The 496282-nt window shown below is 46.9% G+C and overlaps 4 protein-coding genes and 3 long non-coding RNA genes across 15 annotated transcripts; 4 read left to right on the top strand and 3 right to left on the bottom strand.

Annotated features, from left to right (window-relative positions):
- The first annotated feature begins 35008 nt into the window (after positions 1 to 35008).
- On the top strand, positions 35009 to 352922 carry CARMIL1 (capping protein regulator and myosin 1 linker 1). Of its 5 annotated transcripts, none has more exons than XM_017344956.4 (38): positions 35009 to 35532; positions 39904 to 40001; positions 163311 to 163361; positions 169995 to 170054; positions 177463 to 177584; positions 189106 to 189203; positions 189504 to 189574; positions 189801 to 189874; positions 207487 to 207562; positions 210554 to 210642; positions 211751 to 211845; positions 227444 to 227530; positions 236563 to 236666; positions 239266 to 239343; positions 239479 to 239555; positions 243715 to 243819; positions 246457 to 246526; positions 255724 to 255805; positions 256558 to 256657; positions 256761 to 256815; positions 260829 to 261001; positions 262566 to 262634; positions 265224 to 265317; positions 274635 to 274733; positions 283480 to 283608; positions 285321 to 285452; positions 292970 to 293145; positions 296099 to 296186; positions 298694 to 298843; positions 318061 to 318127; positions 318352 to 318548; positions 329862 to 329974; positions 333725 to 334154; positions 336834 to 336918; positions 338916 to 339128; positions 342749 to 342889; positions 345250 to 345399; positions 351879 to 352922. In XM_017344956.4, the coding sequence occupies exons 1-38, from the start codon at positions 35493 to 35495 to the stop codon at positions 352013 to 352015; spliced, it is 4275 nt and encodes a 1424-aa protein (XP_017200445.2). In that variant the 5' UTR covers positions 35009 to 35492; the 3' UTR covers positions 352016 to 352922. The 5 variants fall into 5 exon arrangements, with proteins under 5 accessions (XP_017200445.2, XP_089190499.1, XP_089190501.1 ...); XM_089334373.1 differs by having other exon boundaries at positions 345253 to 345399; XM_089334375.1 differs by lacking the exon at positions 345250 to 345399 and adding an exon at positions 344890 to 344914 and having other exon boundaries at positions 35011 to 35532; positions 351879 to 352002.
- Positions 48510 to 63009, top strand: LOC149126795 (uncharacterized). Of its 5 annotated transcripts, none has more exons than XR_016234759.1 (6): positions 48510 to 48927; positions 59846 to 59951; positions 61019 to 61128; positions 61209 to 61280; positions 61513 to 61686; positions 62745 to 63009. It is a non-coding gene; the product is annotated as an uncharacterized LOC149126795 (long non-coding RNA). The 5 variants fall into 5 exon arrangements; XR_016234762.1 differs by having other exon boundaries at positions 61556 to 61686; XR_016234760.1 differs by having other exon boundaries at positions 59846 to 59937.
- Positions 352923 to 355212: 2290 nt separating the features above from the next.
- Positions 355213 to 361824, top strand: LOC149126796 (uncharacterized). The gene is made up of 2 exons (XR_016234758.1): positions 355213 to 355990; positions 361613 to 361824. It is a non-coding gene; the product is annotated as an uncharacterized LOC149126796 (long non-coding RNA).
- An 11911-nt stretch (positions 361825 to 373735) lies between these two features.
- On the top strand, positions 373736 to 428367 carry SCGN (secretagogin, EF-hand calcium binding protein). The gene is made up of 11 exons (XM_008262479.5): positions 373736 to 373955; positions 374690 to 374760; positions 382272 to 382364; positions 384995 to 385084; positions 389969 to 390025; positions 390438 to 390515; positions 404115 to 404170; positions 408731 to 408776; positions 409025 to 409084; positions 411639 to 411707; positions 427797 to 428367. Exons 1-11 carry the CDS (start codon positions 373874 to 373876, stop codon positions 427923 to 427925), a joined length of 831 nt encoding a protein of 276 aa, XP_008260701.1. The 5' UTR covers positions 373736 to 373873; the 3' UTR covers positions 427926 to 428367.
- A 16438-nt stretch (positions 428368 to 444805) lies between these two features.
- Positions 444806 to 450959, bottom strand: LOC103349697 (uncharacterized). The gene is made up of 3 exons (XR_016234764.1): positions 450665 to 450959; positions 450504 to 450549; positions 444806 to 446065 (listed from the first exon to the last, which is right to left on the bottom strand). It is a non-coding gene; the product is annotated as an uncharacterized LOC103349697 (long non-coding RNA).
- A 6754-nt stretch (positions 450960 to 457713) lies between these two features.
- On the bottom strand, positions 457714 to 458444 carry LOC149126797 (histone H2A type 1-A). The gene has a single exon (XM_089334376.1). It carries the CDS (start codon positions 458310 to 458312, stop codon positions 457917 to 457919), a length of 396 nt encoding a protein of 131 aa, XP_089190502.1. The 5' UTR covers positions 458313 to 458444; the 3' UTR covers positions 457714 to 457916.
- A 5307-nt stretch (positions 458445 to 463751) lies between these two features.
- LOC100350750 (histone H2B type 1-A) lies at positions 463752 to 464465 on the bottom strand. The gene has a single exon (XM_002714222.6). The coding sequence runs from the start codon at positions 464424 to 464426 to the stop codon at positions 464043 to 464045; it is 384 nt and encodes a 127-aa protein (XP_002714268.1). The 5' UTR covers positions 464427 to 464465; the 3' UTR covers positions 463752 to 464042.
- Between the last annotated feature and the right edge of the window lie 31817 nt (positions 464466 to 496282).

A 496282-nucleotide genomic window follows, 5' to 3' on the forward strand; every position in this document is an offset into this window, starting at 1 on the left:
AGACACCTTATTATTGGTTCTTGACTTCGTATTCACTATGACAATCTCTGCCTTCTGATTGTTTAACGTGACAAGAAAAGAATTAAGATGACACTTGGGCTTTATTCAATTCTGGCTCATTTCTGTAGGCATCAGAGTGACTTTTAGCCAAACGCCGAGAACAAAAGTCCTGTAACGTTTACGTCACTGCTAAGTGATGGTGTTATTCTCTACACGCAAAGCAGTGGGTCAGGATGAACCAGTTGGTCAGCAGTTTTAAAGCAAACATGAAGATGCATGCTGTGCCATGGCTTCTGCACTAGGGCTGCTGGTGGAGCAGTTATATGTGTTAATGCGCTCAACTCTGAGTTAGAGCTTTGGTGATGACCCAAATGGGCTTCTGTGGATGGAGAAACCTTGAACACGCCTCCATAAGGTGAAGCTGGAGAGAACACAGCAGTGGGATGTTCCAAAGCACAAAGGACTGAGAACCCTTCGCGTGACCTTTGCCTGTGTGTACCTTGTCTTGCTGTTCTTGCACGAAATCCTTTACTGTGATAAATCTCAGGCGTTAGTTTGATTTGTGCTGAGTTGTCTGAGTCCCCCCGTGAGTCACCCAGCTGGCAGCTGGTGCGGAGACCTCTGAATCCATGCAGCCACTGAGATGGTTGTATTTAGATCTCCCGTTCTGCTACTTGTTTATTACGCATCTCAGCTGTCTTGTGTTTCTGTTTTCTTACTCTTATTTGTGACAATCAGCTATTACTTTAAATATTTAACCTATTCTTTTAAAATTGCTGTCACTATTCTCTTTGAGACACCTATCTTTAATAACCACTCATATTTTTCTATAATGCTTAAAATATATCTGTTTTAGTCCCTTCTTTGAAGCCTCTGTCTGTTAACTCTGACATCAGGGCTCTCATTAGGAGTCAGTTTCTGTTGTCTTCCTTTTTAGTACATTTTGGTGTCAAACCAGACGCCATAGAGAACAGGCAGTGGCTTTAAAGTCTATCGGATTTTTCTTCTGAGCTTTATTGATCTTTTTTTTTCCACCAGGAAGTTGGAAGTTAACTTGGCTGGGATCAACTGCAAACTCTGTCTTCCTGACTATTATTCATCTACTTTATTTGCATTGCCTCCAGCTGCTGCCTGTTTCAAACTTTGGACTTTGGGGCAGTCTCCCCTTGTCCTGCATAATATGTTAGTCAGCTAAATATCTGGACAGAGAATATGCTCGGGTTTTGTGGCCTGTCTGGAACTTCCTCCCTAATTTCTGTGTCTCTGCCAATCTCAGATGTTGTTCTCTAATGCTTCCAGCCTGTGAGGCTTCAGCCTTCTGAAACCTTTTACTCGACCTGTGCCCAGGTGACGAACAGGTGACTCACCGATCCCAGTCTGAGAAACTCATCCATTTTCGCCTCCTTCTCCCTGATGCTTCCAATGTGGCAGATATCTCCTGGGGGAGTCCAGTTATGCATCTGAAATAGGTCTCCTCCCCCCAGCAGAAGTGTTGTTTCCTGGGCAATAGAGAATTCTAGAAGGGTTCACTTTGCTTTTCCAACCCCAGCCTCTCAGCTTCCTTCAGACAACCTCAGAACTCCATTTTTGCATGGCTCGCAGTTCCAGTCTGTGAGGCGAGCCTGCACACAGCTTCCTGGGTACCTCTTCCTTCTGCAGACTCCCCCCCCCCCCCCGTGCTGCGATCGCAAATGCCCTCATGAAGACAACAGCAGGGGATTCTCTGCTTACTCCAGAGGAGCCCCACTGCAATTCCAAGTCAGCCGGTAAACATGGCACTCACAGCTGCCTGGTGATTGAAGGATGTGTGTTTGTCATTTATCCAGTTTTCTGGTTGTTGCACAGGAGCCTTGGGCAGCTCTGTCCTGCTTCATTCTACTTGAAAATCAAAAGCTGCTTGTGGGTAACCTGTCAATCAAATTGGCACTGGGTGCAATAACACAGAATTGAGCTTGAAATTAGGCCCTATTGGATGGCTGACCTTGCAGAACTCACTGCTATTTCTTAGGAGGAATAATGGCTCCTTCTGGGATTAGTGTTGTGGTGCAGAGGGTTAAGTGCTGCCCACGATGTTGGCATCCATATCAGAGTGGAGTTTCGACTCCCAGCAGCTCCACTTCCAATCCAGTTCTCTGCTAATGCACCTGAGAAAGCAGTAGAGGATAGGCCCAAGTGCTTGGAACCCTGCTACCTGGTAGGGAACCTGGATGGAGTTCCAGGCTCTTGGCTTTACCTGGCACAGTCCCAGTTGCTGTGGCCATTTGGGGAGTGAACCAGTAGATGGAAGATCTCTTTCTCTTTGTCTCTCCCCTCTTTCTGTCACTCTCCCTCTTAAATAAATAAAATAAATCTTAAAAAAATACAACACTAAAAGTTTTTTAAAAAAATAGTGACTACTTCTTTGAAAGACAGTTCTTCTATGGTCAGTTTTGAACAGATGACTTTTAAGTTGCAAAGTGTCTTAATAAAGACAGCCTTTTTATTTATTCATTTATAGAACTGAGTAATTCATATAGGCCAGACACTTCGCTGGAAGGTGGCTGGAGCAATGAATGAATAAGCCTTGAGGATGTGGTCTCAGCATTCTAGCAGGGAAGAATATGTAATTTAATAACAGAATGTGGGGCAGCATTGTGGGCCAGCAGGTGAGGCCACCGCCTGCCACACTGCCATCCCATATGGGTGCCAGTTTGTATCCCTGCTGCTCCACTTCCAATTCAGCTCCCTGATAATGGCCTAGGTAAAGGAGTGGAAGATGGCCCAAGTGCTTGGGCCCCTGCCACCCATGTGGGAGACCTGGATGAAGCTCCTGGCCCTTGGCTTTGATCTGGCCCAGTCCTGACCGCTGTGACCATCTAGAGAGTTAGAGAGAAGATGGAAGATCTCTCTCTCTCTCTCTCTCTCTCTCTCTCATCTCTCTCTCTCTCTCTCTCTCTCTGTCATCTCTCCCCCCCCCCCCCCGATCTGTACCTCTATCTCTGCAACCCTGACTTTCAAAAATAAATAAATTGGGGCCGGCACCGTGGCATATCTGATTAAGCTGTTGCCTGCAGGGCCCACATCCCATATGGGCACTGGTTCAAGTCCTGGCTGCTCTACTTCCAGTCCAGCTCTCTGCTGTGGCCTGGGAAAGCAGTGGAAGATGGCCCAAGTCCTTGGGTCCCTACACCTGCACTGGAGACTTGGGAGAAGCTCCAGGCTCCTGGCTTCTATCAGCACAGCTCCGGCCACTGAGGCCATTTGGGGAGTGAACCAGCAGATGGAAGACCTCTCTGCCTCTGCCTCCTTGTAACTCTGCCTTTCACATAAATAAAAGTGAGAACATATTTTTCAAAAAATGAATAATAAATAATTTTACAAAAGAATGTTTACAAAATTAAAAAAATTTTTAAAGCTTTGTCTTTCTTTTCTAAATCCTTGTTAGGAGGGGAAAAAATTCTCTAGAAACTGAGACTGGTCTGGCAAACAGTTAGGCATCGGTGAGGACCTGTGCCTGAGAAACGACTCTGCCGGAATTGAACACATTCATTTGCCTGACTGCCGGGAGTCCGGCTCCGCCTAACAGACTGCCCATGGCAACACAAACAGCAGTTTTCTGAGGCTTCTCTGGCCCAGGAGACGACAATGAAAGTTCTGTTCAGCAGGAACTTGACTTTGAACATGCCTTCACCTTCAGGGGAGAGAAGCACTTGTAATGTTGTGGCTCTCTTGCAGGTGTGTTGCTTTCTTAGGCTCACTCAGGGCATTCAGAAAGGCAAACACTAAATCTCACTTTGCTCTGAGCTGAGTTGTTGCCTCTTGTAGGCATTACTCAGAAGTAAATGAAGAAATAATAACTGGTTTATATTGGCTTTTAGAAGTCATTTTTTAAAAACTCAAGCCAAATGTGACAAAAATGTTAAAACCATAAAAACAATTAAATGGGCAACAAGAATGGCAAGACCGTCTTACTCTGGTTATGGAACATATCGGTATATTTTGAAGTACAAGCATGCTTCAAAAAGTCCATGGAAAATGGAATGAAAAGGTAGATCTATTTTAATACAAAATAATTGTAAGGCTTTGAATGGCGTGGAGTGTGTGGGCCACAGCCTGCAGCCTGCTCGCCTCTGCCCTGGCGACTGCAGGTGGGCGCCGTCCAGACACTGTGCACGGGACCCGCTCTGCTCTCGGTTTGTAAATTCACAGAGAAATATGAATGGATAGCAACAGAAAATGGTATTGCAATGGTGGAAATCAGCAATTGTTGCAAAGGAAGCTTTGGGAGGTGTTGTTTATTGTAGTCTGCCTGAAGTTGTAACAACATTGAATAAACAAGATTTTATCTTTGTTATCTGTGGGAAGATAGTCTGATATGAGGTTCATCCTCATTACTGGAACCTTCTAAAGTTTCCATTTTTTTTCTGAGCCACAATGAGTTTGGTGCTTTGGAAAGTGTGAAAGCTGCTAGTGAACTCTACTCTCTTCTAGCAGAAGTAACTGAAATTAATGAAGCCCTTGCAGAAAACCCAGGACTCGTCAACAAATCTTGTTATGAAGATGGTTGGCTAGGGGTCAGCGCTGTGACAAAGTAGGTTAATCCTCTGCCTACAGCACTGGCATCCCATATGGGCGCTGGTTCTAGTCCCGGCTGCTCCTCTTCCCATCCAGCTCTCTGCTGTGGCCTGGGAAAGCAGTAGAAGATGGCCCAAGTCCTTGGGCCCCTGCACCCACATGGGAAGACCTGGAGGAGGTGCCTGGCTCCTGGCTTCGGATCAGCGCAGCTCCAGCCGTTGCATCCAACTGAGGAGTGAACCAGCAGAAGGAAGACCTTTCTCTCTGTCTCTTCCTCTCACTGTCTGTAATTTCTACCTCTCAAATAAATAAATAAAATCTAAAAAAAAAAAAAAAAAGATGGTTGGCGGATCAAGATGACACTGAGTAACCCTTCAGAACCAGATGAACTCGTGAGTGAGGAAGCCTATGAGAAATGCATAAAATCTATTGAGGAATGAAAGTGGAACCCTTACACGAACTAGTATGGATAACTCAATCCAGCAGTTATCTTAAATCAGCGGCAGACAGGACTTAAAACAGCAACTTTTAGCAATATTGATAGAAGAAATACTACTTTCCACTCTGCTACTGGAAGAAACTCTCCCCTAACTTTGTAATGATCGCCAATGGACACAATATGCATCTTTTCCCAGTACCTTGTGATTTTTATACGAGGCTCTAGGCACTAGTATTCAGAATACATGAAGTTATCTGTAGTAAAAACTAGTTATACAAATAATGTAATTCAAGGATAACATTGTTAGCTTAAGCCTTATGTAATATTGTAACTTGTTTATACCCATCCTTGGATTGGGGTCAAAATATGTAATTATCTTTCCGTTGGAAGTAACTGGGAATACACACCAGTTTTTGTTAGTTGTACAGAGCCAGAGAAAGAACAATACTCTTTTTTTTAATATTTATTTATGTAGTTGAAAGTCAGAGTTACACAGAGAGAGGAGAGGTAGAGAGAGAGGTCTTCCGCCAGCTGGTCCACTACCCAGTTGACTACAATGGCTGGAGATAAGCCAATCTGAGGCCAGGAGCCAGGAGCTTCTTCCAGGTCTCCCACACGGGTACAGGGGCCCAAGCACTTGGGCCATCTTCCACTGCTTTCCCAGGCCATAGCAGAGAGCTGGATAGGAAGTGGAGCAGCCGGGACTTGAACCGGCGCCCATACGGGACGTCAGCACTGCAGGCAGCGGCTTTCTCCATTGCACCAAAGCGCCGACCCAGAACAATGCTCTCTTAATTTTACAATATACTGTCTTTGCTGGTGCTGTTTCATACAGTGAAGCAGCCGCTCTGCAGCAAAATAGGAAACATTATAAAATTTTCAACTTCCTCATTAAAAAAAATTTAAGCCTATTCATAATTTTTTCATAATATGTATTTCCATGAATTTTTTTAAAACTCCCTCCTATGTAGAAGCATAGTTAATGCAGGTTCATTGAGAGGTTTTTGCCTACTAAAGAATTATTCAAAACATCTCAAAATACTGTGGTTTCCAGAAAAATGTCTATTCTGAGAACTATGAACTGTGGAAGGGATCAAAATGGTTTTGTTTTTGAAGCCAGATAATGAAAGCACTGGGGAGACCTAGCGACCTACTCGAAAGCAAAGTTGACAGATGTTCGAAAGAAATAGTTCCAACATCAGTGAGGCGAGAGAGCATTGTGAAAACGTGCTTTGCTAAAATTTCTCATGTTGTTTAAGTAGCCCTTCCTACTGCCCAGGAACATAACTTAAGCTACGAAGACACCTGAACGGTTGCCTTCTGAGCACAAACACAGCATCGCTATTCATTTCAGATTGCTTTATAATAAAATATTAAAATATGTATAGCTACCCTCTTATTTAAGAACATCAAAAATATTTTAATAATAAAATATTTTGTTCATGTGGGGAGCAACTCGGACTAGACTAAGTTACTGGAATTAAGACTTATTCTATGCATCTGCTCTCCCACAATATGGCGCTGAGAAGGGAGAAACAACTTCTACGCAGCTGCCTCTCGCTAGCTTGGGTGATGACCTGCAGGAGCTGATCCTGCTCCTGATTGCAGGAGAGCAGCGCACTCGGCGTGTGGGTAGCAGAGTTGGGATTGGTGGAAGAGGACTATAAAGGAGGAGAGACAACATGCACCAGGAACATCTAAGGGGAACATCTATCTGAAGGAACACCTGTGCAGCCCCCGAGAGAGCCGGCCGGCGGTGTGCCGCTCCCCCGTGGAAGTGGGGAATGTGGCAGGGGGAACCACCCTTCCACGGAGGTGGAAGGGATGGTAGCCAACCCGGGAAGGACCAGCAGCCAACCCGGGAAGAACCAGCAGCAAACCCGGGGAGGGCCGAGCAGACAGAAGAACAGCACAGGGTCCTGTGTCGTTCCTCCACGAAGAGGGGGAGCGACATAATGGTGCCGTGACTCGGATATGAAGCCTAGGCAGGGCTTAGTGTCGTTCCTCCACGAAGAGGGGGAGCGACATAATGGTGCCGTGACTCGGATATGAAGCCTAGGCAGGGCTTAGTATCGTTCCTCCACGAAGAGGGGGAGCGACAGTTCATACTCAGATCATATGCAAGTAAAAGATCATTATTATCAATAAACCTATATGTTATGGTGCCAATAACTGTTAAAACTAAATGTCATTCCTCTGACATGATAAAAGATATCTATGAAATATTGGAGTTTGGCGTTCATATAGAATGTTGTTAAAACTAACTTCACAGTTTATAAAACTGAAGAATATTTTGGTATCTCTGATTTTTGCCAGGATCAACATGACACAAATGTGCATATTGTATCCATGTGAAAGAAGAGAGGTGAACGCTATCTCACAGATGGTTAGTTTGCAATGTTTGTGGAATTAGCTAATTTATATGCTCTTAACATTTCTAGTTCCATGTCATGTGAGTTTCTTTAATTTGAATAACTTCAGTATTTCTAGCTTTTGCTTTGTAAAAAATGATTTTATAGGGGCAGGCATTTGTCCATTAAGTTAGGACGCTGGGTAAGACACCTGCAACTCCTATGGGACCTCCTGGATTTGATCCGTGGCTCCAGCACCTGCTTCCTGCTTCCTGCTAACACAGATGCTGGAGCCAGCTGGCTGGCTGGGGCTCTACCACCCACCTGGGAGACTTGGATTGAATTCCTAGATCTTGGCAGATGAGAAGTGGACTCAAAGAGGTGAGGCGCCTCGCTGAGTCACCACGACCCCATGCTCAAGTTCACTTCCATGGTGAGAAAGGGGCTGGGCACAGGACATTTTCCTCTCTGTGTCACACAGAAAGCTGTTAGTCTTGTGTTTTTGACTTTTGTGGAGAGGTGATGGATTTTCAAGGCTTGTTAGACATCACCCCTTCTGCCTGTAACCACTTACAGTGGCTTTTTCCTAGAAGCCCAGTTCTTCACTGGACAAAACTTCACAAATGGCTTTCCTACACAGATGGACAGATGGTCTTGACCCGAAGTGGAAGAAGTCACCATCACTTCCTAATAATGACCCATCAATGCATTAAAATCCCACCCTGACTCCTCCGTAAACACGTGGGGCCAGAGTGTTGTCGCTGGGTCTAAATGCGCTGTAATTTTCCTGCCAGCCAGCTTGATGGGTCGGCTACCAGCAGGATGGTGAACAACAGAGGGAAGAGGAGCGCAGACATTTACAGGAGCCAGAGAGAGGCAGGTGAAAGAAGTCACCTCTAATAAGTAAATTAACTGTTGAAAATAGCACGTCTACAATTTTTTTAAATAAACTCACACAACCCAAATCCTTTTGTACATGACTTTTAATGCAGTGCTGTATATATATCTACAATTCTGCAAGATGCATTTTAGAATAAGGCAGGTTTAAAATTAAAATGAGATCATTCTGATTTCTTGCTGACTTTGCTCTTTCTCACTTCCCTAAGTTCTCACTAGACACAATCCAATACAATTTCAAAAATCCAAAATATTTATTGTGCTGCTTTGTTTATTAGTTGATAGCCCCAAATAACCTTAGGCCAGCGTACAGGAAATGCAAACAACCTCAAACAGTTCCAAGTACAAGTGCACCTTCCTTCTGGTCGCGTTGGACCTCTGTCTTCACAGAAGCTCTGAGTCAACAGGGTAGGACAGTGGAGAGAAAGTCGGCTCCGAAGCCACGCTGTGCTGGGTTTGAATCCTGACTCTACAAGTTCATGGTTATGTGAGCTTGATAAAAATCATTTCATTTCTCTGAGCCTTAGTTTCTGCTTTTTTAAAGTGGAGATCAAACTTTTCCACAGACTTCTTGGGGAAATATCAGGAGTAAACACATATAAGGTACCTAGCCTGGTGCTTAGCACAGATAGGCATTGATCAAATGTTAGTCCACACCCCATACCTGGCTAACACTCACATCGCTCCAGCCCCACTCCTGCCTGCAGCATCTTACCATGGTGATTGGGATTCCCCCTGCAGATCATATGACATCCTCCAGTGGGCAACGTGCCCCCTGGAAGTGGGACAACACCGAATCTTCTAGAAAGATCTCAGCTCCATGGATGGACAATCACTGATCTGTATAGTCAGCCAAAATTTTGAACCACATTAAGGTGGGTGTATAGTTGGGCCAGTGCTGACTATTGATACACTCTGTAGGTATTTTCCAATGTACAATAAAAACAGATTGTTCGATTATTCAAGTTCATACAGGATGGGCCACAGCATTTGAAGTGTCGCTCTGCAAAGACAGCAAATTGGTCGCTTGAGGCACTGATTTTTTTTTTTTAAAGATTAATTTATGTGTTAGAAAGGCAGCATTATAGACTAAGAGGGAGACAGAAAAATATCTTCTACCAGCTGATTCACTCCCCAAATGGTCTCAACAACCAGGGCTGGGCCAGGCTGAAGCCAGGAACCAGGAACTCCACCCTGGGACTCAAACTGGTAACCATAAGTGTTATGTGGCCAGGCTCCCAACATGGTCATGCTCCTGCACCTATTTACAGGTGAGACCATCTCATTACCAAAAAAAGGCTGATGCGCAGGCATCCCATATGGGCGTCGGTTCTAGTCCTGGATGCTCCTCTTCCAATCCAGCTCTCTGCTATGACCTGGGAAAGCAGTAGAAGACGACCCAAGTCCTTAGGCCACTGCACCCGCATGGGAGACCAGGAAGAAGCACCTGGCTCCTGGCTTCGGATCAGCGCAGCTCCGGCTGTTGTAGCCATTTGGGGAGTGAACCAATGGATGACATTCATGACAAATACACCTTAGGGCAAGTTGCCCTGAGTCTGTGTCTTCCAGGTGCAACCTGTTATTTTGCAGTCAAGGAGGAAATTTCTGACTATCTGTGTACTGTAAGATGCTCACTGGCTTATGATATAAAGCCACGTTTGCCCCAGGGAGAAGGCTCTCATCAGGCTTTGTAGATCAGAGCACACAGCGCCATGAGCTCGGCAGGTGCTAAGTAACTGGATTGAATGAAACTCATTGATCAGCGCTGATACGTTTGAACACAGAAAGAATGAATGACCTGAAGAAATACTTTTCATATTTTACTTAAAAAGTGATCCACACAATCATATCACAGCTCAGAGTTTGTCATGAGCACAGGCTGTTTTTTCATGGCCAAGGGACCTTCCAAAGTTCTAAAGCTTATTAATTCATGTGGAGGTATGGCTATCGTGGTGCATATTTAAAGTTAATTCCTTTGGAATATTCTTGCCTGTGACTATTTCTCCTCCAAATTCTGTCTTCTTCAATTTCAAGCAGTTTAGATTGTAAACAGGGCTTACATGAACCTGCAAAAAAGCCGTGAACTTGAGGTTGGCATTTCAAAGACTGGCTTCTCCATTCACGCACCAAAATCATAGGATGATTGAACATCACTCCACGTGGGAGTGCATCACCTGTTGTAAGATCATCTGAGTCATTAAGCACCCCAGCCAGCGAGCTGGGGAAGCAGTGAGTCGGATACATCGCTAATTACCATGATGTCCTGCAGCGAGTGACAAAAGCCAAGATGAGGACCAGCTACCGCCTCCTGAATTAAGGCTGTGCCACATCCCACATCCCACGCCACGGGGGCTTCCGTGAAGCTGGTGTGCACAGGCCAGGATGAAAGCCACAGAAAATGATTCTTCTCTGGAAAGCAATTGAGGAAGCCACCAAAAAAGTTCCTCCCCGTCACCCCTGGAACTGTATCCTGAGATACAGCCCAGATAGGAATATTCCCTACTGTGGTTTTAACACTTCTAAAATACTAAATAAGACCTTCCGAGAGGGAGATTAAAATCTTTTCCTGTTTCTTTCTCCAGTGATCAATAAACTTTGGTGTTGATGAAATCTTTCTTAAATGCAACTTGCATTTTTTATGCTGTGGCTTAAGTGTATTTTATCTTGCGCTGTGGTAACATGACTATTCCCATCCTCTCTATTTTTCCTTTCCCGCTGTTTTGGCTAAGGGCCCTACATTGCCATGCTAGAGTTTCTCCAGTTCTTGCTGTTGCCTCAAGATTGCACACAGGTGTGTTTGGAAGAGGTTAAAACCAAAACTACAGGGCTGGTGCAGTGGTGCAGTAGGTTAATCCTCCGCCTGTGGTGCAGGCATCCCATATGCATGCCGGTTCTAGTCCTGGCTGCTCCTCTTCCAATCCAGCTCTCTGCTGTGGCCCGGGAAGGCAGTGGAGGATGGCCCAAGCTCTTGGGCCCCTGCACCCATGTGGGAGACGAGAAAGAAGCACCTGGTTCCTGGCTTCGGATCAGCACAGCTCCGACCGTTGTAGCCATTTGGGGAGTGAACCAACGGAGGAAAGACCTTTCTCTCTCTCCCTCTCACTGTCTGTAACTCTACCTCTCAAATAAATAAAAATTAAAAATAAATAAATAAATAAACCAAAGCTACTAATATACTTATCCTAAAGAGGACTTTCTTTTTGAAGACATGTTTGACTGTTGCCAGTTATGTATGCCACAATGCAGTGGAAAGTGTGCAATAACCATAAAATTGTCTCAAGTTTCTAGATTCCAATTTTGGGGGGAGGAGGCTTAGCCTTTTGAGTAATAAAATCAGCAAAAGAAATTCACCCCAAGGACAGGCATTTGTCTCAGCAGTGAAGTTGCGTCTTAGCACATCTGCATTTCACACCAGAATACCTGGTTTGAGTTCTGGCTCTGCTTCTTCCAGTCCAGTTTCTTATTAATGTGCACCCTGGGAGGCAGCGGTGATGGGTCAAGTACTTCAGTCACTGCCATCATATGGGACACATGGATTGAGTTCCAGGCTCTTGGCTTCAGCCTGGCCCACCTCCAGCTGTTGCCAGTATTTGGGGGATGAACCAGGGACCAGTGATAGAAGATACCCTCTCTCTCTCAATAAGAATAAAGATGAAAAATAAAATGCCCCTCTAAGATTACACTAGGGACATGACCCTGTACTTGAGAGCTCTTCTAGTTCCAAGCCATCCTTTCTCTGTGTAATCAAAACTTTATGGTTTCACACTGAAACATGTCCAAGGGGCTGGCACTGTGGCATAGCGAGTAAAGCTGCCGCCTGCAGTGTCAGCATCCTATGTGGGTGTCAGTTCAAGTCCCGGCTGCTCCACTTCCAGTCCAGCTCTCTGCTGTGGCCTGGGAAAGCAGCAGAAGATGGCCCAAGTCCTTGGGCCCCTGTACCCACGTGGGAGACCCGGAAGAAGCCCCTGGCTCCTGGCTTCAGGTCGGCGCAGCTCTGGCCATTACGGCCAATTAGGGAGTAAAGCAGCAAATGGAAGACCTCTCTCTCTCTCTCTCTCTCTCTCTCTCTGTTTGCCTCTCCTCCTCTGTGTAACTCTTTCAAAATGAAAATAAATCTTTAAAAATGAACAAGATGTCCAGGTTCCTTTTTTCTTTTGAGTTGTGGAAATGTGAGCTGTGTTTATGCAAAAACATAATATCCAAGACCCTATTCCTTAGGGATGCATTCTGATGGTGATGTTTCCTGCTGTTGCTCTTGGATCTCTCTTTGTGCTGCAGGAAACTTAATTACTAATGACGGTTGATGATGTGTGCCTCAGCAGTAACAGGTGCACTGATATTAGAGTTAAGAACCTGGGTTTGAGGCAGGAGCTTGGTGCAGCGGTTAAGACACCACTTAGGATATCTGTCCCATGCCAGAGTTTCTGGGTCACTTTTGATTCCAGCTTTCTGCTAATATACACACTGGGAGGCAGCAGTGCTGGCCCCAGGACTTGGGTCCCTGCCACCCACATGGGACATTCAGGATTGAGTTCTGAGCCTCTGGTTTCAGCCAGGCCCAGTGCTGGCAATTGCAGACATTTGGGGATCTAACCAGTGGGTAGAAACACATATTCATTCTCTCTCTCTCTCTCTCTCTCTATATATATATATATATATATATATATCTGGGTTCAAGTACAAGTTTTGCTACTACTAGATGTGTATCTGTTGTTGAACAAATAAAACAAGAAACTTTCATTTCCTGCTATTTGTTAGTAAAAGTGAATGAAATACCTAATGAGGATGAATTTTTACAAAAATGCTTTTTGGACATAAGTGTTTGGTTCAGTCATGAAGATGCCTGCATCCCATATTAGAGCGCCAGGGCTTGAGTCTCTGCTCTGCTTCCAGTCCAGCTTCCTGCTCATGCACAACCTGGGAGACAGTAGTGATGGCTCAAGTACTTGGGTTCCTGCCACCTTTCTGGAGGAACCAAGTGGAGTTCCAGGCTCCTGGCTTCAGTCTGGCCCAGCCCTGGCTATTGTGGGCATTTCAAGTAAACCAACAGATGGAAGCTTCTCTCTCTCTCTCTCTCTCTCTCTCTCTCTCTCTCTGCCTTTCAAATAAAAAGCATTTAAAAGGACATCATTTTAAAATGCAATTTTTAAAGTGAATTCTGAAGCACTCTATGATGTAAACTATATATGTGATTAAATGCTTTGAAGAGTACTAGTATCTGATATTAAGATGATGGGGGCCAGTGCTGTAGCGTGACAGTTAAAGCTGCCACCCGTGGTGCCAGCATCCCATATGGGTACCAGCTGCTCCACTCCAGATCCAGTTCCCTGCTGATGCACCTGGGAAAGCAGCTGAAGATGGCCCAAGTGTTTGGACTCCTGCACCCAAGTGGGAGACCCAGAAGACGCTCCTGACTCATGGCTTTGGATCCACCCAGCTCCAGCCATTGTGGCCATTTGGGGAGTGAAACCAGCAGATGGAAGATCTCACTCTGTCTCTATCTCTCTGTTACTCTGCCTTTCAAATAAATAAATTTTTAAAATAATTTATTTATTTTTATTTGAAAGGTAGAAATAGAGAGAAGGAGAGAGACAGAGACAGAGACAGAGAGACAGAGATCTTCCATCTGCTGGTTCACTCCCCAAATGGCTACAATGGCCAGAGCTGGGCCAATCTGATGCCAGGAGCCTGGAGCTTCTTCCAGGTCTCCCACATGGGTTCAGGGGCCCAAGCTCTTGAGCCATCTTCCACTACTTTCCCAGGTGCATTAGCAGGGAACTGAATCACAAGTGGAGCAGCTGGGACCTGAACTGGAGGCCATTTGGGATGCCAGCACTGTAGGCAGAGGTTTAACCTTCTATGAGACAGCTCTGGCCCCACTAAATAAATCTTAAAAATAAAAAGAATAAGATGATGATGACTCAGCTGGTGGTCACTAAACTATGCTTGTTTGGCCTTATGATCAGGCCAGCCCAAGACCTTGGGCATTGCAGCCCTGGCTATGAGTCTATGGGGTCTCATAAGCGGCATTTCCCTCCTGACGGGTATTTATAAAATGACAAGCACCATGGGCCCAACAGTCACACAGGGAGCAGCTGTCAGTTGTGTCAACTCAGAACGGCCAGGAAGGGCCTGGGGGTGCATCCCTGGAGAGTCCCGTGCAGTTGAGAGCTGCCGTGTCTATGTACGCAGTGCTGGACAGAGGTAGTCATTCTCCATGTGTGCACAAGGCAGACCCCAGCCCACCATGGACCACTGGTATACTCAGGAGCAGGCAGCCCTCCGTGTCCACAGGGTCTTCACCCACACACATAGACTCAATCAAATACAGATGGAAAATACTCGAAAACAAATTGCATGTGTACTGAACGTGCACATTTTCCGTCTTGTCATTATTCCCTAAATAGCACAGTCTGAGTATTCGCATTCTGGTAAGAATCATGTCATCAAGAGTCGATTTAATGCACTCGGGAAGGTGGGCATTGTCGCTCCCCATCTTCGTGGAGGAACGACACAGGACCCTGCGCTGTTCTTTTATCTGCTCGGCCCTCCCCGGGTTTGCTGCTGGTTCTTCCCGGGTTGGCTACCGACCCTTTCACCTCCGTGGAAGGGCGGTTCCCCCTGCCACTTTCCCCACTTCCGCGGGGCAGCAGCACACCGCCGGCCTGCTCTCTCGGGGGCTGCACAGGTTCCTCAGATGTTCCTTCAGATAGACGTTCCCCTTAGATGTTCCTGGTGCATGTTGTCTCTCTCCTCCTTTATAGTCCTCTTGCACCAATCCCAACTCTGCTACCCACACGCCGAGTACGCTGCTCTCCTCCAATCAGGAGTAGGTCCTACAGTTTATTGGTTGAACTGGAGGCAGCTGTGTAGAAGCTGTTTCTCCCTTCTCAGCGCCATATTGTGGGAGAGCAGATGCATAGAATAAGTCTTAATTCCAGTAACTCAGTCTAGTCCGAGTTGCTCCCCACAGGGCATAGGGTATATGCAAACACTACAAGTTTTCTTTGAAGGACTTGAGCATCCGTAGATTTTGGCTTCTGGAGTAAAGGGGTTTCCTGCAACCATGGAAACCAGGGACAACCATCTCCACTGCTTTGACTGGTGTTGACTTTCCATACCAGTTCTTATTCTAGTCGCTCCTGTTTTATTTCTTTAAATTATGGATGCTTGTCCCACAGCAGTGCTGCAAGGACTGGAGCTCGCGTTAATGAGCAGCAGGTGTCTGCCCACGTCTGTTCTTCTGGATGGCATCATGAAATGACCTCGGAGCTGTGGCCTGGAGCTGGACAAGACAGCAAGGAAGGGAATCCAACCAGCTCCACTTAGAATTCCAGAACAAAAGTAGAGCTGAGACATATTATTCTAATCTAATCTAACAATAGACTGACCCAGAGGGAGTTGTCAAACTCACCGCACAGTGACACTTAGGTAGTGTGTCCCCTGGGTTCCGGGCACCAGCTCTGAGTTCCCAGACAAGAGGGCACAAGCCTTGGGGCCTCACCTGCCACTCACGGCTGAGAAAGAAATGGCCCTGATCTCTCAGCTGAGTTCTCCTAAATCCCTGGTGGGATAATGGCAAACTGTCATTGTTTCTTTCTTGGAGGTGAATTGATCCTGAAAGGTCTGGAGTTAAGTACAGCCGTGCTTCAGCAAACCTCCTGTAGGGGCTGGCGCTGTGGTGCGGCAGGTTAATCCACCGCCTGAGACGCTGCGCTTCCACATCTGAACGCCAGTTCCAGCCTCAGCTGCTCCGCTTCCAGTCCAGCTTCCTGCTCGTCTGCCTAGGAAAGCAGCGGAAGATGGCCCAAGCGCTTGGGCCCCTGCCACCCATGTGGGACTCCTGGATGGGATCACTGGCTCCTGGCTTCAGCCCAGTCTGGCCCTGGCTGTTATGGCCATTTGGGGAGTGAACCAGTGGGTAGATTATTTCTCTCTCTCTCTCTCTCCAGTATCTCGCTCTTTCTCTGTCATTCTGCCTGTCAAATATAAATAAATAATTTTTTTTAAAAAAAGCAAGTAGTTAGCCTAATATTTTAGGCTTATATTTGTGGATAATTAACTACAGTTATATTTTAAACAATGTAATGTTTAAGAAATTTTGACTATATTAATTATTGAATAGATTAGCCTAGGAGTTCCAAACTTAAAAGGTGAAATTTCATCACTGAGCCAGATTTTTTTTTTAGGTTGAAATGGTTAAGACAATTTTACATCATTTGTAATAATTTACCATAAATATGTTTGCTTATTACATTTATTATGTTTGTTTAAAAACTTAGGGAAGTTTGTGAGAAAGATGAGGAACTTAAAAATGGAAATATTAAATTTGTAAATGTTGCTTAAAATACTTGAGGAGGCCAGCACGGTGGTGTAGTGGGTTAAGCCTCCGCCTGCAACGGAATCCCGTATGGGCACCAGTTCTAATCCTGGCTGCTCCTCTTCCCATCCAGCTCTCTGCTATGGCCTGGGAAAGCAGTGGAAGATGGCCCAAGTCCCTGGGCCCTTGCACCTGCATGGGAGACCCAGTAAAACTCCTGTCTCCTGGCTTCGGATCATTCCAGCTCTGGCTGTTGCAGCCATCTAGGGAGAGAACTAGCAGATGGAAGACCTTTCTCTCTCTCTCTTGTCTCTCTCTCTCTTGTCTCTCTCTTGTCTCTCTCTCTCTCTCTCTCTCTCCCCTCTGTCTGTAACTCTACTTCTCAAATAAATAAGTTTAAAAAAAATACTTAAGGAAATTTAAGTTTGGAACTGGCACTAAATAATATTCAAAAGCTACCTTAAAGATTAATTGTATAATGTTTTATTTACAAGTAAAATTTTACAATTTATATTTTAAAACCTTAAGTACAAGGGAAAACTAAACTCTTGCACTGATTTCTTAAATAAATGTTCATTTAAAAACCCAAAGTTGCCCAGAATAATTTGAAGAGTGTTTAGAGACAGCAAAATACCCCAAGTGAGCGCGCTCAGGCGGTGCACACCGGCCGCAGCCCTGAGCTGGGCAGCGACCCTGGCCCCCTCGGGTCCCCCGTTGGCTGAGCAGACGGCTGAATTCCAGGAAGCTCTCCCTTTTCGATAGACAGTGATGGCACCATTACAACAACGCAACGTGGGACTGTCGCTGAGGTCACCGGGTCAGAACCCAAGGAAAGCGGAATCGCAGGACAGGACCAACGAAGTCCTGGTGGTAACGGCCCCGCGGGCTTCCCGGAAGTTTCTACTAGGATGCTGGCGAGCCACGCAGTATCCCCGTGCTGTCACTGGGATGGAGCCGGGATGGAGTGCGGCGGGACTACGTCACATCACGTCACGACAAAGGGAGCTGGAACGCCAACAGGTGAAGAAGCGGATTAAATGACCGGAGGAGCAGGTGCTGGTGGAGGCAGACAAGGCGGCCACGGCGGTCCACGTGCGTTACACCTGCGACTATGTGCGTTACACCTGCGGCTACTAAGTGCATTACAGCTAAAACTACTATGCGCGTTACATCTGCTGCCTTTCTTAGAGGGAACTCAAACCTGAGGGCAACGCAGGCGCCACCAAAGACAACGAGGAGGGCGCCCTCCTCCTCCCTGCCCGTGGCCTGGGAGGAACTCTTTCATACCGTGACGGAGAACCAAACACATTTAAAAATGGGATAGAAGGCATCAGTAGCAGAACCGAGCACCCCGACGAATTATTGAGCTTGAAGATGGGCTATTTGAAAATCCCCCGGCAGAGGAAGAAAAAGAGTGAAGAGGAATGAAGAAAAGTTGTGGGAATGCTGGGACAGTATTAAAAGAGAACTACCCAGGTTATTGGGCTCAAAAGATAGAAAATATATGTAACAAGAAAATAACAGAAAACTTCCCAAACCTAGGGAAAGATACAACTATCCAGACACAGGAAGCCACAGGTCACCCACCAGTCAGATTCAACTCAAGCAAATCTACCCTAAGCAGTCTGACAGCCAGGGTGTGCAAGGCTAAAGAGACAGAGGGGATTCTCAGAGCCAGTGAGTTTTCTCCTGGAGCAGAAATCAGTCACGTGGAAAAGCATCCTGGTTTGCCAGGCCGTAGCCCTTCTCGGACAGAACCTTTGTAGACCAGGAGGGAGTGGGAGGAGCGTTGCCCATTGTGCAGCTGTCCTTCAGAGGTGAAAAATTAATAAAGACCTTCCTAGAAAGGCAAAAGTGGAGAGAATTTATCAGCACCAAAGCTGTCCGATCAGATGTGCTGAAAGGAGTTCTTTGAACTGAAATAATGAAACAAACACAGCAAATGAAGGAGAAATATTAGAGGAGAGAAAACCCACTGACTAGAGACCACACATCTACAGTCCACTGATCTTCAACAAGATGGCTAAGAACCTGCGTTAGGGGCTGGCATTGTCGGGTAGCAGGTAAAACTGCTGCCTGGGATGTTGGCATCCCGGAAGTACCCCCTGCTCCACTTCCCGGCCAGCTCCCTGCTAATGCTCCTGGGAAAGCAGCAGAAGACAATCCAACTGCTTGGGCCCCTGCACTCACATGAAGACCCAGAAGAAGCTCCTGGCTCCTGGCTCCTGGCTCCTGGCTTTGGCCTGGCCCAGCCCTGGCTGTTGCTGCCATTTGGGGAGTGAGCCTGCAGATTGAAGAATCTTTATCTCTGTCTCTCCCTCTCTCTCTGTGCGACTCTGACTTCCAAATAAATAAATAAATAAATAAATTTTGAGTCACAACAAAAACAACATGCATTAGAGAAAGGAACATCGCTTCAATAAATGCTACTGAGAGCATTGAATATTCACACACAGAAGAATGAAACTAGACCAGCATCCTCCACCGGGCACCAAAACAACTCAGAGTGGATTCAAGACCTACGTGTGAGACCTGAAACTGTGAAACTATCAGGAGAAAACATAAGCTAAATGCTTGAGGACATTAGGATGGTCAAGAATGTTATGGGTAAGACCTGAAAAGTACAGGATGTAGAAGGAGAAATAGACATGAGATTTTATCAAACTAAAAAGCTTCCCCATGGTGAAGGGGACAGCAACGGGGTGAAGAGAGACGCTACAGAATGGGAGAAGATACTGGAAACCATACACGGGGTTCATGACCATATTCTGTGAGGAACTCAGTTGTGTAGTACAATCGAATTTAAAATGGCCAGTAGAACTAAACAGCTGTTTTTCAGAGAGGCAACCAAACAGGTGCAGGAGAAAACCCTTCACACTGTTAACCATCAGGAAAAAGCTAATCAAAGCCACAGCGAGATGTTATCTCACTTCAATTAGAAAGGTTATTGTAAAAAAGACAAAAAATAAGTAACAAGAGCTGGTGAGGCTGGTGGGGAAGAGGGATCCTTTGTGTACAGCTGGTGTGGATGTGAATCAGTACAGCCACTGTGGAAACCAGTGTGAAGTTTCCCCCGGAAACTAAAAATAGAGTTATGGCATGATCCAGTAATCCCATTACTGGGTCTATATCCAAAGGAATTAAAATTAAGTTGTCAAAGGGAGGGAGGGAGGAAGAGAGGGAGGGAGGGAATACGATTATGTTCTTAGAATTGTAACTACAAACCACACTGCATATGTCAAAAGCTAATTAAATATTTAAAAAAAAGATTAAGTTGTCAGGGAGACATTTGCAACGCTGGTCACAGTAGCAAAGCAATGGAAACAATGCAAGTTTGCATCAATCGATGAGTCGATAGGATACATAGGCTGGGAGACACAGACACAGAGGGACACCAGGCAGCCGTGAAAGAAAGGATGAGACCCTGTCATCTGAGACACCAGGGAGGTCACCATGTGTAGTGAAATCAGGCGGAGCAAGACAAGTGCCACATGATGTCATTCATATGTGGGACCCAACAAGTGGACGTCCTGGATTTGAGAGCAGAAGGGTGGTTGCCAGTGGCTGGGGACGGCAGGGAGAGGTGGGCGCAGGTTCATGAGTACCAGCTGTAGTTAGTTAGCACCAAGAAGTTCTGGTGTTCCTTTCCGGGACAAGGTGACTATAAACAACAACCATGCACTATGCTTTTTAGAGGGAAAAAGCTAGAAGAGAGGACTTTCAGAGCTTTCACCAGAAATGGACAATAAATATTTGGGAGTTTAGTGATGTGTATCCTACACGGAGCAATGCATCAGGGATACATGCACCAAGACATCACACAGTATCCTAGAAATAGAATTCTTTTACATCAGTCAAAAAAGGAAAAAGTTTTTAAAATGAGAGTCTTGGGTCTGTAATAACTGGCTGTATCCTATCAGGCAAATCATTCCCACTGGGCTCATCTGTAAGAGCAGGAGTTTGGTACACTGGAATTTTCTATAAAACTCTGTTCCTTGGGGGTGGTAGCAGGAGTCTGATGAGACGGAATTCTGTGATCAGATGCGACTGGGCAGTGCCGTGGCTGCAGATGGAATGTTGTGGCCCCCTGAGATTCCTGTGGTGAAGCCCTAACCTCCGGGGTGGCTGTACTTCGGAGACGGGACGTCTAGGAAGTAGCGAGGACCTGATCTATTAAAATTAGTGTCGGCATGGAAGGGCCATCAGAACACATGCCCTCCCCACCCCCTCCCCCACCAAGGAAAGGGTGGATGAAGACAGCAAGAGGACAGCGTGTGCAAGCCAGGAGAGCACTCCCCAAACGTTGTTGTCTGGAACCTTGATCTTGATCCAGCCTGCGGAACGGTGAGAAAAAGGATTTCTGTTGTGTAAGCCACCTAGGCCCTGGGGTTTGCTAGGGCAGCGGGTAGTGACCGGTACAGCTGCATATGTCTCCCCCTTTGGAGATTTCTAATACACAGAAGCTTCTTGAATATTCTCGGAAGTTCTATAGTGAAGCACTCAATGCAAATTTATTTAATGTTCCATTTCTGAAACTGAATCATCTATGATGAGATACTTTTTTCTAGCACTGTCTCTTTTTAAAATTGATTTATTTGAGAGGCCGAGAAACACAGAGACAAACACAGATAGAATTCTCATTTGCTCATTCACTCCTCCAGTGACCCTAATGGCTACAACCAAAGCTGCGGACAGGAACTCACTCTAGGTCTCCCATATGGGTGGGAGAACCCGACTCTCTGAGCCATCACTGCTGTCTCCCAGGGTCAGTGTTAGCAGGAAGCCAGAATCAGAGAGATCCAGAGCCTGGGACAGAACCCAGACACTCCAGTATAAGACGGTGTTTTAACCAGTAGCCAACTATCCACCCCATGTCGCTGTGGTTATCATTGGACCTATATGGTTCAATGACAAAGCTGAACTTAAACACAAAAGGCTCAGCGGAAGCAAGGAAATGCAAATGGTATTTGTAAATGCAGAGGCAGGACACAGGGAAAGAGGACAGCAGGGCTTCCTGTGGTGGCAGATTCCCTGTAGTCTTCTCAGGACATCAGCAAAAGCTCTCCGAGATCTCCATTTGTTCATTCCACAAATAACGACTGTTTTTCAGGTACTCTTCTAAAAACTAGCATCTGGGCATATATCCAAGAAAAATGAAATCCATCTGGCAAAGAGACATATTGGGTGTATCATGGTACTGTTCAAAATAGCAAAGAAATTGCGACAACCTAAGTATCCATCCACTGATGATTGGATAAAGAAAATGTGGCATACCAACATGATGGATTATTACATAACCATGAAAAAGGGTTGACCCCCATGGGTGGAACTGGAGATTGTTGTTAAGTGTACGATGCCAGCCTCGGAAAGACAGACATCACTGGTAGCTTTGGGATCCGCAAGGAGGGAAGGCCTACACTTCCGGGAATGGAGAGGCCTACTTCAGGGGAAGAAAGTCCTTGTCAAGGTCCCTGCGGGTGCCTAAAGGTCAACCAATGAGGATCAGACCCGCCTCAACCTTTAACCCCCATGCCCTGAATCTATAAAAGGAGCTCTCCCAATCTCTGACGCACGACTTCCCCAGCCCCCACTCTGTTGCTCTGTTGGGATGGGGGAGCCTCACCCAGGAGCGGAACCCCAATAAAAGCCTGTGAATTAATTGATTCGTCTGCCTGGGAAGATTTGTTGTGCGCTGGACACCTTACAATCACATGATCTCATTTGTGTGTGGAGTCCAAAACATAAGTGACCCCATAGAAGCTTTTAAAATGTTTGTGTGTTGTTTTTTTTTTTTTTATTTAAGATATACAAATTTCAGCCGGCGCCGCGGCTCACTAGGCGAATCCTCTGCCTGAGGCTCTGGTACTCTGGGTTCTAGTCCTGGTTGGGGTGCCAGATTCTGTCCCGGTTGCCCGGGAATGCAGTGGAGGATGGTCCAAGTGCTTGGGCCCTGCACCCGCATGGGAGACCAGGAGAAGCAGCGTGCCGGCCATAGCGGCCATTTAGGGGGTGAACCAACGGAAGGAAGACCTTTCTCTCTGTCTCTCTCTCTCTCTCTCTCTCTCTCACTCTCACTGTCTAATTCTGCCTGTCTAAAAAAAAAAAAGATATACAAATTTCTTGTATGTCATATCATAGAAGTTACAGAGGGAGAGAAGGATGGGGAAAGTTTGATTGATGGGTGCAAGGTTATAGCTAGATAGGAATAAGCAATTCTTGGTTTCTATTGCACAGTAGGATGACTATGGATACTGTTAATGTAGAAAAAATAATAAAAAGAACAGTTTTAAATTAAGATAACATTGCGGCCGGCGCCGCGGCTCACTAGGCTAATCCTCCGCCTTGCGGCGCCGGCACACCAGGTTCTAGTCCCGGTTGGGGCGCCGGATTCTGTCCCGGTTGCCCCTCTTCCAGGCCAGCTCTCTGCTGTGGCCTGGGAGTGCAGTGGAGGATGGCCCAAGTGCTTGGGCCCTGCACCCCATGGGAGACCAGGAGAAGCACCTGGCTCCTGGCTTCGGATCAGCGCAATGTGCCGGCTGTAGTGCGCCGGCCGCGGTGGCCATTGGAGGGTGAACCAACGGCAAAAAGGAAGAACTTTCTCTCTGTCTTTCTCTCTCTCACTGTCCACTCTGCCTGTCAAAAAGAAAAGACATCCTCAAAAAAAAAAAAAAAAAAAAAAAGATAACATTGCAATACTGGTGTTGTCAACCATCCTTTTTTCATCACTTGAAAATATTTAAAGTACAGGAAAATGCGTTCTGAAAGAATAAAAGTTATATTGAACATTAAACAGCAAACTCTAAAACAGTAAACGCTAGCACCACAGAAGGCACCATTGGGTCAGATCTCTCACTGGAGGTAAATTTTTAATTCATGCGCACAGAATTACAATCATGGCAAGAGCGCGACAACTCTGCTAGCCACCAGCAGATGGCAGTACTCACCCCTTTTTAGAGGCGCAGATAAGCTTCAGGAACAAATACAAAAAAAAAAACAAAAAACACCACAACCTCAACTTGAACTCAGCTGGAATCTGAAGGGCTCCGTGGTGCCAGTGTGGGACCTGGAGACGGTGATTAACCTCTCTGGGTGAGCTTCCTTCTCTGAATAACGAAGATAATAGAAACACCTACCCTCATTGTTGTCTTGAGAATTAATCAGTGGGTTTCAAGTACTAACCCAGAGGGAAAAGCTAAAGTGTCAATCTACTGAAAGAGAAGAAACTCTTATTGCTTCCTGGATCAATGGCAGCTGCAGATTTTCCCCACAGGTTACTTGGAGAGCTTCCTGGTGAGTCCTAGCGGTGCTGCCTGGCTTGTAGGTTTCCTGTTTGTCAGAGGAGCAGCTGGCTGGCCAGTGGGGTCCCCATACCGAGCAGCAGGGGAACCCCGGGGCCACGGGGACTGGGAGCGTCTGAGTCCAGCTCAGCAATCTTCCGACCAAGGAGAGGAACCTCTGGAAGGGCTCTGTTAGTGCAACTGAGCTGGAATCCGAATAGAGAAGCCTAGAGAAGCCTCGGAACCAGCTGACACTGCTCCCAGAGGCTGAGCGCAAGGCCTGGGGGTGGGGGCGGAGAGGAGGAGGGGGGAGGGGGTGGGGGGGCAGAGAGGAGGGGGAGGGGGAGGGGGAGGAGAAGGTCCCTGAGCCTCCCTGGCAGGGCCAGCTGCTGCCAGAAGTGATCTGGAGCCAGAGACGCAAATGTTTATCGGACGCTGCGTCCACGTGGGAACGACTGTGGTGCTCCAAGGGGCTGAAGGTTTCAGCACAAGGTCCAGCCGCCGTCCGGAAGCAGATGGCGCAGTGATGCCTCCCTGGAACGGCTGTTGTTTGGGGAGGAGCCCCAGAGCCTGAACTGCGGAACAGCCCAGCACCCATCATCTCCTTTTCATGAGAATGCAGGTGATGACATTGACCAAGGGCAGAACAGAAGATAAACAATTGCAGGCAAACCGTGTCGGGCTCAGGGGCGGGAAATGGCAGCTGCCCTTGCTGGCTTTACTTCTCCCATAGCTGCATCTTCGAAATTAGGGAATTTGCAATGCTGTCTCCTTGGTTATTCCTGAACGACTCTCGTTTTAACTTTGACCTACTTCTTACCCCCCTCTCAAAGACGTCTACCTGGAGCTGCTCCTGATGCCGAGTCCGAGCCGAGAGGAGCGGATAGAAAGGTTACTCCTGCGTGTGTAGATCGTCACCCACAAGAAGGGGAGTGGGGGAAAAGGCACATTGCTGCCTTCTGAACTCCTCCCCCGATGGAGCAACGCGCTAAAAATGCAAAAGAAGCACGCACACTCTTCCAAAGTTCAGTAAGACGGAACAGAGCAGAAGCGAGGATAGCCGGTCACTCAGCACCCACGGCACAATCATCTGGTGAATTTCCCGTCAATGATTTTTGTCTGAGTGTTACGCCAGCCTTAGTGTGGTAGCAGAATTCTGAAATGGCCCCAGCGACCCTGCCCCGGAAGGGAACTGTCAACAGTGGGCACTCACTGTCACGATCAGGGTGTTTGCAGCTCCGCTGATTTGCAGAAAGGGCGGCCCTACATGGAGATTCTGATCTAATCAGGTGAGCCCTTTAAAGAAACAGCTTTCTCGTTGAAGCCTGTGCAGGCTTTGCCACAGAGAAATTGTACCTTTGCTCCCTTTGGAAATGCAGGGGTGTGGCCACAAGGCAAGGAGCGTGAGCCGGCTCCAGGTGCCCAGGGTGGGGCCCTGCCTGGCAGCTGGGGAAGAGACGGAGACTTTACCTCCAGAATTACGAGGAGCACAATTCTGTCCACACCTTGGTGGGCTTGGAAGCGCAGCCTTTCCCAGAACCCTCAGAAATGAAAACTCCTGCTGATGTGAAAAATTCTGCGAGTTCTTTCAGCGTCTCTGATTTCTAAAAATGGAATCCCCTTGGGTTCTTCAGTTTTCCTATGTGCAACATTTTTATCTCTGTGATGTTAATTACAGATAAGGTTATCACCTTATTGTGGTACAGCCTACAGACAGGAAGACACTTTTTTTAAATAAGTGTATTATACATGAAATATATGCTAATGTTTTTAAGACTTTATTTATTTTTAAAGACATATTTATATATTTATTTGAAAGGCAGAGTTATAGAGAGACAGAGGCAGAGAGAGAGAGAGGTCTTCCATCCACTGGTTCACTCCCCAAATGGCTGCAACGGCTGAAGCTTGGCCAATCCGAAGCCAGGGACCAGGAGCTTCTATCCCAGGAGCTTCTTCCGGGTCTCCCACACAGGTGCAGGGGCCCAAGGACAAGCTGTTTGGGACTCTTGCATCCCATATCAGAGTGCCTGGGATTGAGATCAGCCTGCTTATGATCAAGCTCCCTCCTATGGTGCCTAGAACACAGCAGATGATGGGTCAAGTACTTGGGTCCCTGCATACCTATGGGATACGTGGACAGTTAGTACCTCCTGATTTTCACTGGACCAGCCCTGGCTGTTGCAGTCATTTGAGGAGTGAAGCAGCAGATGGAAGATAGCTATCTATCTCTTTCTGTCTGCCTTTCAAATACATAAATTATTTTTAAGATTTATTTTATTTATTTGAAAGGCAGAATTAGAGAGAGAGATATATACAGAGAAAGAGAGATCTTCTGTTGTCTCCAGGAACTCCATATCCATGTCTCCCACATGCATGGAAGCGGCCCAAGCACTTGAGCCACCTTTCACTGCTTTCCCAGGCACATTAGCAGGGAGCCGAATAGGAAGTGGAGCAGCCGGGACTCAAACAAGTGTCCATATTGGATGCCAGCACTGCAGGCAGCAGCTTAACCTGCTGTACCAGAACACCTGCTCCTTCAAATAAATAAGCTTTTTCTTAAAAAAAAAAAAAAAAAAAAAAAAAAAAGCAAAAAAAAACCACTTGGATTTGTTTCTTAAAAAAATAGATTTAGGACGTTGTCATCCCTATACATTACTCCCTTGAGCCTCTAGCCCGTCAGTCACCTCCCAGCCCCCGGAGGTGACAGTGGCTCTGCTTTCTGTCACTGTAGCTTAGCTTTGTCTTCTGTACAGCTTCCCGTCAACGATGTCACACAATGTGTTCTCTCCCGTGCCTGGAGAAAGACGGGCCTTGACCTTGGCCCTGGCCTCTCACTGGCTGTCATCTAACCTAGGGGAGGGATGCGCCAGGACCTTGCTGGTTGTACAAACCCTCAGCAGAGACAGTCCGTGAAGAGTTTGCGCTAAGGAGGGCAATGCCCCTTGAATCTCCCCCTGTTCATGATGGCACAGCTCTCACTCTCACCCTCAGCCTTCCAAGAACAGGGTTGGGCTGTTCGGGCGCCTAGAGTTCGTCTCCAGCCGCAGGCAGCTGACTGGGGGGCACCATCGATCTGCAGTGTGCACAAGGGCTGGGAGGCTACAGTTTGCTCCTTGCGGATTCTTTATCAATCATCCCTGGGGATCCTTTACCCCCTCCAACTCTGTCCTTGGGCTGTAGTAGACCACTTCTGTCTCTAGTTCTTGAGAACTTCCTTGTGTTCTGCTATAGAAATGAAGACGTGTTATTCACTTTATCCCTGTAGCCTTACACTTCATCTTCCTGCGGTCTGCTAAGTCGGATGCTATCCTCCATGGCCTCTCTTGGTTCCAAAATACTGGCTTTTCTTCTTGGCTTCCATCTCCTGTTTCCACTTTCCTTGTAGTTTCATGCATTTTTTAAAAAATTGATTTTATTATTTATCTGAAAGGCAGAGATACACAGAGAGAGAGAGAGAGAGAGAGAGAGGGATTTCCTATCTGTTCATTCACTCCCCCACATGCCACCAACAAGCAGGACTGGACCAGGCTGACGCCAGGAGGCAGGAACTCAATCTGGATCCTCCAGGGGTGGCGGGGATGCAAGCACTTGTGCCATTCCCTGCGCATCAGCAGGAAGCTGGAGTCAGACGCAGAACTGGGACTCTAACCCAGGCCCTCTGCTGTGCCTGTGGGTGTCCCGAGTGATGACTGCTACACCAATCAGCTGCTCCAGCTTTGTCCGTATCAATTGCTATGCTTAATTTTTAAGAAGAGCTTTAGGTTTATAGGAAAACTGAGCAGAAAGCACAAAGATTTTCCATATCACATCTCCCCTATTTTCTCTCTATTTATTAATATTCAGCATCAGTGTGGGATATCTGTTACAATTATTTTTGAGGTATCTTTGTTTAAAATTATTTTACAAGCAGAGGGACAGACACAGAGACAGAGAGACACACACACAGAGATCTCGCATCCAGTGGCTCATTCTCCAAATGCCTCCAACAGCTGAGGCTTGGCCAGACTGAAGCCAGGAGCCAGGTATTCAATCCTCATGTCCCATGTGGCTGTCAGGGACTCACATAAGAGCCATCATCTGCTGCCTTAGCAGGTGCATTAGCAGGAAGCTGGAATGTGGACAGGAGCTGGGGCTCTAACACAGATGCCGGGATAGGGGATGCAGGCAGGCATCCCAAGCAGTGTCTGAAGCATTGCATCAAATATCTGCCCTGTTACAGCTAAGCAGCCAATGTTGCTATGGCATTATTAACTAAAGTGCATAGTCTACACTAGGGACTTGCCGCATTTTTTTATGCTATCTCTTGACTGGGAAGAACTGGAGATAAATCCAGGTTTTGAATGCCCTAGGATTACTGGAAAGTCCTCTTGTAGCCTGTGGAAAACACCCCCTCACTTCTGTTCTCTCTTGCATGCAGAATTCTAGAATCATTTGCACTCCTTTTGTTCTCTTCATCTTCTCCATCTCTTCATCACTCTTTGGTGCACTGCAACGTATCTGCTCACTCGCCATTTTACTTTCCAAAGAAAAGAATACCACCTTTATTGCTAAATTCCAGTAATACATGCTATTCTTGATCACATTTGGCTTTTTTTTTTAACAAGCAGAGTTAGTGAAAGAGAGAGAGACAGAGAGAAAGGTCTTCCTTTCATTGGTTCACCCCCCAAATAGCCACCACAGCCGGCCCGCTGCGCTGTTCCAAAGCCAGGAGCCAGGCACTTCCTCCTGGTCTCCCATGAGGGTGCAGAGCCCAAGCTAATGGGCCATCCTCCACTGCCCTCCGGGGCCACAGCAGAGAGCTAGACTGGAAGAGGAGCAACCGGGACAGAACTGGCGCCCCAACCAGGACTAGAACCTGGGGTACCAGAGTTGCAGGTGGAGGATTAGAGTAGTGAGCCGCGGCGCCAGCCGATTTTTTTTTTTTTTTTTTTTTTTTGAGTAGCACAGGACATTGCTAACAATTCCTCCTTTTTTTTTTTAAGATTCATTTATTTATTCGAAAGTCACAGTTACACAGAGAGAAAAAGAGAGGCAGAGAGCGAGAGAGAGGTCTTTATCCACTGCTTCACTCCCCAACTGGCCCCAATGGCTGGAGCTGCACCTATCCAAAGCCAGGAGCTTCTTCCAGGTTTCCAACACGGGTGCAGGATCCCAGCCAACTTCCACTGCTTTCCCCGGCCATAGCAGAGAGCTGGATCAGAAGTGGAGCAGCCGGGACTTGAACTGGCACCCATATGGGATGCTGGAACTGCAGGCAGCAGCTTTGCCCGCTACATCGCAGTGCCAGCCCTGCTCCCTTCTTGAAATACTGGGGTGTTTTGGTTTTTGTTTTTCTTGACTGCCTGATGACATTTTTACCTTCCTGGTTTCCAGGTTTGGTTCTTTACTATTCTCTAAAGTGGGCATTTTTTTTTTCTTTTTTGATTGAGATTTATTTATCTATTTAAGAGTCAGAGTTACAGAGAGAGAAGAAGAGACAGACAGAGATCCTCCATTGGCTATTCCCCAGATAGCCGCAACTGCCAGGGCTGGGCCAGGCAAAAGCCAGGAGCCAGGAACTTCTTCCAGGTCTCCCATGTGGGTGTCAGGGGTCCAAGCACTTGGGCCATCTTCTACTGCTTTCCCAGGCCATCAGCAGGGAGCTGGATCAGAGTGGAGCAGTGGGACCCCAACAGGCGCCCATATGGGATGCAGGTGGGCGCTTTACCCTCTGTGCATGGCACTGGCTCCAATGATTCCCAATTCCTGATGTTGACAACCTCGCACTGACCTGGGCTGATCCCTGTGGCCAGGGAAACAGGGCAGAGGTAACAGAATGTCATTGCCAAGGTTAAGTTGTAAAGGCGCCATGTTTTCTGTCTGGGTCTCCCTCTCTGAGCCCAGACTGCTCTGGAGGGTTCCACGAAGCAGCTGTATAGTTAACTCACCATTATAACCCCTGGCAAGCAGTGAGTGCTCAACTCGTATTTGTTGAGTGGATTTATGAAAGGACTTCTCCTTTTAGTGCGCTCTCTCTTTTTTGAGTTTTCGAGTTTCGATTGAACTTACTGAACACTCTTGGGTCTCTGGTGCTTTTTTGCATTTACTTTATTATGTTCTAAAAGGTTTCAGCTCAGCTGAGCCTTCTAAAAATGTTCAGTTACGGTGTGGCCTGCTGTGTGGCTGGCACGAGGCTAGCGGCACAGCCAGCAGAGGTCACCTCCTGGACAGGGAGCTTCTTGTGGGTGGCAGGGCTCAAGTCCTGGTCACCTGTATACTTCCCATGGGAATGAGCTTCGAAGCCTGGTACAGTGGCAGAAAAACTGCATAAAATGGGCCCTGGTCTGGACATTTCAAATTCTAGGTTTAACCTTTGACTCCTAAGAGCTATGAGACTTTAGTCAAGTCACTCCACAAATCTGAACGTATCTCCTGAGTATGATAAAGACATAGCGATTACGGCTTCTAACCCGGGCAGTCACTGCATAGCTCAGATACACCAGACCCACATGCCCTTGCTTGTCTGAGGCCACTCAAGGCCACAGCCACCATTGATCTGATAGTAGAGTTGGATTTATGTTGGGTGTGGGGTGTGAGAAGCCTGAGGTCAACTGTGTAGGCCAATTACAAAATACATTCTGATTTCATTCCCATTAAAATTGGAAAGTGCTTCTTTGAATCAAGACAACACGGTATCTACTGAAGAGCTCAAGTGTTCTGGAAATCGAAAGCTATTATATAGCAGCGAGCTCTGAGGACAGCACACTAAGATATGAGGACGTTTCAAAAAGCTCTTGGAAAATACATTTAAAAGATAAGTCTACTTTGGTGCAAAAGTTTTTGAGATCCATGTATAGTTTTTCATAATACGCATTTTCCATGAATTTTTTGCAAACGCCTGGTAGGTGTTTTCCTCCTTGCTTAGTCATATCTGGCAAGGATTTACTTGGTTTTCTTATTGCTGTTGTTAGGGAAAATTTCAAACATACGCAAAGTGAAAGCAAGGAGCTTCCGTGTGTGGGTTATCCAGCTGCAGTGCAAATCAACACAGGGCCACTCTGGTTTCATCTCAATTCAACACCTCCTATCATTCCCCAAGGATTATTTTCAAGTAAAAAAGATTTTGGGGCCGGTATTGTGGCACTGCCTGTGAAGCCACCACCATGATGCTGGCATCCCATTCTGACACCAGTTCTCATCCCAGTTGCTCCACTTCCAGTCCAGCTCCCTGTTAAGGCGTCTAGGAAAGCGATAGACCCTGCTACCATAGGGAGATCTGAATGGGGTTCTAGGCTCCTGGCTTCTGCCTGGCCCAGCCCAGGCAATTGAGGCCATTTTGGGAGTAGACTAGCAGATGGAAGATCCATCTCTCTCTCTCTAACTCTGCATTTCGAATAAATGAAATAAACCTTGGGAAAAAAAAAACATATCTTTTATGACTTCGTTTGGAAGTATTTTAAAGGAGAATTGCTCAGTAGTCATTTGCCTCCCATTGTATTCTAATCAGAGACAAACTCAACATTCTTGGAAGTGTTTGCAAGCTTAGTTTGTTTGCATTGCATGCTTCTGAAAGGTCTACTTAAGCCTGTTGAAAAGTCCTCACATACTTGTCCCTCCAGATCCCTGGGGGATTAATTCCAGTACCTGTCCTGAATGCCAAAACCTGCAGGCGCTCAAGTCTTACATAAAGCAGTGTAGTGCTTGCGTGTAACCTGGACATCTCCTCTCAAACATGTCAAATCATCTTGAGCTTACTTATTAATATCAAGCACAATATCAATGCTATAAAGTAGTTGCACTGTGTAGGGAATTATGATATGTTCACTAGACACACAATGTTTTCCCTTTGAATATTTTTGGTTTGTGGTTGATTGACTTTGTGGATGTAAAACCTACAGATGTGGAGGGCCACCTGCACACACGTTCTTAAAAAGGCCCCTCATCCAGGGGTAGCCACTGAGGGTGGGATAGTAAGTCTTACATTCATTATTTGGGGGCTGGCAAAGCCACCGCGCACAGCGCCAGCATCCCATATGGGCGTTGATTTCAAGTCTCAGCTGCTCCTCTTCCGGTCCAGCTCCCTGCTTATGGCCTAGAAAAGCAGTGGAAGACAACTCAAGTCCTTGAGCCCCTGCATTCACGTGGGAGATCCTGATGAAGCTTCTGGCTCCTGGCTTCAGATTGGCCCAACCCTGCACCGGCATGGGAGACCCAGAAGAAGCTCCTGGCTCCTGCCTTCGGATCAGCTCAGCTCCAGCCATTGCAGCCATTTGAGGAATGAACTAGTAGTGCATGGGAGACATGTCTTTCTGCCTCTGCCTCTCTGTAACTCTGCTTTTCAAATAGATAAATAATTTTTAACAAGGTTATGTGTAGTGGAAATGTTCTGAAAATAGCAATCAGCAGTTTTCTCTTACCTTCTAACAGGTTTCAGAATATCAGTACTGGTTGCAGTGCTTAAAGGTGGCCACATATAAATATTTACACAGGTGATGCTGTGGCTCATCACATAGGAGACTTGATTTCCCATTGGGATTGGACCACTCCATGCATCAGGAATGCCCAGGCAGGGATGAACTTGAAAGTTGGAAGCTGGGAGGCAGGCTCAGAGTTCAGAGTTCAGAGAGGAAGGCTTGTCTTGCTCCTTTGGGGTGATTTCAGCAGCCAGCACACCCTCCTTAGGGGGAACTGCTTCTCTGAGCTGGCCGCCCTGTCGCACAGCGCTGGGGGTACTGACTGCTAGTCAGGTTTTACAGCTTTCTAAACAGCATTTCTTGGAGTTCTCAGCTTGCTGTTCTGACACACGTGTGGTTTTGCATCCAAGAAGTCAACGACCGTGGTTTACAAAACCAGCCCATCACTCTGCAGTGCCTTGGTGGGAGAGGCACTGGAATTCCGCCCTCCAGAGGTGCAGGAACCCACAGCATCCCGCTGCAGGGAAAAATGGGTCTTTTATTGAAATCCCAGCTTCCTTTAAAAGCGGCTCAGGAGGCCTGAATTACAACACTGCCACACAGCTGCCCTGTATTCTTTCCCCCACCCCAGGCCACAGAAGAGAAATCTTTTGTTCTGACTTTCACAAGTTACCACATGGTCTGGATCCTTGGAGCTATTCTGAAACAGTCGGTGTGCAATAAGTCCTCTGTCACACACACAGTGGAATGAAAGACGGTTTTGAGATAGCTATTTTCTACTCAATGCTGACACAGAATATTTGATGTACTAACAAAAGGTCTAGCATAAAGTGATCCCCAACTTTTTTTTTTTTAAGATTTATTTATGGGGCTGGCGCTGTGGTGTAGTGAGTAAAGCTGCCGCCTGCAGTGCCGGCTTCCCACATAGGCGCCGGTTCGAGTCCCGGCTGCTCCAATTCCGATCCAGCTCTCTGCTGTGGCCTGGGAAAGCAGTAGAAGATGGCCCAAGTCCTTGGGCCCCTGTGCCTGTGTGTGAGACCCGGAGGGAGCTCCTGGCTCTTGGTTTCGGACTGGCACAGCTCCGGCCGTTGCGGCCAACTGGGGAGTGAACCAGCAGATAGAAGACCTCTCTGTCTCTCTCTGCCTCTCCTTCTCTCTTTGTGTAACTCTGACTTTCAAGTAAAATAAATACATCTTTTAAAAAAAGGTGAAAATGTAATTGAAAAAAATATGCTTATAAAATATTTATTTATTTATTTGAAAGTCAGAGTTACACACACACACACACACACACACACAGTCTTCCGTCTGCTGGTTCACTCTCCTAATTGGCTGCAAGGGCGGGAGCTGTGCTGATCCGAAGTCAGGAGCTTCTTCCGGGTCTCCCACGCGGGTGCAGGGACCCAAGGACTTGGGCCATCTTCTACTGCTTTCCCAGGCCACAGCAGAGAGCTGGATTGGAAGTGGAGCGGCCAGGACTCAAGACGGTACCCAAACGGGATGCCGGCACTGGAGGCGGCAGTTTTACCCGCTACGCCACAGCGCCAGCCCCAGATTCCCAACTTCTGAAACACAAGGTTGGCGGTCTGAGGTCCACGGCGCTCGGATCAGTTAACAAACTGATTTTATTGAACACCTACTTTGTCTAAGGCTATTGCCAGGGTTAAAAGGTTAAAGTCCTGCCTTCAAATTGCCCACGTATAGTTCAGCAGGAAAAAACCCAAACTCAGGGAACAATGCAAGAGCTAAACAGTAGACAACCACGCAAGGATGAAACAAGGCACGTTGTGTCCGGGCTTACAGAAGGGTGCTGCGGCGGGTTCACTGCGGTCTGAAAAGCCCCAGGAAATGTTCCCAAAAAGATCCACATCGGGATGGCTTTCAAAGCACAGGTAAGAAGCGGATCAGCTGGAGAGGCCGGGAGAAACCAGGAGTCTGGGGTGATGATGGAGTGGGGAGTGGGCGACGGCAGGAGGGAAGCGGTCAGAAAGGTCTCCGTGGTACCGTGTGAGTGTGACCCAGAGCGGGGCTGCCACGTGCGTGGGAGTCCCTTTCCTCTCCTCCCTCCCCTCTTCCTGGCTCTGAACCCGATTCGCCCGCCTGGAACAATCCCAGCCGGCACTGGAGAAGGCGGGGACCGAGGTGCCCCTCAGCGGCGGGCCACGGAGGACGCGACCTGCCTGCAGGCTCGGGGCAGCTCCCGGAGGTGGAGCGGCCCCGCGGGAGAAAGGCGTCTCCCAGGTCTCCGTCGCCAACGGCGCCTGCGGGCACCCGAGTGGCTTGCCACTGCACAGGTTTCGGCTAGCTCTGGCTCCCCAGAAGCGGGGCAGGATTCACAAGAAGAGCGGACGACCCGTTTCAGGCAGGGCTGAGGAAGCGAGCGAGCGGGCGCGCCGGCTCCCGCGCCCACGGTGTCTGCACAGGCTGCGGCCCCCTGGCCGCCGCGCGGAGGCGCAGAGAACCCGCAAGCCCCGGCCAGCGGCTCTCCTCCCCGCCAGCCAGCAGATGGCTCCCGGGCCCGCTCCCCGGTCTCGCCCCTCTGCAGACGCACGGCTGTCGCGGTCTGGGAGCGAGGCTGCGCGGAGGGCACCGTGCCCGCCGCCGCCGCTGCCGCCACCCGCGCTGCGCCCCCGTGTGCGCGTCGCGCCGGGGGCTCGGCGCCGGGGCCCGGAGGCCCGCCCGGGTCCGGCGGGGGCGGCTCTCGCGAGGTGAGGAGCAGACGCAGAAGGAGGTGGAGGAGGAGGAGAAGGAGGAGGAGGAGGAGCAGGAGGAGGGCCCGAGCTGCGCCCGCCCCGCCGGAGCCGGCCGCAGGCGAGCACGGCCCACTCCCCGCTCTCCCCGCCCTCTCCCCACGCCTTCCGCTTTCACCTAGGGCCGAAGGTGCGGGGAGGCCGGGCGGGGGCTGGCGCCGGCCGAGCCGCGCCGGGAAGAGCGAGCCGGGTTGTGGGGGAGGCAGCCGGCCCGCGGCCGCGCCGCGCCCCGCAGAGTCCTGCCCGCGCCCGTTCCGCCGCCGGAGCTGCGGGAAGGCGTCATGTAGCAGGGTAGCAGCAGCAAACCCACCTCGTATTTGCAACTCTTTTATTTTTGGACGGGCGGAGTGGGTTGGGGAGGGGGTGGCGAGGCGAAATTATATCTCCGCCCCGTTTTCTTGCCCACTCTCATTTGCAAGCTGCATTTGCCTCTCTCAAAAAATCGAGGGGTTGGGGCAGGGTGGGGGCCATCGGAGCTGGACCCGCAGTCTCCCGCACCTGGAGCGCGACCATGAGCGAGGAGAGCGCCGACGTCCCCCGGGAGCTGATAGGTAAGATTGGCGGCGTCCACTTGGCGTCTTCTTGGCGTCTTGCGCACCGCGGCGCGCCCGCGGGTCCCGCCGAGGCTCCGCGTCCCCGCGGGTTCGAGTGGCATTGGGCAGGGTAGTGCTGGGGCGCAGGGAAGTTTGCTCCCATCCGACCGCCGGAGGGGCCAGTGCGGAGAAGTGGAGGCGTGGGGATGAACCGGGAGCCCCCGAGGGGGTCTCCCGCACTCATGCAGGGGCCCGGACCGAGGAGTGCGGGTTGGCAGAAGAAAGGAGCGGGTTGCCCCAGGCTTAGGAGTTTGGGAGGCGAGGTGGGGAAGCCTTTACGGCGCCCAGCCTCCTGCCCAAAACTCGGGAAAGTCCGGGAAGCCCTCCCCGAAGGGCCCCGGGCGAGCGCACAGTAGGTAGCTTTCGGCACGCGCCGGGTCCCCTCGGGAAGGTGGCTTGCAAGAGCGACCCCCATCTACCGACGGACTCAGGGGAGGGGGCGCCCGTGGGCGGTGAGGACTGGGCCTGGCAAGGCGTGGCTTGGTGCAGCGAGCTGGGAGCGAAAGGGTTACAGGGCTGACGCAAACTCGGGCCAGGAAATTGAGGGTTAATGATAAAAGCCTCGTTTTAATAATGATTAACCTATGGATTTCCCCCCACCCCGGGAACCCTTGTGTGGGGGCCCCCTGCAAGGTGACCCAGGGTTTGAGTCCCTTGACTTGTGTCGTTGGTTGGGGAGGGGGCGATTGAGGTCTCAGGGTTTAACTTAGTCGTCTGGAGGGTTAACATGGCAGAGCTGAAGGGACGAGTGCTCTGAAAACCGAAGGTTGAAGCGGGCGATTGCCTACAGCGTGCTTGGCTGTGGTCGCCGTCGCCAGCGACCTGCATTCCCACTGCTCCATCCTTGGCACCTTGCACCTGCTGCTCGGAAGGCTGGTGTGCCTGCTGGGCAGCCCAGAGGAAGTTGAGTCCAGTGCATCGCTGCGTGTAGGGTTTGGCCTCTTGCTTTTTTTAGCCTTGATCATCAGGACTTTCCGTGTGCTCTGCTCTTCCTTGAGTAACTGTTAGCTCCTAGGGTACAACTCCATGAAAGAAACTGTTGCCAGGTCTGTGCACCCGTCACCTGAATTTTGCATCTGAAGTTACACACACGTGTACACACACACACACACACACTAGCACTCCTCTCCCTCCCCAGCCTGAGAGTCTGTCCTGGGATACAGAATCAGAGTTTGCTAGGGTGAGCTGCTGCAGACCGGTTCTGGCAGGGTGAGGCCCCCAAGCCCCTGGAGGTCCTGGGAAAGAGGTTGGGCCAAGGGCGTGCCTGCCTGGCCGGGCTGGGGATAAGATCACTAGGGAGGGGGTGGGGTTTTAATTGGTTGAGAGTCCTCTTTGAGCCTGGTCATGGGAGCTTTAGGTAATTATTTAGATCCAAGAGAAAAAGATAAAGTAGAACTAAGGTATCTGGTTTATGTTCTCAAATACATTGGTATATTTTAACAGTTGGATTTGACCCTTATCTTGAAATGGGATTTGTGTTTATTGAGTATTGCCCATCTCATGTAGCTCTCAACTGTGTGACATAAGCTTTTGGGGTGTGTCTGATAATGGTTCTTTTTAGGGGCTGCAGATGCTCTAGTTAGGCTGGGATAGGGGAAATTCCTGCACCCGCTCTTCTCTGCGATTTCACGTGTGCACAGAGTTCTGTCATTAGTTCAACATGGTGGTCCTGGGCGGGGGGGAGTGGCTGGCGTTGGGGCACAGTGAGCTAAGCTGCTGTTTGCGATGCCAGCATCCCATATTGGACTGCCGGTTCCTGTCCTGGCTGTTCTTCCAATCCAGTTCCCTGCTAATGCACCTGGGAAGATAGTGGAACACAGCCCAAGTATCTTGTCTCTGCCACCTGTGTGGGAGGCCAGGCTGGAGTTCTTGGCTCCTTTGGCCTGGCCCAGACCTGACTCTTGTGGCCGTTTGGGGAGTAAAGCGTGAATGAAAGACCTCTTTCACTGCCACTCTTTCAAATAAGTAAATAAATAACTACATAATTTTTTTTTAAATGGTGACCATGAAAAAACCTCAGTATATTCCTTAAGCTAATCCCTCAAGGCATTAGAGAAATGTGGTGTGTCTTTCTGAGAGTGAAAGCCATAGAGGCTTTTTTATAGAAAAATTTTAAATGCGGGAAAGAATAAGAATATGAGTATGTCACCCACATTACCACTTGGAGATAGCTGCTTGCAAGCTGTTAGCACGTGGGCATAACTTCTTACTCTCTTCCCACCTGCCTGTATTCTTGAATCAGTTTTGGGTGCCCATTTCCCACAGTCTGTTTTAGGGTAGGGCAGAGTAGCCTGTATTTGAGTTCTGATAAGATAGGAACTCCCAGTGCAGTGAGCTACCCAGAATGTCCTCTTGCCCCAAATATTCCACCTCCGTGTGGTTCCCTGCACAAGCTGTGCGTTCTCATGTTTCCAGGCCCTTCTCTGTCTTCATGCTGCCTTTTCTGCCCTTCCTCACTTTCCTTACCCAGCTCAGTGGCTCAAAATGTTCATGATCATGTGTTCCCAAAAAGCTCATTTTGATCATACCTGAATGAACATGATTTATTTGTTAAACGACATCATTTAGTGTGTTCGATCTAAAGCATAAACCGGAACCCCCATTGCTAACAGAAGAGAAAATTCTGTGTTCTTCCTGTATCTCAGCGGATTATATTGTACGCTTTGGAAATCAGCGATCTTCTGAAGTTTCCTACCCCTTTAAGATTCAGCTCAGGGCTCTCTTCATGTGCGCCCTCAACCATGATCCCGTTGGTTTAGGGGCCTCTCTCCTCAGCGCTGTTAGAGAAATAGGGACCATCTCTGTCCAGCAGCCTGTAGAGTGCCTGTGACACCAGGGGTGCTTCTGTGTAGGTCGGGTTGAAAACACGGGACATTGGTGCCATGGCAGAGGAGGGAGCTGTTTTGAAAGACAAGCAGAATGCAACCAAGAGGAGAAGAGGTCAAGGGCATTCCAGGAAAGAGAATAATCCATACAGAATCCCAGGGGGTCAAAGATGGCGCTGCCTGTTAGGGGTGATTGGATCTTTAGATGTGTGCTAAAAACCACGGAAGGTCTGGACTGCCATGTTATAAAGTTTGAGTCGATCAGGATGCCTGTGAGGGGCTGGCCTCTGGCCTCCTTCTTGGGATGGAGTACTTGGGTTTGGCTCCTGACTCCAGCTTCCTGCTAACACAGACCCTGGGAGGCAGTGGTGGTGTCTCAAGTATTTGGATTTCTACAGCCCACACGGAGACCCGGATTGGGTCCCCGGTTTCTGGCTTTGGGCTCAGTCTTGGCTGTTGCAGGTGTTTGGGGGTGGGGGTGGGGATACATTCTCCTCCCCACCCCCACCCCCTTTGTTTTTATATGCCTCTCAAATGAAAAAAAAAAAAAAATTCGGTGACTGTGAGTCAGACCAGGAGTGACACAGTCAGATTTGTGGTTTTGGAAGGGTCACTGTGGTTGTAAAGGCAGCAGTGGGGCTGAAAGATTGGCGGCCATGGACTTAGTCTTGGTCAGAGACTCCGAGGTCCCAAATGCAGCCATGCACAGGGGCTCAGGAGCTGCTCCTGAGGTTGATTTTAGGAGACAGATGACTCCCTCTTTGAGAGAAAGGAATGGGCAATCAGCAAGGTTTCCAGCTTCATTAGTGGCCAGAGGAGGTGATGGTGGGGTTGAGTTGGACGTGCTCAGGTTGGGATACTCATGGCTTCCCACCAGCATTCAGCCGTCTCCCCTTCTCTCCCGATGCGGTGCCTCCTGCACTGTCTTTGGCCACCCTTTGGAATGTCGTGCTGTGATGATTTTGGAAGCACAGGTGGCCGGGAGACCCTTTTCACCAGCTACATCATTAGGCCCTGTTCTGGTTGTTCGCCATATTTGCCAGGCTTGTTGTTAAGGGACACATAGAAATTGGTATTTTCCATGGCATCCCAGTGTCTCAGAGGTTACTGGGGGTTAAAGGAACTGGCCAGTGGCTGAGGGAGTTACTCAGGTCTTATTGTGCAGATAATACAGGATTCCATCTACTGCCTACCACTGCTGTGTGTGTGTGTGTGTGTGTGTCTGTCCTGTTTTCCCAGCAAGATTATGTCATGCCTTGCTGGAGCCGGTATTCGTCATATGTTTTCCCATTTGTCCTAGCATCTGACACACTGTCCAAAGCACAAATTGTTAAATACTTGATGGCTGATAACCACCAGGCTTGTTAAAACAAGCCAAAAAAAAAAAAAAAAGATTAAAAAAAGATAAAATAACCAAATACTCTCCTTCAAATGTTCTTCCTTCCCAATATTTGTTTTTCTTGTTATTAAAAGGATATAACAAAACTCTCTCGTCTTCTTTCAGAAAGCATAAAGGATGTTATTGGCAGAAAGATAAAAATCGCAGTGAAGAAGAAAGTCAAGTTGGAAGTGAAGGGAGACAAAGTTGAAAACCGAGTGCTGGTAAGTGTTACTGGTTTCTTCTTCTTCCAGTGCGTGGGAGGAACAGCGTCTTCTTCTGATGCTTTCATGGCTTCATTTTCATGCAGTGTTGGTTCTGGTGTTTTGCGTTTTGCTGGGAAGTTCTGGTAACCATTTTAGAGTAGTTGGAATTTTTCTTTGTTGGCACTTCAAAGTCGGGGCCTTTACATTTGAGAGATCAGGGTTTCTGAAACTCGGTTTCTCACGGTGGTAGTAGCAGCGACATATTTAGCTCCCTCCTGGAGATTGTTTTCTTATTAGTCAGAGTTTGATGTTCAGTGGGACTTTTTATTATCCTTGATGTGTGGCTGAGTAAATGACTTTATAAGGTTTGTGGAGGAGTTTAAAAAGAACCCATGTCATGATTTTTTTAAATTTCTCCAGTGTTACATCTGACTCCATCTAAGGGCAGATGACCAAGAATGTGAACCCAGAATTTGTCATTTCTCACCGGCTTTTGGTATTTCTCTGGGAAGGGGCTGCTGGAGGCAGCTCTGTCCTGTTGCATGGCTGGCGCACCTGGGGACTGGACCTTGTGGGCCCAAGTTCTTAGTCCTCAGGGACTAAGTTATCCACATAGAGGTGAAAAGGTTTTGTGGCATTTAAATGGCTTCTAGGTTGAGACTATGGCAAAGTTGAATTTACACTTAGATGGAGAGAGTATTTAAATTTTTTTTTTATCATGGGGATTCTCAGATTTGCAAAAACAGAGAATAGTATAGCAACTCTATGTACTTGCTACCCAGCTTGGAAATGTTGGACATTTCACTGGTGTTGTCTTATCTGTCTTCCGCATTGTTCTTTCCCACCTTTGGAATACTTTAAAACAAATCCCAGTCACAGACTTTTGAAAGAGTCTTTTTAATATCCCATTCCTTCAGTTGAAGTTGCCATGGAATTTGAAGTGTCTTTCTGATGACATCTGTTTTGAGAACTCTGCTCAAGCAGCGAGCCCTGGGGTCCGTGACTGCCGTTCCACGTGGCCGTGGCCGTGGCCGTGGCCGTGGGGAGGGGTTGCGCTGTTGCGTCTCCTGTGCGTGTGTGCACAGTCAGCAAGGCAGGGGCACCGGGAGGAGATGCTTCCAGGGCACAATGTGCCCATGTGTGCTGTGGGGTTAAGGTAATAAATAAACAGCAGAAATGACTGGATGATGGGTGCCGCTGGTCTGTTTCATTCAGCTTTAGCACAGGATACATTTCCTTAAATTACATTTTTTTTTTTAAATTTATTTTATTTATTTGAAAGACAGAGTTTCAGAGAGAGGTAGAGACAGAAAAAGAGAGGTCTTCCATCTGCTGGTTCACTCCCCAGATGGCTGCAACAGCCGGAGCTGAGCCAATCCGAAGCCAGGAGCCAGGAGCCTCTTCCGGGTCTCCCACGTGGGTGCAGGGGCCCAAAGACTTGGGCCATCTTCTTCCGCTTTCCCAGGCCATAGCAGAGAGCTGGATCGGACGAGGAGCAGCCTGAACTAGAACTGGCGCCCATATGGGATGCAAGTGCTTTAAACCAGGGTGTTAACCCGCTGTGCCACAGCGCCGGCCCCTAAATTACATTTTTTAAAAAATATTGTTCAGCCAAAGGATTGTGTCATATTTTAGCGAGAAGTATTGTTTCTGTCCTGTGCTGTTTAGTATCTTTATATTTATGGTAAATTTTTGTACAGTAACTTTATAGGGTGACTGAACCTCAGTGGCACTTATTTAAGTAGTGTTGCTGGGCCGGCACCGTGGCATAGTGGTAAAGCCGCTCCCTGCAGTGCTGGCATCCCATATGGGTGCCGGTTCGAGTCCTGGCCACTCCACTTCTGATCCAGCTCTCTGCTATGGTTTGGGAAAGCAGTAGAAGATGGCCCAAGTCCTTGGGCTCCTGCACGCACGTGGGAGAACCTGGAGCAGCTCCTGTCTCCTGGCTTCAAATCAGCTCTGCTCCGGCCATTGTGGCCAATTGGGGAGGGAATCAGCTGATGGAAGACTCTACCCCCCCCCCCCCCGCTGTGCCTCTCCTCACTCTGTATAACTCTGACTTTCAAATAAATAAATATTTTAAAAAAGTAGTATTTGCTTCTGCAGTCTAAAAAATGGTGCTTGGTATTATATGGCTTGGATACTATTCATTATTCTGGGAATAAACGCGTGTCATCACTGGAATTTACAGTGTTAAATTTCAAAGACATATTTAAATGTCCAATATGATCGAATTAGCACTGTTTAAAAATAGTTCTAATTAGGACATAATGTGAAGTGTTTGCTGTTGTTTGTCTTCACGTTAGCTGGAGTTGATTAAGGTTGTCACCACATAGTGGAAGCATTTATTGCCTCAAGTCTGGAATCTTAGCATTTTCTAGTAGCTTTGCTGAAACTTGGGAGGGCCGCTACCTGCAGGGGCAGGAATTATTAATAAATACTCAAGTCCTGGCTTTCTCTGATGGGCTCCAGGTTTGAGTAAGGAGCTCTGAGAAGGAACCTCCAAGTCCCGGAGGTGGGAGTTTTGGAATTTAGAGAAACATTCTTGAGTTTGGAGGAACATAGTTACTTCATCAATTGCCCCTCCCCTAAAGCAGGTTAGAAATCTGCAGGCTTCGCAAGGGCTGCCAGGACGCCTCTTCTGAGTTGTTCTTCTAAGCAAGGCAGGAGTGAGCTGTGGGTTACTTGGTTCCTTCTTTCATACACTTCAAGACTATGCCATTTCTGGCTGAGTTTTAGGAGAGGGCTCATCTGCGTTTTCCTTTTTTCTCATGATCATAGCTGATGTTTGGACACTGAACAACTGCTCAACAGTTGTTGAGTACTGAGTGCTGAGTGCTGAGTACTTAACTGTACTTTATGCAGTGCCCATCACAGCCTGCAAGCCCTTTCCTTCTCCAGTTTCCTGGTGAGGACATGAGGTCTGGAGCGGCCAAAGGAACTTGGTCCAGGCCCTGCAGCTGGTTATCCACAGAGCTGGGGTTTGATCCACCTCTGCCTTCCCCACAGCCTTCAGCTAGGCCATTATGCTCAAAAGAAGAAGAAAATATCCAGAGAGGGTATTTGGCCTACTAGGTAATACGTCACTTAAGATGCCCGCATTTCACGTTGGAGAGCCTGGGTTGGCTCTACTCCTGTCTCCAGCTTCCTGCTAATACAAACCCGGGAAGCAGCAGTGACGGCTTAAGGAACCGGGTTCCTGCCACCCATGTGGGAGACCTGGATTGAGTTTCCAGCCCCAGTCCAGCCGTTGCTGGCATTTGAGAATGAACCAGGGATCTCTCTCTCTCTGCCTTGCAAATTAAAAGGAAGGAAAGAAGAGGAGAGAAGATTAGCATCCTTTGCCCTGTGGTTCATTGGTTGCTGACTGCAAACTGTGATGGGGTGATTTGTAGGTTAGAAGAGTCGGTATTCTTGTTTTGTTTTGGTTTTTGAGTTGATTTTTACATTAATTTTTGTCCCATTTTGTTGAACAAAATAGGCACATGTTATGTGTATAGTCTCTGACTTCATGGGATTCCTTGCAGTTGTCAGATACTATACAGTATTTTTAAGACTTTGAAAGGCAGAGAGAGAGAGAGAGAGAGAGAGTGCGTGCGAGTGAGCTGTCATCTGGTTCATTCCTCAAATGCCTGCAACAGCTGGAGCCGGGAACTCAGTCTAGGTTTCTCATGAGGGCTCATGAGCGCCTCCTGCCCACCTCTTGATTAATAGTGTGTGGGGGTCTATGGGTGAGGTGGGTCCAAGAGACCAAAGCAATGTAAGTGTAATCACAATTACTGAGCTCTGGCTGGTCGCAGGAGGCCCTGTAGCCAGTTAAATGATTAGTCCCTTAAACAGCTAGTCAAGCTGTGACCACCTGATTAGTTGATTGGCTGGGCTGTAGCTAATTACATTGTTTCCTTTGTCTCCCATTTTTCTGTAAATGCTCTGTGATCACATTGTTGAATGGAATCCTCAGGACCTAGTCTTTTTTTTTTTTTTTTTTTTTTTAATTTTATATGAAAGGCAGAGTTAGAGATTTTCCATCCACTGGTCACTCCCCAAGTGGCTGCAGCCGTCAGGACTGGGCCAGGCCCAAAGCCAGAAGCCTGGAATTCCATTCGGGTCTCCCATGTAGGTGGCAGGGACCCAGGCACTTGGGCCATCTTCTGCTGCCTTCCCAGGCACATCAGTGGGGAACTGGATCAGAAGTGGAGCAGCCGGGACTAGAACCAGCGCCATATGGGATGCTGGCCTTTCAGGCTGTGCTGTGTATTGCCTTCGCCATCCCCCGACTGTGGTTTTGGGTGATGCCCAAATCATTTTTGTTTTGCTTTGATTAAATAAACCCTGCTGATTTAATTGGTTTAGGGAATTTTCCTTTTAACGCAGTCTACATGGGACCAGGCGCTGATTTGTGATGTGCCCTGAGCAGGTGGCTGGGGGGCTGTGAGAGCACATGGGGGGAACCCCTGACTCAGGCTGAGGGGCAGGGAAGACTTCAGAAGGAAGCGACACCAAGCTGGTCCTCGCTGGGATAGGTAGCAGGTAGCGAGGGGAAGAGTGGAGACTTGCCCTGGACAGAGGGGACAGAACATGCCTGCAGTCCACAGGGAACTTAATCTGGGGAGGACACCTAATGCTGGGACAAGGGGCACGAGGTGTGGAGTGGGCAGGCATCGCGCTTGGTTCCTTCCGTGCAGCAGGTGACCCTGGGCACTGGTTAAGCAGGTCTCGCTGCCTGTTTCTGATGACTCCACGAAGACTTTATTCTCCCTTCTCTGGTGAGGCAAGAGGGCTCAGGGGTTAAGGGCTCCGCTTTTGGAGCCACAGCTGGTTCACTCTGCAGCCCAATGGCTTTATACTACTGTTGAGAATTTCCCTTTTAATGAAGCAGGTGTCATAACAGTATTTCTATACAGTTGCTTTAAAAACGAAGTGGGAAGGTTTCACATACTGGTTAGCACAATGCTTAGCATATGACAGAGACATATGACAGATGTTAAAGAAGGGGGGTTGGGAGGCATCAGGGTTCTCAGTGGCACAGGCATGCCAGTCCTTTAGATGCCCACTGCCCCTGTGGAGAGGTTGATATCAGCTCACCAAGAGGGTTTACGCGTGGCTGTGATGCCTCCTTAGCAGGATAGAGAGCAAGAGACTAAAGACTGGATCCGAAATTGCTAAGCTATTTGCTGGTCAGATGAGATCAGAAATGCTAGGGTGACCCAGGGAAGAGTGTGCTATGCCCAATTAAACTTGGCCGGGCAGGGTGTGAAAATCAGTTTCTTTACTGCATGGCTTTTAAACTGCAGGTCATTAAACACCTGGCTGCATTTGCATTTGTAAGAATCAGATGCAGTGCGATGCCTTTTTCCTAAACAGGGAGGGGACAGGCCAGAGCTCCTGCTTCTGGGGACAGCTTACAGGAAAGAAGGGACAGGCCACAGTTGGCTGTCCATCAGGACGCGTGTTCTCCTGGGGCATGGGCCTTCAGCCCGTGTCCAGCTGCAGCCACCTGGCTCCATGTTCCGTCTCAGGTGGGTATGGAGTCTGAGGAGATGGAGGGCGGGCTGTACTGTGAAAACTGGGTGGAGGTTCAGTCAGCACATGGACATGGGGGATCAGAGTCACTTGCTAAGAATGCCCCGCCCCTTAAGGATGGCAGGGAACGGGATTGGAGCCACCCGTGGTGTGTGGTGCAGTGCTGGGTGCGGGCCACAAGGGACCACAGGAAACACAGGTGTAGTGGTGGACGTTGTGGGACAGCAGGTGAGCTGGTCCTTGTGACACTCACATCCCTCCTTGGAGTGCCTGGGTCCAAGTCCAGGCTCCTGCTAGTGTGCACCCTGGGAGGCAGCGAGTGATGGCTCAGGCAGTCGTTCCCATCACCCATGTGGGAAACGTGGGTTGAGTTCCTGTTTCCTGGCTTTGGCTTGGCCCGGCCCTGGCTGTTGGGCAGGAAACCAGTGGATGTGAGATCTCTCTCTGTTTCTCTGCCCTTTCAAACAAATATACAAGCATTTAAGAAATAAAATATTTAAAGAAATAACTCCTTAATGCGATTATAACGAATGATAGAAAGAGATCTAGATCTTGTGGAATCGTAGTGTGAGTGTGATACCACTTTCATTTTACATCCATGGCTGCTCTTCGCTGACCCCTGGCAGTCACTAATCTGTTCCTCATTTCTCTTGTTTTGTCACTTTAAGGCCAATGTCATCATAGACAAGCCTTCCAGAGATTGGCTTGTCCCACCGAGTGTGGTTCCTGGACATTCTTACTCGAGTGGCTGCGTGCCTCAGGTGTCCCCATGTTTTTTTTTTTTTTTTTTTTTTTTTCCTGAGTGGAGGCCGTGTAGTGTGTTACCCACTCACCTGTTGGTGGACATCGGGGGCATTTCCTGTTTTAGGATTAGGAAAATCGCTGACACAGATGTTTGTGTGCCGTTTTTGGAGGGTGAGCACACGTCTCCACTCTGAGGGGAATGCCAAGCAGTGCAGTTGCTGGTGTGCAGGGAGTTGCGTGTTTAGTTTTGTAAGAAGCCAGCGAACTTTCCCAGAGTGGCCGTGCGGTTGTCTGCAGTGAGTGAGCCACTCCCTCTAGATCTGTAGCAGCTGGTATTTTTAAATTTTTTGAGGATGAATGGGTGAAAGCAAAATATTGTCAGGAGGAAGCAAGGCCTCGGTAACTTCTTCCCACCACACTTGAGCTGTCGCTTGTGTGGGGGGAGGAAAGAGGCGCTCCCTCCCCCAAGACTGTGCTCCAATGGACGCAGAAGGTCCGCGCCTCTTGTCTTTTTGTTTGATTTTGGAATTTGGGTGATATCATCTTTGCCAACCCCCGGTGCTTCCATACCCCTCGTAAAATAGGTCAGAAGTGGGGCTCCTTTCTTATTGGCTGGCGTGGATAGGGAAGTGGCAGGCAAGGTAATCCTTCTGGTTTGTGCACCTGCTCTGGTTAAAACTGTTCATTTCAGTGTACGTATTTTGTTTTGAAAAGTAAACATAGGATCCCTTCATTATTTATGCATGCCTTTTGTGCACCCTAGTTAGCTTTGGTTGAAATAACGGTAAGTTCATTTTATTTTTATTTATTCATTTTTAAAGGTTTGTTTATTTGAAAGTCAGAGTTACACAGAGGGAGAAGGAGAGGCAGAGAGAATCTTCCATCCGCTGGTTCACTTCCCAGTTGGCCACAGTGGCTGTAGCTGGGCCGATCTGAAGCCAGGAGACAGGAGCTTCTTCTGGGTCTCCCATGCGTGTGCAGGGGCCCAAGGACTTGGGCCATCTTCCACTGCTTTCCTAGGCCATAGCAGAGAGCTGGATCGGAAGTGGAGCAGCTGGGATTCAAACCGGCACCAATATGGGATGCTGGCGCTTCAGGCGGTGGCTTTACCCGCTATGCCACAGAGCGGGCCCCGGTAAGTTCATTTTAAAATGTTGGAGAAGAATGTGGTTTTTATTGGGTGAAATGTAGGCCTAAAATATTTCAGTGGCAGTGCCGTCTCTTATTAACTCAAAAATGTAAACTCTACTCCTACCTGTTTATTTAAAAAAATGCATTAAAAAGGAACTGGCTCTCCTATAGAAGTGTGGTAAGTATTTGGCCCACTTAAGCATTCATGAGTTATTTTAAATCTCCACTCTCCCTGAAAATGGAAACCATTGTTCTTTTACACTAGCCTGGCCGGTTTGTTTAATGTTTTCCCAGTGTCCCCGTATCTAACAGCTAACTTGATCCAGCAGTGTGGCCTGGTCACACTCACTTTTCAGATCAGAATCCTTCTGGAATTTCTGTTGTGCAACTGCTTTCAGGAGACAGCAACCTAGGCAGATGGTTTCCAAACTTCTTTTCCATTTTTTTTTAATTAAAACCAATAGTACAATTTGTTTTTCGATGTACCAGCTTGTAATTTAAAATTTCAATTTGTAAATTAAAAATTAAAAAAATTTTAAAGCTTTTTATTTATTTCGAAAGGCAAAGCAACAGGGAGCAGAGGGGAGACAGAAAGAAAGGAGCCTCCATCTGCTGGTTTCTTTCAGCAAATAGCTGAAGTTACCCACCTGGGACTCCCACACAGGTGGTGGGGCTCAAGCACCTGGTCCATCTTCTGCCTTCCCAGGCACATTAGCAGGGAACTGGATCGGAAGCAGAGCAGCTGGGACTGAACTGGCACTCTGATATGGGATGCCGGCATCACAAGCGACAGTTTAACCAAAACAGTGGCCCCCTGGTAGTGAGATTTTAGGAGTGTATTTTGCAGACCCATAAACCCGGGGTACTCTAAACCCAATCAGTGACTTCAATCAGGCTGATTTGGTGAGCATGATTAGAAACAGTAGAAGGAGAGATTAGGTTTTGCTTTTGTTGCATGGTGTGCGGAAGACTCTCGCTTCACTAGTTAGCCAGTTAGATACAAGAATGAAATCTACATCAAACGCTTGTGGACCACGGTGGCTTTTGAAGATGCAGTTGTCAAGTCACCACGGGAGCTCTGAGTTTGCATTCTCGGAGCCGGCCTCTTGTACCAGTTGTTGGGTAATTTGAACAGTTCTTTTGTGGCACCGTGAGGAGTCTCAGCTTTTAGGGATCACTTACAGTGCAGTGCCTCGGTGGTTTTCAGAGCACCTGGGTGAAGTTACATGGCTAGAGGAACTTGAGCTTTAGAAAAGAGCCAGCACATTGGAGCAGGTACCAGGGAGCACGCTGGTGTTGCTAAGGCGCTTGGCCAAAGTTTTGAGAAATTCAGAATAAAAGAATCCATGTTTGAATACTTCAGAATTTACCCAAACTCAAAACTGGAGTCAGCTTGCAGCTGTTGGCCCTGAGCTCTGGGTAGGGGGCGGCTCCAGCATGCATTTCCTTGGCCAGCAGTTCTGATCTGGCTGAACCTGTTACCTGAGCTGCCTTGACACCTGCTCCCCACCTGCAGCTGCCCCAGTTTCTTCTGCAGTTAGGATAGGTGAGTCAGATGACCCGGGGCACAGACTGCTGGATGTATACCAGACTTGGTTTAACTTTGCATTGTTCTTAAAAAGATACGCCTTCAGCCTCTGGAATTTGCAACCTTGGGGCCAGGAAGTCTAGGTACACCTTGGGAGGGGAGGGAACAACTGAGGAGGGGGAGTAGGAGAGTGGATGAAATCGAGGAGTGAGGAAACCTAACTGAAGTACTAAACAAACTTTTTTCATGGTTATCAAATAGTTACAGAGAAAACAAAGGCTAGCCGACTGTAACCCCCTGAGGATTCATTCCATTGGAAACTTTGTTGATATCAGTTGTTAAAGTCCCTGGCACAGTGGCTAAGATGTTGCCCTGGGACGCCTGCATCTGGTGTGAGAGTTCTTGGGTTTGAGTGCCGGCTCTGCTTCTGATTCCAGCTTCCTGCTCACACGCACCTTGGGAGGAGGAGGAAGGTGATGTCTCCGATAGCTGAGTCCCTGCCACCCGTGTGGGAGACCCGGGTTAAGTTCTGGATTCTGGACGGTGTCCTGGCGCAGTCCTGGCTGTTGAGGTTTTTTGAGGAGTGAACCAGCAGGTGGAAAATTTCTGTCTCTGTGCCTTTCAGACAAAATGAAAAAAAAAAAAATTAAATTTGGTATTAAGATGTAACTAAAATTTGATGGTCAGATTTTTTTTTTCTTCATACGTATCCTGAGCTTTCTAAAATGTTTATTGTCCATTGATAGAATGCAAAAATCCAGATTGGCATTTATGGGACATGTTGTCATACCTTCATGTTACTGTGCCCTGTGTCTCTTGAAATAGATTATTTTCCTCAGCTCTGAGAAACGAGGAGTAAAGGGTGAAAGAAAGAGGCTGGGCTGGTGAGTGTGTGTTTGTGGATATCAGCAGTAAGGAAAGCACACCTTTCCTTCACTTTGAGCCACAACTTCGTTTGCTGGAAGGAGTTTCTTACTTGAAAAGATTCTTTCTTCGAATGCCTTGGCCATCCGGTGTCTTGGCTTCCTTAGACGTCCCCGTAGAGGTAGAGATCAAGTGCGTACAAGGGCCTGCGCTCTGCTTGCAAGCATTTGAGACAAATGTGCTTCATCCCTGCCAAAGTGCTGGGGACTTTCTGCTGATCCTTGGGTCTTGGGGGGTCTCAGGAGGTATTATGGGGATTGGCTGGGATTAGTAGGCAAGGATTGTCCAGGCAGGAGCTGTTGTGTTCAGATTGACTCAAGCAGACTCTGGGGAAATTTATTCAGACCTTGCTGTCACTGGTCTAGGAGAAGCTTCTCCCATGGCATCTCTGATTGTGGGGGTTCTTTTTTTTTTTTTTTTTTGCTTATGGCTTTGTCCAAATACTGACGGAGTTTGTGTGTCAAGAGCCTCGGGTGGTCACTGACATCATACATAAGAGTGTTAATTGTTAGATTAACAACAGGAGTTACTGTGCACTAACTCCCCATGCAGGACTTCTGTCCTCAATGAGTTGTATTGTGAAAGTTCACTGTAAAACTTGTTCTCAAACAGTTGTGTGTGTGTGTATGCAAATTGTTGAAATCTTTACTTAGTATAGAGTTGGTCTTTTGTGTATAAAATTAATTGAAAATGAATCTTAATGGAGAATGGGACTGGCAAGGGGGGAGGGGGTAGGGGGAGGGGTGGGAGTGTGGGTGGGAAGGTGGGTATGGTGGGAAGAATAACTATATTCCTAAAGTTGTACTTATGAAATTTGTATGCCTTAAAAATAAATTAAAGATTTATTTATTTGATTGAAAGGTAGAGTGACAGAGAGAGGAGAGACGGAGTGCCCGTCTCCTAGTTCATTCCCCCAAATACCCACAATAGGCAGCGTTGGGTTTCAGCCAGGTGAAGTTGGGAGCTGGGAGCTCCATCACCATCTCTCACATGGTTGGTAAGGACTCAAGGACTTGAGCCTCACCTGCCGCCTCCCAAGTGCATTAGCCCGGAGCTGGGTCGAAGCCGAGTAGCTGGGACTCAGACTGGCACTCAGATGTGGGATGTGTGTGTCCCAAGTGGCAGCTGAACCCACTGCACCACAGTGCTGGCCCTGGGCTACCCACTTTCTACTTCTCTGTTTCTTGTAATGAGCAAGGCACGAGCTGCAGACAGCCCTTTCTTAGTGAGGGCTAGAATTCGCCTCTCAAGAACTTCTCTCCAGGTTTTTTTCTAGCCTGGTCCCCTGGAACATCACAGAAGTTCTGCTGTCTCCTATCCGTGGGTGCCACTTGAGTATTTCAAGGTGGCTCTTGTTTTACTGGGTCTGATGGTCCTCAGGCTAAGTGAAGGCCTTGTTTCCAGGCTTTTCACACTTGGCTTTGGAATCACTTTATTTGTCAATGAGACTTTCAAACTGCAGCGTTTTAGACTCTTGCTTGTTTGGCTAATACTTTTTTTTTTTTTTTTTAAGATTTTATTTATTTATTTGAGAGGTAGCGTTACAGACAGTGAGAGGAAGAGACAGACAGAAAGGTCCTGCTTCCACTGGTTCACTCCCCAGATGGCTGCAATAGCTGGAGCTGAGCCAATCCAAAGCCAAGAGCCGGGGGCCTTCTCCAGGCCTCCCACGAGTGTGCAGGGCCCAAGCACTTGGGCCATCTTCTACTGCTTTCCCAGGCCATAGCAGAAAGCTGGATCAGAAGAAGAGCAGTCGGGACTAGAACTGGCCCCCATATGGGATGCCAGCACTGCAGGTGCAGGGTTAACCTACTGCACCACAGTGCCGGCCCTGGCAAATACTCCTGAATTGAAATAAACAGACTTTCTCAGCATCTTGAGTGGTCTCTTGTGGGTGTAGTGTGTGGCGACACAGAATCTGTTTCTCAGGGTGGGCATTTCTCTGCGTAGTGTGGGAAACCTCAGCGTGAGTGGGTTCAGCATGGTGAGGATGGCCAGGTATACAGGCCTGGGCATGGAAAAGCCTTTGTTGTTATTGTTTATTTGAACAGAGAGAGAGGGAAAGACGAGAGAAAGATCTTCACCCACTAGTTTACTCCCCGAATGTCCACAGCAGCCAGGGCTGGGCCAGGTTGAGACCAGGGGTCAGGAACTCCACCCAGGTCCCCCATATGGGTGGTAGGGGCCCCAGTATTTGGACTGTCATTCACTGCCTCTCAGGTGCGTTAGTAGGAAATTGGTTTGGAAGCATGTAGCAGCCAGGACTTGAACCAGGCTCTCTGATAAGAGATGCAGGCATCCCTAGCAGTGACTTAACTTGTTGTACTGCAATGCCCAGCCCTCATTGTCATTTTTCAATCTGATATTTGCACTACTAAAACACATTATAAAAATATAGGAAGGTGGGGCTGGTGCTGTGGTGCAGCAGGTAAAGCCACCGCCTGCAGTGCCGGCATCCCATATGAGTACTGGTTCGAGTCTTGGCTACTCCACTTCTGATCCAGCTCTCTGCTATGGCCTGAGAAAGCAGTGGAAGATGGCCCAAGTCCTTGAGCCCCTGCACCCACGTGGGAGTCCCGAAGGAAGATCCTGGCTCCTGGCTTTGGATCAACACAGCTTTGACTGTTGTGGCCAGTGGGGAATGAATGATCGGATGGAAGACCTCTTTCTCTCTCTGCCTCTCCTTCTCTCTCTGTGTAACTCTGACTTTCAAATAAATAAATAAATCTTAAAAAAAAAAATAGGAAGACAAAAGTGAAAGCGTCCCTGATCCTGTCAGTTCAGATATAATCATTGGAAGAATTCACTTAAGTATGTTTCATATTTAAATATATGCTATATTTTAAAACAAAGGAATCCTGAATATGTTGTGATAAACTTTGCAAATTTAGTTTTTAGAAGCAACACCCTCTCTGATAGTTTGTTTCTGTATCAGTTTGAATTTCTACTCGGCACTGTTGGCTCACCACAGAGGTGTCTGGAATTTATCTCACCAGGACCCTGATGGTCAGCTAGTTTGGTTGTCCCCAATATTTTGCTTTATAAGTGTACACATCCTCCTATTTATTTCTCTTGGATAAATTCCTGGAAGTGGAATTGCTTCCCAATAGGCATTTTAAAGGATGCGTTTTTCACCTGATTGTTATTCAGGAAGTCTCAATAGAGAATAATTCCTCCACCTCATCAGTTTTATTGCCTTAAAAAAATGCACTTGGCAGAATGCTTGTTCTCTTTGTTCAAGTCTTTGTATTTCTTAGGTCACTGCTCCCTGGACTGTAGCTCCTGAGGCAGACTCATTTCATGCAATTTAGGGCCCTTTTTAGTCTGCCTTGTTGGCCTTTACTGCATTATGTGTGTGGGCATGGAGAAGTTGTGTGGCCCCCGGGTTTACTGGTCACCGCGCAGTCACAGCTCTAAAGTATCACTGGGTTGGCAGAAGCAGCCATGGCTTTGTCCTTGGCTGGCCCCGGGCTAGGCTGTAGCAGATGATTTAGATCTTTGCCCTTGCAAGCTCTGACAAATGGCACTAGAGTGGATTTGCAGAAGATATGGCGCATGGCCCTTTTGTTAAAGGAAACCAGTGAACAAGCCACCAGCTGCTATACACGTGGAGCCAGTCACCGTCTTAGAAGATGTCATAGTGTTGTGACGAAAGGCGACAATGCTTTTCTCCCCAGACAGTTCTTCAAGCACTCATTTCACCCATGCAGCTGGTGGCAAATCTCCAGTCCTGTGGACAGGCCTTCCCCTCTTCGCTGACATCTGCACAGGGGCCTTCCTTCCCCTCTCACCTCTCTTGCTCACTTCCTGACCGCTCCCCATCTCCCTGCCCTGGGTGGGCGGTGGGGGGTGTCCAGGTGTTGAGAACTCCCTCCTCTCTTGCTCCAAGAGCGCCACCCCATGGAGCCCCTTCTCCTTGCCCGGGCCCTCCAGGCTGCCACTGGGTCACCTGTTGCTTGCAGCTATTAGCTGCCTCTGAAATGGCTCCATTATGCTGGGAGTTACAGGCAGGGGAGAACTAGAGTAGCAGGAGTGGGGGAAGTGACGTGGCTGCAGAAGCCTTGCAGAGCTGTGCGTTGCTCCATTCTCTGCTCTGATTCTGGGCTCCTTGCTGTGTAGGGCTTAGTGACACGTTGCCACAGAATGTGAGCTCAAGTGTGGCCAGCACACATCCAGGCTGGTTGCGTAGGGGTGTTTTTTGGTTTCCTGGAGTCCTGACAGCTCACTGGGCACTTCAAGCATCTTGGATCCTCTTCTTTTAAATCCTCAGGAAGTTTCTGTTCTGTGCATCCTTGGGACAAGGAAACCCTGTGCATGGCCTTGTTCGCTGAATCCATGCAGGCACAGTTCGTGCTGATAACAGCACAGCTGGCCTGCAGGGAGTGACTTAAGTTGCCATTGAAGTCTCCCAGCCTTCTTGTCCCTTATCACAACGTTGATTGCCCTCAAATTCCTTCTTTGGGAGGTCCTGGGAGCTATTTCCTCTCTGGAAAAAAAAAAAAAAAGATTGAATTTCAATTGTCCTTAACCCTCCATCACTTTGCTTTGGGGGAGGGCAGGGGAAGGGGCCTGTTGGGTCTCTAGGGTTCAGTATTTCTTTCCTGGCGAGGGCTGGAAGCAGCCTTGCTTGTCAGCACAGCACCAGGCTGCAGGGGAGAGGCACTGAGCACCTTGTCACTCTGAGTGTCCTGAGACCCCTCTGTGGGTCTCGCTGCCAAGATGCCACCTGATGCCCGCAGGTTGTCCGTGGACCTGCTGTCAGCTAAGTGCCGTGGACACAGCAAGACCTCTTCGTTCCGCTCTCTGTGGCATCTCTGACTGTAGCCCGTCTTCATCCATCAGAGGCCGGCTCTGCATTTTAATGTCTCAAACAGCGATGCTTGTGGGGTTACCTCCCCTGAAGTCCAGCAGTGCTGTGTTTCTCTCTGATGACTCCTTGGACATTTTCTACCTCCCATTCTTTTAGCAATATCTTCTGTGTTCTTAGCCTGTTGGCCTGCAGTTTGAATCCAGAAAGTGCCATGTGCTGCCTTTTATCCCGTTAGGGTGAATTATGTAACCTCTCTGTGCCGTACTCTTCAACTGTAAAGCATAGTTAAGAACAGAACCTACTTCATGATTTGTTTTGAGAATTAAATGAGATAAATTCATTGAAGATATTAAAATTGGTGTCTGCTCATAGGAAGTGATCAATAGATCTTCAGTTATTGTTGTTGTGATGTAGTGCAGTGATGATGCTAAATGCTTTGATTTTTTTTTTTTTTTTTGACAGGCAGAGTGGACAGTGAGAGAGAGAGACAGAGAGAGAAAGGTCTTCCTTTGCCGTTGGTTCACCCTCCAATGGCCACTGCGGCTGGCACGCTGCGGCCGGTGCACCGCGCTGATCCGATGGCAGGAGCCAGGTGCTTCTCCTGGTCTCCCATGGGGTGCAGGGCCCAAGCACCTGGGCCATCCTCCACTGCACTCCCTGGCCACAGCAGAGGGCTGGCCTGGAAGAGGGTCAACCGGGACAGAATCCGGTGCCCCGACCGGGACTAGAACCCGGTGTGTCGGCGCTGCAAGGTGGAGGATTAGCCTAGTGAGCCGCGGCGCCGGCCTTAAATGATTTGATTTTTGAGAACCTGGTTTTATTTGTCATTGTCATAAATTGGGAATTTTATGTAATTCTTTCAAAACAAACGCTTTGACTTTGCATCTCTTCCTGGCCTGGTAAGAGGTAATTGTTGCAGTGCTTTCTCTGCTCGGCTGCTTTATAGGCTAACATAAATTGTCTATGGAAATGGGGTTGGGGGACAGGTGCTGTGGTGTAGTGGGCTAAGCGTCAGCCTGCAGTGCCAGCATCCCATTTGGGTGCCGGATCAAGTCCTGGCTGCTCCACTTCTGATCCAGCTCTCTGCCATGGCCTGGGAGAGCAGTAGAAGATGAGCCGAGTCCTTGGGGCCCTGCACCCGTGTGGGAGACCCGGAAGAAGCTCTTGGCTCCTGCTTTTGGGTTGGCTCAGCTCCAGCTGTTGCAGCCATTTGGGGAGTGAACCAGCGATGGAAGATCTTTCGCTCTGTCTCTGCCTCTCTCTGTCTATATCTCTATCTCTCAAATAAATAAATAAATAAATCTTAAAAAAAAAAAAAAAAAAAGAACCAGGGTAAGGATTTTGTTTTTCCTTTACCCTCCTTGAGAGACTGGCTTGGGAGAAATCTTGCTTTCAGAAAGGGTCCGAGTACCTTGTGAAAACCAAGTCTGAAGACAGTGCTGTGTATGTTCTGTCCGTTATCTTTCTGTAACCTTTTGGTTGCAAATCTGAGTGTATTCAGAAATGTGCTCAAGCCCCTCTTTCATGGCCAAGTTGATTAGTCAGGTTAAAAAAAAAAAAAAAGGGAAGGTCAGGAGTTGCCTCTGCTCCTCCGCTTGGGGCTGTGTGGGCCCTCCCAGGCCCCGTGCCCGGTCTGGGGGCCTCGCTTGGATTTCAGGTAGGGTTGCTGTTGTTTCGTGGCTTGGGGAGGGAGTGTTATTAGGGTTCCTTGGCTCTGGGTCGTGCTGGACTCCGACCTGCTAATGAGGCTTGAGGGCTCAGGCTCAGCACTTCTGACAGCCTGGGCCAAATCCTTGTAGGAGCTGGCCTGGGTGTGTGGGGTGCTGGGTTGCCTCCCTGGCCTCTACCCACCAGATGGCCACCCCTCCCTTGGGTGGGACAGTGAAGAATATTTCCAGATGTTGTCACATGTCCCCTTTGTGATCAAACTGCCCCTGGCTCAGAACTGCTGGTTTAGATCACTGGCTCGCAGAATGTCAGAGACCAGATGCGTCTCTTGTCGTATGCAGAGCTGTATTGAAGTCTGCGAGTTTACAGCTCTGTGGCATGGCCAAGTTCAAGTCACGTAAAAAGCCTGTATGCATTTAAATGTACTTGAGATACTTACCCACCTAATTTCTCTGTAACAGAAGTGACAGATCACAACAACTGAAACTTGCTTTGTATAAAGACACCTAGTCTGTTGGGCCAGTGGCTCTCAGTATGTAGTCCTGATAGTAGCACCATTGACATCACCTGGGAACTGGTTAACAACACAAGTTTTTAGGGGTCCCATGCCAGCCTGCTGAGTCAGAAGTAGCAGTGTGTTAACAAGTCCCTGAGGCGATCCTAGGGCACAGGGAAGTCTGACACATACCTGTTTACTTAGAGACCTGTGGACCAAGCCTTACTGAGAGAGACATGGATGCAACCTCTCCTAGACAGAACTTTGAAATCTGCCAAGGGAACAGCCGGCCCCTAGACAGGTTGTGTGGAGTGGCTGCTGGTCCTTTGGCCCCTTCCGAAAGCCTGCCATTGTGCACAGCTTCCTTTTGAGGTGTTCCTTTCTGGTCAGTCTCCTTGAACTTGGTACACTGCTGAGACCACGGTGTTTGTACCAGGCCCTCACGATGACCAAAAGCCTATAACTTCACAGCTCTGCTGTTAGGGCTGATCTGGAGTAGACACAGATTCTTCCTCTTGTGACTTTGAGACAGAAACGAGAAGGCAGAAGGCACAAGGCAGGAGAAGTCCTTGCGCAGGCTGGGGCTAGGAGAGGTGAAGAGGCTCTCCTGCAGCCGGTCCAGACAAGAACAGGAAAGGAAGCGCAGAGCTTTGGAAAGTGGCCGTTGAGTGGCGCTACTTAAACTGATGTCTCTGAACCACAATGTGCGTTTTCTGCAAGCCCAGGCGGCCAGCGGTTGGGGGAGGCTCCTGTCTTGCTGACTGCTCTGGCTTGCTTCTCCAGGCATCCTTGGATTCCAGCTTCGTCAGCTGAGGCAGCCTCAGTGCACGCCTCTTCCTTGCTGCCTGGAGGAGCCCTGGACCCCTACCCTGTGTCAGACCAGGAGGTCAGCGCCGTTCAGCTGGCTGTGCCCCAGAGTCTCCAGGGCAGTGCCAGCCTCTGTCTTTATACACGTACGTCCCACGTGCTCCTGGTCTGCAGGAAGGGATGCAGGATAGAAGTCACTTACTTCAGATGTCACTGTGTTGACTTTCTCAAAAGAATCCTGCCTAGGCGATTTTACGGAAAGTTTTAGATTCTGGTTTTCACTTCCTTAGATCACATCAAAGAGGCCAACTCACCATGTAGGTTTCAGAGAGCTGTTTCTGTGACTCCATCACAGTTCTGTCTCTTAAAGTTTGATTTTCTGAGAGAGAGAGAGAGAAAGAGAGAGAGATCCCACCTGCTGATTCACTCCCCAAATGCCCACAAAAGCCAGTGCTGGGCCAGATTGCAGCAAGTAGCTGGGAACCCACCCAGGTCTCCCATGTGGGTGGTAGGGACCCAAGTATCATTTGCTGCCTCCTGGGACATGGGTTAGCAGGAAGCTGCATCAGAAATGCAATAGCTGGGACTTGAACTAGGCACTCTGGTGCAGGATGTGGGCATCCCGAGCAGTGACTTAGGCTACGATGCCAGATACCTGCCTCGCAGTTGCTCTGACATCTTGAGTTAAGCCTCTCAGCACCTTCTTTTTTCAGGGAGATGCTTAAAGTCAGAACCTTAAATAAAACAAAACACAGAACCAACATTGGAATGAGAGGTGTAGGCGAGTGTAGAACTCAGTGGTGTGAAGCATGTTCTGAAAATACAGTAAGTGTAAAGAAATTTCTTTCTAGTTTGAATTTTCATCCAGTTGGTTGGTCCTTCCCTTATACTGCCAGTCATTTTTTTTTTTTTTTTGACAGATAGAGATATATATAGAGAGAGACAGAGAGAAAGGTCTTCCTTTTGTTGGTTCACCCCCCAAATGGCTGCTACAGCCGGTGCTGCGCTGATCCGAAGCCAGGAGCCAGGTGCTTCCTCTTGGTCTCCCATGCAGGTGCAGGAGCCCAAGCACTTGGGCCATCCTTCACTGCCTTCCCGGGCCACAGCAGAGAGCTGGACTGGAAGAAAAGCAACCGGGACTAGAACCCAGCACCCATATGGGATGCGGGCGCCGCAGGTGGAGGATTAGCCAAGTGAGCCACTGTGCCAGCCAGCCAGTCACTTCTTCCTTCCTGTCTTTCTTGTTAAAATCAGAGAAAGAATACAGGTACCTTCCTGCAGCACGTCCATTGGATTCTGTCACAGGTGTCGTTACAGAGGTGAATGAGTGGGGACAGTATTTAACTATGTTGCTTAGATGCTGGGCTGAGTTCTTGGGGCAGTAGACCCAGGAATATGGGTCAGTGCTTGTTTTTCAGGCTGGCTAAAAAGATTTGCGACTGTTGGAGAGCATAAACAGGGTTCTCTTATTCCCACGCGGGTGTCCTTGATGGGATAGTAAGGGATTCGAGAGTCCAGGACTGTTTCTTGACTGGACTTTTGTATCAGATACCCCTACGTTATAGCCTTCTCTTCCTTGCACACACAGAATATTTACCCAGGGAATGACCCAGTTCTGGAGTACAAAGTTCAAGCCAGACTGCTTTTTTTTTTTCTCAGGGGCTTGGCCAGGCGCCTTATCTGACGCAGCCCATCTTTAATTTAGCTGTGTGCAGGAGGCAGGGATGCTGCGCCGGAGGGGCTGCGGGGCTGGGCTCTGCCCTGGTCGCGGTGAGAAGTGCAGCCAGGAACGCTATCAAATGCTGCCTTCCTCGGAGCTCTGGGTCCCACTGCACCCAGCTCATCACCTGGGAGATCCCGGCCTGCGTCAGGGGGCAGGCTCCACACATCCCGCTGTGACTGTGCAGTGTTTGTTCCGCCTGCCGTCTCAGGAATGCGGGATCCTGGTGCCAGCGGGCTGTCTCTCCTTTCCTCTTGTTGGCTTTTCAGGGGCAGTGATTTGTTTCCTGTGTGTGCTGGCTGGGTCTCTTCATTTACATGAGAGAGAAGTGGATGTCCTTTCCACTTTTGGCTGGTGACAGGCATTGCCTTTTTTTTTTTTTTTCTCCTCCCATTGTGGGAGTTTGTGGTGATTGGATGAAAAGACTTTCTGAGGCTTTCGGAGATGACAGTTCATTTCTTTTGTGTGTCAAAAATTACAGTGTGTGATTGTATTTTGTTGTTTTTAACAGGGAAAACTGCCCCCTACAATTTCATCTAGTTGTTGGAAAACCAAGAAGGCATCTCATTTCCTGTTGGTTCCAGGAGCACCCCTTTTCACTCTGTAAACCAGAAACCGTGTGTAGCTCTAGGGCTGTGTTTCCCGGGGTGGGGCTGGGGGGGGGGGTGGCAGCAGAGCCAGCTCCCAGGAGGAGATGGCGTTTATGCAGGGAAGTGACGCGCTCCTCTCTGCCTCTCCTGTTCCCAGACTTCAGGTCTTTTCTCCATCTCTGCCTTGTTAGAACCTTGACATTCTCAATTAAGATTTATTTATTTATTTGAAAGGCAGAGTTAGAGACAAGGAGAGGCAGAGAGAGAGAGAAAGAGAGAGGTCTTCCATCCAATGGTTCACTCCCCAATGGCTGCAATGGCTGGAGCTGCTTCGATCTGAAGCCAGGAGCCAGGAGTTTCTTCCCAGTCTCCCACACCAGTGTAGGGGCCCAAGCACTTGAGCCATCTTCTACTGCTTCCCCAGGCCATGGCAGAGAGCTGGATCAGAAGTGGAGTAGCCGGGTCTCCAACCTGTGCCCATGTGGGGTGCCGGCATTGCAGGCGGTGGCTTTACCCGCTACACCACAGCACTGGCCCTGAACCTGGAGGTTCTTAGCACACGTTGTCTACTTCCTGAAGCTACAGTTAACCTCCTACAGGACACCAGAGCTGGAGCTGACCGAGTTACTCATTGCCGCGTTCTAGCTTTACACGAAGGAGCCGTATATTAGAACTGGCGTAGCCTTCTGTCTGTTGTCATTTCTGCTTCGGATGCTTTACATATTAGCCAATTGGAAAAACAAAAGTCAAAACACATTCATCAAGTGACTTTTAGGACAGCTGCCAATCCAGTTTCCTGTGACCGTATACCCTGGAGGGCGGCAGATGAGCTCAAGTAGTCGGGTCTCTGCTGTCCATGTGGGAAATGGGATGTAGCTCCTAGCTTCTGGCTTCTGCCTTGCTCAGCCCTAGATGTTGTGGGCGTGTGGGGGAGTGGAACAGAGCACACACGGGAAGATAACTCTCTCTCTCTCTCAAATAAATGAATAAACTAAAAAAAATTGAGCACCATCTGTGTATGAAGGAGTTGTGTTTTAAAAGAGGAAGGCGGTGCCTAGGAATTGGGTAGAGTCAAGGAAAAATTCTTTGTCTAGGATTTGTCTAGGATTTCCTTCATTCGTTTGGCTTGAGAAGAACGAGTCAGGTGGGATATCAGTCTGCCGATTATAAATGCTTCAGGAAATTTCAGACCCGTCCGCCTAGAGTAAGTATTGAGCAGTGGCGCCGCAGGAAGAGGTTCCTCAAATACATTTAATCTTGTTGATTGCGTGCTGTTTCTGTTAGGAGGCCGCCTCCTTTACGCATGTGGAGCTGACCTCACGTACACCCAGGGCTGTCACAGAGGAGCGAATGCAGGTGTGTTGTCTGTTCCTAAATGGGCCCTGGATAAAAGCTACACTACACGGCAGTGGGAATTGGCTTGAAGCTCTGGAGCGAGAGTTACACTGTGATAGAACAGGCAGGGGCTGCACCAGTGGGGGGAGGGATGGGTTGCAGGACGTTCGGAGTGGGCAGGAGATTGGGTTCTTGGCAGCTGGGCAAGTTCAGGTGTTAGATTGCTTGACCTGTTAACTGGGATATCCTGCAGGGTGTTCATGTTGGAAAATACCTCCTTGCATCTGAGATTTTAGGATCCAGCATATTGGCTGCCTGCATATCAACGCTGTATTTAGCTGGAGTCTGTGCCGAGCCACGCTTTACCTGTTAAACTCTTGAAACCTCTCTGTCACCACAGCCAGGACAAAGCAGTTGCTAAGGACAGGTGAGTCTCCCGGGGACTAAGGATATGGGCTGGAGTCCACATCAGCGCTTTGATGAGGTTAAATCAAACGAGGAAGTCTAGCCTTTTGGCTGCTGGCTGGGGTGCAGCTTTTTAGCCCTGGTCGTGCTGTGAGCAGCTTTTTTGCACACGTGCAGCAGGGTGTGACTGGGGGCACTGCTGAAGTTCACTCTGAGCAAGATCTGCTCTCTGCTCTCCTGGCAGGCGGCAGACGATGGACAGGGTCTGTCTGTCTGCCTGGGAAAGGGGTGGGGCCGTGGGGTGAGTCTTTCCAGGTTCAGAGCTCAGGAATGAGGAGCCTGGAGGTCACAAACCTCCCTAGGCCTGCAATTTTCATTAATAACATGCTTCTGGAAAAGCCTCCTTCCAGGAAGTTGTGAGAGTAGGTGGGAAGTGGAGCTTTTAGCATTTTGAAAGAAAAGGGCCTGCTAGTTCAGTTAGGAATACCCGATGGGTGTGCTCCTTTCATGGCCCTCATTTCTTTGCTTTTTTTTCAAAAGATCAAACAGTCCCCTCCTTCCCCTCTGGGGGAATTGTGTGTTAGTTTTCCTGTAGCTCTTTTGTTTTTTAAAAGATTTTATTTACTTGAAAGGCAGCATGATAGAGAGAGTGGGAGAGACAAAGATCTTTCATCCATTGGTTCATTCCCTAAATGGCCACAACAGCCAGGCCTGCACCAGGCTAAATTGGGAGCCTGGAGCTCCATTTCTGTCTCCCACGTGGAATGCAGGAGCCCAAGTACTTGGGTATCTTGCGCTGCCTTCCCAAGTGCATTAGTAGGGAGCTGGACTGGACGCACAGCAGCTGGGATTGGAATTGTTGCTCTGATATGGGCTGGTGCTGCGAGTGTGCACACCTACTGTGCCACAGTACCTGCCCCCACCCCCACAATGATTTTCATCCTAGTGATTGACATTCATTTTGCTAAGCAGAATAAACAAATAACCAGTCACATAGGCAGTTAATTCCACTTTTGATTCTTTGTTGTGTTCTGCTTTAAGAGTTATTCTTAACTTTCGGACTCTTATGTTTTATTTAAGGAGTTGCATCCAGCGGAGACTATTCATTACTTCTTATTCTGAAGGTGTTTTTCATCAGTGGTCTCTGTTAGCTGATGGTGCATAAAATACAGCAATACAGTGTCTCTCCCAGGAGAACTGGGAGAGCGCTGACATCCTTTGTGAATATGTATGTAACTGACGTGTAGCGTGCTGGCCTGTGCCTGCCTCTGCCATTGAAGACCTGTGTTCATTGAGCTGCTGTATGCCTCATTCATTAAAAAAAAAAAAAAAAAAAAAAAAAAAACAGCCATTAAACAGACATAGCAAAATTTACCATCAAAACCAGTGGCATTCAGTGTATCCACAGTGCTGTATGACCCACCACTGTCCACTTCCTGAACTTTCTTGTCACCCCGGATCTGTGTCCCTGACTCCCCATTTTCTGTTCCCCCAGTCCCTGGTGACCACCTTCCTCCTTTCTGTCTTTATGGACTGGTCTATTCTGGATATTTCATGTAAGTGGAATTATATAATATATAGCCCTTTGTGTCCAATTTGTTTCATTTAGCGTGCTCTTTTCAGAATTGATCCGCATTATAGCATGTATCCGAACTTCATTTCCCTTAAGGCTGAATGATATTCTGTTGGATATATGGGTAGGGAGAGGAGGGAGGAGAAGTATTGATTGATTGATCTTGCCTTCGCTGGTTCACTCCCTGGATGGCTGTAATGGCCGGGCTGGTCCAGACTGAAGCCAGGAGCGTGGATCTCCATCTGGATCACCCAGGTGGTTGGCAGGGACCCAAGTTCTTCGACCATCTATCTTCCACTGCCAAATATGGCACGATAGCAGGGAGCGTGAATGGAAGAGGAACAGTAAGACTCGAACCAGCACTCCAGTAGCACCTTAACCTGTGCCATAATGCCAGCCCCTTTTTCTAGTATTTTAATTAACTTACGTTATGCCATGGAATTTATCATCTATCTTTGAATGATGGTTGTTTGGGTACTTGCCTGTGATCCCACTCCATTGAAGTTCCTTGATTTGATCTTCAGATTCCCATTTTTGTACTTTACGCAGTAATCAGTGTTGACAACATCGATCAAATGGGCAAGATAGTCTAGAATATTATTTTTAAAAGGTTAGTTTATGATAAATACTTTGGAATTGTTTCAAATCTTGTTTTGCTAAACTTAAGAGCTGATATTTGTTAATTCCTCTTGGTTACAGAATGAGATAGATTCTGGCTGCTAAAAATAAATGTTAAAAAAGAAGGCAGTAAGCAGAAAAGTATTTAAGACATTGAGGAACAGCTTCCATAAGGAGCTGAAATAGTGTGGGAAGAAAGTTAATTTTTTTTAATACTTATTTATTGGAAAGGCAGAGTTATAGAGATAGAGAGGGAGGTCTTCCATCCACTGATTCACTCCCCAAATGGCTGCAATGGCCGGGGCTGGGCCAGGCTGAAGCCAGGAGCCCAGATCTGTATCCAGGTCTCCCATGTGGGTGGCAGGGGCCCAGGAACTTGGGCCATCCTCCACTGCTTTCCTAGATGCATTCCTAGCAGGGAACTGGGTCGAAGTGGAGCAGCTGGGCCTCAAACCAACATCCATATGGGATCTGGTGCTGACAGAGGGGACCCAGCCTGCTGTACCACAGTGCCAGTCCCAGGAGTTAACATGTTGAGGTAGTTCTGTGTCGTGTTAGTCTTTATTTTGTTTAGACATTGCTTTACTTTTGGCCATTCTGCAGCCATCGATAGCTGAGTTTTAAAGCCTTTTTTATTTATTTATTTATTTGGGGAAAAGGAGGGGCTGGGGATTATTGTGACTGTTGGTTTTGTCCTGCTTTGTGGTTTTATTTCATTTTCACTTTATTTAAAAGCCAGAGAGACAGAGACACATGGGAAGCTCTTTCATTCCTAGTCACAACAGCCAAATTAGGAGCCTGGAACTCAGTCTGGGTGACTCAAGTACTTGAGCCATCATCTCCTGCCACCTGGGGTGTGCATTGTCAGGAAGCCGGAGTCGGAAGCTCCAGAATATGGGGTGTGAGTATCTGAAGCCACCTTAACTGTGGCGCCAAATGCCTGTCCTGATGACCTTGTTTTTGATAGGCAACTGGTGTTTACTTACTGGGTCAGATTCATAGCAAGCACGCATAGTTACACAGGTGACCTGGATGTTGGTACCAGTAGGATCTTCCGGGTGGTAGCCATCCAGTTAAGCGCGGGCTAAAAACTGCTGTGTGCAGATGAAGCTGTGGAGTTCACGTTACTGTAAGGATTACTCTTGTTACCAACACAGGGGTGCGCTCCTCTGTGTACTTAGTTTCATGAGCTTTCATTTCTTGTCTTTTTTGCTGATCGACTATTTTCTGTAACTGAGCTGAAATTGTTTTTAGGAATTAAGCTTAAAACAGGCAGTTTGTCGATGGAGGCTGCTGCGGAATGTGCTGCAGCTTTGGGCTGTCCCAACCCCCCCCCCCCCCCCCCCCCCGCCAACGAGGCTGAGAAAGTTTGTATTACCAGAGCCTCCTATGAGGTTCTATGGGTGAGGCTATTTGGCTATTTATTGTGAGCTGTACTTTTAAATAGTGGAACAGGGAAAAATATTGTTTTTCTCTCATTAAAAGAAATCCCTTAGTTGACCATCATCCAGGATATTGGAATGTTAATTATCTTGTAAGTGGAAGCCGGAGGTCAGTTAATAGAAATGAAGCCCATTTCCTCCTTGGACTGGTTAACGGGGCCACCGGACTGCGCATGCCCAAGCAGGCCAGGGTGGAGTCTTCTCAGGGCTCCCTCTTGGCTTCTCTCTTTTAAAAAGCAACTTTATTAAAAATATAATTCACATACCACACAGGTCACTTATTTAAAGCGTACAACTCGGAGGTTATTTATATATTCACAGAGTTGTGCATTATTCACTACAATATTTATTTATTTGAAGGGAGAGAGGGAGAGGGAGAGGAGGAGAGGGAGAGATTGATTGATTGAGATTGATTGCTCTTCCATCAGATGGTTCACTTCCTGATTGCTTGAAACCACTGGGGCTAGCTCAAGCCACAGTCAGGAGCCCTGGAGGAATTCTGTCTGGGTCTTCCCTGTGGGTGACAGAGACCCCAGCGGTACAGCCATCACCTGCTGCCTCTAGGCTGTGCATTAGCAGGAAGCTGGAGTTGGAAGTGGAGGCGGGACTCATACCCAGGCACTGCATTGTGGGATGTGGGTATCCCAAGCAGTGTCTTAGCTACTGTGCCACAATACCAACCTTACATCCACTTTTTGAGCTATTTTCCTAATCCCCAAAGAAATAACCATACTCTTCATCGCTCATCCACAATCCTCTTCCCATCCTTAGCCTCTGGCAACCACGAAGTTACCTCCTGAGTATTTCATCTAAGTAGAATCATCTAGTACGTGACCTCTTGTGTGTGGCTTATGTGACTTAGCATGTTATAGTTCAGGGTTCATCCATGCTGCAGCCTGTCCAGGTATGTCACTCCTGTCTAAGGCCGAATGCAATTCCTTTGATCGTATGTATCATGTCCTGTTTGTACGTTCATGATGGACATTTGGGCTGTTTCTGTCTTTGGGCTGTTGTGAGCAGTGGTGCTGTGAACATGCACGTACAAGCCTTTGCATGGCCATGTATGCAATTCTCTTGGATCCCTAGACCTCTTACGTGTTCTGTAGAATAATAAGAAGGATCAGATCCTCTGGGAGACTAAAGGAGGGCTACTAACCCTTGTGTAGGGAGTCAGGGAAAGCCACATCTGCCTTGAGACGTGAGAAGTTGAATAAGAAGTTACATACATCGTGCCTCATCCCCCATTAGGAGGTTGTGAAATCAGTTCTGTGAATCAAGGCTGGGATTTTTTTTTTTTTTAGGAGGCAAACTAAAGTAGAATAGTAGGTATCAGAGGCCATCTCATGTCGTCGGGGTAAGCACTGGTGCGTGGGGTTTAGATGTGTTTTCATGAGCTGTGTGTGAATATACAGTGCATTGCAGCAGAAGATGTATTCTGTACTCTGGGTTGCAGGCAGAAAACTGTGCAAGCCCCTGGCCGAGGGACTTGTGCACAGGAGCTTAGAGCATTCACCTGGAGCTTTAAGTCTTTGCCCTGAGATGGCGGAGAGACCCAGGACCAGGGCAGAGGGTAGCGGAGAGATTCGAAAATCCTTTGACTGCTTCAAGCTCTGTGATCTTTATGCTTTGAAAATTGTTCATTTGTTCACCAAATATGAAAATTGCTGTGCTTCTGGGCTGAGCTAGGTTCAGGGAGCATGAACCCCTGCTCCTTTGGACTTTAGCGCTTTCAGGGGAGATGGACAAGTGAAGAATCAATCAAGGTGACTTCACAAAACACGGTGGAGTGAACATGCGTGTTTCTCTGGTGCTCCCAGAATGCCTGCAAGATGAGAAAGTGATAGAATACAAAGCGTGGAGGCCTCCAGAAGATAGGAGATTAGGAGAAGAGACTGCAGCAGCTCAGAGCTGCGAACACATTTTTGCAAGGCGGCGTCACTGCCCCAGCTGAGCAGAAAAAGCCGTACCCCAAGAATCTCAAGAGGAATGTTAGTGTGTGAGCCACTTAGCCCCGTGGAACCCCAAAGAGACTCAGAAATGGGGAAGCCCAGCTCTCACAGAAGGCTGTGCATGGAGCTGACGGAAAGGCGTGAGATGGTGGCCCAGGAAGCTGGGATACTGCACCCCCAACCAGCAGGAACAGGGGCACTGCCCCAATTTATCCTGAAGGTTGCACGGTGAAGCCGTGAGTCATTAGCCCTCAAAGCCCCCTAGCCCTCCAGAGGGTCTGCGAGGAGGAAGAGGGGACAGAGGGCAGGTCTGTATGGATTACTCCTGGGCTGTGTAGTTTGAAAGGATGCCTGTGAACTGATTCTGAAGCCACCACCTCCCTTTGCTTCCTAGTCACTGATTTTTGTCCCAAGAGGCATCAGCCCCCTCATTAAACTACTGGCGCATTCTTTCCTCATCGTCACCAGGGGTAGTTAGAGCATCCGGGTTTATATTGTGTGCCTAGCCAGGCACTAGGTCTGTTGGACTCAACAGTGATAACAGAAGGGTAAAATAGTGCTGCATGCCCAGGGAATGTCCCGTCTACTAGTTCAAGCAAGTGTGTGGTTTCTGCAGTAAATGCAGGTCGAGCGCTTGAAATGTGAAAATGTGAAATCTGAAATACTCCAGAATCTGAAACTTCTTGAGCACCAAGATGGCACCACTCAAAACTGTTGTATAGGGGCTGGCGCTGTGGCGTAGTGGGTAAAGCCACCGCCTGCAGTGCTGGCATCCCATATGGGCGCCGGTTCAAGTCCCGGCTGCTCCACTTCTGATCCAGCTCTCTGCTATGGCCTAGGAAACCAGTAGAAGATGGCCTAAGTCCTTGGGCCCCTGCACCTCCTGGCTCCTGGCTTCAGATCAGCACAACTCTGGCTGTTGCGGCCAATTGGTGAGTGAACCAGCGGATAGAAGACCTCTCTCTCTCTCTCTTTCTTTCCTTCTCTCTCTGTGTAACTCTGACTTTCAAGTAAATAAATAAATCTTTAAAAAAAAAACCCTGTTGTATAAAATTGCCTTCAGGCTGTGTGAAACACAAACTGATTTCATGTATAGACTTAGCAATTTAAATTCTGAAACCCTTCTAGTTCCAAACATTGTTAAGGGAGACTCAATCTATACTTCCTTTTTTTTTTTTTTTTTTTTTTAAAGGCAGAGTTAGAGAGAGAGAGCACCTTCATCCACTGGTTCACTTGCCAAATGGCTCAGCCATGCCTAAGCTGGGAGCCTGAAACTCCATCCGTGTGGTGCAGGGGTCCATGCACTAGGGCCGTCTTCTGATGCTTCCCCAGGCACATTAGCAGGGATCCCGATTGGAAGTGGAGCAGCCAAGACTCAAATTGGTGCTCGTATTAGATACAGGTGTCACAGGTAGGCTTAACCCTTTGTACCACACACAGGCCCTTCAACTTACACTTTCTGTTTTCTTTTCTTTTTTTTTAAAATAATTTATTTATTTATTTGAAAGTCAGAGAGGGAGAGAGAAATCTTACATCCACTGGTTCACTCTCCAAATGGCCCCAATGACTGGGACTGGACCAGGCCAAAGGCAGGAGCCAGGAGCTTCATTCAGGTCTCCCTGTGGGTGTGGGAGCCAAGTACCTGGGACATCTTCCGCTGCTTTCCCAGGCACATAAGCAGGGAGCTGGAGCAGCCAAGACTGGAACCCATGCTCATATGGGATGCTGGCACTGCAGACAGTGGCTTTACCTGCTGCACCACAGTGCCGGCCCCTCAACCTGTACTTTCAGAGCAACACACATTGTCAACATTATTGTGACAGCTTTTCTGTCTGTCCTGTCTGTCCATACCACCTCCTTTCATTGTGCATGTGCCTCGATAAAGTTCAAGCACAAAGATTTATCTATGGTACTCCTTATGGTAGCTTTGACAAAGGCTGGCCTTGCTATTTATAATAAACGTGGAAATTTTGTTTGACTGCTTGAGCTTAACACTGTATATTCTCCCAGACAAGAGACTGGACAGCCACAGTGTTCTTCAGTGTTTAAGGAACCAGGGACAAATTTTAGGCATCTCTCCTCTTGTTCCACCAATTTTTTTTTCCTCCTGGGAATATAGCCAGGATGATTGCAAAACATCAGCTTTTAAATCTCCATGAATGTTAAGAAAGGAAGTTTTCTTGAGAGCCACACCCATAATTGGGAATTTTAATTCCTAACCCCCCTTTTTTTTTTTTTTTGGTCTTGTGCTTTCTGCTGAAATATGTGATAAATCTTGTTAATTGAGGTCACTTCCCCTGCTGGGGAATTAACATTCAGATGTGGAAACTTTCCTTTTGGGAGTTCGGGTCCTTTTGCTGTTGTTGTCCATCTTGATTTATGATTGGGGCAACTTTTGGAATTCTCCACGCGCCCTTTGCAAATCCTCTGAGAAATTGCTGCAGGCAGTCGCGAGCGCTGCCAGGCCCTAGGCAGATTTGCATTATTGGAGGAAACAGCTGGCAGGTCTTCTCCTGACAGTCCCACCTCTGTTCCTGCCAGGGCCTGACATTTCCTTCGTATGACTCAGTTAAAAAAAGCCAAAAAACAAAAACAGAAACACCCGTCCTGGAGGAAGGGGGAGGGCGGGGCCAAGAAACATTTCCCTGCGATGGTGCGGGGGCTTTGCTGGGGCTGGTGGAGTGCACCCTGGCCCTTGAGGGCTGCGTGGGAGCTGTGCTCACCTCCCACGCTTGGAGTTTGGGAAATGACTGTATTGTTCTGCTTCGTGGACCTGGTTCTCTTCATGAGTGTGGGGAGGGTTAATTTGAGGGGAAGCACGCTGTTGTGGGATTTGCACGATGGATGACCTGAAGTTTTGCCTGCAGAGAGAGGGCTCCTTCCTTCCTGGGCCCCGGGCTCGACTTCCTCCCTGGGTAAACAGGAATCTCTGGTTCCCGCCTTCTGGACTGACACGCGTCCCCCTGGTGCCCGGTGCTATTCCCAGTGTTGCCTGCTGTCCTGTGGTCGGGGCCAGTGTGTGTGTGGGGGCTGAGAGGCAGCAGGCAGAACTGCTGGAAAGGTGTAGGGGGTGAGAGCTGTTGGCCCACAAGCTGTCTAGAGCAGGACGGGTAGACTCACAAGGGCCTCGAGGGTGAGGGGCTCTAGGGCCCCCGGCTAAGTAGCTGTCAGGCCAAGAGTTGCAGACCAAGGCCATCTTGTACACATTACGAATGCCAGCTGTTCCAAGAGCTCCGCTTAGGGAAAGCATTTGTAAAGAAAGGTTATTTGGGGATAACCAGAGTAGCATACTTACAACAAAAAGGTGCCTTGAGGCCGGCGCCGTGGCTCACTAGGCTAATCCTCGGCCTTGGGGTGCTGGCGCACCGGGTTCTAGTCCCGGTCGGGGCACCGGATTCTGTCCCTGTTGCCCCTCTTCCAGGCCAGCTCTCTGCTGTGGCCCGGGAGGGCAGTGGAGGATGGCCCAAGTGCTTGGGCCCTGCACCCCATGGGAGACCAGGAGAAGCACCTGGCTCCTGCCATCGGATCAGCGTGGTGCGCTGGCTGCAGCACGCCAGCCACGGCGGCCATTGGAGGGTGAACCAACGGCAAAGGAAGGCCTTTCTCTATGTCTCTCTCTCTCACTGTCCACTCTGCCTGTCAAAATAAATAAATAAATAAATAAAAGGTGCCTTGAACCTCCACATACATCTACCTTAGGCTCCCTGATCTGGAGGGTGGCCCATGGAGTCCCCTGGGACTTCTTGCCGTTCACCTGTGGCATTTTGCTGAAGCAGGCCCCCATGAGGCTGGGGTGGGGAGAGGCACTGAGAACTATGGAGCCCTGTGAGCTGTTTGAATTATGTTCTTATTGACTTATTTTATGTTTTCTTGTCCGTTGATGCTGTTCTGTGTTTAGTGGCTCAGACGTTTGAATGGAGGGGGAATACGTGATTATCGGCATAGGTTAAAGGATACAGGGAATCCAGGGGGAAGTTAAACTTTAAACAGTCAGGCAAAGCCTCTTCTGTGTGAATATTAAAGCTGCTTTAAAATGAGTGTGTGTCTATGATATTGAACCCATATATAGTCACGGTGACGTTTGAGCTAAGTTTTGCTCCCCTCCCCGTGCGTGTGTCTGGTCTCTCCAGGTTGTTGCCTGGTGTGTCCGCCTGTCTCCCTAAGGGGCCCTTCTCCATCTGTCTTTCACATACACTTGGCTTCTCTGCAAGGCCTGATGATGATACAGACTGAGGTCCTGTCTGCAGGTGCCCCCAAGCGGGTTTTATTTTTAGCGTGGTTGCATTCCGCCCCTACACATTGAAGGTTTTTCTGTATGTACTAATTTGATTTATTGACAGGGGAGGAGTGTGCAGGGACTGAAAGAGGATCGTGTGGTTGTGGAAGGACATGGCGGGAATGGGGCTGCAGAGGGAGGCTGCACCCCTGACTGGTGGAATGGGGAAAAAGACAACTTAGAGTTCATTGATTTCAGGCTTCTTGCACAACCACTTTTACCAAAGCCGAGGCTTTAGGTGGTCTCTCAGAGTTGTAGAATAAGAAGCAGCCTGTGGACAAGGCTGCCGGTCTCAGATTACAGGGCCAGCACCCATTTCCAGTGCATCAAGGCCAATGTCCTGGCCGATCTGGAAACCCTGAGGTGTGGCAGGCTTTCTCCTGCACACTCACTCTCGCCTTGCTCTGATGCTTTGTTTCCGTAGGGTCTTGTCGCTCATCACTCACTGAGAATGCTAGTAGGCATCTTCAGATATAAACACACCTGGCAGGTGCAGTGGGTTGCACACTGATGCTCCCTCCGCTGCCCCCCCCGAAGGCCCCCAGAAACCCACCCATGGTGCAGGTGCCACATCTCTTCCTTTGTTTCTCTCTCCCCCTCTCCATTTCTTGTCTTTCCTTCCAGGCAGCTTAGTTAATTCCCCTTTAGATCATCCCATTCTTTGTACGACAAACAGTATTCTTGGTTTTCTCACCACTGTGTCTTATGGGTGGGTGAAGGCACCCTTGCCTCTAAACTGGGGATTGCCAGGGTTTGAGTCACCAGAACTCAAAGCTCTTAGCTTTCCTTTCGCTGTGCTCACCCAGGACTAGAAACAGCAGAATTCAAAGAACAGAAAAATAAGCAGACACTGCAGTCCCCTGCTGCTCAGGTGGCGCTCCCTGCTCCAGCATCCTTGGCATCAGCTGCAGACCAGAGACAGGAATCTTTTTTTTTTTGACAGGCAGAGTGTCAGTGAGAGAGACAGAGAGAAAGGTCTTCCTTTGCCGTTGGTTCACCTTCCAATGGCCGGCGCGGCCGGCGCGCTGTGGCCGGCGCACCGCGCTGATCTGATGGCAGGAGCCAGGTACTTCTCCTGGTCTCCCATGGGGTGCAGGGCCCAAGCACTTGGGCCATCCTCCACTGCACTCCCTGGCCACAGCAGAGTGCTGGCTTGGAAGAGGGGCAACCGGGACAGAATCCGGTGCCCCGACCGGGACTAGAACCCCGTGTGCTGGCGCCAACTTGCAGCAGATTACATGCACAGCACAGTTCAGAAAAACCACGAGCCTTCTCTGTGTTGCTCCTTTTTTTTTTTCTTTTTTAAACAGGCTAAGTGTTAAGTCTCGGTCACGGCCGGGTGCCTTCAATGTCATTATTGGTAATGATGCTTGCACTCAAGTATGTGGACTGTGTTACCCTGAGAAATGTTTCCTGACATTCAGCTAAGAAATGCTTCTAACAACCAGGACATAGAATTGAAAGGAGCCTTAATTAATTTGGGAATTGATTTCTGTAAAACAGGTGGAAATTCTCCAGGGAGCTCGCTGGCCTGGTGATGTGCAGGGTGCTGTGAGGAGCGGGCCCAGACACACACAGGTGTTTCGCCTTTGTCCAGAGTCACCCCCTAGGGGTCCTCAGGCCTGGCGGATGGCTGGCTCCCCAGAGGTCTTGGGTCTTGGGTTTGAGCCATTGGAATGGCTCTGGGTGCTGTGGCTCAGTTTTCAGATGCTGGTTCGTAGCCCTCCGTGCAGGAGTCATTGGGGGCTTCGGGAAGGGAGTGCACCTGCAGATGGGGTGCTCCTGTCCACAGGGGCTCTTCCCACTGTCAGATTTCACATCAGGCCCTTAGTTTTTCATCAGGAAGTTGAGCGGAGAGGGACAGGTTGAGAACTTTTCCTCCAGTTTTCCAACTTAAAAACTCTCACTGGGATCACTGAGCATTTTTGATGATTCTCTCTAATGCAAGTTTACGGGACAGGTGCCTCTCGAAGTTCATTGTTATACTTCCTTCCTTCAATCATGAGAGCTATGATTCATGAGATTATTTCCATTGCCTGCTCACCTTACAGGAAGTTCCCTTTTTTTTTTTTTAAATATGTATCGGAAGCTTCCCTTTGTTGAGGGCGTCTAATTTTTCTTCCTTCTTTTCCTCTTTGTCTTCTAACTCTTGCTTTATCGTAAGTTCTTTATTTGTTTAAAAAATTTTTTTAAAGACTTATTCATTTGAAAGGCAGAGTGGTGGGTGTGTGCACCCATACACATACAGAGAGAGATCATTCATCAACTGCTTTGATCTCCAAATGGCCGCAGTAGCTGGGAGTGAGCCAGGCCAAAGCCAGGAGCCAAGAACTCCATCTGGGTCTCTCACGTGGGTGGGAAGGACTCAAGTATTTGGACCATCCTCTGCTGCCTTCCCACGGTGTGTTAGTAGGGACCTGGATCAGAAGTGGAGCAAGTGGGACTTGTCTCCTACAGTTTGTCTTTTTAGAATCTGCCTTCTACTTGAAGTCATCTCGGATTCATTTTGGGTATAGTGAGAGAATATATTAACCTTGTAGTTTAAAAAGAACCCCTAAGTAAATCTGTGTAGTGAACTTGACCTTATTTGAGCATCATCTATCTGCATGGCTCAGGGCTTGTGAGTTGCACCCAGCAGTCTCTAATTTTTTTTTTTTTTTTTTTTTTTTTTTTTACTTTTTAGACAGGAAGAGTTAGACAGTGAGAGAGAGACAGAGAGAAAGGTCTTCCTTTTTCCGTTGGTTCACTCCCCAAGTGGCCGCTACGGCCAGCGCTGCGCCGATCTGAAGCCAGGAGCCAGGTGCCTCCTCCTGGTCTCCCATGCGGGTGCAGGGCCCAAGGACTTGGGCCATCCTCCACTGCCCTCCCGGGCCACAGCAGAGGGCTGGACTGGAAGAGGGGCAACCGGGACAGAATCCAGTGCCCCAACCGGGACTAGAACCTGGGGTGCTGGCGCCTCAGGCAAAGGATTAGCCTAGTGAGCCGCGGCGCCGGCCAAACAGTCTCTACTTTTGTTCTGTCTGCATCAAGGAGTTGGGGAGGGCAGAGGTGGAGGCTGCTTGGATCATTTGCTGCAGCAGCTTGTGCTCAGGGGGTGGGGAGTGGGCAGCAAGGCACCTGCTGGCAGCTCTCGGTGGTCTCAGGCTGGAATATCTGTGTAGAAATTGGAAAGGAGAGGATGGGGATGGGAGAGAGCCTTCTGGGGACAAAAGCAGCGATCTTGGCTCCTGGAGAGGTTCAGGAGGGTAAGGGAAAGGGAGACATGTGACCTGGTTATCAGTCCTCGGGATTACTTTGAGAAAATTACTGCCCAGATTCTGGAACCTGATAAAGCCTTGGGCTCACAGAGTTACTTTCTGTGCGTGCCTGCGTGCGTGCGTGCTTGTGTGTTTCTTTTTATCCTTTCCAAGCCCTTTGTTTAAGTCCTGCTGTGGGAATGAACAGCAGCTGCAGAAGGCACCTAATCTTTCCTTGCTCCTTTTTCTCTTCTTCATGCCCCAAGTTCCCCAGCATGAGAGGAGAGGTGGACTGAACTTCTGCACATCTCTCTCACTCCTGGGGAGTTGTTTTCTAATATGGTCCCTGATCCCCCCAGTTAACTCCTGGGTGCCACCCAGGACGCCCCGCCTGCCTGGGAGTAAGGTCCCTGTGCTGTAGAGAAGCTCCTGGGAGTTGAGTGTGGAGGGCTGCTGTGCTAATAGCATAACCCATCTTGGACCGCCATGGGGTCAGCCAGTGCATGCGGGCCGTTGCTGACGCTGGTCGTGAGGTGCACAGCAGAAGACAGGTGCAGAGAAGGACAGCTTGCTTTTTCTATGGACCCGAGATGGGATCTGGACACAATGTCTTCTTCTGAAAGTCTTACGCAGTGAACATATTTTGAGAGATGCATTTCTCTGAGGGTGGACTTACTCTCGCCCATTAGCTATTTATTCGTGAATGACACAACTTACTGTGGGCACAGGAGAGTAAACCCAATGGCAAGGAGTTGCTGGGAATGAAACAGCTAAGGACACAGACTCTTTTTAAGGTCCTGCTCTAGCCTACAGAAGCCTTTGGTTGCGTGCTGAGTGAGCTAATTAGATGAATTGTGACTGGTTCCGAGTTCTACATCAGAGAAATCCTTCACTCTGCTGCCGGGCTCGGGCTTTGCCTGGCTGGTATTCTTGCTCTGACTTTCTGGGAATGTTTGCGAGTAATGAAAGCACTTTTTGTGATTTATACTTTTGTAGTAATCTGGTGTAATGGTTTGGGTAAGGTTTTACTATGTATCATAGCATGCATAGTCTTCTAAACTGCTTTTTGATACTAAAGTTCTTTTAATTTCAAGGGGCCGGATTTCCTTAAAAGGAAAAGAGCCTGGATAGGAATCTGGTAGCGGCTGATTAAGGAAGATCTTTTCTGTGTGTGTGTGTGTGTGTGCACATGTGCATACAGAGCTTAGCTTGTGATTCTCAGACTAATTGTTGCACTCTAGAACCCACTGACCCGGAAAGTATAATTGGCAATTTTATATATATATATATATATATATATACACATTGTTCTGATGCTCATAGGTTTTATTAGATTTTCAAAGGAATCTTAAAACCTACGAATCTGAGGGAAACATTTTCTTGTATGAGATAGCGTTGCTGCAGGTCTGAGAAATTAGAAACCTGTGCAGATTTTCACCTTTTTAAAAATATCTGTTGTTCTGAGTCCACTCCCAGAAAGTGGGTTAGCTAGGTTCACCCTGCCTGCTTAGCACCAAAACACACTTGCTGCTGTGTTGTGTTCAGATGAGAGTGAGCGCTGACTATGGGGACTAGGCAGGGAGGGAACAGGGCAGTCTTGCTTCAGAATGTCCCTGGGACACGGTGGTTACTGTGCTGGTCACAGCAGGGTTTCCAGAGACACAGTTTGGCCCTGTGTCCCTTAGGAGACATTTGTGGGATGGGTGTCCCTGGGCTCCTCCTCCCAGTGGACACCTTCCCGGAAGTCATCAGTGGAGAGGAGGTATAAAGTTGTGTTCTCCTCCCTGAAAGCTACACAGGAAAATGCCAGAAGTGCAGTCATCCCTGGCTATCCATGGGGAGTTGGTTCCACGCCCCATGGATACCAAAATAGGAGGATAATCAAGTCCCTTCAACCACATGTGTACTGTTTCCGTGTGACCTCTGCCTGCCTTCCCGCCTTCCCACATACTCCCAGTCACCTCTAGATTATTTATAATCTCTAATGCAACGTGAATACTATGTGCATGGTGATATACTGTATCGTTTGGGGGATAATTACAAGAAGAAAAATCTCTATATATTTAGTACAGACGCTGTTTTTTCCCCTCTAATATTTTTAATCTGTGGTTGGTTGAGCCTGTGGTTGTGGAATTCCCTGGAGAGGGAGGCTGACCGTACAGTGGAACTGCATTGGAACCTTACTGGAGTTCTGGGCTCACCCCCCGGCTCCCTGTGTGGATGAGAGGCAGCCAGAATCCTCTGTTTTCTCTGAGCTTGTAGCCTTTCCTTTGCTACCATCCCCACGTTGTGAATGCCAGAAAAAAAATGCTGCCTACTAATCGTGGTGGGGAGTGCTTTGGTCCAGCTGGCGCTGAATCAGAGGAGTAGCCAGTTGCCCGTCTCAGACTGAAGTTTCTCCAAAGAGAAGAGTTTCTTTGAAGCTCAGGGAAGTCACTGTTGTCCTGGAAGCCCCAGTGTGATGCCTGTCTGCCCCTGCTTGGTGGTATTCCCACAGGTCTCTCATCTTTTTACAGGTCTAGCACCACCCCCAGTCCAAGGCTGGGTCTCCCTGTGTCTGCGCTGGTCCATTGCACTTCAAAGACATTGCAATGACTCATGGTCTGGTCTGTGGGCACAGAGGAGGGTGCCCAAGGGAGCCAGAGTTGCGATGGTTAGATTGATTTTTTTTTCCCCAGAGCACATGTTTTTACCTTCGTGTTTTGCAAATATTGCAGTTAATTCCATCTTCACTTGGAAGGCTTTTCTCACAGCAGCCTGCTGTGTCAGTAGCTTGTCAACTCCAACACTGAGAAGCAGAGATACAAAAATCTCTGGTGCATGGGATAAAAGGTGGTTTCTGCCTCATGCATCTGGCCTGGATCAACGTTTTGGCCAAAGTCTGGTACAGAAAATGCATTCAGCAAGAAGGGACAGAAACAGATAACTGAACGTGAACTGAACAGTGATTTCTGAAGCGTGGGTTGTTGCCTTATTGGGAACTGTCCCTGAGGAGACTCTGGATGGTTGCAGACATTTTTGAAAATGGTGGAAGCAGTTCCTGGTTACTTTTCAGCTTTTCACGACAGCTTATTCTGCAGATGATTTCTGGAATTTAGGCCTCTGGAGGCTAGGAGTGTTGCAGTCTTCATATTCCATGCTGTGCAGAGCCCAGCTTGCTAACTCGTTTGTTTCATTCTCTCCTGCTTTCAAACAGAGTTTTCATATGTCCATTGCTAAATAAGAAGATATTAAAGAGTGGTTTAGGATTTAATGCACCTTGGTTTTCTACCTCCCAAACCGAATGGTGGGAGGAAGTGATTTGTTGTGGTAACTAATCGTGACAGGAGGAACAAAGGTGAGGAAAAACAAGAGTTGTCTACTTGAGATTCCATATAAGTGGAATCATTGAGCTCTTGTCTTTCTGTCTGTGGCTTATTTGACCGAACTTCACGCCCTCCAATTTCATCGTGCGGTAGCAAGGTCGGAATTCCTTCTTCTTTAAGATGGAGTAAGATTCCGTTTCGTGTCTATACCATTCAGTGTGGGTTGCTTCCTCCTCTTAGTTATGCTTACTGTCTTCAGGATCATGCTTGTGATGGTCTCTGTGTGCAGTGCTGGGATAGGAAATGGACATGTCCTAGGTCTGGCCTTCCAGGATGTCATCGTGTTGTTGAGGAGAAAGAAAAATGGAGTCTTTGCACATCGTCTAAGAATGCGGTCTGCATCGAATTCACATAACTCAGCTTTGGAGGAAAACTAGACTGAGTCCAGTCAGGGTGGAGTTGGGTTGAGGAGGGTTTGCTACCCTGGGGCCCTTGATGGGAAGGAGAGCAGATTTTGTTACACAGTTGGAAGAGGTTGCAAAGTGGCAGGTGGAGAGAACTGGAGCTGGAGACGTAAATGACAGGAGACACAGAGCAGGAAAGGCCTCATGGACCACCCTGCAGAATGTTGGGTTTTCCTTAAAGGCCCCTGGGAGCCTCAGGGCGGGCGCTGTCCAAGAGACAGAAGTGATACTGTGTTTGCATTTTGGAAGAAGAAAGGCTACATTTGTGGGGTTGGGGACATTGGTTCCTTTGAGCTTCGTGTTAATTTGCTTGCTTTGTCACAGACTGTCTCTGGAGACTGATTTCCTGGGTTGTGCGTGACCCCGAGATGAAGTTTCCATCATCCAGGTGGTGGAGAATTTGTTGAAGCTTGGGCGTTTGCCATGGTGTGGGGCAGGAGTATGTACTCTGTGACAGGGTGTTGACATGTTGTCATGTGCCACGAGCTGCCTAATCTGGAAGTATTTGCACAAGTGTCATATGGTGAGAGGGCTCAAATGTAATTATCTTAGAAGTACTAGGGAAGATAATCCAGTTCCAGATTTTAGGGTTCTGTTCTTGTGGAAAGTATTTGTTTTAGTGCCTTTTTCTGCACTGCTCTCCTATGGCATTGCTTGGACTTGCTTTTGGGAGGTGAACTCGTCTCCAAGAGGCTGATTCGGATGATCTTGGCAATGCTAGCCAGAAGTGTGAACTTACTGCCTTGACCACAGGGTTCACACTTCATTCATTCATTCATTCTTCTATACCACAAAAGTGCGCAGGTGCAGTGGTACCTGAAGAGCAGATGGGACCGATGCGGCTTGGGTAGGCACCTGGGCAGTGAGAGAACCAGGTAAACGTGGGTGTCTTAGTCCATTTTGTGTTGCTCTAGCAAAACACTTGTGGCTGAGTTCTTCACCAAGGAAAAAGGTCCGTGTAGCTCAGTGGGTTGGAGACTCCAATGGGTCAGGTTGCGCCATTTGTCTAACCTTTGGGGAGGGGGTTTTGGTGGGAGGCATCACGAAGGCGGCATGCATGTGGTGACCACATGGGCAAGACCGAAGGACCAGAGACTGGGGAGGGCCTGGTCTTGAGGGAGCTAACCTGTGTTCTAAGAAAACTACCTTAATCCTTCCTGGAGAACAGGGCTGCGACCTAACCACTTCCCTCTAGTCCATACCTGCTAATGTCCCCACCACCTCAGTATCATCATCCGAGGACCAAGGCTCCAGCACACAAAGTCTTAGGGGACAAGCCATGTTGCAGTACACATACACACACACACACACACGGATTATGGTAAGGACTAAAGACTGTTGGAAAGGGCATATATGGTGCTTAGGAGTTTAGAGTGGGGGTTAGCAGCTCTGTAGGGTGACCAGATGAGCTTTCTGGGAAGTGACCTCAAAGAAGAGGAGCCAGTCTTGCAGAGGGCAGGAGCTTCTAGGCAGAGTCAGCAGCCTCTGCAGAGGTCATCAGGAAGCTTGTGGTTTCGGGAGCACTGGCAGGACGCTGACATCATAGCATGGTGGACCGGGAAGTTGTGTTGGGCCACTCGCACTGTGGTCAGGCGTTTGGGTTTCATTTTCAGATAGAGAATAACCTAATCTGATACCATTCAGAATGATTACTGGGCTGCTAAGTGGAGAATAAATTCCAGGGAAGCAAGACAGTGAGAAGACCGTGATTGAAGTGGAGTGACAGCTAGTGTGGTCTCAAGTTCAGTCCCATCAGAGGCACCTGGGAGCTTAATGGACATGTGAATTCTCAGCCTTAGGGGGGACCTGCTGCATGACAAGCTCCAGCAAATGGGGCCCAGCAGTCTATTTTTTTTTTTTTTTTGAGGTCAAAGTACTTTATTGAGGAATTGGGGGGGGGCATGAAAGATGTGCTGAGACTGAGTGAAGCCCAACATCCTCGCATCCTCAGCCAAGATCGTGCTGATATTTCTACAAGTCCTCTTGGTGACCGGCTAGCTTGGAAAGTTTGAGAATTACCTGGTCTAGGGCTTAAATAGACATTGGCAAAAGATGCACAGATTCAGGATGGTTTGTTTATGTATTTTCGTTTTTTATTTGAAAGAAATCGAGAGCAGAGTTAGAACCTGAACCCAGGCACTCTGGTATGGGATGCCACACGGGTGCCATCTTCAAAACGGAGCCAGGTGCCCACCCCTTGGGATATGTTTTGAATATAGAAATGACAGGACTTACGGTGGGAGTTGAGGAGGAAGGAGAAGTCTGATGGTTTTGAGCAATTGAGTACCTTCAGCCCTCATTTTGCATGGGGAGGGAGACTGGCGGAGTGGGAAGAGCACATAGCTGCTGTGCACATCGGTTGAGTTTGGAATGGCCATGCAATGGCCAAATGAAGGCACTGGGTTGCTGGTGGCATTATGAGTGTAGAGCCCTGTGGTTTTGATGAAGAGGCTTGGGATTTGCAGCCTGCAGGGAGGATGCAGTCACTGGAATAGGTGCAGCACTGCCCAGGGAAGGGATGGGTGGAGGGGGAGGGAGAGAGGAGCACTGACAGAAGACAGCCAGTCAGGAAGGACAAGGGCCAGGAAGTGTGGCTCTGTGGAGGAGTGTTTCAGAAGCACACAGTGATCAGCTGTGCTTAGTGTTTCTCAGAGCCACTGGCGGGATGCTAAGACTTGTAGCGGAGACATCAGTAACTAGCCCTTTTATTTGGACCTGCAGTGAGGTTAAAATTCAAATCTAGGGGTCAGCTTGATTTGCAGGAAGGCTTTTAGATTAGAAGAAACAAGAGAAACTCAGCCTTTGTTTTGTGTTTACTAGTTTTCCAAACAGTGAGTTTTGATTTTTTTCTCTGGCTCCCATCCGGCTCCTACTTGCTGTGCACAGACTAACTGCACAAGCATTTTGCAGTCCTGAAAAGGGGTAGCATATGCTTCAACAGCCGGGCATATTTCTTTTTATTACTATATTTAATACAACAGCTAAGATTAAAACAAAATTCCTGGCAACTAGTGTAACCGGCTGTAATAAACATTATTTCTGGCTATTGATACAGGCTACCGTGCGTCTCATGTTGTGATCCAATCAGCCTCTTGGAATTGACCATCTTTGTTCTTCTGTCACTTAGCAAATTTGCCCTGATGAGTGAAAAGAAGAAAAGAGATTTATAACTTGCATCTCTCTTCAAGTTCCTGTTTAATGTGGTCAGGATTTTGGAATTTTCTACTTTTGACATTTTGGGGCTTCGATGTGAGCATGTGGGCCCCAGAAGGGGCATGTTTGAACCCCAGAGCTAAGGTCTTCGTTTATTCCCCATTTGTGGTTTCATTTATTCCCTGTTTGTGGATGAGTGAATGAACTTGTAACGGAAATAGTTTAAATGCAATTCTAAAAATGGGTCCATCTTCTGTGCCAACTTCTTGGGGAAGAGTGGACACGGACAGAATTTGTGGAATAGTGTCCAACAAGACAAGGCAGTTATGTGAAAGGGATAAGGGACCGCTGAGATACTGAGATGGAACCACGGTAAGGGACTCAAGTTTGCTGACAAATACAGCTCAGAGAGAAAGAATGCATCAGGTGCTCTGGGTGGACTGTGGGCCTTACAGACTGACCATAGTGCCCGGGACTTTCCAACAAGCTGGCCACAGACTGAGCTCTGGGGGTCTTTCATCAAAAGCTTGCTTTCTGCTCCGGTGTCATTTCTTAGCCTCCTGGGTGCGTGTTTGATTTATTGCCTTTTCTTGCCTACAGAGCCATAAGGCCCTGTTCGTCTTCTCCCCAAGTCTCTGAGTTCTGTCGTCACCCCTTCATTATGCTCTCTCAAGTTTTGCTGGACAAACTCGGGGTCACTAATGTCTCTGTCTCCCAGGGTTTTCTTAGGTTTTGTGGGCTTTGTGAGCACATTTGTCAGAGCCTCTGTTTGCCTGCACCTCTTTTTCCCAAGTCCTTATGAATACTGGGGAGGAGCTCAGATCTCTACAATGATGACCTAGACCTTGGTGAGTTAGTTAAGGTGCCCCTTGCAGCTGCGCTCCACCACTGGTACCAGCCTTAGCAGTGTCCTATGCACTTCCAGACACAAAAGATCCTTTTGTCATGTTGAAGAGGACAAAAGTTCATAAGAATCAGTGGACCATTTAAAATGACAATGAGCAGCTTGGGCTTGAAGCAGATATCTCCAGCTAGTGGCTCCTGGCTGGTGTTTTCCACAAATAGTGTTCTTTAAAAGGTTTGTGGAAAGAATGGAATTAAAGATTGATTTTGGAATACGTGCAAATGAGGTCTTCAAAAAGTTCACGAAAACTGTGTACTGTGGAGAACAGTGTGCATGGATTTCAAAATATTTCTTACATCAAAATAAACTTATTTTGGGGGCCTGCACTGTGGCTTAGTAGATTAAGCTTCTGCCTCCACCTCTGGCTCCGGCATTCCGTGTGGGCGCCGGTTCATGTCCCGGCTGCTCCTCTTCCATCCTGCTCTCTGCTAATGGCCTGGGAAAGCAGTAGAAGATGGCCCAAGTACCTGGAGCCCTGCACCCAGAGACTGGGAAGAAGCTCCCGGCTCCTGGCTTCAGATCGGCCCAGTTCTGGCTGTTGAGGCCATCTGGGGAGTGAACCAGAGTATAGAAGACCTTTCTCTCTCTTTCTTTCTGTCTGTAACTCTGCCTCTCACATAAATAAATAAATTTTTTTAAAAAAGACCATATTTTTCATTCCATTTTCCATGACCTTTTTGAAGTGACCTCATGCAGTATTTAGAAAATCGGAATTGGTTCCCAGTACTTACAGACTGGGAGACTTCAGGGGTGAATCTTGATTCCAGCCCTTCCAGCTAGGTTGTGGCTCCGTCCTTGCACTCAGCGATGGTGCCCTCACTCCAGTGTGAGTTTGCTGACCCTTAGCCTAAGTGACCAGGACATGGCACGTTTACGTGTTAGTACAGTCAGTTCTCTGTGTCCATAACTTGTGTGTGCATAGATTCGAACAACCACAGATTGAAATCCTTGGGAAAAAAATATTGCAATTGTAGTTCACGTACGCAAACTTTTGTCATGAAAGCAATCTGGTAAAATACCTGTTCACATCACATTTATGTTGTATTAGGCATTTAAGGAATTTAGAGATGATTTTAAGCGTGCAGAGGGGAGAATGTGTATAGGTTCTATGTAAATACTACACCATTGTATATCAAAGACTTGAAAACCCTATGGATTTGGATATCCTGGGGGAGGGGGGGTTCCCTTGCAGACACCTGGCGGGGGGGGGGGGGGGCGTGCTACCCTTGCAGGAGCAGACAGTGAGAAGAGTCTGGTGTTCAGCTCAGCCCACGAGTGAGAGGAAGCACACATTTAATGAACACATCAGGGATCTCTTGGAAGAGTTGAGCTGATTACTCCTTCAGTCCTACGTAAGTGCCACTTTCTTCCTATTTCAAACAGAAGTTTTCAGAGATGCTCGAAGCATCACAGCTGCTGTGTGCATGTATCTTGAAAGACAGGGTTGAAGAAAGCAGCGAGAAGCAAAATAGGAATGTCTTCCCCCAAAAACACCTAGGTGGGTCAATGTATAAGAGGCTTATCTGTGGTTTAAGTTCCTCACCTGGGCATTGCATCAGCTCATTGTCATGGATCCAGGCAGATGATAAGAGTCCTTTAATGATAGACTTGTGAAGCCCATGTGATCCTGCTCAGCCTTGGAGATTCATGATTCGAAAGACCCATTTGTGCACATCATGTTGTAGGTCAGGAAATGCAAGGTGGGCGGTGGGAGGCAAGTAAGCGTGCCTCAGTCAGGAGCAACAGTGTTGAGACCGGAGACCGTGCAGAGTAACCAAGAATTTCAAGGGGTGCTGATGGCACTGACAGATTTCGGAGGAGTACTTGGCCCAGCCCAGGGCGGGAGGGATGCCCCCAGAGGAGCTGTTGCTGGAGCTGAGCCCTGAGGGTGAGGTAGAAGTTAGCCAGCGATCTGCCAGGATTCCCAGGAGGGCAGAGTCAGTAGGATTTGTGTGGAGATACAGGAGAGGGTGTTTACTGAGGATTGGCTCATGTGGTTTTTGGCGGCTCTGAAGTCCCATGATAGGCTACCTGCTGACTGGAGCCCCTGGGACCCTGGTAGTGTGGCTCAGTCCAGTCCAAAGGTCTCGGAGTCAGGGAGCCCAAAGATGTGATTCACATTTGAGAAGGGTGAGAACTCGGGGGAGGGGTCTGTGGGTGTGAGCCCTGGAGTCCAAAAACCGAAGAGCCCGGAGTTCCGATGTCTAATGAGATAGAGGAGAGGAGCATTGCCCAGCGCCCAGAGCCCAGTTCACCTTCTGTATTTGTTCTCTCAGGGCAGCCACCCCAGGGGATGGTGCCACCCACATCGAGGGGGCTCTTGCTCACGTGGTCAACCTAGGCCCATGTACTAACCTCTTCTGGAAACACTGCCAGAGTAGTGCTTTGCCAGGTTTCTGGGTGTTCCTTAACTCACCTAGAATTCATCTTCACAACCAGGCCACAGGTAGGGGAGGAGTTTGGAGTGGCCAGATCCCCCTGGGGAGTGGAGGGAGTGGAGTGGAGTGGCCAGTTCCTCCTGGGGAGTGGGAGGGGAGACGGTGCTGGGACAGCTCGGTCCCGCGGAGCTTTGCTGACGGCTGTGGGGAACCAGGGAAGAAGGCTGCAGCGTGGTAACTGGCTCCCAGTGTGGCAGGCCCCATAGCCGGGAGATCAGAAACCTTGCAACCAAGTAGAAAATCCCTTTGGGTTCTAGAAACGGGAGGAGTTGGCAGTGCCCTTGGCCATGGGTCACCCGCTGCATCGGGGAGTCACTTTTCAGAAATGCTGGCTGTTTTATTTGAAGAACTGTCTTAGGGACTTAGAAAGATTGAGGATGGTGGATCAATGTTATCATTTTGCTGACTTATATTTCAGGGGCTTTTTTTTTTTTCTTCTAGGGAGAGGGAGAAAAGAATTTCTTTGTAACATTTTTTTCAAAAAGTGTTGCAGAAGTGAATCAAGTAACAGATTGTACTTGAAGTTTGATTATGACATTGTTTCGATGGGAATCACTTTTCAACAAAAAGCCTTTGGCCTAGTGGTTAAGACCCCTACAGGCTCATATCAATGTGCCTGGGATTGATTCCCAGCTCTGGCTCCTGACTCTAGCTCCCTGCTCATGTGCACCCTGGGAAGCTGCAGCGATGGCTCAGCTGCTTGCGGACACCCAGGTTGTAGTCCCTGTTGTTAAGGGCATTTGGGGAATAAACCTGGAATAGAAATGTACTCCCTCCTTCCCTCTCTCTCCCATCTTCTCCCTTTCTTGCTCCTTCCCTCTCTACCCCCCTCAAATGAATAAATAAAATTAAAAAAAGAAGCAGGTGACTTTCTGGGGGGATGCAGGCAGCATGTTCTCCTGTCCGTGGAGAAGTGGAGGGTTGAAACGGTCCCCATTGCTCAAGCTCTGGGACTGGTTACTTCTAAGTCTCCCAAGCCTCCTGCCGTCAAAACAATGTTTCCTCTGTTTATTTTCATATAGAAGCTCTCAACTCAAAAGTTCTTTACTGTGTAAGGGCCTCAAGGAGGTGGGGGATAGCTCTTCACAAGATATTCTCAGGATTGCATACTATGTGGAGTTCATGACAGGCTAAAGGGATTTTGTGGGTACAAAGTTTGATTAAAATTTAGTTCAGGTTGTCATCCTTGCTCTCCAGGAACATGTCCATAGCCTGGTAGCTAGCCCCCGGACCTGTGGTCTCACTATGGTCTACGCAGCTGTGGGAGTCATTCTCTGAGCTGCAAATCCAAGCACATCATTCCCCTACTTAAGACCCTTCAGGGGCCGGGTCTGTGCTGCAGCAGGCTAAGCCTCCGCCTGCGGTGCCAGCATCCCATGTGTCCCAGCTGCTCCTCTTCTGATCCAGCTCTCTGCTATGGCCTGGGAAAGCAGTGGAAGATGGCCCAAGTACTTGAGCCCTAGCGCCCACGTGGGAGACATGAAAGAAGCTCTTGGCTCCTGGCTTCAGATCAGCCCAGCCCTGGCCATTTGGGGGAGTGAACCAGCGAATGGAAGATCTTTCTCTCTGTTTCTCTCCCTCTTTGTCTGTAACTCTACCTCTCAAATGAATAAATAAAATCTTAAAAAAAAAAATCCTTCAATGATCCCCAAAGCTCATGAGTAGGGGTGGCACCCATGTCCTGTGTCCTTTTGTTCTGCTTACTGCCCCTACAAGACCAGGGAGGCCTCCCTGCGCCACGGAGCCAAAGTTCAGTCCTTGCTAGGGCTGCAGAGCTACCCGCCTGGTGCCTGCACTCACTTCCCTGAGCCTAGAAAAAAAGTTCAAAATGTAATGCTGGCCTTTGGCTTTTAGTGAAGGTGGATATGAAAAACCTAGCGTGAAGGGCATGTCTGCATTCTTTCAGTAAGAATCCTCAGTCCATTTTGCCACTCACTGCTTTATTTAAAGACTTGTGAATATTTGTTGAAGGATCATATCCTAATTTATTTTTAGCATTTAGTGCCAGGCAAAAAAGGTTTTTCTTTTTTAAATTAAAAAAACTTGTATCCTCCTTTCAAAAACTCAATTTATTTGCCAGTTAACTAAAAGAATCTCGCCTTTGCCTTTTACCCAGGTTGCCAGGAGCTTCAGAGGCAAAGATTTCAGTGATAAGAGACATAAAAAGGCAGGTGGTGATTTGGCAATCTGCTCTTTTTGTCTGGCCAGCCTGGCGGGGCTTGCCCCACTTCTATCCACTTGCTTACAGATATTTGTTGGGTGATTTTCATATGCCGAGCACTGAGCAAGCAGCAGGCAGTGAGATGGGCAGGCAGATGTGGAGGTGCAGATGGGCTCTGTGCAGGGGTGAGGTGACGCTGGGGAGGTGGGGGTGGTGGAGAGAAGGGGCTGCTTCCACAGAGATCTTTGAGTGAGAATCAAGGGGATTTGCTAAGGCTCCAAAGCGCAGAGTGAGGAATCTGGGATGATGCCCAGGCTTTGATTCCGTGTATGGTGGTGACTTCTAGAGCTAGAAACATCTGGGACTTGCTCATCGGAAGTACTCATTGCACATCCAGATGGAGATGTCCTGGAGAGAGTCTCTCCCATCCATGCGCTATGCACACACAGAGACTCGCACTTGTTTGAGGGAACTCTCACCCCCCAGGGCAGCTATGTGACTCCACTGTGAGCTCCGCTTCACCAGCCACAGAAGAAAGCCTGGTGCTTCCACGCCTGCTGATCCATCTGCCCTAGACTCCTGGCCATAGGGATTATTCCAGCAGGCGGGCCTGGGACCCAAGCCGGGGCCTTTCACTGGGGAGAGAGATCGCTTTTTCTGCTGGAGAAGCAAATGGAATGGTTAGACCTGTGTGTGCCAGTTCCTGCCTCTGGAGAAGCTCATCTGCCCCTACAGAAAAGCAGAGGTTGGAGAAACAGGGATGGACAACTTCCCAGCTGCTTGCTATACTGTATCCCTGAGAATGCCAGGGTTCACAGGTGTTCAGTGAATGAAGCCTTGTGTGATCCAACAAGAAGTTTCTGGACCACAGAACCCTTCAGTGTTTTGTGCCTTTTCAAGGTTAGGATTAGCGTGCAGTGATTCCCAAGTGTATTGGAGGCTGGGGTTGTGTTTGTTTAAGGGAGACATTGGGACTACCTGCCAGGGAGCGCCCAGCTGGGAAAGCTGTCACAGGTTGCCCTGTTCCTGGGGAAGGAGAGGATTACTCCTTCTTCCTGGGCAAACTAGGGGAGGCTGTGCATTACCTTTGATCCTTCTTGATGTTTTATAGATTAAGGAGACAGCAGCCTTTTGCCACTTCTAGTATTTTAGCGTGGATGTAGGCTTAGGCGTTAATTTTGGCTCAGAGCCTTGCTTGGCTCACACACCAGTGATGACTTGCAAAACTCATGCTCCAGTGGGCCTTCCCTGTGTTCTTCCTCCTCTGCTGGTGCTTTGGATGTGTGTGCGCACGTGTGTGTGTGTGCACATGTGATCAGGACCACACTGACGCTGTTGCTGTTAGAGCACTTTGCTGCTGGTGGCTGGTGCAGCTCCGAGTTGCACAGCGCTGCTGGTGTTGAAGGTGCAGGAGTTTGTTAGGAGGGGAGCATTGTAGCTCCTTGTGGCTATCCCAGGAAGAGGTGTCCAGAGCCTGGGGGGTAGGGGATCCATGGGCCACAGCCTGCCTGCTTTGGGGAATTCTGGATGCACCACCATGTTTCCCCACTGCTGTCAGTTCACTTCCACCACTTGTTTAGAGGAGTGTGGGTGTGTGCACAGCTGTCCTTTGGCTGCCTAGCTCTCTCCTCTTGTGATCTGTGGCTTTTTGGCTTTTGTGGATTCTGTTGTCTTCTGGCGGCTGTTAACCACGCATGCCTCAGTCAGATTGGGAACTGCAGTTCTTCACTACACACTCAGTGAGGCCTCTTAGCCACCCTCACGCCCCAGATCCGGGTCATTCTGGACAGACTCTCTCACCAAACCTTTCAGTTAGGTACCAGAGGCAATCTTTTATTTTATTTTAAAAAATGATGCATTTATTTATTTGAAAGGCAGAGTTAGAGAAAATGAGGCACAGAGAGAGATATCTTCCATTCTCCAGTTCAGTCCCCAGATGGCTGGGCCAGCCTGAAGCCAGGAGCCAGGAGCTCCTTCTGGGTTTCCTTCCATGTGAGTGGCAGGGGCCCAAACTCTTGGACCATCTTCTTCTGCTTTTCCGCGTGCATTAACAGGGAAGAGGATTGGAAATGGAGCAAACGGAGCAGCCAGGACTCAGATGGGATGTCAGTATTGCAGTCAGTGGTTTAACCCACTGCGCCTCAATGCTGGCCCAGCAATATTTTAATAATTTGTTTTGGGGCCAGCGCTGTGGTATAGTAGGCTAAGCCTTTGCCTGTGGCACTGGCATCCCATATGGGCACCATTCATTTTCCTGACTACTCCACTTCCAATCCAGCTCTCTGCTATGGCCTGGGAAAGCAGTAAAAGATGGCCCAGGCGCTTGGGCCCCTGCACCCACGTGGGAGACCTGAAAGAAGCTCCTGACTTCAGATCCGCTCAGCTCTGGCTGTTGCGACCATTTGGGGAGTGAACCAGCAGATGGAAGACCTTTCTCCCTGTCTTTCCCTCTCTCAGTCTGTAGTTCTAAACTCAAATAAATAAAATCTTTATAAAAATGATTTGTCTAATCACATGGTCTTTTATTATTTGTCATCATTTGCTGGGTGGATAGATATTTATCTTGGGGCTTTGAAATAAAACCCTAGCTCTGGGGCTGACTTTCACAGCCCCTACTGCGAGGGTCTGCCAAGCACAGCACTACCCCAAGGCCTTCATGATGTCTGGTGGGAAGGGTCGGCTGCTTATAGCTCCAGGGGATTCTGGTGGGTCCTGGCTGCCAAGCCAGAGCAAGGGCTGCCCTCTGAAGCCAGAGCAATATTCTCGGGCATCCTAGGGCCGCGCACCCCTCTGCTCGCCTTCCATGTGTGCCACAGTCCTGGGAAATATCCATCTGACAGAGAAGGGGACTTAGACGCACGTGGGTGACTGATGAGCTGATCTGGAAGAGGAACCGGGCTCCCTGTCCTCTCCATGCATCTCACGGTCGCGAGGCTCCTCCCTCTCTGTCTCTGTCTCTTGTGTGTCTGCCTGTGTTTCCAGTTGCAATTTGTGTTGCCCTCTGGCTCTGGCTCTCATATTACTCAGGCCTTCTCTGCAGATGGATTGGTTAATCTGCAGAAATCATGAAAGCCTGCGACTCCTTGATCTGGCTTCATTGTAAGATAAAGGATGCAGCATCACTCTGGGTTCCCAGCTCCAAATTATAAGGATGTGTTAAATTACAGAGATAAAACGAGGGCTGTGAAAATTCCGTGTTTTGGAAAATTTCATTACGCAGTACCCATTTGGATGCAAAGTTATTAAGAAGATATACTTCTAAGAGCGGGGTTGCACTGTAATTTTTAGTCTGTGCTTTTTCTGAAGCCAAGCCCGAATGTGAGCAGCTATTTACAAGAAACTCATAAAGAGAAGTAGGCTGCCACATTTGGCTCCTTCTGACATGTCCCCCAGAGAGTAGTGGTATTCTGAGACTGTCACACAGCAGGGGCCCCGTTAGTGACCCCCATCCCTGCTGTGGCAAACAGGGCACTGAAGCCTCCCGGCTGTGCCCCGTGCACTTGCCCTCACCCTTGGCTGGAATCCGATTTTGGCCAATGGGCTCTGTTTCTGCTGCCATGCAGGCAGTTAACCTCATGGAGGGTGGGTGCGTCTCGCATACGGAGGGCCGGCCCATCCAGATGACCACATCTGGCTACAGCTTGTCTCCTGACCATTTCCGCCACCTCCACATAGCTGCTTGCCCCCTGGCTTCTGCTCCACCCACTTCCAGCTGTCCCCAGTCTTCTCTAGACAGCTCCCATCCTTACCACCCCCTCGGGCACCAGGTCCTGTTGTCTGGCCCCAGCTGTGTGTCCTGCCCCTCCTCCCACACCCCTGCTTTGGCTTTAGGAGCTGCTGTAGCCTGTGGTCAGGAGCCTCCCTCTCCACGCGTGACCCAGCTCATCCTTCCAGATGCCAGGAAGCTGTTCCAGTCCCCGTCTCCCCTCACCACCTGCCCCAACTGTGTGTGCCTTGATGCCACGTGGTGGTGGAGAGTGTGGGCTGGGGTCTCAGTTACTGGGTTCACTCTCAGCTCCAGCTGTGTGACTTTGGACAAGTCACCTGGCCCCTGTCTTCTCTGTAAACAATAGTATTTACCTCCTAGGGTTGTTGCTAGGATTAAATAATTTCATGCATGTAAGTGAGTGCCCTCAAACAATCTTTTGTTTATTACACTTTAACCTTTTGTTATTAGCTGGAAGATTTTTATATATTTGAAAGGCAGAGATAGAGCGCGAGTCAGAGACGGAGAGAGAAAGAGAGAGAGAGAGATTGAGAGCTTATTTGCTGGTTCACTTCCCAAATGTCTGCAATGGCCAGGGCTAGGCCAGGCCAAAGCCAGGACCTGGAACTCAGTCCTAGTCTCCCATGTGGGTAACAGGAGCCCAAACACTTCAGCTATCACCTGCTGCCTCTTAGGGTGCGCAATAGGAGGAAATGATTTAGAGCAGAGCTGAGACTTGAACCCAGAGACTCTGATATGGGAGGCAGATGTCTTAAGCTATGCCAAATGCCCACCCTCAAAATTGATCTTTAAAAGACAGCCTGTAGATTTTACATAAATATATTGTGGATAAATAAGCGATATGGCTGCTCTCATAAGTGGAGAACTTGTAAAGTATGTTGGATTATGAGATGTAGAAACTAATGCTTATCATTTTTGTTTAAAAAAATGTTAGCGAGGGGCTGGCCCTGTGGCACAGCAGGTTAAGCCTCCGCATGCAGCGCCAGCATCCCCTGTGGGCCCTGGTTTGAGTCCCAGCTGCTCCTCTTCCAATCCAGCTCCCTGCTAATGTGCCTGTGAAAGCTGTGGAAGATGGCCAGGTGCTTGGGACCTGCACTCAAGTGGGAGACCTGGAGGAAGCTCCTGGCTTCTGGCTTCAGTTTGACGCAGCCCTGGCCGTTGGCACCATTTGGGGAGTGAATGAGCAGATGGAGGACCTCCTCTCTTTCTCTTTCTTTGTGTGTGTCTCTGTTTCTATCTCCTTCTCTCTCTGTATTTCAGTCCTTCTAATAAATAAGTCTTAAAAAAAAAAGTTAGAGGTATCTAAATGCATTTGTCTGTATTGCCAAACACATATCTATTTCTAAATCAAGAAATATCTAACAGCAAACCAACAGGTGATCTGTTCAAAATTCAAATGGTAGTGGTTCAGTTTCTTATATTTGAACTTATTTCCCAAGAATTATTGAAAACCCGCTTAACATCCATGAACTGTGTGACTTCGTTATTTGTGAATTTCTGCTTCCTTATTTGTATTACAAAGATTGGACACATTTCCAAAACTTTGATGACCTCACCTCCATGTAACATAAAGCTCTTGGAAGAAAAATGAGATCTAGAGCACTTCTGAGACATCGACCGTGGAGTTGATTGTCCTGTCGCACAATGGTGTAACCAGCCAGCATCCTCTGCAGGCCCTCCTGTCTAGAATAGCTTCATTGACATCTGAACTGGCTGGAGCTGTTCTCTGAAAGGTGCTATAGAGAAAACACAAGAGTGAAGGGCCATTGTGGTGGGTGCGGGTTAGAGGCACCCCAAGTGGAGTGAATGAAGCCAGCCGGGAATGGGGACAACTCAGAAAAGGAGGCTTTTGTTCTTGGTGAAATAAGATACTACGTGACGCTCTCCTAACAAAGAGTGCTGCTGGGTTACAGTAGACATGACATGGTGCAGAGTTTTTGAAAATTTTGAATTTATGACTAGCATTTTGGCGCAGTAAAGATAGAAAAAACCTTTTTGCAATCAAAAAGTCTCAGTATGTAAAGAAGGACCTTGCATCTTGTAGCTGTGATACTTGGGAATGAGTGGGAGAGTACTGTGGCACCTGCCATGACTATTTGTTCCAGGATTCCTGTCCCTTGGTGGACAGGAATGCTTGCAAATTGCCTCCCACATTTTTCCATGCATCACATAGAAATGGCATATCGGTTATTCCACAGGTTGCCCTCGTAGTTCTGACCATGTTCATTTTACTGAAAAACTGCTGGTGTGCCTTTTCCTGGTTTTATTAGGAGAATCTAAAACTCTGGCTTTGTTAGGAGTTTTACCATTAGGTCATTACCTGTGAGTGAATATAGACTGTTGCGCTTATTGGAGCAGCTCAGCAAATTTCATTTTAATGAAATTCTTTGTCTTTAGCACTTTTCCAATAAATGGGCCAGGGACTGAATTTAAGCAACTGTTTTTATGAATGAGTTGTGCTGTTTATGAAAGAATTTCACACTTAAATGTTTTTTTGGGGGGATGTCTTATATTTATCTTTCGAAAGTTATTTAAAATGAAGCATCGGGTTAAGCTTTGTGTGCTGAAAGCTGAGGGTGGCCCCATTGTTTCAGAATCGGAGTCTCTGCCAGCATGAACCCTCCCAGGAGGGGCCCCTAGGAAGGGCAGCATCGTTTTGATGGAATTTCTGCATTGCATGAATAAAAAACTCCCTCTGTGTGACTTTATTGCTCCCTAACCTAGTTCCCATATGGTGTGAATGAGTTAAAATCACCACAGCAAACTCAGGAGGTGAGAATGGAGTCGTTGCTTGTGTTGGAGCAGGTGAGTACATTCACCCCAGTCCTTGGCTGTCTGAACCCCCCTCGGAAGTCACGCTGTGGAGGACTGGCTGGCTTCCAGCTGCCTTACAGAGGTTGGGTTAGGTTCTTCTGCTTCCTTTCTCTTCTCTTCGGTGAGAGCCTGGGGAGGCCCTCCTTGGAGTCTTCCTGCCTCGAGGTTATAAAAATTGCCATCATGGAATCTGTCTGGTTCTTTCTGTTGTATGATGGATATGGAAATAGGAAATATTTCAGCTGTTCTTCATTGAGTAGATGGTAACTCCTTGCAGTGGGCCTCAGGCAAACTTACGGTCTTCTGTCCCTGCACCCAGGAAGTGGGCACCCGGATGACGGATGCTGGTGCAGGTGCAGCCATAGGTCAGTGATTCTAGAGCTTTCGTGTTTGAGTCACAGTCCTACCCCATGTGCCAATAACCTACACCGTGAGGGCCTCTGTACAGATTAGTGCACACGTTCACTAGTGTGGAAGTTGTGGTTCTCAAAGTGCAAAGTGGAGCTGGCTGTGGATGCCTCCTGCCCCCCCTCCCCCCTTTTGACAGGCAGAGTGGACAGTGAGAGAGAGAGACGGAGAGAAAGGCCTTCCTTTGCCGTTGGTTCACCCTCCAATGGCTGCCATGGCTGGTGTGCTGCGGCCGGTGCACCGCGCTGATCCCAAGGCAGGAGCCAGGTGCTTCTGGTCTCCATGTGGGTGCAGGGCCCAAGCACTTGGGCCATCTTCCACTGCACTCCCAGGCCACAGCAGAGAGCTGGCCTGGAAGAGGGGCAACCGGGACAGAATCCGGCACCCCAACCGGGCCTAGAACCCGGTGTGCCGGCGCCGCAAGGCGGAGGATTAGCCTAGTGAGCCGCGGCGCCGGCCGCCTCCTGCCCCCCTCCTCTCCAAGATCCTAGGGTCATGGCTGTGCTGCCTGCATTGTTGTCCACTGAAAACCATTGACTTTGTTTGGCTTTTTACAAATTCACCCTTATATTTTTACCAGGTTTTCTTTAGCCTCACCATAGTCAGGTGCTGTTTTCTAAATAGAATGACAGTAGGAACTGATTGAGTATCTGAACCTGGCCCGCCTCCCAGTTAACCCAGGTGGGCAGATCTTCCTAAGCTGTCACTTACTTTTCAAGGCCCAGGATGAAGAAGCGGAGTGTTTGTGGTTACGTCTGAAGTCAGTGTCTGTTAAAGTCCTCACTGCTCAGGGTGTAGCTCAATGTCTTTGGTGAAAGGACTGTTGTTTTTGAACCAGTGTTTATGTCACAACATTTTTGGTATAGGATAGCCATTATCTGATAACCGTCAACTTGTCTGCTTTATAAATGATTAGGATCAGTCGGATTAGGCTGTATTGCTTTGGCTGCCAACCATGAAATATTGGCTTATTTTCTTGGGGAATGATGCTTAAAGAAGCCAGAGAACAGGAGGTTATTTGCCAGTCAGGTCAATTAATGTAGCTTTGTTCCACAACTTGCTGTAGAACCCCAGGCTTCAGGTATCTGTCTTATTTTCTGCTTATGGCCACAGGGGCCTTGTTCACACTGATTGGGGGCTGGATGGAGCAGCAGAGGGCTGTGGACCACCCACGGTGAGGAGAAATGCACATGTTCCCATGTGCGGGTTGTTGGGTCGATAGAATCCACCCCATTTGTGAATGTTGGGAAAGATGGTCCAAGAAGCAATTGTTTTTAAAAAAAATGTTGGATATAAATTGCTAAGGGACAGATTAGGATCCATAAGTCAGGAGATGTAGGAAGCTCTCGGGCACTTAAATTCCGGCCAGCTATGTAAATGATTCTATCTGGGGAGAGGAAAGTACCAAAAGAAACCTGGGTAACAATGTGGCAGTTTTCTATGAACTTAGAACCCAAAAGGAAGTGCACCAAGATAGGAGGCTCCCAATCAGAGAGACCTAACAGTAAAACCCTTAGTTAATGTTTAATAGAATGTGCCAGGCACTGTCGTCAGCTTTCTCCATTTTTGTTTGACCTCACAACAACTTTATGATGCGGGTGCTATTCTTACTGCAGTTTTACAGAGGGGTAAACTGACCCCTGAGCTCTTGGATATTTAGGTAGATCGTGCAGCTTGGGCTGTGGCACGGCAGGTTGTGTCGCTGCCTGTGACATCGGCATCCCATGTGAGCGGTGGTTCGAGTCCCGAATGTCCACTTCTTCCTCCTCCTGTTCCTCCTCTTTTCCTTTTTTAAAGATTTATCTATTTGTCAGGCAGAGTTAGAGAGGGAGGGAGAGACACAGAGGGATCATCCATCTGCCGGTTTATTGCAAACGAAAACAAAATAAAGAACAGAGCTAAGCTGGGATTTAAATCAAGAAATCTGATTCCAGAAAGACGTGAGACATGCAGAGGGTGCTGTGACAATGAGAAGGTTGTGGAACAGAGTGCACAGAGCCAGAGGGAAAGAGCACAGGTGAATGGAGTTGAATGGGCATGGTGGGAACAGCCCACAACCCTTCAGCTCCTGTTGGCTGTCTAATACACAAGGAAAAAAGTAAAAACCCTAGGGACACTTGTTGGCGGCACGGAGGTTTAAGCCACCACTACGACACTGGCATCTCCTATGGGGCTCTGGTTTGAATCCCAGCTGCTCTACTTCTGATCCAGCTCCCTGCTAATGTACCTGGGAAAGCAGTGGAAGATGGCCTAAGTCCTTGGGCCTTTGCACCCATGTGGGAGACCCTGATGGAATTCTAGCCTCCTGGGTTCAGCCCAGCACAGCCCAGCCCTGGCTGTTGAGGCCATTTGGGGAAGTGAATTAGCAGATGGGAGAGTTGTTTCTGTCTCTCCCTCTCTCTGTAACTCTGCCTTTCAAATAAATAAATGGTAATAGGGAGGGAGGGAGGGAGAAAGGAGCTGAGCTGGGATTTAAATCAAGTTATCTGATTTCAGAAAGATCTGAAACATGCAGAGGGTGCTGTGGACAATGAAAAGGCTTTGAAAAGGAGAGGAAAAGAAAACAGGTGTATGGACTTGAACTGGTGATGGGTGTGGTAGAAATAGCCCATAACCCTTCAACTCCTACTGTCTGTCTATCTTAGGTACATATATGAAAAGCAAAATACAACCCAAGAAGTTTAAAATATGTGGGCAAAATAATAAAGACATAATTTTTCTAACTGACAGGACCTGACAGAATTCCTGGCAAGAGTCCTAAGAACATATTGGATACTGATTGTCTCACTGTGTGCATAATCTTTGAAGAACTGCTGAGACAGAGACCATGCAGGGAGGTGGAGGAGGGCACATGTGTGCCTTGATGAGGAAAAGTCCTGGAAGCATTGACTAAAACAGGTGGATGTCCTGAAGTATTCAGGGTCTGCTGTGTGGAGTAGTCTGAGGTTACTCTGAATTTCTTCCTTCCTTGTGAGTAGCTCACCTGTGCAGGAAGTCAGGTGTAAGATGATGGAGGGCGTACTTTGGTATGGGGACGTTTCAGATGAGATTCGACATCAGGGCTGCTTAGCATATCCTCTGAGCATGCAACTTGGTGTCTGTGAAACTATGCCAGATGAGGCTGGCGCTGCGGCTTAGCGGGTTAAAACCCTGGCCTGCAGTGCTGGCATCCCATATGGGTGCCAGTTCTAGTCCCGACTGCTCTTCTTCTGATCCAGCTCTCTGCTATGGCCTGGGAAAGTAGTGGAAGATGGCCCAAGTCCTTGGGCCCTGCATCCACGTGGGAGACCCAGAAGTTATTCCTGGCTTCAGATTGGCTCAGCTCTGGCCGCTGTAGCCATTTGGGGAGTGAACCAGCTGATGGAAGACCTCTCTCTGTCTCTCTCTCCTTCTCTCTCTCTAACTGTACCTTTCAAATAAATAAAATAAATATTTAAAAAAGAAAAAAAGAGACTGCACCAGAGATTTAGTTGGACCTATGGCATTCTATCCATGGAGAGGTCATTTAATTTCATTTCTGGATGGAGACATGCAGGCTTGGAAAGGAGGTGACAGTGGCTTTGCCCAGACTGCCCCTGCGTTGGGGATGGAGGCAGCTGGACACTCACCTGCCCCGCCAGCTCTCACTGTTCTGCAGACCGCAAGTGGACTTGGGGTGAGTTGTACTTGGGTTCAAATCCCAGGTGCTCTTTACCCTTGGTTCCTTTGCTTGACTGAAGAAATGGGGGTCAGGAGCTTTGTATACAGTAAGGGCCAAAGGTGTGTTCCTTCCTCTTTTTCTTCTTGTTACTGATTAGCTTTCAAGCATCCCAGCACTCCAGACCTAGAAGTTTCCCCCTTTACTTTGTTTTTCTCCTTGGATGACTTTTAAAGGCATTTTTCTTCAGGTTTCTCTAGGTGCAAAACCTTACACAGCCTGGGGCGTTTGAGTGAAGGCGGCAACATACAGGGCCTTTAGAAATCCTTTCTGCCTCTGAAATTATGGGAGTTCATTCTCTTTTTTGAAAAAGATGTCTTCTAAGTTTCCTCCGCCTCCAGCTGTGCACGCGGTTTACTGGTTGCTGTGGCAACCACACCACTAATGCTGTCAGGAAATCCGAGCAGCTCTCTGTCTGATCGCATTTTCCAGACACGAAACAAGCACACGGCCTCCTTCTAATACAGTGTCCGTGGCCCCTTCTGTTCTGATGCTCCGCAAGATTGTGCTCACAGGAGAATGCATCTGGGGCATTTAGTGCCCAGTGACCTGGGGATCTCCGTGAGAGTTGTATTTAATGCCCACTCCCCGGAGGTTCATAAAAGTTTGGGCAGTTGGAATTTTTAACTTTAAAAAAAAAATACAGAGTAGTGGATTTGAGAGGATTTAAATTGATTTGATTTCTTTGCTGGGGTAGTCAGCTCTGGTCAGCGTTTCTGCGTTTTTGGCTTGTTTTTTGGAAGAGCCTAATTTTACAAGACACTTCTTTGCTGGCCCGTGAGTGATGGGAAGGTCTGCACCTGCTCAGTGCCTCCCCTTTCTCACAGAGGTCCTCTGGGACCCACCCACCCACCAACCTCCCTCCCCAGCACTCTGCTCTGGGCTAGACCCCCTCCTCACACACGTACTCTCAGCCACTCCCCCGGGTTCTGCTCCACCCCCACGAGCAATTACTCCCCCCTCAGACCCCTAAAGGTCAACTGCCTTCTCTGCCGTCTCCTGCCCTTCTGCCCCGTGGACTGGTGAAGCCCCTTCCCTGTGTGGCGCCCGGTCCCCTGTCAGCGTGCTGCCCGCTTCCTAACCGTGCCTAGGAGTACCCCCTCCCCTTAACGGACACTTGGGTTTCCCTGGCACTGCTCTTGGCCTTCCAGTGGGTGGGGCCTGGCAGTGTCCCTGGTCCCGTAGCTCTGGATGGCCACTGGCCTCCGGATCTGCACATTCTGCCTGTCACTCTCGCATTCCTAAGGGGATTCTTGTTCCTGGATCACTGTCTCTCTGTCCAACTCTGCTCCCATGAGCCCTGTGGGATCTCAGTATTTGTGGCCACTTCATCCTGCGGTCATCACCAGTGCCCTGCCCCCTCTGCTCCGGCTGGCCTGGGCAGGACCTTCCAGGCCTTTCGGGTCCGGAATCTGCCACCTCCCCTTAGCTCCTCCCTCAGCCTGTGTCCTCCCTTGTCTCCCAGCTGGAAGCCTGTGGTCTGCTATGATGGTTCCAGCCAAGTAAAGACCTCATCCCCCTTGTCCCTCTCGCTTTGTCGCTGTCACGTGACTGAACCCCACTTCTGGGTAAGTGTTTCTCTCTCCCCACCTTCTCTGCACCTGCACCCGGTGACTTCCTGGGGGAACCCCACCCTCTCTGGATGGTCCCACTCCAAGCTGTTTGCCTTCTGGGCCCTTGGTGTCACCAGGCAGCCACAGCACGCCCCACCATCTCTGAGCAATCCCATGCCTCACTCCAGCTTTCCAGAGACCTGTGGTCTCCTCACTCTTAGCCGCTTCCCTTTTCTCCAAGAAACCAAGAAGCCATCAGAAGGGAACCTCCACTTGCTCTCATCCCCACCCCCCCTCCCGCCCATATCCGGGCTCATTCCTCCTCCGGAACATTGCTTTGTGGAGTTACCTTTCTTTCCTGCATCGTCACTTGTACCGTCTACTGAATCCCCACTGGCTTATACGTCATGACTTCTCCCACTCAGTAAAAACATCCTCTGATCCCCGCCCCCCCAGCTGCCTGTCGGATCCGCGTCTCCTCTCCGGACTCTGCGTTGAGTTGTCTGTGATCATTACCTGGGCCCGGCATGGTTCCTCAGTGGCACCTCACTGCCGAAGACCAGGGTCAGGCGCCGGCTCTGCCTTCTCCAGCGAGCAGCCTTTCGCACGGCTGGTGTTTGATTATTTTCCTCCGTGAGGCACAGCCTTCGCTTGGCTGCCTTTGTCTCTTACTGCTCTTCACAGGCCCCCTCGCTGGTTCCTCACCTCCCCAGCCGTTAAATGTGATGCTTTGAGGTTCTTGTGTCCCTTCTCTGTGTTCTGTCCGATGAAGGCTGGTGCATTTCTTTCTTGCTTTTTTAGTTTGAGAGGAAAAGACACACACACACACACACAGAGAGAGAGACAGGGAGAGAGAGAGAGAGAGAGAGAGAGAGATAGAAGATCTTCCATTCACTGATTCACTCCAAATGCCTGCAACAGCCAGGGCTGGGCCGACCAAAGCCAGGAGCCTAGATCTCAGTCCAGCTCTCTCACATGGGTAGCAGCAACTTGAGCTGTTACTTACTATCTCTCAGGGTGAACTTGAGCAGAGCTGGGGCTCGAACCCCGGCACTTGAATATGGGTATGTGGGCCTCTCAGGTGGTATCCTAATCACTGCCACCCCCACCCTGAAGTTTCTGGGGTTCTGTCTGTCCACTGGACCTCTGCCCTAATCTGCAGACTCCTTTGTTGGATCACCCACTGGACATCTCTGCTGAGGTGTGTCTGACAGGCACTTCCAACTTAAGACTTTCAAAGCCAGGTCTCGGGGCTGATGCTGTGGTGTAGCAGGTAAAGCTGCTGCCTGCAGCACCAGTATCCTGTGTGGGTGCCGGTTTGAGTCCCAGCTGCTCCACTTCTGATCCAGCTCTCTGCTATGGCCTGGGAAAGCAGTAGTAGATGGCCCAACTCCTTGGGCCCCTGCACCCATGTGGGAGACCCAGAAGAAGCTCCTGGCTTCAGATTGGCCCAGCTCCGGCCATTGTGGCCATCTGGGGAGTGAACCAGTGGATGGAAGATCCCTATCTCTCTCATTCTCTCTGCCTGTGCCTCTCTGTAACTCTGCCTTTCAAATAAATGAATAAATCTTAAAAAAAAAAAAGACAAAAGGGAGTTCTCATCCTCCACTCCCTCCTCAGAAGGCATTTGAACTCTCTCTTTTTTTTTAAGATTTATATATTTATTATTTGAAAGGCAGTATTAAAAAGAGGCAGAGAGAGAGAGAGGGAGAGAGAGAGGGAGAGAGAGGGGCAGAGGTCTTCCATCCTTTGGTTCACTCCCCAAATGGCTACAACAGCCAGAGCTGGCCCGAGCGCCAATCCGAAGCCAGGAACCAAGAGCTTCTTCCAGGTCTCCCACATGGGTGCAGGAGCCTAAGGACTTGGGCCATCTTCTGCTTTCCCAGGCCATAAGAGAGAGCTGGATGGGAAGTGGTGCAGCTGGGTCTTGAACCGGCGCCCCTATAGGATGCTGGCAGTGCAGGTGGTGGCTTTACCCAATATGCCACAGTGCTGGCCCCTGGACTAATTTTTTTTTTTTAAAGATTTATTTTATTTATTTGAAAGAGAGAGAGAGAGAGGTCTTCCATCTGCTGGTTCACTCCCCAGATGACTGCAATGGCTGGAGCTTGGCCAATCCGAAGCCAGGAGCCAGGAGCCAGGAGCCTCTTCTGGGTCTCCCATGTGGATGCAGGGCCCCAAGCACTTGGGGCATCTTTCACTGCTTTCCCAGGCACATTTAGCAGAGAGCTGGATCAGAAGTGGACAGCTAGAACTCGAACCAACACCTAATGGTATGCCTGCGTCTCGGGCAGTGGCTTTACCTGCTATGACGTCTAGCCTTATCCCTTCTAGTTCATGATCAGATGTCTCTGAGTGTATCACTCCTCTTCCTGGCCCTTCAGAGTAAAAGCCACAGCCACTGCTGTGACCTACACGGTTTGACGGGCTCTGTCCCCGTCCTTTGCTGACTTCATCTTCCTGTTGCCCATGTGTTTTGTTGGTTTGGTCCTCTCTGGCCGGGCTCCTGGCTGCTTCTGGCCTGCATCCGCCTCAGAGCTCTTGTCTTTGCTCTGCCCTCTGCCTGGAACTCTCGGCTCCCAACCTCACCCCCTTCAGGCTTTTTCTCACTGTCATGCTTTCCTGAGGGTGTTCCTGGCCACCGTCTCCCAGCACCTTCCCAGCACCTTCCGGCTCTAAGTGTCATCTGGAATTCTGTCTCTCTCGTCTGCATAATCTGACAAGTAGGCATTTTGTTTACGTATTTTTCTCATCCTTATCTCTTCTCTCTCTGCTAGAGAGTAAGTTCTATGAGGCCACTGCATATTCCCAGGGATAAGGACTCAGGTTTGTGCTATGGTGAAGCCTCATAAATACTTGTTAAACAGAAAAGTGGCTGTTTTTTTTTACCCTGGGCATTCTTTTGGCTGAAAGTCATTTTCAATTTGCTTACCACAAAGCACTAATGAAACCAATTATTTTATTTCTTGTTTTCTCTTATTTACTATTATGTCAAATTGATTTAACACTGTACTAGGAATGGCAGACTGAATGCAAATTGAAAATGATTCCTATGGTTTTTCATGCTGTTTCATTTCAGCGCGTCGCATTCGTGGTGCAGCTCTCTCTACATATGTTTGGAAATATGTCAGCTTCTTTATTTATACACATCCTGCCCTATTAGAAAAGCAGAACAGATTTAAGGGGGACTGGTTGGAAATGTGATGATGTCGGGATGTTGGGCATCAGACAGTGCTGTGAATGCTGGTGCTCTGAGTGGGCCATACATTATTTATGTCAATAAGCGCATCTCCAAGAGGTTGTGCATTCTGCCTGTTGTGCAGTTTGCAGGATTCCACGCCAAAGCTTTTGAATGTATTGCTTTGTTTTCTCTTGTTTGGGCAGTGGTGTCTCTAGTCCTCCAAATGTAAGCTAATTCATATTCTGAGGCAAAAAAGCCATTGAGTATTTGGCAGTGTTCTCAATCCGAGTCAAATTAATCGTAATTACCTACGTGTAGCCCTGCGATCTCTCTTACTTAAGGTCTATCAACGCCATGCCTGCTGCACATAAACTCTAAGGCAAAGGACGGAGTTTGCTTAGTTGCATAGCTCACCAGAGGGAAGGTTTACAAGTCATGGTTTTATTTCCTAACAAGTTTTCAAAAACATTTCTTTTTAAAAATAAATATAAAATTCACATTTTGGGATAAGGTATGGCTCTATGAGTATTTTTAAAAAGCATTTTATTTGGAAAATTATTTTAGAGTTTTGGAAGAGTGCAAGTATAGTTTAGAGAGTTCCCAATGCACCCTAATGATAGCATGTTGATAGCATGTTACTAAACTTGGCAAGTGAATCAAAACCAAGAAATTACGTTGGTGCAATACTGCTAACTAAGCTGAAGACTTTGTTTGGACTTTGTCAGTTTTCCCATGACTGTCCTTGTTCGATCCCACATTCCAGTCCTGGATACCATATTTTACTTCCATGCTCATCTCCCCGTCTCCTGCAGTCAGTGGCACCTGTTACACGTGTCACCCAGTGGGCAAGGGCGCTCCGTTAACAGTGTCATCGGGCGACTGTCCTGGTTGGAGGCACGTGGAATCATGGGGCTTGTGCACATTCTGATCCGGAGGCTATAGATGGTGACCCTGGGGGCTGAGTTTAGCTCTCATGGGGTTGGAAATTGAATTCGAGTTACTTGCCAAGATGTAATCATTTAGATTTTTTCAGAAAAAGTTTTATTTGGGCTTTTCTTGAAGATACTTCCCGGGACTCCCACATCGCATGGAGGAGTGCCTGGATTCAAGACCCGCACCTGCTTCTGATTCCAGCTTCTTGGTGTTGCTCATACCGGGAAGCAGCAGGAGAAGGATGAGCTGCTTGTGTGCCCGCCACTCAAGGTGGGATGTCTCAGTAATAATTTCTCCATTAATTACAAGTTCAAATGATAGTGCTTTAGATAAATGAAGCTAAATAAAACATCATTGCAGCCGGCGCCACGGCTCACTAGGCTAATCCTCCGCCTAGTGGCGCCAGCACACAGGGTTCTAGTCCCGGTCGGGGCACCGGATTCTGTCCCAGTTGCCCCTCTTCCAGGCCAGCTCTCTGCTGTGGCCAGGGAGTGCAGTGGAGGATGGCCCAGGTGCTTGGGCCCTGCACCCCATGGGAGACCAGGAAAAGCACCTGGCTCCTGGCTCCTGCCATCGGATCAGCGCAGTGCGCCGGCCGCGGCGGCCATTGGAGGGTGAACCAACGGCAAAGGAAGACCTTTCTCTCTCTCTCTCTCACTGTCCACTCTGCCTGTCAAAACAAACAAAAAACAAAAAAAACACATCATTGCAGTTGGTTCCAGCTTCCTTTTGTTCAACGTGGTTATGAGAAGTTTAACTTGGACCCATGGTTTTTTCAGTTTCTGTGGGGCGGAGCCACTACCAAGACAAAGAATTAGTGGGGACCAGCTGTGGATGGTGAGCCCTTTGCATAGCTCTTGGCTTTGCTAAAGTTTGTACTTATCTGCTCACTATAGGCTTTTATGCTTTTAAATAGATACAAAGTTGCCTTTTCACTTACTTAGTTGGGTTCGGGGTCTGACACTGTTGTCTGGTGATGGAGAGCCTGAGAGCTGAAGTGAAACACAGATGAGCTGGGACTCCAGCTTAGCTATTTGGGTCAATTATTTTTACCTCCCTGGACCTTGTTGTCTGCCCATATCAGCGAGGGACAATGATGATCCACTTCATTGTGTGAGATGGAGGAAAAATAACAGGTGCCTGGGGTAATATACAGGGCACAGTATTAGTAAATTATATTTTTATTTTAATTACTATTTCTATCACTTGTCTACTTTCTGGCTAGGAGTTAAGCATGTCCTCTAGATCAGAAAAAAAATTATCTTTTTGCTTCTGTTGTGCGATACTGGGTCTACTAGCATGTTGATAGTGGATTTTCTGCTCTGCATCCATGGCATCAGTTTTTAATTATGGGCATCTGGCCCCTTCTGTGTTGATGTTCGGTATTTATCAACACTCAGCCAGAGACTAAATGAGAAATGTCGGTCACCGTGAAACTTCCCAGCAGTTGGGAGCACGTAAGTTGGACGCACTAGAAAGACTATATTCATCCCGAAGTCACTGCCTACATAAGGTAGGAAGCCGGTGAGTGCAACACATCGGGGAGCTCGCCTGGGCGTCTCGCTCCCTGCTTTGTGGCTCTCAGGCGTCACAAGGGCACTTTGTGGCTTCTGTTACGTGTCTGCAGACTCCAGTGCCTGCGTGCTTCTAGGATGTGCCTGTGGGACTTGGGACAGTTCACACGAGGCTACCGTGTGCAGCCCCAGGGACCGGCTGTATGACCGAAACACTGGAGAAGCCCGGGCTGGGAAAACAGGATGCCAGCAAGAAGTGCTCATTTTGTGTGGCCTTTATCTCTTCTGCTTTGATCATGAAACGCGGCAGTGCCCCAGGGTGGGTGCTTGGCGAAGTGGTCACTGTGTTGTTGGGATGCCTGCATCCTGTATGGGACAGCCTGGGTTTAAGTCCTGGCTCCGCTCCGGGTTTCAGCTTTCTGCTAATGCAGATCCTGGGGGGACAGCAGGTGATGATGGCTCAAATAATGGGATCTTTATTAGCCACACGGGAGACCTAAATTGAGTTGTGGGTTCCAGGCAGTTAAAATAGAAATAAAAGAATTAGAGCCCTAAATTGAGAGCTTGGGACTAGAAGGCCCCGTTGGTGCCTGCTCACAGACAGATGAGAATGTGGCATACACGCCTGCGTCTTCAGCTGTGAGGAGGCAGCTGCGGTAACTACTACTACTTTGCATGGTGCACCTGGGGGCCTGAGTTTTCCTCTGGTCAGTAGAACTCTGTTGTTGGGGCAGCTTTGCTCTCTGTGGACAGCCTGAGCACATCCACATCAACAAGAGAGCATGTGTAGAATTGCTTTTCAAGCTAGAAGATTTCACAACCTATAAAGCCTCATTACTAACCTGAGGCTGCTGATCACAAATTCCAATTGAAGTCATCCACAGACTGTAGCCAGTCTTTCTCCTTATCATATTACACAATGGAATAGCATATAGCCAACAGTAACGATAGAAACTGCTCGCTGTGGGATCCTCTTTTTATTTGTAAAGACAGAGTTACAGACAGAGAAAGAGGTCTTCCATCCTCTGGTTCACTCCCCAATTGGCCGCAACAGCCGGAGCTGCGCCGATCTGGAGCCAGGAGCTTCTGCAGAGTCTCCCATGTGGGTGTCCCAAGCACTTGGGCCATCTTCCACTGTTTTCCCAGGCCATAGCAGAGAGCTGGATGGGAAGAGGAGCAGCCAGGACTTGAACTGGTATCCCATATAGGCGCCGGTGCTTCAGGCCAGGGCTTTAACCCGCTGTACCACAGTGCCGGCTCCTACTGTGGGATCCTCTTAACAACCCTATGATGCTGTTGATGCCATTACACAGATGGCAAGACTGAGGTGCAGAGAGGTTAAGTGACCCTTCGTCTCAGGTTTTTGGCACCGAGGAAACAGGTCTGTGGAGAACAGGTCCTGAGCTTTTAACCGTGCTCAATCTCTGATGTGTTCATGTTGCTTTGCTTCCCTCTGCCTCCTGTCTCACAGTGCTCGTCTTCAAATGCACGCTCTGTCCCAGAAGTGACATTTTCATGAAGGCCTCCAGGCCAGGTTTTGATATGTTTTTATCGTCCAGATTTGAACCAGCTGAAGGATGCCTTGCTGTGTACGATTTAGTTCGCTCTTTACAATGCTTTTTTTTCCTGATTGTTTTTTGATTCTGCAGTTGTTATTGTCCATTCTGCTAAAATGGGGACACTTTATATGTTTTTTCTTAAAGTTTCCAAATTCTTCGCACAGTAGGGAGGAAATTCATTAAGAAGCAGTTCAAGGCAAGGAGGACTTTGCGGTGTGGTGGGTGACACCCGCTCTTGGACCACCAGCATCCCATATCTAAGTGTCCACCAGACTCCAGTCCCACCTGAGCTTCTTGCTAATGCACCTGGGAGGCAGAAAATGCTGGCCGAGCACTTGGCTTTCTTCCATCCTGTGGGAGACTGGCAGGAGTCCCTGGCTCTTGATGTCCGCGGGCTCAGTCCCAGCTGTTGGGGAGCGCACTAGTGGATGGAAGATTTCTCTCTCCGGGTCTCTCCCTTGCCCCCTCTCTTTGTCATCCTGCCCTTTAAATAAGTAAATCCCTCCCTCCCCCTCCCTCCCCCTCCCTTCCCCTCCCTTCTTCCCTCCCTCCCTCCCTCCCTCCCTCCCTCCCTTCCTTCCTTCCTTCCTTCCTTCCTTCCTTCCTTCCTTCCTTCCTTCCTTCCTTCCTTCCTTCCCACACCCTTCCTCTTAGTCCATGGAGCAGTGATTAGTCTAACACTTGTCACCTGTGGCACGTTCTGGCCAACTATAAGGAGCAATTGGTCTCAGCTTCCTAGGAAGGTTTTGGGTTTTTTGAGACAGGAGTTGCCACTTCCTGTTTTAGCCCCTTCTACCTCCAATGTGGCCTTGAGACTGGAGAGAGGTAATCTACCTTGTGACCAAGAAGTAAAATGCAGCATGTCAACAGTGGTGGAGTGAAAAAGCAAAACGTTTGGGCTTTCTCTTGTCATGGCTGAACATATTCCTAAGCAGCTTCCTGCGGACGCTTGCGTTCAGAAGAATTCAGTCCGGATGTCACCCGATATGGGGCTTGTGCTGCAGTTGAATATCTATAACCATCAAAAGTTCTTCACGCCGAGTCAAGTTTGATCCTCAAGCTGCTGCACATAGACCTATTTTGAGGCTCCCTTGGGATTTACTTGGCCGGTCTCTGCCACACTGAATGGAAAGTCATCCCAGGCAAGTTGGCAACACAGCCTGGAACACAGCCCCCTGCAAATATGCTGGAGCGATGGGCATCTAAGCGGGCATCCCTTCTTCTTGGACAGGTGTGCAGAGCTCAAAGGCAGGGCCATTAATTAGAAGAGAATGTCACTTCTGTGATGCGCAGCACTCCTGTTTCCTATGGAGGACTTTAGAAGCCACAGAGGTTCCCTAAACACTCCTGATGTTGCTCTTATGACTACGTTGATGAACGGAGGAAGGACTTTCAGTGGCTTGAGTGGCCTGTGTTGCCTTCCACGCCTTGGACAAGATATCAGGAACGCTGCCTTGTGTCCATTGCCTGTTTTCAGTCCAGTTCACAAATCGGCAGGTGCCTCGGAACCTCAGAATAAATTTCTGAGCCCCTTCATCTTGACCTACCATAGTACTGGATGCCACTTCTGCTTCCTTTTTTTTTTTTTTTTAATTAGAAAGATCTTAAATTGTGTTAAAAACCCACAGGGAATGCAGTCTTAATAACTGTTTCATATACAGTTCAGTAGCGTTAAGTATTTTCACCTTGCAGTGCCACCCATCTGTTGGATCTTCCCTCTTGCTTTCTGAGTGTCTTTCACATCTCCGTGGGTGAGCCCCATCCTTATTATCGGACCCCTCTCCCCATGCTCTCTGTTAGGCGGCTTGCAGGACCAGGAAGAGGTTCCGTTGGCTGGATATCTCCTGGTAAGACTTTTGGGCTGGACATACAGTCAGTTTGCTCAAGTTAAATTACAGTCAAGGTCAGCAGTTGGGAGTCTAAGTAGAGGTGAGAACCCGAGATTTTTCTGCAGGAGAGGAGTCTGGAGGCAGCGAGGCTCTTGGTTGGTAGGGAATAAACCTCACCAAGTGGCTCAGCCAAAAATACTCTCTCAGTATCGCCCAAGGTCCGGGCTTGGATGGATGCACAAGGCTGTTTTTCCTGGCGCTTCTTTCTCCCAGATGTCCCGTATGGTGACTCCCTGAGTTCTCCATGGCCCCGGCAGCCAGGTCCATATCTTGCTGGAGCTGAAGCGCAGGTGTTGGGTGCTGTTTAATGTTGAGTTAATTGGGGCTTTTTCTGCAAGAGTCTTGGGTGGTGTCTCAAGTTCATGAATTAGTCATTAAGTTGTGCTTACCAGGCAGACACCCTGGCACTCTGGGAGGATTTTCTGCTGGGAGGTTGTTTGTGCCAGCTCTCAGAAACGTCGGTGGGAGAGCTGAACTCTCTTCAGGGACCTTTAACAGCAGCCATTTCTTTGTTTGCTCTTCTGACCTGTGCAGGTGGATTGGGGCCCTGCCTCAGAGGGGGTGCATTCTTGGGGTTATCACTCGGGGTGGCATGGAGACTTTGCCTGGAGACTTTGCAGAAGTGGCTGTGTTACTTTTGTGGCAGCCCGGGAGGGCTGAGGAAAGCCGGATATGTGTGTGGGTTTTACGTGGGACTCACCTCTAGAATGAGCTCAATGAAGTTAGAAAACATGAGGGCCAGCGCCGTGGCTCACTTGGTTAGTCCTCCACCTGCGGTGCCAGCATCCCATATGGGCGCCGGTTCTAGTCCCAGCTGCTCCTCTTCCAGTCCAGCTCTCTGCTGTGGCCTGGGAGGGCAGTGGAGGATGGCCCAAGTGCTTGGGCCCTGCACCTGAACGGGAGACCGGAGGAAGCTCCTGGCTCTTGGCTTCAGATCGGCGCAGCTCCGGCTGTTATGGCCATTTGGGGGGTGAACCAACGGAAGGAAGATTTTCTCTCTGTCTCTCCCTCTCACTGTCTGTAACTCTACCTCTCAAATAAATAAATAAATAAACATTTTAAAAAATTAGACAACATGAGTTCCCAGGTGGGCACCCTTGTCAGGTTGTTTCAATTTTTTTATTTTTATTTTTTTACAATTGGGAAAATGATACGAAGTACAAGAACTCAAAACAGTTTAAAAGCACATGAATATTTGTGGTGCTATTATTCTAATTATTTAGTACCCAGGAAGCCTTGAGAAGCTCTTGTTTACTGTCCATAATGAGCCAGCTTGTAATTCTGTGGTTAGTGAAGTAAGAAGTGCCAGCTACTTTCTTTTTAGTTTTTATTTATTTGAAAGGCAAAGAGGGAGGGACAGGCAGAGAAAGCTCTCCCATCTGCTAGTTCAGTCCCCAAGTGCCCACAGCTGGGGCTGGGCGAGGTCTAGGCCAGGAGCTGGAAACTCCATCTGGATCTCCTGTGTGGGTGGCGGGGACCCAAGTTTGAGCCATCACTTGCTGCCTCCTAGGGTGAACATTAGCAAGACACTGGAACTGGAAGAGACTTGAGCCCAGGCACTCTGATAAAGTGATGAGGGCATCCCAAGTGGCATCTGTATTTCTTAAAAAATTTTATTTATTGGCAAATAAACTAATTTTTATTTATTTATTTGAAAGATAGAGACACAGATTTTTCTTCTGCTGGCTTACACCCCCCCCCCCCCCCAAATGCCTGCAACAGCCAGGGCTGGACCAGACCAAGCCCGGGAACCTGGAACTCAGTCTGGATCTCCTTGTTGGTGCAGGGTACCCAGCACCATCCCTGCTGCTCCCCAGGGTGCCTGTGAGTAGGAAGCTGGAATTGGAGGTGGACCAGGCACCTCTGGTATGGGCCGTAAGTTAACTGCCGTGTGAAATGCCTGTCCCAGGTAACGACTTCCTGAAGTTATTGCTAGGTGCGCCTTTCTGACACAGAGGCACTAAATGGAGCGAAGGTGCAGCTCTTTCAACTTCACTCACTCAGGGTGGGCTGACAGGGCGTGGCGGGCACGTCATTCGGATGGAACATTCATAGTTGCTCCACATTTCCAGGGGAGGTCCTCTTAGAGGTTGGAATCACGTGCTTTGCTTTTTCCGTTTATTTTGTTTTAGCTGGACAGCTTGGGCTGGCTTGTCTGTTCATATAAGGAGTACTACCACGGAAGTGCTTCACGTGGGTAATAAAAATTAGTATCAGTTAAAAATAACTTGGCGAACCCCATGATTGCACCAGCTGTTTCTGAACTAAGTGGCGAGTACGATTTGTATTCAGTCTCTGTTGTTGTCTTCAAAACACCAGCAGACCGTGTGTCATGTTGGTTCTTGTTTTTCTTCCATGGAATGAAAGATGGATTTCGTTTCTAGGTGTAGCATTGTAATTGTCTTTGACTTTTGTTTCTGGTCCTGTTGGGCAGTAAAAAAGATGTGGAAATATATAGGGGAGATGTGTGTTCACTTTCTTGTGATGTGCAAAACATATGTAGGGTTTTCTATTTCCTGGGGGTTAGAGAGCATGCTGTAGATAAAGAAGAGACCAAGCTGGAAAATTAATGGATGAGATGTTACCGTCTGTGGTTTGCATATGTTCCTTCCAAAATGGAGGTGGGGCTAATGTTAATGTGACAGTCATGAGGCCGGCCCTTGAAGGAGTGTTGAGGTCTGAAGGCTTTTCCTCCACCCGTGAGGTAAGGCCCTTAGCAAAGAAGCTTCTAGCAGGGTTGTCCAGCCCGCTCTCTTGCCCTTCTGCCTTTTGCAATGAGAGGAAGTGGAGAGAAGATCCTTGGACTTTTCCAGGTACCGGTGCCTTGGTCTCATACTTCCTCCTCTCCTCCCTCCCCTCCACCTTTTAATTTGAAAGGTGTGAAACAGAGTTTTTCTGTCTGCTGGTTCATTCACAAATGCCTGCAACGGTCAGTGCTGGGCCAGGCTGAGGTCCGGAGGCTGGATCTCCACCTGGGTCTCCCATGTGGGTGGCATGTTCCCAGGTCCTTGGACCACCTTCTGCTGCTTTCCCAGGTGTGTTAGCAGGGAGCTGGGTTGGAAGTGGAGCAGCTGGCCACCGAGGGGGCAGCTTAACGTGCTAGGCCACAACACCAGCCCCAATCTCAGACTTTCCAGCTTCCAGAACTGCAAGGGCTCATTTTCTGTGATAAATTACCCAGTTTCAGGTATTCTGTTGTCACAGCACAAATGGACCAAACAGCATAGTATATACTTAAATAGGATGATGTTTCTACAGTCTGTTATCCTTGGTTATAGAAAGTGGTCATCGTGAATTTTCCCCCAGGTCAAGCAGTAGTCCTTTGATAGGGGAAAAATTTGGTAACCCTCTCCCCTTTCCCCATGACAGTTGGGGCATTCTAGAACCGTCTTAGTATGAGGAGGTGATGTGGAAGTGCTGAGTGGTGACCAGCTGCTTGTAGGACAATTGGCAAGTCATTCTCCATGGGCAACCCAGCCAGTAGTAGTGGGCCAGGCATTTCTGAGAAGTGTTGCCTGAAGTGTCCTGTGATACGGGGCTCCGTGCACATGCAGCTCAGAGAGATGACTGAAAGAGGAAGCAGGCTGGATCCGTGCTCGTGTGACAGCATTGTGCGGTGGCAGCTTGTTACGATGGTGATCCTGTTACCATGGTGGTTGTGGCCAGGAATACCCCTCGATTAGCTCAGCTTTGGAAGAGAAATGCTGGTGTCTCATAGTGCACTGTATATGATTTGTTCTGATTGTACACTGGGGTGTGTGTGTGTGTGTGTGTGTGTGGTCACAGGCTCCTTGGGTGCCCCGCTGGGCAGAAGTCTTATGAATGCCCCTGCGGCCAAGACCCTCCCAGGCTGGCCAGAGAAGGCAGCAGGAAGGACCTTTGTTCCGAGCTGCTGCCCGAAGCCTTGAATGTGCTTGACCGTGAGCTGGAGTTTCCGAATCCTGGCAAGGGCCGGCGTCTCCGCTTGCCCGTTGCCGGCTTGCTCTGGCCCTGGGAAGCTCGCACCCCTGTTGTTGAGAACCTCCTGGTCAACTTGACCTTGGACCCAGGAGGGCGGGCCCCTCAGCCAGTCAGCTGTCCTGGACTCACAGACTCACACAGAGTGTGAGATCTGCAGGCAGGCGCAGCCTCTTGGCTCAGACTTGCGTTTCGGGCGAGTGGGTTTGTGTTTGGAATTTGAGAGGAGGCGCTCTGATGATCCCAGCAGCCTTGTGCTCCACTGGCTAATTTTTCCCTGATGCTGGGATTGCCTTTCCCGGCCTGTCGCATCGGACAGTTGGAATTTGGAACCATTTCTTGTGGGTGTCTTGATATGCACAGAGTGGGGAACCCGGAGGCATTTTTTTTCCTCGTTTGGGAACCGCTGAGGCTGGCTCCTCTCTTTTCAGAGTATTTGGGTCAGTTGTTACTCACTGTGTAAATGGAAGGCTTGGCCAAGTCTGGCTGAACAGTTGACAAAAAGGGAAAGCACTTAAACATCGGTGAAAAACATTTCAGCTTGTTTTTGAACATGGCATTATTGGCCGAAGTGAACGGAGCCTGCCACTTTGCAGGTCCTTCTGTGGGCTGGGGGCAGGTGTGGCACAGTGCAGCCATTGTTCTCTGGTATAAAGATATACCGCATTTCACATCCTCTCTCTAGAAACTGGATCAGGATCGAGGGTGCCAAGGGTGCCCAGGCTTCCATCAGTTGTAAAAGGAATGGGGTCCTGACTTTGAGTTGGGGAGGGAAGGATGGAAGGGAAGAACCAGGCTTAGCTTCTGTCTTTGCCGTGCATTAAAGGCCATCTTCCAGCAGGAATGAGAGTGCAAAGATGGCAAGCTCCTCGCGGGGGACTTGGACGGACCCTTTGGCTGGGGGAGGATCAGCTATTCGGCAGCAGGTTTTAATCTTATGTTGTCCTTAATAGCCCAGATTTGATTAGTTATAGCGACCTTGATTTCTGCAAGCTTGTCGAGGGGGTCTTTGCTAAACCACAGACACCTTTTTTGGTTGTGTCCAGTTCAGCTCAACTACTGGAAACTTTTTTTTTTTTTTTTTTGCCAAACCACTTGTTTTTTCTTCATCATATTTTCTGAGCTGGTAGGAGGAACATGCTGGGTCATTCAAGGCAAAGGTGCTGAAGCATTGTGCCCCAGAGGAGAGGATTGGCTGTAGATGGCTAAGAGAGACTGGAGCCGCCTCAAAAAGTTTGTGAAGAAGTGGAGTTAAAAGATAACTATACAAAAAAAAAAAAAAAAAAAAAAAAATCTATAGAGGGGACTTCCAAAAGGTCATGGAGGGGTAAGGTGTTTGGAGCAGTGGTTGAGATGGGACACCTGCATCCCGTATCAGGGTACCTGTGTTTTGAGTCCTGGTTGTACTTCCAATTCCAGCTTCCTGCTAATGCACACCTGGTGTGCATACACACAGCTGGTGATGGCTCAACCCATATGAGAGACCGGGATCGACTTAGGCCCCCTGTGGCCCCAGTTATTGCTGTCATGTGGGAAGTGAACCAATGGCTGGAAAATCTCTGTCTCTCTTCCTCTACTTTTCAAATTAAAAAATTATTTTTAAAGTTCTTGGAAAATGCATATTATGAAAAAAATGCATGGGTTTAAAAATTTTTTTTGCACCTGGAATGAACTTTTCATTCGTTTTGCCACGAACTTTTTGAAGTTCCCTCATATGCAGCCTGGGTGCTCCTAATGACATCTGGGTTCACTGGAAGTGTTCTGGTAACACTGAGCCTTATTTATATCAAGCATGTGTGCTGAGAACCCCGTGCACTGGGCTTCGGGGAGGCACTGGGGACACTGGCACTCTTGAAGAGAGGAAGCCAGGCCCTCCTGGCTGAACTGAGGCTTTATGTGAAAACCATTTCCTTTTCAAACATGTTGGAAATGTTCCTAAAACTGCCTGGGTGTGCTTGGGGGTGGAGGCGCAGTTATTCCAGGATGCTAGGGACGCATGCTGAATTCTTCTTTTCTGGATCTTTATGTAGGAGATGTGTGTAACTGAGCTGATGCTGGAATGTTTCACAAATTGTTGTTTAAAATCTCTGTGTTTTCTTCTTCATTATTGGGACTGATATTTCTTTGAAAATTCGCAAAGACGTCCAGTTAATTTATGATTCTACAAGCTGGAATGTGGGTCATCCCTGCAAATGGAAATGTGTAATTGTAAAAACAGCGACTTTCGCCTCAGTGAACCTGTGAATTAAGTGACTCTGGTTTTGTCTTTCCCCCTGTTTTTCTCCCCAGAACTCTTGGTCTTCACCTTGTTACTCTCCCCCATCTAAGCCTGATCTCAGAAAATTCTTTGATTTTTGAAATTTTTTATGCTCCTACAACTTTAAGTATATTCATGACAATGTCTTGATTTTAACTTGTTACTTCTTCCAGGAATAATTGCATTTGGAGCTTTCCCTAGTTTTATTATGAAAGGCTATACATCCTGTTAAAGGAATTCTTTTTTTAAGAGTTATTTACTTATTTGAAAGTAGAGTTCCAAAGAGAGGGGGGAGAGAGAGAGAGATCTTCCATCTGATGGTTCACTTTCCAAATGGCCACAAAGGCTGGACCAGGCTGAAGCCAGGAGCCAGGAGCTTCTCCCTGGTCTCCCATGTAGATGCAAGGGCCCAAGCACCTGAACCATCTTCCGGTGCTTTCCCAGGCTCATTAGCAGGAGCAGGATTGGAAGTTGAGCAGCTGGGACTCAATTAGTGCCATATAGGATGCCGGTGCTGCAGGAGGCGGCTTAACCTGCTGTGCCACAGCGCCGGCCCCCGCTAAATGAATTCTCAGACCTACGCGATGCTAAGTCGTGAGTTTGTGCCCAGAACCCTCCTGGTTATATCAGTTTCCTTTTCAAACGTGTTGGAAATGTTCCTAAAACTGTGTGGGTGTGCAGATGGCTGCTCCGTTTGAGATCAGCTGCCCCTTAGGCCAGAGACTGCTGCCGTATGGAAAGTTTCTGAGACATGTTTAGAAGCTTCTAGAAAGGAGCATTTTTGTTTTCTACACTAAGTGAGAAACAAAAAGGAAAATCAGGAAAAGCTATTGCCTCTATGCCTGGGGTTGTACTTGCTGTGAATCCAGCGCAGCCAACATTATCAAAGACCAGCTTGCTATGCTTGAAACCACTATAACCACTGGTTATAGAAAAACCATCTGATTGTCTTCTAATGTGCATGATTGGTGACGAATGATTTCTCAAACTCTGTACTTGGAGTTTTTCTCAGTTGCCAGCAGATACTAAAGGGTGATTGTTGGACAAGGAAATTTGGAGAAGGATGGGTTAAATGCAGTTGGATAGAGATTTTCCTTTTTCCTGGACCTCCAGAGAGAGATGGTGTTTGCCAGCATTTCTCGCATTTATTTGACCAGGGATCCTTTACTTTGTTTTATTTATTTACTTGCTTTGGAGCATCTTAGGGAATTAGCATTCTGTGGAGGACACCAGCAACTGCTTCTCTAGACCATGAAGTATTTTTTTCCCTATGCTTTTAGAGTGCTCTTTTAGAGTGCTTATGGGTTTATTATACAGAGACAGAAAACTTGTACTATGTGGTGAATGGATTCTTGCCCTTAAGTTTCTCCACGGGCTGTGTAGAGTTTGCATTTCCCTTGGGCATTTCGAGGGGGTTGAAGGGCTGGGATACCCACCAGTGAGCCCTTACCTGCTGCCAGGGACACGGCCCAGCATTTCCTTTAGAATCTCCTTAGTGGGAAATAGGAATTAACAGTTCTGCTTTATGGGTGAGAGAATAACTCTCTCACTACTATGTACTATGTACTGTGATACACTACTTACAGGATGTTGCCAACCTGCTGGGCATGCTGGTTATAGTGATAAGATTTTGAAAAACATTTCAGATAATTGTAGATTCATGTGTAGGTCTAAGAAAATAATGCCCAGGGAGCCATGTTCCTGTCACCCAGTTTCCCCCAGTGGGAGCATGTCACATAACAGTGTGTCATAACAGTACCACAATCAGTTGTCAACCTTTTTAAAATCTCACAGGTCTCACATGCATGTGTGTGTGTGTGTGTGTGTGCTTGTATTTAGTTCTGTGCAGTTTTACCACATGTGAAAATTGTGTGACCATCATTGCGGTAAACATACGAAACAGTTTTGGCACAGTGTCCAGGCTGGCACCTTTGTAGTCATAGCCAGCCCCCTCCCCTCCCATCCCCAGTGCCTGACAACCACTGGTTCTCCATCCCTATAATTTTGTCATTTCAAGCTTGCTCTGTTAAGTGGAACCATATAGTATGTAACATCTTAAGACTGGCTTTTTAAAAGCTATTTTTAATTCACTCTTTCTATTCTGTGCAGCGATCCTCTGCACGAGGGGTTATAAATTTTCTTTCGTAGTGAGGAAGTAAAGCCTGAGAGAGCTAAGGTGTCCCAAGGCGCCACAGCAGGGAGCAGGGGACCAGGAGGGAGCCCCTGCATGCCTAACTCAGCCTCGTCTTCTTCCACTTGGCCTTGGCTTTCCTCTGGGATTCATTGCTGTTTTTTTATACTCTCTTCTTTTTCTTCCTCTATTTGAAATAAAATGCCATGTGTTTAAAATAAAAAAAAAAACTTTTCTTAAAAAAAAAAAAAAAAACTATTTGAGAGGGGGAGAGAAAGAGAGTGAGCGAGAGAGAGCGAGAGCACTGATTTACTCCCCAAACGGCCACGACAGCCAGGTCTGGGTTAGGCTGAAGCCAGAAGCCAGGAACTCCATTCAGATCTACCATACTAGGCCAGCATCCACACCTTCCCAGGTGCATTAACGGAGCTGGATCAGAAGTGGCGCATACAGGATTCAATCAGGACCCCAGTATGGGATGCCTGTATTGCAAGTGATGGCCTAACCTGCTCCCCACACTGCAGGCCTCCCCATTTTTTTTAAAATTCTTAATTTTTGAGAAGAAAGGTTGGGTCACATTATGACTTTGGAAGTGCAGATGCTGAGTATTTTGGGTGCATTAGACTATTTTGGAGTTTTCGGCGTTGGCTTCCTTTCCCACCTTGATACTCCGGCACAAACGATGAGGCTGGGTGCCGTGTAGAGAATACAGGTGGAGATTCTTCCATGGAGTTTTCTTGACTGCCTCTGTGGGCATTCTGGGCTCGTGCCAGATCCAGGAGGCTGGCCCAGCCTTGTGCAGCTTGCTGGCTGTGCTTGCTGTACTGCTAAGGAGAGTCCCAGAGCCTTGGGGCTACGGCAGACGGAGCTGCCAGTGCAGAGGGATGATGGGAACGCAAGACACACATTGCTGTGCATCACAGCAGTGCCAGATGACTGAATACTAGAAAATGATGAAACCCTTTGACATCTCTCTGTGGGATGCATTTTTTTTTAAACAAAATTGGGAAACAGCAAAATGTAGATTTTTGTTCTTGTTGCATACCCCCTGGCCCAGACATGCTGTTCTTTCAGCGTCTTTGAACTTGGCTGTTGCATCTGCCTGGGAACCTCTCCCAGGGTTTCTCAGGGCTCTGCTCACTCCTGCACCTTCTTGAGGTCTCTGCACAGTGTAGCCTTTCCTGAGGTTTAAGACTGAGACACCCACCTGCTCTCCTTACCTTACTGTTCTCCATTGCACTCCGACCAGCCCTGGACATGCCCTGTGGTTCCTTTCTGTGACTGTGTGTTGTCTTCGCCCTGGAGAGAACCTGACTTCCTAACGGCAGGGATTTTTGCCTGTTTGTTCACTGCTGTGTCCTCTGTATCTCAGATGAATGCCTGGCACATAGTAGATCTCAATATTAGAATAAACACTTTTTTTTTTTTAGAGTGAAAGATCTGCCTGAATGAAGTTGGGCAACAGCACTCTCTTAAGGACACGAGAGAATAATCGCAGCCATGCCTGTACAGCCCGGCGCCTAGCAAAATGCTCCTTTGCAAATGTTAAGCGGTTTGCTAGCAGTGTACACGTGTCTAGCAGTGACTTTTCCGCTGGGAGATGATTGACTTGGGAGCAGTGGAGGAAATGAGCCAGCAGATCTAGGTAATTGAACCTTGCAGAATATCCTAGAACTGTTTATACTTCTGCCAAATTGAAGGATGAGTTCAGTGTTCACAGAACCACCTGTGTAATTACTCACATTAGCATTCCTGCGCGCACTTGCGCAGTTGCACTCTTCAATCTGGCAATGAAAGTATTTTCACATGTTGGCGGCCACTGTGAAAATTGGTTGCCCTCAGACATTTGGAGAGCTTGCGCTGCAGTTTTGATTTGGGGGGTGTGGCCTGGGGCTTTGCAAAGTCGGCTTCCCTGGCTTTTGGGCTCAACTTTTGTTTTGAGGGGCTGCTTTGGTGCGGGCAGTACTGGAGGTCTGCGGAAGAGAAACCCAACAAGGATGCTGTGGACAGAGTTTGGGTCGGCTGGGCTGGAGCCGCAGAGTGTGGGGGTCTGGTCCTGCCGGGATGTGGGGATGTGTGAGAGCGGTTTGTGCTTGGGGAGCAGGAAGGATTACTGGGACTGGCCCCACCCCACCCGCCCCGGCTGTTCTTGGAGTGCTTGTGTGTACCCTGCCTGTGAATCGGAGATGATTCACACTTCTGCTATCAGCAGCACCTCTAAACCACATCACCTGCATGGGGCTCAGACTTTTCTTTGCCAGTCTAGAGATTGGGGAAATTCTGAGCACGGCCACGGGGGAAGTTAGACAGTTCAGGGGTTCGGTACCCCACAGCAGAGGAGAACTGTGCTGAGCTGCCCCCTGGAGTCGCCTGCAGCTGCCCAAGTCAGATGCTACTTTTCTTTAATCTCTGAGAACAGTCACTGGCTGTCCTCTTCCCAAGGGGAATAAATTCAGTTGAGTTACTTAAATCACACTCTTTCCATTTCTTGAAATAATTTCCGTTTCCCTGCCCTAGAAAACGTAGGCGGCAGGAGAGAGGTAGAGACAGAATTATAAAGCTGTTTGGATTAAAGCAGCCCTGAACATCACTCTCAGAACTCACTGAGCAGACAGCTAACACCTCCTAATAAGCACCAGCTGCATACAGATCAAGGTGTTTTATTTTTTCAAATGAAGACAGAGCAGACCTGACTCAGACGTCTCGTGGAATGCCAGACTCATGGTAATACAGCATCACGTGTGACGCAAGAATGATCTGGTGGTCATCTCTATGCGTCCACCTGTGAAGACGTCTAATGCCTGTGCTCTACTCTGCTTCTCCCTCCACCCTGCAGACATGGTCAACTGTTAGCTGTGGAAGCTGTGCTACTTCTGCATGTTCTCTATCTTGCTTTATGTGCTTCAGTGGGGTACATGGTTTCACCACCATTGCTTTCCCCAAAGTCATGATTTTAACAAAATGTTTAATTAGTCAAAGTATGTTGCACCAACCAACATGTACAGAATGGTACAATTATTGATTTACAGTAGAGAATTATAATGCAGCAGTTCTGTTAGGAGGGTTTTGTCTTTAGCAGGAAAAGTTCATTTGTTGTGTATATGAGCCGCTTTGATTAAAAACCTTTATGTGATGGTATGATAGGACCTTCTGTGTTTGCTGTAATGGAGGAGCGTAAGTCACGAAGTTGTTCTGAATTTTTAGGAGTGTCCTTGCAGTCTCTGGTTAGTCCTCCTGGTGTCTGTAGCGGGCCTTTGTGGAAGGTTGGGTTTAGATATCAGGAGGCTGGGGCTTGGATCCTGTTCCAGGGCATAGGACTTGCTTCCTGGAAGCCCCAGAGGGGGAACTCATTCTAACCTGGTTTTGCCCCCTACAGTGGCCCTGGGCCATGGATACCTTTTGAGTCAGACTCAGTGTGGGGCTTCGGTTTTAATCTCCACCCATTGGGCCTTGTTGTGGTCCACTTCACCTTTGAACATAAAGCTGTCTTTTGACTTTTTTCAAGTTATTTCAGAAAATACCACAGTGGTTTCTGGGTTAATCAGATACGTAAGACCTGCGCCCACCCCAAGTGGCTGCTTCGTTTCTCCGACGCCACAGCTGCCTGCGTCTGGCCCCTGCCCACCTGCCACCCCTCTGCGTCCTGCCTGCTCTGCCATGAGGGGGCAGATCTCCAGATGAGCTGCTGGCTTGCCACCTTGCAGGAGGCTGGGCCTTTGGCTCCTAAAAGCATTTTTGCCACATGGAGAGCCCTCCGAGGCTGGGACCCTATCCTGGGGCACCGCTCACTGCCCAGCGGAGTGCCCAGGCTGCCTCCAGAGCAAGCTCTGTGTGCTTGGGTGTTGATTTTTCCCCTTGGCTTGGAAACTTTTGCAAGGAAACAGAAGGGTGCTTTCAGATCAGGCAGCCGTTAGGCCTGGCCCAGTCCCTTGTGTGGAAAGCTGCAGGTCTTACTTGAAGTGAGGAGAAGGCAGGTCGGCGGTCGGTGGCAGGCCAGGTTTCCTTGTTTGTGGTTAGTGCTGCCTGCCTTGGATTCTTCTCCTAACAGCGAAGTTTCCAGTCCTGAGCTTTTCCCCGCCCGCCCTGTGACATCCATGGGAGCTGTTTTTCCTTGTCATCTCCTTCAAAGCCTCTCCGCCTCCACCTCCAGCCCCCAGCGAGCTGTCACAGGAAGCAGAAAAACAGGCAGTTAAAGCAAGTTGCAATGGCCAAGTTTCTCCCTCCTTGCCAACCTCATTAGAAAACAGTGATAAAGTGTGTATGCATATAATTACAGTAATTAAACACTGGGAGCCGGCTCAATAGGGGACCTTCTTAATGCTCTCCTAAGTGTGGTATTTTTCGTTTCAGAACTGCCAACCGGGCGGCATCTGTTCCACTGCAGACCTTGGTCTGGATGGGCTGGAAAGGGAGGGTGTTTGCCATGACCACAGCACCAGGCTTTATTGCACACGGATTAGCGGGGAGCGGGACAGACTTTCCCGCATTGTGTTTACTTTTGAGGGTGTGTAGTCAGTCGTCAAATAGAAAGACGTGAATGGCCCGGCTAGTGAAATAGACATGTGGAAAATAAGCGTAAAGCATCTGCGAACTCTGCCTGCTTCCAGGAGTGCGAGACAGAAACACTTTGTGTTCGGTGCAGCCCAGTGGAGTGAGGTGGCCCCTGTGGCGTCTGGGATGCTGGGAGGTGATGAGGTTTGCCTTGCCTGGGCGTGGGAAGGGTGCAGGCCAGTGGAGGAGACTGGAAACAGGCTGTTGTGTCTGGTGCCGGGCACTGAGCGGGTTGTATCAAGTGGCCTTCTGGGTGAGAGGTGGTGTCTCATTGAAAGACAGAAGCCCTGGAATCCCAGGTGCCTCATCTGTCAAACTAGGAAGAGGTGATCATGCCCGCTCTTAAGAATTAAACAGATCATGTGCTGGCGCCATGGCGCAGTAGGTTGATCCTCTGCCTGCGGTGCCGGCATCCCATATGGGCACCGGTTCGAGTCCTGGCTGCTCCTCTTCCAATCCAGCTCTCTACTGTGGCCTGGGAAGGCAGTAGAGGGTGGTCCAAGTGCTTGGGCCCCTGCACCCGCATGGGAGACCAGGAAGAGGCCCAAGTGTTGTTAGCAATGAATATGTTAATGTTTGATCTGAGTTCTTTTTGCTTTGTTTCATTTAAGATATACAAACTTCATGCATTTCCTGGATACAAATATCGTGATTCTTTCTACTTCACACTCCCTGCCACCCTTCGTCCTCCTCCCTCTCTGGTTCCAGTTCTTATTTATATGTTAATTTTTGATCCATGTTCTTGTGTTCTACAGAGGTAGAAATACTAAGTGGAGACGAGTATCATGTCCAGATAGGAGCAGAGTTCATTTGGCAGTGAGGGAATAAATGTATATTTGTGCACGAGTGTGGGCTGCCCCAAACAGAAATACCTACATGAGCAGGCCAACGAACTGTCCATAAACTAGAGAGAGAAAAACAGACAGAAAACGGTGCCTGTATTGGGAAGGTCTGTCCCAGAGTACGAGAGTGGGAAAGGTCTGTCTGAGCGCATGCTGGAGCAGTCCAAGTGTGTTCCGTGGTGGAAACAGGAAGTGGGAGCTGTAGCTTTAAGAGAGGTCCGAGGTGGAAAGAGAGCTCTCCCCCTTCCAGCTCTCCTTATAAGGAAGGGGGTGGTACCCCAGTTGGATATGCAGATGATGTGGGGGTCTGAGCATGTGCCCTGGTCCTGGATGCCACAGGCGTATCCTGGGAAGGTGGGCAGATCAAACCCACAGTTAAGGAGAGAGCGTTAAGTTGCAGGGGTACAAGAATTCCAGCTCACCTAGACTTGAACTAGCTTCCTGCCCACTCAGCCCACATCACAAGCACTTGGGCCATCTGCTGTTGCTTTCCCAGGCAGCTTCACAGGCTGCTGGGTCAGAAGTGGAGCAGCCAGGACTCAAACTGGCACTTATCTGGGATGCCATCCTTGCAGGCGGTGGCTTAGCCCGCTGCACCACAACACCAGCCTCCACACACTTTCCCCCTCACTTTCTTACCGCTGGAATTTCTTCTGTTCTATGAAGACATTTTGAATGTATCATGACCTATGTTAGGTGGCAAGAGATTTTTCTTTAACAGGGTTTTTTTTTTTTCTTTTTTTGAGTAATTTTTTGAGGATTTCAATTGTGAGAAAATAGATAAAGCCACAATGACCAGAATTAAACAGCATTTCTAATATACCATGTACATTACTTTAGCTCAGTAAATCTGAGTTGTTTTTCTTTTTAATGCAGTGTTTTATTGGATATTCAGCATTATATGATGCCCTAAAGCAGGCGTCAGCACACTTCTTCGGGAAAGGATCAGAGAGAAAATATTTTGGACTTTCAGGCAAATTTGTTGTAGCAGATATAGTTAGCCTCACATATCAGTATGTTCTGTATTTGCAGATTTAACCAAAGTCTGATAGAAAATATTGGAAAAATAATTGCATCCATGCTGAACACATTCTTTGTATTGTCATTATTCTCTAAGCAATATTGTTCAATAGCATTTATATTATATTAGGTATTATAAGTACTCCAGAGATGATTTAAAGTAGGTGGGAGGAGACTTTCTCTGCAGACACCTCGTCATTTCCTGTAAGGGACCTGAGCCTCTGTGGATTCCAGCCGGTGGAGGCACGGGTCCCTCACAGACACCCACCCAAGGGTGACTGCACTCAACTCCGCGCTTGTACTGCAGAAGCAGCCGCAAGCAGTCTGCAAACAGATGGCGGTGGCCGATTTGCAATAAAACTTTATGTGCAAAAGTAGATGGTGACTCTGAACAGCTGCTGACCCTAGCCATAAGGAAGGACATTTTGTTGGCTTGCGAGGTAAATGGAAAATTAAAATTAGAGAAAGCATAAAATTTCCCGATGATTAACTCCACAAAAGGCTAGCCGTTTACTTTTACACCTGTTGTTTGAATTCAGCTTTATGTTTGATAAGGACTTTGAAAGTAAACTCCAAATGTCTGTATGAGTAGTTTGTTTTCTTTTTTTTTTTTTTTTTTAAATCCAGGGTCTAAGGCTGCAAAGGAGCCTGTCTTTCTTCAGCCACCCTCTGTAGAGGTCTTCTTTGCACCAGACACCGTGTCGGTCTTTGGAAATTCACTAATAATTTCCATCAGGGAGCCACAGTCTAGACTTTGCTGTCATTATTACCAGATGTGGTCTCATGCCTTGCACTGCTGCAAATACATGGTGCAGGGAACCAAGGAACCTGCATTGCAAAAGGGACTTTGTGGGAGAACACTCATCTTTTACAAGCTCTTTCTACCGCATGGGTGCTTAGGACTGCTGTGTCTTCTTTCTCTTTGTTTGTGTATTATTAGAGAAACTCTACTAGAAGAACAAACAAATGGTCAAAAGTATTTTCATAACTTACTTGCCAGAGTCCCCAGTTTTGATGATTCCAGAGGTTATGGGTTCCCCTCCTTTCTAGTTTTCACTTAGTCATCTTCATTTTTTTTTTCTATTTCTGTACGATCTGCCTATCAAATTATAAACAAGCCCCACCAGATTTGAAGAAGCTTGTAGTCTAATGGTTAAAATATACAGTTATAAAAAATTGCCCCATTGCCCCATCTGTGTTCAGTAGCCCCTCCAGTGTATTTTCCCTTGAACTTGAGCCATTCCGGCACTTGTAAATTGGGTGGGGCTGTGATCTCACACCAAGTGTCTGGGTTTTTCTGCACCACCACCAAGTTCTCCAACTCTTGGGACAGCAGCCAGCTGTCCACTGATTCACTTAATTCTGACACTACCCAGCGACAGCATCGTCCCCACGTGTAAGGGATCACACCCGCAGGACTGCCCCCCCCCCCCCAGGTGTCCACCGCAAGCCCGGGCCTCCTGTACTTAAGACATGAATCCAGAGTGCCTGTGCCCCTTCCTTTGTTAATGGTTTGCTGGAATGGCTCATAGCACTCACGCGGCCACTGTATGTGTTCCTAGCGGTTTGCTCTGAAGCAGGCAACTCAGGAGCTGCACGTGGTGCCTCCATGCACTCCCCAGACACTTCCATGTCTTCACCGACCCGGAAACTCTCCAAGCCAGTAACTTCGGGGTTTTCTGGAGGCCTCCTTGCACAGGCGTGATTAAGTTACTGGTCGTTGGTGGTAGCTCCGTCTCCGGCCCCTCGATTCTCTCTTCTAAGACCCTCAGGTGATCGCCAGCCCCATCCTGAGGCTGTCAAGGGACCGGGAGTGACCCTGTTTGTGTAAACTCAGGTGTGAACAGGAGGGCCTCTCATGGACAGCACACGTGGGCTTCTCATCCTCAGGAGGCTCCAAGGCTTTGAGAAGCTCCCTGCTAGGAACACTGCTGAAGAGCAAGTATGCCTTCTTCCTCGTAAAATCCCAGCGGGCTGGGTGGAGGCGGGGAGGGGCAGGCGGTGAAGGAGAAAGGCTGCAATGTCCAAGTGGGGTGGAACGCGGACTTCTTGGGCCCCGAGCAGTGGGGCTTGGTCAGCACTGCGGGTGGTTCCATCTGACGGGGACCCATGAGGCTGATGCCAGGGACTCATGAGAACATTCAGATGTGATGGCAGCAGGGGACAGAGAAGGTCGTTCCCTAAGTCGAGTACTGCTTTCAGACTTGCTCCTTCCTCAGCAGGTGCAAGTTGGGGGGCGGGGAGGGGAGAGGCCAGAGAGATGGTGTAATGACTTCAAGAAAAGCAAGGTCTGGGCTCAAGTGACCCCGGAAAAGGCTCAGGTGAGCGAGAGGGCTCTCATCTCTTTGCACTGCACGTAATTATAAAAGTACCCCAAAGAATTCCTTTTGTACAGTTCATCGAGCCAAGAGGAAGTGGTTTGGGTTAAGATGAGGCATGAAAATAGAAAGCAAAGACATACGTTTTGATATATACTGAGTATGTCAGTGACGAAAACAGGAGGAGGGAGTGGATATAAAAACATCATACGTGGTGGTCACATCATGTATTATAGATCTAGGGTCACTTTTGTTTTGCTTAATTAAGGGCTTAGTTTGAAATACAGGGGAATTCTGATTTGCCTTTTGGAGTCATGAAGAGTTTGCTGATGGGAATAAAGTAGGCTTGAATTGTGCTTTTTGAGAGTGCCAAGAAATGTCTATGTAAGGTTGTATTTTGGTTTTGTTTTAACTGGCTGGATTGAGCCAGTCCAAGGGTGGGAGTCGGGAACTCAATCCTTGTCCCCCACCTGGATGGCAGTAATCAGTGGGCCAAATGCCTATCCCTACATGAGGTTTAAACATGTGCAGCAGAGAAGCGTCATGCCTATCTAACATATTTTGGAAATAAACCCAAACAAAACATTCTGGAGGTACGAATGTTTTCGCAAGTCTGTAGGAATGAATGCAGAGAGGAGTGCAGTCTGATGTTAGTTGAGTTCCTCTAGGGACCGGGTGTTGTGGCCAGCAGGTTAAGCCCCTAACTCCAGCATCCCATACCGTAGTGCCTGTTGACTCCCTGCTGCTCCACTTCCGGTTCAGCTCCCTGCTAATGCTCCTGTGAAAGCTACAGAAGTGGCCTGAATACTAACATGGATCAAGGCTCCTGGATTTGGCCTGGCCCAGCCCCGGCTGTGTAGCCATTTGGGGAGTGAGCCAGCAGATGGAAGATCTCTGTATTTCCTTCTCTTTGTCACTCTACCTTTCAAATTAAAAAATAGCTTTTTTTTTTTTTTAAAAAAAAAAAACAGAGTCACTCTACCAGGTGGGGTTAAATTGTTCAAGTCTGTTGGTCTTAATATTTTACCGTTTTCGCCTCTACAAGGTAATGTTGCTAACTTCTCTTTCTTGTGTGTTTGTGTCCTGATTACCTTGGAATTAAACCCAGAAATAGAACCCTCTGGCATAGACAACGGTGCTTCAGGAAGTTTGTGGAGCAAGGATGAAGTCCACACAGGCATGGGCAGTTTTGGTCTTGTTGCCATGGGTGAGCACGGGTGCAGAGGGAACAAGCTAGCGATGTGAGAGGCTGCTGCCTAGAGCACTTGAACTTCCGCCGTGGGCAAGCTGTGGGGGTGTCCGTGAAAGAGGAAGCGGTGTGGCCCAGGGGTCTTTGTGTTCTAGAATATTCCCTGAGACTGTGTGCAGAGTGGTTTTCTGCGAGGGAGTAGACAGGTGAGATCGCTGAGGAGCCTAGTGCCTCAGTCATGTTCGGTAAACCCTTCCTGACCACAACTGCATAGCAAGCCCTTTTCTAGGTACACGAGATTGATGTTCCTAGAAAGAAAAGAGAAATAGAGTAACTTTTTGGTGCGTTGCTGAATGCCAGATGAATTATAATATTTGCTGGTTTTGATCATGACCAACTTTTGATAGTACATCTGTTTTCTAGAAGAATGGACTGATTTTGGGATATTTCATCCTGAATTTCGGGTCAGTCAGTCCTAGCATGAGAAATGTTGTTTTCTTTGGTGTAAATGAGAAAGGTTTTAGGGTCAGCTTTTGCATTTTCCTAGGACTCACTCTAGTGGGTACGTTGTCTTGGGCCTTGGACTTGGATTTCTGCTCATCAGAACCTCTGCAAAGAGTAGGGAGGAGAAAGGAGAGAGGACTTCAGCATGACTTGCTACTGCAAGGAAATTTGGTAAAGGTGGTGATGAAATCAGAATTTTGTTTTCACACGTGGGCTGTGCATTGTCTGTGGACTTGTTCTTGCTTCCTCCCAGGCTTGCTGAGATAGATTTGGTGGGTGTGTGCATCCAGCACACTGGGGGTGAGATTAACATTGGAAATGTAGTCTAGGCAAGAATTAGGACATTGAGTTATTTTAGCAATCACATTAGTCATTTTCAGGGTAAAAGCATTATCCTGGTTTAAGTTCTTGGAATTATTTTGTTGTTTGCAACCTGGTATCTTGCAACTTGACTTCTGTTAGTGGAGTTTGGGAGCAGGGATGTTCATGTAAAAGCAGGTGCTGCCAGGGCAGTGGTACTCTGCTGATGGGGTTGTCATGGGGGTTGAGTGAGTGCGGATAGCACAGCCTGAGGTTCAGCATGTAGCACATGCTACAGTAGTGCTGACCCTTGTTGGTTGACTTTTGAAAATGAATTAGAATTTGCATGAAACTAACCAGGATTGGTGAGGATCATGGTGATAAGTCATACAATGCAGCCAGGCAACTAGATGACACCACATGATGTCAGCTCTTACTGCACCAGCAAATCATTTACTGCACAGACTGTGTTTTTACACGCTCAGATTCAAGGGAAGTTATAGGTGTCCCTACTTGTAAACATCTACATCTACTGAGTATTACGCTCAGAGTTCCTATTTCAAAACAAATGGAACATGAATGGGAATTGTTGTGTTGTTCTCAGAACTGGAGCCTTCCTACAAATAAAGGATTTTTAAACTTTTAAATAGCAGTGTACATTCTGCAGTTCAGCAGCTTTTCAGTCTGGGGTGTTCAAGAGCATCTTTCGAGGTTGCAGAATTTGGAGTCTATATTAGGGGCAGTTTGTTCAGTTCCGTGAGCCGTTCCGGGGAGGCCCTAGGGAGAAACGAAGCCCCATGAGGGTGAGGGATGAGACTGAAAGTGACCAACCCTGCAGTGGCTTCCTAGCGAAATGAGCCAGCTTCCTTGTGGATGGTGATGACTTTATAATTATTACAGCAAGAATATGTTCAGTGCAACAGTGAGGGCTTGGAGGAAGCAGCGAATGTGCATGCATTGGGTGAAATGGAGCTATTCATCAGCCGTGAGGATAGGCCTTTTCCTAGCGAGTAATGACTGCGATGCCTTCAGGTGTGAGTTGGCAAGTGGACTTTGTCATTTCATCTTTTGGAAGAAAAAGGAAAGAAGCGAGCTGTGATAGAGACAGTTGCTAAGCAGAGGGGAGGAGGAGAGGGTTTGAGCAGTAGCCGTGGGACCAGGGGGACTCCGACCCTGATGGGCTGGGTGGCAAGTGGGGTGTCCTGTTTATACTGTGCCTGTTGGGGTTCTGTGAGGTTTCAAACCTTTTGGATAAGAAGGGGGTCTGGATATTCATGAGCTGACAAAGGCCTCATTGTTCTGCGGAACTCCTGGAGTGGACGGGCTGGAGGGTGTTGAGAGACGGGGATCTCCCCTGGCGATGTCCACCGTCCACCCTGGCTGAGACGGCTGAAGTTCACTGGAGGCACCACCTTCAGTGCTGTATTCACACCGTCGCCTTCCTAGCTCAGACAATGGTTTGAGCTGTTTTTGTTCTGCACCTTCAGATACGGGTTTCTCTACTTAACTCTGGCAGACTCTACCACTAACCCAGGAATGACTGCTCCAAGGGGACTTCAGCATCTACTGCACTCCCACGTGTGCGTGTTTGCACACATCAGGTCTTTCCAAGTGTGGGGACAGTGCCCGCACAGCGCCTTTCCCACTTCTGCTGCAGTAGACTATCTATATGTGCAGGTTCTGCACCCACAGATGCAACCAACCGAGTCTTGAAAATATTTTTGGCAAAGCTGATTGCTTCTGTGTCGAGTGCGTGCTGACGTTTTTCCTAAACAACATGGAAATAATTGACATAGCATTTTCGTTGCTTTAGGTGTTACATCTAGAGATTACTTATTTAAATTTGAGATACGCAGGAGGATGTGCCTAGATTATATGCCAATACGATGCCAGCTTTTATAAGGGTCTTGGTGTCTGGATTTTGGTATCCGTGGTGAGTGATGGGGAATCGGGGTCCTGGTCCAGCAGATACTGAGGAGTAATTGTGCTTTCTCTACTGAGAACGGGGTAGTTTAAATTCAGAAGATGGAGGAAGACTTCTGTTTCTCACTTGGAGCGTAGGGGCCAAGTTCGCAGGGATCTGTCTTACAGCTTTTCATTAAATCTTTACAAAGTATGGAGTGGTCCGGTATCTTTTTTTTTTTTTTTTTCCTTTTTCACTTTAGATCAAAAGCGTTGGCTGGTTCAAGCTGTAGTCAGATTAGAAGTTGCTGATCGCAATCATTGATTGGAGTAGTTGCTGGAGTTGGGTACCAGTGTTTTTATTAGAGACCCTGTGAACCGTGAGTCATGGTGCTGGCCAGAACCAGCTAAGCAGGGGAAGCCAAGCCAGCGCTGGTGTGGGCCGCAGTGAAGATTTTATCTGCTTCTGCCTCACTCATTGGGTATAGGACTCCCAGCCATTACAGGAGGTATGCAAGCATCAGCAGAATGCAGTGTGGCAATGAAGAGCCAGCCAGCAGACGGCAAGTTTCCTGCGTAGGAGGGGAAGCTGTGCGACACTGGCCAGAGGTGCTGCTTAAGCAGATGATTGGGCAAGATTTCCCTGGTGGCGGGCGATTCCCCACTTTAAAAAACCGGACTTTAAAACATGGCAAAAGTAGAGTAGCTATGTTGTGAGCTTCTTCCTTGAGTGAGTCATTGGATTAGGCAGCTCACCGCCCTGTCACTAAAAGTCCTCATTCTTCCGTGCTTTAATGACTGGTTTCACTAATACAAATGGAACCTCTCTAATCTGAAAAGTCCCCAAGTTTGAAATGTGAGTGCCGAGTGGAAGATTTTATGCTGCGGGACTTTGTTTCATGTGCGTCACTATTAAAAATACCGGTGGAGCTGGTGTGGAGGTTCAGAGAGGTAAGCCACTGCCTGCAGTGCTGGCGTTTACCACGTGAGTGCCCATTGGTGTCCCTGCAGCTCCACTTCCAATCCAGCTTCCTGCTGAAGGCCTGGGAAAGCAGCAAACGAGTGCCCAAAATGCTTGAGCCCCCCGCCACCCACGTGGGACACTCAGAAGAAGTTCCTGGCTCCTGACTTCGGCCCGGCCCAGCCCTGGTGCGGTCATTTGGGGAGTTTGTCACCAAGTTTCCCTTGAACTTCTGTAATTGTTGACATCATTTGGAATTTTCTCAAAAGGAAGTTTTCCTAGATTGTTTTTTTTTGGTACATTTTTGAAAGAAAAAAAACCCAGAGAATTTTTTAGAAAAGTCACGTTTTCTGACTCATTTTCCAAATGTATAGAAGAGCTTTTTGGGTTGGTTGCATAATTTTACTTGAAAATCAAAATAAGTCTGGTAACTAATTTAGAAGCAGCAGTTTATGCTCTGCAAGGAATATTATTTTTTATTAACGCTCACCAATAATTCATTATTGTTTTCCTAGTAGAGTAGGTGGCTGGTGGTGTTCCCAGCGGGCACTGCTCTTGGCTGTTGGCTCTGCAGGCAATGTTGATCATTACGCCACTGCTTGTATGTGGAGCCCAACTTCGGGCATTCAAAAGGTCCAGCCTGGATTGTCTGTCATGGGCAAGGGGGCTGCTAATGAAGGGGCTAAGCCCTTGCGGGTGGGGGCCTTAGGATCCTCTGCTGTTGGGCCTCCGGTTTTCATCCAGCTTCTGTCTCATGCAGCTGTGTGTGCGGTGTTGCCTTCTCACTGAAGATGATGGGTTGAGGCTGCCCTGGAGTTGGAGTTTCTCCATCAGCAGTGCTGTCAGGAATCATTAGAGCTCTGCTGTTCAGTACAGCAGGTGCCAGCCGTGTGGGGCTGTTTCCAGATAACAAATCAACTACAGTGAGCTAGAATTAAAATGATATTTAAAAGCTCCTCAGGTCCCAAGTCTCGTGGCAAGGGCTCCGGAAGCCACGTGTGGCTCGTGGCTGCCATACCACACAGCAGTGTGGGTTGTGTTGAACACTGACCCCTCTGCAGGTGCCGCACCACGCCCAAGGGCGCAGCTTGCAGGAGCAGGAATTTGGGGCAGGGTCGCAGTTTTTTTGTTTGTTTGTTTGCTTCCTGCAGCCTTTCCACTTGGGCCTCACGACTTCAACTTAAGCCTTTGTCCCTGGCGTAGCCACATCCTTCTTCCAGACGGCCAGACTTAAGTTCTTACTGCACAGTCGTTGTTTGAATATTTGTGAATCATCCCAGACAGTTTGTCTGTGGATGCGTATGTATTCATGTGTGACGTCACACAGGGAGGGGTGGTGTTGCCACAGGTGCCCCCAGTGTGGATGTTTAGGGGATCTAGCATCGTGTGCTTTTGGAGTTGATGTGACTTCTGAATAGACTTGGCTGACCCTGGTCTATATGGATAACGTTCCTGACAGAGGCTGTTGAAGGCGAGAACGCGGCCTCATGAAAGAGTTCACGTCTTTCCGGAACGTCTAATTCATTTCGAGGCGTTCTCTTTATCACGCTCAGATGTTCCTTTCTGTAATTTCTACATGCTGGTCTCCTCTGATGTCTGCAGGCTTGCCCATATTTGAAGGCGATTTTCCTGTCTTGCCTGTATCTTTTCTCTTATATGCTAAGCAGACCCAGTTCCGTCAGCTTTTCCTGGTACCACATGTTTTGCATACCTCGCACTCCCCTGCTTGCTTCGGCCTGGACCGGCTCCAGGAGCCTGCTAAGATCTGTGTGACTGAAAGTTCCACCTTTCAACTGAATGTATGGCTGGATGTATTTAGAAAATTGCCATAAGGCTTTCTTGAGGGAAAAAAAAAATGGCTAGTAGTATCTACATGTTGGAAATATGTTGATTTAGCTTCCTTTGGTGAGGATAGAGTCTGTAATAAATGCAATCAGTACCATGCGACTGTAATAAAACAACGTGTCTCCGTTCACTATGACCTCTATGACATAGTAGTCACTATGACGACAACAAAAAAGCAATGTTTCTGATCTCCCTTCCTCTTTCCCTCTTGCTCCCTCATTCCATCCATTTAGCAGTTGTTGTGTGCCTGCTGTATGTCAATGGCTGTGGCACTCTCTCTTCCATGGAGAGAGGCGTTGAGTGATTGAGTTGGTTTTCCCGATCAGGGGAGCGGTGCAGTGGAGTTTTTTCCAGTTCTCTGGGATAACTTGCCAACCTAAGATCTTCAGGAGGTCTTCCGTTCTGTTTCTGTTTTTGGATTTCTGAGATGGGAATATTTGGAGGAGCTTCCGTATGGTATTTTTACAGCACTTCAAATGAGAAGAGTAGTAGGTCTGTATTGTGGCGTAGTGGGTTAACTGCCGCCTGCAAAATCCATCCCGTATGGGTGCTGGTTTGAGTCCCAGCTGCTCCACTTCCGCTCCAGCTCCCTGCTAAGGTTCCTGGGAAAGCAGTGGAGGATGGCCAAAGTGGATGAAGATCTCTTCCCTCTGTCTCTCCCTCTCTGTAACTCTGCTTTTAAAATAAAATAAATCTTTTAAAAATTAATTTATTTATTGAAAGGCAGAGTTACAGAGAGAAGGAGAGAAAGATTGATCTTCCATTTGCTGGTTCATTCCCCAAATGGCTGCAATGGTCAGTCCTGGGCCCGACCGAAGCTGAGAGCCAGGAGCTTTTTCTGGGTCTCCCATATGGGTGCAGGAGCCCAAGCACTTGGGCCATCTTCTGCTTTTGCAGGTGCATTAGCAGGGAGCTGAATTGAAAGTGGAGCAGCCAGGACTTGAACCAGTGCCTATCTGGGATGCCGGTGTCTCAGGCAGTGACTTTTCCCACTATGTCACAATGCTGGCCCCAAATAAGTAAATTTAAAAAACAAACAAACAAACATGAGAATAGTAGAATATAGTAGGTGAGATATCTATAAAGAACATCCTGGCTGTTGTTAGGATGCATAATACTTGACTGGAGAGTTACCATGTCCATCTTCATCCTAATTTCCCTTTGCCTTTCACATACGTCTCTACCTTATCCCACTGTTCTACCATAGGATTATACAATTTTTTCAATCATACACAACATTGAAGGGATGTTACAGGGGACCGTCCTGCCACCACCCAGTCCCTGTCATTTTCAGGGTCCCTGCTGCATCACACACCTCTCTTCCCTCTCTCCTCCTCCTCTAGTGTTCATGGACTCATGTTTATGAAGAAGCAGGCATGGTAGTTGCTTTCCCTGGGGAATGGAGTCCTCTCCACCGTGGCTTTGCTTATCTTCCCAGTAGTGATGATGATGGTTACGGTAATGACCTAGTATCCAGCACCAAATACTCTACTATTAACTTGTTTAATCTTTGTAACAACAGTAGGAGACGAGTACTGTAATTAACCTCTGTTTTACAGACAGGAAACTGTGGCACCAAAAGGTTAAGTGATAACTGATATCTGGTAATCCCTTGGGCAAGCCTTGGTGTGTGGGTTTTACATGTTTGTGCATATCTTCATCAACTTGAAAGGCAGATTTGGGGAGAGAGAGCGAGAGAGAGATTGAGATTGAGATTGAGAGAGAGGTCTTCCATCTACCAGTTACGTTCTCACACGCCCAGGTTAGCCAGGTCTGGGCCAGGCTGAAGCCAGGAGACTGGAACTCAGTCTGAGTGGCAGGAGCCCAGGCACCTAAGCTGTTATCTGCTGTCTCCGTGAATGCTTAGCAGGGAGCTGGAAGTGGAGAGGCCAAGACTCCAGAGAGGGACGCAGGCATCCGAAACAGCTGCTTAACCTGCACACGGCGCCTGCCTCTGGGTGTGTGTGGTTCAATCTGTAGCACTGGTGGTGAAAAGGCACAAAGGTATCCTTTAGGCATCTGAAAAATAGCCCTGCATCTCTGTTGCCGCCCTCACAGCCAGGACTGGGTTTACGCAGGCGGTGGAGTTGTGGTCTCGCCTCTGAAGCCAGTGAATGGACAGAGCCACTGGGAGCTGCTGCAGGGCTCGATGCCCCTCTTCCAGGCCAGCTCTCTGCTGTGGCCCGGGAGTGCAGTGGAGGATGGCCCAGGTGCTTGGGCCCTGCACCCCATGGGAGACCAGGAGAAACACCTGGCTCCTGCCATCGGATCAGCGTGGTGCGCCCGCCGCAGTGCGCCGGCCGCGGCGGCCATTGGAGGGTGAACCAATGTCCACTGTCCACTCTGCCTGTCAAAAAAAACCCCAAAAAACAGTTTTACTGGCCGAGTTAGAAATGAAGGTTCTCAGTGCAGGAAAAATCTAATTTCTCTTGTAACGGACACTGTATACATAATTGCTTAATTTGGGTGTTTGTGCAAAGATGAATTACAGATCTGCACTACCTGTTTGGAAGGGCCTTACTGTTTGCAGATTTGTTTTCTTTTAGTGTAGTAGAGGAAGGCAATTTTTTAGAAAGATTCATTTATTTGAGAGGCAGAGTCACAGACGGAGAGAGGTCTTCCATCCACTGGTTCATTCCCCAAATGGCTGCATGGAGCCACAACTGTGCCAGTGAGAAGCCAGGAGCCTCCTCCGGGTCTCCCCGGCGGGTGCAGGGGCCCAAGGACTTGGGTCATCTTCTACTGCTTTCCGAGGCCACCATCAGGAGCAGCCAGGACACGAACCAGTGCCCATATGGGATTCCAGCACCGCTGACAGAGGGTTAATCTACTACGCCACAGTGCCCCCCCCCCCAATTTATCAGGGAAAGCAATTTGGGGGAAATGCGTCAGGTAATGTTTATAACCATAAAGTATGTGCTGCTTTATGGTAGTGTGTAGACTGTTTCTTGACTGTATCTAATTACATTTTACAAGCCATGTCAGCATTGTAGAAAGACTGTCCCTTCAACATTTTTACTCCTTTATTTCTTAATTACTGGTCCCAAATTTAGCAACACATCACAACAAATGAGAATTAAATCCTCGTGGTAGTGATGGTGGGGGCTGGTGCTGTAGCGTAGTAGGTTAAGCCTCTGTCCAGCAACGGCATCCCATATGGGCTCCAGTTCAAGTCTCAGCTGCTCCTCTTCCCATCCAGTAGCTCTCTGTTATGGCCTGGGAAAGCAAGTCCTTGGGCCCCTGCATGCAGGTGGGAGACCTAGAAGAAGCTCCTGGCTCCTGGCCTCGGATCAGCACTGATCCAGCTGTGTGGCCCTTTCTAGTTGACCCTACAGTGGCCATTCTGTGGACGCCTGAGTGAGTGCTAGGGCTCTTCCATACTTTGCTGACCTCAGTCCCACTGCCTTAAGATTATGCACTGTTGGGAGAATGGAAGGAAGTGTTCAGAAGCAAGGAACCCTTGTGACATCATTTGTCAGCATCGGTCAAATGGCAGGGTGAAGAATTGTTGTACGTCAAGAACAAAGTGAGGCAGACATTCTGTGTCCTACATCAAAGTGCCTGGGTTTGAATCCCAGCTCTGGCTCCTGACTCTGGCTTGCTAGTGATGTGGACCCTGGGAGGCAGAGGGTGATGGTTCAAGTAATTGGGTCTCTGTGCCCTGGATCGAATTCTCAGCTCCTGGTCTGCCTTGCCGAGACCCAGAGGTTGTGGGCACTTGGGGAGTGAACCAATAGATGGGAGCTTGTCTGTATCTCTCTCCCTTTTAAATAAGTAAATACTTAAGCAAACAAATAGATAATTTTTTTAAAAAAAGAACAAAGGTGTCCTCCATGATCAATGGTTAGCGTCACTGAAGATCTGGAAACTTCTTGCTCTAGCTTACTGACTTCTTTGGGATAATGTCGCTCCCCGTCTTCATGGAGGAACAACACTAAACCCTGCCTGGGCTTCATATCCGAGTCACGGCACCATTATGTCGCTCCCCCTCTTCGCGGAGGAGCAACACAGAACCCTGCGCTGTTCTTTCGTCTGCTCGGCCCTCCCCGGGTTTGCTGCTGGTTCTTCCCGGGTTGGCTACTATCCCTTCCACCTCCGTGGAAGGGCAATTCCCCCTGGCCACATTCCCCACTTCCGCAGGGGAGCGGCACACCGCCGGCCGGCTTTCTCGGGGGCTGCACGGGTGTTCCTTCAGCTAGATGTTCCTGGTGCATGCTGTCTCTCTCCTCCTTTATAATCCTCCTCCGCCAATCCCAACTCGGCTGCCCACACGCCGAGTACGCTGCTCTCCTCCAATCAGGAGCAAGTCCTACAGTTTATTGGTTGAACTGGAGGCAGCTGTGCGGAAGCTGTTTACTTCTCTCCCAGCGCCATATTGTGGGAGAGCAGATGCACAGAATAAGTCTTAATTCCAGTAACTCAGTCCAGTCCGGATTGCTCCCCACAGGATAAGTCTTTTTGAAATTAAAAAAGAAATCCAAATTAAACTATTTCTAGTTGACTCTACGGTGGGCATTCGGTGAATATCACTGAGATTGTTTACTGAGAAAAGATATCCTGGTAAGAAAAGGGATGATAAAAGGTAGCTGATGATGTGGTTTTCATTCATTTTTCCTGTTTTAAAAATGAAACTAACCCTGATTTTTAAATGTCCTTTTGTTTATAGATGAGTGAGTAATAATTTATCTCGGGGCCATTCGTATCTTGCTGTTCGCTTTCTGAATCAGTGATGTGCGTAAGCACGGCGCGTCACCCTCGTTAGCATTGCTCTGCGGAGGCTGTGATGGATGGTGCTTTTACCAGGGGGCTGCGGGAGACAAGGAAATCGCATTTGTCTTCCCGTGGAGGTACGACGGACGGGAGCACGCGCAGGCTGGTCTCCAGCTGGGCGGGGAAGCCGGCGGCCCTGCTCCCGCGTGGTGTGCTGACCTCCTGCTGGCCACGGTGACCCTGTGCCACGCGTTCCAGGTGCACTCCTTCCCCCCACTCCCACCCCCCGCTCCCTGCACTGTCGTCATTTCTCGGCTCAGGGATAACACCCAGCCTCGCCGTCCTCATGTGCGATTCATCCCTTTCCAGGCACATGGGCTCACCGTGAAGAGGCTGAGCCCATTTATTTTGGCAGCACGACCTGGAGGGCTTGCCCCATTTCTTTCCAGGCAAAGTGAAAATTCTCTGCTTTAGAATTTTATCAGCGGCAACATTAGAAACAATGTACTTAAGTTTGCAAGTAGAATTATCACACTGCTTTCTAAAGTCCTATCTGGAGGGGTCCCGGAATTATGGAGCTGACAGGGATCCTCAGCAGAAGCAAAACCACCCGGGGAAAAGAAATGAAGCGTAACTTCCTAGGATGGGCTCGCTGGCTCCTGGCGACTTCTCTGTCTGCTCCTTACCCCGAAAGCGTGGGAAGATGGGATGAACTTGAATCTGCAGAGGTGGGCAGATGGGCTCGGAGAGGACTTGTGGCCCAGCCCGGGATGTGAGTTCAGACACTGTTGAGACGAGAACCCACGTCCTCTGATGGCCAGTCCTGGCTTCCTGCACCACATGGAGCCGTGTGGCTTAGTCATCGTGTCTAAGCCGCTGCTTACCAGTTCCGTGCACCCCCGGCTGACGGGAGAGGCTGTGAGGAGCCGGTCATCCAGGAAACACCTCGGGGCGCCCTCAAGGAGGAGGCTCCAGGGATGGCTGGGCTTTGCAGGCGTTGTCCGCAAGGTACGTGCCGCAGAGCACCGAGCTTCCTGCAAGGTCCTTCTTGCTTTGTGACCCAGGCCTCTGTTTCCAAAAGCAAATTCATGTTATTTTCACGGGAGTCGCTGTGTGGTGACTGCTGAGGGCCCTGCAGGCCAATGGGCTGATGGTGCTGCTCATCTTCAAGCAGGTACTCAGAGCCAGATTATTATTATTTAAAAGATTTATTCATTTATTTGAAAGGCATAGTTACAGAGAGGCAGAGAGAGAGAAGTCTTCCATCCGCTGGTTCATTACCCAGGTGGCCGCAACGGCCGGAGCTGTGGCAGTCCGAAGCCAGGAGCCAGGAGCTTCTTCCAGGTCTCCCACGTGGGAGCAGGGGCCCAAGGACTTGGGCCATCTTCTGTGCTATCCCAGGCCACAGCAGAGAGCTGGATCAGAAGTGGAGCAGCCAGGACTAGAACCGGGGCCCATATGGGATGCCGGCACTGCAGGAGGCGACTTTACCCGCTATGCCACGGTGCCGGCTCCTGCGAGATTATTATTTTTTAGAATTATTTTTGTTTATTTGAAAGAGTGACTCAGAGGGAGGGAGGAGAGAGAGAGAGAGAGAGAGAGAGTGAGTGAGCTGCCATCCACTGGTTCCCTCCCCAAATGGCTACAACAGCCAGGATGGGGCCAGGCTTTAGCCAGGAGCCAGAAACTCCATCCAGGTCTCCTCCCCATGGGTGTCAGGGGCTCAGGGACTTCTGCTGCCTTCCCCATGCACATCATTAGCAGGGAGCTGGGTTGGAAGTGGAACTGCTGGAACTCAAACCTGCACTCCAGCGTGGGATGCCAGTGCTGCAGGTGGCGGCTTAACCTGCAGCACCACAGTGCTGGTTCCAGAACAGAATTCTCGATGGCTTTGATAAGCGGCAGCAAATGGATCTTGGGGAACAGGCAGCAGCAGGAATGGGGGCATCGTTGAGTGCGGGCTGGGAAGGAAAGGGTATGAAGAGATAAGGGAGACTCCCACGGAAGGCTGGTTTCACTTGCACTGCTGCCGGGTTATTCTGCAGGGCAGCGGTCATTGCAGAAGCAGCAGGTGGAGAGGCCGGTTTTCTCACACGTGGGTTTCAGGCATGCACAGCACTCCCAGGACTGTGCAGAGAGGTGCTGCTCGCTGGGAGCGGATGCGTTTTGCAGAGTGATTTTCTTCCCTGAGCTGACACCTCTTTCCACCCTCAGGCTTTCCCTCACTCAGCCTTATTTTCCTGGGGAAATTTGTGAAATGTGAAATCCTGATTGTAGGGACTCAAAATCAGGCAAATTTGTTTCAAATATGCACAAATTTGAAATGAATCTGGGTTTATAGCCTTTTATTCAAATAGCTCTGTGTGTGTGCAGGGAGACGCTCACACCTTTCCCTGGGTTGCCATTCAATATTGATGTTGTCACTTCATGCAAATTCGGCTGATTTCAGAACATTAGGGGAAAAGATAGCGTTTTCTAAGCAATCAGAAAAGGGAGCCACGTCTCTGAATATGGGAGGGATGACTGCATAAAAAACTGTTTTAAAAATCAATGAACACGATGATTAGGTTTTTCTGATACGAGTGGAACTTAGTACCTCCTCTGGGGAGACCCAGGAGTATTCTGGCCTCAACCCTCTTCCTCGGGAAGCTCTCGGCTAGGAATCACAGCCGCAGTGCGCCTCTCTCTGAGGACAGGGCAGAGCGGCAGCTCCCATGCAGGCCCCCCTCCCTCCCCTGCGGTCCACACCACATGCCAGCTCCTCACAGGGGCCATCAGGAGTGGCCTTAGTTCGAGCAGCTCCTCTTCTTCGCATGAAGAGCAGAAGCCGAGAGGCCCATGCAGGTTTTAATTACTGGCCAGCCTGTTCGCAAGTGGAATGAGGTTTGTTTGGAAAGCTTGGTGCTGGCGAGCCCTGTTTATGTGACGGCAACATGCAGAGGACAAGGCTGGCTGTGTGCTTTCTGGAAATGAGAAGGGAGGATTCGGGTCTGGCAAGTGAGGCATGGACAAGGCTTCCAGGGAGTAAACAGCGCCCCCATGGCTGGTGTGGGGAATGGATGAGATGCGTTAGGGGCAGGAGGTCTCCTTGGGGTACTGTGGGGCACGTGGCCCAGAAACTGATGAACAAGGGTGCAAATTCTAACTCCTCTCAGTGTCGCCTGAGTTAAAACATACCTGTCTGGGGCTTGGTGTCCTCGGCTATAGCTTGGGGATCACTGCAGTGACCGGTGTTTAAACTACACCCGTCAAGCCAGGAGGATTCTGAACTGCCCCGCCCAAGCAGGGGTGCAGCCCAGGCATTAGAGAGAATCCTGGTGGTGTGGTGCCTTGCACTGGGAGGCTGACAGGAGACCTGAAGTCCCGCTTCCCATTGCTGGTGCCTGCGTGCTTGGTGACTGGGCAGGAGGTAGGTTTCTGGAAATGGTTGCAAATTTGGCAAGTTTTGTAAAACTATCAGAAGCATTGAAACCAGTTATCAAGTTTGCCCTTGCACACTCAGAAAATGTAATGGGCTGACTTGTAGTGAGTGAAAAACAGAAGTTCTGTTTAACTTATTAAATTAAAAAATAATGCAAATGAATGTGGAGGGATGCTTTGAGTGGAACCTGTTCTGCATAGGTACTTTATATAATCATTAGAGAATTTGTAGGTCAAATTAGGCCTGCAGGAAATTTCATTGCCAATGTCAGTTGGTTTATTGGCATGTTAAGGGAATTAAAAAATTAGTTTGGCCTTTCAGAGAGCTATTATTACTGTTTGAGCCATGAGTATTATTCTAATGATCATTAGACAACTAATATTTATTGGGCCATTAGGGCTGGGTAGGCTCAGCACTGAAAAGCTTTTACATAGTGAGCTCATTCAGTCTTTGGGGCACTCAGTGGGAGGCGGGCTGGCCTTGTGTGTGTTCACAGCTCAGGGTGGGAAGCTTACAGAGGTCAGATACTTGCCCAGAACCACACAGCTGCTTCTTTCATAGCCTTCCCTTAAAACTCCATGTAAACAGCATGCAATGCACCCAACTGGCATTTTCAGGGAAAATAAGTAAAGCTCGCAGGGCAGAGTCTGCACCCAGGACCTGGCCCGCCCTGTACCCGTTGTGAACACCTGCCTTCTCTGCTGCAGACCCACCCACACCTGCCTGGCTGCCTTTCCATCCTTTGGAAGAATTAGAATTGGTCGTTCTGCCATGACAAGTTCCCAGATCTGAAGGTGGTTTTCAGTGTAATGGTGGGGTTTTGTTTTGACTCCTCCCCTTTCATTCTAGAATATTTTGTATGGATTTCATTCCCTCCCCTCTCTGGTGGTGCTTAATGGTAATGGCCAAAAAATTGGTCAGGATTTAAGCTGGGAACTTTTTGGATATATGTTTTTTGAAGTTCCTTTTAAAAATGTACAACTTGGGAAATTTTTAAAATTCTGTATGTCAGAATATGAATTTCTCTAATAGTGGCCACCAAAATGCTCAGCCAACCAAGAGAACCCAGCCAGCTGCCTTCTTTGGGCGTAGTCTGCTTTAAGCATTTGAAAAATCAGCAGCAGGGGCCAGCGCTGTGGCACAGTAGGTTAATTCTCTGCTTGTGGCACTGGCATCCCATATGGGCGCTGGTTCTAGTCCTGGTTGCTTCTCTTCCAATCCAGCTTTCTGCTGTGGCCTGGGAAAGCATAGAAGATGGCCCAAGTCCTTGGGCCCTGCACCTATGTGGGAGACCAGGAAGAAGCTCCTGGCTCCTGGCTTTGGATCAGCGCAGCTCCAGCCATTGTAGCCATATGGGGAGTGAACCAACGGAAGGAAGACCTTTCTCTCTGTCTCTGTCTCTCACTGTCTGTAATTCTACCCCTCAAATAAATAAATAAAAATTAAAAAAAAATATCATCAGCAGCCACGTCTTCATTGTCGTCATGAAACATAGAAAGTCCCCAGCTACCGTTTTGAGTTGTCACTAAGGAGGGAGAATAAATCTGAATTTCTTACCTCACTGAAAGAAAGCGTCACCGCTGCAGACTCACCGAGATGTGTTTAAAAGATGAGGCTACCTGTGTCATTCTTAGCAAGCACTTCTAAATTCCAAGATGCGAGCAAATTTATTAAAAAAAAAATCACTAAAACAACTAACATATTCATTTTGGTTTAGGTTTATGACATAGTTCAAGTTACATGTTTTTGCTACACATTGCCTAAGTATTTTTTTGTCCCCATATATAACATATAAGGGTACTAATGGTTCATGAAAAAAATTGGATTAAAAGTTTATTTTGGGGGCTGGCACTTGGTGCAATCGATTAAAGCCCTAGCCTGTAGCCCCCGCATGTGGGTGCTGGTTCGTGTCCTGGCTGCTCCACTTCTGATCTAGCTCTCTGCTATGGCCTGGGAAAGCAGTAGAGGTTGGCCCAAGTGCTTGAGCCACTGTACCCTCATGGGAGACCTGGTGGAAGCTCCTGGCTCTTGCCTTCAGATTGGCGCAGCTCCAGCCATTGCGGCCATCTGGGAAGTGAACCAGCGGATGGAAGACCTCTCTCTGTGTCTGTACCTCTCTCTGTAATTCTTTCAAATAAATAAAAAATAAAGCTTAAAAAAAAAAATGGAAGGAAGCCGGAGTTAGGAGCCAGAGCCAGGCTCTCTACGATGATTTTCTAATCTCATAATTTAGACAAAGACCTTGGAGTGCATAGTAAGGATAGTCAACTCCTTTAAGCTGCTGAACAATACATGATACACCAGTGATGCATGACAGGGGAACTGAGTTTCACTTGTTTGTCAAATGAATAAAATTGTGTTTTTTTGTAAGTGTCTTGAACTCAGTTTCCTCGTTCTCAGAAAAAAGAAAGAATTCAGCTGTGAGCTCGTTGAATCGCCCTATTAATCCCTTGGGTCATGCAGTTCAGTTGTGACTAGGGTCAGCCTGAATGCTTCAAAGGCAAGATTAATGCAAGCTCATTCTTCAGGTGTTTGGTTAGGGTTGGGCGATTATTCGTGAATGTTGCCCTGTCATTTGAGTCTGCTAGGATTTGCTGATGAACACATGAACCCCTTTATACCAACAGCACATGGAGCCGTAGCCTCACTCCCTCTTCGCCTCTCTGTGTAGCGAACCCCTTTATACCAACAGTGCATGGAGCTGTAGCCTCACTCCCTCTTCGCCTCTCTGTGTAGCCAGCGACTTGCCAGACCTCAGGGACATTGCTGAAACATGGGCGGTGAGACTCAGGGCCACCAGCTCTGTTTATCAGTAAGCGTTTCTGAGTCCCGGCTCCCAGCCCACTTGAATTTGCCAACCAAGTATTTGCATGTGGCTCCCCCCAACCCTCAGCTAATTTCCCTCTTTTACTTTCCTAAGTCCTCGTTTTCTGACCGAGCTATTTGCTTTGTCTTGATTTCAACTGAAACACTGTGGTCCTTCACGACGATCTTTCCAGGAAAAATGAAATAATCCATAAAGTGCTTTGAACTTAGAGCAGGCGAGTAATTCAGTCGTAATGAGTGTCCTATCTTTATTTTTATGTGACATTTAAAATGTTAGCATTGAATATGGATCAGGAAAGGAAATCTCGTTCTGAATGACATTGATAGAATGATGGGCTATAATATATTACAATTGCATGCAGAAACTTAGAAAGTATGTTGAAAGTTGTGAAGATCAAGCCAGCTGCTAGTCCTTTTCAAAGAATTTATGCAGAAATGGGAGAATTAGATGATAACTTTAGGGCATAATAAGAAATAGGAACATACACTTTCAAACTTACGGATCTATTTTGTACTTATTTTATAATTTATTCCAAGAGAAGAGTGCGATGTGTGGTTCTTGAATGTTTTGCTGTAAAATGATTTAATGGTCCAATATGGCACCCTCTGACCACAGTAACTATATTAATTCAAATGAAAATGAATTTTTAAAAATCCAATTGCTTGGTCACACTTGTCACACTTCGAATGTGAGTGGCCACAGGTGGCCAGTGGCTACTGAGTGTGAATGTGCAGATATGAAGTGTTTCCAGAAAGTTCCATAAGAACACTGTTCTGGAGGAACTGAGAAGAGGCAAAAAGCATATCCTCATCCTCCCCATTCCCAATGTTGCTTTTTGGAGTTTAAGTAGACTCTGGTGCTGTATTATTGCCTTTAAAGTGGACATGTGAAACTAGTCTATACAGGGATGGTGCACTAGAAAAGATCATCTTTTTTTTTTTTTTTGACAGGCAGAGTGGACAGTGAGAGGGAGAGACAGAGAGAAAGGTCTTCCTTCCTTTGGTTCGCTCCCCTAATGGCCACTGCGGCCGGCGTGCTGCGCCGATCTGAAGCCAGGAGCCAGGTGCTTCTCTTGGTCTCCCATGGGGTGCAGGGCCCAAGGACTTGGGCCATCCTCCACTGCACCCCCTGGGCCACAGCAGAGAGCTGGACTGCAAGAGAGGCAGCCAGGACAGAATCCAGCACCCCAACCGGGACTAGAACCCGGTGTGCCGGCGCCGCAAGGCGGAGGATTAGCCTAGTGAGCTGCGGTGCCGGCCAAAAAGATCATCTTTTCCTCTCCCGAAAACAAACGTGCTCCCAGCTTGAGAACCCTCAGCAGGACACTGCGGAAGTCCTGAGACAGTTCTCTGCGCCCAAGTGCACTTCTTCCGTAAAAATGCTCTTACTTTGCCAGGTACCATACATGGACACCAACCAGGAGTCACTTAATCAGGTGCCATCTTGGACTGATATGTAGTCTTTTCATAAACCAGGCCATAAGCTTCAGCAAAGTAACGGATCCTCTCTGTATTCCAAATTCACTCCATCAGCAAGGCCAGCTGGGCTGCATCACTTGGAGACTGACCCCTGCTCCCACGCCCACTGAGCACGCTGGCTTAGCCGTCCTCCCTGGAGTTCTTGTCCAGCCCTGCACCTGCCCCCAGCTGGGTGTGCTGTTCCACTCCTGCCCTCTTCCTGCTTCCCAGTCTGTTCTCAAGGCAGCAGGAAATCAGAGGGCAGGGCAGACACCATCCTGTAAACCCTCCCAGAGCTCACGGCCTCTCTGACCTGTGCTGACTCCCCTCCGGCCGCTGCGGGTGCCTCTCTGTGCCTCAGTTACAGCAGCAGGTCCCTGCAGCTCTTCTGCTTGGCCTGCCCTTATCTGAGGTCTGCGTGTGGTTTGTTCAGTCTTTTGCTTCCTTTAGACCTTTCTGAACATCACTCCGTATTGAGGTCTCACCAGGCTGTTTAAAAATGCCGCCCACCCCTCTACCCTCACCCTGTTTATTTCCCTAGGCCTCATTCCTGCAGGCACACTATGTTTTATCAGTTTATTTGCTTGTAGCCTGCTTCCTCCTGTAGAACATAAGCCGCTTTAAGACTGGTCTGTATGTCCTTTATGTGTTTTAATCCCTTTTAATCCTTGTCTAGAACATGGTAGGCACTTAATAATTGTATGTTGAATGAATGAAACACTTTCTCAAATATTTCATGTAGTTGTGATACCTGCTACCAAAAAAAGGGGGGAGCATAGGATAGAAGAAATGTATTTAAAAGAGAATTACGTTGTTTGAAGCTAAGAATACTAATCTAGTTGAAATTCATTTTGGCATGAGAGACACAAAGGCACAGGTTCTGGTGCCGCCCTGCCTCCACCTTCAGCCATCGCTTAGGTGTCAGCTTTGTTCTCTGCCGGACCCCTCGAGGGCCGCCCCTCCTCTCAGTCTCTTCCTTGAGGGGCCATAGAGAGTGGAGGCTGAACCAGGGCTTCGTGGGTCCTATGTGGACACCATGAAAGAGAGGACGTGGGGCTACAAGGCTGGTGGTCCCTTTGCTGGCCCGCTGGGCCTTGGCCATCATGCCAGCACTCAAAGAAGACAGAAAGAAGGGTCTTCTCTGTTTTGGATCTGGTGTCCGTGGTCTGTCTGTTCTAAGGGAGGAGGGGCCATGGGGCCAGGGCCCACCCATACATAGTCTGCTGCATCAGGAGAGGTGATGAGTTTTAGATGTGAGTCTTCCCAGCCCCAGGCTACAGAGTGGTTGATGCCAGACTGGTGCACCCCCCCCCCCCCCCCCGCCTCTCCCCACCTACTGCTGGGAAGGTGATGGGGAGAGAGGCGAAAGCTAAGAGGGGTCAGGAGCAATTAAAAACAGAGGAGGGCCTCTCACAGTTGCTGCTTCTGAGCAGGCACAGCTTTGCTGAGAGCCTGGATTCCTGTGTTAAGAGGGGGATAGCAGCAGTGTTTTTGCCAGAACCATCAGCTTTTCACTATCCCCATTGGATGAATTTGGCTTAAAAAGCTTCCGTCTGAACTCACGGTTTTTATTATTTTTTTATTTTTTTTGACAGGCAGAGTGGACAGTGAGAGAGACAGAGAGAAAGGTCTTCCTTAGCCGTTGGTTCACCCTCCAATGGCCGCTGCGGCTGGCGCACCGCGCTGATCTGATGGCAGGAGCCAGGTGCTTCTCCTGGTCTCCCATGGGGTGCAGGGCCCAAGCACTTGGGCCATCCTCCACTGCACTCCCTGGCCAGAGCAGAGAGCTGGCCTGGAAGAGGGGCAGCCAGGACAGAATCCGGCACCCCGACCGGGACTAGAACCCTGTGTGCCGGCCGCAAGGCGGAGGATTAGCCTAGTGAGCCGCGGCACCGGCTACAGTTTTTATCTTGACATTTTGAGCCACTTGGCAAAGTGCTCCGTTGGAGTTCTTTTAAGAAATCTGTGTCCCCTGAGCAAAACACTTCTGCACATAACCATCTCATTTACCTGGAGCTTCCAGAAAGAAAAACATGCTTAATTAAAAAAAAAAAAAAATAGCTTTCCCTTGGGGCCGGCGCTGTGGCGCAGCGAGTAAATGCCCTAGCTTGAAGTGCCAGCATCCCATATGGGTTCTAGTGCCGGCTGCTCCTGTTCCAATCCAGCTCTCTGCTGTGGCCTGGGAAAGCAGTGGAAATGGCCCAAGTGCTTGGGCCCCTGCACCCGTGTGGGAGACCTGGAGGAAGCTCCTGGCTCCTGGCTTCAGGTTGGTGCAGCTCTGGCCATTGTGGACAACTGGGGAGTGAACCAGCGGATGGAAGACCTCTCTCTCTCTCTGCCTCTCCTCTCGCTGTGTGTAATTCTGACTTTCAAATAAATAAATAAATCTTTTAAAAAAATTAGCTTTCCCAGCTTTCTTTAGTGTAACTTTTCAGTGTGACTTGGTTTTGAAAGATGAATTGCCTCATTTTTAGATTATTTATTGTCACTAAAATGATATAGATTATTTCTGTATAGTCTGCCTCATTAGTACCCTGTCTCACCCTTTTACTGTGTTTAGTTTTGGGGACTTAAATGTTACCCTGTTTTCACAGCCAAGGGTAAGCTCAAGATACAGTAAGCCATCAGGTATCTGAAGTCCTTTAGTAAAATGGATTTTGCTTGCTCTGTCTCCATTGCTGGAAATGGCATTTTGAGCCCCTGGGAGCTGCAGAAGACTTGAGTCTTTCGGTTATGAATGAGTTCTTTGAACAGTGGGCAGAAGGCGCGGGAGTCAGCGCTGTGTACTGCTACACCTTTCCTGGGCGAGCTTCTCTTTCCCTTGTGTTTCTGTTCTCTGTGGCAGCTGGGATGGGGGTTCACTGGTAGATCTGTTTGAAAAAAGGTTGAGGTAAGCTGCAAACAATGGACTTTCAGGTGCTTTCCTTACAGGATATGGCTGCGAGAGAGGAAGGATGTGTCAGTTACATGATAGGCAGCAGGCGAGAGCAGACAGAACTGAATTTTTATAATCAGATCCACAGGCTGTCACAAGTTTTTGCCTTCTAAAATCCCACCTGTTCACAGCTGAAAATAGGAAGAGGAAACAATAAAACTTGCCACGTTCATTCATTGAACAGATACTGGAACACCTAGTTTGTGCCAGGCACTAAAGTGGGTTCCTGGATGGATATGGCCCCTCTTCTTTACAGTTTCCTGGGGCTGATAGATAATAAATATATAATTTATTTATAATACATGTGATAATGTTTGTCAGGAAGTACACAGTTACCCCGTGAGAGCCTACGAGGGTACTGACCATAGGAAAATGGAATTCAAAGCTAAGTTTATTTGGGTTCAGAAAAAATTAAAATCTATGCATAATTTTTTTTATTTATTTGAAAGGCAGAGTGAGAGAGAGAGAGAGAGAGACAGAGAGACAGAGACCAAAACACCAATAGAGAGTGTCTGTCTGCTGGTTCACTCCCCAGTGATGACAGCCAGGGCTGTGCCAGGATGAATCCAGAAGCCAGGAGCTTCATCATGGTCTCCACATGGGTGGTAGAGGCCCAAGCGTCTCGAGCCATCTTCCACTGCCTTCCCAGGTGCATTAGTAGGAAGCTAGATTGGAAGCAGAGCAGCCAGGTTTCAAACCTTCGCTCACAGGGGATGTCAGGGTCACCAGCGGCAGCTTAACCCGCTGTGCCCCAACACTGGTCCCTGTAGTTTTTCCTAATAGGAATTTCCCAGGAACTTTTTGAGAACCCCCTCAGGTGCATGGATTTCAGCAATTTTTGCAGACAAATAAACTCATCTTTGAATTCCATTTTCTAAGACCGATTTGAAAGTCCCCTCCCACGAGAGGAGAACTGGTATAATCTAGACTTCGTTAGGGAGCTGGAGGAGGAGCAGGTGTGAGCCAGGTGAGATGGAGCGAGGAGGGGGGAAGGGAGAGCTCTTAAAGCCGTGGGTGGAGCAAGAGCCTCCTTCCCCAGGTGGGGGACCACCCCATTCTTCCATCCAGTGTACGGGATTGAAGGGAGGCTGGAGGTGGAGGCAGGAACCAGGGTAGAGGTGCATGATAATGTTGGGGACTGTAAAGACCACTGTAAAATCCTGTCTCGGCTGGGTTTGAGGGCACAAGAGTGGATCTGCCTGGCGGGTGTTGCAGGTGGTTCAGGCACAAGGTGACAGTGGCTTGGACTCGCCTTGGCAGCAGGGATGGAGAGAGGGGGATAGGTGTAGGAGGTGTTCAGGCAGTAGACTGCCCAGAATGTGGAGAATGACCGAGATGGGGGAGGAGGGTGCAGTGCCTGCGTTTCTGAGTTGAGAAACTGAGAATGGCTGTGCCTGTTACCAAGCTGGAACTCTTAGAGGAGGGACAGATTCTGGAAGAAAGATCATGAGTTCAGTTACTGACCTGCTGAGTTTAAGGGTTAGAGAGGTGTATGGGTGCAGTTAGCTTAGAAGATCTGCTGATTCAAGAGTCTGTGCGTGAACTTGGGAGACATCTTGGTTTGACTGAAGTCATGGGTGAGAGTGCATGGTAGCAGGGAGCGAGGAACTCATGGAAAAGAGCTTCACACATGAAGGAAGGACCAAGTTCAAAGCCAGAGAGAAACCTGGCTGGAAAATGCTGAAAAGTGTACATTGGATTTCGTAACCGAGAGTTGATGTAGACCTTGGCAGGAAAACCTTTAGTGGAGCTGTGGGTTGTGAATTGGTTTTGAACATGAAAGGAGTAAATTTGAGAGAGGAAACAAACACACTGACCAAAGAGACCTATTTGAGAAGTTGGGCTCAACCAGAGAGGGAAGACACAGGGCTGTGTAGGATCCAGAGGAGTCCTTGTAGCTGTGCACCCGAACATCTCTGCATCTCGACACTTAGATGTGCAAGAGCAGGTGTGTTGGTCACTTGAAGTTCCTTCAGAGGTGGACAGAAGAGAACTGAGAGCCCAGTGAGGGGTGGGCCTATCCCTGAAGCACTGTGGAAGGAGAGGACGGGATGCACGGCAGGTGCGGGCAGGTGTGCAGGCTGCAGTGGGGTGTAAGCCAGACTGTTCCAGTCGTTTCTGTTCTCTCTCCAAAGTCAGAGGCAAAGTCTTCTTCCTAGAGGAGGGGTGTGGCCTCGGCTCGCTGGGTTAGATCGGTTCCCCAGCTGTTCTTGGCATCCAGTGCCAAGCGTGGGTCAGGCTGCTCGGAGGGTTCATCCAGGGTTGAAGTTTCTCTCTGTGGGTGTAATAGAGGGACGAGGAAACCTGCAGGCTGCATTGTTAACTATGGAGGGCTGATTTCAGAGGAGGAAGTTGGGTAAGGGCTGGTAGAGAGGGCAAAGAGAGAGACCTGGCAGAGTGTGCAGTGTGCCTGTGAGTCACCCAGGCTCCCAGAGAGTACAGATTCTGATTCAGCAGCCCTGGGTGAGACCTCGGGTTCCGCATCTGTAACAAACTCCTGAGTGGTGTGGGTCACACTTTGTGGAGAAGTTAAGGTTATACGCAGAGACCAGGGTGCCTGAAGCAGAAATCCGAACAGTGTATAATAAGTAAATTCAAGCAATGCGTAACACAGCCCCAGGCATTACAGAGTGGACAAGAAGGTGCAAGAATGAGAAGCCCACCTGATCACTGAGCTGGGGTTGCAGGTTGCAGACGCCAAGCCTGACTGTGACGAAATCCTCCCGACAGCCCCGCGTGGGTGCTCTAGTGTGACTCCTTGTTTTATAGATGAGGAAAATGAAACACAGAGGGGTCTTTCCCACACCCCCCGGGCTTGGCAGTGGTGGAGGCAGGATGCAAACTGGGCTGGTTCCCTAAGTGAATGGGTGCTTCCTTGTGCCTGATACGGAAGTTGGGGTGCACAGGGAGTTTTTTTTTTTTTAAGATTTGTTTATTTATTTGAAAGAGTTACATAGAGAAGGAGAGGCGGCGGGGGGCGTAGGGGAGGGTCTTCCACTCGTTGGTTTACTCCCCAGTTGGCCACAATGGCTGGAGCTGTGGCGATCCGAAGCCAGGAGCCAGGAGCCAGGAGCCTCCTCCGGGTCTCCCATGTGGGTGCAGGGGCCCAAGGACTTGGGCCATCTTCTACTGCTTTCCCAGGCCATAGCAGAGAGCTGGATCGGAAGTGGAGCAGCTGGGACTTGAACCAGCACCCATGTGGAATGGCGGCACTGCAGGTGGCGGCTTTACCCACCACGCCACAGCGCTGGCCCCCACAGGAAGATTTTGATTCAGCCTTGGCATCACTGTGAATGTGGTTCAGAGTGTCTAGGAGAGCGCTGGCCTAGTGTGAGGCCTTCCACACACTGTCCCGTTTAATCTTTGCAGCTGTCCTACCAAAACTGATACCAGATCCACTTTACCTATGAGAAAAGGCAGAGCCCCAGATTTAAGCAGCTGATTCGTGAATCCACACTGGTGTAGATCCAAAGCCCATTCTTCCTGTTGTACTGCCTCACCAGGTGGGAGTGGAAGATCCCTTGTAATGCTCACACGGGACTCGCTTCCATGGAAATAATCTGTCTGCACTGGCCTAACCCTCATCCTGGTGGGGGTGTGTTGTGAGCCAAGCCGAGACCAGGAGACCCGGCTTCCAGGCCTGGCTCTGTTTCCAGCTAGCAAGTATGTGCACACTCTGCTGGCCTCAGCATTTACCTGTGCTTCCCTTTCGCAGCTGAGTTTTCTAAGTATGAGGGCCAGCGTAAAGGGCTGCTTGCTGTAGGCATTTCTGTGGGCTTAGCCACTGAGAGCCTAACTCGAATTCTTATGCCAGGAGGCTGGCTGTCTCCAACTCAGAAGTGAGGATACAGGACATGGAGATCTACAGTGACTCTGACATCCCTCAGCGCCCGCAGGGCCACACACAGCCTGGCTTGCTCCTGCTGAAAGGAGCCAAGAGCCACCATAAAAAAATGGGGCTCCTGAGACAAACCGTTCCAGAGACGGCCTTGGAAAATGGGGAGTAAACCGGTTCACAGAGAAAGCAGTCAGCTACTAACCAGAGATAAACAGAACACCTGCCTTGTAGATAAGCCCCTTCCCTACGCTTGCTCAAGGTTAACTAAAAAAAGCTACAAGGCACGTAGCAACCTATTCCTCTCTCCTAGAAACCCCCTCCCCTAATGTATCCCTTTGACCTAGTACTTTTCCACCGACATTACCACTTTAGACTGCCATACAAGGCCCGCTACTGAAAATTATCCAATGAACTTACGCCAGCCTATAATATGTTAATTTTGTGGTTTTGCCCTTTAAAAGCTGTGTGAGATAGCTGCTCGGGGCTCCTCTCACTTGCTTGCTGCTTGCAGCAGTAGGGGGCCCATTTGTACAAATGAAATAAAAATTACCTCCTGTTCTATTGCATCGTCTGGTCTGGAGTCTGTGTTTCTGGGGTCGTCACAAGAGGACACCGCTTTTGGGGTCCTACACTGCAGTGGGTCGGGCTCAGAGGATGGTGCCCCTGCCATCTGGCCACACTGCTTCAGCCTCCTCCAGAACCTCCCACGGGAGCCCACTCAGGTGCATGAGGTGCAGGATGCCAGTGTTCAGGAAATTTGAAAACCTGGGCCCACAGTAAGTGCCCCATGTTGGCGTTGTTTGTGGTCTGCGGTGTGCTGGAATTCAAAGCTAGGCTCTCTATGCTGGATTGAGGCTCGTTGTCGCTAAGCCGAAACTGTCCCTTGTCTTTCCTCTTGAGGAACTCTATGTCCTTGCATCTCTAGGAGACTTGCCCCCTGAATTGTGAGTCTTGACGGGTGTGCAAGGATGGAAAATGACTGGCATCAGTTCCCACAGGGCCACCAGGAGGGTCTCCCGCTACTTCCCTCTAGAGTTGATTTGGTTTCTGTCCCTTTTGATCTCTGCCTGTTCATTTGACTGGGACAGCTACTCCAGTTCTTTAAATGCACTTGGTTTTGCATCACGTTCTATTGCTTGGAACAGATGGAGCTCTAATGGTTGCAGACAGGACATTTAACCCTTCCTGGTCTGTGCCTTCATCTGCAAAGTAAAGGAAAAGGCACACTCAGCCCCAGAGCCCTCTGAGCTCACTTTGCAGCAAGAATTGGGTTCCAGTGATTCCCTGCTGAGCAGGTTTGCAAGGAGGCTGGCTGGCCCTGCCCTGGGGAATTGCTTGGGCTAATATGGCATCTGTAGTCATGTTCTGTGTTTTCTGTTGTCCTTGGATGCTTGTGACTCTGTTGTTTGTAAATTCACTGAAAACGTAAATGTGATTGTGAGGACTGTAAGGAGTCCCTCCTCACATACCTGTGGGACTGCTGCTTCTTGCTGTCTCAGAACTGAAAGTCAGTGCAGGCTTTGCCGACATGGAGGACAGAGCTGGGTGTCTGGCTCCTCACCACCCTTGACCTATGCAGCCATGCCACTCGGATGACGGTCTGCTTGATTAGGGTGTTACTACTAGAGTGTCGTCCTGCGTGATGTGCTGTGACCTTGCTGTTGTTCTGGGGTGGGGCATTTGGCACAGTGGTTAAGAGACCACTTGGGACCTCCCATATCCCATATCACAGTGCCTGGGTTCAAGTCCCCACTCCACTTATTGCTTCCGCTGCTTCTAGCTTCCTGCTAATGCACACCCCAGGGGCCAGCAAGTGATGGCTCAAGCAGATGCCACCCATGTGGGGCTGAGTTCCCAGCTCCTGCCTTCAGCCTGGCCCAGACAGACCTGGCTATTGTGTGCATTTGGGGAGTGACCCAGCAGATGGAAGATTGATCTCTGTGCGTATATCTTTTTGTCTGTCTGCCTTTCAAATAATAATAAGAGAAATCCGCTCTAGGAATCTGAGAGGGCGTAGGATTTTGTGTCAGCTGGTTCTTTGGAAAGAAGGGCTGATGTGTGGAGACATTCAGAAGAATTGATGTTGTTTTGAAGTAGCCACATGTTCAGCTGTGGAGGAAAATTACATATGTTTGTTTCTTTCACGCTTTACAACTTAGAAGAATGGGCCCTGGGAAAGAACTAAGGGATTGTGTCTGACAAGCTCTGTGTAAACATTCCATTGCTGCAGAGGTTACCTGGCGGAAAGAAACAAATTTGCACAGGTGTTAGACACAGAAGCTTCCCTCTGAAACTTGAGACAGACTAGAAAACCTGACTTCGTGGCTTCCTGTCTCTCGGAGGAGCATCTGCTATTTAAGGGAACAGGGACCCGTGGGGGATGGATGTCTCCCAGCAGATACCTGCTGGGGATCCGTCGCTTCTGGACAGCGCCCAAACCAGAGCACGAGAGGGCTTTGAAGGAGGCGAATCCCCGAGGGGTCTGGTTGTAGATGCCGGGTGCATGTAGGTAACACAGACACCTGTTCCAGCCTCCTTATTTTAGATTTGCATAAAGAAAGGTCCACTGAGACTGTGATTTGTCCATGGTCAGGCCACTCAGCTTGCATAGCTAAACCCTGGTACCGCTCTCCTTAGTGTGATACGATTACCATCACTGTGAGTTGCTGAAATCTAAACAATAACAACAGAAGCACTAGCACGTGTCCCATGTGCCAGAACTCATGTAAGCACTGGGTGACTGTTAACTCAGCCCTCGCAGCTCCATGAAGGTGGGTACTGTGATTTCTCTCGTCTTAGAGAAGAGGAAACCGAGGCACAGGAAGTTTCAGGGCTCAGCACTGGGGTGCAGTGGGCTAAGCTGCTGCTTCTAACACCGGCATCCTGTATCGGAGCATCAGTTCGAGTCCTACTTGCTCCACTTTGGATCCAGCTCCCTGTTAATGCGCCTGGGCCCAAGCACGAGATGGCCCAAGTACTTGGAGCCCTCCCACTCACGGGGGAGAGACCAGGATGGAGTTCCTGGCTCCTGACTTCAGGCTGACCCAGACCTGGCTTTGGGACCATTTTGGGAGTGAACCAGTGGAAGGAAGGTCTCTCTGTCTCTCCCTCTGTGTTCTGCCTTTCAAATAAAAAACTATATAAATCTTTAAAAAATAAAATAAAAAAGGAAGGGCCTGGTACTGTGGTTTGGTAGGTTAAGCCTGAGCCTGTGGTGCCAATATGCCATATGGGCACTGATTTGAGTCCTGGCCACTCAACTTCTCATCCAGCTGTCTGCTGTGGCTTGGGAAAGCAGTGGAAGATGGCCCAAGATTTTGGTCCCCTGCATATGCATGGGTGACCTGGAAGAAGCTTCTGGCTCCTGGCTTCAGATCAGCCTAACTCTGGCCGTCGCAGCCATTTGGGGAGTGAACCAGCTGATGGAAGATCTCTGTCTGTAATTCTGCCTCTCAAGTAAATAAATCCTTAAGGGCCCGAGCTGTGGTGTAGCGGGTAAAGCCACCGCCTGCAGTGCTAGCATCCCATACGGGTGCTGGTTCGAGACCTGGCTGTTCCACTTCCGATCCAGCTCTCTGCTATGGCCTGGGAAAGCAGTAGAAGATGGCCCAAGTCCTTGGGCCCCTGCACCTGCATGGGAGACCTGGAAAAAGCTCCTGGCTCCTGGCTTTGAATCTGAATAGCTCCAGCCATTGCGGCCAACTGGGGAGTGAACTAGCGGATAGAAGACCTCTTTCACTCTCTCTCTGCATCTCCTTCTCTCTCTGTATAACTCTTTCAAGTAAATAAATACATATTTTAAAAAAATAAATCTTTAACAAAAAGTCAAGAAGAAGAAAAGGCTCAGTAATTCTCCCTGAGTCACATGGAGGGTAAATAGTGAGGCTTGGGTTTGAATCCAGGCGGTCTAATCCCAGAACCAGTCCTTGGAAGCCCACAAGCAGGGGTCGGCAGCCTTTTCTGTAAAAGCTTCAGACTTTGTGAACCATGTGCTGCCGTGGTGTGAAAGCTGCCGGAGAGGTGTGGTTGATTCCAATAAAACCTTCCAAAAATATGCAGGGGGTCTGGATCTGGCCCCTGGGCTGTCCTTTGAAGGGCCTGGGCTGGACCAGGCTGCCTCCTCCCGGGCAGGCCCATTCATGCCCCTGTATCCCTTGGCTGCCCTTGGAGTATGGTGCTCCAGTTGTAAAGGAGATTTGGGGTGGAGAATTGCACTGCCACGATGCCTTCTTTGGTCTTCCTTTTGGGGGAAGTGGTTCCTCCTCCACTGACCAGAGAGGATGTGGGCATGACAGCTGTGTGTGGTATTGCGAGGCTCAGAGCCAAGAGGAAGGTTCTGTTCTGCCCCAGCTTCCTGCAATACCTCGCCCAGGGCTGTGATTCTTACTGTCCTTTCCCTCACCTGGGTGTGTCTTGGGTCAGTGAGGTCTTTGCCCATGGTGCACCTGAGTTGGGGGTTTGGAATTGGGGCAAAATGTTGGATGGCATTCGTCATGCAGTCTGCCAAAGAGAACCTTTGCGGTATAAGCCCATGTATTGCTTGTTTGGCATAGATGTTTGTGGCAAAATGGAATTAACAGATAAGGTTATTCTAGTGCGGAAGGTTTTGGGGATCGGTGCGTGGTTTTTTCATTATGTACATTTTGCATGAACTCTTTGTCGTCCCCATCATCGAACCCAAAAGTAGGTGAGCCTGGCAGTGTACTTGAGAATGAACATGGGTCCTTACAGAGAGCGAGAATGAGAATTTACGGGTTGGGTTGCCTGCACAGCAGGAGGCTTGGTGAAACAGGTATTTATTTCGGTTTTCAGGAAGTGAAGAGCCTTTACAAGGGGGCTCCATTGCCAACCCCATTCTGTATCCTCTCTGTAAGAAGATTTAGGCTCCCTGTTAAATTAGGAGTCTACGCAGTTTGGAGGGTTTCTGTAAATGTTGCCAAATGAAATCTTGAAGTTAAAAGTTGAACCAGAGAAGCCTCCAAGGGAACCCGGTTGCTGCTTGCATTTCAATGAAAGGGAAAGGAAATTCATTACCAAGGTTGAAAGTGTGGTTTGCATGCTAAGGCCTTGGTGGAATAATGGGTCTTCCCAGGAGGAAGGAGGGTAGCTGTAGCTTATCCTTTGTGGTTAAGGTTCCTTGGCTAAACACAAATACTTGGGGTGCGGGGAAGTTTTTTTTTTTTTAAACCTTGCAAGGAAATTCTCCTTCAAGGTCAAATGTGTGTATTAAACAGAAAATTTCAGCCTAGGCAATGTCTCAGTGTGTGGTGGTGGTTATTGCTTTTGTTGTGTGGATGACAAGTGTTATTAAAAATTCAGTAGGTACAAACTTTGTTTCCTTGGGAATCTAAATCAGATGGAGAGACTTAAGTTATTCCCAGAGCTGCTGTTTAGTAAAGACATGTTAGGGGCCGCGCCGGGGCTCTGTCCGCACTTGCATTTTACCAGTCCTCGCTGCGGTGACCAGCCTGCAGGGGAGTATTCCTGCTTGTGCTCATCCATGACTCAGGAACCTGCTGCTTGCCAGAGGTTGGCAGACTGCAAGGTTAAGGCAATTAAAAAGTGGCAGAGTCAGAATTTCACTGAGTCTTCCTGATGGCAAAAATCCAAGTAGGCGGACCAGCGGCCCTGCGTTCCTGGAACGTAGGATTCTCAGCTTTGAAGCTGGAGATGCCCTGGGCCTGGGGGAGGAGCTCATCGCCCATCAGCATTGTGCTCACCAAACCTGGCTCTGGGAAGGTGCTCCTTCCAGGCGGATCCGAGAGGAATGTTGCCTGTGTGGCCACACACATCCTGCTAGCAGCCACGGGTGTGCCTTGCACATCCTCACGAGAGGCAAATTCTAGGGTAGTTTTGGAATCAGAGAGCTAGGGAGAGGTTCATTGGGATTCCCGGTTTCATTGTAGCCCCATTTATTGGTCTACCTTGCGTGGAAAAGGCAAGAGGCACAATTCTACCTGCAAGAGTGGCATTTATATTTTCCACTTATTTTTTAAATTTGGAAGTCAGAGTTATGGGAGCATGGGAGAGAGAAGAGATCAATCTTCCATTCCCCAGATGGCAGCAATGACTGGTGCTGGGCCAGGCCGAAGCCAGGAACCAGGACCCTCATCCACTTCTCCCCCGTTGGGTAGCAGGGGCCCTAGCGCTGCTTTCCCTGGCCATTTGCAGGGAGCTGGATTGGAAGTGGAACAGCCGGACATGAACTGGTGCCCATCTGGGCTGCTGGCATCGCACGTGGCTTTACTTGCTATGTCACAACACAGGCCCTGTACTTTTTGTTTTTGCTTCAAACTTCTGCCGCACTTGTGAGCTCAGGAAAGTGCGCACAGGCTGGGAAAGGGTGAGTCACTGGTGGAAAATTCTCCCCATCCCACCGTCATCCCGTTCCAAATTTTCCATGAGCTCCTTGCATCTCTAGAGCCCCGCTCGGACCACCAGAAAGAAACCCAGGGAGCACAAAGCCTCCGTGGCCTCTCTGCCTTCCTTCTAAACCTGGCCCCTTCACTGCTGGATCCCTGCAAGCAAGTCACTCTGGCCTACGTCCAGTTCCCAAAGGACACTGTGTACTTACGCCACCATTAAAATATTCGTAAAGAAAGGGTGTTGACAGACGGGACCACCGCTGATGGTGAGCCCGTGACTGCCAAGATGGAGCTGTCAGCCGCACCTCGTCACCTGCACACAGCCACCTCTGGTCTGTACTGGAAGGGTGAATCCATGGGAGCGCTCTGGCCTTTTTCTTAGTCTCTTAGTCTAAGGCTCTGGCCCCTGCAGCCCCCATGTGGGAGAAGCCTCAGGCGCAGAGAGTGGGCGGGCCAGCAGTGCCGACGCACGTGGACGCTGCCTGGTTTCAGCTGTTTGGGTGCGTGTCTTGAGATTGGTTTTTGGGACTTAATAATGAGATTCACACAGGGACCTTGTAATCACTTAATGACCCCTTGTACTTATTGCGTGACAGTGTCACAAGGTGTCTGGGTCTTTGTGGTTCAGGTTTTGTTTATTTCTCTGTGACTGTGTTGCAAAGAAAAATCCTCTTCCAGAAGGCAGATTTCTTCTGCACTTTGCTGGCTGTTGTTTTGCAAAAGGCATAAATCAAAGTGCAAACTCTCCTGCACATCTCATAGAGAAAGGGCTGGAGAATGGAGGGCAGGACGTAGGTAGGGGAGGGGCTGGGAGGAGGGAGGAGGGGAGGATGGTGGGAGGAGAGAGAGCCCCCACAGGTGGGGGGCAGTGAGGAAGACACAGCTGAGAAGTACACACACAGAGTCCTGTGCACCGATACAGAGCAGAGACAGAAAGACAGACTTGGAGGGACCGACTCCCTTCTTACGTATCCAAACATCCATCTTCTGCCTGTGGTGCTTTTGTGTGTGTATTGTTTGCTTCCTTTGAAGGTCTAGAATCATCTGACTTTGCCTTGGGGGTGTGTGTGTTGGGGGGGGGTGTTGAGTGCTCTAAATGATGTGTGCCCACTGCAGAGCCAGAATCCAGAGTCCAGGGCTAGAACCCAGCTCTGCACACACCCCAGTCTCTTCGTGCCTCAGTTTCTGCATCTTAAGTGGGGAATACTAGAACTGTTTCCTCCACAGGGTGCTGTGAGGACTCAACAATTCAACCTGTGCGCACCTGTCAGAAGGGGGTGTTCCCCAAAGCCATTGGCTGTTAGTACCGCCGTGTGTGTGTGTGTGTGTGTGTGTGTGTGTGTGTGTGTGAAATGATCCTGCAGGGTGTGGGATCTGTACTTCCTGAAGCAATGTTTGTGACACTAAGCACATTTTTCTGAATACTATGGCATCTTCGAGTTCCTGTCTGGGGCTGCTGGCCTTGAACTTCATTGCTCTTGCAAGGCCAGTCTGAGAGATTGCAGCTGGGAGTGAGGAGTGGGACTTGGGGCTCTCATTCTGCCACACGTGGGCTATGAGGAGCCGACTTTTCCCTGGCTCTGCTGTCAGGCTGGAAACTTGGGGATTTAGGTCCTGAAACAGGTGGGACTGGGCTGTCTCTGGCATGTGAGTGTTGGATTTGGCTGTTATTTTGCCGCTATGCTGAGGTTTTGTGGACCTGAGATTCTTGATTGGTCTCCTGGAAGACAGATGTGTGTGCTGGCAATTACCCGACCCCTAAAGCAGAGCTGGGGCCCAGCGGAGGTGGAGAGGGGAGCACGGTTCTGTGTTTTCATCGATGTGACTGCAGATTCCTCTGAGTTGTGCATTTCTGCTTTGCGTACCTGACAGTATAGCTGGTACCTCGTGCATACAATGATACTTGAGGAATTTTATTTAAAAACTGAATCAAAAGATCAAATTTTTGTATCAATTTTGAAATCCATGCCTGTTTTTTTTTCATAATATACATTTTCCATGAACTTTCTAAGGCCCCTCATAGAGGGAGACAGGCTGAGAACAGGGGCTGGGCTCTCCAGTGCTCTGCTTGTGATCATGGCTGTCGGCATCATTTTCGCATTTGTCTTTTCTGTACTCCTAGGGGAAGAGCAGTGTTTAAAAGGTGCCATCCTGGGGGCTGAGCTGCAGGGGCAGGCTCTGGGTGCACTGTGGAGCACACGATTACACGATTAGTTCAGGCAGGGCCAGCATTTCCTCCTCTGGGTCCTGATGTTGTCATGAGACCCTTGGTATCTGCGCCCCAGACTTACAGGAATGGCTGCACAGGCCACACCCGCCCCTCCTGCCCTGTTGTCTTCCTCTCTGAATTCCCCTCTATCATTGCCATGCTCCTCTGGCTGTTACTGCACCATGTGTGCCCTGTGCACCAGAATTACCTCCTGCCTCTCCCCAGGAGGCCTCCAAACTCTTACTTCTCTGAGTGCTGCTGTCTTAGCCACAACTTGATCAGTGCAGACATTGGAAGCATGCAGCTCTCTAGGGCACACTTGGATTTGAAAGAGAATTTTTTAAACTATATGTTGGGATGTTGAGGAAGCTACCCTTGAGCTGAGAGCTTGGTGGGCTCTCCCAGTCACTGACTGCACTGGGCTCTCCCTTTCTGCCTTCATCTGTTTCTTCTTTGTGGAAAAGATTTATGTGTTTGTTAGAAAGAGTTATACAAAGAGAGAGAGAGAGATCATTCATCTGCTGGTTCACTCCCCAGGGCCATCCATCCCAGGAGCCATGAGGTTCTTCTAGGTCTCCCAAGTGGAGCAGCCAGGACTTGAACCAGTGCCCACGTGGGAGGCTGGCGCAGGCGGTGGCCTTACCCTCTATGCCGCAATGCCAGCCCCTCCTACCCTGATCTTGTCTGATGTGAAGGAGTGGCGCGTAGGGAGGCAGGTGTGCATAGTAACCTGTAAAAAGAGTGTAGTGGTTAAAAACACATGGGGCAGGCACCTTGGTGCAGTGGCTAAGCCCCTGCAAGGGACACCCATGTCCCGTATTGGAGTGCCTGTCCGGGTCCTGGCTGCTCTGCTTCCTGGTCAGCTTCCTGCTGGTGCAGCTGGGAAGGCTGTGGAGGATACACAAGTGCTTGGGCCTCTGCCATCCATGTGGGAGACCAGGATGGAATTCCTGGCTCCTGAACTTGACCCTGTCCAGACCTGGCTGTTGTGGGCAATTTATCTTTCTCTCTTGCTCCCTCTCCCTTTCTCTTTTTCTCCCTGCCTTTCAAGTAAATAAATGGCTTTCTTGTAATTGATAAAGCTGGGTACAGATCCTGTTTCTACCCTCATGGTATAACCTTAAGTGAGCTGCACCACTGACTCTCTTTATTGATCTGTTAAATGGGTGTAATATTGATATTGGATATGATGGATGCGAGGATTGACTGTGTCCTTGTATTTCAGGATGTCCTCCCATCCACGGCACGTATGGAATAGCTGGTAAATAGTACCGCTGCTTGGGCACAGCTTCGTGGTGCGACCTGTTCAGTTGCACAGGACACCAAGCTCAGGAGTGCCCTGCGTCTGGGTTAATGCTTTGGTTTTACTGTCTTGAAAGTCTTAGTGACTTTTGCACACTGGCCTTGCAAATCACGTAGCTAGCCCCGCCACTGCTGGGCTGCACTTGACCTCTAATCACCCACCTGCCCCAGGTCTCCCACTGCCCTCTCCTCTCTGCTGCTTGCCGTTTTCTCCTATTCCCCTGACCTCAAGGCCTTGGTAAAAAGAAAGGCTCACTCCTTAGGAGGAAGAGTAGTGATTTGGTGTGCAGCGTATGGGGAATCAATATAGGGATCTTCTGTGGCCTGCACTTTCAGAAGTCACTTGTTAATGACTGTGGACCGTGTCCCCTCTGAAGTCAGGTAGTGGTGGTGACTCCGGCTAACTCGGATCCTCGAGTGGCTGTATCTGTGTTGGGTGGGAGGTCTGCACTGGGGTGCCACCTTCTCCCTCTCCTTCCCCATCCACTCGTTGTCACCCTTGCAGCCAGTGTCCCATTATGTTCCTTGTCATGTGTCTCCTAAGTTGCCCTGACTTGAGTTTATCCCCGGTGGTGGTGACCTATGGTGGTGGTGACCTATGATTATTCAAAGAGGAGTTTTATGGAAAAGACACCGTCTCAGTTGGGATGAGAGACTGGAGAGAGGCACAGCTCAGGCCATGGGTGCACACTCGCTGATTCTCCCTCCACGCCTGGGCTCTGTGTTGAGTTCGGGTAAAGCTGTGTGACCTTGGTTAAGTCCTCTAACAGTAGGGGGCCTCAGCGTCCTTGACTTGTTGTTTTTAAGGTTTTGTCCAAGTCTAACATTCTGTGCATTATGTGCAAACTACTGGCTTCGAGTCAATAAAGTTATTTGGAAAATGAGAAAAGGCAGTTTTCCCATCCAGACTTGAGACGCGTGGGCGTCTCCTTTCTTTCCTGCGAAGGCTCTCGTGGCCTGACCGGACCTCCAAGTCGTAGTGGTGCTGTAGACGGTGAGCCTGTGGACCTGGGATTCCTGCCAAGGTCTAAGCCATGAGTACAAACCATTTCCAGCCCCCTGCAGGGCAAGGCTCACCTGTAGTCCTGTGAGACCCTATGGGCTAAACATCCACATGTCCTTGGCTGAGTATCACAAAGGACACTTCAGGGGTTGGCCCTGGGTGGGGCCCAGCTCGGGAAGCCGGTATCAGAGTACCAGATCAAGTCCCGACTCCTCCCCTCGCAACCCAGCTTCTCGCTGATGCATCCTGGGAGGCAGCAGATGGTGATCAAGTGCTTGAGCCCCTGCATGGGAGCCTTGGATGGAGTTCTGGGCTCCTGGCTTCTATCTGGCGCGGCCTTGGCTGTTGCAGGCATTTGGGAGTCAATCAGAGGATGGAAGACCTCTTCTGTCACTCTCTCTGGCACTCAGCCTTTCGAGTAGATGAAAATGAATAGATAAACATAAAAAAAAATTAGAAGCTTCATGGATGTTCAATGACAGGTGCAGCTCAGAAGCAGAGTTTGGGATGATTGCTTAGAAGCTCGGCGTGATTTTGCTGTGTGTGCGTCATGTAGATGTTATCAGTCAGAACACAGAGACGGAGAAGCAGGAGGGCAAGTGTGGGTGGTGCTGGTAATTTCGGAAGTAGGAATGAGCACTTGGCTTCTCCACTCCGTTTGCTGTTGAGAGAATGGAGTTTGTGCCTATGGAAAAGAGATGTGTGTTTTTCTATCTCGTGGACCCGTCTTGCTGCCGACTGACCTCTCACCTTGGGATTTCATGGGTGAATTGTTCGATGTTGTGTTTACACTGGGAATCTTAGAGCAAAATGAATTTTCTGGGGCCTAGTAGGTGTCCCAAGTGATTTGTTCTTTGTGCCTCATGATCCTGAGATGTGACATTTGCCATGGTAATGGAGCGGCAAGCTCTGTGACTTCGGTGTTATTGAAGTCCTGGGGGTGACACTGAATCCCAGCCGGACCCCCTTTCTGCTGCCTCTGCTTACGCTGCTGCCTCTGTTTTCCAGGTGCTCACGTCATGCCGTGCCTTCCTGTTGACCGCGCGCATCCCCACCAAGGTAAGCCGTGATGGGCGCCGCCTTCCTGTGCACGCCCACTGCCTGCTCACACGCTGCATACATGCACACGTGCGCACACACACATGCACACACACACACTCTGTATACTCCCATGCTTGCACACACATTCCAGTGCAACCTGCACCCACTGCTCTCTTGTACAGACTGCTGGTGGAGGCCAGCATGGGCGTGTTCTCAGACACCTGTGTTTCCCTCCTTATTCCATGAAAGCTCCCGCACGCTCTGCTCACGGACAGTTTTACAGTGTTTCCTTCGATGGGGAGAAGGCCTCCCCAGGCACCTGTGCGGTGATCTGTGGTCTGTGTCCCCGAGGCCCAGTGTCCTTCCTGGTTCTCCTCGGCTTTGTGTTTTCTTCAGGCTTGCCTCCTATTTCCTGTAGACCAGTAATGGCGGATTTTTCTTTATTTGCTTTTTTAAAAAGACTCACTTATATATTTGAAACGCAGAGTCACAGAGAGAGAGGAAGAGACAGAGGTCTTCCATCCGCTGGTTCACTCTCCAAATGACTATAAAAACTGAAGCTAGGCTAGACTGCAGCCAGGAGCTTGGAACTCCCTTCGGGTCTCCCACATGGACCTGGGCCGTCTTCTGCAATTTTCCAGGGAGCAGGATCGGAAGCGGAGCAGCTGGGATACAAACTGGTGCCCACGTAGGATGCTGTGGTTGTTCATGGCGGCTTCACCCACTGCACCATGTTGCCAGAACCCAAAGTTTTGATCCACTTTGACGTGTGGAAAATGAGCTTCCTAACCCTCAAGCGTGGTTTACCCATGTGGTAGCTGCCTCTGCCATTCTGTTGCCTTTACAGATACCATGGCACCACTCTTTTAAAAGACCAATGTAGGGGCCATTGCTGTGGTGTAGAGGGTAAAAGCTGCCGCCTGCAGTGCTGGCATCCCATATGGACACCAGTTCAAGTCCCAGCTGCTCTATTTCCAATCCAGCTCTCTGCTATTCCTGGGAAAGCTATAGAAGATGGCCCAAGTGCTTGGGCCCCTGCACCTGCATGGGAGACCTGGAAGAAGCTCCTGGCTCCTGACTTCGGATCAGCCCAACTCCGGCCATTGTGGCCATCTGGGGAGTGAACCAGCAGATGGAAGACCTCTCTCTTTCTCTCTCTCTCTGCCTGTGCCTTTCTAACTCTGCCTTTCCAATAAATAAATAATTTTTTTTAAAAAAAAGACCAATGTAGCATTTTTCATGAGATGTCCTTCATTCCATGGTGCCAATTATAATCTGAATGGTTAGCTCGTGAATTAGGCATAATATAGTTTAATGGTAACAGAAAGTGGCTGATCATTTTTATAGGATATGGACTGAATGTTAACAGAAAATTGGATTTTTTCCCCCCAAAAAGATGAAGATAGCTAACATTTACTGAGTATTGTTTTGTAAATAGTTTAATTCTGAAAAGAATCTTAGAACCTAAGTGAGGTCCTGTTGTTATCCTCACTTTACATACGAGGAAACCAAGACCCAGGCAGGTTCAGTACCTTGGCCAAGGTCAGGCTACTTGGAGGTGTCAGCTGTGCGGTTCTCACCCTAGCAATCTGGCCGCTGAGCCCCTGTGTAACTGCGCAGCTCTGACTGTCGTCAGGTGAGCTGTCGGCCAAGTGTACCTGAAGCTCAAGGTCAGCCCCGTGGGTGAGCTTCAGAAGGTAGCTCCGAGACGCCTGGGTGCCTTGTCCCAGGCCTCCTGAGGTCTGAGTCGGGGAGGGAGTGGGCTCAGCCTATCCTGCTCTTTCACCTTTGACCCAACTGTGCTGCCTTCCTGCCCACACCCTCCAGGGATGTGTGGTCTGGAGGCGGCTGCTTCTGATGCCTGGGCTGTGCTGTGGCCATTTTCTTGCTGCTTAAAATTAATCATTCAGCCCCTGTTTAGTGAATGCCTTCCTCTGTGCCACATAGGGTGTAGGGTACTGATTGCTTTTTTCTTCTTGGTCATATACCTTTTATAACACTTCTCCAAGGAAGACACTATTGGTCCAGGCCCCTTTTGATAATAGAACGTGAGTCTATATGTTTATAATATGTCCTAAAGAAAATTATTATATCCATGAGGCTGGATTAAACTACTTGTGCATTAAAATACGCAAGGGCAGGATATAAGGCAGTGAATTAAGCGTTATCCCACTGGCAAAAGATTAATTTGCAGCAGGAGATTTTTTGGAGTTGAGAAAGTGGTCAGGCGCCCTGTTGAGTAGGATGCTCTTGACCAGTTGCTGACCCTGGACATCTGATGCAGGGAAAGTGCATCAGCTCTTGGGAAGTCCCCTGCCCCTCCGTGTGCTGGTCGTTCCTATACTACCTGCCCCTGGGGAGACCTGGCCTTATCCCGTGATCCCTGTGACGTTTCATAGGGTTGTTCAGATACTCATTCTGATTTCCAAAGTTGTCAGCATCACACATGAAGACAGGAAGATTTTCTTCCAAAGTTTCTGCCCTAGCAAAGGCTGGTTTTCATGTGCCAGTGTTAGTCCTAGCTGAGAGGTAAACCTGGTGTGAGATTAGTTTTCCAGACTAAGGGGCTCGGTGTTGTGGCATAGCAGGTTAAGCCAATGCCTGCAACACCAGCATCCCATTTGGGCATCAGTTTGAGTCCAGGCTGCTCCACTTCCCATCCACCTCCCTGCTCGTGGCCTGGGAAAAGCAGCAGAAGATGATCCAAGTGCTTGGATCCCTTCTGCTCCCTGGGGAGCCCCAGATGAAGCTCCTGGCTCCTGGCTTCTGCCTGGCCCAGCTCCTGCCGTTGCGGCCATCTGGAGAGTGAACCAGCAGATGGAGATCTCTCCCTCCCTACTCTCTCTGTCTCTCCCTCTCTCTCTCTAACTCTGACACTCTAATAAAAATAAATAAATCTTTAAAAAAAATTTCCAGGGAAATAATTATCATTCAGGACATTTGTGTAAAATTGGCACTGATTATGACACAGGTGGCTTTGGGGGCTGATTAAAATATTTTTCGTATGAAATTGTGTATGAAGTTAGAGATGCTTTCTTTCTTGTCTTGCTAAACGTGTGAGGTGCACTGGAAGGTATTGTCAAGCGTGCAAAACAAAGATGGACCTCGTGGTGATTAACTGCAAAGCAGGGTTCGCCTGTGGTCCGGGAAGCGGTCGCAGACAAGGGCACAGAAGGATCCAGACATCAGCCAGGCAGATGAAGGAGGTCTGTGGAGGGGCCGCAGTGCGGGGGGCTGGAGGAGCCTGGGCTGGCCCTGGGCTGGCCAAGGGGTTGAAGCAGGGGCGCCACCTATAGGACACAACAAGCACTGCTGAAAGACCCAGAATTCCTCACAGATTTGCTCTGCTGCTGGTGGGAGGGGCAGTGCCCCCTTAGGGGCTGGGGGTGAAGCCGGCCAGAGAGTGGTGGAAAAGCTGGGTTAATCCTGTCCACTTATCTGATCAATCACTGGTATCGACTGTTGAAGAACATTTTTTATACTATATATATGTTAAACTCTTAGTAGAGAGTTAATCTTAAGTGTATTAAGTTAATTGAAAATAGATCTTAGTGAAAAATAAGACTGGGAATAGGAGAGGGAGGAGGAAGGAAGGGTGAGAACTCAGGTGGTAAGAATCACTGTGTTCCTGAAGGTGTATTTATGAAAAGCATGAAGTTTGTGTACCTTCAATAAAAGGTTTCTGGGGGAAAATAAATTAAAAAGTTCAAATTGAAAAAAATAATTTATATCTGGAGTAAAATGAAAAGGTATCTGTGGATCTGACTTACACATGTCCCAGGTCTTCCTGAAACCTGTGCCAGCCTCGATCCCTGAGGAGTCTCCCTGCCTCGCAGGCCGCAGTTCTACTCCCAGAGACCACCTTTAAACTCTCTTTAGGATGGGGGCAGGAGGGTTGTGAGAGCTGGGAGCAAAGGCCTGGTAATAGCAGCTGTAGTTGAGCTCAGAGAGAAGGGTTTGAACCTTGCTGTGATGTTTTCAGTGTTAGACTCTCCTGCCCTCCACTGATAATACCCCGGTACCCTGACCAGCCACGGGCCGGCCAGCGGGTCCCTCACTGACTGCCGATACCAAAGATCTCCTCCTTTTAGTTCTGCCTCGTTCTGGTTCTTTTAATGCCTCTATGATGTTAGAGATTCATTTGCCTCTGCCCACATGCCCCGCCCCTGACCTTTGGTTTGCTTGACAGACTTGAAAGTGTTTCCCAGGGCCTGGCTGAAATGCCCCCACTCATTCCTGACTCCCCAGTGCCTTGCTTAGCCCAGTGACAGCCCTCAGGTACAGAGTATCTTAATTGACTTTTGAATAACCCCACTGGCCCGGGTTGATGACAGGTGCCCGTTCTATCTGAGGTGACACTGACTGATGCCAGCTGCATTTTCTTTTTTTTTTTTTTTTTTTGACAGGCAGAGTGGACAGTGAGAGAGAGAGACAGAGAGAGAAAGGTCTTCCTTTGCCGTTGGTTCACCCTCCAATGGCCGCCGCTGCAGCCGGCGCACCGCGCTGATCCTGGCAGGAGCCAGGAGCCAGGTGCTTTTCCTGGTCTCCCATGGGGTGCAGGGCCCAAGCACCTGGGCCATCCTCCACTGCACTCCCTGGCCATAGCAGAGAGCTGGCCTGGAAGAGGGGCAACCGGGACAGAATCCGGCGCCCCAACCGGGACTAGAACCCGGTGTGCCGGCGCCGCAAGGTGGAGGATTAGCCTATTGAGCCACGGCGCCGGCTCGCCAGCTGCATTTTCATAGCTGTGAGACGGGAAGAGAATACACCTGCTCACACCTAGGAATGAGATGACCACTGAGGGTCAGTCGTTTGTTCCCAATCTTTTTTATAGCAATTCTAAAATAAGTTATTTTAATGGAAGACATTTACATAGCAGTGTAATAGGATTGCAAAATGAGAGAGAGTATGTGTGAAATATTGCATGTTGATAAAAGTGAACTACTTATAAAATTTGCTGTCTTAAGGACCAAACAAATGTTAATTTTCTGGGGTTGGGGAGTGGCAGTGCAGAAGGCAGTCCAGACAGCTTCCACCCTCAGGTTGCTTTGCAAGTCCCCACTTCCTGTTCCTGGGATTTGAAGTGAAGCTGGGAAGCCCTGCCTTGCAGGTGCAGCTCAGAAGGGCCTCTTTCAAAGGATGCTAACTGGAAATACGTTAACACGCATTAAAGTGGCAGAGGGAGGCATGCATACCTCTTAGAAAGTAATTTCCTGTTTGAATGACTTTTCAAAACCAAAGCCTTTATAAATCCTGATAATGATAGGTAAGAAAATTTCTACTGTAATTGAGTGTTTTGAAATCCGTTTTGTTCCTTCAAAGTTGCCTTTAACTCTTGGAGGACAAAATGCACATCTCATTCCACGTCTGTTTCTAGTGCACCAGCAGCTTTCTCTGAGTGCCTGTCTGTTGACTAAATGAGTAATGCCAGAATGAGTTCTCTTCCTGCCTCCCCTCTCTGCCATTGTGCTTTGGTTTTTATTGGGATATTTATGCCACCAGTGAGGCATGGTACAGGCAGCCTGACATCCCTCTGGGTTTGGTTCTAGGCATGTTTTTTCACATTGCAGTTGCCCCCTGTGTTGGCAGAATCAGCATCTGTAGATTCAATGAAAGGTAGAATATTCAGAAAAATTTGCATCTGTATAGGCCTTTTCCCTTGTCATTCCCTGAACCACACAGTGTAACTATTTATGAAGTGTTTACACTGTGTTTGCTCTTCTAAAGAGTCTAGATATAATTTAAAGTATATGGGAGCCTGTGCCTAGGGTATATGCAAATACTGTAGCATTTTATATGAGGGACTACACTGGCTGATGTCCACAGGGGCTCTAGAACCAGTCCCCAATACCAACTGTGTATTTCTGGGTTCAGTGTGAGAGAGTAAAAGAAGCGGATCCACTCCAGTCTACTGTGTTGTGTAGTAACATTCTCTGTGTCTGTTCACTGGATAAGATGGACGACTACAAAACTGGGAGAAAAGTTGGTGACTACTGACAGGAATAGTAGGGAAAGACCAGCTGATTATAGGAGACATGAGGGGAAGGGTGCTTGTTCTTAAAATAGGAAATAAATCACTTTTCTCCGTGTATAGAAAGGACTTTTATGTAGCTATATGTGTTTCATGTAGGCACACTTTAAAATTTCTGAATACTGTTTGTCTGAATCTATTCAAGATATAGGTTTTTATGAAAAATGCTGGAAAGAGGAGGATTCCATGAACTGTGTTACATAGGGGCAAGAATTCAGGAAGAAGGGAAAAGTTCATGAACTTTACTGGGTATGACTTTCAGAAGCAAAATTTGGAAGTGAAAAGGCAAAAAAGATGAATATATTTAGATGATTCTTTTCTCACATTCATTTCTCAAAGAGTAAGTAGTAGATATGCACACATGTCCCTTTGTGAGACTTGAAAAAATCTGGCTTGCAACTTTTTTCCAACCTTCAGGACTAAAATGAATAATACTTTTTCTGCAGCATGGTAAATCAGGATTTTATCTTGTCAAATGGAGATATTAAAGCAACCTTCCTAAGATGCCCAATAACTTATTTGCTCTTGGGCTGGCTGTAATTATAACATTTTTACCTTGAATTACATGTTTAAAACCTGTCATTACAAGTCTGTATTTCTCCCTCTCCTCTCAATTACAGCTCGAGTTAACCTTCAGCTACTTGGAGATTCAAGGTGTTATTTGCAACAAGCCTGCTCAGGTGAGTAAGTGACAGACACCTGTTCCTGTCAGGGCCGGTGTGATTTTTCCCGAGTTTCTGGAACTGTGGAATGTCTTCTGTTTGCTTTCATACTGACTGTTTCTTAGAGTCAGAAAACAAGACGAGGGAAAAGAGGGATTTCAGAATGCGATGCTTTATGGTGGCTTTGTGGGCATCAACCTCTGGAAGTTGTTCCCATAAGAAATCATTCTCCGTTCTGCAGCCTGAAAAGAACTAGTTATCTCTTCTGGCAGCCGCTCCTGAGGGGCTCTGTGATATAGTTGAGCACTAAAATTTTATACTCTGCTACAGTGCTCTACAAGTTCTTTCTCAGAACACAATGACAAATTAAATTTTTAGTGTTAATAAAGTGTAGATTTTAAAACCCAGGTTCGTTGAGCTCTAGGTACCTGCAGTACAGGAAAGTGGACAGTTTGACTTCTTGACTTCTGCAGACCCGGGACCCTGTTACCACAGTCAAGACACTGAACACGTTCGTTACCCAGGAACCACTCTCCCGCCCCTGCTCTGCTCTGCCTGTAGACATTGTGGATGGGGTCCCAGGCCGCACCCCCTCCTGCCTGCCTCCTGTCCGTCAGCGTGGCTGCTGGGGCATTCATATGAGTTGTTGCCTGTCTCGGCAGCTCTTTCCTTCCCACTGCTGAGTAGGGCTCCACTGCTTGGCTGTATTAGTTTGTGCGTTTACCTGGTGATGGACGTTGGGTTGTTTCCAGTTTTGGCTGTCACAGATAAAGCTGCCATGAATGTATATGTACAAATTTTTTTTTTTTGCTTTCAAACTTTTATTTAATGAATATAAATTTCCAAAGTACAGCTTATGGATTACAATGGCTTCCCCCCCATAACGTCCCTCCCACCCGCAACCCTCCCCTTTCCCACTCCCTCTCCCCTTCCATTCACATCAAGATTCATTTTCGTTTCTCTTTATATACAGAAGATCAGTTTAGCATACACCAAGTAAAGGTTTCAACAGTTTGCTCCCACACAGAAACATAAAGTGAAAAATACTGTTTGAGTACTAGTTATAGCATTAAATCTCAATGATATGTACAAATTTTTAAAGTGTTTTCATTTCCCGTGGGTAAATAGGAGTGGAAAGGCTGAGTCTGATGGTAGGTATAAGTGTAACTCGGAGAAATGACCAAACTGTTTTCCTAAGTGGTTGTACCATTTTCTGTTGCCACCAACAGCCTACGATGTTCTAGTTCCCTCATGTCCTTGACAACACTGGTATGGTCAGTCTTTTTAATTTCAGCCACTGTAATAAATATGTAGTACCTTTTCATTACAATTTCAAATTGCATTTCCTTAATGATAAAGTATGTTCAGCATCTTTTTGTCTGTTTATTTGCCATGGGATATCTTTTTTGGATGAAGTGGCAGTTCAGATTCTTTGCCATTACAGAAACTGAGTTATTTGTTTTCTTACTGAGTTCTGAGAGTTTTTTTTTTTTTTTTTTTTTTTTTTTTTTTTTTTTAATTTTTGATAGGCAGAGTGGACAGTGAGAGAGAGAGACAGAGAGAGAAAGGTCTTCCCTTGCCGTTGGTTCACCCTCCAATGGCCGCCGCTGCAGCCGGCGCACCGCGCTGATCCGATGGCAGGAGCCAGGATCCAGGTGCTTTTTCCTGGTCTCCCATGGGGTGCAGGGCCCAAGCACCTGGGCCATCCTCCACTGCACCCCCTGGCCATAGCAGAGAGCTGGCCTGGAAGAGGGGCAACCAGGACAGAATCCGGCGCCCCGACCGGGACTAGAACCCGGTGTGCCGGCGCCGCAAGGTGGAGGATTAGCCTATTGAGCCACGGCGCCGGCTGAGAGTTTTTTTTTTTAACATTTATTTTATTTATTTGAAAGATAGAGTTACAAAGAGAGGTAGAGAGAGAGGTCTTCCATCCGCTGGTTCACTCCCCAAATGGCTGCAATGGCCAGAGCTGAGCCAATCCGAAGCCAGGAGCCAGGAGCTTCCTCCAGGTCTCTCATGTGAGAGCAGGGGCCCAAGGACTTGGGCCATCCTTCACTGATTTCCCAGGCCACAGCAGAGAGCTGGATTGGAAGTGGAGCAGCCTAGACTTGAACTGGTGCCCATATGGGATGCTAGTACTGTAGGCCAGGGCTTTAACCCACTGCGCCACAGCACTGGCCCCAGGAGTTTTTTAAAAAACTGTATTCTGGATACAAATTCTGTATCAGATATGTGATTCATACATACTTTCTCGGTCTCTGGCTGCCTTTTCATTCTCTTGGAATGAAGGAGCAAAAGTTTTAAATTTTGGTCAACTCTCTCTGATTTATCAGCATTTTCTTGTATGCATCATGCTTTGGTGTCACCTTGAATAAATCTTGGCTTAACCCCAGGTCGCAGAGTGCTGTGTGTTTAGGTTTAGACCTTTAGGTTGTACGTACAGGTCTGTGATTGATTTTGAAGCAATTTTTGTATATAGCGCAGTGTATGGGTTGAAGGCTCTTTCATATGTGTAGACATCCATGCACATATTTCAGTACCATTTGTTTGAAAGGCTGCCGTGTCCTCACCGACAGGTTTCCACGTGTGTGGAAAGTCCCAGCGTGGGTCCGTGTCTGCTCTCTGATTCTCAGCCCTGGTATCCATTCGGTTATCTTCATGCCTCTGCCACTCTGTCCTCAGTCCCGCGGCCTCACATGGAGATTGAAATCAGACAACGTCCATCCTCCAGCTGTGTTCCTCTTCAAAACCGTTGTGTGATTCTAGGTCCTTAGCAATTCCAAATGAATTTTAGAATCACCCCAGTGTTTTTTGACTGAGCTTGCATTGAATCTGTACATCGGTTTGGAGAGAATTGACGTCTTAATGGTACAGAATCTTCTGAGCGAAAGAAACCCTATGACTCTGTTTAGTTCTTCTCTAATGTTGCTCAGCAGTATTGTGCTATAGCTGTCAGAGTTCAAGTTGATGCATCTTTGAGCGGATTTATTCCGAAGTATTTAATATCTTCTGATGCAATTATGAATGGTATTTAAACATTTTCAATTTCCGATTGTTTCTTGCTGCTCTTAGGAACACGATTGACTTTTACCTCTATTGATGTTGTATTCTGTTTATTTCTTTCTTTTTAAATTTAATTTAAATTTTTAAAATTTATTTGAAAGGCAGAGTTAGAGACCTTCCATCCCTTGCTTCTCTCCCCAAATTGCCACAACAGCTGTGTCTGGGTCAGGTTATAGAAAGTAGCCAAGATGCCTGCGCCCTGGCTCAATAGGCTAATCCTCCGCCTTGCGGCGCCGGCACACTGGGTTCTAGTCCCGGTTGCCCCTCTTCAAGGCCAGCTCTCTGCTGTGGCCAGGGAGTGCAGTGGAGGATGGCCCAAGTCCTGGGGCCCTGCACCCCATGGGAGACCAGGAGAAGCACCTGGCTCCTGCCATTGGGTCAGCGCGGTGTGCCGGCCGCGGTGGCCATTGGAGGGTGAACCAACGGCAAAGGAAGACCTTTCTCTCTGTCTCTCTCTCTCTCTCACTGTCCACTCTGCCTGTCAAAAAAAAAAAAAAAAAAATAGTAGCCAAGATCTCCATCTGGGTCTCCTGTGTGAGTGGCAGGGGCCCAACCGCCTGGGGCAGCCTCCACTGCCTTTGGGGAAGCTTTTTAACTACAAGTTCTGTTCCTTTGATAACTAGAGGTCCATTTGTAAATTTCTTCTCAAATGAGCTTTGTTGTTTGTATATTCTGAGAAATTTTCCCTGTTTATTTACATTGTCCCAATTTATTGTCATAAGGTTTTTACCCGCCCCTCCCCCAAATATCAGTCTGGTTAGAGGTTTATCAAGGAATTCACTTTTTGGTTTGACTGATTTTTCTACATTGATTTCATTGCTTTTCTATTTCATTGAATTTTGCTTTGATCTTTATTAGGTTCTTTCTCCTACTTTTCCTTTTAGCTTTTATGACTATAAAGAAAGTGTGTGTTTGTGTATGTAGTTGTGTTGATAATGTTCCTAAAAGAATGGCCAAAATTGTTGCTTTATGTTGACTGAGATTACATACAAATCCTTGGAAGTTTTCCATGGTTTGTCTTAAAGTAGTGTTTTATCCTATGTGTTTATCATTTTCTATGGTTTTCTGGAAGTAGAATGTGAAGGAAAAATCACAGCACCATATGTTTGCCCAAATAGTCAAACATATGTGGGAGACAGCAGTCTCTCCTGGATGATGGTGTAGTGGCGTAAGCAGAGCCTTCTTGTTGGTACTAATTTAGGAATGTTTATGTGTATGGCTTAGGGGTTAGGATGGAGACAGGAAGGCGTTAATAATATATGAGCTCCAAGGTTATGTTCCAGATACGACTTGACTGTAGAGTTTGATTATGAGAGAAGATGGTCATGCAGCAAGAGTGATGCACAAATTGGTCCCCGCACACTCTGTGTCTCTTCAGCATCGTGCCTTCCCGAGGAGCTGTTAGCTAGCAGTCCATCTCAGCCCCACAGCACCGTTCTGTCATTGTAGGGACCAAAGGAAGGGCTTTGCTGCTGCTGTGGTGCGGACCTGGAGGCTGAAATGATAGTGAAACAGTGATGCTGCTCCCACAAAGGGACTCACTGGGCAGACACTGGAATGCCAGTGACCTTGTGGTGTTTATTTCACAATGGCCTGTGGTGCAGATGCCTTCAGCAATGCCCCTCCCTCTTCCAACATTACACACAGCCTCTCTGCAGGGCAGTTAGGATTCTGTCTGTCTGGGGTGAGCTTTTTGTGTTTTTATCAAATGCACTGTTTGATTCTGTTGTGTTCCAAAGGCTGGGAGCCAAGTAACCTGTGTAGCCTCAGTTCCTGGAAGTCTCCAGGTTTGGTTTTCTCTTAGGTGAAATCCCAAGGATGACTGCGTCTGCCTGTAGCATTCCCAGTCCAACCTCGATTAGGGATTCCTTCCTGCTGTTCTCAGGGATTGGTTACCTTCCTGGCATGGCTGTTTTTGCCTTTACTTAACTGTAGGTTGTAGATGCAGGCACAGTGCCTGGGACGGAGGCATCACATGGCGTGTGGGTGAGAGCAAGTGCAATGCTGTTTTCCTTTTCCTGTGGAACTGTGGAGACCTTTATCTCGCTTGACAAGGCTCAGTGTCGGGACAGTCTCTCCTGCCCGTGTTCTGGGGCTTTCAGGGTCAGAAAATTGAAGTTGACAGTTATTTATTTTAAGAATCTATGGCGTGTATATATGATTATAATTTTAGATATGGATGGGAGATGATGGGTTAAATCCTGCTAGGTATGTAAAGGAAAAGATGTTTAAACATTTTGCCTCTCTGCAGCTAAAATAGAGGGAAGAGGTATATGGCGGGAGCTCTCTGATGAGATGATTTATTGTGTGGTCTCCAGCTCAATCATTTTGTTGCAAGTTTTTGCATTATGCAAAGCCAGTGGCGTCTTACGCAGGCTGTGAGTGCTTTCAAGTAAGGTCGCACTTGAAGACCTCATGTCTTCTCCCACCTGTCACCTTTTTTCTTCCCTGTCACTCTGTTCAGTACTGTGCAATTAAGGATGGTTAGGTGCCAAGATCAAGTGGAATTAGAATTAGCTAATTACTAATTACTCACACCCAAACTGTGAGCTGCACTGATGCTCTAGAGGTGGAGAGTGTGCAAGTACCCTGTAGTGAATGGCGTAATTACCCGTGATGGAAGGTCTGGGAATGAGGTGCCAAGCACAGACACAATGGCACATCCCGAATCCTCTGGCTTCGCAAACCATGCGTAGGCGCAGATCTGTGCATGGGAAACCTGAGCTGATCTGCCCAAACCAGGCTTCGTCTGGCTTCAGACTTCTCCCGACACCCTGGCCTTGGTCGGAACTCACACCCCTAGGTACAAACCCCAAACGCTTGCAGCCTTTTCTTGGGGACTGGGGACAGAGAGAAGGACATTGTCTTTTGGACCAGCTTCTTGCAGACAAATGCGGCCTTTGTCTAGAGGATTTTAAAGGCTTTTCCATTAATTTCTTGAGTAGTAGGCTGAAAATTTGGATTACATATTTTTTACACACAAATAACTGACATAGAAGTGATACTTCTTAAACACTCGTGAACAGATTCCTGTAGAGGTATTTATAAAAAAGGAACATTTTCAGGACTCCATCACTTAGGATAGCCTTTTCTTTGATCTTTTCATTTTGATAAATACCTTTGCATTACTCTTCCTGGTAATGTAAATGTGATGATTTTTCAATGTAGATAATTTTAGGAAAATCTGAAGCAGAGTCTAAGAACTCCTTCATCCAGTTGGTGGGTTGCATGTGGAGTACACGGTCACCACTGTACTTTTGTACAGACAGAAGTCACGGTGTGAGGCTGCTTTGCTGTGGTGATGATCACAAGGGATTGCATTTCACACGAGTGGTCCTGAGACGCACTGTAGTGGAGTCTGTTTTCCTTTTTAAAGGAAGTGATTCACGTCCATTCTCTTTCTTTGAGGTGTAGCCCTCTTCAACTTGTGCCTTTGATAAGCTGCTCTGATTTATCCTTATTTGTGGACTGGTTGGTTGACCTCCATCTCAGCTTTTTTTTGGTTTGTTTGTTTGAGTTTTGGGTGTCTCCAGCTAGTAATCATAAAAAATGTGTCTTTACCACACACTTAACGTAAACATTTTTACCTTAATATAATCCCTTCTACGTGTTCCTTCTTCTTCCAAAGCTTGAAAGTTTTATAAGCATTTAAGTTTTCTTTTTTCTTCCAGATTTTCTTGTCTTTAAAATGTGTGGGTTAGGGGCCAGCATTGTGGAGTAGAGCTACCGCCTGCAGCGCTGGCATCCCACATGGGCGCTGGTTCGAATCCCAGCTGCTCGGCTTCAGATCTAGCTCCCTGTTAATGTGCCTGGGAGGGCAGCAGAGGATGGCTGTGGTGCTTGGGCCCCTGCTCCCACGTGTGAGCCCTGGAAGAAGTTCCTGGCTTTGGCTTGGCCCAGCCCTGGCTGTTGTGGCCATTTGGGGAGTGAACCAGAGGATGGAAGATCTCCCTCTCCCCTTCCCTCTCTCTGTATCTCTGCCTTTCAAAATAAATAAATCTTTTTTAAAAAGCTCGTCTGTGTTTTTTCTTCAAGGACAGGTGGGTACTCACAGGAGATATTTGCACTTATCCTGGGTCACAGGTGTGACCAGCTGTGTATGTCCAGATGTGGGGAGTTAAGTCACATGAGGGTCTGCGTATATCTGCCCTTTTGCCCCCTGGTTCCTGGGTGTTTCGGATAACCCCTTTCTTCCCCTACTCAAGCAATTCTTAAACCAAGAGTATTATTTTAAGGAAGAGCGTCTTAAGAAGCTAGTGTTGCGTTAGCATGTGTCTGTGTGCCCACTTCATTTCCAGTATTTAAAATGGAAAGCGGGAAGGCACTGGACGCCTTTTAACAAGTGTGTCCTCGGCTGTTGCAGATGGTCGTGGAGATGGAGAAGTGCACCATCTCCCTGAAGATGGCGTCGCCGGAGGACGTGAGCGAGGTGCTGGCGCACGTGGGCACCTGCCTACGGAGGATATTCCCCGGCCTCTCTCCAGTGTGAGTCCCCGGGGAGAGGGGGAGAGGGGAAGGGGAGAGCCCAAACCTGTCTTCTTCAAAGTGCCTGCCTCCCTGCTCTTTCGCTGGGTTCCTCTCTCAGTCCTCCCTCTCTTCGGCATGAACTTTGAAAGCCCCCTCTCGACCCCTTGTGTTTGCTGTCTGAGGTTTGCTGTGGGACCGCTCTTGAAAGAGCTTGGGTGATGCCAGGACTGGGAAACCCTTTAACTTCTACTCCCAAGACCGAGACAGACACCCTTGGGACTGAACTTCAGATTTAGTGTGAGCTTCCTCCCAGCCGTTAGCAGAATCCCAGAGGCTGGCACCTTGCGTCATGGCCCCAGGTAGAAGCCACTGCGCTTCTGTTGCTTGGTTTTTTTCTCTTCCTCTTTTCAGTCAGAAGAAAACAAAACCAAACATAAAGATTAGCTGCTTTTGTTTTCCTCTTAACCTTTCTGAAATGCTGTGGGGAAAATTAATAAATTCTGTGCGTTACGTACGTGTCCTCATGGTTTTGGCAAGTGTTTTAAAAATCAGGAGTATGTGCTTGGGTCCCCGAGCCCGTGGCGGGGGAGTGTGTGGGATGTGGGGTGGGGGGATTTCCTTGGCTGGCCGGAGAAGGCCGAGCTGCTCCTGAGAGAAAGCTCTCCTGCTGGGAAGACAGGACACGCAGAGAGCAGGCAGTCTCACCTGGGCACCTGGCGTGCTCTCCTGTGGAGGGTTGAGAGCTGTACACCTTGCTGGGTTTTGTAGGAGGGGAATTTGGGGGGCTGTTGGTCTTCATGGAACCTGTCCTGACAACACCCCTCCCCCCATTGGAGGCCAAAGCCTTTGTGTGTTTTAGACCCTTTGGGGGACAGAAAGTGGCTCAGTCTCTCTGGCCTGAGGAGACCTGCTGGCTTCTCCCTGCTGGCTCTGTCTTCTGTTCACCGAGGCAGGTCGACCAGGCGGGAGGGGCTGGTTTCCTCCTTCCTGAAGCTTCATTCGGAGTCTCTGGGTGCCTCGTGGCTGGGGGAGCTGAGTACAGCTGGCCTCTCGTCAGCAGGGGTGAAGGCTGAGCTGAGCTGCCCCTGACTCCTGCCTGGAGAGAATTTCTGGTAGGAGACGTCTTCAAGGCAAGCTCTTGCTGGGCTCTGGTTGCACAGGCATGCTCGCACATGCGTGCACCTGCAGAGTGTGGCCCGCAGGGGTCAGGTGAGGTGAGGAGTGAACCATAGTGGTACTGGGGAAGCACTCAGAAGCAGGACTTTGTTGGGAATAGCTTCCGGGTCATCTTTCCAGACAGCAGAAACTGTTGGGGGTAGTCGGAGTTGGTAGTAACCACAACCCATTTTTCTGAAACTGTCGATGATGGGGCTCCTTATACTGGGGCATTCCAGTTTAACACTGATGGGATAGAAAAATTACTAAGTGCAGGCTTATTGGGTATAGGCTTAAAGTACCCTAAACTTTAAAGACACTTCAAACAATGTTGAAGATTTCCACTTTCCCTAAGATGCAGCTTTCTTTCATATTCTGAGCGTTTGGGGCTGGATGAATTACCAGTTTTGTTTTTGTTTTGTTTCTTCCCAGAGAACACTGAGTAAGAATAATGCCTTCACTTCTAATTTCCAGTAACCTTTTTGTTAACGTTTTCAGGCAACTGCTCTTAACCAGCAGGTCTGAAATGATCATGTCTGTTTCTAGGTCAGTCACAGGGCGAATGTGGTCTCTAAATCCACCACCCCCCCCCTTCCCTGCATCTCCGTTTCTGCCAGCTCCCTGGTGACCCCTAAACTGTGTGGCCCGGCGTGAAGACCACTGCTCTCCTGCCCCATCATCCAACTTATTCTGGAGCACAAACAGTGTCTTTTGTACTTTCAGCACCTTTGAATGGGTTCCCGATGCTGAAAAGCTCCTACTGTAATAGATGGAGCCCAAGGAACCTCGCATCCGTCAAGTTCCTGTATTTGCGCGTCCCCTGAGCGTGGTGACCACTTCCTGTGCCAGCACACGTCACACTGCGTGATAACGCCTGTGCATTTGTTGGTTCAGTGAGTGAGTGTTGAGATTCTGTTGTATGCCAGTCATGGTGCCACCAGCTGGGGCCCAGCTGTGAACACGGCCCCCTGGCCCCATGCAACTTCCATTTTAACTCAGGGAAACAAAGCTCCCACAGAGTGAAATGCAAAAATGAAGCAGCTCAATTAACTGGATTGAGGGAAACAGACAGGACTGGTACAATGGGCAAACTTATGACTTGAGAGGCCTCCCTGGGGCCATGGTGACTTGAATAGACTTAGGGAAGGAGCCCCTCCTATAAAGGGGGGGGGCACCATGTCCTCCCCAGGACATTTGCTCATGCTTTTTCTTCTGTCTAGAAAGTGGCAGGTGTCTTTGAGGAACTGAAGGATAACATATCCAGTTTGTCTGGAGTACAATGAAGAACAAAGGTGGGAAGAGATTAGGAATGCTACAAGGGGAGGCTGGAATGAGACACAGGCCAGGTGGCTTAGAACCTGCTGATTAAGAATTTGGAATTTTTAGTATTTCACAGAGAAGCCACTGTGATGTGTTGAGCAACGAGCTGGAGAAGTGAGATGGAGAAGGCTCAGAATCAGTAGGTGGACAGGTTTGGGGGAAATGAATCCCTAGTGGATCTGTTTTGGGCATGTGAAATTTGACACCTAGCACATCCAGGTGTGGATTTCAGGTGGGCGATGACATTCATGAGCCTGGGGTGTGGAGGATAGGTCCAGACTTGGCACTGGAAGAAAGGTGAGTCCGTAGCAGAGAGGTGGTCCATAATGCGTGGCTGTTGACGAGGCCACCGGGAGGGAGGGGACCCAGAGGAGGGGGTGTCTTGAGAATAAGGCCAACATTTAGAGATCAAACAAGAAAGAGCCGCAGGTGGTGGTGGATAAGGACAGGGAGAAAACCCTTGGCAACCCGGGAGGCTTTGTCCTTGGGGCTGAAGATGCTGCAGGCAGAGAAGTGTCCCATGCTCCGCGCTGTGAGGGGGGGACTGGAGCCGCTCAGGGGTGGGGTCTGGTTGGGAGTGGCGGATGGCCCCGTGCTGGGGGGAGCTCAGAATTGTGAACGTGGTATGGTCTGCCTACACAGCTTTCTAGACCAGTTCACCTAGAAGGGGAGCTGGTGAATGGAGTACATGGCTGTGTTAGGAGGCATCGGCAGTGGGAGAGGTTCTGGCTGGCAGCTGGGCGTCCGTTTCTCAGCAGTATCTTGAGGAGGCCAGAGTCCAGAACGTCCTGTCTGCTCGCGGGGCTGCCTGCTGCTTGAGCAGAGGTCGTGCTTTTATTAACCTTCAGCCCCTCGTCCTTGGCACATGGTACGCACTTCGTGAGGTTTGGGGTGAGCACACACATGGCCTGCTTACATCGTGGCCACTACGGAGAGAGGAGGCCACAGGAATGAGAAGGCAGGTGCTCCTTCCTGCAGAGCGGGGGCTGGGACAGCAGGTGCGTGGGTATCAATGGGAAGCGAGCGAGTGAGTGCCGGGGTCTACCCAAACAGGATGGAGTGGATTCCGAGGAGGGGGCAGGGAGAGATGTGGCTGTGCCCGTCAAGAGACCAGTGGGAGAAGCTGTGATTATAATTTAGTAAAGGACTTGGCACTGAACTCCATACCCTAAACGTGCTTGACTTGACTTGTGCTTTTCCATCCAGCAGTGCACAGAGCCTGTCACCACAAACCCTTACTGTTCTGTGAGTGGCATGGCATGCCTTGCTTTTGAAGTTCCTTAGGTTTTACTACATGGTTTTGGCAGGGGAAGTGCACGATTATATTGGTGTTGGTTATTGTAATCAGAGAAGGTGAGAGGATGGGTAATTGTATCCTTCCGTTTATATTCCTGGTGTGTCGAAGTCAAAATGGATAGTCACAGAAATATTTCCTAGATGTAAATAATATAGGGCATGCAAAATAAAAATGTCCTCATAATGTCAGACATCTCACTCATAGTAAACCACAGAACATGATGGAACTACCGGAGAGTCCTCAGCCTTGTTGGGGCAATTGTCCCATCCAGTGTATTACTGAGCCCGTCACGGGGACCTCTGTCCTCGTCCCCTTGCTTGCTCAGGGCAGTCCTGGTGGGGACTGATGGCCAGGAGACTGTCTCACGAGCAGGCATCAGGAGCCAGGGAAGCAGGAGGAGGCCAAGCCAGAGTAGCCCTGGATTTGGATCATCTGTTCTAGAATAATCTAAGCTGCATTTTCTGTCAGTATGAATATCTGCTTTGACCCAAATATAATTCTGAAAAGAGCAGCCAGGATCTAAATCAAATATGTTTAAACAAACAAACAAGTATCCCATCAGCTGTCTGATGCTTAAGAGAATACAGGTAGGAAAAAAAAATAAATATTCACAATAGTGCCTTTTTTTTTTTTTTTTTTTGGACAGGCAGAGTGGATAGTGGGAGAGAGAGACAGAGAGAAAGGTCTTCCTTTTTTTGCCGTTGGTTCACCCTCCAATGGCCGCCACGGCTGGCGCACCGCGCTGATCCAAAGCCAGTAGCCAGGTGCTTCTCCTGGTCTCCCATGGGGTGCAGGGCCCAAGTACTTGGGCCATCCTCCACTGCCTTCCTGGGCCACAGCAGAGAGCTGGCCTGGAAGAGGGGCAACCGGGACAGAATCCGGCGCCCCGACTGGGACTAGAACCCGGTGTGCCGGCGCCGCAAGGTGGAGGATTAGCCTAGTGAGTCGCGGCGCCGACCCACAATGGTGTTTTCTCATCTCCCCTCTGCAAACATTTGTTCGGGTGTCTCTTCCTCTGTCCTTCTTTACAAAGTGACAAATTTTTCCTCATCAGATAACAAGAGCTTATTTTAAAATGTAGAGAAAACATAGAGGTTACAGGGAAAATTTAAGTCTACAGCTCACCTCAAAGGACCTCTCTGTTAGCGTGTTTTGTGCCGTTGGGTGTCTTTGGATGCCTCACTTCTGAGACCAGGGTAATGAGAGGGCCTGGGAAATGTTTCCAGCCTCCGTGTTCTTCAATCTGTGTTCACCAGACTGTGTGTGTGTGTGTGTGTGTGTGTGTGTGTGTGTTTCTGGACAGGCAGAGTTAGAAAGAGAGACAGAGAGACAGAGAGAAGGTCTTCCTTCCGTTGGTTCACCCCCCAAATGGCTGCTGTGGCTGGCGCACTGCGCTGATCCGAACCAGGAGCCAGGTGCTTCCTCCTGGTCTCCCATGCGGGTGCAGAGCCCAAGGACTTGGGCCATCCTCCACTGCCTTCCCGGGCCACAGCAGAGAGCTGGCCTGGAAGGGGAGCAACCGGGACAGAATCCTGCGCTCTAACCAGGAGTAGAACCTGCTGTGCCGGCACCACAGGCAGAGGATTAGCCTAGTGAGCCGCCGCGCTGGCCCAGACTGTGTTTCTAATGGTACTTTTGCTCGGGAAGCCGGGATTCAGTATGACTTTAAGCTTTTCTAATATCTAAATGTCTAATGTGTACAATGAAGCTAGATGTTTTAACTGTTAAATGATACCATTAGTGTTTAGAAAATGTTAATCCAAGGAATTCCTTGGGCATTTATAGGTAGGCACAGTCTTTTCTGCCCTCTTGGGTTTTATAGTCCAGAGGAGGTGTGAGAAAGTTCCAGGGACAGCAGGAGGAAGAGTGTGAGAGCTGGCACCCTCAGGTGCCAGCAAGGGAAAGGCCAGCTTAACTCAGGATGGCCAGGCAGTAATGTTTAGGTTTTGTTTATTTTCTTCCGTTTTTGAGAGGAGGGATGGGCCAGGAGTGTTGGGGAGGCTGGGAGCCTGAAAGGAGAGGGAGCAGGTGCCCCTGGCTCAGTGAGAGCTGGAGCCCACATGCACCAGCCTCGAGTTAGCAGAGTTACCCAGGGGTTGGCCAGGAGGCAGGGAAGGTTCACAGCAGGGAGCTATGAAGGCTTTTGCGTTTTAGAACAAAATGGGAGTCCCTCAGGGAGGAGAATGGATCTCTGTGGGTGGAAGAAGTGAATCCTTCGGGGGAGGGGGATGAAATTACAGGCAAGACAGCGCATGCCCTAGGGCCCTTATCTGTAGAATGGGAACAATGGTGGGAATGCAGTTCTGTGAGGATGGCGTGAACTGTATCTGAACTGCCTGAGTTCTGGTCTGTAGCCGCCTATGACTGTTGTAGTCAGCCACGCAGATGTGGAATGGAGGCTGTGCTGCTGGGCAGGGGACGGGTGGCTGGCTGACTTTTCAGGAGGATGAATAACAGACTTCTCACGTGACTTTTTTCTTACGTTTTTGGCCTGCTTGATTGTTCTTTCAGGTATGTGATATATTTGAAAGTTGCCTGGGTATTGTCAGTATGTCGGAATAATATACTTTCTTTACTACAGTAATAAAGGTGGTATTGTCAGCTCCTTTATAAAGCCAACAACTGGAGGAAGTATGACAGTGTGAGGTCACTGAGGCGGGCACTTTGCATGGTGGTTAAGATGCCCTTGGGACACTTGCTTCGCCTATCGCAGTGTCTGTCTCCAAGCTCTGTCTCCACTCCAGCCTCCTGCTACTGAGCACCTTGGGAGGCAGCAGTGATGGCTCAGGTCGCTGGGTCTGTGTCACCCATGTGGGAGACTTGGGTTGGGTGCCTGGTTCCTGGCTTTGGCCTGCTCCAGTTCTGGCTGTTGTAGGCATTTGGGGAATGAATCAGCAGATTGGAGATCTCTGTCTCTCACGTAATAAAATAAATAAGTAAAAAATTGAAGAAATTTTAAAAAAGGAAACATGAGGCTACTATGAAGAAAAGTGGCAAAATAGGAGTTTTTGCATCGTTGAAAGAAAATGCACCTGCTCTGGTCCCATAGGTGACCCAGCAACAGGCAGCCTTTTGTTGTGGTGTGGTTGGCGTCAGCACAGCATGTGTGATAGTTGCCATATTGTCTGACAGTTGCCATATTGTCTGAGATGATGAGCCTTGGAATTAAGCTTTAAACAATCAGTGACTGTAAATGGATTGCAATAATGTATCGGCCCGTGTCAACAGTTTATCATGAGCGTCGCAGGAAGAGCCCCTCTGCCTGCCATCCGGTTCCTGGTTCTTGCCACAGAGAGCTGTTTTCTGGGACTGGTGGAAACCAGATGCTTGCAATGCAAGTGTTGCTGACTCAGCTCTGCAAGTGAGTGGTTTCTGCTTTCTAGGCGTTGGGTTTTACGGCGCTTGTTCTGACAGATGCTCTGGCTCTGTGACAGCTCCGGGCTCTGTGCATGTGGGCACATACTGAGATCTTCGCTGTCATCCAGCTGCAGGCAGACAGCTGCTTGTGCGGCGTGAGGGGCAGCGTGAGTTGTTGGTTGTTTTGCACTCGGTGCTCCTGTGCATAGTGTTAAGGTTACCTAAGAAACAGTTGCCGTCTCCTGGAAGCTTAGTTCTTACAGCTTTATCGCTTACAGAAACAGTTGTTTCAGGAGATCCTCCTCCTTAGAAAAAGGAAGAGGAGGATGGTTAGAGGAGCAGAGCTCCTTGGAGAAGCCCTGACAGACACCTCTGCGAAGGGTTCACACTTGTGACTCGCCAGCCGCCCTTCCTGAGGGAGAAGTACCAGTGTGGCTTTAGGAGTACAGTGGAGGCTCTGTTTCCCTCATCTACGTGGTTTCTCTCTCCCTGTAACCTGAGACTACCACACTGCCTCAGTACATTTGCTGTTGCTGAGAAGTACCTGTGGTGCAGGCGTTGTGGTGCACTAGGTTAAGCTGCTGCCTCGGACACCTACATCACGTATTGGAGTGTCTGTCTGAGTCCCAGCTACTCTGCTTCTGGGCCAGCTTCCTGCTTATGCACCTGGGAGGCAGTGGAGCTTGGGTTCCTACTACCTACCTGGGAGACCAGTGTGGCCTTCCAGGCTGCTAGCTTCAGCCTGACCCAACCCTGGCTGATGTAGGCATTTGGGGAGTGGACCAGTGGTTGAAAGATCTCTCTCCCTCTCTATGCCTTTCAGATAAGTAAACCTTAAAAAACAAAACAAAAAAAAACAAAAGAAAATACCTGAGGCTGGGTACTTATAAAGACTTCCAGCACGAAGTCACCACTTCCAAACTCCAGCAGCTGCCTTTCTGCTCTCTCTCTCTCTTTTTTTTAAGATTTTATTTATTTACTTGAGAGGCAGAGTTACAGACAGAGAGAGGGAGAGACAGAAAGGTCTTCCATCTACTAGTTCACTCCCCAAATGGCTGCAAAGGCCAGAGCTGGACCGATTTGAAGCCAGAATCCAGGAGCTTCTTCCGGGTCTCCCACGAGGGAGCAGGGGCCCAAGTACTTGGACCGTCTTCTGCTGCTTTCCCAGGCCACAGCGGAGAGCTGGATTGGAAGGGGAGCAGCTGGGATTAGAACCGGTGCTCATGTGGGATGCCAGCACTGCAGGCGGAGGCTTAGCCCACTAAGCCATAGCACCAGCCCTGCCTTCCTGTTCTTAATCCACAACTTCCTGGCACAAACATGTGCCTTGTTTTCCTCTTGTTTTGGGTAGCTAACCTCCATCCCATGTGTCTGTCATTGAAATAGCATGTTCTGCGGTTCTGCTGAAACAAAGCCAGAATTTTCAGAGATGTGATCCCAAATAAAGTCTGGTAAAAGCCCAGCTTGCTGGGTGCAAGGTTTACCTAATTCAGCTGCAGAAAGGATGGGCCTGCTTCTGACAGCTCTGCTGTGGCTTTGCTTTCCATTCTCTAAGTCAGGGTCAGGGGTGGGGAACCTTTTTATTCCCAAGGGCCATTTGGATATTTATAGCACCATTTGCAGGCCATACAAAATTATCAACTTAAAAATTCACCTGCTATAGATTTAATGCATTTCAAGTTCCACCTGCAGTTGCTCTGGGAGGGTCAGACTAAGTGATGTCGCAGACCTTATATGGCTGGCATATAAGGGGATGTTCCCGGCATCCCCTGCCCCTCTTGTAGCCAGAGATTAATGCCAGAAGATGGTATTGAACCAGGATGAAATGTTTCAGTTACCAAATTCCATCCTATAATTTTAGTTTGTGAATACTTTTCCAACGGAGTCACCTCCAAATTAAGGACTTATGGAGTAACAGTCCTTCATCCCAGTGCTTCCAAATGCTACAATGGTGATCTTGCACATCCACGCCAAGTTTGAGGGAATTAACAAAATCCAACATCTGGTGGGCATCACCAGTTATGCCTCGGTCAGAACACTTAAGCATGAAGAGTATTTTCGGTGCCAGCGTTACGTTTGCCTGTGCATGCATTGGTGGGTATTTGAGGTTTTCTCCCAGAGTGGAACGCGCTGACCAGGCCACGCGAGTATCTGGCAGTTTTATTTGGAATCCATCCAATCAGAAAGCAGAACTAACTAGGGCCCTTGTCTTCTGGTCTGTACAAGGTGAGTGCAGGTCATTGGGATGCGTGAGAGCAGAAGTGCTTCTCAGCCGTGGAAGATTCGGGGTTGTTCACTACCACTTACAGCATCAGCCAGAAAAATCCAAAATCTGAAACACTCCCCAGTCTGTAACCTTTCAGATGTCACCAAGATGCCACAAGTGGAAGGTTTCACACCATGAAGCTTTGTTCCAGGCATAAAATTATTTAGCTATTTTATTTAGAATTCCCTTCGGGCCATGTGTATAAGGTGTCTGTGAACCATAAATGAATCATGTGTTTAAACCTGGGTCCCATCCCCAACCTATCTCATTGTGAATATGCAGATATGCCAAAATCTGGAGGAAAACAATCCCAGGTCTGAAACACTCCTGGTCGCAGCCTTTCAGGCAGGGGCCTGGAGCATTGGCCAGGCCTCATCCGAGTCCTCCACTGCTTCTGTCCACTTCTGTCCCCGCTGTGTTCCTGGTGTCCCCGCTCAGTGAACCTGCAGCCGCCCCAGGCATGGGCAGCCGAGGCTGCAGGAGAAAGGGCTGCGGCTGTTCTGCTTGGTGCCACCAGTCGTGGCCTTGACCTTCATCCGGGCAACTCCCAGTCCTAGGGACTTCCTCTCTGTTTCCCAAGTCCTTTCTCTCTGTATTGCCTGGCTGTTTTTCTTTTCCCACCACACACAGGCTGGCCTTGGTGGACACCATCTGTCTCGTCTCCCTGCTCCCTGGTTGCAGTCCTGCCTGGCCCCTCACCTTGTGTTTCACCTGTTGGGCTCACACAGCCTGCTTCCTGCCTGGCTCTCCAGATCCCGTGGGATACTGTTCCCTCTCCCCTTGCTGCCTCCCCAAGCCTCAAACACACATGCACGCATGCATACACACACACACATGCACAGTCACACACATGTACACACACGTGTGCTGCGTACACCCACGCACACAATTTGCCATTTGCAACCATACTGAGCTTCTAGGAAGCAGACACGTTCCCACCTCCCTTTTCCTGGGCCCTGGCTCGCACCTCCAGCACCAGGCTTCTCCTGGTGACCTCTTCATCCCCCCTCAAGTCTGAGGGAGCATCCCTAGCCGAAATATTCAGAAGCTGAAGTGTTCCCACGTCTGAAATTTGTTGAGTGCCGCTCCCAACACTTCCGGTCCCTAGCATTTTGAATAAGGGGTACGTAGCCTGTGCTACCTCCCTCAGAGCACTTCCAAGCTCCTGTCTTCCCCTGCAGGGAACCAGTTAAGTGCCCCTCTCTGCTAGCCCCTAAGACCTGCCCCTGCCCTCCTTTTGTTCTTTTCCCATATTACCCATTTGTTTGTATTAACTCGTGTTGATAAATGACTGGCCTTGTGAGGGTTAAGCCAACATCTGCTCATAGCTGTTGCCTGGTGCCTTGAAATGGGTCTGGGCACACTGTCGCCTTTGAGTAAAAATTTTTGAGTTAATGAATTCACAAAGTTTGCAGTCATCACCATGGGAGAACTAGGACGGCACCAGCTGACATTAGTTGAGACTTTCCCATGGAGCTGGGGTTGTTCCAGTAATGTTACAGGTGTTAATTTCCTTCTTTCTGGCAGCAAGCCTGCGGGATAAGCCTTCTTACTGTGTGCTTTAGGAATGATGAAAGTGGGGGTGGCAGCCTGCAGTGGTAACCACTGCTCTGTCCACCCTCTGTGTGTGTGAGCAGGAGCTCTAGGGGCTGCTGGGAGGAGCTGGGCATCTCTCTGCCCCCTGACGAATTATAGTCCGGGGCAAACGAGAGCAAAAGGAAACTTCCACTATGAAAGGATCAGTTTCTAGGTGGACGTATGCACAGGGTGGTATGCCAGGCCAGAGGGGGATACTTGTACTTTCTTTGAAAACTAGTAAATGATACTTCGTATGAATATAATCTAATAACCCATTGTATAAAACACACTATTTTCTGACTATTCTAACAAAATCTCATGTCACAAAGCAACGTAGCAAACTACATTGCTAAATACATTTAACTTCAAAAAGGGAAGTTCAATAAAGGGGTAGATTATGAAGTTTCTATAGATTTCCATCTCCTTGGATAATGGAATGATATGTACCAAAATTGTAGTAACACCCATTTTGGCTTTTTAAAAGAGGGGGCATGTCACCAAATCGATTTTTAGGTGCTGTTCCCACAGCCTCACGCCGACCTGTGTTGTTGTGGATGCCCTTACAGGAGAATCATGAAGAAGGTGTGCATGGAGCCAGCCGAGCGCCTGGCCAGTCTCCAGGCGCTGTGGGACAGCCAGACGGTGGCGGAGCAGGGCCCCTGCGGTGAGTGGCTGGCTGGAGGGTCCCCATCCCCCTGCCAGGGAGTTAAATCTATTTCTAGGATACTACGGTGAAGGTACAGTTAGCTTTAAGGTATAATTAGCAAGGCACAGACATCACATTGGTGCACGAAAGTCCTGTATTTAAGCCGTTGATGCATCCTGCTCTGTAGTTACTGTCGAACAGGGGGAATCTTTTCTGTTGTCCCAGAAGAAAGAATAATGAGCTCTGTCAACTTTTACATTTTAACTGCAAAGCTCTTTTGCTGAAAATCAGCCCTTCACCGTTTCTGTTCTGTTTCAGGTGGATTTTCTCAGATGTACGCCTGTGTTTGTGACTGGCTTGGGTTTGCATACAGGGAAGAAGTGCAGTGGGTGAGTGTATCAGTGTCCGTGCGTGTTCACACACATACGTGCATGAACGCTCTGCAGAATATTCTAGCGTTCGACTGCCTTGTTTCCTTGCTCTTTTTTGTTTTTGTTTTTCTACCACTTTGTCTTCAGAACCTTCCTTGGGTCGTGCAAACATCTGCCTGTGTCGTTCTTTAATTCTCTGGTCTGTGTCTTGTTTCTGTGATTGTTTAAGTTATGTTTCCGATAGGATGTGGACACGATCTATCTGACGCAAGACACCAGGGAACTGAATATCCAGGACTTCAGTCATCTCGACCACAGGTAGGCTTCGGCTTGCGGTCTCCCGGTCTGTGTTCCGAGCCGCTGCTCTCGGGTGGCACTCAGGGATCTACATGATTTCTAGGGAATCCTTTCCTGAGGGTCTTTTCTAAGGAGAGTCTCAGGATCTTGGATTTTTGTCTCCCAAGCAATAGCCCAAAATAGAAGTGTATTGGACACTATGGATGGCCCGTGGGGATGCGTGTGTGTACCCCACACCCACGGTGTATAGTTAGAAAATGTGCAGACTCTCAATGTGGAAACAGTGTGATTTTTTTTTTTTTTTTTGGTTCTCATTCCAGCCCACAAAAGCCCATTTAATCTATGCTGTATAGAAAATGTAGTTGTTTTACCTAATTACTGTTTAGAACCTTTTTCTGTGGCGGAGTTTTAGACGGAAATCCTAGCTAATGACTCTAAGTGCCCTGTTTCTCCGTGCATTGGGGATCACTAGGCAGTACGTGCACATGGTGATAAGAATCGGTTTGAGAAAATCTTCCTTGTGTGGTGGCAATGAACCAGTGAGCGCGGTTACAGGTTTTTGGAGAGACTTGTGAGTGGTGAGCCCTTGGCATGAGAGTCTGCAGGTCTGTGGTCGCCTGAGCCAGGCCAGCCCTTGGCCAGTTCCCCCTTCTCAGCGCGAACAGACCTGTCGGCCGCTCTCTGTTCTCTCCCTGGGACAAGGCTTGGCCCCTTCCTTTCCAGGATGTCCGTTCATCCTGGCCCATTCAGTCTGTTCACCCCAGTCTGCTGCTGCTTGCTCTAGGTGGGCCCCTGTCCAGGGAGTTTTTCCTCTGTGTGTGGATTGAGAGAGAAATCCAAGATCCCAGCTGTGCTGATGCCACGTGGACACCTGGAGCAGCACTCAGGATTGATGTTGCCAGTACCTTGTCCCCCAAAATAATGCTGCAAATTATTTTTCCGCCTACCTGGGAGGAAATCCAAGATCCTCCAGGGTCTCTGAAGAGGCCTAGCCCACAGCAGGGGGTGGGGACCAGGTATCCTGGATGGATGTGCCTCCTCCTTGTGCCTCCTGCATCTTCGGGGCTGGGAAGCAGGCTCGGATGGGTCCGGAATGGAGCCTGAAGACCTCGAGTCTCGCTCTCAAGGCTGGGTTTGCCCCTCTTTTGGAGGGGCAGAGTTTTCTCTTGCTTCCTGTATGTGACGGGACTTCCTACTGCTGGATTTAGGCAGGCTGTTTCCTAAGTAGCTCATAAAAAAAGTGAACCCAGAGAGAGAAAAAGGGACAATATTTCTCTGTGTAAGAGCTTTCCAGTAAAACACAATTACGTGTGGCGTAAGATACGATTACTCAGGACTCTGGATCGGGTTTCAGTGTTTCTGGTCCCAGGAACCCTTCACATTTGAAAGGTGGTGGGTCTTTGTGTATGTGGGTCATGTCTATGGGTACTTGCCTCATTACAGATGAAAACTAAAATTAGAAGCGTGTATTAACTCTTTGCAGAATAGCATTAATGGAGGCTAACGTAGATGACGTCTTTAGGAGGGATCAGTCTATTTCTCCAGGAGCTAAAGTAGATGAGCAAGAAGTGTGGCACCAGTTTTCGCTTTCACCGACCTCTTCAGCGTGGGACTTAATGGGAGACAGCTGGATTCTCAGTTCCGCTCCCGCCTGCGGTCTGCTCTTTTGACTGACATGCACAGAGAGAAGCCCGTCTCTCACTGATGTGTAGTTAGGAGAGGCAGTATTTTTAGTAGCCTTTCTGCATAACTTGTGGGTATTCTTTGACTTTCCATGATGCCCAGTGAGTGCTGGTTCCTTAATGGTAAGTCGCAGTGTCCATGCTGAAACCTTACCAGGAAGCTTTTTGGTATTTTGTTAAAAGGCATTTGGTCTGTCTTGTACTTTGAATGGGTTTGACCTGTACCTGACTGTGTGGCATCTAGAGAATACTGATTTACCGATTTAGACGTGACTTCCAAGTACTTTACTTTTGTTGTGCAGTACTGAAAAGACAAGAAGGCCGGCACCACGGCTCACTTGACTTTTGTGGAGAGGTGATGGATTTTCAAAGCTTGTTAGATGTCACCCCTTCTGCCAGTAACCACCTACACTGGCTTTTTCCTAGAAGCCCAGTTCTTCACTGGATAAAACTTCACAAATGGGCCAGTGCCACGGCTCAATAGGCTAATCCTCCGCCTGCGGTGCTAGCATACCAGGTTCTAGTCCTGGTCGGGGCGCCAGATTCTGTCCCGGTTGCACCTCTTCCAGGCCAGCTCTCTGCTGTGGCCAGGGAGTGCAGTGGAGGATGGCCCAGGTCCTTGGGCCCTGCACCCGCATGGGAGACCAGGAGAAGCACCTGGCTCCTGGCTTCGGATCACCACAGCGTGCCGGCTGTAGCGACCATTTGAGGGGTGAACCAATGGAAAGATTTCCCTCAATTCAAATTTTGGATTCAGATATGTGATTTTACTTTTGGAAAAAACTTTTGGGGTGATTTTTTTGAAGTGACAAAGCTCACCTCTTACATCTTAGACCAAGTCTGCCACATCCCAGTTCTGATTGGCCATCAGTTATCTGTCATTTTCCTCAGGGTTCTGTTAGAAAAGAAGTTAGCTCTGCATATGGCTTCAGCCGTTATGCAGACACTTGGCCTGCAGACCCTTCTCACTGTGGTCACAGAAGTGTTTTGTGTGTACTTCCCATTTAGTTAGAATATTAAAAGGCGTGCTCAAGGGTTGAGATTTTTGTAAAAGGAATAATTTTTACTGCTTCACCAAGGACACTGAAGTGTGTTTTACAAAAGCGGTGTGGCTGTGTATGGCAGTGGGGGATCCAGCCGAGGCTGTCTGGCTTCTCAGCTGGAGAATTTCCAGTTTATCAGTCAATACTGCGTTAGGGGGTGGGCCAGAATCATTTCCTTTTCTTGCTTGACTAAGGAGCTAGAAGGACTTTTCATTCCTGAGACTCTGGAACAGGGAGAGACAGCCTTTTTGTAAAGGGCCAGATAGCGCATGTTGTCTACCTGGAGTTAGGTGATTCTACTGTAGCAGTGTGAAAGCAGCCGAGAGCGTGTGGCTGTGTCCCAGGAGCCCTGGATCTCGCCATCGGTGCCTCTAAGGTGGGTTTCTGTCTCCAAAAGGAAATAAAAGAAATACAGTCAGCCCTCTGTGGATCAGAAATATTCAGAAAAACAATGGCATCAGTACTAAACATGTATGACTTTTTTTCCTTGTCATTATTCCTTAAATAATAAAGTATAACAACTGTTCACATAGCATTTGCATTGTGTTAAATATTGTAAGTAATCTGAAGATGATCTGAGGTATAAAGGAGGATGAGTGTAGGGTGTGTGCAGATATTACCCATGTGTTATAAGGGGCTGTAGCTTCTTGGTTATTCATATCTGCCAGGGGGTCCTGAAGTGTTCCCCCGAGGACATTGGGGCTAACTGTATTAGAACTATTTAAATTTGTTATTGACTTACTTGAAAATGTATCTATTTTACTATTGTAGTTTTTACTGTATAATAAGAAAATATTTTAAAAAATAACGTTGTTTTCAAAAATTTTTGTAATACTGGGCTGCAAAATATAAGTTCCCTGTTGCTGAGAGCATCTCTCCTGCTGATTTTTTTTTTTTTTTTTTTTGACAGGCAGAGTAGACAGTGAGAGAGAGCGAGAGAAAGGTGGTCTTTTTTGCCATTGGTTCACCCTCCAATGGCCACCGCGGCCGGCGCGCTGTGGCCGGCGCACCGCGCTGATCCAATGGCAGGAGCCAGGTACTTATCCTGGTCTCCCATGCGGGTGCAGGGCCCAAGGACTTGGGCCATCCTCCACTGCACTCCCTGGTCACAGCAGAGAGCTGGTCTGGAAGAGGGGCAACCGGGACAGAATCCGGTGCCCCGACTGGGACTAGAACCTGGTGTGCCGGCGCTGCTAGGTGGAGGATTAGCCTAGTGAGCCGCGGCGCCGGCGGTCTCCTGCTGATTTTTAAGAGCTTAAACTTGTCCTCAGAGCTCTTTATTTAAAAGAGAGAGAGAGAGAGAGAGAGAGAGAGAGAGAGAGAGAATCTTCCATCTGCTGGTTTTCTCCCCAAATGGCAGCAACAGCCAGAGCTGGGCCAGGCTGAAGCCAGAGCCAAGTGCTTCTTCCAGGTCTCCCACATGGGCGCAGGGGCCCAAGTACTTAAGCCATCTTCTGCTACTTTCCCAGGTGCATTAGCAGGGAGCTGGATGGGAAATGGAGCAGCCAGAGCCCCTATGGGATGCTGGCAGCTTAACCTGCTGGGCCACAGCGCCAGCCCCTACAGCTCTGTCTTAAGGACCTTCAACTTCAGTGTTGACTGCCTCATTCTTGTATGTCTAATCTTTTCCCATGATCCTTACTATTAAAATTAGAGTCAACCTCTGTTTTTAGTCCTGTTAGATGGCCTGTGTTTTAGTTAGCTTTTTATTACTGTAACAGATGTCTGAGAGGAACTACTTAGGGAGGAAGGGTGAAGTTTGTTTTGACTTTGGGTTTTGCAGGGTCCCAGTTCAAGATTGGGCAGCCCCATGAGCGTGACGAGGGTGGAGGCGGGCAGCAGTGGAGTGTGGTGGAGGAGCACTCAGATGGCAGACCAGCAAGCAGAGAGAGAACACCTTGGCCATACTTTGCTTCTATAACCAACCCTCTCACAAGAACTACCTTCTGGAGCCAGCATTGAGGTGCTTCCCACGCCGGCATCCCATATCAGAGTGCTGGTTCAAGGTCTGGCTACTCCACTTCCAGTCCAGCTTCCTGCTGATGTGTCTGGGAAGGCAGCAGAAGATGGTTCTAGTATGTTGGCTCCAGTTCATGTGGGAGACCTGCATGAAGTTCATGGCACCTGGCATCAGGCTGGCCCAGTCAGTCATTTGGGGGATGAACTAGCAGATGGAAGACTCTCTCTCTCTCTCTCTCTCTCTTTCTCTCTGTGTGTGTCTCCCTCTCTCTCTCTCTGCATTCAAGAACTACCTTTCAAGGGTACCCTCACAGTAGCCTAAGGACCTCCCACTAGGCTCACCTTCCAGACGTTGTATTTCTGGTCAAGTGTTTAACACGTGGTCCTTTAGGGGACAGCCAAACCATTACCCAAATAATTGCAGCCTGTATTAGTATTTTCCTAAAACAAATTATAACAAGTTATGTTTGGTGGACATTTCTGTGTAGTAGAAGTCTGAGTATGCTTATCCTCAAAGGAATCAATACATACTTAAATGTTTTAGTTGTCTGGAAGGGCTCATTGTGGCATAATTTGAATGTGATATGGGTCATTACATTAGAGAGAGGTTTCTTTCTTTTCTTTTTTTTTTTTTTTTGGTAAGTTGTCTTAAAGGAACCATTAGGTAGGAAAGTTGTGAGCAGGAGAATGTATTCTTTTTTTTTAAAAAATTATTTATTTATTTAATTTGAAAGAGTTACACAGAGAGAGAAGGAGAGGCAGACAGAGAGAGAGGTCATCCATCCGCTGGTTCACTACCCAATTGGCCTCAATGGCTGGAGCTGCGCCAATCCAAAGCCAGGAGCCAGGAGCATCTTCTAGGTCTACCACATGGATGCAGGGGCCCAAGGACTTGGGCCATCGTCTACTGCTTTTCCAAGCCTTAGCAGAGAGCTGGATCAGAAGTAGAGCAGCCAGGGATGCCCACATGGGATGCCGGCACTCCAGGCAGCAGTTTTACCAGCTAAGCCACAGCGCCAGTCCCTACATTAAAGAGGTTTTACAGAAAGTCATGCATTTCTCATTTGGGGATGGAGTCATAGAAAAAGGTGGAAGAATTGGACAAATTGGAGATCTGATGACAGATGCCACATGGGCTTTAACAGTGACGTCTGTGATGGACTGGGGCGTGTCACCAACAATGTGTGGTCATCCTCATATGTGTGCATGATCTTCCCCTCCGTGACAGTTCGGGACATCATTCAAACGCAAGTAAGCGACATTGTTCACTTTGTTAAAATGTGATTCTGGTGCACGCGCACTGAAGGGGTTGGTGAATACGGAGGGGCCAGGCCTGGCTCTGTCAGCCTCCCCGTGGGAGGTGCAGGGGCGGAGGAGACGGGCGTCTGAAGGATGCGACCCACCAGCGCTTGGAGGAGGTGGTTTAAGAAGGATCAGGTGTGGCAATAGGGGGCACTGCCTTTGTCCCTGCTGTTATCACAGAGACCCCACGAACAGCCTCACCTGCTGACTTGCCGTTCCTCCGAGACACGCTCAGTGCTAGGATACCGGGATCCTTAGCGGTCCCATGGGGCCTCCTGAGCTGGGACACGGGGGAGCGTGAGGACAGTCATGTGCCTCCTGTTGGCGCTGAGCCTGCTGCTCTTGCTTCCTGATTCTGAATATTCTGCCCCTCCCCCCCCAACCGCGAAGGTCTCCCTGAGTGCTGCAAGGTGGATTTGTGAGCAGAGTGGGTCCCATGACTGTTGTAGTTGTTTCTTTCTTTCCTCTGGCTCTGTCAGAACGGACTGTGGGACCAGGCACCCCGTGGTTGCTGAATAAGCACGCGGGCGTGAGGATGGCCGTTGTTCCGTTCGATGTATCCAGTTAGTCCCTGGAGAAGGGCAGTCATCACCTGGTACTTGGAAAAATGCCCTGCTCAGATGTTATTGATAGGTTCCCAAATTACACTTAAGTATATTCTTTGAGTTTGGTCTGGTTTAGGTATCGCTGGGTCAGAAAGAGGCACAGATTGAAAAAGGCTTTGTGGTCCATTTCTCAGGGGGGTCTCGCAGTGGTCTGTGGGGTGGCGTGTCCAAAGTATGATTACCCTGTAATTGGGGGTGGCAGGGACAATGAGCGCAGAGGTAGTGATGCCGAGGAGAAGAGAATATATTGCTTGAAGTACATCTATTGCTCTCTTCCTGGAAGGTTTTTGAGAGCAGCTAATCTCATCAGTCCTCCAAACACTCAGTGCCATGCATGGCTGAGGTTAAGCTTGGCTGATGAGGGCCCAGCCACCAGGCTCACGCTTCTGTGTTGTCATGTTCCTCTCTGTTCAAGGCCAAGGTCCCGAGTGTGATCTTCCTGGGAGGAGGTCCAAGTGTTGGTTGTGGGTGGCAAGGTTGTCCCGAGGGCATGGCTCTAAGTCTTTCCTCATCTAAGCTCCAGTTTCTTCCTGCTCATGTAAGAAGGAAGAACTGCTGGTTGGAGAGTGGGGATTAAGCGTGGGCAGTGCTGGCTTCTGTTTCTATCCCCGGTATTCTTTTTTTTTTTTTGACAGGCAAAGTGGACTGAGAGAGAGAGAGAGAGACAGAGAGAAAGGTCTTCCTCTGCCGTTGGTTCACCCTCCAATGGCCGCCATGGCTGGCTCTCTGCGGCCGGCGCACCGCACTGATCCAAAGCCAGGAGCCAGGTGCTTCTCCTGGTCTCCCATGGGGTGCAGGACCCAAGCACTTGGGCCATCCTCCACTGCACTCCCTGGCCACAGCAGAGAGCTGGCCTGGAAGAGGGGCAACCGGGACAGAATCCGGCGCCCCGACCGGGACTAGAGCCTGGTGTGCTGGCGCCGCAGGCAGAGGATTAGCCTAGTGAGCCGCGGTGCTGGTCCTATTCCCGGTATTCTTAAGTGATTCTGTGGGACAGTGGTCTCCACCCTGGGTCAGCCAAAGTACTGGTATGTTGGGGCATGTGGCGTAAATGGAACTTAAGCAAATTTTTTTCTCATCCATTTTATTTGTTAATATTGTATTTTATACTAGCACAGTGGCACATGTATATAGTTTACAAATAAACACATTTTGGGGGGGGCGTACTCAAAATACATTCGTTAAGAGTGAATGTTAAAAAAAATGTAGAGGCCCCTCAGACCTCTGAGACTGTCCTCACCTGCAAAGCATTTCGGTTCTTCACATCCCTGGGGGCTGGAGAGTAGGCCAACTAATAATTTAGTGTTACACAGGACATCTCCCTCTGTGCATTGCAATGCTAGGAAGAAATCTCTCATGTAATGTTTTACATTTTTTAAAGCTCTCCAACTCCTATTGTCAAATGAGATATCGATAGAGGAAAAAGTCTCAGTTGACCCTAGTGAGGGCATCAAATGAATGTCTGAAGATAATGCTGTGGCTCCGAGTTCACCAGCCTTGTCCCATGAGCATGGTCCACTGTGCCCACACACACAGCACGGAGAGCTCATAAAACACACCTCGTCTTGGTCTACGGATGTTCGTAAGATGTGTTAGAAGGAAGTGCCCCCTCCTGTGGTTTGTGCAGACACTAAAAATCATCACGATGACGTTGGCTGAATTACTGCTCTTCCCACTTGTGCTTTCCCAGTGTGGTAGTGGTTGGGGTTTGATACGTGTCCTTCGAATCTTTCAATTGCTTTGTTCTTGATCCCTGCCTGTCATCATTCCCACTGCTTAAACATCGCAGCGTCTCAACAATTTCGGGAAGATGGCAGCGGGGGAAGCAATAGGGGAGGGAGATTTGGCCTGAAAATGATTACTAGAATAACTAACGTCTCAGCAAGATCAGAAAAGTGAGGTCGGTAGATTCTGTGAAATGTGGAATAGCGGAGTTTGGCAAGAGATCTAGATGGCAAATCTCTTGCCAGTTTTCTTTGTTTTTGCATCTTTTAAAAATAGCCCCTAAATATCAGCCATTTTTGATGTTCAAAATAATAAAGTGTGCTTGTTACTTGAAAACTCATTTCAGAATAAGTCTTAACTGTTGATTATAAAATCAGAACCCAGGGCTGAGTGCTTGTTTCAGGGGATCGGACACTGCTTGGAGCACCTGCTTCCCATAGCAGAGCCTGATTGCCGGTTTCGAGTCCCAGCTCTGCTTCTGGTCAGTGCACGCTCTGGGAGGCAGCAGGTGATGGCTCAAGTCCTGGGGTCTCTGCCCCCCACATGCGAGATCTTCTTGGTTTCTGGCTTCAGCCTGGTCCTGGCCTGGCTCTTGTGGGCTTTTGGGGAGTGAACCAGCAGATGTGAGATCTCTCTTGGTCTCTCTGTTTCTGCCTCTCAGCCTTTCAAATAAAAAATGTAAATAAGCAAAAATGTAAACACTCAATCAGAAGCTGACTTGTTAAATGTGATAAAAGGGGTTTTGATTCTTTGATGTAAAAACCTGAGGACAGGGTTTCGCTGTGGAGCAGGCTGAAGACTCTTTTTGGGTGGGAAGCAGGTTTGTCCTTAGTGAAATGGTGGTAGCTCAGTGGTTCAGACAAGAGGCTCACCAGTCGGACTGGCTGGATGTCACTCCTGCCTCCCTCTTTGTGACCATGGGTGAGGTCTCTGGCCTCTTTATTTATTTGAAAGGCGGAGCTACAGAGAAGGAGAGAGGTCTTCCATCCACTGGTTCACTCCCCAAATGGCCACAATGGGCAGAGCTGGGCCAATCTGAAGCCAGGAGCCAGGAGCATCTTTTGGGTCTTCCATGTGTGTGCAGGGGCCTAAGGTCTTGGGCCATCTTTTACTGCTTTTCCAGGCCATAGCAGAGAGCTGGAGCAGGAGTGGAGCAGGCGGGACTGAACGAGCACCCATATGGTATGCCAGTACTGCAGGCAGTGGCTTTATCCGCTAAGTCACAACGCTGCCTCTCCCCTCCCCCCACCCCCTTTTTTTAAAGCACAGCCTATCACCACTTCCCACCATGAGAAAATCAGTTACTATGGCAATGACTGGTGTTTGGGAATCTTCCTACCTAGGTGATGTGACACCAGCACTCAGCGCAAGGGTTGGTACCGCAGACACAACTCCTGCTGGACACTCAGGCTGTTCTCTCTGCAGTAAGGTGGGGTCCGCAGAGAGGGGGGTGGGCGGCAAGGAGTCCGTGTGTGTGCCCAGTTGATGACTTACCCAACATTTCCTCATTCTCACTGCTGCTGTGTATCCTAAGAGAGCGACCATGAGCTTCCGGAAGTGGGGTCAGGTGCTGTCTTGTGTTCCTGTTTACGGCGGTACCCCTGACCATGATCGGCTGTGTGCTTTTGTTGTTGTTGTTGTTTAAGCTGTAAGTGTTAGTTGCACGCCCACTTCGGATTTCCTTACCCGGGTCTCCGTGTGTGTTCTGGCCGTCGGATGGCCGGCCACTCAGGAGCAGCGAATTCTAGGGATTCTGAATGTCGCTCAGTCCGGACCTTGACATTTCCTTAAGTGTTTGCTGAAGCACTCCCAGGACCCTTGGTCTTCTCACGTGTAAACCTCCGCATTCTATGCATATTCCAGCCCGGTGGAGAGGTGCTAGGTGTCTGAGGGACTGCGGTTTTCTGTGTCGCTGTGTGTAGCTGTAGTTTACTCTAGTTTTGGTTTTATTCTCTAGTGTATGAACATGCCACAAGCGGTATTTTTCTTTTTTTGTTTTTTGGTCAAAGATTTATTTATTTTCAAGGCAGAGCTCACAGAGAGAGGGAGGGACAGAGTTTCCACCTGCTGGTACACTCCCCAAATGGCTACAATGGTAGGAGCTGGGTTGGTCTGAAGCCAGGAGCCGGGAGCTTCTTCCTGGTCTCCCACGTGGGTGCAGGGCCCCAATCACTTGGGCCATCTTCTGCTGCTTTTCCAGGCCATCAGCAGGGACTGGAACCGGCACCCATATAGGATGACATCACTGCAGGCAGATGCTTAGCGTACTGCACCACAGTGCCAGCCTCTAGCTTATTATTTTTTAGGAGCAATACTGCTAAGGCTATTCTAAAGCAAAGTGTGCAGTTGTATACCAGGATGCAAATAATTGTAAATTCCATCCGTGATGTCTACCACTTCAGTTGAGAAATAAAAAGGGAGTTGTCTCTACTTAGAAGGCTTATATGTATCAATTTTCAACTGTAGTCCCCTCTTTTCCCTCCTACCCCACCCAATTAACACTAAGCATCCGAACAATCCTTATGATTCTTGATAGTTTTATAATGAACTTAAAAAGAACGTGTATTTTGATTGGGCCCACATTAGCTCTCTGAGCTCATCTGGAAGAATCCTCTGTTACACCTCAGCTCGGTTCTCTCCCTTGCAGCCCTGGTCACCTACACTGCCACCTCCCTGGGTCACACCCTCCTGATGTAGCAGAAGTTACCTTTCTGATGCATATCTTTGCAGAAAAGCTTTTTATGGTTACCTTGCCTACAGTGCTGCTTCTCCAGTGTGGTTCAAGCCCTATTCTAGGCACCAGGTGCTCTGGTTGTCTACTGCTCTGTGCTGAGCCATTCCAGACATAATGGTTCTCAGCAGGAGCACCCACGAGTCCCGGTGAAACCGTCCTCATTCGTATCTGGGGTTGATGTCGTCATCCCCCGGGAGATCTGTATGGGGGCCTTTGTGTGCCATCGGGGCTCCTTACAGCAAGGTGGTTGGGCTCTGTGAGTGACTGTGCCGAGAGAGAAAGAGAGAGAGAGAGAGAGAGATCTCATTTAAGGGCTTCTGTGTTGTTTCTGGTTTCCGACATTTATGAATGCAGCTGGGGAAACAAGTAGCATGCAAGATTTTGTATAAAGTTCTTTTTCTGTTTTGGTGACTACCTAGGAGTGGGATTACTGGTCACACGGCAGGTGTGTGTTGAACCTCGGAAGACCCCGTCAAGCTGTTTGCCACTCTGAGAGGGCCGTCTTTGGCTCTCAGCGGCATTTGATGGTGCCAGTTGCTCTCTGTGTCAGCATCTCTTGCTGTCAGGTTTTGTCTGTGTTTTACAGTACGTTCATTCTCAGGACCTTTGTCCTCGTGGTCAGGCTGCTGGTTTGGACGCCTGCAAACCGTATGAGAGTACCCGAGTCTGAGTCCCAGCTCGCCCACTCCCAGTTCCAGCTCTCTGCTTGTGCATGCCCTGGCAGTAGCCGAGTCCCTCCATCTCCCTGTGGGCCATCTCGATTGGGTTGCTGGCTCTCAGCTTGAGCCTCAGGCCGGTTATAGTTGTGGTGGGCATTCAAGGAGTGAACTGGCACCTCAGGAGTCTCTGTCTGTCCGTCTTGTAAATGAATCAATAAATAACAAATATTAGCCATTTGATAGTTGTGCAGTGTTAGTTTATGTTGTTTTTTTCTCTAATGCATTTTCTTCATGGCTCATACATTCAGGCATCTTTTCTTGTGCTTCTTTATATGTACGAGTGTATCTTATTTTGTAACGTGATTGTTTAAATCGTTTGTCCATTTTTTAAATTTTGGTTATTTTTTTTAATTGAGAGATTTTTTTTTTTTAATATTTACTTATTTGAAAGCCGGAGTTGCAGAGACAGAGGGAGAGATACAGAGAGAAAAGTCTTCCATCTGCTGGTTCATTCCCCAAATGGCTGCAATGGCCAGGGCTGGGTCAGGCTGAAGCCAGGACCCAGGAGCTTCATCCATGCCTCCCATGGGGGTGCAGGGGCTGAAGCACTTGGACCATTGTGTGCTGCTTTCCCAGGTGCATTAGCGGGGAGGTGAGTTGGAAGTGGAGCATCCGAGATTCCAACTGGCACCCATATGGGATGCCAGCATTGCAGATGATGGCTTAACCTGCTGTACCACAGTACTCGCCCAGTGATTGTTGTTGGTGCTTTCTGAGAATTTCTTAAACATCTTGGATACAATTAGTTGGTAGAAATGTGGCTTGTAAATAATTCCTCCTAGCATATGGCCTATCTTTTCCTTTTCTTGAGGAGCAGAAGTTTTTTTGTTTGGATAAGTTCCAGTGCATCAACTTTGTTTTCTTTTATAGATCATGCTTTTGGTGTCAGATGTAAACTCTCTTAGCATAAGCCATGCCTTCTTCTATTCCCCATTTCCAATGCTTAGAACACGTGTCCCACCCCACCCTCAGCTCTGAGGCTTGGTAACTTCTGCAGGAAATCTTCCCTGACCCGCTTGTCTTGATGGGGGACCCTGCAATGTGCACCCGTGGTACCTTGGACTCCCTCTGACCTCTGGGGCTTGTTCCGGTCTCTTGTGAGGCTGTGCCAGGCTGGCGTTGTCACAGGGCAGGGACAGTTTGCTGTGTCCATTGCCATGGCAAGCTCAGCGATGCACACAGGGTGGCCGGCTCGTGCTGACTGTAAGAATGCTGGAGTTGCCGACCCAACGTGGGTCTCCACTCCTTCACAGGTGCTATTCCTGTCCACCTGCCTCGTTGGCCCCTTCCTGTCCCTCAGGCCCTGTGTCCCCTCCCCCATCTGCTCTAGGCTGGATTACTCTCTGTTCTTCGTGTGTGTTCTTAGGGTGCGTGCCTAACCTGCCCCCTGCTCAGCGTGTCTCTGCTGTAGTAGGGGCCCGTCTTTCACTGATGGGGTGTGCAGGGGGAGGGGGAATGAGCTCTTACTCTTAGTCATCTCACAACCCCAACTCCTACTCAGTTAGTGCTCAGTGTTGATGAATGAACAAGGATGAGTGATTGTCTCCTACTAAGTCTTTTTAACATTAAAATATCTAGACCTTAGCATCATGTCCTGGAACCTGGTGGGCTGAGTATGTCTGTGTGCTTAAATTTCCATCATCTTTATGGGCAGTTTATTTTACAGCAAAATGTTATTCATACCATCCACAGAACTGTCAGATTATTAACATGAATCATCATTAAAACATTCAAAAATATAATTCAAAACTTGTTAGAAAAATGGTTTTATCACCCAGGCAGAATACTCAACATAAGCATTATGCTGTATGACATAGCTTCACAAAGTTCATGGAAAATGTATACTATAAAACAGTTGTGAATGGGTTTTAAGTTTCTTGCACTAAAATAAATGTATCTTTTTTAAAAAGATTTACTATGTATATGTATTTGTGTGAAAGGCAGAGTGACAGAGTAGGAGAGAGCTCTTCCATCCACTGGTTCACTCCCCAGGTGGTTGCAACAGCCAGGAGCCAGGAGCCAGGAGCCAGGAACCAGGAGCCCCATTTGGCTCTCTACATAGATGGAAGGGACACAAGCACTTGGGCCATAATCGTTTCCCAGGTGCAGTAGCAGGGAGCTGGACTGGAAGTGGATCAGCCTGGACTTGAACCTGCTCCGATAGGGGATGCTGGTGTCTCAAGCTGTGGCTTTAGCTGGTGCTCCACAATTCCATTTTTCAGTGATTTTTTTTTTGAAGTACTTACATATTGCCATCTTCTTTAAAAACAAAAACAGAGTGTAAGGGCCAACGTGTGGCACAGTAGGGTAAGCCACCGTCTGATGCCGGCATCTTATATCTGAGTACTGGTTTGAGTCCCGGCTGCTCTGCTTTCAAACCAGCTTCCTGCTAATGTAGGTGGACAAACAGCAGATGATGGCCCAAGTACTTGGGCTCCTGCCATACATGTGGGAGACCCGAAAGGAGTCCAGGCTCCTGGCTTTGGCCTGGCCTTGTGCTGGCCTTTGCAGCTGTTTGGAGAAGTAAACCAACGAATGGGGATCTTTCTGTGTATCTCCCCGCTTCTTTTTCTCTGTCACTTTGTCTTTCAAATAAATAAATAAATCTTTAAAACAACTTAAAAACCACCTACATTTATGAGCATTTCTATCATTTTTATAGTTTTTATTAATTATAATCATTGACTATGTAACACAAATGTACCCTTAGAATACTATATATATTTTAGGCCAGTGCTGCAGCTCAATAGGCTAATCCTCCGCCCGTGGTGCTGGCACCCCGGGTTCTAGTCTTGGTCAGGGTGCCGGATTCTGTCCCGGTTGTTCCTCTTCCAGTCCAGCTCTCTGCTGTGGCCCGGGAGTGCAGTGGAGTATGGCCCAAGTGGTTGGGCCCTGGTCTCCGCATGGGAGACCAGGAGAAGCACCTGGTTCCTGGCTTCAGATCAGCACGGTGCACTGGCCGCAGCGCGCCGGTTACAGCTGCCATTGGAAGGTGAACCAACGGTAAAGGAAGACCTTTCTCCCTGTCTTTCTCTCTCACTGTCCACTCTGCCTGTCAAAAAAAAAAAAAAAAAAAAGAAGAAGAATACTATATATATTTTTAAAAGATTTATTTTCTTTATTTGAAAGACAAAATGACAGACAGAGGTAGAAACAGAGAGAGAGGTCTTCCATCTGCTGGTTCACTCCCCAGATAGCTGCAATGGCTAGAGCTGCACCAGTCTGAAGCCAGGAGCTTCTTCCGGGTCTCCCACATGGGTGCAGGGGCCCAAGGACTTGGGCCATCTTCCGCCGCTTTCCCAGGCCATAGCAGAGAACTGGATCGGAAGAGGAGCGGCCGGGATTAGAACCGGTGCCCATATGGGATGCCGGCGCTTTAGGCCAGGGCTTTAACCCACTGTGCCACAGCGCCTGCCCCTAAAATACTATATATTTTTAAAATTTAATATTATACCAATATCATTTTTGATATTAGATCTGACTTTTATTATACTCGAATATTTTTTCAAGGTTTTTTAAATTTTTTCAAAGATTTATTTATTTATTTGAAAGCAGAGTTACAGAGTGAGAGAAGAGACATAGAGCCAGATCTTCCATTTGTTGGTTCACTCCCCCAAATGGCTGCAGGCTGAAGCCAGGAGCCTGGAGCTTCTTCTTGGTCTCCCATGTGGGTGCAGGCCCAAGCACTTAGTCCGTCTTCTGCTGCTTTCCCAGACACATTAGCAGGGAATGGGATTGGAAGTGGAGCAGCCGGGACTCGAACCTGTGTCACTGCAGGCTGTGGCTTAAACACTGCACCACAGTGCTGACCCATTTTCAAGGGTTTTGCATGTCGTCTGTGGAGATGATGGTCTCTTACCACTGCATTCATGTAGAACTTGGTTCTGTTGATGATATATACCCTCCCATTCCTGGAAATGACCTCATCTGTGACAAAAGGCAGCCACCCTTGCAGGCAGCTCTGGTGGTAGAATAGAATATAAAACCAGGAGGTTCTGAAGTGTGGGCCCCTGACGTGAAATCCACAGAACCAGCTGAGAGGACTGTGCTCTGCCATCAGACAAGCGGCCTCTCAAAACGTGTGTTCCAGGGCCTCTGTCCTGGGGTAGAATCACTCTCAGGGACGCTGCAGCCGGGCGTTGGGCTGCAGGGTGCAGTGCGGCCCTTGTTCTGAGCCCAGGGCAGTGGGATAGGACGAGGTGGAGACCATGAAACACCTATGGGGAGAGTTGTTCTTCTTCAGTCTGAAACTTAAATCCCTTCAACACAGAGGTGGTAGAAGCCCTGGCGACAGAACCCAGCCGTTCCTTGGCCTGTTTCTGTCTCCCCGTGGCTGCTCATTTTGTTTTTCGTAAGCCTGTCTGCTGAAACGCGTCCGTGCGGCACTGTTCTGTCCCCTCTGCCTGGCTCACTGTATGTCTCTGAGTACCTGTCCATCCATCTCTAGGGGGTGAGCAGGAATGCTTCCCTGGGGCCTTTTGAGATTTAAAAGAGGTGTGGAGTGCCAAACACTCGCAGGAGCCAGGGGCACCCCACAGTCCTGAGGCTCTGTTCTCATCCACCTGCCGCCTTCTTTCCTGTTGCAATACAAATGTGAGTATCTTTAACACACACACATGCATACACACACACACACAAATGGGGCCAGCGCTGTGGCATAGCTGGTAAAGCCTCTGCCTGCAGTGCCAGCATCCCATATGGGTGCTGGTTCGTGTCCCGGCTGCTCCACTTCTGATCTGGCTCTCTGCTTTGGCCTGGGAAAGCAGTAGAAGATGGCCCAAGCGCTTGGGCCCTGCACCCATGTGGGAGACCTGAAAGAAGCTCCTGGCCCCTGGCTGCTCATCGGCGTAGCTCTAGCCATTGCGGCCAACTGGGGAGTGAACCAGCAGATGGAAAACCTCTCTCTCACTCTCTCTCTGCCTCTCCTTCTCTCTCTGTGTAACTCTGACTTTCAAATAAATAAATAGCTTTAAAAAAAAATGTGAGTATTTCCAACTTGTCATATACTAGAGATCAAATTGATCATGGCCTCACTGCAACCACAAAGCTGAACTGGAGACTTTGTTGTCAGAGAATTTATAGCCTGGAACTGGGCATGGGAGGTGGAGGGTAGGGACCAGATGCTTAAGCAACAAACTATAATGTCAGCATAAAGTGTGGCAGATTCTCAGGGGAGGCACTGGTATTGCTCAGAGTGTGAGCTCTTCAGGCCTGCGCTGTGGCATAGTGGGCTAATCCTCCACCTGCAGTGCCGGCATCCCATATGGGAGCTGGTTCTAGTCCCGGCTGCTCCTCTTCCAATCCAGCTGTCTGCTATGGCCTGCAAAAGCAGCAGAGGATGGCCCAAGTGCTTGGGCCCCCGCACCCATGTGGGAAACCCAGAAGAAACTCCTGGCTCCTGGCTTCGGATTAGTTCAGCTCCGGCCATCATGGCCATTTGGGGAGTGAACCAGCAGATGGAAGACCTTTTTCTCTCTGTGTCTCGCCTCTCTTGACTGTAACTCTACTTCTCAAATAAATAAATAAATCTTTAAAAAAAAATGTGAACTCTTCTGACCAGATTTGATGGTCAAGGAATGTTGAAAGAGCAGTCTAAAGAAATAAGCTTTGTGACTATGGATTAGACGCTTGCTTTTTCTCACCCTGAGGAGGTTCTCCTAGTAAACTCTGCTAACAACCTCTCTTCCTTTGGACTTCATTCCCTAGAGGACTCTTAGGGGATGTCGTTGTTGGCTAGTGGTCAAAATGGCTTGGGCTCGATGTTTCATTTGTGAATAAAGAGAATTAACCACTGAACCTGGAAGTTATAGATGAAGAATACGTGTGATGTGACTGTTACCACCCTCTGTGATTTCTGCTTCTAGAGACCTAATACCCATCGTCGCCGCTCTGGAGTACAACCAGTGGTTCACCAAGCTGTCCTCCAGGGACCTAAAACTCGTGAGTAGTTGCACATACAGCAAACGTTGCTTGGCCTTGCTGAATTTTGAAAACTTGAAAGTTGTCTCAAAGTGTTTTCTGGTGCACTGCATACATTTTGTTTCTAGAGGAGATATTTCCCTACCAATGATTCGTGCAGTGTTTTATAAAGTTTATAATGAGTGATGCTTAAGAGAGGTGCTTCCTCGTGTTTTTAGCTGCTTCAGGCAGTTTTTAGAAGATGAGCAGGAAGATGGATTTCAGGTAGCCTTCAGAACACAGTTCTTCAGTTGGCAAAAAAGCTATTATGCTTGCACTGTTGCAAATAGCAGATTTTATGTTCCTATCGTATATTCCATCTTCACAAAGTTTCCCTTCCCCCAAATTTAGGATAGGTACCATTGGTCTGGTTGAGCTTTAATAGTCAACATTAATTTTCTAGCTGAGTTCTTGTGTAGATCTATATGTAAGGAAAATGAAATCTGGGAGTTTTTGTAATGAACAAAAGGGTCAAATAGTTGGTCTGTATTTTTTTTTTTTTTTAGAAATTTATTTATTTATTGGAAAGGCAGAGTTACAGAGAGGCAGAGGCAGACAAAGAGAGAGGTCTTCCACCCTCTGGTTCACTCCCCAGATGGCCACGACTGCCGGAGTTGCTCCGATCCGAAGCCAGTTCTTCCGGGTCTCCCACATGGGTGCAGGGGCCCAAGGACTTGGGCCATCTTCTACTGCTTTCCCAGGCCATAGCAGAGAGCTGGATCGGAAGTGGAGCAGCGGAGACTTGAACTGGCACCCATATGGGATACTGGCACTGCAGGTGGTGGCCTTACCTGCTATGCCACATTGCTGGCCCTGGTCTGTATTACTAATCCAAATAGATGCTCTCTTAGGGAGTAAGAAGTCTTATGGACAGATGCTAATCTTTGGGTTAGCTTCCCAATGCTTCATCCAGGATAAGAAGTAATTTAGAGGCCACCACCCTTCCAAGGTCGTAGAATCTAAGGGTTTCAGATTTCTGTGGTGAGGAGTTAGGACTTGAATTGATTTGTGGATTTGTACAAAGTGGAGGGTTGTAATTGGCTATTGGGCAGGGCACTTGGTTCCGTGAATATGGGGGGAGGGATGAAGGCATTATCTGTATGAAAACGGGCAGAACTCACTTGTGCCCCTCAGGAGCCAATGTGGTTTAAGGAAAGAGGGTAGATTTGGAATCTGAAGTTTTGGACCCTTCTTTCAAGCTTGTATGACCTGAGATAAGTTACCTGGTCTTCCAAGGCTTCTGCTCCCTGCATACCTGGTACTGTGAGCTTGTTGGGTCTGTTGTCTTATTCATGTCTATCCGGTGTTTATCAGTCTGGTTTGTAGAGGCTACTCAATAAAATTTGCGTGTTAAATAGATGAGTGAATGGCCATAGCAGTATCACTGATTTGCAGGTTGTTGAGGTAAGTAAATGATGTGTGTAGAAATTCTAACCATACCTGACAGATTGTAGACATGTTATAACTTAACTGTGGCTATTAGGATTCTTGCAGTCAGACTAGCAAAGAGGTTGTGAAATGAGCAATTTTGGGCGTATGGATTTATGGGAACTATGTCAGCTAGACCAGGTGGTGCCAGAGTGGTGGTGTTGGAGCTGAGGGGTTTCGGGGTGCAGCCAGGTGAGTCCTCAGGAATAGACAGGTATCTGTGATGGGAGACCTGGGAGTAGAATCCTCTTGTGTGCGGCTCTCTGGGATGGACCCATTACCAGGAAGGGGCCCACTGGGGAAACAGGAAATAGATTAGCCCAGGGGCGATGGATCAGAGACGTGAGTGGTTCTTTACTGAGTCACTTTTCACATGGCTCATTCAGACATCTCAAGTAAATTTGTGATTTTCTAACTGGGTGCCCAAGAGAGTTCCAAGCAGGTTGTGATAACCCGCTTTTGGAGATTGTCCCCACTCGCCACATGGGAGCTGGCATTCCGTCATTATTCCTCCCAAGCCTCATCTCTGTTCAGCCCCTTGAGGTGTTCAGCACAGAAGATACCCACCTAATGGTTTCAGTGCTGCCAAACAAAGCTTGATGCATGGAAGTGCCCACACGTGGCTTAGAAACAGCACAAGTTTCTCACTCCCACTTCTGGAGGCTGGGAAGGCCCGGACAAGGTGCAGGCAGGGCTGGTTCTGGTGAGGGCCCACTTTCTGGACTGGTGGTGCCTTCCACCTGGGTCTTTCTGGACTAGAAGGGGTGGGGCTGCTCTCTGGGACCTCCTTTATTAGGGCATTCTTCCTGTTCACGAGGGCTCCATCTTCAGGACCTACATCCCTCACCTACTAATAGCATCACATTGTTGGTCAGGTGTTCAGCAGGAATCTGGGAGTGGGTAGAATTAACTCAGACCATAACATTCTTCTTGTCTGTTCCCCCTACAGGATGGTGTATCCCTTTTTTGTGTTTGTGTTTACTTATTTATTTTCATCTACTTGGAAGGCACAGTGACAGACATAGAGAAACACACACACACGCACACACGCACACACGCACACACAGATCTTCTATCCATTGGTTCATTTTCCAAATGCCTGCAACGGTCAGGGCTGGAGCAGGCTGAAGCCAGGAGCTTAGAACTCCATCCAGGTTTCTCCCGTGGGTGGCAGGGGCCCAAACACTTGAGCCATCACCCGCTGTTTCCCAGGTACATATGCGTTAGCGGGAAGCTGTGTCAGAGCTGGAGTGGCTGGCACTCAGCCAGCACTCTGATGTGGGTATGGCAGGTGGCAGCCTAACTTGCTGTATGACAGTACCTGCCCTGGTGGTGCACTCTTAGCAGGGGCTTTGTCTTTTATGTGACTGTGCTCTCGGGATCTTCATCATGATGGTGTATAGTACCAGATGATGCTCATTTAAAGTTTGTTGAATGAATCAATGTGTGAATGAATGTTTCGTTTAATTAAAACTTTGCATTACATAGATTTATAACATTGAAGGGAGGGTCAGTGGAATGGTCAAAGATTGTTTTCTGTTACAGTCCGCTGATGTCTGCGAACAGATCTTGAGGGTGGTGAGCAGATCCAATCGACTGGAAGAATTGGTGTTGGAAAATGCTGGACTTAGAACGTGAGTGTTTTCCTGAATATATGGACATGGGGCTTTACAACTGTATGCTACTGGTGCTTACTTAAAAAAATAAGTTGGGCTACTCATAAATGGAATATATATATTGTTTTTCCTCTTAAAAAAAATCTCTGTGATCCTCATCATCTGTCACTTGATGTTTTTGAGTGTGCACAGTGTGATGCTTAAGAATGTGACCCTTTGAGTCAGATGCCGTGTGGCCTTGGGCAAGCAATTTAAGCTCTTTGTTCCTTGGGCTCTTTGCCTTTAAAGTGGAGATAATAGTAGTGCCTACCTTATGGAATTAAAGTTGCAAGGATAAATTGAATATATGGAGAGAGAGGTAGAGGAGAGAGAGAACTTAGAAATGTAGCTTTCATACTTTGGTGCTATATGTAGCTTATGTTATTATCATTATTGATAGTGTCTTAATAAAATATTTCTTGTGATTTTGTTGGTTTGCTTTGATTGGTTATTTCGGTCCCTTTTTGATTTAACATTTACGAGGTCTTTATCTAATAGTTTAGTAGTCAATGCCCAAGCTTTACTGTTAGCAGCCTGAGTTAGAATCTTTTAGGACAAAGAAATTACTAAATGATATGCATTGATATTTTGTAATCATAGCTTTCGGTATGTTATTTCAGGTTGAGTAAAATAGTGATTTGTAAAATCTAGTGCTAGTAATTGTAGCCTTTGAACTCAATAATTAGAGTAATCAGTTTTACATTCATAAGTATTACATAAAATGAGAGCTAAAGTGTAGTCAACAGCTTACTGTAATTTTCATGAGAAGCAGGTTCAATCCATGATTGAAAAAAGATTATGGATGGACTTAGTAGTAATATTAATGAGATACAGAAATGTATCTTTCAAGAGACAATTATATATTTTCTTTTTGCTTTTGGCCAATCAAAATTAAGCATGGTATGGTTGTGGCCTTATAAATTCTCTAATGAAAAGATATATAATGTTTAATTAATTATATTTAAAGAGATAAATGTCTCCAGAGAGGATTCTTTATTTTTTACGATTTCACTCTGTTTAACCTTCGGATGTTTAATTTGAACAGTTTTACATCTGTGTGTTTACTCACTGCTTTGTTTCCCTGCAGAGATTTTGCACAGAAACTGGCCAGTGCTCTAGCGCATAATCCCAACTCAGGACTGCACACGATTAACCTTGCTGGCAACCCCCTGGAGGACAGAGGTGCTGCCGCCTTCATGTTACTGGTGATGCCAGGGCTGGGGCGGGTTGGAGAGCTCTGATTTAGCCGGGCCTGGAGAGGAGTGCCCCACTTAACGGGAATTCTGTTGTAAATGCTGTTACTGCCATTGCTGGCTTCTAGTTCATCCCACCTTTTCATGAAAATACTCGTGCTAAAAGTCATGCTGATGAATTCGTTTTGGAAATGATACAAAAAGCAGAATATTATTTTGCAAATATTATCTATGAGGATACTTCAAAGAGTTTATAGGAAAATAGAATTATAAGTTTATTTTGGTAAAAAAATAATTTTGAGGTCTGTGCATAGTTTTTTTTTTTTCCATAGTACTCACTTTCCATGAAAAATTTTAAAGATCCCATCTATACAAGGCTTTAAAAATTGTTTGGCACTAAAATAGACTTGATAGACTTGTTTGAATTCCCTTTCCCATGAACTTTTTGGAAGTTTGCTCATACTTCTGCCTGACATATTATCTCATACCTGTAAGCTTAAAATGGCACAGTGTCTAGGGCCAAGGGCCTGGGTCCAGCTGGGCCGGGTTCTGTGCTGAGGGTCTTGTAGGTGGAAACCGCACTGTCAGCAGGGGCTCTGACCTTGACTGTGACCTTGGAGTCCTCCTCAGGTTCCCTGGCTGTTGGCAGAATTAATCACCTCGGGTCTGTAGGACTGAGTCCCTGTTGTTGGTGGATGCTATGGGGAGCTCTCTGCACCTAGTACCTGTGCCCACGTCCTTGCCTCGTGGCCCTCTGCACTGACAACAGCCAGCTGTGGCACATCTGTGTTACTTTGTGAGCTACCACAGAACACCTGAGTTAGACTACTTGTAAAGAGGTTTATTTAGCTCACAGTGTTGGAGGCTAAAGTCCAAGATGGGGCAGCCTTCATTGGTTCAGCCACTGGTAGTGGCAGTGGATGGCCGTCGTGGGAGCTTTGTGGTGGGGTGGTCAGTCACAGCCTGAGCCAGAAGCAGAGAGACAGAGAGAGGAAGAGAGACTGGATCCCACACTGCTCTCTGGGGGCAGTGCTTCCCAGGAGCTAGGCCCTCCTGCCAGGCTCCTCTTCCCAGGAGTGACCACAAGCCTTTGACGCTTGGGCTCTGGGGGATATTCAGCATCCAAACCATTACACTGTCTGTGTGATGTTTAAGCTTCCTGTAAACAGCTCCCTAGGCTGGGCAGGCCCACCACCAACTGGCCAGTCTTCGTGTGAGGCCCCGTGGTAGCCACCAGCCTCCCTTGTGCTGGAGGGAGTCACGTAGGGTGTGGGTACCCAGAGAGGCATTGTGGCAGCCACCCGGCGATTCTGCCCATCACAGATACTTTTTTTCATACGTAACACACGTTCAGTGTGAGACTGGGTTGAAATTCTAGAGTTCATGGTGAGGCAGAAAGTTTCTTTTAAAAATTTTTTTAAAATATTTCTTTGAGAGGCAGACTTACAGAGAGAGAGAGAGAAAGAGAGAGAGAGAGAGAAAGATCTTCCATCCACTGGTTCATTCCCCAAATGGCTGCAGTGGTCAGAGGTGGTTCCATCCAAAGCCAGGAGCTTCTTCCAGGTCTCCCACATGAGTGCAGGGGCCCAAGCACTTGAGCCATCTTCCACTGCTTTCCCAGGCCATAGCAGAGAGCTGGATGGGAAGAGGAGCAGCCGGGACATGAACTGGTGCCCACATGGGATGCCAACACTGCAGGTGGAAGCTTAGCCCACTGCTCCACAGTGCTGGCCCCAGAAAGTTTCACTTCAAATTGCTTGCATGGAGGATGCAGGAGTCAGAATCTTTAGAAAGGGAAACTTGAAAATCTGAATTCTGAGTAGTAGAACATTGATGGAGAGGATTCAGAAAGGAACTGCTTTATCTCGAGAGAGTATTTAGTTTTTATTTTCTGTTTTAAGCATTTCCTAGCTTTGTTGAATTGAGGCCTTTGATCTGTGAATGTTATATATTTGATAGATTAATTATTCAACTCAGCTGAGGGTACTCACGCAGACATTCAGTTCTGCTTTTTGTTCCTGATGGAGACATTGTTCTGTGTTGCAAAAGATACTCACGAGATGTTGAAGCAAAAATCTCATGGGTGACTTTGCAGTGTCTCATGGTTTAAGCTTAAAGAAAGTTTGAGACTGAGTTGAAGTTGCAGCACTAGATGTCTTATGAGATGCTTCTTAGGAAGCACCTCATAGAATGAACCAAAGCTGGGGATGGTGGGTGCAAAGCACTGGAATGGGAGTGTCTCTGGGCTGTCTCTGCCTTTAGGGAAAAACGAGTGTTGTCTTAATGAAATGCCACAGAGCCATGAGTGTGACCTCATCACCCTGTAAAGACGAGACTTGTTTGGGTTTTGTTTTCAAGATGACATTTGTCTCCTACTGGGACATCCGTCGAGGGAGGTTGTTGTCATTGGCAGGTCCTTTAGGAGGGGAAATCCTGAGTCCAGTGTATCAGGACCAGGGCCCACCTTAGTCGTTGGGGAAATGCAAATGAAAACCATGATGTCGTAGCCATTTCACGGCCATCAATATGCCAGTCATCAAACAGGGGTCGTAGAAGCTGAGAGGAAAGGAAGCTCTTCCGTTGCTGGGAGTGAGAAATGGTGCAGCCAGCTGAGAAATGAGTTGGAGAATTTCTTAAGTTAAACACAGATTGACCAGATGATCCAGCGATTCCACCCCCAGGTATCACTCAAGAGAAATGAGACATAGGTCCACACACAGACCTGTGAACAGGTGTTTAGAGCAGTGTTATTCATAGTAGCCTGAAAGAGGACGCGACCGAAAGGTCCAGCCCTGGGAGTGAACACAGTGTGGCCTCTCTGTCCTGGGAGTGAACACAGTGTGGCCTCTCTGTCCAGTGCAGTACTGCTCACCAGTAAAAGGGGACGAGGTTCTGACACATGCTGCAGCGTGTGCAAACCTCAGAAACATGAGGTTGAGTGAGAGAAGCCAGGCTGCCAAGACCAGTGGTTGTCTGAGTTGTGGGGCTGGGAGGGGAAGCACCAGCCCAAGGCCCTTCATCCCTGTCTTGTTGTGGACCCAGTGCGCTCTGAGATGCAACCTCATTGGACACCTCATCCGATGCCCTGGGTCTCCACGTCCCTTGGGCTTAAATCACAATAGTACCAAGCCAGCTGCGTGCCGCCCACATTCTACCTAAATGTGCACATTTTCTTCTTGATGTCTCCATCACCTGTTTCTTTTCATCCCTCTCCCTAAGTAGGGATGATCCTTCCTAAGATACACAGCATCTAGCATGGAGACCTTGTCCACAATCAAGAAATGCTCTCCTTATGTTGTGTTTGATTTCCTTTCATCTTAAAAAAAAAAAGAGAAAGCCTTTTAAAATCAAGGTGAAGTCTGTAGAGATTACCGTTGTGCAGTCGGAAGGTGGTGTGTGCACAGAGGATTGTTCTCTGCCCTTTTCCGCCACACTCCTTCCTGGGAGATCTGCTGTGTGGTTGCGTCTCCCTGCAGCCACCCACAGATGTGTGGGCATCGTGAGTCATTCTGAAGGCGCTGTCCTTAGCCTCGGCTGTGTTCCGACTGGCTCTTCGGGGTGGTTTGTGCTCACAGACCCTTGGATTTTGACACTTCTGAAATATGTTCACAAAGAAAGACATGCCTCACTCCCCAGCCCCTCCTAGGCTCTCTGACTGCTGTGTTTGCTGGTGAGCTTGGGTGACTGCCAATGCCAGTGTCTCCCACCTTTCTTCATCTTTGTGGCACAGGCTCCTGGACACAGACGCTTTACTGGTTCTGTTCTTTGGGTGAATTATCTGAACATGATGTGTGGCTTCTCTGCTCAGGGATGGAAATTCCATAAGAAGTCTATAATTGTGTGTAGAATATTTATTGACATTTTAATTTAGAGAAAGAATGGAATAGTTTCTGAGCGTTTCACTGCACTATTTTTTGTTTAAAAACATAAAAAAGACGGAGGCGAGACTGTCATTATATTGTGCAGTATACAAAAGGAATTAAGCCAGGGAGGAATTATTTAGCAGGAAACACAGGATGGACAGGGTCTTTGCAATTTAGTAACTTTGAATTCTGCAGAATTTAAACACAAAGTGGAATTTGATCTTGCACTTAAACCATCCACTCAGGGGTTCATTTGAAAATTCTCAGAAAGTTAGGCTCCTTGCTCTGTGATGTGAATGTTGATACAGCAAATCCCTATTATTTATGGCACAGTCTTTCATACCTGTGCATAAAGGACAGGCCTGTGGCCTTCCGGTTGTTGGGGAACTTGTGGTTACAATAGGAGTTAAGAAACAGATACAGTGTGTATAAGTAATGCTTCAAATGCCCTGTTGCTCTCTCTGGAAGAGCTGTGCAAGCTGGCCCTGGAGCAGCCCCCTGCCCACCCCACACACCCGGACCCGTTGTTCTTCTCCTGGTGACAACACCTGGTCTGGCCCCCAGTTTACTCTTGGCCTTCTTTTTAACTCTGTTTTTTCAGACCGTGGGCCAAAGGCCCATTAACAGGCCATGAAAGTCAATGTAATATACACCTCCTGACAAGCATTAGAAACCAAAATAGAATGGAATCGGATAGAAGATGCCAGAATGCGTGTGCTAGGCCCACTTCGTCTTTGGTTCTCCAATGTGTGAAGTATTTACTTTTGTGTGACGTTCCTGCATCGAGACATCTCCTGTGTTTCTTTACGTGGCGCATCCTGGGAGAGACGTACACATCCCTGTTGTAGCTGAACTCTGCTGGTTCTGTGAGGAGAGCGGGACTCCTGCATTCGAGCATCACTCGGCATGCACTCTGTGTCTGTTAAATCGTATTTTAACCTCCCTCCCCAGTGCCCTAACAACCCCAAGGCTGCCAGTGTCTTCTATGCAGAGAGATGGCGGGGAGACTGTGCTGAAACCAGCAGGGATTTGCCGTATCCACGTTCACATCGCCCAGCAAGCAGCCAGGCCTGGAGCCCTCTGGGCTGATCACACGTCTGCCAGGGTGCATGTGGCTAGCTCTTTGCATCAGGCATTGCTTCACGGGTCAGAGTGGACTTTTGCTTCTCTCACATGCCTTCCCTTCCCTAACATTACGGACGCCACATTCTGTTCATCGGTGTTGAGTTCCTGGTTGTGCCAGTTTTTACCTTCTCAGCCTTGGAAGGAGTGCTTACCCTGACTTCTCTCCTGTTATTCCAGATTGGACTATTTTGTTTGAGACTGATTTAGAATCCTGTCACAGAGGGTTTTTCCTTTGCAGATGTTGACTTCTTGTACCCCAATGTCTTTTCATCCGTGTGCCGGCTCTGATTTGATCTCCTAAATCGGACAATACAAATAGATTCTGGGGTTTCTGCTTACATGTTTTTTTTTTTTTTAAGTCCTTTTTTGTATTTTTAAGCTTTATTTATTTGAGAGGCAGAGTTACAGACAGAGAGGTCTTCCATCCACTGGTTCACTCCCCAAATGACCACAATGGGCAGAGCTGGACCAATCCAAAGCCAGGAGCCTGGAGCTTCTCCTGAGTCTCCCACATGGGTGCAAGGTCCCTAGCACTTGGTCCATCTTGCACTGCTTTTCCAGGCCACAGCAGAGAGCTGGATTGGAAGAGGAACATCTGGGACTTGAACCTGCACCCATATGGGATGCCGGCACTGCAGGCAGAGGCTCAGCCCATAATGCCACGTGCTGGTCCCTTTTTGGTGCTTTATACCTTTCATGTCTCTCAATGTACAAGAGTACTTAAAAAGCTTTATGGAATTTGAAATTAAAAGATACGTGCATATTGGTGCAGAAATATTTTTGAATACATGTACACAAAGACACTTTAAAAAGTTCATGGCGGGGCCAGCACTGTGGTACAGCAGATTAATGCCCTGGCCTGAAAGCCATGTGGGTGCCAGTTCAAGTCCTGGCTGCTCCACTTCCAATCCAGCTCTCTGCTGTGGCCTGGGAAAGCAGTACAAGGTCCCCTGCACCTACCTGCATGGGAAACCTGGAAGAAGCTGCTGGCTGCTGGCTTCAGATCAGCACAGCTCCAGCTGTTGTGGCCAATTGGGAAGTGAACCAGTGGATGAAAGACCTCTCTCTCTCTCTCTCTGCCTCTCCTTCTCTCTGTATAACTGACTTTCAAATAAATAAATAATTCTTAAAAAAAAAAAAAAGGTTCATGTCAGGAGAGAGGGCGGGCAGCCTTGTGGTGCAGCAGGTAAAGCCGCAGCCTGGGTCCCAGCATCCCATGTGGATGGTAGTTCATATCCCAGCTGCTCCTCTTCCAATCCAGCTCCCTGCTATTGGCCTGGGAAGAGCAGCAGAAGATGGCCTAGGTGTTTGGGCCCCTGCTGCCCATGTGGGAGACCCGGATGAAGCTCTTGGCTCCTGGCTTTGGCCTAGCTCAGTGCTGGCCATTGTGGCCATGTGGGGAGAGAGCCAGCAGGTGGATGATCTCTCTCTCTGTGTAATGCTGACTTTCAAAGTAAATAAATCATCATTTTAAAAAAAGGCTCATGAAAAATGCATATTATGAAAAAATTATGCATGGATTTCAAATTTTTTGGAACCAAAATAAACTTATCTTTGTAAGTTCAATTTTTTTCACTGGCTCCGTTTGTGGTTTCTGGAGTCAGAATACATGGGTTTAATTTTGGGTGCCACCACTTCCAAGTTCCCTTCTACGAGTTACCTAACCTCACTGTGCCTTAGCATCCTTATCTTTAAAACAGATAATAACATCTATCACATAAGGATGTTCAAAGGCTTAAATGAGATAATACACAAAAAGGATATGAATAGCCTATTAAGGACAGGGGACTCAAATGTTAACTTTTACTACTTCATTGGATTCATAGAAAGACCTTGTGAAGTTAGATAGAGTACATTATTTTGTGTTGTTACTCCCACTCTTTGGATGAGTGAGCTGATGGTGTGCTTGGACACTCTGGACAAAGCTGGTGGACCAGTACCTGCTACCCACGGTTCAAGTCCCTTTCTAGGATTTCCTGACTGATCTGTCAGTCAGTCTCCTGCTGTGGTTTGTGACTTTTTTGATTTGATTGCCTAGTTTTTTTTTTTAGTTTTTGGTTTGTTTTTTTTTTTTTTTGAACTAGAAGGAAACAATTTTGTGTATATTGTTTAAGAACTATTGGCTTATTCCATTGTGTGCCAATGTATTTTCTTAAATAATCACCTTTATGTTTCAAGATTTCAGATATCTGTATGATAGATACAAAATAGAAAGCATGTTCTTTAGAACCAGCTTCTACACTATAATAAATTGATTTTTATGGTTACATAAAGCAAAGCAGTATTTTTTTTTTTTTGACAGGCAGAGTGGACAGTGAGAGAGAGAGACAGAGAGAAAGGTCTTCCTTTGCCATTGGTTCACTCTCCAATGGCCACCGCGGCCCGCGCGCAGTGGCCGGCGCACCACGCTGATCCGATGGCAGGAGCCAGATGCTTCTCCTGGTCTCCCATGGGGTGCAGGGCCCAAGCACTTGGGCCATCCTCCACTGCCTTCCCGGGCCACAGCAGAGAGCTGGCCTGAAAGAGGGGCAACTGGGACAGAATCCGGTGCCCCTACTGGGACTAGAACCCAGTGTGCCAGCGCTGCAAGGCGGAGGATTAGCCTAGTGAGCCGTGGCGCCGGCGCAAAGCAGTAATTTTAAAATGACACAGATCTGGATTTTAGAACACTTAAAACTCAGGTGTTTTGATCCCATTTTCTCCAGTATCCCTAGATTCCTGTCGTGACTGTGTTTCTCAGTTTTATTTTTGAAATGGAAATACTTCATTATATTTTATTTGTGCACATTCTCTTCCCACTGCTCCGGAACTCTGCAGGGAGGGTGTAGGAATTGGGAGCCACCTGAAACTGTCCCCATCCTTCTGTCCCGAGACCTGCAGGTGCCACACACTGCTTTCTGAGCGGAGGGGACTGCTGTCTCGCACATCATGTTGCGGGAGATCCATGAGCAGAGTTCTGTCTTGTTATTAATATTGGAGGTCTGAATTAACATAAACCCACCTGAAACATTTTTCTGTTCTACGATGTGAATCATCATCATGCCAGGATACCCAAATACTGGAATTTTATATGGCGCTAAGGGTTTTAAAAGCATTCATGATGCATGGGTGAAATCTGCAACGTCAGATTTAATTTCCTGTGTTTGCAATTTAATAACATCGAGTGGCAAATAATAATAGTAAGCATTTTCTGATTTTTTTATTAGGCAAAAATATTTAGAAGCAAGGGCGCTATGATAGTTTCCATTTTTCGAGGGAGAAATAAAAATGAGATTATTGCTGTCTTCTAACTCTGACACATTCAAAAAAATCCTAAGGAGGGTTGTCCACCCAGTAAAATCGCCAAGTGAAAGTTTTCATTGATAAGTTTTGCTTTAGCCCACCATTCTGATGGCTTTGTTTTAGTTTATTGTTTTGGTCCAAGGTTTAGTTTTGGACAAAAGTTTCAGCGTCCCCTGTGTCTGACGTTTTTAGCTGGTGGTCACTGTCTTCTGTGCTGTCCTTGGTCAGTAGCCTTAGAGGGTACAGAGCGGCTCATTTTTTTCCATTGAGATTGTGGCTGCCCGCCAGACTCTGTTCACGTTTCTCAGACTCCTGTTTCTGAACCATGCCAGGCCAGGGTCCTTTGCACACTTGACCCTGAGTGGCTGCTGTCTTAACTTTTCTTCTCCCCAGGATAAATACATCACACTTCTCCCTTCTCAATGACCAGATGGAAAACCGGCTTTATTCTGCCTCTGGGTTGTTTGACATCTTTGTTCCTTGAGTTCTTTGGTGTGATGACACCCTCAGCAGGGAGGACCCCTCCCTGACCATGTCTATGTCCATGTCCATGTCCATACCCCAGACCCAGCTTGCCTGAGACCCTCTTTGTCCAGTTAAACACTGAGATTATGGATTCTGCAAACCTTCAGCTGGTGGTCCTGGCCTGAAGGGAGTGTGCGTGTACATTTAGGAGGCTCATCTTGTATGGTGCCTGGCAATTTCTTTTCTTTTTCTATTTTTTTAAAATTTATTTGACAGAGTTAGACAGTAAGAGAGAGAGAGAGAGAGAGAGAAAGGTCTTCCTTCCATTGGTTCATCCCCCAAATGGCTGCTATGGCCACCGCTGCACCGATCCAAAGCCAGAAGCCAGTTGCTTCCTCCTGGTCTCCCATGGGGTGCAGGAGCCCAAGCACTTGGGCCATCCTCCACTGTCTTCCCCGGCCTCAGCAGAGAGCTGGACTGGAAGAGGAGCAGCCAGGATTAGAACTGGCGCCCATATGGGATGCTGGTGCTGCAGGTGGAGGATTAACCAAGTGAGCCTCAGCGCCTGGTAATTTCATTATAGCAGGTATACTTACTGAGCACTTCCTGTGTGTCGGGCATTGTGCCGAGGGTTTTCATTCATTATCGGTCATTTCATTCATATCATTATTGAGTGACACACCTTTGTGGGGAGCAACTGAGACTAGACTAAGTTACTGGAATTAAGACTTATTCTATGCATCTCCTCTCCCACAATATGGCGCTGGGGAGGAGTAAACAACTACGCAGCTGTCTCTCGCCAATTTGACTGATGAGCTGCAGGAGCTGATCCTGCTCCTGATTGGAGGAGAGCAGCGTGCTCGGCGTGTGGGTAGCAGAGTTGGGATTGGTGGAAGAGGACTATAAAGGAGGAGAGAGACAACATGCACCAGGAACATCTAAGGGGAACACCTGAAGGAACACCTGAGCAGCCCCCGAGAGAGCCGGCCGGCGGTGTGCTGCTCCTCTGCGGAAGCGGGGAAAGTGGCAGGGGGAGCCGCCCCTCCACGGAGGTGGAAGGGTCGGTAGCCAACCCGGGAAGGACAGCAGCAAACCCGGGAAGGGCCGAGCAGACGAAAGAACAGCGCAGGGTCCTGTGTCGTTCCTCCACGAATGGGGGAGTGACAACCTTGAATGCCATCATTCTTTCTAATTAACAGGGGGAACACTTAGATGGATGTCCTGAGTTCCTCAAGCCCATTTTAATCCAGGTGTAACTGATAATAGAGTTGCTGTCATATGATACACTGCATTCTGCAAGAATATACGGAAATTGATTATATGAGGTATAGATTCTAGATCCTGGACGCAGATTCTAGAAATAAAAATCTGCCACTCTTAAAATATAAATGGTTACTCCATTTCCCTTGGTTGTAAAATGAATTTATTAGACTCTATTCTAACACAAGTAGGTACTTATTCTGGAGGGAGGGAAAATTTCATAGATTCAGGGCTTTCATTTCACATGAGCAAAACTAACTCCAATCATGTCCTTCACCGTCTTTGCATTTATGTTTCTTTAAAGAAGAAATGTAATAGATTTTGCCCCCTGGATGCCTAGGTGATTAAACATTTCACCAAGAAAGAATTAATCCCTTTTTGAGTTTTTATTAGAACTGTTGCCACTTAATCTTACACCACCAAGACTTATATATGTGTTCTGTTTTTGTAAAAAAAAAAAAAAACAACCTTTAGTTAAATATACTCTTAAATAGCTATTAAGCATTTCTAGTAACTTACTGGAACTAACTTGATTTTTTAAAATACCTTTTTAAAGAAAAGATTTATTTATTTGAATGGCAGAAGAAGGAGAGAGAGAGAGAGAGAGAATCTTCCCACCTGTTAGTTCATTCCCCAAGTGGCTGCAACAGCCAGGACTGGGCCAGGCTGAAGCCAGGAGCAAGGAACCAGGCGCTTCATCTGGGTCTCCCACGGGGTGCAGGGGCCCAAGCACGTGGACCCTCTTTTGCTGCTTTCCCAGGTGCATTAACAGGGAGCCGAATTGGAAGCAGAGCAACTGGGACTCAAATTGCCCATATGGAATGCCTGCATTGTAGATGGAAGCTGAACCCACTGTGCCACAACCCTGGATCCTAAAAAATAGTTTAAATAATTATCTTTGCCTGTGCCTGTACTTCTTTTTACCCATAATCTTGTTTACCTTTAGTCTCCCTTAAAAAAAAAAAGGCTATCAAGTATAATATTATTCTAATTTATTTTCTTTAATTTAGGAGCTTCAGTTTTTAATACTTATCAGTTTGGGTATACTATATGAGAGGTCTTCACAAAAACTTAAGGAAAATACATATTGTGAAAAGAACTATTCATGAGTTTCAACTTTTTTGGTACCAAGATAAACTTATGTTTTAATTCCATTTCCTCTCCAACTTTTTTTTTTTTTTTTTAAGATCTGTTTATTTATTTGAAAGGCAGAGTTAGAGAGAGAGACAGGTCTTCCACCTGCTGGTTGACTCCCCAAGTGGCTACAACAGCCAGGGCTGGGCCAGACAGAAGCCAAGAGCCCCGAACTCCATCCAAATCTCCCACATGGGTGGTAGGGAGCCCAGTCACTTGGGCCATCTTCTGCTTTCTCAGGCACACTGGCAGGGAGCTGGATCAGAAGTGGAGTAGCAGGAGACTCGAACCGGTGCTCATATAGGCTGCTGGAGTGTCAGGTGGCCGTGTGACCCACTACGCCACAATGCCGCCCCCCACCCCCACCCCAGCTCCCACCCCACCCACCAACTTCTCGAAGTACCTTGTATTTTTAGAGAAGATTTTTTGCTGGATTTTGAATTTCTTTTTGTCTGCTTTCCTCTTTTTACAGTTAGTTTGTGATTAAGGAATGAGCAGGTGAGTGGGTGTCTCCACTAGTGTAAGATAACTATCCCATTCTGGTCTTGGTTATGGTGCTTTGTAAATTCATATGGAGTTATAAGGGTGTCACACAAAAATCATGAAAGGTTTAAAAATTATTATTTTAAAAAAAGGAGGAAGGAAAATGCTTATAACAACCTGCGTGCAACAAATTTTAAGTCAGTGGTGAATTTTAGCAGTGAAAATGTTGATCTAATAGGTAACATGTTGAGAATGATTTGAAGATACAGGATATGACTTCAGGGCTTTTGCTTTTATTAATATTATCATAGCATATGCTTTGCTCAGTTAAAAGCATCCAATAGCTGGTCTCAAATGGGTAATGATACTGTCTATCAAAATTAGAAAGTGGACATCTGATACTCTGTGACATTCCATATTGGACTTTTTGAAATCATTTTTCTCATTGAAGTATAATTGTACATTCCCAAGAGCACACACAGCCCGTTTGCATCCTAATGAAATTTGAGACAATGCACACGCCCAGGCAGCCACTACCGAGATCACCGAGTGGAACATTGGCAGTGTCCCGCCAGCTTTCCATGGGGTTTTCCCAGTGATTAGTGCACCTGCCTCCTACCACCTGCAAAAGCTAACTGCTGTTCTGACTTCTGTTATGATAGATTAGCTTTGCCTTTTCCTGAATTTGATACATATTGAACTGTATAGTTTGTCCTGTTTTATCCAGTCTTGGCTAGCTTAACGACAGGGTTAAGTTCTGAGAAATAGGTCATTATGTGATTTTGTTGTGCAAACATCAGAGTGCGCTTACACTCTCCTAGATGGGATAGCCTGTACACACCCAGGCTATGTTGTGTGTGCTTGTGTGTGCTCCTAGCAGCAGGCACAAAACAACCCAAGATATAATCAAGCACGAGAAAAAACGATGCCATTGAGATGCAGTAAGTATGAAGGCGTGTACTTTAAAACAGCGGTAAAGCAAATGTCCTAACAGTAAATAAACCAGCAACACAATGGCTGACTTTATTATTGAGCATCATGCACTGTGTGTGATTGTGTGTGCTGTGCCTTTCCACAGACAGCAGCGCAGGAGTCGTGTGTACCGCAGCATCACGTAAACACGTCAGTAATGCGTCACACCACGGTGTTTTGACAGCTGCGACAGGCCACAGGGAATTTTCAGCTTCATTATAACCTTAATGGAGCTGCCCTGGTGGACGTGATCCGTCGCTGACTGCACGCCACGTGTGCTGTTGAGATTTCTTCTTAGATTAGCTTTGCTCGGTTGTGATTTTTCTTAAGGGATATGTCCATGTCTTCTAACATGGCCATGATGATTTTTTTGTACAGTTTGTAGTTACGCATGCAGTGTCTGTAGGATCTCTGCTGATCTCCTGTTTTCATTTCTGACTTTGATAATTTGAGCCTTCTCTTTTTCTCTCTCTTCCTTCTTTGCCCTTTCTCATGTATTCATTTTTTAACTAGTATTCCTAGGATTTATTAATTCAGTTAGTCTTTTTGAAGAATCAATTTTGTTAAATTTACTTATTTTTTATGTCTGCCTTCCTTGTAATTGATTTCTGCCTTATTTATTGTGGATGTTGGGTAGGGGGTAATTTGCTGTTGTTTTTCACAATCTTAATTTGCATAATTAAATAACTATTTTGCTTTTATTATTTTATTATTATTAATATATTGATATATACTTAGAACTGATTTTTCTCTAAACCTAGCTTTAATTATATATCAAAAATGTTAATATTATACTTTTATAATGAAAATATTTTTAAAAATTTCAGTGTGAGCTTTTCTTGGACTCATCTATTATTTAGAAATATTGCTTATGAGATAATTGGGGATTTTAAGATTATCTTTATAATTCCTTTCTTATTTTCATAGTAGTAGTGAAAGAAATACTGATAGGGAATATTCTCTGTGATTTCAGATACTTGAGGACTATCCTGTTGTTTGTTGCGATGTGCTTTATGTCTGAACAGTCATTTTTGTTGAGTGCTGTCTGCACTCTGAAGAAATGTCTTCCGTAGTCACGGAGCACAGTGCTTGGAATACCTCAGCTAGACCATTTTTCATTATGCTCTTGATACTCTCTATATCTTTAGCTGATATTCTGCCTATTTGCTTTAATGGGCTACTGACAGAAGTGTGTTTTTAAAAATCCCTTTTTTTGTATGTGAGGCTGTACAACCATGTGTCACTTAACAACAGGGACTCAGCCCAAGAAATGCATTGTTAGCTGATTTCCTCACTGTGCACACATCGTAGAGTGCAGTTCCAGCACCCTGCGTGTTACTGCCCGGACTCACCTGTGCTGTGTGGAATATACTGTTGTCAGTGACCGAAACATCTTTACACGATGCATGACTGGATATGTGTATGCGTGTTTATGTAATAATGCATATATTTTCCTTTGGCTACTGTCAGACTTCATATATGTTCAGGTTGCATTAATCAGAGCATACAGTTAGAGAATAGCTGTATCTTCTTCATTAATAAAATGTCCCATTTATCTTCAGTAATGCTTATTTAAGCCTAACTTGTTTTGTTATAGCTATCCCAGATTTTAGTGTTTATAGCAGACATCTTTTTCCATACTTTTAAATTTATTTCTTCTGAATACATATATTTGTAGAAGTCTCTTGAAAACTTGTGATACTTTTATTTGGATGAGCCATCTTTGACTTTTGAATATTTAGACATTTTGCGTGTTACGTAGTTGTGCATTTTCTGTATTTCTTTGTTCCTCTTTCTCCTCTTAGATTAATCAGGTTTCAAATGTGACTTTGTCTTTCATCTTCTGTCCTTAACCTGGTCGTTCTCCACTCACAGGGGTGCATCAGCCAGGTTTCAGGCCTGCGTCGTCTTGACGGTTTCCAATGTGGATAAGCATACTCAGTCCCTAGACTCAGGTCGCTTCGTCCAGTGCTTTCCAGACTTTGCAGGTGGAACCCTCTGGGGAGTAAGGCAGAGGCTCCCCACAGCACCCACTGTTGTTGGGGAAATGCTCACCCCTAACTGGAGTCAAGCTGTGTAGCCTTAATGGTGTAACCGTGATGCTTGTGTGTACATTCTCCCAAGAGTTAGGAGCAACCTGGGGTGAAACCACAGGGCAGCAGCCAGCACCCTGGCTCCCTACTGCTGCCTGGAGTTCAAGAGTTCCTCTGGGGGAACACCAGGTCCTGTTGTGTAAGGATCCTCTCTAAGAACTTGGCCTTGGGAGGTGAAAGCTCGCCCACAGCAGGAGGTGGCTGGGAGCCTGGGAGTAGGGCATAGTTTGTGTGTTACTTACTTCTTCCCGGAAAACACTCGCCTTCACTGCCGTCCTTGGGTGAGCAAGTTGGTGTCTCCAGGCTCCCACTCTGTCCGTTAAGTTTAGAGGTGATATGATTCTAAAGACTGAATTCTCGGTTATTTATTCTGCTTTCCAAAATCTGCCTTCAGGAAGCTAAAGCCTGCTCTGATGCTCTGAGGCTGTTAGCTGTAAGCCAATCAAGTATTAGAATCCGTCTGCTGAAGCTATCACTTGCATAGTTAATATTGCGCCCTTCCTAGACAGTCGTTAAATAGCAGGCATCTGTTCATTCGGAAGGGAGATCAACTCATTAAGACAGGGGTTAAAAAAAAAGGGGGAAGGGACAATTATATCACACTTTCCAAGAGGATTTACATTTTAAATAGGACTTTGAGAAGAGGGTAGCACTTAGCCTGAAGAAAAATAGCAGTAATAGGAAAGTTGCAGACACTGTTATGCTTAATTAAACAGTCTTTCCCTTCTGCTCTAAAGATAAGCTTGGAAGAAAAGGAGGCATGATGCTAAATAATTAGAAAATAAGCACAAAGAAAAGCAACGATCCCTTCAATTAGAACCAAATTTAAGTTGATTTTCATGCAGTGTGAGACCGATTCAATGCTGGAACTTGGAAGTTCTAATAATAATGTCTTTTTTTCTTTTCTCAGGTGTGTCCTCTTTAAGTATTCAATTTGCCAAACTCCCCAAGGGATTAAAGCATTTAAATTTATCTAAGACCTCATTATCACCTAAAGGTACAGTATATCTTATTTACTTAACGTTGTGCTGGTAATGTTTCACTGCACCTGCTGCTGTGACGAGTTAGAATTGTTATTCAGTTATGTACTTGGATTTAAAAACAGATGTATTGTGGTATGCTGGCAGTTGTGTGATAAAGACATTATGGAATCCAAATCTAATGGTCTAAACTTCAGTGCTTGCGGAGTAGAGAATAGTTTTGAAATACAGATGTAATCTTTAATTTTCTAGACTTTGAGTCTGGGATCCCCCATCTGACTGCCTCCAGCATCGGGCCTCACCTTCCTAGAGGCACCTGGTTGGGTTTCTCTTGGTTCCTTCTTGGAAAAACTGATTGGCTTCCCCACAGTCTACAGAAAAGGGTTGGACCCGACTGCTGGGTCGCCACTGAAGCTTCGCCCTTCTCCTCTCTGTCTCTGGAAGTTGTCCTGTCTTCTCAGGTCTAGTCTCCCGGCTCTGCGGCCCACCTCTCATTTTCTGGTTTCTCGTGCAATCCTGTCAGTGCTGTTACTAGCACCTCCACAGTAACATTAGAAATTATCCTGCAGATGTCACGTCTCCATGAATCTGCATTCTCTCCTCCAGATGCCTGGGAAGTGTGTCTTTGCTTCCCAACTGTTCTTGAAGAGCGCGTCAGTTTATTTTATAAATCTTCATCTGTGATCATCTCTAGTGAGACGTGCTCCCTGAGTTGCAGGAGAATCGATTGCTCTCTTTTTTCCCCTACTGTGTAGAAACTGTAGGGCATGTGTGTGACACGATTGGATGAATACTGTCTTTCCTGCTGGAGTGAGCTCTGTGAGGTCTGTGTCGCTCTTGTACCTTTATCTGCGGTACCCGGCACGGTTGCCTGGACCACTGGATTTTCAGGGGACATTTATGAGGTGGAACAACTCGCTGCTGCTTGAATCGGTCACTGTCTCATTGCGATTCAGAGTGTCAGGTCTCAAGTCCGATTGCCCACAGTGCAGTGCTGACCTTTCTGCTGAGTTTTTATAGAGCTCTTTGCTCCCCACTCGCCACATCTGTAGGACGGACAGAACATCTGGTAGGTTAAGTGAGCTCATGCACATCCAGTGCGATCTCTGGCACAGAGGGTTTATGACGAGCAGTGGCTGTCACCATCACCATCGTCAGCACCGTCACCGCCACCGCCCACCCCATGATCATCATCGCCACCACTGCCATCACCAGCATCGTCACATCGTCAACATACGACTGCCGTCGTCCCGTCTCGCGCTGTCCTGTAGTCTCCTGTGCTGTTAGCATAGCCTGGGTCAGCCCGCGTGCGCCCACCCCCAAATCCCATCCTGTACGATTCAGCTCCTCTCTCACTTTCTCCGTGAAGTCTTCTCGGACAATCTCCTCAGTCCTGTCTTTTCTATAGGTGTTTGTCAGTTCCTCTATTTTAGTGTGTTTCTCATTGAGGTTTTTTTGTTTTTGTTTTTGTTTTGTTTTTTTGTTTTGTTTTGTTTTTTTGTTTGTTTGTTTGTTTTTTGACAGACAGAGTGGACAGTGAGAGAGAGAGACAGAGAGAAAGGTCTTCCTTTGCCGTTGGTTCACCCTCCAATGGCCGCCGCTGCCAGCGCGCTGCGGCTGGTGCACCGCGCTGATCCGATGGCAGGAGCCAGGAGCCAGGTGCTTTTCCTGGTCTCCCATGGGGTGCAGGGCCCAAGGACCTGGGCCATCCTCCACTGTACTCCCTGGCCACAGCAGAGGGCTGGCCTGGAAGAAGGGCAACCGGGACAGAATCCGGCGCCCCAACCGGGACTAGAACCCAGTGTGCCGGTGCCGCTAGGTGGAGGATTAGCCTAGTGAGCCGCGGCGCCAGCCCCTCATTGAGCTTTGATTATGTCCTTGCCTTGGAGCTTCTGGACGGTAAGGATGTGGCCTCACCGATTGCGTGTCTGGGCACCTGGTACACTTCAGGCTAGCATTCACTAAGCCTCAGGTCAGAGGGTAAGGCAGAGTGTTCCCTTAATGATTTTATTTGCTTCCAATCATGCGTTAGTCTGAACGTATGGTTATACTGAGAGCCATTTGGAATTAAGATTAGTTCCATGTGTCTCATGGCTTTACGTACACACATGCTTAACACTGAAGCATAACTTACCAAAGGCTAGTATTTTCCTAGGAGTTAGTATTCTCTGTGCGTGAAACCATCTACAGATCTTAAAGCTGGCATTGGCCTTGTCATTGTTCCTGCTCTTCCCCAGTAGGGGTGGGCATTTGGCACTGTGTTTAAGGCACGGCTTGGAACTGCCACTTCTTCCATCAGAGTGCCTGGCTTTCCGTCCTGGCCCTGATTTGCTGCTAATGTGCTCCCCGGGCAGCGGCAGGTGATGGTTCAAGTAGTTGGGCCCCTGCCACCCATGTGGGAGATCCAGATGGCGCTCTGGGCTCCCGACTTTGGCCTGGCCCAGCCCCAGCTGTTGAGAGCATTTAGGAAGTGGATCTGTAGATGGAAGACCTCTGTATGTCTGTCTTTCTCTTTCTGCCTTTCAAATTTATAAAAATGTTTTTCTGATAAGAATCATTGTATTATATGATAAATATTTAGAAGGTACAATAAAGTGTAAATAAGAAAAAAATCACTTTTAATATGAGCACCAAACCACCACAAGGTTGTCACCATTGACACTGATGCTTATCTTTTCCTGCTGTTTTCTGTCTATACCACAGACACACACACAAACACACACACACACACACACACGTGCATGTATGTGATACATGTGCTTACTGTTTCAGAATTTTTCCCTATGTGTCTTATTTATGCCAGTAAACACATGATCACTTTGGATGGCTCTGTGATAGTCCTAGATGTGAAATTATGCTCCATAAGTTAAATCTGTTATTATAGGTTAATATAGTTTCTAAATTTCCAGCAATACAAACAATATTAACATTGATTTGTTAGCTAATTATTTGTCATTTGCTTAATTTCTTTTTGGGGGGTAAATTTCAGACAGTAAAATTGCTAGATCAAAGAGGATGTGTGTTTTTTAATTGAAGATTTACTTATTTATTTGAAAGGCACGGTTACAAGGTGAGAGAAGCAGTGAGAGAGAGATATTCCATCTACTGCTTCACTTCCCAATTGGCTGCAAAGACCCTGGCTGGGCCAGGCCAAAACCAGGAGCCAGAATTCCATTTGGGCCTCCCGCATGGGTGTAAGGGCCCAAGCACTTGGGCCATCTTCCACTGTTTTCCCAGGGTGCAATAGTAGAGAGCTGGATTAGAAGTGGAGCTGCTGGGACTCAAACTGGCACCTACATGGGATGCTGGCATCTTAGCTGGTGGCTTAACCAGCTGCACCACAGTGCCAGACCCAAAGGATGTATATATTTTTTAAAGCTTCTTCTTCTTTTTTTTTTTTTTTAAAAGATTTATTTATTTATTTGAAAGTCAGAGTTACACAGAGAGAGGAGAGGCAGAGAGAGAAAGAGAGGTCTTCCGTTTGCTGGTTCACTCCCCAATTGGCCGCAATGGCTGGAGCTGTGCCAATCCGAAGCCAGGAGCTTCTTCCAGGTCTCCCACGCAGGTGCAGGGGCCCAATGAGCTGGACCATTTTCACCGCTTTCCCAGGCCATAGCAGAGAGCTGGATCGGAAGGGGAGCAGCTGGGTCTTGAACCAGCGTGCATGTGGGATGCTGGCGCTTCAGACCAGGGCTTTAACCCACCGTGCCACAGTGCCGCCCCCCCCCCCTTTTTTTTTTAAAGATTTATTTATTTTACTTGAAAGTCACAGTTACACAAAGAGAGGAGAGGCAGAGAGAGAGAAGAGAGAAGAGAGGAGAGAGAGAGAGAGAGGTCTTCCATCCACTGGCACACTCCCCAGATGGCCACAACGGCTCGAGCTGTGCTGATATGAAGCCAGGAGCCAGGAGCTTCTTCTGGGTCTCCCACGCAGTTGCAGGGGCCCAAGGACTTGGGTCATCCTCTACTGCTTTCCCAGGTCACAGTAGAGAGCTGAATCAGAAGCGGGGCAGCTGGGTCTCGAACTGGTGCCCATATGGGATGCTGGCACCGCAGGCAGCGGCTTTACCCACTGTGCCACAGAACCGGCCCCTTTCAAGCTTCTTTTAATATTTGTTGCCAAGTTGCCCTCCAGGCATTTTGTACGCATTTCTTTGCAGCCTCATCACCATTGGATTTTATTTTCCATTTTCATTCTTTTTGTTAAAGATTTATTTATTTAGTTTGGGGACTGATGCTGTGGCTAAGCCTCCGCCTGCAGCACTAGCATCCCATATGGGCTCCAGTTTGAGTCCCGGCTGCTGCTCTTTCGATCCAGCTCTCTGCCATGGCCTGGGAAAGCAATGGAAGATGGCCATTTGGGGAGTGAACTCGTGGATGGATGATCTTTCTGTCTCTCCCTCTTTCTGTCTGTAACTCTACCTCTCAAATAAATAAACAAAAATCTTTAAAAAAAGTTTGTTTAGTTACTTGCATGGCAGAGTGACAAAAAGGGAGAGACAGATCTTCCATCCACTGATTTACTTCCCAAATGGCCCCAACAGCTGGGGCTAGGACAGGCCGAATCCAGGAGCCAAGAATTCCATCCTGGTCTCCCACAGGCACATTAGCAGGGAGCTGGATCAGAAGCAGAGCAGCAGGGACTTGAGTTGGTGCTCCAGTAGGGATACAGACATCACAGGCGGCAGCTTACCCCGCCACAACACAGTACTGACCCCTGTCTCTTTTCCTTCTCAGTCAAGCATCTGTGTAAGTTAAGTGTTTCTGATGTTTTGTTTTCAGTTTCCCCAGTTATTGCTTAGATCCCTCTTGTCTTTAGCTGTCTGTGTTTATTTTGTGGAAATTGCTAGTTCCCATCCCTTGTTAGTTTTCTGTTTGCAGTTAATCCTTCTTTTCTCAATTTTTATGACATCTCTACATATTTAAAGTATTCATCATTTGTCATGTGCTTCCTAGTTCTGGGTTAACTTTTAGAAGACTTTTTTTTAAAAAAACTTGCTGATTTATTGGAGTTTATCCATTCATTTCTGGAGAACTCATAGCACTTCTGGGGGCAGGCTGTGGTTCTGAGGTGCCCCAGGGCCACCTCTCACTGAGGTCTTGCCCCTCCTGATGTGGGAAGAATGGGGAGGCTCCCTCAGCATCCATCCCATAATGCAGCCCCACATTTCCTGAAGGCTCCCCCCATTTGTCTCTGCAGTGAGGTGTGTGTACACTCACTGCTACCGCTTTGTAACAGATGATATGCAGAGTCCGAGGTTGGCCTTCCCAAGACCAGTCATTTCCTAAAGGCTCATACAGAGGATCTCAGTGGTTTTCAGAACAGCTCCCTTTAAGTCATTGTTTTCAGCTTCTGTTGAATTTGATTAGCATTTATATTTTAGTTCTTGAAAATATTTCTATCCATAGCTTTGTAATTTAAGACAGAGGAAAAAAAGTCTCCCCACGACATCCCCACTGCTTCCGAACGCCCTTTCTCTGGCTCCGACGTTCTCTAACTGATAGTTTTCTGGGTTTCCAGCGAACGTCCTGCTGGTTGGCAGATGATGTCAAGGCAGGACCATCTGGTGCCACCTTTCTGCAGCTGCAGACGCTTCAGTAATCAGTGTGAAGTGTGGCCACAACCTCAGGACAGCCGGAAGTGAGAGTGGCATGAGATCTGTGTTCTGTTTGCGCTCTGAGAGTCTTATTTTAGCAACTAGATCTTAGGGAAAAATACGAATGGGCATAGGAGGAGGAGGAAGAAGGGTGGGAGTGCGGCGTGGGTACAGTGGGAAGAATCACTGTGTTCCTAAAGTTGTATTTATGAAATGCATGAAGTTTGTGTACCTTAAACAAAAAGATTGTGGGAACAACAACAAAAAATGTCTCTTTCTGTCTGTTTCTGTAACTCTTTCAAAATAAATCAATCTCTCTCTCTTTTTTTTTTTAAGTCTTACTTTCTCCTAGTGCTATGTGATTATAATTTCCTGTATTTGTGGGCCGGTTCACACAGGCCTCCTGAGGACATGGGCTGAGGCTGTGGGGAAGAGAACCGTCATTTTGCGTCAGGAGCGTGCAGCTGGACTGATAATGGGATCCTCTCTAGAATTTATTCAGATGGTTGGCCCATTGCCCAGTGCCCACACTTGTCCAGGGATGTTTTGCTGGCAGGATAATTTGGCTTTCTAATTTTGGAATTTATTTATGAAGTTTTGTTATTCCTTGTTAAGGATGGGGTTTTGTAAATAATTTTCTTGATGAGAGCCTCGTATTCTCTCTGTGCTTTGGACTTGCTTATCCCATTATAAAAAGATTACTCCTGATAACAGGACAAACTAAAGGCAGCTGGTTACTTACACAGTCCCAGGGGATAACCTCCACGAAGTCACCTTTTCTAAAGGTCGTTGCAGGTTCCTCTTGCCCAGAGTGAGGCATCACGTCTCCCTGTCTTCCTCGCCTCATTAATGGCAGCTGCCTCCCTGGATAAGGTTGCAGGTGTCCCCCCGTGTCAGTGGGAGAATGGTGACAGGCCATTCCCCTGCGGACACAAAAATCTGCAGGTGCTCAAGTCCCTTGTGTGAAATGGTGTAGTCTTTGCATAGACAAATCCTCTGTATACTTTAAAAACTTTAAAAATGTATTTATTTGAGAGAGAGACAGAGAGATAAACAGAAAGAGCTCCCAACCACTGGTTTATTCCCCAAATATCTGCAAAAGGCCAGAAGTGAGAACCTGGGAACTCAGTCCAGGTCTCTCTTGTGGGGAGCAAGAATCCAACCACTTGAGTCATCCCTGCTGCCTCCCCATGTTAGTGGGAGCTACATGCCCATCCCCTTCTGTGTATGTTAAATACTGTTTAGGATACCTGTTACAGTGCAAATGCTATGTCAACAGTTGTTATGTGTGTTGTTTAGGAAATAGTGACAAGAAATAAAGTCTGTATGTGTTTAGTAGAGATGGAGTTTTTTGGGGGTATTTTTTATTGTGGTTGGCTGAATCTACAGATGTGGACTCCACATCTGTATTCACCTACCTGTGTCTGCCGCTGGACTGGCCATAGCAGGTGAAAGGTGGGATCTCTGGTCTCAGAACTCCTGCCCAGGATACGGTAGGTAGGCTTTCAACAAAGTGTTTTAGAAATGAAAATATATTTTTTGTGTAAATTGACTTCTCTTCCTGAAGTCTAATTGATTTTTTTCCCTGATGGCTTTTGTACTTTTTGAGGGCAAATGGTAAGGTTCTTATATCTTCTAAACTCTAGCATTTCATAAGCTCTTAGTAAATGTTGAGTTGACATCCAAGAAGTTTTTCCTTGTACACAACTAAACTGTTCTGCATTCAAAGCTGCTGTCTCCTCTCTCTTCATAGCCACATGTGCTGCCCTCACCCTATAGACCTGGCCCCACGGCCTTTGTCAGGCACCTAGTAGAATGGGAAGCTGGCATGTGGTGCAGGGACCCCCACTGTGCATCCCAAACCTGTACCTGGGAGGTGCGCTGATGCAGGCTGCACCTGTGGCCCTCAGCCCATTTCCTCCCCCTTGCTCTCCCGGGAGCCAGTTGCCACTACCAGACCCGGCTCTTTTTGTAGAATCACCTTGGTGCTGCATTCCCATGAAGGCTGCCCAGGCATGCCCAGAATCCCCTTCTTGAAGGTGGTGGAGACGGGTGGAGATTTTCAAAAAGAATATTACTAGGAAAGGAGGAAAAAGAAATTGCTGGCCGGCGCTGTGGCTCACTAGGCTAATCCTCTGCCTTGTGGCGCCAGCACACCGGGTTCTAGTCCCGGTCGGGGTGCCGGATTCTGTCCCGGTTGCCCCTCTTCCAGGCCAGCTCTCTGCTGTGGCCAGGGAGTGCAGTGGAGGATGGCCCAAGTGCTTGGGCCCTGCACCCCATGGGAGACCAGGAAAAGCACCTGGATCCTGGCTCCTGCCATCGGATCAGCGCGGTGCGCCGGCTGCAGCGGCGGCCATTGGAGGGTGAACCAACGGCAAAGGAAGACCTTTCTCTCTCTGTTTCTCTCTCTCACTGTCCACTCTGCCTATCAAAAAAAAAAAAAAAAGAAATTGCTGATAAAAGTCTGCCCGCCTTGGAAGTAGGCATATTTCTACCATATGATATGGAACTGTGGATAGTAGTAGACACATGAAGAGCTTTGCTGTACCCCACTCCCTGTGTGCCTGGGGATCCTCACCAGTGTGGCTGGGGGTATATCCTGCCGCCGTGAGAGAGAGGGCTTTTCCAGCCCCTTTTGGTCATGACAGCTCAGAGACCTGGAGTCTCTGTGAAGACAGGTGGCCAGATACAAACCCTCCCTCTGCAAGGCCTGTGTCAATCACCATGATCCACCTATAGTCAAACCTCGCTCTCCCCACCCCCAGCCATCTCGCGCTTAGTTTTCTGTGGTGCTTGCTACTTGTCGGTGGCAGGGGCCCAAGTGCTTGTGCCATCTTCCTTTGCTTTCCCAGGGTGCTGCATTTTTCTGGAGAACAGGATTTTTCCAGGGAGCTGGGTTGGAAGTGGAGCAGCAGGGTCTTGAACTGGTGCCCCTATGGGATGCTGGTGTCGCCTGCTCCACAACGCTGTTTTTCTCTCTTGTCTTGTGTATACATCATCGCCCTCTTTGGTGAAATCCATTTCAGTCCACCCTTTTCATGGAGGGTGATACGTGTCAATAGAGCCCTCTATTCTTCCGTTAGCTTCTCAGGGTATGAAATAGTGTGAGTTAGCTGAGTTTGCGCAGAGAACATTCACGTAGTGTGCACTAAGGCGTCACCGGGCTGGATTAAGAGGACAGAGATTGCTAATGAGAGTGTTGGTGCCACTCTGAGAGTTCAGAGCAAAGCCCTTGCTGTCCCTGCACCCGTCAGAGGCGTGGAGCAAAGCGGCGTGGACTCCATTGCTCTGTGAGATGCATTGTGTCTGGGACCGATCGCCAGAGCAGACCGCGCCTGGGCTTAACGCCGGCCTTGGGATTTCCTGGGGCAGCTGGGCCGTGCACCAACAGTCCAACGTCCTTCGGTGTCCTGGCGCGCGAACTGAGCGGGGTCTCCTTGCTGTTGTTGCAGGGGTGAACAGCCTTTGCCAGTCACTCAGTGCCAACCCCTCGACGGCCTCCAGCCTCAGCCACCTCGACCTCTCAGGGAACGTCCTGCGCGGAGACGACCTCTCGGTACGTTTTCCTGCCCTCATTTTCAGTCCTCCCTGAAGCTTCTTGCATCAGCCTGGAATAGTTTGCTAAACCCAGCTTTATAGCTTATGTCCCTGCCTTCAGTGCTCTTTATAATGACACCTTAAATCATGTCGGTATAAGCTTATGATGCATTTTAGTGGAAACTCTTAGAGCTTTTTTGTTGTTGTTGTTTTAAGATTTATTTATTTGAAGGAGTTACAGAGAGAGAGAGAAATCTTCCATTCGCTGGTTTATTCACAAACGGCCAGAGCTGCGCCGATCTGAAACCAAGAGCCAGGAGTGTCTTCTAGGCCTCGCTCGTGGGTGCAGGGGCCCAAGCACCTGGGCCATCTTCCGCTGCTTTCCCAGGTGCATTAGCAGGAAGCTGGATTGGAAGTGGAGCAGCGGGGACTTGAACCGGCGCCGATATGGGCTGTTGGTGATGCGGACCAGGGATTTAACCCACTGCGCCTCAGCATCCCCTCCAGAGTGTTTTTTTTTTTTTTTTCCTCTCATTGAATTAGGCTGAAGTTCAGATCTTCTTGGAAACACTTTTCTTTTTTTGTGCAGAAACTTTTTTCTTCATGTTGAAACATTACCTCATTACAGTTGCCTGATAAGAAAGGCTGGTAACATAAATCAAACTACTTTAGCATTAAATAATATTGTGGGGAACTCTAGTAGCTTTTCATAGTTTGCAATTTAAAGGGGTTATTGGAATAAGCCCCATTTGTGGTCTAGCCTGTGGGGGGGTATAGGATTAACCTGGGATAACTCAGCACAGTTTGACTGTGAAGGCAAAATGTTCCTGCTCATTTCTAAGAAGGTTTCCCAAATGCAGCTGAATCAGTCATCCGCATTTTGGCAGACCTGATTGTCAGGGTGAGTAGGTGTGGCTGCATTACTATGTGTAGAGAAAGGTCCCCTCCACTCACCCTGGTGGAGTTTAGAAGAAATCCTACCTACCTGACACAGCCACAACCACCACGATTCATTTGCATTCCACGCTGTATAGGAATGACAAATGCTGTGGAAGTCTGTCTCATGTTTTCCTTCACAGGAAGGCTGGGAATACAAATTCAGGCCTTTTGTAGTGTTTTATTGTTCCCTCCTTCACTGTTGAAATCATTTAGGTGATCCTTGTTTCCCGCCGCATCATTGACTTTTTCTGATGCATTTTCCAATTTCAGTTGTCAGCTTTATCCATCTGCCCCCTCCGTGATGCAGCAAGGCGTTCAGTGTGAAACCAGCAGCGCCATACAGTGGCCCGGGAGAGGCATAGAGGGGAAGATGGAAAGAAACTAAGGCTTCAGTGAGGCTCGGCTGCCAGAGGCGCTGTAACAGTGCCCTAGGACTATAGAATAGCTCTAGACTTCTTTGCCTGGCCAGGATTGTCTTATCCCAGCTCCGCTGGGGAGAGGACAGGGGCGTGATAAGAGCTAGGTGGGAGGGGCTTCTTTCTGGCCCTGGGTGGGCTGACGCTCTCTCGTAGGTAGCTCTTGAGCAGGTGCAGGGGCTGTGGTCACCACTGTGGGGTGATCAGAGCTCCCCCAGCTGGAGGCTGAGAGCAACACTGGGCCCAAGGAGTGCCAGGCAGAGGGAGAGGTGAGGAGCCTCATGTCTGAGAGCAGTGATTTTTTGATAATACAATGCGTCCTGTGTATCTGTTTGTAGGTAAATTTTTTTTTTTTTGCTCTTGTGAATTCCATGGTAGGGTTATTTATTTATTTATCTTTTTTGGAAGTACCATGCAGCCAAAATCGTATACTCACTGTTGGCCCAAGACGGACACACTGCCAGCATGCACTTGTTCGCGTTTGCTGTGTCTGGTGACATCCGGTGAGGTGGAGGAGCAGCAGGTGCTTGGACTCTCATTGGTGGACTCTGACACTTGCTTCTCCCCCAGGGCAATCAGAGAACAGGAGGGAGCTGTTTGATTGTCCATGTACCTGGAGAGGGGTGTGGGAAAGTTTAGGCGTTGTGGACTCTGAAACCTGAAGTGCTTTGGCCACGTGTGAGGTTTACTTTAATTTTTTCCCTTTAAACAGTAGTAAGTGTGCTGTCTGACCATTTCTTGTTAGATTTTTGGAAGTAAACTAAGGATAGAGAAACCATTTTGTTGGACAAAGAAGAGGGTATAAGCCTGAGACCATCCTATGGTTCAAATTCAAATTAGTGGTTTCTTGAGCATTTTTGAAAGTGATTAGCATTTGGATAGAGTGACTGCGATTCAGGTGGTATTTCAATCTCAGGAGTCAGAATTAATTAGCACTCTTCAAAAGTTGTTTAATGAAGATTGAGCTGATCAGGAAAACGAAGTCAAGTGTGACAGAAAGGGAGTTTGGTCCACAAGATTCCATTTGTCCTTTTTTTTAAACTCAGACATAATTTTGTTTTAAAATTCTTAGGAACTTTGCTCACAGGGGAGGTGATGGGATGACAGAAAACTATGGAATGACAGAAAACTATGAATTCTCTTGGGAGGAGAAGAGACTGATCCTGGGGAATTTGGGCAACTTCCTTTCCAAACATGAACTTGCATTGTATGTGTGTGTGTTTTTCCAGAGTTTAATATTTATGTTTTGTCTTTTACTTCAAGCACATGTATAATTTTTTGGCTCAGCCAAATGCCATCACTCATCTGGACTTATCCAATACGGAATGTTCTCTGGACATGGTAAATCATCCCCCCCTCCCCCCCAACCCCAGGGATCTCAGAGAAGTGTGTGGGGCACAGAGCCTTTCTCGCTAATAGAATAGCCTCCTGGACTTACAAGTGTTTGAAAATAAGAGAGCCTTATTTCTTCTTCAGGTCTGTGGAGCTCTTCTCCGTGGATGCCTTCAATATTTAGCTGTCCTCAATCTCTCCAGAGCTGTCTTCTCTCACCGGTATGGACGTATTTCTACTGGCTGTGTCGTGTGGGCGTGTCCGAGAGAAAGCTCTAGTGATGGTGAAAACAGGGGAAAAGGGTGAAAATTGTACATGCAAGAAGATGGCCTTAAACCTTTATCTATCACTGTTAGGCCTTGAAAATCCAAGTTTTTGTTATTTATTCCTTTTTTAAAGATTGACTTATTTATTTGAAAGAGTCAGAGAGAGAGAGGGACACAGAGAGAGACATCTTCCATGCACTGGTTCACTCCCCTAAGTGGTTGCAATGACTGGGACTGGACCATGTTGAAGCCAGAGTTTCATCCGAGTCTCCCACATGGGCGGCAGGGGCTCATGCACATCTTCTGCTGCTTTCCCAGGCAATTAACAGGAAGCTGGATCAGAAGTGGAGCAGGTGAGACTCGAACTGGTGCCCATATGGGATGCCAGTGTTGCAGGTGGCTACTTAACCACCGTGCCACAACTCTGGCCCCATCTGTTTATATTTTAACCACAGCTTAATGTTCTTACCAATACCTCCAAGCCACCTATGTGGACTATATGATGATGATACAATATTTCTCATGTGTGGATGGGTCCTTTCTCTTAATAAAGTAAAACCCTTTTAAAAACTTCTGTAGGTATTTCTTAATGATGCACTTGGAAATAAATATGAATTACTTCTGGGAGCAAGGAGAAGAGTTAACCCAAAGCTCATGTGTTTTAATTATTAAGAAAACTGAGGGCCAATTTACATATCTTATTTCCACCTGCTGACATAACTGTTTACAAAGCAAGGCAGTAGATTAGACACAGCAAGGATTTATGAAGAGTGGCAACTTAAAATAGAAAATACAGAAGAATTTTGAAAAGTGCGTGAGTTACGTAGCTATAGGATCCTGATGCCTTCTCATATAATACGACCATTCAACACTTAGCATTCATTCTTCTGACCACAAGTTGTATACGCTATTTTAGACATTATGTTCCCAATAATAACATGGACTATTGCCCAGTTTTAGAAATATCACCATTTTTAGTAGGTAACTTTTTAAAAGCTTCATATATTCAAGAAAATAACCCTCACTTATTCATAAGATTCAGTTTCTTAGCATGCTTTATTTCAGAATCGTGCCTGACAGATAAATAACATATTTTAAAGTACTCCTGATCAGTTACCTTGAGGATGCGAATCTTCACAGTAGCAGAAATATGCCACCGACACCCTGATAGCGTAGGGTTGAGGCGTATAAAGTCTAGGTGGTGTGATGGTGGGAGAAGTGAGTGTTTTCCAAGATGTTGTGTTTTGAGGGCTACTCCAAGGTATGGATGGAATCCATCCACTCTGCTCCTGTGGCTGAAGGCAGCTCTTGAAGCAGGCTGTGGCGCAGCTGTAACTGACGGAGACCGAGTCCCCGGATGACAGCGTGGCCCGTGAGGAGTTTTATGTGATCGGCTCTCTGAGTTCATGGGACTGTGGATGCTGTGATAATTGATCTGCAGGGGAGCTGTTTAGCTTGAAGGGCAGAATCCTACTAACAAAGTGTCTTGTCTTCCAGACGAAAGGCTGTGATTGAACTCTTTACCACCAAGTCCCTTCCTAGATACAGTCCTAGAAAGCCTTTAGTAATTATGTGGAGATGACTAATTGACACCAAGGTGTGCATTGTTAGCCAAGCTCTTTTTTTTTTTTTTTTTTCTTTTTGACAGGCAGAGTGGACAGTGAGAGAGACAGAGAGCAAGGTCTTCCTTTTGCTGTTGGTTCACCCTCCAATGGCCGCCACAGCTGGCGCGCTGCGGCCAGTGTACCACGCTGATCCGAAGGCAGGAGCCAGGTGCTTTTCCTGGTCTCCCATGGGGTGCAGGGCCCAAGCACTTGGGCCATCCTCCACTGAACTCCTGGGTCACAGCAGAGAGCTGGCCTGGAAGAGGGGAAACCGGGACAGAATCCGGGTGCCCGACCGGGACTAGAACCCGGTGTGCCAGCGCCGCAAGGCGGAGGATTAGCCTAGTGAGCCACAGCGCTGGCCCCCAAGCTCTTCTTACTTTTTTGTTCACTGATAACCTCTTCACTGTCAGTCAGCGTAGGTGAGGTTGTTACCTGGTCCCCTCCACTCCCACCCACGCACTTGGCTTTCAGTAGCTGGTTTTGTGCCACATCTCTAGGGGGCTGGCTGCATCACCTCCGCTCTGAGAAGGAGCAGAAGAGGAAGAGATGGCGGCAGTGCATGCCTCCCAAGTCACTGCATTGAGACACTGAGATTGTCATGGCCAAGCTGGCCGTGCGCCAGGTGACAGAGCTTCATCCTCCCTTGGAAAGGGGCAGTGGATGTTGGGAAACATTGCAACCGTCAACCCCAAGACAAAACAGCAGGAGGAGAAGATTCAAAGAATAATTCGGCAGCATTTGCTCATCAAAAAAGGGCTAGGAGTATACATGTTTATATCGTTACAGGGTCTGGAGCCAGAGTTGTTTGAAATATTTCATATCATGTTCCACCAGGATTCTTTCCTCTTTTTTTTTTTTTTTTTTTGTCTTTTTAGCTAGACATTCTGGTTGCTTAGAATGTTCTTTCCAAATAGCCTGCAATTATCTTGTTTTAAAACTTCTTTTAAAAAAGCTGTCACCTATGAGCAGGTTGTCCCAGACTTCTGTCCATGAATATCGTGTAGGATGCTCCTAGGAGGCTGTGACTCCCCACAGAGCGTGAGTCACTGGCAAACAAGGCTGAGCGCTGTGTGCGGGGCGACTGGGTGCAGCCGTCCACCAGCTGGCTCAGGGAGAGAGGGCAGCGAAGTGTCAGATTCCCAGGTGGACTCTGCAGTGTGGTGTTGACTGTACTTTATTATTGAGCTGTCTGGTCCATTTCCTTCTGACTCTAATAACAAGTGGTACATTTGGAAGTTGTGGCTAGTTCATTTGTCGTGTTACATCTCCTAATATTTGGCCTGCCGTGACCAGTTTCGCAGTTATGGATGTAAAAACCGAATGGGCTGTTTGTCGTGTGGCTTCACGCCATTCCGCTCAGCAGAAACGATGCTGCAAACACCTCGATGAGTAAGGTTGGGGAGGATGAGGTCGGGAGGTCTAATGGTGGGAGTTAGTTTGCAGCTGCTGCATCTGAACCTGTCGCCAGAGGCAGAGAGCCCCCCTTCACGTTGGCTGCCACCCCAGGCCAGAGCTCTTTAAGGTGCTGGAAAATGGACATCATCAGTGGCCTAAGTTTTTGAGGTCCAAACATGGAATTTCCTAAAGATTGAGGGGCTAAGTGTAATGAGTTTGTTAAAGAATGAGAATACAGTGTGGACTCATGGCATGTCTTAACTTACCTTTTTTTTTTGACAGGCAGAATTAGACAGTGAGAGAGAGACAGAGAGAAAGGTCTTCCTTCAGTTGGTTCACCCCCTAAATGGCTGCTACGGCTGGCGCGCTGCGCCGATCCAACACCAGGAGCCAGGTGCTTCCTCCTGGTCTCCCATGGGGTCCAGGGCCCAAGCACTTGGGTCATCCTCCACTGCCTTCCCTGGCCTCAGCAGAGAGCTGGCCTGGAAGAGGAGCAACTGGGACAGAACCGGCGCCCAACCGGGACTAGAACCCGGGGTGCTGGCGCCACAGGTAGAGGATTAGCCTAGTGAGCCATGGTGCCGGCCCTTTTTTTTTTTTTTTTTTTAAGATTTACTTATTTGTTTACATGAGAGGCAGAGTTACAGACAGGGAGAGACAGGGAGAAAGGTCTTCCATTCGCTAGTTCACTCCCCAAATGGTTGCAACGGCTGGAGCTGAACTGATCTGAAGCCATGAACCAGGAGCTTCTTCTAGGTCTGCCATGTTGGGTGCAGGGACTCAAGCACTTGGGCCATCTTCCACTGATTTCCCAGACACATTAGCAGGGAGCTGGATCAGAAGGGGAGCAGCCAGGCATGAGTCAGCACCATACGGGATGCTGGCATCGCAGGCGGAGGCTTAACCTGTTACACCACAGCGCCGACCCCTGTCGTAACCTATCTGACCTCATCCCTCTACCTGTACTGGATCAGCTTTCAGACATTTCTGACTTTCTTTGCCCTTTAACTTACATTGGAAATACAGCTGATTCGTGGATTACTGCACAGCATCTGAAGAACCAGTAAGTCTGACGGACATGTAACTGCACCTGTGGCCCTTGTCTTTTTCAGGAAAGGAAAAGAAGTGCCCCCCTCATTCAAGCAGTTTTTCAGTAGCTCTCTGGCTTTGGTGCAGATCAACCTCTCTGGCACCAAATTGTCTCCTGAGCCCTTAAAGTGAGTGATGAATTTATTTTCTCCAGAGCTTTGAAAGTTTAATTTGTTATTACGGTTGCGTTTGAGGGGAGGGGAAAGACGGATGATTGAGGCCACAGAGGCCAAGGAGCATTCCCTTCCCCTCTGCGGCACGGTTTTTAAAAGGATATTGTCTTCTGTTATTGCATCTGCTATGGGAAGGGTTCCCCTTGGCTTGTGACCTTGGCAGTAGCCACTTACCTGCCGAAGTTGTGATTCAGGTACTATTGCCTTTATGTTAACTCTGTTCAGTCCATTGTAGGCGTGTGTGTGGATGTGTGGATGTTCAGTCTAAGAATTTTTACTGACAGTCATAGTGGAGCTATGGTGTATGTGCAGCAGAATCAGTCTGTAGATGCTGTGGTTTCTGAATTACCCAATCAGGACAGGGTATCTGTCTGACTTTTATTTGGCAGGCAACTTTTTTTTTTATAAAGATTTATTTGTTTATATGAAAGACTGAGTTACAGAGAAAGAGAGAGAGAGAGAGGTCGTCCTTCTGCTGGTTTACTCCCCAGATGGCTACAGTGGCTTGAGTTGAACTGATCTGAAGCCAGGGGCCAGGAGCTTTTCCTGGGTCTCCCTTGTGGGTACAGGGGCCCAAGCACTTGGGCCATCTTCCACTGCTTTCCCAGGCCATAGCGGAGAGCTAGATCGGAAGAGGAGCTGCCAGGACTTGAACCAGTGCTCATATAGGGCGCCAACATTACAGGTGGAGACTTTAACCTTCTATGCCACAGCGCTGGCCCCAGATGGCAGCCAACTTATGTGATAGTGTAGTATCCCTAGCATAGGTGGAGTGATGAAGTTAAAGTTTTTAGTTAAATTGAGGTTTGAGAATAATCACTATTAAATAAACACTATTGTCAGAAAGAATCAAAAGTTGTTTTCAAATTGTTATGGTTCTGAACATTGACAGATACATGCTCTGACATATACACAGATTTCTCCTTTCCTTAGCTAATGTGTACATCAGCATTTTTTCCTTGGTAATTCATGTGGAATGCCAAAATCAACATCTGTTATAATTTTTACCAGAAAATTAATCTTCATATAATTTATATAATTTGTAAATTGCCTTTTTTCTCTTTTTTTCTTTTTTTTGAGAAGTGTGAGATTCTTATAGTACTGCACAGTTAAAGCAATGGATACCTTTAAGAAAAGTAGATCCAGCTAAATAAAGTCTGATGTTACAGTGGGCTTTTTGTTTTTTAATGTTGAATTGATATATGTGAAGTCTGTAAATGTAACAGCCATAAATAACAAATGCTTCATGATTTGGCTGTTTATATAAATATTAAAAAGGCTGTCAGAATCAGTATCCTCAATGGGGGTGGAGTTTCCTTTATAATCACAAATTATAATTTATAATTTAATATCCATCGGTGAGTATTCAATGAGCATTTACAGTGTGTGAGATACTTTGGAGGCGCTGCACAGAGAGTGAAGCCCACCACCACCTTGTCCTTACAGTGTGTGGGCCTAGTTTTGGTGGTAGCTTTACTAATGGTCCATAGTATTATAATCTTTTAATGTATTGAGCCCTGTGTAACACAGCATAACTCTGCATTGGTTAACATAATTGCTAATATTCACTAGTGCTCACCATAGCAACACTGGGTCTTTATTATACACACAAACTTGTCAACATTGTGCTTTAAATACCCTTTGTAAATTTTTTTTTAAAAGATTATTTTACTTATTTGAAAGACAGAGTCACAGAGAGTGGTAGAGACAGAGAGAGAGGTCTTCCATCCACTGGTTCACTCCCTAGATGGCTGCAAGGGCCAGAGCTGGGCCAATCCAAAGCCAGGAGCCAGGAGCTTCTTTGGGTCTCCCACGCGTGTGCAGGGGCCCAAGGACCTGGGCCATTTTCTACTGCTTTCGCATGTGTGCATATATGAGTCTTTTGTTTGAATCCTACTTGGTGGTGTTGGACTCTATAGAATTGATTTGTAAAAATAGAGTTTTCCTTAGATTTGATGTCCAGGTGATGAGTCCAGTCTCTTTAATGTAGCTATGGAGCTGGACAGCAGGATTCTGAACCCTTATTCAAGACCCGTGCCTTCTCTTGTCCAGCACTGGGTGCCTTGTCCCACGTCCCTAGGTCCTTTAATAAACCCTTGAGTAAGCCCATCTAGGTAAAATTGACATCCTGACATGCCATGCAGCCTGATTTCCCCACCGCCATATTCCTTCGGGAAAACCAGCTTCACTTTGCTACTGTAATAACAATTGCTAATAACATTCTAAACATTAGCAAAGCTCTTCTGACGCAGACACAGGTGGGAATTTATCTGGGATGAACAGTTTAGTTTCAGTACGCAATTAGGTGTGCCATTGGTTTCTTTGCATAGGAGCAGGGATCCTGCCAGGTTTTATATTTATGATGGACTTGCTGCCCGTCAGATGCAAGAATACCATAAACGCCATTATGCCAGTACTGTTAGTGGGTGGCAGAAGCTCAGTTGGCATTTTAAAGAGTGAGAGACTGCTTGGTGCTTGACCTGTCATTTAGAAAAGCGCTCCTCTTTTGAGGGCTCTCTTCGGTGTGTTTGCACATTTTTTTTGGTGCACCGTGCAAAATTTGTCTCTAACGTGCGCATTTCTTCCCCTCAGAGCGCTGTTGTTGGGCCTGGCTTGTAATCACAGCCTGAAAGGGGTTTCTCTGGATCTCAGCAATTGCGAGGTAAGAATCCCTTTATGCTCGGGAGTAGATAATAGCCTCCAAATTGCTTTGCCTTTCTCTTGGGGGAAAAAAATGTGATACTGTTAATCCACAGTGTAGAAATGAAGCAGAAAAACATCCATTATGCAAGTTTCAGATGTTCTGTGTTTCGTGTTTTATCTGCAGACAGCCTGAGAACACCGTTCAGGAAGCATTCAAGTGTGTTTTTAATGAATTCCGGCCCCCGCCCTTAGTGTACGTTGCCCAAGTGTCTTCTGATGAGGTCTTGAGATAGCAACCTGTAAAGTGGTTTTATCATCGTGAAAGTGAACTTACAGCTTTCGCTGCTGGGGACAGATGTGTATCTCCTAACTTGGCTTTGGAGAGTGCAAAAGAGAATGACTGTGTTGTTGTTAATTTTAATTTTTAATATCTTGATTTAAAACAAGCTACCTCTTGAAATTTCAGCAATTCTAAACACCCCTATCTATCAAGGAGCCCACAGTCAAGTATTGAGACTAAAACCACCTGCCTTTTAACAGGTACCCACACCTTCACTGCCTTGAAACTTTTAGATTTTATGGAAATTAGTAAGAAAATACCAAGGTGCAGGGCACTGAGTTGTCTTCAGAATCCCGCTGGGCCCACAGTGTCAAGCCCATCTCTGGTCAGGAGTGGCAGTAGAAGTGGGTGTCTCCTCCTCCCCGCTCTGGGCTCGCATGCCCTCTTTTCTCGCCTCCAGAAACTCTCCTACTGAATCCTTCCTCCCCAGGGCCTCTTCTCCTTGAGGACGCCGTTAAGCCCAGTCTCTTGTGTAATTGCACGTGCATCGGACACAGGCTGTGCAATCCTGGGAGGATTAATTGAATATCAGAATCCCAATGTCTGTACTTGCAAAATGGAGATCGCATTAGCACCTCCCCCCGGGGAGTTGTCATGGGGCTTAAAGGAGCTCTTGTTTGAACAGTGCTCCTTGGCGTATCGGGGTACATGAATGAAGGTGTGTGCTTTTGTTGATCTCCTGCCTGCCCGCTGACTTTCTGCTCTGACTGCCTCCACCTTCATGCTCCTGTCCTTTGCTGATTGTCCAGCACTAAGTGACAGTGACAAGTGTCAGTCAGCATGTGTCTCATGTGGTGATTACCCTGGCTCCTGTGTGTTCTCCCAGCCAGACGCAGTTTTCTGGAGGCGAGATTTGTGTCGTACTTTGTGTTTGTTTCCTTGCCTCCCGACGGAGTAGTGGCACCAGCCAACATTAAACTCTGAAGAAGATGGACACCCTCTCGAGTTCTAGAAACTGACACTGTAGCTCATGAGTCGTTAGAGTTCTTCATTAGGTCTGAGCTGCAATAAACACCAGTTTTGTGCTTCCCTAGTCTTGTCCTGAAAAAAGCAAAGCCAAACCTTGAAAAACACTGTAAAGTAGAAGCCAAATCTAGTAATTCAAATTGATTATTCATTTACCAGCACTTTCTAAAGGACACATGCCATTACATTTTATTTTAATTGGAAGAAGGTTTAGATAAAGGGGGATGGGAAGGTTATTTTATCAAAGAGAGCAAGTTGGTATAAACTGGTCTGCTGTGTCAGATCGAACCACTGGATGAGAAATGAAACCCTATGTGGCGGCCGGTGCCACGGCTCACTAGGCTAATCCTCCGCCTTGCGGCGCCAGCACACCGGGTTCTAGTCCCGGTCGGGGCGCCAGATTCTGTCCCGGTTGCCCCTTTTCCAGGCCAGCCCTCTGCTGTGGCCAGGGAGTGCAGTGGAGGATGGCCCAAGTCCTTGGGCCCTGCACCCCATGGGAGACCAGGATAAGTACCTGGCTCCTGCCTTCGGATCAGCGCGGTGCGCCGGCTGCAGTGCGCCAGCTGTGGCGGCCATTGGAGGGTGAACCAACGGCAAAGGAAGACCTTTCTCTCTGTCTCTCTCTCTCACTGTCCACTCTGCCTGTCAAAAAAAAAAAAAAAAAAAAAAAAAAAAAGAAACCCTATGTGGCTTCACTGTCCTGGTTAAAACTCTTTACTGCTGCTGGGCTTACACGGTTCATTTAATTCTTTTCTAAACCTGGAATGGGCATCAGGGGTCATGTGGTTTCCATATCTGTGGATGAACAAACCGAGGTGCAGAGAACCTGAAATAATCCACTTGTGGCACAGCCATGATGAAAATGCGCTGACCCTGATTCTCTGTTGTTCGTAATAATCTGGGCAGCGGTCATTATTAGGATGTTAAGGATGTTTAGACATTTTCTTCTCAAATAAGTTGATAGGGCCCTGTGCCCTGAGAATGCTGCCTCATGTTGCATAGCTCTTTTGTGATCTACTGGAGATAACTTTCAAAAACAGTTTAATAGGTGAACCCTCTAAAAATGGCCTTTTTTTAATGAGAAGATGGCAACTCTGGCAATTTCATAAGATTCAACCCGCTTGCCGGTAGACCTTTCCTTAGGGATTTTTTTTTTTTTAACTAAGGAAGGAATCCAGATCAAATGATGAATCTCTGATAGGAGCATTGGCCAAATTCCAACTGTAGAGTTCGATTTATTGATTATATGGTATATTGATCCTGCAGAGATAGGGAAGCCTTCAGGTTATCTCAGTCCCATCGTCTCCCAGAGTTTTATAGCTTAAATCACAGTTCTGCAGACCACATCTTCTTTAGTTTTTTTTAAGATTATTTATTTGAAAGAGTTAGAGACAGAGACATAGATTTTCCATCTGCTGGCTTACTCCCTAGAGGGATACAATGGCCAGGGCTGGGCCAGGCCAAAACAAGGAGCCAGACCCTTCATCTGGGTCTCCCACGTGGGTAGCAGGAGCCCGAGCACTTGGGTTGTCTTCTGCTATTTTCCCCGGACCGTTAGCAGAGAGCTGGATCGGAAGTAGAGCAGCCAGGACACGAACTGGCTCCTATATGGGCTACAGGTGTTGTAGGCAGTGGCTTTACCCACTACATCACAACACTGACCCCAACGGCATTCACAAAGTCACACATTATAATGGTGCTCTTGAAAATTGGCGAAGCGCAAAATTATTTCTCTAAACTACATTGTCGTGTTTTGGCACATTTTGTTCTTGGGCTCGATGTCCGAGTTTAGCTAGGTTTCAAACCGCTGTTCTTTGTGATACAGTAAACCTCTCCTGAAATGCGCTGGGATTAGGATAGCATCCTTGCCGGAGCATCACCTCCCTGAGTATTCGTGCTTAATCCTCCACCACCTCTGTGCAGTGCTACACAGTTCATGCAGCGCTTTTCCAAAGAGGCTTCTGATAACCTGGAAGTTTCCAATCTTGCCTCTGTGTGTTTCCTTTCTGCCCATTCTCTAACTGGTCACACTGTCAGCGTTTACCCATCAAAATCATGACGCATCCAGCACTTCACTGTCCCCAGAGACCAGATAAATTGACTCTTGAAATTCCCAGAGTGATGGGGAATGGAAGTTCTCCCTGACGCCGTGATTGTCTGGGGAGGAAGCAGACTGATGGGTCTGTGAACTGCCTTGTGTCCCAGCATGGGGACGTGGGGCTGGAGACTCTGCAGGACCCTAGCAACGGACATTTCAGGAGGTCCAAGTTTTGTGTTCTTCAGAAGTGTGTTTTTTTTTTTTATTTTTAAAATTTATTTGACAGAGTTACAAACAGTGAGAGAGACAGAGAGAAAGGTCTTCCTTCAGTTGGTTCACCCCCCAAATGGCAGCTATGGCCGGCACTGCAGCGATCTGAAGCCAGGAGCCAGGTGCTTCTCCTGGTCTCCCATGGGGTGCAGGGCCCAAGGACTTGGACCATCCTCCACTGCACTCCTGGGCCATAGCAGAGAGCTGGACTGGAAGAGGGGCAACCGGGACTAGAACTGGCACCCATATGGGATGCCGGTGCTGCAGGCAGAGGATTAACCAAGTGAGCCATGGCACTGGCCCCTAGAAGTGTGTTTTCTTCATATTTGCTTTATTTATCTGAAAGTCAGAGTTGCAGAGAAAAGGAGAGCTAGAGGGAGAGAGCTTCCGTGTGCTGGTTCACTCCCCAGATGGCCGCAGTGGCTGCAGCGGCCGGGGCGGGCAGACCTGGCCACTGAGAGTCTCGGGCCTCCTCTGGGAGCTTTCTGTGCAGCAGTCTATCCATGCTACTGGGTGTCTTTTTATGTTTATAAGTGGGAAACTTACTTTGCTATGAAATTCCTCCCATGCAGAATTTTTGATTCAGATTTGCTTTTTCTTTTGGAATGGAAAAATCCAGCGACTGATTTTAAATCCGGTTCGTTACAAGGACCATCAAAGGAAAACGTCCGTCTTCTAGATGGTGGCTGAGTTTTTTGGGAGGGCAGAGGAGAGGAATGTTAGAGTGGTAATTAAAGGGTCTGGATAGTAAGTGTAGAATAACTGTCCTGAAGCAGATTGCTGTCACCTTGGGCTAGATCTTTTACTGTTCATTGCTGTCTCTCCTGGCTAGTCTGTTCTCAGGGTATTTGCATATTCTCCTGGAGAGGAACGAGAGAGGAGAGTTCTCCTTGCTATTTTTAAAAAGCACCATGTGGTTATTTATGAAGTAGGGAGTGCTGATCTACATTATAGATATCATCACTATTTGGAGAATTAAAATTTTGTTCGATTTGCTTCTCGATCTGTGAGGCTAAGGCAATAAATACATACAGAAATTAACCTCACATGTGTAGCACCTTCTCCGTTTACAGAAGCAAAAAACAATCGAATGTTTCTGAAAGTATTTCACGTTAATTAGGTTATCACCTCCTTTGATTTTTCCAGTCCCCAAAAGCAATAACTATTTTGTGTAAGAAAATGACTGAAAGTGGCTGTTGGAGACTGGAGAGTGCCGTGGCCAAGGGCAGGCACCTGGGAATCCAGGCCCCATCGGACGCTCAGCCAGTTCCGTTGCTTTCAACTGATGGGCCTCTGTGTGTCTCGTGTTGAGTGGGCACACCGACAGTTTCTGGAAATAACACTGATGCAGCACCACAGTGCTGCCTGACATGTGGGAGCTGTTGTCTGGCAGGAAGAGAATTCATATGGGAAATCCTTATTTTGCATGTCAGCATTTATAGCTTAGCTCAGTACTGCCTCTCTACAACTTTTTATTCAGAAGCTTTACTTCGTCTTTACCAAGACGTTTTTTAGAATTGCCTGTAGAGCTGCTTTGTGTCTCTCCAGAACAGTCTAGTTAACTTCCAGTCACCCCTTTCTTGGACACAAAACAGTCTGACCCTGCAGGACCAGATCTATCTCTGGCCTGTGGCTAATCCTGATTCACACACAAAGGCTAAAGACTTAGCGTCAGTGCAGATATTCAATAAAATGTGTGTGCTGTGACTTCGAGGTTGGTTCCAAAGTAAGAGTTTGAAAACCATTTGAGGTGGTGCTAGTGACACTGGTGTTGGTCTGCATTCTTCTCACACACCTCTCTGCTGAAGAGGGCAGTGGATGTAGGATTCTGGTTGTTTGAAAAAGTTGTCTTACTTCATAGCCACATCTCAAAGAGTGGATAAATGCTGTAACCGAATTCTCCAGGCTCAGTCTCCTTTCCAGGGAGAGAAAAGCATCTGATACCTCAGAGAAGAAGCAAAGCCTAATTATAGCTGAGGATTAGTTGCAAGTGTGGATGGGGCAGTTAGTTCTTTTAAGGAGAAGTTGTTGTATGGTTCATTATGTAATTCATTGAAATCGATGATGAGTAGATTGAAGAATGCTAGGGATTGACATTTGTCATGAGTAGGACGTTGTAGCAGGTGGATAGGAACCTTCCAGGCAGTTCCGTTCAGGGGCTTTGAGGCGAGCATCCTGTAACTCTTACCTGTGACTTTCCCATCAGGCCGGGCACGGCATGCAGAACTGCAGGTGTTTTACATGTAGGATGCATATGATGCAACGTGATGCACGCAGCTGTTTGCACCTTGGAAATGACTTTGTAGATGTCTTCCTTCGAGACTGAATTGCCATTTGACCTCAAACCCTGAGAATAACTGGATATTTTGAACTGGATATTGTCTAATCATTTTTCTGTCCTTACAGAAAAAAACCTATACTATTTGGTTTTATGTGTGAAAATTTCTCAGGTTACAAGTTATTTTTTTTAAAAAAACTAAAATTAGAACCCCTTATGGAAGGAAAGTAGGTAATTTGGGGGAACATTTTATATTTAATTTCATAATTTCTGCCACATCTTTGGAAAAGACAGATGGTTTTAGGGAAGGAAAGTGAATTATTAAAAATTCTCTCTGGGTTTCAGTTTTCCTTGTATTCCTGGCCCTGTTGTGTGTATTTGAATATTAGATATAACTGCACTGGAATTATCAGCAGCATCTGAAATGGTTGAGAGGATACTACTCTCTTGAAAGAAACATGATTTTATTTATAACATTTCAAAGTGTTCAATGCTTCGGTCCCATTTACTTCTCTTTGGTCTTGCTTTCTTTTAAATAATGCTAGTGTGTGGGATCCAAATGAGGGTAATTTAAAAACCAGTTTTACATGCACACATGCAGATAGAGCCTCTAATTATGCAAATTCATTTAAAAGGATTTTCATTTACAGTAATAGAAAAGTTTTTACTATTTTGGGAAAGCTATAGCTTTTTGAGAATTTTAGGCATCTATTAAGCTATGAATTGAGTTGAGTGTTATTGCTAACAGAAGAACATTCTTCAGTTTTTTATTTTTGTTCTGGGAGCTAATTTGAGTAATAAATGCCTTTCTTGACTCTTTGCTTTTTTTTGTATTGTATATTACTTGAGCTTTCAGATTCTTCTCTGTTTCTGTTCTATTTACTGCTGATAATGTGTTCTGTTTTTTTCTTTCTCCTTGGGCTTTCCTTAGCTTGGCCATTGTGTAAGTACTTTAGAAATCAATAAATTAGGATATACTGATATACTTGATTTACTTAAGCACTAAAAAATGTTTTTTTTGTGTTTATGCTACAAGTATTATTAATAAAGAGTATTTATAAAATGAACAGGAAGGAACATATAAATGTTACATGTATTTTCCATTTCCACAAATAGAATATTTTAACTGTATGATACAGTGGTAGAAGATAGAAATTTTCTTGTGAAAATTTTATTTCTCAACAAAGAAATCACTGTCACTAAATATGAAATTGTAAACACTTATGAACTTATGTTTAACTTCCCAAAAGCATCCTCTGTTTTTCATGCTCTGAAAGCCAAATTGTTTCTTTGAAGTGTGTGCTTCAGTGAGTTCTCCCTTTAACTTTGACGTTGCCACTTAGACATTGACTTTCTCAATAAGCTGTGATTGGAATAATGTTCCTCAAAACTGTCATGGGTTTTTTTTTTTTTTTTTTGGTCTTTTGTTTTTGTTATTGTCGATTTGATCTTTAAATTTCCAAGCTATCATAAACTGATACTTTTATGCAATATAATAAGAATGAATTGTTAGAAAAATTTAGAAAGACCTAAAACATTTAAGCCTTTAGTTTGTAGTGATGCAACTGAGGTTTCTGAATGTGAGTGTTTGTGCACAATGTCTGTGGTTAATCGCCTGGGAGCAGTAATGTAGTGTTTGAAGGCTGGCAGCAGTCTGGGACCATGCGCTGAGTAGAAGGGTGCTGATGGAGGCTCAGAGGTGGCACTGATGAGGTGGGCTGGGTGGGGCATTTTGGTAAAGCCGAACATTCCCAAGAGAACACCAAGTGCAGTCTGCCTTCTGTATACTGGGGTTCCCTGTATACAGAACCTGTATACAGAGCCCTGTATACATAACCCAGACATGGGTTGTGTCTGCACCGGACATACACAGATTTTTCTGTTGTCATTATTCCCTAAAGATGACAACTATTTATGTGGCATTTACATTGTATCAGGTACCCGTAGGTTTTTTGCAAATCCTGTGCCATTTGCTATATAAGGGACTTGAGCATCCTTGGATTTTGGTATCCATGGCGGTGTTCTGGAACCAATCCCATGTGGATACTGGGCCACAAACACATTGTGAACTGGGCCAGCGCTCTCACCTGGCAGTAGCTCCAGACTTGAGTTGGAAGCGAGTTTCTCTGAGCAGTCTGCCTCAGTGGGACAATCCCCTGCAGAGTTCAGCTCAGGTGCCACAGCACAGTCTGCTGTCACCTTACAGAGGGGGAATAGCCAAGCTAAAACACACCCTGAGTGAAGGGCGATTTCAGTTATGCGGAATTCTGCCTGTCACACAAAAGCTGGAGAATCGGCATGCTTTGTTTTGGTTCAAGTCACAGAAGAATATTGCATCTGGAGTAGTGCAATGAGGAGCCTTTAAATTCTTACATCAAAACTTGAACACCTGTAAGACGGCCCCTTGTGTTGGTGTAGGAATGTATTTAAATGTTAGTTTTCCTGCATGAATGCAGGACGGGCCATGTTCCTTGTTTTCCTTTTCCTCACTACATAGTTCCTTAAAGAAGCAGAGGGCCTCAGCCTGGGTCACTTTGCATTGCCACCAGAGGCCTTACAGGAGGCTGAATGGAAAACTCAAAGATGTTATGACCACTGCATAATGTTCTTTAGCTTCCTAGGACAGAGGAGAAGTATTGGGTTTCCAGGTTGCCTTTCTCTTTGAAATGATCAGGAAGTGAGATAGGAATTATTATTGACCCTTAGTTTTGCTAGAAACCAATCCTGGTAATAATATTTGCAGCTCATTGAACACGTAGCTCCTCGGTGGCTCAGAGAGTTCACACAGATGGTTTTGTGACCGGCTTTGGTGCCAGCACCTGCTCTGTAGCAGTGAGGCATCCCTCCCTCTCCTGGAGGACACTTGGGGACGGGGCCTCCCTGCAGTGGCTGATGTGCAAAGTTAAGTCTCAACTATCTCTGTGGTGCTTTTGCTGCTACCTGGGGGGAGAGTTTATACCTGAAAGTCAGTAATGATCAAATAAGTCTGCAACTCTCCCATGTCTAAGAGGGATTTGTTAAATTTCCAGAAGCAGAATGAAGCTCTTGTGGGTTGGCGTTCACTGTGTTGCTTGCGATAGGGCTGGTCTGCAGAGTCTGCTCTGTTTCCTTCTCTGATGACTTTAGGGTTTAAGGTTGCATCACATGGCATAGGAAACAGCAACGGGGACTAGTGATTGGCTCTTTACCATTGATAAGCTTCTACTTTATCCTTGGTGCTAAGCTTATTGTGTGACCCTCTTTCTCTCTCTCTGATGTTTAATTTCTTGCGGACACTTCCGGTAGGGTGAAGCTCTTACTTTGTGTTTGCTTGTGTTTCTCTAGCTGAGGTCAGGAGGTGCTCAGGTCTTAGAGGGCTGCATTGCTGAAATCCACAATATCACCAGCTTAGACATCTCTGACAATGGTAAGTCAGAATTCCTGTACTGTTGGGAGTGAATTAGCAAGGGGAAATCATCTAACCTAATCTAGACAATACTTTAAAATATTATTGCATTTCTTGGTTAATAAGACCTGTTAATTTAATGATAGAACTTATTTATAGAGTGAATCCATGCCAAAGTCTTACCAAGTTGATTCCATGGCCAAATATGCAAGGTTTATATATATTTGCATACTCAGTTAAAAAACTTTTAAAAAATACCATTAATACATGGATAAAGATCTAAACTTAAGCTTTTGCATTCTTGAGATAAAAAGATTGCACCCTTGTTTATTTATTCAGAAGCTTGTTTTATTAGCTTTCTTTGTGCTGATTATAGTGGCTTGTTAGTAGGAGCCTGTTCAGTCTGCCTAGACAGGCTTAGCTGTGGTTTCCTACCCGTGAACCGTGTGTTGGAGTCTTCTCTCCCAAAGTGATGGAGGCGGATGAGGCTTTTGGCCAGTGTCCATGCCCAATTCCTGCTGACGCTGTTTAGGTACCAATTATACAAGAGATTTAAATAAGTCTTTGTAAAGAATGAGTTTATCCCTGTGAAATAATAGGACATGAAAAGACAGCAAAGAGTTCCTTTGGAAAAAACAGATTAGAATAATGGGGCCCCCGAGTCTGGTGCAGGCAGCCACCCAGTTGCAATCATCGTGGCCTGATTGTGCCTCAGCGGCGGATTCCTGAATACACATGTGTTCTCATGCTTTGCTTCCTCTGATTCTTTCCAGGTCTAGAATCTGACCTATCTACCTTGATAGTGTGGCTCAGTAAAAACAGATCAATACAACACCTGGCCTTAGGCAAAAATTTTAATAATATGAAATCCAAGTAAGAGTTTTGAATTTTTTTTAATATGACAATGATGAAAATAACCAGCCTCCTGAAAGCTTTTGATTTGATTCCACTGTCCACATCTTTAAAATCTCTTTAGAAATCTGACACCTGTATTGGACAACTTAGTACAGATGATTCAAGATGAAGAATCAGTGAGTATTATTTTCAACACTTTTGACTAAAATCTTTGTTGGTTGCATTGTTATTGATTATTTCTACTGGACTAATGGTGAAATGCTTTCAGATAACTGTCATCTTTTATTGGAAGAAATATTTTTTGTTTAAATAAAATTGTAGAATGTGTTTTAAAATTTGCTTATTCAACTTGTTGCCAATGAAAGAAAGACTGTAAGTACTAGGTTAAAAGAAGTATAAATTTAATAATGGCTTGTCTTTGATATTTGCTTTACTGTTTCCTACTTAAGCTAATGAACTAATGCAAACCCATGGGTTTTTATGAACCAGTTGACTCTCTGACCTTATATAATGCCAGAAAATACCCTATTGCTAATGAGAATTTTATTTATTAACTACAAGAGACTAAGAAAGTTGCTGGGCATCTTAAATTGCTTCTTGAGTTGTAGTAATTCTCGTGTTTTCATCCCCTTTAGCTGCTCCTGACCAAGACTTAGTTCAGGGTAAAGAAGTTCAATTTCAAGTGATGTCTTGTTTGCTCCCCCTTAACATGTGTCAGCAGGAAGCAAGCAGGTTGTAGGGACAAAGTGAGAGGCGCTGTGCCATGACTCCGTTTCCTTTCGCGCTGGTGATCGCCACTTGTATTTCACTGATGCCCTGGAAGGTTTTGTTCTTTTCTTCTCCAAGTCCTATGTGGTCACCACACGCAGTTTTTATGGTTTCTAAAATCCAAATCAGTTTAGTCCTCCCATGAAAAGTCACCCGATTCTTGTTTTGTTGCAGCTACTTGCATAAGTCATCGAGGTGGTTTGTTAGACTAGTTGTGTGAAGGATGTCGTATTTTGAAACAAATGTCATTTTCCCTTCTGAATTCACTCCAGAAAACGGTAGCAAATTCATTCACTGCCACAAGCTAACTTCTCTGAGAAAGCAAAGGGACCAAGGGCAGGAGATGCAGATTCTTCCTCACTGCCCTTGCCAACCCTGTTGGGGGCCACCGGGCCTGGGAGGCAGCAGAAAATTTGTTCCGTTGCCCTCTCTGTGTGTGAACATAATTTCTGACAGGTGTGCTAAAAATGAGACTCGTTACTGTAATGAATGCAGGCACATCTCTGGTCCTCATTTGCTAATAAACCCATATTTGTTAGTCTTATGCTGGGTTTTTGAAATGAGAAGAATGATTAAAATGTAATTTACCCTTCTCGGAATCTGTGCTGTTTGTTTTACATTCTTAATTGGACTTTGTGTCACTCAGGTTTATTTGGGCTCTATTTTTCCAGTATTGGCCCGCTTTTTAAAGATGGGGGAGCTAGTGTTACACAATCTTACTTAATATTCATCCCAGCCTATTTGTTCCTTAGCATATGATTTAGGAAAATTTGTATTTTACAAATAGAATAATTGTTAGTTACATATTTTCTAATTTCATAAAAATTTTCAAGCTGTTTCTTTAATTTTGAGAAATCTCTTAAAGATGATCTCAGTGCTTAATACATACTTAGAAACATTTGGAGGTGATCAACTTTGCCGTGTAAATATGAATTTTATCACCTAATAAGTTTGAATAGTTCATCACTAGTCATGGTGTACAATGAAAAGCTTTCCATGTTCATGTCATTGAAGTAAGCCACTTTGGAGAAAGCAGTTATCTTCTGTTTTTTCCCCTACTTCTGTCTCAGTAATGTGCAAAACAAATTTAAAATGATTAGGAGTTGAGTCCCATGATTATAAAGCTTCCACCAATAACTGGCATAATTGGACTTACTTTTTCTTTTAACATAAGAGTTTTGAGTACATCGAAGTCATCCCTTTTCATGTTCGGACCTTGCTTTTGTAGAGCTTGTTCTTTGGCATTTTACGGGATGTTTTACTCAGCGTCGCCCATTGCACGTGCAGGTGGCAAACCTCGACACCCGTGGCCTCCTGTGTCACCTGCTGTAGACAGCAGTTTTCAGCCAGTTGCACCCAGAGTTCTGAACCCATGACGGAAGGTGGCAGGGAATCTTGTTCTGAAGTATTATGCACAAATCTGTGTTGTAACCAGGAGAACGGAATGTGTCTCTCCCAGGAGTGTCTGTAGCCCGGAGACAGATTCTCAGATTAAGTATGTTCAGCTATGAAAAGAAACAGTAAGACTTCAAATAGCAACATTAAATGGGAGTGCAGTAAATCAGGAAGGGATGACCTTATAAATATGCATGCAGTTCAAGCTCTTCTGTTCATGTTAATGACTCTGCCTATTATTTTTAAGTGTTAACTGGGGTGTTTTAGAATTTGAATGTCTTACAGGAATTGGTGTTCACTAGCTTGGAGAGCTGGCTGTTCTCCAGTATCTGGAAGAAATCGCAATATATCATTTTCATAGTAGTTGAATAGAGATTGTTTAAATGATGAAAGATATGATTATAGCTTTTGGTGGAAGCAAGGTTGCATTTGGTTTTGTCTGAAACACTGTTTCCGAGTCTGAAGCGGTTTCAGTTGGTTGGTCCACTTAGCTGAATGTAAGTGTTAAGGAAGTTGCAGCAACCTCAGTAAATAAAATAGATGCAGGCTTTTTATAAAGCTGAGCTCTTAATTGCCTTAGCACTTTGCAGCCCATTTGCCTTTTATAAGTTTGCTCCTGTTTCATAACAATGTTACCTTTTGATTTTACCATAGGTGTATTACTTCTGGAAACCATGGTCAGTTTTGCACGATAAAGATGATGCCTATACGTTCATCCCTCAACATCCACAGGGGATGGGTTCTAGGACTCCCTGCAGACACAGGGAGTTGTTGCCTTGAATTATTTAGGGTCCTATCTTCTACGTCCATGTGGTAGATGCACCTGTTACACATATTGATTTGGGAATCAGTGTTGAGTGCTTGAGCAGACACACACATACCCTAGACTGAGTGTGGGGTCCATCACATGAACCAGCCTGCTCTATCTTGAGAGCCCTAGTAACACAGGGCCCAAGATGGAGGTTGGTCATAGATAACTCTGGTATTTGCTTCTATCTCCCACCTCCCTGTAATGTCAGAGTTGCTTATAGACCAAGCACAGAGAATTGTTTGGTTTGGCTGGGACCATGTTGGTCACTTGAAGCAACTCAGAAGCTATGTAGGCCTCCCAGGTCTGAGTTCTGACTTTTGGAGTCACGTGTGTTTAGGTGCTGGAGTTCTCCCTCATTCCATTCATTCATTTATGCTCACATCAAGGACTGTAAACTCCAGTATCCACAGGGCTAGAAACATAACACAAGTAAATAAAGTGAGCTGCGTCAAAGTGGGCAGTCCTATTATTATTATTTTTTTTTTGTCAGATACTCTGTAGGTTAAACAACACCTGCCTCTAGACTGGGTGAATTTCTGTCTCTGGCTTAAACGGGATTCTCCAGACAGCTTAAAGTGAAATAAAAAGATTACACATCTTTTACTTTTTCTTCCCTTTGCTTGTAGGTATCTTCTTATCAGTACTTAAAGGGGTGAAGATCAAAAACTTCTGTAACAAGCTAATCCCTTCACCATTCTGTTCTCAGATGAGAAATGGAGACTCCAGGATCACCTATGTCCTCATGACTAAGGAGGATGAAGTGAATTAGTACATGTAAAATACTGAGCTCGTGGTGAAGCGTAGTGATGAGTCTGTTAATGTGCCATGATTCATCTGGGCTTTTAATCTCTATTAGTATTGTAAAGTTTCGCTGCACCTGGTATAAAAATAAAACAGCTGAAAAGGGAGAGCGAAACCGCAGTGAAGACGAGGGGTTTTTGTGTCATTTTCACCCCATCCTATCCTCCACCTACGTGCCTTTCCTGGCTTCTCTTTGGAAAGAATCAGTAGCTATTCAGCGTTAAAACCCAAGGTCTCCAAGTTTGACTCCAAAGGTTCATAAGTACAACCTTCAGGTTGCATCCACCCGTGTCTTTAGGTAAAAGTTCTAAAATCAGACTCTGCCGAGACGACGTCCCCCTGATTCTCCAGCAAGTGGAGAGTGCTTGTTGCTCTGGAAACACTGCTGAGGGCTGCGTCTGGTCTGCTCCACAGCCTCTGCAGTCCTTGTCCTTGGCCGACTCGAAACTCAAGACCGAGGTCAGCATTGTCATCAATGCCCTGGGCAGCAACACCTCCCTGACCAAAGTGGACATCAGTGGGAATGCAATGGGAGACATGGGGGCGAAGATGCTGGCGAAAGCCCTGCAGATCAACACCAAGCTCAGGTAGGCAGATCCCGCCCCAGCCCTGGAGAGCTGATGGTCCTGAAGAGGAAGGTGTGGAGGAGATTCTGAACAGCCCGTGTTAGGGAGCGACTGCCCAGGGGCACTTGGCCTTCCCTGAGGCCGGCTGGGAAGAAGAGGCAACAGGTTCAGGTCTTTGGTTGGAATACTGGAGTGTTCTCAGATTGACTCATTGATTCCCTCAAACCCTTGTCTTAAGTATTTCCATTGTGAGGCCCAGCCTTACCCTTGGAAGCTGACCCAGGTGTGAGCTCTCAAGGAGAGCCTTGCCGACAACACTGAATGAGCAGAGAGGACAGTGTGAGGCAGGCGGCCTGCTGTCCTTTGCCATCTTGGATCCCTTAATGAACAGTGTCCAAGCAATACGTCGGTTGTTCAGCCACTTCCTCATTGTGCAAGTGTCATGGAGTGCACTTGGGCAAATGGCTAGGATGTCGTCAGGTGGTGCAGGGTTCTGGGCCGCTGCTGTGTCCCCGGCTCGTTGTTGACTAGATGTCCTTATGGTGGGTTTATATAGGTGCCAGCTCTTCTGGTTAGCAGTTTTCATTCATGCTGTTTCCAGGTGTGGCTTTCCTTAAGGTCACCCCATTGTGGGATCATCCACACTGGTGAAAACCACTTGCTGTGTCTGGATGATGGGTGACTCCTGCCTCTGAAATACACAGATTGTGGAGGTGACGGGATTCTCTTCTCCTGCCCTAGGTGTGGGGGTCAGGAAGTAAATCACCTCCTAGTTAGAGTGACTGAGGTTTTGCCACAGAGTGAGCAGCGATCCTGGGACAGTTATCAGACCTTGGCAGGAAAGTGAGGGGCTGGCCTTGTGGCACAGTGGGTAAAGCGACCACTTGCAGTGCTGGCATTCCCACATCCGAGCCCCAGCTGGATCCCAGCTGCTCCAGTCCAATTCCCTGAGAGCAGTAGAAGATGGTCTGAGTGCTTGGGCCCCTGCCACTCGCGTGGGAGACCAGGAATGGAGTTCCAGGCTCCTGGCTTTGCCCTGGGCCAGCCTGGGCCATTGTGATCCTTTGGGAGAGTGACCCAGCTTTCCCCCCTCCCTCCCTCCCTCCATCTCTGCCTTCCAAATGAGTGAATGAATAAATATTTTTAAACAGTTCTGAGAGCTCTTCAGAATAGAAAAAGTCTTCAGCCCCTTAAACTGCTTGTGTAGGGTAGGGGACAGTTCAGAGTTTGTAAGCAGCTTCGTGATAGGCAGAGTACAAGATTGCTAGTGGGCGAGGATCGGGATGCAGGTGTAGGGGATTTCTGGCGAGTGAAATGAGAGCTCACACAATGGCAAGCTCATGTTCGCTCTCGGTATTAACTGTGGGTTTTCCTCGAGTGGCAAATGTGTTAAAGTGTGTGAAGATTGTAATGGGGGAGAAATGCTCATCGTGGTTCTATCGGAAGCAAAGAGGAACAGTTATTCTTTGCCCACGTGATGCTGTTGGGCCGAAACCAGGCTGCCTGAGAGAGGTTTGTGTTCAGCGAGGGAGTCCCTTCTCCATTCCTGGGCATCTGATCACGTCTGTGTTTTGGTCTGAAACAGGACTGTCATCTGGGACAAGAACAACATCAGTGCACAAGGCTTTCAAGATATAGCTGTTGCTATGGAAAAGTAAGTATTCAGCAGGACTTTTTCCTGAGAACACACAAAAGCACCACTGATGTCTGTGTTGCCTGTAGGGCAGTTGAGGCCCCAGCAGACTGGGAGATTTGGGTCCAAGTTCAGTTGGCTGCTCACCAGCCCTGGAAGCCTGGGCTTTCTCCTGGTGTGAGTTTCTTCATGTGTAAATGAGGGCAGAGGTGCCTGGTTTGCAGAAGACACCACGCTGTCCTGATGATCAGATGAGATCAGAGGGGAGGGGCCGCGTGATGATTGTCTCATTTCCTCTCCCTTTGTGGTTGCACAGTCAGTTCTGATGGGTCTTGCCCTTTTGCCTATGGTGCCAACTCTGAGTCCTTTAATGAGAAGAAAGCTGACGTCCAGAAAAACACAGGGAGGCTGGGAGGCTCATGCTCCATGAGCCCAGGGCTAACTTGTCTCCTTGTTGTAAAAGACTCTTCATTACCTCAGCAGGGAAACCGGCAATTACTATTTATTGTCAAGTTCACTTTCCCAGTAAACCAAATGAGAACATAATATTAGACATGACTGATAATAATATTGGAAATCTGGTTCTTCTGGGGCTTTTCAGTCCTCATAGTGCATTGTAAAGTCAGAGAGGATTGGAGCAGGTTTTTAGCATCATCCATGAAGCCATGAGTTGCAGGTGGGAAATGGGGACCAATAGCTTAGAAGCTGTTTTCCTAGGAGGGAGGGAGGGAGGGAAGTGCTGGTTACTTTGTGTTTTCCCAAATTTGCTTCCGTATGTGGGACTCCAAGGGAGAGGCTCTAATCCCAACAGAGTGCTGTGCGCACCACCCTACACCAGCCGTTAGGAGCCCTCCGTCCAGTCTCCAGCGCTGTCACCAACAGCCTGCAATCCTGATCAAAGCATTTACCTCTCTGGTTAAGTCCTTCATAAAGTGAGGGGAATAGGGAAGATGATCTCTAAGCGCCTTCTAATTCTAAATCCCATGGTTCTCCGTTAGCCAGGAGGTTAAAGTTGCTGCCTCCCCCAAATCACAAGGGCTCAGCCTCATCTCCCCTGAAGCCAGGCTGTTGCTAACTACAAGGAGGGTAGTTTCTGCCACTGAGTCCCGACGGCTGCCTCCCCCCAGAGCCTGCTGGCTGCAGAACCACCCATGACTCCTCCTTTGTCACCACAGTACCCTTGCGTGGGGTGTGTATCTACATACACTGCATTTGGTGCCAGTACTCAGTTGCCACCCCAGTGTTGTTACAGACTTCCAGCCCAGGCTGGCATTTAAGAGAAGCCCAGAGCACACACTCCCAGCCCCGACATGCCCAGGTTGCCCGTAGCACTGCTGTATCACGTGGAGCTGTGCCCCACAACGCCAACACTTCTGTTTGGTGCAGAACTGTAACATGGTGAAAATTGCACGAGAAAGGAAAATCTTCAAGCCTGTAAAAAAGACATTAACTCCTAAATTCATTTGGCTGGCTCCTCTTAAACACAATTTTGCTGAAACAAATCTCAGAGAAAATTTTAAGTTATCAAAGCAACAGCTTTTCCTTGGAATGTGTTTTCATTGTTAATTCCCATCTAGATTCCTAATATTATTCAGGTGACTGTTTTATTAGTATACGTTGTTTAGGAATCTGTTGTTTACTGTTCTAGTAGAAGTTAGCGGAAGTCTTGGTGAGACTCCCACTGTGTGCTGTTCATAGCTTAGGGGCCTGAGCAAGGAGCTGACTGTGTAGTCAGGAGAATGCCCCAGCCGCCACTCCATCTCTCAGTGCTGAGGTGAAGAAATGGAGAGAGGTGTCTTATGCAGGAGTGAGAAGACTTCTCCAGTGCCAGGCAGTGTGGGTTGGGAGCAGGGACCGGGTACATGGGAAGTTGTGGCAGGGTCCAGATCTCAAAGGCTGGAGTCCACATTGATGGTTATGTTTTCTTCACATAGAAGTCACTTACCCTTGTGCTCTTGTGCCCACCTGGCCTAATAGCAACGAGTTGATATGTAGACACAGCATCCCACAGTTGCTGCACTGGGTTTCTGGAGCCTGCTGGACTTGGGTGGATTTTGAATGTAGACTAAAAGGACCTGCAGTGGCCATCTCTTGTGTTTGATTTCTTTATTAAAAGAGTCCAGAAATGAGCAGAGTATTTTTATGGTTGCTAATGGCTTGGCCTCACAAGCTGTTTATTCATTTATTTATTTTATTCTGCTTTATTTGGTTCTGGCTATCACTAGAGTGAACCCAGTGATCACCATTCGAATCTGTTGGATTAAAAAACTCAGGTAGCAAGATGATGCTTTAAAAAAGAAAAAAAACTTTCTCTTGGTCCGTGTTTCCAATCGCAGTATGAAAATTCTGACCTTGATGTGTTTCAAAATTGAAAGCAAAATTATAAAACCACAAAACCACATCATTCTTCAAGTTGGGGCACTTGGGTAAGACAGTTTGGATGAATGAAGTTGCACGCATTGTCCATGTGATCTAGGAGCCTAAGATTTGGAATTTTCCAAGATACTCTTAACAGCTCTGTTTTTGGATCTTAGGAAAAGGTGTTGAATTCAGGTAGCAGGAAGTTGTGGTTAACTGAGTGTTACTATGTTGCTGTTTCCCCATCTCTAGGAACTACACACTGAGGTTTATGCCCATCCCCATGTGCGACGCTTCTCAAGCCCTGAAAGCAAACCCTGAAAAGACAGAAGAAGCTCTGCAGAAGGTACTGGCGAACAGTTCACATTGGGATAACAGTAATGACGCTAACAGGAGAACAGAACCTTGGTGCTTTGCAAAGCTTTTTTTTAAATCCTTGTGCTCATGACTGGCTTAATGCTGAACAGGCAAGAATCAAATGGGCAAGACCGGGTTTGTGAACTTTACACAGAATAAAGTGACATTCGTGCATGAATTTCCACAGCTAAGCACAGATCACCTCCCCTTGTCCCTTGGAGCGTGTGTGCGAGGGAGGCGTCCTCTGCACAGCCTCCCTCCTCTTCCTACTCAGCAGGTAGAACCTTGCCTGCCCCGTCCCCATTGGTGCCGTAGATCAGGGTGCATCCGTCACCGTCTGTTGGTGTCTCTAAGTCCAGAGCCGCTCCCACCTCCTCTCTGGCCAGCTCAGGGGATGATGGGGGCCCAGTGTTGTTTCTGACCTCAGCATCCTCCCCGTGCTGGGGACTTGTCCTCTGGGTCATTCTTTGCTCTCCTTTCTCTTCCTCTTTCTATTCTTCCATTTTAGCTCTGCTTAAATATTTCCCATCCAGAGATGCCTTTCCCATCCTTTTTTTTTTTTTTTTTAAGATTTATTTTATTTATTTGAAAGAGTTACAGAGAGAGAGGTCTTCCATCCGCTGGTTCACTCCCCAGATGGCCGCAGCAGCTGGAGCTGCGCCAATCCGAAGCCAGGAGCCAGGAGCTTCTTCCGGGTCTCCCACATGGATGCAGGGGCCCAGGGACTTGGGTCATCTTCCACTGCTATCCCAGGCCATAGCAGAGAGCTGGATTGGAAGTGGAGCAGCTGGGACTAGAACCGGCGCCCATATGGGATGCCGGTGCTTCAGGCTGGGGCTTTAACCCGCTGCGCCACAGCACAGGCCCTGCCTTTCCCATCTTTATGGTTTTTTTTGGGGGGGTGGGATGGGAGGAATCTTTGAAATCTTCTCCACCCCCGTCTGTTCCCTGTCCGCGGTGATACCACTCCCCAGAGCCTGTCTTCTGCTCTCCTGTGTCTTAGCAGATGCCAAGTCTCTAGCGTGAGTATCTCTGTGAGACTTGTGTTCCTTCCTTATGTTCCTGCCGCACGTACCTTGTCTTAGGCCTGTCATCCTGCCCCAGAATGATGGCCACACTTGCTGCTTCTTGTCTGTTTTTCATGTTGTAAAAAAAAAGCCATCAAATTGTGTGGTCAATCTGAGCAGACTAAAATCTTCAGTCCATTCCTTCCCAGAGGCTTCAGAATAAATGAAGCCTAGTTTCTCTCTCTCATGTATTTATTTATTTATTTACTTAATTTATTTGGAAGTCAGAGTTGCAGAGAGAGAGAGAGAATCTTCCATCTACAGGTTCACTCTTCAGATGGCCACATCAGCTGGGTCTGGGCCAGGTTAGAGCCAGGAGCTTCTTCCAGGTCTCCCAAATGGGTGGCAGGGGCCCAAGCACTTGGGCCATCTTCCGCTGCTTTTCCCAGGCCATTAGCAGGGAGCTGGACTGGATGTGGAGCAGCTGGGACAGGAATCGGCACTGGTGTGGGATGTGGGGGTTGAAGGCAGCTGCTTTACCTGCTATATCACAGTTGAAAGCTCTATCAAATTTACCTTTTGTCTCCCTCCCACTTCACCTTTACCAACAATTTCTTGTCATTTTGTCCTACTTCATTGAATTAATTAAAAATCAAAATTCTTGAGGGGCTGGCGTTGTGGCACAGCCGGTTAAGCCACCACCTGCAACACTGCATCCCATATCGGAGCACCTGTTGGAGTCCTGGCTGCTCTGCTCCCATTCCAGCTTCCTGCGACTCCACCTGGGAAGGCAGTGGGTGATGGCTCAGTGCTGGGGCTCTGCCATCCCCGAGGCCTGAATGAAATTCCTGGCTGAGCTCTGACTGTTGCTGCTATTTCAGGAGTAAACCAGCCAATGAAAGAGCGCTCTCTCTCCCCCTCTCCCTCTCTGTCTCCTCCTCTCTCTCACACTGTGCCTTTCAAATAGATAAATAAATCTTACTTTACAAAGTGCAAAGTCTTGCGCCTCAGAAACCCAGCTAGGACCTGGCATGCCGATTGTACCAGCTTTGCTGCTGGTTGCAGTCTGAGGACGGCTGTGCTCTGGGCACGGCTCCAGCGTTCCCCACGACTGTGCACGTCAGCTGAGGTTACCCTCCAGCCTCCGCTCCTCCAGAAGATGTCTCTGAGCACCTTTCCTGCTCGAGGTGTGTGGTCTCCAGATTTCCTATGCTTCTGGCGTTGGCCTTGGGATGTCGTTTTAAGTGATCTGCCTCCAGAGTTTTTTTTTTTTTTTTTTCTAAATGGACTGTGAACTCCTGGGCTCCTGGAAGGCAGAGCCTATGCGTTCATCATCTTTTTTATTCCCCACAGCTAGTACAGTGCCTTGGACACTTCTTGGGCATTTGTTAAATAAGCAGGACTAAGAAGGCAGGCGGCGGCAGGGGGCAGGGGGAGCTCTGAGTGGTAAAGAAGCCATCCACGATTTGGATTCAGAAGGTCTGACCTCAAATACTTCTCAGCTATGGAAGTATTCATGAATTACTTGATTTTTTATGGACTTTAAATTTTTAATCTTTACAAATAAGAAAACTGAAGCTTGGCAACAAAAATTGGTTTCACTGGCATGTAGTATATATTTCTTATTGAGTGCCTGGTGCTGTTCTAATTTTGGTTTTAATTAGTTTTATTTATTTGAAATACATGTATGTATTTATTTGAAATAAATACATTTGAAATATATATTTAAATTGAAATAATATATGCTTATGTTTATATATAAATGTATATAAAATATAGATAGAGAGAAAGCATGCATGTGCACAAGCAAGCCAGTAACCTTGAACTCAATCCAGGTTTCCCATGTGGATGCAGAGACCTGAGTAGTAGAACCATTACTTACTATTCCCAGGGTGGGCATTAGCAGGGAGCAAGAATCAGAAGCAGAGGCAAGAGTCAAGCCCCAGGAAGGCAGATACGGCATGTGGACATGCGGCTTAGCTGGCAGTTGAACTGCTGGGACAAGTACCTGCTCCTTGGCACTATGTGAAATGCTCATGTCATCTTTAAAAATAAGCCAGTGAGGGGTGGGTGTTTGGTGCAGAGGTTATGACACCGTTGTGGATATCTGCAGCCTGGGGAGAAGTACGCAGATTTAAGTCCTGGCTCCCCTTCCCATCCCAGCTTCCTGCTCAGGCACACTGGTGGGCAACCGCTGATGGCTCAAGTGCTCGGATCCCTGCTGCCCACCTGGGAAACCTGGATTGAGTTCTGGGCTCCTGGCTAGGCATGGCCCAGCCCTCGCTTTTGTAGGAAATTGGGAAGTGAACTAGTGGATGGACTACCTCTCTCTCTGTGTCTCTTTCCCTTTTAAATAAATAAAAATAAAAATTAGAAAAACAGGAGCAAATGAGATAGATTGTCTTCCATTTCCACTTTGCAGGCAAGGAAGCTGGAGGGCAGGGAAGCTCAGTGGTGGGCCTGAGAGACTCTGAGGAGCAAACAGAGTGGTGTCTGTGACAAATAAGGCACCAGTGTTAGGGATCTTTGTATTCCTGTGTGGGTGTTACCCAGCTTAGCACAGAGGACAAACTCTAGAGAAACCTGCTTTGTACTTGCAGTTTTTGCATCTAAAGAGTTTGAGAGTTGTCATTGCCATAAACAACAAGAAAAAAATGGGTCTGACGCTGTGGCGTGGTAGGCTAAGCCTCCACCTGCAGTGCCATCATCCCATATAGGTGCTGGTTCATGCTCTGGCTGCTCCTCTTCCAACCCAGCTCTCTGCTATGGCCTGGGAAGGCAGTAGAAGATGGCCCAAGTGCTTAGGCCTCTGTACCCTTGTGGGAGACCTGGAAGAAGCTCCTGGCTCTTGGCTTCGGATTGACCCAGCTCTGTAGCCATTTGGAGAGTGAACCAGCAGATGGAAGACCTTTCTCTTGGTCTCTCCCTCTCTGTAACTCTACCTCTCAAATAAATAAATAAAATCTTTTAAAAAGAGAAAAATGCAAACAAATGGAAAAGCGGCCATTTTTCTTCGAAGAGGGGTCACAAGGACAGCTGGTGCCCTGACGACTGGAGACGCAGGCAGATGGAGAGACCCACAGGGAGTGGCAGCAGAGTCACCCATCCCGCCCAGAACCCTGCTGCTCCTGGCTCGTGGCACGCTGGAACTGCAGCTGATGCCTTTCTGGAGGTTCACTGTGGGGGAGCCAAAGAGCCGAGAAAGTTCCCAAGGGTGCATCCCGAGGGAGACCCAGCCCTGCATCGGTTGCCCTTCCAGAGTCCCCAGCGGGTTACTCAGTAAAGATCGCAGAACCCACCACCACTCCCTCATGCTGCTGGCAGGGGGAGGGCGGGATGAGGGCTCTGAAATACACCCTGAGCAACCTGTTCTCTATGACAAAGACCTGCGTTCTGGGGGAAAATGCTATTCCTGACCTTTTTTTTTTCTTTTTTTTAAGGATTTATTTATTTGATAGGCAGAGTTACAGAGAGAGAGAGAGGGAGAGACAGAGAAAGAGATTTTCCATGTGCTGGGTCACTTCTCAAATGACTGCAATGACCAGCCCGAAGCCAGGAGCCTGGGACTCCATCGAGGTCTCCCACGTGGGTGTAGGGCCCCAAGCATGAGGGCCACTTTCTGCCACTTCCCCAGGTGCATTAGCAGGGAGCCGGATCAGAGGCAGAGCTGCTGACTTGGCCTGGCGCTCCTTTTCCAGAGCTTTCTTCTACCTGGGGGAGGTGCGGTTAGACAACCCCCTCTAGGCCTCCTGTCCCACCGAGGGGAGGGGTTAAAAAATGGTACGGCACAGCCCAGGACTCGGGACGACTAAATATTCCCTCAGTGCAAGAGTAAGATTATAGAATGTGTCCCCTTCCCCAGCCTCTCCCCCACGGCACAGACACTAACAAGCACGCTGTAAGACAGACTCCCAAGCCTTCAAACAACAGGGGAGACACAAGCAAGGACACTAGCAGAAATGGAAGCTTCTGGCACATAGAGCTGTTGCACTTCCACACAGCCCAGCTCCCATCCACATTAACACAGAGCCTCACAATGACAGCCTGATGGCCTCACTTCCCTGTTACCAGATACAGCTTATCTGGCTTTCAACAAAAAATTACAAGGCATACTAAATGGCAAGACAAAACACTGTGCACAGAAACAAAAGAAGACTGAGACCTAGACTTGGGCATTGCCCAGATTTTGGGGTATTCGCACAGGAAACAAAAGAACTATGGTTATCATATTAAAGCTGTAATGTAGGAAGGCAGCATACAAAGATGGATGGACAGTGTACGCAGAGAGGTAGAAACTCCAAGGAAAAAGAAAACGCAAATGCTAGAGATACAAATTGTTTTTCAAACAGAAATGTTGAATGCTTTTGATACAGCTCAGGCACGTTTCATCAATAGTAACTTCCTGAACTGAAATGAAAAGAGAAAAAGAGAATGGGGCTAAACATCAACCAAATCCCATAACTGTAAATGTGACACATGCATGTAATAGGCATGCCAGGGGGAGAAGACAGAGGGGAAGGAACGGAAGAAACATGTGAAATCATAATTTTAACAGATACCAAACCACAGATCCAGAAAACTCGGGGAACACCAAGCAGGGTCAGCAATGCCTCCCCCCCAGCATCTGCGTGTAGGCATATCGTATTCAAACCACAGGAACCCACAGCAGAGGGAAAATCTTAAAGAACTCAGAGAGGGAGGTATCTCCTGCCGTATGGAGAAGCAAGTGCAGGAGTTACATCATACTTCTCACTGGAGACGACGTAATTAAGAAGGTGGTGGAGTAAAATGCTCTAAGTGTAGACCGAAAAAACTCAGCAACCTCAAATCCCCTATCTAGTGAAAACTGCAGAATAATAGAGACTTCCTGGCCAGCGCCGCGGCTCACTAGGCTAATCCTCCGCCTTGCGGCGCCGGCACACCAGGTTCTAGTCCTGGTCGGGGCCGGATTCTGTCCCAGTTGTTCCTCTTCCAGGCCAGCTCTCTGCTGTGGCCCGGGAGTGCAGTGGAGGATGGCCCAAGTCCTTGGGCCCTGCACCCGCATGGGAGACCAGGAGAAGCACCTGGCTCCTGGCTTCGGATCAGCGCAGTGTGCCGGCCGCAGCGGCCATTGGAGGGTGAACCAACAGTAAAGGAAGACCTTTCTGTCTGTCTCTCACTGTCCACTCTGCCTGTCCAAAAAAAAAAAAAAAAAAAAAAAAAAAAAAAAAACAGACTTCCTAAGAGGAGCAAAAGCAGTGGGAATGTGTTGACTGTAGATCGGTGTTGCAAGAAATGTTAGAAGCAGCTCTTCAGAGACAAGGAAGATGATGTAAGTCATCAACTCAGATCTCCGTAAAGAGAAGGAGAGTGTCGGAGAGGGGATGAATGAGATAAAATGAAATCCCATTTGTCTTATTGTGACTTGATCTGAGTGATGACTGTTTCTTCACAGTAATAACAACAGCAGCATCTGGCATGGTTATAGTACATGGACAAGCGAAAGCAGTGCCAGCAAGTTGACTAGGGCTGGGTGGGGGAATCGGCAATAAAGTTGGTCCACTCTATCTGTGGCCTCCACACCCGTGGGTCCAACCCACTGGTGATTGAAAATACTCTAGGGGGAGAAAGTTCCAAAAAAAACAAAAGTTGGAATTAACACACCAAATACTAAGCTGAATGCATGTGAGTGAAGTGATGTGTAGACATTGTATTAGGAATTGTAAGTAATCTAGGGATGATTTAAAGTGTACAGGAAGATACACATAGGTTATAGGAAAACACTATACTATTTTATCTAGCAGACTTAAACCTCTGTGGATTTTGGTATCTACAGGAATCCTAGAACCAATTCCCTGCAGATATTTAAGGAAAACTATGTTGTTATAAGACTTCTCATGAAATGTTATCACGTTATTTGAAAGTGGACTTGGACTAGCTGGATCTGTATGTTGCAAATAATAGGACTGCCACTAAAATTTAAAAAAAAATATAATAGAAGAACAATGCAGTCATATAAAATGCTTAATTAGTGAGGTGGGTGTGGTGGCACAGTTGCTTGCATCCCATTTTGAATGCTTGGGTGTGAGGCCTTGTCTGCGTCTGACCCAGCTGCAAGGCAGCAGATGGTGAATCCAGTACCTGAGTCCCTGCCAGCCACATGAGAGACCCAGGGGGATTCTTGGCTTCTGGCCTTGGCCTGACCCAGCCCCTGCAGGTGCAGGCATCTGGAGAGTGAAGCAGTGGCTGGAAGATATTAAGATGTTCCTCTTTCTTCCTTGCTCTCTTGCTCTCTTGCTTTCTAGCTCTCTCACTCTCTCACTCTCTCTCGGTTTTTCTAATACATAAGTAACATTAAAAAAAAATGCGTTGGAGGGCTAAGTTGTAGCTTTGTGAGCTAAGCCTCTGCCTATGATGCTGGCATTTATATGGGTACCAATTCAAGTCCCGGCTGCTCCACTTCTGAGTCAGCTCCCTGCTAATGCACCTAGGAAAGCAGTGGAAGATGGCCTTGGGCCCTCCCACCCATGTGGGAGACTCAGGTGGAGTTCCAGGCACCTGGCTTTGGCAGTCCAGTCCCAGCACTTGTGACTGTTGGCGGGAGGGGGGAGTGAACCAGTGGATGGAAGGTTCTCTCCCTCTCCCTCTTCCCCTCTCCCCCTCTCCCCCTCTCCCCCTCTCCCCCTCTCCCCCTCTCTCCCTCTCTCTCTCACCTCTCACTCTGTCTTTCCATCTCTCCCTCTCTCTCTGTAACTCTGAGTTTCAAATAAATAAAATTGCTTCTCGGCCTTTTGGCTAAGATTGAGTGCAAATAAATAAAATAAATATTTAAAAAAGAAAAACTATTACCCTTCCTTCCTGTTGAACTGGTTTCTGGAAAGAAAAGTTGAATACTGTATTTCTAAACCACTTCCTGGATGAGTCCATGAATTACCAATGGTCTTCCTGGAAACCTGTGGGCAGCCGTGGGTGCAGCACACGTGTGTGGGATGAACCTCTCAGACTGGGTCCTGGCCTGCTCCTAGCGAGAAGCAGAAGACAAACAGCAAAGCAGAAGAACCCGAAGCTGGGTGGTCATGTGTGCTGTCACATTTCAGAATCTTTCTTGCAAAGCGTCTTGGGCTGATGGTAATGTCACCTTGGAAAGAAATGACTTCTTGGGAAGCAGCAGAGAGAGTTAATGTGATACAATGTCAAGGCATTAATGTGTCATTTGCATGACATTTCATTTCAGGGATCTTTGCATTTTTATAAATTTCTCATTTATGTTTAGTAGAAAGGCACATTTTATTCCACTCAATAGTTTCCAGGGATGATTCTAATTATAGTCGCTATTTTAATTGTTCCTGATTTCTATTCAGTAGTCATCATTTCAGCATATGAAAAATGAAAATGAAAATGTAGCAATACTAAGGACGTCACAGTTTTTAGAAACTCTTAGCCAGGGAAGCTGCGAGTCAGATGATTATGTGGTATTCTTAAACAATGAAACACAAATAAATAGCTAAATATCATAAATATAAATATATATGTATATAGTAAATATATATAAGTGTATATAAATATATTTAGTAAATATAAATATAAATAGTAACAATAAATAGCTGATACATTTATCTACTTCAAAACATCCTTTAAAAGAACTGTCCATTATTCCCAATAGTTAATCTTGCATTTTTATTTAACATATACCCATTGCATATTGTTCTCCTCAGTGCTTAATTTCAATCTGGTTACCATGTGTGCATTTGAGTTTTCACAGAAGATTTGTGTAAAAATACAGATTAAACAAATTTAAGATGTCTCATTTTCTGTGGAAACCCTTTTTCTTACTGTAATTTTACTGAAATCGATGCTGTTTTGTGACTGTTTCTTTGAGTTGTAGCAGCCTGTATCCTTTGAATGGTGTGGCTACTTCCTGTCTCTCTCATTTCTCCGTAAAATAAAGAATATCCTGAGTACTGTGGATCCTATGGTGTTAGGGATATTTATTTCACTGCCGATTTGTTTGGGAGTTGAACATTTATGAGAGGAGAGTTGAAATTTGTGCTAGAAATCACTAGGTGAATCTCAAAGCCCACAGTCAATTAAAGCTGCCTAAGCACTGAGTCACATAAAAATTACCCCAGTTACCTGAATGAAATCCCGGTGATAGCAGCCTTCCCTGTCCCGTGTGTATTATGGGGTCAACCAAGGCACTGGCAGGGTGTGCATCCTAGGCCTTTGGTCTTAATCGCTGCAGCTGTCAGCTCACTCACAACGTTGCTCTCTGCTCAGAGTCAGAATGTGTTCTTGAGACGTGTGTGTGCTTGATTTCCAGATAGAAAATTATCTGCTACGGAACCACGAGACGAGAAAATACCTTCAGGAGCAGGCCTACCGCCTACAGCAGGGCATTGTCACCAGCACCACCCAGCAGGTAAGGGGGCACCTGCTACCCGCTCCTCCTCCTCGCTCCTAGAATCATGCCCAGTGGGATGGTGAGCAGCTTCTGCAAATGGGCTTGAATGGAAGTAGAGTTTGGGGAAATTGAGGCTAGTTCTAATGCTGAATAAGCGTTTTAACTGGTGATGATCTTGTGCCCTTGAAAGTTGCCAGTAGTGTATTTTGGATTCAAATACCAGTCTTAGCAACTCTTAATTAGGATGACAAAATGTGAGGGTGATCAGATTTTGGAGAGATTTTTGTCCTTTTTTCCCTCTTCCTTCACATTTCTGTGAGTGGGATACAAATTCCCAGATTTCTTCTGAATAGTTGAGAGTTTGTTGAATATTAATTAACACCTAAGAAGTGCCAAAGAGAAGCCAGGGGCCTTTTCTTCTACTTCATTCCTCTTCTCTCTACCCAGCTTTAGGGAGGGAACAAACAACTAGAATGATAATAAAATAATAATGGAATATTTTCCTCCAGAAAATTTAACAAAAGCCAAGTTTCATAAGATATTTGAGAAAAACAAATAGCTTGTCAGAGAAAGAGCAAGATAAATGAATGACAGAATTTAAATAATTCAGAGTATAGCATAGGAATTTTAAAATCTTTTAATTGGGAAGTTCAGTGGGACTTGAGAAAAGATTATGTCCATAAAAATAAGAGAAGGTTGCTATGCAAAGGAGTAATCAAAGAACTGCAAATGATGTTGGTAGTTAAAACTGTAGCATCCATAATGCATAATTAAATAAATGATAGGACAGAAACTTAACTGTTTATATGGAAGAAGAAATGGAGAAATTGTTTATAATGTGCAGTAAAAGGACAAAGAGATGAAAAATACAAAAGCAAACCAAATTGGTAAGTTGATTAAAAATAACCAGTGGCCTTCTAACGGGAGATTCAAGATTAAAAATGAGAAATAGTAGGGGCCAGAAAAATAACAGAAAACCATTTCACATGAATTTTGAGTTTGATGTTGCCTGCTGAAATTCATCAGAACAAACAGGTAAAAGACCTACTCCAACACATGTGGGATTTACAAAAAGTTCATGGAAAATGCATATTATAAAAAGCTATGTGTGGATTTCATTTTTTTTTTTTTTTTTGCACTTCCACATGAAATCTGAGAACTGCCTAGGACAAAGGAAAAATGCTTAACGAGTTTCAGAGATAATAACCAAGTTATTTACAAGGGAAAGAGAGGAGCCAGAGTTGTGGCACAGTGGGCTACGCCCCCCCCCCCCCCCCCGCGACCTTGGCATCCCAGCTCCTGCCTATCCCACTTCCCGTTCACACCCTTGCTACTGCATCTGGGAAAGCAGCAGAAGACAATCCAAGGGCCTGGGCTCCTGCTGCCCACGTGCAAAACCTGGATTGAGTTATGGGCTCCTGTTTTGGCCATGGAGGCCATTTGGGGAGTGATCTCTCACCCACTCTGTCTTTCCTCTCCCTCTCTTCATCCCATTCCCTCCATGACTCTGCTTTTCAAATAAGTAAATAAGTAAAGAAATAAGGGGAGAAATAGTCAAATCTTAAAATCCATCCGCATTACTAGAAGTGATCAGGGTAATGTTACCAAGTTTCAGAGGAAAATTTATTTTGGACCCAGAATTCTATACCTAGCCATTTTATCAATCAAATGTGAAAACAAACTAAAAATACTTTCAGACATGGATTCAGAACGTTTACCCTACGTTCCTCCTATGAGAAAAGTCGCTTGAGGAAATTCTCCACTCTAACTAAAACAAGAAAGTATGTAATGGGAGGCATAAAGGAAAACAGTGGAGCAGAAATGGAATTGTGGAAATTACAACGGCATAAAAAAAGTTTTAAACAATTGCTACTTGGGACAGTCTGCTTTAAGCTGCAGGGTTGAAAGTAGTTTTTGTCTTTCTCCATGGGTTCCCTAGTCATAGTTTTGCAGCTACATTTTAGAGGGTTTAAAATCTTAATATGAACTTTGACAAGAAGGGAAAGTGTAATTATTATTACCTACGAGAGTGGAAATGTTGATGCTGTAAAAGTAATGAAACCAAAATTAGGAGTTGAAGAGTTGGAGAGTTGGATAGTACCAGAAATATGCTAAGTTATTTGTATTTCACATAATCAACTGCTGTTTTCCATATATAATAAATTAAAAAAATAGAAGCCTACCATTTAAATGCAAAATGAAAACCATCAGAAGAATAGGAAAGTGTTTCCATATGCACATTGAGAGGAAATGATTGGTAGATTTTTTTTTTCCTTTTACTCTCTTTTATATAGTGTGAACTATTTTCTTAGCTTATACAGGTGTGTCATTTTAATTGTTTATTCCTTTTCATGAAAGAAAGGTAATCAAAATAAAAACATTGTGTACTGGGAGTGGGTGTTTAGCCTAGCAGTTGGGTGCCTTTGTCCCACATCAGAGTGCCTGGGTTGGCATCGGAGCTCCTGCTCTTGTTTCTAGCTTCCTGCCACTGCAGACCCTTGGAGGCAGCAGTGCTAACCCAAGTAGGGTTCCTGCCTCCATGTGAGAGACCTGTATTACATTCCTAGGTCTCAGACTCCACTCATCCCCGCCCTACCTATTGTTAGCATTTGGGGATTAAGCCAGTGAATGGCAGCTCTCTAACTTTCCTGTCTTTGTCTCTCAAATAAAAAAATGTTTTCAAATATTCTGTCCAATAAGAAAATAACATAACTGCATAGATATGCATAGAGATTTATGAGAGGGTGGTCATCAAAATGTTAATTATGGTTATCTCAGGTGGTGAGTATTGGTTCAATGTTGCACAGTCAACATAATAAATAAGAAAAAGTTAAGCACTATGTGTCAAGTAAGAAGCAGTTATAAATGTTAATGACATAGCAGGTCCTTTGAGAAAGAAAACATTATTTTGACCATAGTGCCTTGAAAATGTAATTATCTCCTTGCAAGGGACTAAAATTAGCCTAGTACTTTATGGCTTCCTGTGATGTCCTGGTTTTAGTGTTTAACATTAAAGGCAGTGAGTATGCTCAAAGCTTATATTGAACTTTTGCATTATGTTCCTTTATGAGCTGCTGTAATGCTGGCTTCTTTTTAAACACAATATTTTGACACTTTTTTCTTCATGGGGGAAGTTGTGCTCTGAAAAAAAAATTGCTGCAGCAATCCTAAAAGAATGGTTTCTCAGCTGTACACAGGAGGGGTTTGCAGCTGTTTAATTCTGCACAGGTGGCTTCCTTCCGAATTATTTGAGTCATAATGCAGTAGGTATACTGCCACCTTTGCACTTTGGGAATTTCTTAGGATTTCATGATTAGTTTTTTCAGTCACTTTCAGGAAGATTTACCTTGACGTTGTCAGAACTCTGCATGCAGAGAGAATGGACCATCTCGCGACTTGTGTCCCTACCAACCCGTCAGCCGCTGGCATCCGCAGGTCACACCGAGGGGTTGAGGCCTGCTTAAGGAAACACTGAAGTCTCATACTTGTTCTTGGATTTCATGGATTTGTTTTTGTTTATTGATTGGGAAAAGATGTGTGTAAGATTCAACCTTGCACCTCTGGTTTGGTGCCTTGTTTTGTTTGTTTTGCCTCATCAACCACTTAATCAGGACTCAGTGGAGTTTTTCTGTAAGAAGCCATGTAGTGACTGCTCCAGCCTGTTGCAGCTGCTCAGCTCTGCCCCGACGGCGTGAGAGCAGGCAGGGATGAGGGATGAGGAGCGGATGTGGAGTGGCTGCTTCGCTGAGACTTTGCTTACAGAGTGGGCCCGGAAGCACCTGTCTGCTTTGCTCTTTAGTTTTCACGACCTGGAGAGGGGCAGAGAGAGTTTGTCTGCGTAGAGCTGTTCGCTCAGTGTGTGCTTTTGCTTCCTTGCACGTGTGCAGTTGTCCACTTGAGGTCATTCATGGCTTCTGTTTGTAGCCCTTTAGTGTAGCTGTGTCGCAGTCGCCTCTGAAATGGCGCCCTCAAGTGGTCTCCTCACTCCTTGGTCTGCTGATGAAAGGAGCCAGCATAGTATGGTTAGCAGCATGGGTTTCCAATCAGTTGACCAAGGTTTAAATTTTTTAAAATTTCATTTCATTTTATTTGATGGAAGACAGCTGTCCAATAGGGTTCTCTTGAGTTATATAAAGAAATATGCAAGCAGGAAGATGAAATTGTCCATGAGTAAGTAATTTTTTGGAATTAAAAACACTAGCAACAAGTTGTGAACAACCAAAGATGGCATTTATTGCCGACAGTCCCAAGTCCTACACATGGATTCAGCATCCCAGGGTGTTTGAAAAAGCCCGAGTCGCCAGCAGCCAGTTTAATGGGAGTGAGGTATGTGCCGTGCTCACCCAGTTTGATTTATGATGCACTGGTGGGAGTGCTTTCTACAGCGAGCAGGGTGGTGGGTGTGTTCATCCCTGTGCTTCCAAGGTTACACTTCCTGTGTCTGCTGTTCGGAGATGGACATACACTGGGAAAGAGAATTCAGGGGAGAAATGACCTGGGGAAAAGGTGACATGACTGTGGAACCACGTTATTATAGGAACTGTGAAAGGAAATGGTAGGTTAAGCCCGAAGAAAAGAAGGCTAGGGAAGACATGATGGCCATGTTCAAGTATGTGCAAGACCGTCACATGGAAGAGAGCATGCAACTGTTCGGGCTGTTCTCAGGGGAAGATGTGAGACCTTAGACAGGATACGGGTCCAAGAATAACAGAATGTGATGCCTTGGGAGGAAGTGAGCTTCCCAAACTAAGGCAGTCAACCGCTTTCCTGTGTTGCTTTAGAAAAGTTGGACTTGGGGAGGGGGGGTCAGGTGAAGGGGGCGGTGCCCTAAGGAGCCCTGGGTACAGTGTCCCACCACGAGCCTTCTGATGTGACAGTACAGATGACAGTCTTGCAGGCTGTGTGCTTGGACGCTTGAGTTATGAACTGAGAGCTGAACTCCCTGATTGCCTTTTTTCCCTAGTTTTCAGGTTACACTCTGTGTAATCCCTCTTTGTCATCTTAAACTGGCAGTTTGTCTTTGCTGAGCCTGAGCTCTTGACCTCTAAAGACAAGACTATGATCTCCTGGACTATGCTAAACTTTAGTAAGTGCCTTCTCAGAAGGATCTTGGAAATACATGAGGTTTTATGTCTTATTTGAATTGAAGAACCAAATTTTTATGCTTCTTTTTGGACATGATTGAAAAATGTTCCCCATAAAGACTGTTTCTGTTGAGTTCATTTAAACCTTCTCCTTGGTGAATGCTTCCTGGAATGCATTTCATGAGTCTCTTTGGTCGTTCTTGATTATTAAGGATGAAAGCTTTATAATGCCGAATCCATGTGCCTCTCAAATTAGCCTTTTGTGGCACAGATTTATATCAGTTCCTTTCTTAGTGTGTGATTTGTCTCTTGAAATTGGGTATTTGTTCTTGGTAAGATGTGAATAATTGATGACCAGATTTGCTTTAGGAAGCACAGATCAATACAGTAGTTAGAAGAGTTAGAATTCATATCAATTAAGAAGACATTATCTATCTGTCTATCTGTCTGTCTGTCTATCTATCTATCTATCTATCTATCTGAGAGAGAGTTAAGGTTATGCAGGGCTTTGTGTAAATGCAGGAAGGTAAGATCCCATTCCTGCCTACAAGTTGAGATTTTTGTTGGAGGAAGAATAGGAGATGAAAAGCATTATTCACATAACTTCTTTTCCCTCGGAGGAGCTCGAGTTCGCTCACTTACATAGCCTTGGTACGTTTAACAGCATCGAAAGCCGTGCCTGTACACATCAACATTGCCTTGCTGGTCCTTTCTCAACAGAATGGGTGCCTTGGGTGGTGTTGTTTTACTGATTGTCTTAACAATACACCCAAGTAGAAGGTGAGACAGACGTTGGGAAGCTGAAACATATAACAAAGAAGCAAGGAGCAAGTAGACACAGGCTCAGCACTCAGACCTGAAGTCCTAGGAGTAGTGTAGGAAACTTTCTGCTATTTTGAAATTTATGGGGGAAGTTAGGTAGACTTTGGCTTTCCATAGTTAAATGGCAAATTGTTCAAAATAAATAGAGAAGTGTGAATTTAGCTAAAGAGTACTATTATTAGATGGAATGAAACTCCTGACATGTAAAGTCTGTAGCAGCTTGCAACTGTGGTCAAAATATTGGAAACATTTTTTTTTCTAAATAATTGATTAACTCATACTTCTTTCTGAAGCTCTATTTTGTACAGAAGTTGAGGTAAAACCATTGATACAGGAGTCCTTTAGAAAGCAAAGTTTTTATAAATGTTCATTTTATCTGCTTGAAATGGAGAGAGAGAAAATATATATATATATATCAATCTTCCATCTGATGGTTTGCTCCAGAAAGGCCTACAATAGCCAGGGTTGGGCCAGGCTGAAGCCAGGAACCTGGAACTCCGTCTAAGTCTCCTATGTGGGTGATGGGTTGAGACACTTGAGCCATCATCTGCTGCCTCCCAAGGTGCTTTAGCAGGAAGGTAGATATGAGTAGAGAACCAGCACTTGCGTCCCCGACGATGGCTTTACCCACTGCACCACAGTGCCTGCCCTGGAGACTCATTCATCCGCACTGTGGTTATCTTTTTCTTCAAACTTCCTGCATTCTGTCTTCGGTTATTCTCTGTTGCTACAACAGAATGCTGGGGGCAGGGAGATGGTCATCAGGAGCAGAGGCTTGTTTGCCTCGTGGTTCTGCAGGTTCCGTAGTCCAAGAGCAAGGCACCGGCAGGAGCCTCGTGTGCTTTCCGCTCTGGGTGGAGGCAGAAGGGGAAGCAAGTGGGACGAATCATGGAGAGGGAGCCTTGCTCCATGACAGGCCATTCTCAGATAGCTTGTTCAGTCCTGTGGGAGCAAAAGCCCACTCGTGGGGAAAGGCATTATTAATTCATTCATGAAGGTTCTGCCCCTGTGATCCAAATCTCTCCCCAGTCCCCAACCTTTCAACATTGCTGCATTGAAATATTAAGCTTCAAATTGAGTTTTGGTAAAGGCCATCCATATTCAAATCATAGCATCATTAAGGACAAGCATAAAAGAGTGTAATCTTTTTTTTTTTTTTTTTTTTTTTTTTTTTTTTTTTTTGACAGGCAGAGTGGACAGTGAGAGAGAGAGACAGAGAGAGAAAGGTCTTCCTTTGCCGCTGGTTCACCCTCCAATGGCCGCCGCTGCAGCCGGCGCACCGCGCTGATCCTGGCAGGAGCCAGGAGCCAGGTGCTTTTCCTGGTCTCCCATGGGGTGCAGGGCCCAAGCACCTGGGCCATCCTCCACTGCACTCCCTGGCCATAGCAGAGAGCTGGCCTGGAAGAGGGGCAACCGGGACAGAATCCGGCGCCCCAACCGGGACTAGAACCCGGTTTGCCGGCGCCGCAAGGTGGAGGATTAGCCTATTGAGCCACGGCGCCGGCTATAGTGTAATCTTTTTTTAAAAAAGATTTATTTTTATTTATTTAAAAGAGAGAGAAGAGGTAGAAAGGTGTTCCATCTGCTGATTCAATCCCCAAATGGCTGCAATGGTGGGAGCTGAGCCAATCTGAAGCCAGGAGCTTCTTCCAGGTCTCCCACGTGGGTGCAGGGGCCTAAGCACTTGGGCCATCCTCTGCTGCTTTCCCAGGCACATTAGCAGGGAGCTGGATTGGAAGAGGAGCAGCTGGGACTTGAACTCCTACCCAAATGGAATGCTGGTACTGCACGTCAGTACCACAGCGCCGGCCTCAAAGAGCATAATCTTTTTTTTTTCTTTTTTTTTTTTTGACAGGCAGAGTGGGTAGTGAGAGAGGGAGACAGAGAGAAAGGTCTTCCTTTTGCCGTTGGTTCATCCTCCAATGGCTGCCACGGCCAGTGTGCTGTAGCCGGCGCACCGCGCTGATCCGAAGGCAGGAGCCAGGTGCTTCTCCTGGTCTCCCGTGGGGTGCAGGGCCCAAGCACTTGGGCCATCCTCCACTGCACTCCCTGGCCACAGCAGAGAGCTGGCCTGGAAGAGGGGAAACCAGGACAGAATCCGGTGCCCCGACCGGGACTAGAACCTGGTGTGCCGGCACCGCAAGGTGGAGGATTAGCCTAGTGAGCCGTGGCGCCGGCCTCCCTTTGGTTTTATATTTAAGTCCACTGAACACTCAGTATGATTCAGGTGAACAAGCTGGGAAGGGAAAGCTTACTGTAATATAAACTAAGTATTATCAATGATATTAACATGGATATTCTTATCCATGTTCATAAAATAAAACTTCAGTTTGCTTTTATGTTTTGGCGGCTCTGATCTAGAAAAATACTTAATGTGATTGAATCACTTTTTAAAAATCTCAGTTTTGGGGGAATGTTGTGGTTTTGATAGTGTTGAGACTTTCTGCCCGTGAGCACCACGTTGTGCTCATTGCGTTGGCCCCAGGGTTGCAGTTGCATCCCTCCTTCCTCAGAACCTGCCACCGTGGCGGTCTCCTAGGGGCACTCCGGGAAAGTAGGTGAAGGGAAGTTCCTACCCTGCCAAGTGTCACTGAGTAGCTAGAAGATTCCAAGTCCCTTCAAGATGTTCCCCCTTTGTTCTACATGCTGCACTTACCTAGGCAGAGAAGGCAGCTGAAGTACCTTAAGTGTTTTTCTGGAGTTCATGCTGCTAAAATGTCTTGTGTGAGTTGAGAAGCCAAATACATTCTCTACATTTCCAGTTGGAAGTTTTCATTCTCCTTCATTCTGCATCTCCTTCTCTTTGAATCTCATGGGGCTGACTTGGATACGTGCGTCATTCTGATGGCTTGGAGCAGATGATTGACAGAATATGTGTGAAAGTACAAGATCACCTCAACTCCTTACGAAACTCTGGGGGAGAGGCCATCCAGGAAGACTTGAAATCAGCAGAGCGACTCATGCGTGATGCTAAGAACTCGAAGACGGTGAGTTTCCCCTCGGTCTGCAAGAGTCTGGTGTCATAAAAAGGGCTTTTTAAAATGTAATTTTAGGAACGAGTCCCAAATTTCTTTACGTCTCTACCCAACTCCAAGGTCACTAACAAGTGGTGGGGTCTTTGCTTCCTTTCTGTGAAAGGCCACCACAAAACACACCAGACATTGGAGTAAAGGAAAGGTTATTGTCGGCCGACAAGGCTGCCTCTCTGCACAAGAGAAACAGCAGCCTACCCTAGGAGAATAGGTCTTATATAGCTTAGTAGACATAAGGAAGTAAGAACAGCAAATTCCATTGGGTGGGGCAAAAGCAATGCGAATGGTTGAGCCATTTGGTCACCTGATTTCTGGTAAACCAGGCTGGGCTTTGGAAACTGAGGCTTATCTTGGAGAAACCGACACTTATATTGTGCGAAATGGTGACTGGGCCAGAGCCCAAGATGGTGCCCGAGACTTAAGATGGCACCCAAGGCTTAAGATGGCGCCTCAGATAAAATGGCTCCGGTTTCACTAACATTCTGTACCTTTGCTGATTCCAGTCATCAAAATGTAGACTAAAAAACAAAAGACTGGTGTCACTCTAACACAGGGTGTGACTGGGCCCTGAATAACTGAGAGGCAGTTGTAGTTTAGACTAATAATAACTCACTGAAGATTATGCGGCTTCCACAGCAGTAGCACGAAGCTCCCCTCTGTCATTGCTAAAGGGAAGTTGCTTTCACACTGGAACTGGGTCCCCGGGGAATGACTCAGTAGAGGAGGGACAGCTGGGAGTCAGACAGTCTGGAATCTGGCCCGGGTTCAGCTGGTAAACTCATGAAAGCATGGAATGTCTGGAGCAGGAGAGACCTGGTGGATTAGTCAGATGCTCTGTGACACAGTAAGGGAAACAGATTTGCTCTTTGTCCCTGGCTCCTGATACAGAGCTGCCAAAACCCTGGTGGTGCAGCTGAGCATCCTTTGTTAACTGAATTGAAGCCCATTCGCTGCACTGGAGTTCATCTTACAGAGTGACTCTGGGTGGCCCCTAGCTAGATTCCGTTTGGGGCTGCTCATCAGAGGCCAACTATGTGATTGGAGCATTGGGTCCTTTGGCCTTGCCCCAAGGCCTCCTGGGAAGGAATAGGGGCCAAGGATTTTCAGTGACCATGGACAATGATTTAATTTGTGTCTGTTTAATGAGAGCCTCGGTGAGCATCCCTAGACAGTGGGGTTCAGAGAGCTTTGGAGTTGTGATTCTTAGTGCTGGGAGGGTGGCTTGCCTGGAGTGGACATGGAAAGTGCTTTGTACCTCCCCATGCATCTCTTCCTTTTGGCTGTTGCCTTTTGTCCTTTGTAATAAACCAGGAGTAGTGAGTAATGATTTCCCAAGTTCTATGAGTCACTCCAGCAAGTTCTTGAAACTGAGGATGGGTGGGTGTTTGGGGTTCCCTTGATTGACAGCTGGTCGGCCACAATACAAGTGACAGCCTGGGACATGTACCTGGTGTCTGTGAAGGGAGTGGTCTCGTGGGATTGAGCCCTTCCCCATCTAGTGTTTCTTCGGATCATTGTGGTTCACCAAATAAAAACAATAGCCTATAAAGAATAGGTTTTCCCTAATAATTTCTTTACCCTTTTCATTAACTCTGCATTGACCTTGGTGCTTACTGAAATATTTGTTCCTTTAGAGATAGGCTACTTTTTTTTTTTTTTTTTGGCAGTTGTTACCAAATTTATACCATGTTGGTGGTGCGTCCTGGGCAGGAGCCAGTGGCTTGTCGTCCAGTCCAATTCAGGAGACCCTGGAATCAATGGCTGGAGAAGTCACGAGAGTTGTAGATGAACAACTAAAGGTTTGTGGGTTTTGCTGTTTTGGAAATGAAATTGTTGTGATTTACCTGTGTGTGATAACAATTCATCCCATAGCTCCCTGTTTCCTAGGTGAGTGTGTTGGGGGTGTGGTGGGGGTGCAACCCATGCAATTGTATGTGTTGGGAAGATTGAGTCCTGTGTCTTTGCCAGCTTATTATTGAAATACCTTTTTGCATAGTGAGTTGAAAAAATTTCATTTGTGCTGGTGAATCTTGAAAGGTACTTAATATATACTAGACTGGTGAAGAAATGGTTGGTTTCTACTTAGCAGAAAGAGCAGTCAGCTTCAGGAAAAGTATCTTCGGTTATTGCATTTGACTTAGAGGATGGAGGAGATGATGGGAACGAAGCCTTTGGTGCCTTGGTGCTGCTCAGATGGGGAGCCTGTCGCTAGGTGAATAGACCAGTCAGTGTAAGGAGCCGGTGGGGAGGCGAGGGCATGGGCTTGGAATGAAGCAGGGGCTGAGAGCTGCCTGTAGAATCTGCAACTGAAAAAAGTCGCTGAGATTTTAGGGCGTTGCACGTAGAGTAACGGAGAACCAGCTTTTTGTTAAGGTAACTTTAAAAGCAGCTGTATCAGAGAAATTCCGCACTCAGAAACTTTTCCCTGTTTGCACCCTTTGTTCAAAGATGCCTTTAAAAAAAAAAAAAAAAAAAACTCAACTAGTTATAATTATTTGGTGTTTTCTTCTGAGAACACAATTGTCATAGCTCATAGGGATTTGATGTACAACTCCATAATAACTGTAACATACTACTTACTCTCTCTGAAAGGGAAGTTAATGAGGGAGAAAACGTGGGTTTCTGTTTCGGTGTTGGAGTCTCTGTCTTCCTGTGCATGTAGTACCGAGTCTTGTGTGTCGGTTGTATTTTACTTCCCTGTGGCATATTGAATCCATTCTGGGCAGTGTTCTGCCAGACCATTTGCTACCCAAGAGCACTTGTGCCCTCCATGGAGGATAAGATATGTAAGAAGGATGCCTTGTTATATTTTGAAAAAAAAAAAGCTTTGTTGCTTATTACTGACTTAAAATGAAACATTCTTTGAAAAATGGTTAAACAACACCACTTTGTTTTTTTAAGATTTATTTATTTAAAAGAATTACAGAAAAAGAGGGACAGAGACTTCATCTGCTGGTTCACTCCCCAAGTGACGGCAATGGCTAGTGCTGGGCCAGGCTGAAGCCAGGAGCTTCATCCAGATCTCCCACATGGGTGGCAGGGCCCCAAGCACTTGGGCCATCTTCCTCTGATTTTCCCAGGCCGTTAGCAGGGAGCTGGATCGGAAGTGGAGCAGCCGGGTCTCAAACCAGCACCCATATGGGATGCTGCTTTTTCATAGGTGGCAACTTTACATGCTACGCCACAACGCCAGCCCCTCATAGCTTTCAAATATATTCATAAATTGCTATCCAGGAGTATAGATAGGTGTTCATTTTACTACACTAAGTATATCAACCTTTTAATATTTTTAATGAAACAGGCTAAAAATGTGTCATTTTGTCTTTTGAATGTCTTTCCTAACCCATTTATGTTTCATCTTTTGTAAATTACCTATTTCCCTTGACTAATTTTTTAGTTTTTTTGTGAGAGCTGCTTTCATACTAAAAAATTGCGGATGATTCAATCAGGATGAAACCTTGTAGCAGGACTTCTGTCAAGCAGCTTCAGATTGTCAGTTATTATTTCAACTGGTGGAAGCCACAAGGAGCCTTTTTATCTTTGATGTCTGTTTCCATCTCATTGCATGAATAGGTTGAAATTGACCCTTACCAGTCTAGGAGGCAGATATCTGAAGTAAAAGGCATTTGCATTTTTAAAGTCCTGAGATACTGTGACTATATTTAGGATGAGAATTGTTTTTCTGTAGCAGGCATTCCCTCCATTTTTGGGATATTTTTTCTGATCCCTTGTTAAATGTGACCAGTGTTCTCTGTTTGTCCTCACTTGCTTATTTGCAAATATATAACATACTTTGCTCTCATTCTCACTATCTCCCTGCTCCCAGGCCCCCAAATGGCCTATTATTTCTATATCCTACTCATTTGTTTTTTCTTCTGAGTTCTAAATTCCTTTCCCTTTGGGGATGTCTGACATGAATCATAGTAAATCCTCAACCAAAATTTCTTCATGAAATGTCACTTTTTAATGTTCCCTTAATTGGATGCCTGTTTGGTTTTGGATACTTTCAGTATACTATAAGCAGTTTATGTCCACTCTGTTTCCTTCCAGTTTACTTGGTGGACAGTATTTTACTGTTTAAGAACAATTTCTCATCTTTTACTTTTCTGCTTTCCAGTGGATGGATTCTCTAAAAATGATCAGGGAAAATATATTCTTCATATAGTCATTATTCATTTTTTTATTGAACTGTTGAGATCATTATTTGTTTCAATACTAGTATCAAATTTTCTTAGTAGAAAAATGTCCTTTGCCTGCTCTCCAAATTTTCTTTCTCTCTTTTTTTAAAGATATATTTATCAATTTATTTGAGAGGCAGAATTGCAGACAGACAGAGGGAGAGAAAAAGAGTGGTCTTCCATCTACTGGTTCACTCTCCAAAAGACCGCAATGGCTGGAGCTGGGCCAATCCAAAGCCAGGAGCCAGGAGCTTCTTCCAGATCTCCTACACAGGTGCAGGGTCCCAAGCACTTGGTCCATCTTCTGCTGCTTTCCCGGGCCATTTGCAGGGAGCTGAATCAGAAGTGGAGCAGCCTGAACTACTGACATTACTACCAATGCCTATATAGACTGCTGGCACCACAAGCAGACTCAACCTACTACTAAGCCACAGCGCTGGCCCAATATTTTGCAGATTTTCTAAATTCAGCATGTTACACTAACAAAAGCTAAAGTGATTGGACTATTTTGTATGACCCTAATAGTAAGTTTTTATTGTAGAGAATGGGGGACGGAAGTAAGCCAGCAGGCCTGTGGTTGCTCCTGCCTAATAATTGCTCTGGACTCACAGAGTTTCCTTGTGCAAGATTGTGTTGGTTTTGTGATAATTGAGTGTTCCTTCTCGTTTTAATATTTACTGTCCTGTGTTAGAGAGGTGATGGACCTTCTGAGTATCGGATGAGAGTAAGCTCACACAGCTCTTTGAACCATGCTTTAAAAGATGGTTTCAGAAAGCAAAAGATACCCCCTGATGAGCCAGGCTTCTTAGCCAGCTTCCTGGAGGGGAAGATTAAATTTGGAGAAATTCCTCCTTTAAAAGCAGTGTTCTTCCCTAGAGTGGCCTGCTTTAGGCATTTTTAAATGACAACTCTCCCTCTGTTTTTCCCCTTTGGATCCTAGCATTTATTCCCGGAGTAACAGTAGATGAAGAAGTGGGATTTGAATGTTTTCACATAAGGAAACATTCATCTTTCCCTCCTGGACTTAGATTTCAGGGCGTTTGTTTTGGCCTGGGAAATTCTTAATTGAAATACTTCCTGGTAAATTTCGGATGTACTTAGCATGTGAGGCCTGAGGGACTTAGGAGGCATTTTGGTCAACATTAAGTTCATTTGTCCAAAAGAGTTCTCTGAGCTTTGGTTTTTTCTACACTTCATATTTGGTGCCCTGTGTGGTGCTAGTTGTGATGAATTACAGCAACCCATTGGCTCATTTCAAGAAAGTGCAGGTGCAGCTGCCAGGTTAAAGGTGTTAATGCAGTTTAGTTTACAAATGTTACACAGGTTTCTCGCGCGCTGTTGGTTATTTTTACAGTTAATAAACGCGCACCCTTGTAATTGTCCTTAGAGAGGCACATGCCACATGCCGTGCGATTATCACACTGGAAATACAGGGCCTGTTCATCGTAAGTTGGCTGCAGGGAGTGACACAGAGATGGTCAAGCTGAACGATGTGTCTGAGCAGCTAAATAGGGGCAGAGTAATAAAGGTCAAGGTTAGCCTAATTCAGATTTCCGGAAGGAAAGAGCAGACACAGAGAAGAGATGGTAGCGGGAAATTTGAGGGGTTGATGAAAGATCAGAACCTTCCGATTTGGGAGACCCTGTGGAACCCAGGCTGGAGAGAGAAGGCAGACCCACATCCAGGATCCTGATCAGTGGCACGCAGTGGATGCTGAAGACAAAGAGGAGACCTGGAAGGGAGTTGAGGAGGCTTATGAGAGGCAGAGAGATAGAGAGCGCTCAGCTGCTTGTTCACTGCCCGGTTAACTGCAGCAGCCCTGGGCTGGGTAGAGGGCAGCAGCCAGCGGCAGGGACCCAGCTGCCTGAGCCACCACCACTGCCTCCCAGAGTGTGTGTTCTCAGGAAACTGGAAGTAGGAGGCAGAGTCGGGATTGAACCTGAGTGCTCAGATATAAGACATAGACATCTGTCAAATAAATAAATAAACTCTTAAAAAAGAAAAAAGCATAATGAGCCAGTGTGGGTAAATAGGAGCATTGCCCACGTGAGATGACATTACTGTCTAATTAACACGTTAGAGGATTTTCAGAGGCACTGAAGGTATGTGAAGGGCAGGTGTCAGCCCTCAGGGAGGGAGTTGAAGCCGTCTGAGACCCAGAATTGCTCCATATCACACCTGCACTGTCCAGTGTTACCCATCAGCTACATGTGTCATTAACATTTAGTTACACTTCGTACAATTAAAAATTCAGTTCTCAGTTGCTCCAGACACATCTCAAGTGTCAGTAACCACAGGTTGATGGCAGCTCTCTTAATGGACAGCATAAATATTGCCATCAGCTCAGATAATTCTTTAGGACAGAGTGCTTTAGACATGAAGAAAGACATGCATGTTAAAATGTGTAGCATAGGGGTCGGTGTTGTGGCATAGTAGTTGAAGCCACTGCCTATAATACTGGCATCCCATGTGGGCACCGGTTTGAGACCCGACTTCTCTACTTCCTATTCGGCTTCCTGATACTGTGCCTGGGAAAACAGCAGCAGATGGCCCAAGTCCTTAGACCCCTGCAGCTGCTTGGGGTCTGCAGGGGGCTCCTGGCTCCTGACATTGGCCTGGCCCAGCTCTGCCATTGTGACTGTTTGGGGAGTGGGTTAGCAAATGGAAGATATTGTTTCTTCCTCTATCTCTGTAACTCTGACTTTCAAATGGATAAATACATCTTTAAAAAAAATATGTAGTGTACACTGAAGCAAACGTGCTCATCTGGGCTTGAGCTGCGTTCCTGCAGGAGCAGCAGGGAGTCTGGGTTGGTTTTGGTTGTCCCAGTGATGGCATGGGCAGCTGGGTTGGTTTTGGTTGTCCCAGTGATGGCATGGGCAGGTGACCAGTAGTGCAGATAAGCACCTGATTGTGACTGATGAGATTACAGGCAGTGATTTGAAGCCATGGAGAGGATGGATGTTGAAGAACAGGGTCTGTCTGCAGAGAGCCACAGCACTGGAAGGAGATGTGTGTGACAGCTCAGGCTGGGGTGAGACACAGGCAATGGTCAGAAACCCCCCTTCACATGTGTCCCGTGATCCCTTCTCCCAGCCCTGCCACCACAGAGCCCACCTTGACAGCCTTAGGTACCATGGATCAGAGCAGCAGGAGAAAACTGTAGGTCACCATGCAGAGAGGAAACACCATGGCTAGGCTCTTTACCCAAGGACAGCCAGAATAGGCAGCGGAAGTCCTGAGTCCCCAAGCTCACCAATGCCAGGGGCCAACTGAGTGACCTGGAGCAAACTCCTTTCCTCTTTTAAGCCCCAGATTCCTCATCTACAAAAATGAGGCTGTTTACAAATCTCCCTTCCCTTACACAGTTACCACGTGGTGCGAAGGCAGACACAGATGAGGTTGCGGAGTGTAGAGTGCTGTGCTGTGCTGTTGGGCTGGTGGCAGGGGGCTGAAGGACTTGGTGAATTGAGCACCCACGGCAAGCAAAAAGATTGCTTTATTAGGGCCAACGGCATGCAGGCATGGGTTTGTAAAGCAGAAAGAGACCCTAGAGACACAGCTTGGTAGCGAGAGTGCAGGCGTCCACCAAGGCCACTCACCTAGGCCCCGCACTTGCTGCTGCACAGCTGTTTCGGGTCGGGGCGTGTCCTGGAGGCCATGCCTTTCTGCTGGCGGCCCCAGTTCATTGTCACTGAATGAGCACTGTCAACCAGGGGGACATTTCTGAAAGTGTCTGAAATGTTGACGCCCCCCAAGGCCATCCTCATGGGGACTTCTTCATTGCCTGGAGCAGAGTGTGTGTATCCTGGTGCCTAAGAGGAGAGGAGTTGTCTCCAACGGACTCCCCAGTATCTTTTGCAGATGATCCGGGTAAGAGTGTTCTTGGAAGAATGCACAAATCCAGTGATTTTTCAACTAGAGCTATAGTACGCTGTTGAGAATAGGAGTGGCTTCTGGAACTTTCTCAAGAGGCTCTCTCCCCGCTCTCCTGCCCTGGCTTCCATGAGCTCCTACCCTGTTGCTCATCCTGCATTGAAAGGAGAGGGATTTGATTAGGGTGGAGTTGTGCTCTGCAGGTGAAAGCGTGAGCAGACAGACCCCAGGCATCGTCCATCCTTCCTCATGCTGGGACAGCAGAGAGAGCCACGCCTGGCTTTCCAATACTGGGTTCTTCTCCCTAAGAACAGAATCTAGGAAATGAGATCAACAGTACCTGTGACATCCCCAGCTTTTATTACGTGCTCACTACTCTCCCGAGCACTCTTAGTATGTAAGTTCATTTGCTCCTCAGTAATCCCATGAGATGAGAAGTTCTAATTGCCATTTTATAGGAAGGGGAGTGAAATGGAGAGCTCTGTGGCTTGCCCAGTGTCCCTCGGCTAGGTTTCAGATTCAGGTTTCAGGCAAACACTGGTGCCCTTTGCACGATTTCGGGAAAATCACGTCCCCTCCCTTCACCTGAGTACTGTGCCGTCCTCACAGGTGTGGGAAGCTTGAAATATGCAGGGCCACTGGCCATGTTCTCCAGTGTGGCAGGGTGCTGCGTGCTCACCGTTGGTCTTGGTGTGTGGAAGGGAAGGTGCTCGGGACGGTTTCTGTTGTTGTCCATGTGTTGTTGTTATGGTAATTACTGTCAGTTTTGCCTCTAGGAAGTAGACTTGTCAGTGGTTTCTGGGATTTTTGCTGCTGCTGTTTTGATAGAGCTTGGAATGGTTCACTGTACTTTGGGGAGGGGGGGTGTCTGATTTGCAAAAATCAGATTTTCTAGGAATATCTGTACATTTATATTCTAATGCCAGGGAGAACAAGCAGGCATGATAAGCTGGTCTAGAAAGGCTTCAGGTTTGCGTGTTTCATCTTCTCGTGCGTGGCTCTGTGTTAAGTGTGGCTCGCACAGCGTAGCACCGCACATGCCAGCGTGCAGCTCGCCTGGTTCTGCCCCGTGTCTGCCGCAGAGGGATGGCCCCAGATCCACTGTCTGGCACTCACAAGTCGGAATCCTTGGCCGCGCTCAGGCACTCCATTGTGACGCTGTCTGCGGGCTGGGGCCATATATAACCACCGTGCAGCTTTATGGCGGCGCCTCCTCTGTGCCGTGTCATCATCTCTTCCCCTCCGCTCGTGCTGCATTGCAGGCTGCGCTGGAATCCATGGTCGACGCTGCCGAGAGCCTTTGTCCCAATGTGATGAAGAAAGCGCACCTCCGACAGGGCCTCATTCACGCCGGCACCGAGAAGATTTCCATCCCACGCACCTTTGTGAAAAATGTCCTCTTGGAGCAGTCTGGGATTGATATCCTTAACAAAATTAGGTAGGTTCCTGCTGGTAACCCGAGGCGCTGCAGTCCCTGTGGCTGCAATGGAGGCGGCCGTGGCGAGCGTTTCTGTTGGCTGCATCCCTCCACAGTGTGTCGAGGCGTGCCTCACAGGCAAAGGCTGTGGATCTGCAGACCTATGCGTGAGTGCGCAGGTTTTAGACATTTCCAGAATAAGATGAACACATATATGCCTGCATTGCTTAAGAGCATAGAGTTAGCTGCTAAGGGTTCTTATTTAAGAGGGGGGATACATATTTGTCATCTCTGATTCTTCTGAAGTTTGTTTTTCACCTTAATAATCACCAGCTGGAAGAGTGAGACCAGCTGGCCTTCTGTTGCCTACTATTGTGAACAAATACACAACCTATAAATAGGCAAAGAGGTCCCGCTGTGTTTTCCTTCTGGGTTTGATTGCTGGGTCTGGGATAGGATGTACGTACTAATGGTGTCTTCAGGGTGTTTACAGAGTTCTCTGCTTGAAAAAGTTTGGGAAATATGGCGAAGTATAAATATTTGGAAGCTGTGATCACTGGCAAACTTTCCTGAGTTTTCATGTGGGGAGTCCCGGCATTACCTGATAGCCTAGTGGCTGTAAATCATGTTTCCAATTGAGAAAGCAGATGACTGAACACCAAGGGCAGCAATATCTTTAATTTCCCATTTTCACCGTTTCTGAACACTGTCAAGGATATTTAAATGTAGCAAAAATAAAAGCTCATTCCCGGAGACTTGGATGCTAATACGTAATGATGTAGTTGAATAGCCATCCATGAGAGAAATGAGTGGCAGAAACAAAGCACATCGCAAATTAAATCCTCACTGTCTGGGTAGCGACGGCTGGTTATAGAACCCGAGTGACTGCCTGGTTGAGATGCAGCTCTTGCTTTTTGGTTTTTGTTTGTTTTAATAAAGCTCCTAGAGCCTCATCAGCTCAATTGTGAGGCAACTGAATGGACCTGAAGAACTTAGATTCAGGGGGTTTATAGGACCCCATGGATTAGTGGTTTTATAAACCTTAGCCCTTACTAGTTGTGCTTACATGTGTCTGTTGCCTGTGGTTTCAGAATTTTTACTAAAAATAAATATGTACTTCTTAAATATTTCAATTATAAAATGTAACTAATGTATAAGATGTAAGTATTAAATAACCTTTAAATATTAAGCATAAAAAGATATTGCCTACTATTCTTTCCTAATTATGAGTTCAACCAGTAATAGATGATGCTCTGATTCCTTGGGTGGAGAACAGGTTCTGTGTCATGTGGTCACTTGCTTTGAATTGGGCAAATTCTGGATCTTGAGCAGCATTGCAGACCTCCTCACATTATGGCGACAGTGTACGTCCATTGACTCCTGATGTGGCTTTTCATAATGAGTTAGTTGTACAGAGTGTGTGGGCGCACACATGCAAGTATACATTCATACATACACACAGGCCAAGCTGGCTAATTTCCTTCTAAAACTTTTGCAAATTGGAAATACAGATCAGTAAGGAAGTATCCAGTAACAAAATGCTAGACCAATCCTGAGCCATCAAAGACAGTTGCATTTTTAACAGTCTTTGTTTTTGGTGCTACAATTTGAAATACGTAAACCATCCCTCCTTACCTTCAGAGAGAGGGAGATAGAGAAACTACGGAACCTAGAAGTTTATGAGAAAGTATAATTCCCTAGTAGGCCTACACACAGCAAAAGGAGCACTTACTAAATTCAGTTCCTAGGGCCTCTGGAAGTTGGGATGGGTCCAATAATCTGTATTTTTATTATGAGACCTGGATGAGTCTTACTGGTGCTCACCTCTGGTGAGAACAGGGTAAGCTATTCGGTATCCCCAATAGCTAGGAATAAGTTGTCTCAAGAGCAGGAATTCTCTGTAGCCCAGGACAATTTTTACTGGAGACATCAAAGAGCGAGTGTTTTCATACTTCGGCTTGATCTTCAGAGAGCTTCCCCAGCAGAGAAATCACAGCGAAGATTACTGGCTTTAGGTTAGAGAGACTTTTCCCTATTATACAAATATACTTTCAACTTTAGTCTTAGGATTAAACAAGTTTATTTCAATAGCCCCTTTCCCTGCTGTGAAAACATAAACATTGTTGTCTTTCAAAAGCAAATGGAGCTTATGAGACAAGGTTGGAATGTGGGTCTGTCTCTCTGACATGTTTACCTAAATGTATTGTGCATTCGCGGACATTTGTACGTGCATGCATTAAGCTGGAGTTATGCAGCCTGAAAACACACTGAAGATGAATTCTCGGGAATACTGAATTGCTAACATGCTAAGATACCAGCCATCCGACAGCAGCCTTTGTGGCTAAGTCTGCTGATGAGTGAAAACTATGAACCACGTTCTGTTGTCTGCGCAACTTCCGAGGTCAGGCAAGAGAAATCAGAACTGAAAATTATAGTGATGCTTGTTCCTAAAAGGTGCACGTGTAGTGACTTTATAACTACTGGAAGTCAGGTGGCAAGCTGAAACAGAAGCAGCATAATATGGAGCCATTGGTTTGGTGAAAAGCTTTTTAAAAGGATCGGGGATAGGCATAGTAAAGTATAACTAAGACCTAACCACAGCACTAGACTTTCTTAATTTACCCCAGGCCAGGTTTGGTTTTATTTATGTGAACTGTTCCTCACCACATGTTCCATAGGGTTCCCATTAATTGGTCTTGTTTCCAGATGTTTTCATTTCCCCCACTAAGTCTCCAGTTTTGAAATTAACAGAAGCAGGTTGAAATCGGTAAAGAAAGTCTATGACTTGTGTGTTTATGGCAGTGTTTAAAGCTTATTTTTGGAAATCCTTAGCTCTGTTCACCCTTTCTTATATTTCATTTTCAAGAACAGAAATAGAATCACAGTTGACTTTATTAGCATGGGTTCAAGGCTGAATGATTTCCCTTCTTCGTGCAAATTAAACGGTGCCTCTGTCCTTTTGATTTTCATGTAGTGAAGTGAAGCTGACTGTGGCCTCCTTCCTGTCTGATCGAATTGTGGACGAAATCCTGGATGCCCTCTCACATTGCCATCATAAACTGGTGAGTGCCGTACACCTGGTGAGCAGGGCCTCCTGTGGCAGCTGTGCCAGGAGGCAGGACGGCCCCCCGCGGGGAGAGGTGGTTTCTTTTCCACGTTTCACTCCTTTGCAGCTTTGTGGGTTAAAAATCCTGCTTACTGGCGAGGGTCGGGATTTCTCCAGGAGGAATGGCCGAGGAAAGCTGAAAAGATCATCTCCAGAAATCTTGGTGTCCATTTATAACGCAGGTCAAAGGATTTGGTAAGGAGAGGATGGTGTTACTGAGGTCTAAAATTAGCGTTTTTGGTTTATTCAATTTATCTGTCACTTTGTCACTTTCTCTTATGACTTTGAGAACAGGCTATTCTTGAAAACTTGGGTGATGGTGATAAGGGTGGAGGAGGAGGAAACAATTGTAGTCCATAAACAGTGCCAGGATAAAATGGGCGCAATCTAATGACCGAGAGCTGCTGACTGCCCACAAGGTGCCTCCGATGGAGCAGGGTTTAAATAAATTTCATTCCTCTAGAGATGGATTCATCACTGAGGTAGGAGACTTCCAGGATCAGTGTATGTGAAAAGCAAATCGGAAGCATGAGCTCTGTGAAACTCTAGGGAGCCCTCAGCAGTATGGAAGGTTTTTATAGCTGATTGTATCTCATGTCTCAGAAATGTTAGCTGGTGCTGCAGAGGTCTCCCAAGCAAGGAACTTGAGGTTCTCAGTGTGGGTGGGAGATGCCTGATTTGATGGCACTGAATTGCAGGGTGACACTAGGGGGAGCCCCACAATGAGAGGAGCAGCAACAGCTTTTAACATGAGCAGACACAATGTGTATTTTGAAAAACTCAATTTGGGAAAAGTATTTCAGACCATCATCTAAAATCTGTAAGGTGAAACAGACATCTTTGGCAGTCCTGCTCCCAGTGGCTAGCGCCTGCGACAAGGTAAGGCCAAAGACGAAAGGAAACACCGAGACACGTCCACAGCAGCTTGACGGAGACACACTAGGCAAGACGCACTATTTTCCCGGTGCTTCCTTGTTACTGTATTGTGTGAATATATTGGTTTGTGCCGAACTGCAGAAGTAAAAGCTGGCTTGTCATCAGGGGGGTTTAAGAAGCATTACCCTCCAGTGTTTGGCATAGTTAAAAGCTGTGTCACTGTTTAGCGCTCCCAATTCAGACTTACTGTTTTCCTAAGTAAGCACAAACAAAATCCACGGAACATCCTCCTAGAAGCCACCTGCTGACCCACGGTTTCAGGAACTGCTGCAAAATGCTCACTTGGTGACCAGTGCTGGATACGGTGCTGACGCGACCCTGCCGTGAGAGAACTACTCAGAAAGTTTGAATTTTTCTGCATTTGTCCTTTGAAGGACCTGCTCAGAAGCATTGTTGTTTTGTTTTTATAATTGAAAGAGTATTGTGTTAAGTGCTCTTTTGTTCTGGATTTCATTTTAACATGAAATCAGAGTATTCGAAGACATTACATACTGTGTAGAAGAAATGTTATCTTCAGAATGAAGCTTTGTTTTCAGTGACATTCAAACACCATTTCTCCAACTTGACTTCAGAAGTGTTCTTAAAAGGTGCGTGGACTTGGCACCTGGTTCTCAAGCATTTCAAAAATTAAATCAGAGTTCCTGGTATCGAAATACTTCAGCACTGGAGTTTATTCATTTCAACCCAGTTTATTTCACTTCTTTTTTTTTTTTTAAGATTTATTTATTTATTAGAAAGTCAGAGTTACACAGAGAGAGGAGAGGCAGAGAGAGAGAGAGAGAGAGAGAGAGAGAGAGAGGTCTTCCATCTGCTGGTTCACTCGCCAATTGGCCGGAGCTGTGCCGATCCGAAGTCGGAAGCCAGGTGCTTCTTCCGGGTCTCCCACGTGGGTGCAGGAGCCCAAGCACTTGGGCCATCTCTGCTGCTTTTCCAGGCCACAGCAGAGAGCTGGATCAGAAGTGGAGCAGCCGGGTCTTGAACCAGCGCATCAGGCCAGGGCGTTAACCCGCTGCACCATAGCACTGGCCCCTTATTTCACTTCTTACCATCTAATTTTTTATGGTAACCTGAAGCATAACTCTATAATCACCTCAATTATGATATTTATTACAAGAAGACAAACCAGCAATAATTAAAATTTTGTTAGTACTTTTCTTTCTTTCAGTCCTTGGAAAATAATGAGACTTAGAGTGGTTTTATTTTGCTGCACTGATACAGAAGGAAATTTCTTCAGAGGAAGTGTCAAATAGCACTAGCAGAAAGAACACTGTTCCTTATATCTGGACTCATCTCTGCGTTTACTAAGGATATAAATGTATATAAAAGTATAATGTATAAATGTATAAAATGTATATAAAAGTATATAAATGGTGCTTGTGCTTTAAAACACTCCACCTTCCCGCAGGAGGACGCCACGATGAGTTTGTTGAGTAGTCGGCGGGCCCTCGCCCACGTGGCCCTGGGAGCATCCTGGGGGAGATGCCGCAGGGGCCAGCTCGGGCTCACCCCTTGTTCCCGCCCCTCCAGGCTGACCACTTCAGCAGGCGTGGCCACGCCCTGTCCCCGCAGGACTCCTGTGAGATGGAGGTGGCTGAGGAGAAGCCTGCGAAGCGCTCCCTGCTCACCATGGAGGACCTCACGGAGGTGGAGCGCCTGGAAGACCTGGACACCTGTATGGTAAGACACAGCCCTGGGGGCGCCCGTAGCCGTTCACTGCACCGAGTCCTTGTTTGTGAGGTTGCGTCCACAGCCCCCCACGCAGTGCTTTGAGCAACTTGTTGCTAATGCAGCTCACTCTTCACACCCCGCGTTTACCCAGCTGCCTCCTGGGGCTCAGTAACCATCATGGGAAAAAGATAAAAATCCTCAGTTAATTAGGAGAAATAGATCATGGAACTTTGCAAGATGCTTTGTGACAGGAAAATGCCTTTAAGTGAAACTCTTAAGTAATCCATGAAAAATTGTGGGGAAGGCTATTTTCTCAAATAAAATACTATCAGGTGGTTGTCTCCTTGGTCCTTTCTCGTTCACTGCCTTTTGGGTTTTGTTGTCATTGTTACCATTTTTGGCATACCCTTCAAGTTTATGAACAGGTGAGGTTCTGTCTCATCCACCCAATGTGCTGTACTTGCAGACGCAATACACAGAATGTTCCTTACTCCCAGGAGGGCTAAAGTCAAGTGCTCTACCCACCTGACTGTAACTAGAGCATTCACCTCGCCTACTTTTTTCCTTTGAGGACGATTTTACTTCAGTCCTTAATTTAAAGTTTATATTATCAGTATATTATTTCTCACTTTGCCAGGAAAACACTTGTACATGCCTATTTTACCCTCTATTCAAATGTTTATGGTTTACTGAAATGCACACTTTTTGCTAACCCTTTGTTATCGGAGAGGGTAGTAGGGAAATCTAGCTTTGAGCTACTTGGTTCTGTGTTAACTTCTGACTGTAGTAAACTTTAGGTGCAGCCATTATTAAAAGAATAGTACTTGTTTTTAATGTCCAAAACCAAGGATGTGATATAGCAAACATTATTGTTCTAGCCTGGAAGAGAGTGGCATGCATTAAGTTATTTATTTTTACACCACTGTGCTTTTTGTGCCTTATATAAAGCCCGGAAGTGAGATAGTTGAGTGTTCTCTATGTGAAAATCTGTCAGAGACAAGGAGAACAGCAAAGAAAGTGTCAAATACAAACCAAGACTCCAAGTCACATTCTAGTATCACTAGATGATAGAACTGAAAATTAATCTATTACTGTATAAATCTACAACTATATTTGACCTGGGTGGAGGGAATTATCAGGGTTAAAAAAAAACTTGCTTGGCCAGCAGTACGTTGTTAATATGTATTTAATACAGATTTTACATTTGTTTACATTTTGAGGCATGAGAAGTTTGATCCTAGGGTAGTTGTTCTGGGGAGCTCCTAGACTAGCCTTGAAAGAAAAATGAGACACAGGAAAATTATTTGAATTAAAAATTGCAAATTAGCTCTATGTATGAGGCTTCCTTCCAGAATCATGTGGTCACGTGTTAGTTGGAGGGGTAGTAATGGAAACAGGAGGGAATAAAATGACTCTTGTTAGCTTTCTGGGTGATGAGATTTGGGATGAGGGAGTGTTGATTATAGGAGACAGGTGTAGCTACTGTAACACTGGCTTTAAATTGTGCAATCTTTGGCGAAAGTTTTTTTTTTTTTCCTTTTGATTGATTTGATTGTGTTTTGCAAATGGAAGAAAAAGACTGTGTTCTTTAAATAAGTGGGTGCATGAGGGTGGAAGAGAAGAATTGTGTGAAAATGCACACACAGGACCACTGGAGCCTGTGGGAGTCCAACTTCCGTACGAGTGGCTGTCTGCCTGGAGGGGCAGGTGGAGAAGTGGATCTCTTGAAAAGCAGCTAGGAACATAGCAGTCAGGGCCATCTCTCCTCTGGGTTCCAGTTGAAGAGAAGGTGTTGGATGAGTGACAGAGACAATACAAGACAGAGTTTTCTATTAAAAATACATACATACATACATACTTCGGTGGACAGAATTTTGAAGTTGTGAAATGAAAATTCCACTGAATTTTGACTTTAATCATTGTTCCACTTGGCTAACAAAGTTGCTTGGCAGAAAACCAAAGTTGTTTGCTGTTAGTTTAGTGAAAAAGAAAGTCAAAATATTTTGTTCTATCTTGATTTCCTCTATGATCTCAGCCTGTCAATTCTAAATCACCCCCGAGAAAGTATTGTTCACATGGTAGCAGCTTCTCCAAGTACAGGGATCCCTTTCCTAAAGGAGATCTTTTTTTTGTGGGGATTTGGGCACCTTACCATAAACCAGTAGTACAGGCTCCCAGGTGATTTGGGAGCAGTAAGAACGTAGATTGATCTTTTAAGATGACCTGCCCTGCTACCTGTCATGATTGAAGTAGGATATCATTATTGATTTTCTTCCACGTCTTTGACACCAAATATTCCAAGTGGAGACTTTGACATGTGATTGAGGGCAGAAGTGTGCAGTGTGCATTCCAGAGGGAGAGGACTGTGATCTCTGACGTTCTCTGAGTGCCCGCATTTCCCTTGCTGCATCTCCGCTGCACCAGGGAATTAGAACAGTACCAGGTGCGCAAGGGCATAAGAATTCATGAGAAACCTTGCCCATGGGGGACTGGAGCCAGTGGCAGGTAGAAGCCGTACCACAGAGGGAGCTAGAGCATTATGGAGTTGGATTGGTTTGGGTGATGATACAACTTTACCAGTACCTAAATTGTTTATTTATAACCCAAACACTGTGACACTTTCTCTTTCAAAGAAAGCATGAATTCCAAAGTGGCTTTGGCACATCATAGTCATTCTGGTTACAGGTATAGAGTTGCTAACAGGTCCTGGTATTTTCTGTCCAGGTTCTTTATGGCATCTGCTAAACCCATTTTTGAACCTTTCTTAGCTATCTTAGTAGAGATTCTGGACTTTTTTTTTTTTTTGGCTTGTCCCTGGGTTTCTGATTTTCATGGTTTCTTCCATTTCTCCCTGGTCCAAAGGCAATTCCATTTCAGAGCTTAAGTTTCTGTGAACAACCAGTGGTTCCAGGTGAACTGGGGAAGGTTAAGAGCATACAATCAGCAGAAATTTATATTAATTAAGTTTAATGATTACATTTCTGGAGATGGACACAATGATCTATACAATTGATTTCTTTGAAGGAAATTGATTTTTTAGTGAGCACCTGTTAAAGTTATGCTCTAGCTAAGTGAGAGCTGAAGTGAGATGGTGGAGGGAGTCGATGGAGCCTGTTACCTGCTGGGGTATTGATGCCTCCAATCAACCTTGATTTCATAAAGAATGAGGCTGTTCCCCTTAAACTGTCGGAAAGGGGGAAAACTCTTTGTCTCCTATCAGAGAAGTTATCTTTTTCCTTCAACTACAAAGAAACTAAGAGGTAAGCTAGCTCACTGGTGGGATGTGATGGGGAAAGGAACAAGAACCATGAGAGTGACCTATGGGGCTTTCAGATTCTGTCCAAGCCCCGGCCTCAAAGATTCTCACATCCTGTTAGCTCCAGGGCAGAAAATGAAAAGACTTAAAAGTCTTGTCTCATTTATTGAACACTTAGTATCTGTGACACGCTGGTCACTAATCTCTTTGCAACAGTTAACCAGTTGAATTCTCCTAGCAACCTGTGAATGACTAAGTCTTATTAATATCTTGTAGTTGACAGATGAATGAACTGAGGCAAAGAAAGGTTAAGTAACTTGTCCAAGGTTCCCCAGGGTTAACCAAAGTCAGGCAGTTTGGTAGTGGTGTGTGCTGAGCCAATCTGCTAGAATCAGTGTATAGAGTTTATCTATGGTATATTTCTTGTCCTCAGAAAGAAACTGTGTTAGATTTAGACTGTGTTGATTTCTGTAAAATAGCTGTGTAATAATCTCAAATAAAATGTGAACAGAAGCACAAGTGAAAGAGATGGTGTGTGGAACCACAGTAGAAGCCTGTGGCATGCTCAGTCGTTACCCAGTTGTTGGAAGTGAATTTCCCCACTTGTGGCTTGCACGTCGGTGACAGTGGTTAGTTAGCTTTCCTGTGTATGTCTTCCAGGCTGAAGCGTGTGTTTCTTTAGGGTCTTTACTGCCCATACACAGATATGTGATCTTCCCTGCAGTCAGGTGCTCCTGGGAAATCAGTGTTTGGAACTACATCTTTCAACTTTGGTTTCTCACTCATTCCTGGGTTATGAAGACGTGCAGTTCCCATGCTAATGATTAGTTATCTCTAAATATTGAATTTGGCACCAAATCTAGTCAGCTGTCTTTTAAGATGACCGGAAGTTTGGGCCTTGGGGTAGTGTGCCAGGAGGCTGAGGAGAGAGCGTCAGCTCCTTAGGCAGAATGAGTTTATTAATTGTATGCAGTGCTTTCAATTATCTTAATGAGTGTCATGCTAGTTTTAAATCAGAAGATTCTCGTGCGAGGAGCAGTTCCTCTGCTGACTGCTGTTTCCTAGGAAAAGAATTTTGAAAGCCTTGAATTCTTACAGAATAAATACATCTTTGTGAATCCTGTCTTCAGCAACAAAATGGCAATTATTTTCCATTAAATTAAAATTCAAATTTCAATATATAATTTTCAGGCTTTTTGGTACAGACTGAAATTCAGCAAAGTTCTTTTTGGCTTGGTTAAAATATCATGTTTTTTAAACACATTGCTTCATTTTTAATTGCCAACAGTTATTGATTGAACAAATCTAGTCACAGTGTGGCCAAGTCTATGTTGTTAGGTCAGTGTATCTCATTGCAAATTAGTTACACTAATATTGATATTATGCAAAAGATTGACCAAGTCATGATTTCTAGTTTCCTCTTATAAATTTGTTCTGTAATGTCCCTTTTTTTTTCCTCAAAGAAACCTTTTATTTAAGGAATACAAAATTCATGCATTTCATAAGTACAACTTTAGGAATATAGTGATTCTTCCCACCTATCCGCACTCACACCCACACTCCTACCCCTCCTCCTCCTCCCTCTCCCATTCCCTGCTACATTCTCCGCTAAGATTCATTTTTAATTAACTTTACACACAGAAGACCAACTCTATACTAAGTAAAAAGTTCAACAGTTTGCATAAAAAAAAAAAAAAAACTCACCAAAAAACTGTTCAGCAGTTGAGACAAGGGCTGTTCAAAGTCATTGCAACTCCAAGTTAATTTTATCTCTTTCTTTTTTTTTTCTAGAAACTTAATTAACTTTAAAGAAGCACCCAAGAATAATACATCTTTTGCCTACACTTAGACATAACTATAACTTATGAAACATAAGCACATCCTCCACTTAATACATTAAAAGAAAGTAAATCCTTGAGAACAAGTTTTATCATTTATTAAGGAAGCATCGAAGAAAACAAGCACTTGAACTGGACACGTAGGCATAAGTAAAACTTATGAGACTTAAGAATATCCTCCAGTTAATACACTAAAACAAAGTAAATCTTTGAAAACAAGTTTTAACTCTCATAATACAACTCATTGAGGACAGAGGTCCTATATGAGAGGTTAGTGCATAGTGACTCCTGTTGTTAATTTAACAATTAATTATCTTTGTATGACATCAGTGATCACCCGAGGCTTTTGACATGAGCTGCCTAGGCTATGGAAGCCTTTTGAATCCACAAACTCCATCAATATATAGATAAGGCCGTATACAAAGTGGAAGTTCTCTCCTCCCTTCAGAGAAAAGTATATCCTTCTTTGATGACTACTACTTTCCACTGGAGTCTAACCCACAGAGGTCTTGGCTTTCCATGCCTGAAATACTCTTGTGGGCTTGTGGGCTTTTCAGCCAGACCAGAATGCCTTAAGGTCTGATTCTGAGGTCAGAGTGCTATTTAAAGCAATTGTCATTCTATGAGCCTACTGTGTGGACTGCTTCCTTGTTGGAGCATCCACTCCTTTTTAATTTTATTATTATTATCAGACACTTAATCCTACTTATCACTTTAGCACTTAATCCTATCTATATGATCAGCTTGACACTTAAAATGGAATTTTTATCACCCAGCTTAAGGGGATTTGGGATCCCATGGCAAGTTTTTAACCTGTCCCCTTAGAAGTAAGTCCATAGGAATGTATGCAGAGCTATACAGCTTTATAGTTGCAAACTTCATACACTTCATAATTGCAACTTTAGGAACATGGTGATTCTTCCCACTGTGCCTACCCTCCCACCCACACTTCCAGCCATCTTTCTCCTCTCTCTCTTATCCCCACTCTTATTTTTTACTAAGATCTATTTTCAATTAACTTTATACACATATGATTAACTCTGTTAAGTAAAGGGTTCAACAAATAGTATTAAAAAAAAAAAAAAACTGTTCCTTAACAGTCAAGACAAGGGCTGTTCAAGTCACTGCTTCTCAGAGTGTCAATTTCACTTCTACTGATTGCCTTTTTGGTGCTCTATTAGTTATCACAGGTCAGTGAGAACATATGCTATTTGTCCCTTTGGGACTGGCTTATTTCACTAAGTATGATGTTTTTCAGATTCATCCATTTTGTTGCAAATGACCGCATTTCATTTTGTTTACTGCTGTGTAGTATTCAATGGTGTACATATCCCATAATTTCTTCATCCAGTCTTCAGTTGATAGGCATTTGGGTTGATTCCATGTCTTAGCCATTGTGAATTGAGCTGCAGTAATGTCCCTTTCTTATTGCTATCACTTTGTAAAATGAAGATTGAACTTTCTAACCTTTTTTTAGGAAGCTGTCTGTGAAAAACGCCTCTTTTCTAAATTTGAAAATTTCAAACTGCATATAGTACAGTATTGAGTCCAATGAAACTGAATATTGTCCTCAGAGTTTCTAATAATTTCGGGGACAGTCTTATGTGAAACTGCTGACAGCATACGCCACATTCTTAGAGAGTCCTTCATTCCTGCGGGACCTGATCCTCCTCAGTCTTCTGATATTTAACTGGTGTGGGCCCCTTAAGCCAGGAGCTCCTCAGAGACACGGCCCATATGTGGGGCCTAAGGTGAGTATTGATGGCCTGCATGAGCCTCCCAGGGGACAGGGGAGACCTCAGAAGAAATCCCTCTGACTTCTTTCTCTCTGCTGTCTTTGCTGGGAGCAAGAACCCTGCATCTTTCCCCTGTGGATGACAGAAGTGTCTGCGGAAACCAAGTTTCAATGGAAGAGAAGGGGGAGGACTTAATAAATCCCTTCCACCAAATGACTTGGAACAGGATAATTGGAAAAGGGCATTTGATCTTCCTTCATGAACTAAATTAAGCGAGTAATTCTAATAGCCCGCAGATTTGTAAGAGAAACCATCTGATTTATTGCCTGGGTGTAGATGACTTAGGAATATTCTTATACTTTCTTGAGAAGAAATTTTAATGAGGTCCAAAATAAGTCCTTTTTGAGTAATCATGGGTTTAGTGACTGCTGGGGATAGTATAGTAGGGCCAGTGGGTAAACAAGACAGTTCCAGCTGGCACCGCAGCTGAATAGGCTAATCCTCCGCCTTGCGGCGCCGGCACACCGGGTTCTAGTCCCGGTTGGGGTGCCGGATTCTGTCCCAGTTGCCCCTCTTCCAGGCCAGCTCTCTGCTGTGGCCCAGGAGTGCAGTGGAGGATGTCCCAAGTCCTTGGGCCCTGCACCCGCATGGGAGACCAGGAGAAGCACCTGGCTCCTGCTTTCGGATCAGCGTGGTGCGCTGGCCACAGCGGCCATTGGAGGGTGAACCAACGACAAAGGAAGACCTTTCTCTCTGTCTCTCTCTCTCACTGTCCACTCTGCCTGTCAAAAAAAAAAAAAAGTTCCTCTAAACCTGCCTCACTTTCCAACCCTGGAAACCTCACATTTTCCCTGCATCCCAGTGACATTTGCTTCAACGACCTTTCTCATGTCAGAAAATTCCAAGTTTTCCACTACTATGGTAGGTTTCTAAAGAGGACTTGTTCCCCAAGGGATGCGGTAGAAGAGGCTGGAAGAAGGAACCCGGAGGCAGAGGCAGGCGAGCTGTATGTTCTGACATCTGAAGTAGTGATGAGCAGTGAGAAGTCCCCCTGAAGCAAGGAGGAGCCTTCGTTCTTTGAGCGATGTTTGTTGTGGATCCACTGAGGACCCCATGTTCTTGGCTTCTTGCTAGGAAAGGAAGGGGAATGAACTCAGATGCGACCCATCCTGCTCACTTGGTTGAGGGCAGAAGTGGCAGGGCTGCTTCTGGCGATCACAGGGCATCGCGTTGTGCACATCCTGTATGTGAGTTTGCCTGAAATGGGGTCATTAGAAAGGCTGGAGTTCGTAGAGGCATCATCTTTCAACCCTCAGGTGGCAGCACACTAGGCAGTCATGAGATCCGTGTATTTCATGACCAGGGTTAGAAACAGCAACAACAGAACTGATCTGGAGTAAAACATAAAGTAGCCAATTATGCCAAGTGTTCGTTCCAGTTATTTAGACATGCGGGGTATGGCATGAAATCATATTTCTTACAATGGGCCACAGTTTGCAAGGTTTGAGAAACTTACCTACCATCATCATCCACCTGCTGTGCTTCAGTCTTCCCACAGTCCTGGGCACGGAGCAGCTCCTTGCATTGCTCTTATTCTTCCCCCTGCCCTGGAGTGGGCGGTGGGGTGGCACTGAGCAGAGATGTGGGGAGAGAAGAGGGTGCCCTGGAAAGATCTCTGCCTGATGGAGTCACCCTTTCTCCTGCCATTCTGAGCCTCATGGAATCGCTTTTACTGAAGGGGGCTTTTGTTTTATGTCCTTGGTTTCCATTAATGACTACTTTAATAAATATCCTTAATACATTCTCATATGTGCTATATTTTTAAAAAGATGTATTTATTTGAAAATCAGAGTTAGAGAGAGAGCTTCCATCAGCTGGTTCACTCCCCAAATGTGCCAGGCTGAAGCCAGGAGGCAGTAGCTTCTTCCAGGTTTCCCATATGGGTGGTACTTGGACCATCTGCCGCTGCTTTCCCAGGCACATTAGCAGGGAGCTGGATCAGAAGTGGAGCCAGCTGGGTCTCGAACCAGCTCCCATGTGGGATGCTGGCACTGCAGGCCGTGGCTTAACCTGCTGTGCCACAGCACCAGCACCCCCTCCCCAATATAGGTGCTGTTTGTGCTCACTGTTTATTTTATCCCCATCATTACAAATACATACAGAATAAGTTGCAGGCTGTAGCAATGGAAGTTTAGAGCAGTCTGCTTTGTACCTCCTAGCTAAGCTATGGCATGGCTTTTGCCTTATTCTGGTATAGTCAACTGAGAAAGTCCAAAGTCTAAGAGCTCTTCTGAGCCTGCAGAAGTATGGTTTGTTGGATTCCAATTTAATTCAGGCTTCATTTTTCCCCTTTATTTTAATTTACTCATTAAGAAAAAAAAAAGCTTGTCTTTCTATTTGAGCCTCATCTCATTTTTTGATTAAGGTGGTTGTCCAGTATTAAAGAGGCAAGTTAGACGTGGGAGAGGTAGGCAGGTTGCTATGGAAATATGGAGGCGGAGTGTCCCGGCCAGCTGGGGCAGGGGTGTTGTCCAGGAAGGCCTTCCAGAAGAAGGTTTCAAGCCCCCGGCCTGACCCAGAAGGCCCTCAGTAACTGTTGGTACAGTGAGTGATGGCATTTGAAGAAGTTGCTGGGGTGGGGGGGTGGGGAATGAGTGAGTGCAGTTACAGGAGACAGCGGCATGTGTGAGGCCTGTAGGGGTGCGAGACAACGTTGTAATCGGAGGAGCTGTCGTGGATTAGGGTACAGTGGGCACCGAGGACAGGAGGGAGGGTCAGGTGAGGAGGCTGGAGGGGACGCTGTGAACCTTGTCACACAGAGTGTAGGTGTCACTGCAAGGTTTGCCTGTTGACCGCTTATTTTTCAGGTGACCAGGATGAGGAGCAGGTCTTAGCAGGGACAGAGACATTAGTAGTTTCTGATGTTTGCTGAGGTTGAGGTGCCTGCCCAGTAGGGAATTGTGGCTGTGGCTCTGGGGCCCTGGACAAGTGTGAATGATTGCCTCGGTCAAGCCACTGTACTTGCTCCCACTTGTGCATCCCAGAACTTGGCTAGTCAACATACTTTCCCATAGCATAGCGCTAGACAAGGAGTAGCCACATCCAGGGTCCCCAATCCCATAGAGATCTGGTGCCCCTACCCATGTCCCATTTGGCTGGATTCCTGGTCTTGAGGTAGGTCTGGGTGACCAGAAAGAAAAGCACAGGCCAGTAGGAGTGGGAAGAGCCTGTGTCCTGAGAGGTTGCACTGCGGGTTCCGTGGGTGGTGTCCTTATGACCATGGCGGATTCTTTCCCAGTGGATTGAGGGGGATTCTAACCTATGGTAGTCAAGCCATACCTCTGGTGCCTGAGCTGGTAGCAGCCCAGGGACACATGGCTCTGCCTCTGGAAGCTGTCCACTCATGGGACACGTGGTCAGTCCCAGTGCAGTCACGGGTGCTTCTTGCCCTGGCTCTCGGTGTGACGGTTTTCCTTCTTGTCTGATACAATCTGAGGGTTCACCAGATGTCCCGAGTCAAGGCTTACCAAGGCAGGAGTTCCGAGAGTGGAGCTGGCCTGTCCAAATCAGTTTCCCCAAACATTCCTCGAAGAAATCACTGACACCGCTGAAATGTGTGTTTAGGATTTTCTGGTCTCTCAGGGCTGAAACCAAATTTCTATCCAAGCCTGTCTCTTAACATCAAAATGTAAAGAAAATCGTTTTTTAGCTTTGGCCTTTGATGTATATGCTGAAGAAAATCAGGCAAAATTTTATATCGAAAACCACACTAGAAAACTAGACCAAAAAATTACATCCATGCTCCAGGTACAGCTGAAAGGAGTTTTCTTTAACATAGATCCTAAGATCCTAATCTAGATTACATAATGTTTTATAAATGCATGTGTTGGGTTTATTTGTGTTCTTTGAGAAGCTGTTTTGGGTGCCAAATTAATATTAAAGATTAAATTAATGGAATAGAAATCGAAAATTAAAGCTGAGTGAACAGAGGTAAGAAGAAAAAAAAATAAATATGAGGAAGTTGCAGCTGACTCAGGGATCAGATCAGCCCCAATGCTGTAATTCTGTGGTTCTCTATTTGTTTGCTGATTAAAGGTAGGACCTTCATTTGGGGACGAGTGCTGCAAGTGTTAGACCTAGCATTTGGGTATCCAAATTGAGATACGTGATCATTTCTCTTGCCCAAAGAGAAGACCACCTAGCCAGATCTGAGCTGTTTTCAATTCAGCGTGGGCATAGTTGCTTTTTCCTACAAAAGGTTGCAGGGCATTCTCTGTCGTGACTGTGACAAAACTGGAGTAATGCTTCCTGTTGTGCGCTGCGTGGTCTGTGCTCACCAGGTCACTGAATGACTTGGCCACCAGTATGCACTTACCTGATGTTGAAACTTTAGTATTTGAGAACGTCAATGAGAGAGTAAATCAGCACAATAGATAAGTGACTGTGCCCAAATGCTCTGCAAACCATTCTTGTTTTGTTATAAAATAATGCCCTCTTAGTGGTAGATGAGAAAGGTGTTTGATAGAAAATGTACTCCCCACTTCTCACTGTAGCTTAGCTGTAAATCCTTAGTTCATCTTAACATGAGATCAAAGTTGGTGAAAAAAATGACAAATCATATTGCAGTGTTTTTGACAGATTTTCTCATAGGTGAAATGGAGGGTATTTGAAAGAATGATGAGCTGAAGTTAGGAGAAGGTAACTGTGGAAATGATGCAGCAGTAATTTAGAGGACTCCGTGAGAATCCATTCTCTTGGAGAATCGCACTTGCAAATTCATTTAGAAGGGACGGTAGTTAAAAGGAGCTAAACTAACCATGACAAAGATCTTCATTTCCAAGCCAGACCAAGTTTCACAGAGGTTTAGTGGTCAGCCATCTTTACCCAAGATTCTATTTGGAGTTGAAGGGTTAGGATAAAGGATTTCACGACCCAGTCTCCGAAGAGCTCAGGAGTCCATGAGATTTGAACCACTTGCTCTGTGACTATAAATTAGCGAGAACCAGCCCTACTGACTTCAGACTGATTACTGCAGCCCTCCAGCCAGAATCCCAGGTCACCAGGCTGTGAAATCACCCAAGCTGCTTATTGCCTGGCACCCTATACTTTACTGGGCTCAAGTTGTTTAAAAAATGTAAAACAACTTATTACAGGATTTTCTCTGGTTTTCGTTGGTGGTGTTGGTTGATTTGTTGTTAACCATTGATTTTTGTCATCTTTATGCCACCAGTAGTCTATGGAGAGAGCAGATGTGTCACAAGAAGTATTTGAGGCTGATTTTAATGACACACATGAAGCCACTGAGCTGTGATGGCCATCTGGGAAGGGGTGTTTAAATCTCCTCCGTATTCTTGTTTTCCATTGTAACATGGATTTTCCAAAGATTTAGACTTAAAACTGCCCTTTTAGGTATAATGCTCAGGGGGTTTGTTTGTTCTTTCACAGTGAAACATTAAAATGCTATTCATATATGGCTGTGGGAGTAACCGTGTGCCCAACAATGAAATAGGTACTTACATTCCCCTTTTTTATTACAGTGCCCCAGGGACATGTATCTGACCTTGATTAATACATATGCTTCATGCCAGCAGCCCTGTTACATGCTTCTGTCATAAGATATTTGCTTAAAGTCAGTACCAGATAATTCCATTCTCTGGACAGTTGCTAAGAAAAACAAATTATCTGTGGTTTTTAAAGAGCATTCAAGTGTGAAATCCCACTCTTACATCAACTGCAAGATAAGAAACAGGAATAAAAAATGAGTTATTTCCTATAGAAAACATAATAAAATTAGGAAGATATAACTTCAACTTTCTTGCATCAAGAAAATTGTACAGACGCAGAAAATAGGGAAATGGGCCATTTTCATGTCAAAATAGAAGGTTCCGTGATCTAAGAGCCCCTCATCAGGGCTTCTCTCTGAGTGTGTCTCTCTTCACCTCGTGATTCCGGTGTAACTGGTGCTCTGCATAGGAAAGTTAATGAATTTGATGCAAAGGGCAGATTTCATGGTGTGTTCGGGAGCAGGTTGGCACACGGCCGGATCTCTGCAGACCGTGCCTCCCGGGGCCCAGCGATGTACGGCTGCTTTCTCAGAGTTACGGCTGCAGGTGCCTTCCCTTCCTGGTGTTGTGGGGAGGCTGCCCAGCTGTCGCTGCATAAAGAGCCCCAAGCTTTAAACCACCTCCGAGGTTCAAAAATAGGAATGAAGGAATGCACGAGAATTGCTATTTAAACCACACACGTGAAAGTACGATTTGGCTAGCTCTTTGAGGTTCTAAATCATTTAAGAACCACTACGTGGTGGTCCTCTTTTAGCGCTGACTCACCTAGAACTCCAGTAGGAAATACTAAATTATGTAACCTAGTTCACAGGACAGGGCTCTCCCGCATCTGTGTAAACGAGCACAGACCTGCCCAAGGTGAGCTTAGCGTAGCCGTGCCAGGTACTGCGCCTTGCACTGTGTGCTCATTTGCTAGTTTACTCCTTACAACAGTTTATTTTACAGACTGGAAAATGGAGGCCTGACTTGGCACAAACGCTCACCAGAGTCTCACTCCCTGGGAAGGGGCAGAGGCAGGATTTGCAGCCAGGGCTGTGAGTGTCAGACAGTGGCCTCTGTCCTCCCTTCCCTCCTGTGGATTGTTGTAGCCTAAATGAGTCCCAGAAGATGTACAGGAGGAGAGGGGCGAGGGATGAACAAATCCTCCTTCCATTGCAAAGTTGAGCTGCCTGTTGCCATGGTTTCCTACCTTGTAGGGACATTTTTGCGTGCCTGTCAGTTTAAAAGTCAAACCTATTGAAAGGTTCTTCACCCTCACTGATGATGATCTTGGGTGGATCCTTGGGACAGAGTGCTTGTGATGTTCCTTAACCTTTCACCAAAAGGAGGAAAGCCTAAACCTATCTCTGGGGCTTCACCATTGGCAGTATCTCTGTTACGTGTGTATCCATAGTCACACCTTCGACAGAAGCTTCCGGGAGGCTGCGTGTTCAGACAGGGCAGGTGTCTGTGTGTCGGGAAATCCAAGAAATCTTGAAAATATATTTTTTTTTACTTTTTTTCCCCTTTCGTTCAGCAAGGCTGTTTTCATGCTAATTTACTGGATCATAAAACAAGTGTTATTTGAAGAAAATTGCCTAATAAAGTGTGAAATTCGGAGTCTGGAGGCTGAGACACTGTCAGACATTACCAGAAGCCTTCCTGAGAAGCAGGTGCTGTGGATGACAATGGTGGCAGTGGTTGGGGAACGCTTAAGAGAATCAAGCACTTGTGTGCAGAGATTAAACACGCTGTATAGTGAGAACAATTAGCCGAATAAAAAAGAACTTGGAAAAGTAGTGAGCATCAAGCAGGAGCGCGTGCCTTCGGCACTGGTGTTTTCAGTGTTTCTGGAAAGCATTCTTCCAGCACCCCCACACTATGTTTTCCCAAGACTGACGTGTTGATAACTAGAATTGCGGGGTTTTGTTTTTAAACATTCTTCCCTAAAATCCCAGAAAAAAGAAGATGCCCCAACAACTGTTAATGATGACTAATGGCGTTTTAACAGTGAGTTATGTAAAATGTAAAGTGACCTAAATTCCCAGGAAGGTATAAGGTGTCCTCAGTCCTCGATTACTCTGTGCCAGATCTAACCCTTCCCTGAAAAGCCGGAGGGGGCAGGAGACTGTAGAACTCTTGCTCCTAAAATGCAACGGGGAGCCCAGAATGATGAAGGCAACCCCAGAAAGGACGCCTGTCCACGCCGTAATACACAGTCCCACTAGTACACGGTCCCGCTTTGTCTGTGGGACTACCTACAGCCCAAGCGCCACAACTTGCACAGGGTTTTCCAGGACCCAGCCGGTGTTCCATCCACCTTGGGTCTTTGCAGCCAATGATGTCCCCATCCACCAGTGGAATCCGTGCCTTGTGGGGTTGGCAAATGGCACTTTGTACCCATGTAGCAAAAGAGATGCTATCTGCGTGAAAAATTTCTGTGCTTTTTTTTTTCCAAGCTATAATTGTGCTTCTGCTAAAAACAAGCTATGCTGGATGCTTTAAAACTAAAATTTGAGCCTCACTCTTGCCTTTTCCTTTGCTGTGACAGCTTTGGATGTATCTAAACTTTCCTGTTTCTTTGTGAATGGTCTCTGTCCCTCCCCCTTCTTAGTAATGCTGGTGCTTTGTCTCTCTTCCATTCATGTTTTTTTCCTTTCTTTTTGCTGCATGGAGACTCTCTGCTGTACAAGTGTAAGTATTTTTGGTGGCTCTGCAGTTTCTGGCTGTTCTGGTTGACATTCTCATGCTCCATTTGCTTCCGCGCTGCCTGGCTGGGCTCCCGGGAGATTAGTGTGGTCACCCATCTGTGGATCATGAATGAAACAGGCAGCGGTTTAGAGACAAGATTACATTTTGCAAGGTGGTTCAGCCAACAAAACCAGTGATGAATTTAAAATATCCCAGCCGTGTGCCTAAAAGCAAGAGAGTGTTGAACGTTGAAGAGGGGGAACATTTAAATGCTGAACATTCCAGAAGGGGAAAAGTGCTTATGCCGTTCGCATAATAATAATAATGACGATGATAAATTATGTGATTACTTAAACTTCCAACTTTTTCTTTCCTGATTCTTATCATATTACTTGTTTCAGGTCCAGGATGGTAAAAAGTCAGCATCATGATTTGCTTCTTGTACTGGAATGTGTTTTTTTTTTCTAATCTGCCTCTCAGTACTAGTTTTTTTTACAACTCTGGTAGATAGTAATTACGAGTTCTTGAGTATGAGAGTATTATTTATTATTATTTGCACAAACTTGGCACAGCAAACAGGGAAAGCACCTCATCCTATTTTGTGGCAGCATAAGCAATTGAACTCTCATTCTTACAAGGATTAGCATGCCTATGAAGTACATTGTTAAAGTATATTTGATAGGAAAAGATATTGCATTGTCTATGAGGTTCCAACTTTGGTCTTTAAATTGCAATACAAGTGGACCTATCTCCTTTCAGCTATGGGCAGAATCGTTTTAAATTTGGTATAAACAGTTGGATCAAATGTGAAGAGTTCAGAGTGCGGTAGGAGTTGGTGCTGCTTTTGGAGTCTTAGAAATGGAGCCTTGGAGCTAGTTCTCACCGTGTGCCGTGGGAGGGGCTTGTGGATGGTTTGTGATGTTGGAATGAAGAAGTAGTCTGTGTTTGGAGTTGTGGTCCAACATTACTTTTTAAAATAAAGATTGAACACATTCTTCCTCATCTGTGTTCAGGATGTGGGACTCAACATTTAGCGTCTACTCACACAATGCATTTTCCAAGATAAGTTAATTTGGTATAGGCTTCCCGTTCACCGTGTGAACCGTGGCATGATTCACACAAAGGCCTCTGCTGGGTTCGCCATCCTCTTCCTCTGACCTGGGATTTCCCTGACTCAGAGGAAACTTCAGCACTGACATGTCTGAGGAAGTTCAAGAGGACTGAGGAACAGTCTGAGAAAATAAACGGCTCCTTTTGGTCCGAAAGGGGGAAAGAGCTAATGATGGCGAAGGCAATGGTGAGGGCAGGGTTTCTGCCGGATGCTGGTGCATCAGCCCGGAAGCTGTGAGGAGTGCAGGCAAACCAGATTTCTAGAGAAGCATCGAGAACTCGCTCTTAAACATACACAGAGGTGCACGATCGTAGTCACTCCTACATTTCCTCTTGCTTTATATTTACAGCTGTGGGATTGTAGGATTAAGTCTGTAAGGGTGCGCTAAGAAGTCTGTATTTTATGCAAAACTACAGAAATACAAAATTCCAAGGGAAATTTTGAAATAACAATTTATTTTCCCCCTCTTTGTTGTTACACTTAAACTCCATGAGGAAGATATTTAAAAAAAAAAAAAAAAAAGGATCGCATTCTTAATACCAACTGTAGCCACTGGCCTGAAGTCAAGTTCTCCCTTTTAGCAAAAGTCCATGGGCTTTGTCCAAACATGGTAAGACTTGAGGACTCACAGAGATGATAAAGACAGTGGAAGAGTTTTATGGGAAATGCAATAAAAGGTTATTTGTGTTTGTAAAGAACACAGGAAATCAGTGAAATGCTTTGGAATGCATTTTTATGACCGTCAAGCTTTGTATACTAGGTTTTGAGACATAGGAAAACAAGATCAAAAGGAAGAAATTAGTTCCCCTCTGATCAGTATCAACCATCAAAAATTCTGATGAGTTTGTCTCTTAATATGTCTCTAAAAGTTGGTTGAGGGGCCAGCACTGTGACATACTGGGTAAAGCCACAGCCTGCAGCGCCAGCATCTGATATGGGCACTGACTTGAGTGCCGGCTGCTCCATTTCCTATCTAGCTCCCTGCTACTATGCCTGGGAAAACAGCAGAAGATGGCTTGAGTGCTTGGGCCTGTGCACCCATGTGGGAGACCTGGATGAAGCTCCTGGCCCCTGGCTTTGGCCTGGCCCAGCCTTGGCCATTGTGGCAATTTGGGGAGTGAACCAGCAGATGGAAGATCTCTCTCTCTCTGCCTCTCCCTGTCTGCAACTCTGCCCTTCGAATAAATAAATAAATAAATAAATAAATCTTTTTAAAAAAAATAGGTCGAGCTGAATGATCCCTTTACAGATGGACATCAATTTGTAAATGGATTTCTTTCTACATGTATTTTATGTTATATTTATTCTCTTACCTATATTCCTTTTCACATTTAAAAAGTTCTTATGTATTTTAAAAGTCATAAATTTCATGCATTTGACATTTTTGAAAAGATTTTGAGAGAGAAACTTGAGCCAGTGTGTTTTTACCTAGGAATACCCTTTCTATAAAATCCAATCATGAGTTACAGGGAAATAATATTGGAAGACATCTTTAGTTCATGCATATTAAAGCTTCTTTCCTATTTATTTGTGACTGTCTAAATGCAGTTGATGGAAATTATATCCCAAGCTATTTTTTGATCCCTGTAAATACCAAGTTTTTGCACAAGGTAGCTAGAATATTGAAAGAATTTTTCATGACCATGCATAGTATTTATTTTGGTAGTTTATGTCTCCTGAGACTTAATTATTTTCAGAGGTTTCACTTGTAAGTAGATAAGATAGGCCAGGAACTTCTTCAGCCAGCTGCAAGGCCAGTTTTGGAAAGAAATGCATTCAAACTGGATTCCTTTCCAGTTGTATTGTGTTGACTGTTTTTATTGAGCCCACAGCGCCTGTTGCTTTATACGTAGATAATCTTCAGAAAGTCTGCCTTTGGAAGAACCAAATTAGCAAATTCATTTTGTATCTCTGGAAAACCATTCTGGACTTAAATATAGTTCTCATTATTTTGTCTCTCCTTTTCTCTTGTCAATAAATAAGAACAAAGGGACGTTATTATTAGAACTGGCATAATTGTCCGGACTGTCAAGTTGTTTCTCCTATAAAGCAGAAAATGTTTCATGAGACAGTCTTAGAGACTGACCTATTCAGTGAAAGTATCCCGCTCAGTTCTATCAGTTCCATTCTGCTCTGAGTTTACACACATGCCAGTTGCCTGTATCAAAGCAGTTTAAACAGTGCTAAAGTCCATGCAGCTGGCTGTTGATAATGGTTGGTATGGTAGCAAGGGTGCCGGGCTCTCCCTCATCACTGGGTTTTCTCCCTGGCACGGCTCCTCCTGACAGCTTGAGCCTCGGTCTTTGTGATTTGGTTTCATCCTTGAGTTTATTTGTGATGATGACGAATCCCTGTGGCTTTGACATCTGTGGGATCCTCTTGCGGGTGAATAGGATGTGATGCAGTCAGCAGTTGATACTAATGCCAGAAAGACGCCCGCGTGTTTTGGCCTTGTTCTGGGTTTGGATTTCATCATTTAAGGTGCTCTTCCTGAGGAGTGTCCGCAGATGGGGGCTCGTAAACTCACTTTTCCCCATTTGCCCTTTGTTCGTAATGAAATGATCCCAGTCTTGGCGACAAACTGTGAAACAAAGAGTTAAAGCACCTCAATTGTCGAAGTGCCACCCAGAGTTCATGGTTGCGGTTGCTTACTTTGATGTTGCGGTGATAGTCCACAATGAGAATGGTGAATAACCGTGCTTTCAACTTTTTGGGGACTGCATTTCAGTCTTTGAATTCTGTTCTTCAGACCTTCTTTACCTGGTATACAGTGTGGAATTAAATTCTCTATCATTGTTCTTTTCTGCTCTATAAATAGGTTTTTGTCTAGGCTGGGGGAGGAAAGAAAGAAGTTCGTGGAATCATTTGAAATTAAAATGTTATCAGCCCAGTCTTTGCAGTTGCAGGCTGGCGGAGGATCCCAAGCCACCGGCAAAGAGAGGAAACAAGTACTGAGTTTAAGCAGTTGGTCCAGAATGTTTCTGAGGTTTGAGAGGCATGCTTGCTGTAACTGCCTGTGTCAGTGCTGTATGTATTTATTTCTATTGCTAGATGACTCCTAAGTCCAAGAGGAAGAGCATCCACAGCCGAATGCTGCGGCCCGTGTCCAGGGCCTTTGGTGAGTATTTTGCTAACAGCCGTCCTGGTGGCCGGGGAACACTGTGGCAGGGACTGCCTCAGCCTTGGGGGCCGTTTCTTAGGGACACTGTGGGGAAACATTGACAAAGGATTAGGTGCTACGTGAACAGGTAGTCACTGTTCCTGATTTAAAGTTAACTTTTGGGCGTGTATGATCGGTGCCTGTGAGTTGAGCATCAGCCTGGGGCTTTGTTTGTGTTTCAGAGATGGAGTTTGATTTGGATAAAGCCCTGGAAGAGGTGCCCATCCACATCGAAGACCCGCCTTTCCCGTGCGTCAGACCCGAGAAGCGAAGCTCAGGGTTCATCTCCGAGTTGCCCTCCGAAGAGGGGAAGAAGCTGGAGCACTTTACCAAGTTACGGCCAAAACGGAACAAGAAGCAGCAGCCCAGCCAAGCCGCGGTAGGTGGGCGCTGAGGTCACTCCCTCCTCAGAGGTGGGAGGGAGCCGGGGAGGATGGCCACCACGCTCGGCACCCTGGGAAGGCTTGCAGAGGAGGAGACCAGAGCCTCCCTCCGTGGGATGTGCACACCACCGGCTCCACTTGGTGCTCTTGGAGGGGACAGCCTGAGAAGCGGCCACCTTGTCACAACGGAGCTGCCCTTGGGAGCTCATAGAGAGATGGCAGGCATGTGGGTGGGAGAAATCAGCTACGTCTTGCAGTGTCTGGGTGAAAAGATTTGAAATAACTGCCCAAGAGTTTGTGATTGGGCGTTTTGGTGTTGGGGTACGTGCACGTACTGCCTCCAGCTTCCGTGCTCTGGCCGCCTGCCACAGCCCCCGCGTGGCGCCTGCAGACTCACGTGTACAGCATGGGCCCTCGTGGGCCCCAGGTGTGGCTCAGCATCCCACCCTCTCTCCTCTGGTAGGAACTGGATGATGTGGTGAGGAGCGAGAGACCCACATCCCCACTGGTTCTTGTCTTCTCTTTCCTTTAGAGCCAAGCTTCTTCTTCTTTTGTCTTTCTTCCTCTACAACCCACCAGAGTCTTCCATCTGTACCCCCGCCCCCACCCTGGAGACTGCCCTGCCCAGGTCCCTCCTGGACCGATCTTGGGGCTTCTCTTCGGCTGTCAGTCATCTTTCTTAATGACTCAGCACTTCCTTGGTGCAGAGAGCTCTGGAGAGGTGATTTCCCCTGGGTCTGAGCCGTCCCCCTCTTTTCTGCCCATCTTTCCACTTTTCCTCTATCTGGCCTTGAAGTGTTTCACTTGCTGCCGGGTGATGTTGTCTGAGCCGTGGTCTGGGGCTCTGTGTGGTTGACTGCACCCTTCGCGGCTGAACTCTGGATTTTCGGGCACTCACTTGCTTCCTGCACTTGCGTGCCCTAGAGCATGTTGGGCTCAACAGATTCAAAATTGAGAGCCTTTCTTGCCCTGGAAACCCCCCCTTCCTTCTGTAGCCCCTGCTCCCGGGGAGCGTCAGAACCGTAGCTGCGGTCCTGGTCACCTGCTCTTCACCTGGGTGAGCCGTCCCTGCCTCTCGTCCTGGGCTCCGATCCTCAAATCCTGCAGCCCTGGCTCATGACCGCCCCGCCTCCTGGATTTCCATAACCGCTGTCTCCACTGAGATGAGACTTCTCCCAGGAAGCCCTGTGCTTCCTGTCTCTGTGCTGCCACCAAGCTGTTGGCATGAGTGGAGAGAGGATTGTTCTCGCAGACGAGTTGTTCACTGTGCGCAGCCTGAACAACCCTCGGTGGAGGCCCTGGCTCCTCCAGTGCCCGATGTTTACTCCTTTGCAGCTGTTGCCATGCGTTACTTTCTCAGTTTTTCCTTGTCTCTGAGTTCTGTGTAGGCAGGCCTGTGATTTATTATCTGTGGCAGTATGCTCAGTGCTCAGTATGGTTGAGAATGTGGTAGGCGCTCACAGTGTTTCTGCTCTGTAAGAGTGATGCTGGGCACGTAGCGGGATGCATGTCACCACAACTTGCCTACTTCATCAATAATTTACTCATTTTATTTCGATCAGGCTTTAATTGTGTTTGGTTTACTTCCCTTGTCTGAATCGGAATAGCTTCACAGAATGCTATCAAAATGACAGTTTTTTGAACAACACAAGCAAAACTCTCATTCATTGTTTTCCAATTTACTTGATTTTAACTTTTTTTCACGCTTCACTACATAATCTTTGAGGAATATGCTTTTTTTTATTTTTTGAGATACAGGGAGGGAGGGAGGGAGGGAGGGAGGGAGGGAGGGAGGGAGAGAGAGAGAGAGAGAGAGAATGAGAATAATGAGAATGAGAATATCTTCCATGCACTGGTTGACTCCCCAAGCACCCTCAGTGGCTGGGGCTAGACCAGGGCTGAAGCCCGGAGCTAGGAGCCCAGTGCAGGTCTTCCATGTCGGTGACAGGTACCATCACCTGCTGCCTCAATTTGGCTACAAAGAAAAGAGAAGACAAGAACCAGAGAGGACGTGGGCCTCTCACTCCTCAGCAGAGGGGAAGCGGGGTGGGGTGCGTATTAACAGGAAACAAGAGCAGGAGCAGAGCCAGGAACCACACTGAGCGCTCGGATGTGGGATGCGCACTTGTTAACTGCTGGGCTGAACACCCGGGCCTTCTCATTTTAAAAACCAGCGAAAGGCCTTTGCAGCTATGGAAAAGTGCACACTGACCCGTGCTCTAGTTTGAGTTTGTTACTGGTCAGTGGTTCTGTTTGGTTCCTTCCACGTGAAAGCCATTAATGGTATCATTTCTATGTGAAATGATGGTTCTAGTTTCCCCTTGAGTTGGTGACTCATGGACAAAGAGAAATTTCTGTACTTTTGTCTTTGTAGTTTGCAAAACAAGGAAGGAGACTCTGACAGGGTCACAGTGGATGAGTCTTCTAAATAGTGCAGGGGAGCAAAGATTTCGTTCCTCGCCCTTCGCTAGGGTCACAGATTGACGAGGAGAAAGACAGCTGGATTTATGTGATGTTAGTTTTGTGTGTGAGAGCCTGCAGCATGAAGGCTCAGGAGGCCTGTGTCTGACGTTCAGGTGTAGTGGAGAGTGAGCAGCCGTGAAGAAGTGTGACTGGGCAGTGGGCTGAGCTCTAACTGATGGGGGTAACCTGGGCTCTAACTGATGGGGGTAACCTGGGCTCTAACTGATGGGGGTAACCTGGGCTCTAACTGATGGGGGTAACCTGGGGGAAAGTCTCACGGCTGCAGGTTCCGCTTCCTCCCTGGCGCCTGTGTCTTCAGAGAGAAGCCTGCTCCCGCCTCTGGGGTTGGCCACACCTCTGCAATGAAAGCTTGAAAAGGGGAAGGTGAGAGTGACCTGACACTTTTCCTGTTTTCTCAGTTGCCAAAGAGCCAGATTTGGGGGCAGCGTTTCCTGAGCTCTGTCCGCACACTACAGTACTGTAGGTTTGCAGAAAAGGGAATCGAGAGATAGGTTTATTTTGGTGCAACAACAACAAAAACCCTTGAAATCCTTGCGTTTGAGGAATCTTCCCAAAATGTTCATGGAAAATGTGTATTATGGAAAAACTGAGCATGGATTTCAATAGTTTCTGGCACCAACATAAACATCTTTCAGTGCCACTTTCCCAGGGGCTTTTTGAAGTCCTCTCATAGTCTAGAGACTTCTTTTTGTCGCAGAAAAGCCAGGAGTTCCAGGGCCAGCATCCCTGGAGGCTGTTCCCTCTTAGGGACTCTGTGGCACAAAGGGGGGGTCCCAAAAGAATGGATGACAGCCATAGCTCTGAATAGGTCTGGCTCCTCCCCAGAGCCTTTGCAAACTGAGACATGTGGTTAGTAGGCTTCCCCGTGGGGCTGAGACTGAAAATAGGTTGCTTATAGATTCACAGTGCTAATGACTTGGCGAGGCTGCCACACAAGAACCACCAACCACAGGTTTCGGGTGAGAAGATGGAGATTAAGGCTTACCTTTTTGTTTTTAAAGATTTTATTTATTTATATGAAAGGCAGAGTTACAGAGAAGCAGAGGCGGAAAGAGAGAGAGAGAGAGATCCTTAATCTACTGGCTCACTCCCTAGATGGCTGCAATGGCCAGAACTTAACTGATCCAAAGCCAGGAGCCAGGAGCTTCTTCCAGGTCTCCCACATGGGTACAGGGGCCCAAGGACTTGGGCCATCTTCTACTGCTTTCCCAGGCCATAGCAGAGAGCTGGATGGGAAGTGGGGCAGCCAGGACTTGAACTGGCACCCATATGGGATGCCGGCACTGCAGGCAGGGACTTTACCCGCTACGCCACAGCGCCGGCCCCATCGCTTACTTTGTTACTAATGTTTAGTGATGACAATCATTTAATATTACCATTGGATTTCTTGCTAGGATTGAGTTAAATCAGTTTACCCTAAGTCTGTCTTGACTTACTTTGCTTGATTTCTAACTCCTCTAGTGAGTTTTTCCAGAATTCTTGAAAGCAAAGTTCTGTTAAGTGACGACAACAGGTCAGGGTCAAGTGGCCCCAAAAATGGTAATGCTATTGAGTATTTTGTTTTTTTAATATTTGTTTGTTTGAAAAGCAGAGTTATAGACAGAGGAAGTAGGAGAGACAGAGAGCTCTTCCATCCCCTGGTTCACTCCCCAAATGGCCACAACAGCAGGAGCTGGGCCAATCTGAGACGGGAGCCAGGAGCTCCTTCCAGGTCTCCCTCACGGGCGCAGGAGCCCAAGCACTCGGCCGTCCTCTGCCGCTTTCCCAGGTGCATTAGCAGGGAGCTGGATTGGAAGTGGAGCAGCCAGTGCTCAAAGTCCTGCCATTGAGCTTTGTGCCAAGATATATGTGCCAATACAAAGAGCACACAACTTTAAAAAAGGAGAAAAGAAACTAAGAAGGTACAGAAATTTAATTTTGGATCAAACCATAGTCATTTTAACCTACGATTTACTTTTGATAACAAAAGACAAAATATACCACTTATTTTCTTTTTTCACTCAGTAGTATGTATTTCAAAACTCTTAAACAAGATATTACAGTTGTCAGTCAGAATTTAACCTTTTATGGTAGTATAAAAAGCAGGATGTGAGACTCAGCCCTGGGCTCACCCATTCTGTTTGAGCCTGAGCCTATTTGTTTCTGAAAAACAAACGTTGTCGCAACTTTGAGATGTCAAGATGAATACATGGAAAAAATATATAGTCCCAGGGGCCGGTGCTGTGGTGCAGAGGGTTAAGGCGCCACCTGCAGCAATGCCAGTATCCCATATGAGTGCCCATTCCAATCCAGTTCCCGCTAATGTGTCTGGGAGAAACAACAGAAGATGGCCCAAGTCCTTGAGCCCTTGCTATCCACAGGGGAGACCTGAATGATGCTCCTGGCTCCTGGCTTCAACCTGGCCCAGAGTTGGCTGTTGTGTCCATTTGGGGAATGAGCAAGGGATGGAAGATCTCTCTCTCTCCCCCTGTCTCTCCTTCCCTCTCTCTCTCCTTCTCTCTCTCTCTCTAACTGCCTTCAAATAAGTAAATAAATCTTTTTTTAAGTATACAGCCCTGTATTAAATGCAAGTATTGTTCTTTAAAGCTACTCTTTCCATTTTATTAACACTAACGCTCTGCAATGTTAAGTATTATGCTTGCTTTTCCTTTGCTTGCTGTTTTGCATTTCCCACACTACAGTGGAAGAGGAAGAGAAAAAAAATCTCCAGAAATTGATTGTATATCATTCTTAGCTATTTGATTTGGGGATATCTCACCCATATTTATTAAGGAGCAAGTAAACTAATGTTATAAAAATTCATACTCAAAAATTATTTCCTCAGTTGAAATTTTCGCTTTCAGGAAATTTTGGGAATAGAGCTTCATGTGAGTAAATTTAGAGTAGAAATCTATTTTTGAAGGAGCTAGAATGTTCCAGGATCCCTGTGAAAGAGCATAATAGAGAAAATGGAGGGCGTATAATATATTAGGTGATGCTGACCACTCTATACATAAACTGTGTGATGTTGTGGCAATGATATTTTGGAGTTTAGTGTTGCTCACATCACAGTCCACTGTGGGTATTTCTGGTTAAGGGACCTTACAAAGGCCATTCAAGGCAGAGTGGAGCTCTTGAGTAGGACTGGCCATTTTGCCTCTCTTCTTACTCATTCTGTGCCTCTCTTCACCCACTGATTCTTACACGATTGCTTGTACCTTTGCAATGACTGTATCATCCAGGTGACTGTGCTGGGCTCACTCTCAGGCAAAGCCTATGAACTGTTTTTGTAAGAGTATTTCAGACAGAAGAAAGGGGTACTTTTCATCAGGCCATCTGAATTTATCCAGAAGCCCTACTGCACTTCTGGTTACATCTTACTGGCTAGAAATGAACCCATTTCCATCCCTAGCTGCAAGAGAATCTGGGGAGATAAGTGGTCACATCCATACTGTAAATACGTCACAATGTTGCTGCTGATTAAACAAGAGAATAAATACTGGGTAGGCATGGTGCAGTGTCTGCCATTATTTCCTCAGTGGAGAAAGCCTTCTTAAGTTTTGTAATGTTTTCGGTAGATGATTGTTTTATTTGATTTTTTTTTTCCCCATCAGTTGTTGAGGTTGATCATTGTTTCCCTTTAATCTGCATCTTTAATCACCATCAGTAACAGATTTTCGTAATGCTATAGCTCTGTTACTTAGGACATTTTTACTTTGTTTTACTATACAGCTAAACTTTGTTTCCTAGTATTTTATTAGGAGTTTTGCTTCTATGCACACATAGGATATCTCAAAAAGTTTGTAGAAAAAGAATGAAATTAAAAGGTTTATTTTAATGCAAAAACATTTTGAAATCCATTTTTTTTCCCCAAAAGATGCCATGTAAATCAGAAGCCTGTAATTTGTCTTTCTTTTTCCTTGGCTAGACTGTCCATCTGATTTGGGTTTAAAAATTATACTGCCTGCCTATGATTGGCTGGGGAGCTTGCCTTTCCTATTCTCTGGAACAGTTTTCAAATACTAGAGATTGTCTGTTACCCTCTGGGAAGCCATCTGGGCCCAAAGCATTGTCTGTGTGCTGTGTGTTTGTGATGCGTCTTTGGGATTTTTTTTTTTTTTTTTTTTTTTTTTTGGCTAGGGATTTGATTTCTTTTGTTTAGTCTTGAGAGAGTTATGTTGAGAAATATATATTTTGATAATCTATATTTTTCTCATCAGTTAGTGTCCACTTAGTCTACTTTTCCAAGTAGTTTATAAAATTGTTATTAAGTATTTTTAGCATCTCCTGTATTGATACCTAACTCATACATTTCTAATACATTTATTTATTTAGAGTTAGATTTATAGAAAGAGAGAGGGAGAGAGAGAGAAAGAAAGGCCTTTCATCTGCTGGTTCACTCCCCAAATGGCCGCAACTGCCAGAGCTGGGCCAGTCCAAAGCCAGGAGCCAGGAGCTTTTTCTAGGTCTGCCATGCAGGTGCAGGGGCCCAAGGACTTAGGCCATCTTCTACTGCTTTCCTAGACCACAGCAGAGAGGTGGATCGGAAATGGAGCTCCCAAGTCTCGAACCAGCGCCTATATGGGATGCCAGCGCTCCAGGCAGTGGCTTCACCCACAGGCAGAGGCTTAGCCTACTATGCAGCACTGGCCATTCTAATGCATTGCAGTGTGTTTACTCTTGATTAATTTTGTAGTTATCTCTTATTGTTTTTTTTTTTCAAACAATCATCTTATCAATCCTCTCACATTAATTTTTTTCTTATCTTCATTACATTTCCTTTGGTTTCCTGCTTGACTGTCTCCTTCATCAATTTTCCATGTTTCTTTTTTTTTGCTTTTGTTTTTGTTTTGTTTTGTTTTTTTTTGGATAGGCAGAGTGGACAGAGAGAGACAGCGCTGCGGCCGGTGCACCGCACTGATCTGAAGGCAGGAGCCAGGTACTTATCCTGATCTCCCATTGGGTGCAGGGACCAAGCACTTGGGCCATCCTCCACTGCACTCCCGGGCCACAGCAGAGGGGCCTGGAAGAGGGGCAACCGGGACAGAATCCAGCGCCCTGACTGGGACTAGAACCCGGTGTGCCGGCGCTGCAAGGCGGAGGATTAGCCTAGTGAGCCGCGGCGCCAGCCTTCCATGTTTCTAATGGATGCATGGAACATTCCACAGTGAGTCGACTTAATAATTAGCAGTCTTTGCATGTATTTAGTTAAGGAGCTACTAATGCCCCTAACCGTCCCTGCTTCCTGGCCCTCTCTTTCCATCCAACCTATGAAGGCGCTGGGAGAGCTTTGGCAGCAGCCTCATCAAGATGCAGGTGCAGCGCCGGCTGTGTGTCCTGGTGATTGCGGGGGTACACAGAGGGTGGTCAGAATTGCCTTCAGTCCTCACAGCCACTGGCTTGTCTTCTAAGCATTCGTGGGTTATTCTCTCAGCATTTACCTACACAGCAGGTGTGCCAAAGTCCGCCTTTTGTTCCCCTCAAATAGCAATGGTAGAGATTTTATTTGCGAAAAGCTTTCTGTGAGTGTCACGCATGTGGCTCGGCCAGCCCAGGACCGAAGTTTCTGCTCTCTCCTTCCAGTAACTGCATTGCCCTTCTGTCTGAGGTTCATTCTCCTTGACAGCAAAGACTACGATCAAATGGGATTTGAGAACTCCTGAGGCCTGTGTGTGCTTTCCTTTCCTTTAGCAAGAAAATGAGCCAAAACAGCACGTGTGTCTGGCCTTGGACTCGCTCACAGACCACTTTCATTTCAGTCTTCAGCTTCTCTGCTGCTCCTGTTCCAGGCCAGTGCCCCCTCCTGCTTCCCATTTTAACTGATGCATTTTACACCACAGCTCACCGCAGGTCTGCTGGTGATGATGGACTTTTCTTGAACTGTCAACTCTCAGCGTCTTTATCTCAGAAACCACAGGGTTGGACTGGGGCAGCTGTGAGGTCCATCCCAGCCCTAAAGCCTGGCCTGCCCTGGAGGAGAACTGAGTGCTTTGTTCCCCTCTGCGCCTCTGTCCCCGATACCCCCTGAGGTTCTTTCTCCACATCCCCAGAGAACCTCTTGTGCAGCTGTGAATTTTTTCTAGGCAGGAATTCTTGGAGAGGAACCTGGGAGGAAGCCACTTGTTAGGATCACATGTCCTGGGATCACTTCCTCTCCCCTCCATCCGTCAGGTGACCTGTGTGGGTGCCCGTCACCTGCTGAGCCACTGTTTGATCTGTGACTAAGCAAAACCGGGATGAAACTTTTCCTTTTCAGCTCAAAGAGTGGATGTGCAGGTGAAATAATTGCATGCAGAACGCAGGCAAACTCCCAAGCTCTGTACCGACTTCGGGGGTTATGACTGCTACAGAGGTTCCGTTCGCCATCCTTTTTCAAAAGGGAAAATGATGACACAGCAAGGCTTGTACTGCTGTATCTTTCGTAGTGAAAAGTTGTGCAGCTTTATTTCTTTCATAACTGAATTCCAGACTTTGCCGAGTCTCTGCTCGGCTGCAGTCCAGGGAAAAGCCCTGCTGAGATGAGCTCGGTTGTTTTTATTATCTTGGTTCCACCGGGTCCTTTGTCAGCTGCTGTCCGCTTTCCAGCGTTTCACAAACATGAATTCTGTTCACGGTGGAGGTTTCCCATTGAACGAGGTGGATCATGGGGTAGAACAAAGGAGAGGTCTGTGAGTGACCACCTGAAGACGTGAGCCTATGTCCCTTCAGGACACTGAGCCCTGCAAGCCAGGATCGCAGGAAGTAGCTCTCCCACCCAGCCTTGTGGGACTGGGTGTACCCCAGCACGCACGCGCCTCCTCAGTGGCCCACAGTCCATCTCCAGAAGATATTGATTTCACACCCCACGGCACGCAGATCCGGCATCTGACTGTCTCACCGCACGTCGTCTGTTCTCAGAAATGCTGACTTGGAGGCTAGTTTCTGCATGGCTTCAGCTTTTCTCACAAGACCTGGGATTCTGACTGCCTGCTCGATACCTGCCCCGGGTTCCCACGGAGCGTCACTCACCGGGAAGGCGGGCTTGTCATCTTCTGTCCCAGATCTGCGTACATAAGGCCATGTGCCCTTCGGCCCGCCTAGAATCCTCCCTCTTCCTCCTGGCCAACCCCATCTGTTCCATTCTCACTTCTCCAGCACTCGGCCGTCTCTCCTCACCTCCAGATTTGGATGGATTCCCGTGGGAGTCTTTCATTTGAGCCCCTGGCCAGTCTTACCGGCAATCTCCAGCCTCTGTTCTGTCCCCCAAGCTCTGCTGGAGTCATCTGCCTGGAACACAGGCTGGATGGGCTGCTGCTTTAACTTCCTCCCATCTACGAAGTCGGCTCCATATTCCTCAGTGTGAGCTTCGAGGCCCATTCCAGCGGGGCTGAATGTTATTCATTGGCAGACAGTCAATGGGCAGTTAAAAGATACTCAAGCAGGCGCAGTAGGTTAATCCTCTGCCTGCCACGCCGGCATCCCATATGGGCGCCGGTTCGAGTCCTGGCTGCTCTACTTCTGATCCAGCTCTCTGCTATGGCTTGGGAAAGCAGTAGAAGATGGCCCAAGTCCTTGGGCCCCTGCACCCGCAGGGGGACCCAGAAGAAGCTCCTGGCTCCTGGCTTCAGATCGGTGCAGCTCCAGCTGTTGCAGCCAACTGGGGAGTGAACCAGTAGATGGAAGACCTTTCTGTCTCTCCTTCTCTGTGTAGCTCTGCCTCTCAAATAAATAAATAAAATCTTTAAAAAAAAAAAAAAAGATACTCAAGTAAAAGTGACTTAAACAATGAGAAATACTGATTTTTCTTACCTAACGAAAAGACCTAGTCTGATGATCCAGGGCTGATTTATCATTCATGAGCACCTGGGTGCTTCCTCTCTTTCTTTTTTTAAGGATTTACCCATTTATTTTATAGGGTGACAGAGACACAGAAGGAGAGACATAAAGAGAGAGGTCTTCCTCTCCAAAAGGCCAAAATGGCCAGTGCTGGGCCAGGCTGAAGCCAGGAGCTTCCTCTGGGTCTCCCATGCAGGTGCAGGGGCCCAAGCACTTGAGCCATCTTCTGCTGCTTTCCCAGGCACATTCGCAAGGAGCTGGATCAGAAGTGGAGCGGCTGGGACTCCAACCGTTGCCCATATAGGATGCCAGCACCACAGAGGGCAGATTAACCCCTTGGGCCCCAGTGCCAGCCCCTCGCCCGGTGCTTTCTGCCATTCTGTGTCGCTGCTGTAGACACGTGAGCTGGGTGCTGCAGCACTCACACCTGGCCACGCAGGGAAGACACACTCCGTCCACCATGGGAACCCTGTCCGTGAGTCCCCCGGCATAGTCCTCTGTGTGCCTCTTCAGTCAGGGTTGTACCTTACTCCCGTGCCTGCCAGTCTCGGGGGCACGAAGTTATGGCGTTTGGCTTAGGTGAATCAGTGTTCATAGCCTGCAACCTGGGCTCTTCCAGCAAGCAGGAAAGGAAAGAGCCAAGAGTTTCGAGCGGCCATCGAAGAAGCTGCTGTTGGCCTTTGCCAGGGGCGCTCCCAGCAGTCAGCCTCCCGTGCACTGGCCGCCTGGGCTGCCGCGCTCAGACCTCAGTGGGAATTCCTGTCACTCTGTCTTGGGGAACAGCCACCATCACAGGCAGTGAGGCCCGGGCTGCTTTGGACGCACCAGTGGACAGGACCCTGGCAGGCACCAGCGTCTCGAGCTCACGCACCCTGCCGCCGCCATGTCTTTCTCCGTAGGTAGATCCGTGGTGACCTGCTCTAGAGATTGCTTGTCCCTCTGCTGGCTCTCGGCGCAGTGCACTGAGTCACGCCGCTAGTGTTGCTGACTTACGCTGACTGTGTATTAACGTCACGTCTGTTTGTCCGCAGGTCTGTGCTGCCAGTGTGATCCCCCAAGATGGTGAACAGAACGGTCTGATGGGGAGAGTCGATGAAGGTGTAGACGAATTTTTCACCAAAAAGGTGACCAAAATGGATTCCAAGTGAGTTCAGAGTCATTTCACTAATTGTGCTATTTAATTTGCATTTACATTTTTTTTTAGGATTAATTTGTTTGAAAGGCAGAGTTACAGAGATGAAAAGAGAGGAGCAGGGGGAAGAGAGAGAATATGAGCTTCCATACGCTGGTTCAGTCCCCAAATGGCTGCAATAGCCAGAGCTGAGCCAATCCAAAAGCCAGGAGCTTCCTCCAGGTCTCCCATGTGGGTTCAGGGGCTCAAGCACTTGGGCCATCTTCTGCTACTTTTCCAGGTGCATTAGCAGGGAACTGGATTGGAAGTGGAGCAGCCAGGATTTGAACTGGTGCCCGTAAGAGGATACTGGCGCTGCAGGCTGCGGCTTAACCTGCTATGCCACAGTGCCAGCCTCGTGCATTTCTAAGAGTTACAATTAAACTTAGTATACTCAGTCTGATTTTATTTTTGGGCATTTACTGATTTACAAAATGTGACCCCAGGCCAGTGACATGAATGTGACCTGGGAACTTGTTAGAGATGCAGTTTCCCAAGTCCCCTCCCCAAAGACCCTGGGGGTGAGAGCCAGCAGTCCTGTTTTAATAAGCCCTGTAGGTTATGCTGAGGTAGTTCAAGTTTGAGAACTATTCTGTTCTACACCAAGCCACAAACTGTGCCACCATTCTTTTTAGTGCTTTATCATAGTCACCTGGATGGCTCCAATACAGGGCAGTGGTCACTGGGTATGCTGGAATTACTTCGAAATTCTCCTTGTCCACAATTAGATATATTTTGGGGAGAGGGTGGTGATGGAAGGGACCTAAATCATTGCAAAATGTCATGATTTAACTGTCAGAATGACGTTAGAATTCGTGAAGAGTCTTTGGAGTTAGGAAAAGAGTTCTTTAATTACTAAGCAGAATTTCCTTGGAAGGTAATTTGCTGGTACTTAATGTTAACAGCTGTTCAATGGAACACTCCAGTCTGTCAGTGTGTTTTGAACCAAGTTATTTAATCCTCACCTAAATGCAGATCCCCCCCGCCCCCAAATATACTCTTAACATGGATTTGTGTGTGTCAAGTATTCTTCACCTTGAGATATCAAATTCAGGAGCGAATTTAAACCCTGCTGATAAGCGGAGGGCGGGCAGGCCGGGAGCCGGCCGGGAAGGGAGCGTCCATTCCGTAGATTGATGTGCCTTATCTTGCGACAGCAGGATGGTGAGGTAGAAGTAAGGTACGTTTCTATATCCATAACAGTATACCTTACTGAATCCTGTAAGCTTTAAGACTCAATTATTTGTCTTCTTTGACACTCGTCTTACGGCTTAGCCTACCATACTTGGCAAAATTCTATTCTCTTATCTTTCAAAAACCAAGCCCAATGCTATTTATCCTTTTGTGCTTTCCCAAGACTGCACCTTTTCCCCCCAAATTAATTGCTGTTTCTCTCCTGTTGGACACTTAATACTTTCTTTTTAATCCTCTGCACACGTCTGTTGGAGCACACATAATCCTTTGAGAGTTGGTATGGTTTTTAATTCTTTTACAGCATAAGGAATAGATGGATGTGTTTTCAGTGTAGAATATTCAGGCAGTAGGAGCATCAACAGAGCAAAGTGGGGCGGTCCCTCCTATAGTGTACTTCCTTCGATGTCTTGTTTTCTGAGTGGAATGGCCAGGAGCCCAGGAGAATGCTCCTCCTGGTTTTTTTTTTTAAGATTTATTTATTTACTTGAAAGTCAGAGTTACACAGAGAAAGAGGTCTTCCTTCCGCTTGTTCACTCCCCAGATGGCCACAACATCTGGAGCTGTGCCGATCTGAGGCCAGGAGCCGGGAGCTCCCACGCAGGTGAAGGGGCCCAAGGACTTGGGCCATCTTCTGCTGCCTTCCCAGGCCATGGCAGAGAGCTGGATCGGAAGTGGAGCAGCCGAGACTTGAACTGGCGCCCATAAGGGATGCCGGCACTGCAGGCAGCAGCTTTACCCACTATGCTGCAGTGCCGGCCCCCAGTGTTACTTTCTTGGGCACATCTCTCACCAGCACTTGCTACCTGGCCTCCTGCGTGGGGTTCAGCTTTCTCACACCCACAGGTCACTTTTTACTCATAACTGTTTGGGCTTTCAAATTATTTTATTTTTGCCTTTTCTCTTCTGTGGGGCTTGTGACCTTCCAATAAAAAAATTACTTAAAAGGTATAGTTACACAGAGGGAGGGAGGGAGGGGGAGAGAGAGAGAGAGAGAGAGATCTTCCACCAACTGTTTCACTTCCCAAATGGCTGCAATGGCCAGAGTTGGTCCAGACCGAAGCCAGGAGCCAGGAGCTGCATCCCGGTCTCCCATGTAGGTAGGGGGGACTCAGGCACTTGGTCCATCTTCCGCTGCTTTCGCAGGCACGTTAGCAAGGAGCTGGATTGGAAGTGGAACAGCTGGAACTTGAACTGGTGCTCGTATGGGATGGTGGTGGCTTAACCCGCTGTGCCACAGCATGGGAGGGGCAGGGCCAGGGGGACTTTTTAGTCCCCTGCTGCGATGTTAATGGAGACTCAGGGGAGCTGAATGGGCACCCGATCTCATATGAGAGTTCCGTGTGACGTCTGCCCTTAGCTTATTTTATTGTACTTATTCTGTCTCCCGTTCCGTGACCCTGGTGTCAGAGTAGTCTGTTTCTGAAAACTACCAAAGCTCACTCCTCTTTTAATCCTGTGGCCTCTTTTCAATTCTGGGTACATCTAAGCAAGAATCCAAACCTTCCTTTTGGACTGGGCAGTGAGGGTTATCTAAGAATTATCTAAGGGGTTACTGAGTAGCTGTTACGTAAGAATTATGCAAGGGTTATTAGGAGGTTCCCCCAAATTAAATAAGGCAGTCACCCACACAGGTCTCCGAGGAGAGCAGCTTTGTTGGGAGTTCTTGCACAGAGAGGCCCTTGAAGAGAGCATTGAAACATAAAAACCTCCCCACTGCGTTCAGTCCCACCGCGGACACCTTCACACTGCTCCTTGTGGTTATGGTGGTAACATTCCGCGTTGCTGTTTCCCAAGTCCAGTGGCTTAGCGCATCCCCCACACTGGAAGGGAGAGAATCAGAGACAAAGGCCCACTGGTTCACTCCCCCAAGTGCCTGCAGCAGCCAGGACTTAGCCAAGGTGGAGTCAGGCACCTGACACTCATCTGACTGTCCTGTGTGGGAGGCAAAGACTCAGGGACGTGAGCCATCACCTGCTGCCCCCAGGGTAGGAAGCTGGAATCTGAAGCAGAGCTGGGACTTGAATCTAGGACCTTGGATATGAGATGCAGGTGTCCCAAGCGGTGCCTTAAGCACTATGTGACATGCCTGACCCTCACATCAACTCAATGTTTTGTTTGTTTGTTTGTTTTTTAAGAGAATGCTTTTCCATTTGCTGGTTCATTCCCCAAATGCCTGTAATGACCAAGGCTGGCCCAAGCCAAAACCAGGAGCCTGGAACTCCATCTGGGTCTCCCACATGGGTGCACGGGCCCAAGCACTTGGGCCATCTTCTGCTGCTTTCCCAGGTGCATTAGCAGGGAGCTGGATTGGAAGTGGAGCAGCCGGGACTTGAACTGGCACTATGATATGGGGTGCCGTGTAACAGGTGGGGGTTTAACCCACCGCGCCATAACACCGACCCCCTGGAGTCCACTTTGTAAAGTGCCTCTGTGTACTTGTTGCCTAGACAGCAACCTCCAGTTTTGCATTTTTTGCCTGAGACATTTACACTCAGACCAACAGAATCCGTGTCTCCGTTTGCCACGCAGGAGATGCTCCGGCAGAGGGTCAGAGTCCCACGAGCTTGGTGACGGAGATGAGAAGAAAAAGCGAGATTCTCGAAAAAGCGGCTTTCTCAACCTCATCAAATCCCGGTCCAGATCTGAGCGGCCTCCCATGGTGCCGATGGCGGAGGAACCCTGTTCCCCGAAGGGGGCCGCCCGCAGCGCGGCCGGGGATGTTCCCAGGAAGGACGCCAGGGCGGCGGAACACAACGGCACGGCTGAGCGGACCACCGAGGAGATCAAAACCCCCGACTCGCTGGAGGAGAGTCAGGGGGAGGAGACGCCGAAGGCGGACCGCAGCGATAGCAGGGGCAGCCCGCAGGGCAGCCGGAGGTACGGCGTGCAGGTGATGGGCAGCGGGCTGCTGGCCGAGATGAAAGCCAAGCAGGAGAGGCGAGCTGCCAGCGCGCAGAAGGTGAGTCTGCCCTCGTGGCCTCCGGCTGGCCCTGGGTTCCGTGTGGGCCCCTCTTAGTTTCCAGGGGTGCGAGAGAGATTAAAAAAAAAATTGATGTCTCACCCAAAACTCCCAAACGCAACACTGCCCAGAGGCGGGACGGAGTGTTCCGTGGGGCCCTGAGCGCACAAGAGCCGGATGATTTGCAGGTAGGGCTGGTTGTGAAGACGCCGGCCTTGGCACACCTGCCCGGGTGCTTGCTGTGCGCCAGCGGGGAGAAACTCCGGTGAATCCACGTGGAGACCCGAGTGGGATCTCAGACAGGAAGCCCCAGGCAGGGGACATGCTGAAGCATTATACAGACTTACTGCATACCTGATTCCTGTTCCAGTCCCCCAGATCCCTTACCAAATCCAGATGTAAGAAACAAGAGTCAGACTGTTCCGCAGGGACTGGTTGAAGAGTTGACCCTTCTGTGGCTTGAAAGAAGAGTGTCATAGTTTAAAAATTGCTCAGCCCCCAAATCTGACACAAAGTATTATTTGTTCTTTGACTCTCCTTTTAAAATGTGCCTTTCCCCCCGTCCTTTCTCCTCTACCGACTTGAAGGATTCTGCCCTTACTGTCGTCATTAGGATAAGTGCACCCATGTGTACCTTGCATGTCAGTTGCTGGGCCTGAACACTTGTGCAAAGCTAGCTTCTCCCAAGAAGGGAAAAGTTGCACACGTGTTTTGTGTGAAGTGTTGGGTTGACACGGCTTGCTCCTTTCATCTCTGGATTTTCAGAATCATGAATAAGACACCCAAAGAAATGTTTCCATTTTAGTCCTTTTTACACATTTCTTTATAGCAGCGAATGTGCTGTTTTCACTATGAGCTGATTCTAAATCACTGTTTCTAATGATGGACAGCTGCTTTTCTGATGGAAAGATGAGAAGTTCCAGAGTGTCCTTTTCTGTGAACTTTGAATGTGACATGTTAATTGTCTCAAAGTGATGAAATTCTTGGTTTAGCGGTTGGTTGGTCAAGGCTTGGATGAATGATCTCTTAGCGCCATCTTGTGGCAGTGGAAAGCAACAGCCCTCATGAAGAATCCCTAGCACTAAGATGATGCCCTGTTGGAATAATAGTTTGTCAAGGTTTAGCTTAGGGTGTTTCCTCCTGAAATGCCAGGACTGCATCCATTATAAAGGTCGCGACCCTTGCCTCAGTGATAAGGATGCTGTTGATAAAATATGTGGCATCTTATCTCTGAGCTACGTTATTGTCTTGCATTTAGAGGAAAAGAACTCTGAGTGTGAAGACATGTTGTTTACCATTTATTAATGGAGGAGAGTGATGGTTAGTGGATGCTTAGAGGCCATATTTTTCCCTGGGGGCCACCACATCAACTGCCTGCACAAAAACAACTGGCCCTTATTCTGCTGTCCTCTTTGGGATCTGGAAGCATCTTAGAAAGCCAGGGCTGAGGTGCAAGCAAGCAAGGTGGCTGGGGTACAGAATGTCAGGCAGCCTTCCTGCAGACTCTCTCCCTGGACACACAGGGCAGGCGCGGGCTTCCTTTCCTTTGAATCCTTTTTCCATAACGACACCAAGTTATGTGCCTGTGGTAGCTGCGTGCTTGTGTGCACATCTCTTCTCAGAGACTTGCCTGGTGTCAGCAGAGCAAAGGTGCACCTGTTACACTTTCCCAGAGCAAAACTCAGCCTGTCTGCGTTGGATGCTGCTCTCTGACTCAGCCAGGGCTGATCAGCCAGTAGTGGGAGAGAGTCAGAGCTCACCTATTTCCAGCGATTCTCTGGTGTCACCAGGAACAGTTTAAAGCCGGGCGCTGGCACCAGGTGTTTGCTATTTCTATTCATCAGGAAGCTAAGGTGAGCAGGGATGAGCAGGTTGCCAGGGGACTGCCTCGGGGAGGTCCCTCTGATTTCGCAGCTGGAGGGTAGATGTGGATCATCTTTGCTGATTGGAGCTTTGCCTGTTACTAAGCAGTCGTGGGCTTCCCCTGACTTTTCTTGTATCTGAACACCTCACTCTGCTGGGCATTTCTTCCCTGCAGGGCAACATAGCAGGATCCTCTCTCTATCCGTTGTGGCTCCTACTTAAGTCATTGGCATTAACCATGCATCTTTGCATCACAAATGCAGATTTTTAAAAGTGAATTCTGACCTGCCTGTTCATCTGAACAATAGAGCTGTGTCCCAGGGTCCAGCCCTGATTTAGCACACCCCCCACCCCCCTTGTTGCATATGGATGTGGGAAAGGTTTCCACTGCTTTTAAAATGAGATTTTTGGAAACCAGCTTGGAGAGGGGCCTTTGAGTTTCTGGAGCACAGGTGTCTCAGGTATCTCCATCACGTGGAGCGTCCGGGGCTGCGGACCCTGTGTGCAGGTTCTTGGTGAGGAAAACAGCGTGGATGTCCCAGAACCCAGTGGTTCTCCTGGGCCCTGTGCACCTGGCCCCTGTGAGGAAGCACCCCGGGAAACCGGCCACACCTGGGCACTCAGAACAGAATGTGTTGCCCACAGCTGAGTCCCCATGGCGGCCAGCAGGGGGCGTGGTAGGGGGCGGTGGTGTCCTCCAGCAGAGGCCATCAGACATGGTCCCCACCTCCCTTACTGCCATTGGTTACCTGCTTTGTTTCGCCTTCTACATTCAATGAACGTGCTCTCACGGGGTCTGGGGCTTGAATTTTCCAGAAGCTCGGAAGCGACGCCTTCTCCCAGGATGCTTGCAGTCCGGCCCTGAGCAGCTCGGAGCAGCGGGCAGATGGAGGTGGGGCAGGTGAGTGGTGCGGTCGCCTCAGGAAGTACACTCCCCCTGGTGGTTGCAGCACTCACGCGGGAGGGTCAAAAGGGAAAAAAGAAACCAGGGAGGCAGGAATGTCGGGGCCCAAGGGTCTTTCTCTTCCCTTGCCTTGGCCCCAACCATGGCATCTTCCTGCCTGAACTGGGCAACTTTTTCTGATAAGGGAGAGGAGTCTGATTTTCTTTTTGTCGGTACCTCGTGAGTTGTGGGCATTTTTGATGACGGAGGTGGAGAGGGGCAATGGACACAAAGGTGATGTCTTTAAACTTAAGCTCAGCGTGGTTTGTTTGAGTGGGAGACGGGCGGCTGCTCTCTTGGGTCTGGGAGAATGTTCTTGCCTTGCTTGCAGCTTCAGTATGAGTGAAGCCCTGTGTTCTTCACCCCTGGGATTTTTTATGTGTAATGAAAGCATCAGATACGTCCCATGGAAGCTGCAGGCGCACGTGACTTGCACACTGCGCCAGGACCCTGACTTTGCTGTCTGAAGTTCTCGTGCTTGGCTTTACGTCTGGAGGCAGGAAGGACTGGACTATAAGTCCCGTCTTACCAGCTTCATTTTGCTAGCAGTGCAATTACAGCAGCGGTGCGGGCGAGGGGAGCAGGTGCGGTGGCCTGTCTTGAGCTCTTCTCACAAAGCCCGAGCCTGTGACTTTCAGCCTGGTTCAGCTGCCTCGGAACCTGCAGCCAGAGCCCTGGCTGACCATAGGCTGGGCACCCCCGATCCAAAACGCAAACTTCTCCCGCATCTGAAGCGTTCTGAGCTCTTACAGGATCCTCACACCTGGCGTGTGTAGGTGTCCGACACAACATCGCATGAAATTACCTCCAGGCTGAGTGTCTAAGGTGTATCAGTGAATTTTGCATCTAGACATGGATCCCTCCTCCACGATATCTCATTATGTGTACCCAAATGTTCCAAAACTAAGTCCAAGACACTTATGGTCTCCAGCATTTCAGAAAAGGGGCAGTCAACCTGCATTGGTCTACAGTTTGTTGTCCCCTTGCCTTAGACTAGATGTGAGAAATTTCTAGAGGCTTCAGATGCGCTACGAACGACTGTTCTGGGCAGGCAGGTTAGATGCTGCGCTCTGTATTGGAGGGCCTCGGTTTGAGTCCTGGCTCTGCTCCCAAGTCCAGCTTCCTGCTGATGCACACCCTGGGAGGCAGCAGACGATGGCTCACGTACTTGGGTCCCTGCCACCCATGGGAGAGACCTGGATGGAGCTCCTGGCTGCTGGCTTCAGTGTGACCTCACCAGCTGGACAGGCAAGGAAGTGGTGAACCAGCAGACGGGAGATCTGTCTCTCATCTGTCACCCTTCTAATGGATAAATAATTTTAGGGAAGTTCTTAAAGATGAAACCCAGCACTTCTCTTCATAGCTGGTTATGGAGCCTTTCACTCTGGAGTAGTCCCGTTTGCCGTCTCTGCAGTAGTCAGGGGGCGCTGTGGCGCAGCGGGTTAACACCCTGGCCTGAAGCGCCGGCATCCCATATGGGCGCCGGTTCTAGTCCCAGCTACTCCACTTCTGATCCAGCTCTCTGCCATTTCCTGGGAAAGCAGTAGAAGATGGTCCAAGTCCTTGGGCCCCTGCACCCCTGTGGGAGACTCGGAAGAAGCTCATGGCTCCTGGCTTCAGATCAGCACAGCTCCAGCCATTTGGGGAGTGAACCAGTGGATGGAAGACCCCTCTCTCTCTCTCTCTCTCTGCCTCTCCTCTCTCTGTGTAACTCTTACTTTCAAATAAATAAATAAATCTTTAAAAAAAAGAAAGTACTATCAGGTTTTTGCTTGCCTACAAAGAATTGTAGTCTTCCCCCAGCACGTCTTGATTCTAAGAACACTCCAGAATAACATGTGTCTGTTCTAATAACTGTGATGAAAAATGATAGTGAGTGATTGTAGCTGTGTATCAGACTTCCTGCCTCCGATTGTGAGGGTGACCCTTGCTTTCTGTACCCATTTTCATTCTAGTGGCTAAACCGCACCCAGGTCTTGCAGAGAACCGCTTCGGTTTGGGAACTCCGGAGAAGAACAGCAAAGCTGACCCCCGGGCGGAGGTGGGCCCGAGGTCTCGCAGCCTGTCCAGCACGCCAACCAGCCCCAAGCCCCTGCTGCAGTCGCCAAAGCCTAGCCTGGCCGCACGGCCCACCATCCCGCAGAAACCCAGGAGCTCCTCAAGGCCTGGTAAGGGCTCCACACTGGGACCAGGTGGCTTCCCGGGGCCCATGGGTGGTTTCCAAGGCTGCTGCAGGAGGCGACTGTGCAGGAAGCTGCACAGGTGGTGAGGGCCAGGGGCTTCCTTTGTTCAGCCCCAAGGCTCACTGCGTGGGAGGGCTGGGAGCTGAGCCGTGTCTGCTTTCAGCATTGCAGGTGGGCTGGGGGCGAGCCTGACCCATCAGTCTGGGCCCATGGCCCTGTGCACTGCCCGACTTTCCAAAGCCGGTCTCCAGGGCTCAGCCCTTCCAAAGGCTGCCTTCGGAGCATGAGGGTCACAGGTGGGAAAACACAGCTCCTCTGTGTCTGAGCCAGGGATTAGACCAGGACTTGCTTTTTGTTTCTTTTTGAATTTTTGCAATAATATATTTTAAATTTACTTTATAATCACAGGCTGAATGCACCACTAAATAAAGAGCTCAACAAGAAAAAAGAGAAAGACCTGTTCACCAGGAATACACACCAGGGCTATAAACAGTGATCAGATCCCAAGATGTCAGTTTCACTGATACACATTACATTTATTTTTGGTACTCTGTATGTTAGCTACCACAAATCAGAGAAAACGTGTAATGTTTGTCTTTTTGAATTTGGCTTGTTTTACTAAGCATAATGGCCTCCAGTTGCATCCATTTTGTTGCCAAAGGCAGGATTTCATTCTTTTTGATGGCTGAATAGTATTCCATCGTGTATGTATACGCCACATTTTCTTTGTGTAGTCATCAGTGATGGACATATGGTTGAGCCTATATCTTAGCTGTCGTGAATCGAGCTGCTGTAAACATGGCGGTGTGGGTAACTTTCACATGCTGATTTCATTTCCTCTGGTTAAATTCCCAGGAGTGGGATGGCTGGGTCATATGGCAGATCTGCGTTTAGATTTCTGAGGCATATCCATACTGTCTTCCATGATGGTTGTACCAGTTTCATTTTCTGCAACAGGGGATTAGGGAACCTTGGTCGCCACATCCTCACCAGCAAATTAAAAATATATCATCACAAAAACTAAAATATTGAGGAAGGAAGGAAGGAGGAGGGAGGGAGGGAGGAGTTGTTGTCATCTGTGTCACGCTCTGTGCTGAGGGCTTGCACGAGCCTGAGCTCCCAGCACCCTCAGCGCCACGCCAGTTTACGGGTGAGGCATGTGAGGGGCAGGGCCGTGAAGTTGGCCAAGTCACAGCACTGCACAGGCACTGGGCACAGGCTGCGCCCACTGCAGCGTGCCCATTCCTCCCGTGGGCTCTCCCAGCACAGGCATGCCGTAGCGGGTGCACGGCGTCGGGGCGGTGCAGCGTGCAGACGGCATGGGTGCATAAGAAGCAGGGAGCTTCCTGTGTGCCACTCTCCTTCCACGTGAGCAACTTCCTGCTTTCGCCCCCACATCCCCTTCACTTCCCCAGTGACCAACCAGCGCAGTTCTTGCTGGTCCACGGCCCCTTGATCCCTTGAGAAACTAGGTGGCTGTCTCCAAAGAGAGGTCCCCAAGAAGAGGGAACACGGGGGTCACTTCAGGGAATGAACGCTTGAAGCAGGTCACTTAGGACTTCTTAATTCTGTTCAGACTTTTCCGCACACCAAGGTTCATTATTATTATTATTATTTTGACAGGCAGAGTGGATAGTGAGAGAGAGAGACAGAGAGAAAGGTCTTCCTTTGCCGTTGGTTCACCCTCCAATGGTCACTGTGGCTGGCGAACTCTGGCCGGCGCACTGCACTGATCCGAAGGCAGGAGCCAGGTACTTATCCTGGTCTCCCATGGGGTGCAGGGCCCAAGCACTTGGGCCATCCTCCACTGCCTTCCCGGGCCACAGCAGAGAGCTGGCCTGGAATAGGGACAACCGGGAAAGAATCTGGCGCCCCGACCGGGACTAGAACCCAGTGTGCCGGCGCCACTAGGTGGAGGATTAGCCTACTGATCCGTGGCGCCGGCCATCCGAGGTTCATTATGAGAAGGAAGACGTACTGTTTTCTTGGTGCCCACAAAGTGTCTTCGTCACAGGAGCAGGGAGAGTGGACGCACAGGAAACAGTGAAGCAAACTTTGATAGCAAATCACCCCTCGGAAGATTTGCTTCTGCCGTGTCCCATCCACAAGGTGTGTGTGTGTAGCCTGAAGCACAGAAACGTTCTCACAGATACGTGCAGTGAGTGTTTCAGTTCGTGGTTGCTAATGCTGACTGTGAAGCTAGCCTGCGTTCCCAATATCGTATGGCAAGAGGCTTTTGTTTTCCACTTATTTACTGAATATATTCATTTATTGCATAGTTCTTTGTCTATTGAGAGCTGTATTCCCAAACGAATGCTTTTATGGAGCTTGAAAATTGAACTCTCCCATCCCTTTTCTTCTCCACTGTGGTTCTGAGAGATGGTCAGGGCCGTCCTGTCTTGTCCTACCCCACTGTAGTCACCAAATTTAACTAAAATACCTGTGAGGAGCATGCGGACAGGAAAAGGTTTATTTCGGCTTGCAGCTTGGCGGTTTGCAGTCCAGGTTCAGGTGGCCCATTAGTCTGGCCAGCTGGTGGAGGCTTGCAAGAGCGGAGCAGGTGTGGCAGAAGCATCGCGTGGTGAACCAGGACGCAGGGGCCAAACTCGGCCTAAATCACCAACCCTGTCACGAGAACTACCCTCTGAGGGCGCGCCCCCAGAGATCTGAGGTCGCCCACCTACCAGAACCCACAATGAGAGCACTTCCCCGCCCTTAATCCAGCGACTGTGAACAGGAAACTTAGCGGGTGAAGCGTCTGCATCAGTCTGGGGAGTCGGGCGACGCTCAGTCCAGATCACCTGCTTACGGAGCGAAGCAAGGGGGCATGCGAGGCTGGGGAGCATGTGGCTGTGGGCTGTCTTACCGTGATGGACACGTGTATGCACACACATGCACATATGGACATGCACACACGTGCGCACACGCACCAACTTGAGAGTTACCTTCTGGTAACACAGCAGAGAAAGGAGCCCAGTTCAGTAAATCCTTTCAATTAGAGTGGAATGGCTCGGGGTTTAGAATTAAGAGATGAGAACTCTGGTCCCATTTTGTTTTCGAGCCTGGTGGGTCATTTAGTTTCTTTGTCCAGTGATCAAAATACAAAAACAAAAATCCTTTCTGTGGCAAAGTCCGTGGGCTTCCACATTATCCTTAGTGATCTCAGCATATGTGTGTGGTGCATGCACCCAGCTGCAGGTGTGAACATCTGTGTGTCTGTGTATCCACTGTCCCCGCCTCACTGGCACTGACAACAGGTAAGGCTGATGAGTTATAAATATTACATATTTTAAGAAGCTTAGGCAGCCTTTGTGTTTGAGACAGAGGAAACGTGGCTCATCTGCAGACAGGTTGAAATTCTACACCTGCACGATCAGTTCCCATCTATGCAGATTTTAACCTTTGATAAGCAGGTGTTATTTTGTGGGTGTGACTTCAAGCAAAGACACAAAACTAATTTTTTTTTTTTTGGCCAATCTTTTTTGTTGTTGTTGCTTTCTAGTATGTGTTTTTAATGACTCATTTGTTTTGGAAGACTTGCCTGGCTCATGGTCATGGAATCCAGACTGGGGAACAGCTTGATTCTTGTGTTTGTTTCTCTGTAGAGGACCTCCCAGACTCTCCATCCGGCCCTAGCTCCCCTAAAGTGGCTCTTCTTCCGCCTGTCCTGAAAAAAGTTCCTTCCGACAAGGAGCGAGACGGCCAGGGCAGCCCCCAGCCCAGTCCCAGGACATTTTCCCAGGAAGGTAAGGAACTGTCTTGGGTCTGCTCTTTCCGAAGAGGGTCACTCCAAAAGGAAGGAATTAACCCTGCACTTAGAAACATCTTTTGGATCACATTTTTGCAACCAGAATAGTTTTTTGGGTTGGAAACTTGATTCAGTATTATTGATAACATTGGGTCTTAAAGAAGAATGAGAAGCGTAATCAGTAGATCCGTCAGAACCTGGTCTGTGACCTATAGATTTGTAGATCTCGTTATTTGCAAGAACAGTTCCCCCCAGTGGCCATAAATCACTGGTGCTGTGGTTCAAGAACAGCCCACCCTGACCCGAGAGACCCAGATTGGATCATGAGCACATAAGCCCCACTCCCAGAGGTGCTGCACCTGCACAGACACCCTCGGGGCATCATCTCCCCATTCCGCTGCAGCCAGGTAATCCTGCCACTGGAGTGCTTCCTCCCATGGCTACCAGCTGCAATCAGAGGTGGGGCGTGGTTTGGTGACATCTGCTTCAGTGCCATTTCTTTCACTCTCCTCCCCCCTTCTTTAATGCTCCATTGACTTTCGGGTTCTGTCCTGTGTAAAAGGTAAATGCTGTCTCCAAGGGCCACCCCAATCTTAGAGTCGCAGAGTTACCATCTGGGTCCAGATGGTGCTCATTGTGGTTTGGAGCTGCTGTTTTGTTTGAGGTTTGTTCGATGCTTCAGAATGCTTTGATCTCTCTGGCTCTGCTCTCTTGCCAGAATGGCTTACTTTTCCTTTACTGGTAATGGTCTTGGGTTGAAGTTTACAGGAGGTGTTGCTGAGAACTGTCTCTGTGGCTTGGGAGTCTCATAAAATAACATTGACTACTTCCTCATCCCAGCTTGCAGATTTCTTTTGTGGGGAGATGCTTCACTCCCCTTTTGCCCACAGATAGAAGAAAGTGGGGTTTGGACAGAAGCTGATAAAGCAGTGCTGTCAAATGGAGAGACTAAAGCCACGAATGGTGTGTCAGGTGTCCATGGAGTAGGTCATCACAAGGCTCAGGAGCAGAGCCAAGGTCGTAGAAGAGGTAGTGCCAAGGGAGGAACCTTGGTGGGACCTGGTCAGAGTGACCTGAGCCAGCAGGCGCCCCCTGAGAGCCCTTGTGGACCACATTTTACCCCTCCCCCACCCTACCCTCATTTCCCCTCCTTTCTGGAACTGCTCACTGACACCTTTATGTTTAAGGAAGCCAAGCAAATGCCTGGGAGAATCCTGTTGGAGAGAAATGGAGGAGGTAGGGAAGGGAATGGTAGTGGTTAAGGAGGAATGTTCATCTCGTCAAAAGCAATCAACATTTTAACGGATTTACCAAATTAAAAAAAATCAGGAGGTTGGATAAAAATTATTGTTTTAACATTTTTGAGAAAATTGGTTTTCTGAATGCGTGTGCTTGATCAAAACATAGCCTGGAATAGTCTGTCAGCCTCACAAGTGAGGATGTGTTGCTGAGCCTCTCTCCTTAACAAAGTGGGTGAGATACTGGATGCCACAAATAGGCACTGAGCTGCCGTGAAAATTTTCCATGTTCCAACTTTCCCAGGACATTGGAGACGGAATGAACTGTTACTCAGATGTTTCAGGGTTTCAGGGATAGATGTTCCGATTCTCTTCCTCGATCCCCAAGGAGTGAAATTCAGGAAGGGTTCACACCCCCTCTCTCCAGTGGGATGACTGGGACGGCAGAGCTGGAGGGAGCATTGGTTTCCCATCTGGGATCCGGAATAAGCTTATCACAGGGATCGTGCTGATGTAGCGAGCACTTCCGTTGCTTGGAGCCCTACACGAGGTCTGAGTACAGCTTGTCAATGTCCAACGTAGTTAGACTTGAACTTCATCCTGTTTTTTTGCTTGTCTGCTAAGGTAACCCGAGAGCCGTAGCCACTTGTGGGCCCCGTCTTTCTCCTTAGAAGCTGTTCCTCTCTTGCTCACTCCTGTTTTCTCGTGTAGCATTCACGCTGGTTACTTCCTTCCCTTGTTCTGTGCTTCCCTGGACTAGCGTGCCCAACTCATTTCTGAAACAGGTAAATTGCTATGTTCTTCTAGATGGCTGCATAGTGACTGTGATTTTCGTTCATCCATTGTGGAATCTAAATGGTAACACCAGGCCTTTCTGTTAGTACCTTTTTGGGGCAGACCCAGAGCTCACCTCATTTTGCACGATGTTCCCATAATGTTGGCTGTTGAGTTCTACAGATAATGGTGTATCTGCCAAGGACCAACACTGTAGGTTCCTGGACTCTTAAGTGGGATGGGTGAACTGATTTTTAATCTTTTCATATTAATATTTTTAAAGATTATTGTCAGCACATGGATGTATCTGCTAATGTAAAGGGTAAATTGAATCCATTTTCCTCAGTAGTGCAAAGAGGAGATTATTACAAAAGACATTCAGATCATGGCACTGGCAAGCCTTCCAGTGGAGGGAAAAGAGCTGCAGAACTGTACCCCGCCATTGCAGAAGAGGAAGTGACTGCAATTGGGCACAGGAAGTCACAGCCAACAAATGGTTAGAGCCTTCGATTTTCATCCCTCGCTGACCCACAGCTTAGGAACTGGCACTAACAAAAACAAACTTTAATTGAGTAACTTGTATCGTGGGATGGGGCAGGGATTAGGCATACAACAGATGTGGGGAGATGTTTTTGTTTTATTGAGATGTTTTGGTTTGTTTTTTTTCTCATGAATGGCAATGGAATGATCCTTCCATTTGAGACAAAAAAAATTATTGACTTAAAAATCTAAACTTAGAGATTCCCATGAGGAGGATCAGGTTACTTTGGTGACTTGTCCTTTCAAATTTTTGTGATCCTGAGGTTTATTTTTGTATTTGGGGTCATGCTGCCTGGTCTTTTCCTTTATATCTTATTCTTCTGTTTGGTATCAGCTAGCATTGGATCAGAGATTCTCAGAGTAGCAGTTTACTCCCCGGAGGGTACTGGCTGAACACCTCACACTTTTGTAGAAGGGATGAATGAAGAGCCCCTAACTGCAGACCTTGGGTCATGCCTGCGATCTTTCAGTGGACATTTTATGATTCTTTGTCAAGCAAGAAAAAGCACCAGTTTTCAGGCATCAGCAGTCTCTCTGTTGACCCTGTCTTCCATTTGGCGCTCTAGCAAGTTCTAGAATGTTCTGTTCAGGTGAGAACAATTCCACGAGACAAAAAGACACATTTCAAATTAACTTTAACCTCCAGTGGGAGATGTTAGAACAAGCATTGCTAACTCACAGGGATTGTTTTCTGTGACTAAAGTACTCACCTGCTCCCTGGTTGGCAAGTTTCTATAAATGTGGCTTAAAAACTCATTTAAGGAAAATCTTAGTATCTCAGAAGGAGGAGTCATATATTTTTAAAGTGTCCTTAAAGGAATTCTACCCTTGGAGTAAGACTCTTTCCTTTGTGTAAGACTTTATCAGGTTTAATGCGAGTGTGTTTAGACTCCCCTAGACTAGGTGAATTATAGAACCAGAATAAATAGAACCAGCATTCTGGTTCTAACTCCATGCCCTCATTCCTTCCTAAGAAACTATTTCAGAAGACAAGTTAATGGGCATGATCTTTTTGTAGGGGTAAGTTATCTTCATGGCAAAAGGGTAAACCTTTCTCACCCTTGAGCGCATTATAAAGATAATAAATTTATGATCTATCTCACAGCTCAACAGCCCAGTGAGTTAGGAAACTGCAAGTGGGAACTGTTGTTTACGAGAACTTTCCTTGATATGGATAAAACAACAACAACAACAACAACAACAACAACAGAGGAGCATTTACCAACTAGTCACCAGCATCAGTATTGAGTCTGTCTTCTCAGCCAACACCATTGGATGAGCCACCTGCTTTTACTTATCTGGTATTAGGGTACAAACTAGCCAGATGATGGGGTGATGTTAAGGACACCACCCACAGCATAAAGCCAAGACTGCAGAAGACTGCAGATTGTATAAGGAAAGAACATTCTGTTTGGGCCAGGTAACAGCCACGCTAGGGAAAACTGATGTTGGTTCTCTTTGCTTTTAAAGGATTTCCTACATGGTAGATTTGTGTGCACACGTGTTATAATAGCTAGTCTCTCTACAAGAAATTTTCTCCAAGAAAGTCTCCATTATCTTCAGTCATGAAAAGGTTACATAAATGAAAACTGAAGGTGTTTTTTGAAGACAGTTAGATTTCTTGCTGAGAATATATCAAGTCAGAATCTCTGTCTCTATATTGCTTTTTTGTTAAGGATATCTGAGATTACAAAGAGGTTTCTAGATCCTAGAAATTTACATTTGAATTATTGTACCCTTGGACTTAGACCACTTGATTGTTGACAGAGCACTCTTGATGTCAGATTCCTTCTTGGGAGCCACAGAAATCACTTTCTGTCACACAAAGAGTGCCCCTGTGTCACATGGATCATCCAGTAAGGCTTTGAGTCAGAGTAAAAAGAGGATGCTGAACACAGGTCAGCCAGACCACAGAAAGACAAGAAGGAGACACTGTGTGTCTATCTCGGATTTTCCCATGACCCCGTTAGCTGAAATCTGCTTGTGATGGACTGCAGCAAATTTTGATGGAATTAAATAGGACCATCTTATATTTACTTTTCTGCTTTGATTTCTTGAAATCAAAAACGTGTCTCTGGCAGGCACCAAAAAGTCATTTTTACAGGAATTTCAATTAAAGTAACTTTATGTCTAATATTTTAATATTTTTTTGTTAGTGCCAATTCTAGCACTTGACTCTCTTCACCTTTGAGAACTGCATAGCAGTCTGCTTTCTGAATAGTTTTTTGGTTAAAAACACAGCATTTAGCAGCGCGATTATTGCAACCACAGCGTGGACTTTCCTTGAAGTCTTTAAGAGCAGCTTTGTTGACACTGAAACAGTTTTTTAAATTTCCTAAATGATGTATTCATGAGACAAACAGAGGCTATTGTTCTCAAAGCATGCTGTGTGTTTTTTTCTTTTTTTTTTTAAATCACGGTTATTATGTTTAATTGTGTGTATTTAAATATTGATTTGACAGGTAAAATGCTTAATTTCTTTCACTGGAAGTATTTGTGACCACATCTTTTGAAATTCATATCATTTTCTCTCTACATTGAATTATAAGCTGTGATGTTTTGTTAGAGTCTATGCTATTTTCTTGACGAAAATAGATGGCTTCGGCTTCGTATGTGTTGTAATGGAACCTGATCCTCAGGTTCCTTTGATGTGTTGCTTGCTTCGTCCATAACCAGCCTGCAGCCAGCAAACAGTTTACCATCTGTAAACCAGTGCTGTGTTCCACTTTCCCCACCAGATCCAGGTCCCACTTTCCCTTTATGAGTTCTTCAAGAGAAATTCTAACAATCAGTTGCATTTTTGGCTCTAGCTAGAAAGTGTAAAAGATCAAAGCCAACTACAGAATATTGTCTTGCATTCATCATCATGTTTTCATCCAGGAAAATTTGGATATCAGCACAACTTACAATGAAGAAAATCCCAAATTTTCATATGAATCTAATTCAGAGTTTATATGTACGTTTCAGAAGGTTTTTAATTACCATGCATATATTTGCATATATGCAATATGAAGAGTCAAATCATCTTTGAGAGTGACAGACTCCATACCGGAGGCTGTCTGTACTGATGATTGCCAGTGTAGACAGGATAGGAACATGCAGGGAGTGTTTGTGTGGAGTAGGTCACCTGCTCGTTTACTGGAGTGTCTCTCATCACAGTTTTAATGGCAGACAGAATGGTAACAAATACGTGCATTGACAGGATGGAGACACTCGAATCCTCTTAACTGTAATAAAGGCTGCATTGAAGAAATGTATTAGAACAACCTGATTCTAAGATTCTTCCCCCTGTATAAGATTAAACATTCAATGAAGCTGCTTATAAGGAGGTCGAAGTAGAGTGAATTAGTAAAGACTCAGAATTGGAAAATATATTGAAAATGAATTCTAGAGCTTTAAGTTTCAAGCAGACCTAATTGTATTTAGACCATCCTTTAATGGAAACCCGACCGAAGCAGCTTCAACATAATTGTGATCAGCAGCTGAACTATGTGCAATCAGGTGGGTGCTCCTATGGCTTAGAAAGCACACTTGAGCTGGAGAACTTTCCCCTACAGAGTTGTTTGCACAGGGGCCTGTGAGAGGGCTGGAAGCTGGGAGGCCCAATGTTTTGGTTTCTGCATTAAGCACGTTAGTTGGGACTTGCATGGGTGGCTCTCATGCTTCGGTTTTCTAGCCCGTGAGATATGCTCACCTGCAACACCAAGGCCGTGTCGGCCTGCACTCATCTCATTTTCACATGCACATTCACAGGTGGGAGAGTTGCTTCAACGCAGGTGAACACACGTAGCGTGAAGTTTTAAATAGTGTCCTCACCAGGGTGAAAGGCTGCGACAGCAATCTTGAAAGAACAGCTTGTTTTCCCTGTCAGTTACCATGTTGGGCAGATCGCAAGTGTGGCAGTGGTTCTGTGTCACAGACCCAGAAACCGGGCTGTTAACATCTATCTGTTTACCGCATCTTCCCCATTCCCCCACCACGCTGCCCCTGAACCCCCGGATCAGTGGCCTGGGAGAACGGACCCCTGGGTGGGGGCAGAAGGGCAGTCTGCTCTGTGCTGGAAGACCCCTAGGTTGGGTTCCTCTAAATTTCAGCTGCACTTGTTATCAAGATCTTAGCGTTATCAGAGCTTTTAATCTGTGACATCGACATCTTGGGCTACATAAATGTCCTCATTGGTAGGCAGTGCCCATGTCACATCATCACGGAACATGGATTTCCCCCTGGGACTTCCGGGAAACAAGAGTAGGAAATGTTTGTTGACTGTTTTAACCCAAGAATTAGAAGAAATACATTGTAGACAAATGAGCAGTGTTTCACCATATTTATTTCTTCCCTCAAATCTGTAGTGTTGGAAATTTATTTTTGAGTCATTTGATGTAGGGGAACAACTTATTTTTAAAACAGAATGGAAAGGCCGGCGCCGCGGCTCACTAGGCTAATCCTCCGCCTAGCGGCGCCGGCACACCGGGTTCTAGTCCCGGCTGGGGCGCCGGATTCTGTCCCGGTTGCCCCTCTTCCAGGCCAGCTCTCTGCTGTGGCCAGGGAGTGCAGTGGAGGATGGCCCAGGTGCTTGGGCCCTGCACCCCATGGGAGACCAGGAAAAGCACCTGGCTCCTGGCTCCTGCCATCGGATCAGCGCGGTGCGCCGGCCGCGGCGGCCATTGGAGGGTGAACCAACGGCAAAGGAAGACCTTTCTCTCTGTCTCTCTCTCTCACTGTCCACTCTGCCTGTCAAAAAAAAAAAAAAAAAAAAGTAAAAAAAAAAAAAAAAAACAGAATGGAAGCTTTTTCTAGCAGCTATCACAAGTAATGTTTGGCTCTGTTGCCAAGTATCTTCAAGATGGAAATATTAGAAATCTTCCCCATTTTCCCCTGTTCTTAGTACATGCAGAGGCTGATAACTTAAGGGCCTCTTTGTGTTATTATGAAATTGGTTTATGATAAGGGTTAAGATATTTATAGAATTTTTTTTACCTCCTTCTTCAAACCTAGCATTTTAACAACTTTCAAAGGACTTTTCAAACAGGTGCTCTTAATTCTAACCAACCTGATACTTAAAAAGTGAAAATTACAATTTCTATTTGTTGCTTTCTTCCCCCTCTGAGAATTAGCTCAAAGCTGGTAAGCAAAAAAGAAATAAAAACTTAAAAAAAAGAACATTCATGATGAGATTTCAAAGGTTTTTTTTTTTGTTTCTTTTCAGAATTTTGTGTGATTTCAGTTTAATGCCCTAACCAGAAATTGAAATTTTTATTGTCTAGGATTCTGAATCTGGCCCTGACAACCACTGTGTTGGCAAGCAGAAGTCCTTTAGGGAGTTTGATTGTGACTGTTAGGATTAATGAACTCACACCCTTAAAGCACTCCACAGTGGGCTAAAATTTAAATAGCTAACTCCTGGCAAGATGAGGACTTTAGTGTAATGCCAAAGGCAAAGTGCTCAGAGACAGTAAATGAATCCCAGCTCCGTCCCAGTACTGGAGTGCTGTGTTCCGGCTTGGATCAGTTGAACTGGGTGATGACGTAGCTAAGATCTGTTTTCTAAGCACAGACAGGGTGAGGACGTGGTATCTTCAGCTCACGTGGTGTCTATATGATAGACAAGGTGAGCGGAGTTTAATGACCCTGGATAACAAGGCTGGAGAACAGCATCCGACCCCTGTCCCCAGTCTGCCAGCAGTGAAGCCATGAGAGACAGCTTAAGTTTATATCCTGGATCAGCAGTTTAAAAACCTAGCTCGTGGGGCAGTGGTGACACAGCAGAGGCCCAGTTCCAGCAATGATTGTCCCATCAGTGCTCTGTCAGATCTCCAAGGATTCTTTCCATCTGTTATCAGACCAGGCACCTCTCATGGTACCTCTGTGACCAAAAGATACAAAAGTGCCATCGGCACTACTTAATGCATTTTCACAAGACTTAAGGGCGGTTCTCTGAAAAAGGTCTGACAGAGATTCCCAGGGCCTGCTGTGACCTCTGACCCCTGGCCAGCCCTACATCATCTGCATTCACTGGGATGTCTGTCCAGCCAGCGCCCGCCTGCTCACAGCGTCTGCCCTGTTCTAGCAGGAGGGGGCAGCCGAGACTGCGCAGTCCGCTGCCAGGGAACCGGCTCTAGCGCCCTTGAATCCTCGTTGTCACCTCTTTGCTTGCCCACTGCCCTCGCCCCCAGGGGTCCCACTTCAGATTCTCCTGTGCGAGGCTCACCCTGTCATAGACTGTGTCTGTGTGTGTCCTGGTGTTGGTGCTGTTTTTGTCGCTCCATTTTCAGTCTGTCTCAAGTCTCCAAACCTAATGGTAAGTGCTTCCCGGGGAAGTCCAGCCTGACCCCCGGCCCCAGCTTCCTGGGCTCTACGCAGCCCACCCCAAGGTGGTCGGGCCACTGGCGGGACCTGTTCAGTAAACTGTCCCACTCCCTCCCCCCTCTCTTCCAGTGTCAAGGAGAAGCTGGGGCCAGCAGCCCCAGGAGCAGCAGGAACAGAAGCAGCGGCCCTCCAGCCGAGACGGGCGTCACGGCAGCAAATCCAGTGACTCCGGAGAAGAAGCGGAGAAAGAGTTTATCTTTGTGTGAAGGCCGCCCTGCCGTGGGGTTGCCGCAGACGGGGACAGAGCAACACCCCTTAGTCCCAGACGCTCTCTCTTGGTGCTTGAATGTCTCCTTTCCTTCCTGTCCCCCTGCCCCCCCGCCGCCTCTTTTTGAATATAGAAACAGATCTGTTTCTTGGTAATCAAAGCACATTTCTTTGGTCTTTATCCAACCCTTGACGTTTGGTAACTTGATTTCTAAACATTCCTTCTTATGCCTTCAATGAAAGCCAGCAATGATTCCATGGGCCCTACTTGAACTTCTCCGAGGCAGCTACCGATGGCCCCGCAAGGAGGGGTTTTTGGAGGTAAACGACCTAACTGGACACACACAAGGGACAGCGTGCAGCCGACTGGGGAGCTGCTTGTGTGCTTGTGTCGGAGCTGCACACGACTCGATATAGCAATTTATTCTTGATGTATGCAATTGCACATTGTAATTATATTAACAGAGCACACTAATGAATAATTTGTATAAATTATATATATTAGATCTTGGGTATGGTTTTTACATTCTCCCATGGGGAACGTCCTCCTTCCTGATGTGGAATTGTACATTGAAAGCTTGGTTGGTGACCTCTGCATACCATCAACAAGCTCAGCTGAGATCGGAGTGAGAGGCCCTTGGCTGATTCTCCCACGTGCCCAGATTACTGTATATAGTTGATTGGAATGAGGTTTTATGAATATTCATGTTTTTGGAGGCCTTTAATTTCTGTCTGCATATTAGCTTTTAATGTGTGATTTTAAGAGAGAATACTTTGACACCTGTAAAAAAAAAATCAAAATACTACTCTTTATAAGACATTTCACAAATATTCACTTACATTACAAACGGAAGGTATTTTATTCATATGTATATTTATACCAATAAAATGATTTTACAAGTGGAATTTTGACCTTCTCCAAGTTGCTTTTCTGGGTGGGATGGTGAATTTTGGTTTTTCTCTCCAAAATCCAGAATGGTCACAATTTCAGTTACTCAATTGGGAACCATTACCTTCAAAAGAAGTGTAATTTGCTCATTCTTCTGTCTCTCTGCTCTCGCCATTGCGGGGCGGGGGGGATATAAATTTTACTGAGAAGGGTAAAGAATTTTGAGTTTGATCCAGGCCCCAGTCTTAGGAAGGAAGCAGGTGTGAGAAGAGTCCTGTGATCTGAGTAGTTGAAGCTGCTTGGTCGTCCACTGGGACAAGGTCATGGAAGGTGAGGCTGGGTGATGGAAGCCTTCCCCCTGCAGCCCCCCCACGGATGGGTTCCTGGCATATGAGAGGGGTGAGTACGTGTTTACTGCCACTGACAACTTCCTGAGGGCAGAGGGACACGGGATCATGTCCTCCAGTTGTGGCACTGTGTCCAGCTGTGGCTCCTGGGGAGTGGGAACCGACTGCTCTAAAGCTGCCCAAATGGGGGATGCTTATGAAGTCGAAGCCCGGCATGGGGACTGGGCACACAGGCTGTGGGGAAGGCGCCCCTACCCCAGGTGCGTACAATACAGTAGGACAGCACACGCCCATGGCAAACTGTGCTGTGGAGGTGAGAAGCTCTCTGTGTGATGCTCAGGAAGCCGCAGAGGAGGCCATTTGTGCGAGGCATTGAAGTCATCAGTACTTTGATGAGTGCCTGATTCTTAGCTGTACCCCCTTTAGTGTAAGGCATGACCCGTGGTAGACCATTGGAGTAGTGGAAGATATAGAAAGTGGTGGGCCCCAGAGCAGTCAAGGAGTTATTCACTTAGAATCGCATGTGCTGTCAAAGCACACCTGCTGCTGGTTGGTTCTACCCTCCCGGGTTTGAGCACAGGAGCTCTTGAGAAGAGGGACAAGGCCAGAGGGCAGATCACCTTGGTGCTTTCTCAAGGAGGTGGAACTTGGCTCCATGGGCAGCAGGAATCATGTGTATTCTGGCCAGAACCACTGGCCTCTCCACTTCTCTAGAGCAGAAGCAGTGGCTTTGACCAAAGGTTGCTGAGCTTGCTCTTAAACTGCATCCCAGGTGCACTGATGGGGCCTTCACCGACAGCCATTAACAAAAGAGCCTGGCCTGGGGCCTGCACCGTAGCGCAGTAGGTTAATCCTCCGCCTGTGGCGCTGGCATCCCATATGGGTGCTGGTTCTAGTCCCAGCTGCTCCTCTTCCCGTCCAGCTCTCTGCTATGGCCTAGGAAAGCAGTAGAAGATGGCCCAAGTGCTTGGGCCCCTGCACCCACAGGGGAGACCCAGAAGAAGCTCCTGGCTCCTGGCTTCAGATCAGCGCAGCTCCAGTCGTTGCGGCCATTTGGGGAGTGAACCAGCGGAAGCAGGACCTTTCTCTCTGTCTCTTCCTCTCACTGTCTGTAACTCTACCTCTCAAATAAATAAATAAAATCTTAAAAAAAAAGAGAGAGCGAGCCTGACCTTTTCCCTTCAGATGAATGAGCAGGAAGAACCACTTCAAACAACATCACGATTTGTTGGCCCAACTGCTGGTCCAGGAGAGCCCCTCCCAGCCGAAGCCAGCCCTACTGCGCCCCAGGCACACTCAGAAGGCACCAGATCCTCCACCTGTTGCTGATGTTCTAAGCGCTAGACAGGATTCTTAGACATGGGCTGGAAAGATTCAAGGTACTGGAGAGCCTGAATTGCAGAAAAAAATTTATTTTCATTAATCTTATTTGCAATTTAAATTACGAATATATGCAACAAACCATAACACTATTAGTAGCTGGGATAACAAAACACAGCTACTTTCAGAATATTGTAGGTATCACAAAACATCATCACCCCACCTCTGTCAAATTTGCATTAGTTATAAGACTCCATGTGATACTGGGTTATTTAACAAATTAATAAGTACATTCATTCCTAAGTCAAAACATTTTTAAATATTTTAAAACTATTCCAGGGCTGCCGCCTGCAGTGCCAGCATCCCATATGGGCACCAGTTTTGAGACCCGGCTGCTCCACTTCCGAGCCAACTCTCTGCTATGGCCTGGGAAAGCAGTAGAAGATGGCCCAAGTCTTTGGGCCTCTGCACCCGTGTGAGAGACCCAGAAGAAGCTCCTGGCTCCTGGCTTTGGATTGGCACAACTCAGGCCATTGTGGCCAATTGGGGAGTGAACCAGCAGATGGAAGACCTCTCTCTCTGCCTCTCTTTCTCTCCCTGTGTAACTCTTTCAAATACATAAATAAATTAAAAAAAAACTATTTCAATGTAATTAATTTCTGTTTTACTGTATTCTATTTTATGCATATAAAATATTTTTTAAATATTTCTTTGAAAGGCAGAATTAGAGACAGTGACAGCTTCATTCGCGGGTTCACTTCCCAAATGGCTGCCAGGGAATGGACTGGGCCAGGTGGAAGGATCCTGGAATTCCATCCGGCCTCCCACGTGGGTGCAGGGGTCCAAGCACTGGGGCGGGGAGCTGGCCGGGAGGTGGAGCAGCAGGGAATCAAACAGCCGTGTTGCAGGTGGCAGCTTCCCTAGCTATGCCACAGCGCTGGTCCCATATAAAATCTTTAATTCTAGACTTCACCACGGAGGGTTTGATGGCCCTAGCGAGGTTAGAAACCAGCTCTAAAAACTGCCATCCTAGGTCCAAGCAGAACAGGAGAGGCGGCCTCGCACACAGGGGTTTATGGAGACGATCGAGAAAAGTTTCTTCTCGCGGAGGCGTGGTCCTTCTGGTTGGTTTTTTCAGCTGTTTTCTATCCTCGTGGACCATGTGCGCTCTCTGGGAGTTTCTCTGTTACGCCCTGCAAATGCAAAACCTGGAAGTCAATACTGATTGGGAGGAGAACATTGTTACGCAAGGGAAGGCAGGAGCGCGCGCTTGGAGGCGCACGGAGGCCGCGTGGAACGCGCTCAGCTGTGCATCTGCGGCTCTGCCGGACGCGTTCGCAAAAGCCGCTTCCCCTGCCAGGGCGGAGAGAGAGCTCCAGTCTTCCGAGAGAGAGGGCCAAGGAGGCTGTTTTCAAAAGGTAGCTTTCATTATTACTCCGGTGTGGTGGTGAGACGCGCAGGTCAGGAGACAGTGCCTTCGGAAAGGTAGCTGATTACCTGCAGTTCAGAGCGTCAGAACCAACACGTGGGTGGTCCTGCTGGGCCGAGGGAGCTGGCAGTGGGAAGTGAAAGGCAAGAACTTCCATTGTTTCCGCAAGAAGGAAAGGATGAGGCAGGGTAGCCGGATTTAGGATCGCCTAGCTCGAGGAATCTCAGTGGACCGTCGGCGGAGGGACTGACCAGAGCCGTCCGGGGAGCCGAGGGCAGCGGGGTGGGGGGGGTGGGGGGGGTGGCCTGGGCTGTGAGGCCCCTGTGTTGCTTGGTTTGATTGTGAGAGGGGCGCTCGAGGGTGGTTTGTTTACTGTCTAGAGGAAAACTCACCTCTGCAGGCACAGCAAGGCCGCCTAGGTGCAGAAACATCAGAATTACAGAAAATAAAAGGCACCATGGCTGTAGAGGCCAGCTGGGAATTCTGGCCAGAGGGAGGGTGGCCTCTGGAGAGAGTTGTCTAGGAGAGCAACATCTTCCATAAACCGAGAGCTGAGCCGTGACAGATGCGGGCCCCTCAGAGCTCAATGTCCAGATGGAAGTAGGGGCGTCTGTTCAGTACCTGGACCTCCTCTTCTTGCAGGGCTGGTGGCCGGGAAAGGAGCCCAGCTTCCCTGACGCCCTGGTGCTGAGGGCAGCCTTGTGGCCCAAAGGGGCTGTCCCACAGAGGACTTCCCGGTTGACTGAGTTGGGCCTGTGCAAGTAGGAAAAGCAGCCAGGCAGGCATATTGCTAAAGCAGCACCTGCTCTGGGATCTCACTGTACAATGGTTTGTACTTGCAAACTACTCCAACCTTCTAATAACAATTTAAAAAGAATAACGATTAAGAAAAAGAAAATTGGGTTCAGTTGAAACAGGAAGGAGGGAGAGGGTGGGGGCGCAGTCCTGGGAGCATGCAATGTTAAGTAGATTCTTCCTTGCTAAATCTGATTTGATTTAACTGAATGCTGGCCTGAATTTAACTCTCAAGTTACCCCCGAAAGGCAAGCAAAGCCAGACCCCAAGGTGAATGAGAGATGTCAGCTCAACCCAGACTGCCAGCCTCCATGCTGTTAGCACTGACGTACAAGGAGCCATAGTGGCAGCAGCTAACTAGCGAGGCGTGGCAAGGTCCCCAAGGCCTGTGGGTCTCTAGGAAATTTTACGCTAGCAAGCAGGCTGTAGGAAGCAACACTGAGTGAGTGGGAGTGCTGGATTTCCTCTTTGACGGCAGGCAAGGCTAGGACCACTGTTGTTAGGACCAGGTGGTTGTGGATTAAGGGAGAAGAACGAGACGGGCCTGTTGCCTCATTCCCTTCCCCCAGAGAGGCCCAGGTGGGGAAGGAACCAAGCGTGAGCCCTGAGTATCAGAAGGACTGCGTTCTCACATCACAGCCCACCAGGCTTCATGGATGTCCCACGGTTGATGTCCTGGAATCTGGGTTTGGGGCATATGTCCTTCTCTCCTTCCCTGCACCTGAAACACGAGGCGTGCTTCTTGCCAGTTAGCTAACTTGTTCAGTACTTGGTGAGCGCCCATGGCAAATCAGACAATGGTCTCTTGAGACCAAGGTCCCCTGCTTTGACACATGGAGCTAAGCGTCTAAAAGAGGAGAGAAAATAATGAGGAACGTAATTCCATCAAATGATTTGCAGTTGTGACTGGGGATAACTATTTGGATGTGAGAGGCCTTTAAAAAAAAAAAAGATTTATTTATTTTATTTATTTGAAACTCAGAGTTACACAGAGGAGGAGAGGCGGGGTGGGGGGAGGGAAAAGGAGGTCTTTCATCCATTGATTCACTCCCTAATTGGTTGTGATGGCCAGAGCTGTGCCATCCGAAACCAAGAGCCAGGAGCTTCTTCAGGGTCTCCCACGTGGGTTCGGGGGCCCAAGCACTTGGGCCATCTTCCACTGCTTTCCCAGACCATAGCAGAGGGCTGGATCGGAAGTAGAGCAGTCAACACTCGAACTGGCACCCATGTGGGATGCTGGTGCTGCAGGCGGTGGCTTTACCTGCTACGCTACAGCGCCAGCCCCAACGAGAGGACTTTTTTTTATCATACATCACTGTTTTCTGTTAATCTATGCTCCTCAGTTGTGGCATATGCTGGATGCATCACCCAGATCTCCTTTTGGGAATAATGGATTTATGACTTCAGCTGTCGGTGCAGACGGCTTTAGCTGTCAGCTCCAAGGTCATAACCTCTTTCCCAGAGACTCGGGGAATGACCAGTGAAGGCAGGTGCACAGATGTCCACCTCAGGAGGGCCTCTGAAAGGACCCCCGTCTTCAGAACGCAGGGGTGAGCGTTCTGAGGCCTCTGCGGGACAGTGTCCATCCCAGCTTCCCCTCTGCCCAGCCTGATTTTTCCCTTCCACAGGTGTTGATTCTGTCTCACATGAAGCCAACTTGTGACAGTTTGGAATGAAGTGAATGTGAAGTGGTTCACATTTACGTTGAGCCTCTTTAGCAATATATTTATCACTGATACCCAGTATTCATCGGGTGGGCGTCAGATTCTGGGAACCCCTGGGACTGTATTCTGGGTTGTCGGCCCTGTAAACCCTGGCATTTTCCTTTTCTTGTGATGCTGGTGAGGAACCTGCCCTTCTGGGTGGTCTCTTGGCATTCTCTGGCCAGAATGTGGTGCACTGTGGGAAGACGGTCTGTTCCTGCATCTTCCAAGGAGAGCAAACCGACTTTCCATGAGCATAAACTGGGTTCTGGAAACATCTAGGGATTCCCTTTTAGCCTTTCCTGGAGTCATTGCCGTTGCTCTGTCACGTATCAAGAGCTGGGCTGTGCTTGCTTCATTAACCATTAACAGACATTTATGGAGCATCTGCCATTTGCCAGACACTAACCCGTGAGCCTGCTCTCCCCTTGGAAATCACACGTGGCCCTGGATCAGCCAAGACTTGTCCAACCCATGAGCCACTCCAGAGAGCTTAAGCCTCTCAGTAAATAAACAAACCTCTCCAGTGCTGCTGCAGTAGACTCAGTGGCTTGAGTTTGCTACTTTGTTTCTTTCAATCTCAGGATTTTTTCCTCTCCACTCTTGGCTACAGTAGTTTCCTATTCACTCACTTTCCTGGTACTCTCTGTGGGATATGCCAAGATGACAGTCTTTTAAAACAGTGTTTCTTTTCATCTACTTGGAGGGCAGAACAACACACACACACACATAGCAACAACACGCTGGTGTCCTTGCTAATGTGCCTGGGAAAGCAGCAGAGTGTGGTCCAAGTACTCGAGCCCCTGCATCCACGTGGGAGACCCAGATGAAGCTCCTGGCTTCAGCCTAGCCCAGCCCCAGCCATTGCAGCCATTTGGGGAGTGCACCAGTGGATAGAAGATCTCTCTGTCTCTCCTCTCTTTGTGTCTCTGCATTTGAAATAACTAAATCTTCAGAACAAAAAAGAATATAAGGCTTAGAGAAGCTGAGTAATATACTCAAGGTCACACAGTTTATGGCTAGATAATCTATTGCCAAAAGTTGCTTGCTCATAAACACCACGCTATACAAGTCACCTCTGGGTAGGCAGCCCAGAGCTCTGGGAGCAAGGGTGAAGGAGTTGGGAGTAAAAGTGCATGGGCAGGTGAGTCCCAGGACTTACTCTGCACCCTCACATATAAAGGGCACCCTATCTCCTGCCCCCTGCCCCCCAAAATGCCTTTGCCTGTCCCCAGGGTCTGTCCTAGCACTAACAACACCATTCTCCAGCATTCTCTGCAGCAAGATCCCACAGGGGAGAGCTGGGTGGAGGCGGGGGGTGGGGGTGGGGGGTGGGGGTCCTGTCTAGAAAGAGGCTTATTGCAATCAGGAGCTCCAGAGGCTGGGAGCAGCCAAGCTGGTCGAAGCACTGATTGTAGCTTTCATATCAATCACTTGTGGAGAAGGAGCACTGATTCACTTACAACCCTCTTACAAGAAGTTAGGGATATGGCTGGGCCATTTAATGCATACAGGTGCAATCAAAGGTGCCCTGAACTTTCCACACCCTACGGCCCAAGGCTGGCATCATCTCCCTTTGTGGTCAGGAGTCGGGGGTTGTCAAGCCCAGATTGCCTCATAAATTGCTTTTTATAGAAACCTGGAAAAAATGTTCCAAATGTCTACCCTGTCTTGAAGTAATAAAAAATAAGTTAACAACGCAATGTAGGCCATCTCCTGATGTCTCAGGCGTATATTGGGTGTTGATTAAGTGGACAGGAAAGCAGATGGGAAGCAAGAGGACTGTGACTGTGGAATGCGTTGTGTGCTGTGGTCTCCTGCCCATTTGCTGGCATAGGGACTGTGCCAGCTGTTCTTTAGGACCTGCAAGAAGTGACTTGACCCTTCTTGTACCACATGGAAGGAATCCAGAGCAAAGCTGGGCATGCAGACAGCTTTGCACATGTGACGGTTCTGCCACCTGCCCTCAGTATGGTTTGCATTTTGGCATCTGGGAGCTGGCCATGGTGCAGAGTTGACTGGTGTTTACCTGGAGGAGCCACTGAATGCTGGCCTTCTCCTTGCCTGTGGACCAGCTATATTGGGGTGGAGGTGGGTGATGCACAGGCCTGAATACAGCGTGCACACGGGGTGGAAGTGCTGGTGAGTAGCAGTGCCCAGAGCTAACCCTAACCCCAGACTTTCCTGCAAGCACGAAGGAGAGCCGTGTAGGAAGGCCAAGTCTGCACACAGGTGGCTGTTGGACTTAGCAAGTTGTTCAAATCCATGGACGATTATCTTCAGATGGAAAGTGGGGATACTGACTACCTGCCTCTAATGGTCACAGTGAGAGTTTAATATTCCTTTGGCAGGGGTGCCTGGTGCTAAAGTGTCAGTGTTTGGAAAGACCTGATATGTTTCCTTCAACAAGCGAATCCTGACTACAGCAGCCATAGGGGCGCCTTGTGCAATAAGTTAAGGACCAATTAAGGTTCTGAATCCATCGCTGACTCCTGTGATGAGCCCAGAGTGAGCCAAGCTCAGAGACCATAGTAGGCAATAAAAGGCTTGTTTCTGTGGACCTTTGGCTCTTAATCCATGGATCCCTGATCCTGGGGAAATGTGCTTATCCACATTTGAGTGGAAAAAGTCTGGATAAAATAGACTGTACCTCCACCCTCTGGGGACCACAGGGATCCAGGAAGGACTTTGAACAGAGGCTGCTGCTGGCTTCTGTCAGGTGAGGAGTGTGTGCAAAATGGAAACCAAAGAGCAGATGGAGAGGCAGTGGGAAGATGGGCGTATCCGCTGGTAGACACAACAAAATAATGGTATGTGTGATTTCATGATTTGTTTCTTTTCCAGAGAAAAGAATATGTTTTTATGGTGCCTCTGCCAGGGAAATACAATGTAGTGATCATTTGTATCATGTAATATAGAAACAGCCACAGCAATACTTAAGAAGTAGTAAAATCACAGTTACACGGAGACAGTAATGGGAAGATGGTCTAATAGCTAAGAATACTGACAAAGGGGGCTGGCTTTGTGGCGCAGCAGGTTAAAGCCCTGGCCTGAAGTGCCAGCATCCCATATGGGTGCCGGTTCTAATCCTGGCTGCTCCTCTTCCAATCCAGCTGTCTGCTGTGGTCTGGGATAGCAGTAGAAGATGGCCCAAGTCCTTGAGGCCCTGCACCCAATGTGGGAGACCATGAAGAAGCTCCTGGTTCCTGGCTTCAGATCGGCACAGCTCCGGCCGTTGCAGCCATCTGTGGGAGGAAACCAGCAGATAGAAGACCTCTCTCTCTGTCTCTACCTCTCTCTGTAACTCTGTCTTTCAAATAAATAAAATCTTTAAAAAAAATACCGAAAAAGGTCAGATCCTATCTTTCTCATACAACCAGAAGCCAGAGAGAAAATTTGGACATCTCCAAGTCTTAAAGTACAAAAAGTTTAAAATGTGATGGTAAGAAAACTAAAACATAAATGACTAACCGGGGAAAATGTTTGCAACTTAAATCACAGACACTAGCTACATTGTCGTTTAACTGAATGCAATTAGTGTTGCTATTTTCCTCTTCCTAGTGAAGTAGCTTTCTTCTTACCCAAAGACATCACCACAGCCTTAAGGTATCATTTTAAATCTGGAGTACTGCAACTGAAGAGGCCAGGTTGTAAAACAGAGACCTAAATTGTTACTGGGAAAAGCTTATCACCAGAACTTCCAATTCAGAGGATGTGCTGAGCAGATGTCCTTCCCATCCTAACACCTACCATCAAGTATGTAGGAGCCAGAAAGGGTTCTTTGATTCAGATGTGTGTACAAGAAAACATTCCTGTTTTAGTCTGCAGATCTTCCACTGTATGGGACTTACTGCATAGCTGAATGGCATGTAGATGATGAAGATAATGAAGCAACAGGGAAACCCGCTTCCAGTGATAACAAAGCAGTCTGAAAAGAATTAAAATAAAGATGCAAAAATACTAGAATATTTTAGTTATTAACATTAAAGTAAGAATCCACAAAGCAAAAATTGTAATACTAATTAACTTAAATATTAAAAAGAATCCATAAGACAAAAACAGTATTGAAGAAGAGAACATACCTTTTAAAAATTTTTATTAAAGAAGAGAACACACCTTTTAACAAAGATTTTATTATTTATTTTAAGAGGCAGAGTTGGGCCGGCGCCGCGGCTCACTAGGCTAATCCTCCGCCTTGCGGCGCCGGCACACCAGGTTCTAGTCCCGGTCGGGGCGCCGGATTCTGTCCCGGTTGCCCCTCTTCCAGGCCAGCTCTCTGCTGTGGCCAGGGAGTGCAGTGGAGGATGGCCCAGGTGCTTGGGCCCTGCACCCCATGGGAGACCAGGAAAAGCACCTGGCTCCTGCCATCGGATCAGCGCGGTGCGCTGGCCGCAGCGCGCCGGCCGTGGCGGCCATTGGAGGGTGAACCAACGGCAAAGGAAGACCTTTCTCTCTGTCTCTCTCTCTCACTGTCCACTCTGCCTGTCAAAAAAAAAAAATTAAAAAAAAAAAGAGGCAGAGTTATAGACAGAGCAGGGGAGACACAGAGAGAGGTCTTCCATCTGCTGGTTCACTGCCCAAATGGCCGCAATGGCCAGAGCTGAGCTGATCCAAAGCCAGGAGCCAGGAGCTTCCTCTGGGTCTCCCACATGGTTGCTGGGGCCCTAGGACTTGGGCCATCTTCCACTGCTTTCCCAGGCCATAGCAGACAAGTGGAGTAGCCAGGACTAGAACTGTGTCCATGTGGGATGCTGGCACCACAGGCGGAAGCTTAGCCTACCTATTACACCACAGCTCCGGCCTCAGAACAGGAACTTTTTGAAAGTCCTCTAATTCAACGTGGTGGATGAAAGATGGTTGAATTTTTTCTTAAAGCAGAGTGTGGGCTGTCTTTCCAACATGTTGTGGCAAATAGAATGTCACACCAGTGAGGCCGGGCCTTACAGTATCTGCAGCTTCATGTGTTACTCTCTTAGAATGCTCCCTCTGAGACCTGCCAAATACAAACTATTCCATGACACTTGTTAAAGCACAATGAGGAAGTGTGTGCATGGGTGGTGGTGGGGGCGTGCACGTAGGTGCACGTAGGTGCAAGAGCCACTGTGGAGGGGTTCTGCAGTGGGACATGGGGCTCAACTCCAGATGCAAATGGCCAAGTGGTGATTGATAGGCCAGGAGCAGGGTGGGGACAGTGGATGGAGAATGACCAGGAGGAAGCATCAAGAGCAAAGGGAGTTCTGGCTAAAACAACCTAACAGGAGTTGCTGAAGCAAAGGGGGTGCCCAGACTTCACGTGGGAGATGCTGGAGGATGAGGAACCTGACCAAATATTGAGGATGGTCAGATATTCAGAAAGTGAGGGGTCTTGCTAAACTGACTTAGCAGGGCTCTTTGCTAAAACTGGATTCACAAGAAGTGAACAGAGGAACCTGGGAGAAGGTTTGGGAGCCTGAGTGAAGTTTGATTAAGTAAAAAATCCAGGAATCCAGCTGCCATGCTAGGAGAAGCCCCACAGCCTGGCCTGCTGAGCTCCTGCTGATGGCGCTGGTGCCAGTCTTAGGCCCTTCGGGCTCAGTCAAGGTGAAGCCCCAGGGAGCAGTCGTAAGCTGCTCCTGCTGAGCCTGGGCAAAAAGTTCAAGGCGGCTTGTTACACAGCAGTGGAAACAGAAAAAATTCATGATGTAGAAGCCATCCTTGAGATGAAAAGAAGGAACATAAATTTCTTGTGGGTGAGCTCTGGGGCAGACACCAGGCAGGCTTTTGTGGGCAAAGAGTGAAAACAGTGGGCTGTCCAGAGATCAGGACACGAGCCGGGTGGAGGAGAGGCAAAGCTGGGAACAAGCCACCCCAGCTGAAAAGGAGTCCTGTGTCATCCCATAAGGAGGAAAAGTTCCAACGATCAGTCTCCTAACGGAGGGTTCAGCACTGTAAGTGGTTAACTGGGATCTGGTGCTTTATTATTGCAAACTTCCCTTATATCACATACTGTTTATAGTAACAAAGTCACTGAATATACAAGGTTGCTTAAAAATGCAATGACAGAGTTTATTTTGACACAAGAAAACTTCGAAATCCATGCATAGTTTTTTCACACTATGCCTTTTCCATGAACTTTTTGAAGACCTCTTGTGTATGCTATTGACAGGAAAGAACTGAATGTTTTGCAGAGAATTCGCTATTGAGTAAATTATATGTGCCGTATCTGCCTCTCTTGAGAGGTGGTTATTCTTGAGTCCCTAGCCATGGGCCACAAACCTCAAGTCATCTACTTCCAGTTTGGGACCAGCTGCCTGCTGCAACAGTGACCCCAGTCTGCCCCTGAAACACCTCGCCCAGTGTCTGGCACAGGGTGGTCAGTGAACAAATACGCAGCGAATTGAAGCAGACTGACTTCTCGAGTGTGTCATGTGGCTTCCCCAAGTCCTCATGGCATTCAGTGGGCACATTTTCCTTATGGACAAACCAGGAAGTAGTGGGCCACTTTATTTTTTAATTTAAGATTTATTTATTTACTTGAAAGGCAGAGTTACAGAGAAGCAGAGGCATAGAGAGAAAGAGAGAGGTCCTCCGTTTGCTGGCTCACTCTCCAAATGGCTGCAACAATCAGAGCTGAGCTGATTCAAAGCAAGGAGCTTCTTCCCGGTCTCCCTTGTGGATGTAGAGACCCATTTCTATTGCTTTCCCAGGCCATAGCAGAGAGCTGGATTGGAAGAGGAGCAGCTGCGACATGAGCAGGTGCCCATATGTGATGCTGGCACCACAGGTGGAAGCTTAACTGGCTACACCACAATGCTGGCCCCATGAAATAAAAGATTTTTTTTTATAAAGCTAGAGGACAATGTACACAATTAAAAATAAATCTATCAAAATGGTGGAATCATGAATGCCTTTTTTCCTCTCAATTTTCTATATTGCTATTATCTTGTAAAAAAATATTGCTATTATCTTGTTAAAAAATAAAAGAAAAAGCTAGAACCCAGAGCTAAAATGTTTTTAATAATGAGTCCTATCAGTCATTGACTGGTATTGTCTATGTTTTAGGCACTGTGATAGGCTGAGCCGATCCAAAGCCAGGAGTCAGGAGCTTCTTCCGGGTCTCCCACATGAGTGGTGCAGGGGCCCAAGCACTTGGAGCATCTTCCACTGCTTTCCTAGGCCGTAGCAGAGAGCTAGATCAGAAGTGAAACAGCCAAGTCTTGAACCGGTGCCCATATGGGATGCTGGCACTGCAGGTGGCAGCTTTATCTGCTAAGCCACAGCGCCGTAAGTGAACCATTTTAGACAGTTCCATAGGGATAGGTGTTTGGCCTAGCAGATAAGTTACCCAGGCCCCACACCGGAGTGCCTGGGTTTGATTCCTGGCTCTGTCTTCCTGCTACTGTGGATCCTGGGAGACGGAGACAATAATGATGGCTCAGATAGCTAGGATCCTGCCACCAAGTGGCCAAGTGGGACTTGTGGATGAAGTTCTGGCATCCAGCCTCAGTTCCCTGCTGTTGCAGGTACATGGGAGCGTGAACCAGCAGATGGGAGTTTTCTGTCTCTGAAATTAGTTAATTAAACCAACAACTCTATAAATCCAGAGCACATGTGGGAAGGGGTTAGCACTGTACCCCGCTATGCCCTGCTTCTGTCCCAGGAGAATTGAGCATCACTAAAGTCTCATGGAATGGAATAGAATGAATGTTGGCAAATACCATCTTTCTTCTTTTTTAGAAACCATGTCAACTTTTTTAACAGCTTTAGTGAGATACAATTTGCATACTGTTCACTGACTTTAAGGGTACAGTTTGAGGGATTTCAGTAAACGTGTGATTGTGTAACACCACCATTTTAACATTTTCATCATCTTGTTTTCCACCAAACTCCACTCCCTCCCCAACCCCAGGCCACTACCAATCTGCTTTCTGCTGGTAGGTTTTTGACTTCTCTAGAAATGTCCTGTAATTGTAATGAGACACAGTGGGCGCCTTTTGTGTCTGACTGCATGAGAAAATCTTTGTGCTCCCTTGCTGTTACTTCTTCCATGCTTCCTCTTGTCTGGGACTTGGTCGTGGGAAGGAAGGGAAGCTGGGGCCCAGGGTTACAGCCCTAGCCTGGCACCATCTGCCTGGTGAGCTGGAGCAACTCACCACCCTGGACCTGATCTCCCCATCAGGAGCATTTGGTACATTGGAGTGCCTCAGCCTGCTGCGGAGCCACAGCTTAAATTCAGAAGACATGCCCTGTATGACCACGCTAGCTGGCACACACTGAAGTGGTCCCTTACCAGCTGGGAAAGCACCCCAGACCCCTCCCCCATCATGCCAGCAAACTCAATCTCTCCATCAGGACTCCTCAGACTTCCCATAATCAGCCAGGAAAAGTAGAGCTCGGTAGAGCAGGGGCTTGGACATGCCCCTCCCCACAGTGGTTGCTGTCCTTACCTGAGGTTGAGTATCAGGAATGGCAGCTCCATTACAGCAGGGGGCAGAGGCTTGAGGGAGTGAATGTGCATGTGCTTGGGGCTTTGAAATATAAAGAGCTACAACCAGTCTGAAATCTGTATGCTTATGTGCAGAGAAAAACAGAAGGGTATGGGAATAGGAGATGGGGGTGGCCTGGGGGGTGAGCCAGTCAGAGACCTATAACCAGTTACAAGCCCTCTGTGAACTGTCAATAATACAGCAGGACATTCGCTAAGAGCCCTGTGACAGAGCAAATATCCACTTGCCTAAGAAGCTCATGAGCTTTCAGATGGGCACAGAAGCATGGCCCTAATTTCAGAGCGTGGACAGAAACCATGACTGCAAGTACACCTGAGTCTGGCACCTCTACTTCTCATCCAGCTTCCTGCTGATGCACCTGGGGAGCAGTGGTGATGGCTCAAGTGCTTGGAGGCTTGCCAACTGCATGGGAAAGCCCAGGTGGAGTTTCAGACTCCTGCCTTCAATCTGCCTGAGACCTGGCTGCTGTGAGCATTTGGGGAGTGAATGAATGGATGGAAGATTTCTCTGTCTCTCTTTTGGCTCTGCCTTTCAAGTAGATAAAATAAATAACCAAACAGGATGCGAATCTGGAAACACCACCTGCTTCTAGATCAGATCCCATTTCAGTCCTGTGGGTTATTTCCTTCTTTGGAGGGAATTCCTCAGGAGCCAGGCTTTTAGACACAAAAATGAATACATGCTTGGAGTAGACGTTACCCCTGAATCACTCTGCCATTCATTTTAGAGCTAGCATGGAAGATTTTGGCATCCATACCTGCCAAATTTCCATCAAGGAAATATCAAGCCAGAGTGATGTTGGCAAAACACTCCGAAGCCTCTCCAGGTAAACGTGGATCTCTGGGTTTCCTGAAAAGACAAACATCTCAGCCATCACTCATAGCTCATGACATGCGTCTGTTTAACTCGGGGACAAAGACTCCCAGGAAAACAAACGAGTCCTTCTTTGTTCTGTTTATTTGAGGGATTTATTTAACCTGACTCTCCCATGGAAGTGTGAGTAGGCGCCCAGAAAAATATTAACCTTTCTCTGAAAAGAGGTTCCTCTCTTGGCCTGCCTCACCCAAGTGCATTCATTCTTGGGAAAATACAAATTTACATCAAGTGCAGAAGGACAGGAGGCTAGAGCCTCTCCACGCGTATACCAGTTTCTCCCTCTCCTGAGAAGTGCCCTTTAGTCCCTGCGAGCAGGAAACTTGGGTCTCCAAGGTCCAGCTAGTGCTCGCTGTAGATGCTCACCAACATCCACAGTACCCCACATCTAATGCCCCTTGCCTTTGTCTACACGGGAAGCCTCAGGTTCCTGGGCACAAGCCCTGACTGGCATTTCAGCTGCTAGAGGACATTACAGGCCACACAGGGCTTTGAGCTCAGTGGGCTCCCCATTTGAATGAGCTAGAAACTTGAAGAAAGCAAGCGACTCTGCTGATGTTCACTCTATCACTGGGATTTGAAGCAGGGCATAGTTGGTTCAATTAGTGAGACAATCCTTCAGAAGGTACCATCCCTAAGGCATGGATCCTTGTTGATCTCCTGACTGGCCCAAGTGCCCACGTAGGCCCATTGCTGTGCCTGGGCCATTGGAAGCAGATGCTACCAGTCAGTCTTTTCCTTTCCCCAACCTTCCATAGACGCAAAGAAGAGGACACAGCACAGCTGGTCGGGATGCCCGTTGCACTCAGACATGCCGGCTCGTTGGGCCTCAGTTTCCTCCTAGTGCCAGATCAATGTTTGCCAAATTTTATGGAGGATTTGAATCTCCCAGATGGATTTTCAGACTATGGGCTCCAGACCCTCGCTCTGCAGATTTTAATACATCGGGTCTTGGATAGGCACCAGTAATCTTTGTATTCAATAAGCACCCTAATTAGACAATGAGCAGCCTTGACTCACTGACTCAGATGGTGTTAGAAATGCTTTTCAGGTCAGCGCTGTGGTGCCGTAGTTAAACTGCTGCCTGTGGCACCGGCATCTCATAATGGGGTCCGGCTCCAGTCCCAGACTGCTCTACTTCCCATCCAGCTTCCTGCTAGTGCCTGGGAAAGAAGTGAAAAATGGCCCAAGTTCTTGGGCCCCTGCACCCATGTGGAAGACCTGGCTGAAGCTCCTGGCTCCTGGCTTCAGATCGGCCAGCTCTAGCCATTGTGGGCATTTGGAGAGAGAGCTAACGGATGAAAGATATGCCCTCTCTTTCTGCCCCCCTCCATCTCCCTCTCTCCCTCTCCCTGTAACTTCCTTTTAAATAGATAAATATATTTTTAAAAAATATAATAAAGACATTCTTTTTATATCGGCCAGTGGAAGTCTCAGGTGGATAATTTGAATTCAGCACTAGAGTTGCCATCAGTTGGGCCCTCCCCTCCTTTTGCCCATTCACACTTCACTGTGTGGGGCAAGTTGAAAACAGCTGCTTCCTAGTGGGGATTTGTAATACGTGGCAGTCAAGCAGTTAGTTAAACACCCAGCCGACCTGGTAACTGTAGTTACTGCTTGTGCTGTAATTCAGCAGCTGATTTTATTTCAAATCTTCAAAGGGTTGCAGGAAACGTCTCAGGCTATAATAATGTCTCTGAAATTCTAGGGCTGGCAGGGATGAGACACAGTCATGTATGCAATGTGATGTATGTATATTCACAGGCAAGTGTGGCACTCTGTGCCCGTGTGAGACGTGGGCACTGCAAGTGATGGCTTACCCTGCTGCACCACAGTGCCCAGCCCAGAGGCCATCTTTAATGGTGTGTATTGTGGATTTAAAATGTTATATGTTGTCTAGTCTAGTACTAGAGCATTTTATTCCAAAGAAATAATGATGAGAATGTGCAAACATTTAGCTGTTACAACATAGGTTATGACTGTGAAAACTTAGGGACAATTTAGAAGTCCAAAAAAAGGATGTTAGTTTAAAAATTATGATATCCTAGTCAAAATGACAGCATAGAAGAATGTTATATGCCACAGTTCATAGTATTGAGTGAAACAAGCACATTGCAGAAAAGCATAACCCATTTTTTTGTTCATATGAAAAATGCCCGTCAGGAAATACAGCTACCTGTTGTTATTTTTGCTTGTCTTTGGGTAGGAAAATCATGGGGAACTTCTTTCTGCTTTTCAGTTTTTGATCCATACTTCCTAAACAACCTGTACTTCTCATGTGATTGCAAAGGAAACAGTAGCAGATACATATTCTAAACACACTGACTGCATTTCCAGTATTTCCTTATGATAAACATTGTCCAGTTTCTTGTAGCCTACTTCCTTTCCCCTTTAGAGCTGGTGTGGCATTAGCAAGGCTATCTGCTTGGATTCCAAGGTCTATCACATAGTCTGGGATGCTCCTACCATGTCCAAATGTCCAATAGCTATTAGGAGATGAGGCCATAAAAAGAAGTGTTTATGTAATTAAAGATATGAGTATTCTGCGTTTGTAAAAGATGTAGATATTTTAGCTTAGAGTTAAATGCATGTAACAAGGTTAATTAGCAATGCTTCAAATTATAGACTACTGCTATTTCTTACAACTAAGCGTCAGTTAGCTATGCTAATGAGAAAAGCAGGAAAAGGTTGCCGGGGAAAATGAAATCAGCAGGAAAAAAACAACTCGGTTTAGTCCCATTTTAGTTTAAGTCATCAGGTGTCAAAACTGACCAGAATGATGTATCGGTAATAATTGTAGTCTCTTTTTGAAAAGATGGGTAGTAATAAAAAAGTGACGTCAACTCCTTGTCTTTTTCTTTTGCAGATTGTCCTTCAGAAAAGCCATACCCGAATAACATGACCGAAAAATGAGCAGCAGGAGACTTAGAGACAAAAGGCTGCTCCGTGGTTCTAATATAATCCCTAGGGGAGCTTTTAAAAACATACCAATGTAAAGACCTCACTTCAAACCATTTAAATCAGAATTTCTATGGAAGGGGCTAAGCTAATCTATAAACTGCCTAATGGATTGTAAGTTGATTCTGGCTGCTTTCTGTGTTACTCTGTTTTTTAATTATTATTATTATTACTTTAACAAAATGCCTGGAGTTGGTTAATTTTATTTTAAAAAGAGGTTGACTTAACTGGGAGGTTCAGGTGTGCCCATCAGGTGACATTCTTCTTGCTAGCAGAGTCTCAAGGTGGTGCAGGGTGTCATATGGGAAGAGAGAGGGAGCTCGTGTGTGACTGTGTGTCTGCTTGTGTCTTCTGCCCTCTCTTCATTCTTATAAAACCACCAGTAGTCAATCATGGGGTCTCCATCTCAATGACCTTTCTAAATCCTTATCACCTTCTGCAGCCTGCCTTCCCACACTATAGATTAAATGTCCAGTCTCTCAATATCTCCTAATGGGGATTAAATTCCAGTGTGAGCCCCTGGAGGGCACACCCAAGCCGTATCTAAACCATAGCACTGAGAATTTGCTCTGCTCTGAGCCCTCTGGTTGGACGGTAGGAGTCTCCAGTAAATCAGCTGATGGTGATTCTCCAACACTACCCCTTCACCCGCAGGGTAGAGAATCTTCCCAGTGAGACTGTCTCACAGGCATTTCCTGTTGATGCAGTGTCTCAACACTCCTTCCCACGGGCTGTCTGCTCTGCCAAGCTTTGGGTGACTTTCATCAATGGAAAACTCTGCTATGTGAAAAAATGCAATGTACCTTCACAGTATCTTCTCAGAACCACAAAAGATACTTGAACACAAAGAAGAGAACAAGTCATTGAAATTTGATGGCACCCTTTCCCTCTTCTCCTCCTGTGTTTTTCTGCAATTTTTGTAGCCAGCACTTTCCCCAACAGTGGTAATATTGTTTGGAAATTGGGGCTCCCCAGTGAGCTCCAGATGCCAGACCCCTGGAAATTGTCTCAAGTTCCATTTTTCTCCAGTCCTGAGATGAAAGAACTTCCTGTAACTAAACTACCCTTCTTCTTTCCCTAGAACTCACTTGCACAACTTCAAAAAATTATAACAGGGGCTGACGCTGTGGCATAGTGGGTAAAGTTGCTGCCTGCAGTGCTGGCATCCCATATGGGCACCAGTTCGAGTCCCAGCTGCTACTCTTCTGATCCAGCTCTCTGCCATGGCCTGGGAAAGCAGTGGAAGATGGCCCAAGTCCTTGGGTCCCTGCATCTGCGTGGGAGACTCTGAAGAAGCTCCTGGCTCTTGGCTTTGGATCAGTGCAGCTCTGGCCATTGTGGCCATCTGGGGAATGAAACAGCATGTCTGCTCAACACGGCAACCTCCCAGAGCCTCACAGGATAACCAGGTACCGGGCCCCCTTTCCTCTCCTCCTGCTGTGCCTTTCTGCAGTCTCTGTACTCAGCACTTTCCACTAGCGGTGATATAGTTGTTCCTCACTTAACCCAAGTGATACTCCTCCTGGAGGTTGTTTCACACCTTCCAAGTATGTCTCAGTGGAAGACTCATCACTTAAGCAACCACGTACCCTGAGTGTTCGCTGTGTGTACTGAGCTAGGGTATTTTCACGAATTCTTTCCTGTAACTTCTCAGAAAACAATACAAGGCAAATGCTGTTCTCATTTTATAGTCAAAGAAAGTGAGGCTGCTTTTGGGTAACTTGTCCAGCATCACATGGCTTATTAGAGAAAAAGTTGGGCCCTGAAACAGAGCTGTTTTCTTCTAAACCATTCTTTTCATTATTATTAACTGAAGTCCATAGTTACTCAAATTTTATTCTTTTTTTACCTAACGTCCTTTTTCAGTTCCAGGACCCCATCTAGGATAAGTTACCTCTTGCCTTTTGTCTATGATGGTTTCTCAGACTTTCCTTGCTTTTCTCTAAATCACTTTTTTTTTTCAATACGGTCACCACTCATCACTCACAACACCACAGCAGCTATTACTCATTGTATATTGCTGCCCTGATGCTCACAGCCACTGTACAAAGCACATAGTACAATCCTCATCTTATAGATGGGAAAACCACAGCTCAGAGGGTTGCAAATGTGTGGTCCAGGCCACAAAGCCAGTCAGTGGCAGGGCAGAGATCCTGACCAGAACTGTCAACACGAGTGCCGTGCTCCTCCTAGTACTCTAGTTTAGATGTCTATTCCTGTGTGCTTTTAACAGATATTGCCACTTAAAGAAGATCTGTATCTGTTCCTACTGCCAACCTCCTTGTGTAGCTTCCCCAGTGAGAGTTCCTTAGGCTATGGTCAGACGCCATCCATGGAATTCATTCACTCTTTCATGAGGCATCCAGGTGTATTTTGAACAGCTCCAGTCATTAGGGAGCTCTGGGCTCCTTCAGATGGGTTCTGTGCATTGGTTTTCATGTGGCTCTTAGGATCCCAACACAGTCGCCCAAGCCCTTTCTCTAAGAACTCAGCAGTCTCCATGTTTTCCTGACTCTCCTCCTGGCAGAGTGTGGCTTGGTATGCATTTCTCTGTGCTGCCTAAACCACAGTAACTCACAGAATCTCTGTGTACTTCAGGGCCTTATGGTGTACTAAAGTGCAGCAACATGCATGTCCTAAACCCTCAGGGTTCAATGATGGCAGTTAACCTGGTCACCTACCCTCCTCTCACCTAAATCACCAGCTCCAAAGAACCCTAATGCCGACACCTCTTCCAACCCTTTAAACAGGCCGGTTCTCTCTAGAAAACCCCTTTAGTCAAGCATAAAGGGGATTTTTCTCTGAGTCTGATGAGTTAAAGGGAAAAGGCGACAACGGAGACAGCTCCTTCCTCCAGGCTGAGACAGCTGGGCCTCAGAGTTGCTCAGCGTGCAGGGCGGGGCTGGGACTGCTGAGCACTGCCCGCCTGCCCGCCCACAACAGGTGCCAGCGGCTCTGCAGAGCAGAAGCAGCGAGGACGCCTCACAATACCCCAGGGAGTCGCGACCAAAGCCGTCCAGGTCCCTGCATACCGAGCCGGGCTTCAAGCTCAGCACCATGGACAGCGGCAGCAAGCTGACTCAGGGGCGCTGGGACGCTGCGGGTTTCTGGCAAGTCTGGCACCGCTTGGACACAGAGGGTGAGTACAGTCAGCCACCTGCTCATGCAGTGTAGACTTAGAGTTTCCCCACCCCACAGGTAAGGCTGTGCACCTGCTGTAATAAGGCAGTGTACCTGATGGGGTACTTTGAAGACGTTTGCTGCATGCTTGGAAACTTAGGAAGCATAGGGTCGTGTGTGTAATTCTGTGCTGTAGATAGACTGAGGAGTGGTATATATATTCCAAGATTATGGGCTGAAACTCAGCTGTCCAGCATCAGCGTTCTCTAAATTCGTTCATTTTTATTCAGTAAATTTGTTGTACATGAATTTCATTAACTTTCAGAATGATTCTCCCCCTACCCTGAAAAAAGCTACTTGAAAATAAAGTGGAACTGCTTACCATAAGAAAACATCTAAAACGTGTTTTAACCCTGCAAACTAGAATCCAATAGTTATGTCTGATAAGTTTTTTTCAAGCCTCCCTAATCCTTGGATGGAATTCTGCTCTAAAGCTCATGTCTATTCATTAGTTAAAATTCATGTATTTAATAGCTTTCCTTTCTGAAATGTTAGTATAAACGAGCTTAAAGCACTCACTCTGGAATGTGTATTTACTGTTCAAATCCACCTCTTGGAAACTGAAATAGCATAAAATAGCATTCATGAGGATTTTATAAATTTTGCAATTAAAAACAAATATAGATAAACATTAAATGTTATATGTTATTCTATACAAGTATCTATTGTTTACCCTTATCTGCTTGCATTTAGAAAAAGGTTACATAGAAGAGAAGGAACTTGATGCTTTCTTTCACCACATGCTGAAGAAATTGGGTACTGATGTAAGTACTTCTGCACTGAACATTTCTTTATGAAATCCAAGCACCTAAGTCTTACGTTGATATGTACCTTTAGGTTCCATCTGACCTCTTTGTTTCCTTGTATACATGCAATTTTTCTCCCTCTCCTAGCAACGTGGAGGGATTAGGCAGGTTTTAGAAAAGGAACAACTGCGGCATTAGATACGCCGGTCACTGACTTTTATTGTGATATCTGTCCTGATTGTGGACTCAGTCAGTGCTGTTTTGAACATCTCCTTGGTAATGCCTCTGCTAATGGATTTAAGCCTGGAGATAGGGTAGCTCACTTTGATCAAAACATCAAAAAGATGGAAAAGATGCTAAGCTAAGAGCTTTAAGGTTCTAGGAGTTCAGTGCATTTGATTCTCCTTTGATGGTAAACTACAGATAAATCTGTTAAAATCATGTTTCCATTATTTATTTTACAAGAGGAGGTTATAGATGTTCAGGGAGTGATTAAACCAGAAAGTGACCAATATAGCCACAGCCCAGATATAAATGTAAACCAATCTGTCCAGTGTTCATGTTCCAGGTAGCAAATCTGCCTTGAGAGAGGTACGTTACCTCTGGAAGGTCCCTGCACCAAAGCAGAGGGAAAGCCCACACAGAGGCATGAGCCTGGGGAGGGGCTCAAGCTGTCAAAAGCTCCCTCAGGGCACCCATGACTCAGGGGAGCTCTGCAGACAGGTGCATTGAAATACATTGTGGAGATAGTTTATTCTGAGACTTCATTTACCATAAAAATATTGAAGTGCCGGCGCTGCGGCTCACTAGGCTAATCCTCTGCCTTGCGGCGCCGGCACACTGGGTTCTAGTCCCAGTCAGGGCACCGGATTCTGTCCTGGTTGCCCCTCTTCCAGGCCAGCTCTCTGCTGTGGCCAGGGAGTGCAGTGGAGGATGGCCCAAGTGCTTGGACCCTGAACCCCATGGGAGACCAGGATAAGCACCTGGCTCCTGCCTTCAGATCAGCGTGGTGCGCCGGCCGCGGCGGCCATTGGAGGGTGAACCAACGGCAAAGGAAGACCTTTCTCTCTGTCTCTCTCTCTCACTGTCCACTCTGTCAAAAGAAAAAAAAAGAATATTGAATTATGCTACATTCTCATATAAGAGCCCAGTGAGAGCCACAGGGAGTGGTTAGAATGGAGGAGGCACAGGCAAGGTGTGGGGGCCAAGAAACCAGCTCTTGTTCTCTCTGTAACCTGCCTCTCACATTTTGTTTTTACGTTTTTCTCACTCATTTTTCCACTCTTGTCTTTTCCTCTGTGTTCTACAGCTTTTACTTCTCATTGTCTCTTGCCTTTCTGAACCTTCTGTGTCTCGTCTTTCTCTGATCATTTTCTTACCTCTTTCTCCATCTATCTCTGTTTCCCTCTCCTATCTCTGTTCTGTTTCTCAAAGCTCTCTTGTTCTGCCTCTCCTTGGGTCTTTGATTTCTTTTATCCTCTCTATTTCCTATCTCCCTGTCCTATCTCTTTTTGACCTTTAATTCTTTTCTCTTATTAGGAGCTCCCAGCCCCAGTCCCCTGGATCTTTGTGGGTGTTGCATTTCTCTATATAGATCCTTCTCTGTCTGCCTCCCTACCTTCACCCTGCCATGTACAGCCTGTGAGTTGGAGGGAGTGGCAGGAGAAGGGTGAAGACACGAGTCCCTTCTTTCCTTGGGCCAGACCTTTGCATATTCTTCCTTTTATTCTTCATTTCTGCACTTGCATCAGCTACAAAGTGGAGCTGAGGCAGCCTCCCCTACATGAGGCTTCTGTTTCAATCTTGCCACCCAGTATCAAAGACCAGCAGCCTGTGGTAGAACTCCCACCTTTGCCCACTGTCTCCCACTTGGGCCTGCGAATGACAGCCCAGGCACCTGTGAGTTGGATGCCATTTTTGTCAGCCATGGACAAGGGTATTTGAGGAAAGTAAAATGAGGAAGGGAAAGTCATTCAAAGCTTGGAATAAGCTGGGTGGTCACCTCCTAATGTGAAAGCGCGGAGACTTGCACCTTCACATTCTTTCCCAGGGTTCGTTGTTTTGGTGACTTCCAGAAGAGGAGGAGAAAAATTGCTTCCTCTGGAAGTTTATTGTGTCTTATTTCCGGGCACGGGAGAGAGTGGCTACTGAAACACAAGGGCCCGCTCCCAGGCAAGGACACTGTGAGCCGTGTTGCCGTTAGTGAGGGGAAGGGGCATGTTCTTTCTTGCTGCCACCTGCCCTCATCTCCAGCCCTCTCTCAGATATGGCCTCTGGTGCTAACCCTCTCACACGGGGACCCAAAGCCGACAGTGACTGGGCCACAGTTGCAGAGCTGTGCTCACCGTAGGTATCCTGTGGCTGGAAAGAGGGCTGGGATCTTCGGGTTTCTTAGACTGGTGCAAATCAAGCTTTGTTGTGCCGAAGAATGCACAGTGGAAATGCACATTTGTTAGAATGCAGACCCCTGGGTCCCATCCCATGAGTATTTAAGTACATTTAAAAAAATTTTTTTAATGGTGCTGGTGCCCATTCCCAATGCTGAGGCATGCCTCTGGGGAGGATGGTTCCAGGGCCCTTCTCTGGGCACTGCAAGCTACCTGGACAGTGACAATCAAGGAAACTCTAATTCTGGGCCTTTTGCCTGATGAGCAGTGAGTAGACCTTAGGAAAATCATTGGCCTGTGATGCCTGCTGGGTGATGCTCAGCAGGTGCAGACGCTGGCAGCAGGGAGTTCCTCTCAGGCTTGCAGCCCTGGGCTGGGCTTTAGGACAGCTAAGCAGTTCTTGAGAGGCCTGAGTAGCTTTAATCTCCATCAGTGATTAATAGGCCACAGAGACCTCAAAAGAAGGAATTCTGAATTTCTGACAGCAGTCAGCTCCATGCCAGAGAGCAATCAGCCTGCTTGCAATTACCAGCTCCTTCTAGCCACTGAGGGGGCCAACTCAATGGAACAACCAGCCACTGTTGCCATGACTTCCCAACCCTTTTCTTTGTACGTGCTGAGAACTGGCCTCCAGATTAAGCCAGCCCATGTACGGGTGGTACCATGTCCTGAACCTTGTTCCATGCTTGGGTGATTTAAGAGCCCTGGAGTCTCTGGCCACAACAGAGGGAGCAATGGGCTCTTTCATGGTGGGTGCAGGGAGAGTCACAGACTTTGGGGTTAGAGTCTGAGATGACAAAAGTCCAGGCTCAGTACCCTCAAACTGAAGGTGGCATGTGCAACCTGGCCACCACCACTTTAGCTTCACATTTGTCTACTTTGAAATCTAATTTTCCATCAGCTTGGCCCAAGTCAGTTACCTACTTTAGGAATGCCTAACCCACCATAAAGAATCATTTATTCCTTCAACAGATACTGTGTTCTAGAGTAAAGGAAACAATTGATACCCTGGCATTGTTCTTAATCTAAAAGCTCAAGTTGAAATTTGCAGGGGAGGGCAACCCTGTGCAGAGACAGAAATGCAATGCTTATGTCCTCGCTCTGCACCTGTATCTGTGTGGCATCAGCATGGCATTTAAACTCCCTGGGTTTCAATTTTCTTATTCATAAAGTGGAGATGATTATGTGTTTCTCTGCTGTTTCACAATGAAAGCCAACGAGATGACACAAGTAAAAAGTACTTTTCAGTTGTAGACACTTTCACAGTATGTGTGTTCTTATGGGGATGAGATGACTTTGTGAGTCCTTAGTTTTCCCATCGTTTGCTCTGGACTCCCTTCACTTCAATTCCACCAGCAGTTTATCCCACACGGGATACTTAGAGGCTACTTTCTTAGACACAGGAAAGAATTTAAGATCTAAAAAACACGTATTTCAGTGGGATTTTGAACTTGTGAGAGCTACTTTTCCAAGCAAGGGTTGCCCTTGGAGGAGGCTGTAAGTCACATCTCACAGTGAGGAGGCTCTCTGAGAGAAACCATAGACAACAGACTGTCACTCCAGCACCTGTGACACTTGCCTAGTCTCAGACATGGGATCCAGGCCTCATTTTCCATGTCTTCACTTCAGGGTTTTATTCCAAACCATACATTTCATTTGGTGTGTGTATACTTAGGAAGGCAGCCATTTTTCTTTTTAACAAGGCTCTTGACTATTCTGTTTATAATCATCAAATGAATGCATTTGGTTGATGTATTTGCAGAGTCAATCTGTCTCAAGTCCTCTTACTTTAATCACCCAACATTTCTAAATACATCAGTGCAGCAGATGGCCTTGGTGTGGCCAGAATACACAAACCATGTGATTAATATATCGTCTCAGTCACCAGTGCTGGTGGTTCGGGTTTGCTCATCCCTCATTTTAAATAGCTATACGTTTGTCTCATTTTTACTCCCTATTTATAAAAATTGTCATTCCCTTTTTACACCTTCACTGTGGTTTGTTCCAAATAAAACTCATTCCTTACTTCTTAGTATCCACTTGGGGATGTTACAAGCCATTAAGTCAATCGGCTCTCTGCATTGCATACACTTAATCCATTTATTGTGGTCTAATCCCCTCCTGCAGAAGGTAATGAGTGAATAAAAAGGAGGTACTGTTCCGTTGTTACACTGGCTGGCAAAATTTGTGTGTGATTGGACAGGGAAGAGACAAAACTATTGGCTGACATGAAATTGGCAATACCCTATATTTCTGATATTCACACCAATCGTGGAAGTATGGAAAAATCAGATAGTATTCAGAGACCCAATAGTCAGATTAGCTCGGAGCATATATCCCACCTCATTATTAGAACCCAACATCAAATATTTACTGTACTCTTTCCTCCTGTAATTAGTTAGGGAGACAGGACCAGAGTCAGCAGCCAGGACCTTGCAGGGATTCTCTGGAGCTTGCCCCATGTAAAGTTGCTATTGGTGACCAGGATGGTCTTTGGTTCTCCAGTAATTGTCTTCCAATCTTTCATAGTTTTATAATATTTAAAGCATCCTGTCATCTACCTGCCAGAACCTATCATGAATAAATTCTGAAGAAAGTCACCAAGTTCTCCTTACATAGTGTTTGAACCATTACTTACTGGAAACCACAAGTGTCGGTCTTTATTAACTCTGCTGAATGTTGTCTGCCTCACATGAAGCAACAGCCAGCTGTGGTGGGAAGCGCACGGAATCAGATAGCAAAAGTTCTAGTGTTAGTCATGTTCTGTCAATGTCCAGCTGTGTGGTGATTCACCCTTCTGGCCAGTTTCCTTGTGGGCAAATGGAAGAACAGTGTCTGATCCTTAGAAAACGATGCCTAGTGTCCCTTGATTCTGTCTTCTTCACTCATTTGCTTCCAGATCGCCAAGACTGATCTGAAGGAAACATATCCTTGAAGTGACAGAGCAGCAGTAGATACAGTGATTGTGAATAGGATAGGTCCGCATCCAGAAGGTAGAGGGTCTCCATTCTAGGTTCCTACTAGACTTTCTACTCCCTGGACAACATTCAGTAATGAACAGGTCAGACAAAGGATGACCACCTATGGAGAAAAGGGCTCAGCTGACAGTCCATCCAGGTCAGACTAAAAACAAAACTGACACAGTTACACAACTAGTAGTGGGAAAATGTAAAGGAGAATTTTCATGCAAGAGGCGGGACCACATAGATAGCAGATTGCTCCTATCTCCCAGGGCTGTAGTGAAGATTCTGTGGGGTAACATTGTTAAAAGTCCTGGCTGAAATGCTCATCTGCTGCCTGACATTCCAAACATGGTTGTTCATCTACCCTGCCTTGCTCTTAGGAGCTAGGTTCAGGGAGCTATTGATCCTCTCCCATTCTTCCCTTTCCACCTCTCTGCACTTTCATGGAAGTCCTTGAGGACAATGCCTCCAGGGAAAGAGGGTGAAGTCTTCTTCCAGCCTGTGATACAGGACAAGGACCAGGATTATCATATCAGGGACCACAATTGTCTGACCCTTGGAAGGGGCTCGGTAGAAAGCCATCTGTCTGGAGTTTTAACTCAGGGGCACATGTCATGGTGAACTAAAATGTTTTAAGGATCATGTTCTACTTCCACTTTGATTATGGCCTTGTCTGTGGTTAGAGTTTGTGAACTCAAAAGGCTTCCTCCATTGCCTTGGCAGCTCATGACAAGAGCCTTGGGTGATTACTGACGTCATAAATAAGAGTGTCAATTGTCAAATCAACAACAGGAGTCACTGTGCACCTGCTCCCCATGTAGGATCTCTGTCCTTAATGTGTTGTACTATGAAAATTAACGGTAAAAATAGTCTTCAAACAGTACTTTATATTTTGTGTGTCTGTGTGGGTACAATATGTTGAAATCTTTACTTGGTATATACTAAGTTGATCTTCTGTATATAAAGATAATTAAAAATGAATCTTAATGAAGAATGAGATGGGAGAAGGAGTAGGAGATGGGATGGTTTATGGGTGGGAGGGTGGTTATGGGGGGAAAAACTGCTCTTTTGAAATTTATATTTATTAAATAAAATTTTTCTAAAAAAAGATCGTGTTCTAGAAACAACTGGAAAGTAGCCCAGGTTGTTCTGGCATGTTCTTCGTTACCTCAGGATGTTAGATTCCTAGGATATTCCTTAGTTAACCTTGAGAACTACACATGACAAGGGAAGAAGAAGTGGCTCAGTCTAAGTCCACTCGGATGATGCATCCGGAGAGTCATGCATAAGGTCAGAGTCACCCCTCCCCCAGCACCAGCAGGATACTTGTAAGTCAGCAAGGCCACCTCTTCTCAGCCCTTCTAGCTCACAGAGAGTGCTTGGGACCAGGGACAAGGTATTAGAATGAATTTAGCATGAGTTTAAAAAGTCTGGTGGAATGGGGTGCTATTTGGAAATATCTGTGCCTTTCAACCTGTACATCAGAATACAATCATCATCAGTCATATGTGTGTGTGTGTGTGTATGAATGACCTTATATAAATGTATGTGTATACATATGTACACACACACACACACACATATATATGACCTTTCCTGTACTAACCCTGAAATCTGCTAAAGAAGACAATTGCACGTGTTTGTGAAAGTAGAATGTGACATCTTTGGTAACTCAACAATTAATTTATTACTTTGTTTCACTTTTTAAGCATTTCATTGTGTTAACTATTTTTTCCTCAGATAATACAAGGGGATGGTTAAGAGAATGAGCTACAGTAAATTAGGGGTCCACAAGAACTAGAGTTTCCATTTAAAAAAATTAAAATTTCTTGAGTTTTGGGGAAGAACATATGAATATTAATTTTTAATGCATTCTTCTGTCAACACCAATTAAATAATAATGTTGGAATTCCTTCTTCCAAAAGAACTAGTCTCTGAGCTGCTTTTCATCTGCTGTTTAGTAAGTCACTAACCATGCATTTTTACCTAGTCTAGAGTCTTCTAATGGTAGGTTGCTCCAGAAAGAAATCTCTTACTGCCTCTCTTCTACAAGGTACTATCATTTCAAATGGCCAAGGAACCTACTATCCAGGAAAGAGTAATGCAACTATTCAGCTGTTTGCTTTGAGCTCTTCTGGGGAGCACAGTGGCTTTAACGTGATTGTGTTGGCCTGTGCAGGGTGCGCTCCTGGAAGAAAGTGTGCAGCAGGCGAAGCAGCAGTTTATGGGCGCGCGAGACGGCTGTCAGGATGGCCGCGTGCAGATGAAAGAGGTACCTCAGGGCTGGGGCTTTCTCCTCTGTTTCTTTCCTGACTTGACATTCTCGGGTTGTAATTTCCTTTGAGAGACAGTGGCAATCTTGTATTAAATGGGAAATGAGCATTTTCTGCAAGGCTTTTGGCCTAGATAGCATTTTTGAAGCAATCATTTCTCTGTAACAAAGAGCGAGTGATTTGTTCATCATTTTATTGAGGTCAGTTGATACTTTCACGTACGCTATACTTGGGAATTGAGATGCAGAGGCCTTTCGTTACTCGAGCCAACATCTGTCTATCTCTTCACATAGTTTCCTGTTCAAATGGAACCTTGGTATAAGGAAGAACTTAGGATAAGTGAGTTTAAACCCCAATTATGTTAATAGGGCAGGATAATCTGTTTTTATAAAAAGCAGACATATTTTCCAGGAGCCTGTCTTTGCAGGAAGCAAACAAATCAAATTGTAGGTTTATGACTGTAGCTGTGTTTGACACTTTTGCTCAAAGGCAAAAAGTGTGTAGGTAACCAGACCTTTACATTATGATGGATGGAAACACTGTCAATGGAAAAGTTAAGTGTAAGAATCAAGGTGATGCCCCAGAAAAGTCTGCACAACTACATGTTCACTGTCATCTCCTCCCAGGCCCTAGAACAGAGCACAGCACATAGTGGTGCCTTATAAGCATTTGGTGATGCAGTTAAGGAAGGTTGAAACATGGTAACTGAGAACTGTGTTCTTATCTTACTAATAGTAGGCAGAGATGCTTGAACAGGTGGCCATCACTTTGTCCTGGAGTCCCGCAGATGAGTGTCACTGGGCTCTTGTTTGTAGGGAGGCGGGTGGTGTGGGGCGGAGTCATTCCCAGGGCTCCCTAAAGCGCAAAGGCTGGTGAGTCTGAGGAGCAGTAAGGCTGTGTTTCCCTTGATTCCCCTGCTGTACCATGGTCTGTGTTACTTACTCCATTTAAAAATCAGCCCACCCGACATGTTGCAGATGTTGGATCCAAAAGCAAATTGGGGAAGAGGTCACAGCTGAGTGCTAAAGTGAGGTTTGGGGATTATCTGTGTATTTGATTTGTCTAAGGGCCTAGTATAAATGAACTACATTTTAATTGTGTTGGTTAGCCCATGCCTCCTCTATATGGAAAAAACACTGCTTGGTCCTGGAAAGCAGAGCCCAGTTCTAGATGACTTTGTAAGGGCTGGAGGAGAAAGTATAAAGTCACCGTGATGGAAAGGTTAGGACTCCTTGGCCTCCGAGCCTCCATTTCACCATCTTCACCAACATGGCAGTCGCCATCTGTTGGCTGTTTAGTACGGGCCAGGTTCTTGGCTGCGGTTTATAGCATCAGCTCATTGTACTGCTGTCTTCATGCAAGCACAAGGGCATCAGTATTACTGTCCCCATTTTGCAAATGAGAAAATGGCAGCACAGAGGTGACAGTTACACTGTCCAAGATCAAATAATTGCTAAGCAACAGGGAAGGAATTTCCTTCCAGTCTAGAGCCTGTCACTTACACACAGGGGAGGTTCTACTTACCCAGGAGGATTGGGGTGAGAATTTAATGAGATGATAAATGCAATGCACATTGCCAGTGCCGGCCCCACAGCAGGGCATCCATAGCTGATAGATACCATTACCAGACAGGTCCCAGTTAGAGAAGGGAATGGGAGTGTGAGCTATTCGTGCTAAACCCACCAAGAGTATTTTCCCTGGATTCACTCTGGTGTTATACAAGGTGCTGGACAACCTCTCATTTATAGAAGAAATGGACATGGTTTAGGGGAAAATTTAAAAGAAGACAGTGTACATTGCCATACCTGTCTGTGTGCAAAAACCTATCATCTGTAGGGAAGAATATATTGTCCATGTTCACAGAGTGAGTGAAAATATTGGTACTTATAGAGAAAGCTAGATGGTGGAATTTGTCATATTTGAACCAACTATTGTAGTGTCAGGTAGACACTAACAATGTACACGATTGTACATTACAGCTAACAATGAAGGATCTAGCCAGACAGGGGTCATTTCTTCTTTTGCACACGGCACTGGGATTCTTTGTATATTCATCTCACCAGCAAAGCATAGTGATTAAAAGTATGCATTTGATTCCGCCATGTCCTAACTACATACCTTTGACAAGTTCTTTATCTCTGTATAACCCAGATTCTGTAATTAGAAAGTAATAACTGTGGTGTTGTGTGTCTTACAAGTGGTTGTTTGCATTAAATGAGTTAGCACTATGTAAGCATTCAGAGAAATGTCTGGTACTATTTGCTACTTTTAATTTCTCTAAGTATAGATTTAAGTTAATTTACTATTAAATGCTCTTGTTTTATGAGTAGTGCCTGTAGCACAGTAAGTGCTAAACACACTTACTATTACTGTTATTTTTATTTTGGATTGTACACTCCTGGAGGGCAGATGTCCTTGTAGGAGTGTGACACTTTTTGAAAGAATTGGTGAATCGTGAATGACAGTCGAGGGCACAGAACCTGTAGTTGGGCTCTCTACTCTGAGAGATCCAAGCCTTTCTGCCCTGTATCCCCTCTGCCCTATAGTACGTCCATGCTGCTCACCCAAGGAGCATTTCACAAATGGACACTGGCCAGTGTCCCAGACTGCTCTTCTTCTGTTCCTTTAGCTTGCCAGAATGTTCTTGTCCGAGGATGAAAACTTCCTTCTGCTCTTTCGTTGGGAAACTCCCTTGGACAGCAGCGTGGAGTTTATGCAGGTGAGTGTTTGGCTGTTTGTCTATGGAGAAGGCAGTTTGAGAGGAGGCTGGGTGCTAGCCACCTTCTGCGGCTGCCCCAGATACCTACCACCAGTCCCAGGGGAGGGCCATGCAGGGAGGGCAGGACCAAGCAGAAAAGCCCTTAGTGGTGAGCTGGGTCTGTGACCCTGAACCCCATGTGCTCTCTCTGTGCTGGCCTTGACTGCTTCTGAGCTCTCAGACCTCTTTAGCCTGGGCAGGAAGCACAGTCAGGGCCAGGCAGGTGCGCTGGAGAGGAATGGTAGGCTGGAGGGGACCAAGCCAGGGGGCTGTGAGCCTGGAAAAGCCTGTCCCGGTCTAAAGCCTATACCCTTGTGGCAATCCTGCAAAGTGTTGTCTTTTGACATCGTTGTCTAGAAATCTGGACTTGTGTGAAACTACCTGTTTTCAATGTTGGCAACTAATTGTAGTTTTGAAGGCCCAGTACAGTCAGAATATAACTTTAATTAGAGTGCTGATTCAGCCATCTGTTTGCTACCATTGGGCTTAAACAGAATCTAAAGGCAGAATCAGTGGCCCCTCTAGTCGCTTTCCCACTGGGCCACACCCCTCCCATTCCCTGTTACCACCCTGTTGGCAAAAAGGACCAGGGTTTCTCTGAGGCCACAGCAGCAGATTCAGTGCACCACTGTACCCAGGGCCCTGCTGCTTCAACAGTTGCTACCTCCCCATTTAGGAGATGATAACTTAGTATCCGTTAGCACTGTGTAGTTTAACTTCATATAAAACCGGGCCAGCACATATATAGGTAACCCACAGAAGACATTTGAATGGACCACAAATATGCACCATTAGCCCAAGAAAAGCAAAATCAAAGGGCTGAAATTTTTTTTTGAAATGATGTGATGGAGATCTGTAAGGGAATCCACTAAAACATGTGCCAGCAAGGAAACCCGGAGATCACACTGTTGCTCAGTGTGTAGGTGTGCTCTGTGGAATAGTTTTATTGGAAGTGATATTGGAGAATTAAATCAGGCTTCCTTAAAATTTAATTATCCGTAGTTAATTTTTTTAAAAAAAATATGCTTTACCCTTTGATTTAATAGTTTTACTTCTCCAGACATCTGTCTCATCGATATAATCAGAGTTGTAGATCAAAGTTTTCTGTACATGATGTTCATTAAATGTTATACTATTACCTGTAGTTCACACTGAAAATAGCACAAATGTCTAGCAGTGAGGGGAAAGCTGGATAAAATTGTGATACTTTAATGGGACTCATTCCCCCACAAGTACTTAAGCACACAGCAATCTGCCAGGCACTGTTCCAGTTCATGGAGATTCATTTGAGAAAAATCCTATGGTGGAACTAAAGATTGGGTTGTTAGGCAAGATTTAATGAGCTGGAAGAAATGCAGTATAGTGTTAAGAAATACAGTTGTATATGCAGTGTGATCTTAATTTTGTTTAAAAAATTATATAGTTAATGCATACAAGACAAATATGGGTTGTCTGTAGGTGGTAGGATTTTTTTTTTAAGATTATTTATTTGAAAGGCAGAGTTACAGAGAGAGGGAGAGGTAGAGATGTTCCATCCACTGGTTCACTCCCCAAATGGCTGCAATGGCCGGGGCTGGGCCAGGCCAAAGCCAGGAGCCAGGAGCTTCATCTGAGTTTGCCATGAGGGTGCAGGGACCCAAGTACTGGGGCCATCTTCTGCTGCTTTCCCAGGCACATTAGCTCGGAGCTGGATCTGAAGTGGAACAGCCTGGACTCAAACTGGTGCCCACATGGGGTGCCAACATCGTAGGTGGTGGCTTTATCTGTTGTGCCACAATGCTGGCCCCAAGTGCTAGGATTTTATGGTTGTCATATTGTTTATGCTTTTGTATTTTCCAACTGTGTAGAATCAATATTATAATTATTTAGCAGTTATTTTAAATGATATTTTAAAAAATGATTTTGTGTTTTAAAATGCTCACAGAAAAGTTGTAATGAAAATAGTAAGTAGACCAACATGCGTATCAAAAATACAATGACCTCCACTGCAGTTTTAGTGGAAAGGTACACATAGAAGCGATAGGTAACTTTCTCTGGGGCAGGAGTTTCTAGAAATTATAAATTTCTTTTTTTCATTTATTTTGTACAATGAACATAATTCACATTTATAATCCAAAAATGAATTAAACTGTGTAGTCTTGAGTAATATTAAAAAGTAGGAAAAGGAAATACCACTAAGAAGTTTTCCTATCAGTTTTAAAAATACATATTCCATATTCCGGTACTTTAATTCTCTCCCTTTGAATCTATCAGTCTATAGTATATTGAATAAAGGCAATTTTTCCCCTTCTCTACCCATTTTTTTTGACAGGCAGAGTGGACAGTGAGAGAGAGAGACAGAGAGAAAGGTCTTCTTTTGCCGTTGGTTCACCCTCCAATGGCCACCGCGGCCGGCGCGCTGCAGCCGGCACACCATGCTGATCCGATGGCAGGAGCCAGGTGCTTTTCCTGGTCTCCCATGCGGGTGCAGGGTCCAAGCACTTGGGCCATCCTCCACTGCACTCCCTGGCCACAGCAGAGAGCTGGCCTGGAAGAGGGGCAACCGGGACTAGAACTCGGTGTGCTGGCGCTGCAAGGCGGAGGATTAACCTAGTGAGCCGTGGCGCCAGCTCTACCTATTTTTTTTAAAAAGTCACTGGATATTTTTAGTCATTTTTAATCACTGGATATTTTTAGTCATTTTTTTAAAAAATGAGAATTTTTAAGACCCATTATAACCTACATATTGTAAGAGTCTAACATTATAACCTACATATTGTAAGAGACCCTAACATTATATCCTACATATTATAAGAGTCTAACATTGTATCCTACATATTGTAAGAGTCTAACATTGTATCCTATCTATTGTAAGAGAGTCTAACATTATGTCCTATCTATTTTGAGATAGATCGCATGCCCTTGTTCCCCAGGATATTAGTTCAATCTTGTTATTGACTCCACAAATCCTGTGCAGTCACAATCTGCTTCAGTTTGCCTGCATTTACCATTGTCTTTGTTTGCCTTTCCTTTCTGTTTCTTAGATTTCTTTCTTCCCAGAGCATTCTGTTGGTAATACTCTCCGCTCCTATTTGTCAGACAATCCCTTTACTCTGCCTTCCTTTTTTAAAAAGATAGACAAGCTGAATATTCCCATAAAAACACTTGCCTCTCTAATGGTGCAGCCGCATCAAGACTGGAAGATAACGTAGCCAGACAATGCTTCCCGAATGATATGAAAAAGTGTCTGCGTTTTTATTATTATTTGAAATCCTCAGTTTTCTTATACTCCCACAATGAGAGGATATAAATCACCTTTAACTCCCTGACTCTGTAAGCATAAATGCGCTCAGACGTACATGACACGCGCGGCAGGAGGGGTTTCTGAACTCTTCTCACTAAATGTCAGCCTCAGTGTCCTGTTGCCAGTCATCCCTGCAGGGGCTCTCGCCAGGGTCCTGATCTGTGGTCTAGAATTAAGGTCCCTGCAGTTGGTAACATAGACAGTGCATTTAGGATCCCGGGGGATTCTGCCAGCTACAAAATATATTTAGTATGCTTTTCATTTTGAACAGCAGTTAGGGAGCTTGCTAGTTGATGTGTGTTGGCCCATGGAATCATCAGAGGTGGTTAGGAAGACAGCATTTATGGAAGGAAGCATTTAAATGGTTTCCTCAAAGGTTCTAACCCTCGCAGGATTCCAGTTAAGTAACTGTGCCTGTGGCTGGTTGGTTGCTGGCCTCTAACTGAGGAGAGAGAGAGAGCTCGTCATTGGCAATTATCAGAGGGGTTTCACACTCCCACCCAGATCCGAGGGCACACAGGCATAATTCCTTAGGGAACTTTTCTACAGTGTCATTTTTAAAAAATGATTTATTTATTTATTTACTTATTTGAAAGGCACAGTTACAGAGAGACAGAGGGAGAGACACACACACACACACACAGAGGTCTTCTACCCACTGGTTCACTCCCCAAATGGCTGCAACAGCCAGGGCTGGGCCAAGCCAAAGTCAGGAGCCAGGAGCTTCCTCTGGGTTTCCCACATGGGTACAGAGACCCAAGCATTTGGGCCATCTTCCACTGATTTCCCAGGCACATTAGTAGGGAGCTGGATCAGAAGCAGGGCAGCCGGGACTTGGACTGATGCCTATAAGGGACACCAGTGTTGCAGATGGCAGCTTAACCTGCTGCACTGGTTCCTCTATGTGTAATTTTAATGTTTTTAGTTCACCCATTCATTTAGGCATTGCCATCTGGAATTTTAGTTTTAAGCAGGCTCCTCGGGCTGATTTCCTGCCTTGTGCAGGTTCCAGGACTTGTTCCTGTCTACCACATGAGTGATTTTCCAGTAGAGTTGCGTGCCATGTATCCAGGGATCAGCAGAAACATCTGGATGGGCTTTGGTTTCAGCCCCATCTAGTTCTCTGGGTTTTTTGCTTTCATTTTTTATTGAATCTCTTAGAAGTTCTCTCAGTTTCTTGCTGGTTCAGCTATACCTTTTGTGACCTATTTTTTTTTAGTATGCTATATTTTTAGGTATTTAGTACAGAGTTTCTTAGATTGCCATATTAACCCAAATTGAAGTCCATCCCTTGCTGTCTTTCCCTTGTGAGTTTTTGCAAAAGAGCCCCTCAGTGAAACCCTGGGGTTCTTCTCAGTGCTTCCAAGTGAATGCAGGGATTTATGTCTAGTAAGTTCTGCCCAAACAATTACTGTCACCAAAGAAGGCCGAAAACTTCCATCGAAAGGCTTATTTGTGTCCAGGTAAGCACCATGTTCAGATGCTGAGCCCTAGTGGACACCAGCAGAGGTCAATTCCAAGTTATCTGAAATAGACACATGGCCGGCTTTTATATATTTCAGATTTGGCGCAAGTATGATGCTGACAGCAGTGGCTTCATATCAGCGGCAGAACTTTGCGTATGTGTCCTTGGAACTGTCCCCGGGGGGAATGGGTGGGTTCTTCCTCACTGGGAATCTGTTGCATGAGTTTGGTTTCTGTGGGCCCAAGAAATATGGATTTGAATTTGTCACTCTCAGATGAAAATCTATTTCTGTCTAAAAAGGTTTGAAAACTGCAGGTCCTATTGCTTTCTGCGGGAGAGTGGCATAACTGAGCAATTCTGAGCCTTTTTCGGGACTGGAACTGTTCTCTGGGTTCCGTGAGCTCCCCACTAGCAGTGGCAGCCCTCCCATCTTGGACTTACTGCTTGCTAAAAGCATTTTATGTGCTCCTTGAGATAAGAGAGCCATCCCCTTACAGTAAGGCTTCTAGGCCGTCCGCGGTGTGTGCGCTCGCTCTGTAAATATGATTCTTCTCTTGGTGCCGCAGAACTTCCTCCGGGACCTCTTCCGCCACCACAGAAAGGCCATTTCCGAGGCTAAGCTGGCAGAATACACAGGCACCATGGTGAGTCGCGGTCATCTCCCCCGGGTGGGAGGGGGTAGGGTGCAGCTTTCCCACTGCATTCCCAGGACCCCAAACAGTGTCTGGTGCAGGGTAAGTCTGGAGCAATATTTGCAGACTAAACAAATGTGTGGGAAAGCCACAACTCAGGAAACACTGGCTAAGCTTGAGTCGGTTTGGCCTCTCTCTCTGTCTGTCTGTCCGGGTCAGGTCGTGTGTGTTGTGTCTGAGAGAGAAGGCTGTTCACCTGTCCTTGGGGAACAGGGTTGGGGAAAGTCCAGTCAACACCAGGTGTCCCAGCTGCACCAAGCCTGTGACCTCCGTGTCGGTCAAAGTCACATGGAAACAGGGAGGCCCGTCCTTGGCGGACAGGAACACGTGGGCGGGAGCTGCCCGTCAGCTGCTCATTCAGTCCTGCCCTTGGTGCGATGGAGTCTCAGAGGCAGCGTCCTGTGTCACCCCTGCCATTTCCTGGCTGCCACAAAGCGGCTGACCGCGGTTACTTCTCCTGGAAAATGGGGGCTGCTGGAAGCTAACCCCTGCGAGGGCAGAGGGAGGGGCTGTGCGTGAACCACTTGATTGACCCGAGCTCTTACTGCAGTGCTGGTCCTGGCTGTCTTCACGTCCCCGTCACGCAGCCCTGTCCCAGTGACCCTAAGACAGTATTGACAGTGGCAGTGTAGGGGGAGTTGCCTTTGGTGAGCTCATCCTGAATGCTGTTTGACCTTGACTCGATGTATTTCTCCTGGTTCTGGTCAGCAGTGTGTACTGAACTGGATCTGGCTCCTCTATCTCTTCATTCCTATGAGACGTTGCGAGTCCCAAGCAAGGAATTTGCTGGTAAAGCCTTCCTTACTTGTAGGGTTGTCGCATCTACCACATAAGGAGTTCTCTTTCTATTTCTTTGCATCTACTTGAAAGGCAGAGGGTGAGGGAAGAGGAGAGGGAGAGGGTGCAGAGGTGGAAAGATGTGTTCCGTCTGCTGGTTCACTCCACAGATACCTAAAACAGCCAGAGCTGGGCCAGGCCCAAGCCAGGAGCTCTGGGTTCTGTTCAGGTCGCTTGTGTGGGTGGCAGGGGCCCAAGCACCAGAGCAAAGATGAGGAATAGCCTGCTGATAGGCTGCTTAAGGCCCAGAGAATCATTTGGTCTGGTCCTGTCAAGGCAGCCACAGGTGGGACTCAAAGCTCTGTAAATCTATAGCAGACTAATTATAATTTTTAAAAAGACCTTTTATTTATTTGAAAGGCAGAGTTACAGAGGGAGAGAGCTTCCATCCACTGGTTCACTCCCCTAATGGTTGCAATAGCTAGGGCTGTGCCAAGCCAAAGCCAGGAGCCTGGAGCTTCCTCTGGGTCTCCAAGGTGGGTGCAGGGGCACAAGCACTTGGACCATCTTCTGTGTTCAGCAGCATGTTAGCTGGGATCTGGACTAGAAGAGGAGCAGCTGGGTCTAGAACCACTGCCCATATGGGATGCTGGTGTTGGAGGCGGCAGCTGAGCCCACTCCACCACAACACTGGCCCTAAGGTGGCCAGTTTACATGGCCCTTGGCAGAACAAAGTCGCCACCCCTGATAGAGCCAACATCTGCTGCCTTTCGGAATGTATTAGCAGGAAGCTGGATGGGAAGCAGAGTTACCCAGGACTGGAGCTGGCAGGTGTCCCAAGTGGCAGCTTAATCCGCTGCCACACGAGGCCTGATCCGTCGAGTCCTGAGCCACTTGCCTTACTGAACCTCGGTGTGAATAATGAGGGCCACATTTTACTGAGAAGTTGGTGGGTTCCTGTTTTAGTGAACACCAAGAGGATGATCTATTTAGGCTTTTAACTGACATATTATTTCCAGCAACTTCTTAATGGTGTTGGCATTGTGCATACTATTTTCTATATCTGTTGACAATGGCTTAGAAAGTGCCCTTGACCTTGGCAACTTGTAAATGGCATGGATAGGAGAAAAGCTGGTGCCAAGGAGAGAATCAGAGTCCACGACAGGATCTCAATTCAGGAAGGAGTTGGGCTTCTCACTGTGTTGGCTTCTTTCCATATCATGCATGACGAGGGTTGAGATCCTGAGTAGACCTGCGCTCAGGACTAGAGGAATGTGGGAAAGGCACCAGAGGCGGGAGGCGGTTTCCCAGCTATAGGAAAGGTCCAGGTTCCTGTGGCCTCAGCACCAGTGGACGCTTGTAGTTGACTGAATGTGTGAGAAAGGAAATTAGACCAAAGCTACCCAGGAGACAGAACAATGAGCAGGTGGTTTTCTAGTTGGATATACATTAAACATTGCCTTGTGAGAATGTTGGCCCTGGCTGTTAGCTGGACTTGTATCAATTTAATAACCATTAGCTGCACAATGAATATATTTGCATCTAGAAATCCCCAGCACATTCCCATTGTTTCTCCTGGCATAAAGCCCCAGCTCTGAGGGGCTTTCCCCCACCTCCAACTAACAATGCTAAACACTACTTCCTGACTTCTTAATGTGGCTTAATCATCCCCCCTCCCCCTTTCTCTGCCTGGTTCTTGCTACTCCTGCAAGACTGTGACATCATCTTGCCCTAGAAAGTCTTCCATAGCCTTCTTCCTGGGTGAGTCACAGCACTCACTGCCCGAGCTCTGATGGTGCCTCATGCATGTCACCACCTTACCAGCAGAGCCATTCATTCATTCATTCTACAGATTTGTATTAAACTCCTACTGTGCCCTAGGCACTATCATAGGCACTGGGGATTCAGAAGTAAGCAAAGTAGACACAAGAGAGACTCACAATAAACACAATAAATAATAAACTGTATTATAGAGGGTGATGAGTGTTACAGAAGAAACACAAAGCAGTAGAACAGGCAGGAGATGGATGTGCCTGGAGGGCAGCGGGGGTTAGGGAATGGGGAGAAGGTGTAATTTTCTGTAGGATGGTCATGGCGGGTTCTTGGCAAGGTGACATGTGACAGAGAGAAGCCTGAGGATACAGCAAGCACAGGCTCCTGGGGCAGGTGTGCACCTGCGGTTCTTTTAGATCCGTGTGACTGTAGCACAGTGAGCAGGGATGAGACTGAACAGGGCCACAACTTGCTGGGCATTATGGCCATTTGAGGACTTGGGCTTTAGTCTGAGTGGATGGGGAGCCAGAGGACTGGATGTCGTGACCTTACCTCTGTGTTGAGAAGAACTTGAAGTGGGCAAGGATGGAATCAGAAAGACATGGTAGGAGGCCAGGGCTGCCATCCAGGTGAGAGAGGATAGATAGCAGCTTTGGACAAGGATGGGGCAGAGGAGAGGTGAGAACTAAAGATATTTTCAAGAGGGAACCAACAGCACCTGCTCTTGAACCTCAGGAGCCAAGGATGGCACTGACGTTATCTGTTTATGGCTCTTGGACTCCACACGCCCGAGACTCCGCAAGGGCAATGGCAGCATCTTATGTCCTTGGCCCGGCCCTCACAGGGGGCCTGGCACACACAAGTAGGCCACTTAATGCAGATTGTCTGAACTGGATTGTCAGTGGTCACCTAGTAGCCAGCTGTGACCAAACCATGACAGAATAAGTAGCGTTTGTCCCGAGGACACTACCGCCCTCCTTGTCTGTGTTCCTTTTGACACCGAATCCCTGTATTAAGACCGGCCCATGACCAACCAGACACCACACGGTCCCTCCGTGGCCTTTTACCCACTGAGGAGTGGCTAAGTGTGGGGCCTGCCGATCTCTGAGACGGATCAGAAGATGAAATGCGTTGCGTGAGTTTTTGACCAATCTGTTTAACCTTTTCCCCAAGCTGTAGAAATGGCTTATACTTTCCAGTGACTAGTCAACAACAATTCCCTAGAGAAGAATTTGGGGTAAAATTTATCTCAGGAAGCAGCTTGGAAACTGGGAACAGTATAACATGAAAGTGTGCTCCTCGAAACAAAAACAGAGGCTGGCTTTACAGGAAGTTCCAGTTCTGCCTCTAGCAGAAGCTTCCTGTCCAGCATCCCCCTGCTGGGGAGGGAGAGTGGGCTCCATCCTGATTGGCTGACCTCAGCTCATGGTTCATTGGTCAGGCCTGCATGGCTAATTAGGACTTTCTGGAGGCTGTTTGTGCTAACAGCTGAGACGGAAGCAGGCTGGGGCAAGACCTCTGTGGCTGTGTTTCCAGGGTGCGGAGTGTGCGGAGCGTGGGTGTAATCCCTACACTGCAAAGGGCTGCTCGGTTCCACATTGAGTTTTAGGCCCATTTTGTCCCTCAGGATCCACCCTGAAGGTTCAGCTTTTCTCAGGGCTTACAAAATTGATTTTGGATCTTTTTTTAAAAAAGATGTATTTATTTATTTGAAAGAGTGATGGGGGGGAGATATTTTCCATCTGCTGGTTCACTCCCTAGTTGGTCTCAATGGCTGGGGGTGAGCCAGCCAAAACCAGGAACCAGGAGCTTCATCTGGGTCTCCCCTGTGGGTGGTGGGAACCCAGGTTCCTGGGCCATCTTCTGCTGCTTTCCCAGGCGCATTAGCAGGGAGTTGGGTTGGAAGTGGAGCAGCTGGGACATGAACCAGCATCCTTATGAGATGCCAGTGCCTCAGGTAGCAGCTTTACCAGCTGTGCCACAATGCAAGCCCGTGGACTAGTAATTTTTAAGAAGACTTTTATGTTTCTCTAGAGATCTTGGGGCATACTAACTTTTAGGAACTCAAATTTCTACAAAAGATTCTATATGCTGAACTCCAACTAAGTGATAAACCAAGTTTGAAACCACATTATTGCTGCTTAAGTGGCTTTGTATTGTGCAATAGACCTGGTAATGGCAACACTGACTAAAGATTCGGTTTTCAGGTTTATCATCAAATGCTTTACTTAAGAGAAATAACCTCCTACATGAGTTCAAATGCACTTGCATAAGGATTGACACATTTGAAAACTGGTTGATGAATGAGTTATGACAGAACAATCAGAAGAGAAAAGATCTATATACCTTGTCTTATCCTGATTCTCAATGTTCTGGACAAAGAAGGGAATATCCTATTAACAAAATCCAATTATGACACTGAATCAAGAAGTTCTACTGGCAGCAGGTGGGGGAAGATTAGCTGTCCAGATAGAATATTGTTAGAGGATAATTAGCTGTGTTAAGTGTAAGCTATTACTTCTGGGAGATACTATACCCATGTACCAAATTAGAGTATAAAAGTTGAACTATTGTAAAGGAACAAGTAAAATCTGAGACTGTGGCAGACAGAATGAATTATATGTGGTTGAGCTAGTCCCCATCTTCCAGTCTGTTCTTATTGTGGGGTGGGCATTATGAGGGGAGTGACCACAATGTGGGGTCCATGATCCATTCAGTGCCGTGACCAGTAGCAAAAACAAAGATGAGCATCAGCTGCACAGACTTGACCCACTGGCCAGAGAGTGAAGAAGTGGGGACCTGGCTCACACACCCATCTCTCCACCTGCTGGGGCTGGGGAGTCACAGATGCAGGGCACAAAAATGAGCGAGGGCAGTTTGCCAATTCCTGGGAGGAGTCATCTTGGTGTTGCGGGGCAAAGGGCAGAGCGGTTCTCAGAATCAGGGAACTGCTTCTTTTCGTCCTTTTATGACCACTTCTGGTGGCTGTCATGGTGACTTGTCAACTGCCATAGGGCTGGTGGCAGTGTTATTTGGCATGGAAATTAGATTATGTTGAGCCCGACCCTTCCAAAGGTTGCTCAAGCAGCCCTGTTGGCCATGTCGAGGGGCAGCTGCTGAGTGCGTGGCATTCTGTTCTCACAGAGACTCACTGGGAGGTGCAGGAGCAGAAGCTCACTGTATGCTCGCAGCATTTCCCTAGGTTGCAGCTCTGGCTTTCATGATTCGTGCCCGGTTTCCAGCAGCTGCGTCCAGCCCCAGGTCTAGGCATCCACCTCTGCCATCCAGGTCCACGTGAGATGGGTCTGGGCTCCGGCCAGAGGCACCTTCCCTTTCCACGTTCACGCTCACTGTAGGGTCATCTCAGCCAAGCCCAGGATTCTATTTTATTTTATTTTACTATTTTTTTTTCAAGCTCATGGTTTTCAGCACTGGCTAAGTGCCAACAACCCTCAGTTTATTTCTCTGATGTAGATCACTTCTCTAAAGTTTTGGGGTACACTTGGATGTGGACCTCATGCATCTAAAACTTAACAAGTCCAACACTGAAATTCTGACTTTCCCCCACACACCTGCCCCACTTGTGATTATGTTTTCAGGTTGCTAAAGGCACAGCTCTTGAAATTGTCCTTGTCCCCTCTTTCTCATTACTCCACATCTACTCAGCAAATCTACTGGCCACATTGAAAATACAGCCTGAATCTGACCATTTCTCACCCTGTTCCAAGCTGCAAGTATCTCTCACATGGACTATTGAAAAGGCTTCCCCTTATTTCCATTCTTATCTGCTCTGGTCTCTATTAAACAAAGCAGCCAAAATGATCCTGTTATGCTGAGTCTGATCACATCATGTCTCAGCCCCAAACCCTCCTTTGGCTTCTGGCTGTCAGAAAAATCCGGAGTTCTTACATCACCTGTTCACACCCCAGTAGGTCAACAGCTCTCTCGATCTAGTTTTATTCTCCTGCCATGGTAACTTAGCATATTTTCTGTCACTCTAACATGCTCTATGTGCTGCCATGGGTCCTTTACACCTGCCATGTTTCTGCCAAATTATTTTGAATCCCAATTATGCATATGAATTGCATTCATCTCTTTCAGGTCACGAGTCAAAAGCCATCTGCTCACTGAGGCTTTCCATCTCCACCTTGTTTAAAATTTTAACCCTTCAACTCACTGCATCATGAGATTCTCAATTCAACATAGCTTGTGTGTGTTATGTTGTTTATGTAATGTCGTCAGTGTTTAACTTGTTTGTCTTGTTATCTGTCTGCTCCCTCCAGAAAATCAGCTCTGTAGAGATAGAAAGCTTTGCCTGGTACTCAGAAGAGCACTTGACATAGAGACACTCAGCAAGTATTTGTGGAATAAATGCACGCATGCGTGGATGAAAGGTGCCACTCATGTGGGAAGGGATCTGTGAACCCCCAAATTCTTAGGACTTTGGAACCCGGAATCCTCTGGTCCCATTCTCCTGCCTCGCTCTCCCCACTCCCGAAGTCCCTCCTGTTTGGTCACTCTGTAGGTAACTTGTTGCCTTTGAATGTTTGAATGGTGCTTTTATTCTTGTGTCCGCCTTTCCACAGTGCCTCCAGTCTTCTTCCACCCCCTGTTCACATCCTGTTCCCCCTTCAGATCATAGCTGAAGTCCTGTTTGCCTCTCTGACTTCTCCAATGTTTGGACACACACTGTTTTTGGCGTCTTAGGCCTCAGACAGATAGCACCACATCTTATTTGTACAAAGGTACTTTGTCTCTAATTACATGGTCAGCTATTAAAAGCTCATGGCACTTAGATAGTTTTGGGGTGAATTTATGGCCATGCCTAGCATGTCACGAGACACATAATCATCAATAATTGTTGACTGACCATATGGGAGAGGAACTCTAACATCCATCTTGAAATAGTATATGGCAGTAATTTCCAGATAAGAATGAAGATCCCTTTTTAAAAGTAAAAACTGCTAAGGAATAATTTCTCAGAATATTATTCAATGAAAAAGCAATTATGAAATAACATGCAGAATTTTTGGTCTTACTTGTGCAAGAAAAAAAATGAAGACTTTGTGTGTGTGTATCTGAGGATACGAGAAAAAACCAGACTCAGCCTGCTGCACTGTCGCTGAACAGCAGTCAACACAGATGACTCCTGTGACTGCGGGAGGTATGGAGCCTTCTCCCCACCGGCAGCAGATTCTGCAGGGGACAGTTATATGCCAGTTAGGTGTCCTCCAGTTCATTTCTGACGCTGGCTACATGGAAACAGTGTCAGAAATGATGCAAATTGAGGGCTCAGTTCCCACTACCCCTCCCTTCAGAGGCCAGTCCCAAAGCCCAGGTGGCTTTGCCCCGGCGTCTGAGCCATAGATTGGGGTTCCCACAGCACCCTCCGTAGTCTTGAGTAATTTGCAGGAAATACTGTGTTTCCCAGTTTATGACAAAGGGTATTTTAAAGGATCCTGTACAGATAGCAGCCGGGTGAGGAGAGCTGCGGGGTCCCGAGCTCAGGCATCCACCCCCATGGCGCTGGGGTGGGCTACCCTCCCCTTAGGTGAACGTGCTCTTGTGTGCCTTCCAGAAAGACCCCGTGTGTCCACTCTCCGGTCCTGTTTGGGTTTTTATGTAAGCCTCCCTATGTAGACATGATCAGTCAAACCATTAGCCATTGGCAACCACCTTATTCTTTACCCACACACCCTCCGTGAGGATGGGAGTGGGGCTGGTTCCCCTGACAACCACCCCACCCACTCCTGCTGCCTGTGAATATCAAGGGATTTTTCCAAAAATCCTGTCATTGACATAAGTGCAGGTGTGTTGAAAGGGCTTGTTGTAGGTGACAAAAGACCTGCTTTCACCTGTGTTTCTCTGAATCTGATCTGCAGCTGCTTCAGTAACCAAAAACAAATTGCCAAAAAATTATCAAAAGACACTCATTTTTTAAAAAAATAAGATTTACTTATGCATTTATTTGAAAGGCAGAGTGATAGAGAGAAGAAGACAAAGGCACACACATAAACATACATACCCCCCTACCACCATCATCACATTCACAAAAAAAAGGAGAGAGAGGGAAGGGTACAGGGAGGGAGGAAAAGAGGGAGGGGGAGAGAGAGAAAAAAGAGAGAGAGAGAATGAATGAATGAATGAGAACTCTTTCATCCACTCGCTCACTTCCCAAATGTCCTCATAAGCCAGGCCTGGGCCATGCCAAAGCCAGGAGCCAGGAACTCCATCCTGATTTCTGCATGGATGGCAAGGGCCCAAGTATGTGTGCCATCTTCCACTGCCTTCCCAGGCACATAAACAGGAAGTTGGATAGGAAGTGGAGTAGCTGGGACTTGAACCAGCTCTCCCATATGGGATGCTGGTATCACAAGCTATGGCATAACCTGCTGTGCCACAACACCGGCCCCTCAAAAGGTATTCTTACTGTACTAGTCAGTTAGGAAATAACAAGGGGTACAGAAGCTGTAAGCCAGGAATTGTTAATGACAACCAAGTATGTGTGTATATATACACACACACACACACACACACACACACACACACATACATATATCATAATATCATAGCTTGCATGCCTGCAAAACTCCTGGAAGACAGTGCAGGACTGTGTGAACTGTGCTGGGCCCAGAACAGCAAGAGGGGGCTTGCACGTTGAGCTCTTCGGCGCTGAACAGCTTGCGTGTTTTAGGTGTGCATGATGCTACTGGCAGAACTAGACAGGCTCTGTGAAAAGGTTAATACAGGTTTCCTTCAGGGCAGAATATGAGTCACCCAGGCCCAGGAGATACAAGTCCAACAACTGGTAATGAGTCTTGGGAAGTGTTCCAAAGTGCTTGAATTCTATTCAGAACTTGTGTATTCCATGATAATACGTTTTCATTTATCATTACACAATGAGCACACATTGGCTTGGTGCAAAAAAAAAAAAAGGGGGGGGGTGTTTTAGGTAAGTGGAATGAATTTCTCAGAGTGGAGCTTCTTTTAGAATGTGGTTGCTACAGACATCTTCAGAGATGCCTCCGAAGTCCTGATTAATTTAAGGAGTAGAGAAGACCATGCAGATAAAGAGCAAAGGTTTGTACAGTGTTGCACCAGCTGGCTAGGATGAAGCAGATGCAACGTGTACGTCACCCTTGTCAAATTGACTGGGTGGCTAACGGCTCTGCCTGAGGTGCCTCACGGGTCTCAGATGTTTCTCTTGAATGCCTTTCTGGCTTTTCAGACACAATCTGTCCTCACTACCCTTCAGTGTAAGTAGCATGCTGGGTAACTGTCCAGGGCATCTTTTGCCCTAGAAGGGGAGTTACTGTCCCCCACAGAATTTTAAGGAGTTTGTTGGTAGGACATCAAGGTTCATTTCTGGGAGCCTTTATAACACTTTTCCTATAGTCTGTATTCAAAACTGTGGCCTGAGCATGAGTAAAGTCTCAAACAATTAGTGATGGAGATGAGAGTAGTAGTTAAGGGCCCTTCACAGTCCTTCAACAATTACCCTGGAGGACAGAATCTGCCCCACCCTCCACCCCTGTTAACCACCACAGCCCTCCCTCCAGGAGGGAGCCAGTGCCAAGAGGAAGGAAAACATCCAAGCCTATATTTATTTTACCTCAACAAAGGTTTATTTTAAATTTTATAAAATTTATTTGAGTGGCAGAGGGACAGAAAGTGATAGAGACAGAAGTCTCCCATACAGGTTTTACTCCCCAAATGCCTACACTGTGTGGGGGCTGCACCAAATGGAAGCCAGGAGCCAGGAATTCAATCCAGGTCTCCCATGTGGGTGGCAGGAGCCCAACCACCTGAGCCATCACCTGCTTCCTTCTAGGGTGCACATTAGCAGGGAGCTGGAGTGGAGAATGGGGTCAGAACTCAGTATTACACGCCTGGCCGGTGCCGTGGCTCAAGAGGCTAATCCTCCGCCTGCAATGCCAGCACCCCGGGTTCTAGTCCCGGTTGGGGTGCCGGATTCTGTCCCAGTTGCTCCTCTTCCAGTCCAGCTCTGCTGTGGCCAGGGAGTGCAGTGGAGGATGGCCCAGGTGCTTGGGCCCTGCACCTGCATGGGAGACCAGGAGAAGCACCTGGCTCCTGACTTCGGATCAGCTCAGTGCAGCAGCTGCAGTGGCCATTGCAGGGTGAACCAACAGAAAAGGAAGACCTTTCTCTCTCTCTTTCTCCTCTCTATCAACTCTGCCTCTCAAAAAAACAAACAAACAAACAAACAAAAAAAAAAACAAAAAAAACACCCCTGATATGGAACGTGGGTATTTGAAGTGGCATCTTAATGGCGACACCAAACATCACCCCTCTCCCCCCAACACATACTTACTCATAGAACTTGTAGTCTAACACTTATTACTAAAAGGGAGAAAAGTATAATTTCTTTTTTAACATTCTAAGTTCTGAGCGATTCCTGTTAGCAGAAGGCAGGTTAACAAGAGAAAAACACAACCGAGTTTACTTTCTGTGCAGGTATGTCATGTGGGAGAGCCGTCCTTTTTCTTGGGAAGGTAATTCTCAACTTAGTGGCTAAAGAGCCTCATTTAAATAATATTTTAACAAACAGCAGTACATCCTCAGAGTGACAAGACAAAGATGCCATGAGTTGCAGGAGGTTTCCGGCTTCTGGAAGCCTCCGGGAAGGGGATAACGGCTCCTCCCGGTTCGTCTGGTGTCTGCTGGCAACATCTGTGTGCTGACAGCAGCTCCTGCACTGAGGGAGGATTTATGGCTGTGGCTTCAGGCAGGGACGTGGGGAAAATGTGGCTCCCTGTCCTCCCATTCAGCACGCAGGGAAAGGGGGAAAGGCAGAGAGACTTCCTCCTTCTTTTTTTGCCCCCTAAAGACCTAAGTCGGAAGTTTCTTAGGGTCAGTGGAATAGTCTAGACTCAAGCATTGCCTCCCAAGTTTGCCAACAGGGATAGGCAGAGTCCTGAGGCCATAGCTCTGCCCCCACGTCACATGCTCTTTAGATACTGGAGACAAGGTAGTCTGAAGTGGCCTAAGGAGCCATTGTCTGTAATCCTGCTTAACAGTGCTCTTGAACTCTGAGACCTGCTTCAGCCGCATTACCCACATCCTGGCTGTTACCCTGGGCAAGACAGAGGCACCACCCTTTGCCTCTGTCTTCAGATGCCAGTGGGGGAATAAGGGTCCTGGGGGTGGTGCACCTGACATATACCCATTCCTTGTCCATGGTCCATGTGGCAGACACTAGGTAGGGCTGGCATTTTAGTAATAAGCAATTAGGAGAGGGCAGAGGGGTTGGGTCGGGTTGTCTGGTGTGCTGTGACAGCAGGGAGGTCTGCACTGGTCACACTAGCTGCAGGTGCTGCCTCTTGGCTGTCTCTGTAGCTGTTGGGAGTTGTCTCCTTGGCCTTCTTGATCTTGGCTGTCCCAATAAATGCTTTGGAAGCTTCTTCATCATGTGACTCTGCTAAGATGTGTTCAAAGCTCTATCCAGGTTTAATCAGTTGTTTTTGAGCCTGGCAAAACCAAATTCCCAGGCAGCTCTGGAGAGGCCAGATAAGCCAGACAGAAGAGACCCAGGCTTTCCACTGGATCCACACAGCCACTGCTGGGTCCACATAGTAAATGTGGCACCCTGGCTTCCTGGTGACATTCACCCTGAGGTCTCAGAGGGACACAGAGTATGTGCACCAAGTAGGGGGCATGGGTGGTGAGCAAGCAGCCAGGGGGTGTCTCCTGGGTCTTGGTCAGGAGTCTCTACTTCTTGACAAGGGTGGCGCCCTGCCCATGCCTGCCGTCGGTCAGGACACGTTTGCTGCAGGGATTCGGGTGCCGCTGCCGTGCGTTGCGAACACTTGGTTCCAAGCACTCCTTATATTGACATCTCTAGGGACATTCTGCAGTATCAAAATGCCATGAAGTCTTGTAATTCACTCACGTTACAACTCATACAAGGGACTGCCTCTCCTCTATTTTGCCGAAACCAATCTGGTCTTCTTGATTTGTGGCTAATACAGAAAATGTTATCTTGTTAGAACAGTCTGATCTACTAATGTAAACAGCTTCTTTGGACACTGCTAAGTCCTCGTGAAAGGAACATCTGAACCTCAGCTCCCCATGCCTTCAGGGACAAATGGGATTTCTTCCACTCTCTACAGCACACTCAGCCCTCAACCAACCGGGGAGCAAAACTAGCTTTTTTAAAATTTGTATCTCTTTTGAACATGTGCAGATTTTTATTCTTGTCCTTGTTCCCTAAGCAATACAGTGTAACAACTATTCATGTAGCATTTACATTGTATAAGGTATTATAAATCATCTGGAGACGATTCCAAGTACATAGGATGTGCTATAGGTTATATGAAAATACTATACCATGTTAGATAATGGACTTGACTGAACTCAAAGATAGGGGCTCTTGAGGCTTGGTTGTTAAGATTTGTAAAATAATTTCAGAAAACCCTGACTCAAAGCAAAAATTTAGATTTCCACCTTATAATTATTAGTCAGAAACCCAATTCTGCCTGTCGGAAGCTGTGAAAGTCATTATTGCTACTGCACAGAGAACTACAAGTTACTCTCCAGAACATGTGGTAGGACTGCACTGCTCTGCTCCTTGAAAGTTAGGTGTGGCCAAGAACTTGCTTTGGACAGTGAAATTTTAACCTGTAAGTAACTGGCCGAGCCCTCTGCTATAGCAAGCAGGAATGTTGCCAGATGGTAGCTACTTTATCCCTGGGTGTCCCAGAGTGTAGGCAGCATGGGGTGGAGCTCCTAGCTCACCCGGATCCCCATATAATGCGAGCAGGAGAAAAGCCTGTGCTGTGTTAAGTGAGGCTGGAGTTAAGTTCAAGCACTCTGATCCACAGGAGTAAAAGCTGACTTGCAGTTCCTTCCCCAGGCACGTGGATTCCTCAGCCAGTTTAACCAAGTATGTAATCAGAAGGACAAAACAGAAAAAGCACTATCATCTCTCTCAAGATGAATTCCTATTATAAGTTTTCCTAACATTCCCCTTCTGCATTTCAGATGAAGATCTTTGACAAAAATAAAGATGGTCGGTTGGATCTTAATGACTTGGCAAGGTGAGTAGCATGGAAATGATGTCACAGATTCAAATACAGCTTCCTAGAGGTCTGATGACATCATAGCCTTCCATCTGAGACTGGAGATCCTGTTTCACCTGGAGTCCAAAAGAATAGGTGCATTTTACCAAAGAACATCATGGTTCTAACTCTCTTAAGGTAAAAGATCCATTTATGAAGATAATGAAAGCTCTTGCTCCCAAAATGTACAATGCACTTTTTTTAAAAAAAGAAATAAAATATTGTGGATGGATCATATGCAGACCCTGCCCTCAGAGACCAGATATTCAGTGTTGTGCATTTGGAAACCATGGCCTAAATAAATAAATAAATAAATAAATAAATAAATAAATCAAGTCTTGAATCCCATTCCCAGGCTGTGGGAGTGTTGAGCAATTAGTTCAGGTCACAGTAAAACACAGCTGGCCTCTGACCGTGCTCTCTGATTCTGGAGAGTTGGTGTATCTTCCATGGGTCCCCAAGTACCTGAACACTGGATGTGGAGGAGGCAGGCTGAGCACAGAAGTGGCCCAGTGACAGTGGAAATGCTGTTTGTGAGTCTGGTGTTGGGACACGTGATTGGTGTGTCAATATGTTTTGTCAAGGCTAGCTGACTCAAAGCACAAGCAGTTGTCTACAAAAAGGAAAGAGATTATGAGCTGATGGTTATTAGAGTTGAAACCATTGGGTCTAGAATATACAACTATAACCATAACCCATGTGAAGGAGCAACTGTACATCCCTGGTGCCTTGGGATTGGGCTGCAAACTGGGCAGTGATGGGAGCGGCAATGACAGGCTGAAGGGCTGGGAGAGAGGAATTCCAAGGTGGAAAACAAGTTTTCAATGACAAGGGGCTAATGTGACCAGGTCACAAACAGTTGTTACCTTTGTTTCTTGGCATATGTTAGCCTGAGTCCAGAATCACCAAATCCTGTACCTGAAATCTCATTTGCAAGCGAACTCTCCAAGGCTGTGGAGGACATCTGTGACTCGGCACACTGGATAGCTTTCTCTTTGAGCACCTTGGAGCTGGGAGGCCGTCTGTGTGTCCTTAGCTGCTTTCCCAGGGCCTTTACCTAACCCATTATGTCTCATGTAATATGTATAGGACAACTATAAAGACTTAAATGGAAAATGGAGCAATACATATACCACTTAGGGTAACTTTGAAATAAATATTATGTCATTGAAATGTCCAGATAATTGGAAACTTGGGACTTAATGGGTTAATTTTGGCCCCTTTGATGAAGAAGAGGCACAGAGAAACCAGCCAAAGAAGGACAACATGTTTTCCCCAAAGGCACAGTGCAGACGGGATCCCAATCCTGCTCGTCTCACCTCTGCTGTCTGGATCCCACCTGGCTTTCTCAGCCCATCAAAGTCAAGGTCAGAGATCTGTGTAAGAGAAGCAATCCAGGAAGAAAACCCAAAATGTCTGAAAGACTCAGACAGAAATTTGATGGACTACAAGAGCTTTTAATTCCATTGTTCCCTCCACTAAAAGCACCCATCCACCTGATACCTTGGTTCCACTGTGCACTTCTCAGAGGTAGTGAGAGTTGAACAGCCGTGGACACCCTGGAAGGCTGGGATGTGCCACTGTCAGAAAATGTCAAAGCACAGCTGCCTTCCACTGTGTCAATCCTAATACTCACTTATTACTGAAATTAACTTGATAGTCAATATCACCCATTACTGTAATGCATAGACTATAACATCTAAAGGAAGAATAAAAGGAAATCAGTGAATAATACAAATATGTTACTGAGCAAGGCTTGCTGCTTATCGTGCACAGAAGTCAATCCAGTGCCATCAGCTTTTAAGCAAAGACTTTATTGCAGTATTGCCTGGCAAGGAGACAGGAGGCAAGGCTCGGATTTGTCTCTCTGAGATCTGGGTCTAGGGTGGGTTTTGTGGAGTAGAGGGACAAGCTGGTATGTGGAAGTGTTGGAGAGGCAAGTTCTGGTTGCTTGCATTCTGATTTAGCATTGGCTCTTCCTGGTCAAGGGAACCCTCGCTTCCAAAGGGGTTCTGGTAATCAAGGTCTGATCATGCCTGGCTTCTGTGATCTGCTGGGGAGGAAACATCGGTTCTGCATGTTGTTTGAGGTTAAAGGGAAGCTCCCCTGTGCATGCTCAGATTACATGACTTGCAGTTTTGGAATCAGACAGGAGCGGTTTGCCCTGAAATGTATAGTTTTCAGGATGCTAAGCCAAGTCTTTGCCGAGGAATCCTCCAGCTTCCCAGGGTACACTCCAGTCCTAGCCCAGCAGCCCAGTGCCCTCTTGTCCCATGCACTTAGTTGTATGCAGAGCACCTGAGGGCTCCAGGCAAGCTGATCTTCATTGGCTGGGAGAGCCCCACTCCACCTGCTGTTGACTGAGGAGGACCAGTTTGAGCTGGTTCTGCAAGGAGAGCCATATTTCAGGGTGTAAGTGCTTGGATACAACCACAGTGAAAACATAATGAAGTGATTAGATGCTCACAGCTGGTGTAGAATCACGTGAATATGGACGCTCAGATGCTGACTGAGCCAAGGCTGGCCCTTTGGCAGCTTGTGTATCAGGGGCTCAGTTGCTGCTGTTTATATGATTTTCTAAAATAATACGTTTGGTAGAGCTCCAAATGAAGCAAAGTACATTCATCTCTCAACTCAGTTCAGTATACCACATGGAAAGTTTATGTAATTAGTAAATTATGTATGTTTGGCAACAATACTGTGGGTTGTGTAAATAGTAAGTTTCGGATTCAAATAATTATAATTAAGATCTTTGCATATAGGATTCTTCCACGGGACATTTGAAAATCAAACGGGGCATGGAACAGTTCTTTAGGCTGTGGAAATTTCTGTGCAGTGCAGAACAACTAGCATCCTTGGCCTTGTCTACGAAATCCTAGTTATGCCTGTCTTCTCACTGTGATAACCAAAACGTCCCCTGCCTACGTGCAAATGTCCAGTACTGCTCTGGCCCTGCCTACAGAATAAGGACCATGCTTTAATCTCTGGAGTAACTCCTCACACAGAGGAGTGTTTTGCCCAGGGAGGATTTAATGATCAGTTATGGACTGAAGAAGTTAAAGAGGCATCAAACAGATGGAAGGCAACAAAACAGTGCAGTGTATCAGAACCAGTTTGATATTGACAGCTGTGATAGGCAGAATAAAGATGCTCACAGAATAAATGCCCAGAATTGTGAATATTTTGTGTTACTTGGCCAAGAGTGAGTTAAAATTGCAGAAAGAATTTAAGTTGCTAATCAACAGACCTCAACATTTTATTCTGCCTTGTCTTATGGACCCAATTTATTAACAAGGGTTATTTAAATGTGGAAGAGGGAGGCAGATCAGAGTCACAGATCTGAAGATTTTCGGATGCTGGCTTTGAACAAGGAATTGGAGTCAGGAGCCAAACAGTGCAGTGGCCTCTATCAGCAGGAAAGGCCAGGAGAGCAGTTCTCACCCAGAGCCTGCAGAAGGAATGCAGCCCTGACAGCACTTGGTCCATTTCAGACATTGACGTCTAGGAGGTGAATTCCTGCACTTGTTTTAGTTCACTGTGGTTGTGGCCATTTGTTACAGCAGCACTAGAAACCAAATGCAACAACAAGAGATCTTCAAACATTCACCCATGGGAATTTTTCACTGACCTCCAGCTCTGAAATGCAGACCAATTTCTCCACATAGAAGCCCTTCCCAGGTTGTCTGTCCTGACTGGCAACCCGGGTTAGACTGTCTGGTGTCAACATGTAGGAGACCATAGCAACGCAGACTTCAGGGTAGTCTACTTTCAGTTGGCTCAAGTTAATTCTCTACTCTCTGCCTTCACAGGAGCAAAATTTTCCACATAAAGGATATAGTTGCACAATTTTTTTCCCTCTTTTTTTCTTTATATAAACCCATAACTACAAATGCAGGATGAAACCAATGCTTTATTCTTTTGAAACTGATTGTTTCTCGTTAAAGCACAGTTACAAGGATTCAGAAAAGAAAAAGAGGTTTGCTTTCTAAAATGAGATTTTATTGAGATGTAACTTATGTATAATAGCATTTACCCTTCTGAACCTTGCAGTCAGTTGTAGTACAGTCACAAGGTTGTTCCGTCAACACCACTCTCTGATTCCAGAACATCTCAACATGCCAGAAAGATGCCCCATCCTGTTAGTAGTCATTCCCCTCTCCCCTCTTGCAAGCCCCTAATCTTCCTATTTCTACAGATTTGCCTATCCTGGATATTCCATACAAATAGAATCAGACAACATGTGCCTTTAGTGTCTGGCTATTTCACTTTGCATGATGTTTTCAACATTCATTAACATTGTAGAATGATCCACATTTCCTTTTAATGGTTGAATAATATTCCACCATACAATTATATGTCACATTTGGTTCATTCATCAATTAATGTACATCTGGGTTATTTATACTTCCTAGATATTATGAATGATGCTGCTATGAACATATCTATACATAGTTTTGTGTGTACATATGTTTTTGATTCTTTTATAACATCCCTGAGATTGACAGATCACTATGTGGATTCTCCCCTCCCCCCATTTAGGATTCTGGCTCTTCAGGAAAACTTCCTTCTGCAATTTAAAATGGATGTAAGTAGCAACGCATCTCTATGGGGATTTATGTCTTTCCTTTTCCTCTATGGATTTGAAAAGAAGACAAGAAAGGAAGGCATCAATTTTTCTTACCTTCTAACTTATCTGGAGACTGACAGGCTCAGAGTGGAGTCAGAGGATCTTACGGGCCATTGGTTCAAAGTTTAGAAAAGTTGCCCAAGACGCTGGATGAATGGTACAACTGAAGTTTCATATTCCTGGGCTGACGTGTTTTCTCCACACAGGCTTGTTCTACTGAAGAAAGGAGGAGAGACTTTGAGAAAATCTTTGCGCACTATGATGTCGTAAGTGTGCCTCTTTATACTGTGCTGCCCCCCTGGAGGCAGGGCGCTGGCTCAGCCCCGTGCGGCGGTCCTCATGACCTCTTGTGATGCCTAGCAATCCCACACCTGTGTGGGCAGGTCCAGGTACCCTCAGCTTTGTTAGGTAACTTCTGACAGTAAGTAAAAATGGTCTAAAGGCAAATTTATAGTTGGAAGGAGAATAAAATCATATTTTTTCCTTCTTGGATCTGTATGAGGCAAAGTTCCTCCCACTTGTAGGACTAAAAGTCCATTTGTCAAAAAGCAAATACACACAAGAACCCCTACATCCAACCCAAAGAAACAGAGGCAAAGTCATACCTATTTAGCATAAAAACCGTTTCTCTCATGGGATCAATTATTTACATTAAAGGAGAAAGTAATGTTTCTAAAGCACAAAGTGTTATAAATAAATAAATTGAGTTGCTTGAGGACATGGTAGGACAATATAAGGAGGAAGAAAAATACACAGGAAATTGGGATGCCGTAAGAGCTCGCTCCCTAGATGTAGCCAGATTAGAGTGTTGCTTGGGAGAGGCAGCACTGTGTTGTGTTTAAACATGTGCCTCCATGACCAGATACTGAATTGCGAAACCTGGCTTATTGGCTGTGTGGCCCAGGAAGTTCCATCATCCCCCTGCTCTGTTTTCCTGATCCATAAAATGTGGGTAAGGATGATAATAACCCCTCCTTTATGGGGCTGTTATGAGACAGAGTGTGTGGCATTTAGCAAGTACCATATAAGCATGTAGTAAATGTGCCAGTGGCATTTAAAATTTTTTTTTTCTGTGCCAGTCATTGTGCTTGGCTTTTTTTTTTTTTTTTTTACTTATTTGACAGGCAGAGTTAGTGAGAGAGAGAGAGACACAGAGAGAAAGGTCTTCCTTCCGTTGGTTCATGCCCCAAATGGCCGCTACGGCCAGCACTGCACCGATCTGAAGCCAGGAGCCAGGTGCTTCCTCCTGGTCTCCCATGCGGGTGCAGGTGCCCAAGCACTTGGGCCATCCTCCACTGCACTCCTGGGCCACAGCAGAGAGCTGGCCTGGAAGAGGAGCAGCGGGGACTAGAACACGGTGCCCATATGGGATGCTGGCGCTGCAGGCAGAGGATTAGCCAAGTGAGCCACGGCGCCAGCCCACCAGTGGCATTTTTTTTTTTTTGACAGGCAGAGTGGACAGTGAGAGAGAGAGACAGAGAGAAAGGTCTTCCTTTGCCGTTGGTTCACCCTCCAATGGCCGCTGCGGCCGGCGCGCTGCGGCCAGCGCACTGCGCTGATCCGATGGAAGGAGCCACGTACTTCTCCTGGTCTCCCATGGGGTGCAGGGCCCAAGCACTTGGGCCATCCTCCACTGCACTCCCTGGCCACAGCAGAGAGCTGGCCTGGAAGAGGGGCAACCGGGACAGAATCCGGCGCCCCGACCGGGACTAGAACCCGGTGTGCCGGCGCCGCAAGGCGGAGGATTAGCCTAGTGAGCCGCGGTGCCAGCCCCACCAGTGGCATTTTTAAAATGACATATTGAAGATTCAAGATTAAGGAAAAATGAAGAAAATGGATGAGTTGTCATACCAGAAACTGTAGAGAGAGAAGCAAAATATCTTTTGTTTTTAGAAAAAGATTGTTTATCTTAAAGGCATAGTGAGAGAGAGAGAGAGAGAGAGAGAGATCTTTTATGAGTTGTTTCACTCCTCAAATGGCCACAACATCCAGGTGGGACTAGGCAGAAGCTAGGATCCAGGAACTCCACCTGGGTTCCCTACATGAGTGGCAGGGGCCCGAGCACCTGAGCCATCAGCTGTTATCTTCCTAGGTGCACCAGTGCCAGCCCCTGTGAGAATTAAAATATAGATTTTTCAATTCAACTATATTGGGGCCGGCATAGTAACGTAATGGGTTAGCCCACTGCGTTCAATACTGGCATCCCATATGGGCACCTGTTTGAGTGCTGGCTGTTCCACTTCCGATCCAGTAGAAGATGGCCCAAGTCCCTGGGCCCTTGAATCCATGTGGGAGGCCTGGATATAGCTCCTGGCTCCTGGTTTTGACCTGGTCCAGTCCCAGCTGTTGCAGCCATTTGGAGAGTGAACAAGTGGATGGAAGATATCTCTCTCTCCCTCTCTCTAACATTGGCTTTCAAATAAATAAATAAATAAAAGCACTAGGTCATCCACTCAATCATAGCACAAAATATAAAAAAATTCAGGCTATCTTTCAGAGGATCAATTTGATGTGTAATTAACACCTAAAACGAAGACTAGTATTTGAGTGGTTAATAAAGTCAGTGTATATCATGTGAATAATATTTGCAAGTGCCAGGGAACTCCATACTACTGGTTCTCATTTAGTTACATTGAATCATTTGCAACAAATTTTGTTAATTCATGTTGAACATTCACATCCTACATGAAGAACATACATTAAAACATGCCAAATCTGTAGTCCTAAGAGCATGCCGACTTGTCTATTTGCCTAATTTGTCATTTAGCTTTTTGACTTAAGAAAACTGCATTTGCTTGATTGGATCTGTGTATCTTTCAGAGCAAGACGGGAGCCCTCGAAGGCCCAGAAGTGGACGGGTTTGTCAAAGACATGATGGAGCTTGTCCAGGTGACTTCACGAGGCTGTGGGGCTGTTCCCATAGTGGCCTGGGGCTGGCATTGGGTGATTCCTTTGTTTGTTTGTGGGAATCGCTGAGGCTTCAGGTCACTACCAGAGAGGAGATCTAGGGGTGGTGGTCTGTTTAATAACCTTTGAGATTCTGTAAAACCTGACAAATCTCCCTTGCTTTCTTATAATTGTCTGAGTTTCAGTGACATAAAGCCACTATAGAAATATCTTTTTAGCCGGCGCTGCGGCTCACTAGGCTAATCCTCCGCCTTGTGGCGCCGGCACACCAGGTTCTAGTCCCGGATTCTGTCCCGGTTGCCCCTCTTCCAGGCCAGCTCTCTGCTGTGGCCAGGGAGTGCAGTGGAGGATGGCCCAAGTGCTTGGGCCCTGCACCCCATGGGAGACCAGGAGAAGCACCTGGCTCCTGGCTTCGGATCAGCGTGGTGTGCCGGCTGCAGCGCACCGGCCGCGGCGGCCATTGGAGGGTGAACCAACGGCAAAAGGAAGACCTTTCTCTCTGTCTCTTTCTCTCACTGTCCACTCTGCCTGTCAAAAAAAAATAAATAAATAAAAATAAAATAAAAAAAAGAATTATCTTTTTAGCATCACTTAAAGATCACTTATTTGACCAAAACAGCATGGTGCCATTGTGCATCTTATTGTTTGATTTTTTTGATTACGGAAAATTCTTTTCTCCCCATGGATTGGGTTATTAGAATAACTAAAAATTTCAATTTAATTTTACATAATAAATTTCATATTTGGGATTCCAATTATTTTATTTTACTTTTTTTCTTTAATCCCTAGCTTAAGATATGGCTGTGGTTGTGGATGATGAAATTTAGATTACACACACGTTTGTAGCACGTGGCTGTTTTAAGTAAGGTTGACAGTGTTTCAGGACCGTGGCCTTTGTCGCTCCCCCTCTTCGTGGAGGAACGACACAGGACCCTGCGCTGTTCTTTTGTCTGCTCGGCCCTCCCCGGGTTTGCTGCTGGTTCTTCCTGGGTTGGCTACCGACCCTTCCACCTCCGTGGAAGGGCGGTTCCCCCTGCCACATTCCCCACTTCCGCGGGGGAGCGGCACACCGCCGGCCGGCTCTCTCGGGGGCTGCACAGGTGTTCCTTCAGATAGATGTTACTGGTGCATGTTGTCTCTCTCCTCCTTTATAGTCCTCTTCCACCAATCCCAACTCTGCTACCCACACGCCGAGTACGCTGCTCTCCGCCAATCAGGAGCAGGTCCTACAGTTTATTGGTTGAACTAGAGGCAGCTGTGTAGAAGCTGTTTCTCCCTTCTCAGCGCCATATTGTGTGAGAGCAGATGCATAGAATAAGTCTTAATTCCAGTAGCTTAGTCTAGTCCGAGCTGCTCCCAGTTGCTCCCCACAGCCTTCTTTGCGATCCTCCCGAACTGTATTGGCTGCCTTCATGATCCTGCAAAACAAATACTTTCCAACTCCTTTTTTTCCACTGGGCCATGCAAGAACTGAATTCTATCCTCAGCGAGCTTTAAAAAGTTTTATTTATTGTCATTTGAAAAGCAGAAAGGGGAGTGGGGAGAGAATCAATCAATGTCTTCCATTGGCTGGTTCACTCTCCAAATGCCCATGACAGCCAGGCGTGGGTCAGACTGAAGCCAGGTGCCTGGAACTCAGTCTGGGTTTCCCACCTGGTGGCAGTGACCCAGCTGTTTGAGTAGCTGGCTGCTGGCTGCCTCACCTTTCAGCGTCGGCTTTGACAGGAAGCTGGAATTGGGAGCCAAGCTAGTGCCTGAGCCCAGGTGCTACAGTAATGGATGCATGTCTTCCAAGCTGTGGCTTCACTGCTGTGCCAAACACTTTCCCCTCAAGGGAGTTTCTGTGGTTTGTTCAGGATGGTGATTATATCTCGATAGGCCCAGGCAGTAACAAATTAAGAGTAGCAATGATTGTTTTTGGAGTTGCGGATCTCTTTGAAAATCTGCTTAAAACAGAAAAATGTTCAGAGGAAAATGTTCAGATACCAGTTTTTGGAGACAGGAAGTTCACCCTCTGTGCATGCATGGGCAGGATGCTTGCTGAGGTTCATAGGCGGGAAGACAGAGATGTCTTTCAGGCCTCACAACTTTTGTTATCTCTGCCCCTTCCCAGCTGGCCCCGGGCCGCTCTTTGCCCTCTTCACTTGCTGCTTCCAATGGACATTCCACAGGCACTTGCACAGCCAGAATAATCGAAGGGTGTGGGTGTAGCACTGCCTTTTACATTGATCGTTAAAGACAAATCCCACTGTGTTTGTTATCCGTTCAATGCTGTGTAATAGGAACTGAGCGATTACTGATGGAGATCAAAGTCGCCTGGCAGAAAAGATTTGCCGAAGTGGAGTTCGTTTGCTTCTGAGAGAGTAGATGGGATGGTGCGCTTGTGTTTGAGAGTTGCCTGCTCTGGGCAGGGGAGCTGGGGCCAGTGACTGCCTGTGCGTGACGTGGGGGCTTCAGATCCTAACAGAGCCGCAGGCAGAGGCTTGGGCTCCTGCTCCTCCCCACAGTCTGCACTCAAACCAAGAGTGAGTGTGGACGCCAAGCCAGGATGAGCATTCATCGGTAGCCAAATGCATCTTCCTTCTTTTGCTTTTCCTTTAGTTTAATTTTATCTCTGACTTTTGGGAAATAAATCTGTCCTGTGCTTAAGGTATCATTGTTGCTAAAGAACTTTTTTGGCATCTTGCATCGTTACCACAGGCCTGGGCTGGGGCTCTGCTGGAACCAGAATTCACCAGATGCACAGAATTTGGACCACTAGTTCTTGGTGGTGGCCATGGTGGCAGTGCCTGATCCTCCTGTTATGTCCCTTCATCCTCCCCTCCCCTCCCCTCCCCTCCCCTCCCCTCCCCTCCCCTCCCCTCCTTTCTCTTCCTTTTTCTATCAAAAGAACATTTTGGCAACTTTTTCAGAAGAGAGAGTATTGAATGTCATACAGCATCTTGGAGACTGAGAAATCTAAGCTTTACCTGTAGACCAGGTGTGTATCTGTGGGCAGGTTACACAGCCTCATTGACACCTGAGGCCTCATCTGTGAAATGGGCACCATAGTATTCACTTCCCCAAACTGTGTGATGTTGAGGAATAACAGGAATCTCTGGGTAACCTACCATATTTATGACCTCTCTCTGGGATACGGCATGACGTGAAAAAGGCAGTCTACATTATTTTATTAGGACAAAGCTGATCTTCCAAGTACATTTCTGAGCTTGAAAATAGCATTTAGTAGGGAATTCCACAAAACGAGTCAGCAGCTCAGTGTGCACCTGTACCTAAGTTCTAGTGAGCAGGCCTGTCTGAAATACTGGTGTAAGGAAAGCTAGTGCCCGAAACAGCTTCTAAAAGACAGGTGTGCTGTGGCAGGCAGTGACTGATTAATGAACTAATGTTTTAGAACTCATAGCTTAAATTATTTTGCTTCCTTTTCTGATCATAAAATTGTTCCTGCATATTGCAGAAAAAGATTGACAGTGAAGGCAGGTGAAGGTGAAGAAGCTGATGAGAACTCAAACAGAATCCAGGTGCTGGGCTCGCTGGCGTGGGTTCCAGTGCTGGTTTTACCTCTCCCTGGCTTTACCTCTCCCTGGCAGCGAAAACTTGGACAAGTCAGTTAGCATCCTCACCCTTCAGTTTTCTCACCTGGAAGATAGGAATACTCATATTTCGCCCTACATCAAGCTGCCAGGAAGCTTATAGGAGACAGCCTCCAACAGGCAATTCATATTGTGCTGCCCCACTAGTTACTCCCTGTAACAATCAGTTATAATTAAGACCTCAGCGACTGTTAGCTGTTGTTAGATCTGTATCACAGACTGACTGTGGGAACCAATGCAGCTTTTAGTGACCATGACCTTTCCTATCTCAGGTGATTATTCTAAGAGGAAGCCTGGATGTTGTATTTGGTATAATTCTGCTGGACTCTCTCTCATAAATCATCCTTTTGAACCTGGGTAATTGGAATAATTTTCAGTGATTCTGCCTTTCAGTTGTCAATGAGTCAGGCAATGATTTCAGATGGTCAGAAGAAGAGAGAAAATTCAGACCAGCAACATAGCAGACAAGACATTTTTCCAGAGAAATCTTAACGACCATCAGAAAAATTCTAGACCATCCAAAAGATGAGTTGGAAAAAGGGGGTCAGTCTCGCTTTGTGAGGGACTGATTGTGTCCCCAGCCCTCTATTTTTGTGGGGGCTGGTGGAACAGCAGAGACACCTCTCAGCGTAAGCACAGCCTGTGTGGGACAGCGTGCTCCTGAGGACAGAGGCAGGCTAAGGTCAGGAATGTGGGAACAGCTTGTAGGGGTTCCCCAGCTGATTTATGGAACCGAAAGATCTGCCCAGACTGCAGGAGCGGGTGCGCTCTGAAGCCAGATAGTTAAGGGTGTGCACCCTCCTCCTAGTCGTCATTGGATCTTTGTTAGTCTGTGAGGTTTCATAAAATGTGAAGTGTATTCTCAAAGGATGAGAATTTAGATTGGCTGAGTTTGACACTTCTTGACTTTATGAGTATCAGCAGAGTCCCCCCTCGTGGCTTGTTGCTATCTGTTTTCATTCAATTAGAGAGGGCCACAGGACAAATAAGCCCATATCTGGAATTTGTTTGAAAAGCAGTTCTCAGAGCTTGCCTTGGGTTTAGCAGGGAGCTGGCCCAGTTTCTCAGGTTGCGGTAGTAATTCTGAAGTAAGCTTCCTCTGTAGTCTTTTAATTCTTGGACAGCAATGTATAGTGACTGCTGTGTTTACTTTGCATTAAGAAAATTACTGGGTTACCGGAAGACCCCTTTCCCTGACCTCTGGAAATGTCACCCAGGCCTGCACTTGGTCAGCCTGACAGAAGGAACAGACACAGTTTCATGTTTAAAATTTATTTTTCATTTTATTTGAGAGAGAGAGAGAGAAAGAGAGAGGGAGAGAGATCTTCCACTTGTTGGTTTCCTCCCCAGATACCTGTAACAGCCAGGGCTGGGCCAGGCTGAAGCCAGGAGCCTGGAACTCCTTCTGTGTCTCCCATGTGGGTGGCAGGGACCTGAGTGCTTGAGCCATTATATGCTGCCTCCCAAGGTGTGCATTAGCAGGAAGGGGAGGAGCTGGGATTTGAACCAGGCACTCAGATATGGGATGCGGGCCTCATAGGCAGCACCAAATGCCTGCCCTGGTTTCCTTTAATTTAAAACCACTTTGTTGAGATGTGAAAGACATTGCATGCAATTTGATATGTTTGGAGATAAGTATACACCCACAAGAATTTGTAAGAGTCTGTGATTCACTCAACACAGCAAAAAATCAACAGAAAAATTTAGAACTTAAACCAGAAAGTGGAAAAGACAGACATTCAGGATCTCCTAAGGAGAGGGAGAAATGTGAACGGGGGGGCCGGCGCTGTGGCTTAGGGGATTAAGCCGCTGCCTGCAGCACTGACATCCCATATGGGCACTGTGTCAGGTCCCTGCCGCAATGCATCTGGCATCTGGGAAAGCAGCAGAAGATGGCTCAAGTATCTGGGCCCCTGCACCCACATGAGAGATCCAGAAGAACTCCTGGCTCCTGGCTTCAGTGTGGCCCAGCCCCTGCCATTGCGGCCATTTGGGGAGTGAACCAGTGGATGGAAGACCTCTCTCTCCCTCTTTCCCCTCTGCCCATTGACCCCCCTTCTCGTAACTCTGCCTTTCAAACAAATAAATCTTTTAAAATTTTTTAAAAAGAAACATGAACAGTAATGTTGGAAGCCAATTAAATGGACAGCTAGAGATGATCTGGATGCATGGCTGAGGGGATGTGAGTTCCACTGCAGGCTTCCATATGGTTTTTTATTTTCCATCATAAACCCCTGTGTGGTTACCCTTGCTGTTGACAGGAAGGTAGTTGGTGAGAGGGGGCAATATCTGACCTAAATGATAACACATGATCCTCTAAAGAGCTAGCCCTTAGCACAAAAGTTTCTTTTCAAATTGTAGAAACTATACATCATAGCAAAATCTGAAAAAAGAGAAAAGATACTTCAGAAACATGATCTCTACTTGTTAACACTAATGACTGCCTTCTCTCCTAAGTGTTTTGTAAATATTTGAAATTATATTTGAAAGCATTTCCCAGTAATATTCAATGACTATAGAATATTTCACCTGCTGTTAGATCATAATTCATCTAAACACTCCCCTGTTGCCATTCATTTAGATTGTTTTCCATGTGTATGATTCAAAATTGCACTGTAATGAATATTGTTGTGCATGGATCTTTCTCTGTATTCAGCCTTGTCCCAGGAATAAAATTTCTCAGTGAAGAGGTTTTCATGCTTTAAAATTCCTGGCAGCCATTGCTGAATTTTGGCAGGGACCCAAGTACTTGAGCCGTCACCTGGTGCCTCCCAGGCAATAGTGGGAAACTGGAATTGGAGGTGGAGCCGAGACTTGGATCCAGACACTCTGATACGGGATGCAGGCACCCCCAAGAGATTTTTTTTTTCTTTAAAATTTATTTACTTGAAAGGCAGAGTGACAGAGAGGGAGAAACAGAAAGAGCAATCTTCCAACTGCTGGCTCACTCCCCAGATAGCCACAACAGCCAGAGCTGAGCCAGGCTGAAGCCCGGAGCCTGGTGCTTGATCCAGGTCCCCACTTAGGAAGCAGGACCCTAAGCACTGGGGCCATCATCTGCTGCCTTCCAGCTGATGCAGTAGCAGAATGCTGGATTGGAAGCAGAGTAGCAGGGACTTGGATTGGCATGGATATACGAGATGCAGGCACCCCCAGTGGTAGCTTACCCTGTCCCTCTTCACACGCATGATGCTCCCAGGCCCCTCTCTTCCTCTAGGAATTTTAAGAAGATAATCTTATTATGCCCAGAAATTTAGCCTTCCCAGCCCCACCCTGTAGAATCTTTGCCTTCCCACATATGGTCTGATGCTTATCTTTTTACACTCAGGAAAGGTGAAAACACCCTTTTTTCTTGAATAATTTTTTTTTAGATTTATTTATTTGAAAGGTAGAGTTACATAGAGGCAGAGGCAGAGAGAGAGAGAGAGAGAGAGAAAGGTCATCCATCTGCTGTTTCACTTCCCAAATGGCTGCAATGGCCAGAGCTGAGCTGATCCAAAGCCAGGAGCCAAGAGCATCCTCCAGATCTCCCATGTGGGGGCAGGGGCCCAAGGACTTGGGCCATCCTACACTGCTTTCCCAGGCCATAGCAGAGAGCTGGATAGGAAATGGAGCAGCTGGGACTCGAACCTGCGCTCATTGGATGCCAGCAGAGCAGGCAGTGGCTTTACCAGCTATGTCATAGCACTGGCCCGTCTTGAATAATTTTTTTAAAATTTAAAAATTTTAATTTTAATTCGTTTTTAACAGATTCACTGTGCTTTGTACGTGCATTGTAAAAACATAATAATATTCCCTCCCTCCCTCCATCCCTCCCTCCCTCCTCCCCCCTCTCTCCTTCCTTCTCCCTTCCAAGAGATGACTTAACTGCTGTACCAAATGCCCTCCCAGCTTATTTTCAAGTTACATAGTGATGGCAGGTGCTAGCTAGAAGGTGCATGGGGCAGGACTGGCTCTGGATGTGGGATTTATTATCATCATTTTTTTCAGACAAGCAGAGTCTTGTTGGCAGGGTTCCAGCAGTAATGTCAGTCTGCCACTTGAGGGGTTCCAGGCATCAGAGTGGCCAGTAAACAGCAAAGTGGAGGCAGAGAACTCATTGTCATTTTGCACATAGGATGGAGGTTCAGGTGGATTAAATGCTGTGGGTGCTGGAGAGCTCTCCTAAGTAGATTACAGTGAACTGTGTTTGCCACCATGGGAGTGATCCTTCAGTCCCATGGGGATCAGAAGGTGGTGGAGGGCCTTGGAGTCATGACGATGGCCCCGAGAGATTTGGGGAATCGTGGTTAATGGGAGGCTTGGACATTCGTTTTTATTATTTTAGACAAGTTGGAATGTACAAGAAAGGGAAGCAGGTGATAAAAGCATGAGTGACACATTGAGGATTGAGTCACTCACTGATTCCATAGAAATAACTGACATCAACTATAGAAAAACACTGAGTGGAGTGGGCCAGCCCCGGAGGTATCCCTGGTCCCGAGTTTCAAGGGGGGCGAGAAGAGTATTCTTCAGTGAATTATCTCATTTCCATTCTCACACCTTCTCATGAGATGGATAATAAAAAGTTCATTTTTACACAAAGGTTATGGTATGATGCAGGGATAAAGATATGAGCTCTGGGCCCACTTGCCTGAGTCTGCATTGTGTCCTATCAGCTTCGTGACAGTGGGCAGGTCCTCACCCTCCTGGTGCTTTAGTTTGTCCTTCTGTAAATTAAAGGTGAAAGTGGATACAACCTTGTGGGTTGTTCTGAGTGTTAAATACGGGCAGAGCTCTTAGACTGGCACCCTCCTGCACTTCAGTTGGTCACTGGATAGGAAAATCATTCCTAACACTGAGGCCCAGAGTGGACATTTGGCCTAGCAGTTGAGATGCTGGGGAGGACACTCAAGTCCGGGACTAGAGAGCCTGGCTTCAAAGATCCCCAGTTCTGCTGTTGACGTCAGCTTCTTGCTGGTGTAGACCCTGGAAGCAGTGGTGACAGCTCAATGGAGATATGTGGATTGAGTTCTCAGCTCCTGACTTCTGGTGGGGAAAAAGAAAAGGTTGAGGCCCTAAGGGTTCTAGGTGGTTTGTCTTCTGTGATCCTTGCCTGGTTGACATTTTGTGAGCAACTTGGCATTCAGGTTCTGCATTCGGGTCTCGTGACTTTAGGGAGTTACCTAGCCTTGAAAACATACACAAAAGACCCAAAGCAACTTCACATACAGCTGTGTTCACACTACCCTGTGCATGTTCACACCCCAAAATATTTCCCATCCACTTAAAGGAAGCAATTACTCTATCAGAAAGCAAAGCCTATTATTCTTCAATTAGAAGAAAATACTTAGAATAATTTGAATGAAGTTACTACATTGGCAAATTAATTCATGCTATCATGTAAATGACCACCACTTGGGTCTTCGAAGGGTGAGGATTTGCCAGAAAGGATGTTGGGGCAGGGACAAGATGCAGCACCAGGTTTTTAAAGATACTGAAAACTGAACATCTCCACGTTACAAATGTACAACAAATGAGCTCCTAAATGGGACCTCCAAGCCACATGTTGCAGCCAAGAAGCTATTGTATGTGATGGCCTCGCAGCCTTGTCATTCGGGGCACCCTACAAGGAGGAGGGAAGTTGACCGCATCCGTCTTTTAATCTCAGACTTCTCCACTTCTTGAAGTCTGTGAGCCCTGCCCACTCCACACCGAGGTTCACGCTTCCTGCCCTGCCCTCTGGCTCTCTGCTTCTGCTCCCCTCTTCCTTTCCCCTTCAACACCTGCTATCAGGGATGGGTTTGGCGTCACTCACTTACGCGTGGGAGAGTACAGATTCGCCTGTCTTCATGTGACTCCGTAGTTAAGGAATGAAAGGTTTTGTTCCCCCTGACTTCGTTGTTGTTGCTGTTGGAAGTGAGGCAGCCTCAGGGGTGGGCTTGGAGGAGGAGAAAGCTGCTCGCCGCCCCTAGAGTCAAGCCCTGCTCACTCAAGCAGCTCCCCCGGGAACCAGCGGGCTGGAAACCTGAGCAGCTGGGCGTTCCTTCCTCAGTGGGTACTGACTCCTTACCAGCCTCTTCCCGCTGAGAACAGTGTGAAATGGGAGTCACAGGACGAGGAATCAGAACGCTGCCACGACCTCCTAGCTCGGCAGGCTGCCTAAGCTCTCTCCGAACCTCAGCTTCTGAACCGGTGAAGAGGTGTAATTATGGCCTCTCAGGGTTAGTGTGAGGAGTAAACCACATGGCCAATGGGGAATCAGTTCGTTTAAGCATTGCTCGCTTTGGGAGACCTTTCCTAGCCAAGGCATCACCATTGCTTCTTAGCCCCTGCAGTATCACGTGGAAAAAGCCCATTTCACACCCCAGCACTGTAATGTTTCAGTAGATTTTTATTCAGTACAATCGTTTTTATCCCTAGAAATCTTTTATTTAAGAAATAGCAAACCTCATACACTTCATAATTATAACTTTAGGAACATGGTGCTTCTTCCCACCATACCTGCCCTCCCACCCACTCTCCCACCCCTCTTCCTCCTCCCTCTCCTTTTCACATTCTTATTTTTTACCAAGATCTATTTTCAACTAACTTTATACACATACGATTAACTCTATGTTAAGTAAAGAGTTCAAAAAATAGTATAAAAAATTTGTTCCTCAACAGTGTAAATAAGGGCTGTTCAAAATCATTGCTTCTCAAAGTAAAAATTTCACCTCTATAGATTACCTTTTAGGTGCTCTGTTAGTCAGGGAGAACATGTGGTATTTGTCATTTTGAGACTGACTTATTTCACTGAGTATTATGTTTTCCAGTTTTATCTATTTTATTCAAATGACTAGATTTCTTTTTAACAGCTGTATAATATTCCATGGTGTACATATCCCATAATTTCTTTATCCAGTCTTCAGTTGATAGGCATTTGGGTTGATTACATAACTTAGCTATTATGAATTGAGTGCAGTAAACATGGGGGTACAAATAACTCTTTCATTTGCTGATTTTAATTCCTTTGGGTAAATTCCTGGGAGCAGGGTGGCAGGGTCATATGGTAGGTCTGTATTCAGATTTCTGACATATCTCTATACTGTCTTCTATAGTGGCTTTGCCAGTTTACATTCCCGCCAACAGTGGATTAGGGTACCTTTTTCCCCACATCCTCGCTAGCATTTGTTGTTTGTTAATTTCTGTATGAAAGCCATTATAACTGGGGTGAGGTGAAACCTCATTGTGGTTTTGATTTGTATTTCCCTGACAGCTAGTGATCCTGAGCATTTTTTCATGTGTCTGTTGGCCATTTGGATTTCCTCTTTTGAAAAATGTCTGTTTAAGCCTTTTGCCCATCTCTTATCTGGGTTGTTTGTTTTATTGTTGTGAAGTTTCTTGATCTCCTTATATATTCTGGTTATTCATCCTTTATGAGTTGCATGGTTCACAAATAATTTCTCCCATTCTGTGGTGGGCTCTTCACTTTGTCGAGTGTTTCTTTTGCAGTACAGAAGCTTCTCAATTTGATGTAATCCCATCTGTCAATTTTGGATATGATTGCCTGTGCCTCTGGGGTTTTTTCCAAGAACTCTTTGGCTATGTCAATGTCTTGCAGGGTTTCCCATATATTCTCTAATAATTTGATGGTATCAGGTTGTAGGTTTGGATCTTTAATCCATTTTGAGTGGATTTTGGGGTAGGGTATAAGGTAGGGGTCATACTTCTGCATGTGGAAAACCATTTGTTGAAGAGACTGTTCTTGCTCTAGGGATTGATTTTAGCTCCTTTGTCAAAAATAAGTTGTTGTAGATGTGTGGGTTGATTTCTGGCATTTCTATTCTGTTGCATTAGCCTATCCATCTGTTTTTGTACCAGTACCAGGCTGTTGTGATTGTAACTGCCCTGTGGTATGTCTTGAAATCTGGTATTGTGATGCCTCTGGCTTTGTTTTTGGTATATAAGATTCCTTTAGATATTCAGGGTCTCCTGTGTTTCCATGTGAATTTTAGCATAATTTTTTCTATATCTGAGAAGAATGTCCTTGATATTTTGTTGGTATAGCATTGAATCTTTAAATTGCTTTTGGTAATAAGGACATTTTTATGATATTGATTCTTCAAACCCATGAATGTAGAAGATTTTTCCTTTTTTGGGTGTCTTCTATTTCTTTAATGTTTTGTAATTCTCATTGTAGAGATCTTTGATATCCTTTGTTAAATTTATTCTGAGGTATTTAATTTTTTTGGTAGCTATTGTGAATGGGATTAATCTTGGAAGCTCTTTCTCAGCTATGACATTGTGTGTTTGACTTTTGTGTGTTCATTTTATATCCTGCCCCTTTACTAAACTCTTCTATGAGTTCCAATTGTCTCTTAGTGGAGTCCTTTGGATCCCCAATATATAGAATCATGTCATCTGCAAATAGGAATACTTTGATTTCCTGCTTCCCAATGTGATCCCTTTGATTCCTTTTTCTTGCCTAATGGCTCTGGCTAAAACTTCCAGGACTATATTAAATAGCAGTGGTGACAGTGGGCATCTTTGTCTGGTTCCAGATCTTAGTGGGAATACTTCCAACTTTTCCCCCATTCAGTAGGATGCGGGCCATGGGTTTGTCATAAATTGTCTTGAGTGTGTTGAGGAATGTCCTTCTATAGCCAGTTTGATTAAACTTTTTATCATGAAAAGGTGTTGTATTTTATCAAATGTTTTCTCAGCATCTACTGAGATAATCATATGGTTTCTGGTCTTCAGTTTGCTAATGTGATGTATCACATTGATTGATTTGAGAATGTTGAAACATCCCTGCATATCAGGGAAAAAAATGTAGCTTGGTCTGGGTGAGTGATCTTTCTGATGTATTGTTGGATTTGATTTGCTAGTATTTTGTTGAAGATTTTCGTATCTATATTCTTCAGGGAAAATGGCCTGTAGTTCTCTTTCTCTGTTGTATCTTTTCAGGTTTAGGAATTAAAGTGATGCTGGCTTCATACAAGTAATTTGGGAGAATTCCCCTCAGTTGTTTTGCATAACTTGAGAAGAAGTGGAGTTAGTTCTTTAAATGTCTGATAGAATTCAGCAATGAAGCCATCTTGTCCTGGGCATTTTGCTGTCAGGGTGTGTGTGTGTGTGTTTGTGTGGTCTTTATTGCTGATTCAATTTTCATCTTGGTAATGGGTCTATTTAGGTTTTCTATGTCTTCATGCCTAAATTTGGGTAGGTTGTATGTGTCCAGGAATCTATCCATTTCTTCTAGGTTTCCCAGTTTGTTGGCATACAGCTCCTTGTAGTAATTTCTGATGATTCTTTTATTTCTGTGGTATCTGTTGTTACATTTCCTTTTCAATTCTAATTTTATAAATTTGGATTTTCTCTTTCCTTTTTTTGGTTAATTGGGCCAATGGTGTGTCGATTTTGTTTATTTTTTCAAAAAACCAGCTCTTCGTTTCGCCGATCTTTTGTATTTTTTTGTTCCAATTTTGTTGATTGTTTTCTCTAATTTCAATTATTTCTTTTCTCCTACTAGTTTTGGGTTTGGTTTCCTGTTGTTTTTCTTGGTCCTTGAGATGCATTCATGGCTCATTTATTTGGTGCCTTTCCAATTTCTTCATGTAGGCACCAATTGCTATAAACTTTCCTCTTAATACAACTTTTGCTGTATCCCATAAGTTTTGATATGTTGTATTGTCATCTGTATTTGTTTCCAGAAATTTTTTGATTTCTCTTTTGATTTCTTCAATGACCCACTATTCATTCAGGAGCATGTTGTTCAGTCTCCATGTCTTTTTATCTGTTCTAGAAATTCCTGAATTGTTGATTTCCAGCTTCATTCCATTGTGGTCACAGAAAATGCATGATATAATTTAATTCTTTTGAATTTGCTGAGACTTGTTTTATGGCCTAAGTATGTGGTCAATCCTAGAGAAAATTCCATGCACTGGTGAGAAGAATGTGTGTTCTGTGACTGTAGGATGGAAAGTTCTGTAGATCTGTTTGGTGCATTCGGTCTATGGTGTAGATTAACTCGGTTATTTCCTTGCTGATTTTCTGTCTGGTTGATCTGTCCATTGCTGGAAGTGGGGTATTGAAGTCCCCATTACAATTGTATTTGAGTCTGTGTCTCTCTTTAGATCCATTAACATTTTTTAAATAGTCAAGTGCCCTGTAATTAGGTCCATATATGTTTGTAATAGTCACATCTTCCTGTTGAATCAGTCCCTTAATCATTGCATACTGACCTCCTTTGTATCTTTTAACAGTTTTTGTGTTAAAGTCTATTTTGTCTGATATTAGGATGGCTACACCAGCTCTTTTTTGGTTTCTATTAGCGTGGAATAATTTTTTACATCCTTTCAGTTTCAGTCTGTGTGCATCTTTGTGGTGAGATATGTTTCTTGTAGGCAACAAGTAAATGGGTTTTGTTTTTTAATCCATTCAACCAGTCTCTATCCTTTAACTAGAGTTGAGGCCTTTTACATTCAACATGACTATTGATAAGTAACAACTTTGCCCTGCCATTTTTCTATATATACTCCTATCTTTTACTTTGGATTTCCTTTGTACTTTTACTGGGAGATTTTCTTCCTTTACCTTTTTTTGTAGTGATGATCATGTTTGTTTTTCTGTGTGTAGCACATCCTTAAGCATCTTTTGTAATGCTGGATTGGTGGTGACAAATTCTTTCAATTTCTATTTGTTATGGAAGGTCTTTATTTCACCTTCATTCATAAATGAGAGCTTTGCATGGTATAGTTTTTTTCCTCTTAAGATTTAGAATATATCTCACCATTCTCTCCTAGCCTGTAGGTTACTTCTAAATAATCCTACAATCAATGTTTTGAATTCCGTTTCTGGCATTTCTTCAGTCTCTTCATCTTCACATTTTGGTATTGAAGTGTTGTGTTCTTTTGGAGCATCATGTTGTCTTCCTTATTCTTGCTTCTTGAATTGCTGCATTTATTACTAGGCATTTGTGGAGATACTTGTTGGTTTCTTTTTTGTTTTGTTTTTTTCTGTGATGACTTTTATCGTGGACTGTGCCTCTGTGGCTTAGTCCGCTTTTTTAGTGAATGTCCAGAGGCATGTGGTAGGTGTGGCCATGGAGCTCTGTTCAGTGCTCCAGGGTGAAGGGAGTGTTGCCTAAGGTGACACCCAGGTTGGGCATGGCAAATCAATCAATCAATCTCTCTCTCTCTTTCTCTCCCCGCCCCGTTTCTCTCTCTCTCTCCCCCTCCCTCCCCCCACTCCCTGTTTCTCTCTCTCTCTCTCTCTTTCTCTAATCAGAGAAGAAGGTTGTTCTGCTCTGTTGGCGTAGTCTCATGCTCACCTCTTCTCCTCCAAGCAGACCAATGCCTGGCTGCTGGCCCCAGTGGATATAGTATTCATCTATGCCACCACAAGAACCACACAAAGTATCTGTGCAGTTCCGGGTGTGAGCACAGTTCCCACAGCAATGACTTTCACCAAGGAATCAGGGAGCCCCGAGTGTGTGGAGCTGCCCATAGTGACTGTCCACAGTCCCAGCCACACCCTACATGCTCCCATGCAGCCCCAGTATTCACAGCCCTGGCACACAAGCCTCCCACAGTCATGAACACCCAGCCCCCTGTCAGCTCTCCAAGGCAGACTCAGGCATCTCCACTTGGCTGGTTGCTGGGCATACGGATGTGAGCTGGTGCGGGTGTTATGCATGTCCAAAATGGCGCCCACTGATTCTTGCCTTGTTACAGGATGCTGGTGCAGAGTGGGCAGAGAGAGAGAAATGAGCCCCCTTTCTCCCCCTAGGTTGGCAGGTACACTGTCCCCCACAGGCTCCAAGCCAGACTCATGCTAGGCTCTTCCCACAGCTTTATCACCAGTGGCTTGGCCTGCTGCAGTCTGGTCTCACCTCATTCTCCAGAGTTGGTGCTGATACTCTGGGCTGCTGGGGTCCTGAGTTGCATGCGTAGGTCCATAGTGTCCCTCTAATTTGTGTGTAGTTTCCTCTACTGTTTTCTCTCTAACTCTTTCTGAGACTGCAGTCTCTCTACTTTTAAACTATCTTCCCTGGACTAGAACAGTAAGCTCCCTCCTTGTTCCACCATCTTGGATCTTTCTTATCAGTGCAATTTCTTTTACAGCTAGAGGCAAAACGCTTCCCAGAGGGAAATACTAAAATGTGTCTCCTCTCATCAGAGCAGCAAGCAGAATTTGTGATCATGATCCTCTGCTTGGAGGCAAAATACCTTTCATATTCAGGCAGATTTTCTATCAGAAATGCAGGGGTCTGACATGACAACATGGGAAGGGAAGGCTTTTCGCCCAAAGGGACATGCTGAGAAGTGAGGCTGGGGTACGAAACTGAGCCCTTGGCCACATTTACGGGGTGAGGAGCCAGGCTCACCTCCTGCTCTCCTGTAGCCTGGCCTCTGCCAAGTGCCCTCAAGAGGCCATCCTGCCCCAAGCCTGCGGAGCATGGGAGGGTACTCCTGGGTGGGGCTGGCAGTGACAATTCTGCTTTTGTCATCCTCAGCCCAGCATCAGCGGGGTGGACCTGGATAAGTTCCGCGAGATTCTCTTGCGTCATTGCGATGTGAACAAGGATGGAAAAATCCAGAAATCCGAGTTGGCTTTGTGTCTCGGGCTGAAAATCAACCCCTAATCCCCAGACGGCTTTGCCTTCTGCTCCGGTTGTGTTTCTGTTTCAGTTGCATCTGCACTTACTGCTGGGGGCACAGTAGTCACATTTCCTCATAGCTGGTGTGGTTTTCTTTGGGCAAGGGTTGGTTCCCAGGGGTTTCCTCCCAGTGACTGGTGTAGTCCTGGCTCTCTGAAAGCCCTCTCCCTCACCCCCACTCAGCCTTGGTGCTGTCCCTCCCCTCACCCCCGCTCCCACCCCCACCCAAAGACTCAGCCATTGTGTTCACTCTGCCTTGCTTCTCCTTCCTGGCCACCAGGGCGGTGGGGACAGCCCAGTCTACCCATCTGTGCATCTCCTGGTGGACCTTTTGCTGTGTCTGAATAGTGTGGGGCACCTGTGTCAGTCCTGTACCTTCTGCAAATAGAACTGTAATGTGCAAATAAAAGCTGCTGTTGAAAACAAAGCTGTCCTGGGAGTTGTTCTCCGAGTTGTGACCTGTGCTGTGCTCTCCCTGCAAGGCTGACTCACAGACCAATCAGCCACCTGGGGGCAGGGGGCGGAGAAGGAGAATGAAGGCCACTGGCGCCCACAGCCCTGGTGCTCTGGGTTCCCGGCTGCCTTCCCCAGGGACAGTTCCTTGGAGTCCCAGCACGGAAGTAGGAGTTGCTCATAATCACTTTTTACTTGATGGGAAGACGGGAGCGCTCATCCTGGACTGGGCTGTGTGCTTTGCTGCTGCGTGAGCTCAGAGGGAAGAGAACTGGAGAAAGTGTTTCTCAGGTAACTCCAGCATCTCTTCCTACTCCACCCCCACCTCTTCCAGCCTAGTTGTCTGGAGAGCCTGGGCCGCCAACACCTTTTCCCTGCCTCCAGGAGCTCCTGCCCCACCCTGCAGGCCTGCTCTGTGCACTGGAAGGAACACTGGCCCCAGAGAGGGGTGCTTCCTCCCCGGGGCACAGGCAGCAAGACTGGTGTGGGGTCAGTGCCACTCTCCCTTAATGTCCTGGCGAGGCAGCACAGCAGTGGGACTCACCAAAACCAAGCCCCTGGGGACCAGGCGGGCCCATGTCCCTCTTCCAACCTAATTCTACCTCTAGCTCCAAACAAATCTGTCAAGGAACACCTGGAAATTTAACAGCAAAAGCCCCTGTTAGAGGCTTCCCCAACCCGCATACATGCCCAGAATAGTCCAGTGTGACTGATATGTGAACAACACCGCCGCTCTGAGCATGTTGCATGCTGGAAAAAAAAAAAAAAAACCCACAGTGCCTGTGCATGACAGCAAGCAGGGCGCAAACCAGAGTGCCACGTGCCTAGGAGAAACCACCTTGCCTTCCCAAGCCCGTGAAAGCACCTGTTCAGCTCCCATGGAGGAGCCAGTCTATGGAACCCTGGCCACCATGCTGTCTACCTGGTGCTCCAGCATAAGCTCCCAATAAACCACGTCTGGTTTGAACGTCGCTCTCTTGTCAATTTCTGTTCGCACTGGGCTGAAGAACCTTGGGTCAGTGACGCTGGCCCTTCATTTTCCAAAACATCTTTCCTGATAGCAGATGGTGCAGGAATTTCAGTCTTCGTGAATTGTTGCAGATAACCCAGGAGAATGGCCATGTTCAACAGCATATTCAGAACTGCTCCCAATGCCAGATTTCCATCCTCCACGGTGGTTCCCTCATCGGCCCAGCCTTGTCCTCACCTGCTTCTCCTCCCTTTGGGTCACCCTTACCTCCTGGTAGGTATCAGATATGGGTCGGAAGAGGACTAGAAGCTGACTTGCTAAGATAGGAAAGATGTTCACTGTAGAAAGGACAGCAGCGTTAATAAAGTAAGGTTGTAGCCCACCCCAACAGCAGGCGGGGAGGCCTGAGGAAGGCTTTAGCCTCCCAGGGTTGTAGGCAGTTGTCCTTTTATGTCCCTTACCTGGGAAAGGGCCATGTGTTCTCACAGAGACCCACACCCGCTACCAGGGAGTGGGCCTGGATGACCAAACAGCCCCCTTGACATATGCTTGTGCCCAATTTTTACCAGGTGCAGAGTTAACCATCAGTGTCCCAGTGGCTTAGCAAGTCATAGCATCTCCCACACACGGATAATTAATATTCAGAACCAGGATTTAAGTGCCTTCTATGTGATAAGTACTTTTAGGTGTTTTCTATACTGTAGGGGAGTCAATCCTCCAGACCCCTAGGAGGTAGGTGCCACTGCAACACTCATTTCAGAGATGAGAACGCTGAGGCGAATGGAACATGGCCGTTAGGGCGCCACGCAGAGGTGGGGAGCCGCCTGGGCTCCTGACCCCATTAATGGCAGTCCACTTTCATGTACTTCTCAGGAAGGCGTGGCCCCCTTCCCTCCAGCTCTGTTCTCCCAGTAGCCTCCAGGGCAGCCAAGCAGGATACATCTCCAAGTCAGTTCTTCAGGCGACAGCTATGCATCACAGGAGCTGCCGGAGCAGGGAGCAGCAGGGGCCGATGAGCAGGCCAGGGTCTCTTCTACACCAGGGTGGTGTATAATTCAGTGTCACTCATTCCATTCACAACCCGTGCAGCCATCACCACTCTGCGTCTAACACCTGTCATTCTCCTTTCCCACGCCCCTGCGAAGCTCCATCTGTTTTCCGTCTCTATGAATTTGCCTGTTCTAGATAGTGCATGTAAGTTGAACCATACAAGGTTCGCCTTTCTGTGCCTTGCTTCCTTCCCTTAACGTGCTGTTTTCATGGTTCATCTGTGGTGTAGCCAAACCAGGACTTCATTCCTGCTTATGGCTGAACTAAATTCCATTGTGGATAGCCCACACTCCGTTTATCCATGCATCTGTTGATGGACATTTGATTTAGCTCCACCTTTTGATTATGAAGAATAATACTGCAGTGAACACTGGCATGTGGGTATCTGAATCTCTGTTCTCATTTCTTTTGTTTATTTACCTAGGAGTGAAACTGCTGGTTCATATACTGTGGGGAAATTAGTTACACGAAGCAATTCAAAGATGGTGCCCAGAGGAAGTAAGGTGGGTGAAATCCAAAGTTGTTTACCACTAAAGCTAATTGGCCATGCAACATCAGGGGAGGTAACAGAACTAGTAACAAGTGTATAGACAAGTGGCTAGTCCTGTAAAAATCGCCCCGTAAAATGACTGTTTAAGTGATTGCTTGATCCTTAGCCCTGCCCCAACGACTCTGCAGTTTTGTGCTATAAAAGGCTCTGTTATGTGCGAAATAAATGAGTTCTTGCTAGACTTGACTCCCCGCTGCGTCTGATTGTTTCCGGGATCGGGAGGCTGGGGAACGGGCAAGCGGCGCACTTACCTTTCCTTGGACCCATCCTTGTACGGGTGGACTAAGACCATGCATATAGTCATTGTATGTTTATTTATTTTACAGGCAGAGTGGACAGTGAAAGAGAGAGACAGAAAGGTCTTCCTTTTCTGTTGGTTCACCTCTCAATGGACGCTGCGGCCGGCACGCTGCAGCCGGTGCACCGCACTGATCTGAAGCCAGGAGCCAGGTGCTTCTCCTGGTCTCCCACGCGGGTGCAGGGCCCAAGGACTTGGGCCATCCTCCACTGCCTTCCCGGGCCACAGCAGAGAGCTGGACTGCAAGAAGAGCAGCTGGGACTAGAACCCAGAGCCCATTTGGCATGCCAGTGCTGTAGGCGGAGGATTAGCCTATTGAGCCGTGGCGCCGGCCATGTATGTTTATTTTTTTGAGGAACAACCAAATTATTTTCCACCTACCTGTGACATTTTATAGTTCCACTAACCTGCTTCTAAATAAAACTCTCTCTGAAGTGCCAGAAATGAAAACTAGACTCAAGGCTGAGCCATCATCCACTTAACACTCTCTTGAGCTACGTGATGTCAACATTTCAGGTCACTGCTCCAGCCAAGAGCATATTGAATTCTTAGTCACAGGCACTCATGCTCCTCAATGTGAGGATTTACAGTCAGTAGGGTGGTTGTTTTGTTTTAAGATTTATTTTATTCAAAATACAAAGTGATGGAAAGACATAGAGAAAGAGATCTTCCGTTTGCTGGTTCACTCCCCAAGTGAAGCTAGGAGCCTTGTGCACTGTTCTGGTCTCCCACATGGGTGGCAGGGGCCTAAGCACTTGGGTCATCTTCTGCTTTCCCAGGCACATTAGCATGGAGATAGAACAGAAGTATAGCGTGGACTCAAACTGGTGCGCCAACATGGGATCCTGATGGCACCAGCAGTGGCTTAACCTGCAGTGCCATAACGCCAGCTAAGTTAGGTTTTTTTCTTTGCCTTTTTTTGCTTAAGATTTTCATTTATTTACCTGAGAGGCAGAGCCACAGAGAGATGGAGAGACAGAGAGAAAGGTCTTCCATCTGCTGGTTCACTTCCCAAATGGCCACAGTGGCCGAAGCTGAGCTGATCCAAAGCCAGGAGCCAGGAGCCTCCCTGGAGTCTCCCATGCAGGTACAGGGGTCCAAGCACCTGGGCCATCTTCCATTGCTTTCCCAGGTCATCAGCAGAGAGCTAGATGGGAAGAGGAGCAGCCAGGGCACAAAGCGGTGCCCACATGGGATGCTGGCACTGCAGGTGTAGGCCTAGCCCACTATGCCACAGCACCGGCCCCCAGTTAGTAGGTTTTTATTAGCAAAATAACTATTAGCAGGTGCCTAAATAAATATTACCAGATGCCTAATGGACAATGAAGAATTTCCAAGGAAAGAAGGAAAATAACTGTCAACCTAAAATATGTTACACTGCTGAGCTATCATTCAAAATTGGGGAAAAATAGTATTTCAAATTGGTGAATATTAAGAGGACTTTACTCTCATGCTCCTATATATTCTTATTGAAATAACTAATAAATATTATACTTAAGCAGATGAAAAATAAATCCAAACAGAAGTTTGGGGTGCATAAACAATATTGAGCAAAGAAATTGACTTTTAAAAACTTAAATCTTGGAAGTGGCTAATGATTTGGTAAATAAATTATTTATGAGAATATTCACTGTAGTATTAGCTAAAGTAGATAGAAGTCTAGAAACAACCAAAACACTCAATAAGGACAAGGTTAGGTTATGCTACACCTGTGCTATGAAATATTTGCATATTATGCAGTGATAAAAATATTTCCAAAGAAAACATGAAATGTTTTACTCAGTGATCTCTACATCTCTTTTAACCCTAATGTTATATTATGTAATCAAATAGAAAAATAATATTAGATCATTAGTGGTTTCTTGTTCAAAATTCCTGACATCTATTCTAAGCTTTCTGGCACCTAATTATTTTTAAAAATCTGGACTCATCAAAGAAATGTCACAGTTTTCCATATATTACATAATCATCTCAGAAAACACCTTTGTGGTCAGAAGTTCTTTTGCTGGTTCGTCTTCATACAGTCCTGACAGTAGAAGTGAGGAGGGAGCTACTTCTTCTCCTGCAGGAAAAGGTGATGGAATGACAGGTGCAACGCAGCTCAGGGACGTTTAAAGATCGTTGTGCGCACAGGCAGGAAGATGCAGGAAATATACCAGGGTAAACCAGCAGCGTCCCCAAAGCAGGATCAGATCACTCGGGCTTTTGGAAGGAGCATTTCTGGGATTTAGAGACATCCTCTTGGTTAAATAATAATCCCCCAAACTCAAATCAGACCTGTCCTTATTGTATTTCATTTTGTTAAATTGTGATGAAAAAGTCCAACAGTGGAGACTGGTGATGGAGATGCCACAGACTTGAGAGCAGAGGCTGACCTTCCAGAAGGCTGGGGTGTTTCCTGGCATTGCTGCCCCAGCCTCCACATCTATGTGGTCATGAATGAATCTGTCCAGTATCTTCCTTTTCGAGGAGAATTAGTGCTTCATTGGTTTTTCCTGGGGTCCCTTTTATTTTAAATATTTTCTCACCTGCTTTTCTGTTGTGAAAATGAAGATGACACTGGCCACTCTGCCATGCTGGTATCCATGTGTCTGGCATCACAAACTGACAGCCTCTGTTCCTTTATGCCACCTGTGGCCTTTGAGGCAAGTAGGCTTCGTTCACATGTGCATTTCTCACTCAGGAAATAGTGTGTCTTTCATAAACACAGGATACCATCAGCCTCCTGGGTGGTAAGCATATCACCAGTATCACAGATACCAAATCCCAGTGGTCTCACATCCTGTCCTGCACTCGCCTATTAAGAATTTTATCTTTCATGCAGAATGGGGGTATTGGGTGTTGGGTACAGAAGCCAGGAAAGCCAACTGGTCTATGGTGGACATCACTGAGTCACTGGGGGACGGGCAGATCCAAGAGAAGGAGAAGGAATAATGCAGCAGTAGTGTGGCTGGAGCTGGGGACAAGTCAGGGCGAGTTTGAAAACAGAGGAAGAGAATGGGGTGGCTATGTGGGGGGTTAGGAAGAGAGGAAGATGGGGAAGGAGAATTTAAGTCCGTTCACCATCTGATGCACACAGGTTCTTCTGCCTCCTGACAAACAGCAGTGTGGCAGAAGAGGCATTGACCTTGGTGTTTGGGGTCCTGAATGTGAATTCCAGCTTAGCCCATTTTATCTTGGACAATGTAGCTGACTCTCCTGGGATTATATTTCTTCTTTGTAAAATGGAAAGCCAGACTGATTTCTAAGGTTCCTTCCAGCTCTGAGTACAATCCGTGTTGCAGAACTGATGACTGAATGAATCACTTTTGGTGAATATGCATGTGTGTGTGTGCATGTGTGTGCGTGTGTGTGTGTGTTGCTCTTCGGAGAACTTTGCTTTCTCTCAATGGAATGCATACACTTTCTGAAACACAGGGCAGTCAAAGGATCTCAGGATGCCTCAGACCCCCAGCATCAAGCTGCACAAAGGGCTGAGGGCCTCCTCTGGCGTCTGCAGTGTGTTTCATCTCTCAGGAAAGGGAGGAGAGTCTTGGGGATGAGATGGGACCTATGCAAGAAAGCACAGCACTTCCATCTGCTACAATTGGGGACAGAAATGTGGTCAACTCTCAGGCCACATCGGAGAGTCCTATTAAACCATCCTGGCTGACTTTTTTTATTTGAGAGAGAGAGAGAGAGAGAGAGAGAGAGAGATGTCTTCCATCTGCTGGTTCATTCCCCAAATGGCTGCAACAGCTGGAACTGGGCCAGGTCAAAGCCAGGAGCCAGGAGCTTCCTCTGGGTCTCCCATGTGGGTGCAGGGGACCATGCACTTGGATCATCTTCCGCTGCTTTCCCAGGAGCACTAGCAGGGAGCTAGATCAGAAGTGGAGCAGCTGGGACTGGAACTGGCTCTCATAAGGGAAGCCAGCATTGCAGGTGGTGGCTTAACCTGCTGCACTGCAATGTCAGCCCCCAAGACAGATTTTTCCCTCCTGCTAATTGGTCCCCTGAGTGAACTACACACCAGCTGTCTTTACTCTAAGGTCACCCTCTTTGGGATGATGGCGGTATCAAATAGAATTTGCTGTGTATCAGACAATGCCCAAACTTCAGCAGCGTAATATTCAGCATTGACTGCTCCCATGTCCAGATCAGCTAAGGGTGTGCCAGGTCACTGCAGTCTGGCTCAGCTGCTTCAGAGAGCTGGGGCCTGTCTGGCCATTGGCTCATCTCAACTGACCTGTGATATGAGCTGATCTCAATCTCATGCAGTGTTTCTAATATTCTGTTATTCACAAGGAAAAAAGTTGGGAAAATATTCTCATTTAATCAAATCGTCCTCAAGAACATGAATAAGGCAGGGTATGTCTGGAAAGACCCTTTACAGTTTTAATTCCTGGCAAGGCATCATGAGAATATATTTTGCGATTTCCTTCACTTTCAGAGGCAGAAAACAACTGAAGGAAGAAAGATGCTGCTTGAGAATATGGAAACAGTTTGGATCTCCTTTTCTCTCTCAGTTGTTTTCAAAACAATAAGATATCATTATTAAGGAAAACCATGGCTTGTAAGCAGAGCCACAGCCTCAATACCACAGAAATACCTGCTGCGATGGGAGAGCAAGCAAATGTTTTCATTTTGTACTTCAGTGGTGGGTATTATTGTTTGCAACACTTGCTAATGACTGTTGCCCAAAGACATTTCAATGCTGAAATGGGCTCTTATGAACTAAAATGGGTCCAGGGATTTGTGTGCATGGCTGTAGACAGTATTATAGCAAACGTAGCTCATGTGGACCACACAAATGCATCTAATGTTAAGATAATATCAGATCAGAAATAGCATGAATAGGGATTAAAGAACCCTATACAAATGAGAAAAAAGAATCCGGTCTTGAGCAGTAGGCATTTGGCATAAACATGAGAATGCTGCTTGGGACACCTGCATCCCTGCATCCCACCAAGCTCTGCTCCGGATTCCAGCTTCCTGCTGGTGCCCACCCTGTGAGGTAGCTTCAAGGCAGGAGACCAGAGAGACAGCCTCCCCTCGCAGTGCAGCCCGCCCGGAGTCGCATCAGGGCTCCCTTATCCCAGGCGTCGTGAAGATTCTGTGACCAGTGGATGCACACAGCCCCCCTTCATCTACCTGAATAGAATGTCCACTTCCTTCTAGAAGTTCAGTCTAAATGTTACTCTCCTAGTTATTCCAGTGCAGGTGGCAGAAAACTCACGAGCCAACCTTATTGTAAACAAGGTAGGAGGAGAGGGAGGGAAGGAGGGTTTGGGAGGAAACTCTCGCCTGGTACACAGTCTTTGTATCATTTTTGTGGATCTGGGCCTTTCTGAGTCAGCACTGATGCCTGCACGCACAGTCAAAGCAGTCCCCAGGGAAGCGTTAGTATCGCTAAGGATACCGCTGTTCAGGGAGGTGACCTGGCAGCCCGCCGCAGCTGTCGCGGCCAGATTACAGCAGCTGTGCAACTGCGGACTGAGTCAGCGGCAGACAAGGTGGTGGTTGTGCGGTCACACAGAGCAGCCTGTAATTAGACGCAGCACCCTGTCACCGGGGGCTGGCAGGCCAGGCTCCCTGCTCAGCGGGTGCTGATGACCTTTACCAGATGTAGATTCTCAGGAAGATAACGGAAGGAAGCTTCCTAGCTGGCTGACTCATCTTCCATCTGTGTGTCCATAAGCACTTCCTGGGCCTACTGCCGTCACTGTTGAGCCTCTATGGCAATCAGACCAGCCAGCCCTGTCTGTGGTCTTGGCTTGGTTAGTGCAGGGGTTCAGTTAACGCAGACTGGTTGCTTTTGCCAGTCCCTTGAACATTTTCTGGAAAACTTCCTTTTTTTAGGACAAGGAAACGTCATCTCCAAATGTTTTGCCTGTTTTGTTGTTTAACCTTGACTGGGTACACGGAGTGGCCTTCCAAACACAGCGATCATCCCTGATTATGTGAAGGTGCAGGTGACCGACTCAGGAGAGAGGCCCCCGCTTAACAGAACTGGGCTGTCGGATGGGTTCCACCTACCTGCTCCCCCCCGCCCTGCCCCGTCCTGGTCCTGCCCCCAGTCAAATGAACCTGCTTTTAAGGAAGCCTTTGAGTGACTGATTACTGGCGCCATCATTTTCGCAGAACTCTGAAGCCCCTGCTGGCTCTCGCTTTCACCTCTGGCAGATTTATAACCCGCTACCAGCTGGTGTTTGCAGCACCTGGGGAATGCAGGAGTTTTCACCAGGTGCTCCTTTGCATGGGTCCCGGGTCACACCCAGGCTGGGGAGCAACCTTCCTACACTGAACAATACTCACTCCCCACATATAACAGTACTCATCTTTTCTTTATTAATGATTGAGTGATTGATTTGAAAGGTTTATTTATTTGAAAGAGTGACAGGGGAAGGGAGACATGGATCTTCCAGCTGCTGGTTCACTCCCCAAATGGCTGCCGTGGCCAACCAGGCTGAAGCCAGGAGCCAGCCTGGAACTCCATCCCAGTCTCCCAGATGGGTGGCGCAGGGCCCAGCCCTTGGGCTGTCCTCTGCTGTTTTCCCATGCTCTTCATAGGGAGCTGGATTGGAAGTGGAGCAGCCAGGATTTGAACCTCCACTCACAGGGAATGCTGGAATTGTAGGTGGTGGTTTAACCCGCTGCACCACGACACTGACCCCAACACTCTTCAGTGCAAAGCCTACCTCCTCCAGGAAGCAGTCCTTGACTAGGCAGGCGGAAGTTGTCAGTCCCCCAGGAAGTGAGACTGCTGGTTTGCCGAGAAAAGAGTGTTGGATTGAGTCTGAAGGGCTGGACTCAAATCTAGGCTTTTCTAGGAACTCACGGGGAGCCTGTATTAGCTTCCTAGGCCTTCTACATCTTACTGTCACAACTGTGGCTTAAACCACAGAAGTTCCGTGTTTTACAGGACGTGGGGCTGGCAGTCTGGGATGAAGGTATCAGCAGGGTTGGTTCCTGTGAGCGGGAGACTGGTCCATGTCTCTTATCAAGCTTCAGGTGGTTTGCTGGCCATCTCTGGCATTTCTTGGCTTGTGGGAACATCACCATGGCCTTTGCCTGCATCTTCACCTGGCTTTCCTCTGTGTTTTGTCTCGGTCCATGCTACCCCACCCCCAACCCTTTTTTTTTTTTTTAATAAGGATAAGTCCTTTTAGCTGATAGGCCCAACCTATTGCAAATGCAACCACCTCATTTCCAAATAAGATTATATTAGAAGATTCTGAGAGTTAGGACTGCAACATACGAATTTTGGGGGCAGACAACTGAACCCCCAGGCACGCCCATGGCAGAATGTTTCTCAGTTTCCTGACCTGTAAAATGGAGCTGGGCTGGGCGTAACTACTCACAGAGTTCTTAGAAGGGTTACGGCATGGGACTACCCAGTACTGTGCTCAGGGGAAGTGTATGTTGGATTTTATTTGTCAACAAATTTTTTTTGATGTCTTATTATGCTTCCTACATCAGTATATGAGTGGAAGCAGAGAGGAGGGGAGATAAGACACACACATGACTAATGGCTCCTTCCTGGGTTAAAAAAGACACTAAAACCACAAAAGCTGAGGCTGGCATTATGCTTTATGGGTTAAGCCACCTCCTGCAAGGCCAGCATCCCATATGGATGCCAATTTGAGTCCTGGCTGATTCACTTCCAATCCAGCTCCCTGCCAATGTGCCTAGGAAAGCAGCAGAAGATGGCCCAATTGCTTGGGCCCCAGCATCCACGTGGGAGATGCAGAAGAAGCTCCTGGCTCCTGGCTTCAGCCTGGTACAGTCCTGGCCTTTGTGGCCATTTGGGGAGTGAACCAGCAGATGGAAGACCTCTCTCTCTCTCTCTCTCTCTCTCTCTGCTTTTCAAGTAAATAAATATATTTAAAAAAGAAAAGCTGAGGAAATAGTCCAACTTCAAGGAGACAAAAGAGATACCATGACTTAAATTTATTACCTGACCCTAGGTAGACTAAACTCTGTCCTGGAAGGCAAAGCACACAAGCTGCCTGCTATCAAGGGCAACCGGGCTCTACTGATAATGTTGGAATTCGTATGGTAGGTGAGGTAAGTGGTTCTCGACCCATGGCAGTTGGCTCTCCTGGCACATTAGGCAATGCCTGGAGAATGCTATGTAAATAGTTGGTAGACTGTAGTGTTTAGGAAAATAATGACAAGGAAAAAGTCTACACATTCAGGATAGACACAATTGTTTCTCCAGTATTTTCTGACATTGGTTGAATCAGCAGGTGCAGAACCCTTGGACTTCGGGGGTTTTCTGTAGAGCTGAGAAGCCAAAGAACCAAAGGCATTTAGTAACAATGACATGCCAAGGGCTGGTGAGTACAGTAGCCACGACTGGAACTCAGTCTGGCTTCCGTGCTGTGTAAGGACTTTTGGGCTCTCACTTGTAATCCCAGCTCATGGTGGGGCACCTGATGCTCTTTCTCTCTGGGCGGGAAGCTGTTCTGTCTCCCAGTGACCATGACCAGCTCTCTAACCACTTAGATGCAGCAAGCGCAAGGCCCAGTGGCCCCTCTGCCCTTCTGATCAGCTCATTGAAGAGGAGCTGCTGTCTCTCCGGATGAGTGGCATGGATCTGGCACGCTTTCCCTGGGGGGAATACTCAAAGGCAGTTGACTTAGCCTGAGCCTTGAGTCTCTTCACAAGGGACAGTTCCCCATCACTGTGTGTGGACCATCACAGGTAGCTGGGTCTGATCCTTTAGTGGTCCAAAAAGCAGGGAGTTTCAGGTAGAAGGCCAGGGGTTGGGGCGGGGTATAGAAAGGGAAATTCTCTGCCTAGGCCATCTTTTCAAATCAGGCTGCCTGGTGGTTCTTCTGCAGCCCCATCTGTTGTGCTCAAGTGGTTCTACAGGTAGAGGGGAAGGCAGAGAGACAGGTGGATGTCGGGGAAGGTGGGCTCAGGAGCCCTGGGAAGCCAGGAGGAGGAGAAACACCCTGACCAGCCCAGGAGTCCCCTCTCGAGGAGGACGAGGCTCCTTCTACCCAGGGTCTCCTGCCCTCAACCTCCCCTCACTCACCCTGACTCACTGTCCTCAGGCATCTGGTCCAATCTTTTGTGGCTCTGTCTTCCATGAAGTTTGGAGGCGAGCTAGAGCAGGTGAAGTAGAAAAAAAAAGAACTCAATCAAAACCCCCATTACACGTCCTAGAAAGCCATCAATCACCTGTCAGTCACTTGGCCTTGTCAATGGCAAAAAGTAAACACCTCTTGGATTCACTTGGGTTGTGTTCTGACAGTGGGAGAAGGAGGTTGCTGTAGAATAAGGGATGAGGCCACAGAAAGACATCAGCCGGGGTGAAGACCAGAGGCTCTGCAGGGACTGGGTATGACCTGGAGCCATGTTTTCCAATAACAAGTCAGAACCTGAAAACTGAAGCCTGTGTTGATGTTTCATTGGTGTTTTCTAGAATTTACCTAGACATCATCAGGAAAGCAACTTACCCCAAGGACAAGAATTGAGTGGAATGTTTGAGTCTAATTAAGACACTCAGCAGGGCACAAGAGAATGTTTGATTTCCTAATACTAACTCTCATTAACATGCACAAAAAGAATGATAAATCTCAAAGCTATATAAAACGCAGAGCCTTGTAGGCTACTAATAATACGGAACAAACCTGGTTACCCAGTGTACAGAGAGTTCCCTGTAGAGTTGCAGCAAGTTTGGCACTTTAGAGAGAAAAGTAACATTGTCTTTTCGGCATACGTGATGAAATATTTATAGATGAAAGGACATGTTTTACAGGGCTGAATTTGTTTCAGAATGAGCTGGACAGGGGGACAGAGGAGACAAGATTGGCTTGTAGTCCATATTGTTTCAGTGGGGAGGGGAGGCGGAGGGGTTCACTCTGCCTTTGAAATAAATATTTTTAAAGATTTTTAAAATTTATTTGAAAGGCAGAGTAATGGGAGTGACAGGGGAGAGACAGGGAACGAGTGAGTGAGCTAGCAAGAGCTCGAGAATCTTCCATCTGCTGGTTCATTCCCCAAATGGCTGCAATGGCTGGGACTGTGCCAGGGTCTTCTGGGTCCCCCACATGGGTGGAAGGACCCAAGCCCTTGGGCTATGTTCCTCTGCTTTCCCATGCCCATTATCAGTAAGTTGGATCCCAAATAGACTTGCCAAGTCTCTAACAGTGCCTATATGCAATGTCAGGCATCCCAGCCAGTAGCATAACTAGCTATGGCACAATGCTGGCCCCTGAAAGAAATCTTAAAAAAAAAAAAAATCCGACCCAGATTCTCACTCTGGCATTCTTATGCAAATGAAGGAGATTCAGACTTGTTCAGGTCTTATTGGCTTATGCAAATAAGCTAGTATGAATATCTCAGTTTGATTGGCTGACTGTAGGTGGCAGTTCACTGGTCAAATTTGGCTCTTCAGCCAAAGGGATCACATAAACAAGACTAGTGTCTGCAAATACTAACTGATAGAACAAAAAAAGGGAGAGAATGATCCAACATGGGAAGTGGGTTACACAGCAGACTCATAGAATGGCAGATGTCCTAAACAGCACTCTGACCTCAGAATCAGCCCTTAAGGCATGCGGATCTGGCTGAAAAGCCCATGAAAGTATTTCAGGCATGGAAAGCCAAGACACTCTGGGGATGGCCGGCGCCGCGGCTCACTAGACTAATCCTCCGCCTAGCGGCGCCGGCACACCAGATTCTAGTCCCTGTCGGGGCGCTGGATTCTGTCCCGGTTGCCCCTCTTCCAGGCCAGCCCTCTGCTGTGGCCAGGGAGTGCACTGGAGGATGGCCCAAGTGCTTGGGCCCTGCACCCCATGGGAGACCAGGAAAAGCACCTGGCTCCTGGCTCCTGCCATCGGATCAGCACGGTGCACCGGCCGCAGCGCGCCGGCCGCGGCAGCCATTGGAGGGTGAACCAACGGCAAAGGAAGACCTTTCTCTCTGTCTCTCTCTCTCACTGTCCACTCTGCCTGTCAAAAAAAAAAAAAAAAAAAAGACACTCTGGGGAAAAAAAAATGACCTAAATGAAAGATCTCTGAGAGTGAGATCCCAGTGGAAAGAACAGGTCATCAAAGAAGGAGGGACCTTTCTCTGAAGGGGGGAGAGAACTTCCACACTGACTACGACCTTGTCTAAATATGATCAGAGTCGGTGAACTCAAAAGGCTTCCATAGCCTTGGCAACTCATGACAAGAGCCTAGGATGATTACTGATGCCATAAACAAGAGTGTCAATTTGTTAAGTCAACAACAGGAGTCACTGTGCACTTACTCCTCATGTAGGATCTCTGTCCTTAATGTGCTGCACATTGTGATTTAATGCTATAACTAGTACTCAAACAGTATTTTTCACTTTGTGTTTCTATGTGGATGCAAACTGTTGAAATCTTTACTTAATATATACTAAACTGATCTTCTGTATATAAAGAGAGTTGAAAATGAATCTTGATGTGAATGGAAGGGGAGAGGGAGTGGGAAAGGGGAGGGTTGCGGGTGGGAGTTATTGGGGGGGAAGCCATTGTAATCTTCTGGCTTTTTTTCCGGAACAGGGTACCTGGCTAGTTCACTTTGCCTTTCCTCCAGGCTTCTTCTCATTTTGGTTCTTGATTAGCCTAAGACAATCCATTTTGTCTCAACACTTTGTAAAAAGTTTATTATTAGACTACTTATAAACATGAACCCTCTCTACACCCTCCAAGAAAAAAAAAAATCCTAAATTGCCTTAATAGTAAGGAAATAGCTAAACAAATGATAGTAGAGGTCATGTAATCAGTATGTCATTTTTTTGTAACTTTGTAATGAAATGGGAAGATGCTTACAATACAACAAAGTGAAAAAGCAGATACAAAATTTATAGATAGGCCGATCCCAATTTCAATACATCATTTACATAAGTGTATAGGAACATCTCCAACAGAATGTTAACAGTGTGCGCTGTGGTTTGATTGTGATCTGCAAACTTCACGTGTTGGAAGTTTGGTTCTCAGTGCAGAGGTGTTGGAGGCGGGACCTTTAAGAAGTATGTGAAATGGATTAATGCCATTTTCACAGGTGTGCATTCTTAATTGTGTGAGTGAATTCCTTGTAGAACAAGTCCCCTCCTCACCACCTCTCTTGCTCTTTCTCCTTCCACCATGGGATGATACAGCTAAAGGTCAGTTCTCAGCCTCCAGAGCTCTGAGGAAATTGACTTACGCATGTCATAAATTATCCATTATAGTTTATCAATTTTCTATGATAGCAGCATAAAGCCAACTAAGCCTAGTGAGTATACTTTGGATTTTTTTTTTTTGACAGGCAGAGTGGACAGTGAGAGAGAGAGAGACAGAGAGAAAGGTCTTCCTTTGCCGTTGGTTCACCCTCCAATGGCCGCTGCGGCCGGCGCGCTGCGGCCGGTGCACCGCGCTGTTCCGATGGCAGGAGCCAGGAGCCAGGTGCTTTTCCTGGTCTCCCATGGGGTGCAGGGCCCAAGCACCTGGGCCATCCTCCACTGCACTCCCTGGCCACAGCAGAGAGCTGGCCTGGAAGAGGGGCAACCGGGACAGAATCCGGCGCCCTGACCGGGACTAGAACTTGGTGTGCCGGCGCAGCTAGGCGGAGGATTAGCCTAGTGAGCCGCGGCGCCGGCTTATACTTTGGATTTTGTTGCTTTTATTTTTCCTCTAAGCTTTGTCCTCGTCTTCTCAGACACTTAGCAAAGAGCATTGAATATTTTATAAACAGGTAAAAAAGTGGCATTCTGTCAGGACCCCAGAGAATATCTGAACAGAGAGCATGAGAATGCCAGTCTGAGTGGCACAGGAGTCAGCGTGGAGGCTGGGAAACCCAAGCGCCAGCTTGGAGGAGGAGACCTACAGAAATGTTCAAGGAAGAACGTGATAAGGGCTTCTTCTCCCGAAGCCTTCCCCGTGGAACCTGCAGGCCTGGCGGTGCCTTTCCCCAGGCTGCTCTCTGATCTCACATGCGTCCCAAACTTTCCTGGTCATTGAGACCACCAGAAGCACTTTTCATAAACAGCCCACCACCTTTGAAAGCTCTGGTAGGACTTGATGAAGCCTAGAATCCTTATTTGAACAAGTGTGCCAGGCCAATCTTCTGACCTGAAAGCTGGCAAAACACTTCAGCCGACCAACACAAGGTTACCCAAAGTGTTCTCGTTCGATGGCAAAGGAGGCAAACAGTTCCCCCTTCTGGGTTGTCACTCTGTACCACAGCTATGGCGTGTGACTGAAAGAACCATGGTCTAAAAGACAAGCAGCTTCCCTCTAGACCACAGGGTCTCCCTCTCCTGACTGCTTGCTTTGGGCAAGTCAGCTGCTGTGAGCAGCCCGACAGGGGTCCAACAGCAAGAACTGAAGCCCCTGGCTGACAGCCCTGGGAGTGAACTTGGAAATGGATTTCCAGCCTGCTCAAGCCTGGAGCCGGTTGCAGCCCCCGTTGGCCGTGTCACCACGGCCCCCTCAGTGGGCCTGAGCTGAAACTACCCAGAAAAGATGCCTCCCAGTTCCTTTGAGATAATAAACGTTCAACTTACGAAATTTGGGAATAATCTGTCATCAACCCACAACCACTGAGTTTGTGGCAATTATTTATGGGATCAGTTGAAATGTGCAGGATAGAAGATGCTAAAAAAAAAGACAACCAGCACACCACACACTAAGTGCTTTGTGAAGACATGGAGCTTCCACGTTTGTTGGTAATACACTCCACGCCGGGCCAGGAGGGCCAAGGTGCTGGGCCAGGAGGACTGGAAATCAGCCCAGGCTCCAGGTGTCCTGCCACAGGTTCAGGGCTGTGTCAGACCACAGTGGGCAGGCGAGCATGCTTCTTCTCCCAAGGGCACTCCCTGGGTTAGTGGTCACTCTGGAGGCGATATTCTAGTCCAGCCAGGTGGTTCGTCTTTTTTTTTTTTTTCCATTGAGATCTCCCTTCCAGATGCCAGAGCATCTCATTTCAGAGGGAGTGTGGAGACAAGCAAGGTGAAAAGAGGTCAGAGGTGACGGCAAGAGCAATGAGAGGTGTTCCTGAGAGGTCGCAGAGCCCTTGCAGTCACGACTGTGCACTGTCTCAATGTGCTCAGGCTGCTATGGCCAAGTGTTACAGACTGGGCGGACTAAACAACAGAAATTTCCCAAAGGCCTGCAGGCTGGGCATTCAAGATCGGGGCGCCAGCATGGTTGGGTTCTGGTGAAAGGTCTTTTTCTGGTTAGCACATGGCTGCCTTCTCTGGGTCCTCACGGGGGCAGAGAGAGCAGCAGGGAGGGAACACCCTTTGGTGACTTTATCTACACTCAGTCGCTCCTCAAGTCCCAGGTCCAAATGCCATCATGTTGGAAGGTAGAGATTCAATGCATGAATTTGGGGAGGACGCAATCAGTCCATAGTACCCCCCCGATCTGTTCCCCCACTGATGTCCTGTACCACCTGCAGTCACCCTGTTGGCTTTCACAGATGAACCTGCCATAAGGATTTTTGTCCCCAAATCTGAGCCTGGAAGCCCTGAGCTGTACTAAGCCAGGACTCTTGGCTGCTGTGGTCTTCATGGGAAAAGCCTTCTCTGCTTTTGTAGCGTGCTCGTTCCACACCTCTCATCCTCTGCATCTCCTCCTGGTCAGGCTGACATGGGAGTGTGTCCAGAGTCAAGTTCTCCAGCTGCATGAAGACAAACACAGGCAGCAGAGGCGGCAGGAAGTGGGTTCCTGGGTGCTCGGCCCCTTGTCCCCTCTTAGAAGGCTTTTCTGTGTTTGTGTCTTGATGGGCGTAGTAGTGAATGCAGAATTGACACACAGTAGGTGCTCAGCAAGTGTGACTCCATCTCCCGCTAGCTGTCAACTGAAGAGCACACAACAGAAATCCATTGGTAAATCCTGGGCAGGCAGGGTGCACCAAGTGAAGGAGAGGGGGCTTATGGTTTAGATTTGCAAAGTAGTCAGCAGTTAAGAGCCACATAACATTCCTAAGGGAATCTTCCTTCCAGGTTACTGATAAAAAAATGGAGGCATGAGATGTCAAGACACTTCCCCTGGTCCCTCGGGGACAGAGGGACAGAGCCGGGACTCAAACCCAGGACTTGCCACTCCCACCCCACTGGCTGTGGGCACTGGGCAGGAGTGCCTCTTGTCTCCAGCATAGCCAATGAGAGTCACAGCAGACCACCCAGAATGCAGAGACGGGACGTGCCATCCTCACCCAGGCCCCGTCTGTAGGAAAGGGCAGAGGCCCTTTGTCCCTGGCATCTGCCACATCACAGGCCAGAGCTGCAAAAGAAGTGACCAGCACGTGTTTCTCAAGCAAGGCTAACTTAGGGGATGGCCAGCTGCCCTTGGAAGGTGACCTCAGACTCCCCCCTAGCATCAGGCTGCGAATGGCCACCCAGGGCAATCGGCAGCCTTTTTGTTGCCCAGAGTGGACATGCTCAAGATGCAGGGTCACTGTGCGCTCGTTACCACGTCAGCTGCTGCGTCTTTGGCTGCGCTTTCTCTACATGTCTGAGTCTGGAGACAGAACACACACACACACACACACACACAAGTCACAAGAATCAGGTCTATTCATGGTACTTACCGGTGACAGCAGGGCCCACGGAAGCCCAGGATTCAGGCTGAGTCCGTCTCCCAAGCCTCAGCACAGCTGCCAGGGCACAGGGAGCCTCCTCTGCAGGTGCCCACTTACCCTGCAGCTGAGAGAGCCCAGGAAGCAGCCTGCACTGGCTTGGGTAGCTCCCAGGCGATGAGACTCGTAGGAATACAGCACTGAGGGACAGACGCGATGACTGGGGTGTGATTTGTCCCCAGGGCATCCCAACCATTGCCCCAGTAGAGCAGGATGTCATGTTGCCCCGAGGTACACCATATCATGAATATGTTTTTAACAATAAGATCATGCGTATGTTTTTATAAAGAACTTCCATTTTGGGGCCAGTGCTGTGGCGTAGTGGGTTAAGCTGCCGCCTGCAACGCCAGCACCCATATGGGTGCTGGTTTATTCCAGGTTCAGGAACCTGGATTAAAGATGGAGATCCCAGGACCCATATCAATTATGACTCCAGTGCTTGGGCCCTTGCCACCCACATGGGAGACTCCAATGCAGTGCTGGGCTCCTGGCTTCAGCCTGGCCCAGCTGTGGCTGTTGTAGGCATTAGGGGAGTGAAGGGGTAGATGGAAAATCTCTGTGTGCCTGTTTGCGCTTTGAAACGAAGTGAAAATAAAAATAATAAAGTAAAATGTAAAGAATGGTTTTAGTTTACCACTTGAACAAATGAAAGTGACACTTGTTGTAGCAGGTTATAGTCTCATTGAATTTGCATTTTTTTAAATAATGAAGAATGGCATCATTTTATGGTAACTTTTTTAAAAAAAGCCTTCTTCTCCTCATTTAAAAGACCACTATCACCTAAGCATTTAAAGCCAGATGATAGAAAATCTCATCTATGTTTTCAGGATAAATCTATGTGTTCTTTTCTTACATGCCATTTTTTAGCTCTAATGCAATACAATTAGAATTGCATTAAATTAAAAGTGGGGGGTAGCCAGCGCTGTGGCATAGCGGGTAAAGCCACCATCTGCAGTGCCGGCTTCTCATATGAGTGCTGGTTCTAGTCTTGGCTGCTCCACCTCCGATCCAGCTCTCTGCTATGGGCTTGGAAAGCAGTGGAAGATGGCCTAAGTCCTTGGGCCCCTGCACCCACGTGAGAGACCCAGAAGAAGCTCCTGGCTCCTGAATTCAGATAGGCCCAGCTCTGGCCATTGTGGCCATTTGGGGAGTGAACCAGCAGATAGAAGACCTACCTACATCTCTCTCTCTCTCTCTCTCTCTCTCTCTCTCTCTCTTCTTCCCTTCCTCCCAACCTCCCTCCCTCCCTCTGCCTCTGCCTCTCTTTAGGTCTGCCTTTCAAATAAATAAATCTTTAAAAAAAAAGTTTATATAGATTAAAACAACATATGTGCAGTCTTTGACTTCTGATGGCTTAATTTATGACTTTCTGAAACTACAACAGTGCAAAAGTGATATTCATTCTGCAGAAACTATACTTAGGTTTTGGATTTGGATCTTTTCCCCAGTTAACAATATGTGGTCCAGTCCTTGCTCAGATGCAGGACAGCTGACAGTGGGCACAGCTCCCAGCCAGTCCTGCAGTCACAAGCGGAACCCATCATTGCTTGGTGGTGCCCAGTGCTCTGAGCTAGGATCTATGGTAAGCTGAATGTAACAAATGCATTTTCAACTTGCAACTTCTTCAACGTAAGTTGGGTCTATCAGGACATAACCCCACTATAAGTTAAGGAGCATCTTTATATAAAAATGTGAATACATAATTAAGGAGAAGCATCCTTTGATGTTTTTGAAATCTTTATATGCCTCTTGAAAAATTTATAATTCCCCTTACAGATCTTTTACACCTGTTTCATGATTCATCTCCAGATGTCCTTTTTTATTTTCTTTTGGGAAAATAGTAAAAGGTACTCTATTATTAAGTTTTCTGACTACTTTTAATAAATAGAAATCTTAGTGATTTTTGTATTTGGATTCCTTCTTTAAAAAAAAAAAGATTGATTTATTTATTTGAGATGTAGAGTTCCAGACAGAGAGAGAGAGAGAGAGAGGTCTTCCATCTACTGGTTCACTCCCCAGAGGGCAGCAATGGCCAGAGAGGGGTGGATCCGAAACCAGGAGCCAGGAACTCCCATGCTGGTGCAGGAACCCATGCACCTGGGCCATCTACACTGCTTTCCCAGGCCACCAGCTGGGAGCTGGATGGAGGAGGAGCAGCCAGAACTGGAACCAGCATCCATATGGGAGGCCAGCGCCGCAGGCAGAGCTTAGCCCACTGCTTAGCTTCCTTCTTGAATCCTTTCATTGTAATTTTCTAGCTGTTCTTTCTCTAGGATTTTCCAGATAGGAAGGAAGAAAAAAAATCATAGAATTTTGTCCCATTGTTTCCTTCCTTCCTTCCTTCCTTCCTTCCTTCCTTCCTTCCTTTTTTTTTTTTTTTTTTTGACAGGCAGAGTTAGACAGTGAGAGAGAGAGAGAGAAAGAGAAAGGTCTTCCCCTTCTGTTGGTTCACCCCCCAAATGGCCACTATGGCCGGTGCACTGCACCGATCTGAAGCCAGGAGCCAGGTGCCTCCTCTTGGTCTCCCATGTGGGTGCAGGGCCCAAGGACTTGGGCCATCCTCCACTGCCCTCCTGGGCCACAGCAGAGAGCTGGCCTGGAAGAGGAGCAACCGGGACAGAATCCGGAGCCCCAACGGGACTAGAACCTGGGGTGCCGGTGCCACAGGTGGAGGATTAGCTTATTGAGCTGCGTTGCCAGCCCCATCGTTTTTATAGCTAACCTTTTGTCGAAATGTATTATCTAACAGGAATGACGATAAACAAGAAAAAAAAGTGATACTGACATTCTTACCTGGTTGGCTATAAACAAAATAATATGACTCAAGCACGATGTAAGATTTTCATTTGACCCTTATGATTACCACATTGGTAACAATTACTAATGTTAAAAAAAGATTGCTATTAACAATTACACTTTAACAGCAGCTGAGGCATATTACATGCTAGTTTTACCCATTACAAGAAATTACGTTGAAAGGATTCAGAACCCCCAGTCTAAAATGTGCTACCTTGGGAGACTTGACTTTGAGTTAAAGGCATTTGAAAAACAGGTATAAGAAAAGCAGGAGATGAAATTCCAACCTGGAAGATGCTCTCCCTACACCAGAAGGAAAGGATCACTCTTGTAAGTGGCGATGAGCGACCGAGGTTGAGGGAAATCTGCACACATGTTATTACACTAATCTTTATCTTCTGGTCACACGCCTGCCCAGTTACCCCAGAATGAGAAATTTCATAATTGATTGCTCTTTGCCCAGTTCAGGAGGGTCTTCATTTCATTATGCAGGCTCCCTGGCCATGTAAAACTTGTACATATTAAATAAGTGTGTATGCTTTTTTAATGTTGATATGTCTTATGTCAATTTAATTCTCAAGACTAGATGAAAACAAAAAAATCCCAAAAGGGTGCAGGGAAGGTTTTGCCTGCCCTACAAAATCCTGGGTTTCTCATCAGCAACCGCAGAAGTCATAGAACACTGGAATCATATTTTCAAAGTTCTTTAGGCAAAAGCAACTCTCAATGAAAAATTTCTCTCCCTCCTGCTCTGTAACTCTGCCTTTCAATTAAATAAATCTAAAAACACAAAAGAAGCCTGGTGACGGAGGAAAGTGGTGTGGAGAATGAGGAACCCGGCTCTGTGAGGACATGGCCTTACCTGACTCGTTCTGTGCTCTGTACTGGAAATCCGTGTTTAGGACCCACTGCAGGAGACAGAAAACACAACGCACTTGTAGATCACTTAGAATAGAATAGCAAGGATTAGAATTGTGGCTGGCACTTTGTAATTTCTCAGTATTTGTGGAACAAATCATAAACCTTTGAGCCTGGGAGTTCAGGGAAGAGAGAGCACCAGAGAGAAAGATCTTCCATTCGCAGGTTCCCTCTTCATGTGGCCTCAATGACTAGATCTAGGCCAGGACAAAGCCGGGATCCCAGAACTCCATCCAGAGCTCCCAGGTGGGTGCCGGGCCCTAGCACGCAGGCATTCCGGGCTGTTTGCCAGTTGCCTTAACAAGGAGCTGGATCGGAAGTGGCTGTGGGATGCTGGCAAGGCAGGCAGCAGCTAAGCCCTGCTGCTGCTCCGCAGGGCCCACCTCCATCACCAGGTTTTACTTACCGCATTCCTTGTCTCTGTGGGCCGGGTCTCTGGTTAACACCTGTCACCTGCTCCCCCTAGCGTTCAGAATTTAATCAGCTTCCGTAGCTTAAGGAGCTGCGCTAAGCTCTTCCCATATTCTCCCCTGCAGTTGGCTCATCAGTCTACCTAAAATTCCTCGAATCCGTTTTACGTTCATTCATCTGTGTCTGTAATATGTGTCTAACCTCCGCCCCCCCCCCCCCATTTTTCCTCTTGCCCTTCTTTGTTTAAATAGTGCTATACATCACTCAGGATGATTGTCATACCTCACATCACCTGTGGAGCACTCCTAAAACATTCCCCCCATCTGTGATCATTAGGTTTCCCTCTGTTACCTGTTGTGGCCCGATTCAACCACTGACAGCACTTAACACATACTAGTGGAAGTTGGCCATTTTGGGGTCTGTCTCTTCCATTAAACTGTAAATCTTTCTTTCTTTGGACAGGCAGAGTTAGAGAGAGAAAAAGAGAGAGAGAGAGAGAGAGAGAGAGAGAGAGAGAGAGAAAGGTCTTCCCCTTCTGTTGGTTCACCCTCCAATGGCCGCTGCGGCCGGTGCATTGCGCTGATCCGAAGCCAGGAACCAGGAGCCAGGTGCTTCTCCTGGTCTCCCATGCGGGTGCAGGGCCCAAGCACTTGGGCCATCCTCCACCGCACTCCCTGGCCACAGCAGAGAGCTGGCCTAGATAGAGGGGCAACCGGGACAGAATCCGGCGCCCCAGCTGGGACTAGAACCCAGTGTGCAGGCACCGCAGGTGGAGGATTAGCCTAGTGAGCCGCGGTGCCGGCCTAAACTATAAAGCTTTATATAATGTCTTACGTGTTTGGCCTATCACAGCGCCTAAAACATAGAAGACACCAATGACTGGTAGGATTCAGTTTTAAAAACATTTTAGCTCTGGGGTCCACCTTTTTTTTTCACAATAGCAATATTTTTTACAAGATAACAGCAATGTAGAAAATTGAGAGGAAAAGGGGTATTCATTATTTCACTTTTTGATAGATTTGTTTTCAATTTTTTACATTTTACTCTAGCTTTATAAAAAATAGTTTTTATTTCATGGGGCCAGCACTGTGGCATAGCAAGATAAGCCTCTGCCTGTGGTGCCAGCATCACATATGGGCACCTGCTCATGTCCCAGCTGTTCCTCTTCCAATACAGCTCTCTGCTGTGGCCTGGGAAAGCAGTAGAAGATGGCCCAAGTCCTTGGGCCCCTGCACCTGTGTGGGAGACCTGGAAGAAACTCCTGGCTCCTGGCTTTGGATCAGCACAGCTCCGGCCATTGCAGCCAATTGAGTCGTGAACCAGCAGATGGAAGACCTCTCTCTCCCTGTCTCTATCTTTCTCTTTCTGTCTATAACTCTTGCCTCTCAAATAAATAAAATCTTAAAAAAATAAAAAATAAATAAAAAAAGAACTCAAATCAAAGGTATAGAATAGTGCACAAATGAGAACAGGATTTACTTATAAGCGAGAGAAGGCGGGTGCACACACATTCATGTGGAATTTAACTTCCATGTGGTCATCATGGCATCTTCCTTCCTGGTTCTGGATGAGACACAGGTGCATCCTGGGACTGTGGGTCTATGAAGCCGACAGGTGAAGGCAAAAAGTTATACTGCAGGGCTGGCGAAAACTCCAGCTCGCCTGGACCTAACCAGCTCCTGGCCTAGTTCACCTGCTGCCTCCCAGGATGCACATTGCAGGCAGATGCACTGCAAGCAGAGGCCCAGGCACTTGGATGTGGGCTGGGGCGTCCCAAGAGGCAGCTCACCCACTGCTTGAAACACCTGCCCGGAGTGGCTGCTGACACACGAGCAAATCAAGCTGCCGGATCATAGTCTGTGCACGTGAAGATGTCCTCTCAGGTGCATCACTTTCCACCGTCATTCTCCCTCCCAATATTTGCTTTCTTTTAATTTTTTTCATCTTTAAAAAAGTTATTTATTTATTAGAGAGGTAGAGACAAAAAGAGAGAGAGAGAGAGAGTGAGCTCTTCCCACCCTCTGCTCACTCCCCAGATGCAATGGCAGGGCCCAGACTAGGCCAGGTTGAATGAAGCTGGGAGCCCTGCACTCAGTCTGGGTCTCCCATGTGGGTGACTGGAGCCCAATCTCTGAGTCATCACCACTTAGCAGTGAGCCAGAGTCGGAAGCCAGGTACTCTGATATACTCCCTGCCGCCGCCTCCCCCCCAACCTCCATTTGCTTTTGATCAAGTCTCTCTCAATTGTGCTGACCTCCTTTGCTCTCTGAGTGCTTACTGCCAACGACGAGTACAATATGAAGTTGACCCAAGATGGCTCATTTGCATTTTGACTCTTGTTTTTATTCTAATGAGAAACTGATTTTTATCCTAAGATCTCATTTGAATATATGAACCACGTAAATAGACCCCATGGCTTTACACCTGTCCCCCTCTTCCTCATGGTAGCAGACGGGGTTGTCCTTGTCCCCCTCTTCCTCATTGTAGTGGGCGTGGTTGTCTCTTATTTCTGAATAATTTGCAAGTTTATCGTCATGTGTAAGAAAGGCTCCAAGGAAGTGACCATCAAAACCAAAAGAAAGGTTCTAGTAACTCACATGCCTGCCCACAGTGGCGAGGGGTTCCTTTGCTCCATAGCCTCACCAACACGCCATTCCTCTTTTCCACAAAAAGCCACCTTAACAGGCATGAGTTGGTATTTCACTGTGGCTTTGATTCTCACTTCTTGGGAAATTAGTGATGGCGGGCACGTTTTCATCTGTTGGTCATTTGCATTTCCTCTGAGAAATGTCTGTTCAGATACTTTACACACTTTAAGACTGGATTGTTTTCTTGCTATGGAGTTGAGTACTTTTTGTATTTTGAATATTAACACCTTATCAGGTGTTTGTAAATATTTTCTTCCTGTCCGTGGTTGTCTCTTTGGTGTTTCCTTGGTTGTGGAGAAGGTTTTTAGCTTGGTGCAATCCCATTTATTTCATTTTTGTTTCTGTTTTCCTGTGCTTTTAGATTTTTTAATGTTTTCATCAGGAATAAATAATAAATTGGTGAGGTGATGGATAGGTAAATTGGATCAATTCTTTCTATAATGTGTACTGTACATTGATCAAAACACCACATTTTATCATATATTTGTAATTACTATTTTTCAATTGAAGAAAAAAAGAAGGGAAAAGCACCAGAAGTGTCACAGAGGTCCACACGCCTCAAAGCGGGTCCAACCCAACATTGGGATCTTCACAGAAGCCACCTAAGTGATGGAAGGCCTCTCTCATTGTAAGTAGGCTAATTGTCAAACAAGCAGTTCCAGAAAGCCATTTGCCTGTTGATAACTGGGAACTGGCTAGCACTCTCCGTCATCACCCACTACCAGCTGCAAATAACTTGCTTGTTTGTTGTAGAGGGTATGAACCTCCAGACCAGGTTAAGAGCTATGTAGCCTACTGCAGTTTCTTCATCCGTTTGCTTTTGGATTTGGGATTCTTTGGATAAGCATGAGTTTATTTTGTTTTGTTTTCAATAGAATTGTTCACTTAGAACAATTTTAGATTTTCAGAAAATTCCAGAAATACTATAGAAACTTTGTGTATACCTCTGGTCCTCCTGTTAATAATCTTACTTTAGACTGGCACATTTGTCACAACCAAGGAACCAAAATTAGTGCATTACTCTGAGCCAAACTCCATACTTCATTTGGATTTTGCTAAATTTTACCTAATGCCTTTTTTTTCCTGGTCCACAATCCCATCTAAAATACATCACAGTGGAGGTGGCTGTTTTGGTGCAGTGGGTTATGTTGCTGCTTGGGACATCTGCCTTCCATATCAGAGTGTCAGTTTGAGTTCTGCCTGCTCTGCACTTCATCCAGCTTCCTGGGAATGCTCTTGGGAAGCAAGGCACGATGGATGAAGCACTTCAATTCCTGCCTCCCATGTAGGACATACAGATGGGGTCCTTGCCTCCTGGCTTTGGATTGGCCTAACTATTGTGGGCATTTAGGGAGTAAACCAGCAGATGGGAGTTTCTCTCTGTCACCCCCCTAGAGAGAGAGAGACAGAGGACGATACAGAGAAAAAGGTCTTCCATTCACCAGTATAGTCTATAAATGTCTGCAATAGCCAGGACTGGGTTGGGCTTCTTCTGGGTCTCCCACATAGGTGCAGGGACCCAAGCACTTGGGCCATCCTCCACTGCTTTCCCAGGCACATTAGCAGGGAGGTGAATCAGAAGTGGTGCAGCCAGGACTTGAACCAGTGCCCATATAGGATGCCGGGATTGCAGGTGGCGGCTTTACTCACTGTGCCACAATGCTGGCCCCACAAAATAAATAAACCCTGTTGAAAAATCACAGTTAATCATAAAGTCTTGTTAGCTTCCTTGGGACTGGGACAATTTCTAAGAATTTCATTGTTTGTGATGACCTTAATGGCTTGAAGAGTCATAATCAAGTATTTGGTAGAAGTTTATCAATTTGGACTTGCCTGTTTTTCTCATGATTAGACTGGGAAGATGATCACAAAGGTAGAATGCCCTTCTCAACACACCGTGTCAAAAGGATAATTTATCAACATGCATTATAACCAATGATGCTGATCTTGGACATTTGGTTTGAGGTAATGGCCAGGTTTCTCTCCTATAAAATCAAATCTGTTCTCCTGTACTCTTCCACATATATTCTGCTCTGGTTAGTCGGGGGGTCTTTGATTCCACCCCCTTGATGCAGGAGTATCCACATAAATTATTCATAATTCTTCTCTTTAGGTTTGTCTTATATTCCTTATCTACTTATTCATTCATTTAACAAGTATTCTTTCCTGATCTTAAAGGTTTCACATTTGACATGTTTTAACATTACTTGGTTTGGTAATTTTTGCAGTAATATTTGCAATTTCCTTTTGTTTTCAAAAATCCCCCCTCCTTCTTTTTTTGGTTCTCCCCAATTGCATGCCTTAATATTTATGTAGATAATTCAAGGAATGAAGGTTCTGTCCATAACTGGGTTGGCTTTATTCATGTATTGTGTAGTGTATTCTTATAGAACCTTACACTTGTATCCTTATTTGCTTCTATATATGTTTTATCATGTGTAGATCTCTAGCAATATCTTTTTCTTTTTGGAGGTAACCAATAAGAATTTTTTTTTTGACAGGCAGAGTGGATACTTATAGAGAGAGACAGAGAGAAAGGTCTTCCTTTTGCTGTTGGTTCACTCTCCAATGGCCGCCGCAGCCGGCGCACCCTCTCCTATCGGAAGCCCGGAGCCAGGTGCTTATCCTGGTCTCCCATGGGGTGCAGGGCCCAAGCAATTGGGCCATCCTCCACTGCACTCCCTGGCCACAGCAGAGAGCTGGCCTGGAAGAGGGGCAACCGGGACAGAATCCGGTGCCCCAACGGGGACTAGAACCCAGTGTGCCAACGCTGCAAGGCGGAGGATTAGCCTACTGAGCCGCGGCGCCGGCCACCAATAAGAATTTTTAAGATAAGGTAAACTGTTGAATATTGTGCACTAATTTTTGTTTTGTAGATACGGACTTGCTAAATGATAACTGGCTATCCAATTTACATGGATATGTAGAGTTCAAACATATCAACAAGCTATTTTGTCTTTTAGTAGTTAACATTTTTGAAATATTATTTCCCCAAATTACTGAATAATTTTAAATACCTGCAGGTGGCCTTCTTGTTACGCTCCTGCCTCTGATGAGACTGACACTGGTATCTTACCATCACATTTGGTTTAAGACTCCTGTGATAAATTTTGCTCTACAATGGGAAAAAAAATCTAATTCCTTCAAAGTGTATGAAGTTACACATGTCAAAGTCTCATTGGCTTCACCTAATGGGATGATTAACTTGCCTTACTCTATAAAGATTTCATGAGAGTGATATAAACCTATTTGGAAATATTTCTCCAGAAGAACTTTGAGAAACCCCACAACGTTGTTAGAATGCCTAATATAGTGTAAACAGATATGGGGGAACTAGGCAGGAAGATTTGGTAGGAACAGGTTAGCCAAAGGATGTTCCTAGTCATTTCTGCTCTAGCCCTGCTTCGTAACTCCACCCCTTTCTTGTCAATCAGTTCCACCCATTTTCCCATGATTCACCTGGGTCCCGTCCGGGAGGGGAAGGAGGAAAAGCCGTTGTTGGTCACGTGGAGTAGACGCGCCATGAAACTCCCAGAAAGCCTCACACACAGGAAACCCGCCCAGACGCCGCCGTTAAGGCTCCCAGTACCCCAGAACGGTGCCCGTTACACGTGGGAGCGCCCACCCTTTTAGTTCTTTTTCTGGCGCTTGCTTTTGGGTCCTTTTTGGGCCTCCCATGCGCTGTCACAGGCAACTCTGGCCCCCCCGTGATGGGTGTCTGTACGTTCAGTCACTTTCCAGTCTACTCACTTGGGCACTGAACTCAGCCTTGAACTCTTACCTTGTAGGAGCGGAGCTCAGAATGAAAACGCACACAGGCTGGTAAAACAGCTGCCCCGACTGAACTAGGAAGTTCCAGGATTAGGCATCCCCGCTGCTGGTCGTCATACAGCCTTGAACCCGCGGCGGTATAAACCGAAGCTGTCTGCACAGCCTCAGAGCCTGCATGGTCGTCAGTGTTACAGCGCTGGAGTCCACTCCTCCCGAGGGCCCCAGAAACGGGAACGTGGCGACTCGAAAAGGCCATTTTCTCTGCCACAACAGCTGTTCCAAGAGCTCTACCCTATTTTCTCAATATTTAAGGGTCTTATATCGCTTCCAGTAACCAAATAACGCACTTACAGAACCCAGGAGCCTCTGGAGGGTCCCATGGCTAAGTTACGATGGTAATTTACTTAATTCCTGGGGAATTCGGTTAGTCCTCAGCCTATGCACAGCCTTCCCTGAGACTCTGAGTGGCTCTGAAAAGAGCCTTTTGGCAATTCACATCCCCCGGTAGGACTCGTGGCTCGGAGGCATCACACGCTCTGCGCCTTGTGGCGGTGGCTCTCGGTCTTCTTGGGCAGCAGCACGGCCTGGATGTTGGGCAGCACGCCGCCCTGCGCGATGGTCACCCCACCCAAGAGCTTGTTGAGCTCCTCGTCGTTGCGGATGGCCAGCTGCAAGTGGCGCGGGATGATGCGCGTCTTCTTGTTGTCGCGCGCCGCGTTGCCCGCCAGCTCCAGGATCTCGGCCGTCAGGTACTCGAGCACGGCCGCCAGGTACACGGGGGCGCCGGCGCCCACCCGGTCTGCATAGTTGCCCTTGCGCAGCAGGCGGTGGACGCGGCCCACGGGGAACTGGAGCCCGGCCCGGGAGGAGCGAGTCCTCGCCTTGGCGCGCGCCTTGCCACTCTGCTTCCCTCTGCCAGACATGACCAGCGAACTGGCTCCTCAAAGAATCAAGCTTCAGCGCTGAGACTGGGCCTATTTATAGGCCAGCTAAGGGCCATCTATCCAATCAGAAAGCCTTACTGGAATCACCTAATTTGCATACATGTCACTAACGGTTGCCCAATCGGGCATCCGATCGTTAACGGTTATTGTAGAGCCGCGTGCGTAATTAACAGTCTTTCTGCTCCCGCACATTTTTTACTCAAGTAAACACCGGAGCTGCATATTTAGTTAGGTCTAAGATTTCTCCAAGGGTGCCAATCTTTCCAAGGGGGGTTTCAAAACTGCCGCAAATACCCAGAAGGAGGAAGAACAGTGGAAAAGCTGTCTGAAAGAGAGCCGTTTTCATGTCTGCAAGGCGCTAAGCAGGTGCCTGCAGACACGAGTTTCTTCCAAGGTTGTTAGTGACGTTCTCGAGCGGATTTCCAGAGAGGTGCTGCAGGTGGCACAGGACAATGGTTGCTCCACTGTCACACCCAGGAAGACCTACACAGCCAGGCGCCAGCTGCTTCCTGGGGAGCTGGCCAAGCAGGTGGTGTCCAGAGGCCCCATGGCTGTCACTGAGTCCACATAAACTTCCCAAATAAGTTCATGCCCCAAAGGTTCTTTTCAGAGCCACATGACTTCCTGAAGGAAGAGCTGTAGGCTCCCCTTGGCAGTCTCAGGAGGGTCCCGGGGTGGTCTTGGGAGATTCAGACCCTCCAGTGCTTCAGGCTGCAACGACCTTAGTGGCCTAGATTTCTGGAGTTGAAACGGTTACTTGTATCCTCCCAAGCTTCCTCTTCCAGTTTCAAGGCTGCAATCAAACCCTCAGGCACTTGGGCAAGGGTTTAGTTACAGGAGCACCTGCAGAAGCCACACTACCCAGAGAGCTGCCTTTGAGAGAGCAGTAGTGCTATTATGGATGCTGAGCGTCCAATCTATAGTTGAAAAAATGCCTGGAAGGCCCTAGAGCTGTCTTTTGGGGTACAGGAAGCTGATTTTCTTAACCCTAACAGTGCTGTGCAGGTGAGAACTGCTCCTGCAGGCTCCCCTCAAGCTGCTGAGGCTAAGGTTTCTTTGACGCCCTTTACATTTGCAAAGTTATCTGCGCTTCATAAAGGCACGTTGCCCTATCTATGAGCATGTAGAAGCCTAGCTATGTTTCTCAGGTACTACATGTTGCAACGTTACCTAAAGACAATTAGCAAACGGGAGTTAACAGTTTCCACTTTCCTTAGGAGGTGTGGTGTGAACACTTGCCGGATCATTAGAAAGAGTGGCTGTGCACGTACCAGCATATCACCAAACAGCAAGCACTGACGCTGAATTAACCTTAAGGCTCACATTACCGGTTTCTGAAATCCTGTCATTTGTACATTAAAATCCACAGCATGAGTTTCGGAGGCTTCGGTGTTGTTTGGTAGTGTCTGTACAGTAGAATGCTGTGTCCCATCCCCCTGTACATACTGAGAGCACCCCTACAGAGCCCCTGTTGCCTCAGCTGGGCCTTCTCAGAGGCTGTGACTGATGGAGATTCTGTGACCACATTGTGTAGGGGGCACCATCATTTCTAGTCGAAGATCTGGGTGTCCATTTAAGGCGCTGGGAGGCAGAAGATGTCCCACGGATCCCAAATCTCGGTTAATACTATGATCACATTCAACAGGCTACTCTGGTTCCTGGAGAACGCAGGATTATTTGGGCAAAAGGTAAGTAGAAGTGCTAATAAAAGCTCCTTTTAAACCAAACGTGATGCAGCTTTTACATATATGGAGTGCCAGTACAGCACCAACTGAACTAGCTGAGGTGGTGCCGCCGATGAGGCACAGAACTCCCACGTGTTCTGTGGCTCTCTCGTCTGCGTTCTTCTTGCCTCTGTCCTTCCTGTTCTCTGATCCTATGCTGTTCAGAGTTCTATGCATTCATGCAGAGAGGACACAAAGTAAAGGCAGGAAGAGATTATTTATGCCGCTGGCTCTTGAGTGCCAGGAAAGCCTCCCAGAGAACAACTGAGGTCTGTATTTTAGAACAGCCCAGCTCTAGCCTCTGCCCGCGTCACTGATCTGCAGGGACCCGTGACACATAGGGACTAGTCAGTTGTTTTCATAGAAATTTGACTTTAAAAAAGATTTACCTGAAAGAGAGATAGAGAGGGAGGGAGAAGAGAGATAGATAGATATCTTCCAGCTGCTGGTTCATTCCCCAAGTGGCCACAATGGCCAGGGCTGAACCAGTTTCAAGCAGGAGCCAGGAGCTTCATCTGGGTCTCCTAAGTGGATGCAGAGCCCCAAGCACTTGGGCCATCCTCTGCTGCTTTCCCAGGCTATCAGCAGGGAGCTGGATAGGAAATGGAGCAGCCAGGACTTGAACCAGTGCCCATATGGGATGCTGGCATCGCAGGTGGCAGCTTTACCTGCTACACTGCTGTGCCACAGGGCTGGCACCAAATTTGCCTTTTTAAACAATGTAATCCTAGGTATTTTTGTTACTATAAATGAGGCATTTCTTTATTCATGTCTACCATTTTGTTTTATATGAAAGGTTGCTTACTGTGTACCATTTTGTATCTCATCACTTCACTGAATTATTTTTGTTTTCTTGTAGATTCTGTTGGGTTTTGCATGTTTGCAATATGACCAGAAAATAACCAGCACTTTGGTGCCTTTTATCCTCGCTTCTCATTTCTGTCTTGTTTTAGTGGCTTGCACCTTTCCAACAATGTGAAATAGCAGGAATGAGCTCAGACTTTCTGTGTCATTGTTTTGAAGAGTGTTCTGCATTGTTCTCGATTAAATATATACTACAGCGAGGAAGAATTCTCTGTCTACTCATTGAGAGTGTCATGTCAAGAATGGATGTTGGGCCGGCGCCGCGGCTCACTAGGCTAATCCTCCGCCTTGCGGCGCCGGCACACCGGGTTCTAGTCCCGGTCGGGGCGCCGGATTCTGTCCCGGTTGCCCCTCTTCCAGGCCAGCCCTCTGCTGTGGCCAGGGAGTGCAGTGGAGGATGGCCCAGGTGCTTGGGCCCTGCACCCCATGGGAGACCAGGAAAAGCACCTGGCTCCTGGCTCCTGCCATCGGATCAGCGCGGTGCGCCGGCCGCAGCGCGCTGGCCGCGGCGGCCATTGGAGGGTGAACCAACGGCAAAGGAAGACCTTTCTCTCTGTCTCTCTCTCTCTCACTGTCCACTCTGCCTGTCAAAAAAAAAAAAAAAAAAAAAAAAAGAATGGATGTTGAATTTTGTTGTCTTTTACAGATATTTCATCTTTAGATATATTGTGATGGGTTGTTTTAAAAGACTTCCTAATATTAAGCCATCCTTGTATTCTATAAATTCCTGCTTGAGCATCAAGCTATTCAGTTAGTGTTCTGCTGAATTCTGCTCACCAATGTGTTATTTGAAATTTCAGTATTACAGATTGAATTTTTCATGTGCAGTGTTCAGTTTTTGCTATAACTTAATCCAATTCATAAATAATAGGGAGAGTAGCTGTCTTGTTTAGAACTGCACAACACTGGAATTCTCTTTTAAAACTTTGGTAAAATTCCTTTGTGACGATTTGTAGTTGGGACTCTTTCTTGGAGTGACAACGCTTTTCTTTTCTCTTGTTTTTAAAGATTTATTTATTTATTTAAAAGGCAGAGTTACAGAGAGGCAGAGGCAGAGAGAGGAGGAAGAGAGAGATCTTCCCCACATGGCCACGTCTGGAGCTGCGCTGATCCGAAGCCAGGAGCCAGCCTCTGGGTCTCCCACACTGGTGCAAAGGCCCGAGGACTTGGGCCATCTTCTATTGCTCTCCCAGGCCATAGCAGAGAGCTGGATTGGAAATGGAGCAGCTGGGACATGAACCAGCGCCCATATGGGATGCTGGCACTGCAGGCAGTGGCTTTACCTGCTACGCCACAGGGCTGGCCCCTACTTTTCTTTTATTATGAATTTGCCCCCTTTAGATTTGCTAATTTGAAATAAATTTTGTTATGTTTTGTAAGAAACTTAATCTGGCTTTAAGCACATTTTTCTCTTAATGATTGTCACTGTTGTGTTTATAACAACTCCTTTATTCTTTGTGTCCTTTATTTTTAACAAACCACATTATTAATCTTTTATTTTTTGAAAAATATGAATTTATTGTTTCTTTACTTTTGAATTTTTACTTTTTTCATAATTATTATTTTTAAAATTTTCTCATTATTTAGCCTTTCTGGTTCCATGGTTCAATTTAATTTTCCTGGCTTCCTGGGTGGATGCTTGCTTGGTAGAGGCTGTCGTGACATTGTGCTATGTTGATACAAATGCATTTCAGTTGCCACAGTGTAACAACACCAGTTGCCCAACAAGATGGTTTAAATTTCATTTACCATGGTATATTGTCATGGGCAATTGCATCAATTACAAAGTTCACTGCTGGCTCTTCAGCCCACAAGTCAGCGCCCAGATAACAGAGGCACATGATCAATGCTGAACATACCACTTCTTTGAAGGTTTGTTGATTAGTCACTGTATACGTGTTACTGGGTTTGGGCACAGTCACAAACAAGTCTTGTAATTTGGGTAATTGCCGTGGAAGCAAGAGTGATCATGGCTGTCTGTCCTGCTTGGGGACTGTGGTTTTGCAATGTCATTGAGCAGAGAGGATAAGAGGCCCCAGAAAGCTAGGGCTGGCTAAAGGGTCTATTTAGAAACCCGGATGCTCTAATTAGCACAAAGTCATCAGAACGGCTTTGAACCCAGAAAAAGAAAGGCTTGCTGAGAGAGAGAGAGAGAGAGAGAGAGAAAGCAGCCCTCGAAAGGGAAACTTCTGGTCTGATCTCAGGTGAGGTATTTAGGGCAAGGCCAGAGAGGGCCAGAGGGGACCAAAGGGGGCCAGACCATCTCACGCCTTCACTGCTTTGCTCCCAGTCAGCCAGAACTAGCAGCTTAGGGCCAAGGGGGAGGCAGAGACAAATGGCTGCATCCCCACCTCCCCCCCCACCCACTTCTGGTTTTCTTTTCCAGGAAAGTTTAAACTTATTTCCCTTCCTTTCGCTCTTGAAACTTTCTCTCATCGGATGGTGTGTGTACTTAAGGGAACAATATAACAGAGGTCCGTAAAATCATGGGGTTTATTTTCTAGGATGAGGTGCAGACCATTAAAAATTTATGAATGAAAAACCTGTTTCATAGAAAAGGGAAAGTTAATTGACCAAAAAAGGTTTTGCATTGTCTACCATTTAAGGTATTTCAGCCAAGATAGTATGATCTAAATTTTGCTTGAATCAATTTCAAGCTTCCGCTTAGGGTAGTTTATTTGTAGATAAACTGTAGTGGCTTAAATTGTTTCCCACAGAAGAACTACATCCAGATCTTAATCTCTAGTACCTTTGAATGCGACCTTACTTGGAACACGGGCGTTTTGCACAGGTTTTCAAATTCGAGATCATTCTGGATGGGCTCCAAGCCCAATGATGGGCGTCACTATGAAACCAAGGCAAAGGTCACCCGACACAGGTGCAAACAAGAGGGCCAAGCGAAAGCAGGGACCAAGTGATCGCAATTCTGCAGCCAGGGAATAGCAAGGATTGTCAACTGCCACCAGAAACCACTCGACTCCCTCTTCACTAGCCCAGGGGTTTGTCATCGTGGTGATGAGGCCGGAACCAGCACCCACAGCCTACAGCCCTTTAGAGCAGAGGTGGGTGGCTCTGAAAAGAGCCTTTGGTTTAGGAAGTCTCTTGCGAGGTGGCAATCACCTCACTTGGAGCTGGTGTACTTGGTGACGGCCTTGGTGCCCTCGGACACGGCGTGCTTGGCCAGCTCGCCGGGCAGCAGCAGGCGCACGGCCGTCTGGATCTCGCGCGACGTGATGGTTGAGTGCTTGTTGTAGTGCGCCAGGCGCGACGCCTCGCCAGAAATGCGTTCAAAAATGTCGCTGACGAACGAGTTCATGATGCTCATGGCCTTGGAGGATATGCCGGTGTCGGGGTGCACCTGCTTGAGCACCTTGTAGATGTAAATGGAGTAGCTCTCCTTGCGGCTGCGCTTGCGCTTTTTCCCTTCCTTCTTCTGGGTCTTCGTGACAGCTTTCTTGAAGCCCTTCTTTGAAATCGTGGCACCCTTCGAAGTTATCTCCGGCATGGCGGAAGCTCACCTCCAACAGCCGTTAAAAACCCAACAGCATCTGACAACGCAACAAAGGCCGTATTTATAGGCACAGCGCTCCAGTGACGTATAGGGCATCCAACGCCTGATTGGATGATGGGTAACAGGGGGTATGTAAATGAGGCGATATCAGCGAGATTCCCTGATTGGCTAATAGCCCTCAGCCAATCAGGTGACAAGCCACAATCTGCCATCGGAATATAAATAGACTGCATCCCCGCCTTAACGGCAGTTTCTGGGGGTGTAACTGCCGCGTTGCGGGGCCGCGGTGGGCTCCCGTCGCTTGGCGGGCCCGAGCCCAGGTGTGCCTAGGCCCATGCGTCATGGCGGCGTCTCCCTGGTACTGCGCTGCGGTCCTGCATGAGCCGGGCCCAGGAGCCAGAGGCGGCGCGACACCAGCATCGGCCTTGGCCACCTGTGCCTGGACAGTGACAGCGACAGCAGGTGCTGCTGCCGCCCCCGGGTCCTGAGCGAGTAGCACCGCAGGGCTGTGAGCCCCAGCGAGTGAGCTGCAGCTTAGTGGGAGCATCAGCCCGAACCGGAACCAGAGGCTCTTCTGAGTCACCCACGGTTTCTAAGAGGGAGCTTGCTTTTCCAAAAAGGCTTAAGAACAGTTTCGGGGCGTACACGGAGAGGTGGGGGCGTTGGGGGTGGCATCTGTGGCACTGGCATCCCATAGCGGCGCCGGTTTGAGTCCCGGCTGCTCCACTTCCCATCCAGTTCCTGGCTAATGCGCCTGGGAAAGCAGCCGAGGTTGACCCAAAGCCTCTGCGCCCACGTGGGAGGCCTGGTCCGGGCTCCTGGCTCGGGCCTGGCACAGCCCGGGCAGTTGGGGCCATTTGGGGAGTGGGTGGGCCTGCGGATGGGAGATCTTTTAAAAGTCTAATATTTTGATGAAATAAAGTCATCGTGATGAAGCGACTTGGTAAGTTTTGCAGAACTAAGGAGCACTGAATTCTAACCAAAAGACAAAGTATTTTAATTCTTTTGCAATATTTGTCGGTAAACCCCACAGAGAAACTGAAAAACAGCGAAGCAGCCAAGTGCATGCACATTTACAAAAATGACACTGTGAAAGTTCTCCAAAGAATGCAAAACTCTAAAACTACAAAAACTTCTTTAAAATTTGCAAAATGAAAATTTTCTTAATACTTGCCTGTAAAAAAATGCCCAAACCTACAGAATCGAATACACGTGGGAACTACTTACTGAAAGAATTATTAAGCCTCTGGGGAAATTCAGTTAGAGAAAATTTAGGAATGGTTTTACAATTACAAGGACATAGTTTAAAAAATTTTAACATGTTTGAAAATACTGATGAGATGGAAGTTTCTGAAAACTGCAACTTATGTTGAACTTGGGAAGCCATGAGGATCAAGATGAATGGGAAAAACAAATGGCATCAGTGAGCCGACAGTCTCAAATATCAGGCTTCCGAGAGCATTTCCTCTTATGACATTTAAGGAAAAGGTTAAAGCTAATGAAATGGTCTTACACAATGAGAAAACAAAAAAGTCACTCTAGAAATGTAAAATCTAATGCAAAGGAGATTAAGTATACTACATTCTCAATTGTATATTCTAAAATCCACACATTAATTATAAACAACTCTGACAAACCCATCAAAAAATTAGTGATGGCAAACCAGGAAACACAAAAAAGTGTAAAGTTGTTTGTTGAGTAAAGTGCAAACTTAATTCACTTTAGAGATTCTAAAGGAAAAATCTTAACTCAGTATATGCTTAAAAGGGCATTTGTTAGCATGTTTAGATGGGTGATTTTTCAATGGAATACTAGTAATTAGTTGGTTTTTATTCATGATTAATAGCATTACAGAATATTCAACAAAAATGACATTTAAGAAAATGCTGCAGCATCGGTGGAAGGAACATAAAACCTTGTAGAAGTTGCACCTGTTGGGCAATGACCCACAGTTAACTGAAAAATAATTCAATTGGCAATCAATGGTTCTCTCACAGCCACCCACATTTTTGGAGAAGCAGTTGTCAAGTTTCAAAAAATATCTCAGTAAGTCACACACTCCATGTAATGTTTAGCTTCTTCAAAACACTGGTGTTAATATATCATCCTGGGTTCCTGCAAACTGTGTTATATGTGAGACGTCACTTTAATGAAGAAGACGACACATTTTTAATGAGCACTGGCTGGTGTTCAACTATAAATTCAGTAAGCCATAGTAAACACTCAAAAGAAAGGCAGCATGCATCGTAATTATGCTGGAAAAAGGGGAAATGCTGGCGGATTACAGATAAATGAAATTGGAAAGGAGCACGGGCAAGTAAGACTTGATGTTGAAGCTCAGCAGGAGAAATCAGTACATCTGCTTGCTCTTGCGAGTGGGTGAATGAGGAGCAGAGGGATTACGAGAGCAATCAGGCTCCAATGTGGTCTGTTACGCAAAAGCTCAAAAAGGAACTGCCTTCCTGCTATGAGCAATGCCTTGCGCCACCTCCAGTCTGGGTCGGGCAGCACCGACAGACCTCAAAGACGTGAATCAAATTGTGCGACAGAGCCCACCATCTTTTACGACATTTTTTTCCTTTATTAGAGCTCACATTAGGAAATGCACCCCACGATAGGGCCCACATCACAGTCAGAAATGCATCAGCCCAAAGACAATACACCATTGTGGAAGGATTCTGAGAGACTGTGCTAAATGGCTCTGTTCTCCTGTTTCACAAATGGCACAAGACTGGAAGAGTCCAGGAGCACACAGGTTTGGTCAATACAGGACATGCAACGCTGGACTCAACGACAGGTGCCAAGAGGGGGAAACCCTGCAGACTGGGCCTGGATGCTTCTTCCCTGGGGTTTTCAGACCTGGACATGTTTGTAGGGGTGTGGGGTGGACATGAAGACTTCAGAAAATTCAACCCAAGCTGCCAAGAGTCTCTTGCTCTTGGAGGGAATCAAGAAAACTAAGGTGACATTGGAATTGAACACTGTGGCTGTGGAAAGACAAGGGGGGATGTCTGTCTATCTCAGAGTCCAGTCCTTCCCTCTGCTGCCAGGAATCTCCGAGAGCAGAGGGATGGACAAGTCGGCCACTCACTCTCTTGTTGCCCCACGATTCTTCTGAATTCCTGAGGTTCATTGAATTAAACCGTATTTAACTAAATTCACCTTCAAGAACCTTCTATACTATGTGAATAAAATCAACAGTCTACTTACTGTCTGTGCCATGTTGAACTGCAGTTTTTCACATGGTCCAGCTAAAGCTGTCAGTGTTAACCCCACATACCTTGATGGTAGAAGTACGAGCTAAGCTTGCTGCTGCCACTGAAATGTAGTAATGTTATTGGATCACGAATAAGTTCCTCCTTTAAAATATGATACACGGGGCCAACATGGTGGCATGGTGGGTTAAGCGATATGGCATCCCATATGAGTAACTGGTTCAAGTCCTGGTTGCTTCATTTCTAATCTAGTTCCCTGAAAATAAGCCTGGGAAAACAGCAGAAGATGGCCCAAATGCTTGGGCCCTTGGAGACCCAGATGGAGTTAGGGGGTCCTGGCTTTGACCTGGCCTGGCCCCAGCCATTGCAGCCATCTGGGGAGAGAACCAGAGGTAGGAAGATCTCTCTCTCCCTTTCTCTCTGTTTCTTCTCTGTAACTTTGCCTTTCAAATAATAATAAATATATCTTTAAAAAAAAAGATAGCAAAATTAGTAATTCCCCAAATGAGTTTTCTCTCCCCTTGTTACCACAGAGAAATAAAAATCCTACTCTATATAACGTTTTATTCCTTACATATCTTCTTCAGATTCTACTTGAATTCTAGATTGTTAACTGAATTCTTTCAGGGTAACCCAGGGTCTCATGTCGTCTTTAGGATGAAGGCAGAAGGTGGAGCGACACAGCTGCTAGCCAAGTAATGCAAAGAACTGGTCAGGAATAGAGGCGTGGAACATGTTGTCCCTGAGTGTCTAATAGGAACCAATCCCACCAACACTTTGATTCTGGACTTCGGATAGTTGTGAAACAATTGACAAAGGACTAGTATTTAGAGTATGTAAAGAACCTCTCAAATTCAGTAAGAAAATAAATTTAAAAATCCAACCAAGGGGCTGGTACTGTGGCATAGCAGGTTAAATCTCTGCCTGTGCTGGCATTCCATATGGGCGCCGGTTCAAGACCTGGCTGTTCTACTTCTGATCTGGTCTCTGCAATTGTGCCTGGGGAAAGCAGCTGAGGATGGCCCAAGTGTTTGGGACCCTGCACCCATGTTAGAAACCCAGAAGAAGCTCCTGGCTCCTGGCTTTGGTCAGGCCCAGCCCTGGCCGTTGTGGCCATTTGGGAAGCGAACCAGCAGATGGAAGATCTCTCTCTCTCCTCTCCTCTCTCTGTAACCCTGCCTTTCAAATAAATAAAAGATGAACCTTAAAGAGAATTTAAGCATCCAACTAAAATAGAAAAGGCATGAAGGGAGGTGTCACCACGAAGAGCACACACACAGCAAATCAGCCTGGGGAAAGGTTTTCATCAATGTCCTTGTGGAGACGTCAATGAGGCAGCACATCCCATGCATCTGAAGGGCTAAAATCCAAAACACAGATCCCACACGCTGCTGAGAAAGAACAACGGGAACCCAGCCACTGTGGGTGGGAATGCAAATGTGCAGGACATGTCAGAGTGCCTTACCACACTGAACATATTCTCATCATCTTACCATATGATCCAGCAACTGTGCCTTTAGGTCCCCAAATGAGCTGAAAACCTACACCCACCAAAAAAAAATGTGCACATGAATATTTATTCCTAATCGCCAAAAATGGAAAGTGATCAAGAAGTTCAATGGGTGAATGAATAAATAAACACTGATACATCCACTCACATAGCATATTAGTCAGTGATTAGAAAGAAATAATATACGAGGTACAAAAAGGCAGGATGGAAACTTAACTGCCCATTGCTACATGAAGTAAGCCACGTGCATACTGAATGGGTGCACTTAGTTGACATTCAGGCACAGACAAAGCTACAGTGACAGTAAAAATATCAGGGTCTGCCAGATGTCTGGGGTACAAGGACGTGTGGTAATGGAGGGATGAGCAGGTGGAATACGGGAGAGTTTGACAGCAGTGGACCTGTTGTGTATGAACTGGCCAGGGCCTCCCTATCTCAGGATATGGCATTCTCAGCACGCTGAGATAGCACCAACACGCTGGTCACCCCATTCACCAGAGGTAGTGCTGATGTAAGGGAATAGGTTTATTTGACACTAGGAATCCTGGGGGGAAAGCAACCATCTTTAGCCTCAAAAGTACTCTTCCAAATATGCAAGTCAGCAGCAGGACGTTGTTTAAAATGAGTTGTTGAGGGGTTCTCAGACACAGAGACACGGACATCAGGGCTCTCAGCAAGGAGCAGTGTTTGTTTGTGTCCACACGGGCCTGGTGGATTAACATCCAAATGCTGGTGGTCCCTGAAAGCAGCCGGGGCGGGATGTGTGTGTGTGTATGTGTGTGTATGTGTTTGTGTGTGTATGTGTGTGTGTTTGTGTGTGTGTCTGATATTCGGCTTTGGTCCCTTTGTCCCCCTTACAGGGTAACATACATTCTGATTGACTGTTTTAAAGTTACAGGATTGGGGCAGGGTTGTGCATGCATACAACTGATGAGGCCATGCTGCCTCAGGTCACATTGCCTTTGCTTTGTTCCCCTTTTCTTTGTTCTGGGAAGGCCCCTACCACAGACAGATTTATTTGAAAGGTAGAGTGACAGAGATGGAGAGAGATGGGGAGAGATAGAGAAATAGAGTGAAAGAGAAAGAAAGAAATCTACCGACTGCTGGTTCACTCCTCAGGTGACAGCGACAGCCAGGTCAGGCCAGACCAAAGCCAGGGGTCAGGAACTCCATCCTGGTCTACATGAGTGACAAGGGCCCAAGAATTTAGGCCATCTTCCACTGCTTTCCAGGCACATCAGCAGGAAGTTGAGTTGGAAGTGGAGCAGCCAGGACTCAACCTGTGCTCCCATATACGAGGCCAGTGTCGCAAGCTGTGGCCTAACTCATTGCACCACAATGCCAGCCTCACAAGAGGACTTTTAAAAGGTGAAAAGGGAGGTAAAAGGGGAGCCAGGAACCAGAAGAACACGCATATTCTGTTAAGCATTTCAGTTTGGATATGGACTTCAGCATCGGTGTTAGACTGCCGAACATCGTACCTACTTGGTGTCTCCCCCTCTCTTTCACCTTAATGGTAGCCCTCTGTAAAAACGGTACCTGGTAAAGGCTTTTGTGAGAGTCACCATCAGAAAAGCACGTCTAGGAATGCTTTCTTCATAATCTCTAGGCTTTATCTATTTTATTTTTGTTTAGGATTGACACAAATGACTCCATCTTAATTTTTATATTCCCTCCCTTGTGTAATTCAAAACAAAGCAAAACACTGGCCAGGCATCCTGTAGCTGGATTCTGTTTGTTCCACATGGACAGGATAGACTTGGTCAGGCTATTGGTCTAATATAGTCTAATGTAGGGAGCAAATGATTGACAACCAAATTTGGTATCATAAATCATTTTAACCATATATTTTAGCAACAACGATTCATTAATAGGCTAAGTTTACCTGGAGTTCATTGTTAAATTTAACTTTATCAGTTATGTGGGCAAAAGCCATTATCTTGAAGTATCAGCCTAGTATTATCTTGCTGGGAATTGTACTGCTATAGAATTCCAACAGGTAACAGCCATAAAGTCCCAAAACAACAAGAGTCAACAAATCAAGTCTGCATCTTCAAAACGAGGAACAGAGTTGCAATCTAATGGCACGTTTTAAAATCAGTTATTGACGTACGTACAGCAGGAAAAGCTGATTTTCCATGTAGTAACCTCACTCTTGGAAAACTCAAATGTGGAAAGCTTAACAAAGGCGGACATAAGATTTTTTTTTTTTTAAAAGTATAGTTCCTAATTTTTTGAGGCTTAATGATCTACTAAGGACTAACAATGTTATGCACTCACTGAAATGCTGTGAGCCTTTGAAATCAGGCATTCCGTACATAGAACTGGATATGCAAATGTTTCACACTGTATTGTTATGAAGAGCACCAATCTTTAAGGAATTTCTTCAAATAATCATATGACCATGAAAAAAAATACTTTTAAGTACTTTTTGAATTTTGGAGGAACACAGTAGGAAGAAGAGGGGAAACATTTTATCTTTGATTAAAAGAAAAAAACACTTTACCAAAGTACTGAAAACTGTAGAAATCTCAAAAAAAAAGCATTTTTAAGCATAGAAGACAAAACATTTAAGGATAGAACCACAAATGTTTTAAGTAGAAGACCTAGAAACCTGCAGGTTTCCCAAGGTCATTAAGTCCTGTGTTGTTCTGTTTTGAGTTGTTCAATCTCCATGAGCAGGCTCATGAATCTTTTAGTTTCTTAGAATTCTTAAAAATTTCAGTTAGTCCCCTGGTCTTTTGTCTGACTCTGTATTTGCATAGAGTCTTCCCTGTTTGTAAGCGTTTCCAGAGAAGAACAAGAACACAATAGACTAAAAATCGCCATCATTAAAATTCGACAGCTCCCTGGGGAACTTAGTTGCTTTCTTCGCTTGCAGCATTTTAAGCAGCACAGTGAGGTTTCCTGAACCAATCCACCATTTCAGGCCCTTGGGCCCTGGACAGGAGGGGCAACCGCAAATCTGTTTTAAAGGGACCAGGCCTCTTTTTTATTATTAGGTTAACAATCATGACTCATAACATCACATCGAGCTTCTACAAATGTTACATAACTTGGAGAATATTCACATCAGTAACATACCTATGTCGATGTAACTTAAGAGTTTAGCAGGATTCTGTTGTGGGAGGACAATGTGGATTCTTGTCCCAAACTGAAGAATCGCCGCACAGACCAGCGTGAACACACCGGACACATCACTGAAAACAAGGAGGACTCCGATGGAAGAGTTGCCCAGGTAGGTTATAAGTTAGGGCTCTTTTATGGCACAAAGTGATGCAAAAAAGAGTGTTTTCCTCTTTGATTGGCTGCTTTGAAGGATGGAAATTATGTCCAATCATAGGGGCAGAAACAGCTGTGTAAATACACACTTTTGATTGGCCTATGAAGGTGGGCTTTAACAGCCAATCAGGGGGGCCGGCGCTGTGGTAGCGGGTTCACTCCCTAGATGGCTGTGGTGGCCTGAGCTGTACCAATCTGAAGCCAGGAGCCAGGAGCTTCATCTGGGTCTTCCACGTGGGTGCAGAGGCCCAAGGACTTGGGCCATCTTCTACTGCTTTCCCAGGCCATAGCAGAGAGCAGGATCGGAAATGGAGCAGCCGCAACTCAAACTGGTGCCCATATGGGATGTGGGCACTGCAGGCTGTGGCTTTACCTGCTATGCTGCAGTACCGGCCCTAGTAAGATCTATTTTCAATTAACTTTATTTATTTATTGACAGGCAGAGTTAGACAGTGAGAGAGAGAGAGAGAAAAAGGTCTTCCTTTTTCCGTTGGTTCCCCCCCCCCCCCCCCCCCCCCCCGCCAAGTGCCTGCTACAGCCAGCATATTGCGGCCGGCGCGCTGTGCCGATCCGAAGCCAGGAGCCAAGTGCTTCTCCTGGTCTCCCATATGGGTGCAGGGCCCAAGCACTTGAGCCATCTTCCACTGCACTCCTGGGCCACAGCAGAGAGCTGGACTGGAAGAGGAGCAACCGGGACAGAATCTGGCGCCCTGACCGGGACTAGAACCCAGGGTGCTGGCGCCGCAGGTGGAGGATTAGCCTATTGAGCAGGGGCACTGGCCTCAATTAACTTTATACACATATTGGGAAGAGATGTATAATTTGGGGCATGCTCGGGCTGACTTGCCCCAATTGGTAGAGTTAGAAACATACCAGGGGATTCCAATTCAATCCCATCAAGGTGGCATGTGCCAATGCCATCTCACTATTCCAAGTGATCAATTTCAGTTCACAATTGATCATAATGAAAGGACTAAGAGTCAAAGGGAGCACATAAACAAGTCTAGTATCTGCTAACACTAACCGATAGAATAAATAAAGGGGAGAGTGATCCAACATGGGAAGTGAGATACTCAGCAGACTCATAGAATGGCGGATGTCCTAAATAGCACTCTGGCCTCAGAATCAGCCCTAAAGGCACTCGGATCTGGCTGAAAAGCCCATGAGAGTATTTCAGGCATGGAAAGCCAAGACACTCTGGCAAAAAGATCTCTGTGAGTGAGATCCCAGTGGAAAGAACAGGTCTTCAAAGAGGGAGGTGCCTTCCTCTGAAGGGAGGAGAGAACCTCCACTTTGACTATGACCGTGTCTAAACAAGATAAGAGTCGGAGAACTCAAGGGGCTTCCATAGCCTTGGAAACTCATGACTGGTGCATAGGGAGATTACTGATGCCATAAACAGGAGTGTCAATTTGTAAAGTCAACAACAGGAGTCACTGTGCACTTACTCCTCATGTAGGATCTCTGTCCTTAATGTGCTGTACACTGAGGCTTAATGCTATAACGAGTACTCAAACAGTATATTTCACTTTGTGTTTCTATGGGGGTGCAAACGATTGAAATCTTTACTTAATGTACACTAAACTGATCTTCTGTAAAAAAAAAAAAAAAAAAGAAATTATCAATTCCCAACTTGGCTCTCACTGGGATTAAACATGACAATAGGTCTGATCTGATTTCATCATCATTTAAAAAAATCATCTATTATTTTTCACTTTATGTTTCTGTGTGGGAGCAAACTGTTGAAATCCTTACTTAAGGTATACTAAGCTGATCTTCTGTATATTAAGATAATTGAAAATGAATCTTGATGTGAATGGAAGGGGAGAGGGAGTGGGAAAGGGGAGGGTTGTGGGTGGGAGGGACGGTATGGGGGGGAAGCCATTGTAACCCATGAGTCGTACTTTGGAAATTTATATTCATTAAATAAAAGATTAAAAAAAATAAAAAAATAAAAAAATTAAAAAAAGAGCAATAGGAGAAGCCTAAAAAAAAAAAAAAAACTTTATACACATATTGTTAACTTTGTATCAAGTGAAGAGCTAAACAAATAGTATGGAGAAAAAAAAAAAACAAACCTGTTCCAGTCGAGACAGACAATGGCTGTTCTGAGTCATTCATCTCAAAATGTCAATTTCACTTCCATAGATTACATTTTAGGTGCTCTATTAGTTATCACAGATCAGGGAGAACATGTTATTTGGCCATTTGGGACTGCCTTATGTCACTAAGTAGGATGTTCTCCAGTTTCCATTTTGTTGCAAATGACAGGATTTCATTTTTTTACTAATGTGTACTATTCCATGGTGTACATATCCCATAATTTCTTTTTTTAAAGATTTATTAATTTTATTTGAAAGGCAGAGAGAAAGAGAAAGAGAGAGAGAGAAAGTCTTCCATCCACTGGTTCACTCCCCAAATGGCCACAAAAGCTGGAGCTGTGCTGATCTGAAGCCAGGAGCCGGGAGATTCCTCTGGGTCTCCCACACAGGTGCAGGGGTCCCAGGACTTGGGCCATCTTCCACTGCTTTCCCAGGCCATAGCAGAGAGCTGGATGGGGAGTAGAAGATCCAGGACTTGAACTGGCACCCATATGGGACACCAGCACTGCAGGTGGCCACTTTACCCACTATGCTACAGCACTGCTCTCTGCAAAGTTTCTTTATCCAGTCTTCAGTTGATGGACATTAGAGTTGATTCCATATCTTAGTTATTGTGGATTGATCTGCAATAAATATCGGGGTACAGATAACTCCTTCATATGCTGATTTCATTTCCCTTGGGTAAATTCCCAGGAGTGGGATGGCTGGGTCATATGGTAGGTCTGTATTCAGATTTCTGAGGAATCTCCACACATAGTGGGTTTACCAGTTTACAGTCCCACCAACAATGGATTAGGGTACCTTTCACCCCACGTTCTTGCCAGCATTTTTTGGTTGATTTCTGTATGAAAGCCATTCTAACCGGGGTGAGGTGAAACCTCATTGTGGTTTTGATTTGCATTTCTCTGACAGATAGTGATACTGAACATTTTTTTATGTGTCTGTTGGCCATTTAGATTTCCTCTTTTGAAAAATGCCTGTTTAAGTCCTTTGCCCATTCCTTAACTGGGTTGTCTGTTTTGTTATTGTTGAGTTTCTTGATCTCTTTATATATTATATATATTATAATATATTATATATTATTAATCCTTTATCAATGGAATAATTTGCAAATAATTTCTCCCATTCTGTCAGCTGCCTCTTCATTTTGCTGAATGTTTCTTTTGCAGTGCAGAAGCTTCTCAATTTGATGTAATCCCATTTGTCAATTTTGGCTTTGATTGCCTGTGCCTCTGGGGTATTTTCCAAGAAATCATTGCCCATACCAATGTCTAGCAGGGTTTCTCCAATGTTCTCTAATAATTTGATGGTATCAGGTTGTAGATTTAGATCTTTATCCATTTTGAGTGGGTTTCTATGTAAGATGTTAGGCAGGGTTCTTGCTTCATGCTTTTGCATATGGAGATCCAGTTTTCCCAGCACCATTGGTTGAAGAGACTGTCCTTGCTCCAGGGATTGATTTTAGCTCCTTTGTCAAAGATAAGTTGGCTGTAGATGTGTGGGTTGATTTCTGGCATTTCTATTCTGTTCCATTGGTCTGTCCATCTGTTTTTGTACCAGTACCAGGCTGTTTTGATTATGACTGCCTTGTAGTATGTCTTGAAATCTGGAATTGTGATGCCTCCAGTCTTGTTTTTGTTGTATAAGATTGCTTTAGCTATTTGGGGTCTCCTGTCTTTCCATAGAAATTTCAGAATCATTTTTTTCTATATCTGAGAAGAATGTCCTTGGTATTTTGATTGTGATTGCATTGAATATGTAAATTGCTTTCAGTAGTATGGATATTTTGATGATATTAATTATTCCAATCCATGAACATAGAAGATTTTTCCATTTTTTGTGTCTTTCTTTCTTTCTTTCTTTTTTCTTAAAGCATTTACTTTCAGACATGATGGAAATATCTTACAGGTACACATGGAAAAGAGGAACATGATCACAGTTGAGTGAAAACAATGTAGCCAGGAAAGTCTAATGGCTGTCAGCTAATGTTGAAGCTGAAGTTCAGTGAGTATGACATGCAGCAAGGCTCAAAGGAATGGAAAATTAGTATTCCTCTTCTTCCTCCTCATCATCTGCTTCAACAGAATCCACACCAACCTCCTCATAATCCTTCTCCAGGGCAGCCATGTCCTTACAAGCTTCAGAATGAGATTGATCTTAGAAGTTCTTTCTCAGCTGTGGCATTGTCTGTGTATACAAAGGCTATTGATTTGTGTGTGTGTGTTTTTTTTTATTTATTTATTTTTTTTATAGCCTGCCACTTTACCGAACTCATTTCTATGAGTTCCAATAGTCTCTTAGTGGAGTTTTTTGGATCCCCTATATATAGAAATTATGCCATCTGCAAATAGGGAAGTTTGACTTCCTCCTTCCCAATTTGTATCCCTTTGATTTCTTTTTCTTGCCTTATGGCTCTGGCTAAAACTTCCAGGACTATATTGAATAGCAATGGTGAGAGTGGACATATTTGTCTGGTTCCAGATCACAGTGGCAATGCTTCCACCTTTTCCCCATTCAATAGGATGCTGGCCATGAGTTTGTCATAAATTGCCTTGATTGTGCTGAGGAATGTTCCTTCCATACCCAATTTGCTTAGAGTTTTCATCATGAAAGGGTGTTGTATTTTGTCAAATGCTTTCTCTGCGTCTATTGAGATAATCATATGGTTTTTGTTCAGCAGCTTGTTAATGTGATGTGTCAGATTAATTGATTTGAGAATGCTGAAACATCCCTGCATATCAGGGATAAATGCCACTTGGTCTGGGTGAATGATCTTTCTGATGTGTTGTTGGATTTGATTGGCTAGTATTTTGTTAAGGATTTTTGTGTCTATGTTCATCAGGGAAATTGGTATATAGTTCTCTTTCTCTGTTGTATCTTTTCAGGTTTAGGAATTAAAGTGATTAAAGTTTCTGGTATTTTTCAGGCTCTTAATTTTCACATTCTAGTACTGAAGTGTTATGTTCTTTTGGGGGTGTCATGTTGTCTTATTCTCATTTCTTGAATTTCTGCATTTATTATTAGGAGTTTGTGTAGATACTTGGTGATGTTTTTTCCCCTTGTGATGGCTTTTGTCTTTGAACTATTCCTCTGTGGCTTAATGGAGTGTCTGCTCTTCTAGTGAATACCCAGAGGTGTGTGCTGGGTGTGGTCAGGGAGCTCTGTTCAGTGCTCCAGGGTGAGCTGAGTGTCCAAGGTGACACCAAAGTTGAGTGTGTTAAATCTCTCTCTCTTTTTTTTTAATCAGAGGGGAGGTTTGTTCTGCTCTTTTGGTGTAGTCTCACACTCACCTCTCCTCCTCCAAATAGACCAATTCCTGGGTGCCAGCTCCAGTGGGCACAACACTCATCAGCACCACCACACAAACCACACAAAGGACCCACGCAGTCCTCAGTGAAAGTGCAGATCCTACAGTAATGACCCTCACCAGGGAATCAGAGAGCCCTGAGCACATGCAGCCACCTACAGTGACTGCCCAAAGACTCAGCCACACCTTTGCCTTCACACACAGCCACAGTGTTTTCACGGTTCTGGCAACAAGACTCCCAGTCATGAGCAGCCAGTACCCTGTCAGTTCTCCCAGCCAGACTCAGGTGTCTCTTCTCAGCTGGATGCTGGGCCCAGGGACACGAGCTGGCACAGCTGCTTTGTATGTCCAAAATGGTGCCCTCCCCTTGGGAGATACCAATGCCGGGTGTCTGGGGGAGAGAAACATGCCCCCTCTTTTTCCCTCTAGTTGACAGGTACACCGTCCACCACACGGCTCCAAGCTGGACTCACGTCAGGTTCTTCCCGCAGCTTTATTGCCAGTGGCTTGGGCTGCTGCAGTCTGGTCTCACCTCACTCTCCAAAGCTGGTGCTGGGCTCTCGGCTGCTGGAGTCCTGAGTTGTGCATGTCTGCACCCTCCACGTAGGTCCACAATTTCCTTCTAATTTGCATGGAGTTTCCTTCCTAATTCTTCTCTGAGATTGCACTCTCTCCACTTTTTTTTTTCTTTTTTTGCCAGGCAGAGTTAGTGAGAGAGAGTTACAGAGAGAAAGGTCTCCCTTCCATTGGTTCACTCCCCTAATGGCTGCTACGGCCAGCACTATGCCGATCCGAAGCCAGGAGCCAGGTACTTCCTCCTGGTCTCCCATGGGATGCAGGGCCCAAGCACCTGGGCCATCCTCCACTGCACTCCCAGGCCACAGCAGAAAGCTGGATCGGAAGAGAAGCAACTGGGACTAGTACCCGGCGCCCCAACTGGGACTAGAACCCTGAGTGCCGGCGCCGCAGGTGGAGGATTAGCCAAGTGAGCCATGGCGCCAGCCCTCTCTCTACTTTTTTAAAAACTGTCTTCCCCTAGGCTAGAGCAGTTAGTGCCTTCCCTATTCTGCCATCTTGGAACAACTTTGCCTTGTCCCCTCTGCCTCCCACCCCAACTCTTATAGGGACCTTACCTAACTGTCTGTTAACCCATGTAACTCCTCACAGTTCTATCATTTGACAGTACTTTCCATCCAATCCAAGTAAGCTTAAGTATTATTTCTCATGATGAGGGCTACATTCTTTGAAGATCTCCAGGGCCCCAACTGGAAACCTCAATGTCAAAAGACTTAATTTGAAACCTTGACTTTGAAAAAGTTTATCAAAATGCTTTAAAAACATCTGGTCAAAATAGGATCCCTAATCACGGTGAAAAGTGATATTTATTTATTTAATCAGGGTGATTTGACCAGAATGATAGACCAAGTTTAATTAAACTTATACAGTGGTAACCATAAGAAAAGAGAAGACAGAGCAGGAATTCACAGCCAAACCTGGTTTATTCAAAGAATAAGCATGGACAGGGCTCATTCCCAGGTGAAGAGCACAGCAGAGGTTGCCAGCGAAGACAAAGCTGAGAGAGCTCCTTCCCTTACAGGCTAGCAGCTTATATAGCACAAGAAGGCAGGAAGGGGCTTGGGGGTCAGCGCCAAAGCTGGGCTGCCAAGATAGGCAGAGTGCTTGGGCTAGATATAAAGGCCCCTTGCGGTAGCAGTATGGGCTAGGAGGGGGTTTGGATTGAGGCTGGACTCTGAGGTTGAGCCAAAGAGGAAATTGGGCTGGACTAGAGAGGGTAGATAAATAAGACCCTGAAGGAGGGCAGATGTCCTATCTCTGTTTTTTGTAAACCCCATTCCAGTTCCCCATAGGTGTCAATATGTCTGGGCAGGTGTCCTTTCTGTAAACTCCTGTTCAAGTTCCCCATAAGTGTGGTCTCATGTTCCTCAGGGGTCGTCCTAAGTCAAGTAGGCTGCAGTCAAACCCACCAATGCTGTAATGGTTAAGGCTTGATGCTGGTGAACCTATAAATATTGTGAAAAACCTAGATTGGTTGCTCAGTCTTAGAAAGCAATTTCACTGGGCCCCCTGATGTTAATAAACTTCTGATCCTCCATTCAGCTTCTGGTGCCTGTTTGAACGAACGGAACTTCCCCAGTCCAGCTTTCTGTAACAGAGCTACTGATTGGGAGGAGTGGGGAGAGCCTGAGAGTGGTGTGGGTTGGGAGGGGAGAGCTTAGACTGCACTCTTGGGCTAGTGGGGTGAGCTCTGGCTGATGGCTGGAGAGTGGTGTGTCCAACGGTCAAGGCAGGGCAGGGCTGGTTAAGGCAGGGCGGGGCTGGGCTAGCAGGGCAGGGAAACGGAGGCCTGCTTGCTGTTATGTAGGTGAGAGACCAAAATGGATCGAAGGCTTTTGTCCGTGCTCCATCAGTAACAAATGCATTCTGAAAAAGATACCAAAAAACCTAAAAGTCAGTTTTCCAAGCACTCAGAACCTGGTCAGGACAGCAGGAAATGTGCGAGAGTATCTCGATGAAACACAAAACTTCATGTCCTTGGTCAGTTACCAAGAGGTAAAGGGAAAATCCCTTGTACTGTGCCTGTTTCTTCTTATAGGAAATCCATCCAGGTATCTTGGAAGTCAAGCCTGATACCAAGCTAATGAAATTTAATTAGACACTGGAATAGTATGAGCCCAAATAGTAAAGAATCAAATTATCCTAGGCTTCTAAAATAAGAATTTTTAGTGTCAGATTCTAACAGATAGCATCAGGGAGGAGTAAGGAGCTTACTGGCATTGGCCAAGAGGTTAAGGCAAAGAGTCACTGATTAGACGGAGACTGAAAAAGAAGATGTTGAACATATTAGCGGATTTCAAAATTAAAGATCAAATTTCTTGCAAATATGTACTTATATATCAGTATTTTAAGAAAAACCTGTTGCTTTAACACAAGGAACCAAATTCTAGTTTTATGTAGGTGTCCTTTTGATGTTAAAGTTCAAATTCATGTAATTCTCTTCTAATCTCAGCCACACTAATCCTACACAAGATTTAAATTCCACAAGCCTTCTACAGCTGCCTTACATTCCTTCAGTTATGTGCCTGATACTTTTCCTCTTTCTCATTGTCAAACACCAGCCATTTGACTTTTAGGACAAATTTTGCTACTGAAAGTTCAGTCCCTGTCCCCAGTGCCAATGAAAATAAGGAGGACAAGGCTTGGGGTAAACGACATTTAATCTGTCAACAGATGGGAGTACAGCAGTCTCCTGGGTCTCGAGGACTTGGAGGAGGGAATTTTGGGGCTTACAAAAGGGCTACAGGGAAGAAGGTGCTGGTGTGGCAAAAACAGGAGAGCTGCAAGTCTCTGGTGCCGGACGCCATGGCCTGCCACTAGACTGATGACAGTGCATTCCCTCTCCAATTCATCATCATGGTCCTTGGGGGTCCACAGGTGGTGAGGTTAGATCCAGCCCGACCAGGTGCTCTGGCCCTGGATAAAGACATTGCAGTAAGGAACAAGGGGATTTGTGCTTTAGGTCATGGGCAAATAGGAAGACAGCAGTCCAGCCCTGAAGCACTGGCTTCCCAGCTTTACACTGAAGTTGTAAAAACTGCTTGCTTATGTCATTTCATACCTGGTTACAATGTTATTCTTTTTCCCACAACCAAAACATGGCTCACATCACCGAGCTTCACTTCCTAAATACACATTGTTAGCTTATAGCTTCCTTTACCTTTCTTTCTGCTACTTACTAGTTCCTTTAATGTACATTTTGAAGTAATCCTTGAAAAAACTCTAACTTAAGAAGAAATTTTAAACCAACGTTTAAAGATTTATTTATTTAAAAGGCAGAGCTGTAGAGAATGAGAGGGAGAGATCTTCCACCTCCTGGTTCACTGCTCAAATGGCCACAACAGCTTGAGGTAGGCCAGGCCAAATCCAGGAGCCAGAAACTCCATCCAGGTCTCCCATGTGGGTGGTGGGAACCCACATACTTGTGATACAGGTGGCCCCTGGTTTCTGTAAGGTCTAGGCATTCTACTGTGGCCTGAAGCATTTTTCAGTCCTGCAGTTGCAAGCCTCTCACCTGGCTGCTACTGATTGGTTCCTGGTCTTCACCAGGCCCCAGCCACCCCAGTGGTTGCGCCACTGCTCATTGGCTCCTGTTCAACCAGTCAGGCTCTTCCAAGTCTCTTATTGGCTCACATTGAATCCTTCATTAGCATATGTGAACTTCCTTCTTTAGAAACACGCAAAAATCCCCTAGACCCAGCCTCTTCTCCAGCAACCCTTTTCTGGGGGTCTCCTGGCTGTCAGCAGTTTTGTCTCTCAATGAACTTCCTTCCTTTGCTCATTCTTCCATGTCCATGGCAAGGAATCCAGAGGGAGAAAAGAACTGTAACATAACAGCTGTGCCATTTTCAGAATTCTGTGAAAAGAAAAATCTGCAGTCCACTGCCTTCCAAGGCACATCAGCAGGAAGCTGGGTTAGAAACAAAGTAGCTGGGTGAAAAGAAAAGTGTGAAAGGCTGGGCCATCATCCAGTGACTTCTCAAGCACATTAGCAGGAAACTGGATTGGAAGCAAAGTAGCTGGGACGTGAACTGGCACTGATATGAGCTCCCCAAGCAGTGGCTTAATCTGCCGCACCACAATACCAGTGCCAAGAGGAAACGATATTTAACAAAAGAACATGTAGGATTTTAAAGTCATCCTGAGTTGTTTGCTGTATTTCAATAATTTATGAGAACATTTATTAATAGACCCCAATATATTCTTTTTATGAAATTTAAGAAAATTTCTTTACATTTAGAAATTTTCATCTCATTTGCATTTATCCAATTTACTTTAGTAATTATACTTACACCACTTATGAAACAGATATTGGATAAGAATAGTCTTGTGAAAATAAAAGTTAATAAGTTATACTTAATAACATAAGAATGTGGTAGTGTACTTTTACGTAGTCTTAGACTAAATTTATATTTTTATGATCTTAAACAACTAACAGATATAAATATAGCCATGCATGCCTAGCAAATTCAGGCACAGAAATGCTAACAGCTTTGAAGACATCTTTATTCTATTTGGCTGACATTAACATAGACTATCACAAATTTGCATAAGTCGTGTGAACTAAAAGGCATTTTGGCTAATTTAATAGTTTCACTTATGTGAATGCTCATTTATCTGTAAATCCATTAAAACAGAGCTCTTACAGAATATTTTTAGCATGTCGACACAGCATGTAATATGGAAGGTTGGACCCTCTCTCCAGTGAGAGTGTGAAATAATGAGAAAGTTTACTCTGTCAGCAGATGAGGGGGTACAGACATCTAACCTGAAGAAATTGTCTTCTATACCCTAGCACAAACAACTCTGTTTTCTAATACATATTTTTTTAAACAATTTCCCTTACTTTTTTTTTAGATTTATTAATTTATTTCAAAGGCAGAGCTACAGAGAGGCAGAGGCAGAGAGAGGGAGAGGTCTTCCATCAGCTGGTTCCCTCCCCAGTTGGCTGCAACAGCTGGAGCTGGGCCAATCAGAAGCCAGGAGCCAGGAGTTTCTTCCAGGTCTCCTATGCAGGTACAGGGGCCCAAGGACTTGGGCCATCTTCTACTGCTTTCCCAGGCCATAGCAGGGAGCTGGATTGGAAGTGGAGCGGCTGAGACTTGAATCGGCACCCATATGGGATGCCGGCACCAGAGGTGGCAGCTTTACCTGCCATGCCACAGTGCCAGCCCCTTCTGATACATACATAATTAGACAGTTTTGGATTGGGTATCTTAGAACTACAGCACAACTGTCACACGAAGTCACACTTGCGTGCACCCGAATCACTGCACTTGACCTAGTTGAATTGTGGTATTTTTCAGAAAGCTCCCTCCACTCCCTGTTCCCAGAAAGCCCCTGCTTGTGGCTTTTTTTTTTTTCCTACCTAAGGGGCTGATCCCTGCCACACTTGCTCTTGATAATCTTAAGTTTTAGTAAAAATCTAACAAAACATGTCAAGTGTCATATATAAATATCTGAGAATCTGCTGGAAAAATTGCTAGTTTGAGGAATGTATTTTCCAAAATAACTCTGGTCCCAGCAAAGAAGTTGAACATTTTCACTACAGCTTAATTTCAAATTCTCCAGTTGTCACTATAATGGTACAGAGATGTTTATTGTTGCATTATTCTTTTTTTATTTATTTATTTGAAATTCAGAGTTACAGCGAGAGAGAAGAGGCAGAGAGACAGAGAGAGAAAGAGGTCTTTCATCCATTGGTTCACTCCCCAGTTGGCTGCAATGGCCAGAGCTGCGCCGATCTGAAGCCAGGAGCCAGGAGCTTCTTCTGGGTCTCCCACATGGGTGCAGGGGCCCAAGAACTTGGGCCATCCTCCACTGCTATCTCAGGTCACAGCAGAGAGCTGGGTAGGAAGTGGAGCAGCCAGGACTTGAACTGGGGCCCATATGAGATGCCGGCACTTCAGGCCAGGGCATCAACCCACTGCGCCACAGCGCCGGCCCCATGTTGCATTACTCTTATGACAATTGTTACCCATGCTCAGATGTAGCAGGGGCTTCCATCAAGAAGTGCAATTGGTTTCAAGAGATCAAGGGGAATCTCTGGCAGACACACACAAACTACAGTAACACCATTTCCCCCCCTTAGTCTTGGGATGATAACTAGGCTTCCCTAATAAGTCAGATTAGGGCTCAGAGGGCTTTTGGAGGAAGTTGAAATTGAATCGCCTATTTTTACCAAAGAGAAATTCTCACACAAAAAAACAGCATAACTTTTCCAGAAGAAAACCTCCTTGCAGTGGGCCTGGGAGAACAGTCTCAGCATCTTATCATCCACTAACTGGAAAGAAACAAGAAAAGCTAGGTCCAAATGGCATGAAGTGCAAATGGTGGGGAAAAAGGATTTCTGCTCTGTACCAGTTCAACTTAGCAAGGCTTGGAGTCTGTCAACTCCTTCTCCAACTTTGGAGCCCACTGGCTCCCCAGAGTACTATTTCCTTGCAAAAACAAAGCATTTATAAGGGGCTGATGCTGCAGCAAGGAGAGAACAGAGAATTTCTGAGATAAAAGACTCCTGGGAGCTTTGGGGATTCCTGAAATCCTAGCTATGGAGTCAGCTTGCCGTGAGAAGCCAGTGTGCACAAAGGGTTGTCGCCTTTCTCCAGTCATGTGAGCGGGCTACACCCTCTGGAGGGTACACTCCCACTCCTGGGTAGCCTGCCAACTGGGACCATTGAAAATAGGCCCAGGTTTCTCAGTGTGGGACAGAGGTGAGACCTGGTGCAAGGGGACAGGTTTATTCAAGAGGCTAGAGATCTCACAGACACATCTGCGCCTCAAGGTGCTTTTCCCAATTTTCACATTGGCAGGAGAGTTTCAGGAGGAGAAGGGGGAGGACAAAGAGGAGTCAGGAGTGAGAGGAGAGAGGACAGGGCCTGCTTCGTGTCGTGTCAGCCCCCAGTTGGGGTAGACGGCGCTGGTTGGATCACAGTGGCTACTCTCATCCTGCATCCTAAATCCATTCTCTGGTCATGCTGACCACGGTGGGCTAGATTACTTTTCAACATTAGGTGCCTTTCACAAGGCCAGGTTCTGGAATTTCTGAGCCAGCATTATTTGTTGAACTGAATAGATACTCTAATTAGTCACAAGATCAGCAATAAACTTTCGTTAATCACAATGTGCAAAGGAAAGGAAGATGTATTCATTACAGTTATAATAATTATATAGCGTTTTTTAAAGATTTATTTATTTTATTTGAAAGGCAGAGTTAGAGAGAGAGATAGAGAGAGTGAGAGAGATCTTCCATTCATTGGTTCATTCCCCAAATGGCTTCCGTTGCTGGAGTCTCCCAAGCAGGTGCAGGGATCCAAACACTTAGGCCATCACTGCTTTCCCAGGTGCATTAGCAAGGAGCAGGGTTGGAAGGGAGCAGCTGGGACTCGAACCGGTGTCTGTATGGGATGCTGGCACTGCAGATGGCAGCTTTACCTGCTGCACCACAGGGCCGGCCCCCTATGGTTATTTTTGAGACCTTCCAGTAAGAAAGAATTTCCCTTTAGAGAACTGTTCTGCAGAAGGAATGTGAGAACTCTCTGTACTTGATGTCCAACTTTTCTGCAAATCTAAAACTGCTCTAAAAATAAGTCTATTTTATAAAAAGCTGGTCACAAAAGGTTACATACTATGTGATCCCATTGTAGCAGGATTCGTGTACAAAGACACCAAGGCATTTTAACAGGAAGTAGTCTCTATTATTTATGCCGGCATAAGGCCCAGGTGGAATTTCTTATCTAAAAGCCCAAGCCGGGAACAAAGAGGGGTTTTTTTAGCCTTTGTCTCCCTTATATGGCTACCTGCATACATTGATTGCATATTCTAATGTTACATGGCAGCCACAGGATTGATACAGTACTGTGCATAGGAATGTAGTTACCTGAAGATATATATTTTTCACACACATACTGAGCCGTCCGATGTCTGGCGAGGTTGAACACCATTGCTCTGTACTGACGAGCAGAGCCTGAAATGGTTCCATATAAGCAGACAGGGACAGCAGCTGAAGCACTCATAGGCAAGCGGATAGCAACCACATCTCATTCCCAGGACAGACGCCTCCCTTATTCTTCTTCTGACCTTGGGAAGGCCTCTACCGCAGCTTCAATCGTGTCAGTTAGAAACAAGTTTAATTAAGACAAAGGCCTCTGCCACACCATTTAAATATAAACATTCTTAAAAGGACAAAAACGATAGAAACAGAGACTGCATTAATGACCCAAGGGTCGAGGAGCCAGTGTGGGTGGCAGGGAAGTGTGTCTATAAAACGATAACACAAGGGATATTTGCTGTGATGGAAAAATTCTGTATCTTTGCTAGGTAGGAAGTTAAACATTAGCCTATGTATGTGAGAGAGGCCTGAGAAAAGCAGTGTGCCACAGAATGGAAAAGAATGTAGCAGCCTTGGAGGCACATCTGGGGAGCAGCCCAGCATTTTACACTAGGAAGTTCTGCCCACACCCTGATAACTTTACAGGTGGTCCCAGTGCCCCACTCCCTCCCCTCACCACCACCAAGGAAAGTTCCCCAGGGGAATCTTCTCTTGCTAGTGCCAAGGGGTTACTCAGCCTGATTGCAGTGGGCAATAAAACCTTGGGAGGAATTTTACCTATTGCACACCCATCAAACCCTTTGTCCAGGAGAGAGGGAGGACAGGACGGAGAATTGGTGGGAAGAGCAGGACCCTCTCCCCTTGTAAGCCCCAGTCTGAATGCCCTGGGCTCTCTGTCCTTTACTGAGATGCCCACATGGCCTAGCAGGTGTACTTTTCTTCATTATCTCTCCGCATTCCACTTTGCTAACTCACTTACCACTACTGTCTGTCTCACATCTGAATTCTTTCTTGGTGGAAGACAAGAACCCCTGAGCAGCTGGTACCCAGTAACATCTTGATTCTGACAGTCTCAACATCCTGGTGCAATAATGTATCCTATTTTGGCAGATGTTACCTCTGGGAGAAGCTGAGTAAAGGGTACACAATACCTCTGTGCATTGTTTCTTACAACTTCTTGTGGATCTACGATTATCTGAACATAAAAAGTTTAATTCAGGGGTGGGCACTGCTGTGGAGTAGTGGGTTAAGCCTCTGCCTGTAGTGCCGGCATCCCATAAGGGCACCGGTTCGAGTCCTGGCTGCTCCTCTTCTGATCCAGCTCCATACTACGGCCTGGGAAAGCAGTAGAAGATGGCCCAAGTTTTTGACCCCTGTACCCATGTGGGAATCCCTGAAGAAGCTCCTGGCTCCTGGCTTCCAATCTTCCCAGCTCCAGCTGTTGCAGCCATTTGGGAGCTGAACAGGGGATGGAAGATCTCTCTCTCTGCCTCTCCTCTCTCTGTAACCCTGCCTTTCAAATGAATAAATAAATTTTTTTTAAAAAGTGTAACTCAACAAATTGGTAAAATGAAGCTAATGCAATGCTTATGGGAAAGGCACTAGATGATTATATCAAATAGGAAGAAAAGTTTTGAATGATTAATCCAAGCTCGCATGTTAAAGACACTAGAAAAAAAGGGGCAAAGTAATATCAGACAAGTGGAAGAAAGAGCAAAGATATAAAAAACCAAAAATAACAGAGAAAAATCAATAAAGCAAAGAAAGTCCTTAAAGTGGATCAATAAAATAAAAAACTCTCTTGCAAGACACATAATAAAAGAGATACGACACAAATTACCGATGCCAGAAATGGAATAGGAGCTATAAAAACAGATCATTATAAAGATCATAAAGAATACTGCAAGTGTTACCTGCAGGGCCCAGCTAAGTTTAAACCACACCCTAACATTCTTTCTCTTTGACAACCAGATGCCTTGAAGTCAAAAGATCCCCCCCAGGCGAACTTTGCCAGGACTGACTAGACCCACTATCGTGCCTGAGCAATGGGCAGAAGATCACAAACATCATGAGAATCTAATTTCCATGCTAAATAGCACTGGGGATCCCACCATGAACGTTAGCATTCACAATGGAAACCATCCAGCAGTGGTAATATCCAGTAGCAGGCTGGATAAGGCCCAGGGAATCACTGGGTCTGACCCTACCAAAGCAACCACAGGTGGGGCTTGACACTCAAGAAATCTATAGCTGGCTGACTTTTAAGTTGGTCATTTTGTATGGCTTATGTGTGATCTTATCAATATCCAAATGGCCCTAGGCAGAAAAAAGATTCTCCACTCCTAAAGGACAAAAGAAGATGACTCCTCAATCCCAAAGAATTATGCCACCCCTTTCCCAGGGCAAAAAAAATGAGTATTTCTCCTCCTCCCTCTGTTGCTTTACATGTACGAGCCCTCAGCCCCCAGTAGATTGACAAGTTGATTTTCCAGCTGGGCTCCCACTTTCCTATTCTTTGGCCACTGAATAAAGCTTGTGCTGTTGACATTTAACTTCAGCTTCGATGCTGACTTCTCTACCCTGCATGGCCAAAGGGCCCAATATGGGGTCATTCCCCACATAATGGGAGTCCCTAAGAAGACACGTAACGCAAGCATTTACAAACTAGCAAAATTCCTCCAAGACAAATTTGAAAAAACAGAATATTCTTACAGCTTTTAAAGAGACTGAAATCGTAGTTGAAAACCCTCAAAGGTAAAACTCCCCAGATTGGAAGGCAGAGGGGCTCAGAACAGATAGGAGACAGGATACGAACTCACAGCCAAAACGAATTTATCCGCAGAGGTGGCCAACCTGCTCGCAGACCAAGCACGTGACAGAGGCCAGTCCTTGGTGGGCTGGGCCTGATATAGATGGTCTTACTGGACAATTCTACCTAATATTTAAAGGTGAAATAACACTGATTTCACACAGCCTCTTAGAGAAATTTGAAGGAAGAAGACAGGATTTTGTGAGCAAATCGTATTACAAAAGAAAGGTTTGTTCTGCCCCTAATCTCATTCCTTGAAGCCCTAATCTTAGTGTACTAGAAATAGGAGAATAGGAAGGTGGTTATATTATGAGGGTAGAGACTTTATGAATGGGATTAGTGTGACTCAGGCTGGGTCTCCCACGTGGATGGCAGGGAACCAAGAATCTGAGCCATGTTAGGAAGCTGGGCTCTGCAGAGGAGCTGGAACTTAAACCCAGGCTCTCCCATGTGTGAAACAGATCCCAAGTAGCATCTTAAGCAAAAGGCCTTTAAATTGCCATTCTGAGCTAATCTTTTTATGTTTTACACGGGGACTTTCAGAGAACAGAAGTTTTCACTTTTGATAAGGTTTAGCAATTTTTTTCTTTTCTGGATCATTTTGGTTTCATTTCTGAAAATTTTTGCCAGGACTGTGATACAAAAGAACTTTCATTATTTTTCTCCTCCAGGGTTTGTAATTTTTGCCTTTAAATCTGCTATCCACTTGGCATTAACTTTTGTGTCGTGTGTGAGGTGTATGTAGAGCTTCATAATTTTGCCTATTGCTTTGGCATCGTTTATTGGAAAGACTATCCTTCCTGTATCAAATTGCTTTTTAGTCTGTCAAAAAAATCCATTGGTTGTACTAATGTGGGCCTGCTGTGTTCTGTGCTTTCATCTACATATTTATATATCCCGCCACTACAACACAATTGATTATGGTGTTATATGTGTCTTGGGATTGGATTCAGTGACTTCATGATAGATTTATTTTTGAATAATCAAAACTCAGAAACCACAAAAGCATCACTTTCAGGTGGGTATTTGAACACAGCATGGTGTAGTCATAGCACGCACTCAGCAATAAAAAGGAATCAGCTGTGGGTCCATAGAACAAGTTGGATGGACCTCTGGGGGGATTATGCTGAGAAAATAAAGCCAGTCTCACAAGATTATGTACTATATGATCCCATTTCTAGAACATTTCAGAATAAAGCTGTAGAGATGGGGAATGAATTAGTAGTTGCCAGGTGTTGCTGTGGACTCGTTCTGAGAGGAGGAGCGTGGTGGGGGCAAGAGGCACGGAGTCACCCACAGACCCCAGGAGTCAGGTGAAAGTGGGCCAGAGGCGAACAGCCTGCAGACTCATTTATTTCAGTTGGTACAGCAGCTTATATAGCCAAGGAAGCCAATCCGGTTAAGGAGCAGTCTATGCCCTAACCAATCACAGGCTGTTGCCAGGCAGTTTCTGAAACTATCCAATCACAGGCTGTTGCCAGGCAGGCTCCATCAGTGGCCCTCTTGGCATGGCCTTCTCATTCCACCACAGCCAGGGGTTAAGGTTGGTGGAGAAGGAGACAGGAGGTGGTTAGCAACAGAGAGCCCGCTAGTTAACATGTTGCATTCTTGCAGCAGAGTCCACAGAGAAAGGCCACACAGAGGCTTTAGCAGGAAGTGGCATTTATTTAGGCTGCCATAGAGCCCGGTGAACTCATATCCAAAATAATCTGAGCCCCAAAGTGGTAATTGCCTTATATATGGCTTAGTTTCTTTGTCTCTTTCTGTGGTTATGCACATTCCCGCTGGGTACTTAAGGCTGTACAGTCACTCTAAGTTTGTGCATGATACAGGGTTACTGGTCAGGCCCTGCTGCCTTGTCTTGGTTCTGGGAAAGTCCTTGACTTTCCCTTTGGTCTGGGAGGGCCCTCACCTTTCCCTTTTGCAAGACCCTATCTCAGGATTCTGTTCTGTTTCTTGATTGTGGGGCTGGTAACACATATCTCCACATGTGATACAACATAGAACTACATGCATTTTACCTGTTTCATATTCCTATTTGAAAGATATAGTCGCTGGAGGAAACTAGGAAAGGACCATCTCACAGTGGTCCTGCTGCACATACAATCATAGCAGGACCCACCACCACAGTCAAGTAAAGGCCCCATGTCCTAAGCACAGCAAGTAATGTGCATTTTGGGGTAAAGGAAACAAAGCAACATCAAACCCATACTGATTCCAAAGAACAATGTTACATAATATCAGTAAATCACTCCGTTTTAAAGTACTATCTTGACAGCTTTCTTGTAAATTCTATATATAGCTTCTTTGTGGAAATGAGGTTTCCATGAAGTTTGATTATTGTAGATTTTAATTCTGTTCTAATGTTTTGTATTACATAAGAGCCCTGCCCTGCTGCCCACTGTGGGGAGCAACTGGGAGCAACTCGGACTAGACTAAGTTACTGGAATTAAGACTTATTCTATGCATCTGCTCTCCCACAATATGGTGCTGAGAAGGGAAACAGCTTCTACACAGCTGCCTCCAGTTCAACCAATAAACTGTGGGACCTGCTCCTGATTGGAGGAGAGCAGCGTACTCGGCGTGTGGGTAGCAGAGTTGGGATTGGTGGAAGAGGACTATAAAGGAGGAGAGAGACAACATGCACCAGGAACATCTAAGGGGAACATCTAGCTGAAGGAACACCCGTGCAGCCCCCGAGAGAACCGGCCGGCGGTGTGCCGCTCCCCTGCGGAAGTGGGGAATGTGGCCAGGGGGAACTGCCCTTCCACGGAGGTGGAAGGGACGGTAGCCAACCCGGGAAGAACCAGCAGCAAACCCGGGGAGGGCCGAGCAGACAAAAGAACAGCGCAGGGTCCTGTGTCGTTCCTCCACGAAGACGGGGAGCGACATAGTGGTGCCGTGACTCGGATAGGAAACCTAGGACGGATAGGAAACTTAGGAGGGAAGAAACAGGAAGAAGTGGAAAATACCGGAGAGAGAGACTAGCGAAGAGCCTAGGGGAAAGCCGGACGAGAAAGGTGCTGGAAGAAGCTATTGAAAGCCTAGGCATAGACTTGGATATGGACTGTGGGAAAGAAGTTAGGATTGAAAGCGAAAGTGAAAGCTTTCATAGACTCGGATGCGGACTATGGCGGGGAAGCTAGGAGACTGAAAGCGAAAGTGAAACCTGGAGGAGGCTTGGACTCGGATACGGACTGTGGGGAGAAGCCAGGAGAAATGAGAGGAATATTGTTGGAAGAAAACTTAAGGAAACATACCGGGTAGAGAAAAATGTTAGGGAGGATGAAGCCGCGAGTGCAGGCCGAGGCGGAGATATAAGCCACCTTGGAATTCTTCAAGTCACCCCGGGGAGCAAGAGGCGAAGATCTGGAACCAGAGGCAGAGACGTGGGCCGCCAGGTTGAAATTCGCCAGGTTAGTCCGGGGAACTTGGACTGAATGCCGGTGGTGGCGGAAACATTCGCGGAAGCCGCCACGTGCAGAGAGAGCACGGGGCGTGAATAGATAGAGAACGCAGGGCTGGCGCGAGGCCGTGGTGCGGGCGCGAAGTGCGTGGAGACCGCGGAGTGTGCGCGCAAAGCCGAGCCGCGCAGATGAGAGAAGCGCGGGCTGAAGCGGCGCAAAGCCGGGAAGCCGCTGTGGGGCGGGCGCCGGCGGGGCGAGGCGCCGGGAAGCCGCGCAGAGCCGTGAAGCTGCTGCGGGGTGAGGTGCCGAGAAGCAGCCTCAGGCGGGCGCCGGGAAACCACGGGGATAAGAGAAGCCGCGGGAAGTTTAGAAGTAAAATGAGAGAAATAGGAATGCTGGTAGATAGAAGTAAAACAGGAGAAATAGGAATGCCCGGAGATAGAGAAATAGAGAAAGGCCTCCCCACAACACAGCAATGAGAGCTTGGATTCAGTCTGCCTGATTAGGGCAATAAGCACCAGCAGGCAGCTCGACCAGAGTATGAGCTGCAGGTCACCGAAGATAGGCACGAATCAACACCAATAAGCCTCCCCACAATATGGCAATGAGAAGGCTTGGATTCGGTTTGCCTGATAGGGCTTGTAAGCACCTGCAGGCAGAGCAGAGCATGCGCTGCAGGGCACCGAACACAGGCACGCATCAGCGCCTAAAAACCTCCTCACAACATGGCGAAGAGAGGACCCGGATTCGGTTTGCCTGATTGATAGGACTTGTAAGAACCTGTGGGCAACTCTAGCAAGCAGAGCAGAGTGTGTGCCGTGGGGCACCGAAGACAGGCGCGTATCAACGCCAAAAATAAAAAGAAAGGGGGATCTGTGGGGAGCAACTGGGAGCAACTCGGACTAGACTAAGTTACTGGAATTAAGACTTATTCTATGCATCTGCTCTCCCACAATATGGCGCTGAGAAGGGAAACAGCTTCTACACAGCTGCCTCCAGTTCAACCAATAAACTGTGGGACCTGCTCCTGATTGGAGGAGAGCAGCGTACTCGGCGTGTGGGTAGCAGAGTTGGGATTGGTGGAAGAGGACTATAAAGGAGGAGAGAGACAACATGCACCAGGAACATCTAAGGGGAACATCTAGCTGAAGGAACACCCGTGCAGCCCCCGAGAGAACCGGCCGGCGGTGTGCCGCTCCCCTGCGGAAGTGGGGAATGTGGCCAGGGGGAACTGCCCTTCCACGGAGGTGGAAGGGACGGTAGCCAACCCGGGAAGAACCAGCAGCAAACCCGGGGAGGGCCGAGCAGACAAAAGAACAGCGCAGGGTCCTGTGTCGTTCCTCCACGAAGACGGGGAGCAACACCCACTAAATTGATTTCAAGGGAGAGTGGAAGGCCTCAGTGTGGAAAGTGTATAATTAGCACCAAAATAAAATTCTCATATAATTAGCATCAAAAGAGGGTTACCCATTCCCAAGCACCCAGACCCCAGGTGAGTAGGGAATAAATCAGCAACTGTACCAAATACATCTTTCTTTCTCCTTTCACATTCTGATGAACAAAAGCTACCTGCTGAGCTTGTGACTAACTAGAGCACCTGCTCACAGAGAAATAACAATTGATAGTGAATTCTAGAAACTGGCCTTGGGAAAGCCAGCTGCAGCTGGAGAGGACTCTGGCCCTCTGGTCAGCATGACAGCAGGTTTGAACTGACCATCACAGAATGGAAAGGGGTGTGAATAACCAAGAGCACAGTAAGCATGAGCCCTATGCTGGGTGGGCTTGGTCTTCCTTAGAGAAACACGGAATCTCTTTTCAGAACACCTGGCTTCACTTGGCTCTCAGATACATAATGTGACTTAGCTGTAGAACAACCAGTTCTGCATCAAGTTCAAAGAACTGCAATGATGTCTAAGAGATCTTGTCAAACCTGCAACTGGCTTCAGCACCTGTCTACCTACTCCCACTTGCCATCCGTCACATCCTTAGCAGCCCAACCTCCCCGCATGCTTCTCAAAAGCCCTAACCCATCTCACAAAGCATGGCAGCAGGTCTTGAGACCCCCTCATTGGCCACCATGCTCATGCCCCCGTGCACTCAACTCTCCTCTATCCTCAGACCTTGTCCTCATTATTCGGGTTTGGCACCATTGACAAGAACCACACTTTCAAGAACAGATTTGCCTTCTTGGATCACAATGATTGGCCCAAAGCTGGGAAAACCTTACCCTGAGATCAGATAAGGAAATTTTCTAGGATTTGCCCTGATGTAAGTTGAAGAGTCTTCCTTTCTTTCTTCCTCTCATGGGGCTGCGAAGGACACTCTGGAGCTGCTGTGGAAATGTCCTCTCCTTGGAAGAGACTGAGAAGGGATGTGAAGCAAAAGGGAGCAGCAAAAATCCAAGGTGAAGAGTTTGGGGTGGGGAAGAGAGAGCCCTGCATTTCTGTCCAGACCTCAGCAGCCGTACTTGTTCCAGTCACTCTAACACTAATGCTCTCTCCATTTTTTTTTCTTTCATCTTTTATGCTACTTCATTTTGACTTCTGTAATTTTTTTTTGACAGGCAGAGTGGACAGTGAGAGAGAGAGACAGAGAGAAAGGTCTTCCTTTGCCGTTGGTTCACTCCCTAATGGCCGCCACGGCCGGTGCAATGCGGCTGGCACACAGCGCTGATCCGATGGCAGGAGCCAGGTACTTCTCCTGGTCTCCCATGGGGTACAGGGCCCAAGTACTTGGGCCATCCTCCACTGCACTCCCTGGCCACAGCAGAGAGCTGGCCTGGAAGAGGGGCAACCGGGACAGAATCCGGCGCCCCGACCAGGACTAGAACTTGGTGTGCCGGCGCTGCAAGGTGGAGGATTAGCCTAGTGAGCTGCGGCGCTGACCTCTGTAATTTGCAAGAGACTGTGTGTGACACATGCAAGGCAAAACTAATTCAATACCATGAAAATTCCAACCCCGGCCCCCAGCGTAATGGAAAAATACACGGTGTCCTTAATTCTGACCTTCCTTTATGGTAACAAATATACTGATGCCTTTGCTGTTCATCCTTGCCTTCACTGAAGGTGAAGTGAAAAATCAAACTGGGAGAGAAAATAATTGGAAGGAATTGAACCCTTTGTAAAGCTTTAAAGTTGATGACAAAAGTGGGGGAGAAGTCAAGTGGAATCTAAAGCTATGCCCGGCATTCCTAAAGACAGCAGTGGGCATTTAAAAAGGAAGAAAGAAAAGCAAACCCTTGTGCTAATATTACAATCCTGAGTCAGCTGAACCAAGAGAGGAAAATGCAGCAGGCCCTGGGCCGAGGGCCTGGTTTTGACCGCAGGGAAAGGAAGGGGAGAGAAGTTTCCCTAGGGGAGAAGTATGAGACGGGTCCAGAGGTGGGTGACACTAGACCCTGTGTAGTGGAAAGGGCAGGATCACTCAGAGGGACAGAAAGAGCTGGCATAGCCTCGAGGTGTGGCCAGGGATGGTTTCCCCGGGTAATAAAGACGAACCTATCACAACCTGGAAACACCAGCATGCCACAGGGGAGATGGGACTGAAGGGGCAGCTAGAGGCCATTTGACATAAACCTTGGGACTCAGCTGTGTGGCTGAGGAACTGAACTTGGATTGAACTTGGGAGATAGTGAAGTATGTGGAAACACTCCTAGACAATTTGCTTGAGCCAAGTGCATAGCATTCTCTTAAGCATAGAACTCTGTCCTTCAGCTGGGTCAATCGGTGACCTACACTGTAGCGCTAGAGCTGATTTTTGTGAATGCAATCGCACTCACAACGGCTAATGCTTACAATTCCAGGAAGCTTGC

Source organism: Oryctolagus cuniculus, chromosome 5 (genome assembly GCF_051225735.1).
Source record: "Oryctolagus cuniculus isolate XC-2025 breed Fujian yellow rabbit chromosome 5, ASM5122573v1, whole genome shotgun sequence".
In the NCBI taxonomy this organism is placed as follows: domain Eukaryota; kingdom Metazoa; phylum Chordata; class Mammalia; order Lagomorpha; family Leporidae; genus Oryctolagus; species Oryctolagus cuniculus.

Bases quoted from the DNA above. Each gene is read 5' to 3' on its own strand.
- CARMIL1 (XM_017344956.4), top strand. From the start codon at position 35,493: ATGAGCGAGGAGAGCGCCGACGTCCCCCGGGAGCTGATAG. The intron at 189,204-189,503 runs GTGAGTGGCTGG...GTTCTGTTTCAG, and splicing joins GGCGGAGCAGGGCCCCTGCG to GTGGATTTTCTCAGATGTAC. The intron at 336,919-338,915 runs GTGAGTGGTGCG...TTTTCATTCTAG, and splicing joins GGCAGATGGAGGTGGGGCAG to TGGCTAAACCGCACCCAGGT.
- SCGN (XM_008262479.5), top strand. From the start codon at position 373,874: ATGGACAGCGGCAGCAAGCTGACTCAGGGGCGCTGGGACGCTGCGGGT. The intron at 382,365-384,994 runs GTACCTCAGGGC...CTGTTCCTTTAG, and splicing joins GCCGCGTGCAGATGAAAGAG to CTTGCCAGAATGTTCTTGTC. The intron at 390,026-390,437 runs GTATGTGTCCTT...TTGGTGCCGCAG, and splicing joins TATCAGCGGCAGAACTTTGC to AACTTCCTCCGGGACCTCTT.
- LOC149126797 (XM_089334376.1), bottom strand. From the start codon at position 458,312: ATGTCTGGCAGAGGGAAGCAGAGTGGCAAGGCGCGCGCCAAGGCGAGG.
- LOC100350750 (XM_002714222.6), bottom strand. From the start codon at position 464,426: ATGCCGGAGATAACTTCGAAGGGTGCCACGATTTCAAAGAAGGGCTTC.